General features: G+C 57.5%; 12 protein-coding genes and 4 long non-coding RNA genes across 23 annotated transcripts in view; 7 read left to right on the top strand and 9 right to left on the bottom strand.

Annotated features, from left to right (window-relative positions):
- The window catches only part of IGF2 (insulin like growth factor 2), an 18,247-nt gene extending 13,635 nt beyond the window's left edge, over nucleotides 1-4,612 (bottom strand). Inside the window, exon 1 of the mRNA XM_088789801.1 lies at nucleotides 4,382-4,612. The gene's annotated coding sequence lies outside the window, so the exon portion shown is untranslated. The remainder of the gene's footprint in view (nucleotides 1-4,381) is intronic.
- A 10,525-nt stretch (nucleotides 4,613-15,137) lies between these two features.
- Nucleotides 15,138-16,405, bottom strand: INS (insulin). Its single transcript, XM_019713697.2, has 3 exons — nucleotides 16,295-16,405; nucleotides 15,905-16,108; nucleotides 15,138-15,351 (listed from the first exon to the last, which is right to left on the bottom strand). The coding sequence occupies exons 2-3, from the start codon at nucleotides 16,089-16,091 to the stop codon at nucleotides 15,206-15,208; spliced, it is 333 nt and encodes a 110-aa protein (XP_019569256.1). The 5' UTR covers nucleotides 16,092-16,108; nucleotides 16,295-16,405; the 3' UTR covers nucleotides 15,138-15,205.
- Nucleotides 16,406-18,204: 1,799 nt separating this feature from the next.
- On the bottom strand, nucleotides 18,205-25,433 carry TH (tyrosine hydroxylase). The gene is made up of 13 exons (XM_019713696.3): nucleotides 25,297-25,433; nucleotides 23,660-23,872; nucleotides 22,619-22,793; nucleotides 22,201-22,289; nucleotides 21,893-21,960; nucleotides 21,581-21,631; nucleotides 21,101-21,246; nucleotides 20,871-21,006; nucleotides 20,603-20,672; nucleotides 20,090-20,146; nucleotides 19,778-19,873; nucleotides 19,407-19,540; nucleotides 18,205-18,644 (listed from the first exon to the last, which is right to left on the bottom strand). Exons 1-13 carry the CDS (start codon nucleotides 25,384-25,386, stop codon nucleotides 18,485-18,487), a joined length of 1,485 nt encoding a protein of 494 aa, XP_019569255.2. The 5' UTR covers nucleotides 25,387-25,433; the 3' UTR covers nucleotides 18,205-18,484.
- Nucleotides 25,434-66,568: 41,135 nt separating this feature from the next.
- ASCL2 (achaete-scute family bHLH transcription factor 2) lies at nucleotides 66,569-71,459 on the bottom strand. 2 transcript variants are annotated; one of them, XM_019713684.3, is made up of 2 exons: nucleotides 69,774-71,459; nucleotides 66,569-69,208 (listed from the first exon to the last, which is right to left on the bottom strand). In XM_019713684.3, exon 1 carries the CDS (start codon nucleotides 70,370-70,372, stop codon nucleotides 69,791-69,793), a length of 582 nt encoding a protein of 193 aa, XP_019569243.3. In that variant the 5' UTR covers nucleotides 70,373-71,459; the 3' UTR covers nucleotides 66,569-69,208; nucleotides 69,774-69,790. The 2 variants fall into 2 exon arrangements, with proteins under 2 accessions (XP_019569243.3, XP_019569244.3); XM_019713685.3 differs by having other exon boundaries at nucleotides 66,569-69,205.
- Nucleotides 71,460-90,841: 19,382 nt separating this feature from the next.
- On the top strand, nucleotides 90,842-106,534 carry TSPAN32 (tetraspanin 32). 2 transcript variants are annotated; one of them, XM_074336913.2, is made up of 9 exons: nucleotides 90,842-90,964; nucleotides 91,624-91,738; nucleotides 92,494-92,591; nucleotides 96,259-96,333; nucleotides 101,771-101,872; nucleotides 102,384-102,470; nucleotides 104,228-104,311; nucleotides 104,594-104,685; nucleotides 105,208-106,534. In XM_074336913.2, the coding sequence occupies exons 1-9, from the start codon at nucleotides 90,899-90,901 to the stop codon at nucleotides 105,356-105,358; spliced, it is 870 nt and encodes a 289-aa protein (XP_074193014.1). In that variant the 5' UTR covers nucleotides 90,842-90,898; the 3' UTR covers nucleotides 105,359-106,534. The 2 variants fall into 2 exon arrangements, with proteins under 2 accessions (XP_074193014.1, XP_074193015.1); XM_074336914.2 differs by lacking the exon at nucleotides 104,228-104,311.
- A 12,094-nt stretch (nucleotides 106,535-118,628) lies between these two features.
- LOC141572307 (uncharacterized) lies at nucleotides 118,629-119,591 on the bottom strand. The gene is made up of 2 exons (XR_012497683.2): nucleotides 119,127-119,591; nucleotides 118,629-118,978 (listed from the first exon to the last, which is right to left on the bottom strand). It is a non-coding gene; the product is annotated as an uncharacterized LOC141572307 (long non-coding RNA).
- A 154-nt stretch (nucleotides 119,592-119,745) lies between these two features.
- Nucleotides 119,746-137,187, top strand: CD81 (CD81 molecule). Its single transcript, XM_019713694.3, has 8 exons — nucleotides 119,746-120,010; nucleotides 130,358-130,472; nucleotides 133,744-133,841; nucleotides 134,692-134,766; nucleotides 135,009-135,113; nucleotides 135,531-135,632; nucleotides 136,144-136,230; nucleotides 136,595-137,187. The coding sequence occupies exons 1-8, from the start codon at nucleotides 119,945-119,947 to the stop codon at nucleotides 136,655-136,657; spliced, it is 711 nt and encodes a 236-aa protein (XP_019569253.1). The 5' UTR covers nucleotides 119,746-119,944; the 3' UTR covers nucleotides 136,658-137,187.
- Nucleotides 137,188-138,603: 1,416 nt separating this feature from the next.
- TSSC4 (tumor suppressing subtransferable candidate 4) lies at nucleotides 138,604-142,006 on the top strand. The gene is made up of 4 exons (XM_088789913.1): nucleotides 138,604-138,793; nucleotides 139,101-139,847; nucleotides 140,601-140,713; nucleotides 140,830-142,006. The coding sequence occupies exons 1-4, from the start codon at nucleotides 138,604-138,606 to the stop codon at nucleotides 141,808-141,810; spliced, it is 2,031 nt and encodes a 676-aa protein (XP_088646039.1). The 3' UTR covers nucleotides 141,811-142,006.
- Nucleotides 142,007-143,074: 1,068 nt separating this feature from the next.
- On the bottom strand, nucleotides 143,075-156,038 carry TRPM5 (transient receptor potential cation channel subfamily M member 5). Its single transcript, XM_088789912.1, has 23 exons — nucleotides 155,747-156,038; nucleotides 155,488-155,654; nucleotides 154,517-154,700; nucleotides 153,331-153,395; nucleotides 152,989-153,180; nucleotides 152,560-152,662; nucleotides 151,312-151,430; nucleotides 150,628-150,933; nucleotides 150,425-150,565; nucleotides 150,199-150,295; nucleotides 149,653-149,798; nucleotides 149,129-149,241; nucleotides 148,857-148,949; nucleotides 148,454-148,712; nucleotides 148,228-148,346; nucleotides 147,935-148,067; nucleotides 147,654-147,828; nucleotides 145,528-145,681; nucleotides 144,977-145,158; nucleotides 144,613-144,745; nucleotides 144,000-144,072; nucleotides 143,616-143,682; nucleotides 143,075-143,311 (listed from the first exon to the last, which is right to left on the bottom strand). The coding sequence occupies exons 1-23, from the start codon at nucleotides 156,036-156,038 to the stop codon at nucleotides 143,208-143,210; spliced, it is 3,417 nt and encodes a 1,138-aa protein (XP_088646038.1). The 3' UTR covers nucleotides 143,075-143,207.
- A 15,295-nt stretch (nucleotides 156,039-171,333) lies between these two features.
- KCNQ1 (potassium voltage-gated channel subfamily Q member 1) lies at nucleotides 171,334-478,631 on the top strand. 3 transcript variants are annotated; one of them, XM_019713688.3, is made up of 16 exons: nucleotides 171,335-171,811; nucleotides 215,336-215,426; nucleotides 251,138-251,264; nucleotides 251,759-251,837; nucleotides 252,168-252,264; nucleotides 252,776-252,916; nucleotides 261,156-261,266; nucleotides 262,081-262,176; nucleotides 264,706-264,828; nucleotides 265,839-265,968; nucleotides 306,376-306,496; nucleotides 402,597-402,672; nucleotides 407,870-407,964; nucleotides 408,753-408,799; nucleotides 409,603-409,664; nucleotides 477,354-478,631. In XM_019713688.3, exons 1-16 carry the CDS (start codon nucleotides 171,480-171,482, stop codon nucleotides 477,579-477,581), a joined length of 1,956 nt encoding a protein of 651 aa, XP_019569247.2. In that variant the 5' UTR covers nucleotides 171,335-171,479; the 3' UTR covers nucleotides 477,582-478,631. The 3 variants fall into 3 exon arrangements, with proteins under 3 accessions (XP_019569248.2, XP_088645922.1, XP_019569247.2); XM_019713689.3 differs by lacking the exon at nucleotides 408,753-408,799 and having other exon boundaries at nucleotides 171,334-171,811; XM_088789796.1 differs by lacking the exons at nucleotides 251,138-251,264; nucleotides 251,759-251,837; nucleotides 252,168-252,264; nucleotides 252,776-252,916 and having other exon boundaries at nucleotides 171,334-171,811.
- On the bottom strand, nucleotides 284,167-342,446 carry LOC109435666 (uncharacterized). The gene is made up of 2 exons (XR_016018447.1): nucleotides 341,676-342,446; nucleotides 284,167-307,625 (listed from the first exon to the last, which is right to left on the bottom strand). It is a non-coding gene; the product is annotated as an uncharacterized LOC109435666 (long non-coding RNA).
- Nucleotides 342,487-352,180, top strand: LOC141572306 (uncharacterized). Its single transcript, XR_012497682.2, has 2 exons — nucleotides 342,487-348,117; nucleotides 349,258-352,180. It is a non-coding gene; the product is annotated as an uncharacterized LOC141572306 (long non-coding RNA).
- Nucleotides 478,632-508,614: 29,983 nt separating the features above from the next.
- On the bottom strand, nucleotides 508,615-510,990 carry CDKN1C (cyclin dependent kinase inhibitor 1C). Of its 2 annotated transcripts, XM_074336907.2 has the most exons (4): nucleotides 510,830-510,990; nucleotides 510,030-510,649; nucleotides 509,398-509,532; nucleotides 508,615-509,304 (listed from the first exon to the last, which is right to left on the bottom strand). In XM_074336907.2, exons 1-3 carry the CDS (start codon nucleotides 510,943-510,945, stop codon nucleotides 509,399-509,401), a joined length of 870 nt encoding a protein of 289 aa, XP_074193008.1. In that variant the 5' UTR covers nucleotides 510,946-510,990; the 3' UTR covers nucleotides 508,615-509,304; nucleotide 509,398. The 2 variants fall into 2 exon arrangements, with proteins under 2 accessions (XP_074193008.1, XP_088645921.1); XM_088789795.1 differs by lacking the exon at nucleotides 510,830-510,990 and having other exon boundaries at nucleotides 510,030-510,818.
- Nucleotides 510,991-511,124: 134 nt separating this feature from the next.
- On the top strand, nucleotides 511,125-514,949 carry LOC141572304 (uncharacterized). Its single transcript, XR_012497678.2, has 3 exons — nucleotides 511,125-512,027; nucleotides 512,349-512,498; nucleotides 512,834-514,949. It is a non-coding gene; the product is annotated as an uncharacterized LOC141572304 (long non-coding RNA).
- Nucleotides 514,950-523,929: 8,980 nt separating this feature from the next.
- On the top strand, nucleotides 523,930-544,905 carry SLC67A1 (solute carrier family 67 member 1). 3 transcript variants are annotated; one of them, XM_088789794.1, is made up of 11 exons: nucleotides 523,930-524,049; nucleotides 524,929-525,117; nucleotides 528,660-528,757; nucleotides 529,402-529,562; nucleotides 529,847-529,979; nucleotides 538,057-538,175; nucleotides 538,969-539,076; nucleotides 539,240-539,340; nucleotides 542,214-542,315; nucleotides 542,546-542,666; nucleotides 544,672-544,905. In XM_088789794.1, the coding sequence occupies exons 2-11, from the start codon at nucleotides 524,974-524,976 to the stop codon at nucleotides 544,857-544,859; spliced, it is 1,275 nt and encodes a 424-aa protein (XP_088645920.1). In that variant the 5' UTR covers nucleotides 523,930-524,049; nucleotides 524,929-524,973; the 3' UTR covers nucleotides 544,860-544,905. The 3 variants fall into 3 exon arrangements, with proteins under 3 accessions (XP_088645920.1, XP_019611247.3, XP_019611248.3); XM_019755688.3 differs by having other exon boundaries at nucleotides 523,940-524,049; nucleotides 524,822-525,117; XM_019755689.3 differs by lacking the exon at nucleotides 523,930-524,049 and adding an exon at nucleotides 524,080-524,453 and having other exon boundaries at nucleotides 524,822-525,117.
- Nucleotides 544,906-545,795: 890 nt separating this feature from the next.
- On the bottom strand, nucleotides 545,796-546,871 carry PHLDA2 (pleckstrin homology like domain family A member 2). The gene is made up of 2 exons (XM_019755611.3): nucleotides 546,337-546,871; nucleotides 545,796-546,087 (listed from the first exon to the last, which is right to left on the bottom strand). Exon 1 carries the CDS (start codon nucleotides 546,740-546,742, stop codon nucleotides 546,347-546,349), a length of 396 nt encoding a protein of 131 aa, XP_019611170.1. The 5' UTR covers nucleotides 546,743-546,871; the 3' UTR covers nucleotides 545,796-546,087; nucleotides 546,337-546,346.
- Nucleotides 546,872-556,753: the final 9,882 nt, after the last annotated feature.

Raw genomic sequence — 556,753 nt, 5'->3', positions numbered from 1 at the left:
GGCCCACAGGAAAAAAAAAAAAAAAAAAAAAGCTCAATGAGTTTTGGGGATCAGAAATCACCCTCTCAATTTTGTGGCACTCAGGAAGTCAGAATGCAGACTGTGATTCAGAAAAGGCCTTGGTGTGCTTTTCGGATGCCTAAATCTTAGTAAAGGCTTAGGAAGCCTCGCTACCAAGGGGTTCTGAGGGTTCTGGGAAATTTGCTTAGTGTGTTAGGGGGACCTGGTATTCTTTGTGTAAATTTTAGGGAACCCAGGTTGGGGCCAATGATTTTGTGGAACTCAATGATTTTGTGGATAATGTCCCCTGTGGGGAGCCAGGGGGACAGGGCTTCAGTGTGGGGAATCAGAACAGGGACAGGAGCTTGGGAGACCCCGTGGTTAATGTCCAGAATTGTGGGGACACAAGAAAACTCCACTAAATGTTTGGGGACAGACGTCTGAGTGCCAGAAAAACATTCTGGGGAGCCAGGCAAATTGGTCAGCATAACCAAAGAAGGGGGTTAATGTTTAAATTGTAGGGGATCTGGACCGGTGCTGTGTTGATCTGTGGGGCTGGGAGGGGGTGTGTAAAACTGCTAAGAGCCTGGGAGGAAACACCCAGTGAGTTTGGGGACCCAGGGCCACTAGTGTAAATCTGGGGAAGCCACTGGGGGCTTGACATGTTTTGAGGTCCCCAGTAATTAATGTCCAAGAAAATTCTTGTGACCTGGGAAAATGCTGAATGAGTTCTGGGGACCTGAGAGCAAGCCTGTAACTTGAAGGATCCCAGGAAAAAGAAAAAAAAAATCCTGTCCGCCTTTTGTGGGGGAGTGGGGAACTTGCTGGGTGGGTTGGGACCACGAAGATGGGTCTGCATTCGAGAAGCCAGGCTCCCGGGGACCGGGGAAGCCGCGCGTCGCTGGGGATCCACCGCGTCTGGGACGCGCGGAGCAGGGGCGCCCTCCCCGGGACGCAAGCGCGGGCGGCATGGGCTGGGAGCACGGGGCTCCCGGGGCGTGCGCCCAGGGCAATACTGTCCCTTTCTTTTGCCTTCTCAACACCGAGAGCGTTTCTACGGCGGAGGCTCAGCGGGCATCGGGGTGGAGGGAGAAACCCGAGAGCCTTGAGGCAGCGACAGGGGCGCTGCTCCCCGGGCGCTCTGGGGTCCCTGCTCCCTGCTCGGCTGCCTCCGAAGAGGCCCGCGGGCTCCCCGCTGCCGCCGCGCCCCACGCGCTCCCGCGCTGCGAGCCTAGGCGAAGCCGCGGCCCAACTGCCGCCGCGGGCAGGCTCGTCCCCAGCTCGGCTTGGGGACCCAGGAGCACCCCCGGCGGCCACCCCAGCCGCCCCCGCGCTCCGCGAGCGCAGCCTGGGCCTTGCCCAGTCCCCAAACTACAGTGAAACCAATTTTGTTTGGGTAATGCGAGAGAGAAAAGGAAATGGGGGAGAAGAGAAGATGGGGGGCAGGACTGCACAGTGGTGGCTGGGGTGCCAGGGGTCTCCTTTCGTTTTCTGGGAATTTTCAGGAAAGGCCTCCCTAGCCTGGCTGGGAAAGTCCATTTCCGTAAATGCAAATGCTGAACTCAGCTAGACCAGAGGTGCAGCTGGTGGGAACAGGGTCACCCCCTCAGAATTGGGCAGTGTTGGGGGTGTGGGGCAGTGATCCCAGGAAGATCTTGGGGGGGGGGGGAAGCTGCCAGAGAGGAGGCTCTGGGGGTGGGGTGGGGGGTGTAGCAGAATGGTGGAGGTCCTGGGGCCAGTACAGTGGCCATCGCTTGTCCCCATTGTCACCCCTGCTCTAAGTGGGGCAGCTCAAAGCCTGACATTCTGGGAAGGTGGGGGTTAATGCCATTGGACAGGTGTGGGGACTCGGGCTGGGCAGAGGCAGCCCTTTCACTTTAGCTTGGCAAGACCAGGAGACCACCCCTGCCCCCATGAAAAACAGCCCATTTTCCACCCAGAGCCCAAGGCACGTGGGGAATGTTCCCCTTCAAATTCCAGTCCACATCAATCACCCCCGTGTCCCATTCCAAGAACATCTGGCCTGTCCCCCCATCACTGCCCCTCCCCCTCTCACCAGGCCCGGCATTGGGGCCTTTCGGTGTGCCTATAGGACAGACAGAGGGAGAGGAGGGAGCCGCCAGCAGAGACGCCTGGCTGTGTACAAGTTACTGGCCACTCCATGGCCACTTGTACATTTTGGGGTGGGGAGCATGAAAATCGAGCCTGTCTCAGGATCTGGGGCCCCTGGAGCCCAGAGCAGACCAGAAAGCCTTGACCGCGCTGGGTGGCTGCTCACAACAGACAAATGAGGGGCTCCCCTTGGCCCTGCTCTGGGCCCTCCACCTTTCTTCCAGGCCTGCTTTCCAGGCCAGGGGTGGGTGACATACTGGGATGAGTGAGCCACTTCAGACTGTGGGTTCTCCAGCTCCTCAGGGGTGCGGGGGGTGGGGGGGTTGACAGCCACACCAGTGGCCCATTTGGGGGCCCCTCCCCTGCTTTCTGCCCCACACAGGCGCTTGCCCTGGAGAAGCCTCTGCCTGGTGCTTGGAGATGGATCCTGGACCTTGGAGGTAGGAAGGCTGAGGCCATGTTGGGGTGTCAGGCTGAGATGTCAGGGCCCGGGGGAGGGGGGCGCAGCATGGATGACAGACATGTTCTTCCTCCCTTGTGGGGCTACCCAAGAACCCTTGCCTTATTTAGTCAAAAGTATGGCTGAAGGGGCAGGCTTGCCCTGAGCAAATCCGGGTCACCCTAGGGCTCAAAAAGGGCACTGGCCACCCCCAGCCAGGACCAGCAGCCCCGGACTCCCCGACTTCCGGCCCCCCACAGCAGGAAGGGACTTGCCAGCACCCGAGCATGTTGGGGACTGGGGTCTCCTATGCAGAGCTTGGCCTCCGGAGCTCCAGCCTCCAGGGCCACCGTCCCCATGCCCTACCCCCACACGGTGGCAGTGCTGGCCTCTCCTCTCAACGGGCAAACCCAGATTCGGAAAAGAATAAGCACCCCACATGCGCGGCGCGACTCACCACAGCGAGCCTGCCCTCCGGCTCCCTGCTCCACAGCCAGCAGTCAGCCTGGCTCACTCCCTGGTATCCTCCCCACTTTGGCTCCTACCTGGCAGCTGCCCTCACCCTGGGACCCAGCCCAGCACTCACAGACCCTGCTCCATCTCTGAGGGTCCCTGAGCACCCCTCCCTCACCCCCCCTCCCCCCGCCCCCGCAGGCCGCTGCCCACTATAGAGGCCCGGACCACGTTCTTGGCTCTGGGAGGGCCAGCCGGAACCGCCAGGACCGGAGGGGGAACCGACGGCACAAGCCGCCCAAGGCACAGGCACCGCCAGCCACTGGTCAACAAACCAAAAGCCAACAGTACGTAAGGGTCGGGGTGGGGGCTGCAGCCACACATGCGGGAAGGACCCAGGCACGGCCACCACTGTACCGGCTGATTCGGTGTCTGAACTAAAGACCCCTTTAGAGGAATGTTCTTGGCTTCTCTCTGAGATGGGCAAACCGGCCTGGAAGGGGTCACGGGCTGGGTGGCTCCCCTGCAGGCTCTGAACGGTGACCCCTGTGGCTTTGGAGTCAGGCATGAGGACGAAGCCGCCCTCACTCCCACCGCTCCCCAGGACCCTGCCGCTGAGCAGTCTGCCTATGCCCCGTGCCAGTACCTGATCAGCGTACTCTGTCACCGCCCAGCTTGCTCCAGAAGTGCCTGAGGTGGCTCTGTTCCCCAGGCCTTTCTAGTGACCCCCCAACCCCCACTCACACACAGGAAGCCCCGCCAGCTTCCAACACAATAGGATCATGACAGCACACTTGTAAGGCCCCCTGGGGGCCCTGGTGTCTTTCCCTGTGGTCATTATCTCACTTGCTCTTCCCAAGTCTGAGTGACAAATGGGAACACAGAGAGGTCAAGACACTGGTGTGAGGCCCCACAGCCAGCAGCCCAGGGCAGGGCAGGGAGGAGGGCTCAGGGTACCCAGCTGAGCCCAGTTTTCCTGGGGTCTCCTGACTCCTCTCTCACTTAGTTTTCCTTCTCCCCTCCTCTTTCTTCTCCTTTCTCCATGCTGTCCTCACCTTGACCCCTGCCCTCTCCCCTGAGCTGCTCCCTGCCCCCTCTGGCCTTCTTCTACCAGGAGAGCCCTGCAGAGGACCTCGTTGCTACCTGAGACCCCAGGGACAGAGGTGCCTGGAGCAACCACCTGAGTCCCAGACACCAGCTATGTGACTTGGAAAACGCCTCCAGCCTCACGGAGCCTCAGCTCCTTGTAAAACGGGGGTTGGGACTAAAACTGCCTAGGGGCGCTGAGCACTGAAGGAGGCAGGCCCTTGCACAGAGCTGCACCCCTGGAGAGCTGTGCCCAGATGCCTCGGCCCTGCCTGGGGTGCAGATACTCACCTCTGTGGGGCTGGGGCAGACCGGCAGCCTCAGTTCTGAGGGTGTGGGGACCGCCTGGGCCTCAGGCCGCAGCAGCTCACCTCTGGGCTGGGCTCACGGGCAGCTCTGGTGTCTGTGGGCCCAGGTTTCGGCTTGTGCTGGGCAGCGGGCTGAGGGGGCTGCGACGCAGGGCCTTGGAGCTGGGGGCTCAAACCCACCTCCTCCTCCAGGAGCTCAGCAGTGACTCGTCGGCCCCTGGGGAAAACAAAATCGTTCTAAAGATGATCTCTTTTCAAACAAATGCCCCCCAAGCCAGAGCCTCTCCTCCCCTGGCTATTCAGTGGGGGAGCCTATGGGTCACCTTGTCAGGGTTGGGGTGGCGGCTCCCCTGCCTGGCCCTCTGGCTGCTGAGTCCTCTGTTTGCCACATACGAGGGAAGGGCAAGTGGCCCTGCAGTTCACCTACAGCTGGGCTTCCCAGCCGCCGGGCCTGAGAAGGTGCCCATGGAGGGGCAGAAGACCCTCTGTTGGATGGGCTGCCCCCTTCCTGGGCATGGGTGTGGGGATTGCCCACACTGGACCTGCCCTGGGGGATCACAGCACACACTATAACGTCCGTCCACTCCCCACATTCCCACCTTGGATGGAAGCAAGGAGGGGGGCAGACACCGAGCAAAGGACACAGCTCTGCACAGGGGAAGGCAACCGAGGGCAGAGGGACAGTAGGCTTCTCTGGGGAGATGGACCCCTCCCCACAGACACCATGCTGGGCTGGGTGGACAGCAGAGTCTGAGACCCCGGGTGGAGGGGAGAGAAATTTCACGCATCTGGGGACGCTGCCCTGCTCAGTGCTCAGCTCTGTGGGCAGGGGGCACACTGTCAGGAATGGAGAAGCCTGACTTCACAAGTCCTGCTGTGGGTATCAGGGGCACTGCCCCTCTAGCGTCCTCTCTCTCCTTTCCAGTTGCATGGTGAGATTCTGGTTGGGAGGTGCAGGGGGTAGGGCAGAAGGAGGCTTGACACTTTGAATGGTATAAAAAAAACTGCTTCAAGATCTCGGGCCCCTGGCCCCTCTGCACCATGTCTCCTGTTTGTCTTTGGTTTGGGGGTGGGCGGCAGGGGGAGGCATGTAGCAAAACGAAATTTATTACACAGAAAAACCGTGCCTTTTACATTTGCGAAGACAGCTGTGCACTCCTGCTGGGAAGGGCAGCCCTATCCTCCGGCCCTGCCCGCCCCTGTTGCCCAGAGGATCAGTGAAGGAAAACCGATTTTCCTTGCAAAGCCTCTGTGGCTCTGTGTAGCCCCACAGGAGTCCCCTCGCCACCTGTCTTTCCTGTCCCCTTCTAAGCTGAGGCTACTCTGAGAAAGCTTGCCTGGGCCATGGGGCTGCAGACGTTCTCCCCCTCCTGCAGAAACCCGGTCCCGTTAGCTGCCGCGAGCCCCCGGCCCACCCACACCTGAACACTCAGGTCAGCAGGAAGCCCAGTCACCTGTGCTCTAGTCGCTGCGTTGTCCCCGAAGCTCCCGGACGATGGATAAAGAGGACCGGGGAGTCACTGGTGCCCACGGCTCTCTGCTCAGACTGCCCGGTGGATGGTCCGCTGGCCGGGCCAATATTAGCAGTCGCCGCCAAAGCAGGGGGTGCTCGGGCTGTGGTGCCCAGGCCCTCCAGCCGGGTTGACGTGGAAGAGGAGGAGGAGGCAGACGAGGCCGAGGCTGGAGAGATGAAGGGCACTTTTAGAGTGTGCATAACGGGCCCTAGAAGTGGGAGAGCCTGTCCGCCGCTGACCACGACACCTGCTCAAGTGCCCACGGAAATTATAGCGGTGCCCCTCACCTCCTCGTCCCCTCCACGCCTTTCCTCAAGCCCCTCCAAATTTGGGTAGCTTTGCGCCAACTCGGTGGTGCTGGGACCGCTGGCTGTGGCACCTTCCCACGCCTGGGCACAGTGCATTGGGGGGTGGGGGTGGAGATTTGGCCTGCCTCTGACCCAGTAGAAAGGGGCTTGTGGGCGTGGGCACAAGCCGGAAGCAATCCCGCTAGCTAGAAGGTGGGACTAAGTGGAAGGGGTGGAGAGTGGGAGGGGCTTCACTAGATTGACACTTGGCAGTCACTTGACACCCTGGAATGTGGGCGGGCGTGGCACGGGTAAAATGGGGGTGGGGCACCAGGGGGAAGAACCAGATTCAAAGGGTGGTCAGCAAAATCACCCTTCAGGTGGTCCCAATGAGTCATGTCCTTCCTCCTCCCAGAGGCAGGGGACTCACCTGGGGGTTTTCTCCCTCTACCAGTCGCACTTGACAGGGTCCCTACACTACAGGTGTGGTGCTAGGCGCTCGGTACTGCAGCAAGTGGCATGCAGTGGTCAGCAAGTGGCAGCATCCTGCTCACAGGCACTCCAGGTGGGATGACCTGAGCTCACAGCCTTTCGAGCCCAGCTGAAACCAGTTAAGGCACATGACTCAGAGCTCTCAGCAGCCTGGGCACAGCCCAGGTAGAAGTGCCACCTGATCTGACTAAATCTTACTGGGAATTTAAGCTTCTCCCCCAGCCTGAAGGGATAGCAGGAGGCAGGACAAAGACGCACCAAGAGGCAAAGACATGTACACTTTGCAGACCATCACCAGTCCCCACTCCCTGCACCCCTGCACTCCAGGATTTTTACCTTACTCAGATTACCAGCCTATGTTCTCCTCTCTCCCTTTGTCTTTCTAGCCCTCACCTGAACTTCCTTCCTTGGCTGAAAGGATAGGGCATTTGGTGGGGGAGAACAGGGCCTTTGGTGGGGGTGAAAGGAAGCCTTGAGGGGGACTGTGCCAAATAGGATGCCCCAGAGCCACAGTACTCCATGGGAGGAGGGCAGGTGGGGGACCTCACTGGGCTCATGGGTGGGGAGGCATGAGGGATGCTAATGGCGCTGAGTCAGGTCTAGGACACAGTGCTTCACTGCCTGGGGTGCCACAACCGCTTGCTCATGCTGGTTTTGACTGTGCTTTGGGCTCTGTGGCTTGCAGGCTTCACAGCCTATGCTGTCCCCTTGTGTCTGCTGCAAGATGCCCAGATGTTACAAGGAGCTACTGCCAGGTCTCTATCGGGAGACTTAGCAGGGACTTCTCAAGCTGCAGGTGGGGCTAGGGAGGGTGAAGAGCTGAGCCCAGGCCAGAGAAGAGAGTTGCAGGAAAAGCCAACTGAAGAGGGTGTACTCAAATTGAGAAGGTGGGCAGCTAAGGGGCAGAAAGGGAGGTAGCCCTTCAAATCCATAGATCAAACTCCTGGAAATGTAGAGCTCCCCACTCCCCCAATGGAGGCTTGAATCTGAGCTATGCCCTGGTTTGGGTTCCCAGAAGGGCTCACTCCCACACACAGATATTTTATTCCATCAGAATCTTGGAGCCCAGAGTGTTTGAGCAAAGAAAGGGGAGCAGAGAAGCAGGTCAGGGTGTGGCAGACCCATGGGGGACTAATGCGTGGTGCCATGAGGCCGGACGGGAGGCACTGCGAGGGTGAGGGCTGTGACCCTCAGCACTGCCCTCTGTTTATTTCTCATGGAGAGGGGACACATGGCCTATAGGGGATACAGGGTAGGGAAGAGAACACAAAAGGGACAAATTGGGGGTGCAGGAGTCAGGGACACCACATAATAAAAAGCCTCCCTGCATGTCAGCTTGGGAGAGGATCGTCGTGTTCTGGGGTTCTGACCAGGTCCTCACTTAGCAGGAGAGAACTGGAGAACCCCCAAGAATCCCCAGCACCAATTGCCTCCACTTAGTTGCTTAAGTGGCCTCGTGCTGACACCTGGTGGCCACTTCCAGAATTACAGTGGCCCAGCCCAAAGGTCTTCAGTGCTGAAATTCGGGGCACTCTGAGGAGAGGGCCTTAAGGGGATCAAGGCGACCACATTTCTCCCTACAAAGGGAGGCTCCCCCCTGCAGTGTCAGGGTATATGTGGTCTGTGCACCTTTGCACTCGGATCTGAGGCCCTCATCTGCCTCCATCCTGGCGTTACAGAGCCGGTAGTGGGAGGCCTAAGGGAATTCCTCCGGCTGGGGACTCCCACCTCACCTGGGTGTGGCAAGGATGAATGCCCAAAGCCACAAGTCACACCAGGCACTTTCCTGAAGCTTCCGTTGTTTTCTGAGACTTAGAGGGACTGTATTATGTTTGTATCAGAATAAAATCAGATATTACTGAGGGTCTCAGGGGCTGCATGTCGGGACCCCGTCCTGAGGTAGGCAGGGACCCCCAGACAGCACAGGTGGGCTGGGTCTTGCTCTGGAGGCCGCTCGCCAGCAAAACTCTTCAAATCTAGCCCGAGCCTGACACCTTGTGGCCACTTCGAGAAGTGCAGCCGCGGCCTTGGAAAGCGCCTGGCTTTCCTATAAATTAATATTGCCCTTAGGATAAAAGGCTGGGCCGCTTTACCAAATCTGGGGTTTGAGAGAAGAGGAAGAGGTAACACAGAATCCCGGTCCAGAGAGCCCCATACTATCGGGTACCCTATGGGAGAGCATCCGACAGGCCAAGGCAGCACATGGTGGCAAAGCTGGTGAGGCCCTCCTGCGTGGGTCCCACACGGCTGAGCAGCGGACAGAGGAGAGGAATGGGCTGGGGAGCCCTGGAGGCTGACCCAGGTCAGGTGCCAGCTGTGCCGAGGGACCCGTGGGCCTCGGTGCCGTGAGTTCCAGGTCCTGGTCCATGGGAGCCAAGGATGAGGGGACTGCCCCCAAGTCTGCTGTCAGCGTCCATGGTAACACGCTCCCCATGAGAAGGCACACTCGCCCCTAACTGTGGGCACCAGAACGTTCTTTCCTGGGCTGTGTGGAAATGCAGCCCAGATGGGTGGCTTAGCCACAGGCCCCGGCTGTCCTTGGACACCTGCCTATAGCAGGTGTCCCCGTGGCAACTGACCTGCAAGAAATGGAGGGTGGCCAGGCAGGGAGGTTGTGCTGCCCCAGCTTCCTTGGCTGGTGGGCTGGGGTTCAAAGAACTGCCAAGGCCCCTCCCCTGTGAGAGGCCTCGGGCACAGGGAACCCCCAAGTGGTGCTCTGGCCTTGTACCCTCTCTTCCCGACCCTGCTTTCTGCAGCCTCCTTCTCTTTTCCATCCAAGATGTGAGTCCTCCATGACCCTGCCCTGGGCCTCCGCCCCTGGGGAGCTGCTCGCACACCCACGGGCCACACCTGGTAGCTGTGGGGACTCCTGCCATGGGAGACCTCTCAGCTTCCTCTTGCCTGTGACTCTCGGAGGAAAACCAGACCCTCAGGGCTGTCCCCACGGCACTCAGGCCCAGAGAGGGGAAGTCATGTGCCAGAGATGAAGCAAGACGCAGCCGAGTCCGGACAGCCCACCCTTGGCCTTCCCTGACACCTCAGGTGGTCCATGGAGGATGGGACTCTGCACAGTGACAGTGAAGTCTGAGACCACCCAGCTTGTCCTCTTGGGAAAGGAGCTGTGAGTGCGGTGGGGTGGGACCCGCTTCAGCCATAGCCCCAGGCCCAGGGTGAGGGACTCCGCCTCACGCATCCAGTGCAAGACCTTCTCAGCAGCTAAGCAGGAGGATCTCCTTTGATGGATGAGGAAACCAGGCCCAGAGAGGTTAAGTATCTTTTCCAAGACCACATAGCCACGAGCAGAGCCAGAACATAAGCCCTGCATACCTGGTCCACCAGTTCCCACCCTTCAGCCTGTGCTGTTGTGGGATGGACACTCCAGCTGGCCCCACATGCTGGGGGGCTGTGGGGAGATGAGGCAGCCACAGGAATCAGTCCCTGTGTTCTCCAGGCCTCAGCCTGCCCCTTCCTTTTGGCTGGAGCTGGTTCATGCCCAGCCATGGGGAAAGGCCTGGGGGATACCAGCTCTGTGTGGGCACAGTTGCCATATGGCTCCAGAGAGGAGAGCATGGGCTTGACCCACAGCCATCCCTGGGCTGGGTTTTTATCCCTAATAGTGACAGCCCAGTGTGGACTCGCTCTCAAGATCAAGGTGCCTCCTCCAGGAAGCCTCCCAGCCTGCCCATCTGGCCTCTTCTGATCTGAGCTGATTGTGCAGCTGGAGCTGAGGTTGGGGGTGCCCCTGCCCTCCCTCCCTGTGTCTCAGGCAGCTCTCCCTCCCACCTGGAGCCAGGCCTCTCTGCCCCCTCCTTCCCCACTACTGGGCTGGGGTTAAGGACGCACTCCCTGTGGGTGACAGGGCCATCCCACTCTCCAGGTCTTGAGGAAGGAAGCCCACCTTCCACTGTCTCCCCATCTCTGCCCCTTGAAGCTGTCTTGGACAGGCTGAGTGTGTCAGACCTCAAGAGGGTGCCAGGAAGGGCCAGGGAGGGCCAAAGAGGGCCAGGGAGACCACAGAGGGCCAGGGAGGGCCAGGTATTGCTGGTGACGACCAGGGCTGCAGGTTCCCCAGGTTCGTCTCCTCCAGCTGCGTTCTTGCCTCCGTGTGGCCTGACCCCCAGAACCTGAGGCCCAGAGAGCGGAGGGCATTTCCAAGGTCCCCAGAAGTGAGCCTTGGGTGTGGGAGGGGCAGGCAGGTGGCCCTGAGTGAGGCCAGGCTGGCACCGGGCCAGTTCTGAAGTGAGGACGGACTTTGAAGAACAGAAGTGTGTGCTTTGGGTCACAGCATGAGTGGATACATGCTGGCAGGGCTGCTGGGCGCCAGCTCTGTTTTCCAAAAACACAGATGGGCTGGGAAGGGGGTCAGCATGAGGCCGGTGGAATGTGGCCCCCAGGTTCTGATGGCTCAGCAGCCTGGTCCACAGGGGGACCAGTGCCCGGAGGGTGGGGGTGAGGGTTGAGCCTTGGGAACAGCCCAAGCCCAGCTTCTGGGGACAGCCTCAGGGGCCTGTCCATGGAACCCTGGAAACCGTCCCGGGGTCTGCAGGTCTGGGGTGAGGTCCCCCCAAAGCAGCAGATGGGCAGGAGATGGGCAGTCTGAACTGAAGTGGGGTGCGGCTGGCAGGCCCCCTGGGGCAGAAGGTGAGCTGAGGCCCCGAGTGCTGTAGGCCGGCCGGGTGCTTGGAGCCAGCACAGCCTGACTGGGCCGCACGGTACGACGGGAGGACCTCCATGGATCTCCACTTTCGAAGGAATCTGCCTCGCTGTTCCTGTACCTCGGCCAGAAACAATAACGTCGGGGAGGGGGTACAGAGCAGGAGGCCGGCGCCCCACCACCTGGTCTGCTGTCTTTGCAGTCCCTGGACCCCCACACATTCTTTCTGGAAGTGACCTCTCACCTGTCCGCACTGGTTGGGGAGGTGGGCAGATGGGGGTGGACATGGGAAAGAACTAACTGATCCAGGTGAACCCCTGCCTGAGGCCTCCTGGGCCTGGAGTCCCTGTCCCCCTAACCGCCCCCCCTCACTTGAGCCTTCTGGCTTGAGTGGCTGAGGTGGCTACAAGCAGAGTAAGGGACCTCCTGGCCTGATGGTGACAACTATCCCCCAGCCTCAGTTTCCCCGGGGCCCTGGGGAACCTCAGCAAAGGCTCCGGTGGGTCCTGGGTGCCTGGACCTTCTCCTGCCTCGGTTTGCTCAGCCATAATGTGGGGGTGCTGGGGGAAGTCACCCTTAAGCACCTCCCAGGTCTCTGATTCTGGGGCCTGTGTGCCAGGTTATCACTGGGGACTTTCCCAGGCTGTTGGGGACCCAGCACATTTGTCCAACTGCTCCCCCAAAAAGCCTGGGCCCGTGAGAGGCTGGGTGGGCGCTTGACTGGGGGGCTGAGACCTTGGACAGCCTCTCTCCTTCCTAAGCTTCCATGATGCAGGGTGGTCAGCCCCTCGGGCATCCCCAGAAGCCCCTGTGAGTGCTGGCAGGTGGGCAGCAGACCCTGCAGAGAGGCCTCCTCCCAGGATAGCGGTGCCAGAGCTAGGGGAGTGCGACAAAACTGGGGTTCTCATGCCCTCTGCTGGTCTCATCTGTAAATAGCGACTCTGGCCACCTTTCCCTATGTGACCAAATGCCCACCCAGCAAAGCTGCCATGCACTGGGGTCCCAGCCCTGCCTGGGTCCGGGGACAGACTCCCCAAGAAGGAGACACAGGTGTCCCCTCTTCACAGCCTAGTTGGACAGACACCTGAAGCCTTAGCTCTGCCGGGGGGCCTTTTCCAGCAGCTCAGGCCCCTGGTTCCTTGTCTAATTCCCGCTCCCCCCGCCGGCCCTCCTCAGGCACCAGGCCCTCAAGGGCAGGGGTCCAGACCCCGCATCCCTGCGTCCGCCTCCCGTGCCCCCCAGCGTCTGTTCAGACCAGGAGAACAGTGAGGATGGTAAATATTTACTGCCAACAGAGGGCAAATACTGCACCATCTGCCAGATGCAGAAGCCAGTGCCCCCGTGCCAGGAGCAGTCTCCACACTGGCAGTATGCTCTCGGTGTGTGAGCACCAGAGGGACAGACCCGGGCCCTGGCCTCAGCCTCCCCAGTAGCAGCACGGGGGCAATAGCGCCCACCCCATGGGGCACGTGCGACAGTGGGACAGGCGTGAACGTAGGCAAGTGGGACATGTGCATGGGGCGGCAGTCGGTGATGTCCCCTGGGAGATCCCAGCCTTTTGGGGACCCAGCAGGGTCAGGGGGCCTTTGGAAGCAGCTGTTCCTCCACCTCCCACTGCCCTTGGCTGGGGGACACTTGGACCCCCACTCCCCATGCCAGGGTGACACACAAGGATGGACACAGTTAACAGCCACTGCCAGCCCCATGGGCAAGTGAAACCCAGTTCCAAGGGCAGGCAGGGTCTGAGGACACAGGAGGACTGTCCTGATTCCCAGAAGGGGCGGAGCATGGACCTGGACAGACAGTAGGGCCAAGGCCTGTGGGTGACCTAGGGGCTCCAGGAAGTCGGGCATCTGGTGTTCAGAGCCTAGGGTCTGATCTCACCTCTGCCACCGGTGACCTTGGGCAGCCACTCTCCCTGCCTCATCTGCCAGGAGCATGGAGAGTCTCCCACCCGCCCTTTTCAAGAAGAGCCATGGGGCTCATGGGGTCCAAGGGACTGGCGGGAGAGGCACAGGTGGAGGGTCTAGGGTCTTGGGGGGGAGGGGAGGCAGGCCCCCAGTCCAGGCAGGGGGCCGAGGGTGGTGTCATATCGTGACCAAGTTTCTTGGGTGGGGAGGAGTCCCTGGCACCCCTCTGGCCCAGCCACACTATGAGTCCTGCAAGCTGGGATGGCCCATGTGCCCTTGGACCCCAAAGGGCTCCTGCTCCGCCTCCACGGACTCTGCTGGCGTGAGGGGAGAAAGCCCCTGGGGCCTCCCCAGGATCTTGCTGGTGGACAGGCCTGTCAGGACCGAGGCTGGACCAGCAGCTGCCCCAAGGGCAGCCTGACCCCAGCCAGCCCGCTTCCCATCCCAGCTGCACCTGGCCCGGCCAGTGGGCGCTCACGTACCTCAACTCCTGCAGACACCCCTTTCTCTACTGGGGCTGATGGGGACGCCTGGGTGTGCCCATGGGCAATTCCCGCTGATCCCAGCCTCTTCCTCCTCCTCCTTTTCCGGGTCCAGTGTCCGGCCGTCCACCCGCCTGCTCAGCCCTGGCCTCCACTCCAGGGGCGGGGCTAGCTGGGGGCCTGAAACATCTCCTTTGGTGGGGTGTTGATGTGGTCACGGTGGGAGCGATCGGGGAGGGAGCCATGGGGCGATCAGGAGGCTGGCTCCGGCGGCTGGGCCCCCAGCAGGAGGGGCTGCTTCTGGCTCCCGGGCCAGCCTGAGTGGTCTGCAGCCATCGGGGCCCAGGCCTGGGTGGAACCTTCAGGGAAGGTGCAGATTGGTTTGGCCTGGCTGCCGGCAGGCTGGCCAGACCTTGGTGTGACCAGGGTCACCCTCTGACCTCCCAGGCCGTGGCCAGCACTGGCAGCCCTGGGCTCTCTGGCGCGCCAGCTGGTAGCCTAGGTGGGGTGCCCGATGCAGCCTCCCTGGGCTGCAGTGGTTGCTGAGAAGTGTCAGGACCCCCGCAGACCTGGTCCTCAGGCCCTGATGGCACTTCTGAGGGTGACTGCTGGGTGTGGGGCTGCTTAGTGAGGGGCAGTGGGGAGACCTGGCCCCATCCCTGGTCCTGTGGGCTGCAGCGTTTAGGGGACCACAGCCAGGATGCCCTAAGCACTGGGCCCCCAGCCCCTGCCCAGTGCCTACAACAGCCCGAGTTCAGGGGTGCTGTCCAGCCTCCCCTGATTCCTTCAGGGCCCCAGTGGGGTCCTCTGGATGGATCTGTGCTGGGGGCTGGGGACACTGAGAAAGGCCCAGCATGGGCAGCCTGTCGTGCCTCTCTGTGTCCACTCTGTATCCCCTCTGTGTCAGACCACCCTCCCCTGCCCAGCCTCTTCCCTCCAAGGGCTTCCATCAGAAACAGCCCTAACAGCAGGTCCCGGCCGGGCTAGTGGGGAGAAATTGCTGGAATGACCTCATTCTCTTTCCTGGAAAAGCTCTCTGGTGGCCCTGAGAGCTCAGGGCTTCTGAGCTAGAGGTGTCAGCTCCCAGCCAGCCTCGCAGGCTCTTGCCTCACAGAGACCCTACAGCCCTTCTCTGTCCTGTCCTGAAGCAGCCAGGGGGCCATGGGTCCTTCCCGTGCCCCAGGGTAGGGGACAGCTGACAGCCAAGAAGGGCTCTCCAGCTGGGAGGCACTGCCACTTGCCTGTGGGCACCCAGTGAGCGTAGAGAAAGTTCAGAGGGGCCGGTGCAGAGAGAACAGAGAATGGGGAATCGGGGAGGGCCCCCCACGGCAGTCATGGCCCAGGCAGGTGAGCCAGCATGTGCCCTGCCAGCCCTCGGCACACAGAAAAACAGCACCGAGCTCATTCAAGGACTTTATTAGATCACTTGGGGTGCAGGGAGCAGAAGGCTAGGGGCGCAGGACCCCATCTAGTTGCAGTAGTTCTCCAGCTGGTAGAGGGAGCAGATGCTCGTACAGCACTGGTCCACGATGCCTCGCTTCTGCGGGGGTCCCTCCAGGGCCAAGGACTGCAGGCCACCTGCGCCTGGACCCCCACCCAGCTCCATCTGCCCCACTGCCCGAAGGAGACATAGGACCAGCAGTCAACAGCACACAGTGGCCCTCTGTCCCCAAGCCCTGCACAGCCCTGGGGAGGGCGGGATCACAGGGCGTCGGCCCCTGCATCCTGCCGCTGTCCCCCAAGGCAATGCCACTGTGGGAACCTGAACAAGTGTCCCAGGCTTGCCCTGCACCCCTCTCAGCCCACCCCAGCTCCCAGGACTGGGCCCTGCCCCGCTGCCCTGAGGGTGCCGCACTGCCACCGCCCTTATGTCACCCCAAGACAGTCAGCGCCCAGGACCCAACCCACTCCATGAAATGTGCCCTGAAGCTGCCATTGTCAGGAGGAGACGAGCAGGAGGGGTCGTTTATTTGAGCAGGAGGAGGTGGGGTGAGAAGGGAGGGCTGGGCAGGGGTGTCATCAGGGCTGAGCCCCCGAGGCCGACACTGACCAGGGAGCTGGTCACTTCTGGGATGTGACCAAGGGGATGTCATCTCCTTTACAAAGTCCTGCCTGACTGTCCCCCGGTGCCAGCGGGGCAGGGTGGGGGCCCGCACAGCAGACTTACCCTGTGGGTCCTCCACCTCTCGGCGGGCCTTGGGCGTGTAGAAGAAACCACGCTCCCCACATACCAGGTACAACGCCTCCACCAGGTGGGAGCCGCACAGGTGCTGGTTGACGAAGGCCCGGGCAGGGGCAGGTGTCCAGAGGGCCAGCAGGGCCAGCAGAGGCAGGAGGCGCATCCACAGGGCCATGGCCGGGTGTCGATGACCTGGGGACGGGCAGAGTTGCAGCCAGCTGGGGCCTGTGCCCTGCCAGGGACCCCCACCCAGTGCCCACGCCCAGATGCTCTAAGGGAGGAGCCCACTTCCTGTAGAGCTTGGGCCTGGGACCCCGATGGCCTGGACCCCAGTGGGCAGCCCCCCACCCAGGCTGACGCGGAGCACCCGGTACAGACCGCCTGCTGACAGCCTCAGGATGCAGCCGGTCTGGAGGGCTGGGGGCTGCTGGGCACTGCCGGTTTTATAACCCCCCACTCAGTGCCAGCCCCTCAGAGCCTCGGGGGTGGCAGATGGCCTGGGGCTGAGGTTGCAACTTCTGCATCATTTCCCTGGTACCGGGGACATCGCCTTGTCGTCAGCGCCTCTCGGACCACCAGGGTCATTAGAGTCTTAACGAGGTCTGATGACTCAGCTGTCCCACTCGCAGCTGGGGGCAAACGTCTCCCACACCCGGGAGCAAAGCCGTGCTTTCCACATTAGTCCTGGGAGCTGGGGGGCGGGGGTCCCACAAGGGGCACTCTTCCCGTCCCAGCCTCGGACCCTGGGCCGCCGTCCGTCATCTGTCCTCAAGGCCTCACGGATGGTCTGGGCCATGGGAGAGGGAGGGTGAGGGACATCTCTTCTTTGCTCACAGCCCCACTCCCACCCCATCCCACTCCAGCATAGCAGCCTCCTGGGGTGCTGCAGGGAGGGCCCAACTTGGGGCCCAGCAGCTATAAGGCCCCCCAGGCTGGTCTCTGACTCCCAGTTTCAGTGTGGGGGCAGAAGCGCCTTTCTGTGGTCTGGTCGCAAGACTCCGTGTACATGGCCCCACCACGTCCCAACCAGCCCCCAACCCTCTTCCTGGAGCCCCCGCCCATCTCCCAGTGCTGACCCCTTTCAGACCTGGACCCAAGACCCCATTGACTCCTCAGCTGCCATATGGGCTAAGCCCCTGTGGTGCGCCCCCCACCCCCCTGGACAGTCATGGAGGGGGTGGAGAGACCCCCCTCCTGCCCTGGCCACCCCTAACCCTCTGGCACCAGGGGCCTCAGGCTGAGCCTTCTTTCCAGGACGTCATGGTGCCCATGGCCTCTGCAACCAGAGAAGACCTGGGGGCCCCTTTGAGAGGGATGTGCAGGGCAGGGGCTGGACGGGGGCGGGCCCAGGTGGAGAGGCAGGGCCCGGGGCCAGAGGGGGCCAGAGGGAGACAAGGCCGGCCATCAGCCTTTCCCCAGTGTCTCTGTGGGGTTCCCAGCCTTCAAAAACACCCCTAGCTGGGGCCTCGCTGGCGGAAGGGACTCGAGCAGGAGGGCCGAACACAGTGAAGGTGCTTGAGGCACCACTGATAGAAGGACACCTCCCAGGGAGGGCTGAGGTAGGAGGCTTTACCCAGGAGGTCTTGACGGATGAGTAGGAGTTTACCAGGACTGACATCCTAAGTTTAGAGCCAGGGCCCTGGTGGGTGAGTGGCGGGTATGGTTGGAGGGCGTGAGCAGGGTCTGGAAGATGGGCTGGCATCCCACCCCACCCTTCAGGAAGTAAGGAGCCAGGCTGCTCCTCCATAGGCCAGGGCAGGGTGGGGAACGGGGGGCAGCCCTAGACGATGATGCAGGGTCTCTGATGGAGGGCCATGCCCAGACTCCTCGAGTGACCTCAGGGACATCTTACAAAGCCCAGAATCCAGCCCCCCACCCACCTTGCTGGGGAGACTGAGGCCCAGAGGGATCACCTGGGAACCAGCTCAGCTGAGCTCTCCATCAGCACTTGTTTTAGGTGACGTTCCCAGGTCCTGCTCTGGGTGGGGCGGGAAGTGGGGACTAGAGGCAGCTGTGCCTCCGCCTGCTCTCATGGGCTGGCCCCCTGGAGCCCTGTCCTCCTAGTGGAGCTCGGACACCACACCCCCAATCGGTACAGTGGTGAGCCCTGCCCCACCCCCTGACTCCCAACCCCGGTGGGGCTCCCATCTGGCCCGGCCTGGCCAGTGAGGCCTCACAGGAGGAGGCCAAGGAGAGACCTCTGAGCAAGGCGGAGGGGGGTTGGGGGGGCGGCGAGGGCCCAGGCCTGCAGGGGGCACAGATGCGGATGCCAGGCAGGTGCTCAGGGCTTTTTTCTTTTATTAAGACTGTGAGGAGGCAGCACACAGCATGGCAGGCAGCGTGGCGGCCAGCACGGGGGTGGGGGGGGTTGTGGGGGGGGGTTGTGGTCAAGGCAGATCTCAGAAGCGGCAGTGGGGTCGCCAGGAGCCCTCGGTAGGGCGGGTCTCTGGGGGACTCTTGGGGTGCTGTGACCCAGCCCCCATGTGAGCAGGGGTCAGGGGAGGCTGGTGAAGGGCCGGGAGACTCTGGGCCGGCCCACGGGGGCCCGTGGAGTTGTGCCCGCCGCTCCTAGCCGATGGCGCTCAGAGCGTGGGTGAGGGTATGCAGCTCGTCCTGGACGCCCTCCAGGGAGCGACGGAGGGCGTGGGGACTGTCCAGCACGTCGATGCTTAGTGTGTACGGGTCGAACTTCACAGAGAAGGGGCGCTGGATGCGGGAGGCATAGCTCCTAGGGAGGGGCCAGCATGGACCCTCAGTCACCCTGTGGGGACTCGGGCTTTGGGGGGACAGGGAGGAGGTGGGGCAGCTTGGGGCAGGGTCGCGGGCTCCAGGACACCCCATCCCTTCCTCATTCTCCCCAAGGCCCAGTCAGCCAGGCCTCCTCCTCCAGGAAGCCTTCCCACACCGTGGGTCCTGGAGAGTCCCAGCTACAGCTCTGTCCTCAAATTTGTGTGTGGGATCCAGCCCTCCCCTCCTTTCCATTCCAGGCACACCACCACCCTTAAACCTGAGTTTCTCCTGTGAAGACAGGAGATTGGCTGGAAAATCAGGCCCTTTCCCAGGTAATAGGTGGGGTGTGTCAGGCTCTGCCCTCCTTCCCTGGATGGCCACGGCCATGGCACCCCCAGCACCCAGGCTTGGGAACTCCCTGCTCCCTGCAGACCCTCCAGGCTCCCATCCCCTGTCCCCCTCCTCCATCCCACCCCATGGGCCCCAATGCTCAGAGGGTAGGATCTGGGAAAAACCCCACACATTCTTCTTACGAAGGTCAGACTCTGCCTCCTGAAAGCCTGGCCTTGACCTTGCCTTGACCCGGCCACCAGCCCCTCAGGTCTCCGCCTCCCCAGACTTTTGGGGGGTGCTGTTGTTGGAGAGGTGTTGTGACCCAGGTTTTCTCCTCTGTGAAACGGGTTCACATGCCCAGCCTGCCCACTGGCTCACCCAGCTTAGGGGCATCGTGAGGACAGTCTTGGCCCTGGCAGCAGCCCACCTGAGCTTGTCTTTGGCGTCGCTGAAACTCTCAGACACGAAGTACACAGACTGGTACGTCTGGTCCTGGTAGGGCTGCAGGGCCGCAGCGTCGGGGTCGAAGGCTCGGATCTCGGGCTCCTCAGAAAGGGAGTGCTGGCGGGAGGCCACAGGGCCCATCGGACTGGAGCGGGTGGCCCCCTCCACCGTGGCTCTGGGTGTGGACTCACAACCTCCTCCGGAGGCCCGGGCACCATGTGGATGGGATGGGACCCAGACAAGCTTTCCCCGCCCTCCTGGGCGGCCCCTTGCTCCAGCCTCCTGGGAGGCCTGCATCCAGGAGGCACAGCGAGGCCACCCTCCCTACTGGGGCTGCTGCAGAGAGGGTCTCACCAGGAGCTCCCCGTAGGAGGACAGCAGCCCAGCGCCATAGGCCTTCAGCGCTCCGTCCTGCTTGCACAGCCCAAACTCCACCGTGAACCAGTACAGCTGGGGGGACAGCCGCAGGGTTGGCGACAGACAGCTGCCCCCACCACCAGAGGCCCCAGGACACCACCCACCCAGGCAGAGAGGGCCAGGCTCCAAGGGCAGTCACAGTGGGAGGCTGGCACCCCTGGACAGCAGCAGAGCCCTCAGCCCAGCAGGTCCCTAGCCTGAACCCGGGGTCCTGAGCTTGCTCCCAGGCCCCACAGTGTGGGAACCCACCGTGGACAGCTTCTCAATTTCCTCGTCCGAGGCTCCTAAGGATGCCAGGCCGATGTCCTGTGGAGGGAGGAGAAGGCTGACTGGGGTGGGGTTGTCAGCTGCCATTGCCTGGGCTCTGGAGGTGTCAGCAGCCTCTCAGGGATCAACCCTCTGCTGTTCCTAGGGGGCCAGCAGGTGGCAGCACAGGCCGCAGGAATCCACCCAGCTTGTCCCCTCCACACGGTGACTTGGGCTGACTCTTGGAAAAGGACCCCATCATTTTTATAAGGCGGTCTTCCCAAACGGGACAGAGCCCACCCGTCCCTCTATTCCAGATAGTGTCATCTACTGACATCTCATGGGCCCAAGCGGACACCGTTCGCCTTGAAGGGGCTCAGGCACGGTGCTGGGAACCCATCCACTCAGGGGCAGGCAGCATCCCTCGCTGGCATGTCAAGCCCCACCAGCCCCAGGCCTGGGGCCACAGCCCCTCCGTTGACCCCCGGCTCCTGGCCGATGGCCTGGAGGACACACCTGGGAGAACTGGGCGAAGGTGCGGTCGGCCAGCATGGGCACGTGTCCCAGCAGCTCATGGCAGCAGTCCCTGTGTTGGGGGCAGGACAGCGGGCTGGGTCTGGGGCTGGGGGTGGGGCTGGGGCTGGGGCTGGGTGTCATCAGTAGGCTGCCCGCACCCTCCCTCTGTCCTCCCCTGGGGGACGGGCCCTCTGCTTGTAGGTGGGCTTCCTCCGCCGCCTCCGTGCGGTGGGCTGGGCATGCGGCCCACAACGGCCAGCACACTCACGGCTCTGGGGAGTGCATGGGCGAGGAGGCATGGCGGATGTACTGGGTACACTGGAACACGCGGAAGGCCAGGCTGGCCAGGAAGTCCCGGGCGGACAGCAGGCCAGCCACGGGCCGCAGCTGGAAGCCCGTGCGCTCTGCAAGGGCCATGGGGGGTGGTCAGCGTGCCAGACAGGTGGGGGGTGGCCACAGGGCTGTTCATCCCCGGGCCCTCCCGTCCGGGGGCCGCACCCTTCAGGAAGCGGGAGACGTCCTCCAGCTGGGGGATGTTGTCTGCCCGGTAACCACTGGAACGCTCCAGCAGCTCGAAAGCCTCCAGGTGCTCCCGGCAGGCGTGGGTGGCATACAGGCCCCTGAGAGTGGTGTACACCTCCTTCCTGCGGGCAGGGGGCACGCACTCAGGCCTCCTGGAGTAGCCCCTTCTTGTGGTCACCCTGCTCTGCCCCTCCTGGCCTGTCGCCCTTGGCCACTGGGAGGGGCCTTTGCCTGTGATTTGGGGGATTCCAGGGGACCGGGTGGGGGTGGGCAGCCCTCAGCTCCCTGGGACAAGCCACCCACTGCCGCCTTGCCTTCCAGGCCTACGTCTGGAGTCTCTGAAAGTACCTCCCCCACTGTTCTTAGTCTGCTAGAGGCTACAGCCCTCACGCACGTCCCCAGGGCCCTCCGTATCCCAGCCTCTGCCCCTCCCCCGCTGCTGTCACGGGGTCTCACCAGGTGGCAATTTCCTCGGCTGTGTACTCCACACGGGGAATAGGGTCTCCGCTGTGGAGGCATCAGCAGTCAGTCAGGGGATGGTGTGGAGGGCTGGACAGAATGCCTGGCCAGCTGTGTGGCCTCTGCAAGTTGCCTAACTGTTCTGTGCCACGATTTCCTTGGCTGTGACCCCAAGTCACATGATGACCACAGTTACAGTGAAGGTGGTGGTATTGGTGACAAAGACATCCCTCCCTGTGCCCTCCCAGGTGTGGTGTGAGGCTGCAGGACGGGATCTGACCCTGGCTGAAGCCCCAGCGCGATCCTTACTGTTTGTACTGGAAGGCTATTTCGGCAATCAGCTTCCTGCGCTGGCGGTACACCTGGTCCGAGAAGCCCTGATGGCAGAGGACGCACTGTCAGGGGGCTGGCCTGCCGCTCTCTCAGCCCCTCCCCTTCCCAGCATCCCAGATGTGGCTTGTGACGTGGCCAGCCAGGCCTCAGTGGTTCTGCCAGGAGCCGGACGGACACCCCGCCCAGGGTCAGCCTGGGGGTCCACGTCCACCGCCCCAGCCGCAGGCACAGGAAGCGGGGGGGTGGGGGTGGGGACCAGGAGGCCAGCGGGGGCACCAGCTCACCGGGTGATCCAAGTCCAGGTCAGGGTCAAACTTGGTGACCAGGTGATGACACTTGTCCAGCTCGGAAACTTTCCTTGGGAACCAGAGGACTTCACAGAGGACGGGAGAAAGGGGGAGCTGGGTGAGCACTGGCCTGTGGGGGGGCGTGGCCCCCCCTGGGAGTGGCCTCCCCAGACAGCCTGGGGGTTGGCGGGAGGTGGCTGGGGACTGTGACAGCCGGAGGGGGGGGGGGTTCCCGGAGGTGCCCCACGCCCGGACACATGTGGAGAAGAACAGGGGGCCGGAGCCAGCAGGGAGGGGATGCCCCCAGCCGGACTTCCTGGTCCCTTCAGGGTTCCCCTGTGGGAGCCTCTGCACCCCCATGTCTCAAGGTCATGGCGTTGCTCTCAAGGACAGAGGAACAGCGGAACAGCCTCACCCTTGTTTTCCCCAGCGCCACGCACGTCCTCTGCCACCCGGCGCACGGAGCTGAGCAGTGAGGGCAGGTCGGCACTGGGCACCTCGCAGCGCACAAAGTACTCCAGGTGGGGGCCCCCAGCCCGCGGCCTCTGGGTGGGCCGAGTCTCCAGGTGGTGGATTTGGGCTTCAAAGGTCTTAGGGAGCCGAACAGGTGAGGGGGGAGATGAGGGAGGGGTGAAGCACGTGCCCTGGGTCTGCTGTCCTTAGACGTTTGCAGCCAGACCCAGGTCAGACTCCCTCTTGGGCAGGGTTTGCAGCTGGGAAATTGGGTTTCATTGAGTTTGTCTAATTGCAGTTGTCACGGCAGTCCCCTTGACTCAGTGTTCTGGGTGGTACCGTCTGTGGGTCGCGTGGCCACACAGTCTGACTTCCCGGCTGCTAGTCAGAAGGTCCCACCATCTCTGGTGGCCTCATCCAGGCCCACAGGCCACACCCAGAGCTGGGGGTGGGCCCTGGATCCCACTGGGGTGAGGTCAGGAGGCTCAGACAACCGCAGAGTGACACTGAGCACCCAGGGGGCTGGCAGGAAGGGTCTGCTCCACTGCCAGCTCCTGTCACCCAGCAACGAGGGTGTGTTGGTCTCCACAGCTCTGGAGCCACACAGCCATCGCAGGAGCTTGAGAGGAATCTGGCTGTAATGTCATTTGGGCACCTGTGCTGGGGGCCAGTCTCCTGCCTGTTGGCCCGGTGTGGCCAGAGCAGCCCCTGCAGTCAGCCTGCCACGTTAGCCAGCGGAGCCCAAGGGGACAGGTGGGCATGAGGGACCCTGCCCTCAGCTGCCCTGCTGGGAGCCACGCTCAGTCACCCCACATGCAAGATGGTGGGCATGGGGAGTGGCTAGGGGCCTCAGGGAGCCCCTAAGAACCTGAGGGGTGTGCTGAGGGGCTGTGGGGGCGCCAGGGCTCCTGGGACGCCTCCCTCGTGGCTCTCGGTGCTTCTGCGTGACTCCCACCCACACCGGCCCCCACGGGTCCCCACTGGCCCCCACTGCTGCCCTCACCTCAAACACCTTCAGGGCACGGGACAGGGAAGAGGTCTTGGCGCCCCGCAGCGTGAAGAGCAGGGTCAGCAGGGCTTTTCCATCCCTCTCCTCGCACGCCCCGGCCCCCAGGGGCTCCCCAGGCTCCAAGGAGGCGGCCGCGGCCTCTGCCTTCTCCCGCTCCTTGCGTGCGTCCTCGATGAGACTCTGCCTCCGCCCGATGAAGCGTGGGGACTGTGGACACAGGGCACCCCCAGTCACCCCGGCTCTGGGGCTCTGACCGGCCAGCCCAGCTGCATCATAGAGCGCCTGCTGGATCCTCTGGAGGGGCCTACATGCCGAGCCTGGCTGGGCCTGCTGGGGCACAAGCTAAGCCCAGGTCTCCTGGCACCGTGGGGGGTGCACCATGGCACCAAATGCTGCTGCCTGTCGCCAGGCCTGGCCCTAAGTGGATTAGGTGACAGGAAAGAGTGACTCAGAGCTGTCCCCTGGCCCCAGATGGACGGCGGCCACAGCCCAGGGAGGGCCAGTGAGCACGGTGCCTGGCTGCCTGGCAAGGAGCTGCTTCCCCTTGTCCCCATGCCCCCTCCAGCCTCTCCGTATGAGTGACCTGTCTTCATGGTCCCTACTGGCCCCTCTCCACAGTGCAGGGACGTGTGGCCACACTTCCTGTCCATCTGGACACAGGTGCCCTTGTCTGCAGCCTGTCCTGGAGACTGTGAGTCTCTGGGGTCAGCATGTCTGACCCCCCTCACCCCGCCACGCACAGAGACCCCCAGGCCTGGACAGAGGAGGAGCTCACGTCTGGGGCATACCCCTCGGAGCTGAACTTCCAAGAAGGTTCTGGTGGCCTCGGGTCTTGGAACATGGTGGGGGGCAGGTGCCAGGGAAGGTCTTCTCGGAGCCCCTACTCGACCTTGGGGTATGGACAGAGCCAGGGCCGCAGCCCCAGGCTGGGAGGACCCCTGGACCTCCACAGGGGGCTCTACCTCATAAGCCCCCGAGGAGGTACCTGCAGGTTAAATTCCTGGAATACTCAAACCACATTCTCATTAAAGGCCTAAAAACAAACGCCCATGTTAAGTGTGGGGGGTGGGGGCGGATGATTCCGGGGCATCCCGAGGATGAACTGAAATCCCCTTTTCCGGGCTGAGAAGCTCCCCATTATTCAGTTTCCTGGAGGGGCCGCCCCAGTCGGTCTGCCCAGCACACATCCCCTTCAATGCAGGGCTCCCAAGTGGCAACACCGTGGGGACAGTCCCGGGTGGTCGGGAGGCACAGGGGTGCTGGGCAGGGGCACTGGGACAGGCGATCACACATGGGACACCTGTGCAGGGCAGGTAGGTGGGCCAGGATGTGTGGGACTCGCCCCAGCGCCCGCATCACCCTTTGGCTCAGGCTGGCCTGTCCCAGCAGAACCAGGGCGGGCACCACTCTTTGATCAGCTACCCCCACCATGAGCTGCTAGCAGGGCCTGGGACAGTCACACACACACCGGGTCCAGATAACACCCAGGCCCAGGGTTTGCCCACCCAGCCTGGGCAGAGGTGCTTGCTGCCAGGACTCCATGCCAACCTGGATCTGAGGTGTCTGTGGTCTGGGGACAGCCCTGGGCTTCCAGCCCATTCCGGCTAGCGGGCACCAGCCTGCCCTCTTACCATGATGGCCTCAGCCTGCTTGGCGTCCAGCTCCGAGACTGCCCTGCGGAAGCCCTTGGCCTGCGGCGTGGCGGCGTTGGGAGTGGGCATGACGCCGGCGAGGTCTGAGGTCCGGAGCTCGTCTCCACAGCCCTCTGCCAGGCAGCCTCTTATAGGCTGAGCTGACGTCAGAGCCCCTCCGGGTCCCTCACCTCCCACCTCCTTTGCATCCCTCTCCTGCCTGCTGCCGCCTGAGGGAGGCGGGGAGGGAGACGTGGGAGAAAGGGCTCTGTCCCATTAAATCTAATTGCCTCCACTGTCGCAGGCACCCAGGCAGGGGCGGCCGGCCCTCGGTCTGAATCATCTCAGCTCCGGCGGGCGTGCTCTGTGGGGTTGGGGACAGCTGGAGACCCCTCAGCCCCGCGCCCCGAGCGGGTGATGCAAGGATTGGCACTCTGGGGGGGCATAGGCTACACCCTGCACCTTGGAGCAGGTGTCAGAATCCAAGGAGACACCCAGGCTCCAACCTCGGATGTGGGGAGGCCATCTGCTTTTCTAGAAGACTTCACCAACAGGGTCCCTCGGTGTGTTTCCATTAGATGCCGTCAGCAGAAGTGTTACCCACCTCCACCCCAGACCCCTGTGCCCGGATGCCCAGGCACGTCCAGCAGGACCCAGAATGTTCCAGAAGGGCCCATCCCTCCAGTGTGGAGGGGGCCAGGATCTGGGGACAGGGATGTGTCTAACAATTGTCCATCTGAGTGCTGCATGGCCCTACTGCCCTGGGCTGCAGCCCAAGCCCCTTGCCACCCACCACTAGCCCCCAGCGTCCCCTGAAGGCCCTCTGACCATTTCTTCGGGGGCACGCCCATCCCTGAGTGCCGAGGGCCCTGGGTCCCCGATCCCCTTCTCCTCACTGGAGCTCCCACTAGGCCCTCAGCCCCGGGCTTCCGCTGGCCCCTGGCACAATGGGGCTTCCAGGGCACTTGAGGACAGCCCACCCAGAGTTCCTCCTGAGTTCCATGCAGAGTTCACGCTGGTATCACCTCCCCCGCCTCGGGAGACCAGGGGACGGGATGGCTTTGGGCAAAGGCCTGAGTACATTCTGGCTGTGGCACCACCCACAGTTCCAAGCCCTTCAGGGAAAGGTCTCCTCTCACGAACAAAGGCCCTCGCAGAGGGGACCCTGGGCGTCATGGGTTCAGCAGGGATGCTAGGCCAGAGCCCTCCAAGGAAGTGGCTGTGTGGGGAGAGGGCAGGGCCTGGAGAAGGCATGCCCGATGTGCAGCCCCTGGAGATGGGCTTCTATGTCCAGCAGCCCAGGGGGACATGCTGAACACAGCAGGAACCAGAGCCCTGGACCCTGCCCCTTGGCCCTGCAGGTCCAGCCTGGCTGGTCACCGTGTCACCTCAGTCTACCTCCCTGGCCCCCCCCAAGCCGCAGGCACTGCCCGGTCTTCATCACAGCTGCCCACCACACTCTCCTCTTGGACCTTCCCCAAAAGTGGTCTGACCACGGCATCCCCTTGCCCCACAGCCTTCCATGCCTCCCCCTGGCCCTCTGGGAGGAGCTGAGTGCTGTCGGTGCGAAGGAAACCACATCCCCCCACTTACCCTGCTCATCCTCTTACCCCGAACACTTCCACTTCCTCCTCCGTGAGGGTTTGGGGCTTTAGAATACCCAGTTTGAAACCTCACTCTTCACCCCCTTTTTCTCCTGGTGACTCCTGTACATCCCACAGAACCCAGCTCAGCCACCACTCACTCTTCAAAGCCTGCTCCCCTGAGCCCCTGATACTAGCCTCCCCTTTCTCTGCTCTCCTCCTGGCTTTGCCTCCTCCCCTGAACACTCCGAGGCAGGAACAGCTGCCGCCGGTGCCTGGTGCAGACCCGGCTGGCTCCTCTCCTAGACTCTGGGGCCCTAGAGAACAGGTCTCAGTGGCTTCTGCCTCCAGGGCCTGGCCCAGAGGAGGTCTTCCACAGGGATGGGGCCCTAAAGGGCCCTGTCTGCCCAGAGACCCCTGGCACTGAGGGCGGGGCTGGGTTCCCCACTAGGGGCTGACAGGGAGACCGTGGGCTTCCATTGCCCCAGGCTGCAGCTGACTCACTGGACCCCATGGTTGCCGGTGGCCCAGCCTCCAGGCCTACAGAAGCTCTGGACAGGCGCCCTGCCCCCTTGGGCTCTCACCCGCCCCCTCCAGGGAGGACTGCTGGGGACTCTTAGTGACATGGGTCCAGCCCTGCCATGGCCTGCTGTTTGCTCAAAGGGGACACAGGGCCGGGGGCTGACATATCCGTTAAATACCGCAGAGGAGGGGGGCCTCTGCCGTGTGGATTTAATCTTTCCGCAAATGTCTCCTGCTGACACAATATTGTTTTTTAATTCCTTTTCTACCTGAGCCAGAGGGGAGCTGGGTGGGAGCTAAGCTTTCTCAATTCTCTCCTGGGGCCAGGCGACCCCCACCAGGCCGACGCCAGTGGACGTCCTTTGAGGTGACCTGCCCTCTCTGGCCTCCAGCCCCACACCAGCCAGCAATCCGTTCACATGCCCATCTGTCTGTGTGTCCTGGGGAGCCTTTCCATATGATCCAGGGCTGGCTGACCATGCCAGGCAGGGAACTGGCCCCTGTGTGTACAGAAGTGCTCTCTGGCCCTCTAGCCTTGCCCCCACACGTGCTGCGCCCCTTCTCCACCCCAGGTGGCCAGGGGTCCGGGGAGAACCCCCAAGTCTACCTGGCCAGCATCCTCTCCTGACTTGCCCCCTCATCTCCCCCTTCCCACCCGAGAGTCCCCTCCATCCTGGACCTCCTGGGCACCCTCAGAGGGTGAGCTGCAGTGTCTGCCTCCACAGCTGGGGCATTTATGGACCCATTCTACATATGGGAAGACTGAGTGAGTGTGCTTTCTGGGTCATGCCTCCAGTCTTGCCCAACTCCTGAGACATGGTTATTTCAGTGGCCGGTTAGAGTCTGTCCCTGGGGCTAGAGGTGGCCCAGGGCCCCAGGCAGAAAGCACAGACATCTAACGGGCTGATGCTGCCAGCGCACCCTGGTCTGGAATGGGCAGGGGCCTCGAGAGGGGGGCTGGCCTGGAATGGGTTCTTTGTAGGAAGCGTAGGAGAGGCCCGGGGGGGGGGGCTTTGGGGGTGAATTAGGGGGAGGGGCCTGCTGATGATCAGGGCCATGGGCCATGGCCAGGGTTCCCACAGCTCTCCCCCCACATCTGCTCTGGGCTGAGACCAGACCTGGCCAGATCCCCCAATCCCCACCTCCCTCACATGGCCTCTAGCCTTTTTGCCTGCACCCCTCCCTAGCACGCCCCCTCCCCTCACAGTCACACTGAATAATTACAGCCCTGTGTGCAGTGTAATTAGGAGGCACTGAGTCCAGTCTGCTCTCTTAACAGCCTTTTCCGTGGGAGGGCTTGCAGGGGACTCAATAGCCCATAATGACAGTATGCCCACCCCTGGTATTGGGTCAGGGCGCCTGGTGTGGGGCAAGGGCAGGGCAGGCCACATTCACTCCTGGTTTCATGGCCGCAGGACCCATTCCAAATCCTTGGGGCTGCTCCCTGGTTTTCGTCTTTATCCACTGGGGAACCCAGCCCCTCCTGTCCTGCCATAACCCACCCCCACGGGAGGGGTCCAGAGACAAGCTGCAGAGGGGGGCCGAGGAGGGCACTGCTTTGCGGGTCCTCATCACATCGTGTCTCTGCAGGGCCCCACCATCAGAAATCACATACAGACAGCAGGGAAGGTGCTCCCCGGCAGTCTGGGGGTCAGAGGTTACTTCCATGTAATGAGTAGGGTGAAGGTCTTTGTCATCAGTTGTGTCCTGGGAAAGGCACACATCTGTGTCACACACACACACACACACACACACACACACACACACACACACAGCCCACCTGACCAGGTCTACCCCACACCTCTGTTCACAGCCCCCAGAACCCAGAGCACTGAGCCCGGAGCCTGGAACCAGCATCTCCTCCCACCAGGAGACAGGCCTGCATGGACACATACATGCACGAGTCTGAGGATTTAAAGGCACTCAGAACGTCACGTTACCCGGGGTCGCCATCCCTGGGCCCATGGTTCCCGCCCGGGTGCTGCAGGGGCTGTGAGGCCTGCCCCCAGCCCTGCACCCCCCACCCTCCCACCCCTTCCTGGAGGGGCTCCATAGGCCCTGCAGAAAGAACACCCCCACCTGGGGGGTTAGGGACAGAGGCCCCTCCTAGACTGCCCTGGGCCTAGTGCCCAGGCCTTCTCTTGCAGCCCCTAGCATTTGAGGCACAGAGAAGGACTCACCCACCTTCCCCAGAGCTGGAAGAAGGCGCAAGATGCCCTGACACGTGGCTCTGTCATAGCTGAAATGTCAGAGCAATTAGCCCTAACGAGGCCATCGGATGGAGCCCAGCAGCAGGGCGAGAACGCAGGCAGAGAGTATCGACAAGGCGCCGGTCGGTCGATGGTTTGCGCTCAGGGATAATTGTTTGGAAGCCAGACCTGCAGAAGAGCGACAGTGGAGCGGCCACATCCCTCCACCCCCAACCCTTCTCAGAGAGCGCCCACTCCCACCCTCACTTGGGGCTTCCTTGCTCCCTTCACCTGACTGAATCCTGCCAGACCCTCAGGCCTGGTGGCCGCCGCCCCCTCCTCCAGGCAGACCTCCCTCTTGCCTTCTCTTTGAGCTCCTTTTCTGCCAGAGTCGACCCCTTGTGGGTGGGACTTGCCCTTGGTGGGAGGCTGGGCCCCTGACTCAGTGCTGGAGACCCACCATTGGGGGGCAGGGAAGGGGGCCCTGGCTTAGCTCCGTGTGCCCGGCTCGGTCGTTTCACCCCTCAGTGGGGCACCAGAGATTGGCACTCTCAGACCTCGGTAAAGCTCTCCGCACCTTCCCCAAGGGCCTCCATCCTAGGGTCCTTTCAGTGGGTCTGTCCAGCACTAGGCATGGGGCAGGCCAGGCTGGTCTCCACTGTGCGGAGATGGAAGGGACCATGCAGCAAGGCCAACTGCATGGGTCCAGATCCACCCCAGAGGGAGGGAGTATCTGAGGGATTCAAAATAACCAAGGGAATGGGTCAGGAGTGTCGCATCCAGGTGAGAGGAACCAGATGGCCAGAGGGCCCTGTACGTCCAAGCAGGGAGGGGTTAGGGGAAAGGCAGAAGAAGGGGCAGGGTGGAGGGTCAGGATATAGAGGCCTCAAACGCCCTGGCCAATGAGAGGTCTCATAGCCTCTGATGACCAGCTGTTCACCTGGGGGAAGGGCAGATGTCCCTGACCATCAGAGCATCCCAAATCTCAAAGCATCCCCTTGACTGCCCACATGCCTTTGGCAGGCAGAATGACAACCTCGCATCAGGCTGAAGGAGCAGAGGCTTAGGGTGGAAGGGCCCCCCCACACCTGGAGGCCCGCACCCCAGACATGGTGATCCAGGAGCTGAGATGCTGGAATTGCCAAGAGCAGCCATGGCGGGGTTCAGAGCCCAGGACTGGGAGCTCCGCCTGTTGGTTTATGTGTGTGTGTGTGTGTGTGTAGACATGTGTACAGTGTGTGAGCGCACATGCATGTGAATATGTGTGCACACGTGCGAGCATGTATGCACATGTGTGTGCACGTGTGTGAGTGTGCACGTGAACATGTGTGCGAGTGTGCACGTGAACGTGTGTGCATGTATGTGAGCCTGTCTGTGCATGTGTGTGTCATGTGTGCATGTGTGTGCCTGTGGTATGCGGTCAGGGCTTAGAAGGCCTAACTGGCCCTGGTAGGTGACACACAGGGTGACCTCTGGCTCCATGTCCCTCACACAATGACATGGCCAAGGCTGAGGGTTCCTGCCAGGTGCTTTTGATTCCTGGGGTCCCTCTCCAGACCCCCGCCTCACCCCCAGTCCAGTGACTCAGCCTGACCGCCCCCTCCCCTGGCTCTCTCAGTGTCTGACAAATTAGCCTGGAGAAAACCAATAAGAGCGACATTCAGTTCTCATTAGTCACTCACGGCAGCTGTGTTTTGACAGCCATCAGGTCTAATTGCAAGACCAGTCCCCCCCGCCACTCAGCCGGGGTGCCACGAGCCTGGGTCCCAGTCACCTGTCCCTGTGACAGGGAGGTGCTGTGGTCCCACTGCTCTGAGCTCCCAGGGCTCTTGTTCTCACCCTGAGACCCCCTTCCTGATCTACGGGGCAGCCTGGCTTCTAGCACCTGACATTCCCCTCATTGTGAGACTATATGGTTCTGGGCTGCATTAGCAGAGGTGTAGTAGCCAAAAGCCGGGAGGGGACAGCCTTTCTCTGCTCAGTGTGGGCCAGACCACGCCAGCTGAACATCCAGGCAGCAGTGTGTGATCCTTGAGGCCCCGGGCTCCACGTCACCTGGCTGTCCCAGCCGTCCTGTGCCTCCCGGGCCCTCCTTGACCCTGCCCACTGGAAAAGACAAGCAGGGCCAGCCACCTGCACCCCCAGGCCCACAGGTGGCTTCCTCAGTGGATTCTGCACCTTTGCCCACAGCCGGCTAGAACCAAGGCCCCTCTGGGCCCCACCCGCCCTGTTCTGTCTGCCCCCCTCACCGTCTTGCCCCTTGGCGGGGAGGGCTGAGCTGCCCCTGCCTCCTCAGTGCTGTCAGCTCAGTGAGGCATGGCAGCTGCTCTAAAGTCCCACCATGGCCCCACACCAGTGTCTTCAGGACATCATGGTGGTGGCAACTCTCAACCCTGCTGGAACAAGGGACCCCAGGAAGCACTCTGACCCTGCAGGAGACTCAGTGACACTGCGGGTACAGCGTGTCCGTCAATGTCTCTCTTTCTACCATCTGTCCCGAGACACACTTTGCTCCCTCTGGCTCTGTAAGCCCAGAGCTGGACACCAGAGCACCAGGAGCCGAGTGCAATGTGCAGGGAGAGAAGTTCAGGCACAGAGAGGGGGTGACCTTCTGGAGGGCCCTGCCTCTCCACGTCTGACAGCATCACCCCACCCCTGCCCTCCCACCCCCACCATGCAGGGCAGGGCCTTTGTGTACAAGTGGGGAAACTGAGGCTCGGAGAGAAACCGGATGTGTTGCCATCAGACAGTGAGCGAGGAGCCGTGCTGGCTCCCCTCCCCCGCTGGGGTCTTCTGGGAGCATCATTTTCCCTGGGGCTGTTCATCACACCCCCTGCCACCCTTCCCTTCCTGGTCTGGCCCTGAGGTGTGCTCCCCCTGCTGTGGCTTCTCAGCCTCCTCCCGCAGGGCCTCCCCACACTCCTGCAGCTGGCCTCCTTCTCAGGAACCTGGGGGGCTAAAAGAAGAACCCCCAGCCCAGAGAGACCTGGCAGCTGCAGTCCCCTGAACTCTACCCAGGTGCCTGGCCCAGGTCTCAGGCAGGAGGGAGACAGGGCACAAGCATTCCAGGTGCCTTCCGTTACTCCTGGGGCTCAGAGGAGCCCCTGCCCCCGGCTGACATTTCCAGGCTGCGCCCTGCCGACGGGCTTGCCGTGACATTTAAACAGGGCTCATCTGTGATTACATATTTTTGATGACTTTGGAGCCCCAGATGAGCTCAGCTGACACCTCGCAGGCTGCTGGATCCCAATAAACTCGTCCCCGCCAGGCCGGCTCCCTCCAGCCACGGCCGGGGTCTCCACCTGGAACAGCCTGAGAGCTAAGCCCAGGTTTTCCTGGGGCTGCGTGATGGGGCCTCGGTTTCTCTACTAGGGCTGGTCCCAAGAGCTGAGCCCCAAAAGCTGAGGCTGTAGCTCCATCTCCCCACCTGGCCCCCCAGGGAAGGTCCCAGGGGGGTCAGGAGAGGCCTGCTGCATTCATTCACCTACCTGCAAGCTGTTCTTTTGTTTGTTCGTTCTTTCCTTCACTCATTCACCCAGCAAGCACTTCCTGGGGTGCCCTTTGAAAATGACAGGGTCCCTCCCCTGGAGGATAATTGGTGGGAGAGAGCCTTGGGAGGTCTCCACAATAATAATGAGAACCACCATGGCCTCCAACCCCACCTGGGAGGCCTCTGGGACCAGCCTCAGGCTGAGTGCTGAGTTAGGAGTGGGGGACACTCGTGGGCCCTGCCCCTAACCCAACACAGCCTTCGGTGGAGGGGAGGGAGATCCTAACACTCTCCAGGGAGAAAGGCCAGTGGTCGCACCACTGGACAAGGGTGCAGGGAAATGAGGCTAGAATGGTGGCACTCTGGGTGCGTGTCCCCTCACCCCCAGGTTTCTGGGAAAGGGTTCCAAACTCTGGCAAGATCCCCAGATTTGGGAGGCTGGGGAGCCCTACACAGGTGAGGGTGTCCTCTGGGCCTTGCCTCTCTGTCCCACTGCTTCCCTCGGGGAAGAAAAGCAGCCTGGAACAAGGCAGCCTCAGGGAAACTGCCACTGGGGGAGGCAAGGTAACTGCCCAGGAGGGGGAGGAAATGGGGGAGCCTCACCCCATGTAGTCAGGCTGGGAGTGAGGGGACCAGGCAAGGAGCAAGGAAGGGTGGAGAATGCAAGCAGGGCATCCCTGGTGGCCGGGGTCTGCGAGCTGGGGACCCTGCTCTCTCACTGTGGCTTGGGTTCCTTCTGGCCTGGGTCCCTCAGCCAGCTCCTGGGCCAGGCGGAGCCCCTAATCCCACACAGCCCTCCCCTCCTCTGAGCTCCTGGGGAGACCACCACACACAAGGGGGGCCCAGGCCGTCCCTGTTCCCTGGACAGCTGCAACTTTCGTTTCTGTGTGACTCACTAGGTAAAGTGCTTCCTTTACGAGGATAGAGGGAGTTCAAGGAAGGCCCGGCCCTTCTGTTGCCCCAGTGCCTGCAGGGCGGACCCCATGGGGCTATTAAATGAACAAAGAAAAGTTCAGGGGACAGTTGGGCTGAAGGTCCAAGGCAGGGTGAACCCACAGGCCTCCCACCTGCTCCAGCCAGCCTCCCTTCTCAGCACCCCAACACCCAGCCACCTTCTCCCGGGGGCAAGGGAGCTCCTAGGTCCCTCAGGATGGCCCCAGTGCCGCTGCTGGCTCAGTTGTCCCCTGCCACCTCCCCTACACCCACCCTCCCCCATCCTAACCACTCTTCATATTATTGATTTCAAAAATAGTTATTTATTTTTAAAAATTCTGGTAATCTACATAAATAACATAAAATTTCCCGTCTTAATCACTCTAAGTATACAATTCAGGCATTAAGCATATTCATATTGTTGTAAAACCGTCACCACCATCCATCTCCAGAACTTTCCATCGACCCAAACGGAAACTCTGTCCCCATGGAACACTCCCCTCCCCTCCCCCAGCCCCGCACCCCCATCTACTTCCTGTCTCTGTGAATCTGACTCCTCTAGGGACCTCGTGTGATGGGGTCACACAGGATGTGTCCCTCTGTGTCTGACTCGTTTCACTCAGCACAGTGTCCTCCAGGTCCATCCACGTTGCAGCAGGTGTCAGGATGTCCTCCCTTTTGATAGCTGAGTGACACTCCAGTGTGTGGAGGGACCACGTTTTCTTGATCCACACATCCGTCCATGGACACTCGGGTGACTTCCACATTTTACCCACTGTAATGCCCTATGGACACGGTGTGCACACATATTTCATCAAGTCCCTACTTTCAGTTCTTTTGGGGACATACCCGAAGTGGACTTGCTGGGTCAAGTAAAAATTCTATGTTTAATTTCTTGAGGAACCGACACTGAACGTGGCTGCACCGCCCCACATTCCCACCAGCGGTGCACAGGTTCCAATTTCTCCACAGCTGTATTACTGCTTTAACAGGTTCTTCTTTACACACACACACACACACACACACACACACACACACACACACACACGCACACGCGCGCCGGCACACGCACACAGACACATAGTAACAAAGGTCTCCTGTGGGCCTGGACCCCCTCCTGGGAGGCGTGAAGTCTGGGCCCTCAGCTGCCCATGGGCAGGTTTTTGTTCGGGGTGTCCTGGTGCCTTCTGAAGGGGCTGCCCCAGAAACACGCCATCATTATCCGGGAACATCTGTTTTCCAAGCCTTCACCCACATTTGATACAACCCAACTTTTGTATTTTTGCCTAAGGGGTGGGTGTGAGATGGAACCTCCCTGAAGCTTCAGCCTGCACGCCCGCACTCCCAGGGTGCCGTCTTCTGCGTGCTTGGCTGGCCATTCCTTCAACTACAGTCCCTTCTCCCCTTTCTCCTTCATTTTCCCATTGGGCATGTTTTCCATAACAAGACAGACACGATCTTTATATGTTCTGGACACGGATCCTTTTTTGCAAGAACTACCTTCCTAGACCCTGGTCCAGCTGTCACTGTGCTGAGAACCCCTGGTCCTCAGAAGCGTTTGGCTTTAATGTGACCCAGTGGAGTCAGGTGGGTGGGCTTCCCTTCCATGGTCTTTGCAGTCTGGGTTTTATCTGGGACCCCCACCCCCAGCAAAGGAGAAGAGACCTGCTCAAGGGGGAGGTACAGCCCCCCCACCCCCCACTCCCACCAACAGCATTCCCAAATAATCCACAGGATGACGTGGTCTCATATTTGGAGAACACAACTAAGCCTGCTTTTCTTTTACAAACTGCAGGCAGCAGGCTTGTGGGGATCTGCCTGGCTGGGGTGAGTCTGATGTGGTGGGGGTTGTCCTGGGGGTGGGGTGTGACCTCCTGGGGCGGACCCAAAGTTCTGATGCCCATCATAAGGGTCAGAGGTTGCAAAAGGCGGAGAAACACTGTCAGGGTGACTGTTGAGATACACCAGGTGCCCCCTAAAGGTTTGGGGGGCAGGGGACTGTGCCCCAATTTCTGTGGGGGGAGGCAGTCATGATAGCATGAGAGGCCTGACTCTGTCTGGGGTACCTTGGTTGAACTGGAGACTCTCAGGGCTCAAGCTTTCTGGGGGCTGGTCTAGGGGGACTTGGGGGGACCTGGGGGGACTCAGAGCTGAGTAATTGCTGCTCCCTGAGGATATCAGAGCACCTGTCCCCAAGAGACTCAATCCACCTTTGCAATCGCCCGCCTAATTGGGGAAATCAGACATGGAGGGGGAGCATGGAGAGTGTAGGCAAGGTCACTGCAGAAGGCAGCAGGATCAGATTTGGGGGGCTGGGGGGGCAGGAACTCCGAATGACTCCTCTGGAAGGATCTCTTTCCTTCCAGCTTTCGCCCCTTGGGGCTCTGGCCTCCTGGCCCCCAGAGGGCTGGATCCCCACACTGCCCCACAGCCAGCAGGGCCGTGCCGGCCTCGTCTCCCCACAACCTGGGCCTGCTCTCCTGTGCCCAGATGGTGAGCTTTCGAGGACAGCATTCTGGCCCCTCCCTGGCCCACCTGGTGCCCAGGTGGTGATCCCTACAGCTAAGGCTCATTCATGCCCCCACCCAGTCTGCCACCTTCCTTGGTTCCACGTCAGACCCTTGGCCTCCGGGTCGCTCTCCTTCTCCGCACCCCACAGGCATTTGGGGTTACGAACAAATGGCACAGTCTGTGAAGCACATGCTGCGGGTCCATGAGACCCTCCTGGTGGGTCAGGACCCCCAAAATGCATCTGGAGGCTTCTCGCTCCTCCCACAACCCCTGCTCCTAACCCACATCTTTGACACTTTGGTACTTTGGTTGATTTCCCGAAAGTATGTGTCCTCGGTCACTCTCTCACTCAAGCGCCATCAGTGGCTACCAAAGTCCCCGCCTCTCCAGAACGCCCCCTCCCTCTGCCTCCCCACCTCCATTCTCAGAACCCAGAGGGGAGGCCTTCCTGACCCCATGACAGCATCTCCAGACATTGTTGGTGGTCAGTAAGAATGGACACTGACCCCGACCTGCCTCAGGTGCCCCAGGGGATCTTGTTTTTTGAGCAGCCCGGGCTGTCTCAGCCACCACTGCTGGGGGCACGCACAGGGCTGCCTGGACAGTACGCCCTCAGGCACCGTTTCTCTAGATTAGAAATGACCCAGCGAGTCCACTGGAATGTGTCCTCCAGGAAGAATACTGCCGTTCAGCTGGAAAGGCAAAAGATTCCAGCCCACCCAGGGCCCCCTGGAAGGGCCACTTACACAGGACGTGGCCCTCACGACTGCAGAGAGAAAGGGAAACTCTGGGGGTTGACGGGAGCCGTCTGTACCACCGGCCAGAGGAGACCGCCCAGGGCCAGGCTGCAGCAGGAGCTGCTCTTTGAGATAAGCTCCTAAAGACATTAATATTGATGCTTGCATACACACACACACACACACGTGCGCACGTGTGCACATACTCACATGCCTGAGTGTTCTTCCCTGCAGACTATGGGGGGAGGACCTAGCAAGGGTGCGTCCTGGGGGCGCCTGTCCACCCGGGACCTGGGCTGGATTTCGTTCACGTGGATGTGCTGTTCACACACAGAGAGAAGAATTGTTATAAAGAGGCCCCAGAGCCAGCCTGCAGCAGGCCTAGCAGCTATTTTCTGTTTTCCTTTCTTTTGCCTATTTAGAGCTTTCACCCTGGGCAGCAAGTGTGCCTAGAGGGCTGGCTGGAGGGCAGCAGGAGGGCAGAGTATGGGTCAAGGCTGTCCCCCCCTCAAGCCACACTGGCAACAAGCAGCCCCTCCCCCAGAGGCCTGGTGGGCGCTGGACATACAGGAAGGCTGGACAGCTGCTAGGCTCTTAGGGGACGCCATCCGGGGGGCACAGATGGACGTAGGGAGGCAAAGGCGGACCTGTCCCCTGGTTCAGGGAGGCTCACTGCCCGGCATAGAGGGTGGGATTGGCTGCCGAGCCTCCGGGAACTGGCAATGCCCCCTGATCAGATTATGCCTCCACCCTGGGCCGGCAGGCAGGGCAGACATCTCTACCCTGCAGATGGCCGGCCCGTGTCTATTTATTTCCTCTCCATTAGAAGCATCGGGACCACTTATTGATTTTGTAATAGTGACATGTTATCTTCCATTATGCGGCAAAATGAACAAAATGAGGGAAACAGAGGCGAGGGCTGAACCTCCACGTGGCACCTGTACTGGGCGTCCCGAGCAGTGTCCCCCCTGCACATTCGTCACCTTCGTCGTAAGTGCAGGACACGCACGACGTCGTATCCGCTTTCCCCCCGCTGTACATTCTCCTCGCTGTCCCGTGTCCCCATAATTCAATCGAGCTTTAAAGGGCCAGGAAGCACATGGCCCCAGGCGGCAGCGGATGGAGGGTGAGGCACTGATCTCGCCACAGCGCCCACTTAAGTCGTGGGGACAGTGCTCGCCTGTCTCATTACTTATGGTGATCCGGTATCTACGGAAACGGCTGCACATTAATCGTCCAGGGAGACCGTTATTTTCCCTTTTATCTGCCCACAATTGCCACTGGGGCCACGCGGAGCTCAGCATGCTGACCTCCCGCACGCACGCAGGAGAATAATTGCAGGAACATGGAAACCTGCAGCCAGCACCCCCACCCCTGCCCAGGCTGGCGGGGCCCTGGGTGCTGAGAAAGCCCAGAGCTCCGGTCCCCCCAGCCACCCACAGCTGCCAGCTGCAAGGCCTGGGGGGGCCGGAGCTGTGTGCGCAGGGGGCCTGGGCTGGAGGGGAGGGGAGAGAGGTGGGTGCTGCCTGAGTCACACCAGAACCTGCCTGCCGGGGCCCCAGGGGCAGGAGGCCACAGCAGAAGGGGAACTCTATTGTCCCCATGTCTGTTTGTCCTGCTGACGTTTTCACTAGGCACACATGATATCCTTTTGGAGTTAGCTGGATGGGGCTTTGTGTTTGTTATTGAAGACCCACAGTGGTATGGAAGAAAATGTAAAGTTTTTCCTGATTATGAAAATCATCCATGCTCATTATAAAAACTGAAAAATTACAGAAACACAGAAAGGAGAAAATAACAAATAACAGTCACCTCTAATGCCTCTTAAGCAAACAAATAAAATGTGTGCACGTCTCTAGGGAACAACCCAACGACCCGAGCCACCCGGAACCTGGATAAACCAGGTGCCCCGTTTGGATGCCCCATGTGTGACCGTGGGCGGAAGCCCTTCATAGTATGAGGGACCCCAATTCAAGGTGATGGCTGTGTCAGGGGAGGGGTCACAGTGGACATGTTTGGGGTCTCACCTCTTCCCATGTTTCTTAGTCTTAAGGCAGGAGGCAAATGGGCCATGACGTGTGGACGGCTGGGTATGCTGGACGCTGCTGCTGGCTGACGGGCTCTGTGCACTGGGAGAGTAGATGGATGAACACCCCTCCAGGGAGAGCCTCTTGTTGGGTGCGGTGTGATTTCTCAGGGCGAAGGGGACCCGCCCCTCCAGGCTGGGACACGACCCCGTTCCCCACGGCCCCAGGCCAGGGCTCACAGCCGGGGCTCCCCATATTCCACACCCAAAGGGGCGGCTTGTGTCTCAAGGAGGAGAAGGCATTGGCAGAAGCCCTGGGCACTCCTGGCCGGAGGTCAGCAGAGCAGCTGCCCTGGCCGCGTGAGCGCAGGCCCACAGGGCACCTTGTGGTGAGCCGCCCCGCCTCGGCCCGTCTGAGGCTCCTATGAGGGGTGAGGGGATCCCTACCCAGAAGGCCTGTCCCCAGCCCCTACACCACTGGGGTCTCTCCCCACTGGAACAGGAAGGATCAGGCACTTGCAAATGCACCCCTGTCAGTGGGGAGCGGAGGGGGGCATCCTGCCAAATCCCCAGGACCTGGCAGTTCTTTTCAGGATAGCAGCCTCTGGGACCCCCAGAAGGCAGAGCTCTGGGACCTCTGGACCAGATGATTCTGCGAGGGGCTGCGTGGGGGCCGATCGCAGGCAGACACCCCCCATCCTCTCCACTTTCAGAAGGAACAGCAGGCTTTCTACTCCCAGAGGTGGTGGCTGGTCACCGAGCCCCCTGAGGACAAGCTGGGGACTCGAGAAAGCCACCCATAGCTCCGGCTGCTGGCACGGGCCTGGGGTCTGGGGTCCGGGGTGAATGCTGCCTGGCAGCAGATGGGAGAGGCAGGAGGGTGGGCTCGGCCAGGCACAGGCGGGTTGGTCCTGAAGCCAAATGGGAGAGGAAGCCCTGCTTGGTCACCCCTGATGGCCTTGGCGTCCCCACCGGTACGGGGCTTCTGACACCAACCCTGAGGGCTGCGGTGGGAGTTGCTGGGATGACCGGGTGACAGCAATTACTGACGGCAACCTCAGTGGCTCCCAGGGCCTGGCGTCTCCACCCTACATGGTCCTGCCTCCCAGGGTACACGGCTGCCTCTCCCGGATGTGCGTCCCAATCTCGCCTGCGGCACCTCAGAGCCACTCTGCTTCTTCAGCCTCTCCAGCACAGTGGCCCTGGTTTGTGTCACCCTGACAGGTGACACCCGCTTCTCCACCAGGAATCTGGCAGGCACGGGGTTCAGGGAGACAGGGGAGGGACAGCTGGGGTGACTCACTTAAAAGACCAGGGTGTGTGCTGGGGGTCGGGGGGCCAGGAGAGCCCTGGGGGCGGCTGGCAGTGCAGGAGGGGTTCCGCACTCAAGGGTGGGGGGAACACGGGGGGTATGACGCAGGGCAGGGGCACAGAGCTCCAGGCCGCAGGGAGGCTCTGATTGGCTGTTCGCACCCACTCCAGGGAGAGCAGCAGGGAGTCCATGAAACGACAGCCCCAGGTCACCCAGTAAGGGCTTTCCATCCAGCATCATCCAGCTGGGGCCCATCCTACACAGAGGACATGTGCCACACCCCATGCTACACGGCAGCAACCCTCTGGACTCACTGCCCAGTACTCCTCCCATCTGGCCAAATGGCAGGCCCCAGCCCAGTGTGTTGGGAGCCTGGACCCTGCACCCAGGGCCCCGTCACATGCTAGTGTTCTCATGGCAGAGCTGCTACTTGTGGACTGTGTGTGCACACACATGTGACTGTGCACACACATGTGTGCTCCTGTGTGTGCATATATGTGCATATGCACGCCAGTGTGTGCTGTGTGTGTGCACTGGCGGAGAGTGGTCAGGGTAGCTGTGGTGGGGATGGAGCCGGCCCTGGGGAGCGAAAGGGATGGCAGATGAGCGATTGGGGTCCTTGTCCTCGTGACCCAGCTGGATCCGGAATCCACGCACAGCCATCATCAGCACCAGAAACACCCCTGGACAATGGATAGGGAGGGGGTGGGGGCCCACCTGCCAGCTGGAGCAGGTGGGCAGCCCTCTCTGGGCACGGGGCTCTCTCTCCAGTGGTGGGGGTATCTGGGTGGGTGCATGTGGGGGTGGGTGTTTCTGCAGGGTATGTAGGGGCCTGTGCAGTGTGGGGGGGTGTCTGTGTTTCCCTGAGGGTGAGTGGGTGTGGCAATGTTTCTTCAGGGAGTATGTACATGTGCACACGCACACTGGGAATGAGGTGTAGAAGGAACGGGTCCTTGGGCCCTCCTCGCGCCCCCACTTCCTTGCACCCAGAGCTTGCCCCTGTGGACCCCCAACCCCTTAGTCACACACACCTGCCCCCTTTGGCCTGGCTCTGACCCCTCCCAGCTCCCACGATCCCGCAATCCAACCTAGACTTGCCCCAGCCGTGACCCTCGCATGTCTGCCCTTCTCTGCAGCTGCCTTCCTCTCTGCTAGGGCCGCAGCAGGCCCAGTCATCTCTGCCAGGCCACGGAGAGTCCTCCAGCCTCATTGGCCAGCAGCAGCCCTGAATGTCCAGCTCCTTCCAGGCGGTCCCTGTGGTTTGGCGCCCCCATGTGGCCATCTGTGACATCACCTCCCTCCCAGCCACTGTTTTTAGGTCTGGGCAAGACAGAGGAGACAGTTCCCCCCAGCGGGGATCCAGCAGGCCCCTGTAGGTCCAAGGAAGCTTGAAGAGCCACCTGTGTGGGGATGTCTGAGCTCCTTGGGGGTCTCAGAGCCGGCTGGCATTGGACTGAACTGTAGGAGAAATCCACGAGTCCCCATTTCCCAGATCCCAGGGCTGGAGGCAGGCTTTGCAGTCCTTCCAGGTCCCTGAAGCCCCTGCAACAGTGGTGAGTGGGTGATGTTTTCCAGGACAACGTCAGCAACTCAGGTCAAACTGTCAAAGGCATCATCCCAGCCCCAGTCACCTGGGAAGGAGAGACGGACGGCCCAGAGGTCTCTGAGCTAGAAGGCTGGACGTGCAATGAGTGGCTGGGAAGCGTCCCCAGTTGTCACAGGGAGGCCCCTCACTCCCTCCAGGCTCTGCCCAGCCCACCAGAGCCACCACCAGCCAAGCAGTGGCCTTTCCTGGTCCCTGGCCTCAGGCAGGCCCTGGAAGGTGGCAGTCCTTAGTCCAGACTCCAGGCTCAGACTTGCGACCTGAACAATGCTGATGTCTGTCCCTCCCGCCCACATAGCTTCACAGGGTGCATTTTCAGGGAGCCCCAACCTGCATGGGGCCCTGTTGTCATCAGCCCTCCTTGACAGTTGAGAAAGTGGGGCCCAGAGGCCCAATGAGTAGGAGTGGGACCCAGGCCTCCAACCCTGCGGGGCCAGGCATCCTCTGTCACCTCAGGGTGGGGGAGGGGCTCACGGGAGGAGCTGTCCTGCCAAGATGGAGGGGTGGCACCCATCCCTGGGTGTGAGTGAAGGCATCACAACCATGACGGCAACACCACTGGAGGCATGACCCCACCTGCTCCATGAGGAGAGGGGCCTGGCCAGGCCAGCTGCTGGTCTGGGGTGTTGGTGTCAGGGCCTGAGGGTGGGCTGTCTGTGTCCTGCTTTATGGCCCCGCGGCTTTGGTGTCCAGCCACCACACTTGTCCCCACCCGAAGCCTGTGGGGGTGGCAGGGACCACTCTGGACATGAGGCTGTCTGTCCTCAGAAGGGGCTCCCAGAACAGCAGGTGTGGGTGTGTGGCCTCGTCAGTCTCCCCATCTCTGTCTCACACACAGTTAGGGAGGAAGATGATTGACGGCTGCAGCCTGTTCTGTAGTATAGCCAGGTGGCCACACAGTGGGGCCCTCGTCCCATTTTTGGAGTTGATGTGGACCAGAGTGCTGGGGAGACTTGTTGGCTTCCCCAGGTGACTGAGAGGGTCAGAGGTCAACGGGTGCTAGGGAGGGGTCGCCACCAGGCCGCGCTCAGGGAGCCTAGGCTGGCCCTCAGGACCAGGAAGGCAGGACAGGACCAAGGAAAGGCGAAATGGTCTGGCTGCTGGGGGCCGGGGGGGGGGGGTGCCCACCGCACCCTCGCTCCGTCTGCGGGACCAGCCAAGGGCAGACACGTCCAGCAGGATGGGCTGGCTGCTCTGTCCACACAGCAGGCATGGTGAACGGGCCCGGGAGCCCCGCTGGGCCTCCCACAGGGGGTCCCCAAAACTCCTCCCCAGTCCCACCTTACAGCTCTGGCTTCTCCACTGTGGCCGTGGGGCTGGAGCTAGGGGTGTCATGGGCTGACAGGGGCCAAATCTAAGGGCCCCTGACACATATGTGTGCACACAAACACACAGGCAGTATGTGCAGTTCTCAGGGCCAAGGCCACTAGCCGTGTCTCTCTCTCTCACACACACACACATGCACACGGGAAGGTTGAAGGCTTAGCCCACAAAGACAGACCCCAGGGCCCAGCCTGGGAGGGAGGGCAGATGAGGTGATGGGTGAAAGCCGACACCCAGTGCGCCCTCAGCTCGCTCACCAGGCATCAACAATGGGGCATTGCGGACGTGTGGGCACCGGCTCCCCTGGGGCCACCCAGCAGATTTCGCACCTCCCACAGGCAGCAGTGCCCTTTGGGGTGCCAACCCTCACACTTTCCACCCATCCCCACCCATCACAGTGTCCCTGTCACCACACCCCACATGCTCAGCCCCACTCAGGCCCATCCTTTCACCTCTTTCTCCCAGGGCACAGCCAAGGTCAGGGGATGGTGGGGGCCCCCTTGATCCCCCACAATTATTCACTGCCACTGGGCCCAGCATGCATATCTAGGGGAGATTGTCCATGCTGTCCACTGAGGCAGCCTCCAGCCCAAGTGCTAACTTGGGGGACCAAGAAGGCTGGCAGGTGGCACTTCCTGGGGTGCCCCAGGGCCAGGAGGGTGGATTCAGGTCTGGCCCATCCTCATCTGGGAAATCGGAGGACCCTTCCTCAGAGGCTGCTCCCTCTCTACGCCTGCCCCATGGGGAAGGGGCCATGAGCCCTGCTCCACGGAACTAGGGGCCTGTCGTGTGGCAGTTCTCAGCCCACCCCCACTCTCTCCAGTCCTGGGTGGACAGATGAAGCCCTCCTGGTCTCGAGCCTCTCTCCTGCCCAGGGCCAGCATCCTTCCTGCAGCCAGTGCTGGGCCGACCACGGCTGGGAATGTTGGGTGCAGAGATGACCAGGGTCTGCTGGGTGCCCTGGGGCCGCCCCTGCTGCCTGCTCAGCACTCCCAACTCTGAAGTCGCCTGTACCTGCAGCGTCCCCCTCCTGGGTGTCCCAGGTCAGCCCGTACTATCCTCAAAGACACGCCCAACCCAGGACCCTGGCCACACCTGGAGGCAGGACCTGGCCTGCTTAGCCTGGCCTGACTGCCACACACAGGCAGCCTATAGGGCTGTCACCATGAGTGGCCATTGTAGCTGGCCGAGGTATGCCTCACAGGGGCCCAGCACAGCCAGTGCCTGCAGGCTGGTTCCCCTTGGGGCTGGAGAAACTGGACACAGCCCAACCCATGGGGCTCCCAGCCTAGGAGTGAGGGGGGACCTTCTGGGCACAGACCTTCCTTTTCTCTGTGCATGCTTGCAGGAGCTGGAGAAGATGGCGTGAGGGGAGGGAGGTGGCCTAGGCAGGTCCCGACGACCCTTCCAACATACCTGCCCAGAACACCCTGGTCCTTCCTGGCAGGCTGGACCCCGTCCCCACTGGGGCTCTGCTGACCACACTCCCTGCACTGCACAACCACTTCCCCATGTGCACCGGTGCAAGGGGAGGCCACAGGGTTTGTCAAAGGATGGGCCAACGAATGCACGGGAGGGTACCCAGGGTCTCCCTGCAGCCACAGTTGGGGTTTCCAATGTTAGGGCCACCCTGCCCTTCTCAGCCTGGGCCTTCCTGAGACTGGAACCTTCTGAGTGGGGTCTCTGGTCGGCCGGGCGACCTCGTGCCCATCACGACCTCTAGTGAGGAGGCTGGCTCTCTGGACCCCTGAATATCAGCAGGCCCCAAGGAGCTCCCACACGGGAGGTAGCTGCCTTGTGGCTGAGCTGGACCACGGGACAGGATGTCTGGAGCATGGGGCCGACGTGGGCTGGGCCATCCCTGCACAGGCTGCTCCCAGAGCCGTGAGGCTACAGTGGGTGGGATGTGTGCGCTCAGGGCTGTGAAGTGTCCAGCTAGGGGTGGACTGTCCAGTCTTCCACCCCTTTCAACTCATGTCTGTTTGCTCAGTAAAAGAGATGAGATTTGATGACTAGATAGATAAATAGATGAAAATAGAGAGGGAGAGATGGCTGGAGGGATGGAGGGATAAATGGAAGGATGGATGGGTGGTGGATGGATGGATGGATGGACAATGATGAATACATGGATGATGGATGAATGGCTAGATGATGGATGAATGGAGAAACTAAGAAGAACGACTGGGGCTGTATTCAAAATGCCCTCTACATCTACCTTCCTGGTATTAGGGCTCCATTCAGGATATGCTTGGGTCGATTCTCTTGCAAACAGCCCTAACGTGCCTCCCATCTGCTGAAACTCAAACCCTTCCTAATGTCACACTGGTGGGTCCACAATATACAGCCGGGTGACCTGGGCCTTCCCAGCCACAGCAGGGAGGCTGCACAGCCACTGATACCAGTGACCTTCCACGTCCTCAGCTGAGCTTCTGCACGCCCAGCTAAGACTGAGCGAATAGAGAGAGGATCAGAGCTACACAGCTGCATGCATCTGCACAGCAGACACCCATGAAGAGAATCTCAAGATCCCAGCAGGATGCCAGGAGCGATCTGTCTGTGTCGCTGTCTTACAGGCCCAGCTGAAAGATCCCTCCCTCCAGGGCACCATCTCTTACCCAGAGGGGCTCCGCCATCCCCTTCCCCCAGGGGGGCCTTTGAGAGCCCCCTGAGTTCTAGACCAAGCGTTCGCTAGTGTTTGGTTCTATCCTCAGCATCCACCAGGCTCTACCCTGAGCAGGGAGCAGGATCTGAAACTGCCGTGTCTGAGCAGGTGGGAGGCTGAGGCTAGATCCCCCTGCCCCAGACCTGCATCCCCCTGACCACCCAGAACAACGTCCCTACCAGACCCCTCCCTCCAGATCCAGCCCTTCTCAGAGCTCCAAGAGGTGGTGAGTGGCCCTGGGTAGTGGTGATGACACAGGCTGAGCTTGCAAGTGCATCCCCGGAAGGCTTCTCTCCCCAGACCCCTGCACGCAGGCCCACACCCAGCAGGGTGCCCAGCATCTGGACCTGGGGTCCAGCTTCTGGGGTCCAGGACATCTGGGGTAGGGGTGGCAGGCTCCTCTTGGCCCCTGCCCCGGAGCTAATCACAGTCCCCCTCCCCCCACCCTCGGTATGTTTGCAATCCCTGTGTCCTAACCTGTTGGTCCTGTTTGGAAGGGAAGGGCTGCCAGACTCGGGGAGCCCAGGGCTCAGGCGTTGGTTAGAAGAAAGCTGAAGCGTGCAAGGAGCGTGGAGGCAGCGGCTCGTGTGTGCACACGGGACTGTGTGGGAGGTCCGTGGTGTGCACGTGGGTGCAGATGCCTGCTCATAGTGCCCAGGTGTGTGCTGTGCGTGTCGGTGGTCGGGTGCCTGTGTGTGCGTGCCCCCACCTGTGCAGTGTGCACACAGCGTCTCTGATGGAGACCCCAGGCCTGCAGGCAACTGCCTGGCTGCCCGAGGTTCCAGGGCCCGAGGTGGTCCTCACTGAATGGTGGCCCCCAAGGGGACGGGGAAAGGGCACCTGGGCCACCTGCGGTCTCCACATTGAGCTTTGGTGCCCACCCAAGGGCAGGGTATGTCTGGCAACCTCAGACGCCCCATCCTCCTAGCAGGTCTTCCTCCCAGAGAGGGAGTCCCAGGAAGTGGGGGTTGGGGGGATCTTTGGCAAGGACCAGAGGGCACAGCCCGCAGGCCAGGAGACCCCACCAGACTGCAGCCCAGAGTGACTGGGGGCTTCATTGTGCGAGCCACGCTCAGTGCTGTCAGTTCAGGTGGCCCCCAAGGCCTGCGGTCAGCCTGACAGTGTCTCAGGAGGCTGTGGGGGGTGGCACGTCCCCTCCTGTGGCTATGGCGGCCAGGAGGGAATCAGAGCCCACGTCCCTCCAAGGAGTGGCTGTGGGGAAGGCCACCTCCAGGCTCCCCTCGGCCAGTGGCAGGGGCTTCAGGGAAGCCCTGTCCCACTGACCCGGGAGTCTCATGGCCACAGGCGCCCAGAATCCCGGAATCCTGAACCACAAAGAGGCCGCCGACCTTTCTGATTCTGCGATTTTATAGCAAAATGAAGAGATAAGTTGGCTTTGATTCTAGCTCGGTTTTATGAGCTTGTTTTTATTCTCTCTCTCATTCAGGGAGAACGAACAGGTTTATGGCTGCTGCCTGTCTCTCCGTCAGCTGTAGGTGGGGTGGCGGGTGGCGGCCGCTCTGATCAGGCATGGCTCCCTCCCCGCCCAGTCCCGCTGTGCGGTGGGCTTGCTGCCCCCCCTGCCTGGAGTCACCAGGAGGCCCAGGGGGCAGGCACCACTTTCCTCCACCAGGAAGAGCATGGGACACGTGAGGGCTGAGCATGGACTCAGCCGAAGCTCGGCCTCCACCGGGGGCTCCTAGACATGTCCAAAGTGGCAGGCCACCGATTCAGGGCTGGGGCCCCCACACCTCCCCAACACCTGGGTGGACTCAAAGCTGCCGGTTGTGCCTTGTGCGTGTGGGGGCCACAGGGCAGTGGCTGGCTTCAAAGAGGCCGGAGGAAACTTGTGAGCCCCACCCCTGCCAATCTGGGACATCAAAGGACGCACCCGAGGGTGGCGGGTGTTGGGACAAGCACGGAGCTGCCTGGGACTCCATCTCCAGAGGGAGCGGCCGGGACACCCCAGCCCCACCCGGGCCCAGCGGGAGGCCCCCCACGGCGACCCCAGGGCACCCCCGCCCCACCCCAAGGGTCGCCTCTGGGACCTCTTGGGAGTGTACTGGGGCCTTCTCACAGCTGGTGGCACCTGAAACGATGATGGAGGGGTGGTGGCTGGGCCTCTGGGGGCTGCAGCCCAGGCCTGAGGGAGGTCTAGGAGCTTCTGGACGTTCGGGACGCTCACGGCCCCATGCTGGTGCAGGGGACGCAGTGGCCCAGCTTGGGCAGTGGGGCTGTGCACCTCCGGGATCCCCGAAGAAGTCTCTGTCCAGGCTGCACTCCAGACAGCGGCTTCCTACCTCCTTTCCACCCACTGTCCCCCTCCACAGACACCTCCTGGCACCTCAGATCTGGGGAGGGTGTCAGCAGAGACGAGTGACGACCACAAGGCCCTGCTGCCGTTACCCCGGCCCCAAGGGGTTGGCATGCTGGGGTCGGGGACAGACAGCGGGTCAGGAAGCCCTGCGGGTCAGCCTGGGCCGGCCTCCCTCTGCCTCCCTTGGAGCCCCTCCCTGCAGCCCCAGGCCCCCCTCCGGGGCCGGGACAGGGGCCTTCGCCGGTATCCTGCTTGATCCTCTCACGGCCCTCGGTGCAGGGTCTTCTTGGCCCCACTGGGGCTTGAGGGGCAGAGGGTGGCACATCTCAGGGCCGCAGGAGAGGGTTTCCAGCACAGCCCCGACTGCCCACGCAAGGCGCAGGACGCCTGCGAGCCTTCCAACTCCACTCCTAGGATCTCTGATGGCATTCCAGCAGGGGGTGGGGCTCTGCAGGCCCAAGGGTGCCTGGAGGCTTCCAGGGCAGGGCTCCTACTCTGGGGTGTCCCTGGGTAGGTGTGTCCACAGCGGCCTCCTCACCTCCACAGGATGCCATAGCTGGGGGCAGGCTTGGCCCTGGCAGCCTGACTTTCATGGGAGGGGGTGCCAAATTGTTAATTGGCATCTGAGGAGGTGTTCACCTGACCTGGGCTGTCCTAGGGCTAGTGCTTCATCATGAAGGCCACAGCTGCCAGCCCTCAGCCTCCCTGCTCCTGCCTCACCCCGTAGCAGGCACTGCGTCTGCACAGACAGACACCGCTGTGGACCCTCTCCCTGGGGAGCCCCAGGGAGTCAAGGCTGGGCTGGTTGTGCCCTCAGGGAAGGTGGCTCTAGCAGGACAGACATCAGGGCCAACACCATAGAAAGAGTGAGCAAGAGGGGTCAGCCCCTTTCACAACAGGGGAGTCTGAGGCAGACACTGGCCAGGCTTTGCTGGAAGCCTCCATAGTCTTCCTGGGGTGGCAGGGGTCAACTTGCATCTCTAGGGACATCTGAGGGCAAACGACCAAGCTGGGCATTGTGTGTGGGAAAGACCGGGGTGGGGTAGTCACCAGGAGGGACCCACACAGCATTCGGTTCACTGATCTGGACACTTTCATATTTATTGTCTCTGAAATCAGTCTTCGTCTTAACACTGTCATTGGCTGGGTGGCAGCCACAGCTCGCCACTTACCAGCTTGGCTGTCCCTGCTGGTGGGTGACCCATTCCAAGGGAACCATGTTTGCTGGCACCTGCTGGCAAGAAACAGACCCAGCAGAGCAGACGAGAACCTGGGGAAGCCGGGGAGGCCCCTGCTTTGGGAGGGTGGCCTCAGGCAACGCCGCCCAGAGGCAATCAGGAGAGGTGGACCTTGATGTGGGGACGGCCACGAACTGATTTTGCTGGTATTAATATTTTCTTTTCTACGTTTGTGCACAAAAGCGACTCAGTCTATCCGGCAGAGAGCTTTCAACAAGCGTGCAGTAAGAAAACACCATTTCATAGCTGGATGTTCCTTTTCTCTCACAGGGATAACAATAGCATGGTACAACCTCAAAGCAACGTGGTGCTGAGTCCCCCCATCTGTCATGTGCACGTCACACACGATGTCATGTCCTTGTCACAACTGCTGTGAGGTAGGTCCCGTCATTATCCCCATTTTCTAGACAAGAAAACTGAGGCTATGACCTCCCCAGGGAGCTGTTGAGCAGGATTCAGGTCTTCCTCTGTCACGTGGGCAGGCAGCACCGTGTGACAGAGGCATCTCAGAATGGTCCCTAAGAGTTAGCATGGCTGTCCACACTGGTGACTTCAAACAGGACGGCCGTGGCCATGTCACCTCTCACAGCCCCAGGCCGGCGGGCTCAGCTGGGCAGTTGGATGGGCGCCATTCCCCTCTAGGCCTTCCTTGCTTGCAGATGTGGCAGCCGGTGCTGGCTTTGGCTGTTGGCTAGCACACCTACATGTGGCTCCCTGTCACCTGGGTTTCCTCCCAGCATGGCGGCTGGGCCACGAGCACCTGTCCAGTGTGTGCTGAGCACCTGCTGCATGCCAGGCCCTGCTCAGGTGGGGTGTGTGGGGACACTGCAGGGAGCCAGAGAACAGCCCTCACGCAGTTAGTTACCTTTTGCTGGCGGGAATCAGACAAGGAAAGAATAAATGTCACATAGAGATGTCCAATGCTGGCACTGGGGGAAAAGCCATCGAGTAGTGGAAACAGGGAGCTCCGAGCGGGTGAAGCAGTGTCGATGAGATGCTCTTGGTAGGCCTCTCTGACAAGCTGCGGGGTGAGTATCTGCAAGCGTCTCCTTGCAGAGGGAGCAGCACGTGCAAAGGCCCTGAGGCAGGGATGTGTGTGTCGTGTTTAAGGAAGTACACAAGACCCAGGCACACAAGGAATGCAAGGGTGGCACGAGCTCCAGGACCCTGATCTGTGGCTGTCAGAACTGCTTGCAGTCTGTCAAAATTCAGATCCCAGTCCCATCTCAACTGAAGGGGCTGCGGCCAGGCCTGAGGATGTGCATTTGATGCTCCCAGGACCATCCCCAAAGCACCCTGAGCTGGCAGTTCAGGGAACCCGAGGCCTGGGGAACCAGGAAGGTGGCAGAAGGGCAGTTCCTTTAGGCCTGGAGGGTTTGGAAAATCAGGGGGGAGGGTCCAGTGTGCTGGTGACCCTTTAGCCCAGCTCTGGGGTGGGGTGGCCTCTGGGCATGCCTCCTCATGACCAGGAGGCCAGTCATGAGCCGGATGGCAAGCTGGTTGCCAAGTAGAAAACGGTGTCACTCCCCCATGCCTGCGAGCAATCCTGAAGAAAGCTGGCAGCTGCCCACGCCTCATGCCAATCCTGGCTGGCCTCACATTCCAGATATAACCCTTCCTGGAGCTGTCGGCTTGGCAGCACGGAGGCCAGGCCGCTGCCTGTCTCGGCCTGTCCATTTGGCAAGCTAGGCCCGCTCCTGGCCTGCTGGGGCCCAGCCCTTTCTCTTCCCAGAATGGAGGTCAGCAGTGACCCTGCGGGCAGCAGTGGGGCAGCAAGACAGCGGTAAGCCAAGTCAGGGGCCAGGATGCAGGAGGAGGCATGACCAAAAGGCCAGGGGCAGAGGAGACAGAAGCAGCCAGCAGGGAACAGAGGGGATAGCAGAGCTTGTAAACTCTGGAAAGGTGACCAATGCACAGAGGCTGGCCTGGGAGAGGCCAGGAGAGACTGAGGGAGTGTCTGTGAGATCAAGAGAGGACGGGATAGAGCATGAAGCCCTGAGGGACAGGGTACATCGGCCCCCCAAAGGGCAGCGGGTCAGACCCTGATACCCCTAAATGTAGAGATGCCGGGGAACAAGAGAGAGAGGCTGAGGGGACCGCTGAGGGCTAGGACTCGGGGAGCCGGCTGCCGCTCACGGCCTAGAAGGAGCACAACCTGGTGGCCGAGGGTTAGGCAGGGTAGGGGCCTCACTTGGCTCTCCAGCTCTCTGTGATCCCCGCCTCGCCTCCCCTCTCCTGCCCATCTGCAGGCCCAGACCTGCCTCCTGCCTGCTGCCTGCCGCCTTTGTTCCCTCCCCATGTCCATTGCTCCTCCCACCAGGGGATGATGGTGGCAGTGAAATCCTGCCCTCTTTAGTGGGTGGGCTCCAGACTCTGATTGCATACTTCCAGGGACCATGCGCTCACTACCTCCAGAGGCCGTGGCAGGGAAAGCCCTGTGGAGACATGAGGACAGGGTTGCCTCTCTCCAACCAACCTACTTTATCCAGCCTGATGGCCACCCCGTTCTGTCCGTCTCCAATGTCACAGGTTGGGAAGTGTCCAGAGTTTCCAATCAGGGCCTCCCTGAACCTGGAGGGAGGTCTCCTGGGAGCAGAGAAGTGAGGCAGGTGTGAGAGGGTGGTGCATTGATTCACACTCATGAATGTGGGTGGGACTTACTTGATTCTGACCAATGGGATGCAGCAGAAGTGATGACATCGCTTCCAAGGTTAGGGCACAAAAAGGCTGCAGTCCTGTCTCAGGGCCCCCGGCTGCCTTGTCCCTCATTCTCCACTGTGTGTTGGGGGGGAGGGGAGGGAGGAGACAATCATCAGGCCAGACAGCCAGGTCCCTTATGCAGATGCTGAGGTATGACCCCAGAGAAGGGACAGAATGGTGTGCCCATAGTAGGGGTGGGGGTGCAGGAGCCTGCTGGTGGCCTAGGCTGGGGAATGGGTGGTACATCTGGAGGACGTCACAGGCTGAAGAACATGTGGGTCAGTGTCCCTCATGGGCCCAGGATGGTGGGGAGTAAGTAGGGGAAGCAGGTGTGAGGGGCCACCAGCCGGCAGTTCTCCTGACATGAACTGCTGTCCTGTCGTGCTTGTACTGAGGGGTGGGGACTCAGACCCCAGGCCCGCTTTCATTTCACAGCCTGGTCCCCACCACAGTCACCAATCCTGCCCATGCGGGCTCGTCTGGGCAGCTCTGTCTGTCCAGACTTGTCCCTGTGTGTCCACACCCAGTTCCATAAAGCCATCACAGCCGGTACCTCTGCAACTCCATGGAGGTCAGAACAGACCACTTGCCCGTTGGGTCAGTGTGGCCACCGGGGAAGCACACAGGGAGGTGGTATCCAGCAAAGGGTCCAGGTACCCCTCAGACCCCAGGGCAGCTGGCCAAAGGCACAGAGCATGCCAACAGTGCCCCCTCCAAAGGTGCCAGCCCTGGTCACAGCACCCTGCACTCTGACAGAGACCACTACTCCCAAGCACCGTGTGCAGGACCCCACTGTGAGAGGACGCCCACTCGGGGACAGGGCCTCCGCATGCAGGCGTCTGATGGGGTGATGATCTGCTTCTCCAAATAGCCCTCATTTCAGAAAGGGTCTGCTTGCTTGGAGGGGCTGCGGGAAGAGCTGAGGTGTCCTTGCTGGAACACAGGTGCTCCAGGCAGGCTTTGGGGGTGAGCAGGGGTGGGGTTCACAGGACCCAGCTGGGGACACCAGCAGCTGAGGCTGGGCCATGGCAGACGTTGGAGGACGGGCTGCTGGCAGAGAAGGCCAGGGCGGCCCAGGGAAGGTCATGGCCACCTCGTGGAGCCCCTAGCCCCAGCAGCTGGCCCAGCCGCTGCACCTGTCTCTTTGTTTGCACAAATCCCTTCCCTAATAGACTTAATCACCAAGCTTTGATGACTGTGCCAGGGGCCCGTGCAGGCTTTCCTGGCCCTGGTGAACAAACACACCATTGTCTGCAGCCCCACCGCCGGCCGGCCTGTTAATGGGTAAACCGAGGGGAGAAAAACGGCCCCTGCCCAAGGCCCGGGAGGGGAACTGCCAGGCATGACCTGGGCACACACCACCATTCCCACCAGGGCATTCCCATCCTGCCCTGGGGCCCCCAGCAAGCAAGGAGCACTCAGCTTCTCCCCTGTTCTAGAACTAGCCTCCAGAACCCTGCAGCAAGTACACAGGCCCAGGAGACACTAATTAAGCCACCAGCAGGATAGCGACTCCACACAGCCCCACAGTAGGGCAGGCAGACCCGGACACTCGCAGACCAGGGGACGCGTGAGCAGCCCTCTTCTGCTGTGGCTGAGAGGGTAAGGTGATGTGACACCGTGCAGATTCACCACGTGACCCAGCAATTCTACTCTTAGGCAAAGACCCAAGAGGACAGAAAGCAGGGTCTCGAGGAGATACTTGTACACTCCTGTGCATAGAGTCAGTCACAACAGCCAGGAGGGGCAAACAACCCATGTGCGCACTGACAGATGATGGGCAAGCAGAAGATAGCCCCTCCACACAACAGAATACTATGCAGCCATGAAAAATAATGACCTGCCACACGCTACTGCATGGGTGAACTGTGGAACGGTGATGCAGAGGGAAGGAGGCCAGACACCAAAGGCCGCTTATTGTGCCATCCCATTTATATGAATGCCCAGAACAGACACATGCAGTGACAGAGACAGACTGGTCATTGGTGGGGGGGGGTGGCTGGAAGAGGAGGGAATGGGGAGTGAGTGCTTTTGGGTACAGAGTTTCCTTTTGGGACAATGCCAATGTCCTGGAACTAGACAGAGGTGGTGGTTGGCCAACGTTGTGAATGCACTGAATACTGCTGAATTGTGCACTTTAAAATGGCTAATTTCATGTTATGCGACTGTCACTTGGATTGTGAAAACACAACTCACTGAGACAGGTGACTAGACAGTGGGTCCTAGTATGTGGGAAACCCAGCAAGGCACAGCCGCCAAGCAGAGAAGCTTGATTCGGACCCCAGCTCTGCCCGTTACTGGCTGTGACCTTGTGCAGGTGACTGGCCCTCCCTGAGCCTGGGTACCCCACCCATGGAGCAGGGCCCCTTACTGTTGGGAGAAGGAGTAAGCCACTGGGTGGTGCTGGCATGCACTCAGAGTTAGCCGTGGCCCCAGGAGGTGCCCCCGACCAGCGGTGGCCACACTCACACCCATCAAGGCTTCTTTGGTCCTATTCACTCATCCTTTCCTGCGGTTTTGTGAAGACCCACACTGCACCAGCTGCCAGCCAGTGCCTGGGACACAAGAGTGAGCAGACACGTCTGATTCTTGCCAGCATGGAGCGCAAATTCCAAGGAAGACAGGCAAACATGGGGTAACTGGGCACCTGCAGCCTGAGGAGGGGAGAGAAGGCCGGAAGTGGGGATGGGGAGGCAAATCCCTGGGCACTGTCCTCTGAGGACAAAGCTGCCATGTCCCCAGGAGGCAGCCCCTGCTCCACTCTCCCCTCTCAGGACCCCGACCCACCGAACAACCTACCTGTGGGCCTGGCTGGGGCCTGAGCCAGGCGCTGCCCTTGCCCCCCTCTGACCCTCAGTGTTTTCCTCTGTGAAATGGGGAGGGTTAAGAGCAATCTGCTGTTGTCCCAGGGCCCCCACCACGCCTCACCCTGCCTCCTGAGGACTTCATTGCCAATGGGATGCTCAGACAAAGATGCTTGTCTGAGGTCACCCCAGCCTCAAAGCCTCAGGTCAGGACTCCCCGGCTCAGGACTCCCCGGCTCAGGACTCCCCGGCTCAGGACTCCCCGGACTGTCCACCACACCACACACCACCCCTGAAACTGCTCAACCTACTGTACAGAGAGCCACCTGAGGGTAGTGTCCTGAAGCTCGATGCCCAGACTTCTGGGACGCCTGGCGCCAGGTCACCACTGTGTTTCCTGGCGTCCTTGCTCAAAGCCCCCTCTGCAGCTGGCTGCTCAGCCTCCTCCTCCTCTGGCTGCTCAGCCTTTCTCTGCAGGATTCTTCTTGCAGTTCTGGGATCCTCCTCTCCCTACTGCTCTCATCACTTCCCTCTGTTCGTCCGTTGCTTCCATCACTCGCCCGCCTGTATCCTCTCCTTCCGTTCTCTTCCATCTGAACACCCAACCTGGACAGCTGCCCCCCGAGGGCTATTGCTGGGGTCAGGGGTTCACACTGGGGTCACAGCCCCTGGGCTCCCTGGCCAGCTCTCTCGCCTACCACACCCCGCCTCTCCTTCCTCCCCCTTCCTTCGCCCCTTTAGCCCTCAGGCCTCTGCCCCTCAGTGGCTGCCCTCTGGCTCAGGGCGGGAGCGGCCTCATAAGTGTGCCGCCTCACCACTGCCCTCAGTTTCCCTCCTCTCAGTCTCCACCCTGGACAGGACCCCACGTCCCTCCTGACTACTCAAATCCCCCCAACAGGACCAAGTCCATGGGCCTTTATTCTATTTGTTTACTAATAGCCTTTTTTAAAAAAACAGATTTTGATTTACAGAAAATTGAGCAGAAAGAACAGCATATCTGTACCCTCCCCTCACCCGCCACACAGCTGCCCTACTACCAACATCAAACAGGGGAAGGTGACAGCTGTCTGGGGCTGGGTGCAAACATCGGCCTGAGCCTACTGGCTGGGCTCCGCCCAGACCTGCCGGCCACTCTGGCCCCAGTGGTGAATGGTTCCCAAAAGCTTAGCCCCACATCAGCCTCTCCTGGGGGGTGGGGGGCGATTTTGAGCAACCCCTTCCCTCCCTCCACACCCCTCCTCCCTCTACACCCCCTAATAAGCAGAGACAGGGCATAGACGTGTGTGTGTGTGTGTGTGTGTGTGTGTATGTGTGTGTGTGTGTGTGTGTGGTTATGCCCACCCTCACACCCAGACTGACGCACAGGGAGACACACAGGGCACTGAGGTCCCTGAGCCAGGCTCCCTGTGCCCATCCTCCCAGAGGGGTGCCAGGCACTCGCAGGCATACACAGCTCATAGAGACACGTGCCCAGTCCTGGCAGGGGCACACGCACCCACACCCACAGCCACACCCACAGGGACCCAACCCTCCCGCCCCAGCCGCTTGCCGGCAGTGACACCAGACAAATGCCCAGGCACACGTCCTCGCGTCCACCCAGCCAACGTGTTCAGACAGACACATGCACACTTCAAAGCCCTAGGCAGCCAGTTTCCCTGGAGTCCAGCCTGCCTGGACAGGGAGGCCCACAGACATGCAGACGCGCCCTTCCCTGCCTGCCCGCCTGGCTAGGCCCACCGGGCCCTGTGAAGGGCCTATGGGGTCCAGAGCCTCTGGCTTCCCTGATGCCCCACCCTCCTGCAGGCTCACCCTGGGGATCCTGCCTCCAAGGCTTGGAAACCCCTTGTGTGAGGGCACCGGCCCACGCACCCTGCCCCCAGCTACCATGGTTGGCTACTCACTGCCCCTCCAGTGACTTGTTCTCAGGCAAACCAGAGGCCATGCCCACCCCCAGGACAGCCCAGCCAGGGAGGGACCCATGGAGGAGAAAAGGCCGGCCCTGGGCCTCAAAGCAGCCATTCTATGGTGCCATCCGTGCCCCAGGCTCCTGTGGAGACCCTCTCTCTGCTTATTTGTGTTCTCTGCACCTCCCCTTGTCCTGGGGGCACCCCTCCCATTCCTGAGGGACAGGCCAGGAGAGGTGCTGGGAAATCCTGAGGTCCTGCAGGGACCAGCGGACGGAAGCTCCCTGGCAGGGTGGGCTGGGGGCTGAAGCCGGGCTCTTCCTGTGCTCCACCCCGGCCTGTGCCACATCCTAGCCCTTGAGAACAGCAGGGAGACCTGAACCAGAGGGTAGGGAATGGGTGGTGGCTCAGAGCTATGACACTTAAAATCAAAGGTGACAGTCTCAGGGTCTCCTGGTAGCACCAAGAGTGGCAGACGCACAGGCCCAAGGCCAAGCCCAGGCCTGGATTGTGGGAGCCCCAAGCTGCAGAGAAAACTGAACGTTCAGCCTGGGCAAGTGACGGGTGAGGCAGGAAGACCCTGAGACGCTCATACTTGAGAGCTTTGAGCACTTGATACCCCAAGGCCGCTGTGCCTGCAGAAAAGCCCCCCTTTGGAAGGCAGAGGCCACACCTATTCAAAGAGCACACGGGGACCTAAATGAGACGGTGCCTTACGAGGTAATGCCTGCCCTCCACGAGGTCTGCCACCTCCCTGCCTGGCCCCCAGACCCATAGCTTGGATAGAGTCTCAGCATGACCTTTGGGAAGGGCAGGACTTAACAAGGGTGGCAAGGGGTGACACACCCAAGGAGGTGCAGGCCAGGCTAGCAGGGACCCAGTGCCTGGGAGAGGGTCGGAGGGTGCCGGGGCAAAGCAGCAGCGCTAGGTGGGATGGGAGAACTTGTGTGTACGTGACCCTTTCCTGGCACATGGGATCTAAGCCTAGGAGGGCCCCCGGGGGACATTTCTAGTTCTCTGCCATGACGGCCCTCGGAAGCATGGGAACAGTGATGGTCCCGCAGTAGAGGGGCCCCAGAGGCTAGAGCTGCGTGGCAGACTCCACAGGTAGGAAAGGCTCAGGGAAGTGGGCATCCCACCCTGTGTGTGTGTACGCCAGAAAACCAGCAGCCGTGCTATCAGGAGGGCCCCCAGCGCACCCTGCTTACCACGGCCATAGCAGGGGCTGCTGGAGGCATCGGGACGGCCAGGAGCTCAGCAGTGGATGTCCTCCAGAGGCCATCTCCATTCACAAGGACATGAAAGTTTATGTAGAAAATGTTGCAAAAAAGCTACAGGGAACTCCTAGAACTAATAAGAGAATTGAGCAAGATCTCGGTATAAAGTCAAACAACAAAACTAATTCTATTTCTGTGCACAAGCAACGAACATTTAGAATTCTCAATTTTCAAAAGCAGCTCCACTTACAATCATGCTTCCAAATGAAATGCTTGTGTATAAACATATAAGAAAAAGTGTGTGGATTCTATATGCTGAAATTATAAAACACCGATAAAAGAAATCAAAAACCTAAATACATGGAAAGATATACTATGTCATGAAGTGGAAATTTCAGTATTATTAAGATGTCAATTCTTCCCAAATTGATCAAAAGAGTCACATGTCCAATCATTTCCCCAGCATATTTTTTGGGGGGTAGATGTCACTAAGTTGATTCTAAAATTAATATGGAAACGCAAATAAACTAGAATAGTTAAAACAATTTAGGAAAAGAACAGTTGAGGACTCACTACCTGATTTATTGTGCTATAGATCTACTATTTAGCACCTGATTTTACTAAATACTACGGTAATCAAGACAGTGTGTTACTACGAAGGGAAAGGTTCATCGATCAACGGGACAGAATAGAGAGCCCAGAAACAGACCCACACCCATGGCATCTACTGAGCTTGGGCAGGAACACAAAGGCAATTCAATGAAGGAAGGATGGGCTTTTCAACAAATGGTGCTGGCTCCACTGGACATCCAAAAAGGAACCATGGCACACATGACTCGCACCTTACACAAAAAGTAACTCAAAATAATCATCGACCTTAACGTAAAATATAAAACTATACAATGTCTGGAAGAAAACATGGCAGAAAAATCTTTGTGACCTTAGGACAGCCAGGGTCTCTAGCCTCAGCACTGTTAACATTTGGGGTCAATGTCATTGATAATTCCTTGTTGTAGGGCATCCTGTGCACTGTGGGACAAGTAGCAGTATTTCCCTCCTACTGTGACAACCACAAACGTCTCCAAACATTGCCAAGTATTCCCGGGGGGCAAAATGGCCCTGAGTTGAAAACCTCTGGATTAGGAGAGTTCTTTGGTGTCTAGAGAGGACACCAAAACATGACCCACAATAGAAAAACAACAATCGATATGTCGGACTTCGTTAAATTTAAAACTTTTCCTCTGTAAAAGGCAATGTTAGGTCAAACCACAGAATGGGAGAACATATTTGCAAATGACATATTAGATACAGAAATTGTATCCAGAATATGCAAAGAACTGTCAAAACTTAACAGTAAGAAAACAAACAACCCAATTTAAAAATCGACAATGAAGATATACGGATGGCAAATAGCACACGGAGAGATGCCCCATGCCATCAGTCACTAGGGACTTGCAAACTAAAGCCACAGGGAGATCCCTAAAGTTAGGACAAAACGATAGAAATCAAACAGAAGGGACACTGCCCAGAGCGTTGGGGTGTGGAACAGGTGGTGCCCTCACACAGCCCCAGGGCGTGTGTTGCAGGGTCCCGGGGCTCTTGGTGCAGGAGCCTGTGGGTGGAAAGGCTGGGAAGCCAAAAGATGGGGGCTACAGGGGACACAGAAAAGGTGGAGGTGGTTCTAGGCTTCCTCACCCAGCCCAGGGTAACCTGGGTCCCTCCGTCAGCACGGACTAACAGCCACAAGCCCAAGCCTGCTCCAGGTGTGTGTGTGTGTGTGTGTGTGTGTGTGTGTGTGTGTGTGTGTGTGTAGCAGGGAGGGAGGGCTCAGCTGTCCGATCTTTTCTGAGCAAAGGCCCTGAGCTGAGGGACAGGAGGCAGGGAGGGCCAAGGCTGGGTGGAGGCAGGGGTTGCAAGCCTTCAGATGAAGTGAAGCAGAAAGGAAAGCTGGAATCCACCTTCCCTGCCCCCCCCCCCCCCCCCCCCCCCCCGTGGCAGCTGTGCCTGGGGCCCTGCCCAGAACAGGTTGGATCAGCGCTGACCCACTGTGCTGGGTGGGGTCGGGGTGCTGGCTGCGCAGGGAGGGGAAGTCGAGTCGGCCTGGGGCTGTGGTGGGTCTCCTCCCCCTGGGTCGTGCATCACATCTGAGCCCACCTGTGGGTGCACCATCGGCTGGAAGTTTCTGCATCCTACGGGACTCCCAGTCCCTGCCTCCAGGAAGCCCTCCCAGCCCACCCAGCCCATCCAGCCGACAGGTTCTGGGCTGCCCCCTAGTCTGACCCCCATGTCAGGTCACTTCCCAGCACCCACAGGGACTTTGGAGAGGCTAGGACTCCAGGTATCCAAGAAGGGGGGTCCCAGAGACCCTCATCCACCACCTCTCTTCAATGTTCCCACCACTAGGGACTGAGGGCCAGGGGGTGGGCCTGACTGAGGAGGGAGGGTCCTCACCTCCCCTTCCGCCCCCGCCCCAGGCCCAGCCCCACAGAGGAGGGCCTGTGTCCCTCCCAGCCATGACTCCTAGCTGTCTGACTCAGGCAAAAGGTCTGGTTTTTCTTTCTTTTTTGTTTAAAATTGGTGCATGGATTAATTTTAATGGCACTGCCTCATTCCAAAAGGAATGTGAGGGAGGGAGCAGAAGGGGACCTCCCTGAGCATCCACGTCTGCGTCTGCGACAGAGACGAGCATGCCCCTTCGAGGGACCAGAGAGAAGAAACAAAGCAGTACAGGCCTGTATCCAGCACATGAGGGTGCCCGACGTCCCCCCGACACACACACGCACACGCTGACTGCCACTCTGGTCCCCCAGCTCCCTAGCTGGAGGGTAAGGCCAGCGTCTCCCCATCAGCTCAGCTCACAGGGGCCCTCGGTGGCCACACTAGATGCAAACGCAGGTGACAGTCCAGCCGGCCTTACCCCCCACCCCCCGGGCACGACCACAGGACACACGAGAGCTGACATGCACCGCGGTAGACACAGGCTCGTGGAAGTCCCACCAGCCTAACGACAGAGGTCAGAGCAGGGGAGCAGGACAGGGGTCTCAGGGATGCCTGACTGGGAAGGAACCTTCATAGGGCAACCTTGGTGTAGGTGATACAAGTGTAGACATGCGTAAGCCTCGTGAGCACACTCCAGATTCACACGTTTTACGTAAAGTATACCCCAATTAAATGACAGCGCTGCTTGTCCAGTGCCCCCGCCAGATCTGCAGACCCTCCATTGGCTCCCAGGAAGGCCCAGGAGGAGAAGGACCCAGGCTGGGCATGGGGTGGCCCACAGGCTTCCAGAGCAGCCTGGCTCCCCAAGATGACCCCTGTGTGGAGAGCCTGGGAGCCTTCGGGGTGTGGCTCCAAGGTGAGTCCCAAAGCTTGTCCCTCCAGCCTCAAATGCACACCCCCTCTGACCCCCTCTTTCTGGTCACTGAGGCAGCCGGGAAAATGCAGGTTGTGCTACAGCAAGCAGGCAGGGCTGGCCACCACTGCCTGGGCAGCCCGGAGGGGCTCAGGCCACTTGACACAGGTCTGTGCCCTGCCCTTCCGCATTTCCGCAGGGGAGGGCAGGGCTTGTCCATCCTGTCCGTCTGCTCTGTCCATCCACTGGACCCACCCCACCTGCAGGCTTTCACTGCAGCCTCTCGATTCACTCCTGCCCAGCTCCCCAGGTGCCCACAAACCCTGTCACTCCTGTTCCCTGGGTGAAGTGGCCTGACTTGAGACCCCAAGGGGCAGCCAATCTAGGAGAGAACCCTCTGCAGCTTTTCTCCAAAGGCTGAGGTCATAACTCCGAGCCATATGGTGCTGGATACCACTGCTCTTTCCACCTCTGAAACCCCCCACCAGCCACCAAAGACCCCCGCCCCCTAAGGTTCCTGCTGTGGCCTGGTGCCCCTGAAGGAAACTTTGGGAGGAGGGTGGGATGGGAGCATACGCAGGGCCCGGGGGTGTGGAACCGACTGGGCTCCCCTCTTCCTGACCGCCTACTCACCATGCTGGCCCACCCTCTCTTCCAGTCCCTGAGGGAGCTGGAGGGAGCTGGGAGGAGGCCCTGCCTGCTGAGACGGGGGCAGGGGAGGGGGGCAACCCTGGAGGACGGGGTCTGGGAAAAGAAGGTTCTGGGAGGTCACCATGACATTGTGTTGGTACAAAGGCAGCCCGGGCAGAGGGGCTGGGGGCAGTGTGGAGTGGATGGAGGAGTGGGTGTCAGGAACCCTGGTAGGGGCCCTGAGCAGCTCAGCTGGCCCCAGCCCACCCCGCAGGGCTGCAGGAAGCCCGAGGCCCCGCCACCCTCTGCATTATTCCCCTGACCAGCCCCAAAGGCTCAGCCCCACTGGCTACAGGCCGATTAAGGAGGTCATGTCAGAGAAGAGGGGATGACTGCCAAAGGTGGCCGGCCATGGGAAGGGCGTCCCACAGGCCGCTCCATGTCCCTTGAGCAGAACCGCCATTGTGTCCCCTCCCTGGAAACCCTGCTGTGCTCTGACCAGCCTTGGGAGCTCATCCGATGCCCAGTCTCAGTTTCCACACCTGTAAAATGGGCACCAGGCACCAGGATGGACTGGACATTGCCAGACACGGCACCACAAGCAGGGGCAGTTAGGACGGTGACAACACAGTCCAGGCGAGGCAGGCGACGTTGGAGAGGTGGGGTGCACGCTCCCCACACTAACACACACACATCTGTGCAGCTCAGTTGCCCATACTCAGCCATGTGCTCACTCACTCCTGAGAAAGCCGCAGACATTCCGACGAGCTGCCCACACCCACCCTACTGCTTAGCCCCCATGCCCAGCTCCAGCATGCCAGCTACCGCGCCCCACCCACAGAACCCAGGCTCTGGCCTGAGACAGAAGGACCCCAGCACCGCAGCCCTCCCTGGGCCCTGCAGGAGGGAGGAGGCAGGGTGAGAGGCCTGTTGGGTCTGGGGGTTGGGAGGGGTCGTGGGGACCCCCAAGGCCTTGTCAGGTGGGGCAGGAGGGACCGGGATGGATGAAGGAGGGTGAGCATGGTGCATGCAGCTCAGGTCTCCCCAAACCTAGCGTGCCAGCCAGCCTTTGTCCGCTGGGCCGGCCTCTTTTCAATCCCCCCTGCCAGCCCACAAAAGGCATTCAAATGAGAGACAAATATTTGAGCTTGGAGACAGCCCATCCCAGCCTCTCCAGGCTGCCCAAGCCGCTCCCAGGCCCTCATTTGGGTACTAATTGGATTTCGTTTAGAGGTTTGCATGTTTATCAGTGCAATGCGGGGCAATGGCCAACCACTGGGGACCTGGACAGAGCCCCAGGGCTTGTAGGCAAATGCCAGGTGGGGAGTGGGAGGGAAACACTGGGAGCCCTGGGTGGCAGCCAGCACCTTCTCACTCATATCAGGGCAGGAAACCTGAGCTGGGGAGAGGCCACCCCTGTGAGGCCTGGGCCACGCTGCAGGGGCCTGGCCTGGACCCCACGCAGAACCCTGTGGGACAAGCAGGAAGAAGAAAGTGAGTCTTACAAACAGGGCTCTGATGCTAACCTCCCCATAACACCAGCTCCCAACACCCCACCAAAGGGACATCCGCCCCTCTCCTGGGTTGTCACATGATGTCACAGGGACCCTCCCTGGAAAGGCCTAGAACCTGTCCCACCCTTCTGTGGGCTCACTGGAATCCCAGCAGGTGAGGCATCTTGTCCAAGGCCATTCAGGGACCCAGGCCTCTGTCTTTGCAGTGCCCAGCCTCCTGTGGCCTGTGCCCTGTCGCTGAGCTGGCTAACCCCCGGCAAGAGGTCTCGCCGTGACTTCGCCAAGCCCACCCTTGGGTGCATTCACTCGGGCGGGATTTCCTGATCTTTGTGGAGAACAGGCTTTGCTGACAGCAAACAGGCAGACGGGACCTGGCTCAGAGTCCCCACTGTCCCCCAACCTTGTCACAGGGCTGCGGCCTGGGTCCTGGCATGCAGTGGGCCGGGTGAGCCAAGTGGGCACGCACCCTTTTTCTCCCTCCATTTGGTGTGTGGCCTTGGGCAGGGGCTGCTCTGGGGGTGCTGACAAAGTAACCCTCCCCTCAGCAGGCCCCTCCCTGCCTCTGGGAAGCTGGAGGTTCAGAACTCTGGAGACAAAGGCCTATTTCAATGTGTAAGGGGGCTGGGGTCCCAGCCTCAGCAGGGGGCGCTGCTGGGGGCAAGGTTGTGCAGGCTGATGGCAGTTCCCTGTGGCATCAGGCCCCTCCCACACTGACTTGCCCCATTAATCACAGCCAGCACCTAGGGGCAGGGCTGAGACTGGTGTGGGTGCCCGGCAGGAACCCATGGGGGCCCTGGGAGCTCGGCAGGGGTCCGGACACGGCTCACAGCCACTGCTCCATCCATCTCTCTCTTTCCTTCTTTTGCTCCAGTCCTGGCCAAGGAGAAGCCTGGGAAGGGGGCAGAGCGCTTGGTCCTGTCCAGCTCCCAGGGCTCCAGGGAGCCCTTTCACAGCCACCCAGGCCCCTCCCCTCTTCATCACACGAGCCTCCCGCCCCACCCATCTGGGGGCTGGGGTGTTCTGTGGTCTGAGCTGGTGTCCTGGCTCCTCTCTGTCACTCATTGCTGACAAGACCCTCCATTTCATGTTCCCAGTAGAAAAACAGCAAGAACGGCCCCCTCCAGGCAGGTGTGGAGGCCCAAGGGAGGCGTGAAGTGAGGTGTGATGGGGTTTTAGCCAGACCCTGCACACCTCTGGTACATGTGGACCTCAGGCTGGTCCTTGAGCATCCCCGGGCCTGAAAGAGGGGTTGACACCCCTCAGAGGAAGCTAGATTCCTGGGGAGACCTGCCCCTCCCACCATTCCTCTAAGAGCTCAGGAGTGACTCATAGCCCCGGGGCTCAGGACAACTGCACTGGGCAGGCCCTGAGCGTCACCTGGCCCACGCCCCATTTGTATGGGAGCCAGACTGAGGGCGTGGCTACGCATGTTGCCTACTCACACTAGTACAGCGCCCCCACCTTTACTGCTGGGAATAGGACACTGACCCCTCGCACCACCCCAGCAGTAGGGCTTTGCCCTCCCCCCAAGTCTCCATGTGGGGTCCTCAAGCTCCCTGTCAGCAGTGTGGCTAGCCCCCTCCCCAGGGTCCCATCCCATGGGGATTCAGGACGCCAGGCGGGAATTAGGGCAGGGGGGAAGGCAGGCACTGGCCTGGAAGATGGGTATGGGAGCCGACAACCCCCTGCCCTTTATCCAGTGCCCACTACATGCCAGCACTGCCGGAGCAGTCACCCTCGTGACCTCCCTCCCGAGCTCTCTAGGCCACACACGATTGCTCCCCTACTTTATGGTGAGGACATGAGGTTTGATGTCACTGATGAGGAGTCTTTGAGGCCCCTCCCCTGGCCTGGATGCCACCCCTAGGCGAAAGCCATAGTCCAGGGTAGAGGCAGGTCCCTAGCTCCTGCTGCAGCCAAAGGCCTCCAGCGGCAGATGTGCCATTGGACACAGCTGTGCTGCCCAGTCTCCAGGAGGAGGGAAGGTGAGGGGCAGACCAGGGACCGGCCTCACAGGCGAGGGCGAGGCGCAGACACACAGGCCCCTACACAGCATGCTTTCATGTCATCTTGAAATTCACACTGGTGACCGTGTGTTCGCCAGTGAAGGGCACTGGGACAGTGGCACAGCCCATGAGCTGAGGCCATGCCCACCGGACACAAGTCTACCCCGTCTGCATGACACCAGGAACACAGTGTTCCTGAGGATCCACACTGCAGGGGGCCAGGGGGCCACGTCCTCCCCCAGCAAGAGGCGCTGACGGCCCCAGGGGGCCCTGTTCACTCAACCCAGGACTTGAGTGAAATGCAGAAAGATGTAACAAACACAAACGCCCATGGAACCCACGTCCCTCTTCCTCGTGTGACTTCCCTCTGCAAGCCCTCCACTTAGGCGAAAAATCATGACACAGCAGGAAAGGAACAGATGGGTGAGCCCCGGGTTTCTTCCTATCAGTCCTTCCTGAGCCACACGCTGAAGGGAGAGAGTGAAGGTAGATCGTGCATATCAAGGAGTGACATATTAATAAAAACAATGACAGTGTTTTGGTGCTGCGTTTCCTCTGTTCTGGTAAAAATAACATATGTCTGCAAGTGCAAGCTATGAAGTACGAATGATGTCACGTCAAGATTCTGGAGTGAAATGATCTTCCATCTGCACTGACCACTGGCACTGCACGGTGTACAATGGAAGCTAAAACTCCCGCTAATGATTTAAGTTGTTTATTTTTCTTTACTTAGAACGGCATTCAATAGCAAGTTTCAAACACCATAAGTCAAGGCACAGACCCTGAAGACAAGGCAAACGCTCTATATTTCAGCACGTTAATGTCATGCTTTCCCCATTTTTGAACAAGGGTGCTGTGTTTTCATTTTGCCCCAAGCCCGAAAATTATGAAGCTGGCCCTGGGTAAGGGGGAGAGCTGGTGCTGGATTTGTCTCCCCAGAATGCTCGAGGCCCTCAAGGCTTCAGAAGCAGGCTGACAGGTGGGCTGTAAAGACCCCCTCCCCTATTTTGAAACCAAAGCCGAATGACCAGTCCCAGATGTCAGTGAGACACCTCCAGTGGGAGCTGGGCCGGCTCCTCCGGGAGTCTGAAGCAGGCTCTGACTGAGGGCATGGTCCGGCCTGCTCAGGACCGCTGCTGTGTCCCTCGGGATCCAGTGTGTCCACCCATGGCCAGACCATACGACTGACTCACAGATGCTGCTTGTGGGTTGGATCCCGTGTCCTCCACTAAGACGTGGGCTCCATGAGGTCAGGGTTTCCCTTAGGCACAGTGATGTACCCAAGGGCATGACAGTTCCTGGTACAGAGAAGGTGTCCAAGAAAGGTTTCAGAACATTTGCATATGTTTGGAATTTTCCATAAGACAGGAGGACAAAAATGGCAGCACTGTGCTGATACTTTGCAGAGTTTCATCCATAGCATGCCGGCCCTGGCTCGCAGGGCAGGGAGAGCGGTCCTTGCCTCCTGGCCCCATTCTCCCAGGCTTTACTCCCCTAAACCCATGTACGGTCTCACCCTCTCCCTGAGGTCAAGGTGAGGAGTCACAGGACAGCCCAGGTCCTGTGGCTCAGTGAGGTCACTGGCCAGGGTGTGGGTCTCTGGGAGAACGCTGTAGGGTGGCCTTCACTGGGTGGCCATGCAATATGCTCCCTTCTGTCCCTGGGAGAAGGCCAGTTTACTCAGCCCTGCAGCCCCAAGCCACAGCAGGTCTACTGACCCCAGCCAGCCTCAACAGACCCACTACCCTGTCGCTATGGTTACCCAGGAGACATCTGCTGTCTGCCAACACCACAGCTCCTCCTCCCAGGGTTCCAACGGCTTTGACCCAACTGCTCCCTGACGACAGAAAGGGTGCCTTCAGCACCTTAAAACAGCCTGGGGGATCCCCATCAGCCTGGCCCCCACCCGTGCAATAAAAGAGCTTTGGGCACCGGCTAGACTTCAAAGCTGCCGAGGCCCAGGTCAAAGGTAGAGCTGAGTCATCTCCGTGAGGGCCCTTTGAGCTGGGGGAGCCTGGGGGAAGGGGGCCTGCCTTGTTCCTCTCCAGGGTGGCTCTCACAGTGCCCATAAATGGAGGCGGGCTGGGCCTTGCTGCTGCCACCCAGGCCCCTGCAGCCTGAACAGCAAGTGAGGGTTGAGGCTGCAGGAACAGTAGCTCGAGGCTTAGTACAAGGTGTTAGACACTGCCAGACACCTCTCCTTAATTCCTCCCATAACCCTGTAAGGGGGCTGTGCTGTCACCCCCATTTGCAGGTTAAGCAACTTGCCCAGAGACACCCACTAGGTGGCAGGCAGTGGAGATCTGAAGCCAGGCAGCCTGGACCCTGAGACAGAGGGTGGCTGGTCAGGTCAGGCCACCTTGGGTCCAGTCCTACAGCCGGCACTTGCACCAGCTCCTGTGTTGGTCAGCAGCCTCTAGACCTCAACTTCCCAGCTGTGAAGGAGCTTTGCCTGACCACCCACCGGCCCGCTGACTCCTGCCAGAAGCCGTAGCCTCACAAGGTGCTCGAGTTTCTTTGGCACAGCAGCCACCAAGCTGGCCTCCCAGACCTCACATCCCACAGAAGAGGGGGTGGAGTCTAGGGATAAGTGACCACAGGGGCCAGGCCTGTAAGGTCCAGAGTCTGGGTCACCACCCTCCCACCGACCTTATTCCTGGCCCTCATCTGGGAAATGGGGAGTCTAAGGATCTGGAGAGGGCCCCCAACACCACTGACACGCAGAATTGGTTTATTTATAAAGCCCACCTTCCCTAAAACAGGTTTTCTAACAGGGGTCTCTACCCAGCTGGGAGTGTTGCCCTGGGTCAACCGACTGCTGCGTGGGGACCCCTGCCAGGGACGCTGTCCCTCAGGGGCTGCGGTCTCCACCTCCTTGGCCAAGTTGGAAAATCCCAGGTGTTGGGGGAGGGGCAGGGGTAGACAATCTTTATTGTGTTCCGAGTTAAGGAGTCTGTACAAAAAGAAGTCTTGTATTGCCTGGGCAGTTCAAGTTAACGTATAAAAAGTAGGTGCTCTGTGCCGTCAAAAATCTTCTCTCTGGTTCAGGGAAACCTCCCGAGTGTTGGTGCCTCGGCCCCAGCCCAGTGGAGCCTCAGGGGCGGGGCGGGGCGGGGCGGTCGGGGTCCGAGGAAGCTGCCCCCAGGGCCAGGTCGGGAAGGGGACCGTTTCCACACCGGCACGTGGTCAGGCTGGACTGCCTGGGTAGCGTGGGCGGGCGGGGTCCCGGCTAGCTTGTGGCTTGGCCCGCCATGAGGCAGGGATGGAGGCGCAGGCCGTCCACCGTACTGGCTCCCAGATAGTGAGCGCGCTGCCCGCTCAGCGTCTAGGGCTGGACTGCTGGGAGGGAAGGGCACAGGAACGCGCATTAGTACGGGATCCGACCCTGCCCCCATCTCCCACAAGCGAAGGCGGCGGTTTCGTTTGCTTGGCTGATTTTGGAACTCGAGTCCGTGGGTGCCTAGGCTTCGGTCTGCGGCCCGAACCAAGGCGGGGGCTGGAGCAGCGCTCAGAGCAGCAGTGAGTCAGGGCTCCGCAGCCGTCGACTCATTTCTGCCACCCGGCCGGGGCGCGCGATTTGCAATGCAAAGTCACCCCGCCTCCCAGCACCCTAATCTGCCCGGGGATCCGCTTGCACTCGGGGCCTCACCCGCCCGAGCCCCCCCTCCCCCGACACACACACGTCCCCTCCCTCCCCCTTCGGCGGCGGAGCAGCGAGAGGAAGTTTTGCAATCCCGGACAAACAAACGCTGGTCTTGCACAGGCTTGAAAAACTTTGGGGAAAATGAAGAGTGAGCGAAATCGAAGCCATCTCCGGGCCTGGCGCGTGCGCGGGGCCAGTCCACTCCACCGCGCCCGGCCGCCCCGGCCTCCGACCCTCCCTCTTCCGCTGCCCAGCGGTTACCTCGCGAGGCGGGGCGCTCAGTAGCCCCCTAACCAGCTGGAGAAGTCGAGCAGTTCGCGCTCCACTGAGCTCAGCGCGCCCTCGCAGCCGCTGTCTTCCGACGAGTAGGCGGAGCGCGGGGAGCCAGGCTCCGAGCTGCCCCCGTGGCCCGGGGACGACGAGGCGCAGGAGGGCGAAGCAGAGGCAGCGGGGATCCCAGACGGCCCGCGGGGCGCTGGGGGCCGCGCGGCTGGCGCCAGCAGCCCCCCAGCCAGTGCGGCGCGCACAGCATCGTGTTCGGCCAGCAGGCGCTGCAGAGCGCGGATGTATTCCACCGCTGAGCGCAGCGTCTCCACCTTGCTCAGCTTCTTGCTGGCGCCGCCGTGCGGCACGTGTTGCCGAAGCGCCTGGAAGCCCAAGTTCACCAGCTTCACGCGGTTGCGCTCGCGCTCGTTGCGTCGCGCCACGGCTGCTTCGCCACCCCCGGTCTCTTCTGCGCACGGTCGCCGCCGCCGGCTACAGCGCAACAGCTCTGGGGACGCGGGTCGCCGCCGAGCGGCGCAGCCGCTGGAGACGCCAGGCGCGGGGGGCGCGGGCTGGGTCAGCGCGCTGCTGTCCATCACACCCGCATTCACTCGTCCGGAGCCTCCTCCGAGCCCCCACACACCGCAGGAAGATGCAGGCAGAGGAACTGGGGGCTGTGGGACAACGGCCACGCCCCAAAAGGGGCTGTGGCACTGTGCCTCTGAGCGACTCTCCAGGGTAAGCGTCCCAGGTCGTCAGGGGCCCGAAGACAGCGAGGCGCAAGAGATGGCGGGCCGTGCGCTCTGGGGAGCGTGGGGCGCTCGTGTCCCGCGCGTGCGGTCGGACGCTCCCCAGGTCTTTCTGACGCGGCGCAGGCGGCTGGTTTTTAAATGTATAGATAACCCTCCTCCGCGCCGCCGCCGCCTCCTTTCTCACGCCCTCCTTCCCTTGCCTCGCCCTCCTGCCACGCTTCGCCCTCCCCTTTGCACACACAACCTGCAAAGACCAAGCCGGGAGGGCGTCCCCAACCCCGTCCCCGCGGCACAGTCCGCAGGTCTCTGTGCGCCCCGTTACCCCCAGGTCAGTCCACAGGTCCCCAGTGGGCCCCGGCTCCCAGCAGATGCTCAGTGTACCCCACAAGACGCAGTACGCAGGTCCCGTGTGCGCCCCGCCACCACCTCTGAGCGCTGTCAGCAGGTGCCCGTGCGACCCCCGCCGCCAGAGCGCAGTCCGCAGGTCTGCGACCTTTCGGTACCCCCACCCCGGCGCGCAGCCCGCTAGTCCTCGGAGGCGCCAGTTGTCCGCACGCGCGGCGCACGCTGTGGCGGGGAGGGCGTGGCCACGGGGACAAACCTGCTGTCCCGGAGGCGCGCTAGACCCCTAAGGGCAGCACGCGCGGCGCTACCCGCACCTGCGCCCCGCCCCCCGCGGCCGAGGGGCGGAGGCCGGGGTTTCAGCCAATCGTGGGCCGCCCGTTCAGCCAATCGCGGCAGGCGCGGCCACACGCCCGGCCCCCGGGAGGAAGCTCGTACGCCTGGCTCGTGGCTCCCGGGAGCGTATCTAAGAAAGCCTGGCTCCCGCTGGGTGCTCCTTCAGGCCCCTCCCACTGTGACCGGGGTGTGGAGGTGCACGCGCACCCACAGGCACACCTGTTTCCCGGCCCGCTGCCCACCTTTGATTCCCCACCGGTAATAAGAGAGAGCGACGCAGCCCTTTGGGCGGGGCGGAGCTTAAGAAGTAGTTGAGACGGGGCTCTCTGGAGTGAGGGGTTCAGGTTCCTGAAGCGCTTTGCCCCAAACCACCAACACACACCCTCTGCCTACGGTTTCCGTGCGCCCTGGGCCTTGGGGAGCCTTGAAGCGGAGGGCCTAAAAGTTTGCACCGGCTGTTTCGGACCCGGGGCAGCCGTCCACCCTCCCTCCACCCTCGCAGCTCCCGACCGGTCCTGTATTCCCCCCAGATCTTCCTGGCTTCAGGTCCCATTCGCTCGGGCCACTCACCCCTCGGTGCCTATCACGTCATGGCCCTCGCTCTTTTTTCCTTAGTGCCGCGCTCTTGGCCTCAGCCACTCACGGCTACCCGGGGCCTCCCTCTGCCACCCGTTCCGAGGGTACTAAAATTGGGCCGGTGGGGGAAGGCCGCTGGGGCAGCAGCCTTGCGCCAGTTCAGGCTAGGTTCCCCGGGGAGGTGGGACGTCAAGAGAGTTTCTGTCTTGACGTGGTGGAGGGAAATTTCGGGCGAGGGGCCCGGGACTGTGGACATGTGCAGAATGCACCGTTAATGCGAGAGTTTTGTCCTGCTTCACAGCTGGGAACGCCAGCCCAGTGGCTGTGCCCTCAGGAGACCATAGCTGCATCGATTTTTCACCAGAGTGACCAGATCTTTCTGGGCCAGGACCTCTGGGAGTGGAGTGATGGGGCAGACCCACCTGCCTGGAGCTGCCTTCCCTTTCTGGCTGGGGGAGGCCCAGGACCCCTCCCCAGGGAGCCCACAGGGCCTGGAGCCAGTATTTCCTGTCCACCTTGTGCTCCGTTCCTTTCAGGATTCTCCTGGCAAGTCTGCTTGGCCTTCCTGCTTAGGGAGGCTATTAACTGCCTGGAACCAGGTGGGCATGGGGCCACTTTCATCTCAGGAGGACGCTGACTCAGAGAGGACATGAAATGTGCCCACAGTTATACCTCTGGTGAGTAGAATGATCCAGCTAGAAATGGGGTCCCTGACTTAATCGAGGTGGCCTGACCTTCCCCCTATTCAGGGCAGAAGCTCTGGCTACCTCTGCATCCTCTCCCTGGTCAGAGGTCCTCAGCCTTTCCCTGATGGTCACCTGGCAAACCCCAGCCAAAGATGGGTCTGCCTGTTCTGCCTCCCCTGCCCACGGCAGGGCTGCCAGGCAAAGTCCCAGAGTCCTGCCAACAGGACCTTGACCATCCTTGCCTGGATGTCTGTTCGGCCTCTGGGGCCTGGAGACCCTCAGTTATTATTGCCACAAAACAGACAACCCAGGCTCTAGTCACTTTAACTATGATTTAATTATTTCTCAGGATTCTATGGGTTGGTGGGTGCTGTCGCTGCTGGTTTGTCCCAGCTCGTTCCTGCAGCCAGGTGGCATGTCTGGCTCTCCATGTGGTCCTCACGCTGTACTTCTTTACAGCTGGGTTCCCAGGTGGGGCGAGCAGACCGTAAAGATACAAGGTTTCTTTCTGAGAAGTATTCTAATCGTGACCATGGTGAGAGTGAAAAACCATTCATATGTACACTTTACGTGGAGAAACGGTGTGGGATATGTGGATTATATCACAAAAAACCTGTTAGAAAAAGTTAAAGTATGCTGCCTGTCAGGGCTCTGCCCCAGGCCCCTGGCCACACCCTGGCACCCTCCCGGGGCTGTTGCCCACCTCCAGGCTCTGCCCACTGGAGTCTCCATCTCTGAGCTCTAGGGCAGCAGTCAGTAAACCATGCCCCCTCCCAAAGCCCCTGGCACCCACCAATCTACTTTCTGTCTCTGAATTTTATTCTAGAGACTTCATGTGAGTGGGGTCACACAGGATGTGTCCTTCTGTGTCTGGCTCATTTCACTCAGCACAGTGTTCTCCAGGTCCACCCACATTGCGGCAGGAGTCAGAATCTGCTTTTTTAAGGCAGAGTGACACTCCATTGTCTGGAGGGACCACGTTTTGCATGTCCGTTCTTTTGTTGATGGACACTCGGGCTGCTTCCACCTTCTGGCTGCTGTGAATGATGCTGCTATGAACATGGGGGTACAGATAGCTCTTCGACGCTCTGCTTTCACTGCTTTTGAGGATGTACCCGGAAGTGGGATTGCTGGCTCATATGCTTATTCTGTGTTTAACTTTTCGAGGACCCGCCAATCTGTGGGGACAGTGGCAGCACCATTTTACATTCCTACCAACAGTGCACAAGGGTTCTGATTGCTTCACATCCTCGCCAAAACTTGTCATTGTCTCTTATTTTTTATAATAGTTATTTTTGATGATAGCTAATGGGTGTGAAGTTTAATTTTTTTACCACTTAAAAATGGAAAATGTCCTCAGCTTGTGGGCAGTACAAACAGGCGACGGGCTACACTTGGCCACGGTTTACTGGCCTCTGTTCTCAAGGCGCGGTGTGTCCACGTGCCACCTGCACTGTGCCAGTCGTCCCACAGGCCCCGCAAACGCAGCTCCCCACAGGCTGGACCGCCCTCCTTTTCCCTGAAGCCACTCCTCTGCCTGCGTCCCACCCAGACGTCGCTCCGTCAACAGTGTTTGAACCATAATCCGGGTCCCACACACCAGCCCCTCCTCTGTGCGCTCCCACCATCTCCTGCCCTAATCACCCCAGGGCCAGGTCCCAGACAACTAGGAACAGTCCCCGTGCCTCAAAGCCTGCTGAAATTATTCAAATTTGCCAACCCTTACTCAAGCTTACTTATTTGTCTCACCCGTTCCTTTCCTTGGAAACCACAATAAAGGCCCTTGCCCGTGTTGTCACCTCTCCCTCTGCCTCCTGGCTGACCCTGGTGTGCCCGTGTGGCCCTGGCTGGCATCACCTGTCCCCCACCCCTCCACCCCTATCTTGGGAACTGTGAGGAACAAACCATTTCTTCAATGGCAGTTGTCCCCTGATTTCTTGGCCTTGCCATACCTGAATAAAAATAAAACCTACATTTTAAAACACCCATTGCCTCACGTGGCAGAGAAGGAAACAGGCTAGAGAGAAGCAGTGACTTGCCAAAGACTGGCCAGTGAGTGAGAGGAGAGTCAACCAGCCTGTTGCCAAGTTCCATTGATTCTGCCTCCTTCTGGACCCCTCACGAGGCCTGGGGCTGAGAGGGGCTCCAGTGCCTGTGACCTTGAGGGCCAGCTGAGCCTGTTTGGGAAGCCACCACTCAGCCCAGCCTCTCCATGGAGTCCACCTTTTGCACCTGGGCAGGTATCAGACCCTGAAGAAAGTGCGACACACTCACAACAGGATAAGTCCTCCAGGCCACACTTTCTAACCACGATGCAGTAATGCTAAAAAGAAAACATCCCAGGCAGCTGTTTTTGGGGATGTACCCGGAAGTGGTGAGACAGTTGGTTAGAGTGCAGCGCTTATAGCACCAAGGTCACCTGTTCAATTCCCACATGGGCCAGTGAGCTGCGCCCTCCACAACTAGAGTAGAAACAACAGCTTGACTTGGAGCTGAGCTGCCAGTGGGCAGCCGGTTGGCTCAGTTGGCTAGAGCGCAGTGCTTGTAACATCAATGTCACTGGTTCGATTCCCACCTGGGCCAGTGAGCTGCGCCCTCCACAAGTAGATTGAAAATGACGACTTGACTTGAAGCTGATGGGTCTTGAAAAAACACACTGTTCCCCAATATTCCCCAATAAAACAAGATAAACAAAACAACAACAACAAAAAACCCATCCCAAGATCAGTCACCAGCAGGGCCAATGAGAGCCAATGCAGAGGGGAAAGGTAGTCCTCTAAATAACACTCATAAATAATAGGAGGAAAGAAGAAAGAAATCTGGAATGGCCATTTTAATATCAGAAAAAGTAGATTTCAGAGCAAAGAATATTAGCAGGGGTAAAGAAGGTCATTTCAAAACAATTAAGGGACCAATTAAGAGGATACAACAATCCTAAGCCTTAGACCTTCAGGAGAAAGAGACAAGTCTATAATTATAGTCAGAGACTCCACTCCTCCTTTCCTACTTGATAGAACAGGTAGACAGAAAACTTTTTTTTAAATAGGGAAAAGTAAACAACACTATTATCCAACTTGACCTGACTGACATTGATAGAATACTCAACCCAATAACAGAAAAATACACATTTTTTTAAAATGCATATGAAATAGATACTAAATTAAACCATCTTATAGGCCATAAAACAACCCTTGAAAATATGAAAGGATTCAAGTTATGAAGTATATTCTCAAGACCCAATGGAATTAAATTAGACTGATAAGAGAAAAATATCTGGAAAATCTCCAAATACTTGGAAATTAAAAAATAGATCTAAATAACTCATGAGTCAAAGGATAGATCAAAAGAGAAATTCAAAACTACCTTGAACCAAATAAAAGTGAAAACACAATACTTTGAAATGTGTGGGATGCAGTCCTTAGAGGAAAATTTAAAATACTCAACGGATATTGAAACAATAGAGGTCTCCAATCACTGACCAGCTCCCTTACAAAACTAGTAAAATAGGAGCAAATTAAACCCAATGTTAGTAAAAGAAATACAAAAAATGAAAATCAGTGGAATCAGTGAAACTGAAAACAGAAAACCATGGTTTAAGTCACTGAAATCAAAAGGTGATTCTTTGAAAAGGTCAATAAAATCAATAAAATCCAAACAGGTTTTCCTTAAAAAAAAAAAAAAGAAGAAAAGACATTAACAATCAATGTCAGGAATGAGTAAAGTTACATCAGTACAGATTCTATAGGTGTTGAAAGAATAAGAGGATATTATGAATTTTATGTCAGTAATCAACAAAGATGAAATAGATTCCTTAAAAAGACTCAAAGCACCAAAAGTCATTCAAAAAGAAATAGGTGGGCCTTCCCCGGGTGGCTCAGGTGGTTGGAGCGCCCTACTCCTAACACCAAGGTCGACCTTTCGATTCCCACATGGGCCAGTGAGCTGCGCCCTCTACAGCTAAGACTGTGAACAACAGCTCTCCCTGGAGCTGGGCTGCCGTGAGCAGCCAGAGGTCAGTATGAGCTGCAGTGGGCTGCCAAGGGCTGCTGTGATCTGCTGCAGGTTACCGTGTGCCGCCATGAGCGGCTGCTGGCCAACGTGAGTGGCCGGCAGCCGACGAGAGCTGCCGTGAACAGCTGACTGACGACTGGCAACCTACTGCCTCAGCCGGGGAAGCGCAAGGCTCATAACACCAGCCTGGGCCAGGGAGCTGAGTTCTACACAACTAGACTGAGAAACAACGGCTTGAACAGGAATGGAGGCGGGAAGCGGAAGGAGGGGGGGAAAAGAAGAAATAGGTAACCAGAATAGCCCCATTTCTATTCAGTAAATTAAATTTGTAGTTAAAAGCCTTCACACACACACACACACACACACACACACACACACACCCTCCACCAGGCCTAGGTGGCATAACTGGTGAACTCTTTCAAATATTTAAGGAAGAAATAAAACCAATTCTACATAAACTCATTCAGAACCATTGAACATGAGGGAACATTCATCCCAGCTCATTCTAAGGCCACATTACCCTGACACCAAAGTCAGACAAACACAAGAAAAGAGAGCTACAGACAATATTCCTCATGAACATAGATGCAAAAATTCTAAAGAAAAGTTTAACCACTCAAATCCAACCATATATGAGGTCTGACAATTAAGTTCACAAACTCATCCTAGAAAAAGTGCTACACACCTCATTGCTGAATATCACTACGGTCAACTTCGAAGTTCTCCCTTTGGGAAACTACGCACTGATGCCAGTGCCTAGTCCACCCTTCAAAGCAATTTTGGAACTCTTTTTCTGGAATGGCCATCAGAGCTGTCGTCATATTACCCTTGATGTCCTGAATGTCATCAACATATCTTCCTCTCAATATTTCCTTTATCTTTGGGTAAAGAAATAAGTCACTGGGGGCCAGATCAGGTGAGTAGGGAGGGTGTTCCAATACAGTTATTTGTTTACTGGCTAAAAACTCCCTCACAGACAGTGCCGTGTGAGCTGGTGCATTGACGTGATGCAAGAGCCATGAATTGTTGGTGAAAAGTTCAGGTTGTCTAACTTTTTCACGCAGCCTTCTCAGCACTTCCAAATGGTAAACTTGGTTAACTGTTTGTCCAGTTGGTACAAAATCATAATGAAGAATCCCTCTGATATCAAAAAAGGTGAGCAACATCAGTGCAACAAGTTTGCGAACTTAATTGTCAGACCTCACACACAATACACACACACCACACACACACACAATACCCACACACACACTACACACACACAATACCCACACACACACACTACACACACACAATACACACACACATACACGTATATACACAATACACACACAGAAAAGGTTAGCAACATCGTTTTGACTCTTGATTTGCACTGACGGAACTTCTTTGGTCGTGGAGAATTGGCTGACTTCCATTGTGCACTTTGACCCTTTATTTCAGGGTCGTATTGGTACACCCATGTTTCATCACCAGTGATAACACGACCCAAAACATCGTCTTGCCTCTTCAAAAGGTCTGGGCAAACTTCACTCTCCTTTGCTTTTGTTCATCTGTGAGCTCCTTCAGGACCATTTTTGCACACAGCTTTCTCATGCCAAGATTTTCAGATAAGATTTTTCTAACTGTTTCTCTATCGATGTTTACTTGGTCTGCTGTGCTTCTTGCAGTCAGCCAACGATTTTGACACACAATTCGATGAATTTTTGCAATGTTTTTATCAGTTCTGCTTGTCACTGGCCACCCTGACCTCTCTTCATCTGTGACACATTCTCTCCCCTCAGAAAAACGTTTAATCCATTTGTACACAGCCATTTTCTTCATGGCATTATCCCCATAAACTTGACTAACATGTCCCTGATTTCACTTCTACTCTTGCCAAGTTTAACAAGAAATGTAATGTCTGTTCGTTGCTCTAATTCAAGCTCAGACATTCTCACGACAGCACACAAAAACACGCAACAACAATAATGAACGCCACTCAGCGAGACAGCGCCACATGTCGACAAGAACACAGCTGTTTGACACTGATATACCAAGGTTATGAAACCTCACCGAGCTGTTTGTACAGTGCTGCCCAAGTAAGCGCACGGTGGCAAGTTTGTGAACTTAATTGTCAGACCCCATACAAGTAGGGTTTAGTCTAGGAATGTAAGTTGGTTTAACATTTTAGAAAATCAACCCAATTAATTGACCATATTAAATTTAAAAATTAAAACCATGTCATCTCAATAGATGCAAAAAAACCCCAAACAAACAAATAAACAAAAACCACTTGATAATGTCCAATAACCAGTCATAATTTTTTAAACCTTAACAAAATGGGAATCAAAGCAAACTTTCTCAGCCTCATAAGGGGCATCAAAGTTACTGATGGCCTCTTAGATGTTGTTGCAGCTTCGTCGTTTCTTCTACGTCCGTGTCTCCTGCAGCAGCTTCCAGGTTTATTCCTCCTCTTCTTTAAGAACTGTGCTGGCAATGTGGGTGTTTCCATGACGAGTGTTCTAGATATTCTGAGGCTTGGTGTATCTGAAAGTATTGTATTCCACCTTCCCGTTTAAACAATAATTATACCCTCTGAGGGCCCTCTGTGTAGTTATTTATCTCCTGTACTTTCAGAATATAACACTTTTCTTCTTGTGTTTGGTGTTGCCCTTGAAAAGAATAATGCGAATCTCACTCTTTTAGGTGGTCTGCAGGTTACTCTGGAATGTTCTGGAACTTTGGTCTTTGTAAGTATCACTATACTGCATTTTATTTCTTCCTCATATGTCCTATTGGCCCTTAAGAGCCCTTGCTCATCTCTCTCTCTCTCTCTCTCTCTCTCTCTCTCTCTCTCTCTCTTTTAATTTTTATTGGGGAATATTGGGGAACAGTGTGTTCTTCCAGGACCCATCAGCTCCAAGTCAACTTGTTGTTTTTCAATCTAGTTGTGGAGGGCGCAGCTCACTGGCCCATGTGGGGATCAAACCGGCAACATTGGTGTTATGAGCACTGCGCTCTGACCAACTGAGTCAACTGGCCGCCCCTCCTGTCTCTTTAATTCTGGGGTAATTTTTTATTACTTTTTCAAATATTTCTGTCATTTCTCTTCCCTCTGTGATGCCTCTTATCGACTCCACCTATTTATGCGTTTCTCGCTTGCCCTGATGTTTCCCACCTGCCCTGTCCTGAATGGCTCCATGTGGTAGGCCATCGCACTAATGCACAGCCTGGCAGCGTGCATGCTGCCGTGTTCCCACTCTCTGAGTTACTGAACTGTGAACTCTCCTGTTTTCCACGCCCGATACCTTCCCTGGGCCCCTCGACGTGCCTTCGCATCCTGTCTGATATTGTAACATCTGCCAACAACAGCCCTGTTTTTGAGTTTCTATCAGGACTCCTGGGACCTCCTGGCCCATCTGTTTCAGCCATTCTGCTTCAGATACCACACAATCACCAGGCTGTGGGTCCTCTCTTCTAGTAGGGTGCCCAGGGGACCCTGTTCCCACAGAAATGACGTGAGTCCATCGGGTAATGTGCGTCAGGGAGAATCACGGCCTGGCCTCATCTGGGTCAGCCCAGGCAGTTGGAGATGAGCCTTGTCGCCCCTTCCCTTTTTTTTAATTTACTGAAAACGTAGTTGTTGGTTCCCTTCCTTTGAGATAGTGGGGGTGTAGGGACGGAGTCCCAGAGAGCAGTTTCCAGGCTCTCGACCTCATGGGTAAAGGTGCTGGCTCAGGTAGTAGATGGTCATCAGCTATGACTAGTTGGCCATCAGCTGTTACTGGTTGGCCATTAGTCACTCATATACCTGCCGTGGCTGAGCTAGCAAGCACAGATTGCAATTAGCAAGTGAGGTTGGTTGGCAGAGAAGTGGACAGAGGTTGCAAATCATGTGGCTCCTGCTTCCTGTGTCTCTAACCCAGCCGCCAGCGAGAATATAGTGATCTGACTCCCCTATCCATGGCTCCATGGGTGTTCCTTTTTGGCCTCACCGTATCCTGTGTTCTTGTGTGGGGGTGGGACCAGAGACCCCGCATGACACGCGGTGTGACAGGGGGTCTGAAGAGAAGGAGGCTGGGGGAGGGGGAGGAGGGACAGGGGGCAAGTATTGGGGGGGAGGGGCATCAAGATCAAGGAGGCAGCTGCCAGGCCTGAGGAAGGGGTCAGGGATGAGGCAGCACCAGCAGGGTCAGGAGAGTGGTTACATAAAGGAAGAGGGAAAAACTAAGTGTGTGAATGGAGAGTAATGGAAACCACGTGTCTCAGGGTCAGAGCAAGACATACCAAATGTGGAACAGGTGAAGTTTAGACTATACCCGGTGAGGCTGGATTGGAAGCAGAGGAGTCACTGTAAACGTGTGTTTTTTAATACAGAGAGATGGCAAGGGATGTGGAGGTAGGGGTGCATGTGTGTGCATGTGCGTGCATGTGTGTGTGAGTTCTCAGCTGAAGAGCCAGAAAACTTGGTCCCCAAAAGCATTGAGTGAACCTAGTACCCAATCTTGGCTTCTAGACACCATTATCCACCAAAAGGAACCAGACCTTTTTGAAGCCATGGCTGGTTCCAGAGCTGAGTAAGGGAATATCTTGTTGTATTGGAAAGTAAGAAAAAGGCTCAAAAAAATGATGAGAATTTGTCAAAATGACACAGAAGCCAGCTTAAAGGGGCTTCTACTGGCCATATCTGGGAAAAATTTTAGCCTCGAAAGAAAGTCTGCTGTGGGCTACCATGTGTTGCCAGGAGCTGCTGTGAGCGGCCGACCGACGGCTGGCGACCAACTGCCTCAGCCGGGGGCAGCGCAAGGCTCATAACACCAGCCTGGGCCAGGGAGCTGTGTCCTACACAACTAGACTGAGAAACAATGGCTTTAAGTGGAGTGGGGGCGGGGGGAGGCATAAGAAGGGGGGAAAAAAGAAAAAAGAAGAACTAGATAGTAACAAAACCTGCTCAGTATAATACAAATTCATGAGTCATACTGTGGGGACAGAGCCAGGAGTGCAGTTTCCAGGCTCTCGGCCTCACGTGGAAAGGTGCTGGCTCAGGTAGTAAATGGCCATCAACTGTGATTGGATGGCCATCAGCTGTGGCTAGTTGGTCGTCAGCTGTAACCAGTGAGCCGTTGGCCACTAATATAACTGCCATGGCTACGCTAGCAGCAAATGGGGGCTAGCAGGAAGATGGTGGCTGAGCTAGCAAGCGCGGATTGCAGTTAGCAAGTGGGGTTGGTTGGCAGAGAGAAGTGGACGGCGGGTTGTGGATAGTATGGCTCCTGCTTCCTGTGTCTCCACCAGCCGCCAGCGAGACTATAGTGGTATGACTCCCCTATCTATGGCTCCATGGGTGTTCCTTTTTGGCCTCACCATGTCCTGCGTTCTTATGTGGGGAGCGGGAGCTGAGACCCCGCCTGACACCCCACATGACACATACTGAAATTTATTCATTCATTCATTTGTGGAGGAGAAGAAAAAGCTTCATTTTATTTTTATACTGTGTTTCCCCAAAAATAAGACTTATCCGGACAGTCAGCTCTAATGCAGCTTTTGGAGCAAAAATTAATATAAGACCCAGTCTTATTTTACTGTAATATAAGACCAGGTTTTATATAATATAATATAATATAATATAATATAATATAATATAATATAATATAATATAATATAATATAATATAATGTAATACCAGTGTGGGGACAGAGTCCCAGAGAGCAGTTTCCAGGTTCTCGACTTCACATGGAAAGGTGCTGGCTTGGGTAGTAGATGGCCATCGGCTGTGACTAGTTGGCCATCAGCTGTTACCAGTTAGCCATTAGCCACTGATATAACTCCTGTGGCTAAGCTAGCAAGGCAGGGATTGCAGTTAGCAAGTGGGGTCGGTTGACAGAGAAGCAGACGACAGGCTGCAGATTGTGTGGCTCCTGCTTCCTGTGTCTCCAATCCAGCCGCCATCAAGAGTGTGGTAGTGTAACTCCCCTGTCTATGGCTCTGTGGGTGTTCCTGTTTGGCCTCACCATATCCTGCATTCTTGTGCGGGGAGCAGGACCAGAGGCCCCGCATGACACCTTGCATGACAACCATGTCTTATTTTACTATAATATAAAACCGGGTCTAATATAATATAATATAATATAATATAGTATAATAAAATACTGGGTCTTATATTAATTTTTGCTCCAAAAGATACATTAGAGCTGATGGTCTGGATAGGTTTTATTTTGGGAGAAACAGAGTAGTTGAATGCCAACTAATAGATGTAGAAGGAATAATGGAATTAGAAAATCGTCATTTGGCAACCATCACAGTACAGTATTCCTCCCAATTCACAGGGGAAATGGTCCAAGACCCCCAGTGGATGCCTGAAATCATGAATAGTACCAAACCCTATGTATATGATGTGTTTCCTATGCATACATACCTAGGATAAAGTTTTATTTGTAAATTAGGCACAGTAAGAGATTAACAATAGCTAATAAAATAGAACAATTATAGCAATATGCTGTAATAAAAGTTATGTGAACGTGGTCTCTCTCAAAATGTCTCACTGTGGGGCGGACTGGTGGCTCAGTTGGTTAGAGTGAGAGCTCTCACCACAAGGTTGCCAGTTCAACTCCTTGACTCCTGCAAGGGATGGTGGGCAGCGCCCCCTGCAACTAAGATTGAACACGGCACCTTGAGCTGAGCTGCCGCTGAGCTCCCGGATGGCTCAGTTGGTTGGAGCGCGTCCTCTCAACTACAAGGTTGCCGGTTCGACTCCCGTAAGGGATGGAGGGCTGCGCCCCCTGCAACTAGCAATGGTAACTGGACCTGGAGCTGAGCTGTGCCCTCCACAACTAAGATTGAAAGGACAACAACTTGACTTGGAAAAAGTCCTGGAAGTACACACTGTTCCCCAATAAAGTCCTGTTCCCCTTCCCCAATAATAATAAAAACAGTCTCATTGTACCATACTCACACTTCATCTTGTGATGATATGAGATGACCAAATGCCTATGTGGTGGGATGAAATGAGGTGAGTGACAGAGGCACTGTGACCTAGCGTTACGCTACTTTGACCTTCTGACAGTTTGTAACAAGCACTTGACGGCTTCTCTTTGGCCTATCCGAATTGCCAGCATCACTCTTCTTTCACTCTGCGGCTGCTGACCTCAAACAAGTAAACAGCAGATAGTTCTCCAGCAAAATGGGTTTATTAGGGAACAAAACAAAGAATTGCAATTTGGGACATGCAGTCTAATGACAAACTATGTGCAGAGAACGAAGGAACGGAACGGAACACTCTTTTATGGACCTCGTGGTGGGGAGGACTGTTGTCGACTGTTTTAAACAGAGTCCATTGGAGGAACGTGGGAGGTGGAAGTATAGTGGTTTCTCATTGGCTGAGTTATACAGTCTCCCATTGGCGGAGCTGTTACAGGGCCAGCAGGAAACCTTTCTTCCTCCTGCTGGTGTAGTAACGTAGTGTCACTTCCTGTCAGAGATGCGAGGTACATCGCCTCTTGTTGGGGTCAGTAGAGCATTGAGCATTGAGTCACATGTGTGTGACAATTCTCTCTTCTAGCTTCCTGATTCCTTTTTTTTTTTTTTTTAAGATTTTTTTATTGGGAAAGGGGAACAGGAATTTATTGGGGAACAGTGTGTACTTCCAGGACTTTTTTCCAAGTCAAGTTGTTGTCCTTTCAATCTTAGTTGTGGAGGGTGCCATTCAGCTTCAAGTTGTTGTCCTTTCAGTCTTAGTTGTGGAGGGCGCAGCTCAGCTCCAGGTCCAGTTGCCGCTTTCTAGTTGCAGAGGGCACAGCCCATCATCCCTTGTGGGAGTCGAACCAGCAACCTTGTGGTTAAGAGGACACATTCCAACCAACTGAGCCATCCGGGAGCTCAGCGGCAGCTCAGCTCAAGGTACCGTGTTCAATCTTAGTTGCAGGGGGCGGAGCCCACCATCCCTTGCGGGAGTCGAGGAATTGAACTGGCAACCTTGTGGTTGAGAGCCCACCGGCCCATGTGGGAATCGAACCGGCAGCCTTCGGAGTTAGGAGCATGAAGCTTTAACTGCCTGAGCCACCGGCCGGCCCCTGATTCCATTTTAATGAGGTTTCTGCTCCTTAATTTTCACAGAGCTATTATTTAGTAAAATAAGGTTTTCTTGAGCACAAGCTCTGTGACGCTGTGACAGTCGATCTGATCACCAAGATGGCTACTAAGTGACTGAAAGTGGGGACTGTCTACAGTGTGGAGTCACTGGACAAAGGGATGAGTCATGTCCCAGGCTCGGTGGATGGGGACAGCCGAGATTTCATCATGCTACTCAGAACAACAAGCAATTTACAACTTATGAATTGTTTATTTGTGGAACATTCCATTTAATATTTTTGGACCATGGTAGACCTCAGCTAACTGAAACCTTGGAAAGTGAAACCGTGGCTAAGGGGGGGGCTGCTGTAATGATTTATCTGAGTGCCAATCACCCATTGATGTTAAAACAAGTGAGTAAAAGTTTGAGGAGTAACAGGAGAGGTACAGAGTATAAATTACAAAGGGCAAATCATTAACGTTACATTGGAGAAACCTGCCAGTTACAAATTTAACCAAGTATTCAAGTTAATAGGCTAGGTCTCCCTCTTTGGGGAGCGATGGGATAACCAGTGCTCCATGTGCCCCCCTTCTTTAAGCACCTAGAACACACAACACATATGGAACGTTGGTTTTCAAATTTTGGACAACAGATAGTGAGTGAGCCACGAAAGGAGTGAAACAAACCAGGTGAGCCCATGATTCTCCAGCTGACAGCATTTCCAGGCTGAGCCCCAAGGTCTCATGAGGCTGAGGAGGTGCAGATCAGAGATCAGGGAGTGAGACAAGTATAATTTGCAGGGCAGATCCGTCGACAGAGGGGGAGACAGGGCTAGAGATAGAGGCAAGTGCAGATAGACTATTCTAGTTCGCTGAGTGAAAGAAGCAAGACACCAAAGGACAAATACTGCATGATCCCACTCATAGGAGGCCCCTAGATTCATCAAACTCATAAAGACAGCAAGTGGGATGGTGGGTGCCCCTATTTCCATGGCATTTTCCACAGGAATTGATGGAACCACCTACAGAGCCAGAGCAAGAAGAGAAAGGAGGCCTGGATCTAGCCCTTAGGAGCCCCAATATTTCAACAAGTGGGAGAGTGGGTGGAGTCAGCAGAAGACTGAGAAATGGCACCAAAGTCAGGGATACAGAGAGCAGGAGAGAGAGTGTCACTGACACTAAGAGATATGAAGACATCCTTCGTATTTACCCGAAAGAGTTGAAAACTTACATCCACACACAAACCTGCACACGGGTGTTTACAGCAGCTTTGTTCATAACTACTGAAACTTGGAAGTCACCAAGACGTCCTTCAGCAGGTGATGGATAAACTGTGGGATGTCCAGACAGTGGAATCATATTCAGACCTAAAGAGAAATGAGCTCTCAAGCCATGAACATATGAAGCCTGACAATTAAGTTCACGAACTTGTTGCAACAACGTTGCTAACCTTTTTGATATCAGAGGGATTAGTCATTATGAATCTGTACGAACTGGACAAACAGTTAACCAGGTTTACTATTTGGAAGTGCTGAAAAGGCTGCGTGAAAAAGTTAGACGACCTGAACTTTTCACCAACAATTCGTGGCTCTTGCATCGCGACAATGCACCAGCTCACACGGCACTGTCTGTGAGGGAGTTTTTAGCCAGTAAACAAATAACTGTATTGGAGCACCCTCCCTACTCACCTGATCGGGCCCCCAATGACTTTTCTTTACCCGAAGATAAAGGAAATATTGAAAGGAAGACATTTTGATGACACTCAGGACATCAAGGGTAATATGACGACAGCTCTGATGGCCATTCCAGAATAAGAGTTCCAAAATTGCTTTGAAGGATGGATTAGGTACTGGCATCAGTGCATAGCTTCCCAAGGGGAGTCCTTCAAAGGGGACTGCAATGGTATTCAGCAATGAGGTGTGTGGCACATTTTCTAAGGTGAGTTTGCAAACTTACTTGTCTGACCTTGTACATGGAAAAACATAAAATGCTTATTGCTAAGTGAAAGAAGCCCATCTGAACAGACGGCATGCAGCAGGATACCAATTCTATGACGTTCTGGAAACGACAAAACGATGTGGAGACAGTAGAGAGCAGTGGTTGCTGCGGGTTTAGGGGGAGAGAGGGAGGGCTGAACAGGTAGAAGAATTTTTCAGAACTCATTATAATTTATTCTCTAAGGTCCACCTGTCTTCTGATAGGCGAGGTGAGGGGGTCAGGTGAGGTCACCACCCTGCAACTTTCAGATCTTCAAGGTTCTGGGCTCCCAGGGCCCCAGCCCTGCCCCGGAGTCTCTCTGAGGACACCCCTCTCCCACACCCTGGGTACCTCCAGACCTTGCTCTGCTCCTTCAGCACTGGATCCCCGAGCTGAATGGTCAGCTGAGTGGCCTGCCAGGCCCTGCAAGCTCAGGGGCCAGCACAGCCACAGTTTGCCCCTGGAATTTGTCAGGTAGAGGCAGCCCTGTGACTCCCTATGGGCGATGCAAGGGTACAGTCCTCCCTGGGCCCCACTCTGCCCCTCGTGTGCCCCAACAAGTCTGTCCCACAATCCTCCCTGCTGGGTGTGGCAGAGCAGGGCGAGCCCCGAGCCCTGCCAGAGTGCACCCTGCAGGCCCCAGAGGGTGTTTCTGCGGGGAGTGGGGCTCCTCAGGCCGTGGGGCCCACACCGCTGACCCTGACTTATGGCAAGAAGAAAGGAGCGCTCTTGCCCATCCCAGACTCAGGAGAAGCTGCCCCAGGCCAGGTTGGGATGTGTCTGGAATGCTGGGGACAATTTCGGAATCGGGGCAAAGGGCAGAAAGAAGGCCAGAAGCTGGATTCAGGTCCCCGTGTGGCCCTGACAGGTCTCAGCGCTGTCAGCCCTAGCCGGGGAGTGAATCACAGGCAGAACTCCTCACATAGGGCGGCAGGAAGGTGATGCGCTCACGGGCACCCCAGGACCCTGCAGTGATGACCTGTGGCCTTCCTGGGTGGGAGGGGCGGAGTCACCGCCCTGCTAGGCCCTTGGGGTCAGGAGCAGGGACCACGTGAGCTCCAGGCCTCACAGCCGGCTTATCTCTGATGGGGGAGAAGGGGGACCTCTCTCAGGCTTCCCTCTGGGTGAGGCAGGAGGGTAGCAGCTGCCACCTCCTGGCCCAGGGGAAGTAGCCTCACAGTGGGAAGGACCTGCTTCAGTGCCCTTCCCAGAGGTAAACAGACGCAGCAGGCAGAGAACAGGAGCAAGTGAGCAAATGAAGAACTGAATGAATAAACAACAGCATGGGAGTGAGTGAGTGAAGGGTGAATGGGTGAAGGAACAGGTGGGCAGGTGGGCAGAGAGGCAGGTGGGGAGGTGGGCAGGTGGGGAGGTAGGGAGGTGAGCAGGTGAGCAGGTAGGCAGATAGATGGGCAGGTGGACAGGTAGAGAGGTGGGCAGGTGAGCAGGTGGGCAGGTGGGGAGGTAGGCAGGTGAGCAGGTAGAGAGGTGGGCAGGTTGGCAGAGAGGCAGGTGGGGAGGTGGGCAGGTGGATAGATGGGGAGGTGGAGAGGTGGGCAGGTAGACAGGTGGGCAGGTGAGCAGGTGACATCAGTGAATCAGCAGATGTCTTAGTAAATGAGCAGTCAATGGAGTGGGGGGTGGGGTGGGAAAAGTCGGATGGGGCCAAGAGTTCATGACCCAGTGGGGATGGTCAGAGGCAGCCCAAAGAGCCTGCTCCTTCTGTGCGGTGAGACTGGGGTGGTAGATGAAACAGCTTCTAAAGTAAGATGTATTTTAGGACAGTTCTAGGTTTACAGAAAACTTGCAAAGACAGTGGGTTCACATGTGCCCCTCACCCAGTTACCGACATCTGCCATGGGTATGTGACATTTGTCAAACAAATCAATTAATATTGATTCATTATTGTCAACGACAGCCATGCTTCGTTCAGATTTCCTTAGTTTTCCCCAAAGTCCTTTTCTGTCCCAGGACACCAGCCAGGACCCCACCTCACGGTGAGTCATCACGTCTCCTTAGGCCCCTCTGGGCTGTGACATGTCCCAGACTTCCCTTGTTTCTCTTGACCTTGACAGTTTTGAGCAGGACTGGTCCGGTGTTTCGTAGGATGCCCTCTATTGGGGTTTGTCTGCCGTTTACCTCACGATTAGATGGGGCTGTGGGTGTGGGAGGAGGGGGACCGCAGCGGTGAGGTGCCCTTCCCGTCCTGTTGTATCAGGGCGCACGCTGTCAACATGGCCTCTCCCTGGGGCGCTGACCTTGCTCACCTGGCTGAGGTGTGCTTGGCAGGCTCCGCCCTCCCATCCTGTGCCCCCGGGAAGGGGAAGACCATCACGATGGGCAGCCCACTTCGGGAGTGGGATTTAGGCTCCCGTCCCTAAAGGGGGGTGTCTGCACTCGGTATTTGGGATTCTTCTGCATGGGCAATTTGTCTCTCCTCCTCCATGAATGTGTTTCCCCATCATCTGGTCACACAGCCCGGATTCGTGCCATACGGTGGCTTACAGTCCAATGCAACATTATTGATTTTCTTGCTCGAATTGTTCCAGTTTTGGTCACAAGAGCTCTTTCAGTTGTCTCTTGTGACAAAACAGTTTCAATTACCCAATTAATTATTAGCTGAGGGAGAGAAAGCGGGAGAAAAGGAGGTCCCTGGGTGGCAGATAACATATTGCACACATGCAGATGAGTGTGCACACAGCCATGCACACTCACGGGGCACACACAGGCACACGCATACCCCCACACACATATACTCACACAGTAACATGAATGCACCCACACACGCACACATACTCACACAGGCACGTGAACACACACATACCTACATGCACACTCTTGCATGCACAAATTGAGGCCTGGCATTTCCCCTGGAAATGGAGACAGGAGGCAGCTGGGGCTGGTTTGTGGAGGGTGCCTGAGCCTCAGGACAGGGCCTGTGGGGGGCGGGGAATCTGTCACCCTGGGCCAGCCCCTTGGGGCTACAGCTGCTGCTTTAGGGTCCCTCCTGGCTCCCACAGGCTGCCCTTGGGAGTTGGGGGCTGCTCCAGGTGCCCACAGTTGGTGAGTGGCCAAGGGCTGGGTGGGGTCAGCAACTTCTTCAGATACCACTTCCTCTTGCAGAGGAGAGGGTGTTGGAGAGGCAGCGTGTGGCTCAGCCAAGGGGGTGGGGGCTCACGGGACAAATGAGATGGTACCTGAAATATGCCAGGCTTGTGCCCCAGTCACTGGACACAGGGCAAGGGGGCCGTGATCAGAGGCCTGGTCATTCGCCACGTGGCCGGTCACCAGGGCAGCCCTGTTACTGCCCACGGAGGGATTTGGTGCCACTTTGGGGGGACACAGCGAGGTCATCTGTGCAATGTGCCCGGCGCATGGTAGTTGCTCAGCAGGGAGAGGTCAAGAACGCAGGCCTGGCCCCCATTCCAAAGGTTCTTCTCCACAGTCAGCGTGGAGGCGCCCAGGCTGCTGGTAACACACAGCGTCACCTCGCTGCATCCCCAGGAGGCTGCCAGGCACTTCTTTTTTCACTGACATGGGAGGCGTGAGGTGGGCACGGTGCCAGGGGCTCGTGTCCGGAAGAGAGGGTCGGGCTGCCCAGCCCCCACAACCCACATACTGACCCACCCCCTCACCCGACACGTTAGCTCTTGCTGCCCCTTTGGTCACACCTGGGTTCCTCCAGGAGTGACACCAACACAGGCCCAGGGCATCAGGGATCCCCTCCTGCCGCATCAGGCCCAGGGCGGGTCTAGGAGATCCCCACATGGCCAGATGTACAAAGGGAGTAACTCCAACACAAGAGGTGAGCCAGGCGCAGGCAGCCCCACAGTCAGCAGTGGCCCCCAAGTTCTAACTCGTCAGGACCAGACCCACATGGGTGGTTTCCCCACATGTCCCCTCTGGCCCACGTTGGCCCCAGTGGCCCGCTTAGCACTGTCCTACTCACCCACCTCAGCCCAGGATGTCTGCAGCCACCCCACGACAGGCCTCAGCTATCTGCAAAGGTCCAGGGCTGGGGCAGCAGCAGGTGGCAGGAGCTGGCCTCTCTGCCCCTCCCCTTCCTGTCTGCCCTTCTTCCGGGAGGGGTGGGGTCAGATCCCTTCTCAGGGTGTGTTAACAGACGCCTACCTCCTGGGCGGGCAGCTGTGGTCTGAGGCCCCCACCCCCCCAGCTGGGAACCATTGTAATAGAAAGGGAGGGGAGGAGAGAGAAGGGGAGGGGAGGGGAGGGCAGAGGAGGGCAGGGAAGGGGAGGGGAGGGGAGGGAAGGGAGGGGAGGGGAGGGGAGGGGAGAGGAGAGGAGAGGAGAGGAGAGGAGAGGAGAGGAGAGGAGAGGAGAGGAGAGGAGAGGAGAGGAGAGGAGAGGAGAGGAGAGGAGAGGAGAGGAGAGGACCATGGGCCCTTGGAATCGAGTCAGCGTGGCTAAATGCCAGATGCTGGTCACCAGCGTCTTTGTGTTGGTAAAACAGGCAGATGGGGTGGGGTGGCAGGGGGTGGCTGGGGGGTGGCGGGGGAGGGGGGTGGCGGAGGTAATGGTATGGTGGCCGTATTATTGGGCCTCCAACGTAGTGGTTCCCCCCACACCCACACACACCAGCCCTGCTGTCCCCATCCTGTCCCTGTGGACATGCAAGCCGGTCCTTGGTGGTGCAGTGACCATTTGGGCAGGACACCCCTGTAGGCAGTGTCCGTCCTCCCAGTGGGCAGCACAAGGCCTGAAGGAGGCCTGAGGGTGGCTGGTGAACGGGTAGGAGAGGGTGATGCCAGGGGTGGGGGCTGTCTCCCTACACTGGAGGGTTCGAGGGTGTGCTCACGTGGTGTGGGAGGGGGCTGCTAAGGGCTGGGGTGGGCCCACTCCCCACTCAGCAGACAGAGCGATCCGAGCTCCCGGGTCCTTGGAGAAACTGCACAGTCGTGTGTGTGTGGGGTGGTGGGGGGTGGGGGGATCGGGGCTGTGTGTTGGGGTGTCTGGGGCACGGGCCTCCCTGAGACCCCCAGGAAACACCTGGCAGCCCTGAAGCTGAGCCTGTCTCCTGGGAGAGCAGGAAGCTGGAGGGAGGCTGGTGGGGAGACCCTGCATGTTGGCCCTGCCCCACCCTCTGGCTCTGCCCCACCCCAGCTGCTGGGCCTCTTTGTGGCCAGCATGGCAGCTCTTACCTACTTCGGGGCCCATTTTGCTGTCATCGGCCACGCATCCCCAGAGGACACCCCCTACGAGGCCATGCACCACTGGCGTAAGTGAAGCCCCAGATAGCCACTGCCAGGGAGGGGATTTTGGGTGCCAAGGTGGCTGGGGAGGAGCCCTAGGCTGGGGCAGGCAAGAGCTCCAATGGACAGAGCCTGGGCCCCTGCCTGGTCTGCCGCCCCACCCTGGGAGCCTTGGGGACAGCATGTCTTGTCGGATCGAGGGCATCTGGACCCTGGCCTCTGTCCTGGAGAGTGTGCTCCCGCAGAGAGGGGCTTAGCCCGGGGTGTGGCCTTGAGCAGCTCGCAGGGACAGCGCTGTCTCTCCAGGCCTCAGGAGCGAGCATAGGAGGCCAAGGAGGGTGAATGTGGGGGAAACTGAGGCCCTCTGGGTCCCGTGGCAGACCCAGCCCAGGCCTTGTGCTCCCTCGTCCCCACTTTTGAAGCTTCCCTGTACCCCAGCCTCTCTAGAGCAGGAAGCCTGGGTCTGGAGTGATAAGATTATTGGCCCTACTCAGCCACCTGTCACTAGGGCAAGGGGGTTGGTTGCTTCAAAGATAGTCCCAGCGGGAGGGCTGGGCTGGAGGACCGGAAGCAGTGGGCAGGCTGGGTTCTGCTGGGCTCTGCTGAGCGTTGGCTGTGGGAAGAGACCACATCTCTGCCTGATGGGGAGGTGTGGTCTATTCGGAGCTCCCAGAAGTCTAGGACACACCCCCACTTCAGGTGGGCTTCAGACCCAGGCTCTGTGCACTGGGGACCCCCATCCTGGACACCCCTAACCTTCCTGCTCTCTCTCCCCACCTAGTCTTCTATGCAGGAATCAGCCTGGCCGGGCTCCTGACCCTGGGGGCTGTGCTGAGTGCCATAGCCACGGTGAGAGAGGCCAGTGGCCTCATGGCAGGGGTGAGTCCTCCATGCCCTTGGCTCCCCAACCCCAAGATGGCATCAAGAGTTGGCAGGGCTGTAAGCCCAGGGAGCCTGTTGCCCCCTACAGTGTCCTGACAGAAACAGTGGCCAGAGGGATGTGGGCCAGCCAGGATACCCCCACCTAGACCAGCTAGGACCCCTCCCCAGGCCAGCTGGGACCCCTTCACCTGGGCTCTACTTCACCCCATCATCCAGGGGGGCCGTGAAAAGCAGAGTCTGGCCTCCCAGGCCTGAGCCATTCCCAAAGGCCCAGGGAGGGTCTGGCTCTGTTACACTAGGGACCCCGGGAATGGGGTTTTGGGTGGATTTCATTTCCTGTTATAATGAGACCAGGGCAGGCAAGGAAATGCCCCTCTCTGGCCAATCACCTGTAGCTCTGGGTCTGTGCGCTGCCCCAGGTGGCCTGCAGCCCAGGCTCTTCCTGAGCTCCATACCTTACTTTGCAGAGGGGTCCCCCTGGCCCCCAAGGTCCCACAGGCCCCTGTATTTCACCCCACAGCAGTGGCCTCTTGTCTCCACACCTGCTCCTCCATGTGGGCCCACCTCCGTCCCCACTGGCCTGTCCTACACTCCACCTGCCATCCCCACCTTCCCCACTGGGCTCAAGCCCCTCCTCTCTCCCCTGACCTGAGGCCAGCAGCTCCTGTGTTCTCACCTGCACTCCCAGCCACTACCTGACACTTGTTCCCCACCCCTGTTGTCTCGAGCTTCCTACAGTGCTGGGTGCTTAGGACCTATGTAATCCAGCCGCCCTCCCTCCATTCCCGCCAGGAGGCCCAGCCTTCCCGCCTCCAGCCCTCTGCTCCTGCAGACCCCACCCCTGCCCCGTGAGTGGCTTGAGACCCCTGGAAGCTTGTGCTGGGGCTGTGCTTCCCCGGGTGGCCTGTGAGCCCCCTGAGGGCAGCCTTCTTGGTCCCCAGGATTGGCAGGGTTCTCGGTCCAGCTAGTCAGCGAATGTTTATTGAGTGAGTCCTGGTTGTTAAATCTCCACGGGCAGGGACAGAGTCACCTCCTGGAGCTGCGGCCCCAGGCTCAGGGGCAGAGTGAGCTCAGGCTGGCTGCTCTAACCAGGACCCCACAGGCAGGGCGGGGCAGGCGGTTGGCCGTTAGGACACCAGCCTGTGCGATCTGGCTGAGGCCAAGAGCCCACGGGGCCAAGTGCGGGTGGGAGGGAACCCCCAGGGGGAGCTGACTGGGCACTGAACTGTCCCCTCAAAGGAGAGCCCTAAGTCGTGTGGCCGGCCAAAGGGGCGCACTTGAGGACAGGCTGCAGGCACCACCAGGCCCAGGTCCCAGTGAGAGGCTGGTGGCGACGCTGCAGTGTTGGACACCAGGGGGCGCCATGGTGCTGGCTTAGGGCTGCAAATGCCTGAGGAGGCCTCTGCTTGTGGTGCCTGTTCCCAAAGTCCCTGGCCTGGTCTCTCAGGCACCAGGGCTGTCCCCAGCCCCCACCCAGCACCCCGAGCCCCACCCAGCTCTATACCCTGACCAGTGGCTAGGGGCTCAGGGAGCACCTGGGAGGCCAGGAGGGCTGTTATGGGGTCAGGCCGGGAGAAGCGCAGGCTACGCCCCAGTCTCTGCCCTCGGTCCCCCGCAGGGGCTGGGAGGCCTGGCTCTCAGATACCTGCTCACTGAGCTGCGTGCTTGTGTGTGTGTGTTGTAGCTGGCATGTCCACATGTGTGTCTGCACGTGTGAGCACACATGAAGGGCTGGGGAGCGGGGAGATCTTTCCCAACGTGATGAGGCCTGGCTGCGCCCCCTTCCTGCCCCCACCTCCTCCAGCCTCTCCCCAAACCGGCCTCTAGCACAGGAAATGAACGCGCTTGCTGGACTGAGAGTGCAGAGCTGGCAACCATGGCCGAAGGAAGCCATTTCGATTTATTAATGCAGTTTTATTTAGAACGAGGAGGAAGAAAATGGCCAAGGTTGGGCCTGGCCATAGCCAGCAGCCTGAGCACTGCAGAGGTCTTGGGGCTGACAGCCCATCCCTTGCCCACCACCCATCTGCAGGGTGGTGGGAGAGCTCGTGGGGGGGGGGGACAGGCTGCTGCTCCTTTCTGAGAGATGAAATGGTTTCTGGAAAGTGCTGGCCCCCAGAGCTGGCTCAGGGCCCCCAGCCTGGGAGGCAGCCGTGAGCGATGGCTTCCAGATGGGGAATGTGGCCCTCAGCCAGCCAGAGAGGAAGAGGCGGGAGAAGAGGGAGAGGGAAGAGGAGGAAGAGGGAGGAGGAGGGAGAGGGAGGAGGAGGGAGAGGGAGGAGGGAGAGAGAGGAGGAGGCACCTTTAAGGCCATCCTGAAACTGAGGGCTGCAGACTCCCCAGCAGGCGGGAGGGACACGGGAAGGCTGGAGGGCTGCCTGCATCAGAGCAGAGCGGGGACCCCCTGACCAGCACTGGAGTTTGGGGGCGGGTGGGGTGGCCCATTCTTTCCAGAGCCCCTCCCCCCAACGTGGACTATTTCTTCCTCCCTGCCCAGTCTGGCCACTGTCTGTGTGTCTGTCGGTGTCTGTAGGCATCTCTTTATCACATTGGTCGTCAACTTTCCTGGGTGTCACCCTGAGAGAGGCCCAGGTGGGAGAGCCCAGTCACCGCCTGCCCCAGGCTGCGTGTGGACAGTCCGGAAGGGGGAATGGCATGTTGGCCCAGCCGGCCACACTCACCTGGGGCAGCAGTGTCCTCACCAGACCAGCAGGGTGGAGGAGGTGGTGCAAACAGTGCGTCAGGCCTTCGGACACCTGGGTTGTGTGGCTCTTGGCCGGATTGACCGGCTAGAACCAGGGCAGCACACACGCGGGTTCTGAGTCTGCAGAGACCTCTGAAATGCCTGCAAAGAGCCATGGGGCACGTGTGCATTTGGTCCACTGCAAGGGGGACCTCTCCAGTTCAGAACCCTCACAGAGAGAAAGAAGGGCACAGTGGGGGAGCTGGGGATGGGAGGGTATTTCCCAGGGAATACCCATCTCCTCCGACACGGGGGTCCAGGAAGTGGTATGAGTGAGGGGACTGGGGTCACTGGGTCACAGGGGCAGAGCCTGGGCCCCAGGGGCTGAGGGTTGCAGCCCCAGAGGATTCCAGCTGTAGCAGATGGGGTTTGACCTGAAGGTATGTCTCAAAAACAAAACCAAGCCAGCCGTCCCTGCTGGGAGCCTGCATAAGTCCTGCCCTGTAGAAGGGCAGCCAGGGTCCCAGAGCCCTTCCTCCTCCTGGACCACCTAACAGGGAAGTTCGGCTCCCAAACCCCAATCTCAGGCCCAGAGAGGGCTCTGCCTGGCCCTTCCTGGGTTAGTGCCCCTCCTGAAAGCAGCCGCAGTGGGCAGGGGTCTCTATCATGCCATGGACTGCTTCCCTCCCTGGGGTGGGGTGGGGGGTGGCACTGCCATTGACAGACCCTCAGTAGCCAAAATCAGCAGTGGCAGATGAATTCCCGAAAAAGTCCAGAAGAAAGGATGGGAACCAGTGTGCCCACTGCCCAAGTTCTCCCCACGGCGCCATGTCTCAGCCTCAGGCAATGGGAGCTGGGCGCAGGCGGACTCCTTGGGTCTTGGCGAGCCCCGTGGGGGCAGCAGCCTACATGGCCCCAGCGCCGAGGGAGTCCACCAGGCCACACGCGTCCTGTGGAGTGACCGGGCCCTCCTCTGCCCAGGGCTTCCTCTGCTTTGCGTTGGTGTTCTGTGTCCTGACGCAGATGGCCTTCTGGAGGCTGCACAACCCTGCCCAGGTGAGTGCCCGTCCTGCCCATCACCCAGGGGAGGATCCCAGGAGGTGACGCGAAGTCGGTCCCGTGCTTCCACCCACTCACCAGTCAGTAGGGGAGCGGTGGGACAGGTGTACGGAGCAGGGGAGGGGACCACTGTGGGGACATTCTCTGCCCGCGGATGGGGTGGGGGCACAGGGACCAGAGGGCTGGTGCTCTCCTGGGAGGGGGGCAACAGATCTCTGGGGAAGGAGGTGGGACAGGGACAGGCCTCAGATCTCCCACTAAGACCCCTCAGGGCTGCCCCTCCTGGGCTGGGAGGGTGCTCCTGGGCGTTGGGGGAGGGGGACGAGGAGCGGGGGGAGGGCAGGCCCTGCCAGCTGAGGGGTTGGTTAGAGGCAGGGGTGTCACTGTTCCAGAAGATGCACTAAGGGGTCTGTACTCCTGATGGGGGCCCCACCAGGTAGGCAGAGAGGCCTTATATGTGGGGGTGGACAGAGTGGGCAGGATGTCCAGGCCTCATCCACCGGACCCCGACCTACCTGGAAACGGGGCTGCCAGGGGACATGCATGTGTGTGTGTGTGTGTGTGTGTGTGGAATCCTACTGGTTCCCTTTCCAATATGGGCTCTGTCCCAGGGACATTCATATTGGTGGGACTGAGGGGATGGTACCCACAGTAATGGTGGGGGTGGGTTTCCACAGGAGGGGTCCATTCATTCCTTCGTTGTCAGTCCGTCCATCCAGCCAATGTCCTCTGAGCACTTGCTGTCTCGGCAGGGCGTTCCAGGAGGCTCAGACTGTGAGAAGGCTCCTGTCCCAATTCTAAGGAGGGAGGGAGGTCCCGGCTCTGGGAAACGCAGTCACATAGGGCACAGCCCCCAGAAAGCATACGTGGTAGGTCAGGCTTCTCCTCTGGGCTGGTGGGGGGCAGCCATGGAGGCATCTCCAGGATGCAGGCTGTTCCCAAAGGGGCATCTTGCCCCACAGGGGAGCATGTCTGCTTCAAGCACTCAGCCAAGGTGTTGGCCTACTCCTGGCCACGGTGGGAAGCTCAACACCCCTGGCCTTGCGACTGTGCAGCTCCCTGGCTGAGAGGAGGCTGGTGGCAAGAGGGGCCCAGCTTCACCTATGGGAACCCAGCCCCGGGCAAGACCCCTGGGCAGCCTGAGGAACCGAGGGGCCAGGGGTGGGGCCTCAGAGAGAGACAGGAAAGCCCAGAGGCGCAGGCCTCGTCTACCCTGACGTCCTGTGACCCTGAGCTGTCCCTTCTCCCCCTGGGCTACAGTTTCCCCAGTGAGGACCGCCTGGGACACCGAGGCCAGTCCAACTAGAGTGGACTTTGTTTCTAGGCAAAACCCCATACAAACAGCAGGTCACATGCGATGACTTCTCCCCCTGTGTATCAGGAGTCCCAGTGGCTCCCCCCCTCCCCCATATTAGGGTATCGCACTGGCGCCCCCTAGAATGGAGAGGTTCACAGAGAGCAGTTGGGGCAGAAGACCCGGTTGGTTCTGGGGCTGAGTTCGTGCTGTGTGCTGTTAGGTGTGTGATCACCCTCTCTGGTCCTTGCTCGCATTACCTCAGAAATGGGCCTAGTTTCTCCCTCAAGTGCTCCTTGGAGTTGATGCGGCCGAGTCGCCCGGCCTTTGAGTGTGGTGGTCATCCCCTTGGTCTACCGATGGAGGGACCCAAGTTGGGGAGGGGGCACGAGGTCCCACTGGCAGAGCTGAGGCAGAAGGGGCCTGGCCCACCAGCCAGGGCTCTCTGCCCCGAGTAGATGCCTCTTTTACCTTCCCTACGCAAGGGTGGCCCCAAACTGCTTGCCTCCCTGGTATCATTCAGGGTCACCCACCTGTGACCAGCTTAGAAAACAGACATTTCCTCTGGGTCTTGGAGGGGCTCAGAGCCCCCAAAAGACAGCCCCAGCTCTCAGTGGGGCTGGCCAGCAGCCTTGCCTGGGCCAGCGTTTCAGCCTCATGTTTCCCAACCTCCTCCCTACCCCACCCCCAACAGCAGTCTGGGTCACAGCGTGGGTGGTCACAGTCAAGACAGCAGCCAGGGTGCCCTGGGGCCCCATCCAGCTCTCCTGGGACGGTCTGCCGCAGCCCATCCATCCTTTCTCCTCTGACACTGTGTGTTTACAGCTCCGAGCCCAGGATTTGAGGTGCTGCAGGGGGTGGGCCGCACAGGGGCCACAGGCCACAGTCCAGCAGGGGCCCCTGCTTGAGGAGTGGAGGGGGTGAAAGCTGATGGCTCCCAGCTGGGCCTCTTCTCTGTCCCAACCCTTGCCACCATCCCCCACAAAAATCGTCTTGGCCTGGTCCATACTCCAACTGGCCCTCAGGGGTCACTTCTTGGGGCCCTGCCTAACCCCAGGCCCTGGTCTGGTGAACACCATCTGCCTTCCAGGGCAGTCATGTTCGCGTCCAGGCCCACGTGGGCGTGAGGTGGCCTGAGTGAAGGACCCCTGGCTTCAAAGTCTGGGGTCAGCCTCCCGACCCAGCACCCTTGCTGCTCAGTTCACCTTCCTGGGCCTGTTTGCTTGTCTGTAAGAGTGTGGAGACCTGGCTAAGGGGGCTGCCGCACGGCGGGACCAGCCAGTGCATGCAGAGGGCTTAGTGGGACCCACAGGCCCCCTGCGCCCAGGTCAGCCCTCCATCTCATGGGACTGTGGAGGCTTGCACAAGGCAGTGTTTGGTCCTGTGCCCCTAGGCCAAGGGACGCAGCAAGCACCTTGGACTCAAGGCCAAGCCGGCCTCACAGATCCCACCCTGCTTCTTTGTTCCACAAGGTCCTGCAGGGGCCCAGTGAGCAGAGAAGCTATCTATTCCAGGGGGTCTAGAGCCTGGAACCCAGCTGTCCACCCCATCCCCCCATGCCTCCCTTGAGGGACCCCTCCCAAGGTATCCCAAAACACAGGGTCAGGACAGCTTGTCCTGGGCCACCCTACAGATGGGAAACCTGAGGACAGGGACCAGCCACGTATTCCTATAGCCCAGAAGCCAAGCTGTAGACCCTGGCAGGGCTGAGGGGGGTGAGGGGGTGCTGCCCTGCTGCCCCCACTGCTCACAGGGTTTCCCAGCTGCCACGTCTCTGGGACACTCTCTCCCTCAGGCCCTGGCAGGCGCCCCGAAGCTGGCAAGGTCCAGCGCTGTGGGGACCCGGTGGCCATGCGATGAATGCAGAGTGAAAGGGCTATTAATTACCCGACTGCCACAGTCTGAGAGCCATTGCCACAGCTCCCCTGTCCCCAGACGGGCCAGTCGGAAATGAATTGCCTGGCTCCACTTAATAATTCATGTGAGGATTAAGTACAGCAGTGGGAAGAGAACCGCTAAATGGCTGCTGACCTCACAGCTCCCAGCGGTTGGGGCCCCCCACCCTGCCTTAAGGCCACTCCCCTCCCCAATTGTCCCACCAGGCCACCATCAGAGCTGGCCCTCGGTTTCATGGGGCTGGTCTGCAGACCACCTGCAGCCTCTGCAAGCCACCCCTGGAGCCACCCAGGCAGGTTTAGCAGACAGTGGGGGTGGGGGCACGGCCTGGAGATTCGCCAAGCCCAGGCCGAGGGCCAGGGACGGGGTGTGGACTCCCCAAGAATCTGTACAGGAACCCCCAACCTGAGGGACCCCTCCTGGAGCTCTGGATAACCAGGCTTAAGGAGCAGGGCACCCTGGCTGGGAGCACCCAGGTGTCAGGGCCCAGCAGCCTCCAAGTCCACCTGGTGCACCCCCCGTTTTCTCATGGAGACACTGGCCTCTGATGCCCCCAGTGCCCCCTGGAACCTGGTGCTGGGGGCCAGATGGTGGGGCACCACTTAGACACTGGGGCTGTGGGGACAGGGAAGCCTGGCCTCCCACCTCCAGGCCCAGGGCCCTTGGGAGGGGGTGTGGCTTGGCAGTATCTGCTTCATGGCCCTCGCTCTTGGGGTCGTGGCGACAGATACTCACAGCTCAGCCCCAGCGAGTGAGTGTCATCCGTACTGCCAACCTTACAATAATGACAGCTTGCCCTGGATGTACCAGGGCCCTAGTCAGGGGAGCAGAGGAGTTGGGGGTGGCGGCATGGAGCCAGGAGGGTTCACGGCCACCTGCCCCTCTGACCCCAGGCTGGCTCTACTAGGCCCCCAGCGTCACCAGGACCTCCTCAAACAAGGACACAGTGGCCTGGCCATTCTTCACCTCCATTTCACTCAAGGAAACAAGCAGAGACAGGGCCCCTGGCCAGACCCTGCAGTGTGGTGCCTGCCCCCCACCCCCTCAACCCAGGTTGCTGCCGCCTCCCAGTGGATGGGAAGGACCCTGCTGGCTGAGTTTGGGGTGACTTGCAGAGCATGACTAAACAGGGAGATATAGTCCATACCAGGAGCGGTGTCTGGGATGGAAGTCCCTCCGGTTCCTATTGGTGCCCGGGGGCTTTGGAAAAGGCTGCTCAAAACAGCCCCCACTGTCTTCCTGCTGCCTGCCCCCAGGTCCTCCAGGCTGTGGGCAGGCAGCTCCACTTCCTTTCCGAAGGGCAGGTGTTAGTGGCCAGAGCAACAGTGGGTCCTCCATTCAACCCCAGCCCTTTGGGGCACCCCGAGCACCCATCAGCATTTCCCAGCTGTCAGCAGGGCCTGGGGGTGGGAAGGAAGGGCTCAGGGCCTCTGAGGTGGGAAAGGAGGCATCACAGGGCAGAAAGCTCAGAGGCCTCGCCTGTGTCATCAGACCAGTTCTCTGGAGCAGTCACAGAAGGCTTCCTAGAGGAGGCGACATTCCAGTTTGTCTTTGAAGGAATAACTTGGCAAGGGGTGGGCATTTTGGTTTGGGGGCAGCATGAGCAAAGGCACAGAGGGAGTGTTTAGATGGGCAGAGGCAAGGAGGTCTGGGTGACGGGGGCTGACTGAAGGCAGAGCCAAGCCAGGCCCCTGTAGCTCCATGCCTTCCTTCCCCATCATCTGCCCCCAGAGGCCTTGTCTGCCTGGAGCTGGCCCTGGGTGCCCATGGCTTCACTGGCCAGAAGCCTTGCCTGGAGCCCAGCAGATGGTCTGGGCAAACAGCTACAGTGCCACTAGGAAGCTGAGCTCCTGGAACAAGCCCTCTCCTGGCCTTCTCCACCCAGGCCTGGCTGTCAGCTTTCCTGCCCCACTGCCCGCCCATTTCCAGAGAAGAGAAGCAGGTGGACACTTCCCTCGGCCAGCCCTCCATGCTCCACAAGACCAGGGCTGGAGTCCTTGGCTTATCCCGCAGGAACCCCTGGGGAGCAGGAGTGGTATTAATAGCCACTCTCACGGAGGGGAGGGTCCATACAATTAAAATCTGGGGAACCACTGTGGCCCGCCACCTAGGGGCCCCGGGCTCTGCCCTCAGGGAGCTCCTCCTGGTGGAGGGAGGAGGAGGGGGCCATTGGACAGCCCTCAGCAGCATGGGCCAGGCCCGCCTTCGGAGGGGGCGGACCTTCTGGAGATGCTCTTGGTGTAGGTGGAGGACGCCATGTTGGACATCTACGACCTGGTGTATGACCAGGCGGTGAAGAACCCTTCCGGCACCCAGTGGCAGGAGCTGCTGGCCATCCAGGACACGGTGAGCATGCTGGGGGCAGCCTCCCCATCGCCGGGCGGCTCTGGGCCACTCAGACTCCCCATGTGGCCTGTGACCCAGAAAATGGGCACCGGGCGGCCCCCAGAGTCAGCCGTCTCACGCCAGGCACTGAGCAGGGCTTCCCAGGAAACAAGGCACTGATGCCCCTGGTGGGGCAGGTGGGGGGAGGACACCAACATCTCCTGTCCTTCTCCCTCTGCCCTGGACAGGGCTGGCTACCGAATTTGCGGAGCCCAGAGCAAAACGAAATGCCTGTTGTCCAAAAACGATTAAGCATTGCAGGGTGCTGACTTAACAGCATTAAGCAGGGCCCCCGTGAGGGCATCGTCGCAGCGCTCAAGGCCGGCCCTGGCACTGGCAGGTGTGCCAACCGCCAGGCGGGCAGGCAGGCAGGCAGGCAGGGAACCTCAGAGCCAGTTTCCCCATCCGTCCAACAGGCATCCTGGGGTTCTGAGAACAGCCTGCCCCCCCCCCCCCAATTCTGTTCTTGCAGTTCCTGTGCTGTGGGAAGAGCACCCCTTCCAGCCTCCTGGGCAGCTCCGAGGCTGACCTGTGTCTGGGAGAGGAGGCCACGAGACAGGTGAGGGGGAGGGGCCAGGACGCAGGGGCTCCAGGAAGGCTGCCTGTGATGGGAGGCTGCAGGGAGCCGTGGCTGTGCGGGTGAGCCTGCCCTGATCCGACACAGGCCCCATACTCCATTCACTCCTTCACTTCCGGCCTGGAGGCTCCCCAAGGCCAGGCTCAGGGCCAGGCACTGAGACCCCGCCCTCGGGAGCCTCTAGAAGCACAGGGGGTGGGTGAGAGACAAACAAACAGAGGTGATCAGTGGCCAGGGCCCACGAAGCAGGGGTCAGCTATGCGGGCTAAGGAGGGGACGTGGAGGGAGGCGGAAGTGGGGGAGGCAGGCGTCCCAAGGCTCCCAAGGAGCGGGAAGGGCATTCCACAGAGGGAGGTGGAGCCTGGAGGGTCAGCCTGGGCCAATGTGGCCACCAGGAGCTCCAGTGACAGTGAGACCAGAGGCAGGAAGCCCACTTTTCCCTAAGGCCCCAGAGAGGGACTTGGCACCTCCTCCCTCCCACTGACCTCCCCAACTCCCCTTCCCCGCTGTCCAGGAAACAAACCCACCCCTATCTCTTGGGCTTCTGGCCGCCCTCCAAGAAACAAACAGGAGGACGCAAATGGCGCAGGGCCCAGGGAGGGATGCAGGCAGCACAGCACCATCGGCCCCAGGGCAGCTGCGAGCTGGGGAGGCGAGGGCAGGGGAGGCCCAGTGTGCTGGGCCAGGGGCTACGAGCTGGGGTGGTGGCTTCATGCCACCCAGGGACAGGCCTCAGGTCCCCATGTGCAGAGTGGGGGTGAGGGCCTGCTCCCTTCATGCACCTTCTGGGTGCTGATTGTAAAGGCCTCCTTGGTGGGGCATGGGGCCTGCACAGGAGGGTGGGCACAGGCATTGGGCTGTCTGCAGAGTCACCAAAGGGAGGTTGGGGGCAGGCGGGCGGGGATGGTCTGCCCTGGGCTGCTTTCCAAGAGGAAATGGAACCACACTGGGTCTGTTTCCCCGCAGGGCACCCCGGCCAGACTGCAGGTCTGTGCCCAGGGCTCCTGGGGCTGCTTCCTAGCTGGAACAACAAAGCTGAGTGCCAAGTGTGAGCTGAGTGTGAGCAGGGCTGGACTCCGGCCTGGCTAGTGGTCCATGCACAGCAGGGAGGCCTGAGGGTCTAGACCCTGTCAAGTGAACTTGTGGACAGATGGACACACAGACAGGCTCCAAGCTAGCCTCCCCTTCCTCCCCATCCTGGCCTTCAGAGCTTCACCCCACAAGCCCCACACCTCCCCCAGATTTCCCCAAATGCCAACATCCTTCCTCCAAACCAATTGGCCCATCTGAGTGGTTCAGAGATGGGTCGTCACCCCCTTTTCCTGGAGAAAGAGCCTCTGTGGATGCCAAGTCCTAGGGATGGAGCCCGGACCCAGGGACCGCCTGGGCCCCCACGCCCCTCACCTGGCTGTTGGTCTGCCCTTCCTGTTAGCCAGGTGCTGTGCCTGGCCGTGGACGGGTGCTGGGGAGCCGCACACATAACCCAACATAGGCAGCTCAGGGATGCCCAGAGGAAGGTAGCTGCTGGTCCCTGGGTCAGCGTCTCCTTGGTCCCACAGCTGCTGGCTCCATCCTGCTGGTTTGCCAGGCCTCTCCCTGAGCTCTGGGTGGTCGTTCTGGGGTATGCTGCACCCCGACTTCCCACCACCCTAGCATTTGGCCTCAGTGGGCACTGCAGGTCCAAGCCTAGGCAGGGCGGAGCCGGCAGGGTGGGTGACATGCTACCACCCTCTGCCCAGGACTGTCTACAGGGCATCAGGAGCTTCCTGAGGACACACGGACACATCACCTCAACCCTGGCCAGTGTGGGCCTGGCCTCCATGGTACCCTCCTGCCCCCCCCTCACTGCCCTGTCCCCACCTCCTTGTCTCTCTGCTCACCTGTCCCCACCCCAGCTGGAAGGGCGGGGCTGGGCAGCCCTCGGTCAGATCTCTGCTCTGGCAACACCAGGGGTGACCCCAGTGAGGCAGCCCGGGTGGTGGTGGTGCCTGCCTCTCTCCCTTCCCTAGACCACTGGGAATCTGTGGAACCCAGTCACTTCCTGGGGAGGCCGTGAGCCCCTCCCCTTGGAGCTACGCGTACAGGTGCTACTGCCACCCTCCCAGGTGTACGCGATGCTGCTCAGCTCCTTCCTCGGGTTCGCCATCCGCTCCGGCCGCATCTTGGACCGCAAGGGCACATACACGCTAAGCCCACGGTAGGCCCCGCTTGCCCCCCGACCCGGGGGGAGGGCCCTGGACAAGGGCCCAGGGGGATACTTCAGAAGAGGCGCTTTGGGGGTGGCTGGCCACACTGAGGCAGGAGGCAGCTGCAAAGTGGCCAGACCCGCATGCCCTCCGCTCTACGGCCGGCATGGGAGCCCCTCTGCTCGCCCCTAGCCCACACCAAGACCTAACCTCACAAGTGCCATCTCCACCAACACCGAGAGATGGATGTTTCTGGGGCTCCCAAACTACAGCCCCAGGCCAGGACCTCTGATCTGGGGGAACCCCAGGGCTCCCCATGCACAGGAAGCATGGAGGACACAGGCCCAGCAGCCCCTCCTGCCACCCCCACACCCCCAGTGCTCACAGCTGTCCCTGCCTGCTGTTTCCTCCACTCGCCCCACCTGGTCACCCCACCTGGTCTTGCCTCCTGGCCATCTGGGTTCCCTCCCTGCCCAGGCATCCTACCTGGCCCCTCCACATTCTAGAACAGCCTCAGTCCATCTGCTCCTCAGAGCCCGTGGCCGCCAGCCCCAGGAACCCAGCGTCTTCAGGCGCTTCCAGGAGGAGCTCGCGCTTCACCACCTGTCAGAAGCAGGCGCTCTGCATGACCGTCTGGGCCCAAGGGGACGCGCGGACGGCCCTCGGCTGCTCCAGGACAACTGACGCTCTGGTTCAGCACCTGTCCTACCCCCTGTCCACCCACAGAGGCGAAGATGGCCCGGCCTCAGCCCCCATGTGATCCTTACGAGGCAGATGTGAGCTGTGCCCTCAGTGCAGTGAGATGGGGAGGGGGAGGCCCGGCCAGACAAGCGGGCTCCATGTCAGCAGATGGGGTCAAGGGTCATCCACACACTCAGGTGGAACAGGCTGGGAAGTGAGTCAGAACAGGAGAGCCAGATTGCAGGCCTGACAGGGTCGTGCTGGGAGGCAGCAGGTCAGACCCGGGGTGACCTGGATCCACTTCTAGGGCCCTTGTCCTTGCCAGCTGTAGCAGGGGCCCATTCTCTGCTCCTGAGACCACCCCTTTCCCTCTCACGTGGCCCAACCTGCAAGGCTGCAATGATGTGCTGAGTCCTTCTCATGCTGAGAATTTCTCTGGTTTCCCCTCTCTTGCTTGGAGAGCAGAGGCTGGAGAACATACTCTGTCCTCGAAGGTGCATGCAGCAACCTGAGCCCACACAGGTGACGTCCCTGTCTTAAGGGGAAATCGTATCACATCTCCAGTGACACCGTGTGCACAGGTTCCAAGGATTAAGGCAAACACGGAGAGGGGGGGTGCATGTTAGAAATTCTGCCTGCCCCAGCCACTCCACTGAACACCCAGACCACCTCTGATGAATTCTAACTGTCCCCGAGGGTTTGCCTCCTTTGCTCAAAATCCACAGTCCTGAGTCAAACACCTCTTTTGGTGCTGCCGCGGCCAAGGCCTAACAAGCTGATGAAGGAGAAGGGGATAGTGGGACCCTTGTAACTCCATAGAGGGGGCAGGGCTGCCCCACCAAGACCAACAAGGGGGAGGGCCTCCAAAATAAGAAGAGCCATTCTGTGATGAGCAGGCAAAAAAGGGACAGAGTGATAAACACCCACTACCGTCCACCCCTTGTGGTTCCAGTCACACACGCTTCCCACACTTGCAGCTCTAAAACCGAGAATGTCCCCATCTAACACAGAGCAAGGGGCACCCCTCTAGCTGAAGTCCTCGTCCCCAAAGGAAGATACCCCAGCGTCTCGTGGGTCCTGCATTCGGTGACAGTCCAGCTGCATTCCTCCTCTGCTTCTGTGCTTGTCATCTCATTATTCTACAACTCAGGAAATAAATTTTAAAGAAAGCACCAGCAATACGTCCTCGGCACAACAACGGTGGAAAGAGAGGAAAGAAAAGGAAATCTAGGTAAATTCTGTGAAAATGTATATGACAAGGAAAGAAGGGAGGGAGGAAGGGAAGGGAAGGAATGGAATGTTGCTGGAACGTGTAGATGGCTGCCCGGCCACTCGTCCCGAGCCCATGACTACGCAGTATTCACGGCTTGCCTCCCCCGACCCATTCCATGTTCTCCCAGCTGGTCTGGGTTCTTTTTTTGGTGGGGTGACCCCACTCTTGATTTTGGAGGGAGTTGAGAAATGAAGACCTTCATCCCTTGGAGCCTGGCCTTCCCCCCAATCTCCATGACCAGATGTGGCAGGATGAGGAAAGACCTCGGGGACCCCCAACCCACTCCCATCGTGTATTAGCTCTTGATGAGCCTCTCCCCAGCCATCACCATGGCCTCTTAACCCGGTGGCACAGGAGCCCCAGGTGGTCAGGTGGCACCCACCGCTTCCAACTCACAGACACCATTATTTTGTGCTCCGGTCAAAGCATTCCATTTTTGGTCACTAAAACCTCCGAACCAGGAGAGGAAGGACCAACAGGGCCAAGAGGCAACTTTTGTGATGGGCTCATTGGCTCTGATCACAGGAAGTGTGGCCCCTTCCTCTCCCCGTGCATTCTGATGTGGGGGAAATGGCACCATTCACTAGCCACTGGCACTATAGCCTGCAGGACACCCCTGCAGTCTCACAGCGTGCCCTCTAGCCGTGGTCCTAAACCATGCCCAGGAAGGCCAGTCTGCCATCCCAGAGGGCCAACTTCCTTTGGGGGATGGTAAACGGGAACCCTCATCAATGCCACGGGCATCTCCCCATCGTCTGATCCCTTTGGCTGTCAAGTCAGTGTCTTGGCCAGAAACAATGGGGAGCGAGGGGCCCCCCACATGCTTCCACTGGCTGTTGGTCTGCCCTTCCTATTAGCCAGGTGCTGTGCCTGGCCGTGGACGGGTGCTGGGGAGCCGCACACATAACCCAACATAGGCAGCTCAGGGATGCCCAGAGGAAGGTAGCTGCTGGTCCCTGGGTCAGCGTCTCCTTGGTCCCACAGCTGCTGGCTCCATCCTGCTGGTTTGCCAGGCCTCTCCCTGAGCTCTGGGTGGTCGTTCTGGGGTATGCTGCACCCCGACTTCCCACCACCCTAGCATTTGGCCTCAGTGGGCATCTGAGGAAAGGGCTGCCATTACAGAAGTATTACAGGCAGGGAGCAAACCCAAATCCGGAATAAGGGGCGGGGCCTCTCCAGGCAGGAAGTGGGCTCTGCCATAGTGTTGTGTCAACATGACTGGACACGGGGTGCCCAGAGGGAATGTTATTTCTGGGAGTGCCCAGGGTGGGTGGAGGGGTGTCTCCAGCTGAGAGTAGCATTTGAACGGGTGGGTTCAGTGAGGCAGTGGCCCACCCAATGGGGGTGCTTATCCAGCCCACTGAGGCCTCAGTAGAACCAAAGGTGGCGGAAGGGGGGATTCTCCCCTTTTTCCTGCCTCACCCTGTGAGCTGGGACCTCTCCTCTCATCTCCAGCCTTCGGTCTGGGATTTACACCATCAGATCCCTGCTCTTGACCCCCGGACTGAAACTAAACACCCCACTGTCCTGGGTGTCCTTGCAGATGGCAGGTCGTGGGAACTCCCAGACTCCATAATCACATGAGGCATTTCCTATGGTAATTCTCCTTATGATGGATAGACAGATACATGATACATAGATAAATACATGATAGGTAAATACATGATGGATACATGATAGATACATGATAGATACATACATAGACATATAGATACATAGATATATGATAGATGCATGGATAGATACATACATGGCCCACGGGTGTCTCCTCTTCCTACGCCATGTCTGCTTTGCACAGGAGGCACTGGGCATCCCCGGGGGCGGTGGGGGGAGAGGCAGCCTGTCTGCCATGGAGTTCCAAGCACTTTACCAGAGTCCAGGAACCCAATGTCACTGGGCAGTAGAGAGCTGCTGGGCCTGCCCCACCACATGTCCCAACAGGTAAACAACATGCAATTCAGGACGGGCAGTTCTGGTCACCCCAGTAGACATGGGTCAGTTCCTACCTGGGCCCAGGGGAAGGCAAACACAGAACCTCAAAGAGAGGAGAGGTCCTTGCCTTGCCAAATTGGGGTGGCTGTGCCCCACATGTGGGACTGGCACTGAGATTCTGCATCCGGCTTCCCACAGGCTCCATCAATACCCGCTAGGACCGTGCCCCCCCGCGCCCCCCACCCCCACCCGTCACAACGACCAAGCCTGCAGCAACGCTCCCCCCCGCCTGGGTACCTTCCTGCTCTGCGTTCTGCAAAGCCGGCAGCCCGACGTGCGGCCTGGGCACAGGTAGCAGCAGAGAAGCAGACACCAAAATGTGGCTTTGTGGGGACTGAGTCCCAGAGAGCAGTTACCAGGATCTCAGCCTCACGTGGAAAGGTGCTGGCTCGGATAGTAGATGGCCATCGGCTGTGACTAGTTGGCCATCAGCTGTTACCAGTTAGCCATTGGCCACTGATATAAATGACGTGGCTACACTAGCAAGCGCGGGTTGCGGTTAGCAAGTGGGGTCGGTTGGCACAGAAGTGGATGGCAGGCTGTGGATCGTGTGGCTCCTGCTTCCTGTGTCTCCAACCCAGCCGCCAGGGAGAGTATAGTGGTGTGACTCCCCCATCTGTGGCTCCGTGGGTGTTCCTTTGTGGCCTCACCATGTCCTGCGTCCTGGTGCGGGCAGCAGGAGCTGCAACCCCACATGACGCCCTGTGTGATAAGACTCCAAACCATGTGGCGCACCGGTGAGAAGGTACCGTTGTCCTTCGCCATGCAGGGGACACACCCGTGTCCGTTGTCCCCGAGAGGATCACCACAGGGTAATTACCTCTCGCTGTCTGCCATGCATGGCTTTTACCACGGCAACCCGCCATCTCCTGGGCTCCAGCTGCGTCAGTGCAACGTTCTAGGGATGGAGAAGTGGCCAGGTGCCCAAGGACTCAGTTATGGCTGTGAGCCAGCGTGTTTGCCTCGCCCCAAGGCAACGGCCTGCCACTGTCCTCCCAGGAGAAAGCTACTTCTGTGGTTTTCTGCATGTTGTTGGGCTAGACCTACGAGAAGCAAAAAGGAAACAGGCACCCACGAGTGACGAGCAGCCCTCAGTGCAACCACCTGCTGCTTTTGCCCCAATTAACATCATCTGTACCCACAGCTGCAATTATGCCACCACCTGATTTCAAGACCCGCCCTTCCAATGGGGCGCAGCACACAGGCCGAAAAAAAAAGCTGGTTCGGGGCAAACCTAGAGGAGGGCCCGCCGGGCCCGCCTGCGGGGACCGTGTTGGCCCTCACTGGCCACGGCCAAGGTGCTTTCCGAGTGCTCACCCTGTGCACTTGCCAGCAGGGCAGACCACAAGCGTTCTGGCTGCTACACGGATTTAAAGCTTCTGTCAATTTGGTAGGTGTCAAACGGCATCCGGTTCGGGGTTTAAGTTTCATGTCTCTACTTAGTAACCAGGTTTCCATGTTTACTGGCGATTTCTGTTGCCTGGTCTGTGAAATGCCTGTTCATGCCTTTTGTCTATTCTCATACTGGGTTCTGTCCTTAGTGATTGATGGGGAGTGTTGATGTACAGCTGGGTGGAAATCATTTGGGGCTTGTACGTATGGTAAATACTGCCTCCTAATTTGTGGCTTGACTTACCCTTAATAGTGAATTCTGGTGAACAAATGTCCTTTGGTTGTTTTTCACCTCTTAATGAAAATTTCCATGCAGAAAAGAAATAGAAAGACTCAAACAACGAACACACACAGATGCACTGTGATAACTAGGTTTATGTGTCACCTTGGCCAGGCCTTGGTGCCCACCTGCTGGGTCGAACACCGGTCTGGATGTTCCTGTGAGGGTGTTCTGTGGATGCAATTAACATTGAAATCAGTGATTCTGAGTAAAACAGCTCACCCCCCCATAACACAGGTGGGCCTCGTCCAATCAGTGGATGGTCTTAAGAGCAACGACTGAGATTTCCCAAAAAAGGAATTCAACCGCAAGACTGCAACATGGAAACCCTACCTGAGTTTCCTATCTGTCCACCTGCCCTACAGGTTTCAGATTTGCCCCTACAATTGCACAAGCCGATTCCTTAAAATCTCTCTCAATCTCTCTCTCTCTCTCTCTCTCTACATACATATATATATATAAATATATATATATATATTTATATATATTAAATATGTATATATACACACACACATATATATATAGACAGTGCCAAAAAATGTATACACATTTTAAGAAAGGAAAATACTATTAAAATTATAATAATATACACTGACAACAAAATATGAATACACGTCACACTTGACTTCTGCAATGACAAGAGGTGCTCAAAGTGGTTGCCATCAGCGTCCAGACACTGCTGATGATAGTGAACTACTGCTTGAGCAACGCTGACCCAAGTGTCCACTTGGATACATTTTTTGGCACCCCCAGAATATATATATATATATATATATATATATATATATATATATATGTTTAAGAAATGTACATATGTAAGTTTTTTAAATTACAGACATCATGACCCTTCAACCCTAAATAAGTAGTTCATCAGTTCAGCATTTATGTCCTAAAATAGAAGATATGCTCTAGCTAAACCACAACCCCTTTATCACATCCATCTAAGCTAACAGTAACTTCCTGATAGTGTTGAAAATATAATACATATTCAACTGTCCCCATGTCCCCAAGTGGCTTTTATTGCTGGTTTGATCAAGCCGAGATGCAATCAAGGCCCCTGTTGGGGCGTCTCTTTAGTCTTTTCTCAGTTACAGCAGTCGTTACCCCCACCCCAGCGCTTCCTCCCCTCAGGTGCCCAGTGAGGTGTCTGAAGGCCCCAGGTCCTGGTGCCACTTCTCCACGGTGTCATCCCATACGTTCCTCCCGTTTGTCCCGTAACTGGAGTGGACGCTAAAGGCTTGGTAAGATGGAACCTAAGCCACGGTGGGCAAGGACCCGCCACAGGTGAGATGTGGTACCCTGTACTGCCCACATCCGGGGCACACGGCATCTGCTTGTCCCACGTCAGCAAGGCTGTCTGATTACTGGGTGACAGCCACATATCTCCACTGTAAAGTTGTATCTCTTCTTTGCAACTAGCCAACCATCTATGGAAGTCACGTGATGTCTGGTTCCCCAGCAAACATCCCCCTCCTGGCTGTGGCGTCCACTGATGGTTCTTGCGTAAATCAGTGATTTCACCAGTTGTGGCAAAGTGGTCAGTGTCTGATTGTGGTAGCCAGCATCTGAAATAGCCACAAAGACCCCCACTTCCTGACATTCACAGGCAGATGCTACCCCCTTCTCTAGAGTTGGGCTGGATCTAGTAATGCTTCTAACAACCAAATAAGGTAAAAGTGATGGGTGTCACTTCTGAGATCAGGCCACAGAAAGACCTGCTTCCCTCTTCTCTGTCACTTGCCTGCTGTGCTAGGAGCCGTAAGGGAAGCTGCCCTGTGCCAAGGCCCACCGGGCAAGGAACCGAGGTGACATCCAGCCAGGTCCAGCCGACAGCCAGTGAGGGCCTGGGGCTTATCCTTGTGAGGGACCCTGAGTCAGAGGACTCAGAACCCAGCCACATGCGGGCTCCTGACACACAGAAACTGTGAGACAATAAATGGCTATTGCTTTAAACTACTAACCTGCCAGGCCTTAGGCACAGCCAATCACTGACGTTTCCATTCCTCTGTGTTCCTTAGCTGGCCCTTCTTTGGGAAGACAAGCTTTCACTGTCAACTCGGGCGACTTGGGAACTTGAGAGATTCTTAATTTTATTTCTTCTTGAGTCCGTTTTGTCCATTTATCATTTTCTATCAATGTTCTCATTTCATCGAAGTTTTTCAAATTTCATGGTCTAGAGTTGTTGTTTCTATTAACACTCTAGTTTGAAATAATTCCAGATTCACAGGAAGTTGCAAAGAAATATGCAGGGAGGTCCACGGACCCTTCACCCCTTCTCTAGGAAGGCTTCTGGAAGAATCTGCTGTTTCAGCTTCCCCTCCTGGGTTTTACAGATGCTAACGAAAATGTTGAACTAACAAGAAAATGGGGAGAGACACAGGCAGAGTCGGGGGATGTCCTGGTAGCATGGAAATCTTTAGATGACTAAGAAATTTGATTAACAAAGTGGACATTCTTGGGAGCTAAACAGAGGTGTGAACACAGCACTATCAAGGTTGGGTGGGCCAAAGGAACCCTCTGCTGGTCCCCCAACATTTAAGGACCCCAAACAAGTCCACTGCTCTATTTACCCCAGTTTGGAGGAATTTAAAAAGCAGGAAGGTGAGATTATAAGGAGGAATCAGACCTGGGATTGCCTGGGGCAATATTCAGGGAGCTTCATCCAGATAAAGATTGGCAAGGAGCCTTAGCTCAGCCCCAAAGCCTTTCACAGGAGAGTGGGTACCATGGTCAGGGGACTCCTTGGCACAGGAGCTGCATGCACCGTGGCACCAAAACCCATCAGGGTGCCCTGACTCGGGCTGCAAGCAGACTGGGGGACGACAGACGTGGAAGAGGTGACAGGAGTATGAAAGCTGGAATGTTTTAACAGGCTTTTACCTAACTGGACGATGGGGCTGGACGCTGTGTCTTACGGGGAAGCAGAATTTACCCCCACCCCAAAAACACTTGCCATTATGCGATATTGATTATTTTAAGCTGTTTATTTTTAGGAAATAAAAGACTCAGAAGAAGGAGAAAACAAAAAGCCTTTTACGGTCTCTCCAGCTGCCTACAGGAATTTAGATAAAGGATCTGCTCCATCCCAGATAACTATAGTTTCACAAGGACAAGTGTGTGATAAGCAGGGAGGAGCCCAGCCAGCTCTTCTGACCTAAGTCCCCTCTCTGTCCTGTTAGAGATGACCCAGCACACATTTGTTTAGCAAACATTCACTCTTTTTGTCACTTGAATTGCCTTCTTGCTCTTTGAAGTCCAAACCCAAACTCACCCTCCACCCCCACCCCCACCCTTCTCCTTAGCTCAAGATTGCAAGTGAGCCTTAGCTGTCTGGTAGGTCCTGGGGGGGGGGGGGCTCCCATATTCTTATGGAACCCCAATCTGTACATACGTAATGAATTTGATCCTTTTTTCCATTGATGTGTCTTGTATCAGTTTGATAAGCAATCCAGCCAGAAGAATTTAGAAGAGTAGAAAGAAAATTACTTTTCCTCCCCTGTGGCTAACTGGGGATACTTGCTAGGCATATACATTGCCCCTCCAGTATTAACCAGGAGCCAAGAAGAGGGCCTGGGCCACACAGGGTGGAATGGAAGCCTGAACGCAGTAGGGACAGAGTCTGTGCGATGACCCTGCGTGGAGAGTGCACTGGGGCCCATGGCCCAAACCGGTGAGCGTCGCCCAGCGACCAGCACAGGACTTTGGAATAGAGCATTCCCATCTGCGAGCAACTGCAAGCTTGCTAGCAGATATTACTTGAAACTGCCCCTTGTTAGGCAGGGCAGCGGAAATGAGTCGCGGGAGACCAAGGTTGGTCTATTATAATTTATTTGGTGTGTTTGAGCTGCAGGTCAGGCTAGAGCAGAGGGAAAAGATCATAACCTCCCCAAGCAAAGAGGGGTATGGAGTTTTATAGGAGGGGGTAAAGAGGCTGTTCCCCCTTCATTGTTTCAGGGCATTTTCGTTGACAAAGGGTTCAGGGCCTGACCAAGCCCTCCAGCTCCACGGCCTGGCCCCAGGTTGCGATCCCAGGCCCCTAGGAGATAAAGCAAGACAGGATGGCTTTTAAGATAAGGTTTCTGCTCCTGGCCTAAATGTGGTTTAACACCCCTATGACAGAAAGGCATAAAATAATCTTTAAACCTGAAATTACCACGGTGTCTTGGGCGATATCAGAGAAACACTCAGTGGAGAAGGCAGTGCCCAAAAGAGTTTCATAACGGAATAGAAGTGGTTTATATAGGTGTGTGCTGCCTGGGGGGCTCACGGGGGAGACCCTCCCGAGCAGGGAGCCTCCTTGCCCCTAGGACCTGACTTCAGAGCTGTGTGAGGAGTTGCCTGACTCTATTGTCACTTGGTGCCCTGTAACAGCTCTGATTGAGCGACAGAGTTCTGCTTGGTTTGTGGATGGCAGCTCCACAGAGAATGGACAACATCCTGGCCAGAAGGCCACCACTCTTATGGAAGAAGGTGACGACTGGTCAGCTCAATGGGCTGACATGTACGCTGTCTGCCCAGCAGTGATGGGAGCCTTGAGCAACGGGAAAAGCCCCTGTGTTGGGGTTTCCACTGATCCATGGACAGTGGCCAATGGTCTGGCCCTGCGGTCAGGCACAAGGGTGCCCATCTTAGAGGATGCCCACAGGGGGCACCGCCCCATGGAAATCACTACGGGAATTCGAGGGGTACATGTCAGTGCCCATCAGGAGAACCCCCTTCCAGGTTTGGCAGGTAACGGGCATCAGCAAGCAGATATCCTCATGTGCTCGCTTAAGGCGGCCACCTGGGTCCACCAATATGACAAATGTATTTTTTCTTTCCCACATCACCTCCATCCCCCCCCACCTGATGCAGTGATCACAAGACAGGGGCTGTAAGTCCCAGTGCCAGAAGGAAGGCTGATTCCCCAGTAAGAAAGGCGCTTTTACACTTGATGTCATCCCGCAGGTGGAAGTGTTTGGGTACAAATGGAGGGGAGGAGGAACAGCAGCTGAGGGTAAAGGGGTGAATAAACGGGTTATGTTATGTAATGAGGGGGACCCGAGATGGCATTCGCACCTCGAATGAGGCTCAGGGCCAGAGACGAGACTGTCTCTTAGGCGTAGCTCCATTATACAGATGGAGGCCTGATGGGGACAAGACGGAATGGAGGGTCCGGGATGGTGAGGATCGATTTCCGGGCTCTCGATTCTATGCATTTGGTGTCCATGTGGTTCTGATCACCGTAGCTTTGCAGGAAGTTTGAACTGGGAAGTGTGAGCCCAACAAATGTATTCTCCTTTTTCAAGACTGTTTTGGCTGTCCCAGGCCCTTGTAATCATATAGTACTTAGGGTGAGCCTGGTAAAGCCAATGGGGACTGTCACGGGTTATGTGGAGCCGTAGGTCAATTTGGGGAGCACTGGTCTTGTGACAAGACTGAGTCTTCTGATCTGTGAACCCCGGGAATCTTTCCATTTATTTAGACGTGCCTTTGTTCCTTTGACAATGTTTTGTAATTCCCAGTGTCCAAGCCTTACAATAAATTGGCTGAATTTATTCCCAGATACTTTGTTATGTTTGCTATTTATTACAAATGGGATTGTCTTCTTCATTCTATGTGTGGACTGTTCATTGCTAGTGTATAGAAATAAAATTGATTTTCGTACCTTGATCCCGTCACCTGCCAATTGCTGCACGTGTCTATTAGTTTTAGCAGGTTTTGGGTGTATTTCTTAGCAGTTTCTATACACAATGTCATGTCCTCTGCCTCCCTGTCCAGTACAGATGCCTTGTTCTGTCTTCGTCTTGCCTACTTGCCCTGGCCACAGCCTCCAGCAAGATGGCGAATAGCAGTGACAGCAAGTGGCTGTCCTTGTGTTATTCCCCCCCTTAGGGGAAATGCTTCCAGTCTTGCACTTGGTAACCATCAGCCAGGCAGCTTTTTTGTAGATGCCCTTTATCAGACGTTCAAGGAACCGTTCCATTCCTGAGGTGTCGAGTGTTTTCATCAGGGTAGAGTGCTGGGTTTTGTCGAATGCTTTTCTTGCAACTGTGGAGATGATCCTGTCCTTTATTCTATTAATGTGGTGCAGTGCATGGATTGTTTTTTGGATGGTAAACTCTTCCTTTTGTAAGTAGGAAGCTGTCCCCCTCAGGGCCTGCCTTTGAGTCTCAGCCAAGTGCAGTGAGGGTGGCTGAATCCCCTTTGCAGCATTCTCTGCATAAACAGCCTCTGTTCCATTCATTTGGGTGGTCTCGGTTTACTTCCACAGGAAATCAAGGCACAGGGCGGGGTTCAGTGAGTCCCCCTGAACAGAAAGCGTGTCCCAGAAGAGCAGTGAGTCACCCGCCCTTGGAGTTGGACTTGGCAGTGAAGCCTGTCTGGCCAATAAGCTTAAAGGAGGCAGTGGCCTCCAGCCTGCTGCTCCTCTCACTGCCTCACATTCCATGGCACCACTGCAGATGGGGACACTGAGGAACCAGCCAGAAGTCACATGGAGGGAAAGACTCAGAGCTGACCGCACCTGGGCAGCAAGGCCCACTCTTTGCCCCACCTGTCTTCAGGGCCTCAGCCTCACCCACGGGCTGGTGGGCAGGACAGGCACAGGGAGGGTCTCCCATGCCAGGCCCAGCACAGGCAAGCCTCTTCCCTCTCTCCATCGTTCTTGGACGCAGCCCTTCTGGGTCTGTGTGTCTCAGAGCCTGGCTGGAAGCTCCAGGCTATGGGCCATCCAGCCCACAATGGGGATCTGGGGATCTTTCCCAGGATGCAGTCCCTGAGGCCCACCTGCCCCAGATCACACTGCCACACGTGTCATTGCTGCTGTGATGTTCAGTGTTGTGTTAACGTGACTGGCCATGGGGTGCCCAGATGGAATATTATTTCTGGGAATACCCGGTGGGTGTCTCCAGGTAAGATTAGCATTTGAGTGAGTGGGCTCAGTGAGGCAGTGGCCCTCCCAATGGGGATGCTTATCCAGCCCACTGAGGCCTCAGTAGAACCAAAGGCAGAGGAAGGGAGGACTCTCCCCTTTTCCTGCCTCATCCCGTGAGCTGGGACCTCTTCTCTCCTCTTCTCCAGCCTTCGGTCTGGGATTTACACCATCGGCTCCCTGCTCTTGACCTCCGGGCTGAAACTAAACGCCCCACTGTCATGGGTCTCCTTGCAGATGGCAGGTCCTGGGACCTCCCAGACTCCATAATTACACGAGCTGGTTTGTAATAATCAATCTCCTTTATAATATATAGTATATTACACACACACACACACACACACACACACACACACACACACACACCTCCTACTGGTTCTGTTTCTCTGGAGAACCCTGGTTAATGCACTAGTGGGTCCCCTTCAGTCCTCACAAGGTCAGTTGGTGGCCCCTGGCACTTCAGAAGTGGTCCCTGCGGACAGCCCACAGGTACCAGCACCTGGAAGTGGTCCCGACCCTCAAGGCCCATTTTCCCTGTGAGTGCAGGTCCCACTGTGGGCTAAGGCAGTCTGCTGCCACATGTGTCCCCATTCAGGTCAGAAGTCTTGCCTGTGGTGCCCCTGCAGAAACCTGCCAATGGCTCCCACGACAGTCAGGATTGAAAGTGACCTCATACTGGCCTTCAGGCCAGAGAGCCAGCCACCTCACCATTGGCCCTGACCGCCTTGGGTCTGACCCTCTGTCCCTCCCCCTGCTCCCACCTTACTAGTGTCCTTTCTGCTTCTCCTACCTGTTTCCCGTCTGCCTGGAGGGCAGAGCTGGCTCTTTCCCACTCTTTAGGGCCAGACTCATAGTGGATCCTCCAAGCCCACAAGGAGAGGAGGAGTGCCCCGCCCCGCTCCTCCCCCCACTCCGTGACTCTTTCAAGCCTCCTGGGAATTTCCTCCCTCCCCAGAGTCAACATGAGACATGATCATCGTGAGGTGGTATCTGTCAGGGTCACCTGGGCCTAAGGACCTTGAGGGAAGGGGTCCTAGCTGATCAGCTCCCACAACCAGTGCGTGGAATTACACCTGGCAGATAACCAGCACCACTAAATATCTGACACGTGACTGAAGCAGAGCACAGACCAGGCTAGCCAGGCGTGACCTGCTCTGGGGAGGGCTGGCCAGCTACGCAGCGCAGCGGGCATGCTTCTGCCCTACTCCCTGAGGGTGGGCTCAGTGTCCCTCTCCTCCCCCCACGGGGCCCAGGGAAGGCCGTTCTCTGAGGATTCACCCCACTTCTTTGGCAGATGACCTGTAACTGGATAGCGGGGAGCTGTGGGGAGCGCAGGACCCCCAGGACATCGGGGCATGCATTTCCTTACACCAACACTGTCCTGCCTCCTTTTCAACAAAAAGAACCCTGGCAGACCCCCAAGGGAAGAAGACTTCAGTTACTTTTATTATGTCATTTGGACGTGCATAAACAGAACGCTAGGTGTAAACGTGTGCTTGGAGCTCTTGTACAAGCGTGAAGCCGAAACAAAATTTAAAATTAACCACCAAGAACATGACAGCAGAGCACAGATGAATACGACAGGGTTCCTCTGTAATGTGGCAGCCATTGGCGACCCGCGGCCGACCAAATTTACGACAATGAACTACAATGAAAACCTCAGTTCTCGGCAGGGGCACTGGCCACGTTTCAAGTCTGCAGTAGTCATTTGTGCTAATGGGTATTTCCATGTCTTCATCTGCATATCACTTTGCTGCGGACTTGCTCTGTCACCTGGGGAGAAAGCACCCCTCACTTGAAGAGTCACCTGTCTACCTCCTCATTACCCCAGGTAGTGAGGGCAGTGGGACCCCACACTTCAGGAAGACAGCAGCATTTGGGAGTACTGGCACCACCAAAGTATGCACGAAAAAATACGTACACCATATTTGGAGGTTCTCCTGCAGGTGGCTTGGGCTTCCTAGACAGTTAGCACGGGCCTGGGGTACACCCGCTCAGAGACCTTTCGAAACACAGATTCTTCTAAGAGTGGTCAGCGACTCCCCGGACACGGGACAAAAGGGTTTGGATGCCTAGAATTGCATTCCAGGATCTTCAGGTCGAGGTCCGCTTACTTTCAGGACTCATCGCCCACCCAGGTTCCCATTCCCGGGAGCGATGCGAATAAAGGGCGCTGCTATCTTGGCTTATGTAGCCTTTGCTGGCGCATCACCTCTTCCAGGAAGCCTTCTTGGGTAGTGGTACAAGGTGCCTGAAGAAGAATTGTGGCAGAGAGGGAGAGGTTCTTCCCTGGGCTTCCTCGCCGCGGTCCTGTCCTGGGGGAATCGGAGGGCGCCGGCAGCTCGGGACCCGTGCTGCGCCCAGCACAAAGCGTCTAGGTCTGGGGTCCTGGCTGCACCAAGCCCTCCGAGTGTGCATGCGAGGGGGCGTGGTTGCCTCCCGGGCCGCGGGGCCGGGGGCGGAGCAGACGGGGGGCGGGGCCTACAGGGGGAGGTGTCTGGACGCCATATAAGTGGCGGAGCGGGGCGCGCTCCCGGACCGAAAGCGAGCGCGCAGCGGCGGCCACGGCCTCACGTATCCCAGTCCGGCCTCCCGCACCACTCGTCCCCGCGCGCCCGCTGCTTCCGCACCCCGTCGGCCGGCGTCTCAGCCCCCGGCCGCTCACCAGGTCCCCAGGCCCCGCGCCCCACTGCCCAGGACCGACCCGCGCCACACAGGCCGCCCGCCGCCCGCGCCGCCATGGGGGTGGAGGGCTGCACCAAGTGCATCAAATACCTGCTCTTCGTCTTCAATTTCGTCTTCTGGGTGAGCCCCGGCCGGAGGGGAGGCGGGGCGGGGGCACCCCAGAGCCCGCAGGCCGCGCGTCCCGCTAGGCCCCGCCAAGGGGTCACTGCCGGGCCGCCAAGTTGTGGGGCCACCTGTGCGCGCTGGGAGCGGGGTTGGGGGTCTTGGGCCGGCAGGCCACGGCAATGGGGGTCGTCTGGGGCCGTCGCGACCCCTGACGGCGGGGCCGGGGGCTGCGAGCCGGGTTTGGGGGCCTGTGGGCGTCAGGGCCCGGGTCCCCGCGGCCGGGCCGGGGCGTTTGGGGGCCTCAGGTCCGTCCCTGCTTGGTGATGGTGATAGGTGGGGTAGATGCAGGCTCCGGGCCGCATACTGGGGCTGCTCAGCCCCCTGGATGCTGTTTCTGGGACCACCCTGCCTCGCGGGGACTGAGGGGGGGGCTCGAGGGCGGGTCTCAGGGCGTCCCGCCCCCATGAGCTCATCCAGGCCACCGCCCCTGGATGGGCGACCAGGTTGGGGGGTGCACACTCTATCCGAGTCTTGGGTACTGGCCACCCCACTCTTGGCCCAGGCCAGCTCACCCCCCAGTCAGCTGTGGTCACCCTGGGACCGTTCTTGGGGTCTTGGACTGGGGCGAACAGACAGGAAGCACACTGGGCCGGGTGTGGCCTGTGTGCTGGCTTGCCTGCACCGTGGTGGCCCCCGTATGTGGGGCCAGATCCCCCTGCTCCTCACCCAGACCGAGATTCCAGCCTGGCCTGGCCCCCAGGGCGGTGGAGGCCTTGAGAGTGGGGCTGGGGCAGCCCCTCCCAGTTGGCACAGGGCAGGGGCCTGAAGACCTGGGTGTCCCTGAGCTCTGGGGGCCTGGGGCTGGCCTGGGACCTCCACTGTGGAAAGCACCCACAGGGTAGTCCTTTTGGGTGTTTCCTGACTTGGGTGTAAACTGCAGGTCAGTGACTGATGAAGTTTTGCTTTTGTTTCCATTTCCTGTCAGTGTTGGGACGGGGGAGGCGGTGGAAGGAGCCCCTCTCATGATGGCCATGTCCTCCTCCCTGGGCAGTGACTGGGACCCCTCCCAGGCTTCTCCATGGTGCTGCCACGCCTGGTTGCTCACCCCAAGTATGTGGGGTGGGAACATATGCTTTCCATCTGGACAGCCAGGACCCAGAGCGGTTCTCGGGCAGCAAGGGATTTGGGGTGGGAAGACAGGGACTGGACTGAACTCTAGCTGGGGGTAGAGTGGGGTGTCACATCGACCTAGGGGACCCCTGGTGGGGCCGCGGAGGCCACTGGTCTCTGCCCTGGGGGTGGGCCAAGCCTGGCCCCAGGCAGCCACTAGGGCCTTTGAGGGGTGGTGTCGTCCTGGATTTAGTGTTTGCCGGCTTTGGCCAGGCAAACATAGGGGTCAATGGGGCACCCAGATACCCCTCTGCTGAGCCTGGATATGGGGGCGAGGACCCTGGTAGGGTGGTAGAGGGTAGGCAGAGGAAGGGGACTTCTCCAGGAGTAGATTCTTTGTCTTTGGGCCTGGTGTCTGGGCTGTAAGTCCCTCCCACCTGCCCAGCTGGGGAGGTCTCCAGATCAGGCCCCTTGGAGCTGGCAGCTGGGCCAGTCTGGTAGTTTCCCAAGCAGCTGGGGTGGAGGCTCCACACGTCCCTTGGGGCTGTTCTTTATTGAGACTTAGGGAAATGTTTCCGAGGCCTCTCCCTTCCCTCCCACTTCCAGCTGAGCACTGAGAACTGTGTCTGCACCGTAGGTCTCCATGGTCCAGTCACCGTGGCCCCACCCACCTATGCTGGTTGACCCCCTCTGGTGAGGGGATGCAGAGCTGAGCCCTGTGGGAGCCCCTCTGTGCACCTGAGCCTGGTGCAGTGGGGTTGGGCCTGGGCAGAGTTTCCCTCCCACTGCTCTGGTCCTAGGCCCCAGCTTCTTCCCCTCTAAAGTGGGGTCCTCCGAATCCTATCTCCTGGTGTTGCTGGTCGATTGGCTCACAGGTAGGGCAGGAAATGGGTGTCGGGCCAGGTGGCCAGCAGGAAGCCTGCTCTCCTTGGCCCCGGTGGAGGCAGTGCCTTGGGGAAGGGTTTCAGGCCCCTACGTGGGGCTCCCAGCGCCCGACCTGACTCTCTAGCTGGGCACCCCGTCACAGTGCAGGAGTGGCTGCCAAGGCGGGAGCCGGGAAAAGAGGGTGACAATGGGTATGTGGACCAGGAAACTTGGTAAAGTTTCTTCTTGGAGAGTAAGTAGAAAGGCAAAGGCCCCAACCACGTGGGAGCAGGCCCGAAGGTGGCCTGGCGTGCTTCTCCAGGAAGGAGCTGGGTCACCCTGCATACCTGCTCCCCTGCCCTCCCAGTGCTGAGACCCTGGGACTCCCTAGCCAGCCAGGTATCAGGTTGGGAACTGGAGCTAGGCAGCATGGAACCCCTGCCCATCGGGGTGGGACGGGGGGCTTCCTGGCAGAGGGGGCCGGTACGGTACTTGAGACTCCTGCTGGGGCAGATGAGGGAGCACAGAGGCTCCCTCTGGTCACCGCACTGGACTTGGTGACCTGGGGCAGGAGGCTGGCCTGCATGCGCCCTGCTGCCCTCACCTGGGAAATGGGCATGATAATAACCCTCTCCTTGGGGGCTGGCCAGAGAGCCACTGGTCCTTGCTGGGAGAGGAGCAGAGCGTTCCCTGCCTGGGACTGGCTGCCCATCCGCCTAATGCAGTTGGTGGCTGCCTTCCAGAGGCAGGGTGGCCAGACCCGGCTGGGAACGAGGCTGATTAGAAGCATTGCTAACTGGCATTTAATTATCGCTTCCAGACAGCACATGACTGTCTATCTCTTAGCGGTTCTGTCGCCTTCCTTCCGGGAGGAGGGATGTGGCCCTGGCAGGCGCTAGGTGGGGGGCACAGGGGATTTCCTGTGCCCAGTTTCAGTGTGAGGGCGAGTGGGCTCCTCCTGGTGCCCCTGGACATCTGGCTGCCGAGCTTTAGAGAGACAGCCGTGGGGCTGGCCCATGCTGAGAAGAGGAAGTCTGAGGTCTGCCCCTGGGGTGGCAGTGAGGGGCATGGAGCTGGAACGAAAGGTGGGGTCCTGGGACCCTGAGCCTCTCTGCTCCCGTGATGACTTGGTGCCATCCCTGTGGGGTCCCCCACCCCTGCCAGCTCAGTTCTGTCTCCTGCAGTTGCATTCAGCCCCATCTCGATCTCATTATGACTTCCAAGTCCGGCAGGGGACGGATCAAAACCCATCCCCTCCCAAATACCCCCGGGCCTTCATTTCAGCGCCTGAAATCCCATGACAGGGGCGAAACTAGGTCATAAAATCAATAATGCTTAGAGTCCAGGAGCCCGTGGGAAGGGCAAACAGTCACCTTTGCACTGGTCTGGCATTTTGGAGAGGGCCCTGGGGTGGGGGTGGGGAGAAGCCCAGGGGCTCTCGTTCTGGCCCTGGGCCCCCAGGACCCAGGCCGGGCACTCAGCAAGGGCTGGGTGATTTTTAGCCCTGGAGGCATCACCTGCCTGCCCCATGGCTGGGACTCCTGGACAGAGACCCAGGCTCACCTGGGATTGGCTTCTGCACCCTTCTGAGTCGTCCCGCAGGATGTGGTTTGAGCCAGCATGCTTCTAGAAGTCTCTGGACTTCTCAGTGCTACACACACACACACACACACACTCGCTTTGTAATTTGGGACCCTTCTCTAGCCCCTCCTAATGGCAGAGCAGGTTTACACAAGACCACTTGGGGGCCTGCAGGTGGGCCCTCAGACGCTAGGGGAGTCCCTGCAGGTGGGCTGGGGCCATGCCCAAGGGGCTGGCAGTTGGCTCTCCCATCCTAGCTGGCTACCAGCTCTTGTGGCTGTGGGGGGCGCCTGGCGCAGGATGGTGAGGACGCTCTGGGCATGGGGGCTGAGAGCCCCGGTGTGGGGTCCTAATGGCAGGGAGGCCTGGGGAGCAGGGATCCGCCTTGCCCTCTTCCCTGAAGCTGTGCCCCTGCTTCTAACTCTGGGAGGTATCGGGGTGTGGTGGTGGTTGTCGAGAACGTGGAGGACGGGGAGCCAGTGGGTGGCCAGCTCACCCTGGCAGCCTGTGCTGCCCACAGGGCCCTTTTGTGTCGCCTGTCCTATACCCTGGTTGGCCCTGGGGAGATGTCTAACGGTGCCCCGTAACCTGTCTTACCTGTGCCGTCACCTGTGGTTGGCACTGTGGTTCTGTCCCATGGCTGACAGCCAGCTCCTGGTGGTGGGTGTGGAGACTCAGGCTGAGACACCCGGGCACAACTGGGGGAGCAGGGGTGAGGCCCCCACCTTCCTGGGTCTCCAGTCCTGGGGGCTGCGCAGCCTGAACCCCAGGGCTCCGTGCCAGTGGTCATACTGGTGGTCTCAGGTGCAGGGGCTTCCTCGGGGCAGCAGGTGTGGCAACTACTGACAACAGTGCCACCTGCCTGCCCAGGGTTCACAGCAGCCGCTCTGCTCCCCGCCCCAGGGGCTCAGCCCCCTACCCTCTGCGTGGACAGCCTATGATGTAGGCTGTCTAGATGGTGACAGTTCCAGATCATGAAGCAGCTGTCCACTGGGCCAGCAGGCACTGGGCTGGGGCCGTCTCCTTTGCCTACTTTGGGGCCATGCTGTTGTCAGGCTCACCAGGGTCATAAGGTCCCCAAGTGACCACATGAGGAAGTGCTGAGGGCAGACTGGAAACCAGAGTGGTTCACACGGCAGTGTGGCTCCAGGGAAGGTCGGTAGGCCATGCCTGGCGGGTGCTGCTGGCCGGGGACGCCCTGACCTGCTGCCGGGCCCCTCCACCCCTCTCTGGTCCCCTGCCTGAGACCACCCCCTCCCAGGCCCCTCCCCAGGGGGGTCAGCCCACCCAGGTCCTGGTCACTGTGTGTGACTCTCTGCACCCCTCAATGCCCTTCTCTGTCTGGCAGGTCCTTGGGACATCTGTGTCCACGTGCCCGTACCTCCAGGGACCAGTGGGGCAGGGAGGGGCTTCCCGCAGGACTGGGCTTTCTAGCCAGTGGCATGGGTTTGGGGTGGGGGAGCAGGCCACTTCCTGGCTTCCCTGTCTGGCGAGGGGGTGGCAGACTCAAGGTCTGGTCCTTGGGGTCCCAGGTCTGCTGTACTACGTACGCCCTGAGAGGTGGCAGGGTGTCCTCAGGAGCCTGCCCTCACGTCTTGGTGGAAAGTGGCACCTGTATTCTCCAGCCAGAGGGGCCCAGGAGGGCCCGTGTCCTCCCCCAGCTCCTCACACCTATTTTTAGATGCCTTGCCCAACGGCTTCCTGAGCTGGAGGGGCCACACAGGTTTCCGTTTCCTGGCTGAAGTGAGGGTCCCTGCTCTTCCCTCTGCACTTCCTTTATGCTTTGAGCTAGCGGCACCGCGGGCAGAGTTCTCAGCAGGCTCCTAGGGACAGCTACCCACCCCCCAGGAAGGCCTGCGGTGGGCCCTGTGTCACCCAGGGATGAGTTTGGTCCGTCCCTTCATGGCGGGTGGAGGCGAGGGTCAGCCTGCAGGGACCCAGGTCCCCCACCCAGCCCGACGGGCGGCACTGGGGCCTCCCTCTGCCCCCACCGACCCTCCCCATCCCATCCTAAAAGGGTCTTTGCTGCCCCTCTCCCCTCAGACCTATCCCAGTGTCTCCAGGGGCATTTCCTGCCATACGTCTGCATCTGGCCCTCACTGCCCTCCTGGGCACCGTCTCTAGGCGCTAGGACTCCCAGTTGCCGAGCTGGGCAGGCACTTGGTGCATTTTCCTGGCAAGTGTGTGCAGCACTCAAGGTGGTGGCTTAGGGTTAGGGTGCGGAGATGGCGCAGGGCTGAGGCCCCTTGGCGTGGCTGCCATCTGGCAGCCCTCCTGGGTCACAGTAGGGCCACGCTGTGAGAGACTGGGTGCTGGGATCTGGGCTGGACACCAGCTGCTGCTTGTGCACTCATGCATGAGTCACCCTTGCTGCCGTGGAATGCGTGGGCAGGACATTGGGTGACCATGGGCCCACTTGGTGGGGGTGGGGAGCGAAGGGGACACAGACTGCTGCCTTCCCTGTGGGTGGGGTTCTGTGTGCTGGCGGGGGTGGCTGGGTCCTGGCAGAGGGTGCCCACGCCTGTCCGGGGAGCACCCCTCCCCCACTGCCTCACAGCAGCGGCTTCTTGGAAACGCAGACGGGCCGGGCAGGAACCCAGCGTGCTTGGCTGCTCCTTAGCCAATGCCGTTAATTCTCAGAAAAGAAGAAAGAACCAGAAGCAGAACCCTCCGTTGTGAACACAGCGTACTGTGGAAGTCTCCAGCAAGGAGACCAGTTAGCCAGATCCGTCCTCAGGGCCCCCCCACAGCAGAGCATCTCGGTACAGGAGCAGCTGGCAGGGCGCTTCCGTCCTACCTGCCAGCTCGCAGGAGAGCTAGCTGTCTAGGGACCAGGAGGAAGGAGGACGCATCCCAGGGCTCCTGCTGCCCACGGCGACAGGCTGCCAGGGCCCGCTGTGTCCAGGGCAGCGTGTTCAGCGCTCCACAGCCCTCCGTTTCCTCGTTTCACAGATGAGGATATGGAGGCTCAAAGGCCCCGAAGTGGCTTGAGGTGACCCGGCCCAGTGCCACTGCTGTGTGCGTCCCACGAGCGATGGACTCTGGTGATGGATGTACGTGTGACCTCGGGTCTGTGAACACACACCTGCGTTTCCAGATGCTTGCTGCTGGCACTGCAGGCCTGGCCTGCCCAGAATGTCCCGCTGCCCTGCCCTGGTGGGCCGCTGCCACCGAGACAGCAGCCTGGGTCCTTTGGGACCCAGAAGAAACAAACATGCACCCCTAAGGCCTTGCTTCTTAGAAGTTCAGTGGGCATGGGTTTGGGAGAGGGGTTTTAAAGCAGCTTTACGTGACATCAACGCCATATATTTCAAACGTACACTTAAGTTTTGACATAAGTAGACACCTGTGAGACCACCGCCCTCAGGATGTCACCCCTAGAAGTGTCCTTGGGGGCCTTGTGAGCCCTCCTGCCCCCCCACCCCCATCCCTGGCAACCACTGGCCTGTTTGCTGTCACTGCACGTGCTTTGCATTTCTTAACTTTCATGTCTGTGGCACCGGAAGGTGTTGGTTCTTCCTGTTGGCTGTCACCCAGTTGGACTCTGGGGACTCAGCCACATGTGGCACCAAGAATTCCTCACTTGGCCTTGTCGGGGGGTTCCACTCACTCTCTGTACTGTGGTTGGCTTTGTCCATCTGTCCAGTCCCCAGCCGATGGACATCTGGAGTGTCCCTGTGGGGGGGCTCTTGCACAGAAAGCTGCGAGGAGCATGGGAGGACACATCTTTGTGTGGACACTGGATTCGGTCCCGTGGAGGGCACCTGGGGGGGCGGCCAGGGCAGCGGGGGTGTAGGTTAACTTCTAACCCCCTCCCCGCCCTGTTCTGAGGCTGCCCCTTCTCCCCCCGGCCCGCCCCCTGGGCAGCCTTGGTTGGTGGTGGTCTCAGGGTACCCCTCTCACGGGATCCGGGGTCTCCCTGGTTTACGTGCATTTCCCCGACAACCGATGGTGGTGAGCGTTTTTCCACGTGTGTGCTCACCGTCTGTGTCTCTTTGGTGAAGTATCTGTTCCCATCCTTTGTTCGGAAAGTTGGGCTGTTGGCTTATTTTGAGTTCTGCAAGTTCTTTATAAATTTGGATTTGCGTCCTTTCATAGCCACTGGCCCGCCCCAGTCTGAGGCTAGCCTTTTGAAGAGCAGGCTTCTTCCAGTTCTGTGGTGCTGTTTCGGGGCCCCCAGCCCTGCCCTCCTAGGTCCGTGGTGGGGTCATGGGCTGAGGTTTGGGCAGGGCAGGAGCACCCTGCCCTACAGATGCTCTCACCCCTCCCTCTGCTCGAGGTCCAGGAGGGAGGGGGCACTTCAGGGCAGGGCCAGCTTCTCGGTTTGCCCCCCGCCCCCAGAAGGTGAAGATGGGCTGGGGGCCATGGGGGCCGGTCCAGAGGAGTCGCCCCGAAAGCCCTGCCCCAGACAGCGGGGGTGATGTCTGCAGCCCCACCAGCAGCTCTTGGGGTAGGATAGCATTGCCTCATTTCTCTTGGGACCATGTGTCCCCAGACAGGCTTGTCCCCTCAGCTCCTGTGGTGAGGAGGCTGCACAGGGAAGGTGAGGGTGGTCCCAGCCCAGCCAGCTGCCGTTCCACACTGGGGTCCCCTCTACCGTAGCTGGGGACACTGAGGCCCCATCTCTGTGACTATAGATGGAGACTCTGGACGGGCTCCCCGCCCCTCCCCCCGTCCTGGACCATCTCACAAAGCTGTCTCTGGACGACAGTTTCAAAACAGAATAAGTGACAGTTTCGAGCCAGAGTTACTACGGCAACCTTCAGGCTCACTGCAGATGGCAGCCAGCTCAGAGGAGCGGGGCTCTGGTGTGCCCGCCCTGCCCCCACCCTCTCAGCTTCCCCCTTCACACATCCATGGGCCCTCCAGCCCTCTAGTGGGTGTGACAGGCACCAGAGAGTGGGGACAGGTTGCTAGGAGCCTGGGACCCTGAATGTCCTGGGAGGGGACCTTGGCCAGCAGGTACACTTGGAGAGCCATCAGAGCTTGGCCCTCCTTGGGATGGGGGGAGTCGGGTGCAGCCCCTCCCCTGCCAGGCTTGGAAACTGAGTTGAACTTTGGGAGGAGGGGGCTGTGCCAGTCGAGGGCACAGGGTGCCAGGTCCTCTAGGGGGAGGTGCCCACAGCATCCCCTTGGGGGTGGGAGCCCAGCTGCTGCTGGGTGCCAGTGGTCCCCACCAGCCAAGCCTAAGGGTCCCAGGGGTGGGGGTGCAATCCCCAGCTCCTACCCCCTCACTGTTGCCCTAGTGTTACCTGCCTGGGAGTCCCCAGGACTGATCAGGGCTTTCCTTGGGGTGGCCCATGGTGCTGGGGCCTCCAGTGTCACACTGGATGGAGCATGTTCCCCCATCACCCTCCTGGGCCCTGATCCCTGGCCAGGGCCTTGGGGAAGGTGCTGGGCTGGTCAGCTGGTTTTCTCAGGGTCCGTTTTTTGGTTTCTCTTCTCCTTTGGTCATGTAGCTGTGGGAGTGGGTGGGGTTCTCCGTGCTGCTGTGGGAAGGCCTTGGCTGCCAGCATGTGGACGGCAGAGGCAGAGGGGACCGGGGCGCGGACGGCAGCTGGGTGCTTGACTGGGTTGGTCAGTTGCTCAGGGAGTCGTAGGCCTGGCTGGGCCTGGTCTCTGGGCTCATCCTCAAGGACAGACCCAGGCCCGCCCGGTGGCTCAGGTGGTTGGAGCACCATGCTCCTAATGCCGAGGTTGCCGGTCCGATTCCCACATGGGCCAGTGAGCTGCACCCTCTACAGCTAAGATTGTGAACAACTGCTCTCCCTGGAGCTGGGCTGCTGTGAGCTGTAGCTGGCTGCTGTGTGCTGCTGTGGGCTACCGTGTGCTAGTGTGAGTGGCCGGCAGCCATCATGTGAGTGGCCGACAGCTGCCGACCGACGACAGCGACCGACTGCCCCAGCCAGGGAGCTGTGTCCTACACAACTAGACTGAGAAACAATGGCTTGAACTGGAGGGGGGTGGGGGAGGTGGAAGAAGGGGAAGAAGAAAAAACAAGGACAGACCCACTTGCCACTGAGTCTTGTGCTCGCAGAAGGGTGAGTCCATTGAGGGCGCCCGGCAGGCACTCTGTCCCGCCCGACTGCTCAGGGCAGCCTCCCCTCCAGCCTCCCTAGAGAGCACAGCAGCTTCCTTCCTCTGGCAGCAGCTTCCCTTCCCAGAGCTGACTTAGATCATCCCACGCCGCGGCCGCCGCCCTCACCCCTCTGCTTCCTGGATGCCAACAGCCCCACCAGGGCCCCGGGGGCGTCAAATCCCCACCCCTCTCCTGGCAGCAAAGACTTGGAGCCCCCTCCACGGGGTTCCCACACAAGCCCAGGACTATGGGCAGCACCACCACCCACAGGCGGGCCCAGTGTCCCTGGGGTGCTTGGGGTCTTGCGTGGCCTCTGGCCAGATTTAGCAAGTATAAACAGGACATCCAGTTATGATCTTCAGATAAACAAGTACACTTGGCATAAGTATGCCCCGTGCCCTGTTTGGACACACTTGTACTAAAGTGTTCATTGTGCGTCTGAAATGCAGACTTAACTAGCCATCCTGCATCTGAGGTGGCTTGTCCTGCAGTCTCGCTGCAGTGGTGCTGGTGGGAGGGTCAGGTCTGGCAATGGGGTCCCTGTGGGCAAGAGGGTCCCTGATACCCAGGCCTTCCTGGGGCAGGCAGGGGACATCAGGAGCCAGTGGGTGTCCCAGACCCCAGCGGTGGCTGAGTGGAGCCCACAAGGGTGGCCCTTGGACCACTGACGTGGCCCCACCTCTCAGGTGTTCAGTGTGGTCCATTTCACGTGCCTGCTCTTTCCCCAGCTGGCCGGAGGTGTGATCCTGGGTGTGGCCCTGTGGCTGCGCCATGACCCACAGACCACCAGCCTCCTCTACCTGGAGCTCGGAGACAGGCCTGCACCCAACACCTTCTATGTCGGTGAGTGTGTGGCACGGGCCGACGACCTCGCCAGCCCATCAAGGTATCTGACCAGAAACAGTGAGGCAGCAGACTGGCAGTCAGGAAGGGCTTCCAGGAGGAGGCAGGGCCTGAGCGGGCTTGCTGTGCACTGGGGTAGGGAGGAGACCAGCAGGAAGGGCTCCTTGTGCACGAGGGTGAGTCTGTGGGGTCAGGTCAGCTTGGGATCTTGAGGGCCTGGGTGAGGCGTTGGGGCCTGAGTCCCCCCCACATCCTCCAGTGGTCCAGTGCCTGGCTCTGGGGGCCTAGCCAGGGTGAGAGGGTGAGAGTGCAGCAGCTGGTTGGGGGCGGGGGGCTGTGCCACATGGTAGGTATTTTGGGGGAGGCTAAAAGGGAAGGGGTGGGGCTGGATGCCTGGACAACCCAGGCACTAGCAGCTGAGCCTGGGGATGGAGACTCAGGCCCTAGGAGGGAGGGTGGGGCTGGAGTGACTCAGGCCGTCCGCAGCCACACCTTCCCGCCTTAGGAAGCTGCCTCTCCTGCAGAGCACCAGCTGCAGCCCCCGGCGTCTGTCAGGCTGGGGGACTGGGCCACCCACCCGCCCCAGGGGCCGGGTGACCTAGGAGGAGGCCGGCTGTGTAGAGCAGACCTCTCAGTGGCCCCAGCCAGCAGGAGGCAGGCCTGGCGCTCGTGGGGCCCAGGAAGTGCTGAGATGCTTGTCCTGTCATGGCATGGCCCCTGGTCCCGCTCCTCTCGTCTGTGTCCCCACAGGCCTGTGTAGCAGGGCAGGGAGTGTGTCTGCACCCTCATGGCTCAGGGCTCACGGCTGGGCCACCCTGTGGCCTGTTGCAAGGCCTGTGTCCTCTGTGGGACCTGGAAGAGGTCTGTGCCCCTCCCAGCTGCCACCCGGGACCGCTCACACTTGTGATACACGCTCAGCTGCTGAGGTGGGATGGCCCCGTGCACTCACCATCCCACGCAGGGAACATGGAGTCGTGAGGGGCGGTGCCAGTCCATTTCCTGCCCACAGTCCTCTCTAGGCCCGAGGCGGAGAGAGCTGGGTTCCAGGGGGATGGGCAGTGGCTCTGGCAGTGGTTTCCCCGGGGCAGTGGGTTCCCAGCCCCACCTCCCCCCAGGCTGTGGAGCCCCTCACAGGTTGGGTCTCAGGAAGAGCGGGTGAGCCTACCACCCCGAGAATGCATGTGGGCACCGCAGATCTGAGGAGTCTGAGGACCCTCAAGGGGTGTTTGTCTCCTTTGGGGCCCCCAAAGGCCTCTCTTCACCCCACCCCACCCCAGTCCAGGCAGCAGCGGGCAGGTGTGACACAGCTTGACGCTGTCCTGTCCAGGTATAGGAGGCCTTTGCCGCCCTCCCATCCATGTCCACTTTCCAGGGCCTGGGGTGAGGGGCTTTGCTGGTGGCAGAGCTGAACCAGCCCTGGGACAGGCCATCTGGGATGGGGTCCCTCTCCTGGGACAAGACCACCAAGCCTCATGGTCGAGGCATGGCTCACCTGCTTCAGGACAGGGCCAGGCTGGGGTGGGGGGGCAAGAGCGGGGCCACAGGACACAGGCTGGGGTCGGGGCTGCCGCGGAGGGGCGGGGGCAGCACGTAGGGGTCTGCGGCCGCTCTCACCCTTGGCAGGATGGAGGCCTGGCACCGGCTTCCCCTCTGTTCTGCTTGACCACCTGGCAGGTGGGCTGGGGGCAGGGCCTATAGCCCATGGTGGGTGGGGGCCGCTCAGAGCCCCTCTGGCCACCAAGTCCCTGCACATCCAGGACTGGCCTTGATGTGGGCTGAGCTTGCCCAGGAGGCGGGGAGGGGGGGGTGCAGACATGGGCCCTCACAAGGGTTCTTTGTGCGACGCCCGGCCATGCGGGCGGGTTAGCTCACTCAGTACTGGGCAACCCTGCAGGCCCTGGTGGGTCCCCGACCTCCTTTGCCAGATCCAGGCACACGGCAGAGGTACTAGCGGGAGGTCTGGGGCTGGGTCTAAGGTGCTGTGGGTCAGGCACCCGCTCCTGGGTCTTCTGGCCCCCCACGGCCCTCCACAGCCCTGAACGCCGAGATCCCCCTCCCAGGCACCCTGCAGTGTCTCGCTGACTCTCATGTAGTGACGTGGGATGGGAGCCCTGGGTCCTACCTCATCTCTCGATGGGGTGTCAGAGTCTGAGGGGAGAGAACCGGGCGTGAGGGTGCTGTGCCCTGAGGGCAGCTGTAGCAGGAGGCACCCCTGTGGCCAGGTCCACTCAGTACCGCCCGGAGGCTTTGTCTGGCCTGGGCCTTTCCTGGACCCTAGGCTCCCTCTCCCAGGTTGGCCAGGCAGTGGACGATGGGCCCTGGGCAGTGTAGGCTGAGAGCTATAGTCCCAGCTCTGGAGAGGGCTGGGGCTGCTGCGCTGTTGCTGTAGCCTGTGGGACGGCCCGGGTCTGCTGGAAGGACCGGGTGTGGGAGGTCCCTACAGGTGGGCTGTGGCCACCAGGAACAGCGCATGGCCAGGCCAGAGGCCTCGTGGGCGCCCGGCACCCCTTCCTGCCCCCTCAGGAACGTGAGCCCAGCCTGGTGGGCATCTGGGCAGCTGACCCGCGTGCCCTCCTTGAGCCGTGCCTGCCACCCTGCCCCCACATACCCCATCCTGTCAGTAGGGCCTGGCCACCCAGCCTCGAGGCCACCTTGTCCAGTGGGCTCCAGTCCCCAGGGCCAGGGCTTCAGGAGCCGTTTCAAGCCCACCCCTCCAGCCCGAGGAGCCACACAGCAGCCAGATTTGACCCCCTGCCCAGGAAGGGGGGCCACTGAAATGGGCACTGCATGCTGCCCGCAGGGGGGTACAGCAGAAGGTGCCACGTGATCCCTGGGCTGCCCCCCTCCACTCACCCCACAGGCCAACGGCTGGGCCCTCTGTACCAAGGCACCAAGAAGCAGGTGGTCCTTCTCGGCCACCAAGTCCTGGAGGCTTGTGGGAACCAGAGTGGTGCAGGTTGTAGGGTGTCACACAGGGAAAGACGGTCCCCATAAAGCTCTGATTCCCTGAGCTCTCTGAGCACTTACCAGAGTGACATTCAGTGCCTAGAAGAGGAAACTGAGGCACAGGGGCACTCATTGGCTGGCCAGGCCGCGGCACCCCCGCTGCTCCTCCCCAAGGCCTCAGGTGTCTGGCCTCCGCGTTCGGCGTCCTGGGCACATGGCCAGGGAGGAGGTGTGGGGTGGTGGGCTCTCGGGCGATGTCAGGGCACGGGGTGTCCTCCATTGTCTCCAGGCCGGTGGGCACTGAGGCCCCCTCTCCCCCTCCCAGGTATCTACATCCTTATTGCTGTGGGTGCCGTGATGATGTTCGTCGGGTTCCTGGGCTGCTACGGGGCCATCCAGGAGTCCCAGTGCTTGCTGGGGACGGTAGGTCCTGGGCTGGGGTGGGGAGCTGTGTCCAGCTTGCTGAGTGGGTGGGCGACCGCAGCAGGGCCAAAGCCAGCGGGCAGGACCAGGACCTCCGGTGGAGGCATCGTGGCCTTACCCAGGGCGAGCCTCTGATGTGGGCCCCGGCGCCTCACCGTGCCAGTGTGGCCCTGGAGGAGGGTCAGGTGGCCTGGGGACCTCCCCCTGAATGCCGGCTCTCTCCCTCTTCGGCTCTTACATACTGACGCGGTTGATCGCCGGTATGTCCAGTTTCTGAGTCCTAAGTTCCAAAGTTGCTTTTTTTCTTTCTTAAAAAAGCTACAAATGAAATAGGGAGTGAGTCCCAGCCCCACAGCCAGCCTTAGGTGTCCCTGGGGAGGTCCCGTGCTGACGGGAGGCTGAGGCCTGTGGCATTCAGGGCCTGGCCGGTCCGAGAGGCGGACTGTGGGAGCCTCTGTCACTGTCTCCAGTGGGGGAAACTGAGGCACACCCTGGTCAGCTGCTTCCTGTGCGGCAAAGGAGAAGGGGTGAGGGGGGGGCACTGGGGCTGTGCCATCTGTGCCTTCCTGACCTTGTCCTCCCTCGCCGTGGCCCGTCCTACAGTCTGGTCTCGTGTGGATGAGGACGTCAGGCCGTTAGACTGTGTGCCTCTCGGCTCTGTGCGGCTCATCCCGCTCGGGATGTGGGTGGGTGGGTACCACCAACTGCCCCCACATACCGCGGGTCCCTGGGAAGTCGAGCCCCCAGCTGCCCCACTGGTCTGGGGTCCCCGTAGGCTGGGTTGTGTCTGGCCTGCTCTGACCCCCACCCTTCTCTGCCCTCCGCCCTGGGCCCTGTGTGGCCTTCCCAGTTCTTCACCTGCCTGGTGATCCTGTTTGCCTGTGAAGTGGCTGCTGGTATCTGGGGCTTTGTCAACAAGGACCAGGTGAGCCTGGGTCCACTGGAGGGCCAGTCCCAGCTTGGAGGGGACGGAGGCGCCCTCGCTGCTCAGTGTGGGGGACGGGTCAGACTGTGGGGTGCTCTTTGGGGCTCCTCCTGGGGCCAGCCTGGTTAAGAAGGCTGCAGAGGGCTTTCTGGAGGAGATGGCCTGGGGGCTGAGCTGGGGGTGGGGGCTGGGCCTGTCCCCCGGGGCTGGCCCTCGCTGAGTGTGACCACATCTGTTCCCAGATTGCTAAGGACGTGAAGCAGTTCTATGACCAGGCCTTGCAGCAGGCCGTGCTGGACGACGACGCCAACAATGCCAAGACGGTGGTGAAGACCTTCCACGAGACGGTGCGCGGGCCGCGGGGGCGGGGGCAGCGAGAGGCGGGGCTGGGGCAGCGGGAGGCGGGGCTGCAGAGGTGGGCGGCAGCGGGAGCCGGGCTGGTGCTGAGTCTGGCCTCCGCGCACACCTGGGGAGCAGGAGGAGGCACTGGGGACTGGCAGCTCTGCTCTCAAGGGCCGGGGGGCTTCCTGTGCAAACCCTGGGGGGGCTTCTCTGGGACCTGTGGGTCCTTGTGGGAACCAGATAGACCAGGCCAGTGGGAGTGCAGCACGGCTGAGCGGGAGGGAGGGAAGGAGGGGCCTTCCCGAGGGGACATCCCAGCCCCCACCCCCCACGACAGAATGGGGAAGCCTTCGAGATGCATGTCCCTGGCCAACTCCCCACACATGCGTGGGGCTGACTGTGGGCACCCGGGGTCTCTGTAGCTCAGCTGCTGCGGCTCCAACACCCTGCTCTCACTGGCCACGTCTCTGTTCAAGAACAATCTGTGTCCCTCGGACAGCAACTTCATGAGCAACGTGTTTAAGGTGTGTGGCAGTGGGTGGGGCGGGGCACCCCAGGTGGGCCGGCCTGCTGTTCCCCACTTCTCCACGTCCCTGCTCCCTGCGGGTGGGTGGGCTGCCCAGGGGCACCACCATGGTCAGGAACATGGCCACCGTGGGTGGTGCTGTTTTCTGAGTCGGGTGCTCTGCCTGGGGCCTGTGTTCTGCTGATGGCCCACAGGGAAAGTGAGTCTGCGGGTTTCCTGATGGGGGCGTCTCCATGTCCGGCAGCGAGTGGGTGTGGAGGGTGACCCCTTGGTCAGCATCCATCCTTGTGATGCTGAGAGATCTCTGAGGAGAAGAGGGTGCACATAGCACATTTGTTTTAAACTGGATGTAAGATAAAACCCAGCAGAGACCGGGCCCTGTTCACGCCTCTTCTGAGGGCAGCCAGGGCTGTGCCCCTCCGTGCTCTTTCTGCAATGACCCCAGGCTGCTGCATTGCGGGGAGCGCGAGGACCAGCACCCCTGACCGCCCGCTGGCCCTCCCCCACAGAAAGACTGCCACCAGAAGATCGATGAGCTCTTCTCGGGGAAGCTGTACCTCATTGGCATTGCGGCCATTGTGGTCGCTGTGATCATGGTGAGCAGGGGCAGTCGGCCATCTACTCAGGCCCCACGGGTCTCTGGGTGCCGGCTGGGTACTGACGGGGTCTCTGGGTACTGACTATCTCCGGGTACTGACCGAGTCTCCGAGTACTGACATGGTCTCCAGGTACTGACTGGGTCTCCGGGTGCTGACTGGGTCTCTGGGTGCTGACTGGGTCTCTGGGTGCTGACTGGGTCTCTGGGTACTGACTATCTCCGGGTACTGACCGAGTCTCCGAGTACTGACATGGTCTCCAGGTACTGACTGGGTCTCCGGGTGCTGACTGGGTCTCTGGGTGCTGACTGGGTCTCCGGGTGCTGACTGGGTCTCTGGGTGCTGACCGTGCCGCCTCCCACAGATCTTCGAGATGATCCTCAGCATGGTGCTCTGCTGTGGCATCCGGAACAGCCCCGTGTACTGAGGCTCCACCGCTCTGCCCGGCGGGACCCCTGCGGTGCCCCCAGAGCGACCTGGACACTTTGAGGAGGGTATATAACCGCCTGTGTACATAACTTTTCTGGTATTACTCTACTGCACTTATTAGTCCTTTTACTTTTGAGGTTTTGTTTTTGTCCTGAAGTTCCCTGTTACCTTTTGGGGCTGACGTCACCTGTTCGTGGCGTGTGAGTGGGCCTTGTGACTGCAGGACAATGGCCCCCTCTGCTTCTGAGGCCTCTTGGGGACTCCGCCTACTCAAACAGGCCTCTCCAGGGGGCCGAGGGGGCCCCCCCACTCCAGCTGTGCCCTCCCTCCCACCCACCTGTCCCCATGGGTTGCACGGCTCACGCCTTTTTTAATCCATGTTCCTCTCCTGCCACGTGTCTCTAGAGCTGGGTCTATGAGTGGCCTTATACTTTCAATGCATCTGTCCTTTCTAACACATCACCTACGATTGTAATTACATCTTGAAATTCATTCAATAAAGAAGGAAAAACCAGGCATGCTAACAAACTGTCCAGCCCCTTCCTGTGCCCACAGCATCTGTCCCAGGGGTGGCCCAAGGGACAGAGGACCCTCGCACAGGTGGGGCTCAGCTCTGGGACCTTGCCGGGCCCAGGTATGCTGCCCACCTTGTTGGGGTGTCCGGGGAGCACTCCAGGTGGCGAGTGCCCCTTTGTTGGGCCCTGTGCCACCTACAGAAACCTCCACCCAACCTCACTCCCACGTCTCCTTATGCATTGCTGCCAGGAGGGGGCAGGACGGGAGGGGCGGCCAGGGAATGTGGTGTAGGGCATGCTTGAGGCGGGGGAGCTGCACGAATCCCCTTCTTCCTGAGGGACAGCTCTGTAGAGGACAGATGCACTGCTCCCGCCCGAGTGTCTGAGGGGCCTCTCCTTGCCCATTGAGAAGCTGGGTGGCTGTGGCCAAGTGGCACCCTGCAGGGGCTGGAGGGGAACGTCTCAGCCACACCTGGGGGGGGGGGGGCACCTGGCCCACCACAGCTGTTCTTCCCATAGGGCGTAATTCCAGGACTTTTTCCAAGTTGTTGTCCTTTCAGCCTTAGTTGTGGAGGGCGCAGCTCAGCTCCAGGTCCAGTTGCCGTTGCTAGTTGCAGGGGCACAGCCCACCATCCCTTGCAGGAGTCAATCGGCAACCTTGTGGTTGAGAGCCCACTGGCCCATGTGGGAAGCGAACCGGCAGCCTTCGGAGTTAGGAGCTCTAACCGCCTGAGCCACAGGGCCGGCCCTGACCTGTGTGTACTTTAAATTGACCCCTTGAGGCCACGAGGGCCTGGCTGGGGATTCATGGGAAGGGCTTCCTGTGGCCTTGGGGGCTGATTTTAGAAACTAACCCCAGCCCTGCTGCACCGAGGGTGGGGTGTCGTGGGGTCTCAGGCTGCCCCTCCACCGCTTGTGCTAGGGCAGCTTGGTTGGGAGGAGGATGCCCACGGTGCCCCCCCTCTCCACTTGCCCCTATGCGCAAGGCCCCGGGGACATCCTAGCCAAGGGCTGGATGTCACCTGCAAACTGGTTCCACCACAAAACTAGCGCTCGGGGTGGACTGGACCGCCAGTTCCCATGAGGCCACGGGGACGCAATGGGGTCTCAGGAATGAGGTGTCCCGAGGTTGCACGGAAAAGCAGGCTGGCTCTTCCTTGGTTTCCTGGGCCAGGCGGCCGGGCCTGGGCGAGGGACCGCGGTCCAGCAGTCCAGCCGCTGGGGCTGCGGCGCCTCGACCTTGTGGGGCATGAAGCGGCCCAAGAGGGAAAGGGAGCAGGGACACTTGGCCTGACCAGGGGAGACCGGACCTGTCCTCCACTTCCCGGCAGCAGTGACCAGTCTGGCCATCGGCCGGCGGGGCCAGGTCGCCACTCCCAAGTGGCCTGTCCCGGGCTGCCCTCCGGCCCTAACACACGCGGAGGTTGGGATGAGCGCTCAACCTGCGGTGCGCCCGTCTCGCAGAACCAGAGGGGCGCGGCCGGCCGCTTCCGGCCAGGGCCGGAAGTGCCCGCGAACGGCGCCGCGCACGCCGCGCACTATGACGTACTTCCGGTTTGAGGGACTTCTCACCATGGCTTCCGGCTGTGGGCGATGGGACGACGGGAACGGCGCTGACCGTTAGCACGCGTGTATTCTGGGAGTCGCAGTCCTGCTTCTCCCTCCGCCCCCTTCCCCCGCCCGCCTCCTCTCAGTCGGTTCCGGGCTCTTCGCGAAAGAGCGCCGCCATTTCCGGGGAGTGGAGGCTGCGAAGAGAGCGCATGCGCAAGGACTACAAGTCCCGACAGGCCTCGGGAGTAGCGGCCCAGTACTTTGTAGGAGATGTAGTTTTTCTTGGGCGGAAGCCGCGGCACTCTGCCGGCAGAGTACTCAATTTCCCATAGGGCCGAGCGCGGCGCAAGATGGAGGCGATCGGGCCACAGTGAGCCGGTAGGTTGGTGGTGAGGGGATGGCGGCACAGGCCAGTCGGGCCTCGGGGAGGCCTCTGTGCGCAGCCTACTGCCCCGACCCCGGGGACCCCCGTGCCTCGAGGCCTGGTCCTTGGGACCCCGAGACTCGTGCGGTCCCCGAGACCCAGGCCCCGACAGGGAGAGCCTGGTGGGCAGGCGGCGAGGCTCTGCGCAGACAGTGCAGAAAGTGAAGACTCTGCCTCCAAGGAGGGAGGGAGAAGCGGTGGTCCCACTTCCTGGGCCTTGGCCTGCCTAGACCCCGGCCCTCTGAGACCCCTGCCCGAGACCCGCCGCCTCCACCCCGACTCAGCTCTGCGGGCCACGGAGCTCACGACGTTCCCGGAGAACTCGGAAGAATCCGATGCCCGATTCCTTCCCCTGGGGGCTCGATCTCCCCGTCCCGTCCCCCCCGAGTGTCCCACTGATTCTGCTGCTGCTTGTCGTCGCGGGAGCGTCCCCAGCGGCGCCGCGGATAGCAGTGCGAGTTTGGGAACAGGAGTCGCCTGGAGCGCCAGCCCTGCCCCCTGCACACGGTGTGGCAGGCAGGTTGTCGCCCTCGCTGGCCCTGCCGGCGCGCCACAGACACTGCGGGGCCTGCGCTGCAGCCCCTGCGCTCTCCTGGAGGCATTCCTTCATTTTGGGAGTCGTGCCCCAGAGGAATGGAGATCTCGCCTTTGTTTGACCCGGGACAGGGCCCTCAGAGCCCCTCCTGGCCTGTTCCTCGGTGGGTGCATCAGCGATGAGTCCCCCCCACCCCCGGGGGCGAGGGAGGCTTGGTGCAGGGGAAGGAGGTGGTGAATGGATGGCTGAGAGCAGGGCGGAAGGGTGAGGCCGGGCTGACATCGGGGCCTGGAGACACAGGCTGCAACCTGACTGGCCACACGTGGCCACGAAATGGGTGTCAGCAGCGCTTCTCTGCTCAGCTGGGGAGGAAGCTGGGGGTGTGTGGAGGGTTGCAGGAGAAATGCCCCCCGAAGGTGCTCCAAGGGCTGCAGCGGCGGCTTGCCTCTGCCCAGCATGGCTGTGCCTGGTGATCACAGACACTCTAGTTCCCTGAGAGCTTGACCCTCAGGTGCCAAGGACTTGGCTGCAGAGCCCTCGGGAACTCCAGGGCGTCTCCCGGCAAACAGGACAAACCTCCCCACATGCCAGGCGGGTGCCACGCGCCATGTGAGCAGTTTATAAGTGGTTGCACTCAGTTGAGAGTGGTAGTGTTGAGCAGGGGCCGCCCATGGCCCTGGGTTGGAGCCCTGACCGGCTGCTCACCTTCCACCAGCAGTTCTCTGAGTCGCTCGAGTTAGACTCCACTTGAGAGGATTGTTGGGACTGAATGAGGTGACATGTCAAAAAGACCTGCTCCCTGGCCTGGCCTGTGTGGGCTCTGCAGACCCAGGCCCACTTCTGGGTCATGGCACCTTCCTCCCCCTCATGTTCACTTTCTGGGCTGATGGTTGGCTCTCCCTTCTCTCCCTCTCAGCTGCGGTTGAACAGCTGAACAGATCTGTGCCTGGAGACCTGGGCGGAGGCCACATCCACGCCTTTGCCACCTCTGCCAGCGGCTCCGTTCACCAGCACCCGCAGACCGGGAAGGTGAGGAGGGCGTTCGGGGGTGGGGAGAGGGATCCGGGGCAGTGGGTCTGCAGGCGAAATGTGTTTTAAACCCTTGGTGTCCTCAGAAACCAACTTCATGGGCTGTTTTGGTCCAGGTGTGGTGTGGCCCAGGACACATGGCTGAGGCGGGGACTGGCGAGCCTTCCCCTGGCTTGGAGGTCGAGCAGGGCACCGAGTATGATGACGCCCTGCCTTCCGATACCATCTCCCTCAGCGACTCGGACTCTGACCTCAGCCTGCCTGGCAGTGCTGGGCTGGAAGCTCTGTCCCCAGAGGGGCTGCCTGGGGAGGCCCTGGGGGACTCAGGCCCCGACGAGCCCCCCTCGCCCCCCAGGGGCCTCCCCACAGCCGCAGTGCAGCCGTTCCACCTGAGAGGCATGAGCTCCACCTTCTCCCAGCGCAGCCACAGTATCTTTGACTGCCTGGAGGGGGCCGCCGGGCGGGCCCCCCCCTCTGTGGTCCACACTGCCTTAGGGGACCGTGGGGGCTTCAAGCAGCCCCTGGCGCCCTCAAGCCAGCCTCCAGCAGAGGGCCCAGGCAGGGCCAGTCAGAGCCCTGTTCCCCGGAGGGCGCCCCCCGTTCCCGACTATGTGGCCCACCCTGAGCGCTGGACTAAGTACAGCCTGGAAGACGTGGCCGAGGCCAGCGAGCACAGCAATCAGGCTGCCGCCCTGGCCTTCCTGGGCTCCCGGAGCCTGGCCGCCCCCGGCGACTACGTGCCCTCCTTCAACCAGGACCCCTCCAGCTGTGGGGAGGGCAGAGTTGTCTTCACCAAACCAGCCCGCACCGGCGAGGCCAGACCAGAGAGGAAGCGGGGTCTGAGAAAGGCAGGGGGGCCTGTGGAGCTGGCCCACCTGGCCAGGCCCGGGAGCCCAGAGGCCGAGGAGTGGAGCAGCCCGCATGGGGGCCTGCAGGAGGTGGGCACGCCCGAGGAGGACACCCACACCGGGTCCGCAGCGGGCCCCCCAGGGGTGGACACTGTTGGGTTCCACGGCAGCAGGAAGCGCAGTAGGGACCACTTCCGGAACAAGAGCAGCAGCTCTGAGGTCCCTGGTGCTGAGGGGGCTGAGGGCTGACCCGAGAGCCTGCCCTGGACTTGAGGAGCCCCAGCCCCTTGGGAAGGGAGCCGGTGGGCTGCCTGCCAGTGGGCTGCCTGTCGGTGGCGCCAGTGGCCCTGGCTGGGGCTCAGGCAGTGGTCTCGAGCAGAGACCTTGCTTGCCACCAATGGGCCCCCTGGGTGCCCGTGGGGAACAGTAAAGCTTTTGGGTATTCCTCAGGCTCCGTGTCTCTTTGTAGACCCCACCTCCCCAGGACCCGTTGGCTGCGACCTTCTCTGCTCTGCCCGGTCACCCGTTCCCACACTTGGGCCTACCCGACGGTGTCGGTCGGGGGCTCGGAGAGGTTTTAAAGCTCTGCTTGCACCCCTCGGTGGCAGAGCTTCCCACAGGGACTGAGGTCACCCCTGGCTTCAGTCCAGAGCGGAGGAGAAGGCCCCGGCTCTTCCAGGGACAGGCTTGCAGCCTCCATGTCCAGTCTGTGCCCCAGAAACCTGTGGACCACGGGGCTGGGGCGAGGGTGGCTGATGAAGTCGGTCTGAGTGGCTGGACTTTGAGCGCAGGTGCGGGCAGGGAGCAGGTGTCCTCCGCAGCCCTGGCCAAGTTGCCCCTCAGCTCTGTCCCGCTCAGGCCATGTGTCCTGGGACCACGCTGCTAGGGCTGCTGAGTTTTGTGCAGGGGCATTGTGGGTGCAGCGAGCCCAAGAGCAGAGGAAACGGGTCCCCCTCGGTGCTGGCGAGGCAGCAGGGAGCAGGCACAACTCTCCTGTGACGGGGCGGGGGCGGAGGGGAGCCACCAGCCTGCAGTGCTGCCCCTACCCTTGGGCTCTGGGCCCCCACGGAAGGAGGGGCTTCCCTGGGTGGCCACTCAGCCCAGCTGGGAAGCATGCGTGCCTGGGCCGCTGTCCCACCCCATGTGCTTCACTGACTTGGTGCCCTTAGTGCCTCCCGGCCACCCCGGGTCCACTCTGATCTGCCTGGGGCTGCAGCCCAAGTGTGGGCGTGTTCCCCAGGCTCCACCTAAGAGCGATTGGGGGGCTGCTGCCCTGGCTGGACACGGCCCAGCACTCAGTTGGCGGGTGCGGGCGGGAGCCCCCGCATGCGAGGAACCCCGGCCCCAGGTCGTCAGAGGCAGAAATTCACCAGCAGCATTTTGAAACCAGATTAGTCTCTTAGATCACACAGGTTGGGTAGGAGCCGGGTGCGGCCCGTGAGGCTGCCTCCCACCTGACGGGGGCTGGTCTGCAGGCGCTGAGGTTGCCGGTCCTGTCCCAGGCTGGCTGCTGCTCAGGCTCCGTCTGCGGGGAGAGTGCGTGCACCGCACCGCTGAGCCCCCAGAATAAGGGAGGCCACCAGATGGGGCCCGAGGGCCAGGCCCAGGGCTCAGACGTGGGCCCGTGTGCTGACAGTTCAGGGGGCTCAGGTATCCGAGGGCAGCGGACCAGCCTCTTGGTGCTCCCTGCTACCCGGGCCGCCACCATCGTCGGGGGACTGCCGGTTCCTGTTGCCAAAGTTGCACGAGTCTGGTGGGGAAGGAAGACCCTCAGCTGCTAGGCGCCCAGTGGGGCAGGCCCAGGGCAGGAAGAGAGAACCGCCCAGAGGTGAGCATGGGACATAATGGCTCTGAGGGGGATGGCAGCGGCCCGGCAGGGTCCTTGAGGCCATGCCCGCACTCCTGGTTTATCAGTAGGCTTGGCAGAGGGCATCTGCCCCACCTTAGAGACAGTGGCCAGCCAAGAGCCATCAGAGGCCTGGGCTGTCCGACCCCCCAGGACAGGGGAAGGCAGATGACAGCAGGGCCCTGTGTCCCTCCCCAGGCACACTCACGGTGGTGGGCGCTGCCCTGAGCGAGCGTGTTGACCATGGACGATAGGAGTGCGGTGCAGTAGTTGACCTGCCAGAGGGACAGGCGTCCAGCGCAGCCCCAGGCCCAGCCCCAAGCTCAGGCACCCTCCCTGCCTGGCTCCCCTGTGCTGCCACGGCCCCCGCCGCCCCAGGACTTCCTTTTGGCTGCTCTGGGAAGGACAGGGCCGGAGGGCGAGGTCCCAGTTGTGTGTGGAGAGTGGACAGTGAAGGGGCTAGTGCAGATCTCTCTAGGGGTGCAGGAGCCCCTCGAGGGAAGGCACTTGGTCTCAAGTGACTGAGGTTGGGCAAGGATGTGAGTCAAACCCTCGGGGCCCACTGTTTGGACATGGGGGCGGGGCCGCCTACCTGCGACTCCAGACCCCGGATGCGTTTCTCGTGCTCTCTCAGCCCCCCGAGCTGCTTGGCTATGAAGTCCACTCTGTGTGGGATAGGTGGGCAGCGGGCTGATGGCCACGGGGCACCCTGCATTGCGGTCTCCCCTCCCCCGTTGTCCCTGCCCTCTGCTGGGCTTGGGGTCGCAGCCCTCTCTCAGTGCCTGAGTCCGGTGCCCTGGCCCTTTCCCCTAGCCGCCTGGGTCTGGGTACACAGCGTTCTGGGTCCTCCCTGAGTGCACAGTGAGGGCTGGGCGCCCTCCAACGGGCAGGACTTCTGCCTGCAGGCCCCGGGGAGCACTAGGGATGCACCATTCAGGGGCCCCCAGCGAGATGGAGGGAGGGCAGGGTTGTACTCGGAGACCCTAGAGCGGGGAGGACACCATGCGTATCGGCCCCTATCCCCAAAGGCATGGCACGCAGAGCCCTGTTTGGGGTCAGGAGGCTGAGTGCTGCGCCCCTCTCAGCCTCAGTGTCCCCAGCTCAGGTCCTGGCTGGCACGAGAGGGCCACACCCAGTGTGGATGCAGCCTGACAATCGTGATGGTGACAGAGACCCTGGGGGTGACCGCAGCGCAGCCCCTGCACCTGTGGCCGGTTTTCCGCATCACCTCCTCCTCGCTCTCCCTCTTCTGCTGCTCCAGTTTGCTCAGGTAGTTCTCCTTCTGAATCGCCTCCCAGGTGACCATCTTTTGGTCCAGCGGTTCTGGCAGGTCTCTCTCTAGGAAGGCAGGGCAGGGCAGCAAGTGTGCGGCCCCACCCGGCCCACCTGGCCCTGTGCTTGGGTCCCGGGACAGGAGGTGGAAAGGCAGAGATGGCCCCGCTGCAGGGACCTCCAGCTCAGCCGGCACCAGCGGCCCTGCGCCTGGGGCCCCTCCTGCCTGCCCACCGGCTGCTGTTGACCCCTCCAAGGCCCAGGGCAGCCAGGCCGCGCCCAGCCCGGTGGCCTCACCCAGGTGTGCCCGCTTCTGCCGGGCCCCCTTTCGGAGGAGCCTCCTGAGCACCAGGCCCAGGTGACTGAAGAGGATGAAGGGTGGGGCCAGGGCCGGGCGCCCGTGGTACTCCACAATGAGATGATAGCGCTGGAACTTCCAGAACATGTCCGCGTTGCCCTGCACCACCTGGAAGGTGTAGCTGTGGGGGTGGGGCGTGTGGGCAGTAGGCCCAGGATGCACACCGCCCCCCAGCCCTCTGAGAAACGGACACCCCCACCCCCATCCCGATTGCTCTCTGGGAGGTGTCTCGAGGGGGCTTATGCATCTGGGGTCTCCCCCTGTCCCCCTGCTCTCCTGGACAAGCCCTCAGCCTTCGCAGACCCCTGCCCTGTCCCTGGGTGCTGGGGCTTGGGGGGGCAGGGACTTGGCGAGGCGCCCACCCCCACGGCTGCATGTGCTCACCACCTCCCCCCTCCAGGCCCTCCCAGCTCCCCCGTGTTGGGGGTGACCCCTACGTCCAGGGCTGGAGCTGGGCTCGGCGGCCACCCAGAGGCTGACGGGCGGGCACCTGAACATGGCAATGAGCAGGTTCATGAGCAGCACGTTGGTGACCAGCAGGAAGGTGACGAGCAGCAGGATGACCAGCCAGTTGGCGTAGAGGTTGGGGCAGGAGCGGGCGTCCTCCCTCTGCCGCGGGTGCGCTGAGCAGTTCACACGGGCCCCTGCAAGGCAAGCGGGCACTGTGGGGGCACGCAGCTGCCTCCTGGGGTTGAGGGCACCCAGGGACGGAGGGCACTGGCCAGGTGACCAACTCCCCCGGTTTTCTGGGGATGAGGTTGCAGCACTGGACGTCCCCGTCATGGAAAACCCCAGCTGCAGGCAACCCAGATGGATGGTCAGCCTAGCGGCACTGGCCCCACCTGCCACCTGCCAGGCTGCAGTGACGGCCAGGGCCACAGCGCACCCTGAGGAGCAGCCCCAGCCCCTGGTCAGCGGCTCCCCAGGCCTGCTTCTGCTGCAGAGCCCCCTGGGCCTCAGCCCACAGGACAGCAGGAGGAGGGAGGGAGGAGCAGAGGCCGCAGGGCAAGTGCTCAGGGCTCCGGGAGGAGCACACGCTGCCCTGAGTGCGGTGCCACTGGGGCCTCTCTCCCTGTGTGTCCCCGTGTCCCCGGGAACCTTGGGGCACACGTGCTGGCCTGGCACGGCCTTTTTGCGCATGTCCCTGTCTCCCGCACTGGGTGCCTGCCTCTCATTGCCCCTGAGTTCCTGAGTGTGTGGAGGGGGGCGGGCAGCAGCGCCCCCCCCTCTGCCGCCCCCGCCCTCCCAGCCTTCCTCTCAGCTCTGGCATTGGACTGATTCCTGACCCTCCTCTCTCCCCGCCCAGGTGCCCGAGAGGTGGGCCTGGACAGCACGTTTGTGAAACTAAAGTCGTCTGATAGAAGTGGCTCTGCGGTAATGAGACCCCCGAGCCCCCTGTGACTTGCGATACCACCAGGCTGGGCTGAAAATTCAACTGTCCTTGGGACCTGGAGCCCAGGGAAGGAGTCTGCCATCACAGGGAGGGCAGGGGGCTGCCTGAGCCTCAGTTTCCCCCTAGGCCGGCATGTCAGTGAATTCCTCTGAGACCCACAGCGTGGTGGGCTCACTGCACGCACGGCCAGGGTTTAACCCCGAGAGGCTGAGCTCAGTGAGCTGGCTCCAGCCCGACCCTGGTCACAGACTCCCCTGTGGGACCCTGCCTGGCTGGCCACAGTGGCACTTCCTGCCTTTCTGAGGCAGGCCTCAGGGCTTGGACCCCCTCGGGGAGTCTGCAATTCCTCTGCCCTCCCTAGGTGACCCCCGACCAGGCTATGGCTGGTATTAGCCAGGTCAGAGATGTGGTTACTGGGGCCAGCGTGAGCCCCCCACTCAGAACTGGAGGCGCACACCTCATTCCCCTCCTGCCCGAGGGGCCCTGCGGGACCGGGGCAGGGTTGGGGTCATGGTACTGTCCCCCAGCAGGGGCCATATGGTGAGGGCAGCAAGGCCTGGTTGAACTAATGGCCTGGAAGGGTAATGCCTGTGGATGAGCAAACATGAAGAAGTCACAGTGGGCCCTGGGGGGGACTAAGAAAACAGCCCGAGGAAATGGGCCTCGAGGAACACCCCAGTTAGGGGCAATCTCCATGACGGCCTAGCCCCCCATCCTGCTGGCCTGATTATGCGTCATCCCCTTGACAAATATTTACTGCGAATTCTTGCTCCATTAGCTGCGAAGGTCGGGGTCAGGCCTCAGTGATAGTGTGCCAGTGACTGCCCTGGGCCCCTGCACCCGACTCTGTACCCAGAGTGTCCTGTAGGGGCTGGTGCCCTGGGCCCCTCTCACTGGCCCCTGGCTGCTGGCCCACCTCCTCCAGGGGGCCCACACCCTCTCTCCCTCCTCCTCACTGAAGCCCAGTGAGGCCCGAGGCTGGGGGGGGGGGCTCCGTGGCCGGGCCCTGTGCAGGTGTACAGGGCTGGTGGCTGGGCTCAGGGATTCCCCCTCTCAGCCAGTTCCCGGCTGAGGTCTTGCGTGACCCCAAAAGTCTCTGGCAAGGGCCACATGTCCAGGGTCCTACAGAAGGAACGTTGGTAAACGACTCGGTGTGACTGCAGCCTGGGGTACCACGGCAGCGGGCGCCAAGGAGCACCCCGCCCCCACGGGCTGGTACTGACCGTCAATCTCGTCCAGCGGGATCTGCCCGAAGATCTGCAGGTAGGGCCGGTACAGCACGTGGCGGAAGACCCACTCCAGGCGGCTGTCGTGGGGGTGCAGCAGCGCCTGGGTGGTCACGCCGTAGGCCACGAGCCACACGCTCAGGAAGAAGAGGAAGAAGAAGACGTCCTTCATCTGGGGGGCGGGGGCGGGGCGTCAGCGGCCGCCCAGCGGCGGGTGGGGGTGGGGGTGGGGGTGGGGGTGGGGGTGGGGGTGGGCCCCGCCCCGTGGGGCGTCTCACCATCCTCTCCACGATGATGATCTTGGGGCCCAGCTGCTTGTGGATGGCAAAGATGTGGATGAGCCGGAGCGTGAACACCATGAAGTCCACGGCGAGCACCGCGCGGCCCGCCTCAAACACCGGCGGCAGCATCCTGCGGGGGACGCTCGGCTGACGGCGGCGGCGGACGGGAGCCAAAGGGGCTCCCCAGGACCGCAGCACAGGTGCCAGGGACACGCGGCACTCCCGAGGCCCTGAGTGGCTCCATCCTGAAGGCGGCCTGCCCCCACCCCCCCTGGGGCTGCCCCACAGACCTGCAGGTGACACCGACGATAAACAGGAAGATGGCCACCATGTCACACTTGTTCCAGTTGTCATCCACGTAGAGCGTGACCTTCTTCACCAGGTGTGTGTCCTCATCTGTGAAGAAGCCCTGGCAGAGGGCCGGGCAGTTCACTGACAGCTGCCTGGGCTCTGGCCAGACCAAGCTGGGCTCAGCGGGGCTCGGGGCTCGGTGGACTGGGCCCACCACTAACTTACCTGCCGGATCTCCTCCAGCACCAGTGTAAAGACCCAAAAGTAGAGGGTGATCTCAGGCCCCGATGGCCCCTGGGGAGGTGGCCTGAAGTCCACCAGCAGGACATAGGTGAACAGGAAGAGGAACGCAAAGTACATGACCACGTTCCCCAGAAAGACGGTCACAGGCGCACCCCAGAACTTCTGCCAGCGTGTGAGCAGGAAGGCCACACGTGGGCCTCGGTTGCCGTGAGTCCTCAGTGCCTCGGCCGGCTCTTCTACCCTGCACCACAAAGGAGGCCACGGCCAGCCGTGAGGCGGTGTCCAGGCGCCCCACAGGAGCCTCGCCTCTGCTCACGGGAGTCCAGCTTCCCAGCTGTTGCCCGCCAGACCCTTCTGCCCTGCCCGTGCTCCTCTGGGCCCTCACCCACTGCCCGGGCTGCAGAGCAGGCTCGTCTCCGTGTCCAGGCTGTCCAGTTCCTGTCGGTCCTCCGGGCCCGTCCTCAGCGGAGCCTCCTCACTGCAAGCACCGGGACCCTCAGGGACCCTGGGTGGGACCCTTGGAGGTGCCCGCTTGGCCCCAAGCATGCAGCCAGCAAGGTACAGCAGGGTGCACTGAGGAGGGTTGCAGGTAGAGGCCATGCATAGCAGGGCCACACAGATGCTGGGCCAGTGGCCCCGGTTGCCACCCTGACGGACCTGAAGGTGATGAGGTTGGTGTAGAGGAGGGCGGGACACAGGAAGGCACCCAGCAGCCGCAGGATGGGAGTGTCCGCGGCCATGTCCCCCCACCAGATCTTGGTCAGGAAGGCCTGAAATGAAGGCACAGGTGCTGGCCTCTCCCACCTCCACACCTCTGCTCCTGCTGGGCCCCGCCCCAGGCATGCCCTTCAGGCCTCAGATGCAGCCTCGCCCCTCCCAGCCCTGCCTCCTGGCCCCCCCCCACCCCCGCCTTGGTGGGCAAGAACCTACACTGCGAGGAGGCCCAGCTTGGGGTCCCGGAGCTGAGGTGGAGAAAGGGCTGGCCATGGGGTCAGCAGGCCCATGGCTAGCAGAGCAAGAGGATGGGTGCCTTCCAGGGTCGGAATCCCCCCTTCCCATGCCCCCCACCCCACATGGCTGGATCATGGGGAGTGAAGGGAGGTGGCTGCTGGCTGGGGGAGGGAGCAGTCAGCCGGGCACCTACTGCCTGCCTGGCACCCCCCACCATGCCAGCTGCTCACCTGCACCCCGTCGTGGGCAAAGAAGGCCTTGGTGTCAGCCTCGGTGGCCAGGTGCAGACAGGTGGTCCTGCTCCAGCAGCGGTTCCTGCGCACCAGCAGGGCGAAGGCGCGGTCCTCACTGTTGCTGTAGCACTCGGAGAAGAGGCCTGCCCAGGGACCGGGTGCTGGCACCCAGTACCTGCCCCACCCTCCCGCTGCCTCCGCCCGATCCAGACCCTGCAGGATGGGCCACTCTGCCCCGCGCCCACCTCCCAGGGGGCCGTCCCTGCCAGGCCTGCATGCCATGTGGATGCTGACTGTCCTCGCCTGGCCTGCCCAGAGCCCTCCCACCCCTGTCGGGACCGTGGGAGACTCAGCCCCCGCCACAGGGCCCAGCATGTGCCGAGGTGTGGGGCTGTGTCGTCATCCCTGTGTTCCCATCTGTCCCTCAGTTAGGGTTAGGACATTAGGGCCCACCTCCCCCAGGGAGGAGCCCACAGGCCCACAAGGGTCCCCAAGGTCACCCCGCACCGCGTGGGTCGGTCTGACACCAGGCCCGGGGCTCACCCAGGGCCAGCTGCTCGTACTTGGCCTCCGTCTCCAGGTGTGACATCTCTCTGAGGATCTTGCAGGCAGCCAGAGCAGCTGCCACCCCCTCCTGGCCCTAGGAGATGGGTCTGAGGAGGCTGGCCCGACGCCCCCACCTCCCTGGAGGCCTGTTCCCAGCACGGCTCCCCAGCAATCCTGGGGAGCCCAGGCCAAGCAGAGCGTGGCTGCCATGGCCACTGCTCACCATGGCCCAGAAGTAGCTGGCCATCTCGTGCCAGTTTTGCAGCACAGCCCACAGGAACAGGTCCCTCCATGGGTTCTCGCTCTTCTGGCTCAGGTCCAGCAGCCACTTCTGGGCAGTGGGCCGCCTGGCTGGTCCCCTCTCCTGGAGGACAGGGACGTCAGCCTCTGGCGCGGCCCCGGCCCATCCCCACTGACCCGGCTTACCGCCTGGTACAGGCCGCGGCAGGCATCGTGCAGGAAGTCCTTGAGCACGCGGGAGACCTCGTGCAAGGAGAAGGCGGGCGGCCCTGCGGGTGGCCCCCGGGCCTGCAGTGCCAGCCGGCCCTCCTCATGCTTCCGCTGCAGCAGCTCAAAGAGTGGGCTCTTGTGGGGCACGGCCTGGTACAGCTGCTGCAGCCGCCCGTATGTCAGGAAGTCGGCCATGTTGGCGCCGTGGTCCACAAAGAGACGCACGAACTCGGGCTTGTTGCTCACGAGTGCATCCATCATCACCTCCTCCAGGTCGCAGGACTGGGCGGCCACGGGGACACGCCCAGGGTGGGCAGAGATGGGGAGAGTGAGTGGGAGCCGGCGGACAGGGTCCCCCTCTGCCCAGGGCCAGGCTCAGGGTCCCCAGCAGACCCCCTTTCCTGGGTCCTCCAGCCTGTCTGCGCGGAGCGGGCACGGGTGGGCAGAGCTTGGGACCACCAATAATGCATGTCACAGTCCCTGGGGCTTTGGCATGAGCCCACAACCTGCCTGTGGGGCGATAAGTGACGTACCCCACCCCCCGTCCCTCTTGGCAACCCTGGGGGAGCAAATGGACCCTGCCAGTGGCCCTCAGGACACTGCCTCCTCTCTCTATGGGCCAGAAATGGGGCTCAGGATGCCCTGGGGTGGGCAGGGCACCTTCCACTCTACATCCCCATTGAAGATTTCACTCTTAGCGATGTCCACTCGGTCCCAGGCCACCGCCAGCTTGAGCTCGTCCAGGTAGTCCTGTGCCTCCTGGCTGTGGCTCTTGCAGGCTGCAGGCAAAGCGGCACAGGGGATGAGGGCAAACCCAGGGGCCCTCAGGCGGCTATTCCAAGCACCCGGCCACTGGAGCTCTGCCCTGGTCTGTGCCCTCTGAATAACAGCGAGAGGTACACAGCGTCGCAAGTCCCCCGGGACCAATGCTTGCAGCCCAGCTGGCCAAAATGCCAGCCCTCAGTGCTCCGGGACCCCAATGGTACAGGTGAGCGCAGTGGCTTCCTGTCCCCCGCACCCCCGTGTCTGCCTGCCAGCGGTCCGCCCCATGGCATGTGCTTCTCTCCAGTAAAAGCCCATGGAGCCAAAAAGTGGAGACGACCGGTTCCATCAACGGGAAACAAAACACGGTCCTTCCACACTGTGGAGCACAGCCTGGCCGTAAGAGGGGCGACGCTCTGACACGCAGCTGCTGTGTGGATGGGCCCCCGAGACTTGGTGCTCAGCGAGAGAAGCCAGACGCCACAGGCCACGAGCTGTATGATCGCATTGATTGGAAATGCCCCAAATAGGCAAATCCATAGAGACAGGCAATAAATAGATGGGTGGCTGCCAGGGCCTGGGGGAGTATGGGCAGTGACCAACAGGCGCCAGATTTCTTTTGGGGATGGAGAATGTTCTGGAATTTCTAGTAACGGTTGCACAACCTTGTGAATGTCCTGAAAACTACTGAACTGAACACTTCAAATAGCTCTTAAAATTATGGTGGAATAGCTAACGTGAAACTTGCCAAATGCAGGGGGCCTCACAGATTTATGTGTCCTCCCAGCCCAGACACCATGGTCATCTCTGCATCGCTCCAGGTGTGTCGTATGTGCTGCCGGAGCGCGCACGGAGTCATACACACACTTGTGCCCAGATGCATGCACACACACGCGCACACACACACACACACACACACACACACACACACACACGGCCCAGTGGGGCTGTCCCGGGTGTCCCAGCTGCTGCCATCTATCTGGGTGGTGACCCTGCCTGGGTGCAGGCCCCTGGGGCCGAGGCCAGGAGTGGGCAGGGTGTGTGTGGCCGCCCCTGGCCGGCAGCAGGGCCCCGGGCTGTGGGTGGGCAGCCGTCAGCCCCCAGCTGTGCACGGCCTCCCTGTCAGGTGTGCGGCCCGGCCCTCACCTTTGACCAGCGCCTTGAGGATGACGGTGTCCAGCCCCTCGGATCCCTCCTGCTCGAAGTCGTGCACCGTGAGCAGGTGTGAGTGGGAGGCGATGTTCTGCAGCTGGGGCGCCAGGACACAGGAGGTGGCCCCACGGGCAGGCCGCACGCCCGAGTGGGCTGAGCTCCAGCCTGCCGCCCTGCACGCCCACCACCCTCTGGGCCTGGCGCAGCACCACCACCGACAGGGGCCTTGCTCCCAGGACCCCCACCCATGAGGGCCTGGAGCAGGAGTGAGCATGGGGGCTTTATAGCAAGAGGGGCTGGGCTGTCCGGGTGGGAAGGGGACACCGACTTCCCCCAGGGCCAGCCCTGCCCAGGAATGGGGTACAGAGCAGGGAGGAGGGGTCGCCTTCCTGACTGGTCTCTGCTCTCTGGGGGGGTGCCTACCAGCTCTGTCCAGTGCACAATGTCTTCCCAGGAGAAATGCTCGCTGGGGAACTTCTCCTTAAACTGCTTCTCGGCCACCTGGGGCCCCAAGAGGTGGGGCTGGCTCATCAGGGCAGCCAGCACATCGGCGATGCCCCCCGAGCCTGCCAGGATCAGCCACGGGGCCTCGTGCTCCACAGCCCTGGAGATCCTCTAGGCAGCAGGGGGGGAAGCAGACCCCAGATCAGCTGGGCCCCGGAGCCCCAGCCCTCCCTCTGCTCCCTGTCCCAGGTGGGGAGGGCCCCACAGGGGGCCCCAGCTGGCCAGGGAGCTCCTGCCAAGCCCTCACCTCCCTCCACCTACCTCCAGGGTGCCGGGGTCGCCGTTGACCAGCAGACAGAGGACGGGGATCTCAATGCTGCTGGTCCCTGGGGACAGAACACCGGTGAGGTCCTCCCAGGTGCCTGGGGTGAGTGGGGGGCCTGGGAACCCCCCGTGGGGTGACCACCCAGGCCTCAGACCATCAATCCACTACATTTCTGGGCAAATGCTGGCCTAGAGGCTCTTTCTAGTGAAGTGTGGGCTCCAGGCTGCAAACCAGGAGCCGTGTGTCACGGGCCCCACCACCAGGGACGAAGCCAATCCTCCCTCACTGTCCAACGTGGCCGTTTTGTGGCTACTTAAAGGAACGTAAATGCAGTTAAATGTTCAGATTCAATTCCTGGCCTCACCGGCCACATCCCAAGTGTCCAGCAGCTGTCCCCGTCACGGCAGAAGCTGTGTTGACAGTGCTGATGGAAGAGGTAGTTTCTTCCCTAATCGTGAACCTGACACAAGACTCCCTAGTACCAGACCCTGCCCCCGAGACGCCTGGACCTGCCGGGTCTGCTGGGAGAGAGGCGCTTCGGCTCCCAGGCAGGGTCCCCTCTAGCTCCCAAAGGTGACCCCTGACAGTGACCATGCACCCGGGTGTGTGGACTGGCAGGGCGTGGGCCCCAGAGCACAGACATTGCACTTACATGGCTTGGGTTGTGTTTTCATTTTCAAAGAGTGCTCAGTTGATAAATATTTCATATTGGTTGTAAATATCATAAGCAATTCTGTATCTTGTTTGTAAATATTAGTTACACATTAGTATTTCTGAGTAAATCCTGGTTTTGAACCCCTCACAGCGGTGCCCATTCTTCAGGCAACACTGCCCCCTGGTGGCAGCATACTCATGGCCGGTGGAGGGAACTAGGCCTCTGGAAACGTGCCAATCTCATTTTCTTCCCAAAGCCTTGAGCCCAGAGCCAGAGCTTCAGGCCAGGGAAGCCCCAGTGGACATGGACCCGCAACTACTCCTGGCAGAGCTACCCCCCCCAGTTGTGCCCCCACCATCTGGGCCAGCAGCTCCCCCATCAGACACGCAGTGGCCTGAGTCTGAAGGCTCAGGCATAGTGGTGCCTTCTGCCTGGAATGCCCTTTCCTGCCCACATGGTCCCTCCAGCCCTGCCCACGCCGTCCCCCTCCCCCCGTGTTTCCCAGCGGCCTCCCTGGTGGGCCTCACCCCCATAGCTGGTCCTCTGCTCTGAGATGTGCTTCTCCAGCCTCAGCCACAGCTCTGTCGGCCCATCCCCTTTCCTGGGGGGCTCTGGCTCCACCAGGATGAAGTGGGAGTGGTTGTTGTCCAGGGAGCAGAGAGGGCCTTGGCCACCGCCATTGTCCGTGGGGTAGTGGACAGAGCTGTGCTCCTGGCCCCCAGAACACACTGTGAGGCCGGGGCAGGGCTTTGCCCAGTCCTGTTCCCACCGCCCACCCACCGACGGAAGGAGGGCTGGGCTGCTGGCCAGGGGCCCCAGGGGCAGGCACAGGCGGGAGGGGTCCCCCAGAAAGAAGGTGGGGCTGTGGGACGCTCCACTCAGCAGGGGCTGCAGGGCAACCTCTGGCCCTGCCTTCGACCCCGGAGTGGGAGCAGAGGCCACGCGCCCAGGGTCGCCCTGGCTTGTGGGTCAGTGGCCAAGACAGGTCCTGGGCTGAGTCCTTGGAGCCCAGGTTCCCTCCCCAGGTCTGTGCAAGCTGGGAGCCGGGCAACCCCTCCTCATGCTGTGCCCTGGGCAATGCTGCCACCTGCTGGCTGAGTGCGGGCACACAACTCCCTGGCTGCCCTCCTCTCCTCTCCCTCCTCTTCCTCCCTCTCCGTCTCCCTTCATCTGCGCCCTCCTCTCTCCTCTGTCTCCACGACCTCTGTTTTTCCCCTCACTGTCCTCTGCCCCTCACTGTCTCAATCCTTCTGACCATCTGCCTCCCCGTCTCCAGCCCGTGAGCCTCGAGGGCAGAGTGTGGTTTGCCCATGGCAGGCTTGGCACGTACAGGGATTCGGGAGCTGTTCGCCCAGTGATGAATGGTCAGCGGATGGCGGGGTGTGGTCAACCTGCGAGACGGTGCTGGTGGCTGCACAGTGGCCTCCCTCCCACCCTGGGGGGGTGATACTTGGGGGCTGTGGCCCCATGGCCACAGTGCTCTGAGCCGGACACTGACCTGGGCGTCGTCCAGAAGCTGACGGTGCAGCACACGGCCCAGCGAGGCGATGCCGATGGCCACCACACGGGCCTTGGTGGACGTGCTGGCCAGCGAGTGGTCACGTACTGCCTGCCCCACGTACCGGGCAAGGCCCGTGCGGAGCGCGCTGGTGAGGATCCAGGCGCCTGGGGGCACCGGGGCTCACTGAGCTCGGGGCCCCAGGTTCCCCCACTCCTCTGCCAGCCTGCCCAGCCACTGTGTCCTGGGGGCCCCCCACCCGGTGCCAGGAGAGCGGGCCAGGCTTTGTCCTGCCGCCCATGCTGGGCCAAGACCCGGGAGGTTTGCCCAAATTGCAAAGCCCTCAGCCCGCCTGGCTCGCAGGTCTTTCCTCCGCGCTGACGGAGCTCAGAAGCCCCATCCTCGTGCTGGCTTTTCTGCAGGCCCAGCGGCCCGAAGAGAAACCCAGTGATGTGACTGACCCCAATGCTGGCCGGCCAGAGTGCTCCCCCGAGGGAGGCAGAGGGGGCGATGGGGCCACCATGGGCAGCGGTCAGAGAAACAGTCGCCATCCCCAGAGGCATCCCGAGCGGAGGGGCCAGGCCTCTGCCCTCAGGCTGGCCGGGACCCTCCCTCCGCCTCTCTGCTGCACCCCCAGGAGCTGCTCCCACTGCTGGCCGTGCGGATGGAGGGTGGCCCTGGGACCGCCGTCCAGGGACGCCCTGGAGTCAGCGGCTGGGGCGCCCCATACTCGGAAGGCTGTGGGGTCCCTAGGGCCCTGGACCACGAGGGGGCCTCACCTGTGCTCTCAACTGCCTTCACCAGCCCCTTGCGCAGGACGTCCCGCAGCCAGGACTTCATGGTGAAAGGCTGCTCCACGCCCACCAGGGACACCACCAGGTTGGGGGTCGGCAGGTGCCATTCGTCCAGCAGGAGGTCGAAGAGCACGGAGGGGGCCACGCTGCTGGGCACCTTCACAAACTGCAGGGCATGCGGCCGCAGCCTCAGGCCTCGAGGCAGGGCCACCGGGCACAGCCATGGGCGCTGGGCATAGGCACCGGGCAGCCAGCTGGAGCACAGAGGCCCGAGACCCTTTTGGGGCTGGGCTCGGGCAGGTCGTCCCTTGACCGGCCCTGTGACCTGGGCAGTGCCAACTGCACACGGGGCCTTGCTTCCCCCTTGTGAGGCTGAGGGCTGGATCAAGGAGGGGCCTGGACTCGGGGGCAGGAGGGCACTGCCCTCCTGGGGGCGCTGAACTGGCCCATGAGACAGCGGCCCTGGGGGGGGGCAGGCAGGAGAGGAAATGGGGGCCCTGGGATTCCAGTGGGCACATGGCGGTCAGTCACCAGGGCATGGGGGCCAAGTGAAGTGTTGGCAGGGGTTGGAGGGGGTGGGCCAGGCAGCCCCTTACCCTGCCTCGCTTCTTCCCAGACCCTCCGAATTCGATCTCACCCCGGCACAGGCCCGGCCCCCGCCCTGCTCCAGCATCCCTGGGGCTGTCAGGACAGGCGCCCCCGGCCTCCTGCGGGGGGACCTCTCTGCAGGGACAGAGGACGAGAGAGGCGAACCCTGCCTCCCTCCCTGCTGGCGGCTGGGGGCTGCCCTCATCAGACAGCCCCTCTCCCGCAGAGACATGCTGGCAGATTTGGGGCCCCCAAGGGGGCGTCTCAGCTCCTGTGCCCTTTCCACCCACCCCCCTGTCTGAAGTGCCACCACTGTGGCCTCACCTCCTGTCACAGCTCCCTTAACCTCCTGCTTCAGTTGCCGGAAACTCCCACATAGCCCGACCCCCTTCCCCGGCCCTCCACCTGCCTCCTGGTCCCACTACTCACCGCTCCCCAGGCATGTTGGACCAGCCACTCCTGTCACTTCCGTGGAGGCTTTGGCAGGAGGTGTCCTGGAAACTCCAAAAGCTTAGCAGAGGTCTCCTAGACTTCTGGGCATGCAGCCCCACCCCCACCCCCATTGGCCCAGGGCAGGGATGAGGATGCTGGGTGTGCCTGGGCCCAGAGGGGTGGGCGGGTGAGAAGGGGAGGCTCAGGTGCAGGGGCCACAGGGGGCTGAGGGAGGCCTGGGGAGGAGACGTGGAGGAGGGACGGCGGGCGCAGGTGGGCCCTGGAAGCCCAGGGAGGGAAGGCTCTTCCCCTCCCCCAGGGCTCTTCCCGCCGAGTTCCTCCAGGCCCCACACAGTGCTATGCCCACGTTATCTCCTGCAGCCAGTGGGGCTGGACACATCAGCCCCTTTCCACATGGCAGAGACCCGACGGCCAGGGGCCCAGGGCTGGCCCTTGTGACAAGGAGCTGGGTCCCAGCAGACTGCAAGCACCCCTAGTGCCTCTCTGACCTGCCACCCAACATCTGCCATGCTCCTGGCTCCAGCCACGGCCACGTCCTGCCTCTAAGTTTTCCTCTACAAACAGGGTGGAGAGTGTGCCTACTGCTGCACATGCCGTCCCCAAACCCAGTGCCCACGGAGGAGCGAAGGTCTCCCCAGAGGCTGTGGGGACCTGGGTTCTGGGGACCTGAGAGGCCCGGCCTCCGCAAGGCCACCCTGTGAAGCTTGGTCCCCTGGCTGTTCCAGAGCCACCCAGGCCAACCAGGGGTGTCCGGCAGCTCCCTTTCCCACTGAGCTATTCTCCAGCTGCTCTGGGGTCAGCCCTGCTGGCCCCGCCTCAGTAGGTGTCCTGGGCAGTGCCTGGGCAGGACAGGCCCCTGTGACAGGAGAGAGGGTTCTTTTGTAAAACCCTGTCCACCGGTGGTCCTATCCTCAGGGCCGGTCCTCTGTTTCTCAGAGCAGGGCCACCTGTGCACACGGGAGGTGAGCAGGGCACCTGCCGGCCCCACAGGAGCCTGTACTGTCATGGTCCCCGCTGTGTCCTCCAAGAGTACCGTGTAAGCCCTAAGTGCTGGTACCTGTGAACGGGCCTCTTGTGGAAAGAGGCTCTTTGTAAGGTGTGGACGTGCTCAGATGACGTCATGAAGACGAGCCCTCATCCAGGGACCTGTGCCCTCGTCAGAAGAGCGACCGTGGAGGGAGAGGGGAAGGAGGCGGCCACCCGCCCGGGGACACGTGGGCCCCAGAAGCTGGAAGGGCAGGAAGGAGCCTCCCTGGAGTGGTCCTGAGACACCTCGATTTGGGACTTCTGGCTCCAGAACCGTGAGAGAATCACTTTCTGTTGCTTTAAGATGTTCAGTTTGTGGTCACTTGTTACGGCCGCCCCGGGACACACACAGCCAACGCCTCTGAGGGCTGCAGGGCACACTGGTCAGTGCGTACGAGTGCCCAACCCAGGCCAGGGCCTGCTTCCCACTGGCTGTACGGCCATACGCAGGCCCCCACCCCGACCCCATGCCTTGGCAGCAGGGCGTCAGAGGCTGTTGGAGCTGGGGGCCTGGGACCAGCCCAGGGGTGTGGGGGATGCAAATCCACCAGAATTTAGTGCTGCTGGCCTGGGGGCGGGGTGGGGACCTGGGGGGGCGGGACTTGAATGCAGCAGCCTTTCCAAGCTGGTGATCATTCGCTTATAATACACTGGCTGGTGTCTGGCGACAGGCCTGGGTGTGTGGGGGGGGAGGGGACAGGAGTGTCCTGGGACAGCTGTAACAAAGTCCCACAGCTTGGGCTTCCAGGTGTCACAGGGCACGCTCCCTCTGGAGGCTCTGGGGGAGGGTCCTTCCTGCCTCTTCCGGCTTGGGGGCTCCCGACTTAATTCCTGGGCTCGTGGCCGCATCCCTCCAGCCTCGGCGTCTGTCTCCATGTGGCCTGTCCCGTGTGTCTTTCTGTCTGAATGTCCCTCTTACAGGGCACCAGTCATTGCATTGGGGCTCACTGTACTCCAGTGTGACCTCATCATAACCGATCCCATCTGCAGAGACCCTCTTTCCAAATAAGGCCGCATTCTGAGGTTCCATGTGGACATGAATTTTGGGGGACTCTCTTCAACCCCCAAGTACAGGCCATGAGGTGGGAGTGTCCCCAGAGACGGCCCTCACTCCTGCCAGGGGCCTGTCATGCCTGGCCACCAGCAGGGTCACTTCTGTCCACAAGCAGGGGAGGGGGGGCGACTCTGCGTGCTTCCATCCAGGGTGTGGGGGCTGGGGGTTCGGGGGCCTGAATGTCAGTGTGCTCGTACCCGTGAGCCTCAGGCAGGTTGGTTCAGGGAGGGGGCTTGGCGGGGATGGTCCCCACCTCAGGAGGGGGTCCTGGGGGTGCTCCCAGGCCTCCTTCCTCCCTGACCACACAGCTGGTCCTGAGCAGGAGTGTGGAGGGCCAGCCTAACCTTCCCTGGGGCCACAACCACCACCCCTCAGCCAACACCCCAACGGGCCTGGGCCTGGCCCCCAGCTTCCCAGCCTGGGCCAAGGAGGCACAGGGACACTGTGCTGGGTCCTGGGGGTGGCACTGTGCCAGATGCCAGGCAAATGGGGCCAAGTGGGAAGGGTATGCAAAATGCGCAGGATTTGCATGAGCAGGTGTCCTCGTTTTTTTAATGTCCCCCTTGTTCCTGGATGGGGTGGGGACAGTGGGGCAGCTGGGGGGTGTCCTACGTGACCCCTGGCTGGAATCCTACCCCATGATCCTGAGGGGAAGACAAGCAAATCTTCAGCCCAGCAGCAAAGACACTGGGCGCTCCTGCTCTGGGTGCGGGAGGCAGGTGGCCACCCGCTGGTCGGAGGCCATCAGGGAAAGGGCCTTGGTGTGGGCAGAGCTGGGCAGCCAGGCCCTGGGGTTGCAGCCAAGCCCTTCCCGAGCTGTGTGACCAGCCTGCCCCTGAGACTCTGTGGGCCCCTCTCCCCAACCGTGAGATGGGGGAAGATGATGGTAATGACAAAGCATTGACATTCCCACAATCAGCAGGCCAGCCGTCGGCACTGCGGCCCCTCCAGCTCCCTCCAAAGAGGACTTGGGGGTCTCCCTGGACCAATGTGCAAGGTGTGGATCAGGGAGGGGGCGGTGCGGGGACTCCACCTCCCACCCCTCACTTGCCACCCCTGAGCCTCTCCTGGCTGCTGGGCAGACACTGACCCGACATCCTGGACCCAGGGCGGTGAGGCCGCCCTCCTGCCCACACCCACCCCACACGCTGGCTTTGGGCCAGGGGCGGTGGGGCAGCCTCTTCCCAAACGTCCAGCCCCTCCATAGGCCCCAGAAAGTAGAATTCTCCTACAAGGAACCTGAGGCAAGACGTAGGGACGCCCGAGCCCTCTCCCTTCCCGTCCCACCTTCCCGTTCTGCCCCCCTCCTGCTCCCACCAGGCACGGGGCACCTACCTGCCTGCTTTCTCCCCGGCATCTGGACATGCTGCTGCTGGCCAAGGAGTCGGGTGGAGGCTGCCCACGGCGCAGGCACCTGCCAGCCAGCCCCAGCTCCTCCTCCTCCCCGCCCACCATGCCTGGCACCTGGGCAGCCAACACTGACTAGTATGTGATGGGGGCGGGGGCACCGTCCGGGCACAGCCAGGCCTACAGCCCTGCTCTGGCCACAGTCAGAAGGGTGACCCCATGTGAGGGTGGCTGCTGGGCCACCTTGCTTACTGTCATTCTCTCCATGGGTTATTCTTGGGGGTAGCCTGTGTCCCAGAGTCGAGTCCAGACAATTTCACTCGCTGACATGTCTCACTTTCCCACTGATCCTCAGTTTCTCTCTCTACCAAGTGGAATTGGCTGACCCCAGGGCGTGTGGCCCAGCGTCCCATGGAGGGCCCGGGGCAGAGATGGCCCCTTTCCATGCCTGGGGTCCTGCAAAGCCACGAGGCATCAGCTGCAGGGCGTGTCGTCCCCTTAGAAAGGTGGCATGGCTGGGCTAGCTGTTGGGCACTGTGGGCACTGCATGAACGCTGTCCCTTCGTCCAGGGGCAGGGCAGGGTGCCACGGGGCATGTGCCCTCTGGAGTCCCACAGTCCTGGGCTTACGTCCTGCATATCTTCAGGCTTCTGACCACTCCAGTTTCTCTGAAAAATAGAGATCCAGCGTCTGGGAGCTTGTGGGTAGCACACGAGGAGAACAGAGCCTGGTTGATACTTCCGTGTGCCCCTTCCTCAAAGAGACCTTCAGGACCCCTCCCAATGACCCCTCCCAGGGACCCTTAGTCTCCTGAGCGTGGGGAGGGCTGGGGGACGGAGTCCAGGCCCCTAATACTGGGACCTCCCCACTAATGGTGTCCCGCCAGTCTGGCACGTCAGCCACCAGAGGGCGCCCCAGGACCACGAGCAGAGGCTGGATGGCAATGGAGGTCCAGGCAGAGAAGGCCCCGCTGGCTTTGCCTCTGGATACAAGGGCTCAAGTCACTTCCGCAATAACCACCTGAGGGCTAGGCACGTCACCTAGAGCCCGCCCAGGGAGGAGAGGGGCTGTCTGAGGTCCCTCAGGTCCCCCAGGCTCCAGCAAAATGGGATTCCAGGTAAGAACCCCACAAGCCCTCAGGCCAAGTTTTGAAGGGGAAAGGCCGTTATTGGGGGATCTGGCAAGGTCTTGGGGGGGCACTGGATCACACACCCAGGTGCCTCACCATGCTGCCCTGTGGGTCCTGGCAGTGTTGGGGGTATGTGGAGAGTGAGGGGGTCTCCTAGACCCTCAGAGCCTGTGGGGGTGGGGGAAACACAGCCCTCGCCCCCCTCCCTCCCTCTATTCCACTCCTGCCCCTGTACCTCTGAAATCCCCCACTGGACGCCCCTCTCCACCATCCCCAGCCCAGCAGCAGGCCGTGCTCCTCCCCTGCCTACAACCGTCCATGGCTCCCTATTGCCCCAACAAGAAACCCAGCCCTCAGACCACAGCCCCGCCCACTGCCCACTCCCTAGCCGTCTGGTCTCTCGTTGCTCCTAGCTCAGCTTCAGGGCCTTCCCTCCTGCTGCCCTGGCCCCCAGTCACACCAGCACAAGGGGCCTGCCCTGCGTCTCTCTTTCTGTGTCACCTGACGTTCGTTTTCCCTGAGCCTGACCTTCTGAAGTGACCTTTCCTTCCCTCATTTGCCATTTGTCTGCTTCCTGCTTGGGACTTGGCCACTGAGTGTTCACTACTGCCTCCTGGGCCCAGAACCCGGCTGCTCGGTGAATAAACGAATGAGTGAATGAGTGAGTGTGCAGGTGTATGTCTGTGCGTGAGTGGCCGTGGGGCAGAAGGGCGTTACCTGGACAAGTCCTTAGGACCAGTGGGTGGCAGTGCCTCGCATGGGTGTGGCGGGGAGGGGCAAGGCTCAGCTCAGGCTGGGGCACCGCTGCACTGGGATCGAGGTGTCCAGGGGCCACCTATGCCCACTGACACTGTCTGGAGGGATGTCCACGCTGGCCTGTGCTCTGGCCTTATTTTTAGCTGCCTACATCCCCTTTGCTACAGTTGGCTCGGGGGCCAGCATCACACAGGATGGGATTGAGTTCACGTGACGCTTTCTTTGGGGGAGAGGCCACACCCCGCAGAGCACAGGCCCAGTCCCCGAGGCCCGTGTCCCTGGGACGTAGATCCTGCTGACCACAGCCATCAGCTGGCCTTCTGGTGCCGGCCAAAGCCTGCTAGAGAGGGAGGGTAGGGAGTGAGGGCAGACCCCACATGAACGCCACACCCGGTGGGCAGCCCTCCCTCAGTGCATGCTGGGTGCCACGCAGGGTTAAATTTGCAGGAAGAGCCCCAGCCCTCCGACCCACCTCTGCTCCTTTGTCTCATAGGACTCACGGCTCCGAGAGAGGCCTGGCCAGCCTGTGTCTCCCTGCTGGTGTGGGAGCCTCCTCTGACCCTGTGCCCCCTCTAGTCCACATGCGGTCCAGACTTGGGCCTCTTGAATAGGAAGGGCCCTGCCCTGGTCCTTCGGGGGACACCACCTGTGGGGACAGAGCCAGGAGTGCAGTTTCCAGGATCTCGGCCTCACGTGGAAAGGTGTTGTGTCAGGTAGTAAATGGCCATCAACTGTGGCTAGTTGGCCATCAGCTGTAACCAGTGAGCCATTGGCCTCTAATATAACTGCCGTGGCTACGCTGGCAGCAAATGGGGGCTAGCAGGAAGATGGTGGCTGAGCTAGCAAGAGCAGATTGCAGTTAGGACGGCGGATTGCAGCTAGCAAGTGGGGTTGGTTGGTTGGCAGAGAAGCGAACAGGCGGATTGTGGCTCCTGCTTCCTGTGTCTCCAACCCAGCCGCCAGCAAGACTATAGTGGTATGACTCCCCTACCTATGGCTCCGTGGGTGTTCCTTTTTGGCCTCACCATGTCCTGTGTTCTTATGTGGGGAGCAGTTGCTGAGACCTCGCATGCCACCCTGCATGACACCTCTGGCTACTCTGGCAGGTTCTGCAGGATAGGGCCATCTGTGGACTCTGGGGTGACCCAGGCGCCCACAATGGAGGCCGAGAACCCAGGAGGCCACTCCATTTGAGGGCCATCCACACCGAGCAGCCCAGTCTCACCCCCCTTCACCCCCCGTGAGGCAAACTTGTCCTTGCTAACCCCCACACCCTCAGGTCTTCCTGTAGCCCCACCCACGGGACTCAGGGGACCGGGCAGCCCCTCCTTTCCACAAGGGGTCCCACCGCTCTGCAGCTGCTCGTCGTGGGGCCTCATCCCCACAGCCACGCTCAGTGTCCTCTCCACTCAGGATCTTAGAAGCCCAGGATCCTGCGTCCAGCAGGTAGACCCTTGTCTGTGACCTCCGTCCCCAGAAGCAGGACCTGGGAAAGGAAGGGCCTGTCTTCTGGTCTGCCTTCTGTCCGGCCGGGCCTCTGGGCCCTGGCCCCACGGCAGTGCCTGCTATCGGCCACCTCTGTGTGTGGCGCCAGTCCTTCCATTCACGTGGGAGGAGGCATTGGCCTGTCACAGATGCTGGGACAGAGGCTGAGAAGCCAGAGGGGCTGAGCCAGGACTCAGGCATGGCTGCTGACCCAGCTCACTCTCTGTCCCTTCCCCCTGCCATCGTGTCCCCACAGCATTCTGGTGCCCCAGCAAGGAGGCTTGAAGGTACTTGGCGGGACTGCAAATAAAGAGTGGCTCCCACCTCAGCCATCCACTCTGGCCTTCGGGAGCGCGTGTCAGCCGTGGAGAGCTGGGGGGCTGGCGGCCCCAGGCCGGGGACGGTGTTCTCTGCACACTGCATGCTGTGTCTTTCTGCATGTATGTGTACCAGCCGCGAGCACCTGCCTGAGGGGCTGTGGTGCGACCCGTAGTAATTCCCGTAAGACCTGTGGATCCTGGTCCCAGTGGGAAATGAGGACAATGACAGCACCAGGGAGAATGCTTAGGACAGAGCCCGGCGTCCTTCGAACCCAGTGTGGCCCATGGTGCCCAGAGCTCTGGAGGAGCATCCCATGCAAGGGCCAGTGTGTGTGTGTGTGTGTGTGTGTGTGTGTGTGTGTACACACTGTGTGTATGTGCATGTGTAGAATACTATATGTGTGTCTGTGTGTGTGGACACACATTGTGTGTATCTGTCTGTATGTGTGAACACGGCATGTGATATGTGGACACTGTGTATATGTGTGGATACTGTGTCTGTGTGTGTGTGGACACACTGTGTGTGTGTGGACATACTGTGTGTGTCTGTGTGTGTATGTGTAAACACAGTGTCTGTGTATGTGTAAACACACTATGTGCATGTGGACACACTGTGTGTGTGTCTGTGTGTCTGCGTGTGTGTGGACATACTATGTGTATGTGGACACACTCTGTGTCTGTGTGGACACACTGTATGTGTGTGTGGACACACTGTGTGTGTCTGTGTGTATGTGTGGACATACTATGTGTATGTGGACACACTGTGGATACATAGGCTCTTGCCCTGCAGATTCAGCTGGAGCTCTGGGGTGTGGACATCAGGCTAGGGGGACCCCAACCTCACTGGTCCCTAGCTGACCCTCTGTCCCCTTCTTGGCTCCCAAGGAGGCTGAGAAACTGATTGTCCCTTCTCTGGGGTCTGCAAGAGAACAGAGGTGCTTAAGGTTTATTAAATTACAGGCATCTGTGGACCCCATCCCATCTGTCAGGCGCCACTGTCCACCCACCCACTCCTCAACCGTCCCATCACCCACCAGCTCATTCAGTCATTCCCCACAGATTTGTTGAGCAACTTCTTTGTGCCAGCACTGTGCTAGGTGTCAGGCAAGATGTACAATGAGCAAAAAAATAAATAATAAGTAAAAAAGAAAGAAAGACATTATTAAAATGGCATGGAGAAAAATAAAGCAGGGAAAACCAGTGGCTGGGGACGTGATTTTTAAATACCTTATTGGGAAGGTAACATTATGCAAATAACAGGAAGTAGGATGGTCCATCTGCCCATCATCCACTCACCTATCCACCCACCCATCTACCCACCAGCCATCCTCCATCCATCTACCCACCCTACGCACTCATTCCTCTCTCTAGTCACCCACTCACCACTTAACTTCTCCTGGGCGCCCGGACTTCAGAGATGAGTGAGTCAGTCTTCGCCCTCAGGGTGCCAGCACCCTGTGAGGACAGCTCTTTCACAGGCTCTGTGTTATCGTGGGGTGAGCAGGAGTGGGGGCTGGGCGAAGCACTGCGCACGTGTGTGATGTTGTCCCGTGTTTTCTCTCTTGGTCTGTATGTCTCACGGACTAGATCACTGCCCCCAGGAGCAGGACCTCGTCTTCCACTCCTCTGGTTTCCCCGATGCCATAGTCTAACAGGCTGGGAACTCAGTGGGCGCCTGATAAACACGGGCCAGCCGGCTGAGTCACCCCTGCCGCCTCCTCTTCCTCATCCCCTTTTGCTGTTGTCTCCATCACCTGGCTTCCCGGCCAGCTTGTGGCTTGACCTGCTCACCTGCCCCCTCCAAGTCCTCTCTTTGCTTAGGCCTAGCCTGGGTTCTGGCTCTGAGATGGGCCACAGAGACAGCTTGAGAGGGCCAATCCACTGGCCAAAGTGCCAAAGCACCAGTAAGGTGGACGAGGCACTGGCCAGGAAATTGCCCACCACAGCATCGAATGACTAGGGACAGGTCACCTAGACCAGGTCCCCTGCCCTCCATTCTCCAAATGACCAGGGACATCCACCAGACTCTCCAGCAAGGAAAGGCCCGATAGCTTCTCAGATCCCCCAGGTGGGCACTGCCTGGGCTCCTGGGGCATGAGGCAACCTGCTCCCTGGAAGGGTTAGCTGAGGGCCATGGGTGGTGGGCGGTGGGGTGCTCTGTCAGGTGGGGGCCCTGTGAGGGCTGGGGGGGTCTCAGGTCTTGGTGATCAGAATTGGGGCATGTTGGCCTTGGCCCTCACCCCCCAACGTATGCTGGGCAGGCATGTGCCCTGAGGGTCCAGCCTGATGTAGAGAGCCTTGACTTCAGGATATCAGGTCACACAGGAACCTGAAGGGCTAGGGTGAGTGTCTAAGGGGCACATTTGAGGGTGATTTCACCAAAGAGGGCACCAGACCGTGCATCCGTACGACAGTCGGACTAGCAGTCAAAATAAACCCACGTCTTGATTTTGCAACTAGTTGGTGTGAATTCCCAGCAAAGACATTGCAAGGTGGCCCTGCCAGCTGGAAGCTGACCCTGAACCCCAACCCTGACTTTTCTGCACAGAATGACTGCTGCTCAGAGATCCTGCAGGAGACCCTACCGGGCTCCAGGGGACTTTGGAGTCTCAGGGCTGGTCCCCAAGACTCCTGCTTGGAAGGGGTGGAGGAGGCTCAGTGCCAGTGGGGCGGGGAGTGACCCCAGCCCCTGCACACAGCAAGTGCCAGCAGCCCCACGCTTTCGTAAATCTTCTGTTCTATTTGGAGAATTGAACTTGAGCCCCACAGAGTATCCGGAGGGGTTTCCTATCAGCTGGGCGGGGCCCCAAGGCTCTCTGGGAACTTCAGAGAGTGGGGAGCATGAGACCTGCTCGTGGGAAGGGGTAATGTCACCCGACTTAACCTCAGGCCAAAGAAAACATGCAGACAGTCCCGACAGCCCCGTGGCCCAGCTGGCCCAGCCAGACCCTGGGTCCTGGGCTGGGAGGGGTGAGTGTGGGTGGGTGATTCTGCAGGCCGGGCAGCTAGGCTCCTCACCGCTGGCCTCTGACCCCACAAAATGTGGGGTGGGTATGGTGTGCAGAGGGGTGTTGGCAAAGGGCCACTGAGGAAAGGGTAGTGCAGTGTTTCCAGAATGTTCTGAGGCCCGGAGACAGCCCATGGGCCTGAAGGCAGGGAGGGGGAGACTCAGGTAGGCCTGTCAGCCTCAGTGTCCCGGACCCCAGGGTGTGACATATGCACCTAGAGTGGACTCAGAGCCCCTGTGCGGGTCCTGGGGAGGGGGCTGTGGGCAGGCGGGACTCCCCTCAGTAAAGGGAGAAACTGGAGGGCAGCTGGTGAGCTAGTGGGCTGGGTTAGGCCCACCCGCCCCAGGTGAGCAGGATTGGCTTGTGTTTCCTGTTCCTGAGGGCTGGCCTCACCCCCCAGCCCCGCCCACTCCCCCCCTCCCCCATCTTCACCCCTTCACTCTGGGCCCTTCCTTCCCTGAGCCCAGTGCAGCCCCAGGCCCATGTCACAGCCCCTGTGAACCTGGCCTCCCTTCTCTCAGCTCTCACCTCTCAGCCCACGGTCCTCTCCTTCCCCAGGACCCCCACCAGCTCCTCTGAGCTTGCAGGGAGCTCCAAGAGACCCCTTTCCAGCCTCTCATCCACCCCAGTGTCCCCAGGCCAGTGGGGCCAGGACTCCCAGAGCAGGCTCCTGCACAGCCCAGACCCCGTCCCCCCAAAGCCCCACCCCCCAGGTGCTTGGGTGGTTACTTGCTATAATTTTTTAAATATGGAAACATACACAAAAGTGAAGCACACAGTATCATGATTGTGTTCACCACCGGCTCAACAACCATCAATTCAACAATGACCGATTCAGTGGCCGGTTGGTTTAATCTCCACCCCGACTCTGGGCCCCTCCCTGTGGATTTTTTCAGAGCAATTCCCTCGACATCACATAATGAGTGTGGCTTCTTTAGACAGGGAAGGCAGGATAAACACTTGACAATGTCCCCTTTTCAGCTAGTTTTCAGACTAATGAGCCCCAGTCGCTAACAAAGGGCCTATTAGAATTTTTTGGCATGATTATGAATTAATGGGTTTTTGAGATATTTGATATGTTTTAATCTATAATTCTTTTTGATGCGCAAATTGTCCTCTTGCTGATCAGCCCCTCCTAAAACTTTTCAGTGGACAGAGCTAGAAATTAATGTTGTTTCAAGATAAAATAGCTGAGGAGTTTTTGCTCATATTCCCAACTCCAATTTCAGAATTAGTTCGTATTTCTTTGATTTTATATCGGTATCTCTTTTCTCATGTGCTGACAGCCTTAGTTGCTGAAGAATTTAACGTGATATATATACATGTAATTTCAAAACAACGGTACTAATATTATTACAAACAGTATGATTCTTGGGGGTCCTTTTGTCCTTTGAATGTTAGTGATTGTACTGATAACGGGCTACATAGCATAGTTCAACCATTTGAGGGATGTTCTGGTTGTTTCTAACCTTTTGCTAATATATAAATAATGTCACAATGACTAGCCTTATGTGTATGCTGTTTCCAATTTTTCCTCGTATCTTTGGGTCAATTCCAAGAAGTGGAACTAACTGGCTGGGTCAAATGGTACCTGCGCTTTTGCTGGTAGGACCAGGACGTCCTTCCCACAGATGACACTCGAGCACATCTATTTTCCCGAGGCCTGCCTCCCCCACGGAGCTCTCAGTCAAACACCTGGACCTACCCCAGATACTGTGTTTCCCTGAAAATGAGATCTACCCGGACAATCAGCTCTAAGGCATCTTTTGGAGCAAAACTTAATGTAAGACTCGGTCTTATTTTACTATAAGTCCGGGTCTTATATAACTTAAGACTGGGTCTTACATTAATTTTTGCTCCAAAAGACACATTAGGGCTGATTGTCCGGCTAGGTTTTATTTTCGGGGAAACACAGTGAGCAATGGTCCTACAGTACCCTCTCAACGTGCATTTTTCTTGTTGCATGTAATGTTGGACATCTTTCCCTAAGTGCAAAGGTCAGGATCTCCTTTTCCTATGAGCCATCCCTGCCTTGTGCCCACTTTCCCATAAGGCGGTCTATCATTTTCTTCTCGGTTTTAGATGTTCTTTATGTATCAGTGTTACTAATCCTTCGCTTGTGATGTAAAATAAACTACAAATGCTGTCAGTTGGTCATTGCCTGTTTTACTTTGCTGATTTCAGCTATTCCCTCTGGATTTCTGACTGTTGGGAATGGATTCCCTAGTCCAGTTTGTTGAGGAATTCAGCCCTGCTTTCTTGTAGAGTCAGCATGGCTTCATTTCAGTGTTTACACTTAAGCCTGTCATTTGTTTGAAATTTATTCTTGCGCATTGTGTGGAAGATGGATCAACTGTATCTGTATTTTCTTTCTCTGTGGCTCTCCAGTTGTCCCAGTGTTGCCTATTAAAAGTTCATCTTCCTCCTGCTGACTGGGAGGCGGGTGTGTAGACACTGTTCCCTCATGTACACATTCATCCCGAAAGAACTGCCTTAATGAAAGCCTGCTGTGTGCCCTGAGTGTCCCCCTGGGGCCCTGTGGGGGTGGACTCTGCCTCCTTCTGGTTCTCTGCCCATTTGTGTCCTAACCGAAACACCTTCCAGCAAGGTTCCCTAGCTGCAGGGGCCGAGGTTCCCTGGTGCCTGGCACAGGCTGGGACCCATTTCATTCTCTCTGCCCGTACAAACTGCACTCACTGCAGGCACCATCCAAAGTGGGGGGAGTCAGGGGAAGGGTGGGGGCTGCACTCTGTCCACCATCAAGAGCTGACTTTCTGCTGGGGGGGGGGTACATTAAATAAATCAGCTCAGGTTGCTCAGTGAAGACCTGGGAAGCGTCTCCCAAGTTATGGGACCCTGGCATGGCTGGGGGTGGTTACCCCTCTGCCTAGGACAATGTCTCCAGGGAGCCTGTTTTTGTTCTGTTTGTTATCCCATCCTTCGCCCTGGCGCCTGTTTAATGTGCAGGGACCCAAACGCCAGTGCAATGACGGCCGGAGGCAGTATAGGGGATCCACGCAAACCACGGACTTCCTCACCCACCTTTGCCCCCATCCCCACCCAGGGAAGCACACAGGACACAGCGGCAGGCCCCTCAGGCCAGGAGGACAAAACATGCGTGCCCCTAGGGTGGTGCAAATGCCTCCCCTCCACCTGCCCAGACAGCCGGCCTGCTCTGCCGGGTCCGGAACCAGGCCTTGCCGTCTCCAGCGGCCCCTGCATCCGCTGCTCTCCTATGGCTCCCAGTGGGCGGTCCCTGATTGATGGCTCCCCCTGGCCTCCAGGGTCCAACAGCCCTAGTGGGCACCGCAGAGACGGCATTCCTCTCCGCCGGCAGCGTGCCCCTCCCCCACCAGCACACAGGGGGCGCTTAGAGTGTTCGCGGGGCTAACACTCCATCATCCAGGTGCCAAGAGGGTCAGTCTGCGCGTGTCCCACTGCGCCCCTCCCTCCTTTCCCTCTCCCCCTCTCTGGGGAGGCACAGAGGGGGTAACGTGGGTCCACACGCCCTTTGCTGCACTACTGCCCGGGCCGCGCGGTTCGCTGTCACTGCACCTGCGGGCTCTGTACTTTTCTTTCTGGCTCAGCTGGGTGCTCCGCGAGGGCCGAATCAGGTGGGCACAGGTGGGGCCAAGCAGGTCGGCTTGCGGGCCGAGCACGTGGGCGTAGATGGGGCCGAGCACGTGGGTGAGGGCGAGGCCAAGCAGGTGAATGCGAAAGGGGCGGGCCGAACAGGTGTGTGCAGACGGGGCAGGACCAAGCAGGTGCGCAGCTGGGTTCGGGCTGGGGCTCCCCAAGCTCGCCGGTTGGCCGGGGGCGGGGCTTCTGGCCCTGGGCGGAGCGCGCTGTCCCCGGGGACCGGCCGGCGGCCACCGCCCCCTTCAGGCCCCACCCCCACGCCCGGGCTGGGCAGGCAGCGGCCCCCCGCGGCTGGGGTGGCAGCAGCGGCTGCCCGCACTGCACCTGGGCTCCCGCCTTCGCTGCAGCTCCGGGTGCCGCCTCCCGGCCGGCCCTCGCGAGCCCTGCCTGGCCATGGCCGCGGCCTCATCCCCGCCCCGGGCCGAGAGGAAGCGCTGGGGCTGGGGCCGTCTGCCGGGCGCCCGGAGGGGCAGTGCGGGCCTGGCCAAGAAGTCCGCCTTCTCGCTGGAGCTGGCTGAGGAGCGCCCGGCGGGCGGCGCGCTCTACGCGCCCGCCGCGCCGCCAGCCGCCGACCTTGGCCCGCGGCCGCCCGTGAGCCTCGACCCGCGCGTCTCCATCTACAGCGCGCGCCGCCCGTTGCTCGCGCGCACCCACATCCAGGGCCGCGTCTACAACTTCCTGGAGCGCCCCACCGGCTGGAAGTGCTTCGTCTACCACTTCGCCGTGTGAGTATCGCCTCCCGCGAGGCTGAGCCCCGAGGGACTTCTTCCCGAGGGGGAGGGGAGTAGGGGGAGCGCTGTGACCCCGCCACCTGCCGCCTCCAGGACTGTATCCAAGCTGGGTGTGACTCAGAGCAGCCGCGAGGGAGGGAGGAAAGGAAGGAAGGGGTTAATGGGAAAAACCACGCGGAGCCTGTTGCTTGAAGTTCAGGGACGCTTGGGTCTGACCTGTGAGGGACACCTGTGGCTGAGATGCCGAGCTTCCCCCTGGCCCTGCCCAGGCAGTGTGTGTGTGTGGTGGGGGGAGCCAGCTGGGGAGGAGTGCCCAGCCCAGAAGTTGGCCCACTCCTCCCTGGAGGAACAGCCCAGGTGTTGATGCTTGGGGGAAAGGATGTGTGCCAGGGGAGCACAACCTTGGGTGCAGGGGAGAGAATTCCCCAGGGGCAGCTGGCGCACGCAACTCAGGGGACCCCAAGAGGAGAGGGCCCATGCCCTTACTGGGCATCTACACCCCAGACTCTCCCAGGTCCAGGCAGGCCCTGTGGGGAGCGGTCTCCTGGGCCAGTGGGGGTAAGGCTGCCCTGGAGGGTGGCAGGCCTGGTGTGTGCCCGGAGGGGTCAGCATGGTGGTGGCGAGTGCCCACAAGGAGTCAAACTCATGAACACCCGGGCTGAGAGCGGAGACTGGAGGAGGGAGGCTGGTTGCTAGCTGTCCATCAGAGGAAGCTGTGTACCCGGAGAAGGCAGGGCCCTATGGGCAGCACCTGGCTCCTGCTGCTTGTTACCAGGTGGCTCCAGTCCCCAGAAAGGCACGCCTGCGTGGGCCGGGGCATGGCGCTGCGATGCTCAGGAACGGGGCAGGAGGACATTGCCTCCTCAGGGCCGCCCTCCTTGCTGCCGCCAGGGGCCCGTCCCCCACTTCTCGTGGCCCTACTTCCTGGCTGCCTGGCCAGCAGCCTCTTGATATGGTGCCAGCCTGTTCCGGGAGCCTTCACTCGGTCATCCCGTCCCCAGGCTGATCTCGGGGGCTCCTCTGAGGGCTGCATGGGGTGGTCTCCCTCTGGCTTCCTAGTGGCACTGCCCATGCCTGCTGCTATGGCTGGCCTCAGGCTGGGAGAGACCTGGGGGTGACCAGAGCCCTGTTTTCTCCACTGGTGCCCCCAGGGCTGCAAGGGGAGCCAGGCCCTGCCAGCTCCAAGGCTTGGAGCATCATCTCGGGCAGGTGAGGCGGCCTCCGCTTCCCACCCTTGCTCCTCTGGGAGTGCATGTGGTACCAGGGTTGCTGCCCTCCCTCCTGCGAGGGACCAGCTTCCCGGGCACAAGGGACAAAAACAATGTCCCCAGAAGCATGGAAGGGCCACGGGTTCAAGCCACTTCCCCACCCCTGGCCCAGCCTCCCGAAGCGCCAGAGGGTACCTGAGCCCTGGCCGTTGCTGGGGATGGCCCTGCCCACGGCTGCAGCAGCAGGGGCTTGTCTTGGGATGTTCCTGTGCAGTGACCTCAAGGGACCCAACCCGAGTCCAATGCTGCTGTGCAAACACGTGGCCAACGTCAGGCTTGTGGGTGCCGTGGTGCACGTGGGCTGCCTGCCTCCTAGCCCTCACCTGCTGGGCCCCAAACTCCCTGAGATGCCCAGGGGTGGGCAGACCCCACAGTCAGGTCATGCCGTAGACCCGACCAGCTCTCTCTCTGTCCTGCGTCTTCCATGCCAGCACAGGCAGTGGGAGGCGTGGGCAGTGGGCTGCCCAGGGGTGCTGCAATGCCCCCACCCCCGGGGTTGCCAGCGAAAGGGGCCACCCGGCACCCCACTGGTTCCCATCTGGGGGATGCAGGCTGGCGGGCGAATGTGGCCCCGGCTCCTGGCCACAGCACTGCCGTGGAGGAAGAGAGCTCGCCGCACCCCAGAGGAAGTCTCTGCTTACACTTGTGTTTTCTTCCTGATTCTGATTGTTTGGCTCTCGGAAGTTTGCTCAGTGCAGTGCCTTCGCCCAGCCTCCCAGGAGCTGGCGGGGCAGTGGCTGAGCGGCCCCTCTGTGGGGGGAGCCAGGAATGGGATGCTCCTAAGGTGGCCGTGTGACCTCGGGTCAGTCTTTTGCCATCGTGGACCCTGTCCTGTAAGAACTGTGCGTGGCCCTGGGGAGTGGACACCTGCGCAGCTCCCCCGTGTAGGGTGGCAGTGGAGGTAGACCCTGGCCAGGCAGGGCGAGCAGCTGGTCTGGGGTCTGGGCAGGTTCCCCCTCATTCCCAGTGTCTCCAGAACGTCAGCAGAGCCCCAGAACTCTCCCAGGGGACCTGGCCTTTGATCTAGGGTTGCAGGGGTGGTCTGTGCCTGACCAGTCGGAGCTGTGGAAGGGGATGGACGACAGCCGCTCCGGCCCTGATGTTTCTCTCAGCAATGGCCAAGATAGCAGAGAGTTCTGTCCTTGGTGCGCCGGGTTGTGAAATGTGCCACCCAGGGCCTGGCTGGGTTTCTGGGTGAGAAGGCTGAGCCTGGCCTTGAAGGGCAGGGGCCCCTTTGTGAGTGTGTGGCTTTGAGGTGGGAGCCGCAGTCTGGGCAGCCCTGCAGAGCTGGGCACACTCTCCCAGATGCAGCGAGGGAAGCAAGCCACAATATCCTGCCCCTCCTCATCATCGGGGAACCCCTGCCCCATCCTGTGTGCCCCTGGTCTGGCCTGTCTGCCGGGGTCAGGGAGCAGGACGCTGTTGCTCTGGCCACTGCCCCTGGCCACTGGGCTTCCTGCCCCTCCCCCCATCCTCTTCCAAGGCCCTTCATGTCTGGCAGCTCCCACCCTAGCTGAGGGCAGGGGCGGGGGGAGAGTCCTGGCAGCCCTGCTGATGGGCCTCAGCTGGGATGGTGAGTGGTGGGTGACCAGGTAGGGGATGCCCAGATTGGAGAGGGAGCCAGGGTTCCCATAGCAACTGTCTTTGCTGCTGCCCTGCTACCTGTGGAGGGCAGCATCAGGGCTGCCCCCAGGGCTCCTCACCCCTCCTCTGGCTGGGGACGGGCTTCCAGTCATAGGAGCCCCAAGGCACCTCTCCTTCCCACTTCTTCTCCCCCTCTCCTCCCCTCCCTTCCCCCAGCTCTTGGGAGCTGCAGGATGACAGGTGCAGACTCTTTTCTCAGCTGCTGCTCACCCACCCTCCTCCCCATGCAGCCTGGACTCCCCCAGCTGGGCTGCCGCTGTGGCTGTCTGCCCTGGGCGAGCCCGCTCCTCTGTGCCTCAGTTTCCTCCTGCAGTGCACAGTGCTGCCTGCGGTCAGTGTCCACTGTGGTTGGGAGACACTTGGAGACCCGGCTGAGAAGAGGGGGTTGCCAGAGGGTCCCAGGGCTCAGTAGATGGGGCTAGACTCTCAAACTCATCTTGGTCCCACCTGTCCCCGCCCTCCTGCCACTGCCTTTCCCTGGTTCCCAAGAACTTTCTGGTGGCTTTGGCGGCACCTTCACAGAGGTGTTAATCATTGATGGTGCTGGAAGCAGGCCCTGGCAGTTTGTTGGGCTAAGCCTGCCTTTCCAAAAGTGGAGGCCAGTTCATGGGCCACATGTCTCCACTCGGTGCCTCCCGGTGCTTGCCCGGCCCCAGGCTCTGGTGTGAGGGTCCTGCAGTTCAGCAGACTCTGAAGAGTAGTTGGCTGGGCGGGAGGTGGCGTGGGGTCCCATGGAGAGCGGAGGGGGGTGTGGTGGCCGGATACAGAGGAGGACAGGCTGTCTGATCTTTTCCCGCTGTGCACTCAGGTCTGGGGTCAGGAGGGTGCGTAGAGCAGGATGTGGGGCTGGCCGGACGGTGCATGGAGCTCAGACATGGGCAGAGATGGGCTTCGTGTCCAAGTGTGGCCCTGTGGCTGGGCCACCTTGCCAGGTCCCTGAGCCCTCCGAGTCTGCATCTCCTCAGGTGGGAGACAATCACCACCTGTGCCTGGCACAGTCAGTGGCTCCCGGTGGGCTCGGTGCCTGAGGTCTTTGCCAGCTCCCAAGGGGGTGCCAAGGGCGCTGGAGGCACGGGAGGGGCCCCTTTCGACTCAACAGTCCCGGTGTACTGGGACCTTCACATGTCACAGCAGTGTGTCCCAGGGCTGGGAGGGGGCGGGGTGGGGGGCTTGGTCCTGGGGAGGATCCTTGGTCCTGGGGACCTAAGGTGCCTCGGGATGCTGATGGGAAGGCCTGCCTGTGTGTGGGATGGGATGGGACTCGGATACCGAGGCACCCCAGGGGTTGGGAGGGTGTGAGGGCCTACTTGTGTGCTGGAGGTCTTGGCACGTGGGCTCATGGTGGATTTGCACAGGTCCCCTATGTTTGGATTGAATCGTGCCCCTCGAAAAGTGGCACTTTTACCCCCAGGACCTCAGAATGTGACTGTATGTGGAGATGGGGTCTTTAAAGAGGTGATTAAGGGGAGATGAGGTCACTGGGCTGGGGCTCTGATCCTATGTGACTGGGGTGCTTATAACAAGAGATCAGGATAGTTACACACACAGGGATGACCATGTGGGGACACAGGGAGAAGACGCCGTCTACACACCAAGGAGAGAGGCCTCAGAACCAGCCCTGCCGACACCTGAGTCTCAACCTTCAGCCTCAGCTGCTCTGGAAGCTGTGCCAGGTGTTCGTTTGCGGGTCTCAGGGCTGCTGGGCTTTAGAGGGTCTGAGTGGGTGAGCAGGGCCACAGGGAGCTGTCTCGATTGTTCTCTGATCCCCAACAGGGATATGTGCTCACAGAAGGGTCACCTGGAGTCTAGCTCCGAGCCTCTGTCCACTCCCTACTCCTGGCCCCACTCTAGCCGTGGGGTCAGGCGTGCTGCTTGGCAGCTCCAAGCCCCTCAGTCAGGCCGGGCCGCTGACATCTATCTGCTGATATTTTTATCCAGTGGCATTCCTGAGTTTGGGAGAAGCATGAGCTTGGGAAGTGGTGGGCAGGGGCCACCAGAAGCCTTTTGTGGCTGGTGGGAGAGTCCTGCAGGCCCCCGGGGGCTTTTCAGAGCCCTTTCCCCCAGAAACGTCTCTGTCTTCACAGCAGCTCTGCCTAGGCATGGGGACAGATCCATGTGGCCTGGGCGAGAAGTCTGAGGGCCGATCCCAGAGGGTGCCAGCCCTTGACTGCGGGATCCACTGCTGCCCATCTCAGGGAGTGGTGCTCCCGGAGGGGTCAGAGCAGAGGGCGTGTCGCAGGGAGGAGCCTGAGCTCTGTGCAGAAGTATGGGCGCCATGCACCCCGGGGAGCAGGACGTCGTGGCTTGTGGACACTTCTGAGCACCGGAGGACCCAGCCCTGGTCCTGGCGGCTCCCAGGAGGACATGAGCTCTGCGGATCAAAGCGTGTCCCTCTGAACAAGACCCTGCTCTGTGTGTGCATCCCCCGAGCACCTGGATTGCGGGGCTTGGGAGTGACTCCAGAGCCTAGCCCACCCGCTCTGGGTCTCCTTCTCTGCTCAGTGACTTGCAGGTGGGGAAACTGAGGCCCAGCCACTTGGCTCTTGCCACACCAGGAAACATGCTCCACTTCTTCCTGGAAGCACTTCCAATGCAGAGGTTGTTAAGCAAGCATCACGCCAGGGTGCACCCAGGGTACCCTTGCTGGTCCTCACCCCCATCTGCAGAGGCTCCCTCTGCTGCCTCCAGGAAGCCCCTGACAGCCACTCCCTGCTGATCACCCAGATGGCTTGCCTCGCTCCTGCATCTCAGCAGCAGGCACACTCCGGGTTGCTCCCACTGGCAGGATCAAGGGCTGTGGCCATTCCCCCCCCCCACCCTGCCACATCTCCCAGGCTCTGGGGCAACTGAAAAGGACACTCAGGATGGCGGCTTCTCACATCTTCCTGCTAAATTTGCTGCTGTGCCCCATGCAAAGATCTAGAGTCAGAACATGGGGACTGAAGCCAGGCCCGCTGGACAGAGACCCCCACCCGCCCCCGTGCCCTGCAGCCAGGAAGTACTTCTCTGCATGGGCCAGGGCCGCCCCTTCACCTGCAGGCTGATCCCACCCTACCCAGCTCAGACACTGAGCAGCAGCTTCGACCCGGAAGACAGCCCTCTCCCGGAGACACCCAGAGGTGCCCCCGCCCGGCAGAGGGGAGCAACTGGGGGCCCCAAGGGAGCCTCAGGGGGTGCATGAGCAGCCCTGGGGGCCACGTGATTTGGATGTTGGGTCCTGATGGGTTTTATGGTTTGGTTTTCTGTTCTGTGATGTTCCCAGCCGGTCTCTTGTAGAAGTCACATGCATGTTCTTGCCTGGGATGGCTCCAAATATTATAAAACATAAAGCTTGGGTAATTACAACAATGTGGTCCTCGCTGTGGACAAGCAGATAAGCCACGCCACAGAATAAAACAACAACAACACCCGTGTACAGACTCAACTGCATGTGAAGTTTAGTCACAAATACGGGCATCATCTCAAAACGATAAGACAAACTTTTTAACATGCGATGCTGGAGAAATGAGTTGCTACAAGGAAGAAGGTCAGGCGGGACCCACTCCCACTGCACACCAGGGTAAATTCCAAGTGGGTCGGAAAACCACTCGAGGACCAGAAGAAAGCGTGGGGAGTCCTCATAACCTGAGCATGGGGGGACATCGCTGTGACTCAGAAGCCAGGTGCATGAAGGGAAAGATATGGATGCTCCTTAGCAGACAGTGGAGTTATGGCCTGATAAACCCAATGTCAACTGAAGATGCCGTAAGTCGAAACTGCATCTAACACATCTTGCCTATGAACGTCATATCCCAGCGGTTTCTACTGAATGCATAACGCTTTTGCAGCATCAAAAAGTCGAAAAATGGTCAGTACGTAGAACGGCGCTTGGTGGGTGATGAGCACACAGCAAGTGTTGGTCGAGTGTGTGCCAGTTGGACGTGTTTTCCACAACTACCTAGTCCTCCCCTGTGTATGTGACCGGTCCCCTGCTGACGGGTGTTCAGGTTTATTTCCCATCTTCCAGTTCTTGTAAGCTCAACTGTACACAGCTCTCCAGATGCGAGGAATGTGGCTGTCGTGGGACAGGAGAAGGTCTTATACTCCTGTGCCAGGGCGGGGCCTGGCATGGACTAGGTGCCCCTGAAGGAGGGATGGGCGAGTAGATGGGTAGACAGATGGACAGGCGGATGAATGGATGGACAGATGGATGGGGGACGAATGGATAGACAGATGGACGGGCAGATGAATGGATGGGAAGATAGAGGGGTCACGAATGGATGGACAGATGGAGGGGGGTATGAATGGATGGAGGGGATGAACGGGTGGACAGATAGACGGGGGGACAGGTGGGTAGGCAGGCAGGTGGGAGGACTGAGGGACAGGTGGACGGTGTGATGGACAAGTGTATGGAGAGATGGCCAGCTGCAGGCTGTCCCCAGCACCCAGTGGGAGCACTGGTTCGCTGTCGGCTGTCCTGAGATGGGAGCTCTGGGGAGGGTCTGTAGGTGCGTGTGGCTCTGGCCAGCCTTGCTCCCAGCCTGACTGGGGTGGGTCACGGCCCGCGGGACGTCCTGGTGACAGAGCCTTTCTGTGTGTCCTGGGCCAACTTAGCCAGAGCCTGAGACTGAGAAGGTGGCAATGTCCTCAGTCCCAGGAGACCCAGCCCTGTGGTCTTTCCGGAGGGCGTGGGAAACTGTCTGTGGCCTGAACTATGATAAACGGAGGTATGGGAGGGTCGTCATGGCTGTCCCTGAGGCCGCCCGGTCACTGTGCATGAGGTGGTTGGGGCTCTGGGCATTAATGTGATGGCCAGTGAGTCAGTGTCGGGGTCTCGGTCTCGGGTGTTGACGCACCACTTACCTCCTCCCTGGTCTTGTCCTGAGCCTGGCTCCTGCCTGGGGGCTCCCAGCGAGAGCTTCAGTTTCTAGAATGTGCTGCCTGGTGGCACGGCAGGAGTCACGTGCAGCGTTACTGAGCAGTGAGGCCAGCGTTCGTACCCATGACCACGGCCGTCCTGTGGGCGCTTCCCGTGGGCCTGGGGTGCAGGGTGGGTAAAACAGATGCCCTGCTCTCCAGGGGCTTATGGCCCAGAGGGGTGGGAGCTCCTTGGGTGACCCTGCCTGAGAATTGAACAGCTTGGGGAGGCCGAGGGCAAAGGGGGTGTGGGGGCAAGCGGGAGGGCGGGTGTTGCTGGTGGAGACTAGCAATCGAAGAGGCTGGTGGTGGGATGGACAGAAGGACGGGGAAGAATGGATGGACAGAGGCACAGATGGCTGTTTGGGGGCGCAGGAAGGAAACCCACCCAAGTTGGCACATGGGGGGGTGGCGGGGGTGACGGACGGAGGCCGGATCCAGCAGGGGCCCGTGCAGCCCGCAGGAGTCCAGTTTCTCCCGAGACACCAAACAGCTGTGGAGGGTCTTAGGGGCAGGGCTCCTGGCCTGGTTTGAGCCTCTGGAGCTGCGAGATGGGGGTGGGCGAGGGGCGAGGGTGGGAGCAGAGGCAAGGGGACCTTTTGGAGACGTAGGGGGCAGGGGGAATTCCAGAAGATCCCGGTTTGTGTGTGAACAGTGGGAAATCCCAACATGTCTCTGCTCCTGGCTGTCCCTGGCGTGCTGTGACCCCATGGGTGACCAGGTGACCTCCCTGTGTCCCTGGAGAGACCCATCCCTACCTCGCTGGGCAGGGATAAAACAGGAGATGGAGACACAACGGGCTCTGAAAGGCCCCGAAGCCCCTGGAGGTAGAGGCTGCTTTCTGGCCCCTAGCCTGTCCCCTGGATCAGAGGCCACTCAAGGTCCCCAAGTACAGCTCTGAGGAGGCACGGCAACTCCCAGGCACCTCCCGGGCAGCACTGGAATGTTCTGGCTGCCCTTGGCACTGGGGTTGGGCGGGGCTGGGGGCTCTTTGGGCCTCGCTGGCCTGTCCCCAGGGTAGGCCCCGCCTCCAACGCTCTTATCAGGGCCTCTCTGCCAAGCTCCTGCCACCTCAAAGTCAGGCCGCCCTGGGGGCATCCATGGGCTTTTTTGCTGCTTCCATGCAGGTTTGGGGTGGCCGTCATTTGGGGACTGCTTTCAGGTCCCAGGCTGTCCTGGGACAGCAGAAACACTAGTAGTTCAGGGAGCTCCGAGGGTGAGAGGGCCGAGATCTGAATCTGGGATTGAAGGCCTCCCCACTTCCTGAGACCCAGTACACTGTCTGCGGCAGGTGGCTGGGTCCCTGGCTGTGCCCAGCCACTTGGGTCCATTGCCATGGGGTCCCCTCTGCGGGAATTGCTCAGCAAACCCATCACAGGGAGGCGGGAGCGAGATCCTGGGGCCTTGCTCGGTGCTGGGTTTGGTTTATCCCCCGTGGGCCAGGACCAGCACGGCAGCGCTGCCGAAAATGGACGGCGTGAGACAGACCAGGTCTGGGCCAGGCGGGCAGGACACTGGGGGACTTTGGGTTTAATGACATAGGAAAGCAGCGCTCCCGGGCAGCATGTGGTCACTGGGTCCAAACGCAGGGATGCGCAGACGGGAAAGGTCGGACAGTGGACACTGGACGCTTCCCCATGGCCTGCCCTGGGTGTGGGTTCTGGGTGTGGGTTCTGGGTGGTGGGTTTTAAACTTCGGCCCATCTAAAGTTTCTACTTTAAAAATATTGGTTGTTTAAAAACAATAGAAGGCTGCTTTCTTTAAAATAAGTGACAAGATGACCCCGGAAGATCATGCCTCCCATCTGCACTCGCTGGTGTTTTCTGGCCGTCCTGCCGGGTGGAGAGTCTGGAGGGGGCTGAGCAGGGTATGGAGCCAGGAAGGTACCTTGGGGACAAGTGCGCTGTGGCCCCTGGGCACTGTCTCCTGGTTGGAACCCTGGTGGGCCTGGGGGTTGGGAGTTGCGCAGGGGCTGGGCCGCTGTGCAGAGGGCCCCAGCCTCTCTTGTCAGGGTCCCTGCTCCCCCAGGTCTGCAGGGCAGAGGCGGGACACCCGCTGGGAGGACGCTGATGTGGAAAAGGCACCTAGCGAACACTCGCGGGTGGGCTGGGGGAGGGAGGGTACCCCGCAGAGTCAGCTCCATGAAGGGGAGGCAGGGAGGAAGGCCCCACACACCCAGGGGACCCTGCTCCCTTCAGAGGCCTCACCCCCGCAGCAGGAAGGAGTCCTTGGGGACCCCGGCCCAGGCTCACAGCTGCTGCTATGGCCCTCACCTGCCTGAGCAGCCCAAGAGCCTGGTCACCCATCCACCGCTCCATCTCCTGTTGGGGCTGGACACCGCCAGTGGCCCTCTGTCGAGCACGTGGTCTAAGCTCGCCGGCTGCTCTGTGGCTAGGCCAGTCGGGTCAGAGGTGGAGGGAATCACACCCACCAGGCCCAGGCAGCTTGGGGCTCGTCACCCCTGCAGCTCATTGAAGCAGGGTCAAGCCTGGAGGGGACAGACACTTGCTCGGTGTCACATGGCTAATGGGTGACAGGGCTGGCGTTGGAGCCCGTCACCTGACTGCCCAGTACTCCCTGACTTGCTCTGTGGGGCCCCCCACCCCAGGGCAGCCCCTCAGTCTGGTCCTGCTCACACCGTGGGCACTGGACAAGCTGTGCCCTGGGGGCAGTGGGCTGGGGGCCTGCTGGGTGGAGCTGCTCAGGGCTGCTTTACCAGCCGGTGGCCGGAGCAGGCTCTCCCCAGAGCCAGCGAGAGCCTCTCTCTCCCTCCTGGATGTTGCCAGTGTGGCTGGGCCTGAGCCAGGGGTACTGTCTGGGCAAGTCCAAGGCCCAGCCTGCCTGTGGGTGAGGTGGGGGGGGGGGGCAGGGGTCAGGGAGGAAGGGGTGGGTGGGCTCGGTGCTCTGCCTGTCATTGCAGTGTTTCTCTGGGGGAATTTCTGGAGGAGGTATCTGGGGCAGGGAGAAGGTTTTGGAGGGGTGGCCTTGGGCTCCCCTGGCAGACCCCATGGGATGGAGACCGGCATGCACCTGGGCAGTCCTGCCCTGCAGCCCGATGCTTACTGTGTAGGTGGGGACAGTGTGCCATGAGGCCCTGGACCTGGGCAGCCCCTGAGGACAGCCTGGCTGCTCACCAACGGTGCCTCCTGTGAGCCAGGAAGGTCATTGGCAGCGCTGCAGGTGGTGGCAGGAGCTGAGCCTTACCCGGTGGTTCTGGAATTGGATGGTTCCTGGTGGCACCTGCCTGGCTTGTAACCCAACCCGTCCTTCCCCAGGGAGCTGGCGACTGCTTCAGTGTCACTTCCCCTAGGGTGGGGAGGTCTGTGGTCATGGGCTGGGTTGAGGGCACCACTTCCTCCTGTCCTGGCCGAGAGCAGCTGTCCGCAGGTGGCCCCAGGCGAGTCAGGAAAGTACCTGAATCTTCCCAAGGTGCCTCTGCCCAGGATATGTTGCCAACCAGGCTGGACGGTGACCTTCCTTGTTGAGGAACTGTGGACATATTGTGGCTCTGTTGCCCCGTCTCGTAGCTGGGGAAACCGAGGCCCAGATCAGAGAAGGGGCCTCCAAGGGGACAGGTGATTCCTTGGCCAAGCTCCTGCCTGGACCGAGTGCTTCTTGGTGGGGACACACCCTGGGGTTCCGTGCCCCTTCCCCAGGCCCAGCTCCCCCATGTCCCGGTGTGTCTGCCGCTTTGCAGGGTTGTAGGCTCACAGAGTGACAATCGCGGAGGAAATGGGGTGCTGGAGGTCCTCTCTCCTGGTCTGGGCTGCTGTCCGCAGAGGGCGAGGGGCTGGCCAGTCTCACTGGCCCTGGCAGCTAGGCCTCCCTGCTGCCCTCAGCTCATCCGGGAGGGGAGTCAGCGACCCATTGCCGTTTGCCTGGCCTCCGCCTCCGGCCTCCGGTGTCAGCGTGCCCCAGGGAAATGCAGCTCCTGGGGGGCCAGGGAGCCCTTTGGAGAGCTTGCTGCTGGCAGGCCTGCAGGGGTGCCCAGGAGTGCTGGCAGTGCTGTCTGGGGCTCCTGCCAGCCAGGCAGAGGGAGAGGGCTTTCTGCTCCTTGCAGTGGCGTGGGCGTGGGGTGGCGTAGGGGACTCTGGCCCTGGCCCCCAGGGAGCTGACCTGGTGGCAGCTTAACCTCTCAAGGCCCCAGCTGTCTCCTCTGGACACGGTGATCATGAAAGCTGTTGGCGTAGAGAGCAGAGTGCCCCCACCTCAGCATTCGTGACGTTTGGGTCTGGATCCTTCTTTGTGGGAGTGTGCTGTGCAGCGTCCCTGGCCTCAGCACCCACTGGGTACCAGTAGTACCGTCTCCGATTCATGACAATAAAACCATCTCCAAACATGTCCATGTCCCCTGTGGGCAGAGTGCCTGGCTCAGAACTCCTGCGTATGGAGCAAGTGTGGGAGGCTGAGGGGTCAGTACACGGTGGCCTGAGAACCTCCGGCAGGAGGACGCTCTGGGCCAACCCCGGCTGTCACTGTGGACGCCCCTCTTGCTGCTGTGGGTCCTGCCGTGGGGGGAGGGCAATGGTCTGCTTGAAGGGTGGCCCAGGCCACAGTCCGCTGAGAGGCTGGCCCTGGCGCCTGTGGTTCTCCGTGGCCCACGGGGCTGGAGCGACTTGGGAAGGGCCTGGGTGCTGATCGTGGAACAGAGGTGGGAGGAGACGTGCTGCCAGAGGACAGCTGACCGTGGGCTGTGTGGTCCTGGCACAACGTCCAGCCCAGGGTTCAGGGACATCCATGTCAACCCCCTGGGACTTCCTGAGATGATGCCCTGGTCGTGGGCTGATTGAGGCCCCCGACTGAGCCCAGCCCTGTAGGATTCAGGTTGCCCTCTGTCCCTTGAGCTGGCCCTGCCCACCTGGGCCCTGTCCATCACTGCTGCTGTCTTGGATCTGTCGTTCCTTGTGATTTGGGGCCCAACTCGGGTGAGGTTTCCCTCGAAGGCATGCTAGTCACTCACTGGGGGGCCGGCCTGTGCCCCAGGAGTGCCCAGCAGGCAAGGGAAGCCCCGTGAACCTGCCCCTCTGCCCTTTTCTGCCCTGGCCCTTTGCACTCACGCCGGCCTGGACACCATGGCCCACCTGCCCTTTCTGCCACCAGCCTTCCAGGTCAAGGCCACCTCCCAGGGCCGTGTCCCACGTCACAGTACTGAGCAAGGTCTTCCTGGGCTGCGGGGGGCCTGTGTGTGCTACAGGCCACTCAGGTGAGGGAGCCCCAGGGCGTCCCAGAGGAGGCTGGGTGTGATGGGGCACGCCAAACAGGCACAGAGGTACCTGGGGTGAGGGCCACGCTGGGGCTGGAGCTGCTCAGGGCTGGTCAGCAGGCCCCAGTTGGGGGCTTCCCCAGAGGTAAGGCAGGGGATGGCTCCCCGGGGGGAGGGGCTGAGCCCTGGACACCCCTCGTGGCTCCATGATGTCCAATGGGCTGTGGGTGCCCGGAGAAGGTCAGGGCCGGCTTTGTGTGTCTGCTGTGTTCCCTGCTCCCTGGCAGCCGCCCCTCTTCTCTGGATCAGCGGGCATGGGTGGGCTTGGGGCCCGTTCCTCTGGCCTGCCCAGGCTCTCTCAGGGGATGTGGTGTGGCTGCGAGGGTCAGCTGAGTAGCCCCAGGAAGGCAGATACCACCACAGGAAGTGGACCTTGGGCATGGAGCCCCTGGGGCCCTGGGGCCTGCATCCGGTGCAGTGGGGGCAGGCCGGCCTCAGAGCTGTGCCAGGACCAAGTGGTAGTCCATTTCTGTCGCTGCTCCCAGGCCCCTTAACTGTCTGTGGGCCTGACCCCTTCTCAGAATCACTGTGAGAACAGCGTCGCTGAGATGAAATCAGCATAAACAAGCTTCATGTGTTTAACTCCGTGTGTGTAGATCCCTTTGTGAGTCCTCCTTCCCGTCCCCACCCCGAAACAACCATGGACCTGCTTTCTGTCTCTGTAGGATAGTTTGCATTTTGTAGAATTTTCTAGAAATGGAGTCACGCAGTGAGTCCTCTTTCTGGTCCAGCTTCTCTTGCTCAGCATCACTGTTTGGTTCGCCCAGGTTGTGGTTCGTTCCCTTTTCCTGCTGCGTCGGGTCCCACTCACTGGCTGGACCTCAGTTTGTCCATCTGTCCAGTCCCCAGCCGATGGACATCTGGGGTGTCCCCATGGGGGGGCTCTTGCACAGAAAGCTGCGAGGAGCATGGGAGGACACATCTTTGTGTGGACACTGGATTCGGTCCCGTGGAGGGCACCTGGGGGGGCGGCCAGGGCAGTGGGGGTATAGGTTAACTTCTAACCCCCTCCCCGCCCTGTTCTGAGGCTGCCCCTTCTCCCCCCGGCCCGCCCCCTGGGCAGCCTTGGTTGGTGGTGGTCTCAGGGTACCCCTCTCACGGGATCCGGGGTCTCCCTGGTTTACGTGCATTTCCCCGACAACCGATGGTGGTGAGTGTTTTTCCACGTGTGTGCTCACCGTCTGTGTCTCTTTGGTGAAGCGTCTGTTCCCATCCTTTGTTGGGAAAGTTGCGTTGTTTGGTTCAGTCCTGGTGAAATCCAGGGTCCTTGGTATATTCTGGACGCAAGCTCTTTGTCATCTACGTGCTGAGGAGACTCAGCCACAGTTTGCGGTGTCTTCTTCCTCTTCGCTGCTCTTCCAGGGGCACGTTTTTCATTCTCATGAAGGCTGCTTACCTGCTTGTTCTTTTAGAAATGGTGCTCTTGGTGACTGTTAAAGAACCCATTGCCTAACCTGAGGGCACAAATTTTGCGTGTGTTCCTCCAGAAGTGGCGCCGTTGTCGGTTTTCCGTTCCGGCCTGGGTGGCTGGGAGTGTGTCTCTGTGTCAGGACTGAGCATGTGGTTGCTGACCCTCTTCCCTGCGGGGCCCCTACCCCCAGCGTCCTGGGCATGAGTGGGCATGCTGGAGCTTCGGCTGTTAATGAGCCTTGACTCCCGCCGGGCCACCTGCCGGATACCAAAGGTGGTCACTGAAGTGTCACCAGACCCGGCGGGACCCACAGCCCCCTTGTCACTCCACACACCATGGGTCCCGGGACTTGGGGGGCCCTGATGGTCCTGGCTGTGGGTCCTGTGTGTGAGTGTAGAGGTGTCTGTCCTTTGCTCACACAGAGAGCAGGAAGGGACGGCAGAGCCCCAGAGACTGATCTGTTCAACTCGGTGTATGGCGCCTGCCTGCAGAGAGGGCAGGTCATGAGCCCTGGCCTCTGTCTCTGATGGCGCGAGGTGGAGTGGCTGGGGGGTGAGGGTGTCATGCTGAGACCAGAGCCCTGCGATGTGAGGTGTGGGTGGGGGCAGAGTGGTGCTGCTCGGTGGCTTGGGCTCCTGCCTGCCATGTGACCTTGGCCAGGTCCCTGCTGCTTACCAGGCCTCCTTCCTTGTCTGGGGGTGCACTTGTCCTGCCACCCCCCCTTGTTTGAGGAGCGAATGTGATAGCACGGAGAGCCTAGCAGGTTCCACTCCATCCTGAGGGGCATTGGGAGGACACCCTGACATTCCTGGGGCTTCCGTGGTGGGTGCTCACAGCTCTGGGCCAAGACTTGACTCAGGGGCCCCCCATACCCTGGGGTACCCAGATAGGCCTCAAGAGAGGGGTTAAAAGTGAGGGCATGGGCATGGGCTGGGGTGTGGCTGACACCCAAAGACCTCTGTGTCATTTGGGGAGCTTCCTGCACCTCTCTACCCCTGGCTTGGCCCCTGGAGGACAGCACCTTCCAGGGAGAGTGGGGCACAGGGTCCCACCCACCTCAAGCCCCCCAACCCTCATATGCCCCCAGGAGGCTCCCACCCACATGCTTGACTCACTGTATAGTCAAACCTCTGGAAGGTTCTTCCTGTGGCTAAGGAGTGGCTGGCTGGCCTAGGAAAGGAGAGCAGATGACATGTTGCAGGCTGGCCAGGGTGATTCTATTTTTGTATGTCTTTTATTTTACAATAATAAGCCAACAAACTGGGAGGAAAATGGTGGCTGGGGGCAGTGCCTGGGCATGGTGGGCGTCTGTACTCTTGACTGGGGGTCTCCCTGGTCACTCTGCCCACCCTGCTCTACAGCAGAGCAAACTGAGCTCCAGTGCCCAGGTGACAGGTCCCAATGTGGTGGGCAGGGAGCGGGTGATGGCAGGTGTCAGGGTGTCTGAGGCTCACGGCCCAGCAGACGTGCCACTTGTGGCCACTGGGTAGAACAGGCAGCCGGGCCGAGGGCTCTGAAACATTTATGATTCGACACCTCAGCTGGTGGCTTCTTCACCACCCAGACGAAAGGCCCTCACCAGAATGTTCTGGGTTGGGTAGGGCATGGTGGAGGCGGCCGGAGGCAGCCCCCAGGGACCGAGGACCGAGGCAGGCACACCTGGTGCCTGTCCTGGCTTCGCAGGGGCTTCCTGCAGCTGGTGGCTTTGGTCCAGGTACAAGGAAGGGGGCGCTGCTGAGGAGAGCGTTCGTGGCTGGACTGGCTGCGCTGGGCCACGATGGTGGTGGTCAGCCCTCTTGCAGGTGGGCCCTGGACGAGGGCTCGAGACGTTAGGGCACTTTGTGTGGACCCGCTCCTCGGAACCTCTCCACAGCCCTCCAGCAGCCTAATTTACAGGTGGGAAACCAAGGCACGGGATGCCCAGCTGCCTGCCCCACCCAGACCCAGATGGGAACCCAGATGTTCAGCTTCAGAGATTGTGCGTGCCCGTGCGAGCTTAGTAAGCACTTTCTCATTGTGGTAAAGTACATACGGCATAAAATTGACCATGTTAGCCATTGTAGAGTGTATTCGGTATGTTCACGACAGTGTGCCGCCATCACCCTAATTGCTCAACACCCTCAATAGGAAACCTTCACTGTAAGCAGGACGCCCTGGCCCCGCCCCGCTCCACCCACCAGAATCTACTCTCTGTCTGGTGTGTGATGTAAACTGAATCACACAGCATGTGGTCCTTGGGGGCAGCTGCTTTCATCTCCGTAATGTTTTCAAGCTTCTTCCACGTGGTAAGTGGCAGGTGTCAGGATTTCATGCTTTTAAGATAAACGATATTCGGTTGCTGACGGACCACACTTTGTGTGTGCGTGCATCTCTCGACGGCCACTTGGCCACTTCCACCTTTGGGCAGTTGGGAGGGTGCCGCTGTGAAGGTGCCTGCAGAGCTTTTGTTTGAACACCTGTGTTTGATCCTTTGGAGTCTACACCCAGGAGTGATTGTGGGTCATGTGACTGCTGGGCAGAGCTGCCCGTGGGCCTCGCCCCTGCAGTGCCTTCACCAGGGGGCCGTCCCCAGTGGGTCTTGGTTTGGATCGCATCAGTGCCCCCTCCTGCCTATCCACACCCCGGCCCCCCACACTGGCCCTGGGTGAAGTCCTCTCTGCTGCCCTCTCCTTGCTCATTTGACCCCATCACACGGGGTACCCAGGCTGTCCCCCGGCCAAGGTGCTCCCTCTGCCTGGAGTGCCCTCCACTTCTATCAGTCGAAGCCCTGCTCCTGGGCCCCCAGAGTCTCAGCGCCCAGTTTCCACCTGTGCTGAGAGAGAGCCACACTGACAGTACCACACCCCAAGGCCCTCGTCAGGGACGGGTGTGTTCCAGAAGTGGACCTTGGGGAGGGACTGTCCCCCTGCAGGATGGCAGGAGACCCTCCCCCTTCCTTTCTCCTCCCTTCTCCTCCCTCCTCCTTCCCGGCTCCCACCACTCAGGTCCTTCCCAGTCCAGGAAAGACGCCCTTGGCTGAGAGAGTGCCAGCCCGCGTGGCGCACATGGCCGATAGGCAAGTTGCCCACTTCAACTTGTAAACACAGTGCTGACGTGAGCGTCTAGCAAAGATAGCAAAGGGGAAGCCACAGAACGACCACGCGTACAGGTAGAGATAGGAGAACCCGAAACAAAAAACAGCAAACTAAATCCAAAAGTACATGTAAGTGACCGTGCACACAACCTGGTGGAGCAGGATGTAAGTCATGACACATAAGGACCTGCGCGTGCGCTCTGACCTGCCTGTGGGGGGGTTAGGTAAAGGGGGGCGCCCTCTGTGGTTGAGCACCACCTATGAAGGTGGAGAAACGGAGGTGGCACCACCTTGGTGAGTGCCCCCCGCCCCCCCTCCCATCAATTACAAGGAAAATGTAACTTCCCAGGGAGCAAAGCTGCAGACCTTGGGTAAGCGTGACCTTACCTAAGCAACGCATGGGACAAACCCACTTCAGGAACCCTGAACGGACGTCCCCAGTTAGCCGTCTTCTCGCCACAGACACACGCCTGAGTCCAATCGGGAAGGAACAGCAGATAAACCCAAGTTGAAGGACACTCTACAAAGTAACCGGCCTGAGCGCTTCAAAAATGTCAAGGTCAGCAAGTGTAAAGGAAGATTAAAGATGGGTTCCGACAAAAGGAGAAGAGAGACATGGGACCACAGTGTGGGACTTGGGGACCCGGGGTGGAACCCCAGCCAGGAGCAGGGGAGCTGGCAGTGGGCTAGGTGCTGGTGTCGTGTCTGTGTGAAGTGTCCCGCCTTTGACAACTGTCCCGTGGTTCCGGAGAGAATGTCTTGGTCCTGAGAAGTACACGTGGAAGTACGTAGCAGAAAACAGGGGCTGTGTCCATGCTGCTGTCTGGTCCAGAACAATCTGATGGAGGGGAGACAGGGAGGGTGATAAAGCAGGAGCGGGCGACCCGTGAACTGTTGGTGAATCGGGACGTTCCTTGTACGGTTCTTGCAACTGTCCTGTGAGTTCGAAATTAAACTGTATAAGGAAGAAGTTACAAGAAGTTACCACTTCAGATTTCTGCCCTGACCGCAGGAGCCAGCGGCTGGGTCCTCCAGAAACGCCCTGACAGGACAGGCATGCTGGGTCGTGATGCTGGTCAAGAGCACGTGACGGTTCCAGGAGCTGCCCAGGGCTGCTGACCCCTTCCTCGCCAGACGTCAGAACACGTCTGTAGGATGTGCTGATTGAAAAACCCAGACATGTTCAGCAGAGCCCCTCTGGAAATTTTAAAGAAGAAAATTAAAATGACTGTACCACAACCCAGAAATGCCTGCTGCTAACCTTCCAGTCTTTCTTCCAGGTCAGAGAGAGAGAGCGAGAGCGAGAGCGAGAGAGAGAGAGAGAGAGAGAGTGTGTGTGTGTGTGTGTGAACACACCTGGTGCAGTCAGTGGTGAGTAGCAGGGCCACAGCTAGACGGCCCCAAGCTGTGTGGCCATGTGCCATTTAACCTACTTGTGCCTCAGTTTCTTCATCTGTGAAGTGGGGATGATGAGGGCTCTTGCCTCGCGTAGCTGTTGGAGGATTAAAACAGCTAACTGGAGCACACCTAAGTCAGTGCCAGCTCAGAGGAGGAGCTCAGCAGCAGCAACCACTGTCATTCCACATGTGTTTGCCCGTGTACATTTGTGTAGCTATGTGGTAGAATTCAGATGATGCTAAACCACTCGTCTGTACCTTTTCAGCAATGACATATGGTGAACGTTGCCCCATCACCCATTCTTCTTTCACAACAGAATTTTCTGTAGCCAACTAGTGTTTCCACTGTGTCGTCAAACCTAAAGTATCCTGTGGACATCTGGGTTATTTCCTATTTTACTTGTGTACATAACACTCTGATGTCAATCCTTGTGCACTCATTTTTTCCCGGAACCCACATTATTTCCATGGGTCCCATTTGCAGGGGAAGATCGACAGGATCAAAGGGGTCCCACATTTCTGTGTCTCTGACATCCGCTCCTGGAAGCCTTCCCTCACTTAACCTCCCTCCGTGAGGCTGGGCAATACTCATGTTTTTCACCCTCTCAGGCTGGTTGTTGTAGTATAAACACTCAGCCATTTTGATGAGGCGAAAACAGCATCTTATTATTGGTGCGAAGTGAGGGGGGTGCTTTCACGTCTGTCGGCCTCTTTGTGTGTTCCTTCACCCCGCTGCCCACTGGCTCCTGTGAAGCTCAAGGCTGTTTTTTGCCCTCGGGAAACCGTGACTTAATGAGACAGGATTGCTGACCTCCAGGAGATTCCATCTGAGACAGCAGGGACATGAACAAGCGCGTAGTGGGTCAGACAGTGGTAAGGGCCTCAAAAGGCATACAGCAGAGAAGGGAGCAGAGAGTGACGGGGTGCACTCTGGGGGGTGGTCGGGGACAGCCTCTCAGACCGGGGGTGTTTGAACAGAGAGACCTGAAGGAAGAACATCTGGCCAGAGGAGACAGCCTGTGCAAAGGCCCTGGGGTAGGGATGTGCTTGATGCGGATGAGGAGTCATGAGGGGCTGGGGGCTGGAGCAGAGAGCTGTGGATAAGGGCTGGAAGGTGGCAGTCACGGGGTGGACCTGGGCTGTGACTCTGAGAGTGCTAGCGGGTACAAAGAGGCTTGCGTGAGGCGTGACGGGATCTGTCCTCTCTTCTGTACTTTTAAAATTAAAACAAAACAAAACAAAACAAAACAAAAAACCCTTGAGACTTACAGCAAAGTTCCAAAGAGTACAGAGAGCTCCCAGGGACCCCTCACTTACTCCGCCTAATGGTAGCAGCGTCCATGGCCAGCTCTAGTTATCCAGACTAGGAAATTGACACGGGTGTATTACTATCAACTCAGCCACACTCCTGTTCACATCCCGCCAGTGTGTCCACTGAAGTCCTCTTTCTGTTCCTCAATCCCCACATCACATTCGGTTGTTGTGTCTCCTCCAGCCACTGGCACCCCATGGTCTCCTGACTGGGACATCTGTGATGAGCAGTGGTCAGCTGCTTCACAGCGTGTCCCTTGATCTGGGTTTGGCAGATGGGTCTCCTGATTAGATAGCGATCGTACATTTTTGGCAAGAACATGCAGGAACAATGCTGGCTCCTGAGCAGCGCCTCCTGTCAGGGGCGCGTGACGTCGACGACCTGTCTCGTTACTGCTTGTTTTGACCTTGATCACTTGGGGAGGTCTTTTGGGCTTCTCTGCTGTAAATTTGCTGTTTTCCCCTGTGTCATTAATAAATATATTGGAGATAGTTTGGCACCGTGCACATGTCCCCTTTCTCCTCAAACTTTTGCCTGCCGATTTTAGCCTGGGTCGGTGGACATCACCGGTCACAGCTCTGCCGCTGGTGTCTGTGTAATGACATGCTTTACTACCACTTTCCCTCTCCCTTTATTAACCGGAATGCTTCTGTGGGACGAGCTGTCCCTTTTCCTCCATGTATTAATTTCATGGTTGAGTTAGACTAGCGTGGTCTCAGGCAAGTTGGTTTTATCTGTGGGTTTTGATCCCACACGATTGTTATTCTGTTGCTCAGCTCGCCCCAGCGTGGGCCGCCGGGCGCTCCTTCAGGCCGGCTTCCGTGGCCTTCCTGTCTTTGTTGGAGCACTGCACACTTTCGGGCACCCCGGTGCTCCTGCCTTCATTTGCATTTTCCTTGCCTCAGTTCCCGAGTCAGCCACTTCTCCAGTGAGCCCCGGCTCCTTTGATTGGCGAATGGGATTCAAACGCCGAGACCTGGGTGCTGGCTGTGCCTGGATCCAGAGAATACATGTAGACCAACCCCCACCCCGTCCGCACACATGCGTATTTATTTCTGTGTCTGTCCACCTGTGTGCATTTATTAATGGAAGCATGGGCTCCTAGCGAGCCTCCGACCCCAGCCCAGCCTGCAGGGCTTGCTCTCGCCTCTCCCTGTCTTTCCTGCACCGTCTTCGCAGGCAGTGGGAAGCCTGGCTCTCACTGTATTTATGCATCTGTCCAGCCCTAGTGTATCCATCAAGTAGCCTCAGAGCTGCTAACACACTGAGAGACACAATTTGTTGACTAGAGCGCAGCGTTTGAGCACCTTCCGTTTGTCTCAGGTGTACGGTATCCTCCCCGAGTGCTATTTCCCACTGACTTAGGGTCTGTTTTTACCCCACCCCCTTCTGGGTGCCGATGTCATTCATTTGGAGCACAGTTTAATTCATTTATTAGGTTGGCATTCCGTTTTGTGCCTTCCCCATCCTGAGTGCTTTTATTGCTTTGTCTTTGGGGGGTGTGGAAAGGGGGTGAGAAACATCACTAAGCCTCTAAGCATCAGAGCTTTTTCTGAAAAGGTGTCCTCAGGGGACTGCCACTCCCTCTGCATCCCTGCTAACACCCAGCCTCACCTCCTGCCACTTCGTCCCCTCCCAGCCCTGCAGCTTATTGGTCTCTTTAGCTCTGGTTTGCCCTTCCTGTGGTTCTCCACAGAAATGAGCAAATGCATGTGTGTTTTCTAGCGTTGTTGTTTTATTTTTATTTTTTAACAGGACGGGAAGCATACTGTAGATACTCTTTTGTAAAATTTTTAATTGTGGCAAAATACACCTAACATAAAACTTATCATCGTAGCTAGTTTTTGGTGCACAGCTCAGTGGCATTAAGCGCAGTCACACTGTGCCACCGTCACCTTCAGGATTTTGACATCTTGCAAAACTGAAACCCTGTCCCATGAAACACTCCCCCAGCTCCTGGCCCACACCCGTCTACTTTCTGTCTTTGCAATTTTGATGGCTGTGGGAACTTTTCTTATGAGTGGAATCATAAATATTTGTCCTTTGTGTTTGACTAATTCAGCACAGTGTCCTCCAGGTCCATCCACGTTGCAGCAGGTGTCAGGACGTCCTCTTTAAAGCTGAGTAATATTCCAGTGTGTGGAGGGACCGTGTTTTGTGTATCCGTTCCTCCGCTGTGGACAGCTGGGTTGTGTCCGCTTCTGGCTGCTGTGAGTGATGCTGCTTCACATGGGGGTACAGATGGCTCCTCGAGACCCTGCCCTCGGTTCTCTTGGGGACGTACCCGGCAGTGGGATTGCTGTGTCAGTGGTAATTTTATTTTTAATTTTTTGAGGGGTTGACCTATGTTTTCTATAGCAGGGAGACCATTGTACATTCCTACCAGCAGTGCACAGGGGTTCCAGTTTCTCCACATCCTCGCCAGCACTTGTTATTTCCTGTTGTTTGTTGATGGCAACCCTCCTGATGGGTGTGGGGTGGGACCTCACTGTGGTTTTGATTGTGTTTCCCTGATGATTAGTGACGCTGAGCACCATTTTTGGAGCTTGTTGACCATTGTTTTTTTTAGAGAAATGTTTATTCCAGTCCTTTGCCATATTTTTCAGCTTTACCGAGACATAATTGACAAATAAATTGTGAGATATTTAAAGCGTGTACAAGGCGATGCTTTGATGTACGTACACCTGTGAAAAGACTCCCCCCATCGGTTTAATGAGCACATCCGTCACCTCGCAGGTTTACCGTTTTTGTTTCCTCCTGGGCGAGAACGTTTCAATTCTGCTCTCCTAGCATATTTCAATTACCCGATACAGTGTCACCCACTCCTCAGATCCTCAGGCATCACTCATCTTATAAATGAAAGTCTGTATCCTTTTACCAGCCTCTCCCTATTTCCCCTCCCCCTAGGACCTGGCAACCCCTTTTCCACTCTCTTTTTCTATGAGTTGCACTCTTTTAGCTTCCACATGTAAGTGAGACCATGTGATATTTGTCTTTCTCTCTCCGACTTATTTCACTTAGCATAATGCCCTCCAGGCCCATCCATGTGGTCACAAATGACAGGGTTTCCTTTTTATGGCTGAATAATATTCCATTACATACGTACACACCACATGTTTCTTTATCCACTCAGCATCCACTGACAGACAGGTTGTTTCTATACTTTGGCTACCGGGCATAAGCTGCAGAGCACGGGGTGCAGGCGTCTCCTCAGCGATTTCCTGTGGATACAGACCCCGTGGTGGGACTGCTGGGTCGTCTGGTGGCTCTGGTTTTGGCTTCTTGAGGCAGCTCCACACTGTTCCCCAAGGCGGCTCCCGCCGACACTGCACGTGGTCCCCTTTCCTCCATGGCCTCCCCACTCTTGTTATCTCGTCGTTTTGATGACAGCCGTCCTGACAGGTGTGGGGTGGGGTCTCACTTGTGGTTTGGGCCGGTTTCCCTGACGACCAGTGATGAGGAGCACCTTTCACGCACCTGTAGGCACTTTGTCTCCTTCGTCTAGTCCAGTCCTCCGCCCACTTCAGGTCCTTTTTATTTTAGATATTAGCCCCTTATCAGACGTGTGGTTTGCAAAGACTTTCTCCCATTCCGCGGGCTGCCTTTCAAGTAGGTGATGGTCTCCTTCGCTGTGAAGGAGCCGTGAGTCTGAGGGAGCCCCACTTGTTTGTTTTTGCTCTTGTTGCCTGTGCTTCTCGTGTCACGTCCCCCAAAACTGCCAAGACCCCTGTCCAGGAGCTGCCCGCCTGTTTTCTTCTAGGAGTTTTGTGGCTTCAGGTCTTCCATTCAAGTCATTAATCCTTGTTGAGTTGATTTTTGTGTGCAGTGTCAGATGGGGGTGGAGTTTCATTCTTTTGCACGTGTCTGTCCAGCCTTCCCAGTATCATGTACTGAAGAGACTGTCCTTATTGGCTCCTTTGCCATAAATGAATTGACCACATAAGCGTGGCTTTATTTCTGGGCTCTTGATTCTGGTCCATTGATCCAAATGTCTGTTTTTATACTAGTACCAGGCTGTTTTGATCACTTTAGCTTTGCCGTATATTCTGAAATCAGGAAGTGGGATACCTCCAGCTTTGTTCTTCTTTCTTAAGATTGCTTTTGCGATTCCGGATCTTTAGTGCTTCCATACAAATTTGAGGATTATTTTTTTCTAGTTCTGTGAAAAATGCCATTGGAATTTCAGTAAGATTGCGTTGAATCTGTAGATTGCTTTGGGCAGTATGGACATTTTAACAATATTCTCTCAATATGTTTCCAATTATTTGTGTTTCCTTTACTTTCGTCAATGTATTATTATAGCTCTCAGTGTACAGATCTTTCACCTCCTTGGTTAAATTTATTCCCAAGTATTTTTCTTTTTCTTTCTTTTTTGTAAGTGGGATTGTTTTCTTAATGTCTCATTCGGCTAGTTTGTTCGTGGTGTATAGAAATGCAGCTGATTTTTAAAATATAACTTTGTATCCTGCAACTTTACTGAATTCATTTATTCTAGCAGTGTTTTGGGCACAGTTTTCTCTGTATATCATCTGCAAATAAAAAGCGTTTTACTTCTTCCTTTCTGCTTTGAATGCCCTTTATTTATTTTTCTTGCCTAATTGCTCTGGCTGGGCGTCCAGTACTCTTTTGAATAACGGTGGTGAGAGTGGATGTTCTTGTCCTGATCTTAGAGGAGAACCTTGCACTCTTTCACCACCGAGTATGATGTTAGCTCTGGACTTGTCATACGGGGCCTGTATTATGTAGGGGTTTGTTCCCTCTATACCCAGGTTGTGGAGAGATTTTCATCATGAAAGCATTTGAGTTTTGTCAAATGTTTTCTCTGCATCTATCACGATAATCATGATTTTTATCCTTCCTTTTGTTAATGTGGTGTTACATTGACTGCTTTATGGGTGTTGACCATTCTTGAATCCCTAGAATAAATCCCCCTTGATCATGGTGTATGATCCTTTCAATGTGCTGTTGCATTTGGTTTGATCATATTTTGTTGAGGACTTTTGCGTTTATGCTTGTCAGGGGTATTGGCTTGTGAGTTTCTTTTCTTGTAACATGTGCATCTGGCTTTGGTAACGCTGACCTCATAAAATGAGTCTTAAAGTGTTCCGTCCTCTTCTGTTTTTGGAAGGGTTTGAAAAGGATCGGTGTTAATTCTTTAAATGTTTGGTAGAATTCCCCAGTGAAGCCATCTGGTTCTGGACTTTTCCTTGAGAAGCTTTTGATGACTGATTCAATCACCTTACTGTTCTGTTCAGATTTTCTGATTCTTCCTGATTCAGTCTTGGTAAGTAGGTTGTATGTAACTAGGAATTTATCCATCTCTTCCAGGCTGTCCAATTTGTTGGCGTCTTTGTTGTTCATAGTTGTTTCCTATGATCCTTTGTGTTTCCGTGGTGTCAGTTGTAATGTCTCCTTTTTCATTTATAATTTTATTTATTTGAGTTCTCTCTTTTTTTTTTCTTGGTAAGCCTAGCTAAAAGTTTGTCCATTTTGTTTGTCTTAAAAAAATCACCTCTTAGGGCCAGCCCGGTGGCTCAGGCGGTTAGAGCTCCATGCTCCTAACTCCGAAGGCTGCCAGTTCGATTCCCACATGGGCCAGTGGGCTCTCAACCACAAGGTTGCCTGTTCAATTCCTCGAGTCCCGCAAGGGATGGTGGGCTGTGCCCCCTGTAACTAGAAAACGGCAACTGGACCTGGAACTGAGCTGCACCCTCCACAACTAAGATTGAAAGGACAACAACTTGACTTGGAAAAAAGTCCTGGAAGTACACACTGTTCCCCAATAAAGTCCTGTTCTCCATCCCCAGTAAAATCTTAAAAAAAAAAAAAAAAAAAATCAGCTCTTAGTTTCACTGATCTTTTCTACTGTCTTTTCAATGTCTGTTTCCATCCTGATCTTTATTGCTTACTTTCATTTTACTAACTTGGTTCTTTTTTCAGTTCCTTGAGGTAAAGAGTTAGGTTGTTTATTTAAGATTTTTTTTAATATGGATGTTTATCACTATAAACTTTCTCCTTGGAACCACTTTTGCTATATCCCATAAGTTTTGGTATATAATGTTTCCGTTTTCATTTGTCTCAAGATATTTTTTGATTTCTCTTTTGATTTCTTCTTTGACCCTTGTTTGTTCAGAAGCTGTTGTTTCAGCTCCACATATTTGTGGGGTTTTTTTTCCAGTTTTCTTCTTATAGTTGATTTCTAGTTTCATACCATTATGGTCCAAAAAGGTGCTTGATATCACCAGTCTCCTTAAATTTCTTAAGATTTATTTTGTGGCCTAACATGTGATCTATCCTGAAGAACGTTCCTTGTGTGCTTGCGAATGTGTATTCTGCTGCCGTTGGATGGAATGTTCTATAAATGTCTGTTAAGTCCCTCTGGTCTAATGTGCAGTTTAAGTTCAGTGTTTCCTTATTGACTCTCTGTCTGGATTATCTACCTGTTGTTGAAAATGGGCTGTTGAACTTCCTGCTGTTATTTGCATTGCTATCTGTTTCTCCCTTTGGGTCTGTTAATATTTGCGTAACACATTCAGGTGCTCTGTTGTTGGGTGCATATATATTTACAATTGTTATATCCTCCTGATGAATTGGCCCCTTATCATTGTATAATGACTTTCTTGGTTTCTCGTTATGGCCATTGGCTTGAAGTCTTTTGTCTGATACAGTACAGCTACCCCTGCGCTCTTTTGGTTTCCATGTGCGTGGAGTATCCTTTCCATCCCTTTACTTTCAGCCTATGTGTGTTCTTAAAGCCAGTGAGCCTTTCGTAGGCAGCATATCATTGGGTCCTGCCAATTTTTTAATCGGGTTTTTGTCGTTGAGTTGCAGGAGTTCTTTATATGTTCCGGATGTATGATTTGTAAATACTGTCTCCCATTCTGTGCGTTGCCTTTGCACTTTAGTCATATGTCCTTTGCTGCACAGAGAGTTTTAATTTTCATGAAGTCCTGTTGATCTGTTTTTAATTTTGTTTCCTGTACTTTTGGTGGCATAGCCAAGAAGTCGTTGCCAAATCCAATGCCATGAAGCTTTTGCCATGTGTGTTCTCCTAGGAGTTTTACAGTTCTAGGTCTTATGTGTAGATTTTTAGTCCGCTTTGAGTTAGCTTTTGTACGTGGTGTGAGGTAAGGGTCCACGTGCGTTCTTTTGCACGTGGATGTGTACTTCTCCCTGCATCAATTCGTGACAAGACCATGAATGCTCTTCTGTCTTTGCTCTTCTCACCAAACAGTGTATGGTGGAGCTCAACATATTAGTTCATCAAGACTGTCCCCGTCCTTTCCCACAGCTGCTGATACTTGACCGTGCAGACGCAGATTGTCTGTGGGCCTTTAGGTTGTTTCCGATATTTTGCACTTGGCAAACAACATTGCGTTGAATAACCTTGTCCCTTTGTATTTTCATGTTGGAGGTGTGTCTGTAGGGTAGTCCTAGCAATGGAAGTGCTGGGTTGCAGCATAGGTATGTAGTTTTGTCAGGCATGACCAAATTTCCCTTGGAAGACTTAGGCTATGTGCAACACCCCCCACCCCCCCCAGCAATGTATGAGCATGCCCATGTAAGTGGGTGTTGTGCCAGCTCCACAAACTCTGCCTCCTGCCCTTGCCCTAGTGGGCTTGAGTGGGGGGCATCTTCAGTCACAGAACCATACAAACACACAAGGCAAAGCTCCAGCTGGGGCAAGGTTCACAGAGGGAGGCACACAGCACCGGGCAAGTGCGTGCAGCGTGTGTGTGGGACTTGACTGAGCAGTCCAGGAAGGCTGCCTGGGGGAGGTGTTGCTCAGGGTGACGTAGAAATGTCCACATCAGTGTAACACCTATCGCATATTGGGGAGCTTGGGGGGGCCTCTGGGCCAAGGGCTGCGTTTGTACAACAAGAAGTGCAGTCAGTGCACAGCACAGATTGGGAGACAGACAACTGTCTAAAGGTCTGTATTTGCTGTTTCATGTTTTAGATTGTAATATCATATAATACTATTTCACGAGGGGTGGCTTTGGGCTTTGGAGGGAGGCCCTTCCTCTTGGCATCAATCATTGCTACGCCTCCATGTTTAAGTCCAGCGTCTCTGCTCTCAGGACCCCCATGCCTGGCGAACCCTGTTCCCTGTCTGAGACCTGCAGGGGCTGGCTCCCTTTGCTCCATTGAGTGACCAGCCTCTGGAAGGCTGGGCTGTGCAGCATGGGGGGGTTCAGTGTCCTGAGGAGGAGCCTGCATCAGGGGTAGGGTGGCCTGCTGCTCGGAGGATGTGCCGGCTATTCTGGGTGGCAGGCAGGAAGTAGCTCCGGGCTGGGTCCGAGGCCAGGCCAGTGCAGAGCGTGCTCCCGACGGTTGCGGAGGTGTCGGCCTGGTGTCGGCGTTTCCGGTCCTGCGTTTGTGCCGTGTCCTCGGCTACTTCCCCTTTTCCTCTATTCTGTTCCTCCTTGGCTGCGGGCTCTCTGGGTCTGGGCCAGGACAGTCCCTGTGACTGAGAAAGAACAGAGGGGTTCTGAGGTGGGCAGCTGTGGGCAGGGGGCCACAGCGATGGCATGGGTGGCCGTGTCTGGGAGATGCCCTCAGAGGTGACGGGTGATGGCTGGGATGGACCTGCTGGGGATGACTCCTTCTGTTTTGATGCATCCAGCATCCGACTTTGGTTTCCTGGTGTTCAAAGCTCCTGGTGTTTTTCTCTGGCCTCTGTGATTGGTGTACACGAAAGTGGACATTGACGTCTGCTTGGGGTCTCTGGGGCCCAGGCCCGGAGCTCAGTTGATAAACAGCAGATGTCAGCCCGGAGCCTGTGACGCTGGTCCCAGGAGACCTGGCATTCTGAGATGTCTGTCCGCGGCCTGCGAGGCACGCCTGGGCATGGCCTTCCTCTGACTCATTGCTAATTAGTGGCTCTCAGGTCCTTCACCCTGCTCCTGCCACCTGGCCTCAAGCCTACCAAACCCTACCTCAGGGCCTTTGCACGGCAATTTCCTCTGCCTGCAGTATACCTTCCCAGCCCTAGCTCACATGTCACCTCCTGGAGCAGCCTTTCTGCCCTGTCACTCACTGTGACAGACCCTTTCTGTTCCCCTGGGGCAGCTGTCACTCCGTTTTCATTTTGTGCCTTGGTTTTCTGGTGTATTGTCTCTTTTTCCCATGTCTGCCTCTTCCCTGGAGTCTAGCATAGTATTAGGCACACGGAAGGTGCTTTCCAGCCAGGGGTGGGGATGAGGGGCAGAGCCCACTCAGCAGGCCTTGCAGGCGGGGCAAGGCATGTGTATTTCATTCTGTGCGCCTGGGGCACCCCTGGAGTGCTTACTAGGAAGCCAACACCAACATTCCTGTTCCTGAAACCTCCCATGGGCCAGAGTGGCCTTATGAGGCTCAGGCACACTTCACGATCTGCCTGGTGGGTGGGGACCTGGCTAAGCAGATTCCTGGTCCCTCCTTGGCCTGGGAATTCTCCCTTGGTGTTTCACGGCCGGTCGCAGGTGACAGGAGTATGTCTTTGGCCCCTCGCTTGGCCAGCAGGCCGGCAGCGCTGGGAGCAGGCGCTGACCTGCCTCTCTGCAGCCAGAGCCGGGCTACCAGCGGGCAGGCCTGAGGTTGCTGAGACTGAAATAAAACTGCTAATTGCATCCGGCATTGAGTAATCCCATGCCTGACCCTGAGAGGAACACCAAGGCCAGGCCCGTCCGGCTGCAGTTAGCCACTTCCTCCCTCTGGGCCACAGTGGCTCCCGTTTTGGCGAAGGCTGGGCCTGGTTCTGGGCGGCCACGTGCGAAGTCCAGCACACAGAGCACATGCAGCCTGGGCACTGGCTTGTGAGGACACGGTGCTCAGGAAGCCCCTCGACCCGTCCTGGGGGCCCGTATGCCTGGACTTCCCGCTCACAGAGGGCACAGATGAGAGCAGGCCGTCCTGGCAGGCGGGCGTGAGGAAGAGGCTCGGAGGAAGTGCGGTGTTTGTCTCAGGCCAGCTGAGCAGCAAGGAAGTGGGTGCTTCCTGGAGACACTGACCGTTCAGAAACTGCATCTCAAGTGGGCAAGATCTGTCTTGTCCTAGGGTGAAAGTGGGAAGCTCCAGCATCGGGCACCTGTCCTTCCCACCACTGGATCTGCAGAGACGTCAGGCCAGGGGGGTGTTGAGCGCTTGGCCAGCCCTGCTCGTGTGTCCCCAGCAGGGCCAAGCTCCTGGGACCCTGCGGGTGGCCCACGGGGCAGCGAGGGGACTGGAGGTGCTGGTGTGGGGCTGGCAGTCGGCCGCAGCTGTACCATGTCCCCCCTCCAATCCCCCCATTCCCTGAGGCTGCATCTGGAGTGTCGCTCTACAGTCTGGGTGTGAGGCCCGGACTCCAGCTCCGGCCCCGGGCATGTGCAGAGCTCATCTTCCTCCCTGCCCGGCTGTCACCATGCGTCACTGCTGTCGGCCCCAAGGCCGTGCTGTGGCAGTGGTGACTCAGGTCGTGCTTTCTGCAAGTCAGGGGCAGCCAGCTCTGGTCCCTTAGCTGCAGTGCCTGGGGCCTGGACATTGTCATGCTAGCACGGGAGTGGGCTGGGGCTCTATCAGGGAGGCGGTTCGACTCACTGTGGTGGCTGCTGGTCAGGGACCTGCAATGTGTAGTGACTGGCCTTTCCCACAGGCCCGGGGTGGAGATGCTCTGCCGGTGGCGGGGGTGCGGTAGGGACAGCTGTAGGTGCCGCCTGGCTGGCCCCTTGGGGGGTGTTGGCAGCACGATGGAGCGGGGTTGGATTTGGGGGTCAGAGGTGATGTTCCCATGATTGGTACTCACAGAAACCCCATGTCTATTCCTGTCTTCACATCCCTGCCTCAGCACCTAACATCATGCACCCCCATGTCCCCACTGCCCCCATGTCCCCACTATCCCCCATGTCCCCACCACTCCATGTCCCCACTGCCCCCCATGTCCCCACCCCCCCCATATTCCTGCCTTTTCCCCTTTATCTCATCTTCTGGAGATTTCTGGGGATGCCCCGAGAGCTTGTGTCCAGCTCTGCCCCAGTGGTCTCTCTTGCACCCGGAGTGGGGGTGCTGCCACATTGGGCCTGAGGCTGGGCCATGCTGGGTGCCCGGGGAGCACCCTCTGCAGTCTAGCCAGCTTTCTTGGATGCCCCATGACTGCAGCAGGGGGCTGGCAGAGGCGAGGCACTGTGCCCAGCTAATCCCCAGACTTTCCGGTGGAGAGCAGAGGTGCCCACACCGCTCAGGTGAATGCCCCATTCTGGAGGCCTCCTGGCCTGGGTGGGTTGGCTGTTCTCATCATGGGGTGCTTGTTTTGTCAGCAGAGGACTTTCCCGGCAGGGGTGGTAGGGAGCAGACAATGCGGCTTTCCTGCTCTGCAGGTCGAGGGGGCAGCAACCAGCCCTCCCTTGGTCCCTGGATCCTGCCCTTGGCTCCTGGGTCCCGCCCCTGACCCTTGGGTCCTGCCCTTGGCCCCTGGGTTGCAGTGCAGGGCTTTGGGAAGAAGAGGGTTCCGGCTCAGGAAGGAGGCTGTGGTTGGGTTCTGGGCTGCCACAGAGAAGCTGGCGTCTCATCCAGGGAACCCGTGGGGACACCTACCCTAGGGGTGGGGTGTGGGTGAACTGAGGCCAGCCGGAGGTCCCGTGTCTGCTTGGTGGGCAGCCTTGGCGGATGGTGGGGTATAACTGGCTGTCTCTGTCTGGGAGGGGATTTTGTCCCTACCAAGTCCCACACAGTCCGGGGCTTGGGTGGGCTCTGCCTCGGTCGGGGGCTGCCAACATGGGTTCCTGGCCTCTCAGAAGAAGCCTCTGCCTTCCACCTGTTAGGTGAGGGGCTTGGGAGTTTGGGGGCAGTGGGGAGGCAGTAAAGGAGGAGGCAAGCCTCCTGAGGCAGCCTGAGGTCCTGCCTCCCTGGGTCTGCGCCGGCCCACCCTTTCCAGGCCCACCCTCAGTTTCTCCTTCCATAGTAAAGCAGGGATGGCTGGGCTTCTCGCCCAAACCCCATGCCAGGTGCTCTCACCGCAAGACAAAATGGGGGCTGGGGGGCAAAGAGTGAGTGTGGTGCAGCCTCAGATGCACGCCCCCTGCTGGCTTTTCTCCCTCGTGGGGAAGTCCTAGGCTTTTATAACTGGACAGGACCAGACCGAGCCGGAGTTGAGTGGGATTCTTGGCGTTTCTGAGCTTCAGTCTCCCCATCTGCAAAACGGGCACCTTAATGTCTAACTTGTATTAATTGGGGTTCTCCAAGGAACAGAGTCAGGGAGAGAGGGACAGAGAGTCCTGATTGTAAGGAATTGGGTCATATGATTTGGGGGCAGGCTGGGAACCGGGTGGGCCCGGTGCTGCAGATTTGAGCAGAATTCCTCCCTCCTTTTTGGGGACCTCTGTCTCTGCTCTAAAGGCTGTCCACTGATTGGTGAGGCCACCACATCACAGTGGGTGATTGGTCTTAGTCTACTGACTGTCGGGATCGACCATGTCTAGAAAACCGACTGAAAACCAGACTTGTATCCCGGTGTTTGACCAAGCAGCTGGGCCCTGGGCCGAGGTGCCCGTCGCTCTCATGGACGGTGGGGAGGGCCCTGGTGGGAGGGGGCTGCTCGCCCAGCACTGGCACTGTCTTTCCATCCTCAGTTTTCCTGTTGGGGTGGGCAGGCTGCAGTCATTGGCCCTGGAGGTGGCCCCTGGTGCAACTGCTGCTCTGGGGTTAGCTGCCTCTGCCTTGCTCGCGGTGGCTTTGAGGGTCTTTGGGAGTCTGCAGCTCCCGTGCTCATGGCGCTGGGCTGGAAGCTGCACAGGGAGGCCCTGGCTCTCACTGCTGTCCTTCTAGCCAGTGACAGAAGCACCATTCGTGGCACAGCCTGCAGTGTCATTGTTCCCCTCCCTGGCTGCCCCCTGTTGATGGAGTATCAGGTGTGCCCGAACTCTTTGCGGTCCTCAGGTGGGCTGTGTTCTCTTCCCTCCTGTGGGCTTTGCATATGCTGTTCCCTGTGCCTGGACTAGGCTCCACCTCTGAGAAGCCCTTCCCTGATCGCCCATTCTAAAAGTGGGAGAGGTAGGTGAGTTCAGAGGGAGGGGGGGGTGTGGGGAAAGGGGTGCCCAGCTGGAAGCCTTGCGTGCCACTTCAAGGCCTGTGCTGCCCCTTAGTCTGTGGGGTGTGTACACGGGGACAGCTGAAAGCCGTAACATCTGGGGAGGCCTTCTTCCCCTGTGGGATCTCGCTGGTAGAATTGAGTGGCATCGTGCTGAGCCCCTATTGCTGGCCCTGGAGCCTGGCGTTGCCACCAGCTCTGCCGTGAAGCTGCTGGGGCTGGCACTGGGGACAATGGGGGCCAATCTGATGATGGTCACGGCCTCAGCATCCATTACCGAACACCTGCAGGCAGTTGGGCACACTTGATGCATTCGCACTTCCCAGTGGAGAAACTGAGCCTCAGAGAGGTCACACAGCAGCTCAGTTTCCAAGGACCTCCAACCTCCACAGTGGGAGGTGGGGAGGGTTCCTTCAGCTGGAGACCAAACTACAGCAAGCAAGACTTAGGCGAGACACAAGGAAGGACTTTTCCAGTGGTGATGGGTTGTGCTGCCCCAGCCGAGGCAATGCCAGGGTCAGTGTCCTTCATCCTCCTCTCCTTGGTCCTTCTTGGGACCTGGGTGAGATGTCCTGGGAGCCCTGCCTATAGCCTCCAGTCTTCAAAGTTGCCCTGTTTGAAGGAACGCAAGGACCTGCACCCTGGGGTTAGGAAGCCTGCCGGGCCCCCCACCCCCCACCCCCCCCACCCCTGGTGCTTGGGTCTACCTCCCTCAGATCCAGGACAACACCCCATGGGGCTCCTTCTTGCCCCAGACGGGAGGCGTGGGAGGTCCTGGCCCATCCTGGCCCCCCCCAGGTGAGCCCTGCAGCAGCCGACCACTCCCAGGCTGAGGCTCTCCCCTGAGACACAGGACGTGTACAGGTAGAGTGAGTGGGTACAGGTGCGTCCGGCTGCCCTCTGCGTCCTGCTGGCCTCTCCCTGTCCTGGACAAGCTTCTTTCACAGGGAAGACAACGTACGTCCTGGGCAGATAAGGTCTCTGTCCCTGAGGTCACACCAGTTTGTTCTCTGGCACCTTCTAAATATACTCTCTGAGGGCTTTCTTATCTCAGGCTGGGCTGCACAGCCAGGCTTACTGTAGGTGACACTCTGGGGGACAGAACCGCCCCCGGCCGCCCTGGGCCCTGGATGGGCTATCCTTCTCTGCCAGGAGGCTCTGCCTCAGCTGTGTCTGGCCAGTGCCCGAATGCCTCCCAGGGCCTGAGTGCTTCAGCCAGCCTGTCAAGTGCACACAGGGTGGCTGCAGTGATGGCCATGACCCTGACGGCTGGGACATCCCACAGCACTTCCATTTGAGCCGTCCAGGGGCCTGTGCTTCCACTGCCAGGCCCGCCACAGCCCCTCAAGTGTGGGCGGTAGGAGGGCCTGTTGCTCCTGGCTGACCCTGGGCTGCTGTTTTCTTGGAGGCACAAGCCTCTGCATGGTAGGAGGAGACCTGGGCTGGAGGCCCATTCCCTGCTGTGGTGCTGTGTGACTCCAGGCAGTCACTCACCATCTCTGAGCCTCCCCCATGGGACTGGCGCGCTTCTCATGAGGATTGGCATGACCAGGAGGAAGTGGGCTCCTGTGCGGCTCGTTCCCACCCTCCCGCCATGCTGGGGCCTCCCACCTGCCAGGCACTGGGGCTCCTTAGGGGGCCGCCATGGGGCCTGCTGGGAGAGGAGGTGGGCCCCAGTTCTGTGGTTGGATGTCCCTTTGGTCTGATGGATACCAAGAAAGCACCTGGGCTGGCCCATGGCCAGGGGCTGGACAGTCCAGGTTCAGCCATCACAACCTGCCATCTGGACATGGCTGTATGCCTCTGATTGTGTGAGCGGACCCCTATGGAATCACGTATGCATGCACACTCTGTGTATACCCAGAGAGAACCCCCCACACACAGCCACCCCTCTCGGGCCGAAAAGGCTTTGAAATGACAGCTTGGGATGGTGTGGCCAAGCTGTCAGCCAACGCCTGTCCTCAGCTGTCCCCAGGCTGCCCCCAGTTGGCATGGCCCTCGGTGCTCTGTGTGGAGAGGACCCTAGGCATTGGGGTGAGGTGTGAACGCGGCCATCACCCTGTGCTCCGACGGGAGCCAGGCCGCTGTGTGGCCTGGGCAGGGCAAGAGCCTGTGCTTGGCTGGACCCTGCAATCCCACTGCTCAACCTGCAGGGTTGTCGGAACAGAAAAGCATGGCCAGGGCCAGGGGCATGGCCGTCACCCACCTTTGTCACCTCTTAGGGGTACAGTGGGATGTTTGGCAATCAGCCCACATGGGCCTGAAGTGCATCCCACCAGGGAGCTCCCTGGAGGCTCCAGGATAGAATCTTGTGTTTCTGGCAGTGCTGAGTGGTCCCCGTGAGTGGTCCCTGCCCGTCCCAAGGTCAGCAAAGGGGACAGACCCGCCATCTTTACGGGGCTCTGCTGTTGGCAGAGCCATCACAGGCCTCTCTGTGCCACATCATCCCCTCGCCTGTGTCGTCCCTGTATTTCGGGGAGAGGCCCTGAGAGGAGGGTGTGGATTGAATGCTGGCACGTCACTACTGCCTGCATGGTGGCCCCTCTGAGCCCTCGCCCAATGCATCCTGCCCATTCTGCGCCCATCCTCACACATTCCGGGCCGTTGGGTGGCTATGCCCGCTCCTGGCTCATGTCAGCGTCTCCCCTGGGAAGGCCCCTTTCTGCGTGGTGCTGTTGGCAGTAGCCTGTGTGTGTGTGTGTGTGTGTGTGTGTGTGTGTGTGTGTGTGTGCGTGCATATGTGTGCGTGTGTGTGCGCGCGCACATGTGCACTGAGAGCTGCCTCAGTGCCATGTCCTGGCCCATTGAAAGGCCGCGTGGAGGTGGGGAGGGGCAAGGAGGGAAAGAAAGGAGCAAAAGGATCTCACTTCTTGCTGCACCCTGGAGGCCTACCTGGAGGAGGTGGCCCTGAAAATTCTTTTTACTGAGCTCCTGAGTTCAACCTAAACATTGTCTTTCATGCATTCAACAGCCACTCATATACCTGGCCCCATGCTGGGCCTTCAGAGGGGGCACCAGCAGGCACCCCCTGGCTGGGGAGAGCATCAGTGAGCACCAGGTGGTGAGAGTGGGGCAGGGGCCACAGGACCCAGCCAGGGCCTCAGAAGGCATCCCTGAAGGGAAGCCCAGGCCTTGGGTGGTGGTGGATGCTCAGGAAGATGTTTGGCGTTTAGGCCTCATTTGGAGGGTCTTTTGCTTGAGAGGGGCTGGTGGGTTTTTTCCCCAGGATCGCTGGGTGCTCAGTGGATAGTAAAAGACTGACGGACCAGTGGGGTGTGGACTGCAGGTTCTGGTGCAATCCTGGTGGCTGCTGGGTGGTGGTGACCCTCGGGTGGTGGAAGCCCAGCGTTTGGGGAGGTGCTGTGTGCACAGAAGCTCCATGAGGCCCCAGTGTGCTTGGTGGGAGGGTCCTGTGTCTCGGGGTCCCCAGCCCAGATCGTGTTTGGAAGAGGTGTCAGCTGAAACCCTGAGACGCCGAGGAAAGCCTCTATATAGTGGCAGGGACTTGGGTTTTAATCTCCTAATAGCTCCTTGCCGGGCGGCCTGGTGTCTGTGTGATGGGATCAGTGCACTGGCGCGTCCGCAGGAGTTGAATGACCACAGGAGTTGAATGTCTGCCGCCACCCGCCACCCGGGGGGCCTGTTGTGCTGTCCTCGTCCTGGAGCAGATTGTGTTGCACAAATGAACCTTTTAAAGAAATGAGGCTGGACCCTGTTGAGGCAGCCCGGCAGCCCAGTGGAGGTTCAGGGGGCTGTGGGGTGGACTAGGCGGAGGGGTGGCCGTGGAGCCCTGGTCCCTGGGGTGGCCGTGAGGCAGGCCTGGACCCTGCCCGACTGACTGAGCACACTGCCCGGACAGGTCGTGGTGACAGGTGTTGAGGTGTGGTGGCCAGAGGGGCTGTGGGGAGACAGGTGAGGGGTGGGGGGCCGGGCAGGAGGGCGTGGTCCGGGTCTCCCTGGCCCGTGCTGGCTCCTCTCTCTCCCGGGCGCCGAGGGGTGACCTCGAGGACACGTGCCCACATCCCGAGCCCTGCAGCCTGTGCATGTGACTGCACAGAAAGAGCAGGTGTGATTAAGCTCGTCAGCATCTCGTGAGAGCAGATGATCCTGGAGAGCTGGGAGGACCCTAGACCAGTGACAGGCCGCTTGTGAGAGATACACGGAGAAGTTGACAGACACAGAGAAGGCCATGTGGCACCTCAGCTCAGAGGACTGTGGTACCACGTACTGGCCTGGTCCCTGGCAGTGGCACCCCGTGCCCAAGGATGTGACTGTCTTTGTCTCTGAGCTGCGTCGCAGGGGCCTGGGGTCAGCTATCCCTGTGGCCCTCGGTGTGTCCCCACTGGCTCCCTGTCCTGTGGCCCTCGGCGTGTCCCCACTGGCTCAGAGCCCTGGTGTTCCTGTCAGTGGCTGTGTCTCTTCCTCCACAATTCATGGTCCTCTTGGGGCCGGGTGGCCTTGGGTAGAGGGCCAGCCCCACAGCCTGGGACCTGGGACCTGCTGCACTTACCCAGGCCCCTGTCTCCTCACGGGAGGTGATGTGACCTTCCACCCAGGGTTTAGAGGGAGGCCCCGTGCACAGGGTCCAAGCATGGCCGGGGCCTGTGGTGCAAGCTGAGATGCACCCGGCCCAGCTTCACCCAAAGCAGGGTGGGGCCTGGGCTGGACCAGCAGGGGGGCCCTGGTGTCCATGTTGGGCACTGTCCCCGCCCCCCGATCAGCCCCAGCAGGACTGAGGCTGCCCCTCTGGGAGTCCAGTGTCATGTGGGTGTCCACGTCCAGGGCCACTCAGGTCAGCAGGGCTGGGCGGGGCACCTGTCCTTCACTTGTTTAGGGTGTTTGGAACAGTCCAGAGTGACTTTTATACAAAGAGAAGCCCCTCAGATCTGGTTTGGGGTGAAAAAATCAATACCTCATCTTTTCAGTCACACGCCCAGAAGCCTGCCCGGCCTGGGGTTTTAAATCGGCTTAACCAGCGCTTTGTCTGTTTATCCCCGGTGGGCGGTCTTTGAATCTCGGTCAGCATCTTTGAAAGCCTTCGTGAAGCCATGTATAAACGTCGTTTCCTTTAAAAACATTTTTAAAATTGTGGTCAAATATAGAACATACGATTTACCATTGTAACAGTTTTTTAGCGCACTTCTCCATGGTGTGGGGCACACACACCACCGTCATCTCCAGAACTTTCCATCGTCCCAGACTGAGGCTCTGTCCCCATGAAACGCTCACTCCCCTCCCCTCCCCCAGCCCTGGCACCACCATCTACTTCCTGTCTCTGATTCTCACTCCTGTAGGGACCTCGTGTGATGGGGTCACACGGGATTTGTTCTTCTGCGACTGGCTTGTTTCACTCCGCACGATTTTCTAGAGATTCCTCTCTTTATGCAGACCATTGTTCCTGCGCCAATGAGACTTTCCAGGTGCTCCTCTGATTTCCATTCGTTCAGTAAGTTAAGCATGCAGGCACATTGCAAATCCTGTTCTCTGAGGGGCCCCAGTGCTGCCTGCAGGAATCCCGGAATTTCTGCATAACCCCAGGCTAACCCGAGGGCTGCGTTCTCCTGAGCTGGGTTCTGACGGCGCCTGGGACGCTGCATGTTTTCTTTGCACGTGAAGTGTGGTTCTCGGCATCAATTCTGAACATCGTTGGGAAAAAGCCCGTGGGTAGCAGAGACCTTCGTCACCATGGATTCATGGGGGCTGGACCGGCCTGGGTTCAGTTGTTGGGTCACTTGGGCTGACCCGGCCTGTTATGGGGGCCTGGCATGTGGGGAGAGGTCTGTGGCCCCTGTGCCCTGGAGCACCCTGCCGCCCAGGCCTCCACCTGGCCTGGCAGCGCTCCCACATTCCTCTGTGTTCCCAGGGCACCTGGCTGCTTCAGTTAGCGCAGTGATGTCCGATAACGTTCCGGACGTCCCTCGGGGCCACTGCTGGCAGTCATAGCTTCTGTGGACCAGCCTTCCGGGCACAAGCCAGGCATTGTTCCACTGCCCGGAGCTACCCTCACCTCTGGCCGCGGCCTCCTCCTGCTGACGTGCACACAGCTCCGGGAAGTGGGGTCACGCGGCACTGGGACCGATGTGGCCTCTGCGTCTTTCCTCCTACCTGCCCCTGCCCCACACCCTGTCTATAAACCAGGCCAAATTCCTTCTTTCCCTGGGCCTCAGTCTTCCAACTCTGGGAGTTCTGGGCTGCCTGAGTTTGGAGCCTCAGGATGCAAGCTGAGATGGAGGGGTGGTGGCCAGCCCTGCGGAGGTGGGGGGTGGGGCATCTGGCACCCCAGCCTGAGCCCTCCAAGGGCAGGGACCCTGTCTTGGCACCTCTGAGGCTCCTGGGCTCACCCAGCACTGGCCGGAGCAGATAGAAGCATAATTAGTTATATCATTCTTCCTGAAATTACTACAGTGTAGTCAAATATTTGAACAACATATAGATAGATATAAATTAGCACCTGAACTTCAAGGGGACACATCCTTCAGTCGGCCCTGGGAGGAGCTCCTTGGGCAGGCCCCCACCACGCCCTGTGGCCCCATGTTCTGTCTGCATGGGGTGGCAGGGTGTGGGGGCTCCCATGCATCTCTGTTTGGAGCTTGGGGTGAGCACACCCACCCTGACACCCCTCTCCTGGCAGGGCCACCCACAGGCGAGGCTTTTGCCCCCCCACCCCCTCAGTTCACGGAGCCTCCTGAGCACAGCCGGGCACAGGTGTGGGGGAGGAGAAGCCCCCAGCAGGTGGGGTCCCTGCGCTGCTGTGCATGTCGCTGGCTGTGATGCTTTCAGGCCTCCTGCGGGCAGGCGTCTGTGTGCCCACTTGACACCGCTCTAGCCAGCTCTAATTGCTGCCTTCTGTCCTGTAGCCGAGGTCGTACTGACAGTGACATAAATGGTAGATTGCCACCTGGTAGCAGAACTGAAAAACTGGAATATGCAGAAGTGGGGGCTAACAGGCGCTGGAGTCTGTGGTCCTGTGGCAGATGACGAGCTGCCGCTTCGGCCCTGACGTGTCACGGCCCCCCAGGACGCAGTCCCACCGCGGTGCCTGTGAGGGCGGAAGGCGCTGCTTTCTCTTTACTGCCTCTGCTCCAGGAGGCAGAAAACAGAACTGAGAACTTCTCAGACGTGGTCTGGCCATGGAGCCTGGAGGCCAGGCGTCCGGGAAGCCTGGGGCAGCAGGAACCCCAGCCCTGGGTCCTGAGCCTGGCCCAAGCGAGCCCCTTCCCTCCGGGGCTTCATTTTCCTCGCTTGCGGGCCATGAAGGGGTGAGGGCGGTGGTGTGGGGCACAGGATGGTGGCTGGATTGTGGCCGCTGGTGATGTCGGTCAGCTGAGTAACGGCCCTGAGATGTCCGTATCCTGGTCCCTGAACCTGTGAGTGGTGACCTCCTGTGGCAGAGGTGTGACTGGTGAAAGGGGCGGTCACCCTGCATTACCTGGTGGCCCTCATCATCATCACGGGTGCCCTTGGGAGCAGGTCAGAGAGGAGACTGTGCCGTGCTCTTCTGCCTGCCCCTCCTCAGGGCCCAGACTCCAGGCACCCACCACAGCCTTGCGCCCCCTGCACTATTGTCACCTCCCTGCTTTAATCACAAGTGGCCTTAGGAAGCATGGGGCCTTGGTTTCCCCGTCCGTAGCATTTGTCAGATGACAACATGGCTACATCTCGTCCCCACGAGATACTGCCTGTAAAGAGCTGGCTGGCAGGGGACAGGGTGGTGGCAGTTGGTCGAGGAGCACTTCCTGTACCCCACAGAGTGACGGACTTATTCCCACAGGCCAGGGTGGCTGTGTTTGCATCTCTTCTGGGGGGAGGGGTCCACGAGACACTGCTGGTCCCAGGCCTAGGGGGTCCCGGCCTGGCTGTAGTTCTTCCTCCTATGTCTGGCCGCCCTGCCATCCATAGTCCCACGAGGAAGAGGCCATGGGCTCTGGCGCGTGTCGGGGAAACTGAGGCAGGGAGCATCCCCAGGCCTCATGATCCTGGGGGGGTCACCACATCTCCCTTCTGCAAATGCCTCCAAGGCCTGGTTGGCCCCAAGGAGCCCCCAGGGGGAGTAGGGATGGGCGGCCGCTCCTGCCCCTTCTCTCGTCCCTCTTGCCATGTTGGGCAGTGAGCCCTCAGGGTGTGGGCTGCAGCACAAGGCCTGGCCTGACACCCCTCACTTGTGAGTGGAAGGTGAGCTCCGTGCCCGAGGGGCTGTCAGTCAGGCCAAAGATGGGCTCTTACTCACCCCACTGGTGTTTGCTTGTGTCCCCACAGAGGGCTCCCCTCAGTGTCTGGCAGGCCCCACCTACTCTGTTAAACAGCTTTACTGCAGCTCAGGCCCTGGGCGTCCTTCCCAGCTGGCAGGAGGGTCTGAAGAGTGAAAGCAGGGGGCAGGGTGGGTGTGCAGAATCCTGGCAGGAGGCCGTGTGTGCAAACATGGGGGGCTTGGTGCAACCTCAGCTGTGCAGGGAACTGGTGGTGGGAGCTGGGCCGAGGGGGGGCAGCGGTGCAGCTCAGTGGTCCTGCTGTGGGACTGGGGCCACGATCAGACTGTACCCCAGACCCAGCGTCTGGTGGGGTGTGGGGGGTGGGGCTGGCTGTCTCCTGCCAAGAGATGAGGGTGGCAACTGTGGGGCACAGAGGGCAGATCAGCATGGGGGACTGAGGATGGAGCTTGGGGACTGAATGGGCGGCGCACACAGCAGGCATGGGCTGAGCACCTACACCTGCTGTGCACCAGGCCCTGTCCTGGGCATGGGGGGCGCAGCAGGGATGGCACTCCATAGCCCTCCCCTGGAGGCGCTCAGGGTCTGGGGCATGGACAGTGGGCCCCAGTAGTGATATGTGTGAAAGGTGTGACTTGGGGGACGTGGGGGTCAGATCACCTCTCTGTGGATGAGTGGGTGTTGGCCCTACAGGAGCAACAGTAGGTGCAAAGGCCCTGAGGCCAGTGGAGCGGAGCGTGTTTGGGGAGAGGGGCTGGCAGGAGCCAGGTGGTCTGGGGTCACCATGGTATCGTGCTGGGGATGATGAGGGCTCAATGTCAGCCGGTGGGGTGGGGTAGGCTGTGGGGTTGAGGTTAGAGGCAGGCACCATGGTCAGGGCGAGAGATGAGGCAGGCAGGCCTCATCTGGCTTCACAGGTCTAGCTGCAGAGGGAGGCGGTGACAGAGGTGGTGAGGCAGCTTTGGCCAGAGCTCCTGGAGGGCAAGGTGTAGTTGGAAACCTGGGGGAGGGTGAGCAGGGACTTCGGGCATGCACCCTGAGGCGAGGACGGGATAGCCCCACCTGAATGGTGCTTAGAGACCCCGAAGCCCCCTGGAATGCTCCCCAGGCAGGAGGAAGGCGGGGGGCTTGGCCCAGTGACATCCAGGGACACAGAGGGGCCCTGGATGGTCTGCCTTCAAGAAGCAGAGGCTCCTTAGCTTTCTGATTGGGACGTGATCAGAGCAATGGGTCTGTAAAGCTGTGAGGACCAGCCTGGGGTCGTGCCCAGGAGTGGCCCTGGGGTGGGGCTGCCCCCTTCCCTCCGCTGGGTCCCGGGGCTGGGTGGAGGGAATAGGAGGGTGGCAGACGCAGCCAGAACAACTCTGAGCTCCAGCCCCTGGGGAGCCCCTCCCTTGCATGCGGGCTTCTGTGTTCTAACCAGCAACCTCCTTGCCCTGGACCAGGAGCTCCAGTCCCTGCCGGCCCACGGCGCTGTTTGGAAGTACCTTGTAAACGGACATTGACTGTTACATATTAAGTGTCCCATGTTGTGATGTGACCTGGGGGGGAGGGCACACTTCAGCAGTTCTCAGGGCATTCTCAGAGCTGTGCCCCATCACCGTCATCGAAGCTCAAAGGAAGCCCCATGCCCACTGGCCCCCGGTGGCCGCCAGTCTGCTTTCTGTCCTTGTGTAGTTCCCATCTGGACATTTTGTGCAAATGGAATCACACAGTATGTGGTCTTCAGTGTCCCGTTCTTAGCTCAATGTTTCATGTAAGGTCTATCCCATGGGAACGCGGGTTAGTGCGTCATCCTTCCGTGGCCAGGTGACAATACCCGTTGTGTGCATGGGCCACAATTCGTGTCTCGTTCACCAGCTGGTGGACCGTGGGGTTTGGGGCATTTTGAGCCCTACGCTTGGGTGGTGCCGTGGGGAGGTGCTGGGCGGGCCCCGGGCCTGGGCTTGTGTCTGTGTGAGGGAGGCTGGCCAGCGCTGACTGCATGTCCTCCTGTCTGCAGCTTTCTCATCGTCCTGGTCTGTCTCATCTTCAGCGTGCTGTCCACCATCGAGCAGTATGTCGCCCTGGCCACAGGGACCCTCTTCTGGATGGTATGTAAAGAAGCTGTCACAGCCTCCCTGGGCTTGTGGGCGTGGGGTGGAGCGAGCAGCTTCTGGTTCTTCCGCCTGCAGGATGACCCTGAGTAGTTTCCCCTTCTGTTCGCCGGCAGCTGTGGGCTCACCCTGATACTGGGGCATTGGAGGTGTGGAGCTGTCCCTCAGCTCTCAGATTTTCCAGGCTGGTGGTCAAGGAGGGCCTCCTGGAGGAGGAGGCTTCTAAGCTGGGCCAGGAAAAGACAGGAGGACGTGGGCATGAGGAGCTGAGGTTGTGGTTGGCAGGGACCTGCCCGAGCTTGCACTGTGGTACCGGGTCTGGGTGACTCCTGACCTGAGTTGTAGCTGGTACATGGACCCTGCGGGTGTCCCAGCTCTCACCCACCCAGACGGCCTTTTCCACTGCCTCCTGAGGCTCTCACTCTCCTGCTGTGTCCCAGGCCCCTGAGGAGGTGCTCAGGGGCCCCAAGAGTACTGAAGGAATTTCCAACATGGGGCTCCCAGCCTATCTGAGCCCCTCACCCTGAGAGTGGGGTGTGAGGGGTGTGAAGGCTCTTCCCCCACTCCCAGGTGTGAGCCCCTCAGACAGGGCCTGGGAGGGGCCCCCTACGACCTCGGGCCAGCCTGACTGTGGCAGGGAGGCCAAGCTGGGAGCCCACAGCCAGAATGGATCACAGCACGGTGTATGCTGGGCCAAGTGCCGAGGACATGTGCTCTCACGGAGGAGACACCTCCAAGTGGACCTGGCTGCAAGTCTGCTGAGCAGGTGGAGCGCAGGGGCTGGTCACGTCCCCAGGAGGCCACCTGAATGCTGATGGCATCGGCGTCTTTCTATTGCTGTTTTGTGTTCCCGTATCTTCTCGTGCAACATCCCTCCACCTACAAAGCGAGAGAATCACGACACCCCCACCTGCACCAGCTCCACTCCCTGGGGCCGCCTGGGGAGGGTCCTGCTTGGGCACGTCGTGTCCTCCTGTCTCGGAGGCCTGGTCAGCTGGGCTCCCTAGTCCTTGTGACGGACCCCAGTGGCAGTTCCCATGTCATTTCTGCGTAGTGGACTTTCATATTTCCCCCCGTGCGTCTGGGTTTGGAGTCATGGTGATGTCTCACCCCGCAGAGGCTGTGGACGAATTCAGCCAGATTTCTTCTAGTGGTTGTGTGGGTTAATCTTACGGACTTATGTTGTTGATGGCAGTTGGGAACGTCCTGGCGTGTGGCGTGAGGAACAGATCCCCTCTCATTTCGTCCCTCTGGTCTTCCAGTCACCCCAGCGCCACGTACTCAAAAATCTGTCTTTCCTCCCTGATGTAAGGTGCTGTTTTTATTGTAAGCCAGGTGTTCCGATGCCAACAGTCCCCTGGTCTGAGTGACATCACCTCCCAGGGTCACCTGCTCTGATGACATGTGCTGAATTAATTCTGTGTCGTTTTGCGATTTAGTATCTATCTGTGCCTGGCTCTTGTTTAGGGGTCACCAGCCCGTCCTCACTAGCTGGCTCCTCCCTGTGACCTTCACAACCAACCTCCCATGATCCCCCAAAAACCTGATGGTATCGGATGGATGAATTTGGCGAGAATGACATCTCTCTGCTGTGGGGACTTCCGGCCACGACCGTGGGTTTATCAGGGGTTCTCTGGTTTCACAGTGGGTTTTAGACCGTTGGGGTTCAGTTTTTTGCTAATAGCAGTGACTGGAATAGTAATTGGTGTTGTCAGTTGTCATCACAAATGGGCCTTCTCTTCCATCATGTTTTGTGCGTTTTTTGGTGGCTATGAAAGCCATTGGTTTTGGTCACTTGAATGGCTTGTGACTTGAATTGCTCTTTGGGTCCTCTCTTCATGACCAAGGTGACCGAGCTGCTTATCCAGGTGGAAACTGAGGCAGGAAGGGGCTGGGAAGACCCTGCCAGGCTGGGCCCAGAATCCAAGGATATCCTCAGCAGATCCCTGCCCTGCCCGCTGGGCACTGGCTGGTGTCTGCCCTCCCTACTGAATGTAAGTGCTGGTGGGCACCAGGGCCAGGGAGAGGACTGGGGCCTGTGCCCAGAGCCTGGTCAGCCTCTTGCCCCCATGGGAGTTTCCTGGAGCGGCTGCAGTGGAATACCACAGCCGGGGCGGCTTAAATCACAGACACTCGCTGTCCCCAGCCCTGGAGGCTGGAGTCCGAGAGCCTGGTGTTGGCAGGGCTGGCTCTGAGGCCTCTGTCCTCGGCGTGCAGACGGCCGTCTCCTCCCTGTGTCCCCACACGGTCGTCCCTCTGTGCGTGTCTGTGTCCTGACCTCTGCTTATAAGGACCCGTGTCACAGTGGATGAGGGCCCACCCCAGTGACCTCATTTTACCTTAATCACCTCCTTAAAGGCCCAGCTCCAAATACAGTCATGTGCTGGGGGTCAGGACCTCAATGTAGGAATTTGGGGGACACAGCTCAGCCCCTGAGTCCCTCTAAGGGACTTGGGTCATTTGTCCATTGCTGGAACATTCACCCTTGGGTTTGAAGCAGTTCCCACAACACCGAAATCCCAGGCTGGGGAGCACACCAGAACCCCGTTTGGGCCTTCCATCCAGGGCGCCTTACCTCACTCTCATGACGCTCAGGCAGGCCCCCAGAAGCACCTGGGAGGGTGATGGAGCCAGGCGCAGCCTGCATGGGCTGGCAGAGGGGACCCGCCCTCACAGACGTGCCCTGTGCGTCCTCGTCCTTGTGTGTGAATCTCAGCCCGGGGACCACTGATAGGCTGGAGGAATCCCAGGCCCTGTGCCCGGGGTGGGGGTGGGGACACACCCTGAGGGCCTCAGAGCTCCACTCTCCTCAGGGAAGAGCCAGGAGTTGTGTCCTGCCCCCGACAGTGTGAATGTGTTAGACTGAGCTCTTGCTCAGACATTTCATGGCCCGGTTCGGCCCAGGGCTGGGGGAGGTGGCTGAGGGCTCCTGTCCTGTCCAGGGAGCCCCTCCGTCCTGGCAGGCCCCTGCCCTGTCTTCCCTCCTTGGCGCCCCTGCTCCTCCGGTGGAGGTCCATTCATCTATGAGGCCCAAGTGCCACCTGGTGGCCATTTTTTGAACTGCGGGCACAGTGCCCCTGCTGAGGATGGGGGCTCAGCATGGGCTAAGCAGGGGAGAGAGGTGCAGGTCCCCTCCGTCTGGGTCCAGGATGGGTCTGCGAGTGAACAGGCCCTCTGTCCCAAGCAGACAGCCTGTTCCGGCTGTGGCCTCACCCCCTTTCCACCCCTTGGAGGTAAGAGACCCTATGCTGCTTGCCTTGTCCCCCATTCTGTCATGTCAGCCACCTCCCTGCCACCCTCATGCCCCACCAGGCACCCTCTCCACACAGCAGCTGTTGGTCATGGGGGGTGGGACGGGGCTTTCTCAAAACAAAGCAAAACAACAACCTGATGGTTCCAGGAGCTCTTGTGGCGTTTGGCTCCTGTGCACTCTGCTTTGCAGCCCTGTCCGTCCTCCGTCCTCACCTCCCTCTGCCTTTCCGGCTCCTCCACCCCAGTGCCCTGTCCCGGCTGCTCAGCTTCCGCACTTGGCCAGCCTGTTTCTCTGCCAAGTTACAGGACTGGCTTCTTGTCCAGTTTCAGGCCCCGGCTTGATTGTCACCATGTCAGTGCACCCTCCCTGACCTGCCATCTTCAGGGTCCCCATCCCTCCCTGTTCTTCTCAGCCATCTGCGTGCTGGGCTCTGCGAGTGGGTTCGCAGCCTTCCAGCTCCTTGCTTCCTTCCTCCACCCACCCCAAAACCCAGGGCAGGAACCCAGTGGCTGCGCTCACCCCACACGCTCAGCGTGGTGTTCCGGGGCTTGGACCCCCTCCTTTGAGCACATGCACCCAGAGCTGCTTCCATGGGACACCCCAAATTGCTGTATTGTCCCGGGCCTCAGTTTCCCCACCTGTAAAATGGGTGGGTGGGCAGTACGGTCTCAGATTTACTTTCAAAAGTCTTGCTGTGTTTCTTAAGGAATTCCCAACTCACTGGCCATGTGGTCCTTCGAGGTGGGTTTGAACTGGCTGTATCTGGCTGCCAGTGCAGAGCCATGGCCATGGGGTGGTGGGGTGGAGGGGTGTTGGGGACACAGTGGGGATGAGGCAGCCATGGGCCCAGCCCCCAGGGGTAGAGGTGAGTTATGACTGGGCCTGGCTGTGAAAACAGGGCAAGGTGAAGAGGGATTGTGGGTGGATGTGTGTGCAGGGAATCTGAGGGCTTCCTGGAGGAGGGGACACCCTGAGAAGGGAGGGGGAAGGAAAAGGTAAGTGGGTGCCGGGGCTGGCTGGCACAGGCAGGTACCCCTCCCACAGCTCACAGCCTCCAGGGTGGGCTGGGCAGTGGCAGGGCCCCAGGACTCTCAGTGCAGGTGGGAATCGGGGCTTCCTGGGGAGGCGGGGAGAGGCGGTGTTGACCATAGGTGGAGGGGACCCGGTGTGGGGAGTGGGCTTAGGAAGCTGAGGGCTTTGCAGCCCCGGGAGTCGGGCCACAGGACACCAGGTGGCGCTGTTGTCAGCGAAATGCAGGTGCCCCTGGCTGGGGCCCACAGCGCGGGAGCCAGACCACAGCCTGGAGCCCAGGAGGGGCCAAGGGTGGGCTCTGCGTGAGGGGTTCTGAGAGCAGCACGAGGTTTAAATGGTGGAAAAAAAGTCGTTCAAAGCTGTGTTTTCCCGGAGAGCCCATATTTCTTCCTTTTTTTTCATAGGCTTGGCTTTTATGGTGCCAGAAAGCTGTTATCTCAGCCTGGGGTAAGGAAACCCCAGGCGGCCTCCGAGGGATTAAGCGTTCTGCTGAACCAGGGATATTTGGTGGGCCTGAAAAAGCCATTTTGTTGGAATCTCATCTGTGTTGCGGGGTCTGTCCTGGGCATGTGAGCAGACACGTTGGAGCTCTAAGCCGTGTTTGTGGCTTCCCAGGGGAAAGGGCCACTTCTGGGGTTGCAAACAGCTCCTGACATGGTTTCTGAGTTCAGAGGAAGCCCTGTGTGTGTGCTGACATGTGTGTACATGTGTGTCTGCTTGTGCACATGTGTGCGTGTCCACGCTTTGTGCCTGAGTTTCTGTGTGTGCACCCCCAGAAGGAATCTGGGCTTGGGGGCTGTCCTGTGTGCCCTCCCTGTCTTGCTATGGCAGAAACCCCCCACTCTCTGCAGTCAGAGGCCCTGCCCGGCCTAGCTGAGGGGCTCGGTTTTGTTCCTGAAGTCGCACACAAAGGGAGAGGCTCTGGGAAGCACAGCACACACACAGCGTGTCCGTGCCTCTGGTGGGGAGCATACCGGGGAGCTGCCCTGCTCTGCCTGTGGTGAAAACCCCGTGAGCGCGGCCCGGAGGTCTGGGGGATGAGATCATCGCTTGCGGCTTCCTCCCTTGCTGCCGAGGCCCCCTCAGCCCCTCCGCTCGGACCCAGCCCTCCCTCCAGCTGGATACCCCACCCCCAGCACAGGGCGAGACCCTCCGGCTCTCTGGGCCCCGTGGGACTCTGTGGGCCCCCTCAACAGCCTTCTGTGGGTCCCCGTTTCTATGGAGCAAGGTCCAGGCTCTGTCCTCGGCCCCACCCCCCAGCTCACACTCAGAGGCCCCTGCAGACCCGCATGTTTCCACACCCTTCAAATGCCAGGAGAGATGACGGCTAAGGTCAGGGCCAGCGCCACCACACCCTCTGCTATGTCCTCCCCTCGCTGTAGGGGAAGAGCGTCCCAGAGCTTCAGTCCTTTCTGCCTAAGTTCAGGGCACCAGTGGGGGGCCCAGGGTTTGCATTAAGAAACCCCAAGGTCTCATTTTCTCCACCGCCTCCTGCTCAGAGCGCCCTTCTCTCTCAGGCTTCCTTCGCCTCTCTGTTTGGTGAACTCCTACACATCCGACAAAGCCCCACTCTGGCACAGTTGCCTCTGTGACACCATCCTGCTTACCCAGGGGCATCACCTGCTTTCTCCTCTGGACCTCAGGGTACTCGGGGGAGACCTCCTCTCCCTGCCTCCGAACCTTGAGCTCCTTTGTTTCATTGTCCCCAGCTCATGGCAGCCACCCTGCTAGGATTGGTCCTTGCTGCCCGGGCCTTCTCTGATGTTCTGCCCCAGAATGCAGTCCATCCCCACCCACCACCTGGGAGGGGGAGTATTCTCTCCTGCCTTTATCCAGCCAGCAAACACTTATCGAGCACCTACTGCATGCCAGGGTCTGTGCAAAGAGACGTGGGCTCTTGAGGGCAGAACACAGGCTTCATGTGTACCCTCTACAACTCTCCCCGCAGGGCCCTGGGAAGAGGCATCAGCATCTAAGAGTGGGGAGAGGGACTGGTGCCCCCCCTTACCACTGGCGGCAGTGGCACACACGCCCTCCTGCGTGCACACCTGTCTGTGTGCGTCTGTGTGTGTGCACACGTGTGTTCTGCTAGGCCGCAGCTCAGGCGTCTGGGTGTCTCTCGGCAGGGCCTGTCCGCTAGGGAGCCGGCTTTCCATGGTCAGACCAAGTCTCACAGTTCCCGGCAGAAACACTAAAAGCGAAAGATGGGCCCCAAAGAACCGCAGTCCGCCTTCTGGACGTCTCTGATCGGCAAACCCTGAGAAGGGCAAGGTTTCTTTGCGAGTGGTTCTGGCTGCCTGCACACCCTATGGGCCCGGTGACCTGCACGCAGCTCAGCAGGATGTGTGGGGGGCTCTGCCTGGGGTGCAGGGGGAACCCCTCACTCATCTGCCCGGAGGCCCCACCTGGAGCCGACCCCACGGAGATGGGGTGGAGGGACGCTGGCCTCGAGGACTGGGAGAAGACACGGTGGACATGGGGGTCTGGGCTGCTCCTTAGGCTCACTGGTGAGGGCGTGGCTGAGCTGGACAGAGCGTGTCCAGTGGGGGCAGGGGCTGTCCGTCCCGTGCCCGGTGGAGTGGGACTCCCCATGGGTCTGGGTCACCCCCTGGCATCCCGCATGAGTCTGTGAGCAGAGGCGTAGGGCCACCAAGCAGAATTTGAAACCGCTGCCTTTAAGGGGACTTGGCCAACTGGCCAGAGCTCCTGTGTAGATCGGGGGACCCCTGAAAATGACAGCCCCCCTCCTTGGTGACTCTGTGGACATAGCCTGAGCCACTCGCTCACTGCATTTCAGCTCCCCAGATCCTCTAACACAAATGGCACTTCTGTCCAACCCACGGCCCACATTTGTGTGTCATCGCTCTCTCAGTGTTCGTAGCATTCTTTTCTCATTGTGTGGTTGTCACGGATTTTATCCACCTTGATGTGCAGTGGCCGTGGCCCTCCCTCCGTGGTCTCCTCCTGAGCGTTGAGGGGGAGTGCCTCTGTCCCCACTGTATCCAGAGGACAGTTCTCTGGCCCCTGAGGGCGTCCAGGCAAGAGGAAGCCGAGGGCTCGAGGCTCGTGAGGCCCTTTGTGGGGCCCCGGGCAGCAGCTCAGACCATTCCCACCGGGGACAAAGTTTATGCCCCACCCGGGCCCCCCGTCCCCGGTGGGGGTGACAGGGCTGGGGCTGGCTGCGTTCCTGGCCTGGAGGCAGCTGCTCCGGAGGGGGACAGCTGACATTCCTTCATGCAGGGTCTGCGCTCAGCCGAGAGAGAGCCGTGAAAACGGGAATCCTGTGCTGTAACCAGAACCTTCCATGAGGACACCAGGCCCTGTGTTGGGCGGGGGTGGGGGTCCTACGGTGACTCGTTTCTGTAACAAAGACACCCTCTGTGAAGCCCACAGCCGGGCCTCACGTTATCTGCTGCCAGAATTGTCAGATCGAACACGTCTGTTCAGAACAGGGAGGGGGGGTTGGGCAGGAGGAAGAGGAAAGTGTGCAAAATGTTTGAAACTTTCCCGAAAAACATGTAACCTGATCCTGTGCGAATGGTCTGAGTCAGGTGGACGCTCCTGGCCGGCAGGCAGTGTGTCCTCTGGGGCCTGTGCAGAGGGAAGAGCCTGGCCCCACCTGGCGTGGTGAAACCTGGTGGGGGGGCTCAGCCAGCGGTGCTCAAGGCCATGGGGACAGGGGGACAGCCACCTGCCCCCCAGATCCCCCTCACTCCTGCACCAGACACCGCTTACAAATCCCCCACAGGTGCCACCTGGGGCCATTAGAGTGTCAACTGTGCCTCCTGATGGGGAGGGGAGGTGCCCCTTGTCTTGTGCCTGGTTCTGGGACCTCTTGGGCCCTGAGGAGACTCCATGATGGCCAAGAGGTGGCCCTGGGGCCCCAAGACCAGCCAGGGCCTGGCCACAGGACTCCCACTGGCTTTGGGAACCGCCTGCGTCTGCGCCTGTTTGTTTCCATAGTATTTCCTGTTTTCAAACTATAAAACTGTGTGATGCAAGTCTAGTGCTGGCATCTAAGACTGCCTTCCTTCCGGGGGCGTCCTTGCTGGAGCCCTGCTGAGAGCCCCCGGACCCACACCCCATCTTCCCTGGACTCTGGGGTCCACCCTCCTCCCTGGAAGCCATCCCACCTAATCCGTGGGCCCCTAGCCCGCAGGAAATGACCGTCCTGTTTGTCAGGGAGGCAGGAGCCCTGGGGCCTTGTACCACCGCTCAGGTGCCCGCTCAGCAGGCCCCACGGCCTCCCCAGCACCTGGGGGGGGGGGTTGTGTATGCGCACGGTTCCCAGGTTTCTCTCCCACCGTGGCCAGGGGTCTGGATGGTCTCCTTCTCTGCTATCCCTGTTGTGGCCCCTTCTCTTTTCTTTCCCTCTTTTCAGAAGTTGTGATGCTTCAGCTCTAGGTTGGTGACCAGAAATGGAGCCACCCCGGGTCGGGGTGCAGGCGTGGTGGGGACTAGCAGGACACCCCTGGCTCGGCTCAGCTTCCAATGTTGTTGGTGGGAAGGCCCTTTGAGGGGCAAGCACAGGAGAACCTCCTGCCCGTCTAGAAGGTGATAGCTGTGTGAGGAGGGGGTCTTTACATGCGCCTAGGCTGCGCATTGGCCACCCCCGGGAGAGGCCCCCATGAGATGCTCTGCTCTCTGAGTGGGAGGCCTCGGGCGCCCTCAGGCCTGGCTCCATGTTTCCTGTCCCTCTTTGGCCTCCATACCACGCAGCCCACACGTCAGCGTGTCCCTGAGGCCCAGGACAAGAAGCAGCCGCTGGGTGGGGGCGCCTGCTGTGGGCTCCCCTCCTCCATTGGGGATTTAGCAGAATCAGAGCGTGCCGTCCATCCTGGGACAGGTGTTTCCTTTATGCTCTGCCCGAGGGCTGGGGAGAAGCTGGTCATTAAGTGCCACATTCGGTGGGGGTCTCCGGCTCAGGGTAGCTGGAGGGCGGGTTTTGTTAGGGCCTTGTTGTCACATCTCACCCCCGCCAGCTGGAGCGCCTTGTTTTAAGCATGGGGCACCAGCTAACATAACATAACGGGGATCCATGTCGCTGGCCGCAGCCAGGATGCTGGCACTATGCTCCCTGTGGGGGCTCCCGGGGTCGGCCCTGGGGAAGTCGGCAGGATGAGCCCGGCCGGGCCGTGTGGCTGTGGGGTACAGCACAGTGAGGTCTGCCAGTTGCCACTCCCCAGACAAGTGGGCTGCCCAAGTGGCTGGTTGCAGGGTTGGGGCCAGGGGGCTGTGCAGGTCCCAGAATAACTGCCCCAGGTATTGCATTCAGATGGGTTATAGTCGTGTTCTGTGTTACCCCAGATCGTGCAGGATGAGAGCCAGCGGCCCTGGCTGTGTGGCCATTGAAATGTGTCACTGTATAGACTTCGTGGGCAGGAAAGGGGGTCTCAGTGTAGCCTTGAGGGGTTGAGGGAACACCACCCATGCTCCTGGCCCCCAGCCCCTGCCTCACTGAGCCACCTTGGCGCTGGGGCATAGCCCCTCTTCCCTGAGTTTTCATCTCCCAGTTGTAAAACCGTGTGATGGCCTAGCATGCAGGGTTGGGCTTGAGTGGAAGGGGAGCCATGGCGACTCCCAGGGCCAGGGCTGCTGGCGGCCGTGTTCAGTCACTGGCAGGAGATGCCCTTGAGCCAGGTCCAGCCCAGTGTGCCCAGCTCACTGCCCGTCAGTGACTTCTGGGCCCCTGATGTGTCCCAGCTGGGCTCAAGACAACTTGATGACACCCACCAATGGGGGGAGGCCGAGAAGCCCCAAAGCATCCTTAGTGTCATGGGGACTGGGGTCCCCTCCCTAATGTTCGGGTCTCCACCATAAGTGCCGACGCGGTTGGGCTTCTGGCCACCTGGGAAGATGTGTTCCGAGCCTCACACCTTCCCCTTGGGTAGTAGCTGTGAGGCAGAGACCCCAGCCCAGAGCTCACAGTGAGGGGTGCCAACATGCATTCAGGTGGACCCAACCACGGCTTGGCTGAGAAAAGTCTCCTGTGCTAGAAGCCAGGCCTGGGCGGCTGCGGCCAGTGGGGCCATTTCCTCAGCTTGGTCAGGACAGAGGTGGTTGAAGCAGCAGGTTGGGAAAATGTGCCTGATTGAGAGGTGGGCGTGTACAGGCACACACGTACGCACAGGCACACACGTACGCACAGGCACACGTATGCACAGGCACACACGTACGCATAGGTACACACGTATGCACAGGCACACACGTACACACAGGCACACGGCACACACACAGCACACACACAGCACATACACATGTATACACAGATACACAGCACACACACAACACACAGCACACACAGCACACACATAGCACACACAGCACACAGTTCACACGCGTAGCACACACAATAGACAGCACACACACAACACACACACGGCACATACAATAGCACACACAACACACAACACATAGCACACACACACACCACACAGCACACACAATACACAGCACACACACAAAACACACATGTGGCACATACCACCATACCACACAGCACACACACAACACACAGCACACAACACACACAGCACACACACACAACACACAGCACACACACAGCACACAACACACACAGCACACACAGCACACACAATACACAGCACACACACAACACACACGCGGCACATACCACACAGCACACAACACACAGCACACACAATACACAACACACACAGCACACACACACAACACACAGCACACACAATGCACAACACACATGCGGCACATACCACACAGCACACAGCACACACACAACACACACAGCACACATAATACACAGCACACACAGCATACACATAGCACATCCACACACACAGCATACATACACAGACACACATGGCACACACGGCACACACAGCACACACACAACACACATGGCACACACAATTACACAAACATACAGAGTGCGCACAGACACATGTACACACACACAGGAGCGCGTGGAGGCACACACGTGTGGCCATACTCATGTAGCGTGCACTCAGGCACACACGTGTCTGCATGAACACATGGACACGTGCACGCTCAGCCCTGGAGCCTGGGGCCAGCAAGGAGAAAGACCCCCTCGGGGCCGCGTTCCATTTGCACATTTAATCCAGAAACTGTCAGCACGGGAAGCCTGGCCGAGAACAAAATGTCAGTGTGTGCTGAGAGGCGCAGCCTGCCCCTTTCCTGGCGGGCGATGACCTGGTCAGTTTCCGAGCGTGATGAGCCGAGAATAATTTGTGCATTCAGAGTGGGGTTCGCTGGGGAGGCCTGGGGGGAGGTGGTGTCTTCATTTCATTTTCAATTTCTGAGCCAGGCCTGTGTCTCTTCTCTCGACCGTTGTCGGAGCCCAGCCAGGGATGGTCGGGGACGGGCTGGGGTCCGTGTGTGTGATTCATTTCTCAGAGTTGCCGACCCCATGAGGTGTGTGGACCCAGCGATCACTGTGGAAGTCTGAGCTTGACCACAACCCCCGGGACATCGTGGTTTTCAGGGTGCTGGTGACCAGGGCTCAGTCCCCTGTTGGGAATCTCTCTACTTTCCCCCAAATACACCCCTTTTGCTCAAGGTCTCTGTCTTCATCTCAGGTTCAAGGTGATTTTCTCTTAAATGAGGACGTCTGTTAGACCACTCAGGAGCTCTGAGGCTTTGAGAAAAACGCCCTCTCGTCCTGGGGAGTTTATAAGAATTTCTCATTTCTCCCCAGTGTTCAGGGGGTTGCTGTCGTAAGTTTCCATCACTGGTCCCTGTGTAGATGGGCAGCCCAGGGGGCCTGGGGGACTGCGGCAGCCTCTGGAGGCCTCTGTGAACCCTCTTAAGAAAGGGTGTGGTGGGGCAGCTGGCCTGGGGCCTCCAGAGTCCCTCGCTTTCTGGTTTTCGGAGGCCTGCTGTAGGCGTGGCTCTCCCAGGTCCCCAGAGCGCACAGAGGGAGAGACCCCAGGAGGCAGTGGGGGTCCAGACCCCTGAAACTACCCGGTGGGCCCACACATAGTACTGCCCCTCTCCTCGTGTGAGATTCAGGCGGCGTTGGTCGCTCTGGCACCGGGAGCCATGGGGGTGAACACGTAGGGCGTAAAGTTGCTCTATCCAGGGCCCACAGCCTCCAGGGCCAAGGAGACAGTGGTGAACGGTGGTCTCCTCCTCCTGGCAGGTGTGCAGCGGGGGGGGGGGGTGCTGGGGAGGCATGGGGGGCATCTGTACCCAGTAAAGGTGTCCCAGTGGGAGCCAGTGACCTTGAGTAGGAATTTGTTTGCAGCCCCTGGATGTTCTGCTCCTGAAATCCAAGGGGGACAGACAGACAGACCCGCGTTTGCCATGGCTGCACATACCCTGGGTCTACACTAGGCTCACTTAAACTCAAGCCAGCTTTACCGAGGTATAAATCTTGTGTAGACACCATAAGCCCATCGCCACCATCAGGGCAGTGAGCACATCCATCGCCCCCCAAATTGCCCTCGTGACCTTGGGGTCCCTCCTCCCTGCCTCCCCCTCAGGAGGGAACCACTCATCATTGTAGACTGGTTTGCATTTTCTAGAGTTTTCTGTACATGGACTCATTCCCTCAGCATCATTTTGAGGTTCACTCAGGTTTTTGCGTGTATCAGTCGTCCATTCTTCTTTATGTCACAGTCTGTTTATCCATTCAGAGGTTGATAGACATTTGGGTCGTTTCCAGTTTTGAACTATTATAAATACACTTGTGTCCAAGTCTTGATATTTCTTTTTTCGTGGGTAAAAACCTAGGAGTCGAACGGCTGGATAATATGGTAGGTGTTTGTTTAACTATTTAAGAAGCCGACAGAGCTGTTTTCCAGGGCGGCTGCACCATTTTGCATTCCCACCAGCCACGTGTGTGCGGTGGAGTCCCTCCCATCCTCACCTGCCCGCGGTACAGTCTGTCTTTTTGTTTTAGCCAGTCTAATGGGTGGGTAAGAGTGTGTCATTTCCTAGTGACTGGTGATGGTCAGAAGCTTTTCATGTGCTCAGCGGGCCTCCATTGAACTTTGTTGACAAGTATCTTTTCAGAGCTTTTGCCCATTTTGAAATTGAGCTGTGTTTGTCTTCTTTCTACGGAGTTGTAAAAATTCTTTATGTATTCTAGACACATGGATCTATATTTTAGAAATATTTCCTCCCAACCTATGGCTTTCCTTCTCATTTATTTAATGGTGTCTTTTAAAGACTGAAAGTTATCAATTTTAATGAAGGAAAATGTGTTGCTTTTTCTTTTGTTTATGCATTTTTTGCTTTGTATGTTACATTTCAGAAACCTTTACTAAACACACAATTACTAAGATTTTCTTCTGTGTGTTCTGGTAGTTTTAATTTTATTACATTTAGGTTCATAAGTTAATTTTTGTATACCATATGAATTATGGGTTGAGGTTCATACTTTTTTATATGAATGTCCAATGTTGAAAAGAGTATTCTTTACCTATTTAATCACCTTGACACTTTTTAAAAAACTCAATGTGTCATAAAAGTGTGGGCCTATTTTTGAATGCTGTGTCCTGATCCACTAATCTCTGTGGGTGTCCTTTTGGCGATACCATACTGCCTTGATTACTGTGGCTTTATAAGAAGTCTTGAAATAAGATACGTCACCCAACTTCGTTCTTGTCTTTCAAGTTGCTTTGGTTATTCTAGGTCATTTGCATTTATATATAAATTTTAAAAGCTACTTGTCAATTTTTATAAAGAAGCCTGGCAGGATTCCGTTTGGGACTGCATTGAACCCAGACATCAGTTGGGAGCAAATCGATCTCTTACCAACATCGAATGTTCTGTCCCATGAACATTGTATATCTCTCCATTTATTTAGATCTTTAATTTCTATCAGAGGTGTTTTATAATTTCCAGTGGAAAGATCTTGTATATCTTTTGTGGGATACCTACGTATTTCATATTTTTTGTGCTGCTGTATATGGTATTTCTTTGTTAATTTTGATTTCTGGTTGTTCATTGCTAGTATTTAGAAGTGTAATTAATTTAGTATATTTATCTTATCTCTGGAAACTTTTCTAACTCACTTCTTAGTTCTAGTAGCTTTTCTTGTGAATCTCATTCATTTTTTACAGTGATGAACATGTCTGCAAATAAAGGCGATTTTACCTCTTCCCTTTTCAATCTGGTGCCTACTTTTTTTTTTTCTTGCCTGATTGCACTGGCTAGTTTCTCCAGTGCAATATTTAATAGAGGTGGGAAGAGTGAACATCCTTGCCTTGTTCCCAAGCTTAGGAGAAATACGTTTAGTCTTTCACCATCAAGTGTGATGTTAGTAGGTTTCTGTAGATGTCCTTCAACAATAGTAAGGCTGAGAGATTTTTGTTTGTAACATGAATGGGTGTTGAATTTTGTCAGATGCTTTTTCTACATCTCTAGAGATGATCATATGGTGTGTTTTTTTCCTTCTTTACTCTCTTAATATGGTCAGTTATATTGATTGAATTTCAAATGTTGAACTAAGCTTGCATTCCTGGATAAATCCCACTTGGTCATGTTATGTTACCTTTTTTATAGGTCTTCATTTGCCGAAGCTCTGCTAGGAACTTTTGCATCTAAGTTCACAAGGGATGTTGTGTAGTTTGCTGATGTTTCTGGTCTTGGTATTGGAGTGGTGTTGGCATAAGGAGTGACCTGGGAAGTGCTCTCTCTTCAGTTGGGAGAAGAGTTCGTGTGGAAATGGTCTTTTTCCTACATGTGTGATGGAATTTATCAGCAAAGCTGTCTAGGCCTGGACTTCTGTTTGTGAGGAGGTTGTTAACTCGTTTCAAATGTACTTAACAGATGTATTCAGGTTCTCTATTCTTGAGTGAGCTTTGGTGTTTTGTGTGTTTGGTATTTTGAGTGAGCTTTTGGTATTTTGGTATTTTGTGTGTTCATTTCATCTAAGGTGTTAAACTTATTGGCATAATGTTGTTCATTATATTCCGTTATTATCCTGTTTGCATTTGTAGAATATGTAGTGATGACTCATCTCTCATTCCTGATAATGGTGATTGGTACCTCTCCTTTTTCTTTTTAATGTTGATTGTGGCTAGAGTTATAGTGACTTTATGGTTCTCAAAGAGCCAACTTTTGGGTTTGAGTTTCATTGAATTTTTCTCTTTTTTTGTTGTTTCATTGATTTCTGTGCCGACATGATTTCTTTTATTCTGCTTACCTGGTTTTAACTTGCTCTCCTATTTGTAGTTTCTTAAGGTGGAAGCTGAGGGTGTTAATCAGGGACTGCTCTTCTTTTCTGACTTAGGTGTTTGGTGGTATGCATGTCTCCCTAAAGACCACTTTCATTGCAGCCCACAGAATTTGATGTATGGTGTTATTTTCATTCCATTCAGATTATTTTCTAATTTCCTTTTTTATTTCCTCTTTGATACATGGGCCATTTAGAAGTGTGATACTTACTTCCCAAACACTTGGGGTGTTTCAAGATACCTTTCTGTTATTGATTTCTACTTGAATTCACTTGTGGCCACAGAAAATGCTTAATATAACTTGATTCTTTTTACATGTATTAAGATTCGTTGTGTGGCCCATCATATGGTTTATCATCATAGACATTCTGTTGTGCACTTGAAAAGTGTGTATATTCTGCTGTTGTTGGACAGACCTCTCTGTAAGTGCAGATTAGGTCATTGTGGTTGGCAGTGTTGTCCGGTCTCCTGAATCCTTACCAATTTTGTTGAGTTGTCCTATGAATTACTGAGAGAGGGATATAAAATCTCCAAGTATAATTGTGGGTCTATATTTTTATTCTTCCAGTTCTAGTAGTTTTTGCTCCATGTGTTTTGAAGCTTTGTTATTGGGTGCATTAGTATTTAGGGTTGTTATGTCCTCTGGATGAACGGACCCATTTGTCATTATGAAATGGGCTTTTTTTAATCTCTAGTAATTTACTTTGTTCTGCAGTCTGCTTTGTCTGATGTTAACATAGCCACTCCAGCTTTTATTCATTAGTGTTAGTAGAGTATATATTTTTCATTTATTTTACTTTTCACCTATTTGTCTTTAAAGTGTTCCTTGTGTGAACCATGTAGTCAAGTTTTATTTTGTGAGTCAAATTTAAATGTTTTTCTCTAAAAGGATGTTAATAAGCTCATTTGCATTTATCGATATCACTGATATTCTTGGCCTCATCACCACCATTGGCTTTTATAGTTATGCAGGTTTTGTCATTGCTGCTGTGGTCATTTCTCTGCAAGATGTGTATTCTTTGCTCTTTCCAAATGTTTTGGTATTTTGGAAGCCTTGTACTTTTGTTCTAATAGTTATTTTTATGCTTTTTTAAATGTCCTTCATCCTGTTTTCTCACTTAACCTTTACTGTCCGGCTTATCAATATCCTTTAACTCCCACTTGTTGCCTTTACCACAGTGAGCGTAGCCACTTTCCTCTTTCATAAGTTTCAGACCCCACAAGCCCTGGATCAATAACTCAGCGGATGAGAAAATACTAAGTGATGTGGGAGGTGGGGCCATGGGCGGCCGCATTGGGAAGGTGACTGTGGGTCTCTATATGAAAGTGAAAGCCTGAATCATGCAGGTATTTTGGGGATGGAAGGGGCATTCCTGGCAGAGGACATGGCACGTAGCAAGACACTAAGCACACGTGTGTCTGGCATGTGTGGATGGAGTCAGGAGAACCCCGCAGTGTCTGGAGAGCAGAGTACGAGGGTAGGATCAGGGATAGGGCAGGGGTGTGAGGGCCTTGGGCCCACTCTGTGCAATGGGAGCCAGGAGCTGGACATGGGATGATAGGTTTACCACCTCTTCTCTGACTGGCAGAGGAAAAGCCAAGAGGGGCGGGCAGCATTGAAGCAGGGAGGTGCCTGGGGTGTCGGCCTGGTGATGGGGACCTGGAGATCCCATGGACACGTGTGTTGATTTTGATTGCACATGTCATGCAGGCATAGAAACATGGGTAGGAGGCATTTATAGCCCCCAAATAGGGGTTCCCTCTGTGGAGGTGGGTTGGAGAAGGCTTTTTCTGATTCTGATAGGTTTTACTTCTCAAAAAATAAAACAGAAAACCTGAACCAAGTGCCACAAAATGAAGAAAAACAAAGCAGGGAATGGGATAGGAACTTTTTGTTGTTGTGTTATTCGCTGCATTCTTAGGTCTATTTAAAACATTTCATATCAAAGAAAAGAAAAATCTCTGTATAGCTGAGAATTTTCCATACAGTTCAGATACCTCTTCTCCGCCTGTGGGTGCCGTGGGACCCCTAGTATTAGGTGGGGATCACAGACAGGCTTGTACGTTAAGCGTGTGTTGGTACGTTTCCATGCGTGCTGCAGCCAGTCCCTGAGACAGCAGGCACAGGGGGCTCCCTCTGGCCCTGGGCTGGGCACATGGCAGCCCCAGGTGCAGGTGAAGCCCAACTGGCTGGAAGCCCTTGGGCCTCTCATGTCCCCACCCGTCTCGTCACTCCTTTCCTACCCACCCTCACTCTCTTTGGTCCCTATTCCTTCATCCGCTTGCCAGTTTGCTCAGACGCTGGCGCGAGGATCCCAGGTCCCGGCCCATTTCCTGAGCCCCCATACCCTGAGCATGGGGGGTGTCTCAGCTGCCAGCTCTACGATGAGCTGCTGGTCCGTAAGAGCTGCGAGGGGCTTCGGAGGTGGTCAGCACTGCCCTGTCCCCCACCCCAGCTGCCCCCAGGTGATGCTTGGCCGGTGCTGCCCCTCAAGCAGGTGCCCCCAGTGTGGTGTACCCTGAGGGGGGGGTCACGTGCCCGTGCAAGACCCTGGCTGTGGCACGGCCTGGTTCTAGAGGGCTCTGTGCACGTCTGCTGAGCGGGCTCTTCCAGAAATGCTCCTAGGGGCCCAACGGCCATTCACATGTCCCCGAGGGCTGCTCTCCTGCCCCGCAAGCCCCAGTATGGGAACAAGAGGAGGTCTGTGTGCTGCAGCCCCACCTCCCACCCCGGCCCCCTGCTGTCCGACCTTCCCCATGCACGTCCCTTGTCCCTCCTCGTCCTTCGTGCTGCAGTTCGAATGTCACTTCCTTAGGGAGCCTGCCCTCCACCCTCTCCCTGTTCCCTCACTAACCCCCAGCAGTTGGGTCTACCAGAGAGGGAATGGTGCTGGGGTCTCTGCAGGGGAGAAGCCCGTGACACCGTGGTTGGATTTCTTCTATGTTGTGGGGTATGCTCGCTGTCACCCTCGTCAGGTTGCTCTGGGAAAGAAATGAAATGGGGGGACAGAAGGCAGAAGAAGCCACCATATTGTGAGAATCACAGATGGCCCAGACTCTGCCCCTTCCTGCAGAGCAGCTCCGAGGGCATGTGGGGCGAGGGCTCTGGAAAGATGCCTGAAGTGAGCTGGGTGCCTGGCACAGAAGGGGGCTGGGGCATGTTTCCCTAGGCTAGAGTGCTGGGGTGGGGACCAGGTGGGGCCCCGAGGCGATGGGGCTTGGGTGGTGAGTGTGGGGGCCGATGGACGTGGCTTTCTGGATTGGGGAGGGTCAGTAGCTTCTGGAAGGAGCCTTGAAGGGCCCCCCTTTCAGGGTGGGTGGCGCCAGGCTCAGCCCAGGACCAGAGCTGGGGTCTCTCTCGGGTGTGTGGTTTGGACCTGAGCCAGCCTTCAGGCTTCTTCAGCACCTATTTCCTGAGCAGCTCCTGTGTGCCCAGCAACGTGACAGGGCGACTGGCAGCAAGATGGTGAGGGGACAGCATGCTGCCCTCGGTCCCCAGGGGAGACCCACCGAGGAGGGTAGTGGCCAGTAGGGGAGACCTCTTGGGGCGCGCGAGCAGAGGGAGAGAAGGCCCGGATGGGACGACGGAGAGCATTTTACACTCTGGGGGCCCGGAAATGTGGTCAGCAGGGGTCAGGGGAGGCCACGCAGCTCGGTGGGCCTGGCGAGGGCCAGGCGTCCACTCGGGGCAGACGGGGTGTGTGGCAGGAGGGGGGCAATGTCAGACTCGGCGTGGTTTTCTACAAAACCTCCACACAGCAGATCTTAGATTGAGCTCATCTCTCCTTTTCATATATTCACTTGTCTTTTGAAAAATGATCAGTTTCCCCACACATCCCTTAGGTTGGTTTCGTCATCTTTCTGATTTCCAGTTATTTGGGGTTAGGTTGACCGTCCGATGAGTCCTGGCAAATGTTGGCAGTTACACAGTTACCAACACAGTAAAGACCCAGGCGGTTCCCACAGCCCCTCCCCCACCCCCTGTTCCTCTTTGCCTCCCTGGTGGCACACGCACCCCTGCTCCCCAGCACACGCAACCCTGCTCCCCGGCACACGCACCCCTGCTCCCCAGCACCTGGTCATCACGGCTCCTTCCCATCCCCGTAGCGTCGCCTTTTCCAGAACGTCATGTGAAAGACGCCCCATGCCGTGGCCTGTGTCTGGCTTCTTTCACTTAGCAGGACGCATGTGAGCCTCATCGTGTTGTGGCCTGCGTTCAGTACTTTGTTTCCTTCTAATTGGAAAGGATAAAATGTACCACAGTTTGTTTATCTATTCACGGGCTGATGGACACTTGAGCCGTTTCCAGTTCTCGGCTGTTATGATCAAAGCTGCCCTGATGACTGCACATGGGTCCTCAGCAGTCGTATGTCTTCATCTCTCGTGGGTAAATCCTGGGAGTGGGCTGGCTGGATGACGTGGTAAATGCATGTTGACCTTTCGAAGAAACTGCAGGCTTTTTTCCAGTTTGCTCCACTTCCCGCTCCCTCCACCTAAGTGTATCTGTTCAGTGTTGCTGTGCTCTCATCAGCCTCGTTGGTGCATTTTAGCACCCCGATGGGCGTGCAGCCGCTTGGCACTGTGGTTTTAATTGCATTTCCCTGGTGACTAAGGATGCTGAGTGTCTTTTCCTGGGTTCATTTGCCATTCGTATGCCTTCTTGGACAACGTCTCTGTTTAATTTTTTGGCCCATTTTAATAATCGAGCCATTTGTCTTATCGCTGAGTTGTAGGAGGTGTTTATGTATTCTAGATGTAAGTCTAGATAGTTGATGATCAGATTTGTGCAAATATTTGCTCCCAATTGGTGGCTTCTCTTTTCGTTTTCTTAACCATATCTTTCCAAAGAGCAGAAGTTTTTAATTTTGATGGCGTCCAATTTTTCAGGGTGTTCTTTTTGTTCTTTAAGATTCATGCTTTCTGTGTTCTAAGAAATAGTTGCCTAATCCAAGGTTACAAAGATTTTCCTCCTATGTGTTCTGTAGAAATTTTTTAGTTCTACGTTTTATGTTGAGATCTGTGATCCATTTCAAGTTTCATTTTATATACGGTGACAGGTATGGATCAAGGTTAAATCTTTTTTGCATGTGGCTATCGAGTTGTTCCTGCACCTTTTTTTCCATCGAATTAGTTTGACACCTTTGATGGAAATCAGTTGACCATACCCATGGGTCTGCGTCTCGACTTTCTCTTCTCTTCCTGCCGCTCCCCCACCCCACCCCACCCCCACACACATACACTCTTGATTAATGTGGTTTTTATAGTAAGCCTTGAAATCAGGCTGTGTTAATCCCTCAATTTTGTTCATTTTCAGAAGTATGTTGGCAATTCTAGTCCTCTGCATTTCCATGTAAGTCTTAGAATTTCTACCCAGAATCCCGGTGGAATTTTGATTAGCATTGTGTTGACTGGTTAGATGAATTTCGGTATCACACACATCTTAAGAAGAAAGAGTTTTCTGATCCGTGAACACAGTGTACCTTCCCACTTATTGAGATATTTTAAGTGTCACTCATTCGTGTTTTGTAGTTTTCAGGGCACAGATTGCACACGTAACTTGTGAGATTTGTTACTGAGTAGTTTGTGTTTTTGGTGCTCCTGACATGGTATGGTTGTCTGAATTTCATGTTGGATGGTTTGTTGCTAGTACGTTGATCTTACACCCTGTGGCTTTGCTCCCCTCACTAGTTCTGGAGGTTTTTGTTTGTTTGTTTGTTTGTGTGTGTGTGTGTTTTTAGTAGATGCTTTAGGATTTTCTATGGAAATGGTCATGTTGTCCCAAATACATGATCATACCATGTATTTATTTTGTTTTTCTTTTCAATCTCTATTCTTTGTATTTCTTGTCCTTGCCAGATGCTCTGGTGGGGACTGCCATGACGACATTTATTAGTGAGGAGAAAGAGAGAGCAGCCACCTCGTCTGGTTTCTGATCTTAGGGAGAGGCCCTCGGTCTCTCACCACCAAGTGTGTTGTCAGCTGCGGGGTTTTATAGGTGCCCTTTCTCGGCTGGGAAGTTCCTTCTCGTCCACGTTTTCTGGGAGTAGAGCATGTATTGAGCGTGACCATCAAATGCTCTTCCTGCATCTATTATATGTGCTTTTCTTTGTCAGTTTGTCAATACGGTAAACTACACTGATTTTCAAATAGTAAACCAACCCTGAATTCTTAATATGAACCCAGTTGGTCATGATGCATTTAAAAACTACACATTAGTCGCTGTTGGCTCTGACCTGTTAAAACTGTGTGTCGGACCTTTGCGTCTGTGTTCATGAGGCATTTGCCTGTGGTTTGTTTGCTCGTAATGGCTTGACTTTAGGTGTTAGGTAAGGCCAGCCTCACAGAATGAGCTGGGAAGTGTCCCTGCTTTTCAGTTTGGGAAGAGTTAGTATAGAATTGCTGTATTTCTTCCTTAAAATGTTTGATAGCACACACGAAGCCTTCCAGGCCTGGAACTCTCTTGGTGGCAAAGCTTTACGTAGAAATTCCATTTCTTTCTTAGATGTAGATGTTCAGGTTATTGATTTCTTCTCAGGTAACTTTTGACATTTCGTGTCTGAAGGTACTTGTTCCCAAGGAGCTGGAGCCCCAGCCAGATTTGGAAACAAGGCCATCTTGTGATGGATGTCATTCCGCGAGCCTTAGGGACCATGTGGGAGTTGCAGTGTCCCTCCCCAGTGCCCTGAGAGGTGACATGGACTGGTAGCCTTTGGCCCCCAGCCCCTGTGCTGCTGGCTGTCCCCTGGGCACCCCCCTACAGAGCGCTCTGCTGGCAGGACAGAGGTTGGCCAAGGGGAGTGCAGACTTTGGCCATTTCCTTCTAGCTCTGCTCCCGGGGAAGGCAGCCCCTTCTCGGGACTGAAATTCAAGTGGACACCCTCTGAGCCCATGGCAAGTCTGCTTTTGTCTCATACTTTGACTGTGTAAACTTCAGCCCTCAAACAACATACATCCTCGGAAGCTGTTCACGTATTAGTTCTTAACACAGCAAAATCCGTGCACAATTTCTCCCCAATCCCTTGAAACATTCCTGAAAGAAAACAAAAGGTTTAAATTCACCGCCTGTCATTAAAAATCTCTTGATGTGCAGAACAGGAGCAAAGTACCCAGGGATGGGGACCCAGTGGAGCGGTGCCGGTCCGCACACACGCGCCACACACGCGTACCACACTGCGCATGCGCGGCGAGCCCCATTCCGCCCCCCCCCCCCCAGGGCTGCCTTTCCCCGACTGCGCCTCGGGGGTCTCCGGGGGTCTTTGGACCCCTCAGCCTCTGCTGCAAGAAACCCCGGTCCAACCCACCGCAAGGCAGAGCCTTTTCAGCGCTTCGACCAGATAATTAGAAAGGCTTTTCATACCCGAGTCTCTCTCGGTTTGGTAAACTTCTAGTTCTGGGTAGATTCTTAAATAAGACATTTTTAGAAGCTTGGGCAGATAAAAATACCGCCTCCCCCTCCGCCCTCTGTTCCCCATTCCGCCGGCGAGGTAGCGATGTAGGGTGGAACTTCTTTGGGGTTAATGGCCCTCAGCAGTGGGGTTCCTGGGCTGAAAATAACCCCCACTTAGCCAGCCTGTGGACGGAAATAGCCTGGCCTGGGGAAGACGGGGATTTGCTTTAAATATGTGTAAAGCTGGCTGCCGGGTGGCTAATGGTGTCTGCAGCGGGCACGGACGGTCTTGGGGCCTCCCGCGCCCCCACCACAAATTGCAGGGTGGCCAGCCCAGGCTGCTGCTGGGTGTGTGAGGCCCTGTGTGTGATTCACGGGGGCTCTAGGCCTGGAGGCCACGCGGTCGGGCTCAGGGGGCTCAGGACCGGCTTTCTGGAAGCCCCCACCTGCCTTTCCACTGTTCAGAGCCTGGGTGTCCTCCCCCCTCCCCCACCTTTTCCTGCCCCTAGCCCTTTGCTTCTGTTGGTCGTCAGCCCACAGTGCCCCTTCAGCATTTTGAGTTCTGTCCTCAGAGCTCAGATTTTTCCATGGAGTGGGAAAAGGGTGGCTTGATGTTCCCCTACAAGGAAAAAGGAGGGCCCTGTCTCCCCAGGGCCTGTGGGGAACAGGAGGAGAAAGCTGTGGGGCCTGTGGCCTATTCCTCCCCAGGGACTCTTGTCCAGCCTTGGACCTTGGTGACAGCCTGTAGCCCCTGGGTGCCAGTGCGGCTCCCTTCAGGCCAGAAGTCTGAGATCCGCTGTTTGCTGGGGCGGGTTCTTTCCACGCCAGCGAGGAAGCGTGTGGTCCGGCCCTTCCCCTCACTTCTGCTGGTTTGCTGTGCTCTGTGGGGTTCCTTGGCTCGGAACAGCATCACCCCAGCCTCTGTCTTCGTGTTCACATGAAGTTCTTCCTACATGTGTGTCTGTGTCCATAAAAGAAGACACCAGTCACACCCGATCAGGACCCAGCCTAGTGACCTCATCTAACTAATTCCATCTGCAATGACCCTATTTCTATGTGAGGTCACATTCACAGGTAACTGGGGTCAGGAATTCAACATATGAAATTGGGGGCTGGGGGCACACTGCAATCCAAACAGTACCTGAGGTATGGGGAGCAGAGCAGGCCTGGGAAGCAAGGGATTTGGGGGATCACTGATTTGTGCTGCTGTTCTGGTGTGAGAGGCGAGTAGCCCTCTGTGACTGTTGTCACATGTTGTACTAATGTCTCCTGGCCTGGGTCCTGGGTTTGGTGGTTGGAGCCAGGGACATGTCCAGAAAGAGACAGGAGAGGCCTCTGTGCTCAGGCTTCTTGAAAAATACACAGGTTTTCTTGAAGTCTATGAAAGCAATGTCAGAGATTGCTTTATTCACCCACAGAGCTGTTGATGAGGGTGAAGGGAGAGGGAAGAAGTGAAGTCACACACACACAAAATGCTATCTCATTGGGGAGGAAACTGTAGGGGACACTCTGGTGGAAACTTTTCAGATTGGAGCAGGTGTGATTATGAGTTTAAGGAACTGAAGGATCACAGTGACGGAGTGGAAGAGGGCAGTGAAATGTCCAAATCTGTGAGTGAGAAAGGAATGGATGATATATGTTGATGAACTCGGCAACTATAAGAAAAATGAAAGAAACAACAAAGTAAAATAGCAAATGGAAAGTAAGATGGAAAGAAATCAGACATCCAATTTTACACTAAATGTAAATGGTCCAAATTTTTCTATTAAAAGGCAGAGGACTGTCAGATGTGTTTTTATTTTTACCACATTGTTCAGTCACGTGAACGATAAGGGACAGTTGAAAAATAAAGGGATGGCCAAAGCAATGCCATGCAAGTGCAGACAAAAGGAAAAAAACAACAACAGCACGATGGATAGTGTCATTGTCAACCCAGGGACATCCCAGACAAGATGCCATTTCTGGAGGAGACATAACGGTGAACTATCATGTGTCAACGTAACAAAAAATAAAGCAAAAGCTATTGGAAATGCGAGGAAAAAGGGGTCAAATGTAATAGTTGTGGGAGATTCCGTGCACCTCTGTCAGAATAGGACACTTCTAGCAGACACACAGTGAGGATAGGGGCAGTTACATGGTTTTCCCTGTTACCTGCCGCTCTGTAATGAGCATCTGCAAATCTGGCACCCTCAAACCATCATGACGAGACCACTTATCAGCAGTGTGGGCAGAGTCTGTGGTGATGGCTCTGCCTGGTGACAGCTGGGGCTGCAGGATCTACTTCCAGGATGGCAGACCCACATGGTGGCAATGTCCTCTTCCCCAGGGCTTCTCTGGGTCCGTGTGGCTTTCTCACAGCTGGTTCCAGGGAACGGGACGTGGACGGGCCAGAGACTGGGCAGTGTCCCTTTGCCGACTTCTTTTTGGTCCAGCGACTGCTGGAGCCCAGATGCAGCGGAAGGAGTGGCAAAGAGTCTCAGGACCATGTTTTAGAAGCAGCACTGTCACTGTGGATGCTAATAATGGAGACGTTTTATTTACTTATGCCCACGGAACATGTACAAAACCAATCGTCCCACATCACTGTAATAAATAACACACTGAAAAACTGAGACGTAGTTGGCCACATTCTCTGATCAATCCCCAAAATAATTAGAAATAAGTGGTTACCAGGTTACACAAAAGGATGAACTATTTTGGAATTAAACAACCAGCAAGAAAAGATGAGCAAGTGTGCCAGCTAGTAGAGAGCTGTGAAGAGCGGCTCTGTGTGGCAGGACGGCTCTGTGGGCCTGCCCCACCCCTACACACACACACACACACACACACTCTCTGACTGTGGACACTTTTGCAATTTTCATACCATGGCCCACGTGGCTTGCTGATGGCTTTGTTGTGTTTGCAAGTACTGTCTTCCTGTGAGGGTTGACATTCACTCATTAAAAGCAAAATAATAAGGTAAAATGCGCACTGTATATTGTATAAACATGCAGACACATATTTATCGAATGCTTCCTGGTGCCTGCCCTCTGCCAGATGGTCTGGGGGTGACTGGGGGCCGTGTAGCTTTTGCGTCGTCAGAATCTGCTGGACGGCCCAGTCCTGGCCAGGGAGAAGACGGCTGGTTGTGGGACCTCTTCCTGGCGGAGTCGGCCTCTCCAGCCAGGTGTCAGGTGCCTGCCAAACCCCGTGTCCGCCTCCTGACCTGGGAAAAACCAAATAGGGAGGCAGCAGGCAGCGCTCGGCACCCCACAGCTCAGTGAGCTGGGTTCCAGGGCTGGGGGCACGTCACGAAACTACCTGCATCTAATGTTACTCATCGGCCGTGGAGGCACCAGCAGTCCATATGAAAGTCAAGTTACTGAGGGGGCCCCACGTGCCTCCCTGCCATGCGTGGCAGCCTTTTTTCAGAGGCTGAGCCTGGAAGCCTGCAATCCTGGGATGGATTTCACCAGGTGAAAAGGGCCGGGAATGTGCAGGACTGCTGGTGTGTCCCGAGTCGCTCACCTCGTCAGTCTGTAGTCTCCTCCCAACCCTCCATACACAGTGTCCCGAGGGGGTTATCACCCATCTGTGGGCCTGACGACAGGCGTCAGGAGTCTGCAGTTACTTGCAGGACTGTGGTCAGAGAAGGAGGTGGGGCTGGAGGCCTGAAAGGAGTTCGCGAGGTCTCATGGAGTGGGGCCGGCCTGAGCCACCGGCTGCAGGAAGAGTTTGCTCAAGGTGCAAAACCTTGCATTTTTCTTGCTCCCTGAAAGGCTGTCGGCACCTCCAGGGGAGTCCCCAGGACATCCATGTGGCAAAGGTGCCCTCTCTGCAGGCGGGGACATTCAAGGCTTGTCCCGGCTGGCCACGAAGCCTGTAATACTGTCATGAGACGTTTGAACATGGCTCCTCTGAGACTGGGATGGTGGTACAAGGGGAGCCCAAGGGGTGGACGCAGGCCCATCGAGGAACAGGGAGCCCTTGGAGCCGCTTGGGTATGGGGCACAGGGGGGTACACAGCCTGTGCCACCCCTGTGGTCTGGCCTCTGGAGAGCCTGCCCAGACAGCCCAGACACTGGGCCTCCAGCCGCCTTGTTGGGGCGATGTCTGAGTCGGGGGCCAATGCTGCCACCCCTCACCAGGGCCCTGTCCCCCACTGTGGGGCCCGGCTGCCAGGCGGATGGCAGTGTTTGTCTGTGTGGCCATGGGGCAAGCTTTGCAGCCTCTCCTTGTCTGCAGGATGGCCGCCCTATCAGCTGGCCGATGAGCTGTTTCTTGGGGGAAAGTGGCCCCGTGCCTTCGGAGTCACCCCAAAACTTGTGACAGGTGCGGTGAGCACACAGGGCGGCTGGCCCATCCAGGCTCTCAGTGTCTGGTGACCCTGAGGACTCAGGCTGGCTGGCCTATTGGGGAGAGGCTAGAGTAGGGACCCCAAAACACCAGTGACTTCAGGGACCTGAGCCCCAGACCTGTGTGGAGCCGGGGGGGCAGTGTCCTAACCACAGGGCAGCAGTGTTTCCTGGGGCCCCTTGGGTCTCCCTGACCCCCCTCAGCCCCCAGAATGCAGCACCCACCCTGAGGGGCTGGGGGAAAGAGCAGGAATGCCCCCCACCTGGAATCTCCCGTGTGGCCCTTTGAGCACCAGGGTGGGTGCCATGCTGGGGCCAGGCTCTGAGGTAGAAAAGGTGGACCCGGACCTGGGGAGACAGCCAAGAAAGTGAGGTGGGGGTCCCCCATGGGTTGGGCTGAGTCTCGCTGCCTGGGCAGGAGAGGCAGACCAGGGGGACCCTGCTCGTGTCTGAAGTGGTGGTGTGAAGGGCTTGGGGTGCGTCATATGGGCTAAGGCTTCAGATCAAGGGGTCTTCTGTGCTGTGGGTGGCATGGGGGTCCCTTACGCATCCCCCCGGAGCCGTTCAGTACCCCCATGGCCGCCCCTCCCTGTGCTTTCAGGCTTGGCGCCTGGCTGGAAGGCTGGGGGCAGCAGGGAGCAGAGTTTTTCTGGGGCACCATGGGCAGCCGGGACCTCAGACAGGACATAGAGGGTCCCAGGGTCAAGGTTGTGGGGTGCGTGTGCAGGAGGGCTGTGGGGCCCTGGGGCCCTGGGACGTGGCTGAGCGCATGGGCTTCCGTGGTTACAGGAGAGGTAACGGGAGAGGCCGATGGGGGTCAGCTCCCCCAGTGGGGGGTTCTGAAGCAGACAGGACCCCGCCCCTGTGCAGGCCTCCCGCCTCTACCCGCCCTCCTCCTGCCCCCCCTCAGGCCGTGGCGCCTGCCCTAAGCCTGGGCAGCTCTGTTGGGGTGGGGCTGGTGCTCTGCGGGGCGGGTGGCGGGTGAGCATGGAGGGCCCCAGCTGTGCCCAGCACATGTCACCGGGAGGCCCATGAGCCCTCCTCACGGGCGCGCGGCTGGGAGCAGCTGGCCACAGGCGGGCCCCTGAACAAAGGGCGCTTTGAGCAGTCTGTGAGCCTGTTTCGCGCGCTCCGGCCAGCTGACCCTCTGGGAATGCCGAGGCCCACTCCCTCTGTGGCTTATCGGGTCCCACGTGGAGGTGGAACAGCTGGCCCAGGAGCCTGCGGGCCAGGCTGTACACTGTGGGGACCACAGTCCCCTGTGGGGACACCTCCTGGCACAGGGCAGGGCCGGCCCGCAGGTCCCGCAGGCTTATGGGAGGAGGGCGAGACCTTCGCACTGGTCATCCGCACCCCTGGCTCTAGTAGGAGGCCTGGTCTGGCTGCCACATCTACCCGTCCTCCGGGTCTGGTCTGCAGGCCCGTTCTCTGCCTGGCTTTTGAAATCCTGTGCACCCCGGAAAGAACCCGTGTCCTTCTCACCCTGGAGGCCTTCGAGGGGAGCAGAGCTTTTGCAAAGGTCCCCAGGCCTTGTGCCTAAGTGGGCCACGTCGGGCATCCACTGGGAGGGCGGTGTGCCTTTTGTCCTTGACCCCAATTCCTGCTTCCCGTCAGTCCCCGACCCTCAAGCGCAATGTCCCCTCTCCCCCACAAACCTCAGCACTAATCCTCCACAGCTAATACCCCACCCTGTGTAGAGAGAGTCTGATTATACAGAGAACACAGCAGTCCCAGCAGAGACGCTGGGTCATCACGATAAGGATCTGTGAGGCTTCCTTGACTGTGCAGCAGAAAACCCGAAAAACAAAAACACAGTTCTTTCATCCGAAAGGTCAGAATGTGAGCACAGCTGATCTGAGCGGGTTTAACCTTCAGGCCCTCTTGCTATCTGTCCCTTGTGAGCATTTCTCGGCAGGGATGGTCCCAGCGCTTCTTGGTCACGCGGTGCCGCCGAGCGCAGCGGCTCAGGCGGTCTTGCATGATGAGGACCCAGCTGATAAGGTGGGTGCAGATAAGCCGCCTGGCCGGCCGCCCTTCATGCTCCTCCCTGAGCCGCCCTTCCAGCTCCGCGGAGTTTCGAAACGCTTGAGTAATCGCCAGCCTTTCCCCTTTGTGCACCCAGATAAGAACCTGCCCTTCTGAATCTTTATCTTCGCTCCTGCGATTTCCAGATCTGCTGTTGCACCACCACCCTGACCCCCCAGGGACCCAGCAGGTCCGGGCCTGCGTGCCTGTGTGACCACGCTCCTGACTTGTGACTTTGAGCTTTTCCTTGGTTGGGTTGGAGGCGCCTGGTGTCTGTCTGCTAAACGGCCAGACGTCGCCGTAGTGAGCAAAGTCCTCGGGGCGCAGGCGGCCCCCCACCCCGTCCCCCGCTCTGTCGGCCCCGTGGGGACTGCTGGCCCTCACCGCCTCAGTTCCCTCGTCTTCACCCCAGTGTGTGTTCTGCAGCCCACAGGGTGTGAAGATGACGACCTAAAGCCTGGAGGCCAGCTGCAGAGCGGCTGTCCTGTCCGCGCCACAGGCGGGCCAGGCAGGGGCTCAGGTCCGGTGCAGAGACCTGACCCGAGAGCGGCCGGGTACCAGGGCCCCCCGGACACGAGCTTGTATTGTGGAAAAGCACACAACATAAAATTCACCCCTTCACCCATTGTGAAGCATACAGCCCAGTGGCGTTTCGTGCATTCGTGGTGTTGTGCAACCAGCACCTCTGTCTTGTTCCAGAACTTTTTCATCACCCCAAGAAAACGCCACACCCATGAGCCGTGACGCCCCAGTCCCACCGCCCCAGCCCCTGGCATCCACTAATCTGCTTTCTTTGTATTAAAATTGTGGTAAAATACACAAAACATAAAATTCACCACCCTCACCGTTTTTAAGTCCACAGCTCAGTAGCCCTAAACACATTCACGTTGTGTGGCCTTCACCACCACCATCTCCAGAACTTTCCATTGTCCCCAACTGACACTCTGTCCCCATGGAACACTCCCCTCCCACTCCCCCAGCCCCGCACCACCATCTACTTCCTGTCTCTGTGAATCTGACTCCTCTAGGGACCTCGTGTGATGGGGTCACACAGGATGTGTCCCTCTGTTTCTGGCTCGTTTCACTCAGCACAGTGTCCTCCAGGTCCATCCACGTTGCAGCGGGTGTCAGGCTGTCCTCCTTTTAAGGCTGAGTGACACTCCAGTGTGTGGAGGGACCATGTCTTCTGTATCTGTTCCACCATCAATGGACACCGGGCTGCGGCCCCTTTTTAGCTGTTGAATGATGCTGCAGTGAACATGGGGGTACAGATCTCTTTGAGACGCTACTTACAGTTCTTTTGGGGGTGTACCCAGAAGTGGGTCACATGAATTCTGTGTTTGAGTTTTTGAGGAACCTCCATACTGGTCCACAGCAGCTGCCCCATTTCACAAGTCCCACCAGGACACAAGCTTCTGATTTCCCCATGTCCTCACCAACACTTGCTTTTGTCTGGTTGTTTTTTTGTTTGTTTGTTCTGTTTTGCTTTCTGACAGTGGCCATCCTGGTGGGTGTGCAGTGGTGTCTTGCTATGATTGACCTGCTGACCAGTGATGCTGAGCGTCCCGTCACAGGCTTGTTGGCCGTTTGCGTATCTTCTCTGGAGAAATGTCTATTCAAATTCTTTGTCCATTTTTTAACTGGGTGTTTGTTAGGAACTTTGTTTTTAAAAATACTTCTAAATTATACACAGCATGCCTCTGAGAGCTACCCCAGACACCCACCCCTTGTATTGGCCAACACAGACACTTGCGAAGGTAGACATGGGCCTTGCAGGGGGCAGTGCTAGTTGGATAGTTAGATGCTTGGACCCGGATGTCCCTCTCTGCATGTCCGGCTGGCCTCTGGCAGCTGGTAAATGCTTGGTTCTGTAGCTGGGTCTCAGCACCCACACTGGCTTGGAAGACCCTGTCCATGAAGCCAACTGCAGCCAGGAGGCAGTCTTGCTTTTCCTGAGGGGCAGTGGCCAGGGTGGGAGGGGTCCTTATCTCTCTGGGTCTCAGCGGTGATCCTGACAAAAGGACAGCCCCTCTCCTCATATCTCCATCTTTGACCTGTGTGCACACCTGGGGGCTTGCTGAGAGGAGCCTCTGGGCTGGCTTGTTATCAGCAAGCAGGGCAGCCAAGGAAGGTCCCTGGTTCAACAGGTGTGGTAGGCGGAGCTCCCCAGAGGGCATGGGGGTGCCTGCACTGGACTGAGAAGGGCAGGAGGGCGTGGTGGGAGCAGCTAGAGGGAAAGCATCCCCTAAACAAAGCACTGGAAGGTGGCGCCAGGGTGCATGGGCGCCTTGGGCCAACGGGAAGGTCTTGGGGTGGGCTTTGGTGGGCCCCGTGCTGGGGCTGCAGACCTGACACTACTACGTGGACAGTGGGAAGCCAGGCGGGGCCTGAGCAGGACGCCAGGCAGGTGACAGCTACGCCAGGCTCTGGGGAGCTCACGCTCCTATTAATTCACCCTCCATGCTTCTCCGGCATCTGCCCCGGCCAGGGACGGGAAAACCCAAGGAAAGGAGGGTAGCAGGGCACCCTTTTGTGGAGGCTGGCCTCCCTTAACCCAGAGCCAGGAGGGGGTGACCTTGCCATGCCCTGAGCCCACTTTGGACTGAATGAGGGGTGGCAGCAGGGGATGGCTTGGGGGGTCATCCCTCCTGTATGTTCCATCTCCAACCTTCCCCCAACCCCCAACAAGTGACAGTCACGTTCAGCCAAAGCCCCTGCAACAGCCCCCAGGCCAGGGTGGCCAAGGCCCCTCTTATAAAAAAAATTTCCAGGGCCCCATTGGTCCAGACCTTAGGCCAGCCTGTCCAGCACTCCTGGGGCCCAGGCCAGTGGACAGGTGGCTCCAAGAGATGGTGATGGGCTGGACTGGCCTGGAAGTCTGCCCCTCAAGGTGCCTGGGCCACGGGGAGCCCTCAGGGGCCCCATGGAGCAGCCTCCAGTTTTGAGTCCCAGCCATGGCCTTGGCCCCAAGTGCCATCCTGCTCAGCGCCTGAAGCGGACAGAGGCCATTTTGTCTCAAGCCTCGTGATGATAAAAGGGCTCTTTCCCGCCCCTTCCCAGCGTGCTGGCAGGTCACATTGACGAGTGCCACAGCCTGGGCCTGGGGCTGCTTAGACACGGTGAGCCCAGCCGGCTGCTGCATTCCAGACTCAAACAGGATTTGAGGATTAGCATTGTTTTAAATTATTCCTACACCTCACCCTCCAGAGGGGATCCCGCCGTCTCTGTCTGCCAGCCCTGGAGGGCAGGGGTAGCTGAGCTCCCACCGTGTTCTCCTGAAGTGTGAGGCCAGGATAATTTGGGGGGTTAGGCAGCCATCAGCAACAATCCCTGGTAGTTATTTATTTTAAGGTCTGTGCTAAGACCCGTCTAGCACTTCAAATCTGCTTAGGACACAGCTGAAGAAGGTATTTAAGTAATTTAAAAAGGCATCGAAATAAGAAAAAATCTGCTAAGAGACTGACCAGCCCAAAGGTGTGTGTGTCTGCACAGAGGGACACTGCATATTCCTGTCGGGAAGATTCTCAGAAAACAAATGAACAAGAGAAAGCCCTTGCTACCAGGGAGCAATCGGCGAGCCCATTGGTCTGTTTATTTATTCATTCATTCATTCATTCATTCATTCATTCAATATTTTTACGTCAAACGCCAACCAGGGTAGGCACTGTTCCGGGGCTGGGGAGGGGATGGACAGGTGAACGTGTCCCCGCCCCTAGTGGTCTCAACCAGCTCCCAGCCAAGGTCACTGTCCCCGAGGCTGAGGACAGAGGTGGGGCCAGTACCCCCACCATGAGGCCCCAGAGCCCGTTGCTCTCCCACCATCTCCCAGGGCACCCTCAACCATATTCCCTGCCCCCAACCCCCTGAAAGACTCCGTGTTCCTAACCGAGAATGTTTTTTGCAAAAGGAAAGCAGGAAACTTTGCCACATTTCCACCCGTTATCCAATGAGCTTGCCCCAAACACAAGCTGAATAAGTATTATTTCACCCTAATAACGTGAGAACCAGACAGCAGTGTCCAGCCATCCCTACCCCCATGTGGCGGGGAAGGCACAAGTCGGGCATAGGAGCAGGACCTCTTGCTGTCACCCAGTGGGAGCAGAAGCCTCCTGCCAGGGCCGGGCTCCCGGGGGGCGGGGGGGACAGGGCAGGGAATCAGCTAGAAGCAGGCCTGGGTGGGTTCCTTCACGGAGCGTCACGTCCTCAAGGTCCGTCCATGCTGTAGCACATGTCAGACTTCCCCTCCTTTTTAAGGCTCCGTTCTATGGATGGACCACGTTTTGTTGGAGCTGTTCAAGGTCCCCTGACAGTCCATATGAATTTAAGATGACTTTTTCTATTTCTGGAAAAAAAAAAAAAGAAAAAAAAAAAAGTCATCAGGATTTTAAGAGGGATCGCACTGAATCTGTAGTTCAGTTTGAGTCGTATCGACATCTTCGCAGTGGTGCAGCCTTCTAGTCCGTGAACACGGGACATGTTTCATTTACACGTGTCTGCTTTCATTTCCTTAAGCAGTATTTTTCAGTTTTCATTGTAGCACTCTTTCACCTCCTTATTTAATTCGTATTTTATTCTTTTCGATGCTAGTGTAAACAGAATTGTTTTTGTAATTTCCTTTTCAGATTGTCCATTGTCTGTACAAACAATGCCACTGACATAGAAATGCAACTGATTTTCGTGTGTGGACTTTGTATCCTATTTTTTTGAATTCGTTTATTAGGTCTAACAGTTTTTTCATGGAACCATTAGGGTTCTCTACATGTAAGATCATATCACCTGAAAACAGATAATTTTACTTCTTCCTTTCCAATTTGGATAGCTTTTATTTCTTTTTTTTTTTTTTTTTTTTTTTTTTTTTTTTTTTTTTTTTGCCTGATTCCTGTGGCTAGAACTTCCAGGACTGTGTTGACTAGAAGTGGTGCGCGTGGGCAACCTGGCCTTGTTCCTGATCTTAGAGGAAACTCTTTCATCGTTCACCAATGAGTATTACGTTTGCTGCAGGATTTTCCTATATGACATTTATTATGTGGAGGTAGTTTCCTTCTATTCTTATTTTGTTGAGTATTTTTATCATGAAAGGGTGTTGAATTTTGTCTAATGTCTTTTCTGCATCAATTGAAATAATCGTGTGGGGTTTTCCTTAATTCTGTTAATGTGGTGTATTACAATGATGGATGCTCATATGTTGAATTATCCTTGCATTCCAGGAATAAGTCCCACGTGGTCCTTGTGTGTAATCTGTTCAATATGCGGCAGAACCTCATTTGCTAGTATTTTATTGAGGACTTTTGCATACAATGTTCATAAAGGGTATCGTTCTGTAGTTTTCTTGCATGTCTTTGACTTCAGTGTCACGGAAATGCCAACCTCACAGAATGAGTTAGGACGTGTTCCCTCCTCTTCAGTTTTTGGGAAAAGTTTGAGAAGAATTGGGATTAGTTCTCTGAATGTTCGGTAAAATTCACCAGTAAAGCCATCAGGTCCAGGGCCTGCCTTTGTTGGGAGATGATTGATTACTGATTCAATCTCCTTATTAGTTATAGGCCTATTCAGAGTTTCTTTTTCTACGTGATTTAGTCTTGGTAGGTCTTGCGTTTCTAGAAATGGGTCGGTTCCATCGAGGTTATCCCATTTGTTGATGTACAGCACTTTCCTTTTGAATGTGATTTCTACGGCGTCTGTCTTTGTCTGTCTACCCGTCCATCCTCCCACCTCTCTCTCCCTTCATCCTTACATCCATCTGTCCACTGTCTATCCGTCCATTATAACCCAAATGCTAGCATTTGGCCCTCTGGCCTGCCCCTTCCTCAAAGTCCCCTGACTAAGACTGATGTTTGAAACAGCTTTTGCCAGAGCCCTGGTCATGGAGGGGTCCCCTGAGGGGCACTGTTTCACAGCTGACATCGTACCTGCCCCTCTTTTCAGGATAGTGCCAGGGATGCCCTCTGAGACCCTTTGTCCCTCCTGCTGCTGTCCAGCTCCCCAACCCCGGGCTGCTCTTGCACTAGAACCCCCACGAAGGCTGCCAAGGTCCCTGGATACAGTGTCCCTGGCGGCATGGTGGTTGTGGAAACTGAGAGGGACAGGCCCATGAAGATGGATGTTCTCCAACCCCCAAATTGGGATGTGTGGCTGTGTAGAGCTTTGGGGTTCAACAGTTTAAGTGAGTGCTAGCTGAAAAATGTGGGCTGTGGGATGTCATGTTTTGGGGGCCAGGTGAGGCCACGTGACCCAGAGCTGCTCCTGAGCCCTGGTGTGGACATCCCCTGGGCCTGGAAGGGGCCTGGTCTGCAGAGCAGCAGGCCTGTATGGGTGTCCACTAGTGGAGGCTGTTGGCCTGTCCAGTAGGCATAGCCCACCCCTAGCAGACAGGGTGCAGGCCGGCTGCTATTGTGGTGTCTCCGAGCAGAGTCTCCCGGTGCCAGGGGCCTGCCCACTGGTGCGGGTGGCAGAGCCCTGTCACAAGGTAAGCTCACACCTGTCTGTCCCCACAGGAGATTGTCCTGGTGGTGTTCTTTGGGACGGAGTATGTGGTCCGCCTCTGGTCAGCAGGCTGCCGCAGCAAGTACGTGGGCGTCTGGGGGCGGCTGCGCTTTGCCCGGAAGCCCATTTCCATCATCGGTGAGTCACGTCTGTCCCCACGGAAGCCTCACCCCCGGGTTTCCAGGCCAGGGCTAGGCACCCTACCAGGAAGGGCGCATTTGGCGGGGTGGACCCCCATTCCAGAACCAGCGGTGGCTTCCCCGAGGACTGAGAGACTGAAGGCTACTGTGCCCGTGACAGGGCCAGACTGCAAGGCCAGTAGGGTGAACTGCCAAGTCCCCTAGTTCAGGAGCCAGCCTCGGTGGTCAGGTCCCCTGTCCTCAGACACCACTACAGGATGGGTTTTGCTTATGCTTGGCACGGCGTGGGCATCTGATGCCCTCAGCAGCCTGTGGGCTGGGCTGGGAGGTGGGATCGGGCAGGCTCTGCACGTGCCCAAGGCAGAGGGCTGGGTTTCCCAAATGAGGCGTCCCTGTGTCCCTTTTGTGGGGCCCTGTCCCGCCTGACCGCCAGGCTCCTTCCCCTGAGCCAGACGCCTGGCTGGTGACAGTGGGGACCCGCTGCCTCCCCAGACCTCATCGTGGTCGTGGCCTCCATGGTCGTCCTCTGCGTGGGCTCCAAAGGGCAGGTGTTTGCCACCTCGGCCATCAGGTACGTCCGGGCTGCAGGCTTTCCCAGTTGGGGGTGCGAGAGCCATGGGGCAGCCTGCTGGGGGTGGGGGTGGGGAAGACCGGCTCGGGGCTCGAGCGGAGTCAGGGTTCCAGACCTGACACGAGCTCTCACTCATTTCCGGGACTCAAACTATGACCCCCCCGGGGACCTCAGTCTGCTCATCTGTAAATGGGTGACCCAGGGCCTCCCGAGAAGGTGGTCTGGGGACTGAGGGCCCTGTGCTTGAGGAGGGCTTACCCTCTGGCTAATGGAGGCGCCTGGCGGGGTGGGTGGGGTGCCCGGTGGGGACACGAGACGTCTTCTTCGCAGGGGCATCCGCTTCCTCCAGATCCTGCGGATGCTGCACGTGGACCGCCAGGGCGGCACCTGGAGGCTGCTGGGCTCTGTGGTCTTCATCCACCGCCAGGTGATCAGCTCCTGGGGGGGTGCGGGGCCTGGGAGGGGTGAAGAGGACTGGGTCTGTGCGGCATCTCAGCCGAGCCTGGCCTGCCAGGCTGATGCTGTGCCCATATACCTTCGAGTTGGGGACAAGAGACTGTCGGGCAGATGAAAGGACAGACATGCAAGATGGAAAAAGGTCCAAGAGGCTCTGAAATCTAAAACCGTTCATCTCTCCTGGGCTCTGCGGGAAGGGGAGCTGGGTGCTTGGCCAAGCCTGTGCCCATGTGCAGAGCCCACCCTTCTGCCATGGCTATGCCGGGGGCCCGCCTGGCTCCTGGAGGGTGAAACCCCACCGCGGCCATTTACGGACAGTTGTTGGAAATAGGTTATTTTGACGTTCGGCGTCCGTGTGTGAGACGTGCCGGGGTTTATGCAGAGCTGTCTGGTACCTGTTGGCGCTGCTGGGATGTCTGTCCAGAGCCTCTCCCAGTGGCCCCAGGTGCCTATGTGTGCTGACCCCCCCCCCCGCCCCCCAGGAGCTGATCACCACCCTGTACATCGGTTTCCTGGGCCTCATCTTCTCCTCCTACTTCGTGTACCTGGCTGAGAAGGACGCTGTGAACGAGTCGGGCCGCGTGGAGTTTGGCAGCTACGCGGACGCCCTGTGGTGGGGGGTGGTAAGTCGGGGCCTTCAGGAGGGGCTGTCCTGTGTGGGGGCCGCAGGGCAGAGGACGGGGCAGGACGTCGCCTGTGGACCCTTGGGCTCTCGTTTCTCGAGATTTTATGCCTCACTGACGGGGACTCCAAGCCCGAATGCTGGATACCCTGCCTGGGCCGAGCTGGGGTTTAAGGCTGGAGGTGGCCAGGCAGGACACATGCTGGGGGAAAGGTCAGGGCACGGGCCAGGCCTCGCGCTCCCCACCTCTCCGGTAGGGCACAACACGGCCTCCTTCAAAGGGCTCTGGGGCTGCCAGGAGCTAGTGCCCCAGGAGGGTCCAGGACAGAGCCTGGAGCAGTGGTGTGGGCGACAGCAGGTGGACACTGGCCCATTATGAGCTGCTGGAGGCGGAGAGTGGCCAAGTGGGAACCCCTTTGAACTTGGGGGCTGATATTCAGGCTTGCTCAGGCCAGGGAGAGGAGAGGGTCACAGCCTGCACGAGGGGGTGCCCAGGACCTGACCGTGTCGGGGGTGCCCAGGACCTGACCGTGTGGGTCCTGCCTGTTTCCCTCCACAAAGCGGAGGAGCTTTTCTCTCTCCAGGGCTCCCCACGCCCCTCCCAGCTTGTCCAGGTGGGGCAGGAAGCCACTCTGTGGCTCCAGGCAGGCACGTGCCCCTATTCTTTCTGCATCCTTACCCAGTGAGGCCAGGCCCTCAGGGAGGGCTCCTGACATTGGCTGAGTCAGTGTGTTTTCTGGAAGCTTCCAAAGTGCCAGGCTGTTCAGTGAAGGCAAGGGCATGCTAACCCAGCTCCCGGATTGGGGAAGGCCCCGGTTTCAGCGCCTGTCTGACAGTCTGTGCCCCACAGGCCCACTTGTGGCAGGCCCGAGCAGGTTTGGGAGGGAGGGCTGAGCCCCCAGCAGGGAGCCTGCCTGTGGTGGGCACAGAGGACCTGTCCTGGTGACAGGCAGGGGACAGGCTACCCTGAGCTGGGAGGATTCCTGGGGGACTGGAAGCATGGGGGTGAATGCCCGCCGCTCAGCAGTGCCCAGCCTTGGCGCTGCCCCCCTGCATTCCCGGCTGTTCCTGGAGCTGCGAGCAGCAAGGCTGCCCCCCTACCCCCCGCCCAAGGCACAGCGGCGCGCCCACTCCCACACCTGTGCAAACATCCGCCCGCCGGCCGGGAAAACGGCCCCTTTGTGCCCAGCTTGGCACCGGTGCCCCAGCCCTCGCCGTCAGCTGCAGCCCCAGCCTCGGCCACTGTGGGCCCCGGCCTGGCCATTGTTCCCTTCAGGCCCTGGGCCACCCTGGGCCCCCCGCCGCCCAGGCCCTGGGGCAAACGGCTCCATTCATAGCAGCGGCTGCCCCTGCAGCTGTCCAGGCGGCCCCCAAGGCTTGAGTTATGGGCTGTGTTCCTGGCGCCGCTCGGACACATAGAGCTCCAGAAACGTAAGCCGGGTCGGCCTGACTGGGGGCTGTCAGCCAGTTTGCATCTGTGCTCCAGCAGTTGCTTTCTATCAGTTTCCTTTGTTCTGGTTTCGTTCTCCCCACCATGGGCGCCAGTGCCACCCCTGCCAGGCCCAGGCTCCCTGCCTGGGCAGACAGATGAAGGGCATGCACCTAATAGGTGGGGCTGCCACTGGGCTCTAGCAGCCAGGGCCACAGGCGAGGCCATTTCTGATATGCACCGGGGCTGCCCAGGAGCCGGACCAGCCTCTTACACACAGGGCGTCGGAGGTGTGGGAAGTGCCGTCCCCTGCGTTTCCTTTAGAGAGCAGACACTCGTGTGCCCGTCGGGCTGTAGGTGCCGTGGGGATGGGGGAGGCCCAGATATCCTCAGGTCCTAGACTCAGCCAGTGTTTGTTACAAGGGTGTGTGGATGAGCTGATGTGCTCCAGGGCAGTTCATGCTGTGGCACCTGGGACAGTGGGTGGATTTATTAGTCTCCTGGGGCTGTCACAGTGAAGCCCCACAGACTGGGGCCTGAAACAGATGACCTGTGTTCTCCCAGTCCTGGAGCCCAGAAGTCCGAGGTCAAGGTGTCTCGGGGCTGTGCTCCCCCTGAAGTGCTGGGGGAAGCTCCTTCCTGCCCCTTCCTGCTTCTGGGCGCTCCGGGTGCTCCTGGGCTTGTGGCCACATCTTCTGTCTCTTCTAAGGACACTTGTCACTGGATTTGGGGTCCACCTGGGTGACCCAGGATGCTGTCTTCTCGAGACCCTTAATCACCTCGACAAGGGCCCTTTCCAAAGAAGTCCATATTCCCGAGGTCTGGATAGACAGCATTTCGGGGGGACACTGTTCAGCCCAGGAGAGCAGGTGTCCCAGGCGGACTTCGTGAGAAGGTCCCTCCCCTCACCGAGCCTCAGTTTCCACGCTGTGCAGCAAAGATGCTGAGGGGCTGAGTGTCTCCTCCTCCCCCAGCCCCAGGGGGTGGGGGTGCCCGGCTCTGGCGTGAGAGCTCCCTGCTCCTCCACGTGTGGCGCCCCACGCCTGGCTGCTGGTATTTGGGGAGGATTTAGACTTTTTTCTTTGCCCTTGGAACAAAATGCATTTGTTTGTGTTAAAGTTTGAGTGCAGAAAAAGCAGTTCTCGCAAACACGGAGTCCTCTGTTTAGCGCCCGGGGGCCTCTAAAATCAGAGGCTGCTGGGCTCTGTTTACCCCCTATATCTAAATTTAGAATTTAGAGTGAAAACCTGGGAGCTTGTCCCTCCATCTCAGCCACCATTTAAAATAGTCTGATTCCTATTCACTCTCTCCTTTGCTGGCAGCCCCAGAAAGTTCCAGCCTCCCAGGCTGTATTACATCGTGGCAGGGTGAGGTCAGAGGGGTCTGGGGACTGAGTGGGGGCCTGGGTGAGGACAGCCCCCCGCCCCGATACTCACATGCAAGCCCAATTGGGTGGGTCCAGTGTCAGGACCTCATCCAAATCTGAGGAAACCGAGGCCCCAGGGGCCCAGGGGTAGCAGGCCAGGCCCCCACCCTAGCACTCAGACCCCACCCGTTCCAGGGCTCTTCCTCTGCCTAGAACTCCTTGCAAAGCCTGGGAGGGCTATGCAGCTGAGAACGGAGGGTCTGCAGGAACCCAGGCCACCGCCAGCCCCTGTCCAGTCTGTGCTGTAGACCATCTGGTGGGGGGTAAGAAGTGTGGGCTCTGGGGGCCCAGCCAGAGAGCCCTCCCCAAGGAAGGGCCTTTATAGCTGGGTTTTGCAGGATGAGTAGGAGTCCACAGGGCAGGTCCATCAACTGCCCACTGGCCAGCACCTGGGAGGATTTCTTACATGGACTTGGCAGGCTCAGTGAGGGTGGTATACAGGATTGACTTCCTTTGGGGTGGGGTTCAGCTCATATCAGCGAGGGTAAGAACTTTCCAGCTTTAGCCTGAGGAAAACAAAATGTAGTCAGCATCCGAAAACACAGCGAAACAGGAAGTGGTGTGGCCAGCAGCATGGGCTAGAGCTGGATGTGGAGCAGCATTCTAGCTCCACCACTGACTTGCTGTGTGGCCCTGGGCAGGTTACCCAACCTCTCTGGGCCCATCTGTAAAATGGGTGTAAGATGAGCACCTACTTCCCTGGATTGTTAGAGAGTGAGGTCAGTGGGAGCACAGAAAGCTGGGGACTGCCAGGCACCTGGCCAGGATGCTGTAAAGGCTTGTTATAAATTTTAGAGGGCTGTTACCAGCCCCAGTTCTTTTGGCGTTCCCCAAAGCCAGATGCTGGTGACAGACCCATAGCAAGCTAATTCACACTAAAGTGTTTATGGCTGCCATGGTCCAATCACGCTCCAGCCCTCCTGGTCCTGAGGGTCCTATTCTGTTCCCTGACCAGCTTCCCACCTCCAGCACTTTCCTCGCAGAGTTGCCCCTCTTGGCGCATGTGGTTTGGGTTCCCAGAGACCTTGTGTTTCTGATCCCTAGCCCCAGGGCCTGGGCAAGCCTGGCAGTGGGGCAGGGGCTCATGAATGAATGACAGCCCTCCATCAGGCAGCGCGGTGCAGATGGGGAGGGCAGACAGTGAAGCTAGGTTCCCGGGGTGCAGTCAGCTGTGCCACTGAACTGGCCTTGGGACCAGGGTGGAGCGTGATTGGACCAGGGTCCATGCCTCAGTTTCCTCATCCAGAGCACAGCAGACAATGGGGTCTAGCTCCTCGGGCCAACGTGGGGCTCACAGAGAATGTCACGGTCCCAGGAAGTCGGTGCCTGTTTCTGTTGCTGTGAGACTTCCCATGGGCAATGATGTCCTTATGCCATGAGGGCACATTTCCCCACTTACGATCTGGCGTTGGGCACTGGGCTACAGCAGGGTTGGGCAGCCCTGGTCTTTCACTCTTGGAGGCATGGTCATGGTCTACACATAGTGATTTGTGGGGGTCCCTGAAGGGGACCTCCCGAGGAGGTGACATCTGAGCTGAGACCTCAGGGCTTCCTGCATGTGGGACCTTGAGCGGGCTGTGCTGTGGGTGGGGGCAGCCTGGATGGCACCCGGTGTCCACAGCATGGTGTCGGCCTCTGTGTGGGGTCCCCAGGGACTGCTCAGGAAGCGGGAAAGAGGTTCTGATGGCCCCTGTGGTGCTGTAACAGGAGCCCCCAGGCACAGGCCCTCCTCAACAGCGCGAGTGTCGTATCCGCATCCAGCTGGTGGTTGGCTGGTCCGTGAGGCACACTGGGGCAGGGGCATGGGACCAGCTTGGTGCCCAGGCCGACCGGAGCTCTAAGGTTTCCGTGAATGAGAAGGTAAACAAGAGCCCCAGGCCCGCTGCTCCAGCCTGTCACACCCTGAGATGGCCTTGCCGCCCAGCCAGCCTCCCTCTGCCCAGGCTTCTCTCCCCCACGGCTGCCCTCTGGCCCCGTCCTTCCCGCATCCTCCAGGCGGGGTGGGAGCTGGAGGATGGGCGAGGCCTGGCCCATGACGGGGGGCGGGGGGCAGCCACTTGCTTCGGCTTTGTCTCGCCTTCCTGGCGTCATGGTGCAGGGTGGGGTTGTGCAGCCCTTGTCCATGTCAGCTTACCAGCACGGAGACTTCGGGCCCAGTCACTCCCCCTCCCAGCCTCAGTTTCCCCCTCTGTAACATGGGCCCTAACTCAGCATCGGTGCCATGCCTGGGGAGTCCCTAAGTGTCAGCGTTGGCAGTGTCCTTGCTCCCACTCTTGGCCACCCCTTCCCTCTGGACAGATGGTCATGACATCTCCAGATGTGTCCGGCCTGTGGGGGTGGCCGCAGGCTGACCGCCTGCCCAGTGGGGTCAAGGTTTCTAGGCTGGCCCTCCCGTCTCCCTTGGAGGCTAGCCTCCAGGACGCTGCTTTAAAAAGGAGAGAATGCAATGACACCAGCGCTAGCTTCTCAGGGCAGAACGTGGGGGTGGGGGGCACAGGGGCCTAGAAGGTTCTCTCATGCCTCCGGTCCTTCGAAATTTGAGTGACGTCTCAGAGGTGACCACACACCCCAGCGCCGGCTCCTGAGAGGGCGAGGACAGCTTGGCCCCCTCCTACCAGCCAGGAGGTCCTGTGATGGGCCCGAAGTGTGTCTGTGGCGTTGCGTGTGAGCTGCCTTGTGCCCAGGGCTGATTGTGTGTCCCCCAGAGTTTGTCGGCCTAGGAGACGTGCAGATCTGCATTTGGATAGCCCGGGTTGGGGGCAAGTTCCGAGCACAGCAGCTATAAAATGACCCATTCCTGAGCTGCTTGTGTCTGTAAATTCAGGAAAAACAAACAGCTCTGTGGGGATGGGCCGTTTCCTCAAAGAGCTGAAAGGACGTCGTTAACTTGACAAAGAGGGTCTGTGACAGGGTCTGAGGGGCCCAGGCCATCCTGAGATCTGGGCGTGTGCTCTCCACACGAGGGAGGGGGACACCTGGCCCAGGGCACCCCAACTTGTGCTCACCAGCCAGCAGGGAGTCCCAACACCTCCCAGATGGGTGTGGGACCAGGCCAAGGGACCCTGCAGGACTCTTGTGTGCTAAGGGAGGTGGTCTCAGGCATGCTGGCCTGCCACCCACTCACTCTGCTCTCTGGGGCCTTGTAGCCAGCCCTTCCCTCCCCCACCTGCATTCATTTCCTGGTCACTGTGGGTTTCACTGTGGGATTTTTGCATTAATCTTGATCATTTAAAAGGTTGCATTACATGTTATTTTTCTCAATGCCTGACTTTTCTGGCAGCCCCTTCAAATCGGCCCCCCAGGCTGCGCCTGTCTCAGAGGCCGCCCAGCCGCTCACTCCCTGCCCGGCAGCTCTTCTCAGGACCCTTTACACGTTCAACAAAGGTCGGAGACCCCAGAGAGTGGTTGTTCCTGTGAGCCGTAGCTCTGATGCTCGGATCATTAGAAGACTCAGACGTTTTAAACATGCTGCCATGTTCAGGAAAGTAATAATAGATGTTTATTGTGTGTATGTTAATGAGTGCTTACGTAAGTAAAACAAGTTTATGGAAAACTATGGTATTTCCCGGGAGAGGGCTGGCTGCAGTGTCCCAAGTGCCCGCCCGTTTGCTGCCCAGATCTCTCCTTGCCCAGATCTCTCCTTGATCCGAGTGCCGAGCCCTCTGCAGAGGCGAGGGGCTCCAGGCTCCCCCGTGGTCCCCTTATCTGCCAGCTGGCTGTCATCCCTGCCCATGGCACCCTGCAGGTACCTGGGTCCTGCTCCCGGTGTGTGTACGTGTGTGTGACAGCATGCACGTGTGAGTGCCATGTTGCAGCCTTGCACACCAGGCCCTTACATGGCTCAGTGTGTGTGTGTGTGTGCACGTGTGTGGTGTCCTGTCTGTGTGTAAGGCAGGTTTGCGGGTGTGTGCCCACGTGCATAGGCTCGGAGGTCCAGACAGGGAGCGGCTCAGTGCCCATGTGGGACGGGACGTGCGTTTGAAGGACAGTGGCGTGACAGGGAAATGCTCCATGTGGTCAGTTGCGGGAGGCGACTCGAGAGCACAGAGGACCAGGACCACAAGTAGATGCACAGTTGGGGTCCTGTGAGGGGCACTCAGCACTGGAGACAGGCCAGGCAGGCTCAGCAGTGGTCAGCCAGTCACGTCCCTGGTCACGGGAGCTGACCCATGCGCCCCGACACCCCTGTCCACGTGCCCTCTGTGTCGCTCAGTCTCCTGTGCTGTGGTCCTTCTGTTCCCACAGCCAGGCCTGTCATCTCGCCCATGGCTCTGAGGGCTCGCAGGTGCCGTGTGTGGGCCTGTCTGCCTCACCTTCAGGCTGATGGAGTCTGTTCAGTGGCCCTCCCAGGTCCTGCCGCCATGTCCCCCACTCCTCACACCGGCTTCGGGGGGGAAGGAGAACGAGGCTCCACACAGACTCCTCCCTTGGCTGGACTGGGGTTCCCAGAGGGGAGAAGCCGGGGTGCCCAAGCAAATGCACAGGGCAGCAGATCCAGCCAAGACGACCTCCCACAGGCCCCTGGGAGCCACATGGACACTCTGGGCCACCATCCCTGCTGTCCTAGGGTGCGGGTGTGAGCACATGTGCCCACAGGACACGCTGTGACTCGGGGGCTCACTAGGTCCCCTTGCCGGGCTCAGATCCAGCTCCTGGAAAACCCAGTGGGCAGCCCACGGCCCAGACTCGGGGAGTCGGGATGGGCCAGGGATGAGGGGCTGAGCGGCTGGCCCAGCCAGGGTGGCCCCTCGTGCCCCTGCAGGATGGCATCTTCAGGCTCACCCTTCAGATGCCAGCAGGAGGCGAGTCCCGGGTGTGGGCAGGGTGGGCGCGGCCCCTACTCCCATTGTCCCACCACAAGCCTTGGACGGACGGCTCCCCCACCGAGAAGAAGGATTGAGCTGCATCTGATTCTCTCAGAAAAAAGGACACATGAAACATGTGGTGCCGGGTGGCGTCAGGAAGTGGCGTGTCATCCCCGTCCAGCTCTTTGTCGAGGACCGGCCTCCTGGGGGCCAGTGCTCAGCGACGTCGGTGGCCTGGGTGGCAGCCTCTGCCGGGATGGGGCTGGCGGGGGTGAGGGTGGGGGGGCGGGCCTCCTGGCCTCCTGTCCAGTGGCAAGCCCTGGTCCTGCACCGGGCAAGCGCCTGTGCCCCCCACCCCCTCCCCTGTGAGCTTGTTCCGGTTCCACCGTGTGGTTTGGGAGGCCACTCAGTGGCACTGGCCCTGGAGCTCTGACTGGGTGGTGCCATCTGGTGATGGGACTGTCCCCAGCTGCTGTTCGCAGGATGGCATGTTGTGGGTAGAGGTGGGTTCAGGCTGGACAGATGCCCGTCCAGTGGTTCTGGGGCCTTGATTGCTGACCACTGCCCCTCCCCCTTGCAGGTCACGGTCACCACCATCGGCTACGGGGACAAGGTGCCCCAGACGTGGGTCGGGAAGACCATCGCCTCCTGCTTCTCCGTCTTCGCCATCTCCTTCTTCGCGCTCCCAGCGGTAGGTGACCCATGCTGGGTGTGAGAAGCCTCCCGGGCTGAGGGGCAGGCAGGGGCTTCCCGCTGTGAGCAGACCTCCTTACGGGGCAGTGCAGCCAGAGCCCAGCTCGCCTGTCATGGGACCCAGTGTGGTCCTTTGTGACAAGGTGGCTAGGTGAGGGCCTTTCCCGGCAGACAGGGGTGCAGGCTGGCTTATTCAGCCCCTGAGTGGTAGGGAGGCACCAATAGCAGCTACCACGTGACCACCAGAGGTGGCAGGTATGTGCCTGGTGAGGCAGCAAGTGGCCCTGCGCTGTGGCCTGGGAGGGTCTTTGGTCCATGTCAGTTCCAGAAATCATAGCCCGTGAGGGTTAAAATCTAGTTCATTGTGTGTGTGTGGGGGGCAGGGTACAGCATATGCATTGTGTGTGAACGTATGTTACATGTTAGCAGTATGTGTATGTGTCATGTGCGTGTGCATATGGGTTGTCCATATGTACGTGTCACATGGCTGTAGGGCACTATTGTGAATGTGTATGTGTATGACTTGATCCCCTCTATGGATGGGGAGCTCCCTACCCGCTGAGCTGGTCCTTTCCATGCCATTAACGAGCCTGGGTGCAGCAGTGGTCCTCCTCCTGGGGATTCCCTTCCTCCCCAGCAGGCTGGCCAAAGGTGCGGCCTCATCTGTGGGGCCTGCAGTGCTGGGCAGGCCTGGCCTTCCCGAACCGGCGACCCGGTGCCCACCCATCTCCACAGCTCCCGTGACCTGCAGGGCGAGCCCAGTCGTGTGGCTGCCCGAGTGGCTGTGAGCCCCGGTTTGTGTCCCTTCCCAGGGGATTCTTGGCTCCGGTTTCGCCCTGAAGGTCCAGCAGAAGCAGAGGCAGAAGCATTTCAACCGGCAGATCCCGGCGGCAGCCTCGCTCATTCAGGTGATGGTGCCCATCGTGGCGGCCCTGTTGCGGTCATCTTGTCAGTGCATCCAGCTCTGTGTCCACCTGGGTAAATACAGGCTCGTGCCCATTCTGGGCGCCGGCAACTGCTCATGAGCCCTGGCCCCGAGGTGGCCTGGCCCGTGAGACTCCTGGGACCTTTGCTCTGCGGATCTTCCGGAATGTGGAGGAGCCACGTTCCATAGCAGACTTGCTCGCCTGTCGTAACTTCTGCTCCTGGGAAATGCCAGGCGGCTGACAGGGTGGGCACCAGGCGGGGGCAAGCCCACCTCCCTTCTCCAAGGTCCCATGAGGTGCCACGGAAGGTCACATCCTGGGCTGGGCCAGGGGAGAGGAGGCCAGGCGTGGTCAGTCCTGTGGGCCCCTTGTCTCCTGGCCGCAGTGGCCAGCCCTGCCGTTCCACTCCTCTGGCCTTTCTTCTTTTTCCTGCAGCCACTCCCCCCACCCTGCCATGGGGGCTAGTGTGGGAGGGAGGAGTAAGGGTCCCAGGTGGCTGTCCCCACAGGGGTCAGGGCCCTGCTTGTGCGGCGCCAGTGTGTCTTGGCCACTCTCAGCACCCACGGGGCTCGGGGCTCCCTGATGGTGGCTGCTGAGGACCACCGTGGTCTGGACCCCAGCGCCAGCTCAGCTTCCAGAAGGCCCAGCCACTGCCCAACACAGGCTGCACCTGTGCTGAGGCCCCTCATTGCCCGGTGGGGAGCCCGGCGAGACGGCCCCTTGCAACCCTCACCCCAAGACTGCTGTGACAGGCTGCCCCAGAGCTGGGGGCTGGAGGAGGCGGAGCCTGAGAGCGGTGGGGGGAAGGAAGTTTCCGGAAGCAGGCGAGGGGGCAGTGGGCCTTGAGCCCCTGGACTCGGCTCCCGTCTGTGACCCCAGCCTCCTGGAACTCACCAGAGAACTGGGCCATTTTAATGTAAACAAAGACTTAAGCAGAGGAACCATTTTAAGATTGTGTGCCTGAGGGTGTTGGCGACTGGCCTTGCTGGGGACCGAGGAGCAGGGATGAGTAGGCCCAGGGTGTGTCCGTGGAGTGACTGGGCAAGGGGCCCAGTACGTGTGTCCTGCCACAGATGCGGGACCCTCTGCCCGGAGGAGTGGCTGCAGTGCAGTGTGGACCCCTCTGGGCGCCCAGAGCTGGACACCCCCAGGCATAGTATGGGGTCACACCTGTGGCTCTGCCTGAGCGCTCTGCCATGGCTAGGCCCTTGGTGAGGGCTGGGCAGCTGTCAGGAGTTATCCAGCCTGGGCGCGGGGGCTCAGCCGAGGCCTCCACCTCGTTCCCCTGCAGCCCTCCCAGCACCCACTGTCTGGGCCTGGACATTATACCTGGACGGCAGGAAATAAAGGCCAGAGCCATAAAGACAAGGGGCTGGGCCCCCTCAGGCCTGGTTTTATAGCCCCACAGTTTCGTCTTTCTTTCAGAGAGACCATAAATCAGGCCTGTAGAGCTGGCCCAGCCTCAGGTAGAATCGCTGGCTCAGATGAACCTCCCTGGGAAGGTGGGGGATAGGCAGTGAGCTGAGGGGGCGGACCCGAGCAGCACAGAGGGAGGAGTGGAGCTGGGCAAGGAAGCGCCAGGTGGCCGGCGGATATCGTGTTTGTGGGCAGGATATGCTCAGGCTGCTTGGGACGGGGACACGGAGGCGATTTGGCGTGGGTGTGACGTGTGAGCCTAGAGGGCCAGGCCTCTGGCCTTTCCTGACCCGAGTGGGTGTGAGGGCGGCAAGTCCCTGCCCCAGCCACCATGTCAGTGGGGTTCCCATCACAGGGGTGCTGTCGCTGCCCCCCGGAGCCCCGCCAATGTGCCAGCACCTTCCTCACCTCATCCCTCCCTCAGGCCCCCACGGCCGACGATGAGAAGGCCTCCTGTGTCCCCTTCCCGTCTCACCCCTGCCTCTCCTCTGGGGCGTCCTGTGTGGTAGTCACGTGCAATGGAGGCTTAAGACCTTCACCCACGTGCCATCTGGAGGCTTCCCATAACTGCAGGGTGGCACCTGGGCTCCACACTCAGGCTTCTGGGGGGAGCTCTGCTTCCTGACCACTCAGTGTCACCTCCCACTAGTGCCAGGGGCCCTGGGTGTCCTCACTGGATGGGCCCCGGCTGTCCAGCTGTGTGCTTGTCCTGCCCTCGTCGTGCGTGCCCCGAGGAGACATCTTTGCATCTCCGGGGCTGGCGGCCGGCTTCCAGGAGGGACTGGTGGGTGGAGGTGGCAGCAGATGGATTGGGGTTCACAGGCAAAGGCCTCTGTGGGGTCTAAGTTGTGAGTAACAGCACATGAGGCCGTGTACTACGTGGCACAGGAAGGGTCCAAGCCATGCTGTGCAGGTGCAGCTCTGGGAGGTGAGGGGCCAGGCTTGAGCCTGGGGGTTTGGGGGCACTGGCGCACAGGACCCCCCACTGTCCTGCCAGGAAGGGGGATACAGGCAAGGTTACCGTTGGTGTGCGGCAGTTTCTGCACAAGGCCCCATGGGGGTCGCGGCGGTGACAGCCTTCCCTTCTGGTTCCAGACGGCATGGAGGTGCTATGCTGCCGAGAACCCCGACTCAGCCACCTGGAAAATCTACGTGCGGAAGCCTTCCCGGGGCCACGCTCTGCTCTCCCCCAGCCCCAAGCCCAAGAAGTCTGTCATGGTAACTAGCCCCCATCTGCCCAGGATGGGGTCGCTTGTCAGTGGGCGGGAAGGCCGTGGCGGCAGCTCCTGGCCAGGATTTGACCCTGGTGTCAGCTCATCGTAGCTCACGTCAGGGCAGCAGCACCCTTCCGGGCACTGGAGTGCACACCCCATGCTGGACCCCGCTATGCCAGGCCCCTCTCACCCTTGAGTCAGGGTCCCCACACTGATGGGCACGTAGGGCTGGCTGCTCCAGGGCCAGGGCTGGGGAGGTTCCAGAGGAGGTGCCCCAGGTCTGGGACGGGCTGCACTGTGGCCAGTGCTGGAGAGAAGGCTCTTGAGATGGCCTTGGTGTTGGGCTTTCTGTGGTTGGTGTTGCAGGCGGCTGGGGATGGAGGTGGCGTCCAGCTCGGGGAAGAGGGTGTTGAGGACCCAGCTAGAAGAGTTCAGGCAGGCTTTGTGCAAGAGTCTCGTGGTTTGGCTGGAGTGGTGGGTCGGCCCTGGCAGCAAGCTCCTTCCTGGCCCTCACCTGTACCCTATTTGGATGGACCCACCTCTCCCAGTTTCCAGCTCCTCTGGAGCCTTTGCACCTGCCGTTTCCTCTACTGGAAGCTTCTAGATTCCTGCATGGCCTGTGCCCTCACTTCCTCCAGGTCACATCCTCAAAAAGGCCCGTCCCCCAGTTGGCCACCCAGCTCCCAGACAGGACTGCCACAGCCCCTCTCCGGGGCCATGGCACACACACATGTCCAAGCCCTCCAGAGCCAGAGTTCTCGTCACCACCTGCCCTGGACGTGTCTTGTGTATTGTCTGTTAGCCAGTGTCCTGTCCACCTGCCCCCGAGGCCGTGAGCTCCTGGGGCAGTGGCTGAGCCTCCACGGGACCCCTCTGTGTGGGTGGGTCCCGCGCTGGGCTCCTGAGCCCCGTTCCCTGGCATGGGCTCAGTGGGGCTACCACAGGTATTCAGGGGACCGTGGGGGGCCTGGCAGAGGGGGCACAGGACCGTCAATGGAGTGTTTGGTTTGTTAGGTAAAGAAAAAAAAGTTCAAGCTGGACAGGGACAACGGCGTAAGCCCAGGGGAGAGGATGCTCACGGTCCCTCACATCACGTGCGAGCCCGTCTCGGACCACTTCTCCACCGACAGCTACGACAGTTCTGGTGAGAGACCTTCACACAGGGCGAGGGCGTGAGGGTGGGGCCTGGTCACTCAGCTCTGACCCCCGGGGCTGGCACGGGCCTCTGGGGCTTCATGGGTGCCCAAATGCGGTCGTCTGATGGACATCGGTGTCCAAGGCCTTGCGTTGGCTCTTGCCGGCCTGGTGTGCGCCCGTCGGAACTCTGGCCCTCCTTCCACCCATGACTCAAAGGCCTGACCCCACCCTGGAGGGACCCTCCTCCTGCTGCTGGTACCCCGAGTCTGGCAGAGAGGAGGTGGCCCGCACATGCTGCCCCCCCCACCCAGGTGGAGTGGGCACCGGGGTCCAGAGCCAGTACTGATGTCCCCTTCCTCGGCGCCTTGCTCTTCTGTCATTCCCGTGTCTGTCACTCCCTTCTTGGACCTCACCCCGAACCCACCAGAATGTTCTGGCTGATTGGTAGTTGTGAGGACAGCCTCAAGCATGGCAGAGGGTGACAAGCTCACATTGGACCCGACCCTCTGTGCTCGTGGGTGGCTGGTGCCCGGCCTGCCACGCGCATGATTCCTGGGCGGCTGACCATGATGTGTCCTCTGCCTCTGGTCACTGTCCCTGGCAGCAGGGCAGAAAGTATCCTGGAGAGGGGCTGTGGCACGTCCTGTGTGGGAGCTGGGTGGGCAGGACGGAGCCTGGCACTGGCCTGCGGGCACCGGGCTACCTGTGGCCTCGTCACACATGGTCTGGATGGAGCTCTGGCCCGGCCACACCACCGGTGAGCCTCCGGGATGTGCTTCCCGCCTGCCCACTGGAGTGAGCACAGATGCCCGGTGCCCACGCAGCTCCAGAGTCAGGGCATGACCATCATCGCGATGCAAATGGGGGCTTTCGGCCAATGCTAACGCGCAGGTTGGCCATAGGGTCAAGCGTCCCTCACTGTTTGCTGAATGCGGAGCGGCCGGACCATGGTCCATTCAGCCCACTTGGTGTTACCAAGACGCAGTGATGTCCGTGGAATGCTAATGAGGCACAAGTGGCCAGAAAGCCAGGTGCCCGTCATGGAATGTTCCACGCAGATGAGGGTTCTTTCCTGTCAGCTTTATAAGTGAGCCCGTCCTGCAGCCATCGGCTTTCTGAGCAGTCCCTGTGGGTTACCCGCGTTCGAGAGCCCCGGTGGGGGCAGAAGGGGTGTGGATTGGCACTGAGGCCCCCACTGGGAAAGGCCCACGCCCCCGCTGCACAGTGGGGCGCCCCCACTCGTACTGGCTACCTACTGCCCAGCCAGGCCCAGGGCGCGACCACGGCCTTGCTGGGTGGCACGTAAGGCGGAAGTCCCCTCCGTCCCCTCCCACGGTCCCTGTCTGGAGCACCCACTTGCCCACGTCCCCGCCTGCCCCTCTCCCCACTGTGCTGATTTCTCTCCCTGTCTGGGGCTCACAGTGTCTCTGGGCATCTGTCCTCACCCTCAGGCCCAGTGCCACTCACAGTCATGGCTTCCAGAGCCTTGTCTAAGCCACTGTCCCTGCTGGGTGGATCCCTATTTCAGGGCAGATGCCACAACCGGCAGCTGGTGGCCTTGCTCATGGTGAAGGATGGCAGAGGCGCCCGAGTCCCCACCCTGCCCCAGCTTCCAGCCTCTCGCAGGTTCCCGTCTCCAGTGTGCACTGCCCGGCTCACCAGGAACCAGGGACTCTTCATTAGGGTCCTGTTCTGTGGGAGGCTGGGTGAGGCCCCTGGAGGTGGCAGGGACCCTGGCCCTCCTAGGAGGAAGATGGGCGAGGCAGCAAGGGGACAGAGCTGTGAGCCTCTGAGGGACCGCTCCTGGCTTGGCTGGTGGGCCCTGGAAGGCTTCTTGGAAGAGGTGACAACAGGGCTGCTACAGAGGGAGAGGAAGGGTGTGAGCAGCAGAGGGGGACAGCGGTGCCACTGCTCCTGTCCACACAGGACACCCCATCTGTAAAGTGGGGTGCTGACCTCACCCACCTCACCTAGAGGCCCCTGTGGGCTCCCGGCACACGCTGGTGCTGTTTGGGTCATCCTTGCTTCTGCCTGGAGGCCTCGGGCATGAGTTGTGACCAGGAGCCCCTGGGCGTTGGACGGTCTAGATCCCAGAAGTCCACGGAGCAGGAGTGGCCGTGGGTCAGCTTTGTGCTTGTCCTGGCTCGCCTGGGGTGGCATGGATGGGGGAACAGGCAGAACAGGTCAGGGACAACAGGCAGGGCGCCGGGGAAGGCCAGTCCGAGGCCCGACGTGACACCGTCACAGTGGGACTGAGAGCAGGGGCACACATTGAGGGCAGTAACGCAGCCGTGTGGCGGCTCGTGGCTCCCACTCCTGTTTGCGTGCTCCCAGCATGTGCGTGTCACTCGTGAGCCATTCCCGGGCTCTACAGTGAAGCCCTGTGAGATGGGCCTTGTCATGTCGCTGTCAGGCTGCACGTGCTGACTCTGCGCTTTGGTGGCACCTGCAGGGTTTATCCAATCACAACCTGTAGTCCATCCAAGACCCTCCCAGAGCCGGTGGGCCCTGAACCCCATTGCTGCCCGTTTCATGGGCTGTTGTCGCCCTGTGTTTGGGTTTTGCTCTTTCAACAGCCCTCTTGTTACAAGCCCTCCCTTGTCACATGGCTGCCATTGTACGCAGCCGAGAGGTGCTTATATTCACCAACAATCGTGCCTGTTTTCTGTCTCATGACTTGGGTTTAATTTCCTTCCTCCTTTGCTTCCCTCAGTGAAAGTCTGCGGATGGCGAGCTCGGTTTCTGTTTGTCTGAAATTCTTGCGTTTTGCCTTTCCTTTGCTCTCGGATGGTGGCCTCTTTGGGGAAAAGTTGCGGGTTGAGATATGTGTTTTCTCTGAACACCTGGGAAGTGTGCCATTCTCCCTTGGCTTCTAGCATTGCCGAGCTAATGCACAGCCCTTTGAAGGTGACCCGTGCCCCCTCTGGTGACCCTACATACCTTCTCCTTGACTTCATTGTTCCATAGTTGAGACCACAACCAGCCGGGCTGGTAGGTTATTTTAATTTTTCCCACCTGCAATTTTCTGTGATTCTGAGTCTGGGATGTGTGTCTTTCATCAGCTTTGGAAAATCAGCACCAGCATATCAGAGTGTTGCCTCCCCTAGTCTCTCTCACTTCTTCTAGAAACTTCTACTAGACCATGTCGTCTGTCCTCTGGGGCCGTCGCTAATCTTTTCCATCTCTGTCTCCCTGTGCTGTGTCCTCGGTCATTTCTTCCTGGTTTACTGACTCATCAGTGTCTGATCTACTGCCCACTACATGCATTGAGGTTTCCATTTCAATTAGGCATGTTTTTATTTCTGCGTCCTTGTTGGGGGCTCCTCTGCTTTGTCTTGGCACCGCGTATCTGCCTCATATTTCACAGTACAACTTTGAATTTTGGGGTCATTTGAACGTGCTTCTTTCATCATCGTCACCCAATGGCTTCATTATCTGTGGTCCCTAGAAAGTCCAGCTCTGTTCCTGTGGTTTCTCCTGACTCTCGCTTGTGGTGCTTTGTTTCCCCGTGGATTTATAAGCTTAAGGCTGTTACTGGTGAGGCTTTTATCTGTGGGGTTCCTGGGTGCCCTGATTGAGGGGACATTGCTCTGGAGAAGAACTCCCTTTGCTTGTATGAGGTGACCCGGTAAGCTGACCGGGGACATCTGTGGTGTGGGTTCACAGGTGTGGCGTTCCTTACACAAGCCGTGCAGTGTAAACGCCAATCGAATTTCCTGCAAGAGCAAGCCCGAGCCTCTCACATCAACAGGGGGCCTTACTTAGACTCTAAGAAATAGATTAAGACCCTGAACCTCCTCTCTGTCTCCATTTGCCAGTGCGCGGGTTGGCTTCGTTCGTTTGATTTACGTCACCCTCATGCAATTGGTCCAGCTTTTCTAGGAGCCCAGGTTCATGTGCAGACTCTTTCTAATTCCTGCCTCCTGCTGGTTCCAGGCTCTGCCTCTTCTCCCTGGGGGGCCATGGGGGGCTGTGAAGTCCCCAGCGCAGCTCTCAGGCAGTCAGACTCCTGGGACCGCGTGGTGTCAAAGCCGGCACACGGTCAGCTGTGCTGCAGCTGCTCCCCCCTTGGCCTCGGGGTGCCGTCCCTGAGCTCAGCAGTGTCCACAGAAGGACGTTTGTACATTTCTGCAAGCCTGTTTGGGAACTTGCAGAGAGGGGCTTTTCGTGGCATCAGGCCTACTGACTGCCAGAAACAGGGGTCCTCATCCATAGACAGAACTGTCCCCAACCATGAAGCCATGAGCTCCCCCCTGGCAGAGAGCTGGGTGGTGACACTCCAGGTGGGCACTTTCCTGGGGGTCCCTCAAGTCACCTAGAAAATTTTACTTTTGACACAGACTCAGAGGCCCAGCCCTCGAGATTCTGAGTCACAGTACCTGTGGGGTGGCCAGGAACGTGTATCTGTAACGAGTGCCCCAGATTACCCTGAAGCAGGTGGCCTGGGGACTGGCGTTGGGGACCGTGAGGATGAGGTGCAGCACCAGGTCACAAGGAAGCCAGAGCAGAGCTTCTGTGGCTTCCAGGTCTGTGTCACCTTGGCCGCACATGGGCCGATGGAAAAGGTCTGATCTCAGGGGTGACGTCACCCCAGGCTCTGGAGGACGTCCGGTTATGACTTTTGGCGGCCATGGTGGTTTCCACATGTCAGTCATGCCGGCCTCGGGGTCCTGGGGACGTGGTCCCTACAAGGCCTTGAGGGCTGAGGGCCTGTGCCTTCTCAGGTGGGTGTGGGCATATGGTGGGGAGTGGAAGAGGCTGGACCCGGCCCCTCAAACACGTTCTCAGCTTCTGGACCAGGACCTTCTCGTCGGCCCTCCCTGAGCTGCTAGCCCCACCTTTCGGCCATGTGGCTTTGTCCTCACCACCTCTCTCCCTCCAGCCTGCTCTGCGTGAACAGGTGAACGGATGTGTCTCTCGGATGCGGGTGCAGGCGGGTTGTGACCACCCTCAATCCTCCAGGTTGCTGTCTGGAAACGTCCACGAGTGTCCTGACAACCACCCCTTCACCTTTCCAGCTCTGCCACCTCTGCCCACTGAGCGCTCGCTGCCCACGCCTGCACGCACACCCGCACGAAGTCCCACTCGCGCGCCGGTGCCCGCGGGTCCTCCCACCCCTGCCCGTCTCTCCAGGAAGACGTGAAGCCCACTCTCAAATTTCAACACTTGTTTTCGGGTTGTGAGAGTGGTGCGTGCTTCTTACAGAGCGTAAGGAGCAAGTGGAAGAGAATAATGAACAAAGAACAGCCGCCTGCTGTCTTCCGGCGCGGACAGAGCAACTGTTAGGTGTTTAACACACGGCCCCGGCCAGCCTCAGGCGCGTGCACCCCGGCACTGGCTCCACCGGCCTACCCAGCATGGCGCCTGCTTTTTCACCTGCTGGGACAACTGATGCCACAGATCACCGGGAACTCTTTTCAAATTGGCTTTCATTGTGTCCCGTCCAGTACTCACGTCTGTGCGCCTGTGTTCCTGGCTTGCTGGGCTGGAAAGAGCCTGCAGGCCCCTTTGGAAGGCGGTTTGGGGGGCCCCCCAGCTCGGTTCTGATTGTGCTGGAATCAGGGTCAGCATCTCACTCTTTTGACTGATACTGTTGCTGGTTTTTAAATTCTTCCTCTGCCAGAGGGGAAATAAAATCCCAAAGCAGAGAACATTTAGAAAAATAATGGTGGCAGACAGTCCATATCAGATGCTATAGTGCATATTGGTAGCATTTAAATTATTATTGATTTATAAATTACAAATACCTAAATATATCTAAATGTAACATCAAATCCGATAGCCAGGAAGGAAAAAGCAATGACTAATATATAAAAGGAGAGAGAAACAAATCCATGATTAGAGTGGGGGATTTTAATATACCTACCTCAAGAGCTGATGGAACAAATAAACAGAAAAGCTGTCAGGATATAGACCTGAAAACACTTGTAACCAACGTGACCTAATTAACATTTCTAGAACACTCCTCCCACAATAGCGGAGTACGGATTGTCTTCAAGTATACACAGAACATTTACCAAGTTCGACCATGTTCTGACCCATAAAACAAGTCCCAATAAATTTAAAATGACTCAAGAGAAATTAAGTATGTCCTCTGACCACAATGGAATTAAACTAATAATCAATAATAGAAAAGATCTCTGGAAAACCCTCAATTATTTGGAAACTAACATGCTTCAAAATGGCACAGGATCAGAGAAGAAATCAAAAGGGAAACTACACAATATTTTCAGCGGGATGGAAATGAAAACGCAGCACATCCGATGTGTAGGTTCTGCTGGGGCAGCCTTCAGGGAAATGCACAGCACGGCATGTGCACTAGAAGACATGCAGCTTCCACTTTAAGAAACCAGAAAAGGAACAGCAAGCTAACCCCAGAATAAGAAGAAACAAGGAAGTAATAAAGACCGGAGGGGAAACAAAAGAAATACAAAACAGAAAAGCAATAGAAAAAAATAATGAAACCAAAAGCTGGGTTTTTTTAGATCAATAAAATTGATAAAACGCTACCGACACAAAGCAGGAGAAAAAGAGAGAAAGCACAAATTATCAGTGTCAGAAATGAGAGAGACAGTGGTACATATTCTACAGATATTAAAAAGGTCATAAGGGAATATTCTAGAAACTTCAAAAGGCAGCGTACTTCCAAACTCATTACAAAGCCACCATCACCCTGATATGAGAACTAGCCAAAGAGATTATAAGAAGAGAAAGCTATAGCTAAGTATCCCTTGTGATACAAAAATATATAAAATAGAAATATTTTGCAGAGCAAAGAAATACCAAAAGTAAATAGTTGCCTCTCATATCGAAGACATAGGACCAGTTTTATCAACTATATTAAGCAGCTCTTATAAATCATGAAGACAGAAGGATTAAAGATAGAAAAACAGTTCTCAGAAAAGGAAATACCAATGAGTCTGAAGGATGAAAAGAAAGATGCTGATAACCTCGAGTATAAGAGAACTGCAAGTGAAAGCAGTGGAGTGTTTTTGCTTATCCGATTGCTAAATATTAAAGAGTTTGATACCACCCTATGAGTGAGCATACCTCAGGCGTTCATAATGGAAGAATAAATTGATACAACCTCTCTGGAGACAAATAAGACAATTTCAATGAAAGTTAAAGATGCGTAGTCCTTTCAGCTCTTCCAGAAATGTATTCTACACTGACATTTGCAAAATGACCCATTATTAGGGTACTGATTTCTGCAACTGTTAAATAGCAAAAAATAGCCAGCCACTGGCATACCTGTCCTTGGAGGTCTGCTTAAAGAAAGTATCCTCTGTCTGTTAAACAGCCATTAAGACAGAAACTGTCCTCTCAGTCTGATGAAAGACGTCCCTGATATCTAATCCTAGAAATAATGGTGTCTCTGGTTCACAGTGGGAGATCTGCCATCCTGTGTGTGCCGTGTTTACAAAAGTGAGCTGTCTGCCTCTGTGTCCTGGGACACTTGGGCCAACACTGGACTTGTCTTCTCTTTAAAGGTTAAATGTCAGAACTAAGTTGTAAAACCCTTTGGGCCTGGTACACGTTTTAAAGGAGATCTTTAATCTTTTTAGTCTGTTTTATGGTAATTTGCTCTAAATAAATAGACTGCATCCTTTGGGGTAATTTACTCATTGCTGTTAATACCTCAAGGGTTTCAATTATGTTGCCAGTTGGTAGGAAACAAAATTTTCTCTCTTTAGTGATTTTATGTTCTGTATCTGTTCTCTTTTTTCCCCTTGCCTCCGCTTTTATAGTTTTTCTTTTCTTAATCAAGCTCATGAGAGATTTGTTTTATTTTATTATGCATTTATTATCTTATCAGAAAACTACCTTTTTGCTATTTTTGTTTTGCATTTCATCAACTTGGGCTTTCATATCTATTAGCTCCCTCTTCCTGGTTAACTATTCTTTTTTAAAATTTAATTCAGAGTAATAGTTCATTTATTTAAAGTCTTCTTTCTAAAAGGCATTTAAAGGTTATAAGTATTCCTCTGATTGCAGCATTAGCTGTGACACATAGATCTTACTATGAAATGTGTTCCTTTTCATTGCTTTCTTGATTTTTTAATTTTCCTTTGATCTACAGTTTTTTTAAAGAGATGTTTTCTTAATTGTTAAGCAGTACATCTTTTATCACTGTTATTCATTTCTAATTTAACAGGCTTACAGTGAGAGAATGTGGCCTGTGAAATCTCTTTTAAAATGAACCTTTGTGTCCAAGTACAAAAATAAAATTGCTTTTGTAAATGTCCATGGACCTAAGTTAAGAAGATATATTCTCTATTTGTAGAGAATATTTTATTTGCATACAGATAAAATATATGTAGAGGTGGATTACACATACACGTATACTCTTACTCATTGCATTGTTCAGATCTGCTCCAACCTTCCTTATTAGTGTTATTTTTTATCTAATATATCTGCCAAATCTGAACCAGGAAAACTAAATCCTGCATTTACAATTACGATTTGAAGAGTTTAGTGGCAGATTCGCAGAGTGGTTTGGAGCACGGCCTGATGGCCAACAGCCCTGGGGACCAAACTGGGCTCTGCCATTTTATCCTGTGTGACTCTGGACAAGCTGCTGCCTTCTCTGCACCACAGGTTCCATATCCGTGAAATAGGAGCGCTAACAGAGCTCCCAGGAGAGTCGTGTTGACCATGCAAGTGGTCACTCAGGGCTTGTGTGGATCCAACACTCCAGTGTCTCTGGCCTCTGCCCTGACTCTCTCCTGCCCTCCCTTGTGACACAGCCCACACTCCACCCAGCTCCCCATGCCACAAATTTTGGGGCTGCTCTTTCTTTTAAGCTTTCTTAAAATTTTATTCCTTTGTAATACCCACACACCTACCTTTACAGATGTGTATAATGTGTCTGGTTTTCTGCAGTCTTTTTTTTCTCTCCTTGTTTGCTTGGTTCCCCTCACCTCTGACCTGTATTAACAATCTCATGTTCTTCCCCAGTGCTCACAACATATGATGAGCTAAACATACATGGTTTAATAGGAGCTTATCGCTGATTTCCAAATGCGTGGGGTCATGTAACGCGTACTTTCCCGCATCTTGCCTTTCCCATTTGGTAACATGGTGAGATTCCCTCCAAGGATGCCGGGACAAGTCATTCCAAAATTTTACATCTCTCCTGCAGTCCCCACAGTGCCACAATGTTCTCTATGGCTGGGAATCCACTTAGCTTCAGTTTGGCCAGTTTTCTAAACACTTCTCTTGTTCCCTACATCCTTAGGTGCTAGCACCTTTATTTCAATGTGGTAATTTCCCAGAGGTATTAGTGTGATAGGGCCGCCCTACCAAGATGCTTGACCGGGTGGCTTAAGCTCCAGAGATTTACTTCACAGTTCTGGAGGCTGGAAGATTGAGGTCTGGGTGTGGGCAGGGCTGGTTTCTCATGAGGCCTCTCTCCCTGGCTTGCAAATGGCCGCCTTCTCACCGTGTCCTCAGATGGCCGACCCTCTGTGCACATGTACCCTTGGTGTCTGTGTGTCCGAATCTCCTCTTCTTAGGAGGACACCAGTCTTGTTGTATCAGGGCCCACCCCAATGGTCTCATTTTAACTTAATCACTCCTGTAAAGGGCCCATCTCCAAATGCAGCTACATTCTGAGGTCTTGGGGAGTTAGGACTTCAACCTATGAATTTGGGGACACAGTTTAGCCTGTAACACAGGTATCCGTGCATTGTTAATTTCAGTGGGTGTTGCCAGGTTGCTTTCCTCAAGGGCTGTCAGACCTCACTGTTCCACAGAGCTCCCCTTCTTGGCATCCCTGCCAGTCGTCATGAGCAGAGGGCCTTTCCGTCTTGTCAGCTGAGTGGGGCCTGGTCTCTCTGCTGTGGCACTAGCGCTATGTGGAACCAGACCTTTCTTTGCCAAAGGGGCTGTCATGTGTGTTGCAGGATGTTGACCAGCATTCCCAGCCTCTGTTGGGGTACCAGCAGCACCGTCCCCTGGGTTATGACAACCAGAATATCTGTAGATATTGCTGAATGTCCCCTGGAAGGGCAGAATTGCCCCCTGTTGAGAATCACTGGGTTAAATTGATACCTCAGGGTTTGGGTTGTTTTTTGTTTTAACTGTTTATTTGGAAATAATTTTGAACCGCAGAATAAGCAGCAGAATCAGAATGGGACAGAAAACACCCTACACCATTTACTAAGATCTGACTCCCCAATTGTTAACATTCTACCCCACTTGGTTTATCATTTGACTCCCTTTCTCTGTGTGTCGCCACACAACACTTTTTTCTGAACCACTCAAGAGTAAGTTGCATTTTGCTTCGCCCCTAAACATTTTGCTGTGTATTTCCTCAAAAATAGAAATACGCCCTTTTAAAGCGATAGCACGGTTATCAACCTCTGCAATCCAGTGCTAATCCAGCCTGCATGCCGAATCTCCCATCTGTATTCCAGTTTTGCCAGTTGACATGGCAGTGTCTTTCGTAGCATTTCTTCTCTCCAGTGCAGGATCCAGGCCAGGGGCAGGCTTGCCTTTCATTGTCTATCTCTTTATCCCCCTGGGAATATGCCCAGGCGCTGGCTTGTATGGCGTGGACGTTTCTGAAGGATACCCACCACCACCACCACCACCACCACCACCACCGCTGCTGCCGCTGCCACCACCACCGCCACCACTTCTTGGTTTGGTTTCTCTGATGTTCCTCGTGGTGAGATTCAGTTGCTCACCCGCAGCTGGAACGCTGCATCAGTGACGTGCTGTTTTTCTCAGGGTGTCACATCCCACGGCCACTGCCCTCTGTGCCTAATTGCTGATGCTCCTTTAATCCGCCAGCTGAAACACTGTCCGGTTGTCCTACTGAACAGATCCTCTGTTTTGCCTGGTAACCAACAAACAGGCCAAGGGATCGCTCTCAGACCAGGCAGATATCCTGCTCCTTATCAAAATATGTCTCCCGGATTAAAGGCTTTCTGGAACCAGGCTTTATTGGGGGTGATTGCAAAATGCTGAGTTTCCAACTCCTTGCATTCTTCCATGAAAGTGCTGAAAACGCTGCTTCCTAGAGCGCTCCTCTGAGAGGAAAGTCTCCCCATGATACTGTGAAAGGACCTCCCTTCTCATCTATGTGTTTATTTCTGTCGATTTATTGTCTATATACATGTTTCTGTGGAATTTTACCATTCTTTCCTGTCCTTAATTAGTTTAGCATTGGGATTGTCCCACATTTGGCCAGTGGACGCCCTGTGTCCATGTGACGTGCTCACATTTTCTTTTTTACAATTTCTTGATGTTCTGGTGTGCCAGGTTCAGGCTCATTTTATACCCATCTGTCCCCCAGTTTTCCGAGGAGCCCTGGTTCCTTTGAATGGGGAGTGAAATTATTAGAAACCCAAATCCAGGTAATGGGTGCGCTCGCAGCTACTGGGTATCTTTTCTTCTGGGCCCTTTCTGTGCAGAGTGCTGAGGAAACACACACATATATACACTCGTGCAAATCCACGCTGTCAACACACCTGTATGCATATACACAGATGTGGCAATGGAGAAATCTGCAGTCTACACCAGTGTCTAATTCTAATTTTGTGCAGAAGACCATCTGCACTGGGGTCTTCCTTATTTGCAAGCCCCTCGTGCACAGTGAGATGCCTGGAGCCCAACCACATTCACACACACAACCGCCGCTCCAAGTATAATACGTTGAAAATACGTCCTTATCACTATAAGATGGAACCTTCTGGAAAGAGTCCAGGGTTTGTTCATCATCCTCTGCCTCACCCTACTCACGACTCTGGGTATGGAGTCACATGCTCTGTCTGTATAGTCTAAAGATACGTGGATTAGAGGTCTTCTCCCCCCTCTCTCCTTTCAATGTGGTTCTATTATCCCATCTGAGAATTAGTTGGGAACGTTTCATTTCTTAAACTCGTTTTTTTATCACACCACTTTATTGAGATATAATTTATGCACCATAAAATTCACCCATGTTCAGTGTAATTTTGGTAACTGACTGACTTCTGCCATCATGACCAAAATCTAGGCTCGGACAGCACCCCCCCTCGGCTCCATCGTGCCCGTTCCTGGTTAATCCCCGTTCCCACTCCCCGTCCTGGCACCCACTCCACTACTTCCTGGTGCTCTCCATAGACTTGCCTACTCGGGGACAAGTCACGGAAGTGGGATCAGTCGGAATATAGTCTTTCCTGTCTGGCTTCGTGAAGCAGATTTTGGAGCTTCGTCCCACTGACAGCACATGAAAGTGTTTCATTCCTTTTCATGGCTAAGGCGTAGTCCATCGCGTGGCCGTAGCAGTGTTTGTCCGGCCACCCATGGAGACATGCTTGTGTTACTCTGCCTTTGGGCTACATGAAAAACATGCGTGTGCAGGACTTCGTGAGAGCAGAGGCTTTCATGTTTCGTGGATAGATACCTGAGCCAAGTGGTAGCTGTGTGGACTTCCTGAAGGATTGCCAAGCTGTTTTCTAAAACAGACCCTTTTACAATTTTACCTTCCCTGCAGCAAACCCTGAGGGCTCCCGTCTCTCTGGGTCCTTACCAATGTTTGCTATCCTCGGTCTGCTCTATCTGAGCCATCCTGCTGAGGGGGGTGGGGGGGAGTGTTAGCTCACTGTGACTTTGGCTTGCATTTCCCTAATGACTGATGAGGCCGAGAGCTTTTTCATGTGCTTACTGGCCAATTATGTATCTTCTTTGATGAAATGGCTCATCATGTTTTTGCCCATTTTTAAAAATTAAATTTTGTGTCCTTCAACATTCCCATGCAATCCTAAGAACTGATCGATCCCACGTGCCCTTTCCACAGTCCCCCCAGGGTAACAGCTTCTACAACTGTAGTGGAGGGTCCCACCGGGCTGTGCACCTGGAGGTGTCACCACCGAGAACACATCCGTCCCCAAGGAGCCTGGTCTTCTGTAGCCACACCCACTTCCCTCCACGCCCACGCCCACGCCTCCTTAATCCCTTGAAACCACTAATCCGTTCTCTGATTCTGTAATTCTGTCCTTTCAAGAATGTTCTATAAATGGAATCACACGCACGTGATGTTGGGATTGGCTGTTCTGACTCAGCATAATCCTTTTAAGATTCGGTCAAGTTACTGTGTATCAAGTTGGCTCATTTTTTGTTGCTGAGTAGAATTCCATGCTGTTGATGTACCACAGTTTCTGTGACATTCAGCTACTGAAGGACACTTGGGGTCGTCTTTCAGATTGTGGGGGGCTGCACAATGAGCCCCAAGGTATCCAGGTCCTAATTCCTAGCACCTGTGACTGTGCCCTGATACGGCAAAGGAGGCTGCAGATGTGCTTAAATGAAGGATCTTGAGATGGACTGGCTGGTAGGCCCTGTGTCATCATGATGTCCTCACAAGAAGGTCTGACTATGGAAGAGAAGGCAACTCCACATTGGCAGTTAGGGCAGAAGACGCAGTGCGATGCGAGGAAGGGGTTCTGAGCTAAGGAATGCCAATGGCTTCCAGACAACAAGGCGAGGGACAGAGCCACCAAGAAGCCAGCCCCGTGGTGATTTTCGGTTCCCCAGAACTGTAAAAGAAGGCGTTTGTGTTGTTTTAAGCCACCAAGTCTGGGGTAACTTCTTACAGCTGCAATGGGAAACTTACACAGATACAGCTCATGTGAACGTCAGTTTTAATTTCTCTGGGATAAAAGCCCAAGAGAGTGACGGCTGAGTTGGAAGCTGATCGCATGTTGTTTTTTGAAGAAACTGCAAAGCTTGCCCCGAGGGGCTGTCCCGTTTGGTGTTCCCTCGCAGCCCGGGACCCATCAGGTTCTCGGCGTCTGCATCCTCGCGTCGACACTACTGTTCCCGTTCCCTATTCTCACAGGTGTGTGGTGGCATTTCCCAGTGGGTGGTGACATTGCACATCTTCTCATGCTGTTGCCCCCCCCCACATCCCACCCAGTGAGGCGTTTGTTCCTACCATTTGCCCATTTCCCAAATGGGTTGCTTTTTAAATACTGAGTTTTGAGAAGTGTTTATGTATCCTAGATTCTAGTCATGAGTCAGATGTGTGTGGTTTGCAGACACTTTCACCCAGTCTGTAAGTTTCTCTTCATCGTCTTAGCAGGTTCCTCCACAGGGCAAACCTTTCTAACTGTGATCAAGTCTACTTTATTCTTTTTTATGGATTGTATTTCTGGTATCAGGTCTAAAAGCTCTTTGCCTAACCCTACATCCTGAATATTTGCTGATAGTGTTTTGGGTAACAGCTTTATTAAAATAGAATTCACGTAGCTTGCCATTCCTCCATCTAGAGTGTACAATTTGGTGTTTTTTAGTATATTCCAGACTTATGCTGCCAGCACCAGTCAGCTTTAAAACAGTTTCATCACCCCCAAAAGGTGCCCAGTACCCTTTACACATCGCCACCCAACCCCACCCCCCACCTCCTTACATCCCAGGTGACCACTAGTCTACTCTCTGTCTATGGATGTGCCTGTTCTGGACATTTCATGTGAATGAGATCATACAATACATGGTCCTTTGTGACTGGCTCCTCACTCAGCATGATGTCTTCTGGATTCATCCATGTTGCCGTAAAAGGACTTCCTATCTTTTTACAGCTGAGTAATATTCCCTCGTGTGGGCGGGCACACCGTGTTTTACGTCTCCATCCCTCGGGTAATTGGCGTTTAGGTTGCTTTTACCTCTTGACTATTGTCAACACTGCTGCTGTGGACCTGTGTGTGTGGATGGACATAGGATTCCATTTCTCTTGGGTAACTGTGAGGGAGAGGAATGCGGAGACAGATGGAAACCGTTTAATTTTTTGAGAAACAACTCGTTTCTAAAGAGAGCGTGCCCTTCCGCACCCGCACCAACAGTGTATGGGCACTGGACGATTGTTCCATCTCCTCGCCCATATTCCATGTTACTGGTTTTGTAAACATTCTTTTCATAGCCATCTTCGTGTGAAACGGCATCTCACTGTGCTTTTGGTTCGCATCTCCCTCTGACGAATGGTGTGCAGATGTTTTCATGTGCTCATGGACCATTTGTGTATCCGTTTGGAGAAGAAGAAATGTCTATTCAGACCCATCATCCATTTTTTAAAAATGGGATCTCTGTCTTTTAGCTTCTGAGTTGTAAGTGTTCTTCACATTCTAGCCACAGGTCGCATTTCAGATACACGACTTACAGTATCTCCTTCATCCCCTGGGCTGCCCATGTTGTCAGTGGTTTCCTTCACTGTGAAGAGGTTTTCACTTTGATGGAGCCCCACTTGTTTGTTTTTGCTTTTGGTGTCAGATGCAAAAAATCATCACCGAGACCCACATCCAGGCGCCTCCCGCCTGGGTTTGCTTCGCAGTTTCACGTCGTACAGTATAGTTTGAGATCAGGGAGCATGATGACTTGTTAATATCTTAAAAGGATATTGGCGTCTATGAGGAATATTGGTTTGTAGTTTTCTCTTTTTTGTACCATCTTTGCCTGGTTATCAGGGGACTTGTGCTTTCATAAAATGAATTGGGAGTCCCTCCTCTTCTGTTTTTTGGAAGAAATTATATGGCATTATCATTTACTCTCCTCTGAAAGCTTGGGAGAAAGCCCCAGTGAAAGGTTTGGGGCCTGGGGAGTCCTTCTGGGGAATTTTTAAATTGCAAATTGAGTCTCCTTACTACCATGTTTCCCCGAAAATAAGATCTACTCCAAAAATAAGCTGCAGTTAAGATCTCAGCCAGACGGACGCAGTTAGTACGTTATGACGATGTTCCAGAAGATGACATGACTGTATTTGAATCAATGTAGATTGTTGTACATGAAAAAATAAGACATCCCCTGAAAATAAGCCCTAATGGAGCAAAAATTAGTATAAGACTTGGTGTCATTTTGGGGGAAACACAGTAGTGACAGGGCTATAAAAATTACGTACTTCATGTCGAGTGAATTGTTAGCCTGTGCTTTTTGAGGACTTGGTCCATTTCATCTGTTGTCAAACTCACGTATGGAAGTGTTTGAAGCATTCCCTCGTTATCTTTCTGATGTCTGCATTGTTTCTGAGTAAGTAGTTTTGTATAGTTTTCTTACTAGTCACCCTCGTATGACAATGTAAATATCAATTTATCATAATCTCCCAGTATCAGTGCTTCTTTGCATTGAAATCTTACTTTCAGTTGTTTCCTTTTATCCTCACCACTTTTGAAACACAGTTGTCTTTAAGTATTTCCTCCTCATTCACTGAACACCATACCATATTAGATGGTGAACTCTCGTTTAGGGCAGGTTTGCTAGCAACAAATGCTCTGTTTCCCTTCATCTAAGAATGTCTATTTCCCTTTCATTCCTGAGTAGATTTGGCTGGTAATAGAATTCACAGTTGACAATTCTTTTCTGTAAGTATTTGAAAAATGTTACTGCACTTCCTTCTGGTCTCAATGCTTTCCCATGAGAAACTCACCATCATTCAAATTAGTGCTGCTCTGTAAGTAATGTGCTATGTCTCTCCTTTCAAAAAAAGCTTTTTTTTGGTCCTTAGTTTTTAGAAGTTTATAATGTATCTTGGTGTATAAGATTTCTTCGGGCTTATGCTTTGAATTCACTTAACTTTCTTGAATCTGTAGGACTGTGTCTTGCACCGCACTGGGGAGTGTTCAGCCATCATTTGTTTGAACAGTTTCTCTCTCACTCTCTTCTCCTTTGCCATAAAAATGTCAGCTCTTTTGTCATTGTTAGCCAGACCCCTGAGACTGGTCGCTTTTTGTTTTCAGTCTCTTTTCCGTTACGTTGAGTCCGTTCTACTGATTTAGGCTCAGTTACTCTTTCTACCTTGTGCTCCCCACTCTACACCTGAGTCCAGTCTGTGAGTTTATTTTCAGTTATTGTAGTTTTCAGTTCTATAATGTCCATTTTCAATAACTTCTAGTTCTTTGCTGAGATTTTCTATTTGTGAAGAAAATTCATAATTGCTTTCTTTTTGAAGCATTTTTATGATTTCTTTCAAGTCCTTGTCAAATAATTCCAACATTGGATTTCCTTTGATTTGGGCATCTCTGATTTATCCTTTTTCACTTATATTTATTGTGATTCTCCGCATTCTTGGCGTGACAAGTGCTATTCAATTATACCCTGGAAATTTTAGACATTGTATCCTAGAAGACTCTGGGTTCTGTTTAGTATTTTCCTTCCTTCCCTCCCGCCCTCCCTTCTTCCTTCCTTCCTAGCAGACAGTTGCCCTCTTGAGGTGTAGAAATAGAGCCAGTGTCAGCTTCCCCCCAGGCCCCACCAATCCCACTCCAGAAAATGGAGGGCACTGCCTTACAGACCTTCATCACAGATCGGTGGATCGACATTTGGCTCCCCTTTTGCCCACAGACATCTTCCCAGTGAAAATGGGTGGGGGCACCAACTTGAAGCCTCTGAGTGGGGTGGAAGCTCAACTCTCCAATGCGCCCCACTGCAAGGTGGATGCTCGGCTAGCTCCCCATTGAGTCCTGACACCAGCAAAGGGGAGGGAGGGCATTGAGCAGAGTGTCACGTAGCCTCCTCTCCCAGCACCTCATTCAATAATAATAGTTAAGTAATAGTTCAATATCCCACTCTTAATAACGGTATATAAAACGAGACAGGAAATGAGCAAGGATATAAAAGACCCGACCAGTAGTTATTTTCGTGTTGCATTGTCTATTATTGTTGACTTGTCTGTTTCTCTCTTCAGTTCTATCAGTTTTTTCATGTGTTTTAGGACTCTGTCATCAGCTGCATCTATAATTTTTATGTCTTTATAATTTTTGCTTGTAAATTTTACTTCTTCCTGATGAATTGACCCTTTTATCATTATAAATGTCTCTTGTTGTCTCCAGTAACAGAGTTTGTTTTAGAGTCTGTTTTGTCTGATATTTAGTATACTGACTCCAGCTTTCTGGTGTTTAATCTTTGCATGCCATCTTTTTCCATCCATTCTCTTTGAACATATTTGTGTCTTTGAATATATAATGTATCTATTGTAGGCAGTATATACTTGGTGCCTGTTCTAGGCAGTCTGGCAGTCTCTGCTTCTTTATTGAGTGTTTAATTCACTTATAGTTAATATAATTACTGATATGGTAGGATTTATGTCTGTCATTTGCTATTCATTTCCTATGTCTCATGTCTCTCGTTCTCTTCCTCCTTTGCTGCCTTCCCTGTTGTGTTAAATAAATGTGTTGCATTGTACCAATCTAACTCCTTTGTTAGTTTCCTATTTTTAAAATTATTTTCTTAGTAGTATAGTCTGGGGATTACAATAAGCATCGTAACAGAAAACAGTCTGCTTCAGGTTAATACTAAATCATCTCTTCACATATGTTTGTCTGTCCCTTTTGCACCTCCCCTCTCTGAACTCGAGTGACACATATCGTGTTACTCTTCATGCTGCCCACCAGGCCTCGGAGGTGTTGTTCAATTTACTTCATTCTCTTTATGTTCTAAAGAATGAACCATCTTTATGGACCTATCGTCCAATTCGTTGATTCTTTCTTCTGCTGGCTCAAATCTGCTGTTTAGCCCCTCTAGTTTTTCATCTGAGTGTCTGTCCTTTTCAACTCCAGAAGTTCTAGTTGGTTTATTTTACAATTCCCATCTCTTCATTGATATTCTCCATTTGATGAATCACTGTCATCATACTTTCCTTTCATTGTTGAAACGTGGTTTCTTTTAGTTCTTTGAACATATTTATAATAGGTGCTTTGAAGTCTTTGCCGACTAAGGCTAACATTTGCCCCCTGACCCCCACAGAGATCACTTCTATTGACGGCTCTTTATTATGGGTTACACTCTGTTTCTTTGTAGTCTCAAAATTTTGGGTTAAAAACTAATCATTTCATATAATGTAGGAACTCTAGATTCTGAATCCTCCTACTAACCAGGGTGATTGTGGTTACTGGTTTGTTTGTTTGTTTGTTGACTTGTTTGTCTTGCTGGTACTGATTCTGTAGTTTGTGTCTCTTGTAGTGTGTGGCCACTGATGTTTCTGCCTTTTATTTTTTAATCTTTGTTTTTGTTTCTAAGCCTGGTTCCCATGGTGTCACCGCTGGATCAGCATAGCCTAGTGGTCAGACTGGTTGGTCACAAGTTTTGTTTAAAACGTCTTGGGCCAGTGAGTCCTCTACCATTTATTGAGGTGGTCTGTGTATGAGCTGACCTTCACTCAATGTTCAGGCAGTTTACAAGTCTCTCCTGGCCTGTACTTTCTGCTTCCACAGGGTCTCACGGTCAGCCAAGGGTAAAGAGATAGCAGGGGTCCTCTCAGGTGTGTCTTGAGAGTGTGTGCAATCTTCCAGATCTCAGGGAAACCTCTTTAAAAATGTTTGCTGGCCTGTTGCTGCCTCAGCCGGTACTGCAGCCTTGTGCAGCTGTGCTGTTGGCCTTCCTCATTATTCGCCACCGAGGTTGCTCTGGTTTGACACGGCGCATGGGGTTCTCCACAGAGCCCACATTCCGTCAGCCCTCTTTCTTGGCACTGAGACTGAAGGTCCTCAAGGAGCAGCCCCAAGTTAAATTGCCACAGATCCTGCTGTTCTGATCAAGCGTTCATTTTCAATTTAGTTACTTTCTGGAGTTCTTAAAGGTTGTATTTGACAGTGTTGTCCATTTTATCATATAGGGACTTTTGCCATAGTCCTCAGGCCACCATTCCAGAGGTGGATTACATTTTTCTGATTCAATTGTAATTGTTTTTATATGTACATATAGAATATTGTAGGTCCAAAGTCAAAACTATAAACAGGTCTACTGAGACAAATATCCCTCCCTCCCACAGCCCTTCCATCTTTCCTCCCCACCCCTCATAAATAACCAATTTCAATGTTTTCTGGTTTATTGTTTGTGGTTGCGTTCTTTATCAAACATGTATTTTCTCATTTCCCCTTCTTTATTGCAAAAACTGTAGTCTTCTCTATCTGCCCTTTCAGACCTTGCTTTTCTCACCTACCAATATTTCCTGGAAATCACTTGATATCCATGCATAGAGCACTGGCATTTCCTACAGCTGCGTGGTATTCCTTGATGCATGTGTACCGTAGTCTTTCCAACCAGTCTCGAATGCTTGTATGTGTAGGTAGTTTCTGGCTGGCAGCTATGGTCACCATTCTGAGGCCAGTGCTTTGGACAATGCACACTGAATAATCTTATTGATATTTTTTGGCATATTGTTGGAGGTGTATCCGTAAGGTGAATTCCTAGAGGTGGAATGGCTAGGTTGAAACATGAATACACATTTAGTTTCGTTAAATATCACCAAACTCCATTTTGAATTTTTGTTGATCTGGTAGGTAAAAAGATGACATTCAGGTTAGCTTTTGCTCTTTTTTTTTTTCCATGAGTGAAATCACAATCTTTTCATAAGCTTAAGGGCCATTTTCAGATATCATTTCCTGAACTGTTTATATATTTTGCTTATTTTTCTATAGCCATTTTCATCCTTATTCCCTTATCTTTTAGAAGTCCTGTCTATATCATAGCCATTAGCTTTCTGTTGGTGATATACAGTGCATTTTCTCCTGTTTTTTGATTTTCCTTAAGGTATTTTTTTCTACGCAAAAGGTTCATTTTACTACATCTGAAGTCAGATTTATCTTATTACATCTAGATTTATAGTCATAGTTAGCAAGCCTTTCCCTTATACTTAGTTTATAGAGGAATTCATTCCTGTTTTCTTCTAGTATTTGTGGAGTTATATCAAGAAAGTATCCATCCATTTGTATTTTCACGAGATTTTATTAGATATGATTGATGAATTCTTGGAGAAAATGTTTCTTCTTAAACATATTAATATGGGAAAATATTTAGGATTTTTGCAACAGCATTCATAAATAATACTGGTCTTTTATTTCCTTTTGTTTTATTTTTATCAGGTTTATGTGTCAATTTACACTTATAAAAAGTATTCGGAAGGTCTCCTTCATTTTTCGTGCTCTGAAACATGTGTAAGATTAGGACTCTCGTCTCTAACAAGTTTGGGTAGAATTCCCCTATGGAACCTATAAAATAGGGCACTTTCTTTTAGGGTAATTCCTTGTTAGCTTTTTTATTTTTTGGAAATCAGTGTGTTTAGGCTTTCTGTTTCTACTGAGATCAATTTTAGATCAACTATTTTGCAAGGAAATTCATTTTGTCTGTGTTCTACAAAGTTTTTGCATAGAAGTGTACCAAGTAGTCTACTGTGAATTTTCAAGTTTCCTTCACAGTGATAGTTGCTTTCTCTTGTCATTTCTCTTGTATATTGATGTTTCTCTCTTCTCCTTAATCACAGAGTAGTTTGTCTATTTCACTTTTTTTTTTTTTTAAATAACCAGGGCTTTGGTTTTATTAAGTTGGTCTACTATTTTACTGCTTTCTGCCTCATTAATTTATTTTATCTTTGTAATTTCCTTCCTTGTGCTTTCGATTTATTTTTCTAGCTTTTTGAATTGGTAATTTGTGTATTTTCATTTTTATTGAGCTCTGTATTTAGACCTATAAATGTGTGCCAAAGCAGGGGTAGTCTATTGTCATGGTGTAGTCACAGACACACACACTCACACACGAGACCTACCTTATGGATTATGTTCTTCAGATCTTTTATATCCTTGTTTATTTTTTGTCCACTTGGTCTGTCATATGAAGGTGGAATGTTAGACTCTGCTATTACTAAGGTGTTTATATATTTTCCTTCACATCCAGTAGTTTTTTTATGTAAGTGGTTGCTGCAGTATTCATAGCAATTATTCATAATTGATATAATCTCATTATGAAAATTGGCTTTTAACATCATAACGTATCTTTATTTATCCCATTTAATGATTTTTAGCATTAATTATACTTTTTCTGATACTGGAATAATGACCTCTGCTTTCTTGGTGTTTCCACTTACCTGGTTAAGTCTTCATCCATTTCTTCCTGTATTTTTCAGCCATTTCAACCACTGAATTTTAGATGTTCAATTTTTTTTTTTTAATGCATAGAACTGGGTTTTGATTTACAAACAAATTTGAATATTTTTTCTTTTAAGAGGCATGTTTTTACTCATTAATAACTGATGTTTGATTTTAGTTCCTTTATATTATCATATATTGGAATTATTCTCTGTAGTCATACTGATTTTGTTGCTCTTTTCCATATCTGCTTTTTCTTATAAATTATTTTGGTATGTAAGAATGTTTATATTTTTTTACTGGTGGAGTCCTTTGCATTAATGATTTTGCTGTGGTTTAACCATTTTTTCTTACATTTATACTATTTGGTGTGCCACTTTTAATTCTATCTATGGGTTCCTCTTGATTAGGTATATAAGTCATACACTCTCTATACTATATGTGGACTTTCTCATTCTCTCTTGCTTTTCCTCTCAAGTTTGCACTCCTTCTATTTTGTCCAGGTAGATGATGTTCATACATTCGCATTCAGCCACAACTCTATCCAGGTCTTCATCCAGTTCTATAATTAAATGTACAGAACGTTCCCCATCAGTTCTTTTACCAGAGATTTCCCAGCCTTCCCCTAGTTGGATGAAGCTCATCCTCTAGTAGCTTCCTGAGCAAGGGCTCATGTTTCCAACACTGTACACATATAAAAATGTTTTCCTATTGCCTCGGTACATGAAGGTCAGCTTGACTGGGTATAAAATTCTTGGTTTGTATGTCCATAAGTTACTTCGAAATTCTGTTTCACTGTTTTCTTGCTTTGTATGTTGTTTTTGATAAGTCTATTGCCAGTATAATTCTCATGCTTTGTACTTACTTCATCTTTTTGCCTGGAGTTCCTAAGGATTTCTTTATTTTTAAAGTCTAGTAGTTTTACTCGCAAGTGTCTGAGTTGGTTGTTCCAGATTAACTTTCTTGGTACCATGTGGTTCCTTTCTGTGTGAGAGTTAGATTTTATTGTGTTTATAGAATGCTTTAATAGTTTTAAATATTTCTATTGCATTATTTGTATTTTCTTCTTCAGAGACTTGTTATATGCATGTTGGCCCTCTTTTGCTGAGCTTCAATTTCAATAATGCTCACTCACTTTTTCTGTCTTTATCACATTTTAATTACCTTAGCTGTTTTCATGCTTTTCTTCTATTTCTATCTTTTGTTCCATCACCTGTTGTCATTTCTTTCATTCTTATTTTTTGTCCATGTCTGTTTTAAGTGTTTTTATTACTGACTCGGTATATTTTCAAATCCCAAACATTGAGGATATTTAATTCAATCTGGACTGTTTTTAGTTTTGTTCAGCTTTATGGTTGGTTTTGGGAGGAGAATTTCAGTGGCAGAAAACTTCATTCTCAATTTCTGATTCTTTTCCTTACAGCAGTAGTGTATGGATGCTGTCTGCTGACTCATGTCCCCCCGTGCACAGTGGTCAGAGTTCCTAGTCCAAGGATGCTCGCTTCTGCGTCTTGATCTCTTTCAGGCAGTTTCTTTTCTAGGCGGTACTATTGTGTGAGGGAATTAGCATGTTTTTCTTTAAGTCCTGAAAGATTCTTTCATTTCCTCTCTGCTTCCTTCTTTGCCTGCACTGCCACACCACTTCTCTGTATAGCCAAGCCTTCCTAAGAAGTGATTCTCTGAGGCTGCCATGTCCCACTCACAGTAAGGAACTTCATAGAAATGCTGTGAACCCATTTCTGTCCTGTGTTCTCCATTTTGACACTTAATGTTGGACTCTCACCCTCCACACACACCCAGGGTCTGTGCTCCTTTTAAGTCTTCTGTGCCCCCTACTTTTTAAATGTGAAATTCATGTAACATAAATGAATCATTTTAAAGTCAATTCAGTGGTATGTATCGTATTCACAATGTTGTGTTGGTTGCTTGCATATCTAACAATTTATTGCCAAATCCAAGGTCATAAAGACTTCTCCTTATATTTTCTCCTAAGAATTTATGGTTTTAGCTCTTATATTTAGGTTGCTGATACATTTTGAGATGATCATATATATATATAGTGAGGTATGTGTCCAGCTTCCTTCATTTGCCTGTGGCTATCCATTGTCCCACGACCATTCGACCATTCAACCATTCGTTGAAAAATCTATTCTTTCCCCCATTGAATGGTCTTGGCATTCTTGTTGAAAATCCATTGACCAAATGTGTGAGGGTTTATTTCCAGGTTCTCCATTTTGTTCCATTGGTCTATATGTCTGTCCTTATACCAGTAACACATTCTTTTGACTGCTATAGCTTTGTCTAAGTTTTGAAATTGCGAAGTGTGAATCTTCCAACTTTGTTCTTTGTCAATATTGTTTTAGCTATTCAGAGCCCCTTGTGATTCCATAAACACTTTAGGATCACTTTTTCCAGTTCTGCAAAAAAGACCATTAGAGTTTTGAGAGGGGTTACATTCAGTCTGTGGATCACTGGGTAATACTGTCATCTTAATAATAAGTCTTCCAGTCCATGAGCACAGGGTGTCATTCTATTTATTTTGGTCTTTAATTTCTATCAGCTGTGTTTTGTAGTGTCTAGCATAAGTCTTTCACCTCCTTGGTTAGCTTTATTCCTAATTACTTTATTCTTCATGATGTTATTGTAAATGGAATTCAATTTTTTTTCCTTCTCAGATTGTTCATTGCTGGTGTGTAGAAACGCAAATGATTTGTGTGTGTTGACCATGTGCCCTGCAACTTTGCTGAACTTATTAGCTCCAGTAGCTTTTTTGTGGATTCTCTCAGATTTTCTATATATAGGATCATGTCATCTGTGAATAAAAATAGTTTTATTTCTTCCTTTCCAATTTGGATGCTTTTAATTTATTTATTTGCCTAATTGCCATGGCTAAAACTTCCAGTATATTGTTGAAAAGCAGTGGTGAAAATGGGCATCCTTGTCTTGTTCTTAGTTTTAGGGGAAAAGCTTTCTTTTTACCAGAGTATGATGTTAGCTATGGGTTTTTAATAGATGTTGTTTATCATGTTTAAGTTCCCTTCTTTTCCTAATTTTGTAAGTATTTTTATGCTGAAAGGTTGGGTTTTGTCAAATGCTTTTTTTGTGTCTATTGAGGTGATTCCTATTAATGTGATATATCACATTGATTGATTTTTCTTACATTGAACTGCCCTTCTATTCCTAAAATAAATCCCACTTGCTCACGGTGTATAATCCTTTCAATATGCTGCTGGATTTGGTTTACTAGTATTTTCTTGAGGGTTTTACATCTATAGGGGATACTGGTATCTAGTTTTCTTTTCTGGTGATGTATTTGTCTGGTTTTGGTATCAATCATACTGACCTCATAGAATATGTTGCAGAATGTTCTCTTTTCTCCTGTTTTTTGTTACAGACTGGTATTGACTGTTCTTTAAATGTTTGGTATAATTCACCAGCGAAGCCAGCAGATGCTGGACTTCTCATTAGGAGGTTTTTGATAACAGATTCAAACTTTTACTTGTCAACAATTCTATTTCTTCTTAAGTCAGTTTTTATAGTTCATGCATTTCTAAGAATTTTTCCATTTCATCTAGGTTGTCTAATTTGTTGGAGTACAATTAATTGTTCATAGTATCCTCTTATAATTTTATTTATTTATTTCTGTAAGGTCATTTGTAATGTCCCCATGTTCATTTATGATTTTATTTGCATGTTCTCCATTTTGTTTCTTCGTCATCCTAGCTAAATTCTTGCCAATTTTGTTGATCTTCTCAACAGTAACCAATTTTTGGTTCAGTTGATTATCTCTGTTTTACTATTCTATTTATCCCTCCACTCTCGTGTTTACTACTTTCTTCTTCCTGCTAAGTTGGGTTTAGTTTACTTTTCTTTTTATAGTTCCTTAAGCTGTAAAGTTAGGTTACTGGAGATCTTTCTTCTTTATGTAGGAATTTATAGCTATAATTTTCTCTTTGAGCATTGCTTTCACTGCATATTGTAAGTTTTGGTACATTGTTTTCATTTCTGTTCATCTTCATTCACAACATATTTTATGATTTCTCTTGTGAAGTCTTCTTTGACCCGTTAGTTTTTAAAGAGTGTGTTAATTTCCACATATTTGTAATTTCCATATATTTGTTTGTAGTTTTCCTTTTATTATTGATTTCTAGGCTCATTCCATTTTGTTTGGAAAAGACACTTTGTATGATTTTAATTTTTAAAAATTTCCTGAGACTGCTTTGTGGCCTAACATGTGATCTGTCCTGGAGAATATTCCACATGCATTTGAGAAGAATGTGTATTCTGCCGCCATTGGGTGGCATGTTCCATATATATTTGTTAGGTCTGGCTGATTTATAGTGTTTAAGGCTTCTGTTTCCTTGTTGATCTTACCTGGTTGTTCTATCCATTATTCAGTATGGGCTTTTGAAGTCTCCAGCTGTTATTGTAGAACCATCTATTTCTCCCAAGAATTCTGTCGATATTTGCTTCATATATTTTGGGGCTGTTATGTGTATATGTATAAATATAACATCTTCTTGATGAATTGATCCTTTTCTCAATATACAGTGTCCTTTGCCTCCCATAACAATGTTTTAGTTAAAGTCTATTTTTTCTTATATTACTGTAGCTTCCCAGCTATCTGTTGGTTACTATTTGCATAGAATATTATTTCCCATCCTTCACTTTCAATCCGTATCTTTGGATCTAAAATAAGTATCTTGTGGATAGCATAAGTTGGATAATTTTTCAATCCATTCTGTCAATGACTGTATTTTGATTGGAGAATTTAATCCATTTACATTTAATTACTGGTAAAGAAGGATTTCTGCCATGTTGCTATTTGTTTTCTGTGTGTCTCATGCCTTTTTGGTTCTTCACGTCTTTTTTACTGCCTTCGGGTTTTTGGAAGTGCATAATGATTCTCTTCTCAGTTCCTTTGTGTATGTATTTTAAGTATTTTCTTAGTGGTCACCATGAGAATTACATTTACTATCCTAAATTTATAAAAACCTACTTTTAACTCATACCAGCTTAACTTCATTAGCATATGAAAAGCCAGCTACTATGCAGCATCATCCCCTCATGCTATTGTCACAGATTGTGTCTTTATACGTTGTGTTGCCAGTATCATATATATATATGACTATTTGATGCATGTCTTTTAAGACTATAGGAAATAAAGAGGAGCTATTAGGTTGGTGCAAAAGTAATTGCGGTTTAAAAAATTAAAAATAATTGCAAATTACCTTTGCACCAACCTAATGCAAACTAAAAATACGATCAGACTGGCTTTTATGTTTACCGCTGTAGTTGTAGTTGCCTTTCCTGGAATTCTTTTATTTCTTTGTGTGGCTTTGAGTTACTCTCTAGGGTCCACTCATTTTAGTCTGAAGGACTCTCATTAGCACTTTTTGTGGGGCCAGTCTGCTAGCAATGAACTCCTTCAGCTTTTGTTTATCTGGGAATGTCTTAATTTCTCCTTCATTGTTGAAAGATAAGTTTGCTAGACATAGAATTCTTGACTCAGTTGTTTTCTCTTTTAGCACTTTCGAAATTCTGTCCCACTCCCTTCTGGTCTCTATGCTTTCCGATGAGAAATTGGATGTTAATCTTACTGAGTATCCCTGTACATGACGAGTCCGTTCTCTCACCCTTTCATGGTCCTGTTTGTCTTTCAACAATTTGCTTATGATGTCTTTCCTGGGGTTCACTGAACTTCTTGGAGGTATAGATTCATGTCTTTCATCAAATTTGGGAAATTGTCAGCTACTGTTTCTTCACATATTCTTCCTGCCCCTTTCTGTCTCACCTCTCCTTTGGGGGTTCCCAATATGGATGTTGGTGGGCTTGATGGGAACCCATAGGTCCCTCAGGGTCTGTTCACTTTTCCTTCATTCTTTTTTCTTTCTGCTCTTCAGACTGGAGAATTTCAATTGACCTGTCTTCAAGTTCACTGATTCTTTTGCCCATTTAAATACATTAATGAAACACTCCAGTGAGTTTTTCAGTTCAGCTATTATACTTTCCAGTTCCAAAATTTTTGTCTAATTCTGTTTTCTAATTCCTCTCTTTATTGATTTTCTCTATTTGTTCATATATTTGCTCTCCTGGTGTCCTTCAGTTCTTTGTCTATGATTTCCTTTAAGTCTTTGAGTATATTTAAGAAAGTTAAAGTCTTTGTCTAGTAAGTTTAATGTCTGTACTTCCTCAGGGACAGTTTCTGTTCATTTCTTCTGTGAATGGGTCCCACCTTATTTTCTTTCCATGCTTCATAATTTTTTGTTGAAAAATTGTTTGGGATATTAAATGTAATAACTCTAAACCTCAGAATCTTTCCCCATCTCAGTATTTCTTTTTTCCTTGTTGTGAGCTGTAGCCTCTGAAGTCACTGTTCCTCTAGCTTGTGTTCAGCTGGTGTTTTGACAAGAGATTTCCTTGAGTACCAGGAGTCAGTAAAAAGGCAGAGAGGGAGGGAGGAAAACAGTACAAGAACTTCCAATCTTTGCAGGTCAGCTCTGTGCTGGGGCAATCCTTCAAGATTTGACCATTCTGTTTACAAATCTGCCTTAGCCTTCACTTCCTGTTTGAGGTGGGCATAGAGGTCAGCCAGAGGTGATGTTCTCAGGACTTTTCTCAGCATGCATCCTGCCCTGGGCCTCTTTTGGCTTTCTCAGTTCTTCAGTATACATAAGTGCTTTTGAATGGCCTGATTTCCCAAAGAAACTCTTTCCTCAGCTTTTCCTCCCATGCTTTCAGTACTCTTTTATGCCTCCACTGGAATCTTTTCCCAGGTGGCTGTGATTTGTTTGACTCCCTTACAGTATTTTCAAGGAATGTCCACCATTTTTCATCCCGGGTGAGCTCCCTATTAGAGGAAACAAAGGCAGTCACCTTGTGTCCATTCCTTCTGGCAGCCCCCAGACAACACAGAGCAAACACAGTTCTTTGGAAATAAGATATGCCCTGCTGCTTCCAGAACCAGGGGGCAGGGTCCCACACTGGGAATGTGGCTGCCATCAAGACTGCCACTGAGCCAGGGAAAGCAGTGTTACAAGGGCAAGCACAATGCCAGAGCTTGACTACCATTTTTAAGTCGCCTGTTTCTTGCTTTGGTGTTCACTGGTTGCTATAAACCTTTGGACTGCTTTCTAGAGTTCTGACCAAGTGAATTCTGAAAGGTTTTGCTTGATGTTTTCAATGTTTCTGCAGAAGGAAGGGTCCTCTGAGGTATGTGCTCCTCCATTTTAACTGACGTCACTCACTGTCCTCACATTTTCTGACCGAGTATCCTAAGCTCACCTGACAGCATCCAGGGGCATCCAGTGGTGGGCAGGCGGCTGTGGCACTGTTGGAACCTGGCTCACTTGTCCTCTCAGGGAGTTCGAAGGCCAGTGTTCCACTTGTCAGCGCTGGTGAAGCCGAGTGGCGGCTTCTTTTATTTGTACTCCTTGTTGGTTGTGTGCGTTCAGGGAGGGTAAGTGGGGAGCCTTGGAACTGGAGGGAAGGGGGACGACATGCCCCTGCTCTCCAAAGCTGGCTGCAAGGCTTTTAAAATTACGCCCTATCCTCAGGGCCTCAGTGTAGCCCATCAGCGGGTCTTGTCAGCTTCCTGGATGTTGCTCACTCCTTGCTTCCTTCCAGCTGCCTCCCTGGATAAGGCCACGGCCATTTCTCCACCTGGGTGTTACCCTTCCCTCTTCACTGCTCTGTTTCTGTCCTTGCCTCCTCCGCACCCCCCTTCTTCCCACAGCTGCCCAAGACCAGGTCTTTAAAGAGTCGACCTTGCTGCTTGTCTCCTTCAAATGCCCCCATGGCTTCCTGGCACAGTCTTGGGCCAGTCTCCTGGGTACAGAGACCAACATGGAATCTTTGTGCAGGTCACTTACTGGAAAGAGTGCCGTGGAAGCAGCTGGAAAGCCTCGCAGAGCACTCAGAGTTGTCCCACCAGCTGCTAAGAAGCTAGGGTACTTATCTTGCACTGCTGAGGGCTGCCCCTCAGGGGAGTCACTGTGGTCCCTTCTGGCCTGCCCTGTGTGCTGAGCAGGCCCCGAGCAGAGATAGCACTAAGGAAGGCATCTGGCCAGTTTGCAGTAAGCCTTTGGCATGTATGGAACGTGAGTGCTGAGGGCGTGTGGGTGGGGCCCGTGTCCCCAACAACAGGGACAGTGTTCTTTACCTGTGTGTCTGGGGCCAGCCATGTAGTAGGGCCTCTGAGGAGCGTTGCTGAGCCGGACCTGCCGGGTCCCTGTCTCGCCCTCAGCCAGTTTCCGTCAGCCATGTGCCCCTCTGCTGGAAGGGACACACCGCTTTCTAAGCATCACGCTCATTTCTCCATGTTTTCTCTGATTATTCAGCTCCTCACGCTCGACCCACCAACAGTGTGGAGAGTGGGCCTGTGGCCACCACACTGGACAGATGCCACCAGGTCTCTTTTCATGAAGTGGTGTTTGTGCGAAGTGGGTGTGTGTGTGGTGGGGGGAGGGCGGTCAGCGCTGAGAGCCCCTCAGGGCCCCCTGCCCTCTCCCTGCCTCCCAGCACTCTGCAGCCAGCAGGGCCTGGCTGACTTGATTATTTTTGACATTGGTTGTTAACATAATTTTGACGTTAAGCCTCCCCCCAGCTCTGGGGTGGCTCTGACTGTGTCCAGGCTCCAGCCTGGGGAGCCATGGGGAGCCTCTCAGCCCCGGATCTGGCCTGGCTGGGAGGCAGCCTGGGAAGGGACCTGTGTTTCTCAAGCCCGCGCCCTCGGGGCCTGGGGGTGGGGCCCAAGCAGATGTCTGGGTTTAGTAGCCAGGGCCTGGAGCCGGATGCTGAGAACCAGGCCTGCAACTCATTTCCCCATTAAACATTCTGAGAACATCTGCACCGGCGTCCAAGGCTTTCCCCTCACTAATTGCTTTGATTATTGTGTGAAGTTCAGAACTGGCACGTTTCCGCGGTGTTGAGATGAAGGTGAAAAGATCGCTCTTAATTAGATTAAAAACATTTTTTTCTTCCTCTGTAATTTCGCCTTGAAAATCAAGGCCACTTTTTTGTTGCCTTCATCCAAAGACCTCCAGAAACTTTCCTCCCCACCTCTCCAGAGGTTTCTTGGGAATGTCCTGTGAGCTCAGCTCTTGGAGAAGACAGCGCTTAACCCAGATTCCGTTGTATACTAACGTTTCCTGGGGCTGCTCTGGCTGCTGGGAACCATCCCCTGCAACTGGGTCTTGGGAGACCTGGGCAGTGACTTCCTGGAGCAGAGACCCCGAGGGTCGCCGACGCATGTGGGTGGCTGTTGCTCTTTCCATTTCCTGTGCTCATTCAGAGCTGACCCTGTCCTGGCTGTTATTACTTGTCCCCCCAGCGCCCCCGCTATTTGGACCCCACCCGTGGGCCCACAGAACCACTCCCGTTCCCTCTGACTCGTGTGTGAAAGCCTGTGAGTCCCGTTGGGACAGGACGCGCTGGGGGTGAGGGTCCTCGACATCCTTATCTCCAGGGGTGTGGACAGCCCAGTGAGCTCCCTCGCGTTGGTCAGGCTTACAAGGTCACCTCTGTCACATCTGTTGTGCACGCCCTGAACTGGACGTGAGGGCCGGCATGTCCCCCAGTTTGACGTGCAGAGGGCCTCTTGGAAAGGTGGGGAGACAGGGCAGCATCGCAGCACAAAGCCAGCCATCAGCTTCAGGGACCCCTTTCCGAGAGCTCCCTGGGCCATGGCAGACGTGTCTTTCCCGACAGCTTCGTCCCCTCTGCCCTGAGCCCCTCCGAGCACAGCCAGGGAGGTGTAAGTTCAGCTCTTTGTAACCTCGACTCCCCAGACCCATCCCCTCGGACTCATGCCTCACCCCCAAGTTTGTCACACACATTCCTGAGGACTCTCTTGGTAACAAATGATGGGACCCAACTCAAACTAGCTGAAGCACAAAAGGGATATTTTTTTGGCTCACACATCTGGACCCAGCTGTTCCAGACGCAGCTGGACGTGGGGCTGGGATGATCTCGCTTGCTTGCTCTCCCCACACCCGCCTTGTTCCCTCTCCTGCTCCCCTCTCGTCTCCCTCTTCCCACTGGCTACTGGGACGGATGGCTGTGTCCTCTGGAAGCCACTTTCCAGTGGGTGCAAGATGGCTGTCAGCTCTACATTTCTGCCCGAGTCCCAGCCGGGATACAAGCTGTCCTCAGACCTGCCTCTGAGCCTCTGAAGGCCAAGGCCTTGGTCACCAGGCCTCTTGGGGGACAGTCTGGGTGCCTGGAGCCTGCAGCCTGGGAGTGGGGAAGGAGCTGCCCCTGAAGGAAGATTCGAGAAGTTGTTCCCAGAAACCAGGCCTGGCTGCTGGACAGGCAAAAACAACAGGTGTTCACTCAAGCAAGGTATTTTCCTAAGCGGAACTGGGTGCCAGCTGCAAATACACATTCTCACTCCACTCCTCGCCCCATTCCTGGCAGCTGTTGTGGGAATGGCTTTTACACTTTCTGTCCATGTCCCTTACTTCTAGCCTCTGAGTGGAGACACAGGTGGCGGCGTGGCCATGCTGGCTCAGGGTCTGTGAGCGGGCACAGGCCCGGGACCACGGCTCAGCGATGGCATGCAGGGCCTGGCTGCAGCTGTCCGGATGCCCTGGGGAGGGGGTCCCGTTCACGGTGCAGGACCTGCAGGCTTTAGTGCATTTGCCAGGAGGGGGTGGACTTCCTGGAGGGGGCAGGGGCTTTGACTCAAGAAAGACGGGGCCAGCTTCTGCTTATCCCCGTGGGGGTGGGGGGGCTGGCCTGCAGGGACAGGGGTAGGTGGGAGGTGAGGCCCCGCGCCGAGGAACCGGCGGACCTAAAGGCCAGGCACTCGGAAGTCCACCCAGGGGTGGCCATCTCGGAGCGCTGGAAAGCTGTGGAGGGTACCTGGCAGCCGAGGCAGCATTTTCATCAGTCATGACGGGGAGGGCCGGGCGAAGTTCCCAGAAAGAGCCCCAACCCTGGTGAGATTCGTGAGGACAGAGGGCAGCAGGGCAGGGCTGGGGCCTTGAAGCAAGGTCAGCAGGCTCCTGGACGCCTGGCCTGCTCATTGTGGCCCAGGGAGCCATTTTCAGCCTTTCCGAACATCTTTGCTCATCTAGAAATGGACTCAAAGGCCACCCGACAGGGCTCCTGTGGCACAAATGAGGTCAAGTCTGGGAGCCAAGAGTGTCCCAGTCCTGGGGATAAACTGACCTTGCAGGGAGAGGGATGGACCAGAGTGGGCAGGGGTTGGATGGGGCGCTGGAGGACGGGAAGGCTAGGGGCATCTGGGACAGGACAGGGCTCTGTGCCACCATGTAGGCAGCTCCAGGCCAAGTGGAAGGACGATGAAGGCTCTGACATCCTCTGCTAACTCCAGCTCAAGCTGTGCAGGGCGGCAGGTAGGGGGACTTCCACAAATATTGTTTTGTGACCCGGAAAAGAATCACACGAGACATGAAACACGGACACAATAAAGAAGGACACGCACATCACCCACAGTCTCTTCACCCAGAGATAAAAACACGGTTACCATTTTGGTCTATTTCCTTCTAGTCTTTTTTCCGTGCCTTTTTTTTTTTTTTTTTTAAAGAAAATGAAAATGACTCCGAGAACAGGCCGCTGCCTGGAAAAGCAGACGCTGTGCTGTTTGGTCCCTGCTCTCTGGAGAGTGGGTGAGACTTGGCAGCTGGCGTCACCAGCTGTGGTTGTTGCCACGCCAGAGGCTGCGTTCGCCATCCCAGACCTCCCATTTTCCTAGAAAACAAAATTGTTTTGTTCTGCCCTGAAAATTTAGGCCCAGATTCTGGCCTTGACAAAAGAAAGACAGCCAGAAAATTAAAGCATCGAAAACTGGAACTGTCTCATGAAAGTGTGACCTCACTGTCGCCAGGATGCAGTATTCTCTGCTTCCGGAGCTCCGGCACTTTGGACAGCCCCCCTGCCATGGCTCTGGTGCCCTCCTCGGGGCCTGGTGTCGAAATGAGCTGCCCGGTAGAGTCTGCCACAGGCCCGGTCTGCTCTGCAGCTTCCAGACCACGGCTGTCTTTTCACATCCTGTGAACCACCAACCTTAGGCTTGTCAGGGGAAGGGGTGACAAGCTGGGTCTCTCAGGACACAGCAGTTGCCCCCAAGCCCTTGCCTGAAGGGGGCAGCCCGCCACTGTGTCTCCCAAGGACCTGACTCCCCACCTGGCCACTCCAGGCACCTTGCAAGCGTCTGACCCGGCTGTGACCGCGGGTGGGAAATGGAATGGGGCTGCGGCCCTGGTGACTACGGTGGTGGTGAAGGCAGGCCCCACGGCAGGGTGGCACCTTTCCTGTTGACTTGAGAAAACGACCCTGTGGTACCCCTCTCTGCCCCTTACTGTGGCCCCATGTGCTGTTCCCAGGATGAAACCCAGCAGCACACATTCTTCTCTGGCAGGTGCAGGCCCCACCCACACTGGGGAGCCGTGCTGTGCTCACAGTTTAATTTCCTAAAGCACCAGGCTGGGTCTCTGTCAGGTCAGGTGGCTCACCCTTGGCCCGCGGGCTCTGGAGATGGCACTTGTCATGTCAGGGGTTTGGAAGGCAGCCCCACTTTCCAGCCACTCCTCTGCCGTTCCTTCCTTCTGTATACAAGTGATGCAGGCATAAAAATATGTATTTGTGTTCTTTTCCCTCCCCCCACCTTTTTTTTCTTTTTTTTTTTTTTTTTTGAAAGAACATTTGAATCCTGGATGAGATTTTAGCTCTGTCACTTGACAACTGTATAATATAACCCAGGGTACTTGAATCTCAGCCCCGAATCGCTCAAATTGGGGGGGAGGGGGAATGCGCCCAGCAGGTCCCAGACCTGTGAGCCTCTGAATGTGCACACGTTCTTCAAGGCTTACCGGTCACTTTCCTGCGCTCCCTTGACGATGTCACGGGCAGCGAGCCCTCACTCGGAGCCCTTCTCCCGGGTGTGACTAAGTCATGTCTGTGCGGTTTCCTGCTGGAAGACTGCCCCTCGCCCCCACGGGCTGTGAGCTCTGAGAGTTTATTTACATCTCTGATTGCTGGTCAGGCACAACACCTTCCCACATGTCTACCCGCCACTGGGGTTCCTCCTGTGATATGCGTGTCTGTCTGCCGCCCAGCTTTCACTGAGCAGTGTAGACTTATCTTGTTGCTCTGGATGAGTTCTTTACATTTTGTGGATACTAGCTTTGTGTGGTTGTCTGCTTCAGGGCGTCGGTGGTGACTCAATCTCCATTTTAATGTAGTCAAGTTAATCAGTCTGTCCTTTATGGTTACTGCTCCAAACGTTTTAGAAAATCCTTCAGACCCTGAGGTCATGAAGACATTCTAGATTCAGCCAGGAAGGCATTCAAATTTGGCTTTTCTTCATTAGTCTTCAGTTGCCTGCAGTGTGTGGTGTGAGGGAAGGCTCCGTTCTAGCGTTTCCCCATGTGGACAGCCAGCTGTCGCCCAACGCCATGTCCACCATGCACAGGCCACCTGATACATAGCCAGCATCCACATGGGGGCTCTCTCTGGACACTCAGCCCTGTCCCCCTGGCCTCCTGTGTGTGTTAGCACCGTGCCATCTCCACGACCATAGCTTCCTAAGCAGATGCCCAGGAGTGCAAGTCTGCTGCCCTATAATTCAGCCATGTTGCTGACTAGAGTCCTTTTACACTTCCGGGTCAACTTCAGGCTTGCCAAGGTTCTAGCACACAACCCTTGGGATTTGTACTAAGATTTGGGGAGAATCTGGTCACTGTTGAGTTTTCTAGTCAATCAAGTACAGGTGTATTTCTCCATTTATTTATGTCTTCTTGAATGTCTCTTGTGAAGGTTTTATCATGTCTCCTTAGAGTTTTTGGATATCTTTCATTAGATACTAGATTTGTTTTGTGTCATTGTACACAAGTTGTTGTTTTTTCTCACTCTTTCCTTTGAAATAATTGTTTATTTACAGAAGAGGCAAAAATAGTACAGAGTCCCTATATACTTTTCACCGGCTTCCCCTAATGTCAGCCTCTTATTCAATCGTGGTACGATGACCAAAACTAAGAAATTAATATTGCAACAACACAGTTAAGGTGCAGTGTAGTTCATTTATCTGGATTTTCCCAGTTTAACTACTAATGGCCCTTTCCTGCTCCAAGACCCGTCATTACATTCAGTGAGCAGGTCTCCTTAGTCTCTTCTGCTCTGTGACAGCTTCTCGGGCCTGCCTTGTTTTTCCTGACCTTGACCCTTTTGAGAAATACTAGTCAGGTGTCAGTGTTTCTCGATGTAGGTCCGTCTGATATCTTCTCAGGGTTAGCCTGGCATTGTGGGTTTGTGGAAAGAACACCACAGAAGTGAGGTGCTTTTCTCAGCGCAGCACGTCCGGTACATGACGTCAACATAGCTTGTCAATGGTGATATTAACCTTGACTCACTTGATTAAGGTGCTGTCCACCGTCAAGTTACTGTTTTTTCTTCCCCACAGTCTAATCATGAGACCCAAGTCCCTGAGTCCAGCTCATACTCGGGGGGCGATGGGCTAACCTCCTGCAGGAGAGCGTGTGGAAGAATTGGTGGACATGCGTCAAAACCACCACAGCAATGCGTGAATATCTGAGAGAAGACGCTTTGGTGACATGTTGCTCCAAATGTCACCTACTAATTTCAGTGCTCATCCGTGGGTCCTGCCTGCAGCAGATGTCACTGCAATGTTCTAACGGTGCTTTTCCTATTTTCCTCATTCTTTCTACACTTATCATTTAGAATTCTTCTGTCAGGAAGATTTGACCCTCTCCTCCAATTATTTACTTAATGTAGCTCGTATGAACTCAGGGATGTTTATTTTTTGAGCTAGAGTCCAATACTATTCTTACTTTGTGGCTCAGATTGTTCTAGCTTTGGCCAGTGGATTGGGAGTTCTTTGGTGTTCGTTCCTGGGTCTATTTGTCACAGCCCCATTCTTTTCATGTATTTATTTTTGAGCATTCCCTTCCTTTTTAGCACTAGACATCTTGTATTGCCCCTGCTCTAGCCCTAGCGTCACCGTGCAGCCCTGGTTCCCACAGCTGGAGCTTGAATGGTCTTTAGACACCAGGGTCTGTGCTCATGGCTCCAGGGTTGTCACTGCTCCTGGGGCCACTCAGAAGGCAGAGCCCGGAGATCTGTGTTCACACACAACCTCAGTTTGCACGAAACTTTATCTACTTCTGTGTCTCTACTAAGCTAAACGAGTTCATTCTGATATTTCTAACCACAGGGTTCATTCACACCCCCCCACACTCCATTTACTTTTTACTTTTTTCTCTGACAGTGAGAAACCTGGCTCCTATTATCTATCATTTATTTACTTGTTTGACCCAAGTCTACACGGAGCACCCCTATGAAAAACAAATTTACCAATCAGAATTCTGTGCTTGTGAGGTTTTCATTTGTACTTGAGCCGTATCGTATCCAGTCAAGATTGTTTCCCAAGCCTTTGTCGGCCATTTGTCTTCCCCTTTCTTTTGATGCTGTGTTGTACATTCATAACACAGAATGCACTGGTCACCATTTGCTCCGAGGATCCTCCAGCCGGCTGGCTGATTTCCTTTTAGTTTGCATACAGTAAAATTCACTCTTGGAGGTGTAGTTCTGTGGGTTTTGACAAATGCCTCGAATCATGTACCCACCCCCACAGCATTACAGAGACGTTCCGTAGCCCTAAAAATTCCCTCGTGCAACCCTTTTGAAGTCAAGTCCTCCCCCTCCCCTAAACACTAGCAGCCATTGATCTGTTTTATGTCCCTGTAGTTTTGCCTTTTCCAGAATGTCATATAAATGGAATCATATAATATGTAGCCTTTTGCATCTGGCTTCCTTCACTGCTTAGCAAAATGCATTTGAGATTCCCCCATGTCGCCGTGTGAACGATTAGTTCATTTCTTTTGATTGCTGGGTGGTATCCCACTGTCTGGATGGGCCAGTTTGTTTGTCCATCACCTACCGAAGGACATCTTGGTTGTTTCCAGGTTTTGGTGATTGTGAGTAAAAGTGCTATACACACTTCTGTACTGGTTTGCATGAACATACATTTTCAACTCACTTAGGTAAATATCTGAGAGGGACCACTGGGTCACATGGTAAGTGTCTATTTAACTTCACAAGGAACCGCCCGGCCCCTTTCCAACATGGCGGCCCCAGTCTGCATCCCCACAGCAGCACCTGAGCGTTCCAGTTGCTCCTCACCCTCGTGAACACTTGGCATTATTACCAGGCTGCGGGTGTTCTCTTGTTTTTTGTTTCTCTCTTTTAATGTAAGGTGAGGAGTAAGGCTCTAACTTCTCTCCCCAAATATCCAAAATTGACACCACTGAGAAATTTTAGCCATTCTAAGAAGGGTGTGGTGGCAACTCGTTGTGGATTTAATTTTCATTTCCCTAGTAACTACTGAGGTTGGCTGAATTGAGCCCCTCCTCACGTGCTTATCTGTAATCCATTTTTATAAATACGTTGTTCATTTTCTCGTCAAGTTGCAGAAGTTCTTTCTATATTCTGGATACAAGTTGTTGACCAGATAGGTGACATACAAACATTTTCTCCAAGTCTGTGGCTTGTCTCTTCATTCCCTTAACAGTGTCCTTCGCAGAGAATATGCTTTTAATTTTGATAAAGTCCAATTTTCCAATTTGTTTTCCCTTACAGATTGAGCTTATGGTGTTGTAGTTCAAAACTCACTGCCAAAGCCAAAGTCCAGAGATTTTCTCCTGTTTCCTTCAAGAAATTTTATAGTTTATGTTTTCCTTTAGTTTTCCTTTTTCCTAAGATTGTATATAATACCTTTTACGTTTTCGTTTTCTGATTGTTGATCTCCCGCAATGTTAGGTATAAATGCTAAATGTATTAAAATTTACACACACACACACACACACACACACATACACACACACATCCATACATTTATATTACAAATAGATTTAGGAGACAGCTAATTACTTTGGGGTGGGAAAACCTTCCTTTTTCAAAAGCAAAAGATAGGTATAGCACTTTAAAAACATCAAACGTTTTCTATGATTAAAAACAACCACAGGTAAGGTTAGAACACCAAAGGCAGGGTGGCCAGTCAGCTCAGTTGGTTAGAGCACTGTGCTCTTAACAACAAGGTTGGCGGTTCGATCCCCACATGGGCCACTCTGAGCTGTGCCCTCCACAAATAGATTGAGACAACTACTGGACTTGGAGCTGATGGGTCCTGGAAAAACGCACTTAAATAAATAAAAGTTTAGAAAAAGAAAAACCACCAAAGGTAGACTGGGGAAGATGTTTGTGCCTTATACCACCAAGGGTTAATATTTCTAATATATAAAAAATTCCTATATATTGATGAGCAAAACTGAGCAAAGGATATGAACAGTCAATTCTGCAAGAAGAAATCCAAACAGCCTCCGACCCACAAAAGGCATTCGGCGTAAAAGGAAAAACAGCACCCGTCTTCATCCACACTTGGTGGGCACTGCGGAGGCTGCCAGCAGATGGCTGAGGAAGTTGGCCATTCATACGGTGCTGCTGGAGTCTGAGCTGCTACAACTTCTTGGGAAAACAACCCAGCAACATACATTAAGATAACCAGGGAAGCACCCTGTCCGCTGGCCCAGTACGTCCGGTTTTCATAAAGATGGGTGGTGCATCCCTGTCTTAAGCAGGTGGTGTAAAGCTAATAGAGCCTGAACGTCCATTAGCCATGGAATGGCTGAAGTAACTAGCAGATTGAAAGCGCAGACCGTTATGATGTAGGGCCGTGTCTACACACCTGTAGAAAAATGAGGCGCACAGAGTGACGGGAACACAGCTGTCTCCTGTGTACAAAAGCGAGTGTCACCTGGCGTCGGCTGCTATGCTGAGCAGAGAAGGATGAGCTGGAATCTGTGGGTGGTCAACACTGCTGACCTTGGGGGAGGAGGGCCTTCACGAACCTTTGTTTACTTTTTACAAGTATTTAATTCTTTTACAATAACTTCAGGTGAAGAACAAAATACGTCCAGGTTGAAAATCAGGACTGATACGTATTCTCATCGGCCCTGAGTGCCTGTGTCGCCGAGGTCACTGAGGGTGGGCCCAGGAATTTGAATGTGACTGCAGCTTGTTGGGGTCTTCCTGGTCCAGCCTCGGGGTGTGGGTGGTGATGTGACATGGTGGCCAAGAGCTCAGAGGCTGCTGCTCCCTTCTGGGCTTTCGACTCCGTGTGGGCAGGAGTCAGACCACCCTGGGTATTCAGTGATGCGTCAGAAGCCCTCCATTTGCATGACAGAGACAACCCAGTGGTGGGGGTCGGTGTCTCCTCCCAGACTTGTGCCTATCAATGTTTTATTCTTGACCTGAATGTGAGGTGTGACCTGGGGAGAGGCCCAGACACCTGAGTCAGTTGGGGCCCAGTCCTCACTCTGAGGTGTCCCTGGCCCTACTCCTGGGCCCCTGAGGCCTCAGGCACATAGGGACCAACTTAACCCTCTAGATCCATGGTCTCCACTCCCGACCCAGTGGTGATCTTGTCTGTGGGAGGGCTCAGGAGTGAAGGTCTGTCCCATGGCCGGTGACAGGCTGCAGCCCTGGGCGCCCTTTGCCATCAGGCCTGCCAAGGCCTAACGCACCCCCCACACTTTCCCCCGCAGTGAAGAAGAGTCCCACACTGCTGGAAGTGAGCACGGCCCATTTCATGAGAACCAACAGCTTTGCTGAGGACCTGGACCTGGAAGGGGAGACGCTGCTGGCCCCCATCACCCACGTGTCACAGTGAGTGCCCGCTCGCCCTCAGGCTCGGTCCTCTCCCAGGCCACCATTCACCGTCTGCCCTCAGCCACCTGGGGCCACAGGCTGCTGGGGGCGGGCCCCAGTGCCCAGGCACCAGGCAGGAGGAGCGTGGGGGCATTTCCTGCCGAGTCTGAGAATACGATCCTCTTGTTTTCACGTATGGAAAACCAGACTGATCATTTTCCACTTGTTTTCGTGCTTTGAGCGTCTGAGAAGATTGTTTTTCTCTCCTTTAGCCCCCTCCTCCACTCCCCCGAAAACAGACGACTTTGTTTTTGCACATTTCCCCATGGAACCCTGGCCAAAGCCACGGGGCAGATGCCGAGTGCCGCCTGCCAGTTGCCGGGGCTGTCCTCGGGCTCCTTCAGGTGGAGGAAATGGCTGATTTTCCATGCCTTTCCTACCCGCAGGCACAGCTGGCCTGGGACACATGCCTGTTCTCCCCGCCGTCACGGCACCACCAGGCCGATCCCCAGGCCCCGCGTGGTATGGTTCCCCTGCGACGTGTGGCACACAGCAGTGACAGCCTGTGGTGGGGTCAGCGGGGCACTCCAGCCCACTGTGGCCACCACCCACTGGGGACGCCCCTGGAGAAGCCTTGTGTGTCGAATGTGTGAGCGGTATGCTCAGCCCTTCCCAGGCACTTGCTGGCACTACCTCCTGTCTGCAGACAGTTCGCAGTGTGCTGGTTCTCTGCTCTCCAGGGGTGCGAGTTTGTCCTGACGCGTGCCCGACAGGGAGGGAGGCCTGAGGCCTGCTGCCTTTGCTGCGCAGGTGACTGAGGAGGAGGCTAGGACGCGACGTGCAGGGCTTCCTGGCTGCCCATGTAACCAGAGGACTGGCAGAGGCAGCAGCCAGAATGGGAGGAGGATACGGCTGTCTCACGGTGGTGCTATGATTACACAGGACCTGCCGGCCATCTTTTCAGGCCCACCAGGCTCACAGGGAGGCTGGCAGGGAGCAGAGCAAGTGTTCACAGGCTCAGTGGGTACTGGCCAGGTCACCAGGAAGCACAGTGGCTCATCCTCGTGGACCCAGCACTGGTGGGGGGAGGTTTCCGGGCCACCCCTGGAAATGGGGCTCTAACCTCTGGGCCCATCCTGGAGATGACCTGAAAAATGGACCAGCTTGATAAATGGGTGAGAGCAGAAATGTGGGCAGCAGTGTGAGCCAGGCGGGCTGGGCAGGCACTGGCCGGTGCCCGAAAGCAAACACCAGCTTCAGAGGCCTGTGCAGAGCCTGGGGCACAGGAGACCCCTAAGTGGCAGAAGTGAGTTTGTGCCTAGAGCGTGCGACACAGGTGGCTCAGAGTTCCGGCAGCCAAGAGCCTGCTGGGAACCACGGCCCTCATGCAGGCAGACGCCACCCAGGCCTCACTGTGCCGCTCAACCCGCCTCTTCTTGTCCTTTTGCTTCTTGCCCTCTGCCGCAACCCGGCCCCCGGGCCACACACACAGGAGTTGCACTGTAGGACAGGGCTGTCACCCAGCATCCATTCAGCTGGGCAGTCAGGCCTCGCCAGCTCCCTGGGCTGCAAGGCCCCTGTGGGGAGGCCCAGTGTGAGGGTGCTGACAGGCTGGGGACCGAGGTGGCCCACAGTCGCCCCCTCTGAGGCATCAGCGCAGGTCTGTTCTGGCATGAGCACACACCAAGCCTCCTGGGGCAGAGGCTGCCCCGGCCCAGGGAGCCCCAGGAGGCAGCCCAAGCCTGGACGGCTGCGATGTCAGGGGCGGGGGGCAGCTCCCTGTCCTCCCTCCTCCGAGACAGAGGCCACTGGACCCTCTGCTTGTGGTGGGCATGGTGCATCACCATGAGAGCCTACTGTGGGACTTCTCAGGCTGGCAGTCCTACAGTGGGGCCGTTTGGTGGTAGGAGGGGGTGTCTCGTGTCACTTCCAGTGCTGAGTAGGCACAGGCAGGGCCAAGACCCCCGTCGTCACCCAGCAGGGTCGCCGCCCTAGAACCTGCGAGGGGCTTCCCCGTGCAGTGGCTGGACGTGAGCTGGCTGAGGAGGTGGGGCGGAGGCTGGGAGCGGTGCTTGGGGACAGCTCTGCGGAGACGGCTACCACTGTTGAGGGCCCCCTCATCCTTAGCAGTTGGGGTACTGACCTCGACGACGCACTGGTGGGGGTGGCGGTGCAAGCGTAGCAAAAGAGGTATTGGAGCCTCAGAACCGAGGCGCCCCCAGGGCTGCAGGCCAGGCAGAGGCCCTGCGCCACCACGGCCAGAGGGAGCAGTGATGGGAGTGGGCGCCCTGTTCACTCAGGGCTGCGACGGCCTCCGGGCAGGGAGCACGGGCCGCACTCGCTCGCCTCCCGCACAGCCCGCCTGGACAGATACCCTTGCGCGTGGCTCCAGCGCCCGGGAGGGCACATAGCTAGTCCCGTACGCACCCCGCACGGGGAGAAGAGGCGCAGGCCCCTGATGTGTGTGTGAGCACTGGGGATGTGCGCAGGGGTCTCACAGGGGGCAGAGTGGGTGGGAAGCAGTTACTGAAAAACAGATCCATTTTTCTTCAGCATTTCACTGATGTTAAATGTATTACCACGTTGGGCCAGTTCCAGAATCCAAATTAAAAGCATAAATAAAGACACATTTTGTTTCCATCTCAAGCTCTCCCCGCCCGAAGGGCCCCAGGGAGGTGAGGTCACTGCAGCCTTGATTACGGGAAGGTCCCTGGGGCTGGGAGAAGCTCCTCTTCCCGGGGCCTGTTGGCCATCGGTGCAGCGAGTGGTGGGGGCCCGGGGCTCAGTGAACAAGCCTGGTGCCAACTAGGGAGCCGCAGGATAGCAGGAGCTGGGTCAGTGGGCTGGGGACGAGTTGCTTTCGCCATCGCAGTCCCGTCCGCACGCCCCCAGCGCCCCTGTGCAGCCCGGGGGCATACACACACCTTTCAAGCAGATAGGCTTCCGCATCTAACAGGGCCAGAAGGGAGCCCAAGTGCCCCCAGCTCCCGCACCTACGCCCCTCCATTCAAAGCCTTGCTGCGGGGCTGCCGAGGGGCAGCGTAAGGTAGAGACGGGGCATCTGGGGCACAGTGGGGAGACTGAGGGAACGCCCAGTCCCGGCTCCATGAGGAGGGGAGCCCTGCACCCCAAAGGCAGCGGGCAAATTACCCAAGCCCCCCTCCACTGTCTTCTGCCCACCAAGGGTCACAGGCAGGACTGCGGGAGGGGACGGCCACCTCTGTGTGTGTCCCTCTGCTTTGTACATGGTGTCCCGTCTAGAACAGCCTTGCCACTCATGTGCAGCCGTCAGGTTCCTACTCATCCTTCTGACGTCTGCTCAACCATCCTGGCCTCACAGAGGCCCAGGAGTCTGTGGGCTACGTGGCCACATCCTCCTCCAGCCCTCCAGGCTGTCTACACCAGCCCCCTGGGCTGTCAGCGTAGGGCCTGGGACCTTTCTGGGGAGTCTGTTTCCCAGCCCACCCGTAGGCTCCTGGGAGCAGGGCGTGTGCGGCCCCTCTCAGCCTCTCCTTGCCCAGCACCCCTGAAGCTCAGGCCAGAAGGGGCCCCAGAACTGCTGCCCCCGCCCAAAGCAGACAGCAGCCCCCAGCCCGGCTGGGCCAGCTCCTTCCAGGGAGGAGACGCAGGCAGGATTTCAGGCGCCTCAGTGCTGGCACGCACAGCCAGGGGCAGCTGGGTCAGACCTGGCCTGGGCCTGAGGCTCTGTGGCTCTGAGGTCGGACATAGCGTGTGGGTGTGGCTTGGGTGCCCTTCTCCCAGCAGCCTTGGGAGACGGCAGCCATTGCAGGAAGTCCTTACGCCCAGCTGGCCTGGAATCCGTGTCTGCTCCATGGTGCATACCCAGGACAGAGTGCGGGAGGCCAGGCCTGCCTTGAGCACAGCAGCCTGCGGTTTCCCTGGAGGTCCCTCGGGAAGACTTGGTCCCCGGCCCCCTCCATCACCACAGTCGTGGCGTCTTGGATGGGGGAGAGCCGGGGCACCCTGCACACCGTGATGGGCACTGGGAGGGGAGGAAGGCTGAGGGACGGCAGGGCGAGGCTGGGCCTACGGGGCCCCACAGGTGACTGTGAGCACGTCTCCGGCGAGCATGTGTTTACGGGCCTCCTGCAACATGACAGCCTACAGATCCTTGAGCAAAACCAGCCCTGTGTGTGTTAATTAGAATTTCCATGTCTTCAACTTTCTCCTGGACCCTGCAGAATCTCACGCCAAAACGTTCAAGTTTCTCTTTTCCAGCGAGGCCGCTGTGGCCTGGCTTTCATCCACATCACTACTAATGTCTCCTGAATTCTGCGTCTGTCAGCGAGGCCAGGGCCAGCCCCATCCGTGCCTTCTGGAAATGAGAGCGAACGTCACCAGGCTCGGCCCTGCTGACCAGGGCTAGGGCTTTTGATGGGACCAGCTTGCCTGGGACATTTCAGAGACACTCAGGTCCACCGTGGCCCACTCCCACAGACTGGGGCGGGGGGGACGTGGTACTGCACCTCTGCAAGCTCCTTGCTTTGTTTCCTGCCCTGCAAACCTTGGTGGGAAAGAATGGAGAGGCGGTTCTGGGGCCAGTGTCCAGGGGGCTGTGGAGGGGGGGGGGGTGCCAGGAACAGATGAGACCCGTTTGTCTTTCCAGACCGGTGTCCTGTCTTCTCCAAAGCTCCAGACCACCTCTGTCTGCACAGGGTGCCAAGGCAGCCCCTCAGGAGGGCTTTGCGAAGCTGCATGAGTCACAGGCTCCCCATCAGAGCCTCACAGCCCCAGCCAGGCTCAAACCGGTCTCTGAAATGCACGGGGGGATTAAATGTTCTCCTAATTAAATGAAAAGCGAGGCGGAGTGGCTTGGTGGGAAAGAGCAGGGCCTGGGGACGGGATGCCCTCAGGCTCCAAGCCGGCACGGCCCCGCTGCAGGCAGCCCAGGGGCCCCATAACCTCCACTCAGAAGCGAGGGGGTGCAGCCAGCTGCCTGGGGCCGCTGTCTCGGCAGAAGCCCCAGAGGGAAGCAGGAGGTCCCTCACCGCAGTGGCCATCGGCCATCGCAGCGACCCGGCCTGGCGCCCTGGGCTGCACTCAACCCTCTCCACTGCACAGGGAGGTCCGCGGGACACAGAGCCCGAGGGTGTGGGAGAGGAGTGCATCATCCCCTTGAGGTGGCTGAAGTACAAAGTGACTTCACAAATTGCACTGTGTTGCTGTGGAGATATCTCTGGCGGTTGCGGGGAGGAGGTCCCAGAGCCCCCACATATGCTTGGCCTAAACCTAGAAGGGAAGACTGAGGCACACGCCCCCCTACCCCCATCAGGGCTGGGGATGGGTCGGGGGCCAGACCCAGCCACTCTCCAGGCCCGGCCGTCCACCTCACAGGTGAGGGTTAGAAAGGACTGACCTTGAGCAGAGGGTGTTATGTCGTCCCCTTGTTAGTCAGACAGTGAAATACACATGGATGAGTACACAGGTGTCAAGTGTACAGCTTGATGCATTTCCACCCCTGGGACCTATGTAGCCAGCACCCAGGTGAGGCAACAGCCTCCCAGGAAGCCCCGTGCCCCCACTTCCTATCACTGACGCCCACGGATGACCAGGTCTGGCTCCGAGCAGCGGGAGGCACCAGCGTCTCTCTCCTTGCCAGCTGTGTGAACGGCCTCCACTGCTGGTCTGCACCACTGTCCATGCCACGTGCAGTGTTCCCAGCGTGGGGTTACCATGAGTGCTAAGAATATTCTGTATGGGCTTCTGGTGACTGTATGGGCTGCATTTTTGGTGAGCAGATGCTTAGGTGTGGAGCTGCCAGGTGCCCGCACGGCCACCCTCGCATTTGGTAAACACAGCCTGACCCTGTCCCAAGGCTGGCATGCCCATTTTCACTCCCGCCAGCAGCACTGGTCACTCGGACTGCTCCATACCCTGACACCTGTCCTTTCCCATCGCTTCCTTCTCAGCCGTGCTGCTGGAGGTTCAGTGGTATCAGATTGTGATTTTAATTTGCAGCAACCTGACGGCTAATACAGTTGATCCCTTTCCACGTTGTTGTTCTTTAGTTGGATATGGTCCTTTGTAACAGTGAAATACACATGGATGTCCACGTCTCCTGCCCGTTTTGTTCTGGGTCGTCTTTTCCTATCAATATGTAGCTTTCTCTATCTTTATATATCCTGGATATGAGTCACTTGTCAGAATACGTGCATATATGTTGCAAATGAATACGTCTCCTCATGCAGATCGCCCTTTCCTCTCGAGTGTGTCTTGATGAACAGAAGGTCTTAATTTTCATGCGATCGAGTTAATCAAACATTTCCTCTCGGGATAGTGCTGTTTGTGTCCTGTTTAAGAAACTCTGACTACTCCAAGGTCATAAAGACACTCTGATTTCTTCTGCGGCTCTATTAGCTCACCTTTCATATGGAGATCCGCAGTCCATCTGGAACCGATTCTTGCATCCAGTGTGAGTCCGAGGTCAAGGTCCACCCTTCCCACTGGGACATGCAGCTCAACTCAGCACCCTTCCCTGAAAGGACCGTTGTCGCTGCGTTGTACCGCCCGACCCGTCAGCACCGTCCGGACCAGCTCACTGGCCGCCTGCGGCTGTGTGTGAGCCCTGCTCGGGTCAGCTGGTCGGATTCCAGTGGAGTCCTGTTTTGTCTTGCGGGGCCCTGCTTCGTTATCACCAGACTTTGATAATAGGTCTCGACAGCTGGTCACACAGGTGCCGACTAGTTCTGCTCCGCAATCGGCCTGGCTGTCTTTGCATGGCCAGTCTCTCCATCCACATGCGTGTTTCTGCAGAAAACCTCACAGGCGTGGCAGCTCTGTAGGTGAGTGTGGGCAGACTGGACACCATCATGGCATCCCGTCCACGGAACGGCGGCCTCCATGGTCCCCACTTTATCTGCTTAGGTCTTTCATTTCTCTTCCTGTGTCTGTAGTTTTCAGTGCAGCGTTCGTGCGCACCTCGCCTGAGATTTACTCCTTGTTGGCTGGTGTTTGTCATGTTTTCCCAGGCCTGGAGAAACTGTCTGCCAGGGAAGCCTGGCCAGTTTGGTCCATTTCGTCCCGCCCTGGGATGCCATGCAGTCACCTGCCTCAGCTCTCTGAGCCTCCTGAAGACATTGGGGATGTGTCTCATAGACCCGATTGGCATGAAACATCACCTTGTCAGGGGGGGCCCTGTGAAAGCTTCTGAAACTCCTTGGACACAAGATTCCATGGGACACGGACGGGGTCACAGCGTGTAGCCACCAAGCACTGTCCTTCACAGGAGGCGCCCAGAGGCCCGTGAGACACTGGGATGGGATGGAGGCAGGGGACCCGCAGTCCTCAACCCAGGCCGCTTGTCACCGGAAGGGGCTCCCGACAGGTGCGGGGGAATCCTGGTGCCCACTGTTGTGTTCCTGGGGGCGGGGGAGTCAGAGACCACACCCCAAGGTGGTCATGGAGTCCCGACATGCTTCTCATCACGGTCGGCCCACATGCTGAGGACGGCTCCAGCCTTCACGCAGAGTGAGGAGTTTGTCCTGCCTTCTCCCAGTCCTCATGTGCCAGGGAATGGAGCCACCAGGCCAGCTCTGTCCCTGGGTGACTCGCAGGTACCCGGCAGGGAGATAGCCTGAATTGTGGCAGCTGTGTTCACAGACCTGGTGGCTTTCAGGTGCTTCGAAGAGGCTGAACTTCCAGTGGCATTGACTGAGCCCCTACTGTATGCGTGTCTTGTGCCAGGCTTGGGAGGGGACGCTGCTGTTGGCCGAGACACACAGCTCACATCCTTGAGAGTGCCTGGTGGGCTGGTTGGACTGGCCAGGTCCCCGTGAGGTGGTGGCAGAGGCAGGGCTCATTCCCAGACACGCTGTCTCCAGGGAAGCCTGGGTCTCTGAGGTGAAGGTGGGGCTGGCAGGCAGGGGTGGGGACATAAGGAGACAACAGAGGCAAAGGGGCCTGGCCTCTGGCTTGGGTCTGCACCTCACAAAGTGTCTCTGTGGCCCACCAGGCAGCAGAGAACAGTCCATGGAGAGACCGTCTGTGTGCTAGTCAAGTGGTTCTCTGTGGCTACCTTCTCTAGTGACAATTCTGTGTGATCACAGCACGGACCTGGCATTGCCATGCAAGGAGGGTGAGGGGACTCACAGGGCTGTAGGCCACTTGGGGGGCTGCTGGACGGCTTGGGCAAGGCTGACCTGCCTTCCCAGGAGGCAGAGTGGCAGGCACAGTTTTGTGACTTCTTGTGGTACCCTAAGGCCCCCCAGTAGGTGTTTGTTCCTTAGGTTTGCAAGCCCCTTGGGACAATGCCAGTGTCCTGGGCAGGGGCCACACCTTAGGTGCATGTCCTCGGCAGTGAGTGGCCAGTGGGCAGAGGTCTGACTGTAAGTCTGTCAGGTCTGGTTGGCCCCACGAGAGGCCCGGGGTGCCATCTTGGAAGGGGATCCTGCTGGAAGGAGGAGGAAGAGAAGGAAAAGGTGGGGGCGGAGGGAGTCCCGGCGCGGCCTCAGTCACGTCCCTGGTGTCACGTCCCCACAGCCACAGCCATGACCCCACTGTTGCTTTGAGCATCTCAACAACTAATCTCTACATGCGGCAGCAACCCCCCGACGGTACCGGGAGTACCCTGGAGAGGGGCAGCGGTGCCTGGCACGCCTCTCCCAGGAACCCGCGTCTGCAGAGGGCCTCCTGCGTCAGTGAGCACAAGGGCCACTAAGCAGGGGGGTGCACAGAGCTCGGGGGGGAGGGATCTTTTTTAGGGGTGGTCCAAGGGATGCTCAAAAATAATGACACTGAATCATCATACGAGACTACACTGCACCCAAAGCATACTCCTTGCCACAGCAGTGTCCTATGGTGCCTTCTAGGGAAACTGAGGCACGGAGCAGGCTGATTCTGCAAGGCAGCAGAGGGTATTTGGGAGGTGGGGTGGTAGGTAAGGCTGCTGAGAGCACGGAGATGGAGTCTCTCTCTCTCTCTCTCTCTCTCTCTCTCTCTCTCTCTCTCTCTCTCTCTCTCTCCCTCTCCCAGGGTCCCTCCCCAACAGCCCCGCTGTGCTTATGGGCCTGAGTCTGCATCCCCCAAGAGTTAGGCCTCCGGAGAAGAGGTGGGCCGCAGCAGCAAGCTAACCGCTACGCCTCTTAATTCCTCAAGCAGCTGAGCTCTGTATCCAGGGCATCAGGTGTGGGGTGAGGTCACCTGGGGACCTTCGGCTTCACATCCTCGAGTGCGTCACGCTTGTCCTCCTGGCACAGCCTGCGCTGCACTGGGGTCGTGTCACCCACTCCTTGGCCGGATGGGCAGCTGTCCTCCGCCCCAAGGGGAGCTTTCTTTTCCCTCCCACCTAGCCCTCACTCCTGTGCCTCCTGGAGGTGGCTGCTTTGGCAGTGTTTTCTTTAGGTTCACGTCCAGATTTGTTCATCTTCCGGTTTGAAAGACTTGAATGCTTTTTTTCTGCTTTTCCTTTTGAACCGGCACATGACCCCATCCTCTACCCCACCCCAGCTGGGTGTGTGGGCTCCAGGTGGGAGCTCATGGGGGCCTGGCCATGGGCGAGGCCAGCGGCAGGAGCAGCGGCCAGGGTCACGAGATGGAGGCGGTCCGGGGTGCAACAGTGCTCAGGAAAACTGGCTCCCAGCTTGACTGAGTCCCAGGGACTCAAAGGGCTTCACTTGAGGTATCTCCCAGTGAGCCCCACGCCGTGTAAGTTCCTATGAACCTGCTCGTGGGCCCCGCCGCCACCGGCCTATCTCCTGCTCTGGGACATCATCAGACCATGTGGCCCGGGCTTGGGGTGGGGAAATACCCCCATGGGTGTCAGGAGATGGACGGACTAGGGCTCAGAAGCTGCGAGGCCAGAGAGGAGAGGACCTCGCCCGAAGAGCATGCTCGCTGCTGGCAGGCTCCGGGCTCCCAACTCTGCGTCCTGTGCTCCCTGGCTGTCCCAGAGGGTGGGGCCCATGCTCCCCACCTGCAGCAGGTCCAGCCAGTGCCTTCATCAGGCCTGGGCCCAGAGACCCCTTCCTGGTGGCCGGCTCCTCAGCCACACCCGCCTCAGTCACATTCCTAGTGGCTCCCCTAGGACAGCAGCACAGGGCACATACTCGACACCTTGGGCCTGGCCACGGCCTGCTCCTCATCTTGCTGCTTCTCCCACACACAGGACCTCCCTAAGGTCCTAGGGTCCACCAGGTGAGTCCTTTGCAGGCCATGCTTGTAGGGGAGGCTGGTGGAGTTGAGGTGTCATATAACCAAAATGCGGGTCCGCGGGGTCCGAGCTGGATAGAAGGGACAGTGAAGTTGGCCTCTCGGGCCACAGCGGGTCCTCACAGTACTCAGGCGGAAGGCCCCTGGAGGCAAGAGCAGAGCTGGGTGCCACCATTCCCAACCCAAGCAGGAGGAGCAGAGTAGCCCTGAGCAGAGCCAGAAGCCCAACGGGAGACTCAAGGCCCAGGCCAAAGTCACACCTTCTCCCCGGGCAGAAATGCAGGCTCCCAGGAGGCCACTGCTTTTGAAAACGGTCCCATGAGGAGACAAAGTAGACTGTCCGAGTGGAGTGCAGCGTGGCCTATTTAGAAGCAACACTGCCTGGGCACCAGGCCCTGGCAGACGCGTCCCACCTTGGTGCCAGGCCTCCCTGAGCGCTGAGCACCTAGAGTGCCATAAGGGCTGCTGGTCTTCGCGAGCCTGGTCAACTCTGATGACCTGCAGAAGGATCACTCCCTCTGCCTGTGGCCACCTGGCCACACAGGGGCCGGGTCCCGGTGAGTCGGGCAAAGAAAAGCTAAGCGTGACCAGCCTGGCCCCTAAGCGAGGCTGACCACCAACTTGTCTCACTGACGGGGCTCCTTTGGCCTCTGCCTGTAAATGTTTAACTCCTGAGGGTGCCAGTCTCAGTGCCTGGAAGGCCCCAACTGGCTGGGGAAGGGGGGAGCAGTCCTTCCTGATGGTATGTGGAGACCCTCAGGTGGGGAAGAGCAGTTCCGGCCCCTGCAGCAGCAAGGAGAGGAAAGGTTGGATGTGAGCAGGGACTTCCTGCAAGGAGCTGAGCCCCTGGGCCTGCTGCGCCGGGAGTGGAGAGTGAACATGGCCTTCCCCACATGGGTGAGGGGAGGCTGGTGGGAGGCCCTGCCCGGAGGCCCCGCAGTGGTTTCCGGCTGCTTGGGCCCGGGGGCGGCCCCTGATTTGTACTTGCTGGCGGCCCCATGAGGGCCTGGCCTAGGTCTCCCCGCTGATGGGGAGGGAGGTGTGGAAGCTGCTTAGCTGGGGCCACCCAGTGTGGGCTCAGGAAGGGAAGGAATGTGACTGAGGCGGGTGTGGCTGAGGAGAGCGCAACCACTTGTGGGTTTTTCTTGGGGCCCAGATAGACGTGAGCAGAGATGGAGGCCCCTCTCTCTCAGCCCCCAGCACACACACTAGGATCTTTCTTCGGCGTGCGGCCGTGGAGCTGCAGGCCAAGGACACCCTCTGCAAACCTGAATTCCATTCGCTCTTGGCAAAGAGCGGCTTCCTGCCTGGGGAAGGTGTGCGCACGCCCGTGTGTGTGTGTGTGTGTGTGTGTGTGTGTGTGTGTGTGTGTGTGTGTGTGTGTGTGTGTACATGCGCGCATGCACACGCACACAGCCACGGGCACCAGCAGGGGGACAGGCACATGGGTGGGGGGTGTTTGCTGAGACAGGCTGGGGACCCCTGTGTTTCCGGCTCTCGGACGGACGCGATGGCACTTGGAAAGCCTGTCCCAAGGAGTTCAGACAAATACCTGGAGTGAATGGTTCGGAAACGTGCAGGCTGGTTGTCGTTGAAAGAGGCTCCAGTTTAGAACAGTCACGGCAAAACATGCCTTTGAATTTGAAAGCCAGAATTTTTTGCAAAATAATTCAAAAAGTTTGTTGAACCTTAAACCTTTCCTGATGATTCTTCCTTCTGAAGTTAACTCGTTAAAGTTGCTCCAATCCCAGCCTGGGGCCAGACCAGCTTCCTGGAAACCCTGGCCAACTGCTGGCCTTTGGAAAGCCTTGTCACCCTAATAGCTGTAAAAAAAACGCTCGCTGGGCACCTTGGCCGCAGGGTCTGAAAAGTCCTTTGTGTTAGCTCCAGCTGCAGAGTTTTTCCAGGCCTCGCTTCTGGGGCTGACTGGAGCTGTTTCTCTTCGTTTCCTCTTACAGTGGCGGGCGCTCGGCTGGCTTCTTCCTGCCCAGTTTCTCTGCCAGCAGCATGTCCAGGCCTCCCCATGCCCAGGTGGGGGTCAGGGATGCCCAGGGCAGAGCCTTTGGGGAGGTTGGCTATGGGCATGTCCCGAGTGAGCCACCAGCCTCATCTTCCCCTCCATCCCTTCCCCTGATGGGGGTGGGCCCAGTGGGAAGAGATCAGGGCCCCCTCCCAGCACTGTCACTTCCCCAGAATACCCAGGGCCCAACCAGCAGTCATTTCAAAAGTCAAGATAACTCGCTCTTCTGCAGTTTTCACAATAGAAAGCATGGGTGTGAATATGGGGTCTGAGTTACAGTGTAAACAAAGGAGTTTAAAATGTGAGTTTGTGTTAGAAAATATTTAAATACAGGCATTACGCAAATCAACTAAAAAAGACACTAAGTGCTGTCACTGTTGCACTGATCAAAATCTAAGATTACCTGAAAATGGAAAAACGTCACATAAAAACTTAAATATTTAATGAGACAGCAGCGGTCAGAACATGCTGCACGTGTTCGTTGCTTCAGAAGCCAGTTCTCTCCCAATCCTAAAAGGACAGAGTGCGGGGAGCGCCTGTCGTCTGCAGATGGGTGGGGGGCACCCCTTCCCATTAGAGGGGTGGGCTCCCTGGGAGCCTGCCCAGGGCCTGCTCTCTCTCCCGCTCGGCCTCTCCCGTCAAAAAGCTCTTTGTGCGGGCGCAGCCCCTGCTCCTCGGAGTGACATGAACCAGAGCCCACACCCCAGCCACCCTGGCCCCACAGCACAGGCGGCACACACAGCCGGCGCGGATGTCACCCGCTCTGCGGCACCGTTCTTTGCGTAGGAAAACATCGGGCTAAAAATAATGACAGAGGAGGCTTTCCACGCACACGGGCCCGACGTGTTCAGAGTGCGATGGGGGATACGGGCGGGAATGAGGTGGGGCCTCCGAGCCCCAGTGCCTAAGCTTCCTTCCCTAGAGCTGACCACTGCTAACACTTGGCTCTTGTGCGTTCCCAGCATGTTTTGTGTGAACAGGTGTCCGTGTGCGTGCCCACATGTACGTCCTGTGTGCACAGGCGGTAACACAGACATGCAGCTGTAGTTCGCCCTGAATAGGTGGCATGAATAGATCTCGCTCAGCTCCCCAGGCAAGGTCATCTACCACAGGGCAGCGCATCTGAGGCGGTTTAATTTCGCAGGGTTGTGCGTGTGCGCACGGGGACGCGCGCGCGCGAACAGGCTCGGCTTTCCCCAGGTGGACTGTGCTCATGGTAGCGCTGGTCTTTGTGGCACTGTTGCCATTTGTGGCGAAGGCGGATATCCCGCAGGCGGCAGGGTGGGAAGGCTGTAAGAGGCTGAGGACCACCAGGCTGGGGGTTAATCAGCCCGCTTCCCATCAAGGGTGCAGGGACAGGCAGCCCAGGAAGGCCACTTACCGCCCTCGGCATTTCCAAGGACCACGACTTGACTTGACGGCAGCTGGTGGGAGGCGGCAGTTATGGCACGGTGGCCCACGGGGGCCCACAGGCAGGACGGCCGGCCGCAGGAAGCGACCCCCAGGCAGTGCAGTGCCTGCAGGCGCCCCCTGTAGGGCCCCGTCGCTGTGCCACGGGCCCCACTACGCGCTGTCAGGGAGACGCCTGTGTTCTGGATGGGTCTGTATTAAGGCCCCCAGTACATGTCCTCCTTCTGAACAGCTGCAGAGCACTCCACTGAGCCATAGGGCAAAACAAGTCCCCTATTGATGGATGTACAGGGCAGCCAAAGATGGCCAGCCGCCACTCAAATACTCACTGACGAACGGCCCCGTTATGAAATGAGTCCCCACCCGCCTCACCCCGGCTCTCTGTTGACCGAGTCTCTTTCTAGGCCGTCCGTTATCAAACAAGGACAGTATAGAGGGAATCACTTAGAAAGAAGAATTGTAAACCTTGCCAAGATGCTAGATTTCCTGAAGTTAAGGGAAGTGAAATTGAAGGCAGAGTTCAGCCAGTTATGGACTGAAGAGAAAATCCAGGCTGATGCCTAGATAAGCATCTCACAGGCGAGCCAATGAGCTAATAACAGATTAGGAGGGGCCCCTTGGCCAAGCAGCGGTGCCCCATCTTCTACAGAACTGACCCTGTCTGTGAAAGTGCTGCCAAGGTCCACGACCAAGTGAAAGATGCCACACCGGGGTGTCATGTCACATCTCATAAGCAGACGGGACCTGTCTTAATTCATTTTCTTCTAAATGAGTAGACATCTGCAGTTGTAACAACTTCTTATATGTAGGACAATCTTATTTTCATAACTATTATTACTTTTCAAGGTAATTTCCCCCATCACATCTCTTTTTCATGAAATTTTGGTTTCCATTTTATGTGGATTCACTTCAAGAGGTCTAATTCCCCCATTTCTGATGGATACTGCCGATAAGGGCTGTACCCTTTTACACCCCGAAAACTGCCCAAACAGCTTGTGTTCCCACACCCTCACCAAGTAAGTCATCACGGTTTTTCACCTTCATTAACTTTATAGTTTTTCTTTTTTGTGAACCCTCTCTCCATTTTTAAATACCTCTTCTTACTGATTTGTAGGAACTCTTGTCATGTGTTGAAAATATTTTATCCCAGTTTTTCTGTGGTCTTTAGCTTCTATATTTTTCTGTTGGCAGGATTTAAAAATTTTGACAGTCAACTTTGGCACTCTTTTGTGATCTGGGGTCTTAGTCTGAAATTTTTTAAAAACTTCATTCTGAGATTGTTTTAGTAAATTCTCGTGTTTTCTTCTCTCATTTTTATATCATTTTTTATATTTAAATAGTGCTTCATCTGGATTTGGCATGAGAAGTCATTAAATCCCATTCACTGTCTATGTCTAGCCATTGGGTTTCCCCAAAAATAAGCCCTCGGCGGACCTAGGCAGCTCTAATGCGTCTTTTGGAGCAAAAATAAATATAAGGGTCTTATATTAGTTTTTGCTCCAAAAGATGCATTAGAGCTGATTGATGGTCCGGCTAGGGCTTATTTTTGGGGAAACATGGGAGTCCCAACACTGAGTATATTAAATAATTCTCCGATTTAAATCGCAACCTTTATCACATTTCAAACTTGCATTTTAACGTTTCCATTTCTAGACCGCCTGCTGGATGGCGGGTGGGCATGGTTATGTGACTTAGGAACTTCACGAATGTGCTTAGCAACGCGGCGGGTTTCCTCATCTACCACTTAAGAGCCAGTCAGAGGAATCTGCATGTCACAGCCTGCAGCCAACCGGGGGACCCATGGCATGGCTTCAGATCAAAACATTCTTCAGATAGAGATACAGGATTAGCTATGGAGTTGGATGGGAATCTGGAGTGTTTGGGACACGCCCAGCCCTCGTCTTGACAGCCAGAGCTCGCTCACATGGCAGTCGGGGCAGGGTGCACAGGGCCTGCAGGTATGACCCAGGGCCCACGTCCTATACCGGTGTGGTCACACTTTCAGGGCATGTAGAAAAACTGGATTCAGTAACTCGATAGAGAACAAAAGAGGAAATAAGCTTCATTGAAGAAGGAAAAAAATTGCAAGAAACAAAATCTGTAACATGTAGCCAGCCCCTCCCGCATGCCAACCACCAAAATGGACAAACTGACAGGACAGAGTGTCGTAGCTGGAGTGCTGTTATAACCAGTACAGGTCAAATGGTTTCATGTCACAACCTGGAAAGCAGTGACTCCGTGTCTTTGTCTAGCCTGCGCCTCTGGTACCAAGGTGGCTCTTCCAGCCTCGACCATGTGGAAGCAGCACCCCCACCCCCACGCCTGGGGCCCTCCTTTACTGACTTGTAAATGAAAAGCAGTGGATAAGAGTGGACTCTGGATCTACAGCCCAAGTGCAAACCCCCCAGTGCAGACCCAACCGCACCACTTCCTAGCTGCTGGACCTGGAGCGAATGAATCATTTCACCTCAGTCTCGGTTTTCCTCTCCGTAAATGGGAACAACAGGAAAGAGTGCCTTCCACAAAGGGTTGCTAGGAGGATGAAACAAGTCCAGAACGCACCCACAGGGGTCAGGTTGTGCAGTGCCTGTTAAAGGCGACTGTGTCCCTCCTGATGAGTCGCTCACCCCATCTTTCTCTTGTGGGTGCCTGACGAGGCCGATGGGGAGGGGGGTCTGAATGAACAGAATCAGTTCCAGGAAAAACACAGTGTGTCCTCATAAAATGACTGAGGGTAAGGGGTAATCTTGACAATCCAGCGCCGTTCTGGGGTGCTGGGGGCCAGGCTACCGCCAAGGAGCTCCAGACGCTGCTTTGTCAGAGTTTTACAGGACACGCACGCATGCTCGTTCCTCTCACTGTGGACTCAGCCTGATTAAACAAAAGGCACCCCCCAAAAAAAGAACTGTGTGTGTGTGTGCGTGTGTGTCACCATCCACGTTCTGGTGGTATTTTCTCCTCAAGCTGCACTCAATTTAGATGAACTTAGATTATCTTTTTTTTACAAAAATTGTCTTTCTAGCCAAGTAGGAGAGGCTTATCCATGTGTCCAGATTGGTTGTAATGTCTCTCAATAGTCTTTAGCCCTTTGTTCCTAAGATTCTGTACATTTAAAAATTCATTATTGGATACTTTTAGGAGGACTACTGGTGTTTTTAATTTGGGGATCATGATTTTTTAATTAAACTTTTAAAGATAATTGTAGATTGACATGCTGTTGTAGTAACAGATCCCATGTATCCTTTACCCAGCTTCCCCCAATGGTAACCTCTTGCAAACCGTGGGACAAGATCAAGGCCAAGATACAGAGACTGATCGGGTGGGGCTTGTGTCACCCCAGGGACCCGTCATGTGGCCCTTATGTAGCCACACTCCCTTCCAGCCAGCCTGTCCTCGACCCCTGGGCCTCTAGTCTGTTGTGCATTTCTTTGACAAGAATGCTCTGTGAATGGACTTGTACAGTATGGGACCTTCTGAAATTGTGCTGGCAGACCCAAGTTACACTGTTTTCTTTAGGACTTTTTGCAGTGACCGTCATCAATGAACACAGTGTATGTTCTTTGATTTTGCTAGCCTAGTCAGATCTGGACACCAGTGGGATTCCGGCTCCATCAGGAGACTTGAGCAGATTTCATTAAGGATGTGATTATTTTACAATAGATGGTCAAAAAGAGAGGGGGGCGTGGGGCTCCTATGAAAAAACTTTCTATTCTCTTTTTTAAAAACCACTTCATTGAGCTAGAACTGACATACGAAATCTATACGTAATTAATGTACATGCAATGTGATGAGTTTAGAGCTAAGTAAGCACCCAAAAGACCATCACCACAATCTAGGCCATAGACATGTCCCCCCCCTCCAAAGCGTTCTTCCTGCCCTCTTTACCATTTACATTACTGTTGTCTTATAAGAACACGTAACAGAAGTTTGCCCTCTTAGCAATGTTGCAAGGACGCAATACAGTATTGCTGACAGGCCCTGGGCTGGGCAGCAGCTCTTGGACTCACTCATCCTGCAGAAATGAAACTGCCCTGCACCAGTGCTCTCCACGGCTCCCGCCGCCCACCATTCAACTCTGCATCTATGAGCTTGACTGTTTCAGATTCCTCATATAAGTGGTATCACGCAGTATTTGCCCTTGTGTGTCTGGCTTATTTCACTGTCCTCCACATTCATCCATGTTGTCACAAATGGCAGGGTTCCCTTCTTGTGAAACAATTCTTGTACGACAATTCTATTTCTGAATGCTAACAGGATTCAGAGAAATGTCCTTTTTACACTGCTTATGTCTGATGAAGAGTGGGGTAGAAGGAAGCAGGCAAGCTCCCTGTGGGTAGGTGCAGGGGTTCAGGAGCCCTGGAGCCGTCCTGTGGAGGCTGGGCAAGGGGACTTCCACCGGGAATGCTCCCCCTGGAGAGGGCCTCGCTTTCTCCCAGTGTCGTCCGCCCCACCAGCCACCCCTGTCCCACGTCTCTGTCTCCAACTCTGTGACCCCTAGTCGTCCTGAAGCTCCCTGCCCACCCCATGCAGAGGACGGCTCTTGGGGCTGTTGTGATTGTGGACAAAGAATGGGGGTCCCCATGAAAGCTCTCAGGAAGGATGGGATCCGTTTACCTTCACGGTCTCAGGCTCCCTCGATGGGCAATGGGGCTTGGGGAAGTTCCCCAACCGCCAGGCTGGGCTTGCCCATGAAGCCTAGGACGAACCTGCCTTTTCCTTCTCTGGAGGTTTCTCCCTAGCTGTGTGGCCCCCACTCACCCACCTACACATTCATACCTGAGCTAGAAGCTCAGAGGGCAGCTCTGATCTGGAACACTCCCCCAGGGCTGCTGGAGTGTGTGTGTGTGTTTGGGGAGGGAGGGGTGTCCAGGCTGTCAGAGCTGAAGGGACCTTTCAGATTCAATACAGCGCCCGAAGGCAGGGGGAGGAGCGGGGCCCCTTGCCCTATGTGCCCGCCCTCTCAGGGGCTCTGGCCTCGTCATCGGCGCTCCCTGGGCACCTAGGTGTGCCAGCGGAAGCCTGGCACTCTTGTTAGTGGGAGGAGAAAACTCGCTAGCCCTGCACATACCTTTGGGTCAGAGAATTCCCTTAACTAACATAGTATTTGTACTTCCCCTTGGCCGGGCACTGTGCTGCGGCGTAAGCACTTCGTAAACGTCACTTCACTCATCCTCAGTCACGGCAGCTTTGCACGTAAGACTACTACCACGCCTGTTTTACACCTAAGCAACCTGAGGCTTGAAAGGCTAGGTCCAGGGCCAAGGTCACAAAGCTCTGGTGGTGGTGGCTCTGAGCCGTGCATCTGATGAAGTCACCACAGCTCCGCAAATACTCCTAGTATCCTTTTAAACAAACCAAACTCTCCCGATCCGTTCCTCTTCCCCAGGCTGGGGCCTACTTATCCTGTGGGTCTTAGCTGAAATGTCCTTGCCTCGGAGTGGCTGATTTCTAAGCCTCAGACCAGACACCCCACACCTCCCGCCCCCAATTCTTAATGTGTAACCGTGTGTTTATTTGTGGTGAAGGGTTTATTGGCTGGCTCCTGCAATCGCACAAGGCCAGGTAAGGCAGAAGCCGGCCTTTTTGTTCAGCGTTATCTTCAGTGCTTAATCCGTGTGGAGCCCATCATGGCAGCTGTGGGAATGTGTGATGAATAGCTAAGCGAGTGAATAAGCGAGGGGGGTTTGTGCACCGTCCGGTCAGGGGCAGGCCCCCAGGTGCGGTCCCTCCTCCCACGAGGAGGCCGAAGGCTCTTCCTGGACCACACCTGCACCCACTCCCACCAGGGCTCATGGCCGCACTCTGAGGTCCATGGCATTTGGAGTCCAGCGTCTCTCAAGTGTCTCTCATCACAAAGGATCTCTCCTCGGAGCCCACTGTCTCCTATCGCCATTCCAGAAACACAGGGAAACCAAGAGTAGCGACTTGGATGACCCTCTGGGGGCCCTGTGTGTAGGGACCATTTGTGTTTTTGTGGCTGAAAGAACTGAGGCTTGGGAGTGGCAGGTGTTCCAGGTGGCACACTGGTGGGGCCTGAGGACCCAGGGAGGTCTGTGTGCTCCCTGCCCCCGCACTCTGCCCTCCTCTGCCTTCCTAATGGCATGTCTCCCACTGGGCTGAAAACCAGGGGCCTTTCCCCTCCTGTTCCCGGGATTGAGCTCCCCAGCTCAGGGGGCATGGAGACAGGCCAGCACCTGACCGATGGCTCTGAATGAGGACTTGTGCACTGTGGCTGATGGAGCCGGAGGGGAGGGACAGAGCGGGCAAGAGCAGTCAGTTTGCAAGGCCAGCCACGTGGAGGCCAGGTTTTCCTCGGCCGCTCTGCCTGTCACTCTGCCTGACCCGCGGAGACTGGTGCTGGGCTCTGGCTGGCGGGAGCAAAGGAGGAATTGCGTATGCTTCCATCAAACATGGTTTTCCTGTTAAAATCTGATTCGTTAAAACGTGGAGCTTAGTTCAGAGTAAACATTTCGAACTGCTGAGGACAGGCAGAGATTTATAACAGGAGGAGTCCGGGTACTGACGGAGGCCGCCCGCTTCACACGCTGTTAACCCAACCTGCTGCTCAGCCCTGCTTCCGGGAGCCTCCCTCCCTCCCACCCCCACCCCGCCATGACCGGGTCCACCCCACAGCCCCTGCTTGGGCCCCGTGTCCCCAAATCTCAGCCCCCAGCGTTGTGAGAATCCTGTCCTGGCCCCACACTCGGCACCCTCTCTTCCAACTCAGATACGAAGATGGCCAAATGTCTCCACAATGTTTTTCCTAGTATGACAAAAGCTGGTTACTGCCTTTGTTTCTTTCCATTTAGAAGCATTTCCCCGGCAACCCTGTCTCTCCCTAGCCAACAGCAGCTAACTTCATCCTTCCCCTTTCTCCAGACGTTGTCCGGAGAAACTCATTTATTGGTACCGCCACTCGGGAACCTTTCCCGCCAGCTCTCAAGGGGACCTTTCCCCTGCGAACAGGACACACACTGGGCGTAGGGAGAGAATGCCCATGGGGGTATTTGGTGGGGCTCTGCCAGGAGACAGGCCAGCTGTCCATTAATGACTATGGCGGAGTGACCTGTGAGGTGGCCCAGGTGTGTGTGTGAGGGCCCGGGGCCAGCTGCCGGCTCAAGACAAACTACAGGGGGCCACGTGGGCTCAGTCCCCACGAGTCCTCAGCTCCCAGCAGCATTCTCTTTCATTTGTAAACATGCTCCTCTGGTAGACAGACTATGTTCCAGAACTTTCTAGCTGACCTCCCTTCTCTTTCTCCTTTTCTGCTATTAGGTGTTAGAAAAGCAATAGACTTGCTTTCTCGGTGTCCCAGAAGTGACTTTCCAGCAGAGAATGCCCCTTGTCTCTGGCACCAGAGTTGAGGCTGAGCTTTCCTAGGTGACTAGGTTCCACAGGCGGGCTGGGAGCTGGGGGCTGGGGGGAGCCCCTGGCCCTCATCTGCCCAGCTCCGAGGGGAGGGGAGGCTTTAGGTCCTGCTTCCTCCCCAGCTGCTCCAGTTGCAGGCACGGGCTTAGGGGTGTCTCCTGCCAGCTGGGGCAATCCCGGGACCAGCCCCCTCCAGAGAGCCGTCCGAGACATAGGTTCCATTTTGCAAAGATCTTCTCTAAATCAGAAAGTAGGTTTGTGTTCCTAATCCACACAGCACATTATGTTTGCGCCAGGTGACTGAGTAAGTGAAAGCCTTTCCATTTTTCAAGTCCTGCTGCTTTTCATTCAGAGCTTCCCGCCCTCCCGGCCTCTCAGGCATTCTTGTTTCCTGGGTTTAAAATGTGCACCTCTTGGGACAACCTGTGAGAATCACAGACGATGGGAGCAGGGGAGGGGGCTCCTACGGCCCGGAGGGCCTTATCATCAGACTTGATCAGACCGGGGAGGGGCTACCTGGAGAGGGTCCCCTTCAGTCCTCTAGGTGACGCTCCCCAAATCTCAGCGCACACATGCCAGGACATGTCCCACCCCAGCCATGACTCACTTCAGGGGTCCACCCACATCACTGGTGTTGGACAGGGGAGTCAGTGGATCCCCTTTCCCATGGAACAGCACCCTGAACCCCGGGTCTCCAGAAGCCCAGCATGGCTCCAGTCTGACGGCCCGCAGCAGTGGGCTAGTCACCTAGGCATGGGACCCTGGCCCCACTGCAGTGGGTCACCACACGGGTAACTACAGCTCACAGATGCGAGGCAGTGAGCGTCACCCGTGATGGGGTGGAGGGGCCAAGCCCATACCTAGAAGTCATGGGCCCCCTCGGTCTCCCACTCAGGCACTGGAATTTTGGAGGCCCCATGGGGGCTTCGGGCTTTTGAGTTGGGGGTCAGGGACTTGTGGAGAGCAGCCCTGCTCCGGCTGCTCTGACTCAGTCTGGCCTTCCCAGGAACAGGACACCCGGGCAGTGAGCCGGCCTTGTTCCCAACAGGTCTCGGCCATCGCCTGGGCGAGGGGAGGCCACGCGTTCTCTGGATGAGCCTGCCCTGTTCTGGCCTAGTCTCCCATCAGCCTGCTGGGTACCGTGGGAGACCTGCACACTCTGGACCTCAGGCTCCTCCTGAGAGAGCGGGAGGGCGGGGGCTCACTCTGGGAGATGGGGGGAGCAGAGAAGGGTGCTGGACCAGCCCTGAGCAGGTGTAGGTTGACGTGAAGTGTGGGTCTTTGCCCTGTTTCACCCCCCTCATTCCAGGGCTTTCTGAGGCTGCCTGAGAACACAGCTGTGCCTGCCCATCCTGCTCCCCCTGCGCCCCCAGTGGCTCCAGCCTGGCTGTGTGACCATCAGGCCCTCTGATGCACAGAATAAACGTTTCTACCCCAGCAAAGCTGCTGGCCTGGGCAGGGGATGGGGGGAGACCACACCCCCATGCCTGACCAGGGTGTCAGTGGGGTGTGTGCCCCTCAACCCCTGACCAAGTGACCCAAACCCCCATTCCCAGAACCCCTGCCTGTCAAGTTTCCGTGACTGTATGGAAACAGTTCCCCCCAACAGACACCCCTGTGCACCCCCAGTGTAGTCTCATCCGTGGCCTGGAACAGCCCCCAGCCCCAGGCGGCATGTCCCTGCAAGGAGCCCTGCTGTGACCCGATGGGGCCCGGGTGCCAGCACTACTCACGAGTGAGCGCATCAGCTCCTAGGGCAAGCGCAGAGCTGTACAGAGCATAGCTACCTGGACCAAACACAGGACCCGCCTGGTGGCAAACCCGCGTTCACGGGTGGGATGTCCTACCCAGCCGTCGCTGGCCTGTGACCGGCGACTCCCAGCTATACAACGCCTCCCCTCTGGCACAAGCACAGAACAGCCAAAGGGCCGTAGGTGCCATTCCCACTGGCCAGAGGGCCCTGGTGTGTGTCAGGCAACCCAGGTCCAGGAGGGCCTTGGCGACACAGGGCCCGGTTCATGCTCCTGGTGATGGAGGGCGAGGACAGGACTGGCCCGGCTTGCTGAGGGGGAGCACGAGTTTGGGGCGAAGGCCTGGCAGTGTCAGCTCTAGGAGGACAGGACGCAGAGTGGCACAAATGCCCTGAGCAGGGCATAGCAAGTAGACCTTAGCAGGTGACACTGGTGAGTCTGAGGCTGGGCCTCCCACCAGTGCCGTGTGTGCTGGGGGCCCAGGCCTGGGGGCCTTGGGCTGCCTCGCGCTGCACTCTGCATTAGGCTCTGGTCCGTGGTACACCCGTGGGCCTGCCGACGGTGTCACTCGGCCTGCACTGGCCACAGCAATGTGTTCAGGAGGGCCATCCAGGAACCTAGGGCTCTTCTCCGTGCGCTCTTCTCCCCATACCTAACAGCCTCCTCCGTGGCCCTGGCCCCCCACCCGTCAAGGAGGTGCGGCTGGTGGGAGAGGGGCAGGGTCCTTCTCCATTCTTCTCAGGCCTTTTGCAAAATGCATGGCCTTTCCTCCTGGGCCAGATCTGAGCCCAGGGTACAGTGTTGTGGTGCTGGGCCAATAGCTGCAAGTTGTGGGGAGACTGAGGACGGGAGTTCTGCGCCCCTGGCCACGCTCCCGAGCTGCCCTGTCCCTGCTGGTTCCTGAGGAGCCTCAAAGGCCGGACTAGGGGTGTCCTGCGGAAATCCTGGTGGGATGGAAAATCCCCAGCAGTTGGGCCCCAGGCTGCGCGCTGTGACACTGCACTTCTGCCTGCTGGGGGTCAGCTGGGCCCACTGCTTCCTGCTTCCCTTTGATGTCGCCTGTGTGAGGGAGGGGTCAGCAGCCCTCTGGGCACAGGCACACACACACGCTTTTGCTCGCTTGCTGGGCTGCAACCAGTCTGCGCCTCTGGGGCCTGGGTATGCTGGGGTCAGGCTGGGGACCTGGCGGGAGGGGTGGGGAAGGAGGCCGTGGAAAAACCCCAGCCTCAGCACAGAGCTGAGGGAGGGCAGGGAGGGTCTTCCTCAGCCCACCAGGGCTCTCCCGCCTGTGCTGCCTGATGGGGAGAAAGGCGCCACGATCAGCCTCTGTCTCGCAGAGGAAACTGAGGCCTCCGATGATCCACGTGGGTCGCTTGCAGGCCCCTGGGGGAGCTTCTCGAGGCTTCAGTGTTGCTGCCATTTGCCAGCCCTCTGTGTAGTCCCTCCCTCCGCGTGTGCCCTCACCAATTCACAAGACACCGGGCTTGGCACCAACAGCAGCCGCAGCTCTGGGTGGCCCCTGTGCCACCATTCCCACGCATACTGCTCCCAAAGCAGGCACTCGCCTGAATACAGGGCCTAAGTTGGCCCTTTAACCAGCCCAGTAACCCCAGGAGGTAGTATGTGCTGGGTTTCATTTCAGGTCACAGATGAAAATGAGACACAGATTAGGTGACCTGCCCGATGACACACGCCTTGTCCACACTAGAGCTGGGATGCACATCAGGTGGCCTGGAGCTGCTGTCCTTGTGTCCCCCCACACCACACCTACATTCTCTGCTGCAGCCCCTTGCCCCCCCCTCCCCAAGAGCCCAGACCTCTGGAGAGGTGCCCGAGAAGGGCAGGGCAAGCCAGATCACACAACAAGGCTGTGAGCTGAGCTGGGGGGTCCTGCATTCTGTCCCACCCCCGACCGTGGGGGTTGTAGGGCAAGTAAGATCTCTACAAAAGAGCTCTAAGGAAATGACAAGGAGTGACCCGGAAAGCTGGGCCCAGGACGGGACCCTGGAGCCCTGAGACGCAGGGAGCCATTCCTCCTCCTCCCACAGTGGCTCGTCTGCCAGGGAGTAGGGTGGTCTGGCCCCCACCTGCCAGGGCAGGAAGGCCTTTGAGACCGAGGAGAGAAGCAGGCCAGATGCAGGTGACTGGGGAGGCTGCCCCTCCCCTTTTAATGTTCAAACAGCTCAGCCTGCTGACTTTGATGCAGGGGAGGCAGCAGCTTTGAAGTCAGGCCCTTGGGAAGGTCCTATCAGCCCCTGCACATAATCTCCCACCCTCCCAGGGGACTCAGTGCCACTCCTGGGACGCCCCCACCCACCCACCCCCGGAGTTTGAGGTCTTTTCTGATGGCTTTGGGAAGAAGCTCCACTTGGGAAAGAAATGGGGAGAGTGGGGGACGGGCGGCCCTGCCTGCAAGGACACATGCCCCCAGACACCCCCCAGGCACTGGCTGGTCCTCGGAGAGCCTGAGGGTAGAAAGTGTTTTGAGAACCACCCTCCCTCCTTAGCCCAGAAGGAGCCTTGCCCCAGCCAGCTAATGTCTCCCAACTCAGAGCCCCTGCTGGCCTGTCTTGTCTGCCAGCCTGGGAGCTCACAGAGGACACCCCTCTGCCGGCCAGGGCCAAGCTCTGGCCCACACAGGACGGGTAGAATGAATGATGAAACAGTAAATGAAGTGTTAGTGTATTTGCAGGGGTGTCTTCTGGATTCTCAAACATGAAACAAGCAGCAAGTGGCCAGGAGCCCTGGCAGCAAGAGCCAGAGGGGCAGTGGGGCACGCAGCCTGCTGAGGAGGCTGGGGCCGGGTGAGTGGCCGCCAGGGGCAGCTGCCCTTTGCCCCCATGCCGGGCACAGTCCCTCATGTTTATGGGAAGCTGGGGGGTGGCATTTGGTTCCTAGCAGCCATGCAAGAAGGGAAGCGATGCCTTATCAGGGGGCCAGTTGGCCCTCCCAGGGCACCTTTCTGGGCACCCACCCCTGCATGTGAGGGGAAGGCCTCTTGGACCCAGGCTGCCCTCCCTGAGAGTGTCAGGCCTCAGCCTGGCCCAGGGCGGGGAACTGTGCCTGCCTCTCCAGCATAGCTGATGGTGGCTCTGTCTCTTCCAAGGTGAGGACAGGGGGCCCGACAAGGGCTTGAGAGACCCAGCTAAACGGGGCCACCCTGTGCCCCTGGCCTCAGGCGAGTGGCTGTGTGCGGCCAAGCTGCCCTGGGCTGTGTCTGCGCATGTGGGCAGTGAGTGCTTCCTCTCTGAAGGGCTGTCCAGAGGACAGAATGAAGTGAAACGTGAAGAAACTGAGGCGGTGCGCAGTTAAGGGGCTCTGCTGCTGCTGCCAGTGTGGCTGCTCTGCGTGTGACATGTGCCTGTACTGAAAGGTCTCTCTCCACCCGGAGAAGAGCAGGGCTCCCAGGGGCCTGGAGTCGGGCAGAGTGAGAGCGGAGGCTTAGGAACAGCCACTGGGCCTGGTGGGGTCTCGGCTTCCATCACGAAGGTGCCTCAGGGGCCAAGAGTGGGGCAAGAAGTGACATGAAGAGGGGACAGAACCCCAGGCCTCGTCAGGAAGCAGGTCATGCACTGGGCACGCATGTCCGTGGGCGTTTGTGAGAGCATGTGGGGGCAGGGAGCTGTCAGAACTTGTAGGGGGGTTTCATCCCACCCCGGGGGGGTTCAGAACGGGGTGTGTACACTGGAGCCCTCAGGGGGTCAGAGGGGAGACTGGACCTCAGGCTGTGGGGACACTCTCCCATCGCCACGGCTTCCACTGCTGGGAGCGCAGGAGTCCCAGCCGCGCTCCATCCGAGTTTAGCCTGGCTCTAGGTCCCAGCCCCTTTGAGTCCATCTGGAAGGTTCTTTGGGAGGCAGGGCCGTGCGGTAAAGTCCACCGGGCTTGGACGAGGGCAGGGGCTTGGGCGAAGTGTTGGCTTAGGCATCAGAACAAGCTGAGTGAGGGAGGGAACCGGGAGTCTTTGTTCTAGATGCACGTGGATTCCTGGCAACCAGGGGTGGGGGCTGTGCAGCGTCCCGCTCAGGGCCTTCTGGGAGGGGCGCTCAGCTCAGCTCAGCTCAGCTGCGTTTAAAAATTAGCAAGCTTAGCCAGCGGAGGAGGAGGCGGCTCTGCAGTTAACCCCTTTGGAGCCTTTGAAGCCTGTGTGAACTGCTAACTAGGAAGGCTGGGACGGAGGGCCGCGGGGCCCCCTGGACGCAGCCTGCCAGCCAGTCCGGCGGGGTCTCTGGGTCTGGGCATGGAAACCCAGAAACTGCTGTCTGCGTGGGGTCCCCCAATACTCCCTGCCCCCTCCACGACTCTGATGTCGATGGCCTCTTTGTTTTCTCATCTCAGCCTATTCAAGGCCATTTTTCAGCTTGTTGCCTTCGTGTTAAGATTGGGGGATTTTCCTCCCTTCTCAGGTTATGAAACAGCTCAGCAAGGACGAGCCCTCCTGGCGGGAGTCGACCCCGCACGTGCCACAGGGAGCCCCTCTTTGCTGCCCTGATTCCAGGGGCCCCTCCTGTCTGTCTTGGGAAAAGGTGGCCAGCAGAGAGAGCCACACCCGCTGCAGGCACATCCCAGCAGGGCCCTTTTTAGGCCGGTGGCCATTCAGTGCCAGTGGTCAGAGTGCCAGGAGCACAGGTACCACCCAGTCTAGCCTCTGCAGGGACCATGACCCTTAGGCAGGTGACTTCCCCTCCTGCTGGTCTCCAGGCTCTGTCCTGGTCTCCTGTGCAGGCTCTCCCTCCCGGCCTGGCGGTTGACACCAGAGTTCCTGGGGGCCTGTGCGGGGCTGGCTTCTCTCTCCAAACCACTTCCCTGAACTGCTCCCTGGCACCCGCAGCTTCCTTCTGTCATTGTTTGTGGGCCCCTGACTCCAAAATGTCTCCCCAGCCTGGCCCTCCAGCCTCTAGACCCACATTCCGGACGGGTGAGCCGTCCCACAGCTCCCTTCTCCAGCCTCTGTCATCTCCCACTCCACACCACCAAGCACACTTCGACAAGTGTCCCTGCCACCCGCCCTTGCAGCCATGCAAGGGAAACCCCAGCTTCACTCCCTACACTTCTCCCTCCCAGCTGCCCACAGCAGTCCATCACGCCAGGCTGACGTCACACCTCTGGCAGTGTCCTGCTTCCCTCTGTGCCCTGCACCTCTGCCCGGGTAGGCCCCTGCTCCCTTCCAGTCGTCCTCTACTCAGAGGGGGGAGCTCCTTTCACGGTGCAGACCCCACTGGGTCAGTCCCTGCAGGAGACCTTGCAGTGACCCTCAGGGCGCGAGGAACAAGCCCCAAGTCCTGAGGGGCAGTGTGGCCTGTCTGGCCTGGCCTCTCCTCCTCCTCCTCCTGTCTCCCGCAGCTCAGATGCCTGGCTTCTCTCTGTCCCGTTAGCTCACGGGCTCCCTCCACCCGACGCCCCTCCCCCCTTCCCCCGCCCCCCATCATCCCCAAGTGAGCTTCCGGGACCCCAGACTAACTCCTGGAGCAGACCCTTTTCCAGGTGGCTCCTGCGATGGGCCTCCGCGGGTGCAGTGAAACACCACCCCCACGCTGGGTAGTCTCTCTCCCCTCTGGGCCCCACGCCCCACGACGGCAGGGCCACTCACCCCCGCTCCTGTCTAATCCCTGCCTGGGCCAGTGTCTGGTGCCCGGTGAGTTTTCAACAAAGGTTTGTTCAATGACCACATCTGAAACCTGGGGCAGTGACTGCTGCCCTGACTCTCAGACATAATTCATTGCCTGGGAAAGTGATGTGTGGATGGCAGACGTACCGTGGCCTCTGTCACTAGCGGGCGTGTGGCGTGCGTGTGGTGCAAACATGCTTGGCGGGGGCCCACTGCAGCCTCTCCGAAGGGCGCCGGCCGCACGGGGCTCCCTAAGCCTGCTGAGTGAGTCAGGGCAGGCGCTCCCTCGTGGAGGGAAGGGAAGGCAGAGAAAGGGCTCCGCTCGGCCATGCGGGGAAATGGCTCCTCACTCCATAAAAGTAATTAGCCCCAAGACTACTTTCTGTCCCGCCATCAACGTCCCTCATTCTGCACTCCTGGACACGGTCTGTGTCTTTGTTCCAGTCAGGCTCTGTTCTGGGAGGGTCACATGTCACCTGGGTGGCCGCTGGGCTGACCGGTCCAAGTGCACACTGGCCACAACTGCCCTGAGCACCTAGCAGCCCCAGTCCTCTCTCCCACGCCCACCCCCACGTCGCCGCCTGGCCAGGACCTAGGTGGGGCCCGCTCTGTCGGAGCAGCAGCCTGAGGAGCTGGGAACAGGCTTGTGTGCCCAGCACTGGCCCCCCAGGGCGTCCCCATTCTATGACACTAATTGCTACAATTAGCGGGAGAAAGGCCTATTAGATCAGTTTCTTCTCCTGGCTGAGGCCGGCTGCTAGGGAGCGTGAGCCCAGCCCAGAGCTTTTCGGAGCAAAGATTCCTCCACAATGAGGCCACATTTAAATTGCAAACAAGGGCCTGGCCCAGCCCGAGGAAAGGCTCCCAGGGAAAGGCTTCAGTTTCGCAGACGGAGCTGGAGGAGGGGGATGGGTGTGTGCTGGGCTTGGTGAGGGGGATCCGCCTGGAGCCCCGGGTCATCCAGGCTCCCGTCAGCAACCCAGTGCTGCCGGGCCGGCCGCCAGCAGGGAGGAACGTGGCGCGGGCTGAGGGGCTCTGGGGGAGGAAGGACAGTGCTGGAGGCTCCCCCCTCCTCCCGCACTGGCCTGCTCTGAGGCCCCTCCACTCCTCCTCCTCTCTCCTAGAGCGTATTGCAAACCTTCTGGACCCACAGTCCACGGGCAACCACTCACTCGTCAGTCTGCACTAACCTCTCTCCAGGCCACCTCTAATTCAGACAGGCCATGGGTGCCGGGGCCAGAAGCAGCGTGGGGACTGCAGCTGCAGGCCAGTTCCTACTACAGCCCTAGGTGACAGCCCCAGGGCCCTGGGACTTGAGGCACCTGCCAACCTCATACCCCTGGGGCGCTCCAACGGGCCAGGCTTGCATCAGGGTCTCTCTCACTGAGTGAGGCTCTGGGTGCTGGCAGTGGTAGGGGTGCAGGCCAGGGCTGGCTTCATTTAAAGGGCCAGCGCGGACACCATCCAGTCCCCTGAGCTGGTCTCAGGCAGGGGCCCTCACCTGGGGTGCTCCATCCCCCAGGGGACATAAGGCACTGTCTGGAGACGTTTTTGATTATCACAGATGTGGGGGTGCTACAGGTATCTGCTGGGTCGAGGCTGCTAAACATCCTACAACGCACAGACAGCCCCCCACACCAAAGAACGGCCCGGCCTCAAATGTCACCAGCCGGGCCTGTGGGGCCAGGGCCCTCACGCACTGCTTACTTTCTCACTGCATTTAGAAAATAGATGCACATTTTCTTGGCCTGGCCTCTTCCTTCATTCAACAAATCAATGAAGCGATTGAAAATAAATGCATGACGCACCCGCCAAGCAGACCCTGTGGAAAAGACAGATGCACTCTCATGGGGCTTCCCTTCTGGTGGAGGAGACAGGCAGGCAACAAATAAGTGGATGCCTAAGGAACTAGACAATTCCGTGGCATAGCCTGTGCTTGTAGAGGCTTGAAACATAGTACTGACCTAGCAAGCGCCTGAAGGAACCGACTGGAATCGCAGGTCAGAGAAGGTCTCCCTGACAAGCGGCCTTTCAGGTGAGACCTGAAGGATGATAAGGAATTGTCACAATCGCAGGGAAGGCTGAGCCAGGCAGAGGTGGCTGGTGCAAAGGCCCTGAGGCACGTGGCTGGTTTGAGAAATAGGCAGAAGGCTGGTGAGGGAGGACAGAGAGTAGGGCAGATCTTGTCAAACCTGATGGAATCTGAGTTTTATTTCTTGGACATAGAAACCACTAGGGAGTGCCGTCAGGGGAGTGATGGGACATGCGTTCGTTCGTTCATTCATTCATTCATTCATTCTTGGCTTTGGGGACTCTGCTGAACAGGTCATAGGGTTAAATCATGGCCCTGAGTTCATGAAACACTGTTGCCCTGTAAGGGTCCGTGGGAGGCATCGCTCTGTAGCTTTCCCTGCCTTTCCATCTAATCCCCGTTCTCCAGCCCTGTACCCCTCCCGCCAGAGACAGCTGCACCAGTGTAATTTATTTATATCGCCGTGTGCATGTGCCCTGGTAATGCACGGAGTATCTTCTAGCACGTCTGGGGGGGGGGGGGTGTAATTTTAATTTCAATACAGAGCCGTGTGCTGAGGCCCTCCTTCTGTCTGGCATTTCTGTCGCTCTGCGCTCGTGTTTGCACGTCTCCATTTTGTGGAGTGTACATCCAGCCCTTCCTCCAACCACAGTGCCAGCCCCCACCCCCACCCCCACCCCCACAGGCAGGGCTGCGCTGAGCGTGCACACAGCCCCTCGTTGTTCTGGTGAGAACCGCTCTAGCTGTTTACCCAGGAGGGAAACTGCTGGGTTGCAGGTATTAAATATTTTATTTGAGGAAGAAGTGGTGGGCGGCTCTCCAGAAAGCCTTACCTGTCTCCATTCCCACCTGCAGCACGCAGGGGAGGCCTGTTTCCTGGTTTCTGCCAACACTTGGCATTATCGTACGTTCTCATTCTTTTCATATGAAGACTATCTGTTGCTTTCATTTGCATTTCACTGATTACTGACCACCTTGAGCACCTTTTCATGTACCTGTTAAACCTCCAGCAAATTGCCAATTAGTGTCCTTTGGGTTTCCTATCTTCTTATTGATCTGCAGAACTTTCTAGTAGATTTCAATTATTGTTCCCTTATCAGTTTTAGTTGTTTCAAATAGCTTGTAATTGGTCACCTGTAACCTGGTTCAAAGTAACATGAGTGAGGGTGAAGTAGGCAACTCATGTGTAGCAGTGTTATGGAAATAGTTTTGACCTTTGTTGTGATGGATTTAACAGAAATACTTAACTTGTATGCATTCAAGTTCATAACTATTAGTCTTCAAGTTGGGGTTTTCTGGTCCCTGTTTAAGACCTCAAGGCCACCCTGGGCCGTGAAATTCTTTGTAGTCTTCTTTTACTAAACAAACATCAAGTACCTTTTACTTTGAAATCTTTAGTTCATCCGCAGCCTGCTTTTTCTAGCGGGTCAGGGAGGAGCCCACATTTCTACTTCTCCATTCAGGGCTAATTTTCCCAATATCATCTTCTAAATAGTCCCCATAGACACATGGCGCCACCTTTATCTCATGCCACCTTCCCCTAGAAGGCTTGGAGTATGCCCCACGAGCTGTGGGCACAAGGCCTTCTCTGTTCTCCTTTTTCAAAGTTCACTTGGTGTTTATAGATCTCTTTCTTTCACAGACATTTTAGAATATGTTTGACAAGTTCCTCAAAAGCTCCAACTGGAAGTTTAAGCGGAGCTATACTGAATTTACAGATTTGGAAAAACCTGACATCTTTCTAATGCTAAGCTGCCCCATCCAAGAGAAAATCTCTGTCCTTATCAAAAGATCTTCCTTCCTATATAGCCTTCGATAGAATTTTCAGATTTTCTCCATGAATGTCTGCTTTGTTAATCCCTAGACCTGATACAAATTTTGTTGCCATTGCGATTGCTACCTTAACTTCTCTTGTACTTTTTAGTTACTATTGGCAATAAGAAAAGCTTGGGAGGTGGGGGGGTGGGAGTGCAGCACGTCCTTGGACAAAATTTCCGCTCGATGGACGTGGTTTCATAAGGCCTAGAAACTTAGCTCTTGTTTGTACCAATTAGTCTGTGGGAAAACTGGTTTCATTATACGCCGGTTCTCTTAAAAGTCGCAGAAGCTATCCGTGACATTAAGTGAGGATTTACTATACATAGTTCTTATATCCAAAAACTTTGGCGAAGTCTCTTTTTAGTTCTAAAACCTTAAATTTCTTTTCCATAGAGCTCAGCAGTTTTCAAAATGTGGTCAGAGGACCCCAGGAGTCCCTGAGCCCCTTTCATGTGAGGTCAGAACCGTTTCCCTAATAATCCCCAGACATCACTTGCCTTTTCTGCTTTTACTCTCACAAAGTTAGAGTTTTCCAAAGGCAGCGTGAGCCCACTGGGATACGTGCTTGTATAGTCCTGTGTTTTAAACGTTTCTCAATTTTAACCTCGAAGACGGTAACAGTCAACAGATAGAGTGCATGCTAACAAAAGCTCTTTGGGGACCTCAGTCGTTTTTAAGAGCACAAAGGGTCCTGAGACCCAAACCTTTTGAAAGCCCTGATGTAGCCGATCTTATGACTGGCGGTTCTCTCCCTCCCTCTGGCCCTCTCCTTGCACTCCATTTCCTTCTCTCGTGTTAGGGGACGGTCGGGATGGCGTCCTGGGCCTACTCCTTATCTTAAAGGGGCAGACACGCTTTGGGTTTCTTTATTAACTTTGCTGAAAAGTGAAGTTTTGGTATACAGCTTGTATCAAGTTAGAGAAGTTCCCTTCTGGCTAAGGGGTGTCGCCCCCTCCCTAAAACCATACACAGACATTAAACTTTGTCGTATAATTTTTCTACGTCTGTGGAGAGAACCATATGGTTTTTCTCCTCTAGTCTCTTACTGCGGTGAATTACACGGATAGAGTTTCTGATATGGATCATCTCCGCATTCCTAGGAGAAATCCCTCTTGTTTAAGAATTGTTTAATGTACTTGGACTCGGTTAGCTAAAGCTGTACGTGGGACTCCTGTATCTATGTCCATAAGGGAAATAGTTCACAATTTTCTTGTGCTCTCCTTATTTTAATTTGGACATGTTCTGATTTGTAATTTAAAAAGATCCCTCTAGCTGGAGCATAAATCCTGAAACAGCCCACTTTTCTCTTCAGCATGTTTGGAAACATTAAAATAGAACCGTAATCAAGCAACCCAATCCTTAATTTTTTCTCCTAGTGAGTCTCTGGGAAACAGGTGCAGAAATGGATCATTTGAGACACCGTAGCAATCTGGTTAATCCTGCCTGCCTGCTTTCCTTCAGCAAGTACAGCCCCAGCAAGGCTGGGTATCAGGCTCCGGCTGGGTGCGGGGAGAACAAAACAGAAAAAAAGTCCCTCCTGGGAGTTCTCCGTCCAGCACCGGCCGAGCAGCAAGAAAAGGGACCGGGAAACGCATCTCCGATGTGGACATCACTGTCATCAGCAATGCTTTTCTATTTTGTGACAGTCAATCTAGGACGGAGCCATTCCGTGCAGCTGAATTGATCCCTTTCCTGCCAGCACAGCCCTTCGGGAAGGCACTCAGCCCCATTTTACAGAAAAGACGACTTGACCTGCCTTGGAAACGCTGAGAGGGCGGGTGCGAGTGGGGGTGAGCACGGGGCTATCCACGGCTGCCGCCCAGACTGAGACCCAACTCCAGTCACCAACTCCGAACAGGACCAGGGCCTGTAGTCCCAACCCAGGACCACTCTGTGACTCGGAATCTCCACCCCGACAGAAACCTCAACTTCAGCCCCAACTCGGGGCCCCCCAGCCCCAACTCCAATCGCAATCCCAGTCCCCAATCCCCCACTGTGACCCCCCACCGAGACCCGTAACTCAGAATCTGGAGGAGGTTCCACAAGCAGCCTCCAGACCAGACTCAGACCCCCGACTGGGATAATCCCCTGCTGGGAACTCTGATCCCAACTTGGACGTTAAACAAACCCCCGCGCCAGCACCCCAGACCCGTGACTCCAAACCACAACGTGGACTCCAGATACCGACTCCAGACCCCTACTCGGGTCCCGGAGTCAGAACCACAAGACGGATTCCAGGCCCCAACTCTGATCCCCCTTCAGAACTCCCACCCCGGACTCAGGACTTGGAGCCTCCGCCCCGCACCAGGACCGCGGACTCTCCACCCGGGAATCAGGACCCAAAGGTGGGCTCCAAATGCGGAATCCGAGCCGGGACGCAGCCCCCCGACGCCTCCCCCCGCCCCGTCGGGGCCGCTGACCCTCAGATTCCTGACTCAGAACCACGAAGCAGAAGCACGAGACAGACTCCCAACGCGGAATTCGATCCAGCTTGGATTCCAGACACTGGCCCGGATTCTGGATTCCCACCCAGGCTCAAAACCACGAGGCGGACTGCAACCCAGACTCCGATCCCCGCCTCGGAACCACGACCGGGAAGCACGAGGCGGACGCCAGACCCGAGTCCGACCCCGGGCTCCACACCAGCAGCCCTGGTGGTGGGGGGGGGGACCCCGACTCCTGCCGCCAGGCCAGGGCCGCTGAACGTCGGATCCCCGACTCAACCCTGAGGCGGATTCCAGACACGAAATCGGACCCAGAACTAGGAACCCCGACCCCCAAACTGACCCGCCGACCGACTCAGAAGCACGACTCGGAAGCACGCGGCGGATTCCCGACGTGGAACTCCGATCCGAACTCGGATCCCACACCCTGACTCCGATCCCCGACTCGGAACCACGACCTGACCCCCGTCCCCAGCGCGGCTCTCCACGAGGCGCAGAGTGAAGCGCGCCGGCGAGGCCGGGCCCAGAGGGCCGGAGCCGCTGACCGCAGCGACCCCCACCGCCCACCGCGGAGCTCACCTCTGAGCACCGGTGATCGCCCGTCCCGCGCAGCCTGGTCGCACCGCGCCTGGAGCGCTGAAAGGAGGTGAGAAGAGTCTGCTGCGAGGAGCGCAGGCGGAGCGGTGCCGCGCGTGGCGGGCACGGCCGCGAGAAGCTCGCACTGCGGAGCGCGGACTGAGCCGCGTGCCGCGTGGCAGGCGCGGCGATCGTCTGCGCAGCGGCTGCGGCGGTGCCCAGACCCAGGTTGACGTGGCAGCAGACTTGCCGCTGATTGGATAGCCCCGCAGGGGCTGCTTGCCGCCTGCGGCCGCGAGGATTGGCTGGCCGCGGCAAGTGGAGTGCCGCGCTCTGCCATTGGCCGAGAGGGGCTGCTGCCGATGCCATCCGGGCTTGCATTGGCCAGGCGAGTCTAGCGCCACGTGCCGCTCCCCTCCCCGTCTGCCCAGGGCTTGGAGGCGGCGCCGCCCCCTCCCCCCACCTTCCCAGCGTCCACCCACGGCGTCTTGGGTCCAGTCGCCTATTCTCCTGTGGGCTGACCCGGGCCACCGGGGAACCCGGCCACTCCTCCGTGTGACGCCCAGAGCCCCAAGATGAATCCGCGGGCTGTTTGCATCACTCGGCCACCCGCTGCAGACCCTTACCCTTTGAGTCCACGAGGGCGGATACGCGTGAAGCCGCGTGCTGGAATCGCCCAGTGGCCAGTGTTTTCAGAACGACCCGTGGCAGAGGCTCTGCTAAAGACGTCCTGTTCGGTCTTTGGGAGACCTGGGAAGGAGGGATTTGCCAGGACTCTAACAAGCAGGGCACCTGAAGGAGGTTCCAGGACCTGCCCAGGTTACCCTGTGGGAGGTGGAATGGCTGAGGTGACCCAAGTGGTCAGCCTCCCACCTCAACCCTGACAACTCTGCATTTGACCTCCTCCTCCTGATTCTCCTGTGGTTGGAGGGGAGTCTGTCCCTTGACTGTTTTCCTTTTTATCCATCCATCCATCTATCCATCCATCCATCGTCCATCCACCTCACCTATCTATCCATTCATCCATCCATCCATCCACTCACCCACCCACCCATCCATGCTTCCATCCACCCATCTACCCATTTATCCATCCATCCACCCATCCACCCACCATCCAATCCATCCATCCATCCATCCCATCCATTCACCCACCCATTCATCGTCCAACCCATCCATCCATCCATCCATGCACCTACCCACCCATCCACCCACACATCTACCCACCCATCCATCCATCCATGCACCTACCCACCCATCCACCCACACATCTACCCCTCCATCCATTCATCCACCCATCTCGCACAGTTACTGAGCTTTTCCTGTGTATCAGGCATTGCCCTAAACACTGGCGATCGGTAGCAAACAAACAGCAGTCAGGAAGCCTGTCCTCATAGTGCATTCACTCCGCTGAGGCTTTACCAGAAAGTCCGGGGCAGTTTGGGCCTTCCAGGCTAATTGCAAAATGGTTTTGGCATGTAGAATTCTCAGTGTGTTCTCAAAGTTGTCCCCCTGCCGCCTGCACCCAAGGTTGACTTCAAACAAGGGAGGAAAAAGGAGGCTGGAGCCAGCCAAGAGAGCATTGGTCTCCACCACCAAGTATGCACCAAGGCCATTCATCTCAACTGCCTTTGCCTGAAATATGTCTACAAAGAGCTAGGAATCTCCCCAAAAATGACTGAGTCGGGTTTTTGTTTGTGGTTCAGCCTAGAGGACAAAGGGGAAACGATGGCATCTTTTCAGGGGTCAACAGCTTGCTTTCGGACCTTCAGAAACGATGCCCAGATGGTGGTCCCCCACTCCCTGCCCAGCCCACAGGAAGGCCGGAGAGCAAGCCTGGGTTGGGGCATTTGATTCAGAGGGTCATTGCCACCCTTGCCACCTGGCTCGGTTTTGTTGGCATCTGCCTATCCCAGAGGCAGGTTATAACCATTACCATCACATGGGACCCCATTCCCTCAAGGACCCCAGACTTAGGACTTAATGCTCTGCTTTCACCATCTTGAAATTCTTAATAATTTTATCTTTGAACTTGTGTTTTGTAAGTGAAGTCTGATGGGGTAATGGGGTATGTGCCAGGATCTTGGAGCCCAGAGTCCTTTGTGTTGCCACCACCTCCCTGCCTTCTCGGGGCAGGTTCTCAGCTGCCCACTTTCCCGCCTGCCCAGCCTGCCTCTCCCCACTCCCACCGGGTGACCACTACCACTCGCCGCTGGCCAAAAATGACAGGGAGGGTCTGGGTTCTGGCCCGCACTCTGCAATGCTTGACCCCTCCCTGGAAGGTGGGAGCGATGCTGCCAGCCTCGTGGAGATGTTGGGATGAGAACAAGCGACCGTATAGGGAAGCAGTGCTGGGACATGGGGCTGACTGCGACCGCACCAGTGCCCTGGTCCTCGCGGCCATGAGAAGTGTCACGCGGCTCAGATCTCTGCCTCCCGTGGTCGCCCATCCTTCTGTGGGAGACCAGGACTCTTCCCAGGACACTCCCAAGGTATATCCATTTCTACCTCCCTGGGGCCCAGGTGTTCAGAGCGATTTCACACATTTCAACAAAAGCGAAAGCCCTGCCGATGTGGGGTCTTCATTCCAGTAGGAAAGACAGACGGGAAATGTTCAGCGTTCTGGACTTTCCTCTTCATTAGGGCCCGTGTGTCCCTGGGTTGCTTTGCTCAGCTGCGTCGTTTGGAAGCAGCATTTTGACACCTAGTCCTCACTCATGAACACAAGCTTTTCCCCAAACCTTTTGTTTTGGGTTTGGCTTTGGTCTTCAGGCCAACGATGTGGACTGTGGGATGAAAAGCCACCTAAAGCATGTCCATTTACAGTGGTGACCACCTCCTAGTAGAGAGTCACAAAGGGTGTTGATTGGAATTTCATCTTGAAAACAAACTGGTTTTGAAAATTGTGAGTTGATTTGACGTGGTACTTAACAAAATGTGGGTTCTGACTGTGAACTTGGATGGAGACACATCTTGCAAGTGTCCGGAGTCCTTCATGTGAGTTGTCATGTCTTGGTGCTTGCTCCACTGACCCCGCTACCCTCAGACCCTGGACACGGGTTTTCTCTGGAGGGACACCCTCACTGTGAAACCCTGTGGGCATTGTATCTTGGTGTCCTTGTGTGACCATCTCCATGGGCCCTGCTTCCGCCAGGCCAAGGAACCTACTGCTGTCCAGTCGGACACAGTTGTCAGGAAGGATAGCTCCGAGTCACACATGGGCCAAGTCCTTACCCCTCACCCCTCACAGCACACGGGGTGCCGTCAATCAGCCTGTGCCGCCTGCCGGCCCCTGCACACCTGTTGTGTGCCCCCCCCCACCCCGCCTCTTCTCTAGTCCTTTGGGGGAGATGGAGAGGAAAACAGACCGAGACTGAGAGGGGTTTGTTGTCTCGGCGGGAGACAAGAGACATGTGGGAATTGGCTGGAGAAGCTTATGAGACTGGGTGGACTCCAGGCCAGCGGGGGCAGACTGGGGGCTGCCCAGCAAGCTGGGAGGGGCGCCTGGAGCTGGCCTTGGGCACATTGGCAGAATTTCGGGAGGGGTGGCAGACACAGCCAGCTCCTCTCTCAATTGTGCTGGCGTCCCTCACCAGCCCAGAGCAGCCTGGGGGCTCTCTGGTCCTGGAAGCACTGAGATGTGGCGCCTGGCCCTTGTCACCTCCTTGGGCGCAGGATGGCGGGGTGGGTGCATGGCGGAGAGCCGTGGCACCTGGTGGCCTCTCCCCCGGTTCCCTGTGTGACATAGGACGTCTGGTTTATCTCATCTGTACGTGGCGGGGGCTGACCTAAAGTTCTTCGAGCTCCCTCCAGCACTAATATTCGGGGTTCAAAAGTTTCCCTCGCAGGCCTCTGCACCCGAGTGCACGCACGCACGCACGCACAGCTGAAGAGAATTAGGCTCAGAACGTCCACTCGGCTTTTCTCTTGATTCCGAGGTATTTAGAATGGGGGTGGGGGATTAGGGGAGGAAGTTGCTGAGCTAATTGTCCTGCGTTTGCCAGCACAGGAGTGCAGATGGGGCCCAGAGCCCCTTGGTATCCCCAGGGGAAAACACCAGCCCTCCTCCATCCTGGGCGAGGCCAGAGAAAAGGACGGGGTGGGAGCCCCACACTGAGTGAGGGACGTGGCAGGCTCTGGCTGAGGGGTTCTCTGGGCCACAGTTCATCCCCCACTGCCCCGCCCCCCAGCCCCAGAGGCTGAGGGTGGAAGCAGTTTCAGGCTCAGCCAGGTTTCCAGAGAACTGTTTCCCTCTGATGCAAGGCCACGTGGCTGCCTCAGCGCTGTCTTCCTGGGAAGGGCCCTCACCCCACAATGCTCTCTGAAGTGGACAGGGTCCTGGAGGGGCACAGGAGCCCAGCGTAGCCCAGGGTACCCCTGAGTGGCTGCTGCAGTGGCCAAGAAGCCCGCTCATAGCTCGACCCTGGCAGTCGACACCACTCTCTCCGTGTCCCCAGCACCAGCGGCCCTTCTCGGTCCCCCTCAGTGCAGTTTTTGGCACACACGCATTCACCCACACACCGCTGCAGCTGTCCTGGGTGAGGTCTCTGTGACTCCCGTGACCTTCTGTCCAGTGGCTTCTTCACTGACCCTGAAGTGACAGTCTCTGCTGACCCTGCTTCCCATGTCCTCATTCTGGAACCTTCTTCCTCCTTGGCCTCTGCATGCCTCCCTTACCTGCATTCCACCTGGGCCTCCCCTCCATCCCAATGGCTCTGGCCTAACAACGACTCCCTGCTCTCCCTCAGCACGTGTGCACCCACAGATGGCATACCCTCACATCCCCACCCGAAGCTCCTGTCCCCCAAATCTCCCTGCCTTCTGTTCCCCACCTCGGTGAGGAAGGGCAGGCACTGGGCCCCGCAGTGCTGTGGAGAGACGCGCCAATGCCCAGGGAGAAGCAGGAGGCTTGGAGGACGGTGGCGGTTAAGGAGGCGTGAGAAGTGGCCAGGCCGGTGCCCCCACTGGAGGCAGCTTTGGCGGAACTCTGTGGCACGGGGCGAGGGGGAGCCCCGAGGACTGGTTAGGAAAGAAGGTTAAGACAAGTCAGATCTTAAGAAACCTGTGTACGTCAGTCAGCCCCCACTCCTCCATCCAGCTGCGTGGCTACCCCCTGGGGTACCTTCCCTGGCTTAGCCACCCAGGATCTGGGGTGGGGCACAAGGCTCGGGGCGAGCAAGTGTGAAAAACATGGTTCCTATGCCTCCTGGGGTGGTCCTAATTCCAGGACAACCTTGGGTCCCACTGCACCCCTGCGCCAAGAGCAGCATGGCAACGCAGTGATGGGGGAGTGAGTGCCGTTAGATGGTTTCATTGCGTCAGGGCCGGCCCTAGGCTTCCCTCACCAGCAGATTTGGTTTTCCCTGCACTGGGGTCAGCAGTAACCCGAGGCCAGACGGGAGGGGGGTCCCGGTGAGTGGCAGCATGTGGTGTGGGCCACTCCCCATCAAGAGGGCAGCTGTGCTGTGTGTGTATACATTTGGACGTCGCACAGCCAAGCCTTGGTTAGCCAACCCCAATTCTCCCAGAGCCCCAGCTTCGATGCGGGTTAACACAGCAGCTGTCTCCTGAGCACCTGCTTGGGGCTGGCGTGGGTGCCAGGCATGGGGGTGGGAAAGCAGCGTGAGCTGGGCCCTGCCAGACCCACTGCCGAAAGCTCCGCTTCCACCTCTATCTTCCAGAGGCAGTTTTTTCCCATCCCCCCACTTGTGTGCTCCCCACTTCCTGCCCAGACCTGCCACAGTCTCCCTAGCCCTCCAGGTTGGGTGGGCCCAGACCTTTGAGGATTCTGCCTCCCAGGGCCAACCCCGAAAGTGTTTCCGAGTATCTCTCAAGTTCTGGGAAAGGCATCAGGCAGGAAGCCCCATCTCATCACTCTGGTGATCATAGATTGTGTTTGATCATGGAAGGGCCCTCAATGATATTGGTGGTGAGGACAGATATTTGTAGAGAGCCCACTATATCCCTGGTCTGTGCTTGTAGAGGGTGAGGTTACTGCACCGAAACCCACCAGGCCGCTGGTGAGCCGTGGGCACACCTTGATTGGCTGTGAGGGGCCTCAGAGAACCGAATGACAGGGTCCTAACTGAGCCAGGCAGGCTCAGAGGATGGATGTGATTTGAACCAAAAAAGACAGGAATGAGAAGAAAGGGCCCTCTGACAGGGGTGCCGTGTAGCCAAGTGGTTTTAAGATCTGTGCATGAGGTCGTTGAGACTCCTCCCTGCAAGAGGTGGAGCTTTAATCTCCTCCCCTTGAGCTTGGGCTGGACTTAGTGATTTGCTTCTGACCGATAGAATATGGTGGAAGTGACAGAGTGACTTCCCAGCCCAGATCATACAAGGCACCACAGCTTCCTCCATGCTCTCTCACTGAGATCGTGCCAACTCTGGAAGAAACCGCCGCCATGTTATGAGGACACTCAAGCAGCCCTGTGGAGAGGTCCATGAGGTGAGGAACTGAGGCCTCCCACCAACAGCCTCATGAGTAAGCCATTTTGGAAATGGACCCTCCAGCCCCAATCAGATGACCAAAGCCCTGGCCAACACCCAGACTTCAGCCTCCCAAGAGACCCTGAGCTAGAACCACCCAGCCACTCCTGGGTTCCTGACCCTCAGACACCGGGTGAGATAATAAGTGTCTGCTGCTTTAATCTGTGATATTGTAGGGTCATTTGTTACTTGGTGGTAGCTAGCTGATACAGCCTCCTTCACCCGCTTCAATCCTGGCACCCACGCCAGCCCTCTGAGGAGAGGTCTCAGCCTGCCTAGCAGCTTTCGCTACTTCTGGGAAAGTGGTATCTGGGCCCTGGGCGAAACGGTGCTGTGACCAACAGCATGTCACAGTTCTGCCCTCTCAAAATTTGAATCCTGTCCTCCAGGCCCGTGGCTCTCACCTAGGGCGTCCATGAGAACCACAGCACTGTGCAGGTCCCACTCCCAGACATGAGCAATTTCAACTCAGTAGGTGGTCTTTGGGCAGCAGAAAGCTGTCGGGTTTGAGCAGGGGGGGTGGTGACTTTGTGACAATGTGCTTATGGTTGGGAGAAGCTGACAGCTGGAGTATAATCCACCAACTGTAACATCCAAATCCAGTTCTTTGGGACACGGGTAGGCCTGAGGGGCCATGCCTGCCTCTCCTGAGGCTGCTGACCAGGGACCCCTCCTCACCAGGCAGCCTCCAGGGTACCCGGGCAGCAGGGTGTTAGGTCCTGTGAGTAGGTCCCCGCTGGTCTGTCCCCAGCCCACCTTGGAGGACACAGACCTGGGGCAGGCGGGAACCGCATGCCATAGGCGACCCTTTCCCCGCACTGGCTCTCAGAGGCTGGCAGTTGTACCTGCATCTCTGTCCCTTTGCTTCCCATGGGTGCAGCTTCCTGTCCTCAGCTGTGGCCTGTTGGTTCTCACATGATCAGGACCCAGGAGAGGAGGTCTTGACAGCCAGCTCTGTCCCTAATTTGTTTTCTGTGCCCGGGCGCACGGATGAGCCCTTGCATCGGTCCGCCACAGTGAGAGGGGAGCAGGCATGCTGGGGTGGTAGTGGCCTGGCCTGCGCGGCACTGAAGCCCCTCCCATTTTCTGCACTCCCTAGGTCTCTGGGAAAGGCTGGAGCTTTCCGGCAAGATCGTTTCTGCTTCTTCAGCATCTACTGAAACAAAAGGTGGAAGTGGTGAACATTGGTGAAGTTCCTTAGACCCCCAGGCCGGTTATGTGCCTGCCCGGCACAGACCCCCCGCAGACCCAGCCGCTGCCTCCCAGGCCTCGCTCACCGCTCACCGGCTGGCGTTCCGGGCCGTCCACCTGCACGTCCCCCTCGGAGCCCCTGTGACGCTCTCAGAGCAGCTGGGACGGAGAGGAGCCATGCGTAGGTGCGGCTGGGGACTCTGCATGCAGGGAGCCTCGGTCGTTTTACCTAACCAGCAGCTAAGGGTGGCCACTGCGTCAGACCCAGTTCTAAGGACTTTAGGACAATAACTTGTTTAATCCTATCACAACGCACCATGGAGATGGGGAAACTGAGGCACAGCCAGGTCAAGGGACTTGCGAGGTGTCACACAGGTAACAAGTGCTAGAGCTGGGCTTTGTCTGTGTGTCTGCCCTTCTTGCTCTTCCACATGGGCTCAGTGTGAGGGACATGGCCACTGCCAGCCCAGCGGCCACGCGGCTGGGTAGGGCAGTCCTGGTGTGGACGCGGTGCTTGCTGGGCAGGAGGCAGCTGTGAGTGTCTTCGCCCACATTTGGTCTCCAGGGCGCTGAACCCGAGTGTGCCTGGTGGGGGGCAGGGGCCAGTGTGGTCATCCCAACCCCAGAGGAACCAGGCCCGTCAGGTCAGTGCCCCTGCTCCCCAGATGCCCCAACAGATGACCAAGATCATGGAACTCAGGAACCCCTGCTCGTTGTTTCTTCCCCCAGAACATGACTTTCTGTTTGACATGGCTGGGGAGGCCTGGGGGACTGTCTCCTCTCTCCCTGGCCCAGCTCACTCCAGCAGCAGTCACTTAGCAGGCTTGACTTGGACGTGGTCCTCAGCAGAATCCTTTCCTCCCCCAGGTCGGCGGCTGACCACCGACCGCCGGCGCCGCCCCGCAGAACTGGGCAAGGTGATGCCTCGGGGGGTCTCACTTGGGCCCTCAGTCCTCGCTGGCATTTCTCTCCTGCTCCGTGCTCCTCTCCTGCCTTCTTACCTTCCCTTAGTGTACCCCGGAGCCCCAAGCAGGGTGGGCAGTGGAAACTGGAGCCGGCACAGGCGGCACCCCCAAGGGGCTTGGTAGAGAGGCCTCGGGGGACACACAGGGCGGGCAGTGGCGAAAGTCTCGTCCCAGAGCCTCTGGTTTCAGCCCTTGGCCCCCAACGAGAGGCAGGAGGTGGAGGGTCCATGCTGCCTCAGCTCCGAGGAGGGAGGGGATCCCTCTGAGATGGGGGCTCTGTCTCCTTCACCCCGTTCCCTCCCCAGGCCCACGGTCAGGGCCAAAGCCCTCCTTGGGACATGTCGATGGCAGCAAACGTTTTACAGATGTGACATGCTCAGAGCCTGGCAACAGGGGCGGCTCCAGCTGCCGGAGAGCAGCAAAGCACCCGGTCACCTTTCTCTGCTCGGAGTGTAATCTTTTTTTGGAAGCCTTGCTGGAAAATCTGAATCTTGTGAGCCATCAGCTGTTTATAATCAGAGAAGCATATGTTTAAAAAGAGCTGAGGGGCCTTATAAACTCCGTGTGCAAATTACCTTTGGGGCTGCTTGCTCCACCACCCCTCCCCACGGCTGCCATCGCTGGCCGGCGAGGGGCTCAGCGTACTGCACAGAATTAGCAGTAACCCCATTGTGGCATGGGGTCTGTTTAGCTTTAGTCACGTCAGCTTGGCCCTGGAGCGTGGGAGCCTCCATCTCTGCTGCATGGCTTCCAGGCTCCCCTGCCCCCCACCCCAGCTGCAGATGGCTTCTGGCTCCCTGTCCCCGGGCCTTCACCGTGAGAAATATCCAACCTGGGAGCCGTGTAGCAACACGTGGAGAGGAGCTTGGCCCCAGGGCCTGTGGGGGTTCCCGGGTCCCCACATTCAGAGGCAGCCCAGAGCTGGGGGCCACTCTCGGGGCCTGCTGGGGTTCTGCAGGTTTCTTTGTTTGTTTTGTGTTTTTCTTTTTTTGATTTTGTAGCAGCTTTATTCGGATATCATTCACATGCCATACGGTTCACCCACTTAAAGTTCAATGGTTTTCATTGTTTTAGTGTTGTGCACTCATCATCACTACCTGGTTCCAGAATATTCTCAGCACCCCAAAAAGAAGCCCTGAATGCTGTGGCTGTCACTCCCTGCTCCCACTCCCTAATCCTGGGCAGCCACGAATCTACTTCCCCTCTCCATGGATTTGCCTGTTCCGGATATTTCATAGAAATGGAATCACACGACATGTGGTCCTTTGTAACTGGCTTCTTTCACTCCGTGGTGTCGCGTGCGTCGGTGTGTCATTCATGTTTATGGACAAATAATATTCCGTTGTTTGTTTAGAACACATTTGATTTACCCATTCAGCCCCTGATGGTGGACCTATGGGCTATTTCCACTTTCCAGCTATATGAATCGTGTTGCCCTGAACATTCGGGTTCAAGCTTTCCTTACGGACGTAGATTTTCACTGACCTTGGGTATGCGCCAAGGAATGGCGTTGCGGGTCATGTGGTAGTTCGATGTCTGACCGTGGAAGGAGCTGCCAGACTGTTTTCCAAAGTGGCCATGCCATCTCACATCCCCACCAGTGTCGTATGAGGGTTCTGACTTACCTCATCCTCGCCAACACTTCCTACAGTCTGTCATTTTCACTTGTATCGTCTTTTATGAAATGCCTATGTAGATCCTTTGCCCAAATTTTATTGGGTCATTTATCTCTTTATTATTGAGTAGAGTTCTTTATATATTCTAGGTATTAATCCCTTCTCAGATACATTTGTCTCCCATTTTGTGTGTTGTCTTTATTTTCTTGATGGTGTCCTTTGACTCATAAAAATGTTTGATTCTGATCAAGTCCAGTGTATTTATTTTTTTCTTTTGTGGCTTGTGTTTTTAGTGCCATAACTGAGTAACAATGGGCAAATCTAAGGTCACAAAGATTTGCTCCTGTGTTTTCATCTAAGAGTTTTATAGTTTTAGCTTTCACCTCTAGGTTTTTGATTCAGTTCAGGTAGTGTTTGTGTACAATATGAAGGAGGAAACTAGCTTCATTCTGTGGTGTAGAGGTATCTAGTTGTCCCAGCACCCTTTGTTCACAGGCCTGTTCTTTTCCCCATTGGATGGTCTTGGCACTCTTGTCAAAACCAACTGACCATAAATGAGAGGCCTTATTTTTGGACTCTCAGTTCTGTCCCTCTGATCTGTGTGTCCCATTTATGCCACGACCAAACTGCCCTCATTACTGTAGCTCTGTAGTGAGTTTGGAAATCGGGAAGTGTGAGTCCTACAACTTTGGTCTTCCTTTTCAAGATTGTTTGGCTACCCTAGTTCCCTTGAAGTTTCCATTTGAATTTCAGGATCGGCTTGTCAATTTCTGCAGAAAAGCTCGCTGAGATTCTGAGAGGGATTCACTGACTCTGTAGATCACTTTGGGAAATATTGGTGTCTTAACAATGTTAAGTCTTCCAGTTTATGAACATGGGATGTCTTTCCATTTCATTTAGATCTTTCCTTTTTTTAAAGAATATCTTCCAGGTTTCAGAGTATAAGTTTTGCACATCAGGTGTTGTTGCTTGGGGCATGTGCTCTGCTCTGCTCTGCTCTGCTCTGCTCTGCTCTCCTCTCCTCTCCGGGCTCTTCCTCGTGTCCTGGTGGGTCTCCGAGTTACCCCTCATATCTGGGGGCTCTCATGCCCCTGTAGGGCCTCTTCACGTGCCTTAGTCATTGTCCACCAAACGTGACTACCCCCCAGTCTGTGGCTCCTGAAAGCCGGGGTGGCTCCTGAAAGCCGGGGTGGCTCCACCATCTCACCCTCTCTGCACCCCAAATCTGGGCACAGGGCATGAAAACTCTAGGAAGGTCTGCAGGAATAAGTGAGCTGTTTCCCAGGCAAGTAGTTTTATCACAGGTCCCCGTGATTGATAAATAGTCCTTAAGTACCAGGTGAAGATGCTTGGGGCCTCCCCGCCAGGAGAACAGGACTTTGGCAGCTTACAAAAGGAATTTGATTTTTCAAATTTCCTTTCAACTCAAGGGTCTCAAATCCAGTCTGAAGCCCTAGAAGGGAGGGTCCTGGCACTGCTTCTAAGGAGGGTGCCTTTGAGGGGAGGCAGAGTCAGATCGTGGTGAGCTCACCTGGAGCTGGTGGCAGATAGCTGGGGCTGCTCACTTGCTCACCTGGGTCTGTCCCCTGGGATGGGACTGGGCCAAGCCATTTGGACCACTATGAGTTGGTATGCTCCGGCCTTGCTGGGTCTCTCTCCCCATCTGTAAAAGGGGCAAATACTGTGTATATTCCCTACCTTCCAGAAAGCCGAGGGGGACCAGGTCCAAGGAGGTAATGGCTTATGAGTCCTTTGGGGTCCTGGGGCGGGGCTTTGTGTGTGTGTCTTACGTAAGTCATGAGTTTCGCTCACTCTCCTCGTTCATCCATGCACTCTGCACATACTGAGCACCGTCTGTGTACCTGGCCCTCTGCTAGGCGTGGGGATTGCAGTGTGGTATGGGTGGACACTGGTGCTCCCTGCCTGCAGGGACAGAGTCCAGCTGGGCCACCTGGCCTCAGGGAGCTCATGACAAGCTCGCTGGGGCCAGGGCCTGAGTGGGGAACCTGTGCTTACCAGCGCCCCCAAGGCCCTGAGGGGCTCAGAGCAAGTCTCCCAGCAATTAGAGTCAAGTTCTGGGGGGACAGAGAATGGGGCTCCCTTCCTACTTGCTTCCCCCAGGGCACCAGGCCGGACCACCCCCCCACCCCCCAGCCGAAGCGCGCTGGACTGGATTCCGGAGGCCTGGGGGCTAGGCTCTGAGCCTCGTCCCCACCTCATAAGACGGGGGGTGGAATTTTGGGGCTTCCGTTCCTCTTGGAATGTACAGATGGGCTTGGGGGGTGCTGCAGTGGGAGCCTCCCCATGACCACCCCAGCCTCAGGGCCTTCCTCACCCTCCCACAGCCACACCCGATGGCCTGGACGCCAGAGCGGCTGGGCTCCCGCGCCTTTTCTGCACGTGACTTTCTCTCAGCCTCCTGGCACGGGACGCACACATTGTCTCCTGGAGAGTCTTCAGCTGGATGCGGGAGGAGGCTGTGGGGGAAATGAAAGGACCCCCTCCTCTGTCTCCCCACGAGGCTGTTCTCAGAGGCTGTTCTCAGGTCCGCTGCCTGGAAACCCCTTGGTTTGAAATGGGTGGAGATGAGGAACAGAGGCGCCACCTGTGTGGGCCACCCCTCTGCACAGGGGCACCCCAGAGGCTGCACTGGCAGGCTGAGAAGCCCGTGATATTAACCACTGGTGAAGCATTGATATTTGGGGGTTTACGTTGGTGGGGGCGATTAAGGAGCTTTTGAAATGAGATTCTGGAGAGCAGCCGGGACCCTGCCTGAGATGTGGCTTCCGTGTGGGGAGCCCGACTCCCCTACCCTCACCCCTCATCCCCCGTGGTGCCCTGGCCAGTCGGACCTGCTGCTCCTGCCGCCTTCTGGAAGTGTCCCCTGAACCCCGTTGTGCCCTGCACATGGTTGGGCCTTCTGGGCACTTCCTCGGCTGCTCGCAGTAAAACTACTCCAGTCCTCTTTTCTGCTGTGGTTTTTATTGTTTTATTTTATTATTCCAGCTATATTAAGTTGGGAAGGGCTACAGAAATGGTTTCTTCTCCCCCAGATTCCAGAACAATCCGTAGCCATTGTAGATTTTAATTAATCCCCCGCCCCGTAATGTTTTCCTTTCCCCAGCTTCACCGTCCTCAGTGTAGATGGCGTCTCAAGGACAGGCGCCCTTGCTGCTCCTGGAGCAGGTCTCCGCTCCCCCCACTCCCACCCAATGAGAGAAAAAATGAGCTCAGATCCCGGGTCAGCCCCGTTTCTGGAGGCCACGGCCACAGGGGCTGCTGGTCCCTGGCTGGGCTGGGCTGCAGTGGAAGCCAAGTACAGGGTGAAGGCCTGGGGAGGAATCTGGGTTCTTTTGGCTGCTGGTAAGATTATCCATTAAATCCATATTCCTCACTGCAGAGTTCACGTATTCAGAGAATAGCCCGTCCTCCGGCCGGCTTGCATTACTGCAATATTGCTTCCAGATGGGCAAACACCCACTCAGAGCCCGGCCCTGCTCATGCCACGGCCCAGCGTGCGCTCACCACAGCGCCTTTGTTCTCTGGGTCCCACTCTGTCCCCGCTCACTTGGGGAGCTCCGATGCTATGCGTCTGCACTCCAGGGGAGGGGGGAGCAGGCCTGTGGCCCCCAGCCCGGCCCACCAGAGTCTCTGCAGAGAGAGAACAGCTCCAGTGCCAGAGCGTCTCTGGGCTTGAGCTGGGGGCTGAGGCCTCTTTCCTGAGCCTTTCCTGTCGTTGGGGCCTGTTGCAGGCGTGGCGCGGTCCCAGCTGCTTGTCATCCCCACCCCCAGAGACAAGTCAGATAGGAACATTCTAGCATTCTGCACCTGACTGGGTTGGGTTAGGCCGCATCTCCCTTGCAACCCACTCCCCTCACACAGCCTGAGCAGGGGGTCAGCCCCTAATCCCTGCCTGGCCTCTCTTTGCCCTCCCCACCCCTGAGGGGTACACGTGTGCTCTGACCGTGCCACCTGCTGGGCCGTGGGTTCCAGGCTTCCTGGTGTGCTTTCTCTGGCAGGGCTGAGCTTGCTTTGGGTGGAATCGGTGTAGCTGGACAACCACTCACCACCGGTGGGATGAAGGCCTGCTCTCTGCTTCTCCTGCTCATCTCTGTGTCCCTGGGCCTGGGCACCCTCCGCATGGACACAGACACTTGTAGCAGCAAGTGTTGGACAGGTGGGGGTGGAGGGTCAGCCAAGACTTCACAGACATGGATTCTCCAAGTAGGAGATGGCATGCTAGCAGGGGCAGAGGTGTGGCGGGCGAAGGGCCAGACATAGCCAGTGTGCCCGGCTCTGGCCGACACGAGGCCCTGAGGCCGGGGCGTGTGGGCCAGCTGAGGAGACCCACCTTCATCTTTAAGATGGCGGCACTCCTTCTGTGAGCAAGGAGAGGTGTGGGCAGATGTGCCTTTCCCAAAGAGTGCAGATCCTAGCACCTGAGTTCTCATGCCCTCATGGCATGTGTTCTCCAGCTTGTCAGCATGTCACCCGAACACTCTGGCGGAGGAGCCCAGGGCTGGGCAGGCATGGGTGCTGCACACAGAGCCCTGTGTGTGGCAGACCCTGAGTGTGCCCATTGTCAGTGTGGGTAAGGGATAGCAGGATGGGTGGACCAGAGGTAGTGATGCTGAGTGACACGTGGTGACAGCCAGACTGCTGGGCCCAGCACTCACACACCCTGCAAGGGCACTCCATGGCACCAGTCCCGACTTACAGACCAGGAGCCCCAGCACCTGCCTGGAGCCCCACAGCTAGAAAGCGGCTGGCGGGGTTTGGCCCCGGCCTCTCAGGGATCTTGGCTCTCTGGAAAGCTCAGGGGAGTCCACACACCTAAAGTCCACACACCTTGTCCTGGTGGAGCCGGGGAGTAGGGCAGGGCTGGCTTTGCAGGCTACCTAGGTCCCTTTGATGGCCAGTGGGGGGATGGAGGGGAGGCCAGGGAGGACCCTCCTGCCGCCACCCAGACAGAAGGTGCTGCGGGCAGATCAAGGCAGGACTTATGGATGGACAGGAAGGAGGGTGAGGCAGGAGCCAGGGAAAGGAGGGCGGCCAGGGGCTTGGGTTTCCAGCTGTAGGGTGGGATGGGGGCCACTGTACCCTGAGAAAGACCCAGGTCCAAGCCTACCTCCTCTGTCTCACCTCTCCTAGGGTCTTGTGGAAGAGGCTCTCTTCCTTCTCTGGCACCTGCCAGCTTTAGGAGCCCGTGACCATCCAGGCAGTCAGATCCAGGAGGACTTCTCTTGGTGGGTAGATGCTGGCTTGGTATAGGGAGCCTGCCTGGGAGACCACCATGCTATACTCTGTCCCTCTGACCACATTCTGGCCAGCCCTGCCTGTGAGGAGTGACCGGCCCCACACTCCCCTGGGCCCTGTGTCCCTCTGAATGTCACCCAGCCTCCTGGTGTGGGGGAACCACCATGTGGACACAAGCCCAGTGACTGAGTAGGCAGGGGCGGCCAGGTGGGAAACCACGCTGATGCAAACCGTAAAACCAACACGGAGCCTCCCCCAAACCTTTCTGGCCACCTCAGTGTGAGGAGGGGATGGTGAGGAGAGGCTGCCCTCTGCGTGGGGGACAAATTTCAGACTTGACTACGTGAGCTAAAACAGGTCTTCCCTGACGGCCTCAGGCATGAAGCTTTGGTATTAATTCCCTCCCATAACAGCAGATGTCAGAGGGTTTAGTCCACCCGGGGCCGCGCCCTGCCCTTGACCTCTCCTGCAATAAGAATGGTGGGACACTCTGTCATCAAAGCGCTGACCCCACCTGTAGAGGTCAGAGCCCCCCATTTCTCACCCACTTCATCTGTCTTGGTTGCCGGGCCCATGTTAATTGCTATTTGTATCACTTGAAATTTTTCACATTTGGGGTGGTCGTAAATAACACCAAAGCTACACGCACCACCACCCCCAACAGGGTCCAGGCTGACACAATTCTCTCTTTGGGGAAAGAAGCCCAGGAAATGTGCCCAAAGCTGAGCCTCCCCCCCACCCCTGCTTCTTTGGACATTCTGTGACTCATCTGGGGTCTCCCAGGGAGGCGTTTCCAGGTAGTGAGTGGAACTATGTGGCCGGCCGGCTGTGCCACAGTGGGAAAGGGCAGCCCTGCAGTGAGCTGTGTGGCCTCAGCGGTGCCACACCCGTGGTGGCTCTCTAGGAGGTGCTGGGTATCTCTGCTCACAAGCAGCGTCCCAGGGGTTGTCCTGCCAAGCAGTGTCAACACAAACAGGCTCAGCCCTGCAGGCCTGCTGAATTTCCACCTCCTGCCTCCCAGAACGTCTAATCTCTAAAGCTTCCCAGTAATGGCCAGGCCCCAGCTGGCCCCAGACAGGGGACCCCCACTAAATGAGGGCAGCATGGGGCTTATCCTCATGGGGTGGCAGGGGCCATCCACATCAAACGGGGCAGGGCACTGGGGTCCTGGCTCCGAAGCGGTATTTCTGTTTCCACGTTTGAAGGGAGCCCTGGGCTGCCAGCAGCCAGAGGTAACTGAGCTCTGAGCCATAAGGGATCACACCTGGCCGAAGGCCCCGCGCATAGTAGGCACTCTACATAGAGCCACCGAGTGAGTTCACGGAACTTGACGTCAGGTGCAGAAATGTCCCTGGGCCCTAGACTAGCCAGGAGGCCCAAGGACCTCACGAGTAACACACAGCCCCACGGGTTCCCTCCCTCCTTGTGCTGCTGAGCCAGCCAGGAGTCTGCACAGAAACCCAGGCTGCCATTGCAAACATCCCGGTTACCACGCCAGCAGGGAAAGAGAGCCTGGAAGGATGAGGTGAGGAATCGGGGGTCTCTCATCTATGAGGGAGGAAACTGGAAGTTTGGGGATCGGGAAGCAGCACACACAGGTCTCTGCTCTCCAGCCCCTTGTTGGGCTAAGGCCGGCTTTCCAGAAGGCCTCTAGCCTTGATATCCAGGTGACGCTGTGACTGGCTCGTCTCTAGTCCCCTCTCACTAGTCCCCTCTCACCGTGGAGAGCCCTGAGTTCACACCCTGCTCTGTCACCTACAAGGCACACATTCTCAGCCCCAACATCTGATTTCTTTGAGGGTCCCTGGGGAGTACAAGACCTCCCTTGAGGGGCTCTGAGCTTAAACGAGGTTCATGGGTATTAAGGGCCACTATGGTTCCCAGCTCGTAATAAATGCACAGTCACCGGGGGGTGTATTGTCATGGAAGCGCCAGGCTAGGACTTGTACAGGGCCTTCCCACACCCTGCACACGCCAGCACCTGGGCCTGGAAGAGTTAATGATCAGCCATGCACAGAAGGAGTCCTGTTAGCTGGTGACAGTGGCCCTACTGGAAACCAAACTGCCCTGAGCCTAAGCGGATGGACTGGGTTGGGAGGAGGGAGGGGGTATCTGAGCACAGTGCCCTCCCCATTCCTTCTCACTCCCAGTAGAACCAACAATTACACCACCCCCTGCAGGGGTGAGGGGGGCGGCTATTCCCAGCACCTTGTCCCCTGGACTCTGGGCCTTGGGTGGGTCACCTCAATAATATTTAAGGCTGTTTAGGAGGATGTCGGCTCATGGATCACCCCAAAATGAGAACACTAACAGCTGGGCCCACAGGCAGACACGTTTAATCGCAGACTGCCCGTCTATGTGCAGTATACTGAATTTCTCCAGAATGTTCAACATTAGAAAGCAGGCAGAAAGAGGCTTTGCAGTGGTGGGGACAGAGCTCTCCCTTCCCTCCCCTCCTCCCTCCCAGCTTTCTGCCCTTTCCCCTGTCCTTCTCCCAGACCCATTACCCGTGCCTGGCCCCAGCAGGCCCCACCAGTCCCCAGCAGGCCCCAGCAGGCCCCACCAGGCCCCAGGCTAGGAGGAGCCCTGGCGGTGGGGGAGGGGAGCTCCAGGAAGTCACAGCCCCTGCCCCCTCCCCCTCCCCCATTCAGGAAAGTAGCAAGGACTAGCTTCTTACTTTGTTCTAAACACAAGCTCTCAGAAGAGCAGAAGCAGAGGGACGTTGGGAGGTCCCTGAGGACCGCATGGGGGAGGGGAGAGACAGGAAAACTGCTCTTAGGGGAGAGGGAACTTGAAGCCCAGCCCATCTAGGGCCTCCTGGGGGCCGGAGGACCCCTCCTCCATGCCTGCTCGCCCCCTCAGGACCTTAAGGTCTGAGTACCCCAGAGTGGTGGGCAGTATTTGTGGGGTCATGGAGAAAGGAGTAAACTTGGCTCCAGAAGGCTGGAAAGGGCACTCCCCTGTAGACGAATTCCTTTTGTTTCGTTGTAAGGGTGTAGCCTCAGTCCCCCCCAACCCCCCACACCCCCAGGGCAACTCCTCCTCCGGTCCCTTATCCCTCCTCAAGGTGAGCTCTAGGTTGACAGGCCACAGGCCCTCAGGGTGCGGCTCTAAACAGCTCTTCAGCCCCCAGCCTCCCCCCCACCACCACCTTCCTCTGCCTTCCTCCACCCTCTGTCACCCTCACACGCCCATCTCCACCTGGCTGAATCCCCTCCTCATCTCTGTTTCCATGTCGTCTTTCTTTATTTACGGAACCCTCCCCCACCCCTAGTTTTATGAGGTGCAGCTCCCAGAACACGGATGAGCAGAAGGAAGAGGGCAGGGATCCATCACTGCCAGGAGGTGGCTTCCAGTGGCTACAAGGGTGACGGTTAGAAGTTGTCAAGGAAAGCTGAGACAGAGCTAAGGCTCCTTGGTGCCCGGGCACAGGGATGGGCCATCCGGGTACCCCTCGCCTAGGCATGTGGCCCAGCCAGCACTACTTGCATTTGTCATAGGCAGGGCAGTGCAGTGCAGTTAGGACCACACCAAGGTCCCAGCCCCCATGTAGGTGTCATCTGCCTTGTCACTCCACCTGGAGCGCATGCTGGGGGCAGAAGGCCCTGCACCCCCCCAGGTCTGAGCACCCCCCCCCCCCCCCGCCACCTCTGTGCTCTTAGGCAGAGCTGCTGTCCTGCGTCTTCACTTCTGCATCTCTCAGGTGGGGTGATGCACATACACTTGCTTCTCTATCGTGAATAAACACATTCAGCCATTACAAGATGTCATGGCCACGCCTGGCACGCCGGTCCCCAGAGCTAGGACAACGCAGACCAGAAGAAGTTGGAGGGATCATCTCTGCCCAAAACCCCCCATGGTTTTGCCACCCCTCGGCCAATATACCACCTGCTGGGTGGCAAGCCTTGTCTGGTGGCCCCAATGTCTGAGGCCTCTTGGTAGCCACCACAGTGGCCAGGGACAGTGCTTTGGGCCTTATGCTGTGTGGTTTCAGGGAGACAAACAGACTCAGTTTGGCCATGACCACCAGAGGCATGCTCATTTCCCAAAATCCTTAGTTACGGAAAGACAAAAACGAACACAGATCAAACTCTGATAGCAGATGTAGGACCAGGTCACGCATGTCACGTGCTGGATACACCTGTGCCTGAGCCCTCTCATGTCCCTTGGAGGTGGGGCCACTTGATTGTGGGTACAAACCCACAATCTGCCCAAACGGACCCGAGAGGCTCCCACCCAGAGCGGTGGACCTGCTAGAGGCCGGCAAGGAGGCACTCCTAGGACATGACATGGCACAGAGGGCTTCCAAATTGATCACAGAGGTCAAGTCCAAAGACCCAAGGCAGGACAAGCGTCGCTGTGGCCTATCGTGCATTATCTTTCAGAAGTATCGGAGGTCACACAAAGACTTGCGTGTGTCGGCGGCTCTCCACGTCCGGTGGGTTTGCACACTCAGGCGTACACTCCTTGGCTCGGCTGCCTTCCGGGGCCAGGCTGAGGTCAGGCCAAGTCCACGCTGGCCTTGTGAGGGGACAGCTGAAGGCCAGGAGGAGGCCGCTGGCCTTGGGAGAGCCTCCCAAAGCCAAGGCAGCCCCCTGGAAGGTCACCTGGCTGCTCTCTGCAAGGGGAGTGGGACGGGCTGGCCAGTACCAGCACTGTATCGTTAACCCCTGCCTGCCCAGAGCTCCAAGCTCCTACTGGGGCCATCTTGAGCCTCCTACATTGGGAACCTCTCCCTGGGTGCCAGGGACCCAAGAGTGCCTTCTCCTTGGCCACTGAAAATGGGAGCTAAAGCTTGAGCAGCAGCAGCCACATTCCATCTTGGGAGTTCCTGTTTCTAGAACTCAACGGCCCATGCCGTCTGGGGAGTTCTTAGTATCTCTCTTGTAGCTTGTAGAAAGTCATAGCCTTGGAGCTTTGGAGGCAGTGGCGCCTCATTGTCCTCGTTGCCTGGCGTGAGGTTGCGGAGCAGGCTTTGGTGGGAGCTAGAGACTGGCATAGACCCCGAGTCACTGGGCTTGGTACCGAGGGAGACCAGGTGGTTCCCTGGGTTTCACGTCCCAGAGGCCAAGCCATGGCCCCAGCCCCACCCTCTCTGGCTTTCCAGCTTAGAGCCCCAGACCGTCCCTGGCACTTACCAAAAGGTCAGGCCCAGATGCAAGAAAGGGGTTTTGTCTTTTGAAGCTTGTAAGAGTTAAAAAGGCAGGAGGGGGGCACAAGGGTCTGCTCCAGGTTATTCCTTCTGAATGTCAAGGGGACAAGCTGCTGGGGCCAGACCAACTCCAGGGAGACAACACTACAAGTTACAAAACATCCAGCAGCATCCGCGACTAATTTCTTCCCCTGTTGGTCCTGCCGCGAAGGCCGAGTTAAAAGGCAGCGCTTTGGGGGTTGAAAGGCTCCCCGCAGGGGTCTGCCGCCTTTGTTTGAGGCTGCTAATAAGCCCGTCCTGCTGGGCGCTTTGAAGCCCTGATGCCACATCCCAGTGTGGCAGCCCCTCCTGGAAGCACCAGCAAACCTGGATCGGCAGCCCTGGGCGTGTGCCCGTGTCTCCCGCCCGCCCATGGTGTGAGTGGGATTTAGCAGGTTGTATCGAGAAATATTTCTCGGGATTTACATTCCGGTGATCAAGCGTCTTCTCCAGGCTTTTCTCCTGTGTGCAGGGGTGGGAGGTGCCTGGCAGGTCGAGAGGGTCTCCTGTCCTCGTCCCCAGTGGTGGGGTGCGTGACGCTGGCTACAGCTCTGAGGAGGCATGGAGCTCGCTGAGTCGTTCGTTCATCTATCCCTCCATTTGTCTCCCAGCCCCTTCTGAGAACTTTGTCCCCTCCTGCAGCTCAGGGAGGCCCCATGGTGGGCTTTTCTTGGGGCAGCCCACGAGACCCACTCTACTGCTTTACACCCAGCACAGGCCCCGGGTCCCCGGGGGCCACCCTCATATGAGCCCAGGGGGCCCAGCTCCAGCCACCTCACCCTACGAACCATACGCCAAGAGCTTCCCGGCCATTCTTGGTCTGCACAGGGTCTCGGGGCCAGGCAGAGAACACACAGACTGCCTCCTGGGGTCCCAGCCGAGGCCCGCCCTGGTGAGTCAGGGCACAAAGTGGGGAGTGGGGAGGGACACAAAGCCGCCACACCCTGCCCCTTGGAACTCACAGGTGACATGACAGGTGAAGGAAAGCAGGCTGGGTGAGCGCAGGAAAGGAGTGGGCAGCTGGGGTAGGGCTGGGCGGGATGGCCTCTTCCTGGAGAGGACGTTGAGCAAGACCCAGGGAGGCTGGCCACCCTGGGGACTGTGTATATGGGCTGCAAGGTCCCTGAGAGGCTGCATCCAGCTCCTGTGGGCAATGGGGACCCCGGATGGTTGTGAGTGACACGGTGACCACACGCAGAGCCAGGCTCTGGGTGATCCCACCTCCAGTCCTGCTAGGGCCAGGTATGGCTGCTGACTGAGCTTGGCGTCCATCTGGGAGCTCCACGTGCCTGCCCACTACAGCTGACTGAATTCCCCACTTCCAGGTGATGGCACTGACAGTGCTGTCCTCATTTACCATGGGGACAAATGAGGGGGTCCCAGAGTCTCAGTGGAATCCTAAGGGACACTGGGCATGCAGGCCTCGGGGGGGAGGGGCATTAGAGGTGTGTGAACCCGTCCAGACCGGGCTTCATCCTGGTTCCAGCCCTCGAGACCCCAGGGAGTCCCTCCCTCTCTGAGTTTCGGTGTCCTCTTCTGTCATGTGAAATACAACAATATCACCTCTTTGCTGAATTGGAGGGAGGAGGGGTGTAGGTGAGACCAGGTGTCCCGGTCATGGCTCTGTCCCTGGTGTAATGGTGGTACCTGAGGCAGTGACAAGCAATGGGAGACAATGGCGAGTCTCAAAGAGACAGTATACCAATCAGTTTTGCAGTATAACAAGCTGTCCCACACCAGCAATAGCAAATGCTGCTTCTCGCTGCACTTCCACAGGTTGGCTCAGCAGGGTGAGGGGTGAGAGCAGGGCCTGGGGCTGGTTCCCATTGTGGCCTCAGGGTTCTCAGCGACAAGAGAGGACAGCCCCACCCCACGCACAGCGCTGCCAGCCTCTGCTGTGTTCACAACCTAGTGGCCAGAGCAAGTCACACGGCCAAACCCAGACTGGAGTGGGAGGGCAGACATCTTCCTCCCCTGGGTGGAAGAATTGCAAGGCACAGGGCAGAGGGACGTGCACCAGGCATGGGGGGTGGCGGCCTCGCGACCTGCTGCAGGTGTGTAAGAGTTCTCCGCACCAGCACAGCGGAACTTGAAACCCTCTCTGCACCTCTGACACAGCGCCCGCCCCCATCCATGTATGTACCCACCCCCTCCTTGCCTGGGGCCCCATCCTCCTGACAGAAAACCAGATCTGGACCAGGACGCCCCAGTGAAATGGTCGGGGGGGCCAGGGTGGAGGAGTCCAGGAAGGGGAGAGAGAAAGAAAAACATGCTCACATGCAGGCCTAGAGAATACACGGTCTTCCCACCGACGCAGTATCAGTTTACGGTGTCACCTTTCGGCGTGTAGCCACTTACTGGGTCAGGCGGAGAGCCCTCCTGCTCCACCAGGTGACGGCCCTAAATCCTGGGGAGCGACAGCCGTCCTCCCGCCAGGATTGAGTTTCCGCACAATGGACCAGCGGGCAGACAGGGTCCCCGTCCCCCTGGCCCAAGGACGCCGTGAGCTGTCGGGGTGCCTTGAGGGCTGGGCCTGGGGCTGCAGTGTCTTCCTGGGGGTGGGGAAGCTGGGGGATGGAGACCAGCAAAGAGGAGAAGGGCCAGGATGCCCTGCAGGGCCCCAGTGACAAGGACGGGAGGACCTGGGGTGTCCTGACTGTGGCTCCAGCTGTGTGTCAGCCTCATGCTCCGCCCTCTGCCTACATTGTGTCCCTTGTCACACCATTCAGGAGGTGACGCTGTGGTTACCCTGGGCTCACAGATGAGGATGTGGGATTTGCCTGGAGAAAGGGGCCGGCAGAGCCAGGAACCAGAATGGGGGAGGGGCCACCTGCCCCCCCACGTAGCAGGCCCTCCAGGGTCAAGCTTGTGGCCTCAGCACAGAGCGGGTGCATCTAGCCCTTCCACTCCCCAGCTGTGTGACCTTGCACAAGATATTAAAGGCCCAAGCCTCAGTGTTCTCAGCTATGAAGTGGGGCATAGTCGTCTCTGTCGTGGGGAGCAGATGACTGATCCAGTAGCTGGTACCAAATTCTGAGGGCAGCACCTTCTGCCACCACTGCTCAGAAATGGATGGTCCATCAGAACCACCACACTGGGACCGTTTTCACCAGAGTACCGGGTCTGTTTACGAACAGCCAGCGAACCCCACAGTCAACCTTACAATTTGCTAAAACCATCGGACCCATCTCCGACAGCATGTGCTAAAACAGGGCGAGCTAGCCCTGTGTCAGCTCTGGGAGTAGCGTGGTAGGGCGGATACGTGGAGGCAGAAGTGAAGTGTACTTGGGTGATAACAGACTTGCAGTCCCCCTCCCCAGGCTGATATCAGATTCCTGGATTGTCAGAGGTGGGGGCCAAGGTTGCAGAACCAGCACTGCTGAGAAAGGCTCCGGCTTTTGCAAACTGCTTGGGCTCCTTAGCGGTTTGAGTTTCTGGACTGCCCGACACAGCTCACCCCACCTCTGGCATCAGAACAGCTGCTATAGTGAGACACCCTGCCTTGTGCCTGTTTGGGGGTCTCTGATCATCTCTCTGAGTCGCTGAAATAGAGGCCCCATGTTGACCTGTGCTCAAGTGTTCAAGTTCAAGGGGCTTGCTTCCAGGCCCCAAACCAGCTTCCCCGACATGCCAAACTCTCCAGGCCCAGTGTCCCTGGGCTCCAGGCCCCAAGGCCAAATTCACACTTCCAGCCGAGGGGGAACTAGGAAAGGTTGGGGGTAGCTGTGCTTTCTGAAAACATGTCAGCTTGTACGAACGCAGCGCCCCCCCCCCCCAAATACAGGTCACCTGCTCAGTTAATCATCGTGGGGCCCCCAGAGCTCCCTGGGGCCCTGCAGGTCAAGGAGAAGCGGGAGGCCAACTCCCCGCTTCTCAGATTCTGCTGAACTAACTGAAACCCTAACCTTCGGGCTTCCCCACTCATGTGCGATAAGGCCTCGCCAAGAAAAACAGCAGGCGAAAGACCCCTGATTTCTTCACGAATTCCAAAGCGCTTGGTTCATTCCGGCAGGGAAGGGGCCCGGGGCAGCCGTGCGTGCAGAGCCACCTCTGCGTGGGTGCGGGGCTGGGGACGGCCTCACGGGAGCCGGGAAGGAGGACCACCTGCCCGCTCCGGGAGATTGCTTCCAGCTGGCCGGGGCAGCAAAGCCGAGGGTGGGTCCCAGGCGGTGGCTTGGCTCAGCCGGCTGCGAGTGCTCACGTGATGTGTGTGCCGACGTGGCTCACTCAGGCGGGGGTGCGTGTGGAGGCTTGTCCACCCAGGCTCCTGGACTGAGGACCCCGGTGCCCCCAGATCAGAGGCAGTGGTACCTCTGAGTAAGAGCTGGTGACAGACCTGCAAAGGACCCAGCTGCGACACCGGAGGCAGTAGCTGCTCTCTCAGAGCTGGGGAAACTGAGGCAGAGAAGTGACCCGCTCCAGGTCTCAGCATTCTCCACCGTGGCCCATGTGACAGGGCGGTGGCCAGGAGCCCAGAGGGGCTCTGGGTGGGACTGTGGTGACGAGCCAGTGGACTGAGGCCAGAGAGATGGGCGAGGCCTGTTCCCGGCGGGGAGGAACATTATGTGATATTTTTTCCCTAAATCACGTTATTTCTGTGTTGGCCTGCCTAGGAGCTGACTTCAGTATGTGAGAACCGGTGTGCCTGCCTTCCCCTGGAATCTGCCCCTCCCCTCACTCGGGGACGGCCGTCCCCAAGCTGAGCCGAGGGGCACCGGGGCCAAATCTGGCCTCCCAGGGGCTTGGGAAGGACACCCAGGTCCCTCCCAGCAGCTCTCAGCTTCTTAAAGAGAGGTGGCCCATGTTCAGCCCATGTTTTGCACCCCAGGGGAGGGTGGCCCCGGGCACGGAGGTTAGCAGGGGGCAGAGGACACTTGAGTCCCTTGGTTAAGGGGCTCAGGTTCTGCACCCCAGCTTGCCATCCCCAAGGGGGTCCTGACAACACGCTGCACTGTCTGTAAAGCACCCCTGCAGAAAAGCCTGTGGCCACCTTCTGCTCTGTCGGATTTGCAGCATGTCTGCCCGAGTCAGAGCAAGCAACAAACATGAGACTCTGGGAAGGACTGGCCCCCAGGACGGGGGCAGCTGGAGGATCCTCGGGGCTCCGGGAAGACACCCAGGGGTCCAAATCCCGTCGCCGAGACGCGAGGCTGCTCTCAGACTCCAAGGTTCTGTTTCCTCACCTGGAAAATGGAGAGAATGAAAGGGAGCCCCCGTGTGTGGGGCAGGACCCTACAGAAAACAGATGGCCCCTGGGACTAGCCACATGTGGGCGGGTATTGGGAGCCAGCAGGCTTCCCGCAGGAATCGGGAGCTAGTGTCCTCATAGAGAATGCTACCTGGACTCAGGATGGAGGGAAGAGGGCGGGCACATGAACAGTTCACCTTGAGGAGAGGAGCAGGGACCCAAGATGGAGGTCCCAGCCAGCCCTGGGTGGTTCCCTGGCAGCGAGACCCAGACCCAAGTTGGAAGCCCCAGGTAGGGAGCCTGCAACATACCCCACAGAGATTAGCCTCCTGGGGCAGAACGAGCTGGTGTGGAGAAGCGCTGTGTGGTCTGGAGGGCGAATGGACAGTGTCCAGGATTCCAGGACATCGATGAGAAACGTGCTTTGCTCACACCACGAGGGAGGGGTGGAGACACTGGCTGGCGTTCCTTCTTCTGTGGGTGCCGCAGGGCTTCACAGTGGAGCAGAGCGGCCTCTTACGGTCCCCGGGACCCGGGCCCTAGTCAGGCCGCTCTGTTCCCATTGCTCACAGCAGAGTTCAAACCTCTCACTCAGGCCCAGGCTGGCGTGGCCGTTCCCGCTCATTTCCCAGCCCCCTCACGCTCCCCAGGCCCCTCGCCCTGCTGGGCACTCTGCCCTTCTTGTCCCTCAGCCCCTTCTAGCTCATCCTGCCCAGGGCCTCTTCACATGCCCCCCTCAGGTCTTGCGATGGCCTTGCCCTTCCTCCCGAGCAGGCCTCCCTCTCCTGTGCGCTCCAGTCCACCTTCTGCTTTGACCCCATTGTAGCTCCTCGGCTCCCCCCACCCTGCGCCTCCCAGGGCATGTGGTCTCCTCTGCCCCAGACAGAAGGGTTCTGAGGCCAGGGCGAACCGATCACCAGGGTGCAGGCCACTTCCTGCTGGAGATTTTAAAACTGCCCTGAGGCAGCCGCCTGGCTTGGGGAGGATGAGGGCAGGGGCAGGCAGGGGCAGGGTGGGGGCGGGCCAGGCAGAGCCCACCGTGTCTTCCCAGAGGCTGGCCCAGGGCAGGCGGCTGTCTGGTCCCTGAGGGCTCAGGCTGGGGGAGGAGCATCCCCGGGGGCCCTGCCAGGGCAGGTGGCAGGCCACAGACGAGGGCGGGCCGAGCGTCCGCCTGCCCTTGGCAGCCCCTCGCCCCTCCACACCTCCCCAGACCCTCATCACCCCAGAGGGCCGGCCGCTGTGGATGCTGTTGAACCGCCAGAAACCTAATCTATTATTACACAGAAACTTCTGTGAAGTCAGGGGCTTGAACTCCCCAGAAGTGTTTGCCTGATTTGGGGCCGATAGCGGGGTGATTAATGCTGGCGATAAGGTGCTGATTGGCCCTGGGAGCCGCTGAGACACAGAGGCTGTTGTGTGAGCCGGGCTGGCAACTGCACTGGACAGAACAATAGCCCATTTATCCACCAATCCTCCCGCCACCCGCCCACCCCGGACAGGCACAAAGGGCGCCTGGGCCAGGAACCCCGAGCCCCGCTCTCATCGGGGAGAGGACCCGGGGCAAGCACTGTCCCCGCCTGGATCAAGCTGGGGAAAGGTGTTGAGTCTGCCCTTTTCGCTGAGTTCTGCCCCCCACCTCCTCCCTCCCACAATATAGCTGCACTACAGGTGACAAAGTCTCTGTGCCTCAGTAGCCATCCCTGCAAAGTGGGATAACAAAGTCCCCACCCCATAGTGGATTAAATTAGATCAAATGGAAAAGTCCTTAAAGAGAGACATGCATTGTGTGTTTAGTAGACAAATACCAACACTCGCTCCAGGTGCGGGATGCAGCTGTGATGATTTAGATACAAAACTCTATACAAAACTGACACAAATTGACACAAAGCCGATACAAACCAATACCCATGGATACAACATCAACACAAATTGACACAAAATTGACACCTACTTGAAGAGCCAACATTCCAAAGGGGAAACGGTGGACCATCCCAGGACACCTAACTACGAAGTGTACTGAGCCCTTCCTTACTTGTGGATAAATCCGTGGGAGGGAAAGTCATGGCAGGCAAGGCTGGTGCAAGGAAGCGGCCTGTCCTCAACTGGATCAGGGGATGTCTCACAAAGAGGCTGATGAGACCAAAGCCTGGGAAGGCAGTTTCATGGCCACGGGTTAGACAACAGGGGCTGGACAAGGACCCACAGGAGAAGCTGACGTGGCCAGCACCCCGGGAGTTGCCGGAGGATGCTGGCTTTTGCTCAGAGGGGGGCATGACCCAGCCCAGATGGTAACAGGATCAGTCCAGCTGCAGAGCAGAGGATGGGCCGTAGAGGGGCCCGGGCACAGGCTGCTACGTCGGTCCGGGTGAGAGACGATGGCTGGACCAGGTGGGAGAGGAGGGAAATGGGCTCTTTGAAAGGGGGACTATTTTAGTGTCCTGTGGCTGCTGTAACAAACTCCCACAAACTCAGTGGCTTCAAGAATCACAAGTGTATTATCTAACAGTTCCAGAAGTCCAAAACGGGTCTCACTGGGGTAAAATCCAGGTGCCAGCGGGGCTGGTTTCTCCTGGAAGCCCCAGGGGAAAACCCGTCCTGGCCTTTCCAGCTTCTGGACGTGCCTGCATTCCTTGGGTCATGGCCTCATTCCTCACAGAGCTCTAAAGTTCTCCCTCCATAGGTCCCTCTCTCTCTGACTATCTCTCCCGTCTTCCTCTTTCCCTTTTAAGGAGCAGGGGGTGCACTGGAGATGCTGGGAGGGGAGCCATGGGGCAGATGTTTTCCCCAGGCAGCAAGTGCTGGCATCAGGCTTGTGCAGCCACCGTGTCCCCACTCCTTACCCGGTCCACAGAGGAGGCCAGCTGGGAGTGGGACTGCAGGAGCTGCCGGGCATGCTGTCTGGCGGCTTCAGTGGGCAGCGGTGGAGAAGGAAAGGGGGCTGGGGCCAGACTCCAGGGCTGTTTCATAGCCAGGCTGAGGAGGCTGTGGAGGGGAGCTGGCCTGGGCACTCGGCCGGATGGACCAGACACTGCTCTGGAGGGCAGGCCACAGGGCCCAGGACCCACCGAGGCGCCTTGCAGCCCTGGGAGCTCAGCTTCGCTAACAGAGAACGGAGGAGGCCTTGTGTTGCAAGCAGAGGCCGGACAGCTAAGCCAGAACCTGAAGGCTGAGGGGCCGGTGGAGGAGAAGAGATGGCCAGCTGGGACGGCCCCCCCCCCACCTCCATCTGGTCTCCCCCTGCACCATGCACCGTCCAGCCCACAGAGGGAGGGGCCTCCCCAAGTTGAGGGCTGCTGAAGTCCCGGGACCTGAGTCGGTTCTGTGGGGCGTCACCGCCCATGCTCCCCATTGTTTCGTGGAGAGAACAATACTGGAATGCCCTCGTCGTCCCACGGCCGGAATGCCCGGCCCTTTGAGAATTCAGGCCCTGGTGAGTCTGGCACATTCCAGCTGTGTGTCAGTGGGAGAGAGAGCCCCGGGAAAGGAAGGCAGGCCGCAGGCTGCCCACCACCACGCCCACCTAGCACCGCCACAAGCAGTGAGGACATCCAGCTAGGCTCTCTGCCCTCGTAGGATGTGCTCACTAGGCGGGTGGCTTCCCTCCCTCGTCCAATGTCCCCTTCTCCATTCCAGGCAGACCTCTCCAGTGTCCTCAACAACCGGCCCCAGATAAGACCTCACCATGGCCCCAAGAAACCCGTCTTCCGGGGACCCTGCGGTCCTGAGGGTCAGGGCCCTAGAATCACTGTGGGCAGCACACAGAGGAGGGAAGGAGGCCAGCCCAGGTGAAGGAGCAAGTTAGGGCACAGCTGGGGCCTGAGCCCGGGTGCCTGACCCTCTTCCGTCCAGCCGTCCTGACACAGCTGTCCAGGAGGCCTCACACGGCACCATCTCTTCAGAAGCTTCCAGAAGCTCTTCCCTCCAGCCCCCTTTGCCCACCTCTCAGCTCTGGGTCTTTTGGTTGAAAGGCGGTCTTGGTGGGACTTGACTCTGCCAAAGTGGGTCACTGGGTCACTGTGGTAGCCTCTCATGGATGTCACCACTAGGATGGCAATCGGCTGGAACTTTAGGAGGTCAGCCGCCAGCATCTTCCCTCAGGCATCCTCTTCCTTGGTCATCCTGGTTGCCCTGGGGAGGGTGGGGGGTAGAGGCCAGCAGGCCCCCTCTCCCTGCTCCGTGGCCATGGCCAAGGCGCCGTCCCCTACACAGCCCCATGTCTGTGGAGCTTTTTCCCCCGAAAGAGAACACAGGACAGTGGTGGCACCAAGAGGAGGCCAGACGGGGGGCGTGACGGGGGCGTCACCCCTGAGGCCACACACCGTGTTCTCTGGTGCTCCTTCCTCCCCACCTGAGGAATGGAGGCCAGGCTCGAGTCCCAGATTGTTGCCCTTGGTGGTTTTGAGATTAGGGAGAGCCAGGAGGGCCGAGACAAGGCCTCCGTGTGCGGTGTGTTCGCTCTGCAGGTGTTGGCGAGGGTCTGTGGTGTGCCAGGACTGTTCTAGAAGCCAGGCTGCAGCCCAGACAAGACCCTTGGCCGTCTGCTCCTGGGGTGGGGAGATGGCTTGGTCTGGCTTCAAGGGGGTGGCTGGCTGGCCTTCCCCACTTCCAGCTCTCTCCGCTGCCCTCACCCTGGCATCCCCCGCTATCTAAACACCATGGTCAGCATCGCTCCACTAGACCAGGGAACCCACTGCCCTGGGTGAAGCCCCTCGTGCCAGAGCACCTCCCAGCCCCGACACTGGCACCGGAGCTGCGGGCTGCCCTGGCCAGGCGGTTGGGCTCCTGGCTTCTCTTTCCTCCTGCCTTTGCCGGGGCTGCCTTTCAGATCTTGCCTGGCACCGTCCGTCCCCGTGCCAAGGCCCAGAGGTGATGTGGATGGACGAGCCTCACAGCTGGGAACGAGCAAAGGGGCCTGAGGCACCGGTTGCTTCCGACGGGGCCCAAGGGGCGTCTGACCTTTCCGGCCACGGGGCAGCAGTTGCGTGAGCTGGAACAATCACCCCAGTGTGCAAGGCACAAGCAGCCCTTTCTTCCTCGCCAGGCCAGCGCGCACAGCTCCCAGCCTGGCTTCCCTTGAACAAACATATTTATTGTGGCCGTCACCGAGGGCCTCGCCTCACAGCCGGGGCCTGGGGGCCTCTGTCCCACCCACCCGGGCCCGGGGAGGGGACCCCTGCCCTGACGGTCTCCCCCGCCAGGCCCCCTGCCCTGCAGGCCCCATCCCCGTCATGCCCTAGGCAGGATGGCTCCAGCCTCTCTCTTGGACGGCTGCTGGGGCTTCCACCAGGAGCCTGTGACCACCCACAGGCCACAGGCCAGCTCTGAGACACAGACACCTGGGAGACAGGGCCTCAGAGACAACCACACCTGTGCCCTGCCTCAGTGTCCACCTCAGTGAGACCTAGGCTTGAGCCTCCAGAACCATCCATAGCTCGGCCCAGCAGTCAGAGCTGGAGCGCACCCCCTCCCAGCCCTCCCAGACTCTTCTCCTTGCGCCCTGCTGGGGCTGCTTTTCCTCAGATCCCACCACGTGTGTCATGAGGGAAAGGGCCCCTGGGCCCCTAGCCGGGGATATCCTGTATGCTGGGGTCAGTCAGCCCTTTCTAGGCTCTCAGCTGCCATCAGAGCAGGGGCCTCCTGAAATGCCATTCCTTCATTCCCGCCATCCTAATCCGACCCGTGTTCCAAGGCCTGGCCCCCCCATTCATGGTTTTCTACCATGTTTCTCTGAAAATAAGACATGCCCTGAAAATAAGCCCCAGTTAAGATCATCAGTCAGACGGACACATTTAGTACATTATGATGATGTTCCAAGAGGAGATGTCATGACTGTCTTTTAATAAATGTAGATTGTTGTACATGAAAACATAAGACATTCCCTGAAAATAAGCCCTAATGCGTCTTTTGGAGCAAAAATTAATATAAGACCGGTCTTATTTTCGGGGGAACACGGTATTTAGCGCACGTGGGTACTACACCTCTGTGAGGAAGAGGACTGTACGAGTCAGCGGGGCTGCTGTAACGAGTGCCACACACGGGGCGGCTTGAACCACAGACACTCGCTGTCCCCAGCCCTGGAGGCTGGAGTCCGAGAGCCTGGTGTCGGCAGGGCTGGTTCTGAGGCCTCTGTCCTCAGCGTGTGGACGGCCATCTCCTCCCTGTGTCCCCACACGGTCGTCCCTCTGTGCGTGTCTGTGTCCTGATCTCTGCTTAGGAGGACCCCTGTCACAGTGGATGAGGCCCCACCCCAGTGACCTCATTTCATCTTAATCACCCTTTGAGAGGTTCAGTCTCAAAATGCAGTCACATCTGATGCCGACCGGGGTGGATGGGACGAGCCCACCCCGTTTCTTCAGTGTCTGAGTGGGGGGACAGAGGCAAAGAGGTGATCTGCACTCTGGGGCAAGAGTGTGTCTTGGGATGTGGGTGCAGGGGACCCTTAAGCTGCCTGGAGCTAGTAGGGGGTGGTCCTGGGGGGGCTCCCTGGTGGAGCCTGGCCACCATCCTGGGGAATGCCAGGACTGGAACAGGTCTCGACCCCATTCTAGGGCTCAGGACTACATGGGATTGAGGGTGACTGAGTGGGGTGCTGAGCACCTAGGAGTGTCAGGGCCTGGAAATATTGGAAACCTGAACAGTATCCGGACCCTTGAGTTTCCAAATCCTTGAGCATCTGGGGTCTGGGGAGCCCAAGTCTGCCTGTAAGTGTCCCATCTGAGGTACTTCCAGAGTCCTTGGGGCCTATGAGTGTAAGGAGCCTTGGGGCTCAAGAGGCAGGGTAGGCTCCGCGGTGGGGAGGATACTGGGCGCCACTTACCCCGGATTGAGGCCCCTGGCTTGGACCCTTGGAGGAGGGGGCAGTGTGAAGTCCTCGCATGGCAGGCTTGTTCAGGCTGTCCCCCAGCCCCCAGCTGCCCAGCCCCGTCCAGGTGTCCCTTTGTGATCTCCCGCCGGGACAAACCAGTGGGGCAGGGGCAGCCGACTGCCACAGGTGTGGCTCCGAGCAAAGGGCAGCTTCCCACGTGCATCTGCCACCTGTGTGTGGCTGCCCGGTGGGCTCCTGGGGCCAGGCTGTGCGCTGTATGTGGCGCTGGGTGGGGCGGGGCTGTAGGTCGGGAACTCCGTCAACAGAAACGCTCGAGGTTCTGGGACCCCACAGTGCAGGGGGGTGTTGGGGTGGTGCCCAGGTCAGCCTCAGGCCACCTCGGAGGTCTGGCCGAGGTGGGGAGGAGGCACTGTCTTGCCTGCCCTTCCCAGGGGTCCTGGGTGCCCCAGGACAGATCTCTGCACCCTGGGACCCACAGCATCCCAGGAGGAGGAGCTGGGGTACCACGTCCCAGCAGTGGGGTCCAGAAGGGATCCTGGTGGGAAGGCGTTTGGGCAGAGCATTAGGGTTAGATGGGCTCCCTGGCAGAGGTGGGCTGGTCAGGGGGTGTCTAAGTGGGGAAGTGGGGGAGCAAAGATGGGCCTCACCTCTGGGATCACCCGGGAGGGGGCAGGGGGGTGAGTGGAGGTGAGGGATGGAGGGAGCAGTTGGTCACCTCTACTCGTCCCCATGTGGGTGGAGGTGGGAAAGGCAGGCAGAGCCCCCACCCCCACCCCCAGCCCAGTTACAGGGGCTTGGCAGGGGGTGGCTGCCGGGGGGTAGCTGTGTCCTGAGGGCTGGAAGGACTTAGCTCCCAGCCTCGGGCTGGCAAACTCTGACTCACAGAGCAATAAAATCGTGTGTTTTAAAAATCAGTATATTAGCTTAATTTTATAGATTTCAGAAGTGCTACTTGAGAATAAAAATCTCCTAATTATATTTATGATCCCAACGTGAGTCCACGTGACTCCGTCCGTGCTGAGGAAGCTTTGTGTACGGTGCCGGGAAGCCCCAGGCCCGATGGCCCCCACAGACCCTCAAACCCAGCGGGGGGTCACGTGGGGGCCTCCAGGTCGTCGCTTAGTCTCTGTTGCTCTGCGTCCACCTCACTGCCAAACTCCAGGCCTCGGGGGAGCCCACGGATGTTGGGTTTGAGGACTGTCTGAGCCCCGTCATAGGCCTTAAAAGTGGAACCCACTGTTGCCATTGCGACACCTCAGGAGCCGGTCAGGGGCTACACCGAGGGCAGGCTGAGGCTGTGGTGCCCACCTGGCCCCAGGAGGGGTGTTCTGGGGCACAGAATCGATGCTGGGCTCTCTCAGGGTCAGAGGAAAACCACGGCACCCGTCAGTGGCAGGGGACAGTGTCCTTGCTCAGCCTAGACCCATGGCTTGTGGTCAATATGGGAAATGTGACTGGAAATGAAAGTGAGCAAGGACAACTTCAAACGGTGGGGAGGGGAGAGAGACAAGGGGGGGGGGTCAGGGGTGAACCCCCACATTGGGAGAGGCTGTGGACCCCCACAGCGGGCACCATGGCCGAGTAGCATTATCACAGGGCCAGGGTTGTCAGGGAGGGCTCCCCGAGGAGGTGACGTTTGTACTGGGCGTGACACGAGAGGCAGAAAGTCCCCTTTCAGGGTAAGGGTCAGGCTGAGAAAACGCAGGTGGCAGGGCCACCGACCCCCAGCCTGTCTGCCCAGTGCATTGGCCCCAGCCCAGCTGTGGGACAGGCCAGAGCCTGAAGCCCAGTGTGCTTGGAGGCCAGAGGAGGCCGACCTTTGCCCACCCATCCCAGCAGGGTCCCTGGGTCACTGGGAGGATGTGAGGCTTGGCCTCTGGGTGTGAGAGGGTGTCTGATTTTGCTGGGGCCCCCCAGCTGGGCCAGGCTGTCCTCTCAGCAGACCACGTGCTGGGCGCCAGCCGCATACATACTGAGGGATTGTCTGCCCCCCGCCCCAGCCTCGGCGCCCGGCCGTCCACAGGAATTCAGCGCAGGCCACTGAGTGGGCTGTAACCAGACGCTGGGCTGGCCGCCCCTGTTGTTGCAGGTGCAGTGTGGGTGCCCCCGGCTAGGTGGGCGGGCGCAGCATTGGCTGTCACTTACCAGACTGGGCGGATGGGGACCCCTGTAGGAGTGGAGTCCAGGAGTGGTGGAGGATAGTCTGAGCCTAGCTGCCACCATGCAACCTTTAGCTAGGACTTCCCTGCGGTCTCAGCCTCCCTGTGAAGTGGGGAAGATGCTGGCCCAAGCTCCTGGGGTGACTGTGAGGGGGATGACAGGCTGGCACCCCACACCTGCCCTGTGTAGCGGAGCCTCTCCCCAGGCGGGGCGGGCTGCCCCGTGCCCGTGCTGTGAGGTGCTGTGAGCCCATCCCACAGACAATCAGTCAAGGCTTTGGAAGGTCAGTGCCATGTCCACAGTCACCCAAGGTTACATGGTGACACAAGGATTTAAACCCAGGAGTTCTGGCTCTCAACAGGGAGCGGTTTTACCCTATCGGTGGCCTTGGCTATTTGGATTTCAAGGTCCCATAAACATCCATTATCGATCCCCTGTCCCTGCAAAGGACTGGGATGGCACAAAGTGGCCAACTAGCTCATTGTGCAAAACAGGGGCATTTTAGAAGACAAATTTGCTCTAATTAAATTCAACCATTTCATTCTAGAAAGTCTGAGGACGTCATCTCAGACGAGAGGAAGGAGTCCTGAGTTGTCTGGCAAGCGTGTGCTCCCCCAGGCCGCGGCCAGCCCCAGCCCTCGTGCCCCTCTAACGCAGTGAGTGTCCCACAGAGGTTCGGCGAGTGGACGCTCCACGACTGCTGCTCCCTTGGCATCGTTTCCCTGCTTGTTGACACTGGCCCAGTTGACCATGTCCAGGGGGACAGAGAGGAAGGACAGGGCGGTCAGAAGTCCTCCTTGGGATGGAACCCAGGAGAGGGAGGCCAGCAGCTCCCTGAAGTCACTGGCCACTGAGCGTGATGTGCGGGCATTTGGTGGGAACCCCCAGGGCCAGTGGGCAGCATGATGCCCCCTAGGCATCCAGGCCACAACCCTCCCCGGGCCCACTGCCGCTCTGGCCCGCAGCAGCTGGGAGAGTGCCAGGACTCCAATTTGCTTGAAAAGCATGGGGAGCCCCAGGACTTGATTCTCTCTCCTGTGAGATGGGCTGGCCAGGTTTTCTGGATCCCTCTCTCCGGGAAAGGTACCTGGGAGAGCCCCCCAAGAGCAGCAGGATGGAAGCTGGGGCACAGGGAAGCACGCTGCTGCCATCGGCCTTGGTGGGGTGGGAGACTAACACAGCCAGTGGATTTTGCCTTTTACTGTGTGTGTTTTGACAACTACCATCTATTTAGAGTTACTTATTCTGGCTTTCAAATACGCTTAGATAAGGGAACAGATTCTATTTAAAGGAAAAACATTAAGTAAACAATGGTACAGGTGTTCAAAGATACAGCATAAGTGCCAGATGTGGAAAGGGACCCGTGTGGCCGCACCCAGGGGACGGCGCGTGCAAGCTTTGAAGTCTTCCCGGCAGGCCCTGAGCCTGGGTGGGCAACACAGTGTCCCCCGGGGACCCTTGTGCTCACACAGGGCCCACTTGGCTAATCCAGGGTGATTGTCACCTGCTCGGCAACCTTCGTTCCATCTGCACCCTTTCTTCCCCTGTGCTGTGTAGCCAGATACACTCCTGGGTTCCAGGGCCCAGAGCATGGACATCTCTGGGGCCATTATTCAGCTCACCACGGTGCCATGGGTGGGGTAGGGTCCCCTGCTTCTCCTTGCACCCCCTCATGGGCCAGCTCTGGCTGTACTGCCTCAGATGGGAGTTGAAGGGACCTTCAGGTGACCACAGACCAAGGCGTGGGAGGGTGGGTCTCAGAAGCAGGACAGGTCCTTGTGAGCTGGGGGAATGTGGAGGCGGCCTGCCCCCTGCCAGGTCCCTGGCCCTCCCCGCTTGCCCTCCTCTATCCCCAGGCCTGACCTCCATCCGGGTGTCTGTCCTCCCTTTAGCCCCTCTGTTATTGACGGAACATTCCAGAACATTCCACCACCACTTGCCTGCAATTATTTCATTCTGTCATTGTGAGCGGAGGCACCCCGCTGAAGGACGTGCTGGCTTCCTCGAAGGGACAGCTGGGGCCGGGGGCCTCTTCCAGGGACCCTTGGCCCTTCTCAGAAGGGCCCATCCCCTCTCCCGGCTGAGCCCCTCTCTGGCTTCCCAGGCAGGGCCGGGGCGGGTTGCTGCCTGGAGGACCCCCAGAGAGGCCTCTCCTGCCCGCACTCAGGCTAACTGCTCCTGGCCATTTTATCACCTCCCAGAACTCTCTGTTCCCGAGTTGGTCTGTCAACTCTACTGTCGAGTGACACTTTGCTAGGCGTGATGACATCATTAGATTGTTCTATATGAAGAGGTAAAAGGAAGAAAGTAATTTCTGAAAACAAAGCAGGCTTCCCTGCCCTGGCCTGCTCTTGCCGGCTGGTGGCAATTTTGCATAGAATGGCCACCCCTCTTGCCCTCCCAGCAACGGGTGGCTTGGACCCCAGCCCCCGCTGGCCAGGATCAGCCCCCAAGAGATGGGCAGAACAGTCCAGGGCAGGGGCTGCCCAGTGCCTGGAGCGCAGACACCACGGAAGGTGCCCAGTGGCCGAAGAGCAGGGCCCAGTGTGCCCGTCTGCAGCCTGTCCTGGCGCCCACGGCCATCTGGCTCGTGCTACAGAGGGGCCCTCTCTCCAGGGGGGTGATGGCCTCCCAGCCAAGCCGCCTCACAGGAAGGATTCGTTTGAATGCTAGTCCTGGGGGCCCAGGCCCCCCGCCGCTCTTTCTTGGTGCAGTTTGCACTTTGCAGCTGAATCAATCAGGGTGTTTACTGATTTGGATTTTCTGGGGCTGAGGATGCTGTGTGTTTGTCCAGCTCCATCCCACTGAGTCCTCCGGGAGCTTTGCAAACAAGAGCTGGAGAGGAAAGGAGGCCTCCCCTCCCCTCCCTCCCCTCCCCTGCTTTGCTCTCTCCTCCCCCAGGCTCCGAGTTCCTCGGCTGCCTGTGAGGGGCCAGCAGAACCTCCTGCACAAAGCTGCTGAGGAAATGCCGGCCAAGCAGAGCTAAGCAGAGCAAAGCGAGGGCCTGGGGCCCGAAGGAGTGGGCGCGGGAAGCCTTGCGCTGCAGGGCCTCTGTGCTTGGGTGCGGTGGCCACCAGCGAGACTGGACAGAGGCCACGTGAAAGTCCAGGTGGTAGGGGGACCACCAGGAGTCCAGGAGTGGTTTGCTCTGTCCTCAGGCCCAGGAACGCGCTCTCCCCAAAGCCTGAGGTAGAATTCTCGAATTTTCAGCATTCTTTGTTGAATGCTGACCCACACGGGCTTCGAGAAGCATCAACATGGAGGCAGGTCATTGTGAGGGGAACCTGAGCCAGCAGGCCTGGGCAAGGACGTTTGGTAGGAAAGGGGGCCTTCTTAACAGTCACTTGGGGACAGCTGTGTAACCCAGGATGCCCCAGCAAACCAGGAGGAATGGGCAGGCTAGTGATGGCCTGTGTTTCCACTGGAGCCCTGCCCCTGGGCCTTCCTCACCACGTGGGACTGAGTTTGTCTCCGGGGGCCTCCCAGCCCCCAGACTCCTCAAGCACAGGAAGTTGGCTGTGTCGGGGTGTCTTTCTGTACTCCTTTTGAAGCATTATAGTAGCCCCTTTCCCTCCAGGCCCTGCACCCCGGCCCTCAGCAGCTGACTTCAGGGTTAGAAATAACCCAGTGCTCACGGCCTGAGACGTCCAGAGCTGGCCTAGCTGTCATTCGGCTCCATCCCTCCCCCGCTCTGGACTCCCCTCTGTAGGCTCCCAAAGGCACAGTGTGAGCAGGGAGGGTGCAAGGGCCCTGCTGGCCCTGCCCCGGCTGTGCTCCTGGAGGAGAGCAGCGCTGCTGGCCAGCTTGTGCCCCACTCCCTGAGTCTGCACAGCCGGCACAGGGCTGTGCGCCCAAGGCAGGCAGCGCTGGAGCTCCTCACCGCCACGTCCACCCAAAGGCCCTCTCTGATGCCCTCCAGGAAGTGCCCGGCACACTCTGATGGTCGCAGCCCAAAGGCGAGGCCCCTCTTCCTGGTGGCCTAGGAGCACACACATGCGTACACACACACCACACCCCTCACACACATACACACACACACACCACACACACATACACCACACACACCACACACACACACCACACACACCACACATACACACCACACACACAACACACACACACAACACACACACATCCACACACACCACTGTGATATTCTCTAAGTGATTCTATTCTGTTTTAAATAACTATTATTGTATTGCTAATACTTATTAAGTAAATGATTATTCAGAGTGATAAGTTTAATAGATATATAGAAAATATATCACAAATAAAAGAAGTCATACAGTAATAATAATTATTAGCATTTGAACTACTTTAAGAAACTTAGGATGGCCCGTGCTTTGGATTCCCTGCTCTAGGCCACCTGTCCCCCAAGCCCGTTGGGACCCCGCTGGTTCAGCCAGGTGGGCGCGTGGCTGTGAGTACCTAGTGAAAGTTTGTGCCCAGGTGAGCATACACGGACGTGGATTCTGGTTCCTGTGGAAACGTGGTGCGTGACCCCAGAAGGATGCAGTTGAGGTGTGCGGGGTCAAACAGCTGAAACATGGGCGAGAGAGTTGTGAAATTTACGAGTACTGTTCTCAGACTGCCCCATAAGGGCCTGTAAGTTCTCTTTCGACCTAAGAAGAAAAAGCCTAGGAATCCTAGACACTTGGGGTGTGGCGGGGCAGACAGGAACTGGGCAGGCGTCACAGGCTTAGCCCAGGAGGTGATCGGTACTTTTTAGGTCCAAGGTGCCCATGTGTCAAATCCACACATTCCGCCTTGCACCGCCCTTTCTGACCGTCCACCATCCCTGCCCACCGCAGGCCAGCGGCCCCCAGCAGTGGCCTCAGATGTCTGTTCAGTCTCCACTCTGCCTTGGGGAAGGAATGTGACCGCAGCCAGGCTGGGCCGGTCCATCCGGCAGGGCGAGATGTCTCAGGGCAGGTCACACGGCGTCTTCACAGGACATCACCCAGTGGGCCTGGGGGTTGGGGTGCTGGGGGCAGGGCCTGTTCCTGCGTGTTCTCACCCACCCAGGCCTGGGCTCTGAGCCCTCCTCTGCGTGGCTTGGGACTTCAGTCACCCAGTCATTGCTGGTACCCACGTCACATTGAAAATCAACTGTTCAGTCTCTCCTGGGGCACATTCCCCCAAACTGGGGCCCAGACACAGCAGGGGCTCGGGAAGTGAGGCCTATGTTTGGTTGGAACTCTGGGTGCCTGTGGGGCCACCACTGTCCCCAGCCCTCCCCCAAACCGCAAGGGAGCCTGTGGCTGTTGAGTATACTTGCCTGCTCTCCCCTTGCCCCACCCGCAGAAAGGCTTCTCTTTGGGGCCTGCAGGTGGGGGGAGGTGAGAGGCCAGGAACGGGCAGCTGAGGGATCCGAGATCCAGGCTCTTCACTCAAGGAATTAACTGTAGGGGAAAGATCCGTGACCAGCAAGGAGACTTCCCAGCTGCCCCTGGGGCCCCAGCCCAGAGCTGTGGCTTGCATCCTACCTGTGTGCCACACCCTGGGTCCACGGTGGTGTTTCCTCCAGAACAAGAGGCCACACCCAATTGTGGACACAAGTGTGGGACTCCAAGGAGAGAAGGTTCTGGGCCGGGCTGGCACCAGATGGACTAATCAGCTGGGGAGCTCCCTGGGGCATCACCGTTCCCTTGGATTTTTCTGGGCCCCTGTGAGCAGGGGCTTCTTTTCTCAGCCGTTCATCCTGGGAAGCCCCTGACACCTGCAGGGGTAGCAGCGCTTCCGTATCAGGCCCCTAACCTGAGGTCGGGCATAGCGGAGACTTGGCGGCCATCACCCAGCTGCGGAACCGGTATACGTGCCCACTTGTGTGCCTTCCTTCCTTCCAAGTGTGGTTCACTCACCAGTTTCTTGAGCGCCCTATGTACCAGGCACCATCCTAGGCCCTGAAAATACAAAAGTCAACAAGAGACAAAATCCCTGTCCACAGAGTTGAGGATTTTGTGGGGAAGACGACAGGGAACAAGGACCCTCCGTAAAGAGAAGTGAGGTTCTGGCTGAGCCTTCCGATGGCAGGAGAGAGGGAGGGCTCGGAGGGGAAATGGACAGCCAGACAGTGGCTTCCTTGAAAGGGACCCCTGAACTGTGATGTACCAAATGCTTTGGCCTTAACGTGTGGTGTTAGGAGATGTTTTCCTACATTTTTTCCCATCAACATTAGAATTCGCCATTTGTCATTAGGTCTTTAATCACCTCCAGGTACACCCGGGTGTGCTGCGTTCACCTCCATTTTCCTCTGTGGAGTGACTCTGTATCCCCTCCCAGCCTCTCCAGCCTGTCCCCGGTGGTAAGCGGTGTCGTCTGAGCGGTTGGCTATGTTCCCAAGTGTACAGGGGGTGCAGTCGGGCTCCTGGGCTGCGCCAGTGGTCCACTGTCTGCAGGCCATGCCAGCCCCATGCAGATCTGCTGCTCTGGTGTGCACGTAGGTCCCAACGCCATCAGGACACCCGACCCCACCTCCCTGCGCCTACTCCCCTTTGCAGTTTGACCATCTTTCGGGAAATTTATTCCTCCATGTCAACTTTAGAGTAAGTTTACTGAGCTTCTTAATTTCGACGGGAGGTTTGCTTGGGATGGCATCAAATTTACAGCTTAAATTTGGGCGGAATGGAAATCTCTGTGCTCGTCTACCATGTCATCCAGGAGCAAGAAATCTCTGTGCATGGACTTGGCTTGGCTTCTGGTCCTCCCCTGGAATCTGGAGGTGCCCTTGGAGGCCTCCTCGTGTGCGGTTCCTTCGGGTATGCCCAGATAGCATCCTCTCTCGTGCTCCGTGGGGACTCACTGTCCCTGGGACTTCACTGCTGGAGTAAAGAAGTGCCATTGATGGGAGCAGGTTCACTCTGGCAACCGTGCTGGACTTCGTCAATTCTGATCATTGATCTGTTGACCTTACTGGTTGTCTAAGGAGATGATCTTATCCACTGCAGATAATGACTCGTTTATCTTTTCTGTCCCAGGCCTCACACCTGCTTCTTTCTTTCCTCTGGCATCAGCTGGGATCTCTGGAGCTACAGCAAATCTTGGGGTCGTTGCATCCCCAGATAGCATCCGGGTCTTAATGGAAACGCATCTAAAGTTTCTCCATCAACATCAACTGAATGGTTTATTCTAGATTTTTGGTCTATAAACTACAGAGTTAATGAAGTTCCTTTCTATTCCTCTTCTCTAAAGAGTCCATTTTTTGCTGTCAGAAGGTTTTGAACCTTGTGAAATGCTTTCTGTGCTAATGGGGATGATTATATAATTTTTCCTCTGAAGGGAGAATCACAGCGATAGATTCTAGGTATCGAGCCATCAATGCATTCCCGACACAAATTCTGAGCTGTCTTTTTTTAATACATGGTTGGGTTTGGTCAGCTAATACTTTCTTGGGTTTTTTTGCCCCTATATTCATAAGTGAAATGGGCCCATAATTCTATTTTCTTATATTTCCCTCACATAGATTCAGAATCAAATTCACTAGCCTGTTCAAATGAAGCGGCAAATGTTGTTCGTTTTCTATTTTCTGGAACAACTTGTGGAGGGTGAGAATGTCTATCTTAGGGGTTTTACAGAACATCGGTAGAGCTCACCTACAAAGCCGTCCAGGCATGAGTGTTGGGAGGAGGTCCCTGATTATGTTTTAATGTCTTAAATACGTATTTATTCAAGTCCTCCATTTCTTCTGACGGGAATTTTGACATTTTATCCAGTTTTAGGAATTTATTTTATCTGGGTTTTAAATGTCCATAACACTGGTTTTGTTTTCTGTTTTGTTATTTTTTTGTTTTTGCAATTTCGGTTACATCTTTCATCATGTTATCAAAACATACATTGAAATCTGTGCTCAACCTGTAACCCCCATCAGCGGTATTCTGTACCGCGCCTTCTTCACAGAGCAGGCCTGCATGGGCTTGTCCCCCTTCGTAATCTTTGCCACCGGGTGGAAAACCATGACCCAGCAACTATTTTTGTGTGACCCATGAGCTAAGAATGGTGGGGGAAAACAAACAAAAGAAGAATGATAGTTCTGATACACAAAACTTACATGAAGTCCACATTTTAAAGTTCGGAAGGTGAGCTTTGTTGGCCCACAGCCACACGCATCCATGAACACGCGCTCTCGTCCACACCTGGCGTCCATGCCAATCGGCTCTATGCTCCTCATTGGCATTTCTCACCTCCCAGCCCCACCCCCACCTGTTGCTTCCCAGGCCTCTCACCGTGGGCTGTGCCCACCTAGAGGGTTTGTGTCTCTGTGACACTGAGCCTAGCCCAGCTTACCCGGCCGGGGTCACACTCCGTGCTCCCCGCTCTCGCACACGGTGCTCTGTCCCGTGAGCTGATGGGAGCTCACAGCATCTCTCTGGGCGTTTGCTCCTGCCAACCTTGCCTGGTCATAATGGGCACATGGTGGAAGCCCGGCCCGGGTGATGGTACCCGTCACAGAGGAGTGGCACGGGCTGGGGCAGACTTGAAGACAGTTTAGAATTACAGGATTGTTCGGGAGGCCATACAGAGAGCTCCCATATGCCCCCTCACCCAGCTGTTAGCATCTCACGTTAGGGTGGTGCATTTGTCACGGTGAATAAACCCATTCTGGTATATTATCGTTAACCAAAGACGATAATTTATTCGGAGTAGCTGGTTTTACCTCATGTCCCAGGACCCCACCCCACAGTAAGTCGTCACGTCTCCTTAGGCCCCTCTGGGCTGTGACATGTCCCAGACTTCCCTTGTTTCTCTTGACCTTGACAGTTTTGAGCAGGACTGGTCCAGTGTTTTGTAGGATGCCCTCTATTGGGGTTTGTCTGCCGTTTACGTCACGATTAGATGGGGCTGTGGGTTTGGGAGGAGGGGGACCGCAGAGGTGAGGTGGCCTTCTCGTCCTGTTGTATCACGGTGCACGCTGTCAACATGGCCTCTTCCTGGGGTGCTGGCCAGGCAGCCCTTGTCACGTTTGTCCACCGTACAACTGTTCTTCCCCTTCCTGTGTTGTCTCGTTGGACCCGCCAGGGTTTGGCTCTGGGGCCCTGAATCAATTGGTTGGCCCCCATGAGCCCCCGGGAAGTGGATTCAGGATGGGACTCTCTGGGAAGTAAGGCCTGGGCTCCACCCCGTCAGAGCCTGGCCCCCGGTCGCAGAGCCAGGCAAGCTGGGTTGGCAGACAGTGTCAGGCCAGACGTGGGAATCCACACACGGCCCCTTCTCAAAGACGGGTGCTGTCCCCGGGGCCCCTGCAGGGTCCTCGGGCCCTTTCATTGGGCACATCCAAGCGGGCCTGGCCCACGGTGGAAATGCAAATCTAATTAGTCTGGCATTGAGCCCGTCTTAAAAGTATTAACAGAGCCTTAAACTGTGCTGTTGGATGGGGATGAAGAAACGCCTTACAAAGAAATTACCGGATGGTGACAAAGCCCCAATTTATTAGTCTTCTCCAATGGGGGCTGTGCAAGGACGTTAATTACTTTAATGGGACTTATTTTGCTTCGTTGCCCAAAGTAATTGGTTTATTAACCTCTCCTTTCCTTCGGGGGGGAGGGAAAGGCGGAGGCCGGGAGGTGGACCCGGGGAGCCTTGCCCAGCACTCTGTCCCTCCGCCTGTCCGCCCGGCCTGCAGCCACCCAGCCCCCTCCCCAGGGCGCCCAGTCCCTGCTGGCCTGGCCCTGCACCACCAGCACCCATGGACATGTTCCTGTCTGCCAGGCACTTTCTGTGTGTCAGCTACTGGGAATGCAGCCGTGAGAAAAACAGGGCCCTCAAGAAACGTGTAGGGCCTCACACATAAACCCCAGCGGAAGGGAACACAGCTACAGGCGGTGTGAGCACGTCGCGCTGGCTTCCTGCAGGCCAGCGGCCAGAGAGGGTGGACACAGGCAGAAGGATGCCTGGAGAAAGGGGAGCAGAGGTCAGAGGGAGCAATTCCCAGGGCCATGTGGGGATCCTGGAAGCAGAGAGGCCGGTGAGGCCGCTGGCCTGGGGAGGCCACTTCAGCAGACAGGAGAGAGAATGTTTCCATTGCAGAACAAGCCCTGCAGCTAGCTGCTTCCCCCACCCACAGGAGGATTCCTTGAGCACTGCTTAGGCCTCGGGCGGGTACTGAAAACAGTATCTGATCCACACCCACACTCCACCCTTGGGGCCGGGTGAGAGGCCAGCTCTTCCCTCATGGACACTGTGGCTGTCCTCCGCCTGGCCCTGGGGAGGCCCAGAACTAGACAGGAAGGAATCCACCCCGACCCCCAGCTCCCGAGTAAGGCAGGGATGGGGCAAAGCCTCCTGTGCCCCAGCCTGAGGGAAGGAGAGAATAAAGTGCCACTCAGGACAGCTGGCCACACCAGTGTTCCCCGCCCCCATGGCCCACCCTGGGGGTGCCCAGGAGCTGGCTTCTCCACCTCGATGCAGGGACACACCTGCCGTGCTTGTCCAGGGACAGTGGTTGTGTGTGCCGGTGGGACGTGGTAGGAAGGGCTAGAGCTGAGGGCAGTCATGGGGTTGTGTGGTTTTGGGCCCTACCAGGTACTACGCCCAGGTGCCTCCCCCAGGTGGGCCTTTGGCATCCTGGAGGGACTGCCCGGTTCAACCCTCCCTCCGACTGCGTTGGGGGCCAGGCCAGGAGCTGGCATGGAGGTCTGAGTCCCAGGCAGGACAAGCCTGACAACAAGGACCAGGCAGGGGTCTGGGCCCAGCACTGAGCTGGAGGTATGGGAGCCCCAGGCAGCCTGGAATGCAGGGTCTCTGACCCCTTCCCTGGTTGCAGGTGGGGAAACTGAGGCCCGAGAATGCAAATGAGGCCTCCTTGGCAACCCAGGACCTACAATGGGACCCCACTGCCCACACCAGGTCTGGCCTAGTCTCAGCGCAAGGGCCCAGCCAGCTCCTGCCTCTTTGCCTGCATGATCAGGGGCCTCAGGTCACCACCCCTCCCTCCCTCCCCGGGCCACAGGATCATTTGTCCCCTGAGAGGGACACACTAGGCCTGGCTCATCTTTACTATGACCTTCGGGGCTGTGATCTGGCCAGGTGAGTGGCACCCAGGGGCCTGGGTCCCCAGCTCGCACCTGGTGGCTGGGTGTGCAGGGGCACCCCCTTCGCCCCCCAGAGCACCCAGCTCTCCTCTTTGCAGTTGTCACCTTGTCCTTGAGTTTCACTATGGACCACGGGCCAGCTCTCAGCCCTCTGTGCTGTGTCAGACACAAGTTATTTAGTGGGAAGAGGGGGACAAGGCCTCGGGGCAAAGGGGGGGTACGAGCTATGCCCAGCAAGTCCCCACTGTCCTGGGGAGGACGCTGACAGCAGCTCGATGCCCCTCGGTTAGTGGGAATGAGGCTTTGGGAGGAAGGAGGCTTCAGCTTGTCTCCTTCACCCCTGATTTGGGGGCCTGTCCCCCCCCCACCCCTGCAGGAAGGGTCAGTGGATGCCATGATTTCTAGGGGCTCTACAAGGGCCAAATGGCCGCGAACTCAGCCTGAAGCCCCAGGGGCTTGGGGTCCAAGATGGGAGAGACCCAGGGACAGAGGGCCTGTCTCAGGCCCCAGCAGAGGACAGGCCAAGAGGACAAGGAGGCACCTGGGGACTGAACCCCAGGGGTCAGCTCCGTGTGTCCAGGTTCAGGTTGGGGACAGGGGTCTGAACGCCAGGGCTCTGGCTGTCCTGAGCAAGGGTGGCCATGCTGCCCAGCCTTCCAGGAGAGCAGCTCCTCATCCACACAGTGGGAACCACAGAGAGGTTAAAACATGCATTTAGGAGCTCAGGGCCAGAAGGAAAATGGGGTGAGGAGAGCAGGGGGACAGAAGGGAGACCAGCATCTCACCCACTCGCCAGCACTGGTGGGTGCGGAGGGCAACCAGAGGCAGGGTCTCTGGCCAAGTTGAAGCACCCCACGTGTTCTGGGGAAGGGTGGGACTCTCAACCCTGGGGCTGTGGTCACAGGATTGGGGTGCAGCCGATGGGCTTGTGAGTGACCTGGCAGGTTAGGGGTCTATGGCGAGGAGGAGAGGTATCGGGACACTTAACACCGTGTCCCAGAAAGGGCTTTGTCCCCAGACGCTGGTGCAGGAGTCTCACCATAGTGCCCCGTGGTAGAGCCCCCGCCCCCCGTCAGCTTTCTGTCACAGTGAAGACTGGCTCAGAAGGGCATCTGGTGGCTTTGTAAGTCTCACAGGACGTCAGGGGGTCACTTGCTAGTTCTCAGCTCCTGAGAGCAAAAAGGAAGGGCCCCCGGGAGCAGGGTGGGGCCGTACTTGACCTCTTCCTCTGCAGCAGGCCTGCTCAGTCCTGCCTAAGGTATCTGGGGCCTGGCCGAACCTTCTGGCTTCTGACCCCCTTGTTCTCCTAGCTCGTGACTCCCTGCTTTTCCCGTGTATAGTAACCTCATTGGTTTTGATTCCAGTCCTTCCCTCTCATGCCCAGGGACCCCAGTGGCTGCAGCGGCACTGGTGGGGGACCGGGTTGGTTCATAATTCACAAGGCTTTTGGAAGGAAATGCACACAAATCACTTTTCTAGATGAAAATCAGTAAGAAGCCCACGTAATTCTTCTTAGACGGTAGGGGTTTTCTCTCCCTTGTGTTAATCAACAAGGTCCGTCTAAGTCACTTCAGTGAGGCTGGTTCTGATGGGTCACAATGTCCCGGGGCTGCGAGCGGAGGGGGACCCCCTGGCTCTGTTGCTGAGAACACTTTTCTTGTTCTCTTTCCTGGAAGCAGGCCAACTCACCAGTTCCCTTCACTTAATGAGGGCTGACAGCCTGCAACAAACGTCCTCATAATCTCCCCAGGATTTAAATGGGGTCCCCCCAGCCGCCTACTCACACCCCAACCCTTGCCCAGCCCCTCCCCTCCCCAGGACGTACTGGGGACAAAGATGCATTTCTTGGTGGCGCCTTCCGAACGACTCTGCACAGACCACCTCGGCCAGTCCGGCTGCCCGCCTGGTTTGGGACGCCCCAGCCTGGGGGCACGGGGACTGTTCTCCTCACACCCCAGAGGGGCCAGCTCCTGGCCCCAGAGATTTCTCAGTGTCTCCAAAGTGGTGACGGTTTTCCTGGGCTCCATGTGCCTCCCCGGCCAGGTCCTTGTTATGATGAAACCTCAGGCCACGTGTACCCTGTCCTCTGTGGGCCCTCCAGCTCCTGAGGCCTCCAACGCTCAAGGAATTTGCTGGAACCAGCCAAGGCCCAGCCTGGGAGTCGGCTTGGGGTTCTCTCACGTCCTTATCCAAGCCCCTGTCTCCCGCCCCCTGCTTCCATGGTCAGTGTTAACGTGTGCAACCAGTCAGGGGGAGAGACAATGCAGTATTGCGGGACTCGCCCAGAGCAGCAGCAGCTTACAATTTATTTTGTTTGGGCTGCTTGTGAAGGGCCGAGCAGGCCACCCTCAGAGTTTGGATGTCACTGAGCAGGCAATAGGGAGCCATGGCAGGGTTTGAGATGGGGGCTGGGGGGAGGGGTCGCAAAATCTGTGATTTGTCCCTTGAATTGCAACGCCCCCTCTGGCAGCCACACCGTGGGGGATGGACTGGAAGTGGGGAGGCCCAGCCAGATGGGGAGTTAGGAGGCCTCCAACTCCATGCCGAGGCAGCCTGCCCAGCCCCTGAGCCACCCTGAGGAAAGGGTCCTTCCCCAAAGAAGCACATGCTCTGGACCGAGCTGGGGTTGGGGGCACCCCAACAATTCCCTTTCTCTCCCCTCCAAAGCAGCCCTGTCTCCCCAGAGAAACATCAGGCACGCTCACACGCTGCCCCTCCCCACTCCCGCTCTCAGGAGCAGTCTGGGGTGATCGGCCGCTCCTCTGAGAGTGAGCAGTTCAGCAGTTCTCGGTACGTTCTGAGCTGTGCAGCCATCACCACTGCCTAACTTTATAACCTGTCCATCCCCTAAACGCAGCCCTGCGCCCGTCAGCAGCCACTCCCAGGCACCCCGGCCCCAGCCCCAGGCCACCACTAACCCACTTTCTGTCTCCCTGGATTTGCCTGTTCCGAACATTTCATATGCACAGAACCCCGTGATACAGGGCCTCTGTGCCTGCCTTCTTTCACTGACCATGAGGTTTTCAAGTCTCAGCCGGGTCACAGTGTGCGTCATCCCTTTTCATGGCTGCAGAACACTCTTTTGAATGGATGTGTCACATTTTGTGTATCTGTTCGTCGGGTGATGGACACTTGGTTGGTTTCCACGTTTAGGCCCGGATGAGGATGAACAAAGCTGCCGGGAATGTGCCCGTACGAGTTCCTTTGTGGACACAGGGGTTCATTTCTCCCGGGCTCATGACGACAAGTGGAATCTCTGGGTTACGTGGTTGCTCTGTGTTTAACATTTTCAGAAACCGCCAGACTGTTTTCCACAGGGGCTGCCCCATTTTTCTACAGGCCGTCCTACTCCTTGCCAACACCTCGTGTGCTTTTCATGGCAGCCGTCCTCGTGGTGTGAAGTGGCTTTGCTTTGTGTCTCCTTAACGACGAATGACACTGAGTAGGGCTTCATATGCTGCTGTGTCATCCATCTCTCTTCTTTGGAGAACTGTCTGTTCAGGTGGTTTGCCCATTTTTTAATTGGATAGACTTGTCGAGTTATAAGTGTTCTTTATCTGTTCTGGATACAAGCCCTTTATCACCTATGTGATTAAAAAAAAACACAAAGCCACAGCAGACACCTCACTTCCCTGTGTTGTAACGGAGTGAGCCTCAGACACAGGGGTGGCCCAGAGAAGTTTCTAGAATGAGTGTGCCCTGGCCAAAGGAGTAAACCAATGAGTGACACAGGAAGAAGTAAAGTGACTCCCACGGGTAGGGTTTCTGCAGCCGTGAGCGGTCCCTTTGTACCAAGGCTGTGTGTTGACCTCAGCTCCCAGCTCCCAAATTTCCATGGGCACTTTGAGTATGGAAGGGGAAGGGTCCTAACCACCTGCAGTCCCCATTCCTGATTTGATTTGAGTTTCGAAGGGCCCCACACCCCACTCAGGCCAGAACCCAGGGCTCCCTGAGCCCTGGACAGGTGAGCAGTGCCAGGCCTTCCCCCTGCCCATGGGGGCTCATCCATTGCTCCAGCATCAGGCTGGAGCTGGACCTAGGTGTAGTGTGGGTCACAGGGCCAAGCCCCAGCGTTGAACATCAACTATATGTGGCAATCACTTAATTCCAGTTGGCGTTTGGTGCTCCAGGTGCCAGGAGAGCAGGGAGCGGGGCTCACGGGGCTTGTGACTAGATATGAACAGGGGGAGGGTGGGCTCACCCAGGGAGGAGGTGAGGGGGGCTGCAGACTGCTGGGGCCCCCACAAGTAGGCATGAGCGCATCCGTGGCGTGACGGGTTTGTGCACAAAGGGTCGTGGTGGGCGGAGCTCTGCAGAGGGGGCCGCAGCAGCCAGCCCTCATCTCATCTGGGCTGGTCCCACCCCCCAGCAGCTCTGGCTGGACCCCCTTTGGAGGTAGTCATGGCTGGCTGCTATGGAGCCACCCTGTGTTTAGCTCAAGGTCGGCAGAAGCCCCTGGTTCCGCCTACCCTCGGAATGCAGTGGCTTCTCAGACCAGGGCAGGGCCGGGCAGGGGAAGGTACAGCTTGTCCTACACTGCTTTTTCTGGTAGCCAGAGGGCTATGCGGGCAGGGCAGGCTGGTGTGAATTGTCAGGGTTACACAACCCGTGGCCCGCAGGGGCCCATTTCTTTCTAAAGAATTCCCCTGACTCGGTGAACTTTCCCTTTGCACGTACCCAGAGCCCGGGGCGAGAGCTGCCTTGGGAGGGTGGGTTACGAGGAGGGAAGGCTCTGGGCAGGGTGTTTTGTTTTGTTGTCTGAAAGAAGCCAGTGGCGAAGTCGGCAGGACAGGGACACAGAGCCCAGCCCCGGCCGGCCAGGGGAAGCAGAGTACCCGCCCACTCCACAGAGGGGAACTGAGCCAGCAGGAGTGTGACCCTGGAGGTCATGGGGACAGTGGCCTTGCCCTGAGCACCGTGGCCAGCAGGGAGACCGAGGCACGAGGTGCCGCTCCCCCAGGCCTGAGAAGGGAACACGCTGCTCTCCTGTCACAGCTGGTACCAGGCAACCAGCACCCATCACCGGATGTATACTGATAAATGAGGCAGGTGGTCTTAGAGATTGAATTGAGGGGTCCCCACCTCCCAGACTCCTGGGGCCCCTGAGGGGAAGTCGACAGCAGCCTGCTGCCTCTGCACACCCACCCCAAACCCCTTCCTTTGGAGAGCCCTAGGAGGTCCCCAAAGTCAGCCACTTTGGGGAGGGGGAGAGTGAGGGTTCCGCAGTGCTCCCCTTGGGCCTCCCCCGTCCCCACCCAGCTGCGCACAGCCAGGCAGGCAGAGCCACATGGCCCAGGCTAGGCTGGGGTCCCCTCAGGTCTAAGGGTCCCACAAAGCTGCCTACCCTCGTCCTGTTTCTGCTGTGTTGTCAGCACCATGGATGAGGAGACATTGTCCCATAGCCTGGTCCCCAGACCTCAGGCCACAGTCTGCCGGCTTCTCTCCACTTGCCAGTCAGGAGCTTAGCTGCCGCCTGTGGCCTCCTGGACTGACCGTTTGGTCTGGGCCCGAGCATGGCCCCCACATCCTGCCAGGGTGGGGGGATGTTTGAGGAGGGTAAAGTCTCCTCCTTCACAGAGGCCCACAACTGAGCTACCAGGAAGATGGTTGGTCCCGTGCCTCTAGGAAGGTCCCTCAGCCTCCATCAGAATGATGTCTTCTGCTGCCTTGGGAGCCATCTGCAAATCCGGCTGACAGCTGGGGGCCGGCTGGGCATGGCAGCCATGCCAGGAGGGGGCCATGACCTTCAGAGCCCCATAGCCCTCACGTGGGTGTCACCTCCTGCCCGTGGGGTGCCACGCCATGGCTTCCGAGGACACAAAACCACCTAGATGTGATTGGGGCTCCTTTCCCAGCTGGATCCCCATGGTGGCACACAGGTCCTTTCTCGGTGACATGTGCCTTTGGCCATCACTAGGCGTCCACCCCCAGGCACGTACAGGTTAGCCCAGGAGTCCAGGAGGCCAGGACAAGGTTCTGTATATCTGGCGGGGTCCAGGAAAGAATGAGCACTGGGCAGAGGGCCACTGCTGGGTCGGAGTGTGGGCATGTGGGAACACAGGTGTACACAGGTGAGCAGGCAAGTGTGGCGAGCACATGTGCACATGAAGTTCAGGAGAGTGTGTCTCCAGGCCTGGGTGCCCACACGCATGCACAGGTGTGCACAGGGAGCATCAGAAGTGAGGAAACAGACCCAGGTACCTCGTGCAGGTGGGACCCCCGTCTTCCGGGAACGTGGTGTGTCCTGTTCTCTCGGGAGATCACGTCCAACATTCCATGCTCAGAAGTGGCCGACTCCGGGCTAAGAAGAAGCCGCCTGTCAGTAAGAACTTTAAAAGCCGCTCATCTTGAAAGCCTTTTGAAAAACTGTGGCATGATTTATTTGTTGTAAAGTCACAAATCTTAAATGACAGAACGGCTTATTTTTACAAACGTATACGCTACATAAAAACCGCCAGATCAAGACAGAACATTTCCGCCCCACTAGACGTTTTCCTCCTGCCCCTTCCCAGGGAAGCCCGCCCCTTCCCAGAGGCAGCCGCCATTCTGACTCTGCTGGCCAGACATTCGTCTGCCTGCTCTTCAGCCGGCCTGGAATCGGGCACACGTGTGTCTTCCTCACTGGCTTCTTTCAGACAACAAAACGCTTCTGAGATTTGTCCGTGGCACCTGTGTCACTGGCTTGTTCTTTCACATTGCGTATAGCATGTCGTTGTGTGGAGGTCAGGAAGGTGTCCTTTTGTGTTGCTATATGACATTCCGTGGTAGGCACACACCACCCTCTGCTTGTCTTGCCCCTGCAATTAGACGTTTGTCACTTTGGGTTGTATTTCTTATGAACATTCTGGAAGGTGTCTTTTGGTGGACATGTACACTGATTTCCCTGGGGGAGTGGAAATGCTGGGTCACAATGAGGGCCCAGGACACCTGCCAGACGGTGTCCCATGGTGGCTGCACCATCTTGTGTTCCCACCAGCAGTGCATGGGAGTTGTGTGTCGTCACCAACACTCAATGTTGTCAGTCTTTTTAAGTTTGGCTACTTTAGTGAACATGTACGGTCCCCCATTTTGGCTTTCATCCCCATCTCCCTGATGAGGAAGGATGCTGAGCACCTTTTCCTGGGCTCACCGGACGTCCTCAGGTGAAGAGCCATTGGTATCCCCTGTCCGTTTTTAAAAAATCATATCGTCTTTTCCTTACGGATGTTGGAGTTCTTGCTGTATGCCGGATACAAGCCCTTTACCAGAAACTGCTCCTTCCCAGCTTGTAGAGTGGTTATCGTTCTTTTAATGATGTCTTTCGATGTATAGACGTCCTTCATTTTAAGGAAGTCCAATACGTCCGATCTTTTTCGTTTACAGTTAGTGCTTCTTACGTTTTGGTAATGAAACCTTGGCGCCTCCGGAGGTCTTGACGGTGTTTTCCTGTGTGCTCCTCACACGCGATTGTCTCTGCCTTCCCAGTTGGGTCTGGGAGCTCACCTGAATTAAATTTTGTGACTGCCGCATAGCAGGGATCATGGTGCATATTTTCTCCTATCGATATCCAAATTGTTCCACTATCATTTATTGAAAAGAAGGTTCTTTCCCCCACTAGACTGACGCGGTGACTTGGTTACAAACCAAGGTACCACCTATGTGCATTTATCCTTCGGGACGTTCTCTTCGGTCCCATTGCGGCAGGCCTCTACCAAATACTGTGTGTGAGCCATGTGCTGTAATGCTGCAGCTGGCTCGCGCACTGACTCATCGCAGCTTTGCAGGGAGCCTTGAGCTCTGCCAGTGCACGTCCTCTACGTGCGTCCTCAAAATTGTCTCGTCTATTCTTGGCTCCTTGCTTTTTCATAAATATTTTATTCAAAAAAATTTTTTTTCAGTTACAGTTGACATTCAATATTATTTTATATTAGTTTCAGGTGTACAGCATAGTCGTCAGATGTTTGTATAATTTATGCTGTGATCCCCCCCCCACCCAATTAGTCTAGTACCCACCTGGCAATATACACAGTTGTTGCAATTTTTCATAAATATTTTAGAATCGACTTGAACATTTCCCCAAAATTAGAAGTAAATAAAAACCCTTGGGTATTGACTGGAATCACATTGACTCCGTACCTCAGAATTAGCATCTTACAAATATGGATGGAGTCTTCTAGTTCATATACATATTACGCCCCTCGATTCAGACAGGGTTTCTTTAATTTCTGTCACTAATGTGCCTTGCTTTTCTCTGTAAAGATCTTGCTCGTTCCAATAGATTTATCTTAGGTGCTTTATGGGTTTTGATGCTGTTGTCCATGCTACCTTTTTATTTCCTTTTCTCATGGTTTGTTACTAGCCTAGTAGAACTACAATTGATTTTTGTGTGTTGTCGTTAAAACCAGTGTTCTTGGTAAACTTATGTAGCAGTAGCATAGTGCATCTGAAAGTTCTTAGGATGCTTTTTTGCATCTGTGATTACGTCATTTGCACATGATGACGGTTTTCTTTTTTCCTGTCCAATCATGCCATCTTCTATGCCTTGTTTCTTACCTCAGCGTATTGACTGAGACTTTTGGGACAATGTTCAGTAGAAATGGGGACAGCGAACATCCTCGTCTTGCTCCCGCTCTCAGGAAGAAGGTGTATCATATTTCATCATTTAGTATGATGTTTGCTAGTTTGGTTTTTTTCTGTGTTGTGTTTGCTTTTGACATAATGGAGTCCCCTTCTTGTCCCAGTTCTCTTAGGGTTGTGTTTTTAATTATGAATGGGTCTTGGGTTTTATCAAATGTTTTTCTGCATCTTTTGAGTTGATTATATGTTTTTCCTTACTTACTCTGTTGATGTGGTAAACCATGTTGATTGATTTTCAGATGTTAAACCAACCTTGCATAACCGGATTAAACTACACTCCATCATATGTCTTTCTATATGGTGTTGGGTTCAATTTGTTGGTTTTGTGGGCAGGATATTTGCATCTATGTTCATGAGAGAGACTGGCCTGTGATTTATCTTTCTTGAAATATTTTTGTCAGGTTCTGATATCAAGGTTATGCTGACTCATGAAAATCCTCTAAAGACATTTGTAGACAATTGGTATTATTTCTGCCTTAAATGTTTAGAAGACTCTACTGGTGAAGTCATCTAGACTTAAATAAAGGTTTTATTGTGTCTAAGGAAGACCGTTAAAATTCCAAATTTAATTTATTTAATTCGTATTGGGCAATCTGGATATTTTATTTCTCCTTGTGTTTCCTTTTATATATTGTGTTTTTAAGAAATTAATCTATTTGATCTAAGCTATCAAAATTATTTTTGTCCATAATACCCTCTGAATAGATTTTTTAAAATAGCTCTAAATCTATAAATATGTTCAATTTCTAATTCCTGACATTGGCAATTTGTGCCCCCCTACCCCCCAATTAGTCTTGCTAAAAGTTTATCAATTTTCCTAGTCTCTTCAGAGATAAAATTTTGGCTGTGGTGGTTTTTCTTAATGTAATGTTCTTTTTTTATTATTTCATTGAGTTGTGCTCTTATCTTTATTATCTCTTTTCATCCATATTCTTTGGATTTAATTTGCTTCTTTTTTTTTTTTTTTTTTTTTTGAGACACATTTCAGCCTTTCCTCTTCTCTAAGATATGCATTTAAGATCCTAAATTTTCCTTTAAGCAGTTATTTCATAGTACCTCGAGCACTGATTTAGCTGTGTTTTCATATGTGACTTTTTAATTATTATTCAATTAAAAATATTTTTCAACTCTTACTAGATTTCTTCTTTGACCCATGAGTTACTTAGGTTAATTTCCAAAACATTGCAGGATTTTCAAGTTGTCTTTTTCTTATTGATTTTGAGCTTCATTTCACTGTGGTCAGAGAACATACATCCATGCTTTCGTTTCTCTGAAATTGGTTAGAACTTTCTCCTAAAGCCCCGGCTGGGTAAGGTCTCATCTGGTCAGTGTCCCAGGTACACTTGGATTACTGAGAACAGTAGTGTCTATGTGTTGACTAGGTCATGTCGTTACGTTATTCACATTTGTCTCTCTGTTGAGGTTTTAACAGCTTTCACATCAATTACCCACAAAGGTGTATTTATTCAAATTTCCCACCATGATTGTGGATTTTCTCTTTTTCCTTTTAGTTCTGCCAGTTTTTGCTTTATGTGTTTTAAGTTTATGTTTTAAGGTGCATACAGATTTAGAATTGATATCTTCCTAGCAAATTTTGACCACTTTTTAAATTATAAAATATCCCTCTTTATCTCAGAGACAAAGACTTTTATAAAAGTCTGCTTTGTCTGATATTAGTTTACCCATACCAGCTTTCTCTTGGCTATGCCACGATATATGTTTTTCTATTCTTTTACTGATGACCTTTCTGTATCTTTATATTTTAAAGTAGATTTATAAGCAACATCAAGTTTTTAAATTCTATCTGATAATCTTGGTTTTTTAATTGGAACATTTAGTCCCTTTGCAGCGCATGCAATCTACTGTCTTACACTTGTTTTTCGTTTGTTCCATCACTTCCTTTGTATCTCCTTTCCTGCTTCTTCGGGGTAATCAAATGTTGTTATTATCTCATTTTTATGCTCCATGAGCTTATTGATTTGACATCCTTTTATTATTTCATCAATGGTTGCCTGGAGATGATAAAACCCACCATTGACTCACTGGAGTCAATGTCCGATTGGCAGTCTTCCCGTTTCCCTGGCAACACGTGGTGCTGTCCCTGTTGATCCCGCTGATTCTTCTGCCTTTCATGCTACCTGGACCGTGCCTTTTCACTTACGCACGAAGATGTGTGTAGGTCTAGTTTTTAGGTGCATACAGATTTAGAATTGGTATCTCCCTACCAAATTAACCGCTTTTAAAATTATGAACTATCCCTCCGTCTCTCTTTCTAGTAATACTTAAACCTCATGAAACATTACCATTTTAGTCCCTACTAATTTAAACTTTCTTATAATCTGTTCTTTTCTGTCTTTTCCATTGCTTTCTCTATTCCCAAGCTTCCTTCTAGGATCATTTCTCTCTGTCTAGGGAGTCCCCCAGCAATGAATTCTCCTGGTTCGGGTTTCACCTTCCTGTTTTTTATTGTGGTAAAATACACATAATGTAAAATTTCTCATTTTAACCATTTTAAGTGCACAGCTCAGTGGCATTAAGCACATTCACACTATTGTGCGGCCATCACCCTCATCCATCTCCAGAACTTCTCCATCTTACCAAACAAAACTGTCCCCATGAAACACTCACTCCCCTCCCCCTGCCCCTCCCCCAGCCCTGGCACCACCATCTACCTCCTGTCTCTGAGAATCTGACTCCTCTAGGGACCTCATAGAAGTGGGGTCACACAGGATGTGTCCCTCTGTGTCTGGCTTATTTCACTTTCATTTTTAAGGATATATTTGATGGGTATAGAATGCTAAGTTAATAGTTATTTTCCTTGAGCACTTTAAAGCTGTCATCTGGTTTTTATCCTTTCTGTTGACAAGTCAGCCATCAGGATAATGTGCCATCACACACACCCCCTTCCTTCACTGGTCCTGTGACATTTCCTGCGCCTTTGGTCTTCAGCAGTGTCACTCTGATGGCCCTGGGTCTGCCGTACCTTACATCTCTCCAATGTGGGTCCAAAGAGCTGCTTGAATCGGTGGCCTGCTATCTTCCATCATTTTGGGGAAATTATCAGCCACCAAGTCTCCAAAATTATTTGTTCTCCATTGCATCCCCTTTCCTTCTGAGATTTCACATGTATAAGAACTTTTCACCATATCTCAAATGTCTTGCAGTTTTTCTCTCTGTTTAATTCTGCTTTCTCTCCATACCCCAACTTGGCTATTTTCTTCCAGTTCACAAGTATTCTTTTCTTCTTTGTCTCCTCTGCTGTCAACTTCATCTATTTGTCTCAATTTCCGTTATTGTCCTTTCTATTCTAGAATTTTCATTTTTAAATATTTAATATAGATTTTATTTCTCTGGTGAAATTCTCCACCTTGCCATGTATTTTCTTGACCCTATATATCATGGTTATTTCAGTCCTTGTCTAAAAACTCTGAGGCAAACCTTATTATCAGTTTCCTCGTGCGTGTGTGGGTCAGCGTTTTAGGGCTGCTCCTCTGGGTGGTCTCATTTGGGCTCATCCAGATGGCAGCTTGCTGGTGAATGGATGGTCTCAGCTAGCCTCACACGCCTGGAGCTGTCGGGCTCTCACCAGGGTGCCTCAGCCCTCCACATGGCTTTTCTAGCAGCCTAGCTCACGTGTGTCCACGTGACAGCCTAAGAGGGTGAGTGGAAGCTACAAGGTCTCTTGAGGCCACAGCTCAGAACCTGCAGTCCACTTCCACCATGGTGGACACAGACCTTGTCCCTTGATGGGGAGAACTGCAAAGGATTTGCACCCATCTTTAGTCTACCACAGTCTGCCCTCTAGCCATAACTTCTTACATTCTCCCCAACGCACAATTCACTCACCCCTCCGGGACATCTCAAAGTCTCATCCAATTGGAGATGACAGTGTGCTCAAAGTTCAGGCTCTTATGATCTGCCTCGTTTTCCAGCCTCTGCCCAGTGTCTGGTCTCAAAAGCAGCACATGTGTTTCAGGACTCTGATAGAGCAGTATGCCACTTATTAGTCCAGTTCCTTGACTGTGATCTACTGCTGCCTATCGAACCACCCCTCACTTTAATGTCTTTATACCACAGCTCTCCTCCTTGCTCACGATTCTGTGAGTCAGTAATTTGGGCTCGGCTCAGCCAGGAAGATGCTCTGCTGGCTTTGTGTGGGGTGACTCAGGCAGCCGCAGTCCTCTGGTGGCTTATCAGGGATGCATGGTCGAAGACGGCCTCACCCACATGTCTACTGCTTGGTACTGGCTCTTGGCCGGGACACCTCAGTTCTCCGTGGCCTCTCCAACTAGCCAGCTCAGGCTTGCTCTCATGGCCACATTCCAAGAGCACGTGAGTTATACGCAGTGTGACTTCCCACATTATTTTCATCACAGTAAGTGTCAAGTTCAGCCCAAATTCAAGTACTGGGAAAACCAACTCTATCTCGTGATGGAGGAGCCATAAATATGTAAGGCACTGAACCAACCTCATCTTTGGATCTGTTTCTATGATGGTGTTGTTTTTTTCTTGGTTTCCAGTCTTTTGTGTATTAAGAAAATTTAGGGGCTGCATGCTATTACCTTCCTACAGTGATTTGGTTTTCCTCTGGCTTGCATAAGGTGCAGGGCAGAGCACCTTGCTTCAAGCAGCAACTGAGATGATTTGAGGCGAAGGGGGTCTCCACTGAAAGCCTGGCTGTTCGCTGGGGCCCCACCTCCTTGGTGGATTCTGAACCCCAGTTCTTCTCTCCTCTGTGACTTGAGTCTGTGGAGTTCTCTGCTTAGCTTTTTGCTGTCTCAGCAGCTGCTTTCTGCTCAGTTTATCAGAATTTCACCCCACACATGCACAGGTTAATCCACAGGTGCTTCAAGGGGAAATTGTACGAAAGGGGTCTCACTTCTCTGTGGTCCCCTGTTGATCTGGATTTTGTACTTTCAAGTCCTGGCTGTCCTTGTAGCCCTGGACTCCCCTGCTTATGTCGGCAGCCCCATGGGTCCCTGCTTCCTATTCAGCCTGTATGCCCACAGCCGGCTCCAAATGCTCCACGGAGGAGGAGGACAGACAGCGCACACGTGGGCTCACTGGGTTTGTCTCTCCTCGCCGCCCAGGTCTTCGTTACCCTCCAAAGCTGTCACCCAACGGTGGTGGCCGTGTTGCGTCGTCTGGTCATTATTGGTATTTTCAGCAGAAGGTTTAGTCGGATGTGAGCTTCAGAACTAAAAGCAAAAACCCCAGCTTGTCCATGTGGATGTGTTTTCTGACAGTCTTTTCTCTATGCACATATATACGAGGTCTGACAATTAAGTTCGTGAACTTATTGCAGTGATGTTGCTAACCTTTTTTGATATCAGAGGGATTCTTCATTATGAATTTGTACCAACTGGACAAACAGGTAACCAAGTTTACTATTTGGAAATGCTGAAAAGGCTCCATGAAAAAGTTAGAGGACCTGAACTTTTCGCCAACAATTCATGGCTCTTGCATCACGACAATGCACCAGCTCACACGACTCTGTCTGTGAGGGAGTTTTTAGCCAGCAAACAAATAACTACATTGGAGAACCCTCCCTACTCACCTGATCTGGCCCCCAATGACTTCTTTCTTTACCTGAAGATAAAGGAAATATTGAAAGGAAGACATTTGGATGACATTCAGGACATCAAGGGTAATACGACAACAGCACTGATGGCCATTCCAGAAAGAGTTCCAAAATTGCTTTGAAGGGTGGACTAGGTGCTGGCATCGGTGCATAGCTTCCCAAGGGGAGTACTTTGAAGGTGACCACAGTGATATTCAGCAATGAGGTGCGTAGCACTTTTTCCAGGATGAGTTTGTGAACTTAATTGTCCAACCTCGTATCAATGGTTGTGTTTCCTTTGTTGACAATATTTCTAGAAGGATCTTTGTTTCTAGAAGGAAATTTAGAGGAGAGATGTGCATTCCCCTTAGCAGAGTGGCTCAGGGAGTAACTGTCCTTGGTAATTTGTCCTGCAGTCCCTTCATTTTCCAGGTGCATGCCTGTTTGTGTGGCCATAGAATGTGGCTGAAAGGGGCAGTAAGTGTCATCTGTATCTCTCCCCATTATACTTGTGAGGACCCTGAAAGCCCAAGGTAGAAAGAAGCTTCTGTGGCTCTGCCGTGAGTTAGGGGCACAGCCGTTGTAAACCAGGGACCCTGATTCCCGCCCCACTGCTGAGTGACAAGCAAGGCAAGGGTCCTTCTGGGATCAGCCGCTAATTAAAAGCCTCCTCTCCTTCCCACAATGCCCAGGACGTGGCCACTAAGATATCCATTTCATGGGGTTCAGCATTCTCCTTGTTTCTAGAAGGGCCCAGCCCACATGCAGCAGAGGATACTGGGAAGGCTCCGAGCCTCTGTCAGGGTGGCCACTCATGCCCTTCTCTCCGTTCTCCATTGCAGGCTGCGGGAACACCATCGGGCCACCATCAAGGTCATTCGGCGCATGCAGTACTTTGTGGCCAAGAAGAAATTTCAGGTGAGTCCTGCTTCGAGCCCTCTGCCGGTGCCCCAGAACCCCTCTCATGCCCACGGTGGAGGCTGTGAGGTCTCCATTCCCTACCACATCCGAGACTTGACCCTTCACACATCAGATATCCTGTGACAGCTTCATTATCCATCCCCAAGACAACAGGGCCCTGGACAGACACATCCCTCCTCTGTCCTGGCCCCTGAGACCCAGCCCAGAGCCACAGACACACAGAGCCTCTGGGGCTCATCACCTACCCCCTGATAATGGGCAGGTGGTGTGGACAGGACTCAGAGAGGGTGCAGAGCCCACCCACATTACCTGGGGAGGAAGTGGTGTCCCCCAGGCCCTAGAACCCTGTCCCACACTGGCTCAGAGCTCTTGTGTCCCATCTCCTACCCTGTGTGAGTCAGGAAAATGGAGGGGAGAACTGGCCCTGCTCTGTGCCCTGGGCGGTGGCCCACCTTTACAGGCAGAGGTGGGTCTCCTTGACGAGGTGAGGCTGGAGGCCATGGGCTTCTATTCACCATCAACTCTTCCTTCCAGAGGTGAGTCTACAGTAGCAGCCCCTTAGTCCCTGGAGCCTAAAGCCCCAAAGCAGGCCAGTTGGTGGCAGGCTCAGCCCCCTCCTTCTGCTGTGGGGATGGTCTTTGTTCCAAAGACAGAGGCCCAGCATGCAAACTTAGGGAAAGGGACCCTCAAGGTGGTAATTCTCTTTCCAGAAGGCTTGGCCATGGGTGCCTTTAAAAAGTGAGTGCCCGATAGAGTCAGGGTTGGGGGACCCCTGGAGTTCACAGCAATGCTAGATCCCCTAGGGCTTCTGTCACCAAGCAGGGAAGGTGGGGGTGACTTGTTCACATCTCCCAGAGGGGTCACAGCAGGGCTGGGATGAGAGCCATTCTTGTCAGGCTGCAGCATTGACACGAGCTCACCCACCCACTATCCCCTAGCAAGCCCCCACCCACTCAGGTCATGGAGCCAGCCTTAGTGGGGGTCCTGGATGTAGACTCCACCCCAGGCAGTACTGGCTATTTCTTCCCCGTCTGTAATGGGCACAAGAGCCCGAGGGGTTAGTACCTCAGGCCTAGCCCACGGCAGCTCTCAGGCAGCCTCCTCCACGACCATGACCGCTACTGATGCGGTCCCCAGGAGTAGCCCCTCGGCGGTGAGGTGCTTCCTGGCGCCAAGGTCCTCCTGCAGCCAGAGCAGCGTGTGACCCCTTGGCGCCACTGCCAGCCGCCTCCGAGGGACGGTTTGCACACACGGTCCCTCACGGTCCCTCAGTGGTGTTTTGCTGCCTGCCCATCAGCCCACATCAGCTGGCCGGGGAGGCCTGTCTGAGCACACTGGGCTGGGCTGTCCTGAGGCTCCCGCCATGGCCTGGGACATCGCACGGTCAAGGCAAGAGGCACAGCCACTGCTGGGAGGTTGCCCGACAATGTTCTAGGCGAGGTCCGATGGCCCCGGACTGAAGGCGTCTGGATTCTGTGGCCACGCCTTCCCAGGGTTCTGGGCCGCCCTGGCAGTGCCCAGAAGAGGGCAAGGAGCTCAGGGGCCCTGGGAGGGGAGGGGCTGGCTTCCTGGCAGTGTCAGCACCCTCCCAGGCAGGAACCCCCCTCCAGAGTCAGGTCTGGGCAGGACTGTCCCCCAAAGCCAGAGGAGGCCCTGAGAAAAGCCAAGATGTGTCACCCTTTTTGGAGAGCAGCCTGGCAGGGACAGCTGAAACCACAGATATCAATCTGGGGGGCAGAGGGGTCAGTGGGAGCTCCTTCAGGATGAGGATGGTCCCTGGCCTAAGAAGCTGGGCCACTGTGGCTTCAGAGCAGGCCTCTGGAGGGCAGAGCCCGTGACCCACTGCCTAAGGCACAGTGGGGACATGGGGGGCTGTGCCAGGGTGGACACCAGTCTTCCTGGGGGCTGCTTCCAGAGTCTGGGGGGCTCCCAGCAGAGTAAATGGAACCTTGAGGCTCCTGGTGGCCCAGCTCAGGGGTGACGTGGGCAGTTTCTAGCTCAGAACAGAGATTATCCTTGGCAGACGGGCACCATGGAATAGAGCAGACTTGGGCACTGGTAGACACTCTGTCACTGAAGTGCGGACGAAGAAACTGGCTGCTGGCATCAATGGGAGCCCCGCACCCCCTTCGAGGTTCAGGGTTCCTGTTCTGCCTTGGGAGACAGGCCAGAGTCCTGCGAGTGACCCAGTAGGCCTCTGGAAACAGGCTGGGCAACCTCGTCTCCCTGCTCTCTGTCCCTCCCCTGTGCACAGACCCCAAGGGGGCCCTGGGAGTGGAGGTGCTCCTGGGAGCCTGCAATTTGCTCTTATGGGGTACAGAGGCTCGAGCAAGGCCAGGGGCTGGGGCTGCTTCCACCTCACCAACTGGCCTTCAATTCCAGGAGCAGCATGGAGGCCTCCAGGGAGGAGGGACGCACTAAGGTGGGGGCAGTGGAGGGAGCCCCAACAGTGAGGGGCTCTGTGGGGCTCCAGGGGCAGCCTCTACACTGGGCCCAGCTGTCGGGATGCCTTCCCTCCCCCACAGCAGCCTGTGTGTTTGTCTGCCTGCACCCTACCCCCTCTAGCCTCAGGGACTGCAGACATGGCGGGTGGCCCCCCTGCCCACCCGGCTGGCCGCCCCACTGTCTGGCCAGAGGAGCCAGAGCCTCTTAGCCTTTCAAGTTTGCCTTGAACTCCCATGTCCACCGTCGGTCAGTCTGGACAGCCCAGCATTATCTCAACTCATCTCAGCCTCCTGCTGCTCCCGCCAGAGGAAATTAGCTCTAGAGGGAAAGCTGAGATGGTCTTTGCAGCCGGGGCCCAGCCAGCCACTTGACAAAGGCCCAGGAGCACTGACCAGACCCTGAGGGGAGCTCGTCCGCTCCAAGCGAAGTCCCAGGGGTCCTGGGTGTCAGCTGGGCATCGCTGCCCCTTCTGTTGTCTCTGCCCTGGACAAGGCGAGGCAGGGGAGGCCCTGCTCACTGGCCCCACCCACCCCGCTCCTGCAAACCGCACACACATGGGCACACACATGGGCACGCACACCTTTACCCTGACACTCCTACCCGCCCTCGTCACTCACACTCACATGGCACGCAGAGGTCTCTAACATGCTCAGGTGCCCAGTCACCTGCACGCAGTGGCCCATGGCCCCCCGGGCTGGCTGGGTGACCAGCACAGGGACTCAGTAGGCCCAGGCCAGGCCTGCACCACCTTGAACTCTGAACCAGCCAGACCTCACCCACATGCCCGGAGGTGCCACACACCTCCCAGAGTCCTTTGACTCCCAGGAAGCTGACCATCGTAAGTCAGGGCCACCTTCTGTGTGCACTGGGAACAATTCAGAGTCTGGGCTCAGCCACAGCTCCCATCACAGCCACTTCTGGCTCTTCTGGCGTGGGCTGGCTCAGGACTCCCTCACCTTCCTCATCTACCACACTATTTTATCTTCACTCTCTCCCTGCCAGCCAGAGTGAGGCAGGGCTCAGCATCCCCATGTTACAGAAGGGAAGAGCGAGGCTTAGCATCTTCGTCCCACAGAAAGGAAGAGCAAGGCTCAGCTCCCCATCTCACAGAAGGGAAGAGTAGGGTTCATCCCCCATTTTACAGACTGAAAAGCTAAAACCCGGGTGTATTACCACTAGCCTGTACCTTAGTGCCATTTGTATGACTGTCATTAAGCTGAGTGTGTGGAGAGCCAGAGGGTCTGCATGACCCCGGGGTCCCATGACAGGCTCAGTGATGTGGGGTGTCCCTGAAGCAGGTCCTCCTGTCGGGAGCACCGCTATGATGTCGAGAAGGTGGGCTCTATCCCAGCACCCCCATCTCAGGGGCCTGTATTCAGGGCCCAGAGAGGGGCTAGGTATTGCCTGCGAGGGACTTGTCTGGTGGATCCTGAGGGGGCAGGGCCCCCCTCGACTTCTGGTGCCCAGCGCCCAGTAGGGAGGAGACCGCCTCCCTGCTTTGGCATTCCTGGGGTGCAGAACAACTTTGGAAGTTGTAAGAAATCTGCTAATCTGCCAACACTGCGGGCAGAGCCCCTGGGCATGGCTGAAGGTACCCACACATCTGAGGGGGTGCCTCATCTTTCTGGGAAGAGAGAGGTAGCCACTCCCTCCGATCAGGATAGCCCCCGTTTGTGGGGTGGCACTCCCAGGAAAAGTAGGCCTCGGGTGGGCAGGGAGGACGTGTCCCCCAGGGCCCCAGGGCTGAGACCCAGCCCTGACCCTCCCCAGCACGAGGAAGTAACACCCCCCGTCACTCATCAGTGCTAGTGAGGCATTCTGAGCCCCCTCCCTTCCCCCACCGCACCTCCACAGCCCCGCAGAGAGAGGTGGCCAGTGTTCCCACGTGGCTCTGGCTTGCTTGTGTAAGTGAAAGGACTCCCAGGCCAGCAAACCCCACTCGGCTGGCCTGCTGCTACCTGGGCAAGCCCCTCGGCCCACGGGCTCCTGGGAATGAGGCCATAAATGTGGCTTGAGGTTTTTCTGACATCATAAGAAGCCTCCTTCCCTCTGTTGTGGTTTCTGGTGATTACACCTGAGCCCCGGGTGTACTTATGGGCTCAGAGCTGGCGCCTGCCCCATGGCCCCAGGCCTGCTGTGGGACCATCCCTCTGCCCCAGCAGCCTTGGAGCCCCAGTGGGATGCCTGTCACCCAGAGCGGGCCATGCAGGCCAAGGCTGTCACCTGGGGTCATCTCTACCCAGCACTGGAGATGGCCTGGGAAGGGTGCATGGTGGGCCACCTCCCCAGCCTGAGAAAAGTGGGTGCACCTGCCAGCGAGTGTGTTGAGAGTCAGCTTGGAGCCCAGGCAGGCAGTGGCTACACTACACATAGTTGTGCCCTCCCGGTGGCACTTGGTGGCCATGCTGCCCTCCTGGCCCCTCAGCTGCGCCAGCTCTTCCCAGGCTCCCTGAGAATGGGGACTGGTAGCCTGTAAAGGGAGAGTGGGCAGGCCCTGCAGGTGATGGGCAGGAAGCTGAGGCCCAGAGGGGCCGGCCAACCGGCCAGGGCATCCCAGCTCCCGGCAGCCAGGCGCGGGGTGGCCGAGCCCCTGGTGACCTCCAGGCACTGCATGTGCTCTGGCCAGGCCTGCCTGTCGCACCACACGGGCGATCTCCTTAAACCCCAAAGACCCTGAGCGCCCACACTGTCTGCTCTCGCTGAGCCAGGGGCACAGAGTGGGCAGTGACTCATGCCTTCTGGCCTGCAGCAAGCGCGGAAGCCCTACGACGTGCGGGACGTCATCGAGCAGTACTCCCAGGGCCACCTCAACCTCATGGTGCGCATTAAGGAGCTGCAGAGAAGGTGGGCACGGTGGGGCCGGGGCGGCCTGGGCGGGGGACGTGCGTGGGCAAACATATCTGCTCCCTTCCTGCTCCAGCCCCCACCGCCCCCACTGCTCAGAGCTGCAGGACATGTCACCACCCAGCCCACCCCTCTGAGCAAGGGCCTGGCCGGCCTCAGAACACCCTCAGCCAGAGGAGACCCTGCCAGACACAAGGCCCGACCCCTGGGGTCTCCCCACCCTGACCCTGGAGCTGGGGACCCTGACCAGTGGGAGCCGCATGTTCTGGCTTCTGGCTTGGAGCCTGGAGGGCTTGTCCATGTGGAAGCAGTGGCCCCTGGGGGCCTGCACGGGCTCAGACCAGCTGTGCCTCCACGGTGGGCTAGCCTGGGAACCTAGCTCCACGTGTCACGGAGCCACCACTGGGACGTAAAGCCCACCCCGCTCAGGACCTGGCCTCACCCTGGAAGGGCCCACTTGCAGGGCTACCTCTCTGAGTTTGTCCGAGGTGCCCAGCCTAGGGCATTCCCACAGCAGCCACAAGATACTGGCATCCCGGGGTCCTGTCTGCCCATGGGGGAAGTCTAAAGGGGCTGCCCTACCACTGAGCCCCCTCCCAGCCCCCTCAGGAGCATGGGCCTCGGGTCTGGGAGGCACCTGGCAGGTTTGTGGGTGGCAGTGGTGGTGGCTCCTAGAGGTGGGGCGTCTTGTCTCGCTGGGCATGTCGGCCCTCCTCTCACCGACAGGCTGGGTGTCCACGTGGTGCCCAGGCCAAGCATGAACTGGTCTCGATCTCCCTCCCTCCCAGGCTGGACCAGTCCATCGGGAAGCCCTCCCTGTTCATCTCTGTCTCAGGTGGGTTTCCGCAGCGAGGCGCTCTGGGCACGGCAGCCCCTCTTGGGCCCTTTGCCCGCCCCTCCACCCGTGCCCTCCTCTCCCCCCCATCAGCATGGGCTGTGGGGCCTCCGAAGTTCATGACAGGCAAGGAAAGCCAGAGAGGGGCAGGGGACCCCACCCCAAGCAAAGTGGCTTCAAATGCGCTTTCCCAAGGGATGTTCAGTTAATGCAAGAACATGTGGGTCCCTTCTGATGGCTTTTCCAGGCCATAGATGGGATCCCGTGAAGGAGGGACCTGGAGAGTGGGGATTGGGGGCGGGGACGGGGGGTGAGTGGCCAGCCCAGAACTCAAGCGGCCAGGTGGGTGCTGTTCTCCACCTCTGAGTCCTCGTGTCCCCTAGACCAGGCTGTGGTCACATCAGGACAGGGCCGGGCAGGCTCCTCAGGTAGCTCTCGCCTAAGTTCAAGTGGAGCCACAGCTTACACTGGAGCCAGGATGGCAGGGGCAGCGGGCATTCCCAGGGCCTGAGCCAGGCCAGCGCTGCCCCAGGGGGTGGAATGCAGTGGAGCCGCACAGCAGCAGCGGGTGCCTCCCACCCCATTGCTGGGCTCTCGGGTCACAGAGCTGGAAAGGGTGGAGTAGGGACCGTCCCATGGCCGGCACCCCAGCCCACCCCACCGGCCCCTCCGGCCGCTGAAGTTCTTCCTGAAGAAGTGCTTTTAGAAGCTCCTAAGTTCAGGCCTCTGGACCCTCAGCTACTTCCCCGCCCCACCCCCACCGTCCTTGCACACAGCCCTGATCCCAGCACTTTGCTCCACAGAGAAGAGCAAGGACCGAGGCAGCAACACCATAGGCGCCCGCCTGAACCGGTTGGAAGACAAGGTAGGCACCAGGGCCCCCCCACGCCAGCTGTGGTGGGCAGTGTTCTTGGGGTCAGTACAGTGCCACCCACGGCAGCATTTCACTGTCCCGATTCTGTCCCGACACTGCCTGAGGTGAGCAGGACCTGGACGTCCACGAGGGCCTGGGCTCTCCCTCCTCCCTTCCTTCTGCACTCAGGGGGGCATGTCGTGCCCGGTCTCCATGATTAGGGCTCGCGTCCACTCCATCTGCTGGGTGTGGGTCCCCATGGGAGGAGGAGGGTCGAAGTCCAAGCTGGGCTGGTTCGTGACCTCTCACAAGTGGCGTCCTTACTGGCAAGTGGCACCCAGTGTCAGCAGGCCCCTCCCTGGAGTAGCCGAGAGACCCCCGGCTCAGGCAGGGTGGGCAGTGCGTCCACAGCTGCATGTGGCTCCCTAGGCCTCCAGCCCTGTGTGCTTGCTCGCTTACTCTTGGGGACATCAAAGGCATTGCCGGTGGTTCAGGGGTGCGTCAGGCAGGGAGGAGGGGCTGTGGGCTCCAGGACCCTCCCCTGTAGGGTTCTGACTACACTGGCTGGTGCGGGGTGACCGCCGAGGCCCTGCTGGGTGTCCAGGTGGGATGCAGCCCTGTGCCCCCTCCGTGCCGCCACCCGGGAAGCCCCCACTCCCCGCTGGGCTCTGGGCTCTGTCCCTCCATCTCAGGGCGGGAGCCTCTTCCCAGGACGTCCTGGGAGCCCAGGGAGGTCTGGGGAGTGGGAGGGCCGCCCTTTGAAGTCTCTGTGGTTTGGAGCAGGCAGTTATCTTGCCCAACAGCTCGTAGGTCTACATGGACTTTATCTGAAAGTAGCTGGGAGGCTAAAAATAGAGGAATTTCGGTTGGGCAGGGAGTGCTGCCGCTCCGTTTCCCCGGCAACACCTGGCTCTGGCCCACGTCCATCCGCTGCAGCTGGCTGTTGGGGCAGGGGCATGGCCCCACCCACCCTGGGCCCCGGGGCTGCCGCACAGCCTCGCCCCCTCCCCACCTGCACAGTCTGCCCTGGGCCTGGGCTGGTCATGAGGCCACGAGACCAGTACATGGGATCCGGCTGAGGGGGATGGCGTCGTCCTGGTGCCCACCGGGTCTGTGACTTCGGATCTGGCCTGCTGGGGCAGTGGGATACCCACCCCCGGGCCCCGCCGTGGGGCCTGGCCCCCCTCAGTTGGCACAGGCCTGAGCAGGGCCGGGCCCCACCTTTTCCCAGGCAGACAGCCCTGTGGGACATGTCACTGTCTGGCAGGATGGGAACTGAGACTGGGAGGGGTCAGCCCACCAGGCAGGTTGGGAACGTGGGGGCTCTAGCACTTGGATGAACGAGACATACCCCTGGCTTTCAGGGTTTGTGTGGGGCTGGCACACCCTGTGAGCGGCAGTAGGCCAGGCCCCTGTGCAGGAGGCAGAGGTAGGGCCTGAGAATGGACCCGCGTACCCCCCTCTCACGAGAACTCCTCACCCTGCCCTGGAACAGCCCTGGCCACACCAGCATTTGCTGACCAGCCCCCACTGCTGGCAGGAAACCTGGGCTCCCCAGCAACCCTGGGAGTGGCCTTGCTGTCCCATCCCCCCATGCGTTCCCCCCTCCCCCGCCTCCTGCCCAGGTCCAGCTCTACCCACTGCTCTGCTATCCCAGCCTTTCTTATGGCTCAACCCACTGCTTCTCAGGACAGGCCACCCCTGTAAACCCGTACTGGAGCCTGTGTCCTCTGGGGTGACAACAGGCAGGAGACGGTGCCCTGGAGTAGCGGCCACCCCGCAGCCTACAGAGGTCTGAGGACCAGGACACAGCCCTCCCTCGGCCCAGGTCAGGGTGGTGGGCTGAGGTGGGGCCAGCGCTAGATTTGCATCCCAATTACTGCACACGTTTCTTCAGACCAGAACACCAAAGGAGTCCCTGATCCCTGGGGCAGGCGTGGAAACAGCCCCACCTTGGCCTGTCAGCTCTGCGCCCAGGAGAGGAACCACCTCAGGGCTGGGGGAGGCGGGACATTCACACGCCTGGCGCTTAGGGACACTGGTCTGTGCCGTCTTCATCCCCCAGTACTGCACACAAGAGGTGGAGTCATTTGCCAGGGTCTCTGGGGTCGTGAGCAGGGCCACGTCCACACTGAACCTCAGCCGCTGTGTGTCCAGGCACCCATGGAGCGGGGCTGGGCCCGGGCGGAGGCTGTGGTGGGCGGCAGCCAGCTCAGTCTGCGCTGACCGATGCCCCCCTTGGGGACCGACCCTGGGAAAGGGCCTCACCAGGTCCAGAGGGCACAGTGGTACGTCCTGGGCCCCATGTTATCGCACTTATCGCTGCAGCCATCGGGACCATAAACAACCCCCTCGCAATCCTGCTGACTGCGGGAAGTTGGGGCAGGAAATCCAGTAGCCGCCGTCCCTCAGGGGCCCAGCAGACCAGCAGCAGTGGCAGTGCCAGCCGGCCGCCAACCCCAGCCAGAGCCCCTGTGCCTTCCCCAGCCCCGCCCAACTAGCCTCGGGCCGGAAGGGAGCCTGGCGCTGGCGGTGGGAGCCAAGGCTCCAGCCCCCAGTTCAGGCCTCAGCTGTGACCGGGGTCCCATCCAGGGCTGGCTCGCTCAGCTGCCGGAGGAGGGGCTGAGAGAGGAGTGGGAGAGGGGCCTTTGGGGTACACGGCCCCTGGCCCCCACTCTTGGGAACACATCATTCTCAGTGTCAGGGGCCTGGATGTCCGCTTGTGGGGAGTTACCAGGCACAGCCAGCTCACTTGTTCAGGGGCCCCTTCTCCTTATGTCTGGGGGCCACATGGCAGAGAAGGGCCCCACGCACTTCCTCTGGGCTGCAGCCCTTGCCACAGCTCTTGCCTGGCAGTGGAGCCTCTGTTCCAACTCAGAGCCCCGACCAGCCCTGTTCCTGGGGCACCTTGCACCCCTGTCCCAGCCAGGCCTGTCTGTTCAGTCTACTGCACTCCGGGGGTGTGGAGAGCAGAAACAGAACTCCCCTGCAGCCCACGGCCCTCCCTCGGGGGGGCACCCCCCACCCCACTGTTTCGCCGTGAAGGGAAGGGCTGTGAACCACTTTGCTTCTGTTTAAAAATCGCCAGCGTTGCGGCATACTCTTCCTCATTGTCTTCTTTGTTCTGGAAAGGACTCTCATTTGCCCAAATAAATCCTCTTTTACAGGTGGGGAAACTGAGGCTCAGGGAGGGTGAGGAATTGCCTAAGGTCACACAGCTAGTTAGATGAAGAGCTGGTCTCCGCAGAGGCCACAGATTGGGGTGGAGGAGATGAGATGGAGAGACAGAAGAAGCCAGAAAGTGTGTCCTAAACATAAGGGGTCTGTTCGAAAAGAGGCCGGGTATGAACGCTGAGGGCTGAGGTGGGGGCTGGGTGGGGGGAGCAGGAAGGCCTTGGGGCTCTGGTGGTCAGGGGGACAGCACAGATCCCAACAGCTGGAGGGTGCCTGTCCAGGCCCTGGGACAGGAGTCCTGAGAGCGCTGGCCCCTGCCCAGCCCCCAGCCTGGGTTTGTCTGGCCCACCCCGGTCAGGGCTGCTGGCTGAGGAGGCAGGCGTCCCGCCTCCCCCCTTCCCCTGGGTTCTCTTGGGACCAGATGGAGAAGAAGGCTGCTTTAACCTTTCTCCCCCAGCGTGCATTCTTAGCTGGTCCCCAGGACCTGCTACAGTGTTTACGTTGAGCCCTGTTTATTTTGCAAGCTCAGCTCACACTGCTTTTGCTGATAGAGGAGCACAGTGGGCGGGGAGAATTTCTTTCTTCTCTGTTCTTGCCGGAAATGTTCATTGCTCAGAGGCGGATACAGGGAAGTCCTGGGTTTCCAGGCCCCAGTTCAGAGGGTGTGGGTGGGAAGGGGCCCCCCACCACCTAACACTCTTTTCCACCGCCTCCTGGCCAGGAATGCCCTCCAGCTTGGGACCCCCACCACCCCAGCTGCCCCGGACCCCTCCTCTGGGACCTGGAAGGCCCAGTGACCCCTCGTTTGGCATCTGCCCCAAACATTGCTCCTCCTGCTCTGTCCCCTGTCCCAGAGGGCTGCCTCCACCCACCCAGGCCTACAAGCAGGATCCCAAACCATTGTCAAGCCAACAACCCCCCCCCACACACACCCCACGGATCCTCCTCCCAGCCCAGCCCCACTCCCTCCCTGCTGAGCTCCCACCTTTATTATCTGGTGCTTAGATGATTTTCCCAGACATCTCTGTGGTCTCCAGCCTCTCCCCCTTCCCACCCCCACCCTTCACATTGTATGTTATTTCTTAAACACTCCTGAGATCCGCTTGCTACCATTATCTTTGGAATATTGTCTGTGTCACTATTTATGTGTGAGGCTCACCTGTGACATAATGTTTCTTATACCATCCTCAGCAGGTTTGGGCACCAAACGTATGTGAGCCTGGCAGGATGACTTGAGAAGGGTCCTTTTTTCTATGTTCTAGCATATTTTGTGTAGGATTAAGAATTTCTTCCCTTCAACGTTGGGTGAAAAGTAGAGGTCAAGGCATCTGGGCCTGGCGCTTCTTTGTGGGAAGATTTCTAATTCTGACTTCGTGACTAGAGCAGTTATGGGCCTGTTCGGCCCTCCTGCTCTTCTCAGGTCAGTTTGGATAAGGTGTGTGTTCTAGGAATTGGTACATTTCATCGCAGTGTTCGGATTTCTTGGCATTTATCATTTCAGTATTTGGGCCCCTTCCTTATTGCCAGTTTTATTCATATTTTCAACAAACTCCTGCCCCTGTTGATTTTCTCTGTTGTAGTTGCGTTTTGTCATCCCTCCCCTTTGTTTTCTTCCTTCTATTTTATACTTGGACATAATATGTTGCTTGGTCTAACTTCTTAGGTTGGATAATTATTTCTCTCCAGACTTTCTAGATTGCGAAGGTGTTCATTTAAAGCCATGCCTGTTTCCTCTAAATCCCACTCAAACTGCGTCCCCCCAGTTTTGATAAATGACATTTGCTTTTAATGTTCCTTCACTTGTGTATTTTCCTAATCTCCATTCTGACTTCTTGTTTTTTTCCCAGGAGCTGTTTATCAGCATGACTTTTGTCAGGGTTATTATAATGGTGAGAGCTTTGTAATGTTATTGCTCTATGGTCAGAGAAAGTGATCTGTGTGCTGTCAGTCCTTTGAAACATTCTGAACTATGTTTTAGGGCACAGTATGTGGTCAGTTTTTGTAAATGTACCTTCTGTACTTGAATACAATGTATTCTGAAGTTGTCTGGTGCAGGTGTTGTGTTTATGTCCATTAGCACAAGCTTGTTAGTTGTTTTGTTGAAACCTATACCCTGACTGGAATATGTTTTGCTATAGGATCTATCATTACTGAGAAATATCTTAAAATTCCAACTACCGTGGAAATTCGTCAAGTTTTCCTTACGTTTCTGTCCATTTTTGCTTTACATATTATTAGATCCTATGATTAGGTGCACATGTATTGAAATTATGATGTATTCACCGCTGGGTTCAATGTGTTATAATTACATAACTCCCTCTTTATCTCAGGTAGTGTTGTTCCCCTTCCAGTCTATTATCATTGCTGTACAACTTAATTTTGTTTGTACACCTTTTTTTCAAGCTTTATTGGGGTATAATTTACGCCATAAAATTTATTTAATTTATGCCATAAAATTCACCCAGCATAAATGTACAACAAATTTTAGTAAATTTGTAGTTTGAAATGCAACCATCGTGAAAACTAACTTTTAGAACATTTTCAACAGCCCCGCAAAGTCCCCTCAATTCCATTTGCAGTCACGGCCAGCGCCCACCCTCAACCACAGTCCATCACGCGTCTGCGCTCTGTCTCTGCACCCTTAAACTTCCGTAAGGCTAGAAACTTGCCCTTTCTGGGTGTTTCCTATAAGTGGAATCAAAACAGTGTGTGGTGTCCGTGTTTGGCTTTTTTCACACGGGGTAGTGATTTGAGGGTCATCTGTGATGGCCACGCCCCTCTCCCCTTTGTAATGCTGAATAGTCCTCTGTTGTGTGGCTGGGCCACATTTCATGTACCCATTTGCCAATTGATGGACATTTGGATTGTTTCCAATCGGGGGCTATTGTCAGCACTGCTGCTGCGAACTTTTATCTACAAGTGTTTGTATGGACATACGTTTTCTTTTCTCTTGGTGAGGTGCCTACGCATGGAAATGATGGCTCATGTGGTAAGTTTCTGTTTAACTTGCTAAAGAACATCTAAACTGTTTTCCACAGGGTCTGGACCATCTTGATTTCCCATCAGTCATGCAGAAAGGTCCCACTTTCTCCATCTCCTCGCAAACACAGGGTACCGTTGGTCTTTTTTATCTTAGCCATTCTCATGAGTGTGTAATGGTACCTCATTGTGGGTTCGATTTGCATTTCCCTAATCACTAATGATGTTGGGCAACTTTTCATGTGCTTATTAGCCATTCATAGTCTTCATTCGTGAAATGTTTATTCAACTCTCTTGCTGATTTTCTAATTAAGTAGTTTGTTCTGTTATTCAGTCGTAAGAGTTGTTTATAGGTCTAGATACAAGTCCTTTATCAAATATATGACTTGCAAATATTTCCTCCCATTCTGTGGCTGTCTTTTCATTTACTTAATCGTGTCCTTTAAAACACAAAAGTTTTAAATTTTAATGAAGTCCAATTTAACTTTTCTTGTATGGCTCATGCTTTTAATGTTGTCTCGAAGAGCTCTTTGGCTAGGCCAAGGTCATAAACAGTTTCTTCTATTTTTTTTCTTCTAGAAGTCTTATCGCTTTAACTCTTACATTTAGGTCTATGACTTACCTTGAGGGGTGTGCTGTGAGGTAAAGTCGAAGTTAAGTTTTTTTGGGTTTTGTTTTGGTTTTGTTTTTACTTATAGATATCCAATTGCCTCAGCACCGTTTGTGGAAAAGGCCATTTCCCCCCCATTAAATCATCAGGGCACTTTTGTCAACAATCAGTTGAGCGTACCTATGTGGTTTTATTTCTGGACTCTCAATTTTGTTCTGTTGATCGATATGCCTCTCCTTAAAACCACATCACACTGTCTTAATTATTGTCGCTTTCTCGTAAGTTTTGAGATCGGGTAGTATAAGTCTTCCAATTTTGTTCTTCTTTCTCATTCTAAGTCCTATGAATTTTTGTATGAGTTTTAGAATCAGCTTCTCAATTTCTACCCAAAAAATGTAAAAAGACTGCTGGGATTTTGGTAGAAGTGTGTCGACTCTGTAGGTCCATTTGCGGAAAACTGACATCTTACCAATATGGATTCATGAACATGGTATATCCTTCCATTCATTTGTTCTACTTTAATTTCTTCCAGTGATGTTGTATAGTTTTCAGTGTACAAATCTTACACATCTTTTGTTAACTTTACTCCAAAATATTTTATTATTTTTGATGCTATCGTTAATGGAATTGTTTTCTTAATTTTATTTTTGAATTGTTCATTACTAATATATAGAAATAAAATTACTTTTTTATATCAAACTTGTAAACTGACTTTGTTGTTATTAATTTTAGTAAATTTTCTTATTGTTATTGATTTCTTTAGGATTTTTTACATAGAGAATCAGGTCATGTGTATAAAGACAGTTTTACTTTTTCCTTCCAATCTGGATTTCTTTAATTTCTGTTTTTGCCTAATTACGCTGGCTTGAACTTCCAGTAAAATGTTGAGTAGAGGTGGCTAGGGAAACTGTTACATGGAAAAGCATTCTGTCATTCACCCATTAGGTGTGATGTCAGCTGTGGGTTTTCTGCTAAATGTTGTTTATCAGGTTGAGGATGTTTTCTTCTATTTCTATGTGTCCGATCTCTTATTAGGAATGGATGGTGGGTTTTCTCAAATGCCCATTCTGCATCTTTAGCAATGTCACATGGTTTTCATCCCTTATTCTGTGAATATGGTGTAATACATTAATTGGTTTTGGAGTGTTAAACCAACCTTGCCTTTCCCACTTGGTGTATAATCTCTCTTATGTGTTGCTGGATTTGGTTTACTAGTATTTTGTTAATGTTTATATCTGTATTCATAAAGGATATTGATCTGTAGGTTTTTTTGTGGGTTGTTTCTGTGTTTTTTTCTGATTTTGGTGTCAGATTTTTAAATTCGTTTTAGTCCTAGATATACATTTTAGGTGACGTTTGTCAACACTGTATGGTTGGGTTTTTTAAAAAGTCATTTAATACGTTTGCACTTAATGTAATTTCTAATGAATTTGAATTGATTCTAGCAGTGTATTTTGTCTTTCCGTTGGTACTAAACCTTTTAACATTTAGTTTGCTCCTCTTTCTTGCCTCTTGTTGGATTAATGATTATTTCTCATTCCATTTCTCCTTCTACTGGTTTTGAAGCCATCCTATTGCCATCCTTGTAAAGGTTAACCTAGAACATTTTAAATGGATATATAGCAGAGTTAATTGCTATCTCTACCCACATCTGTAATAAAATGAGGACCCTGGAACGCTTTAGCTTCAATCATTCTCCTGCTGACTTGTATGCTTTGTTGTTATATTATTTTAGTTTCATTGTATTTATCTTTTAACCCAATAATTCATAATTAGTAGTGTTTTATACAATCGATACATGTTTAAATTTGTCTCTTTTGTCACTCATAATTTATCTTGGCTCACTTTTTTCTCGCTGAAGTATTCGTTAGAATTTCCTTCGGTGAAAATCAAAATCTCTCAGATTTTACTTGTTTTAAAATGACTTTTTTACTGTTGTTCTTTAAAAATACGTCCACCGAGTATAAAACTGTAGGTCCTAAGTCACGTCACCACAATGATTCTTCTCTTAGCACATTGAAAATGCTATCCAACTCTTCTATGGCTTCCACTGTTTCTATCGAGAGCAAACACGAAGGTGAGTTGTTGCTCCCTGTAAGGGGATGTATCTCTTCTCTCAGGCTGCTCTCAAGGTCTTTCCTTTGACTCTAGCATTCTGCATTTTTACTATGAGGCATTAATGGAGAGTTTCTTTTGTTCCGTCTGCTTGGAATTCAGTGAGTTTCCTTAATCTGTGGTTTGGTGTCTTCTATCAGTTCTGGATTTCCCTCAGCCATTACCTCTTCAGATGTTGCTTCTGCTCATTATCTCCTTCTGGAAGTTTCATTCAACATGTGGTAGACATCTCACTCCCCTCCATGACTCTTAATCGCTCTCTTTTTAAAAATCACTTTGTTTCTCTGTACTGTGTCCTTGGTAATGTCATCTGATCCATCTTCCAGTTCACTAATATTTCTTCATCTGCATCTAATCTGCTGTTAAATCTGTTCGATGAATTTTAGATTTCAATTATTTTTTCTATTTATGGAAATTTTGTTTGGTTCTTATTCATACTTGATCAATAATTTTACAATACCTTTCTCTTCACTTGTATATTTAAACTTAAAATTTTTTTTCCTTGACGTGATTGAATATGGCTATTTCGTTTTTAGTTTCTGTTAATTCTGGTATCTACAGTCTCTGTGAGTCTGCTTTGCTGTTTTTTGGTTTTTTTCCTGCTGTCATTCATAGTGTTTCCTTCCCTTTGAGGGTTTTCTGCTTTTAAACCATAAGTTCACACCTGTTAAAATTTATCTGTGGGAATTTTTGAGGCCTAGTGTGAAGCTGAGGTCCTCAGGGAAGATCCATGTTTATTCCTCTCTTTGCTGGACACCTCGGAGAGCTCCCAGCCCGGACTTTAACCTCTAGGCTCAAAGTTTCCCAGACCACCCAAGTGGTGTGCATTTGGGCTTCTAAGACAAGCATGGGTAAGCTTGTGGATGTGAATTCTCAGGGCAAATATTGTTCTACTTCTCTTGGTGACAAGATGATTTTCTTCACCGTCTTCTTAAGAAGTGGGTGGTTGCTCATTGACCCTCACCCTGAATGTAGAGCACTTTGGGAACGTAGTCCCAGCATTACGTAGAGCTCCACTGTGAGACTTCCTACGTGGGGCAGGCCTGGGCTTGGATACGTGACCATCCGTCACCTGTGAGACTAGGAAAACCAAAGCCCAAGTTTACTCAGTTTGTCACATGCCTTCAGGATACCTGTTTCTTCTGTGGGTTCCACTTTCACTGTGTGCTCAGCCTCTAACCTCCTTTGTTTCCTGGTTAGTTCATCAATACCAGTGAGTCTTCCTCTCCAACACGTGATCAAACAAGCTCTTATCCACTTACAGGGGACAGAATCAGGATTTTGATGATGGGATTTTTCTGGGCAGTCTGGGTCTCATGGCTGCCATGTCCCCGATATCTGTGCTGGTTCCTGACCCTTCTGTGTTCTGTCTCCTGTGAAACTTGCAGCTACTGGGCAGTAGTCATGTCTTATTCATGCTGGTCCCTTGGGTCTTAGTCGTAAGTGGGTCTTGTGCTGGGATTTGAGGGGATCTGGGTTGGGCCACTAGCCCTCAGCAGGCTGGACTGAGAAGGTCACTCTTTGCCAGGCCCTCTACCGCTCGGGGAGGAAGGAATCCCCTGCTAACTTATACTGAGACCAACTGGCCTTCTTCCGCTAGGAGCCTCTAGACCAGGGACCAGCAAACTGTGGCCCATGAACCAAACTGATCTGTTTTCACATTAAAAACAAAACAAAACAAAAATAGAAGAATGTGCCACAGAGAGTGTATGTGATTCACAACTCGCATGGTATTTACTGTCTGGCCCTTTCAGCAAAGTGTTCTCACCTCTGACTTAGGCCAATGATAGCCCATAGTAATAAAATGGGAGCCACAGATATAACTGAAAAATTTCTAATAGCCACATTTAAAAAGAATAAAAACAGGTTAAATTCATTGTAATAATATATTTTATTTAACCCAATAGATTACATATTCAAATGATAATATTTTTAATCAATTTTTTTATTGATTTTCTTCATAAGTCAGTGTGTTTTACACACATGGCACATCTCAAATCGGATGTTGTTTTCATAAGGACGAACTGGTCTGCATTGAGATGTCAAAAAATTTACAGTTAGAAAAAGGAGATTCTCATACCTATGTCACTCCAAACAACGACTTTTCCAACAACTCAATTGGGGATCTGTATTTAAATTTGAATTTGTTAAAATTAAATCAGATTAAAATTCAGTTCCTCGGTCTCTCGAGCCACATTTCAAGTGCTCTGTGGGGAGACGGGGCTGGTGATTAGGCTGATGGACAGGGCAGCTCTAGGCTGTCATGTACTCTCAGGAGGACCGATTGTGGTCCCCTGGCATCTGACCCAGGCCAGGCCCAGGGACGTGCTCGGCAAACACCCACAGGATGAATGAGTACCTGGTGCAGGGCAGACAAGGGGCAGCTGGTGGGGAAAGCAGCATCTTACACCCCCAGCACCCCTTCCCTCCCCCCCTTTCCCCCAACAGAAACTCATCCTTGCAGACCCCTCCTGGGCTCCCATTCCCTAGAATCCCCCCTGAATTCCCTCCCTTAAGCCCCCCGAGCCCATGGCCCACGTGTCCCTGAGGCCCCTAAGGCCCATCCACCTGGGATTCTGTTCTTACACCCACATGGGTCTCCCACTGGCCTCGGCTCCCAGGAGGCTGTCAGGAGCAGCGCTGGCCGCGTGAGGCTGCATTGCCATTGCCCCCGAGCACCAGGCCACCTTGGACTCCATCAAGCACCTCACCATCAGCTCAGGCTGGTTGCATCAGAAAGTCGGGCGACCTCAAACAGGCACCGCCAGCCCTGCTCCCCCTCCACCCTGCCACTTTGCCCAGCCCCCCTACTTTCTTCTGCACCACCCCCCCCCCCCCCCGCGCCCCGCAACACTTCTCTCTTTGCTGGTGAGCTTCTCTTGAGTGACACCGCCGTAAATAGGCAAAGGCGTGGGGCTCTGACTGATCAAAGGGCTCCCTTCAGAAGCCGTCATTAGTTGCTATTCTGGGAACTGGTTATTTTAAGGTTCGTGTATTTTTTCTTTCCTGAGGAGCCGACTCAGTAGATGGTGAGGTCCTGAGGTGCTGGCTCTTCAGTCAAACCACACAAGCCCTGTTTTGTCTAGGGTTTCAAAGATAAACCTATAATGAAAGCGTCAGTTGACGCTGAACACCACCACCCCCATTCCCGGGCAGAGGTAGGCGGGCCTGCCAGGGAGTCCCTGCGCCCTGCTAGCACCGAGGAGACTCGATGGCCTCCTGGGATGGAGCTGCTGTGCTTCTGGAGGGAGCCTGAGGTCAAACCGTCAGGCCTGGGCTGCTTGCGGCCGCTGGGAAGTTGTGCCCATCATTGTACGGCCAGGGCAGCCCCCAAAGACCCTGCCAGGAGCTTGGCTCAGGAGGTGTCTTTCAATAGGAGGCCCAGCTTTTGCCAATCGCCCTCTGTGGGCAGATGCCCATCCTCCCCAGTGGCCAGGGGAATGCAACTGATGTCAAAATTTAAGAAAATGATAATACTCCATGCTGGCGTGGATGTGGGAAAACGGGTATTCTTAAATTTTGCCAGTGAGGATGTGAATTAATGCGGTCACAGAGCTTCTGGAAAGGAGTCTAGCAACGTCTGTCTATTGGCATTAAAAATACATGTACCCTTTGATCCAGCATCTCTACTTTCAGGAAGGAATGCACCAGGCTGGGGATTTACATATGAGGACATAGTCATCCCACTCTAGTGTGTAACAGCCAGAACCAGGAGCCACCTGACTATAATGAGAGAGTTGACTCAACAGAGACACCGCCCAGGTACGGGGCATTGTGCAGTCCTAGCGCGTGATGCAAATGAGCCCGATGGCTGTCCACTGCTCTGCAGGACACCTGTGATGAGTTGCTAAGTGAGAAAGCTGAGATGCCAAACCCACGACCCCAGTTTGATGAAACCACGCTGACCAGGCAGCGATGGGGCGGGCAGTGAGACACAGCCCGGCTCTGGCGCGTTGGGATCGTCTGGGCAGTCGGCAGCCTGTGTGTGGTTCTGAGATGCTCCGTCCCAGTCTGTCTGAGGTCGCCAGGCCTGGTAACAGCCGGTGTGCACGTTTGCAGTTTTCAGGTGGAGGTGTGTCAGAGACAAGGTGGCTGCGTCTCCCTCCAGCCTCCTGCTCTGGTCCTCAGTCCTGTCAGCTGGGTCCCCCACCAGGAGAACTGTCCCTCTATCTCATGGCCCCTTCCCCTGAGGCCCTCTCTGTGCCAGGATGGGGGCGCAGTCTATCGGGGCAGGGCCCTCTCCCAGGCCTGAAGACCAGCCCCAGCACTTAACTACTCCAGCCTGGAAGTGACACACACATCCCTTTGTTCCTCCCATTGGAGAGAATGAGTCACATGGCTCTACCCAGAGGAGTCTGGGGAATGTAGTCCCAGCAGGACAGCCGTTTTCCAGCAACCCGAGGGGAAGAGCAGGAACCTTTGGAGTATCCATGCTATAGGACATCTGTCTGTCCACCCATATGCTTCCAGTGGCAGCAGACACACCCCATGACTCGGGTCTGCCCATCTGAGCACGAGGTGGCCTTTGCTGCCAACCTGTTCTTGCCCACAGATCACTTACCTGAACAACCCTTTCCAGGACCCCATGTAGTGGCCACCCATCAAGGCGGATGATGACAGCATGGCCAGAGCTCAGCCCTCTAACCCCGCGGGAGCCCTAGAAATAGCACAGCACCCAGGAGGCGCTTGGCTAGACTTGGTTATGTGGGTCAAGCCCCACCAGGGTGAGGGAGCACCCAGGGAGAGACGCTGGGAGGAGACCCATGTCTGGCCATCTAGCCCCCAGCTTGGGCTGGCACCCAGCAGTCAGCGGTAGCTGTGATTGCACAAAATGGATAAACAGGGGTGATGGGAGGGGGCTGTGGTCAGCCACAGGGTCAGCAGTGCCATCAGAGCCTTTCTCTCTCCATCCTCGTCCCCATGGTCCAGGTGACAGGGCTGGAACAGGATTCTCTGGCTAAGGGGCCGAGCCTCATCTGTAGGGAGACCCCTCACTGATGTCAGAAGAGTAGGCAGCCCATCACAGCTGGGGTGTCAGGGTGGCCCATCAGCAGACATGTCCCATCTGTGCACCTAAGTTCTACAAGAGTTTGTGAAATCACATCCCCTCCCATTTGAGGGACCCGGTTTCTCCATCACTGAGAGGAGGGCATTGGTCAGGTGGCCTCTGAGGGATCTGCAGGAATTCTGGACCCTTCTATCCATCGTGGGGGGCAGGGGGCAACCCTTAGGCCTGTGTGGTATCTGGGGGATTTTGCTGCCAGTTGGCCACCACTGTGGGAAGGAAGTCAGAGCTAAGTCTGTACCGGAGCTGAAACCTGGAGCTGGCATCAGGGCTGACGCTCAGGGCAGTGCCCAGCTGGCCTGTCATCTGGGACTCTCCTGATGTGGAGGCAGGAGACAGAAAAGCTGGCCTCATGGCTCACCCTTACTGCCCCCCAGTCCCCCAGTGCACCATTTCCTGGCCAGCAGCCACAGCTCCCCCCCCCCCATTGGCACAGGCCAGGACACTCGGCCTTCCCGGAAGGAATGTGGGTGATCAACCTCTGCCCTGACCCCACTGTGGCCTTGGACAAGCCTCCTAAGTCCAAGCCTCAGTTTCCCCAGCTGCACCGTGGCCTCCTGCTTTTCACGTCCTCAGCAGCTCCCTGAGAACTTTCTTTCTTTCTGCACTACCCTTCCTCTTTCCTGGGTATTTCTCTGGCAGTCTGTCTGGGGGACGGTTCCCCCCCCCCCCCCCAATGAGGCCTCTCCTGAATGACTCTATTTATAGGCTTCAAGTATTGGCCAGAAAGGAAACTTACATTTTTTAAAATTTAGCTCAAGTCCGTGTCAACTTCTGTGGGTTGACTGCTGAGCGAGGCGGGGTGGGCACAGATGGCCGTGTGTGCCCAGATGCGGGTGCCCACGGTGGCCGTGGGTCCTACGCGAGCTCCTTGGGGATGTGTAATTGCGGGGAGCTGGGCTGGACCAGCGTCTGCGGGGCGGCCTCAGTCTTTGCGGCAAACCCTCCTCGGCCGCCTTGGCCAACCTCAGAAAAACATGTATTTTGATCAAAATGGGCCCTTTTTTAAACTTGTCACCCTACGGATCAGGGCATAGCCTGCCCCCGGCCGGTCCTGCATATTAAGCAGTGGCTTGGTCACCACCAAAAATAGATGTCCCAGCCCAGAGGCAGGGATGTCCCCGCCCGCCAAGGGCGGGGACCAGCCAGAAAGGGGCAGCTCACCCAGGCTCTGGCCGTGGGACTCTGGCCACGGCAAGCCCTGAAGGAGGCAGCAGGGACATTGGGGGCGACCTCCCCTTCAGGGTCGGCAGAGGCTGGGGCAGGGATGTGCAGGGGTGGGAACTGGGCAGCAGCCACCATGGCCCCGAGCGATGGGGTCCGAGTGCAGCCCTCGCCTGCCCAGTGCTGGGTGGCAGGTGGATGCCAGCAGGTCCGCAGCCACAAAGCCACATCCAGCAAATTGCGGGCGTCCTTCTCCCTACTGGGGCCCCGGAATCCACAGGCCTGGGGCCTTCACGTCCCTTGGACACCAGTGTCCACAAAATGGCTGCCGCTGAGAACTGGATGCAAACCCACGAGCCGCGCACGGAGCTGGTGTTTATTCTGCCGAGCGGACAGCCTTTCGTTGCCCAGGTTCCAAGTGCTCCAGAGGCAGATGGAAATTTTTGTGGATTAAACCCGGGGCTGAGGCGCGCCGGGCTGTTTGGGTTGGCAGTGCGCTCCCTCCCCACCCCGTTCCTCATCCGCTGCTCCGCCCTCATCGCCACCAGCGCTTCCATTCATGCCTCCACTCCAGGACCCCTGCTCCACTGCTCCAACGGCCCTCGATCCCCTCCCTCACTCCTGTGGCCTGGAGGAGGAGGCCTGGAACCCCTCCCCAAGTTTGGAAGAGGCTGCAGGAAGAGGGGGACTGATGAGCAAGGCCTGTTCCACAGGGGCCTTTCTCAACCTGGGGGCCCCTCTGACCTCCAGGTCTTCCTCTGTGAAATGGAATCCAGTGAGCAGACCAGGCAGGCAGTGTATGGGGCGTGCCTATGGGCCCGGCACCCAGAAAATGCCCAGTACACAGGCTCTGTCATGGCTCCTCCTCTCAGGAAGGCTAACAGTCCCCGGGGCAGAATGAGGGGTAAGGAACTCACTGTGTTCAGGCGGGATCTGGGACTTTGGAAAGGAGACGGGAGGGTCTGCCGGTCTGCAGGAAAGAGGTCGGGGGGCAAGGGAGCAAGGCATGTGGATATGTGGGGGGACTGTGTTGTGGGCAGAGGGTACAGCACATGCAAAGGCCCTGGGGCAGGACTGTTCCTGGCTTGTTAAAGCAAGAGCAGTTCAGTGGTGTGGCCAGAGCCACAGGTTAAGGAGGCGCCTGGGGATAGGAGCAGATAGGTAAAGAGGTAGACAGACCACCGGGCCCTGGGAGCCACAGGATGGACTGGAGACTCCACCTGGAGGCAAGGGGACCTTGGGGCTGAGGAGGGCCACAATCAACTCATGTTTAGCTGCATGACTCTGGCACATGGACAGTAGACTGAGAGGGCCAAGTGTGGCTGCAGGGCGACCTACGGGGCTGGTGCACACCCCCCTCACAGCCCTTCCCCTGCTCCCTACCCACTGCCACCTCCATCCTGGGATGCAGGCTGGTCAGCTGCACAGCCCCCACTCTGTTCCCTGCCAGCCAGGAGCCGCAGGTCAGGTCTCACACATAAAGAGCTATCTGTGTGGGCAGTGAGATGGCCGGTTGGCCTGCCACCCGCACAGAGACTGTCTCTCCAGCAGGGCCACCCACCCCCTCCTCAGTGGGGCCTGCGGACACCCCTGGGCAGAAACACTTCAGGGAGGTGCTGACACCCAGGAGACCCATGTCACCTGGCCATTCTCGGGCCCCAGGGCTAGAGCTCCGCCTGAGACAGGGTGGTCAGTGAGACCTAGGCAGAGCACGTCTGGTGTCAGAGGTCCCACAGCTGCAAAAGGGACGCCGTCTCACAGGCGCCCACGCGGGCCACCTGAGTGCACAGCAAACACACAGCGGCTTGGTTTTAAGACTTTATGACGTTACCTTTCATAGAGGGACCACATGCAGTGACCAGGGGGAGACTGCACTCAGTGGGTCCCATGAGGATGTCTTCTCAACTCTGCGCCTTCCCCAGAACCATGGGTGTCCTACACAGTGAGGCCCTTCTAGCCTGGGCAGCAGGAGCAGAGGGTGAAGAAGCCACGGAAGGAGGCATTCTCCAGCAGGACACACATTCACCCACATCCCTGGGCACCAGCTACACGTAGGGGTTGGCACTGGGGACAGGACAGACCGGTCCCTGCCCCTTGCAATACTCAGTCCAGCAGTCAGAGGAGGGGACGTACAGAATGACTTGCAATCACCTGTTTCCCAGCATGAAAAAGGGGGCGTACCAGGCAGGCAGGGGGTCAGGGGCCTGGAGCCAGCCAGGAGTGATGTGGGGTGGGATAGTACCCAGTGTGAGCAGCCTGTGCAAAAGCCCTGGGCCCCGGGGGGCACAGCCATCTGAGACTGTGGTAGCAGGCCGGTGGAGCCCAGAGAGTGAGACTTGAGCCAGGTCCTGCCAGCTGAGTGAGGGAATTTAGAAACTGCCCTAAGAGCCTAGGGTGGGGCGGGGGCGCAGGGGGTGCGGTAGGGATGGCTCTGGCTCCTGTAGGTGAGGGTGGGAGCCCCAAGAGCAGAGAGGGCCTGCAGTGGGATTAGGGCATACTGTAGGCACCGTGGACCAGGGTGGAGACCTGTGGGGCAATAGCCCACCGTCCGCTGGACTGGACAGACAGACCAAGAGGACAAGGTGTCAAGAGGGGACCTAGTTTCTGATGTGAAGACCTGGGTGGGGGTGCTTTGCTTGGAGGGATGTCAGGGGCGGGACAAGTCAAGGGCAATCACAGATTCTGTTTTGGACATGTCCGGTGGGCAGTAGAACCCCAGCACTAATAGATCAGGTGGAAAAGAAAGAAGGAAGGAGAGGGAGAGGGATGGGGCCAGGGAGGAGAGGACATGGCTGTGGGCTGGGCAGGGGACAGGATGGCTTCGCTCTGATTCGGGCCAGCACTTCCCCAGCCCTGAGCATGGCCAGGCAGTTGGAGTCTCCAGGATGCGGGACCTTAACACAAGAAAGGGAAGTGGGTGTGTTTACCAACTAGAGGGAGTGGCGTGGTCACCGAAGTCCCCAGGTGCAGGGGCCCTTGGACTAGCCATTCCCAGGGACAAGTGGCAAAGGTGGGGTGGACAGGGGCAGCTGTGGGCGTCTATCTGCTGGACAAGGGAAGGAGCCTTAGCCTCTGGAGTCCTGCTCTCCTGGTGCGTGGAAAGTTGGGGAAACCCATGGATTCCTGTCCTTTAAAGGCAAAAGGGCCTCTGTGAGGATGGGACGGGTGTGCAGGAGGAAGCCTGGGAGGGTACAGCTCACCTGCAGGGAGGCGGTGCGGGATGGCTCCTAGTTGGGACCTGGGAAGCGGTTTGTTTGAAGATTTGAGCACCGTGAGCCCTTTGGGGTGCCCAAGGGCTCATGTCGTCTGAGTCCCCTCTTGCTCCCAGATCTGCTCAGATGTATCAGTGCACCAGATGAGGGAGCTTGGCCACGTCACCTTCCCACTCTACCTCAGTGTCCCTGTGTCTCCTCCCTGCTTCTGGTGCTTCGAGATTAAGCAGAATCGCCTGGAACAGAGGCCTCTCTCTCCAAGGGCTGGAGATGGAGCGGGGCTCACAGGCCCTGCCACTCCCGGGCCTGCAGTTAGTGGGACCAGGCTACTTTTTGCGGAGGCCCCTGACATGGCCTCAGGACCAGACAAGCTGGCTCCTCTGTCTGTCACACTCTGTTTTCCTCTGTCCCCTATAATTGGAGCTCTGCAACCAAACCAATCTGAGCGTCTTCAACTCCGACAACCAGTGACAGAGCAGGAGCTGGAGGGCCAGTGGCCCTGGACACAGGTGGGCACTGCCAATCCACTGCCCGATCCAGCCTGGCTCCCTCCCTGGCTGGAGCAGACCCTTGGTCCAACCCGCCCACTGGACGCCCATCCGGCATTTGACCAGTCTCCAGAAGTCAGAGTCCTGCCCCTGATCTGCTGGCTTCAGGCCTTCAGTTGCCATGGCGACATCTGGCCCCCAGGCCCCAGAGCCCAGGACATCTTCCCTGCCCTTTTGCAAGGAAAACCCACCTAGTTTTCAGCTCCATAAACCTGGAAGGAGTCCGGCTCTTCCTGGCCAGTGAGGAACCTCCATAGGCAGGTGCCTTGGGGGGGAGAAGGGAGTTAGGTGTGGCCACTGTCCCTACCTTACAAATGAGAAGCTGGAAGGTCAGTACCAGGTGAAGGCCCCACAGGAGGGGAGCATCTCCTGCCCCAGGTCACGGGGGTCCCTTCACATCCATGATACTACATCTTACAGAACCTCTCTTGGTGCCCGCCCAGCTCTGTAAACGTGGGTGCCTGTGTCATGGTGTCTCACGCTCAGACCTGCCACCCAGAGATGGCCGTGTTGGGGCTTGTGCACTCTTTTCTACACATGTGAAAGTTCGCACTTTAATGCTAAAGTACAAAGTGACCGTTCAAGCACCACCTGAAACCATCTGTCTCCTGCCAGAAGCCAGCACCACCCCCATGTCCCCTGCCCGGTGATGCTGCCTGTGGTGGCCGCAGCCCTGATAGGGGTCAATTTGAGATTAACGCCCAAGGCCAGAGCGGCATGTCTGTCCTCTCCTCTCCCAGGCGCCAGGGAGGGCTGGTCAGCGACTCGGGGCAGAGACCTGACGGTCACTCTGCACTGTGATGGGAAAGCGGCAGGAGCCACCCTCCGCCGTCCCCTGTCTGGTCTTCCTTTCCGTCTTCATCTGGCCTCACCTCCTGAGACGGACAAGGCCTCCCTGTCCCACCAGCTGCACGGACCCTGAGAAGCATCCTTTGTTTCCGCTTTCCTGCGGGCATGTTTACCATCACCAACCCTCACATTGTGAAGCAACCGTCCCCTGACCGGGCCAGGGGTCCGGGTCTGGGTCCCACTGTGCCACCCCCCACACACTCAGCCCCTCAGGACCACATCCCCCACCCCGGCTGTCCCCCATCATCCGCCCACGCAGGCCCAGGCCTCAAGGCCTTCCCGGGACCCTGGAGCCTGGCCTCATCCCCACACAAACCTGACAGATATGCCCGGTGACAGGGCGATGGGACAGGGAAGTGCTTGCCTTTCGGGGCCAACACAAGCGGCCTTTATCCCCACCGTAAATGGTTTCTGTATGGAGCGAGCCGGTGCCTGTCCTGGGCCTAACCCCCTGAGGGCCTGTGAGGCGAAACTGGATCCATGGGGAGAGAGTTTACAACGTACGACTGGTGGCAAGTGGTGGCAAACCGTCCCCACAGGGCCACAATGGGACATTGTTCCTGCCTCACCTGGGCTGTCTCCAGCATCCCGGGATTTACGAGGACTCTGCCCACAGTCCTGTAGCCAGCTGTTCGGGACAGGCGCAGGGGAGGCCCTGCGAGGAAGAGGCCGGTGCGGGCCTGGCAAGGGGGCCGGCTGGGCAGCATGCTGGCCACAGGCAGCTGGCGACCGGCCCTCATGTGCCTGCACACCTCAGCAGGTTTCCTGCGGCTCCCCGTGGGTGGGCACGTGGGCAGCACCTGTGCACAGGAGGCTGGCAGGCAGGAGGCTGAGCCCCCACTGGGACCACCTTGCCTTGGCCCTTCAGTGGTGTCTGACGCCAGCTCCTTCGAGAGCCAGATTCAGACTCGGCAGACCCTCTGCCTTCCGGGCCACCAAAAGCCCACCAGTAGTACCCATGGCTGTGCCAGCCATGCCTCTGCTGCCTGCACAGGCAGAGCCCCTCTCCGGCCACCTGCTGCTGGCCACCTCTGGCCCTTACTCTGGGGCCCGAGGGTCCTGTCCCTGTGGCCATGTGACCACCCCTTGTATGTCTTTAAGGCTCCTTGCTTCTCTGCGTGGTATGTACGGCACACGTGGGTGTCACAGCGGGGCCCAGCACCCATTTCTCAGCCGCCTGCCTCGTGCTTCCTCTGCTCCCGCCCCAGTGCTGGGGCACACGGTACCTTTTCACACCCCCGAGCCTTTGCCCGTGCTGAACCCCCACCTGTGAGGCCTCTGAAACTGTACAGTGTGAACAAGAAACGGGGTCTCCCACTCGGGGACACCCCAGGGCCTGCAGAGTCCATACCCTGCCCTTGTCCATCTCTCCTCTCACCATCAGAAGGGGTCTTGGAGAAACTTCCTCAGTCCTACCTGCCTGCCTGCCTCACTGCCAACAGCCTGGGGCAACCCCGTCCCCAGAGCTCACCGGCCCGGTCACCCAGGCCGTTCCCACAGAAGCCTTCCTCTGGGGACTCAGCTGCTCCACAGGGCCCCCTCGCCTGCCAGGGTCACCCTAAAAATAGCCATGAAGGGGTTTGCCACAGCAGCAGACCCGTTTAGACTAATTCATTGGAAACGGCAAAATGATGCCAAGTTCCCTAAAAAAAGTACCCACTCCATTTCCTCATTAACATAATTGCAAACAGAACGAATCTTTCCTGATTTCATGTAAACAACAGCTTGAAATAGTTTATAATCCTTGCAGGTATCAAATTAAGTTCTTACTTATGGTCTGGAAATTAATTACCCTTACAGCGAGACAAATGTGAAAACTGTGTATTTTTGACAAGAAAATTAAGCAGCTATTGGGGAAAATGTAACTTAATCGTCACAGAGAAAATTGTTTATAAATTGGTCGCATTGTTTGAACTCTCGCCTCCGCGGGCCGGGGCCAGTGGTTTGTTTGAGTGCGTTTGCCTAATTTGGGGCTGGTCTGGGTCCATTATGGGGTAGCAGCAGGGGAAGGGGCCAGAGGGGCCGAGAACAGAGCAGAGAGGAGGGAGAGAAGAGGGCATTTCGAGAAGGAACCAGGCAGAGGGGACAGCAAGAGCAAAGGTCCTGGGGCAGGAGTGAGTCTGGAACAGAAAGGCCGGTGTATTTGCCATGAAGTGAGTGAGGTGGGCAGTGCAGGAGAGGCCCCCTCAGAAGCGGCAGGGGTCACACCGCCAGGGCGGCGGTCCTCGGATTCTGCATAGAGTTGTGTGCGTGTGAGTGTTGTGTGTAAACATGTGTAAGAGGGTCTAGTGCTCCCAGTGTTCACGGTGCTGAGCTTGAGTCGTGGGTGGGTCTCACCATCATCGACCCTGTCATGGCAAACCTCCTCCCATGCATTCTCCCCTCAGGTTTCCTTTTCCAGGGGTGGGATTCCTGGGTCAATGCCAGGAATATTTATAAAAGGCTCTCAATAATGAGAGTTGTACAGAGCCGGAATGAGGTCCCCGTCACTGGAGGTGGTGAAGCAGAGGCCAGCCGACCACTGGGCAGGGTGCTCAGAGGGGGTGTGGCCATGGAGGGTGTGTCTTCCACACCTGGCATTTAGAGCTCCGGGGACCCCTTCTGCCCCCCCCCTTCCTCATCCCTGCGCGGCCTGAACCTGGGCACTCCCCCAGCAGCTCCTCTCTGCTTTGCCCCCCATGCTGTCACGTACAGCCCAGGAAGGTAGTGAGGACCCGCCAGACTCGGGAACACCGCTGAGAGTCGCAGGATCCACAGCCAGGGCGGATGTGCCCTCCGACCCTGGCCTGTGGTGGAAGGCTGGCAGGGGGCGGGGAGTCGTACATAACCGCTCTGTGCCTCAGTTCCCTCGGCCCTGAGGTGCTAGCAGGAGAGCATCCTCAGGGCTGTTGGAGGGTTGGGGGGCTCCACAGCACAGCCCCAGAGCTGCTGCGTGGCACCCACCAGGGATGACTGGCTCCCACGATGTTCCCAGTTTGGGGTCCTTCAGCGGTGGCGAGCAGCAGAGACCGGGATGGAGCAGGGGCAGCAGGCGAGGGTGTCACTTGGCAGGTGCTCAGCAGGCTGTGACCCTGGGACAGGGCCCAAGGGGTGGAGGAGGGGATCGCAGGCCCACTCTAGCTGCCCACTTGGGAGAATGTTCCAGAAGGGACCAGGGAGGCAGGGGATCAGCGAGGTGTCCAGGGTAGGAACCGGTGATGGGAGGCATGGGCGGTGCCAGAGCTGGTGCAACGTAGAAGCAGCTGCCTTTGGTGAAGGGCGAGTGCGCCAGTGGCCCAGGCGGGGTGGAGTTAGTTGGAGGTCAGGAGGCCAGTTTGGGACTGGGCAGGCCTTGGCATCGGCCAGCACTCTGGAGACATGGCTCCTCCGGTCCCGGGGACTCCCCAAGCCTTGCGATGGAACCGTCTCAGGAGGGTGCCTGGCATGTCCCCCTGGATGCCCCCTGCCCCTTCCGTCCATGTTGCTGCTGCCCCCCATCTTGCTGACAGCCGCTGTGTCCATCGGTGGGCTGCTGTAACAAAGCGACAGAGACAGGGCAGTCAAAACAACAGACATGTATTTCCCACTGCCCTGGAGGCTGGAGGTCCGAAGCCAAGGTGCTGGAAGGGCTGGCTGTGCTGGCGTGGGCCCACTTCCTGGCTTGCAGACAGCCGTTTTCTCGCTATGCCCTTTCATGGACTCTGTGCACAGCGGACAGCCCTGGTATCCCGCCCTCTTCCTATAAGGACACCAATCCTATAGGATCAGGGCCCCGCCCTAATGACCTCATTTAGCCTCATTCACCTCCTGAAAGGCCTCATGTCCCAATAGTCACATCAGGTTAGGGCTTCAACATATGGATTTGAGGGGACATGATTCAGTCCATAACACCTGTGCACTGCTGAGGCGCCACAACGGGGAGCCCAACGTCCCCGAGGCTCCTCCACCCCACCCCGCATGAGAGCGTGGAGCCCAGCATCCCCCAGACTTCCCCTCCCCAACCCCTATGGGAGGCCTAGGAATGAGAAGCAGGAGGTTAGGGAGGGGAGAGCTGAGCACGGAGCATGTCCCTGTCCTCGGGGCCACACCCACTGGCTGGCCAAGTCAGGGCAGCACCGTACCTCCCGCTGGTGGCTAGACCCAGCTCAGTGCCACCTCCCTGGGCAGCACACTGGCCTCAGACGGCTCAGGCCCTGGGCACATCTGGCACAGAGCGGCCAGTGGCAGGGGCTGGGCCACTGTTCTGCCTCAGTGGTGGGGAAAGGGGTGCAGAGGGGTTGTTTGCTTTCTCAGAGGCTAGAGGTGGCTTTGTCAGTGAGGTACTGGGCGTGGTGGGCTTGTCCTCTCGGTTCCGTCTTCCCCTCCCCTGTCCTGGCTCAGGCTGTTTGAGACCCCAGTCCTCCCGTCCCAGCCACACCCCAGTTTTGACTACCACCCAGCCCACCTGGGTAGTGCCCCAGGGGACAGAGTGGGCTTGGGGGTCAGGCGTCAGACCCGGCCCACTGCTCCCCAGTGCAGGGCCTTGGACCCAGCCAGAAGTCCAGGGTGGTACAGCCCACGCCCACCACATCAGGCCCCCAGCAGCAGAGCCTGGGAAGTCCCCAGCCCCCCTTTCAAGCCCTCAGGCTATCATGCACCTGGTGGGCTGCACCGTGCCCTGGGCTGATCGGCTCCACACAGCCCCCCTGGGCCCACGCCTGGCCTCAGAACGTCCATGAGATCCATGCAGACAAGCCCTGTCCCGGCCTCTCCCCCCGAGCAGGAGGTAGACAGCAGCACAAGTCTCGGTGAGCTGGGCCCTGGGGCACCTGCCAGCATGGTACCCGAGAGCCTGAAGGCTGAGAAGGGACACAGCCAGCAGGGGCTTGGGCAGGTCTGAACCCCAGCCACGCCCCACGCCGGGCACACCCAGGGACCAGCAAGGCCTCGCTGGAGGGTTCTGGGGTTGTCCGAACACACTTCCCACACTGACCCCGAGTCGATCACAAAGGAATAAATGGTGTTGTCGAGTCGCCAGGGCTTCTTCGGGGCGGGGGGGGGGAACGGGGACTGGACTGGGCAAAGGGTCAGCCTGAGCCCAGGTGGGGATGCGCAGGGCTGGGGGCCTGGCCCGGACCTCTGCAGGTGGGATTGGGAGAGGGGAGCCTGGTGTGTGTTTGGGAGGCTCTCTGTGGAGGACTTGTGATGCCTGTAAAAGGATGTTCTCAAGCCATGTGGGGTTGTGGTGTCCCCCGAAACCTGGAAAATGTACCTATGTTCCCAGGAGTTCTTGAGGTACCTTCTTTGTGCTGCGTTTGGGACCTGGAGCTGGTTACCCTCCCACCTCACCCCTGCAGCAGTACTGATCCCAAGCAGGGCTGAGGAGGGGTGTGGGTGTTCGAGGATGGTGCTGGGATTAGGGGGGTGCATAGCCGGGACAGGGCACACAAGCCTGGGCCTGCACCCGCTGCAGCCCTGACGTCGGCCCCTTTCCTGCCACCTGCCCAGGCCTGCCCGCCACGCGGCTGGGGGCCAGTGCCCACCCACAGCCTGCCCCCCAAATGCCCGGGGCTGCCACCTGCCCAGACTTGCCCAGGGCGCTCCTGGGGCCCTTTTTTCTTTTGTCCCCTCAGCCATGCTCACTCTCCCTTCCCAGCCTCTCTTCTACCCTCTTACCCCCAGCTTGGCCCCTTCAGCTCCTACCCTGATTGCTGCCCCTACAGACTCTCACCCACGGGGTGCCCAGGGTGTCCCATTCCAGCCACTGGCTCCGGCCACCAATCCCACAGCCCCTAGAGAGGGTGCTATGGAGTTCAGCCCTGCCGGGGGGCAGGCCCAGCTTGGGTCCCCTGCTCCAGCACCTGGCAGTTCCCACCCACGCCAAGCCCTGGGCCAGCACAGAGTGAGGCTGCAATGACCTGAAGGCCAAGGGCAGAGGGAGCTGTCATGATGCCACCACGGGAGCATCATGGGTGATGGGTGTGGGAGGAAATGGGGGCTGTTCTGCCGCTTAAATTTGCGGTGTTCCAGGGGCCAGTCAGTACTCCATGACAGCCAGTTAGAAGATGTAGGCAGTGGGATATCCCATGCCACGGACAACTAAAATTATGCCAATGCCAGCTCATCTCAGCACAGTCCTCTCAAGATGTCACTGTACAGGAGGGAAACTGAGGCACGGAGCACTCCCACGCTGCTGGCCACACAGCTGAGGTCTGAACCCAGGCGTCTGGTCAAGCCCATCTCTTAACCCGTACACCCACTGCCCAGAGCAGAGAGGGCGCAGCACTGCTGGTGTGGGTGCGATGGCCGGGTCGGGAAGGCTGCGAGGGCTGCAGCGGGGGCTCCCCCAGGGGCCTGGGCGGCGGAGAGAAGCACAGTCCCTCTGGTTCAGTTTCCAGTTCACTGCAACCCCTAACCACAGGGTCAGGGGTGTTTTTCACTCGACTCTATGGTTCAGGACAACAAAGAGAAGAACACAGAGACGAAACAGCGCTGATATTTCTGGGAGAAAAATAACAAATGACAGGGTTGCCCCGACACTGTCTGATGTCCTCACGGCCCTTAGACTGAAAGTCCAGCCTTGCGGATGGAGCCTGGCGCCATTCACATTGCGCTGGGCCGGAGCAGCACGGGGGGCCTCCCACGGAGTGAGTGCTCTGTTCTTCCCGCCACACGCACTCAAGGAGACTGAGGCCTGGGCCGGCCCACAGTCACGCAGCTGCTGACGGGCAGGCGTGGGGTTTGTCCCCAGGCCACCTGGAACACGTGAATACATTTCCGATAGGGGAGAGGCAGCAGCAAAACCAGACAGGACATTGATGACACCGGCTGGTTAGGGAAAAATTAAGGTAGCGTGTCACTGCCAGCATACAACAAAATGCCATAGGTGACAAGGCTATAAATGTACAAATTGAAACGACTTAAAAAGCAAAACCCAGGAAAGTGTGTGTGTGGCCATCCATGCTTGGGTGGTGAGTTTCTGCCCACGGGCAGTAGACAGCGGTGTCCTCTGGCCTCAGTGCATCAGGCTGAGCTAGGTTCTGAGGAGGGGCTGAGTACCAGAAGTGGGGAGCAAAGGCTGCACGTCTCCCCCTCCCCGAACCCTCACTGCCTGCTCAGGCCTGCTCACCACTGCAGCTAACGTGGACAGAGCTGGTTTTCAGTGTGGAAAGACTCCAAATGTAGGAGACGAGCACAAAAAGTGGGCAAAGAACTGGAAAGACAGGCCACAAAAAAGGGCCACAAAGACTGAGAAGATTCCTCACGCCTTCTGTCCTCTAAGCCTGTAGGTCTAATCTGGCCCTCGGCCTGCTTTTATAAATCAAGTTTTATTAGAACACAGCCACGTCCATTCATGTACAGTCTGTCTCTGGCTGCTCTCACCCTGCAAAGGAAGAGGCAAGGATTTGCAAGAGGCCCACATGGCCCTCGACACCTGAAATGTTTACCAGCTGACCTGCTACAGAAAAGTTTGCGGACTCTTGCTCTAAGAATTTACATGGAGAGAAAATCAACGTAAATGTGTGACGTTCCGTGCTGGTGAAGCTGAGACGAAACAGGTCTGTAAGCAGGCTCACCCTTCCAGAAAGCACTCGGATGAGATGAATCAAGAGTGTTAAAAACTGTTCCTCTCCCTGTGACCCCATGATCCTCCTCCCAGGAATGGCCACAAAGAGTTATGCACAAACAAGTTAATCGCAGCCTTATTTATAATAGTGACAAATTGGAAACAGACCGCATGGCCAGCGTTTGCGGAATGGTTGGTTCTGGTCCTGCACGTTAGCAGCAGTTCTAGAGCCTTCAGGCAGCTTTCAGTGACCCCGGGAAATGCCCACTGTACAAGGTGACATAAGGACGGACAGGGCACGATGTGATTCCCAACTTGGGGTGTGGCTGTGAGCACCGTGCAGAAAATGCACCAAAAGGTTGCCGCCATTTGCCCTGCATAGTGGACTTAGAGATGCGTTTTTGAAGAGATTTGTCTGTATTTTCCCAAATTTTCTGTCGTGAGTAGTTCTTGTTTTCACAACTGGGAAAGAGTAAACAATAAATGTGGAGAGAGGGAGGGAGACTTTGAGGGGCTCCCCCATGGAAGGACTTGGACCCATCTGGCGGAGCCAGGCTACGTTCTCTGGGAAGAGCGGGTGACCCTGCACCAGCCTGTGGGACCCAGGACCCACCTGTCCCTTGCCCCTGCTTGGTCAAGTGGCCAGGCACCAGGTAACCTGAGTGCCCACCAAGCAGTGAGTGATGGCTGTTTGCTGCAAGCTGTTGGGGTCACTGGGGATTTCTGGCTGGGGCAGAGCAGGGTCCCCAGATCACCTGGCACCTCCCCAGGGTCATTGTGCCCTGATTTGCTCACCATGACTCTCACCCTCCTCCCCACCTACCCCGGTCCCCCTGGCATCTTCACTCATTCCCTCCATGCTTAGTGTCAAGTCATGCTGCAGTACATCCAGGCTCGGGGGTGCCCTTTGAGACGTCTCCCCAGGTCAGGTCAGTGGTCTGCCTGCAGGCAGGCTCCCCATCCCACCCTTCTTCTGTACCCAGGAGGGTGACACCCTCCCAGAAACGGGCTCAGGGCCCAGCCCACCATTTAGAGATGGGCAAGAGGTCCAGCAGCGGGGGATGGTGTCTGAGGACAGTGGCCAGCCAGGGGTGACAAGCAGAGCCTGCGGGGAGGGGCCCTCTCTGCAGTCCCAAGGCGCCTGAGGGCACTGCAGTGCCCAAGGGGAGGGCATGGGGAGTCTTGGCTCTTTCTGAAGGCGCCAACATTTCCTTGTCACAAAATGAAGTAAATGGGACAATTAAGGGGGGCAGTTTTTAAATTGCCGCTTTAACCCATTTGGAAGTCTGCTAATTATTCTCTTGAGGAAAGAAATGCGGGTTCATTATTATAATGCGCTTTGGGCAAAATATTTCATGGAGGCTGACAAGCCGCAGCGACTCCAGAAAGTGCCTCCACCGACATGGGGCTAATTGGCCGGGGTCTTCCCGTCGCTGTGCTGTTTGTGTGCGATTTTCCTTCGTTTATGAAAAGCCCCCGCTTTGATGTCCTGAACCAGATAAGGATGATGTGGGGACCCAGCTAACGAGTGGGCCTGTGCAGCCCCAGAGGCTCCCCCTGCCCTGGGCCCCAGGCCAAGGCGATGTCATGAGGTAACTGCGCAAACAGTCTTGCCTGAAAAAATATGCTTTTGTTTCACTAATAAATCTCTTGTTGGAACACTCCCCGCAGGCTCTCGGCCGGGCCTCCTGCCCGGGGACTGGGCTGGGACCCGCCGGGGATGCACGGTGGGGCCGTGGGCATAGCATGGACACGGACGGCCAGTTGTCTAGCCCAGTTCGGCCCACGACTGCCAGGGGTTCCTTGCCCTCCTGTCCAGCCTTTCCCTCCCTCCTCCGCCTCCCCTTCCCCCCCCCCACCCCACTCCACTCACTTTCCCGCTCTCTCCTCCCTCACTCCCTCCCCACACTGGCCTCACTGACCTCCCTCTGCCCTCAGGGGGCACCCAGCCTGGAGCGGGGGGCCAGGCCAGCATGGTAACCTCTCCATACCTCGGACAGCCTCCCCTCATGGCCTCTCCTGGCTCTGTCTCTGTGCAACCCCTTTCTGTCCCCAGGCCAGGGTGGGAGGGGACAGTGGCCCTGGAGTTGAGTACAGAAGGAAGCTAAGCCTGGCCTGCCTAAGGCCTGTCAGGGCCACAGGGTCCCACTCTATGAAGAAGGGGCCAGCACAGCTCCTAAGCCATCTCAGCCAGGACTGGGGGGCAAGGCAGGCACCCTTCCCACCCCAGGCCGACCCCAGGAGCCAGCAGCCAGGGGACCATGCAGGGCCCGGTGGGACACATGCACAATGGCAGGGGCCTGCCTCCTTGCCCCTCCACACCACTCTCTGACTCTGCCTGGTCACCACCCACTGCTCTCCCCCTCCCCACAGACAAATCTTCACCTCCCCCACTCTTGCCTGTGCCCCAGGCCACATGGCCCCTGGACCCTCCCCCCTTGCCCCATCACCATCTAGAAGCCCCCTCTTTACTCATCCCACCAGCCCCCTGCAGACCCTGTGATCTCTACGAGCAGTGGTGTGAGGGGGTTACAGCAGAGAGCTGAGCTTGGACCCTTGCCCTCCCACTTCCCAGCGGTGTGACCCCGGGCACCCCACACAGCCCCTCTGAGCCTCGGTTTCTGCATCTGCAAGGAGACAGGGATGCTCGTTCTGGGCCCGTGGCCAGGATTACCTGAAGCCAGGTCTGCTGAGCACCTGGCCTGGCGCCCGGCACGTGGCAAGGTGGAAGCTCCAGCTTCCCGCCCCCTCTTGTGGGCACCGCTGCGGGCACCGCTGTGGGCTCGTCTTCCCTACCCGCTGCCAAGCGCCCGACCGAGATTTGATGCCATCTGCCTGGGGCATTGAGAGCCGTGCAGGCTGCAGGTCAAAGTGTAGCCTCCAGGCTGACCCGGCGTCCACCCACCCCACCCCCACAGCACCCACCGAGCCCCTGCCATGGCCCAGACGGTGGCCGGGGGCTGGAGGTGCTGCAGGACAGGACGGGGTTCCTGGCATTAAGGAGCTGCCCCCAGTCAAAAATACACCACATAATTACAGACCTGGATAATTACTGTGCAGGAACAGAGCAGGGCACTGTGACGGAGGGAGCCAGGGTGGTCAGGGGAGACCTCCGTGGGAGGGGCGTCTGAAAATAGCACGCAGAGTTGCTATTAATAGGCTTCAGTACAGAGCTCTCCCAAGGAGAAAACAAAAAGAGGGCCCTAATTTCTCCACAAATGACTATCATTAATTTTTTTTCAATGGAAGTACTTAGATAGATTGGTAGATATTTTAGTTTTATTTTAATTTCTAAAAAATTCAAACATTACAGAAAGGTCAGAAAAGAAAAGTAAAAACCTCCAGGACCTCCCTCGTCCTCCCTAAGGATGTCCCTTTTTGTCCCAGAAATACCCGTCATTCCAGACATTGCTGTGCATGCTGCATAGGAAAAGAGCAGATGGATGGATGGGCGGACGAGTAGATAGGCAGATGGATATGTGTCTGTGGGATGGGGGGGTGGGGGGGTGGCTGGGTGACTGGCTGTCTGGATGGGCAGCTGGATGGGCAAAGGGTTGGATGGATAGATGGGTGGGTGGATGGATGGATGGGTGGTTAGGTGAGGGAGGAAGAGAGGAAGGGAGGAATGTGTGGATGGATGGATGGATGGATGGATGGATGGATGGATGGATGGATATGTGGTTAGGTGAGGGAGGGAGGAAAGAAGGGAGGGATGTGTGGATGGATGAATGCGTGCATGGGCAGATAAGTGAACAGGCAAATGGATATTTGATTGTGGGATGGATGGGTGCATGGATGGATTGATGAGTGGGTGGGTGGATGGGTGGACATATAAATAGACACACCATCAGAAACTATTATGAATATGGTCCTGCTACTGTTTTGTTCATTTTTCTTAACAAAGAGAAAAACCAAAGTGAAACAGGAAAAAATGTTGAATCAGATACATGGGTTTTTTTTGTTTTGTTTTTTTTTTATCTAAGGAAAGGTTCATTTCTAAATTTCACTTTCAGGTTAAAGGGGAAGAATTGTAAAATGTGGGGAGTTGGAATCATTGTGGGTTTTTGTGGTCTTTCAGTTTCATGTGGTATTGAAAGATGCCACAACCCTGCGCACCTTCCTTCTTGCCTCCCAGTATGTGGTGTCACGTCCTAGTTGTCATAAGGATGCTGGCCCAGGTCGCTCACAGTTGTGTGTGGTTCTGAGCTCCTCCTTCCTCCTATCAGTTTATCTTGGTTCCGTGTTAAGGTGGGATTGGGGCTCACTGTGATCCTTTCATAAAGATGCCCACTTCTCAGCTCTTGATTTTGCTTTTGATTAATCTACCGATTAGCTGGATTTCTTCCTCAAGTAACTGATTGTAGAAGGTTCCTCAGTTCTTGCCTGCTTTACTGCTGTCCTTCCCTAGTATTGTCTGCCTTCATGATATTCTCCTTCTAGTGCCCAGATCCAGGCTGGTATCCCACCTCTCAAGTCCCGCTGTCCTGGCCACATTCCCCAGGAGCCCTCACTCCTCCTGCTCCAATCTGATTTTTTTCCTAAGGCCTCATGCCTGTGGTCATTCTGGAACTTTCCTCTGTGACTATCCTGTCCTGGGTTGGATTTGCTCCCTAAGATCTTGTGTCATCTTTATTGTTTGTTTCCTCCATTTTCTGGGAAAACCTTTCTAATAAGAAGTATGTGGAAGGGAAGTGTCCTGAGTCCTCCCATATCTGGAAACGTCTTTACTCAACCATCATGCCTTACTGATAGTTTAACTGGGTATAGAATTCCTGGTTGAACGTAATTTTCCTTCAGAACTTTGAAGACCTCATCCATGGTCTTCTGGCATCCAGACTTGCTACTGAGAAGTCTCCTGCCTGCTTTATTGTCATGCCTTTGTAAGTGGTCTTTCCTTGCTGCCCCCTACCCCCGGAAGTTTTCAGTATGTGCATTCTAGCCTTGGGGGTCTGCAGAGGTTCCTTTGCAGATGACTTTGATCACTGACTGTGCTGCGCTCTTGGTGGGCCCTGTAGAGACATGAGTCCCTGAGCTGCAGGAAGTTCTTGGTTATTATCTGATCATGTCCTTCGTGCTAACATCTCTGATGTCTCTTTCTAGAATTGCTTTTAATCAGGTGGAAGATGTTTGTAACAGAACTTCAATGTCTCTTAATCTTCCTCCCTTTTCTACTTGTAGGAGTATATCCTCCCCTTGACCTCACCCAAGTTCCACGAAGTTTTATTAGCAATCCCGTTTGTAACATCCTGTAACGTTCTCTTGTTCCCTGCCCTGGTCGTGGGTTCTGCCCTTCCTCGATGGGTGGACGGCCTGTGATCCTCCTGCAGAGTCCAGATCCATTTTTCTATCTTGAGATTGGCTCCATTCCCCTCTTCTCTTTCTGTTTGGTCAATCTGGCCTCTGTCTCATGTTCCAACCTTTTCAGATGTTTGCTTGGGATCTGAGCATGGATGGGCTTCCTGGCCCTCAGGCTGTGTTGACAGTGATTGGGTGGGGTGCCGGTCATTGCACTGAGGGACCCCTTACATCAGAGTGCTGCGGCCACAGCTTCCAAGAGCTTGCCTAGAGGCATGGGGCTGGCGGCCGGGAGTCCACCAGGCAGGACCCTGTGGCATGACAGAGGGACCAGATGAGCTTGTCAGGCCCCACCGTCCATCCCCGCCTTCCATCGTGGTGCTGCGGGCAACTTCTCGGTATGGCATTCAGGAGGCTGGTGGTCTGGCCTCGGCATCAGCACAGCCCCCAAGTGATGGGGACAAGCATGGTCCCCAACACACCTCCAGGCCCATGCTGTACACTTCAGTTGTGCTGTGTCCTCATCTGGGGTGCCCCCTCGCTATCCTAACCCCGACCCTTCCTCCACCCTGGCTCTATGTATGCAGCACAGCCCACGTTTCATCCACGTTAAGCCCCCGAGCCCAGGACCCTCTCAAGGTCGAGAATCATGTGGGTCTCTCTCCATGTCCCCAAGCACAGCTTCTTGGCACTTGTCTCTGCTCTGTGTAGGCAGCTAGAATAGTCTCCTGAATCCATGTGTGGGTCTGTTAGGCAATGGCTGCAGTTTCGTAAGGGGAGCATGAGGCCTGTGCTGCAGTTCCGAACTGTGTTTTGAGGCTCCTGGCTTCTGGTGGAGCAAGAAGGCGGCACGGGTAGAGGGCTCATGTGGGCCACCTGCCGAGTGGAGGGTGGCCAAGTACCTGCCGGGTGGCTGTCCTGCTCCGTGGCTGAGATCGTCAGGTGGGAAGCATTGTGGGCGAGTTCAGTGAGAAGGGGGTGGCAGACCACTGTCTGGAGAGGAGCAGGTGGTGACAAGCATGGGGGGCAGTGTGGGGGGGCAGCCCAGGGGCTGAGCCGACCCAGGTGGGAAGGGCAGAGGCCAGCAAGCAGACTCTGGTCCAGAAAAAGTACCCTGGTGAGATGTATGTGCCCATTCCGTGGGTGGGTGAGGGTGGGGTCTTCTGCCCATTGTGTCTGCATCCAGCAGAGATCAGAGTGTGGACTCGCGGGGCCCACGTTCAGGCCTCATGTGGGGCCTCAGTTTCTGTGCGATGGGGTGACCGTGTCCTCTGTGGGCTGCAGGCCTCTCCCTGTGGAGGTGGAGCTGCCCGAGCACTGGACAAAGCAGCAGGGCACAGAAACACTAGGGCAGGCTGGGGGGGAAGTTCCCAGGCCCTCTGTCCTCTCGGGGAGTCAGCCCAGGCATTCCCCACCGTCCCCAGGGCTCCCCACCAGGGTGACCTCCAGCTGCCTGGTGTCAAAGGTCTTAACAGCTGACTTGCTTCCCTCTGCTCCCCCTTCCTCGCCCTCGAGACCCCCGTCAGGATCCGGTTCTGGGGAAACCCACTCAGAGACCTCCCAGACAGCAAGGGGCCTCCTAGAACAGCGCCTGGCCCATTCCCTGTGGGCTTACGTGGTTGCCTCCAACATCATGATTTGTGGGGCCACACAGATGTTAGCGCTCCCCCATGCTGAGCTCCAGACCCCAATGGCTTGGGGGGCCTGGGAAATGCATGTGTCCTGGGCGATAACTCAAGTGTTCCACACACACACACAAACACACACACACACATACACACACACACACACACACACACACACACACACACACACACCACCGTGTGCATGGAGTCACAGAATGAAGCCCCTCAAGGTGAGACCGACTCAGGGCTCCTGCTGTGTGACCTCCCTGAGTCTGTTTTCTCATCTGCAAACTGGGCCAGCAGGGCTGCTGGAGGATCAGAAGGGGCACGTGTGTCCCCCCTTCCCGTGGGCCATGTGCGAGGCCAGCTTCCCGCCTCGGGCTCGGCAAGCCGGCTCTGGAGCCCAGCAGGTTGGGTGATGGGACTTCCTGCCGCAGACCTGGCAGCTGTCACACGGCCACCTCCTTCCTCCGGCTCTGGCAGCTGGAGTGGGATTAACAGAGCTGTTTCCTGCACACAAAGCGAGGCCCAACGAGGGGGGTGGGCGGATGGGTGGCGGGTCACCAGAGCCCTGGCTGGGCCACATCCCACGGTTGTGCCGCGCGGAGAAGCTGTGCTACTGAGAATCATCATACTATGAACGCCATGGGGCAGAGAGGGTCACAAGTGTCCTGCAACTGTTTAGTGGGCACATGTCGGGGCCCAGCCCTAAGCCATGGTCAGTTATGCTGTGTGACAAGCAGTCACCAGATCTCAGTGTCTTACATGGAGGTTCCCTCAGGCATCGGCAGGTCGGCTGGGTCGGGCAGGCGGTGTTTAGGTGCCATCCATCAGGGTCTGTCCTCCCTCTGGGCCAGCGAGCAAGCTGGGGCACGTTCCTCTCGCAATGATGCCAGAGGCGTAGGCACACAGAGTCACTCTGCCATGTCCTGCACCTCCCACCTCTCAGACCTCGTCACTACACTCTGAGCCCCCAGACCTGACTCTGTAGGGCGCTCAGCCTCCGGCATGCGGGGGTCCAGGCCCAGCTCTGTCCCTCACCTGTGGTGGGACCTCAGGCCAGCTGAGATTTGTCCCAGGTCCCTTATCTGAAGGGTGGGGATAGAATGGCTCCCGGGCCCCTGCCTATGGTGGTTCTCAGAAATCAACTGGGTGATGTGAGGAGGCCCTGGCAGGGGCTCACATACCTGAGAAGTCCAAGAGTAACGCAGCTTCAGGTACAGCTGGATCAGGGGCTGGAGCCGCAGCAGCGGCAGCCTGTTTCCCTGATTGGGGTGCCTGTTTCCCTGATTGGGGTGCTCTCCGAAAGGCAGCCAGTGGCTCTCGACAGCCCCAGCCTTACATCCCCACAGGTCACAGCTTTGCGTTTCCCAGTGCTTCCAGCTGGAGTCCCGTGGGCTGGCCCTCCTGGACGAGCTGGGGCCGAAAGTCCATCCCAGCTAGGCTGCTTTCAGACCTGGGTTATAAGTGACTTCCAGGACTGGATGTGGAAGGGATCACACACTCCCCCACCCCCACCCCAGCACAATGAGAGTTGCTCCCTAGGACGCGCCTGCCCGACCCAGTCGACATGCTGATGCCTGAGTGAACCTCCATGTAAGACACTGAGATTTGGTGGTTGCTTGTCACACAGCATAACAAAAGGCCCACCTCACCAGCCCATGTGGGGGCTGAGAGGCTGAACTGGTTGGTCCGGCTCAGTGGGCTCCGTGGGGCCTGTGACGACAAAGGGAACAGGAGAGGCCTGGTGGAAGCACAGAGTGTGGGCTCACCCCGCCTGAAACCGTCCCCCAGGGCCGCTGCCTGAGGCCAGATGGTCCCCACCACAGGGAGACAGGCCCCACTGCAGAAGCAGCCGTATGTCCCTGGGAGAGCTGGGGGGTCCTGAGCCCGGAAGCCACCCCCACGCTCCAGGCCTCCAGACGGTGGCCAGAGTCAGCCAATAAAAATGCGGAATACCTAAAATGTATAATTTTTTTAGTGTAAGTATATCCCAAATACCTCATACGACATATTGATACTATAAAACATTCACTGTTTATCTAAAATTTACGTTTAGCTTGGCATCCTGTAGTCCATCCAGCACTCTTGCTCTGCAGGGGCTCCAAAGCCCCCTGAGCCTTGTCCCCCACCTCTGGGGCAGGACCCGCTCTCCGGGACTAGAGCACAGAGGACTGGACAAGAGACTGGAGCGTTAGCCATCTGCCCAAGCCGGCACACGTGCTCAATGACCGTGGGCCAGCTTCCTGCTCTGCTTCCTTCCTTCCCTCCTGGTGACCTGGGACAGGGAAGAGGGTTCCGTTACCAGCCCCACCCCACAGGCCCCACTCCTTATTGCCTGCCCAGCTGGGTGCCACGGGGGACACATGCCACCATCCTGTCAGCAAGAGCACACTTTCAGAGCTAAGACCCCACACACACTCAGAGGGGTCCTGGGCCCCTGACCACAGCAGCCAGGCCCTGGGGGGCTGTGTCCTGGGCCACAGTGATGGGTTCACAGCTGTTACATCATTGGAGCTGCTCACGGGCACCTGGCCCTCAGCTCGGTTTTGGGGCGCAGCAAGAGCCAAGCACTGGTGCCCCACTCAGGGAGCTCCTTGTCTGGTGGGCAAGCTGGCCACGCAGGTGAGGGGCTGCCATGTGCCCAGTGTCCCAGTAGTGTTCAAAGGGCAGAGAGACTCCAGGAGGGGAAAGCCACCTGAGCCGGGGGCACTCAGGAGGGGCTGCCTCGAGGAGGTACCCCGAGGCCAGCCAGTTAAGCAGGTTGTAAGTGATGGGGAGATGGGCTTGAGTCCCAGTCGCTCTCCATGGCAGCCTCGCCAGGGACGAGGGGCATTTCCGGCAGACGGGAACAGCCTGTGCAAATGCAGACGAGGGCCGGCCCAGTCCCGAGGGGCGCCCGGCTTTCTCTCTCCCCCCTACATTCCTGTCTCCACGCAGCGGCCAGAAGGACGTTTCAAACATAAACCAGACCACGCGCTCCCTCCTCCCTGGAATGCAGTCCAGGCGCCCTTCCACGGCCCACGGGCCCCACGGCCTTCTCAGGCCCACCTCCCAACCTCACCTGCCTGAAGCTCCTGCTGCGGGGGTGGGGGGCATCTTCCTGGGTTCCCCCTTTGAGGCCTCTGGGTTTGGTGAATGGTGCCCTGGAGTTGTGCCACGACCAGCCCGCACAGCCATGCCGGGGACACGGCCTGCAGTTACCCTCCCCCCTGCCTGACACGCTGTTTTCCTCAGTGACTTCAGGTCTCTGCCCCCAGCACCCTGGCTTCAAGGCTCCCGTCACCATCTGACCCCAACCTGGGCTGGGTGTTCTGGTCGGGGTCCTCACAGGAATGGAAGTGCTGCCGCGGCCAGGCGGGTTTGGCGCCGTCCCACTGCAGCCCTGTGCCTGGAACACAGCCTGGCATGTAGTGAGTGCCCAGCAACCTCCGTGTGGCCTCACTGCCCAATGAATTACCCATGGAGCCACGCCAAGCCCTTGTCTCCCTTTGGACACCACAGTCACATGGCAAAGCCAGGCTGGGAGTCGGAGGGCGTCGTCCCAGCTCCCAAGTGCCAGGGGCGGCTCAGCGGGGCTCTGTTGGCCCTGTAAGTGCTCAAAGCCCATTTCAAGGCCGTGCAGTCCCAGGACCTCAACCGTAGCCGAGCCACACCTGTGTGTCCTTGTGCATCTCCACGCGGAGGGCCTGGCCTTCCCACACTCACTGGGGCTGAGACCGGGTACCCCCTCTTCCTCTCCTAAACCTGCTTTCTTTGGGTGCCCACTTTGTCAGCAAATGGCTCCTGTCCACAATGCCAGCCAGCCTGGTACCCGGACAGTAACCCCCCCATGCCTGTCCCCACGATCCCCTCTTTGATCTGGGACCATTCAGCCACATGGAGTGTGTCCCCTGTCAAGAGAGGCAAGGGCTCAGAGAATGGAGACAGGGCCGGCATCTCCATCCTGGTCTGTTTTTAGTTGGTGGCAGGCTGTCACTCCAGAGGCCAGTGGCTGCGTCATCAGTGCCTTTTGATCTTCTTGTCATTGCGGCAAGATACACATGAGGCAGCTGCTAACTGCTTGTGGAAAGAATGAAGGCAGGCACACAGGCCTGGGGGCGGGGAGTGTGAATAAATGTGGGTGGGCGGTGAATGGATGGAGGGGTGGGCGGGTGGGGAGGGGGGGCTGGATGGGTGGGTGGGCGCACGCCACACAGATATGGATGGATGGGTGGTTGGGTGAATGAGTGAGTGGGTGGATAGAATGGCGGATGGATGGAAGGGAAGGAGCAACTACATGAGCAAGCAAGCAAACTTGGATAAGCAGACAAAGGGCCTCAGGCAAGGACTACTCTGTCAGGCACACATGGGCTCCAAGCCCTCGTGTCCCTTCCTGCTCCACCTGCCTCTGGCTGTAGAGCAGACCACTGAGCCATCCTGCCAAGGCCTAGGTCTCAAGCCGTTTTGCTTCAGGCGTCTTCCCTGCTCGTGAGAAGTTCCTTCCCCTCTGCTTCGCGCCCGCCTGGCCCTCTGTCTCTGGAGCCAGCCTGGAGCTGGTGGGAAAGTGTGAGCAGAGCGTCCAGCTCTGCCCACATTCCTCCCCGGACGCCCACACATGGGCTCAGGGAGGAGGCTCTGGGGGTAGAGACACACTGGGGTCCCTCTCCTGGCCCCGTGGCATCAGAGGAGGTCCTGAAGTTCTTCCCTCGCTGCAGATCCAAACACCGGGCACCAGCTCAGGACGTCCACTGTGGTGCCCCTTCCAGAGCCTTTGAGTGTGGGGGCAGGGTGTCCTGTTGCGGTTGCCAGCTGCAAGAAAAACACCCAGGCTTGAAGGTGTAGTCACATGGCATTGGCTCTGTTGCCCCCAGGCCCAGGCAAACAGGAGGCCCGAGGCCCTCCCTGGAGGGCCCCACGTCCACCCCTGAGCAAGCAGAGGTAGAAGGCGCTAGAGACCCCGCCCAGGTGAGGGTGGTGAAAAAAGGGGGGCCCCAGAGGCACTGGGCTGAGCTGCCCCCACCCCAGCTCCTGGCTCTGAGGCCCCACCCTCAGCCCAAGGCAGGCCACTCAGGGGTCTCCAGGCTGTCTCTAGCAGCTGCCGTGCTGAAAAATTAACACCGCTGAGTCACCGCACACCTGTCGGGGCAGGGGGGCGGAGGCAGGGGACCTGGAGGCCCAGCCAGCTGGACTCGTTCCCTGGCAGGCAGGCCCGGGTGCTGGGGGGCCCAAGTGTGCAGACAGCCTGGGTGAGGGCCCATGTGAGATAAATGCAGACAGCTGGCCGCCTGGGCTTGGGACAGCGACAAACCCCCAAGGACGAGGACGGCAAGTGGGCCCCAAAGGCCTGTAGCACACCCCCTCTCAGCACTTCCTCTTTCTACCAATAAGACTAACTCGCCCTATTCTGGAAAAACTAGTGGGAACATCCATTGCAGTGAAAGGGTTAACAGTGCAGTGTAGCCAGAAGCCATGGTGGTCAAAGGTCCAGGTTGCAGACCAAGGCTCTGCACGGTAGACTGGCCAACATTAAAGAGGAGGGTAACGCTCAGTGCTGGCGTAGTGCGGGGACGTGGGGCTCCTGACCCATCTGGGAGATTTCTGCAGCCTGTTGTGCAAATGGCAGGGCCGTCAGAATGGGGCTAACCCTCCCCCTTTGGCCCAGCGATGCAGGTGTGGGATGAGGCCTCCAGGCTGTGCCCTCCTTATAGTGCTGGAGAGACTCACCCTGCTGTCACGGACAGACGGGGCAGGCCAGCTCGATGTGATACAGCCATGTTGTGAGCCAGACACCAGTATGCCGGTGGCAGAGGCCGGTGGTCCGAGTGGACTGGCCATGGGCTGTAGGCAAGGAGAGCTCTGCTGGTCCTGGAGCCTGTGGCCGCTCCCACTGCCCTGGGCTGCCTCGTGGGGAGCGCCTCTCAAGCCGTGCACTTCCTGCTCACCTGCCCTCGCCCATGGGACACTCTCGTTCTCAGCATTTTACTTCTTCCTTCCTTAGTCTAGCACATCTCTCCCCAACTCCAAGGTAGCACCTGAGTGCTACGGCGTTTACTCTGCTTGCTTCCCGCCAGGCCTCAGTTTGCAGCCCCCGGAGGTGGAGCCTCTGCAGGTCCCCTCAGCCCCCCACCGCCCTCCTTCCCGCAGTCCTTGACCCGTCCTGGGAGGACGCAGAGGCCCAAGCCGGCTTGGGGCCACAGCAGCTCCCACGATGGCTCTGAGCCTCCCCGGGAGCCAGCACCCTGGCCGGTCCCCAGGCCATCCCTGTGGCCGCTGTGCTGGTGATTTCTCCCTTCCAAGGGTTAAGGCACAAGCTCCTCAGGCACCAGCCCGTTTGCATTTCGCATGAAAATGTTTTCGCAGCAGCCGGATGCCAGCATTTTTGTGGCCGCAGTCAGATGTTTTCAACTGTATTGGACAGAAGTCACGGCGGCTCTTTCTGTGCTTCAGCCACTTTTAGAGCAACACCATGGACCCCCCGGCACCCAGGGCGAGGGCTGTGTGGGTGCCCTTGGTACCCCAGCTTTGTGCAGACCTCCGTGCCCCCAGAATGAAGCTGACCTGATGGTGGCAGCTGCCCCGGTAGGCAGGGCCTCTTCTAGGAGGGTGAGGCCCACAGAGGCTGTTCAGATCTGCACTGAGCCCACAGACCGCCCCATGGAGAAACAGGTTCCCCAATTTCAGTCCCTGGTGACTTCAGAAGGCTCAGCCAGCGGTCCACAGCCAGGAGGGCTCAGGAGACGGGTGCTGGGCAGAGCCCGTGGGAGCCACGCACCCCAGGCTGGGGGCGGGGGCAGGTGGCACGGACGACCCTCTTACCTAGGGCTCAGTCCCTCTCCATGGCAAAGGCAGATAATCAACTTGAACTGAGGATGCTACTCAGCGGTCCAACCATGGACCTTGCATCCACGGTCAGGGACGTTTCAGAAACCTCTCAGACACGTTCCCTTCCCCACTCAGCACCTACTCCCCACTGCGCCAGAGGTTCTCATTTGCATATCGGAGGACCCGAGAGTGACCACATAAAAGAACCTAGCTTTATTCAACTCAGCAATCCCCAAACTACTACTATTACAAAGCCCCTTTTCTTTTTCTGTGGCAGAATAGGCATTAACGTCTATACCCGTTATCTTGGCAGGGGCTACCCACAGCAGGACTGTGCAAAAAAACACATGGTGAGCCCCTCCCCACCCCATGTCCCCCACTGAAGGAACCCAGCCTCTCCCCCAGAGCTGGGAACTATGTCCTGAACCCTTTTTTCTGCCTACCCCCCTCAGTGTGCATGTGCCAGCGTCACCCAGAAGTCCTCAGAAAAGCAAAAAGAGGCCTTTCTCAACAGGAAAAGCCTGCTGCACACTGGGCTGAGTGCTGGGGGCCGTCACAGGACCTTGCACTCAGGGTGAGGAGCTCGTACTGTCCCTTCTCCTAGCCCAGATCCCCTCTGCCCACCCCCCACACACACGCGGCCCACTCTGCCTCCAGTTGTTAGGAGCCCAGCTGCTGAGCCCCCAACCCCGGCCCACCTGTCAGGCCCCCAGGGCCTCCGTGCCAGCTGCCCAGAGCCCCCAGCCCCAGTCTGATGACCCAGGCCCTTCCCCGGCCCCAGGCCAGGCCCCAGCTCTCAGCTGCCAGCACAGCCCCCACCACACCCTCCCCAACAGGTGTCCCCACAACTGCTGGGGACACGGCGTGGCTTTGCTGCTCTTCCACCGCCCATCCTGCCCCAGCAGAACTGTGTCAGTGGGGTGGGGAGTGGACCGCTGCCACTTCAGCAGGCGGATGGCATGAAGGGGTTGGCCCAGCCCCTACCCCAGCCCCCCTGGACCCCCACTTCCTTAGGATCCCAGCTCTAGCCTGGACTGGGACAGGCTTCTCTGCCCCTTTGCAAAGACCAACCAGAATCCCCGCAGGGATATTCTGCACAGCAGGACTCAGGGGGATCCTCGCCTGGTCCTTTTTCACTGTTTTAACAAGCATTGACTGTACCCCAGCTCCAAGTGCCAATGGTGGGCGAGGTGGCAGAGGTCACCGCTCCATCGGCTGTGACCTGTTGGGGAGGACAGACAGTAATGATGGAAACAAAAAATGAGCAAGATCATTTCATGGTGGTAACACAGCTGTCTCCCCTTATCCACGGTCTTTCCTCGGTTTCAGTTACCTGTAGTCAACCGTGGTCCGAAAATATTAACTGGAAAATTCCAGAAACAAACAATTCATTAGTTTTAAATTGTGCGCCATGCTGAATCGTGTGATGAAATCTCCCGCCATCCTGCTCCGTCCAACCTGGGATGTGAATCGTCCCTTTGTCTGGTGTCTCCACACTCCCCGTCCGTTAGTCACTTAGTAACCGTCTCGCTGCGGTATCACAGGGCTTGTAGTCAGGTCACCCTCGTTTTACTTCATAATGGCCCCAGAGCACAAAAGTCGTGACACTGGCCATTCGAATGTGCCAAAGAGAAGCCGCAAAGGGCTTCCTTTAAGTGAGAAGGTGAAAGTTCTCGACGTAATAAACAAAGAAAAAACGTTGTATGCCGAGGGTGCTAAGATCTATGGTGAGAATGAATCTTCTGTCCATGAAATTGCGAAGGAGGAAAAAGGTAGTCGTGCTAGGGTTGCTGTCACACCTCAAACTGCAAAGTTGCGGCCATAGTAAGTGTTTCGCGAAGCTGGAACGGGCATTACATCTGTGGGTGGAGGACACGAACCGAAAATGTGCTCCTGGTGACTTCAGATGGATGGCAGCACGCTGTGCCAGGAAGCGCTGTGCCTGTGGGAGGATTCAGCAGGGAACCCAGCCTCTGAGACGAGTGACACCAAGCCATTTGCTGCAAGTAAGGGACAGTCACGCGGCAACAGGTGTGGCCTGAAAAACAGAAAAATTGCTGGAGGCAGGGAGACCACATCCACGTAGCTTTTCTTACAGTATCTCATTCTGCTTGTTCTGTTGTGGTTACTCTCCTACTCGTCCTGATTTGTAAATGAAACGGTATCATAGGTATGCATGAATAGGAAGACACGTGGTGTATGTAGGGTCCGCTACGATCCATGCTTTCAGGCATCCAGTGAGGGTCTTAGAGCATGTCCCCCACAGAGAAAGGGGGATGACTAGAAGTTCCATGAAAGAAAGAACATGGGAGCTGTGACAGAAGGACCTAGAAGGAACCAGGAGGATGTCTTTGAGGAGCTCGACCCAAACGGCAAGAAGGAACCAGCTCGGCAAAGACCAGGAGAGGAATGGCGGGTGCGAGCCCTGGGGTAGGAATGAGGTGGGCACAGGGCTTTTAGCGGAGGCCCCAGACCCTGTTCTCCTGACTCCTTTTGGAACGTGCTTCTTTCCAGCCTGGCTCCGCTGTATGCCAGCCAGGTGCCCCACACGGGGTTACTGCTGTGGATTCTTGGCCCAAGGAAGCTCGGGGATGTGGGTCACACTAGGCCAGCAAACACCGGGGACACAGTACAAGGTGAAGGCATTAGGCAGGGGCGCCCAGTGAGGCATCCCCAGCCCGCTTTTGCCAGAGCCCTGGTTCTCTGTCCCCTGAGAGGCCCAGGAGGTCATCTGAATGCCATCCTATAACCATGGGTTGGTTTCAGCTAAACCCATACACCTCCAGATCCAAGGGGGTCCCCAGGTCCCATCAACCTTAGCTCACCCAGAGAGAGGAGGCTGGGGCTTCAGGCATCACCACTGGCCACCTCCCACTCCCTCTGCTCACACTGTGTGCCCCTGTCTCTCCATTCCTTCCATTCCCCGGGCCACCCCCATTGGTGCAAAAATATGGTTGGGTCGGGAAGGATCCGCCTAGCTGTGTCAAGGTACAGTAAACATCAGATCAGTTCCATAGGCATCCCTTGAGTGCCTACTGTGTGCCTGGCAATGAGCTGGCGGGGAGGGGATGGAGATAAAACAGAGTAAACCAGAGTCCAAGTGAGGGTAGGCAAGGCTGGTGTGAGCCCCACCCGACCCTGCCCCTGGACAGGCTGGGGACATGGGGACGGGAAACACACACCAGAGCCAGTCAGCCCACAAATGGGAGTAGAAGTCCAGTTGAAAACGCACCTAAAACAGGGGCCAGAACACCAGATCATGTGACCTAGAGCATTGTGCGGCTTCCTAAGGTTGAACGGAACTTGCATTCCAGGGACATTGAGGGTCTCGACTCTCTTCAGCTGCTGGATTCCATCTGTTTCTACACAAATAAGATTCAGCCATCTGTGCCTGTAACTGGCTGTGGCCTAGGATTTTCTTGCGTTTCCTTACCCGGTTCGGGGCCTGGTTTTGTCTCATACAGTGAGTTGGGCAGCACCCAATCTTATCTGTGCACTAGAACAGTTCATGTGAGAGTGATGTGATTTGCTTCTTGAAAATATTGTAGAAATCACCCAAAGAGCTGTGCTTAGAACCTTCTTTTTGGGGGAGGGTTAAGTGACTATCATTTCCATTTCTCCAATGGGTTTCTGTTTATTAGGATTTTCTACTTCACAAGTCACTTTGGGTAATTTTTTCCTTGAAAATCATCCATCACATCAAGTTTTAAATTTTATGGACACAAAATTAACCATCATAATAACTTATAATTCTTCAATTCATTCTGCATTTGTAGTTGTTGCTCCCTTTTCATTCCCAATTCTTTATTTGTTACTTTACCTACTTGAAGTTTATCTATTTTATTTGCTCTTCAAACAACCAGTGTTTGGTTTTATTGACCAATTCTATTTTCATGAAAATGTTTGTATTTTGCTAATGTCTTCCTTTATCCTTTCTTATTTGTCCTTTGTACTTATTCCAGTGTTCTTTTTCTAGCTTAACACATTTATTTTCAGCCTTTGTGGTTTTCTGAAACTGCTATAAATATTCCTATGAATACCCTTTTGGCAGCATCCCACAGGTTTTGATATGTTAGACTCTCACTGTAAATCTGTTCTAAATACATTTAATTTATTTTCATTTTCTCTTTAATCAAAGAGTTACTTAGAACTACCTGTCTTTAACTTCTAGGTATATTAGTTTTGTCACTCTCTTTTTGTTACTAATTTCCCATTTAATTTCAAGATATAGACTTTTTGACATGTATCAACTTTTCCTTTCAGGCCTAATAAAGCCATCCTTGTGCCCTTTTTATGTGTGTGTGTGGAGGCAACAGAGCCTTTTCTGTTGAGTTAAAGTTGTTGGTTGAGTCATTCAGTTTCTCTACATCCTTATTTGTTTGCTTTTCCCACTGTGATGTGTTAGCTTCTGAGAGAAGGGTACTATAGGCTTTGTTTGGCTTTGTCTTCTCTGCACTCTGGTCACACGTGTGTCCTTCTCTCAGGTGTGTGCTCTGGTCCCTGCTCCTCACCCTCCCTCTTTCTTCTCTCCTTCTAGAACACCTGTCCATCAGTTCTGGAATGCCCCAGCCTCCACATTCCCTCGCTTTCCCTTCATCCCTGCCTTTTCCCTCTCCTGCCGGCCGTGCTGCATCGTGGGCGAGCCCCTGGGCTCCATCTGCACTCACTGCTCACCCATCTGCTGGCCCCACCTCTCCCCTCCCATGTGTGGACGCTCTTTCTGCCATCACAGTGATGATGAGGTCTTTGAGCTCCATTCCTTTTTCAGATGTCCGACCCCTTCGTGTCTCTCTGAGGACATGAGATTGACTCTAAAGCCAGTTTAGACTTGCTCTGCCCAGGCTTCCTCCTCAGATGGGAGCTCACCCCTGCAGCGCGGCTGTTGTCCCACAGGGGTGGGGTCAGGTCCCTCAAGTGTTTGGTGACTCTTCCTCTTGGAGTGAGGTCCTGTGTGGCGGGGGAAGGTACCAGGTGAGAGCCCTTCCTTGGCTATGCAGCTGTGACTCCAGGTGCACAAGGCACAGTGTGTGCAAAGGTCCCATGCAGGGCAGGAGTGTGGTGAGTGAGGGGCGGAAAGGCAACTGAGGGCCTGGCAGGGTGACTGGAGGGTGGGAGGGGATATGCAAGTCCTGCGTCTTGAGTCTTCACGCCAGCCCAGTGGAAGCTCTCGGAAGGTTTCAGGTGGGGCTTCTGTGTGTTTTGAATTGTTGCTCTGGCTACGGGGTGCAGGGAACCCATGGGGTCTGGTGGTGTGGGCTCAAATGGGATGGAGGTCATTAGACCTGAGTGAAGGAGGGCAGATGGAAAGCCGAGGGGATGCCAAGGAAAGTGGCCAGCAGAAGACCCCTGTGAAGTCAGAGTCATACTGATGCCCCCCGTCAGCGTCACTGACCTTGCCCTTGTCCCCTGCCCTTATGGTAATTCTGGACTGTTCATTGTGCCTTCTGGGCTTTGTGGTGGGCCTGGCCACTCCCCCTGGTGTCGTCCCTCTAGAAGCCCTCAGACTTGCTCAGAGATGCCACCCTCTTGGTCTCCTTAATCTCTTAATTACACCTCCTCCTTCTTACCTGGCTGGTCCTTGAGGTGTCCCCTTAAAGGGTGCTTCATCCAGGAAACCCCAATCACCTTCCACTGGCACCACGTCCCCACTCTGTAAGCACGTTTGAGCACCGTGGTCGCATAACAGCCCCACAGTCCCCGGCACCTGTGAACATGTGACCTTACAGGGAAAAGGGGACTTTGCATCTGTGATGAAGTTAAGGATCCTGAGGTGGGAGATCGTCCTGGATTACCCAGGTGGGCCCAGTGTCACCACAAGGGTCCTTATGAGAGGGAGACAGGGTGGGGGGGTCAAAGTCAGAGGAAGGGATGTGACGATGGAAGCAAAGGTCAGAGAGGAGAAAAGATGCCACACTGATGGCTTTGAAGGTGAAGGAAGGGGCTATGGCATCAGAAGCGCAGGCACCTTGAGAAGCTGGGAACGGTCAGGAAACAGGTTCTCCCCTGGGCCCCCAGATGGCCGCAGCCCTGCCCACAGCGTGATGTTAGCCCCATGAGACTCCTGACCTCCAGTCTTTAAGACAGTAAATGAGTAGCCCGAAGCCTGTGGTAACTTGTTCCAGCAGCAACAGGACTCTGATACAAGCACCAACTTGGTGCTGGGTCCTGGGATACAGCAGCAGACGAGTTGGACCAGACACTGCCCTTGTGGGGTTGCTCTCTAGGAAGTGGGGACAAGTATTTAGTTAGGCTCATGCTGAGTACTGTAAAGACAGCTAAGTGGGCATGCAGCAGGGGTTGGGACCCCGTCTAGGAAGTTAGCAACAATGTCCTCAGGAAGTAGCCTGTGATCTGAACACAAAGCACAAGTGGAAATTACCTAGACTAAGCAGAGGGATGGAGCGAGCCTTCCAGACAGCACATATGAAGGCCCCAAGGCGGGAGGGAACATGCCTGGCTTGTGGATCTGAGAGGAAGTAGAGGGCTGAGCACGGGCCAAGGGAGAGAGCGGGGTGAGGGGTGAAGTGCTAGACAGGGCTAGACCATGGAGGGCACTCAGAGTGAAGACAGTGGGGCACCCCAAAGGACATTAGGCAATGGGGGTACATGAAAAAAGTTTGCAGTTATAAGATCACTCTGAAATTTAAGAAGATACTGTAATCATTAAGCCAGAACAGGATGCTATGAGAAAGAAACAATTAGAGAACCAGAAAGAGCTCTTGGAAATGTAAAATATGCTGCTGGATTTAAAAAAAAAAAAAAAAAAAACTCAGTAAAAGATTGAAGTAAATCTCCCAGAAAGTGGAATAAAGACAGAGAGATGGAAAATAAGAGAGAACAGCCAAGAAGCATGGAGACTCAATCCAAGGACATCCAACATCCAACTCCTAGACCTTCCAGAAAGGGAGACGAAAGACACTGAGGAGAGGAAACGGAAATGAAAGGAGGGCCCACCGAGATCCTGGAAACAAAGACAGCCACCATGTCCTCATGTCCTTCCAGAACACCCTGGAAACTTCTTGAAGAACAAATAGATAACCTGCCAAACTGTGGGCCTCTAAATGGGCTGGTTTTCAGTAGAGAAGATTTACAAAGACAACTTCAAAATTCTGAAGGAAATTATAATTCTATACCCAGCCAAAATATCTATCAAGGGTGAGGGTACCATAAAAGCATTTTCAGCCACTCGGGAGTTCATAAAATTTACCTTTTCTTAGAAAGTTATGGAGAAGTTGAGCACAAAACATGGGAGCAAACCAAGACAGAGGGAGGCATGGATGCTGGCAACGGTGGGTCCTGTGCAGGGGGAAGGGGGGAGGCCCCAGCCCAGTGCAAGTGGAGGATGGCTGCCTGCAGCGGGGAGGGTCTATCTTTCTCTCAAGAAAATGAACAAGGTAGACTCAGAAGCAGACCTGGTACAATGAAGCTTCTGAAACAGGATCATCCTGAGGAAGGCGTTCCTAGAAAACAGGGCGAGACCCACGGCCCCCATGGTGCTAAGGGGACTGAATAGCAGGCACGGATTTCATGGTGAGCTGAATCAAAATAATGGTGACGTTATGCTGGGAGATTAGCAGGAGGGGAACAGTAAAACAATGTGAGGGAGCTCCGTCCTCACCGTCCATGGGAGGACGTAAATGAACAATGTCTGAAGTTGATAAATCAAGAAATAACCTGGCAAGTATGTTCTTTAAGGCGGTAAGGGATCTGCCAAAGGGGAGCCTTCAAAGGAGCCTCCCCACAAGTGGGACGGGGTGCAAGCTGAGGCCCGAATGGTTCTTTTTCACTATAAACTGTACAGTGAGCACACGTTCTTGGGGTTACTGTCACCCACCCACACTCACCCACACGCTCACACATACACACACGCACACACACATGCATAACTAACTTCCCACAAGTGCTGCTCTCTGGCTGGAATGTAAGATGACCGTGGGGGGCCAGAGGAGAAGAGGAGACGGGTGAGGGGCCACAGCTGAGGTCCTGGGAGGCAGGAGGGAAAGAGGACCAGGAGGTGAAAAGAAGGGCAGATGCAGGAGATGTTTAGGGAACGAAACCCACAGAATTGGGCAGGGGTTGGATAAGGGGATGAGGGAGGGACATCCTCAGGAAAAATAACCCCCCAGCCTCTAGATGGCCATGGAGAGGGGCAGGGGAGGCTTCAGTGAATTCCACTGGGAACGTGGCAGAGGATGACGTGACATGTCTTTGAGATAGCCATGTGGAGGCGCCCATCTGCAGTTAGGGTGTGAGGCTCCAAGGAGAGGCTGCGTGGAGGTGGCACCTGAAGAAGGGGTGTGGACGAGGTGACCCGGTGAGAGATTGTGCCCTGGGGGAGGAGAAAGAGGCAGGACCGGGCCATGCAAGGGCTGCAGAATGATGGGCAGGTGCCAGAGGTGTGGGGCAGCAGCGGGTAGGAGAGCTAGGAAGCTCAGGAGGAGGCTTCGAGAAGAGGTGTGTCATGCCGTCCAGACGTCAGGAAACGACGACTGGGCCGTGCCATGGTGCGGCCACACAGAACCACGGAATTCCATTGTTGGTCTGGGTCGGTGCTACGGCCATGTCCACTCTGACCCCACGAGACCCTACATTGATCGGGGACATGACTCCCACTGCCTGGTCACCAGGTCCCCCGTGCCGGCACATAGGAGGTGCCCCGTGAATTCTCATGGCCTGAGTGACCGGACACGGAGGTGGGCATTAGGGGCAGGGACGGCTGGGTGTCAACAGAAGCCGGATGGTCCAGCCAGGGCGGGGAGGAGGGGGAGGCATGAGCCAGCTGCACCGGCCACACGTGGGTCTGCGCGTGGGGACAGTGCAGGAGGACTGGCGTGTGGAACTCAGCCTGGGGCCGAGAACAAGGTCAGAGGGAACTGGAGAGGGATATCTTTGTACTCAGAGCCGTTCACAAAGGGAAAAGGACCCAGAGAGTGTGGGGCCAGCCCTTTCTGAAGGCATGGCTGAGGCCAGGTGTACACCGGACTTTCCCTTCCTCCCTCTGCAGCCAGGACCTCAGACTTCCTGGGTCTGGGCCAGCTGCCGGGCTGCCAGGGTGCAGACCCTGTCGGATAGGAACGCCGAGGGAGACCCCTCCCAAGCAGCATGTTCTGTGTCCTTCACCCGCCTCCACTCAGCTCCCTCCAGGACAATGGGTTGTTCCTGTAGGAGGGTTCCGGGGCCCAGGGGGGTCAGAAAGCAGGTGCTGAGGGCAGGGGGAGAAACACCGCTGTCCACATCCCAGCCTGCCTTTGGCACTCGCTGCCAAGGGGGCCCTGCCCATGTGCCTGTAGTTACACCAGTGACACCCTTCTCTGAGTTAGATGTCATTGTCTTGAACCAATATGTTCTGAATGTCTGCTATGTACGAGGCGCCAGGAGCACAGGGAAAGTATGTGGACCTGCCCTTGAGGGAGACGTGTACAGTGGGGCCACGGACAGTAAACAGACAATGAATTATCTTCCTCATAGAAGTGGGGGAAGCTCCCAGGGCGGTTAGTCATTCACACTTCAGTATGAATGAGTTTCTCCCATGCTTTGCTTGGTAAAGGACTGGACCAGGGGGGCCTCAGGCTCCAGTGACTGGGTGAGGGGTGGGGGTCAGAGCAGAGCGGGGGCAGGGCAAGCGCTTCCCACAGATGCTTCCTCAGCTCCCACGTTCCCAGGCTGCCTCCCTGGGGCCCCCGGGAGGCCCTCCCTTGGACCCCCCCACCCGGCCTGGTCTTGGCCCCTCCTGTCCCCCATACCCTCTCCCCGCGGCCTCGCCCTCCCCGCCATCCTGGAAACGATTTTGTTGTCTGCGGAGATCATGTGTAACTGCCTGTGAGTTATAAGTCTCCGGAGCAAGCAGCCTGTTACCTAACCAGGCCTGGCTCACGCCCATGTCTTGAGTAATTATTGGGGGGCGGGGGGCCCTGCAGCCCGCAGCAGAACCTCTCCGAGGGACTGCTATTGTTTTTCATGTCAGCTGCATTTTAAGGCTACATTTCACGTCAGCTGTGACTTGGAAGGAAAGAGGGCCCAGCCTTTGAAAATGAAGAAATTTAGACCAGGATGGTAGAGGGCAGCTTAACTCTTTGGGCCCCCCGCCCCCGTGCTCCCCAGCTTCCCAGGGTTGCCTGACAGAGAGCAGGCTTGTCGGGGATCAGAACCCGTGGCCAGGCCCGGCAGCCGCCCCTTGGCAGTGCCGATGGAAACCACCGTGCGGTTACACACAGACAGTCACGGAAACCCGGGAGGACAGCAGAGCTGAGGGCGCGCCAGGCCCGCCTCAGAGCCCTCCTCCCCCCGCCCCCGCCCCGCTTTCCCACAGTTCACACCCCTGCAGGTCTGCACCGAGTACCCACAGTGTGGAAATGGATCTGGGGCATGGGTGGGGCTCGCCCAGCAACCCCAGCCCACCCCCCTTGGGCCCCGGGGAGAACAGATGGGGTGTAGGATAACTGGGGCTCCCCTGAGTGCCTCTCCTCTGAGGACCCCAGCCCCACCTCCACCAAGGACCCACTGACTCAGTGACTCAAGCGCCTACTGTGTGCCTGGAGGGGCACCGGCTGCTGGGAGGCCACACAAACCCCTTCCTCAGGAAGCTCAGTCCAGGGAGAGACAGGCAAGAAGCCAGCAGGCCAGTGGGGGTGGGGCACAAGTTGCAGAGCAGCAAGGACCAGGAGGAAGAAAGCGGGGTGGGGGCAAGGGGGCCGTGCTGGATGGGATTCTCTGAGGAGGTAACACTGCAGCAGAAACCAAACGGGGGGGATAGCTGGACAAATGTCCGGGAGCAGGGAAGGGTGGCCCAACCCACCCTCAGCCCCTCTGGATGCCTCATGCTGCTGACAACTAGGCTCTGGCCCCCCGCCCTGGGCTTTAGAAGGTTCCTGTGCTTTTCTGGCTTTAAAGTGTGCATTGACTCACTCGCTCACCCCTTCACTAAGTCTTTCAACACATCTTTACTAAGTGCCTACTGTGGGCAGGAAGCATCCGTCCTGAGGTCCTGCGGTGAGAGAGCCTGGAGTGTTCGGGTCAGCGGCACCCAGGCCAGTGGCACTCGGGTGGGTGAGTGGGCCGAGGTGAGGCTGGGGTGCCGGCAGGGACCAGGTCAGCGCCCAGCAGCCTGACATGTTTTCAGTCAGTGAGAAGCTGTCAGAGGGTTTTAAGCTCTGAGCCCAGAGGGGACACACTCTGATTTACCTGCTTCTGAGCTGTGTGAAGGATGGAGTAGGGTGCCGGGGACACAGAGCGAGCTGTTGGTAGAGATGACGGACTAGATTCAGGGCAAGGGGGTTGGTCCAGCTCTTTCTGAGACAATAGTCAAAAGAGAATTTCCCCTCGCAAGGGGTTCCAGCAGAGCGGGAGCACCCCAAGTTGATGGGTGCACAGCACCGCAGCAGGACCCAGGGTTTTCTGTTTCCTTCACTGTCTGAAGCACATGGCTTCTAGCCCATGGCCACTGAGGGCTGCTCCTGCAGTCGCCATCACATCTGCATTCCAGCAGCAGGAAAGAGGCAAAAACCCTGCACAGAAGCCACCTTTGTCAGTTCCCCTTATTTCCACGGACTAGAACATAACACACACCCCAAGTCACTACAAGGACCCCTGGGAAAACAAATCTCTACTCCAGGCAACCAAATACCCTGTTTAATCCCAGGTTCTGTTGGTTAAAAAGGCAGAGAATGACTACGGAGACAATTAGCCATATTTGCCACAATTAGCCATCTCAGCCATCAATTGCACATGTGGTTTGGGGTCCAGATAGAAAGACCTCAGGTCGGAGGAGGATGCGGCTGTGAGCAGTCAGCCACATGGCACTGCCATTTCCTGGGATGAAGACGATGGAGAGGACACGACATGTTGATTCTGAGACACTAAAGTGGTGAGGCCAGGGCCTCAGGTTTCCATGGCATGTTTGGCCCTGGGAGTCCAAACCAGGAACCACCAGCATGTGGACGTGGTGAGGTCAGCAACAGCAGGAATACCCGCCTGCAGATGTGCAATAGCAGAGATGGCCACCATGCAATGTCCAGCAGAAAAAGGGAGCCACAGAGGAGACTTGGAGAGAAACCCAGCAGTATGTGGGTCTTGGGAGCTGGAGGGCTTCAGCAGTGAGGGTCCCGCCCCCTCGAAGGAAAACTCTGAGAAGTCCAGACAGAAGACAGCATGAAGTGGCCACTGGGCGGTCACTGATACCTGGAACCATGGGATGCTAGGGATGAAAGCCCAGATGAAGAGGGATGAAAAGTTAATGTACAACCTCTGGTTAAATATGGCACATTAACACACGTGTTTATTTCCACCCTCTCCAAACTCCACTAAAATCAAACAATTTTAAGGTGTAAATCAACAAGGCTAAAGCAATCAGGGGAGGAGACAAGAGAGACACCAAAACGTATCAGCAAAAGGACCAGTGGAATGTCAACTCCAAGGCTGCAGACGGGAGAACCACTGAGAATGAGGCCGCTTCCAGCCCAAACCCTGGACAGACTCGAGGACGGGAGCCCCAGGTATCCTCGAAGCTGGGACTAGGCAGGACTACAGACAGGAAGATACTTAGTGAAGATCAGGTATGCCCCAATGTGTGAAGCCAGGGTCTCTCCATCCACCAGTGCCGCCAAGGACAGGAGGCTTAGTCTCCAGAGAAGCTGAACCAGAGAGGTTCTGAATTTGGGGACACCAGGAGCATCTATGATGGAGAATAAGCTTTCGTGATAAAAACAAGGTGGAATCAGTGACCGCTTTTATGCTAAAAAGTAAGGCCCCTCCCTTCTTCCCTCCTCAATTCCAAGAATTGAGGGTATATCATTGTGATTTCAGAACACCAGCAATAAAGGGGACACCCTAAGTTTCCAGATAGAGAAAGTGGGTCACATGCAGAAAATAGCTAATCAAATGGCATCAGACTTTTCCACAGCAGTGAAGGAAGCCAGCACAGAATGGAGAAATGCCTTCAAACTTCTGAGGGGAAAAAATCTATTTCCAATGTAGAATTCCATACCCAGTCAAATTCTCAGTTACGAGAGTAGATTAAAGGCATTTTCAGATATGCCCAATCAAAAGATTTACCTATCACATGCCTTTTCTCAGAAAGTTACTTGAGGATATACTCCAGCAAAATGAGGGAAAAACCAAGAAAGAGAAAAATAGGATCCAAGAAGCAAGGGAATCCAACACCAAAAAGAGAGAGAGAGAGAGAGAGAGAGACAGAGAGAGAGAGAGACAGAGAGAGACCAAGGATTAAGGAAAGTGCCTGCATTATGACTATTCAGCAGGCCTGGAGGACAGCTAATCCTTCTAGGACTCCCGGAAGAAACTTCTAGGAGAAAAAAATAATAAAGCTGATAGATTGCTGGTGTTCTCAACAGGAGGAATAGAAGTTTTACAATTCTGGCAGAGAGTTCAAGAATGTAGTGATAGGTGCATTAAAAACTAAGCAAAACATACAGGCAATTCTTAACCCCAGGGAAAACAAAAACTTGTAGACAGCCACATGACTCAGTGGAAAACAGCATTTACATAGTGATATAAAGTTACATAATGTTTACATAAAAAGCAAACAGGAAATATTTATTTAGCCTAGAATTGCAATATAACTATATTGGGAGGGTAGGGGCATGGCCGGGAGAGAGGCTGTGAGAATGAAATCTTAATCTCTGGTCTTCTGTGTTAGTCAGTCACTAGGTAATGTCTAAAACTGCAAATGCCAGGAATAGCAATAGCACATGGTTTTGAATACCAGGGTAAAGCCAGGAACCAGCTAGGAGGGTTGAGGGATTGGTTGCTTGTGGGTCAGGAACTGGGGAACCTAGCGCCCATGGGAGCTCTTCAGATGGGCTTGCTTGCTGATGGTGGGAAAACTGAAGTTAGACGGAGAGTGCTGATGCAGGAGAATGCGGAGGTCCGCCAGCGTCCTAGTGAGGAGGAGGAGGAGCCGCGTAGCCAAGGAGCCAGGGCTCTGATGGGGGAACGGGAGGGTGTTTGGGAAGCTCGGGAGAGTGAGTGAGAGGAGGCAGGACAGGCGGCCCCTTCATGCCGCATGTGCAGACTGGGATTGGCAGGCCCTGGCAGCACCCCTCTGGGTAGCTAGGGGCTGCGGCTGTGCAGGATGGGGCAGCGATGAGAGGAGGGTTCCCTGGTGGGTGCACCCTCCCCACCTTTAACTCGGGTGGACAGAGGGACATGGGCTCCTGCCCAGGTGGGGCTCCTGGAGCTGTGACCTGAGTGGTACCAAGGATGGTCTCAAAGGCCCCCGGATCCAGGCCCTAATGGGGAGCCTTTAGGCTGTGACCACAGGCGACCTGGGTCCTCCCGGAGGCCTGCAGAACACGCCCGGTCTGGTCAGCGTGGGTTCTCCCACCGGGCCTGGTGTCCCAGAGAGCTCTTCCTCCCGGTCCCAAGAGCAGGAAGGGCAGGCTGGGAGCCGCAGGATGGGGCCTGAATCTCTCATCAGTCCTCAGGTCAGCCCAGGCCAGGCAGGCCCCCTGCCAGCCCAGGGCCTCCTTCCTGGGTGGAAGCCTCCCCACACTTCCGCTCACCTTCCGAGCATTGTGGGCCCTCCTGGGAACCCCCCCCCCACCTTTACTCAGTTGTCCTGAGGCCTCCAACCTCCCAAGGACACTCCACATGTGTCCCCTTCAGCATCCTGGCCACATAGCCACACACCTAGGGGTCAGGGCCGGGGATCCTAAGATCACAGGAGTGATGTGGGGACAAGAGTGCAGGGGATGACAGTGAGAGGTGGCATTGTCACCTGCACAGAAGCTGCTGGTGGCCTGGCCAGGGAGTTGTGAGTTTGGAGGTCATGGGGTGGGGGACAGACACCCTGCTGGAGAGCATTACTCTGCTTTTGCACTTGGCCTGGTCCTAGCCCCTCTCCCCACCCCAGCCCAGCGTGCCCATGCAGACGCCTGCTGGTGGAGGACAGACCCTCCTGGGTAGAACAGGTTGCTGTTCCCTGCACAGGGAGGGCTGTGTGAGGGCCTGCCCGCCAGGTGGGGGCCAGACCATCCATGAGGTCTCAGAGTCGGGAAGTTCATGGGGTGCTGCCGGGCCTTCCTGGTTTGGGGGAAGGGTGAGAACGGGGTACACATGACGCCTCCTAGAGCACCGATGCAGGGAGAGGGCCACACAACACTACAGATGACAGGGCCCCTCCCGCTTCCCCGAACGGTGGGGACATCTGTGGGCTTCCAGAGAAGCCAGCAGGTCGGAGGCCCAAGGGAGGCAGAGCCCTGTGATGATCACAGCTACGGGACTGGGGGGACCCTGGAGCCCCGGGGAGCGGGGCTGACTGTCCCTCTCGGTCCTGGTGGCCTCCAGCCTCACCTGAAGCCAGCCTGGGTGGAGATGGGGGGCAGATCCCAGCCTCCTGAGGTTCCTCCCCCTAGGACAGTGACCAACCGGGAACCTGTAGCTCTTGGGGTTTATGACCTGCCTGCCCCAGGACCTCACCTAGGTCAGTGAGTCACCTGAGCCCCAGAGTGGGCACCTGGGCAACCCTGCCATGCCGCAGGTCTGCCCACACACCTGTCCACGGCAACCACAGCACTGTGTAGTCCGTCAGTGACATAAGTGGCCAAGAACCACCCTCCCCGTGACGGGGAGGGGACTGCAGTGCAGGGAGGACCAGGGACTGGCCAGGGTCACAGGGCAGCCATGTCTGACCTCTGTCTGCTCGTGGAGAACCGCTTCACAGCCGTTTTACGGAGATGAAGAGGTCACCAAAGGCTAGGTCCCACACTTGCATGTGACGGAGACTAGGCTGGCGACCAGCACACTCGGGGGTAGGGAACCACAGGTGACAGTGGAGAAGGTGGCCCAGGAAACTGGGTGAGGGCGAGGGATGTTGACTGGCCTGAGAAGGAGGGGTGCTGGGAACAGAGGGGAGCAGGACTTGCCAAATATGTCCAGATGGGGCTGGAGCACTCGTGGCCTGGCCTGGAGTCCCAGTGACTTCCTTCCTGCCCACCTGCTCGCCCCCTCCTCACCCACTTTCTGGACAGTCAGTCTCAGGGTGGGGCTTGGCCCCTGGGGCAGATGTGGGCAGAGGCCTCAGTCCCCCCAACACATAGCACCTGAGCATCTGCTGTGTGTCTGCATCGGGCGGGTCATGGTGAGGTGCCCAGACCCACGGGGCAGCACCCACCCCAAGCTGAGCCCCCTCCCCACCTGGGCCAGCCTGAACCCAGCTCTCTGGCCCCCCAGTCCCTGCCACCATCCCCGGATTCTGCTCCACCTGCCAGCTCCCAGCTTTCACGCACTCCCAATGTAGGGCCCAGCATAGCTCTGAGGGAAGTCTGCATGTGCCCAAACACACACACATGTCCAAACACACACACACACACAGGCCAAGCCCCACGGCCCCTGTGCTGGTCACCCCACCTGGGGCTGCCCTGGACAGTTCTGGCCTCTGGGTGGTTATCCACTCACTCTGCCAACCTTTGCCGAGCACCTACTGTGTGCCAGGCACAGGGCTAGCAGATGCCAGGCAACAAAACAGAAGCCCTGCCCTTAAGGAGCTGACCATCCACCGGGCACAGAGACCAGAAATGAGACAAGTCAGCAAAACGGTGATTAAGCGCTAAGCAGAGGACAGCAGAGAGCGTCGCCGGCAGGCCGGGTGGCCCTGAGAGGGGCATTTAAGTAAACACTTAAAGGAGGACAGAAGCAGCCTGAAGCCCGTAGAGAAAGAGCCCTCCTCCCAGGAGCAGCAGGTGCAAAGGGACTGAGGCAGAAGTGGGCTGGACGGAGCGAGCGGGGTCCGAGGGGAGGGCACAGCCAGAGTGTAATGGGCCTCAGAGCCACGGCAGTGACCCTGCCCTTGGCTCTGAGGGAGTGGGGAGCCCCCATTTTAGTGTCCCTCTCCTGTGGCCTAAGAGTGGCTGTGGAAGGCAGGTGGCAGGCCACTGTGGCATCTGGGAGATGCTAGTGGCTCGGCCCAGGGCAGTGGGTTCAGGGCTGGGAGGAGGCTCAGATTCTAGATGGATTTGCTGGGCCCTAAAGGGCTCCAGCCATGACCATGTTGGGTGCCTCCTCTGGTCAGATGAGAGGTGTGAGAGAAAGGAGTCAGGGAGACCCCAGGGTTTCCAGCCTGACCTCTTCACTGAGCAGGTAAAGCATGAGAGGCACAGACTGGGGAGAGACGGGAGGTCCAGAAAAGATGCACTGCATCTAAGGGCCTTGAGACACCCTGATGAGGCAGCCCCACAGGCGGGCCAGCATGACTCGGGGACCCAGGGGTAGATGTACAGGCGGGGTCCCTGGAACGTGGCGGGTATTGCCTGGCCTGGGCCCAGAGAGCAGTAGACGACATCTCCATGCAGAGACAGGGTGGCGGCCACAGGAGGAAAAGCCGAGAGAGGGTTTGCTTGTTTTGTTGCTGGGGGCTGGGAAAACTAGCAGGAACACAGCTGGCAGGGAGCAGTCTGCAGTGACCTGGGGAGAGGGGACATGGCTGAGCCGTCTGGCCACTGGGAGGGGTTTTGACGGCAGCCTGACAGTCCTGGGGGGCAGGACAGACCGCGGCTCCTCTCCTCCAGGTCAGCGGGGGGGTGGAGTGGAAAAGGGGGTACAGGACTCTGGGGGAGGCAGCGGACAAGAGGGAGGTGAGTGGGTGGACCAAGAAGGCAGCAGGGTGGCCGGTGGGCAGAGCTGGGCCCCCCAAGCCTCCTGCCCTGAAGTCAGGGGAGACCCTGGGCTGCAGGACTGTCACCAGCTCAGGCACAGGTCCAGACTGTCCAGGGAGGTGCACCCGCAAATCATGTGGCTCAGCCGAGGGGCCGGGGGTTCAGGCATCCCCTGGACGTGACCTAATGGGTGGCCGTGGAGCGGGAAAAATGTGGGGGCAGCTGAAGGACACAGGGGGCTCAGTTGGAGGTCAGGGCATGTTAGAACACAATAGGGGAACGGACAGAGCTCCCCGAGAAGGGGCAGCTGTGGGCTGACCAGAGGGTGACCATGGGAGGGTGGCCGAGGGTGGAGGGCAGGACCCTGGTAGGTGAGAGTGAGAACCTGGGAGCCAGACGGCTGAGCAGTTTGAAAACCACCAAGGGTGTACAAAGGAATTCTGGGGGGGGAGTGGGCACAGGGCTCAAATCTTCAGAAAACTGGGCCGGGGCGTTGGGAAGGAGGTGAGAGAATGGTCTGGAAGCAGCGAGGCAAAGCAGGAGGACCTCACCCGACATGCAGGGTGGCTGGAAACCTTCGGCTGAGAGGGAAGGGTGAGGACATCAGTCAAAAGCTGACCCTGAGCCCTTGGGCAAGGAAAGGGCCGTGAGAACAGAAAGGTGGCGGGGGTGGGGGAGCCCCGAGGAAGGGTCACTGCCCAGCTCGGCCTTGGCCTTGGCCACGGGCACCGAGACCCATTCCAGAGCAGCAGCCCCTCCCCACACAGGGGTGCCTGCCTGGGGACCGCTTGGCCCTCCTGACTGCCAATGGACACCAGCCACGTGAGGCTTCCAGAGCGCCATGGAAAGGCTGGCTTTGAGCCCCCCACCCCCAGGAGCAGGCTCTGCGGACGACGTGTTTCAACACGGCAGCCTCAGAACCTGTGTTGAGTGAAAACAAGCAAGTAGAGAACGGCTGTCTCATGTTACCATTTACACTAAAGCGCTCGATGGATACTGTATCACGTGCCCAAGCTGTGTTTCGAAATAGCTGGAAGCATAAACAGCAGATAGCTCAGCCGGTTACCTGGGAGAGGAGGCGACCAGAGCGAGGCTGGCTGGGTCAAAGGGGATGTTTCTTTGAAATGTTTTTACTTTTGAGAGAGAGAATGTTTTCGAAGAGTACTTAAATTTCGTGCAAAACCTTGTAAACAGGCTCATTTAAAAACAAGAACTCCAGCTGGGCAGAGCGTGTAGGTTGGAGAGGGGGCATAGCGGGCACTACTGGAGGCAGGTGCGGTGGGCAGATGGGGTTGGGGTCCGCAGCCTCCAGTCATCCAGGGAAGAAGCTTGGGGATATGTGCAGTCAAGGGCAGCCTGAGAAGCTGTTGTTTGAGTGTCGGGAGAAAGGACATGGCCCCAGGCTGAGTGGGGGGAAACCAAGATTGGCCTGAGAGGAGAGTGGAGAGAAAATCCACCAGGCTATGGGGACAGCCAATCTTGGGGGACAGGGAAGTGGTCAGAGGCAGCTATGAAGTGGCGGGGAACTGGAGGACACACTGGGGCCTTCTTCCCCTGAATCCCCCACAGGCCAGAGGAGCTGCCCAGGGGAGCTGGACCCTGCCCCCTGTCTGTGACCACAGACACATGGACCTCTATTCTCACACGTGACCCCCACAGCTGCCCTAGCTACAGGACAGACTAGCTGTCCCCTCCCTGCTAGGGAGGTGACAGAAGCCAAAATCACCTAGTCGGTGAGGGGTCATGGATGGCCTAGCAGTGTCCCTGCTTTCAGAAAGGCAGACATTTAAGAAGTAAACAATGCAAGTGGTACCCGGCAGAGCTGGAGGTGATGGCAGACAAACCAAGAGGGAGGAGAAGGAGGGGGGACTTCTAAAGAGGAGACCCTCACCTTGGAGCCTGAAGAATGAGAAGGGTCTGCTGGCTCAAGAAAGAGTGGGTTGTTTCAGGGAGTGGGGCCAGCTGGTGCAAAGGTCCTGAGGCAGGGAGGGATGGGGCACATGCAAGGAGCTGGAAGAAGCCCTTGCAGGGCATGAAGGGGCAGTGGCTGAGTGGGACACAGGGCCCAGACCGTGAAGAATATGGCCAGGGCCGGGCTGTGTACCCTGAGCTCACTCAGAGACCTGTAGGGGTTTCACTCAGGGCAGGACCCTGGGGCAGCCTGCTGGCATGGAGAGCTGCAGGGAGTGGAAGCCGAGCCTGGAGGGCACTGCTAGCTGGCCTGGGGACTGGTGGGCTGAGGGGTCCTGGCCAAGTTGTGGGGAGCAGGGGGCAGCAGAGCCTGGTGGAAGAAGCCAGTGGCAGATGGAAGAGTGACCACACCGCCAATGGGCTGCCCCGCCCACCTGTCCACCATCACTGGGCTGTGTGTCACCCACACGCCTGCCCACCCGGACCTGGGGTTTGGCTGCAGAGGCCAAGTGCTCACTGACTCCAGATACAGTGTTCTGCTGGGCGTCCCCCTGGCTTCCGGGACTTTGGGCTCGGCAGAGGGGCAGCAAGGGAGGGGAAGGGGGAAGAATCAAATGCAGGTGGGGCCTCCGCCAGCCGCCAACACAAACACGGCCTCTCGGCTTCCAGTGCCTTTTTCCAGCCTGCCCTACATTCCCGCCTGCCCGGCCCGGCCTGGGGCTCCGCAATGTGGGCAGGGCGAGCAGCCGCCCCAGCTTGGCCCCCACAAGCAGCACCCCCCTGAGGCCCCGGGCAGCCCATCCAGGGGGCCTGAGGCCTGCTCATCCTGGGCAGGAGTCTCCCCCAGCCCCCCACCAGGTGTCTGCCCAGGCCCCTTCTAGGGGGAGGTGTGCAGTGGGGCTCCCACCTGCAGCCCCTGATTCTGCCACTGACCCCGTCTGTAACCTCTGTCCTCTGAGCCTTGTCCTCCCTGAAGCCCTCCTGCGTCCACACAGAGGCGGCCTTGGTGAGGTCGTGGGGGTGTTACTCTGCACACACATGCTGGGCCGACAGAGAAGCAGGGGAGGGACGCAGCAGCTACGTGCCCAGGATTGAGCACATGTGTGGACAAGGCACCCACACACCTCCTGGGGCCTCTGTCCTGGGGGGTGAGGGGTGGGGCAACAAGAGACAAAAGACATAATTAATAAGCCTGCAACATAGGTGTGAGTTCTGGAGGAAGGAAAGGTAGATGCAGGGCCGGGGCTGGGGGGCCGGTTGCTGTGCTCAGCACGGAGCCCAGGGAGGCCTAATGGAGAAGCAGACGAGCAGAAATGTGGACAAGGCGAGGGCCCGAGCCGCCGGAGAACCCAGCACTGCGTTCCCGCGGGCGGTGGAGAGAAGGGGCAGGAGTGGGGACGGACTGGGGGCCCCAGGCAGGAGCTATCTGGGGTGACAGGGCTCGGGTCACACACGCAGTGCCCCATGGCCCGTGGGAGGACTTGTCTTTTGTTCAGAGCTCAGAGGGGATCTTCTCAGAGCGCTGAGCAGAGGACTGAGCACTCGCAGACTCCGGTGCACTGGGAGTCTGTGGAGGGAGATGGCTCGGGTCAGCGGGAGCAGCTCAGCACGGCTGCGGCCCAGAGACAGTGGCAGGGGACAAGCATGTCACTCAGAGGCCATTGTGCCACTGGAGGGGGTCCTAGGGCTGGGTGTGTGGGGTTGTGCCAGCCCGATGTGGCTTGTGATGATGACCCTGAGACACCCCCGTCATCGGTCAGCCTGGAACGAGGTAGGACATGAACCCAGGCAGTCTGTCCATGTGCCTGAGTCCTCCCCCCACCGCCCATGACCCAGACCCACTGCTATGCTGTCCGCATGTGCTAGCATGCCCAAAATGTCCCCACGCCGGGCCTCCCACACAGGCGGGGGCCTGCACTCACGCAGACACACTGTGTGCGTGCCCACCTCGGCCACAGCACACGTGTGCAGCGGCCCTGCGGCCCTCTCCCCGCCACGGGACAGAGAGCCCCTGCAGAGAGAGCGGCTGCCCTGGGGACTGGCAGTAAAACCTCAGCGGCTAGAAACACGTTGATTCTTCTCCAAGAGCTAAAGTACTAAAACAAAGTCATAAACACAATTACACCGTCTCCTGCCATAAATTTCAACGTTATGAAGCGCTGTGACCTATTTCCACTCATACCCAGCTCTGGAAGACCATCCAGCCCCAAGGGGCCCTAACGAAAGAGTGATTTATGGGTGTTATTCCGGAGTTCTTGTCGTGGGGGAGGGGCGTTCCCAAGCCCTAGGAGCCACAGAGGCCCAGCGCCAGGGGCAGGGCCCACAGGCTGTGTGTGCTCTGGGGCGGGGCTGGGCCAGGGTGCCTGTGGTGGGGGGGACCCCCCAGAACAGCTCACTGCAGGCAGACAGTACCCTGCACCAGCCTCCCCTCCCCCTTGGCGAGAGGGTCTCCTGCAGAGCTGTGGAGTCAAGGTGCTGGGCCGTGTCGCACCCGCTGTGTTTACTCCACAAACATGAACTGGGCCCCTCCAGTGCTGGCAAGGACGGGCGGAGGAGCCCGGCTCCTAGACACGAATTTAGTGAGGAAACGCTAAGGAATAAGCAGACACAACTGTACCCCCGGTGCCTTGGAGAAAACCAGGGCTGCTCAGGGGGGTGGAAGGGTCTTGGCAGAGGGAGGGGTGGCCTCAGAGCAGTGACGGGGGTGAGACCTGAGGGTGGGGGTGGGGTAGTGACTGGGACAGGTAGTGGGAACAGCAGGGACAAAGGCCACCATGTGTGAGGACCAGCAGAGAGGCCTGGAACAGAGTGAACAGGAGGGAGGCCAGAGAGCAAAAGGGGACAGGTCTGGGGGCCACAAAAGGGACTCGGGCTTCTCGGGGGGTGGGGTGGAGGTCAGGAAGGTCTGAGCAGGCAGTGACACGACCTGGTGTGTGTTTTGAAAGGACCACCTTGCAGAAGTATGCTGTGGGGGGAGGAAGGCTGGCTGGCAGGCTACTGGAGCAGTCCCAGCAACAGAGGACGGCACCCTGGTCCAGGCTGGAGCCGTAAAGGGCAGGCAGGGATCTCCCAGGCTCTGCTGATGGGCAGAATGTGGAGCGTGAGGCTGAGATTTGGAGCCTTTTCCTGAGATGAGGGAAACTGGAAGGAACCGTATGGGTGTAGAGAGATGGAGAGACGTAAACTGAGATGCAAGAAAACTGTGGTTCCATGATCTGAGTTCAGGCCCGAGGCGCCACAGAGCCGGACATGCAGGTCCTGGGTGCGTCCCTGGCCTGAGCCTGGGTACTTCGGGTCCAGAGGCCATCAGACCATGTCTGTTACTTCAGGGTGGCCCTCCTCCTGCCATGGTCACTGGAGGGTTCTGTAATGCATCCAGTGCCTCTCCCTGTGTAGTTTGTCTCGGTGATAGCCATTGCCCTAAAAGTGGGAGCTCAGCTACACCTGCCTGTGCCAGAGGGCACAGGGGGCAAAGGTCATGGGTCACTGACACCTACCACCCTCCCTGACCCAGCAGCAGCAGCTTGCCAAGCGAGGGCTGTTCTCCATGGTGGGGGATAAACTGGTCTTCCATGGAGATGGAGAACCTGGAAGCCCCCAAGAAGGCCCAGCACCACCACCTGAAACCTGCTCAGCAGGCATGCAGCCATGCAGGGTGGCAGTGTCACCTCAGTCAGATTCAGTCCTTCCTGTATCCAGCAGGGCTGATGTCCGAGCCTGTGGCCTGGTGTGGCCCAAACGCCTGTGGTGACACCAGCAGGTGGCCAGGCTCTTTCATGACGGCAGGCACAGGCACTCCTATCCACCAGTCACAGGTCACTTGCCGGAGCCTGTGCTGGGGGCTTCTCACGAACTCTGTATGTTCGAGAGGGCTGGCAGGGTGGCACTGCCCACCCACGGGACTTTGAGGTGTGGCTGGGGCCCAGGACAAGGGATGCGGGCTTCTGCCCTGAGCTCTCCAGCATGGGGCTCCCTCCTGAGCTGGCCAGAGTGGGTGCTGGGCGGGCAGCAGCCTGAGGGTCCTTCTCAGGAGCCCGCCGGGACCTGCCCCCAGCTTGTGCTGGCCCCACCCCATCCCCCGAGCTGTGTCCGGGGACTCAAGGCCCACTCGGCCCTCCAGGCCTCAGCTGTACCACTCGTCTGATGGGCGCAGGAGTGGCAGAGGGCCATGCTGGGCACACAGGTGCTACAGGCCTGCGGCCAGGGCAGCAGGGAGAAGGTGGGCCCCTGCGTGCCCTGCCCGGAGCCTGGAGCCCCCAAGTCCCTGCAGCCCAGCTCTGCACCCAGTGATCAACATTCTGAGTATCGCTCCTGAGAACGGCTCAGTGGCCATTGGGCCAGGCCAGTCTACACACTAGTGGAGGGCTCAGGTGACCTCCGCCTGTGACCCTCGGAAGGGCCCTGGGCTGTTCTGAGAGGAGGCCCTGCCCACATTCAGATGCTGGCTCACAGGCACCCCGGGCTCCGCCCACCCCTCGCACCCCAGGCCTTGGTGCCCATCTCCCCTGCCAGGGCTGTCGTCGGCATCAGGTCCAGAGCCGGGATCAAGGCTGAGCAGGTTCTACAAAAATTTCCCCTGAAAGACTCTTTTTCAAGATTTTCTTTTGAAAACAAATTCATAACCACATCAAACAGGAAGCCGGTGGCCGTGGGTTTGATCACCAGCCGCCCGGGGCTCTCTAACTAGCTGTTATTCTAATTGCTTTTTTCTCTTCCGAGGGCTGCATAAGTCTTCTTATGGTTATTAATTTGGTGAGTAGAGGCAGAGAAACAAGGGAGCTTTTGTTGGCCTTGCCCTTCTGGTCACTATCAAATTGCTAATAAGGACGAGATCCCCAAAACTCATCTGTTGCAGCAGCTCCTGGCGAACACGGTCCCCATCCCCCGAGGAGGGCAGAGCTGCCCTGGGCACCTGCCCCGCAGTTGCACCTCCCTGTGGCTGGGGTTTCCCCAAGGCCACTGCCTCCTGCTCATCTGGTGTCACAATCAATGAAGGTGCTCTGTGCTCCGGCCTGAAAAGGTGAGGCGTCTTCAGGGGCCATGTCTCTGAGACGTGATGGAGACCCAGGAGGAGCCACCACAGGAGCCCTGGCCCAGGGCCCTCCAGGCACAGCAGCCCTCCGGGCTGCCCACAGGCCTGGGCAAAGGAGGCCCCTGCCAAGGGGCTGCTCCGAGAGCCAGGGTTCCACCCTGAGACCCCACCCCCACGCTGTATGTGCTGTCTTACTCCACGCCCAAGACAGCCCACAGAGGGAGGGCCTGGTTCCCACTTTCCAGAAAGGAAGGCACATCACCCAGGTGTCAGCATGGGATCTGACTAGGCCTCCCAGACCAGCCTGACCACGGCTCACCCCACACCACAGGGCCACGTGATCTGTCATTGAAGGGGATAGGATGGAGACCCATGTGTGCTGGGCAGGGGCCACGACAGGGCCCTGGGGGCTGGGCAGTGCATGCAAACTCAGGGAGCCCAGAGCCGGCTGTGGTGGGGGGCACCAGGCATCCCCCAGGTGGTGTGTGGCACCAAGGTCAGGTCGAAGCTCCAGGAGGGAGGTGGGGCTGGGAGGGCTCCCCAAGGCTTGGCCCACCCTCTGTTCACCAGGCCTCCTGCTCACTCCCCGAGGTGGCCCAGAACCAAGCCGCTTCTCGAGACACGCCCGGGAGCCCCCACCGTTTCTGCACCCCAACCACCCGGCCGTTTCCTTTTTCCCAAGAACACCCCATAAAGCCTTCCATACCCACTTGCACATCTGGAGACATCAACAGATGTTCAAGTGCCGTAAAGTGAAAATTTATGAAACCACAAATTTTCTTCTGTAATGTATTTGGTGCTTTAATTGATGCCAAACCAATCGATGCTTGGAGCTGGGGCCTGTACAGTTGAGAGACAGTCGGCCATGCCTGTACCAGCGTTGGTTAAGGCAACCATCATGCGGGGCCCAGGGAGCCCAGGTGGGCTCCAAAGCCCAGGTGACCCCCACCGGCCTCCCAGGGCACAAGCAGGCGGTGGGACTGAGGAGGCTGATGTGCTGCAGAGGGAGCCCCGGGGGTCTTGGCCGGGGCGGGGGGAATTCAGGTGTGAGCAAGTCCGCTTCCCACGTTCCCTCCTGCCTTGCTCACTGAGTGTTTGCCCAGCCTCTGAGCCCAGCTCAGACCCCCTGCTCTCGCCCCCTCCCTGCCCAACACTGGGGATGGGGGGCTACAGGGGTGAGATGGAGAAGCAGGGGACCCAGCTGGTGACCCTGAGCAAGACCCTTCTCCTCCTGTGGGGGGGGATATAAGCCTCGTCGGTGGCTTCCAAACAGCTCTGCAGAGAACTGGGGTGCTGGGCAGGCATCTGGGGAAATTGGGGAGGCTGAGTGAATGGCCCCAGGCCCCACCAGAGAAGCCCTGCACCCCTTCCCATTATTTATAGCCTGGGCTCCCGCATCAGCTTTGTCTAAGGAAATAGAAGGTTAAGCCCCCCTGGCCTGGGTGTGGGACCTCAGATTGCAGCTGTCCGTGGGGAGGCCTGGGACAGGTGGATCTCAGACTATCCCCAGCGCATTGCCTGGGTGTTGGCCTCTGGGGAGGGGCACAGCACCCCCCCCACAGGCAGCCATTCTGACAGGAGGGGTGGGGAAAGTAGGGCTGCTGGGACGCACCTTCAGGGCCCATCCTGCCCTATGTGCCTCAGGGGTCTCAGGTTAAGGAACCGCCTGCCCTGGCTCCCCAAGAGACACCCCTCTTCTCATGTCCTCCCTGCCCAGTTCAGCATCCATTGTAAGGGGAGCGTTCTTGACTGTCACACCTACTGCTGAAGCCTGGCCTGGGTCCCCCTCGGGACCAGCTACTGGGCTTCCAGCCCCACACAGGCCTCTTCAGCCAGCAGCATCTTCCCCGGGGCCATCCTGCCAGCCAGCAGCCCACTCCACCTGGTCCTGGGGCCCGCAGGAGGGCCCAGGTGGGTCCAGACGCAGGCTGGCCCGGGTGGCCGGGGACTACACATCACACAAGTATGTGTGTCCAGGCGGACTGACGGCCACAGCCCGCTCTTCCTGCGCTGCCCTCGGCTGCACAGTTCCCTCTGCAGAGTCATCTTCATGGCTTTTCCCCCCACGCCACACTGTTCCCTACAGCCGCCCTGTGCTCTTGCTGCTGGGCCCACATGTGTGGATGACCCGGCCACCTCCTTTCCTCCGCCACTGCCCGACTCACTCTGCTCTTGTCCCCACAGGTGACACAGCTGGACCAGAGGCTGCTGCTCATCACCGACATGCTTCACCAGCTTCTGTCCTTGCACCAGGGCAGCCCCCCGGGGGGCCGGCCCCCCAGCGGGGGCGGGGCCCAAGTAGTCCAGGCCTGCCGTGGCCCCATCAGCCCAGAGCTCTTTCTGCCCAGCAATGCCCTGCCCACCTACGAACAGCTGACCGTGCCCTGCCGGGGCCCTGATGAGGGGTCCTGATGGGGGCCTGGGGCCTGAGTGGGGCGGCCCAGAGGCACCCGCCCACCTGCCCCGCCTGCCACTCAGCAGGGGCGCCCATCAGGCCGCTGACCGTCTCCTTGAGCACCTCTTCCCTCCCAGGCCCCAGACACCCGTGGGCCACGCTGCCCCACGAGCCCAGGCTTGGGGGTTCGCTGAGGCCAGCTCTTCCCAGCCAGTGGGTACTAGAACTTGGCTGGGTGTGGGAACCCCGTCTCAGCTCTGAGACTCTGGCCCCCCACATTGCTTGCGTGGTGGTCGGGACACTGTGGCAGGTGGTCAGGCTGGCACCCAGGGCTGGGCACCCTGGCACTTGGTCTGTCCCACATAAGGCAGGAAGCAGGCCAGGTACGTGCAGGCCTGCCCTGGTAGACCCCTGGGCCTCCCTGAGGGGAGACCAAGAGACAGCTTAGACACGGCCTGTGGGGACCACACGCCTGGCCTGGAAACGAGAACCCAGGTGGACCCAGGGAGGAGACAGGCAGGGCAGGGCAGGCCCAGCCCATGCCAAACAGGATGCCCGTGAGCCCTGCTCAGGGGGCCCAGGCCTGGGCTGTGACCCTCAGTCTCCACTGATGGTGACTCAATGGGCCGGGAACTGTGGGGCTTATCCTGACGCCACAGCTTCACGTGGGAAGGACGGGCCCACTGTCCCCAGAGCTCTTCACTGGGGGTAGAATGTCCACCGGCGGAATGGGGGTGGACAGGCCCCCCACTTTAGACTGGCAGCTTCTCCTACCCATTCCAGAGAGAAGAGGGGGGGCCCCCAACCCCATTCACATGCAGCTCCTGCCTCCAGCTCCCTGCCTGGTCCGAACAGCTGGATAGACGCACAGAACTGTCAGCTGCTGAGCCCTGGGGGAGCACGAGGGTGTCAGTCCCCCCACAGGACGGGGGCTTATCCTGGGCATCGCATCTCACAGAAATCAGAATAATTTGTGGTGATTTGGAATCTGTGTTTTAATGAGTTTCACGGTGTGATTTTGATTCTTTCTTGTGCTGGCTTTTCCTAATAAATGTGGGTCACGGGTTGGTGTCGGCTCTTCTCTCACCTTGATTCCTGGAGAGGATCCATCTGTGGGACAACCTCATCTTCCCTCAGAGCTGCCACCCTCATCCCTCAACACACCAGCGCTCCCTCACTGTCTGCACCTGCCCAGGTGGGGGAGGTGGCCCAGGAGCCCCCAGCTCGCTGGCCTGGGGTCCTCGGGGCGGGGTCTCACCAGTGACCCAGACGTGCCTGGAAGGCAGACCATTCCTGCCCCTGTCCCCGTAGCCAGCACCGTGGTCGGCTCTGCCCACATGAGCAGAGAGGAGGGAAAAAAGGTGGCTAAAAACACAGCCCGTCCTCCCAGCCCAGCCTCTGCTCTTGCTGGAATGTTCTTCCTACGCACCCACCCCTCATCTGCTGAAATCACACCCTTGGTCCATGGCCCAGCTCAAAGCCCCTACTGCAGCAAGCTCTCCCTGACAGCCCCTCCCAAGCACCCCTCTAGGCCTTGTGACAGAGCTGCCTTTGAGGGGACAGGGGTGAGCAGGTGGGGACAGAGCTCGGGGACCCTGTCGTCCATGCCCGCATCCCACATGCCAGCTCTACCTAACTTCCTGAGCCCTGGGGCTTGGTGTGGACAGGGCAGTACCCTGCCTTCCCCTGCCTGCCTCCCACTGCTGCCCCCACCTCCTCCTGGGCCCAGTTTCCTTTCCCACAGGCTCTGCCTGGAGCCCCCCAAGGCCTCCCTCTTGGGAGGGACCCCTGCAGTCTCCCTGAAGGCAGGTGCCCAGTAGCTGCTAAACAGCAACTCACCGTCTGCTTCACAGAGGAGGGGCCAGAGTTCAAGGGCTCAGAGAGGCTGCAAGACCCCAAGGCTATGGGTCAGCTCAGCAGCCCTCCTGACTGGGCCTCTCGTGACCCGAGGGCTTCCCCCTGGGGTGGCCCTGGCCACCGGGTATGGTCAAGATATGGTCACTGCCCTTTTCACAGCAGTCTCTGCGGAGGTGGGCAACTCTTCAGGGCCCAGCAATCAGACCAGGGCCTGGCCTGGCTGCGTCTGTGGGCGATGGGGCTACAGTCTGCACCCTGGGCAGCCAGCCACCTTAGGGGACACACTTGGGCCTGTCCCACGCCAGGCTGGCCCTGGTCTGAGGGCCCATGAGGCCCACCATGAGAACGGGGCCCATCCAGGCCCATCCCCGGGATCCTTAAGGAGCTTGAGATGGACAGATGTATCCTGATTGGAGTGGGGTGCAGGGGAGGCCACCACACAGGCATGCCTGCCCCTATCTAGGCCTCAGTCTCCCCCTCAGTAACACAGTGTGCCCTCGGGCCTGTGTAGCTCCTAGCAGGTTAGGCGTATGCCAGGTGGGTGCCATCCCACCCTCACCCTGCCCCACGGGCACCCCGATGCTCTGCAAGGCTCCCCATACCCCACTCAGCTCACAGGGACAGATACACTCCGCCAGGGCCCGCGGGGGTGGGGTCTGCTCTGTACACCTTCGGACTATCCTCCACCCTTTGGGACTGCTGCTCCCTCCGGAGCCCACCCCAATTCCCACGCCATCAGGGCTAGGGGCATCTGAGATTTCGAGGACAGGGCTGTCCCCAGGTCACTGGAAGCAGCGGACAGCTAGCATCAGGATGGGGAGCCAGGTTTCCATATAGAGTTGGTCCCGTGGGAGGGGAAGGCCCTGGGGCCCACTCTGCTGAGCCCCACTGAGTCTGTGCCTCCCAGGGGCTCCCTAGAACCCAGCCCTGGCTCCCACTGTAGGGGCTGGTCAATGTCGGGGGAGGGGAGGTGGGCAGCGCAGGGCCTGGGGCCCCCCCAGCCGGTACCCACGGGGGAGGGGCGGGAGCAACAATTACTGGAAAGGCAAAAGCTGTTGTTTCCTTGTTAGGTAAATATTTGCAGAAACCCCAGGAAGCTGGCTGGAGAGCAGGGCCCTTCGTGGAGCCCCAGGCCCAGGCCTCAGCAGCACAGGAACCCCGGCCCCCAGCCCATGGTGCTCTCCCTCCGACGGCCGCCCATCTGGGCAGGGCACGGCCCCTGCACCCAGCCTTCTTTGTTTCCCGTATTATCAACTGTGCACAAAGTACCCGAGTGCTTCACTCCTGGACAGGCCATTGCAGCCCTCTCGGGTGTGAAATGCAATTTACCTGAAATAAAGCCCAATTATGGAATTAGCTAATTAAAGCCCGCAGTGGAGGCTGGGCCCAGCCAGCCGAGGGCTCAATGCTCGCCCGGTGCCCACGGCCTGAGGAACAGATGGCGCCCCAGCCCACCACGCCGGCCGCATTCCTTCACTCTGTCCCCCGATAACTGACTTAGACAGCACACGGCCATCTGGTGTATGACACGTCCTGTGTGCCCCGGACAATGGCCCAGCAGACCTCTCCAGGAGAGGGCCGTCGCCTGGGCAACGGTGGCATGTGCAGGCCAGGCCCATTCACGGCCCCTCCCCCGCCCCTTTGTGGGCTTGCCTGGCCGCCTGGCTGACAATATCCATGAGTATTTGTCCACAGCGCCCGGCCTTTGTCTCCCAATTGGGCTGCCTTGTCGAGGTCCTCAGTGTCCAATGGGTGCCGGGAGCATCTGCTGGGGGAACAGGATGGGGGCAGCTGGGGGGGCTCCTGTTTCCTGGGGCACCCACCTCCTCTGCCCATGTCCTTCCCCCATCAGAGTGTCCTCTGGAGCCAAGCAGGCATATGGCACCTCACAGGTGCTGGGTTTCATCATGGGGCCAGTCTCTGAGGCCGGTGTCAGACCAAACTGAGGTTCTCCTGGGCTCTGGGCCAGGGCCTGGGAGAGGAAGGGCAAGGCAGGCCTCCCACCCTCGCCCCTGTCTGTGAGAGGTGAAACAGTAAAAGTGCCCCTCGAAGGGGTGTGGGGGTTAGTGTTGATGGAGCTACGACATGGAAGCTCTGGGCCTAGATCAGCACACAGTAGGTGCTTAATAAAGGCAGCCAGCCAAACAGAGATGCCTGGGTTCTGAGCTCTTCCTCCTCACTGCACCACCCCACCTGGCCTTCGGGACCCCTTGGAATGACTTCCCACCCTTCCTGCATCCAGCCTCACCCCCCAGGATCCCCTCAGAGCCACATCGAGCCGTCCAACCCAAGTGGCCGCTCATCGTCCAGCACCCAAGCCAGGTCTGGTCCCACGCCCATGCCCGGGTGGGCCCACGCCCATGCCCAGGCCCATGCCTACACCCACGCCCACGGAGCCCTGTGAGTTTTGGTCCTGCCTGCTCACAGGGCCTCTCTCAACGTGGGCCCCCATTTCTGCCCAGCTAAGCCTACCTCCACCCAGCTTCTCCCTGCAGCTTTATTGGGCCCTAAGCTGCCAGCAGGCACAGACCCTCCCTGCTCAGGACCATTTTGGCAGGCTGCCGCCCACCCTGGGCTGCGGGCAGGAGCCGTGCCCACCAGCCCACCACTGAGATGGGACTACGCTGAAACCAGGCCCACAGCGGAAGCAGGACCCTGGGAGCGCCTGGCATAGGACCTGGCCCACTGGGTGCTAAGGAAGTTCCAGTTAAATAAAGGGATAAAATGGGGTTTGGAAAGAGGCTACTGACATTTTGGGGGGCTACGGATGCGCCTGAACCCAGTCAGGGTACCAGTAAGTGGTGTCATCTGATAGATGCTGGGGGGAGGGTCTGCCATCCTGAAGGAGGGGATCAGCTGACGTTTAGACTGCGGCAGCCGGACAGCTCGGGTGGGAGGTGGGGGTGACAAAGGCAGATGTGGGCCAGGGCTCCTAAGACGGCCCCACTCACAGCCCTGGGCCAGTATCCCCCACCCTCTGGGGGTCTGCCAAGTCACCCACAGGGACAGTATGCTGCCAGTCCTTAGTTTGGGGGCCCTTCTGAGCTCACCTGAAACCCGCCTCACCGGCAGCCTGCCTTTATCCTAGGACCACCCTCTGGGCCCTGCACCTGGGTCTGAACAGGTATCTCTGGCCCCGTCGACACCCCTTCTTGGCTCTGGCCCTATCCTTGTGGCCTGGAGAGCCAGTGAGCCAGAGTCTCGGGCAGCAGGGCCTGAAGTATGCTTGGGGGGGCCAGAGCTGGACGGACTTTCAGTTCCATTTGGCATCTGAGTGCCAGGAGCCTGGGGCCAGGGCTCTCTGAATGCAGACAGCCACTCCCAGGCCCTTTCTAGCCCCACTGTGCAGTGAAGCTTCAGCAGGCGACTCAGGAGCCCTCAAGCAGGTGACCTCTGACCTCGCCGGCCAGCTGCTGCTTTTTCACCTGCTCGAGGGGGGAGCTGCTTCCAGCTCCAGCCGACTAGGCCTGGGCAGAGGTCACCTCTGAGGCCAGGGCACCAGCCCTTCCCTGCCGAGACCTCAGGCACCAGCTCTGAGACAGGGGGTGGGTGGGCCCACTCTGAACCCCAGATCCTTCTCTCTCAGCAGGTCCTGTGACCTGCTGGGCCTGATTCTGTCACTTGGCCCTCCCCTCAGCACTGTGAGGCACCAGTGGTGCCAGAGGCATGATTGGGCCTCACTATTCCCCCTAGAGCCCCCAGCACCAAGCAAGGCAGAAAGTGGAAGGAGGGCAGCTCGGCCTGGGGCACATCTACTGGGCACCTGAGAATGCTCAGACCCCCTCTCCCCTCCTCTTGGCCTTCTTCCTAGTGCCTGCTGCCCCACGGGGGGTGGGGGGTCTGCCCTTACTTCCCAGAGCCACACCCATCCCCCTCACCTGTTCCCAGCTTAGACTTTACTCTTTTCTGGGCAGTGACCCCACTGCCTGAGAAGGCCCAGAGGGGCCCAGGCGTCCTTCCTGGCCCCCATTGTGGGCCGAGCACACCAGCCCCTGCTTCCTGGATGTGGACCCAGGGTGCAGAGGGTGGCGGTCGAGAATGAGTTGCAAGCTTGTCCCTTGGACACCACCATGAGCCCCACCTGCCGACACCCCCTCCTCTCCCACCCAGCCCCCTCCACGCCCTGCTCTGTGAAATCCCCTCCGGGTTTGCAGCCTGTGGGAAGTGTGTGATCTTTCTGAGCGACATCAAAGCGGACAGCTTGGATCAATCACACCGGCAGCCTCATCTTCCTGCCCAGCCTGCAGCCCCAGGAAGCCGGCGGCAACGGCAAACACATGGTGAGGGGGCGCCAGGGTGCTCGCGGGGGGCACAGATTGTCCTCAGGGCCAGGAGACGCTCAGACAGAGAGGCCTCAGGCACATGGGTCCTTCCCACCTCACGCGAGTGGGGAAACCGAGGCCCGGGGCAGAGCCCGCCCATGCAGCCCTTTCGTGGGGACGTGCATTAGAAAGGCCTCAGAGGAGAAATGGAACGTGCAGTGGAAGAGAAGTCTGTTGCTGGGCCAGGAAGCCGATGGGCAGGGAGGGACGGACTGGCTAAGGAGAGCTGACCTTCTTGGGTTGGCTTTTGGGGCCAGAGGGGCCAGATCCAAGGAGAGATGCAGAAAATTCCCAGGTGGTGTGAACACAGCTCCACAGCTGGTCCCTGCAGGCCGAGAAACCAGGATGCCTTCCTGACGTAGCCGAGCACCAGGTGGCCCATCAAGACATGCCCACTGGTTCCAACCATGCTGCCATTGGCCCTCCCACACGGCAAAATTCCAAACTCCCCATGGGATCCTTAAACTCTGTTACAAGCCTGACCACGGATTCAATCTGCCCAACCCCACTGAATTCCTTTGGGTTGTTTCTTAGTTTTATCCTGCCCCACTGCCACCCCCTACACACACACACACACACACACACGAATGGGGGGGCACGAACTGAAGCTAGAAGCCAGGGCTTTCCCTGGTTCCCATGCTGGCTCAGCCACTCTTTTGCTGTGTGTCTTTGGACAGAGCCCTAACCCTCTCTGAGCTTCAGTTGATCATTGCAGCCCTAATGTCACAGAGCTGTCAGCAGGGTGCTAAGCACATAAGGAGAAGATGGGACAAAAGCCACAGCCCCTTCACAATCCCAGTGCCAGTGACAACACACGGAGCTCAGGGAAGGACACACATATTTACAGTTCTCTTTAGCCAGCAACGTATCTCTACACAGGGCCGCAACACAGCATTGTCCCTGAGATAGATGTCCCCATAGCACATTGAGCAGGTGCTGCCAGGCAGTGCCTGGCCCTGTGCAGGGCACTGGATGACGTAAGGGCCTCATTATTCTCCCTCCAGTTCTCCCGGAATATGAGGGAGGTCAGCTGTGGCCCAGCGCTCACGGGGATGGGCAGCCCCAGCAGCGAGGCAAAGACCCCTGGTGTCACAGCCTCAAGCTGCCATTAGCAGGACACCCCTTCAGCAGCCTCAGCCTCATAACGGTGCACCCCTGGGGCCAGAGGGGCTGTGGGAGGGGCCTCGGGGCGTGCACACAGGAGCCCTCACCCCCAATCCTGCCCTCAGCCCAGTCCTTCTGCCAAGGACAATGGAGTGACAGGTGGGAGATGGATTGGCCAGGCTAGGGGAGAGGAGGCTCGTGCTGGGAGAGGCCCCGGCCCCCGGGGGGGCTCCTCTGGCACTTGGGGGATGGAGACTCGGAAGCCCTGCCTGTTGATGGGCTGGGGCCCGGGTGGGCCCTGGGGACCATAGCTTCCCCTAGGAGAAGGGCCCGTCCAGGGATGGCCGGGAGGCCCCTCCACAGAGAGGCTTTCTAACGGGGGGCTGACGGGAGGGTGGGTAATGTCATTAAGTAATTTCAAAGGGTCTTAATCAAATCCGTCCCGTCCCCAAGACCGCGTCAAAAGGACTTTGGAGAGGAAAGAAGGCGGCAGACAATCGACTTGGGCCTTCCACTTGACTGGCGGCCCTGGGTGTGGGGGCTGCCGGGCTGGCCCCGCCTCCAGCTCTGTTCTGCACCTTCAGCCGGGTGATCCCATGGTACCACGCGTAATACCACTGTTTCAGGGGCAAGGCATGGGGGTGGGCAGGCTTCCTCCCACCACTCCAGGAGGGGAGACTGAGGCCCAGCTTGAGGAGCCATGCAGTACGGGGGTTGAGAGCTGCTGAAGCCTGTGAACGCGGGCCGGGCACCCAAGTCCCTCTGTGCCTATTTCCTATCTATGAAATGTGGCTGAGATCATGCCCTCCCCTCGGGCTGGGGTGGGCTGTGAGGAAGGCAGTGAGGTGACTGTCCCCAGTCCCACAGGCCCCGGAGGTCCCATCACTCCTGGTCCTGCAGAGCCCTCACTGCATCTCTACGCTGCTTCTGCTGACCTTTTTTTTCAAGCTAAAAACATCAAACACTCTCACTGTGTTCCAAACACCCCAGTCTGTGTGGGCTGGAAAAGGACGGGCCCTTCCCCTGTCCCCCAGTGCCCTGGGTCTCAGTCCCCACATGCGCGCGCAGTCACACGGCAGCTGCCTGCCATCTGAGCTGGTCCTTCCCTCCTGGAGCCGGTCCGGAGGGGCCTTCCATCCTTCTGACTTTCTCAGCCCACCTGCCGTAACCGTGGTCAGTTCCCAGGACACAGGGTGTTTCTAGGGTGTGGTCACTGAGGCCCGAATGGGGACACCTGTACCCACCCATACTCACATCCACCCCAGGAGTCAAGATTGCTTTGCTGGAGCTATGCCCAGTGGCCCTAATTCTGCTCCTTGTCACCTCGCAGAGGAGGGCGGCCCCAATGCCCCAGCAAGACCCTTCAGGCTCGCAGGGAGCACCCGCAGCTCAGAGGGTGCCCCCTCTCGGGCTCCAAGGCCCAGCCACCCACTTGCAACCTGTCTGGCTGGTACCGCTGGTGTCTGCACCCAGGTGGGCGGAACAAATGAATGAGTGACTCAGCTGGAAACACTTCAAGGGACAGCTATGAGGACCCAGCAGTTAGGCACAGGGAGCGGACACGCCTCTGTCGGACTCCAAACGCCCTGCTTTTAATCACCAGGCACCAGCCAAAGCACCTCTGCCCCCCAAAGTAAGTGGGAAGGACCACCCCTGCCCTCACCTCCTGAAGAACCTGTCACAGAGAGGCAAGCGGCCAGCGGGGGTCAGTCCCGGTCCCTCTGGCACCCACCAACACGCTTTCTCCTCCCTCCCCACCTGCCCCACGCCACCAGCCTCCAGGTGAAACAGGCAGAACCGTGCCCTGAAAATGCTCCACAAACCCCCACGTGTGTCCAAGCAGTTTCGGTTACCCGGCGCCTGCCTGGCCCAGCCTCCCTTGTACCCTGCCAAGACCTGGCACCGCTGCCCCAGCAGCCCCTCTCCCTGCCAGCAAGGCCCAAGGCTGCTGCCGGCTCCGCCCGTTCCCCCAGGGAAAGGCCTCATTGTTCCCCCCACCGCCTGCCCCTGCCTGGCTTGGAGACACCCAGTCACCGGGCCTCACAGCATCCACCTGCAGCCGCAATAGCTTCCAGGAAACTGAATCCCAGTGGCAGATGACAGCCGCAGGCTGCAGGACAGAGCACCCATTCAGCCTTCGCAGGATCCACCTGGACCTGGCGGCAGCCTCCCCCACCTGGGCCCCCCCACGCCTGGGCACCAGCCACCCAGAGTCAGTGCTGTCCAGAATTCCTGCCGGCGGCGAGGGGTGATGTGGGGGGCCACGGCTGGGGATGGAGGGCTGGGACGTGCCCACCCGGAGTGCCCAGGACAGGTGAGGGTGGGTGGAGAAGGGGTCGGAGGCCCTGCCTTACCTCCAGGGCCTCCCAGACAGCAGGCAGCCTGGCGTGGGTGCAGGGGACCTTCCAAGCTGATGGACCCTCCACGGGGCCCAACATGAGTCATTCACGTCTTACTGGCCCCCATGTATGGATGAGAAACCAAGGCTGGAGTACACGACTTGACGGCCCAAGTCTCCATGCTGGTCAGGAGCATAAGTGGGTGGAGCCAGATGGATCTGGCTCCCCATGGATCTGGCTCCCCAGGCCTGCCCTTGTCCCACCCGGGGGCCCCCTCGGAGTGCGCAGATGGAGAACGTGGCCTGGAAGGGGGGCAGCCACCTTCGGGAGAGCAAGATGGGTGGAGGGAGCAGCGTGAACAAAGGGTCAGCAGGGCCGGCCTCCAGCCCCAGACATGGAGAGTCTTGGACCCATTTCACAGGTGGGCCAGCTGAGGGAACAATCTAGGAGGCAAGTTGACACGTGAGTTACATTGAGGACAGAGGCTCCCACCCCTCCCTTCCTTGACACCCTGCAGGAGAGACCCAGAGTGAAGTGGGGTCCTGAGACCACCAGCCGCAGATGGTCTCTCTGTCTCTCTTCATCTGCCCCCACCTCCAGCCCCAGCCCTGGCCTCTGCATTTGAGCACAGCCTGCAGCCTCATGGACCCCACAGAGGCTGTGGAGGACAGGTCCCAGGCTTGACCTCCAGGCAAAAGGAGACCATCTCTCCTCCACGGGCTCTGCAGTTGTCTCCTGCCTGAGTGGCCGCTGTGGGCCTGGCAGGAAGAGAGGGGTGGAGCAGGCAGGGGATGGAGGCAGGCTCAGGCCACCGGGCATTGGTGCAGAGTTGTCCTGTCTCCCTCAGCAGGGCAGGGTGCACCCAGGTCCTACAGCCAGGATCCTGGTTCCCAGGTTGCTTTCCAGATGCCCCGGGCTCCCTCTCGAGCCTCAGGTACTGGCCAGCACTCAGCCTTGGCCCCCAGGCCAGAGGCAGTGCTGCTCGCCAAGGCCAAGCCACGAGTTGCCTGTCACTCAGCTCTTCTGCCCCGTTGGTCACGCTAAAAAGATTGCCCTGCAGCCAGAAGGCATGAATATCAGCTCCAACCCAGGGCAGGAAGAAAGGGCTGGAAACCCAGGCAGGAAGAGGCCAGTGTCCAGGCCCAGTCCCCCATTCTGCCACCCACCCACCCAACAGCTGCCCCAGCTCTCCCCAGTCACCACCCTGGCATAACCGCCACCACCCACACCACCACTGAATTGGCCCTTCTTCCTCCACTCTATTTAGCAAACTCCTACTCATCCAACAAAGCCCAAGGCAAGGGACCCCTCCTCCGTGAAAACTTCCTGAACAGTCAGCCAAATGTTACCCAGGATCCCCCTGTTAGCTCCCACTGCCAACACTACCTGTGTCCTTTGTTGTTGGTCTCCCCAGACAGGGCAGTGTCCCTTAAGTGGGTTATGGAGGGGACGCATAACACAGAGAACCCTGGGAGATTTGTCTAGGAAACACCAACCTGCAGGAAGCCAGCTCGTTCACAGCACTGTGCACTGAGCTCCACTGCTCGCTGGTGGCTTGGACCTGACCCTGGAGGATGGGAGACGCCCACCAAGAACCATGGAGGAGAGGGAGGGGCACACCCCCAGCCTACTCTCCGGCCTTCCCTACTGCCAGCACTTGTCCCCATGGACTAGCTGTACTGTAGTCCCTCAGGGCCCCCGAACGTTCCCCCTGACGTGCATGCTCACTCCCCCAGGACGCTTCTTACCCACCTCTCACGTGCGTACAATTTTCAGGGCAGCATCCTGAGAGTGGGTTTCTTAAATTCTCTGAGCCCATCTCCTCTGTGGTATACCTGCAGAGGTTTGGGAGATGGAAGGCTGCGTGGGTGGTCCCGAGCACAGAGCCGACACAGATGGTGGCACCATCCTCACATTATCACCACTGTCTTGGCTTTGCTTCTCGAGGCATCTCACAAGCATCATCTTGTCTGAATCACCTCAGGCCAGCTTCCAAGAGACACCTGAGTGCCAGGTGCCACCACGTGCCAGGCACCACACCACCCAGCATCCCTGTGGCAGGCCAGAAAGGGGTTATTCTGCCCCATTTACACAGCAAAAATGCAAGGCCCAGGTACAGAAATGCCCCACCCACGTTCTCAGAGCTCCCAGGCCGGAAACTTTTGCCCCACGTCACAAGCATGGCCCAAGATGCAGCTGCCAGCCTCTCAGCCACATCACAGAGGGGGGATCCCTGCCCCTGGGGATGGCTGGTAGCCAAAGCCCCCACATTAACAGTCCAACACCGGGATGAACAGGATCCTGTGGCTTGCTGACCCCCCTTCTCAGCGTACCTGTCCAAGAGATTCAGTATTCAATACTTGTCCCTGGACCCCCAATTTCCAAGAAAATTAGTTGGCAGATTATTTTTCACTAGAGTGTTACTGACTCCTCCACTTGCAGCTTGCTCTTTCTGACAGTATTAGCACTCCAGGAGGAGAACCTGAAGAAGTCCTCACCTGAGCCCTGCGGGGTACCTTTCTGGGGAGGTTTTAGAATTCTGGCCCCTGCTAAGGGGAGCTATTTGAGGACCTCCACAAATCATGACTCAGTTCAGCACCCACAGCCTCAGGACCCATTGCCCACCTGCATCTCCAGCGTCCTCCCTCATGTACCTTGAAAAGAATCTCAGGCCCCAGCCCCACCCAGCCTACCCAGGATGGGCAACGGTCCCTCGCCCCGCCCCCTGCCTCATTCAAGACTTAGCTCAGGGCTTCCTCCTCTAGGAAGCCTCACCATCTCCCTCAGCCTGGGCCAGGGGCCCCTTGCCCCACACAGGGCCCCTTCAGATACGCCCAGAGCTAGTGCTGAAGGAGGAGGAAGAGGAAGGACCCCAGCCTGAACAGGGTCACCGAGACTCCGTTTGGCCACCTGGGGAAACTGAAGCCCAGAGACAGCCACACTATACTCTGTGCCTCACACTGCCCCCCAGGCTTTGGGGGGTGTCCAGAGTCTGAGCTGTTGAAAGTCCAGGGGACTGAGAGAGGTACCACGTGACCCAGGCAGCTGTCTCTGGGCTCCCAGCCCTGCCCCCTGCCTCCTGGCACCTTGGCCCTCCTGCTGCCTGTTGTACCCGCTGAGCCGTCCTGGAGTTCCTGCAATGCCAGTCCTCACACACTTCAAATTCTTGGAGGGCTTGGTCCTAAGAAAGAAAGAAAGAGCCTCCAGATCATGAGTGCTGGCTTGTCACTGGAGCCCAGGTCACCAGCATGACCACTGCCAACGATTTCCTGACGTGGAAGGCCTGCAAAACCCTTGGAAGTCACTGTTTTCAAAGATTTAGGGCATCAAAGACCACAAGGTGACATGTCCAGGTGACCAGCCAGCCAGCGTTTAGTACCTCCCCAGCATAAAATTCTTCCCCCAACCCTCGCACCCCCACCCCTGCTAGGCCTCTACCCAGGAGGTCCCAGAAAACCCTGCCCAGGAGGGAGTTAGGGCAATAAAAGGCCCAGAGAGGCCCAGGGATCCCGCACCCACGTCTAGGGCCTCTGCTGGCCAGGGCGGTAGCACCCGGCTCGGTGGAGAGCTTGGTGCGGGGGATGCCCCTTAGCTCCCCTGCCTGCCTCCTGAACAGACAGAGCCGGGCCCAGGACTCCCGGTGCCAGGCCTGGCCTAGGCCGCGAGGGGCCGAGGGTCGTGCTGGCGGGGGCGCGGGTCCGGGGTCGGGGGTCTGGCCAGCTTTAATGCGCTGACAAAGCCTCATTTGCAGGTCAATGCGGCGGCACACTCGCCTCTCCCTTCGCCCGGCGCCCTTTGTCCGGCCGCGCCCGCTCCTCGCGCCAGATGGCCGCGGAAATGCTAATTTTGGGCGCCCGGTCCCCCGCCCACCACCACTACCCCGCTCGCCCCCCGCCCCCCCCGCCCCGCGTTTAATTGCGCCTTTGCAGATGGGCCGCGAGTGTGCGCTTCAGGCAGATGCGCGCGGCCAGGCCGCTGCCCTCGACCCCGAGCCGTGGCTAGAGAGGAGGGCCTGAGGTAGGGGTGGGGAGGGAGAGGGCGCCGGTCCCCGCCCCCCAGCGCGCCTCCGGGCACGAGCGGGCACCCAGCGGGCCAGGCGCGGGAAGCGCGCTTTTCTCTCTTCATTTCTCCAAAATGGGATCTTAAGTGATTCTGAATGAAAACAAATTGGCCGCTTTCTTCTCCAAACAGACGTGCTAGAAGTGGTGGGGGTTGCAGGCGCAGGGAGGGGCAGCCCTGGACGGTAGCTAGGCAAGTGGCAAGCCGGCTTGGTGGGAAGTGGCAAGGTGGGGGTTGTGGAATTGGCCAGGCCAGGCCCTGGCAACCCTGGCTGGAAACTCCGCCACCCAGCGGTCCTTGGGGGCGGCCTGGTAAGTCCTGGGGGGCTTGGGACCTCCTTTCACTGGAGCTAGGCTCCTAGGACACTCCCAGCAACCAGAACAGCCAGAATGCAGACAGATGCCCTTCCCCCAGTTTCAAGCCAGAAACAGATGCCCAGGCCTGGCTGGACACAGAGATGGGGCAGGTCCTGGTGGGCACGATCTCTGGGGGTCTGCCCAGCCTCCTGCATTGTCTGTCTCCAGCCCCAGCAGGAACTGGGCGCCCTCATGGAGCCTCTGGCCCCAGTGAGGGGGGATTCCGCATGCTGAGGCCCCACCCCTGCAGCACTGTGCCCCAAGCTACTCAGGCCTGACCACACTGGGGTCCAGGAGTGGGCAGTGGGAGTAGCAGGACTGGGCCCGGAGAACATCTAGACAGAAGGAATGAATGACTGGGAGAATGAATGAGTGGGAGAATAATCCAGAGGGTCCCTGTGTGACCTTCTAGTATTTTGACCTCAAACTTACAAACCCTGTACATTGGTGGTTGGTGGACGGCTCTACCACGAGCTGTGAAGCAGGGGAGAGGGCCAGTTTCTGGGCTAGCAAATATTTGGGACATGCAACTCAGGCTGAACGACCATTAGAAAGAAAAGGGACCCGCTTGTTCCTCAGATTTTCTGTTGAATTGTTGTAATCTCTCAGACAGAGGGCTCCCACACCTCAATAGGGTGACCCTTCGACGGCCTGAAGTCACACAAATGGTGAGCTGGTCCAGCTGCCACCAACCCAGTCCTGGCACCCAGACGCTGAGCCCTCTGCCTGGAGCGGCTTCCCGACCACCTTCTCCATTTGTACCTCCTCCTAGATGCGTCCTTCTCCAGGTTGCTCTTCCCGATGGTCCCAGGCCCGTCCCTCACCTGGTTTCTCAGGCCCACACCCCAGCCAGGGCTCAGTGCTCATCTGGGGACATCATGGGGCTCACACTCAGGCCAGGGCCAGAGGACCCAGGCACCCCTTGATGCCTGTCCTGCTGGCCTTGGATCTGTGTCAGCACCGTGACAAGCCACGGGCAGGGGAAGACTGGGGGGCTGGGGCACCGCCAGGAGCAGCATGGAAGTTTCCATGGTCACAGGATGGAAACCTTTCCTATCAGTGTGGAAATAACAGGTGCCCCCCTCAGACTGCCCCTTTCATTTCTTTCCAGGAAGCAGTTCAAACAGGATTTGTACATCCATTTGAGACAAACATGGTTTGGTCCCAACCCCCTGCCGTCAGTTCATGAATCAGAGACTTCCATCTTCTCTTCCTGGGCAGGCTAGCGCCCCTCCACCCCACAAGGTTTCCTCGCCTGTTCCCCTGTCTGCGCTCCTGTGCACTTTCCTTAGAGGGTCTGTGTCTGCCTTCTTTCCGCGCTGCCACTTCTCAACAACAGCGCCCCTAAACCTGCAACCCGGTGAGTCGGGCCTTTCTTCACACAATGACTAAGCCACCGTCACCAGCTGCTGGTGGCGCTGAAATCTTTCTCCCCAACATTTGCTGCTTGTTTACCACACTCACACGATGGGTCTCTTAACCTCTCATCGTGGTTAAATATTTTCAAATGAAAACAACATATGTATATATGTATGTATACGTATATTTACTCGAATGCTAAAAATATGTACTAAAGTATGTGCTTTAGGCCTAAAATGTAAACGTGGGTCCCCAAATTGTGTACAAACCCAAACTGCCATCCATGGTTTTCTCCAGGGTGTAGGGGGGGCAGGCGGTGTGGAGAATCTATCTGGGGGAACTTTTCCTTTCTTTTTGTATCCATTTCTGTATTGTTTGCTTTTTTTTTTTTTACAGCGAGTATATGATGTTTCTACAATCAGGAGGAAATATAAGGCTATTTTCATTTTAGGAATTAAAAAAGAAATGAAAAGCACCATTGGTTTGCCAATCATGTGACCTGAGGGCGTGGCAACTATGCTGCAAACGGGCCGGTGGTGGGGGAGCCCCAGCTCTGTACAGGGGCCCAGCGGCAGGACCACCTTACAGGAGGGGCTGCCTCAGGACGGAGTCCTGGGGGCACTTCAGTAACTAAAGCCCCTTGGACAGAGGCCAAGGCAGGCCCACTTCGTGCCAAATTCCACTGGGGCCTACTCTCAGTTCCAGCAAAATTCCAAAGTATATTGTTGTTATCGTTATTATTTTGCAATTACGTGACATTTTTTAAATGCCTGGAGTGTTTTTTCAGCCATTTTTATTAGCTCCTTCTCACTCTGTCTGCAAGACCCGTCAGCATTTTACTTTCCATGAAGCAAGCCAGCCAAGGCTCAGAGAGGGCCAAAAACTTGTCTGGGTCACACAGCATTGGAGTGGCCAGGTGAGAATGGGTGTTAATGTCGGGCTCTGGCCTCAGGTCATCCTGTGGATAGGAATTTGTTAGGGTGGGGGTGGGGGTGGAGGGATTTGGAAAAGAGGAGAAAAAGCAGGAATGTGATAAAAGAGGAAAAAAGGAAAGCCAGAGTCAGGAACACGAGACACAAATAAGGAGACGTGATTCTGAGGGGCATGGGGCTTAGCAAAATGGCCACTCAAAGGCCCTGGTAGGGAGCTTGTGCCCCCAAGGTGGCTCTGCCAGCCCTTTCTCCCTGTACCCCTGGTCCAGAGCTGGGTTCTCAAGAAGACTGAAACCCCAATTTTCAGTGTGTGTGTGTACGGGGGGAGGCTGGGGGTGAGACAGCATCCATTTCTGGACTCCCATCCTCCCAGGAGACTATCCAGCCTGGAGGGGATGGGGATGGGGATGGGGATGGGCCTGGAAGGATACGGTCCCCAGATGCCACCAGAGGCTTCTCTGAAATGTGGGACGCCCAGAAGCCTGCATTACTCATGAACCTTAGTCATCAAGCCGACCCCAGCCTCACCCGCACACTGAACCAGGGCTGCGCAAGGCAGTTCACCAGTGGGCACCCCAGGTGGCAGGGCAGGAGGTTCAAGCTGGAAGGCCAGTGTCATGGGCTGACTCATTTGCTGGGGTCCTAATACTCAGAACCTCAGAAAGTGGCTGTATTTGGAGATCGCACCTTTAAAGACGTCATTCTGTTGAAATGAGGTCACTGGGGTGGGTCCTCACCCAGTGAGACCAGCGTCCTTGTAAGAAGAGGAGATCGGGACCCAGACACTCACAGAGGGACGACCGTGTGGGGACATGGAGAGGAGACGGCCATCTACACGCCGAGGAAAGAGACCTCAGAACCAGCCCTGCCGACACCTGGCTCTCGGGCTCCAGCCTCCAGGACAGGGAGAGAATAAATTGTTTAAGCCGTCCGGCCTGTGGGACTTTGTTACAGCAGCCACAGCAAACTCATAGGGCATTGTTCACCCCACCCCAATTCAACAGAGGGCAAGACTCCTGTCCAGACCCACGCAGCCAGGGTGGAGAGAGAGACTACGCCCCAGACCTCCAGACCAGCAGAAACTCCCACCCATGCCCGGCTATGGGGACAGAGTCCCAGAGAGCAGTTTCCAGGCTCTCGGCCTCACGTGGAAAGGTGCTGGCTTGGGTAGTAGATGGCCATCAGCTGTGACGAGTTGGCCATCAGCTTGAACCAGTTAGCCATTGGCCACTGATATAAATGACGTGGCTGAGAGAGCAAGTGGATTGCAGTTAGCAAGGAGTGGGTTGGTTGGCAGAGAAACAGACGGCAGATTGCACGTCATGTGGCTCCTGCTTCCTGTGTCTCCAAGCCAGCCGCCAGCAAGAATATAGTGGTATGAACCCCTCATCCATGGCTCAGTTGGTGTTCCTTTTTGGCCTCACCATGTCCTGCGTTCTTATGCGGGGAGCAGGAGCTGAGACCCCGCATGACGCCAGCCCCAAGACCTCCTCTGACCGAGTGCCGTAAGCTGCCTCCCAATTAGCTTCAGTTAGAAGTGTGGTCCCAACACCTAGGGACACGTGGTGAACGTGAGAGTCCCTCAAAATGCCATCCTCCAAGACCAAGACAAAACAGCCATGTGCAGAGCGGTTGGCATTGTGCCCCTCATGCTAATTGGGGACAGTGATTTGGATGTGGCTGGCTGGGGTGGATGGGGAGGCTGGGTGCCCTGGAGAATGAGGGCCTGCCTGGAGGACGCGGGGCCTCCCTCCCACTCACCGGGCCTTCATTAAGTGCCTCAGCCAGTCCAGCTGGAGTCAGCTGATTAGCCCATTCTAGTGGCACCGGCAGTCCCCCTATCTCTTTTTCCACCCGCACATGTTCAATTAAATTTTGCTTTTGTGCCAGAGAGGCTTCTGATGTGAGCGTTTCTGGGGAGTTTTTCCATGTTTCTTTATGTCCTCGAAACCAAAGTCAGTCACCACGTCTCAGAAAACAACCTCCTGGTTTGGAGCGGGTAAGAGGAAAGAAAAACACAAGGCAAAACAAAAGCAGAAGAAACAAAAGGGAGAGCACTGGCGGCCTTTGTGCAGATTCCTCCCGCGAGGGGACAATTCACTCCCAGTGAACCCATTCCATTGTGCCTCACGTTGGGCAGAAATGCAAATCCCCCCTCGTCCTTTGATTCAAATATTTAAATTTTCAAATATATATGCTGCGACAATTGAGTGGCAGCTGACCTCACTTATTTTCACAGAAGAAATGCGGAAGCCATGGGCGGCAGTGGCCCCCACAGGCCTGGGGGGGCGGGGAATAATCCTTTTATTCATACATTTGGCTTAAAAGAATAACAAGGAGAAAAAGCTGGAACATAATTGCACTGCATGGAAAACAGAAAGATTTTCTCTCTCTCTAACAAGACTTCTTTACCCTTCCTCAAAGAATGAAGGCTCAAGGCCGGAGGCTTTTTTCCTGGTAAAGAAATCAGGACTGCTTTCCTTCCGCTGTTGTCCCCACCCCCATCCCCCAAGGGATTTTCCTAGTGAGTTGGCTGCCACTAACTCACTCACTCATTCATTCATTCATTCGTTCAGTAAACTCCAGTGGAAGATCTGCTGTCCCCACAGCTCAGCTGGGCTCTGGCTGGGCCATTGTAACCAGACACCCCCAACTGCAGCTTCTTTCTAGAACCTTCCTTGGGGCAAAGTGGAGCCTTGATGCCCTCACGGAGCCATCCCCTGGCCCTTGGAGGCGCCAGAGAACACAATGAGCCATCAAAGCGCGTGGGGTTCCCTTTGCACCTCCCTGGGCCCCCAGAGCACCTGAGACGCAGGCGCCTGAGCACCGAGGGGAGGGGCCAGCGTCTGCCACAGTCGCTGTTGCCAGGTCCTGCTCCTGGGCCTGGAACTCCCAGAGGACCCCTGCCCAGCCCATCAACAGGGCTGGTCTTTAATATTTAAAGAGCTCTCCCGGACATTTCAAGAACTCCCCGACACGATTTTCTGTGATGCGTGTGCTGTCGGGACATCTGTCTTCTGTACCTAATAAAGTCGCCCGATTCAGAATGAACTCCTCAGCATGGCTTTGAATCCGGGCTCACATATGGTTGGTAATTAGCTGGCTATCTCTTGGAGTTAAATGATTTTTTTTTTTCTCGCCCGTTCGCATCTATAATAGACGCGAACAGAGTTCTGATTGTTCCCTGTTGCGGGACATTCTGCGCCTGAATGAGCGGGGGCTGCTGTGTCGACGAGGATTTGCCATATGGTTGCGCGGAGCCGGGAAGAATGGGGCCCTGTGTGTGCACCCGGGACGCGGCGCGGGCCGTGCCAGCCGGGCGGAGCCGGGTGCCCGACGGCGCGAGAGAAGCGGGCGCCACGGCCGCGGGCGCACGGTCGGGGTGCGGGGTTCCCGCGGGCGGAGCAGGCAGGTAGTGCCCAGGGAGGGACGCCGAGCGCACAAGGCCTGCTCCCCGCCGACAGGCGCACGGAGGTCGCGCGGAAGGACGCACCGACGGGTGGGCGCAGGCGGACGGATGGCTCGCGCGCCCCGGGCCCTCGCGCCCGTGCAGGCCGCAGCGGGGGCCGGCACTGCGGCGGCAGCAGCCCCTTTGTGAGGCCGACGAGACAATGGGCGGCCCGAAGAGGCACCTGCTCGGCTGAAAGGCCCATAAATCGCCGCCGCGTCCAGCTGCCTTCCCGCCCCTCCCCGCGGACCGGCGAACCCAGCACGGCCTTGCCCGGAGGGGGAGGCTCCCGCCCGCCGGCCGCCCCGAGTCCGCCGTCAGGCGGGTAGGGCCGCCGGGCACCGCTGCGTGCTCCCACCCGCCCCTGCGCTGCCGCCTGCACGCCCCGCCCGGCGGGAACCCGCCCCTGCTTCCCACCGTAGAGTTCTGGGCGCAGGGTGGCTGTCCCCTTGGGGGCCAGCACCTTCCCACACCGTCCGTCCTGCAGGGCACCCACGCACCCAGCGGTGCTCTCTCAAGCTTGCCTCAGAACCAGATTCTTGAACTTTTGAACTGCAGTTGTTATTGTGGCTGCTGTTAGAATGTTGGGAGCCGAGGAGAGTGCCCTGCCAGGAGCCCCAGGCTCCCCACTGCTCCCCAGGGCCTGGGAGAAGCAACCCCACAGCACCCCCTCGTTTTTGTGCACTGCCCCATTTTGCTAAACAAGGCCTAGCCCAGTGGGGGACTTGATTGCCCCTAAAAGCAGGACCCAACATCCTGCCCATCCTGGGTGCCAGGCGCAAGGTAACCTGCATTTCCTATCCATGTGCCCTTTCAGAAGCTGCGCTGAGGCCTCCATCTGAAGGGGACACACTCTCTGTATCTCCCCAGATGTTATTTTAAGCTCCCTCCTTGGCGGGTGGAAGCCATGGCAAGACAAAGCAGGAAGTGGTCAAGAGCTAGGCAGGGACTGTAATGCCACGTGCGATGGGCCCAGAGGTGAGGAAGGCTCACATGGAGTGCAGCCCAGAGAGTCGGGAGCAGGGTTCTGCTCCAGTCAGCCAACTTCAGGTGGGCACTGGAGCTAGGCCGCGACCTGAAGAGAGGGCAGGGGTGGTGCCTGGCCATAGACAGGATGCTGAGGCCAGCTCTTCCCTCCATGGCAGCATCGCTTGGTTGGCCAGACAGCCTGCCCCTCTCTGTGGAGAGAGCTGGACTCAGGCTCCTGGATGTGTTCTTAGCACCGAACTGTTCTCAGGTATCTTCAAGTGTTGGCACATAGAGTCACGTGGGGTTTTCCTCCGGGAAAGGGCATTCTGCTCCTGGGTCTTTGGCAAGGCGTTGGTGACCTGCAGTGTGCACCCAGCAAGCCCCACATCCCTGGGCCTGGAGACACTGGCTGAGATAGCCTGGCCTCTAAATGCTGCTCCAAGGTGCCAGGCAGAGGGGCACATCTGGAGGGCTCCGAGCCTGCCCCTTGGCTCTCTGGTCGCAGAGCGGTATTCACTCCCTCCCACCCCTAGGTCCCTGGCTCCCGCTTTTAAGTAATTATGTTTATTTTAAGGATCTAGTGCCATCTCTTATCACCCCCCTCCCCTCCCCTAATAAAGAGCCAGCATTTTCCCCACTCCCTCTCCTTTCCCTGACATATTAGAAGAATGTTTTTCCACTTCCTTTGATGTCTTTTACAAGTTGCATCTCATTTCCTGCCTGGGCATTTCTGACCTCGTGTGACTTCTACCAGCCAGGCTGCGTGGCTGCATCTCCTCCTCAGTGCCCCGCCCAGACGCCAGTGCTCGTTCCTCCCTGTGCAGCGGCCCAGCCAACTCAATTTCCTCCCACCTTCCCCACCTTCTCCTCGGGCCTCCAAGGGGGCAGCCCCGTCTGGCCTCAGACCGAGTTTCCCAAGGAAGGCTCCTGGCTGGGAGGCCCCATCTCCCCATGGAAACTTGCAGAGAAACTTCACCCAGACCTGGGTTCTTTATTTTTCTGTTACTCTTTGGGCAGGCGGGTTTTGTTCATTTTGCTTCCACGGTGGGGTGAGCAGGGTGGAAGGTGTGAGGGGAGTGTGGGGAGCTGGGGGCCTCCGGCACCTTGAGCACACAGAAGCCTCTCCCAGTGCAGGAGCCCTGGGGGGGCAGTTGGGGTCTGCTCCCTAAGCCTGGCCCCAGGAGATCCCAAAGCGGCAGGTATAAAACCGAGAAAGAAAACCCCTGAAATGAACCATCAAAATGACAACAAAACTAGAAAAAACAAAGGAAAGTCATTCGACAGAATTCAAATAGTATTTCTTTCTCTTCCCCCGTCTCTCTCCCTCCCTCCTTCCCTCCCTCCCTCTTTCCCTTCCTCCCTCCTTCCTTTTCTTTCTCTCTTTCTTTCTCTCTTTCTTTCTTTCTTTCTTTCTTTCTTTCTTTCTTTCTTTCTTTCTTTTCTTTTCTTTTCTTTTCTTTTCTCTCTTTCATTTTTGTTCAGGCACATGCTTCTGGGCTTAAAGCACCATCAGAAGCTATGAAAGTATGTTCAGTGCATGCTGGGAACTGGGTGCTGGGACCCAGGACACCAGCTCCTGCCCCTTTGGGGTATACTAGGCCACAAAAAGATCTCCCAGCACAGGGCTGAGGGAGATTTGCACAGAAAACAGAGGACACAGACACTTGCCTTTGTGACAGGGGTCGAGCTAGGTGACGTGCCACTGAAGCTGTGGGTTGTCCCTGCCCACAGAGAGTGCTCTCTGGGAGAGAGTCAGGGGGCAGCATGACCCCTCACCCAAGGAAGCCTCAGTCAGTGGACACCAGGTGACAGGCAGTCACTTGCAGCCTCTGTAGACCAGGTTCCACCCACAACCCTCAGGCTTCAGGCTCTGCTGTTGGCCATGTGTGCCTTTCCAGGCCTGAAAATGCAGGGGCTGGGAGAGAAACCCCATGTGACCATCAGAACAAAAAGCTCCCAGAGCCCCTGGGTGGGTGGCTGGCTGCTTCCCACCAACCTGCCAATTAAGGCCTTCCAAGCCTGAGTCCAGGAGGGCCTGGGGGCAGGGCCAGCACTAGACGACAGTGTCTATTGGAGACAGATTTCAAACCACCGACGGTTTCATGGACCCAAAGAACATTGGAGCTAGACAGGCCCTCAGAGACTCTCTGTTCAGAGAGGGGAAATCGTGGCTCAGAGAGGGAGGGTGGGCACCAGACCCCAGCAAGGAGGGGAAGTCCCGAATAAATGGGAGACAATCAGGAAGACATCCTGCCGTGACCCTGCTCCAACTACCCCCTCCCCAGGTGGGACCGGTACAAATCCCCTGTGTGTTTGCCACGTCAGCCATGAGCCCCTGCCACGGGCCCCAGTCCCACCGATGACAACCTCATCCCCACTCTAAGAGCCCCTTTGAGGCGAGGTCACTGGACGCAGCCTCAGACCATCATACCTGGGAAGTTGCTGCAGGCAGGTGGCCGTTTCCAAGGAGAAAAGGGGATGTGTGCTCATGCACAGACCACAAAGGTGACCCTATGTGCTCCTACGGCCAGTCAGGACCACTGAGCAGCCAAGGTCAATTCCCTCTGACATGCCTTCTGCTGTCTGCATGTGATGGTTTGCATGTGTGACACTTGTATTACCATGGCAGTCACTAAAAGTGGACCAATGGCTCAGAAAAGCATATAGACTCGCTGGGACTCCAGGGCGAGCGTGGAATGTCCTCTACACGCAGACACTGTCCACCAAGCAGGACCGGCCCAAAGAGCAGCCAGGAAGAACTGAGGCCCTCTAGGTGCCAGTGAGGCAAACAGGACATCGCTGGACTGGTCCCCTGTCCAGAGTCTCAGGAAACTTGGCGTGCCAGTGGCATGAGGTTGGCAATGGTTTTGTGTCATTTTCAAACACAGCACAGGGCCTCCCAGGAACCCCAACAGCGTCCTTCTAGAATAAAGGGAAGGAACACTTTTTGGGTCAAAGCTGACGGATGCTGCCCTGAAGATGAGGGAGGAACAGCGGCTGCCTCACCCGGTGGGTCCACGTGGCACTAGCAGAAACGATGCCGGGTCCACTTGCAAGGACAGATTTGCCCGTGGGAGGACTCAGAGTCTGGGAATCGCTTTAAAAAGGCACTGAGTAAAAGTTGGGGAAGGGAAACAAATGGACAAGATCAGAAAAGATCTTAATGAATGTTGACGCTGGCTGCTGAGCTCAGGGCACTGCCCTGTTAATTTCGTGTTTGTTTGCCAGTTCCCATAAGAATTCTTTTAAAGGAGGTACAAGGGATACTGTTACTATTGCTGAAAAATTATAAAACCAGCTACAAAGTTAACAAAAGAGAGAAATGATGTACAAATATGTATATGTGTCTATATGTATAATACACACACATTCCATAAAAGAAGGCAGACTGGGCGGCTGGCAGCGTGCCCTATCAGGTGTTGCCATGGCGCCGTCTCAGTGGCCTTGGGAGGAGGGGTCCATGCAGTTATGTACACGTGCCCGCAGCGCTGCCTCTCGCCTGGACCCAGCTCTGATGTCTGAGCAGGAAGCTGCACCTGGTGTTTGGTCACTTCAAACACAAGATGTGCTGAGTGACCTTCCTTTCTGTTTATTCCTGAAAATCCATGCTAAAGGACAACAATTTGGTTTTTAATTTAGGAAACAACTGTTTTGTGAGTCCTGAAGGAAAGCGCCGGGAACGTGCTGGGCACTGCCAGGACAGGGACGTGCCCAGACGGCTGCAAGCTCCTTGGATCGTGGCGGTCTCTGCAGTAACTCCTGCTTAGTCCGCGGAGGCAGCGGACACTGCTGCCCTGGATTTCCCAGGCTAGGCTGTTAGAGACATTGCAGCCCCTGCGGGTTGCTTGAACAGAACCCGTGCCTGGGAACCCAGCTGCCATGCTGTGAGGAAGCCCAAGCTGCCCCTTGGAGAAGGCACAGGAGGAGGACCTGAGGCCCCAGCGGGCATTTCCTCAGTCTGCTGAGTCACCTTGGAAGTCCATCCCCCGACCCTGACCAAACCACCCTGGCTGACATCCCCTCAAGCAGAGCGAAGCTCCCCACCAGTGCTTCCCAGATTCCTGACTCCTAGCATCACAGGTATAAACAACACTGTTGTTCTAAACCACAAAACACGGGACCATTTTTACTTGGCAAGAGCCCGTTGGGACGGATGGACAACATTCTCCTGCGGATGGAAGAGAAGCAGCAGATGCTGGCGCTCACCTGACTTTATCCCCCAGCATTGAATAATACAGCTGTGGTCGTGATGGGGGAGGGGTGGTGAACACACACAGCCCCTCCACACTGAAGGGCCCACACCTGACGGCTTTCGGGCACTGGCTAAGATCAAAGCATTTTTTCCTGATGCCACTAAGGCCACCAGAGGCCACTTTTTTTTCTTATTTCAAGGAGCATATCCCCATGACATAATCATTATCTTGACTACCCCTAAAACACTCACTTCGGGCCCTAAACAACACCAGTTTTAAATTTCAGAATCAGCGATTGCCCAACCATGTGCACACTGCTCAGTCTGAGACTGTGACCCACTCCCAAATCTTGACAATTTTCCTCCTTCATCAAAGACGGACATAAGATGAGTTACTGGACATGTGTGTGTTTGGATCTGTGTCCTGTGTGTCTGTCGGTGTCGGCACGTGCATGCGTGTCTGTGTGTCCATGTGTCTCTGCGTACGTGCCGTGTGTGTCCGTGTGTGTGTGTGTACCTGCATGCCCATGTGTGTGCGTATGCATGAGTTGCCTCGGGGGCCTCTCTCCTGCCTGCCCCTGTGGAGTGGAGGAGCAGGGTGAGAAGAGGGAAGAGCTGAGCTATGACGCAGATGAGACAAAAGTCTCAGCCAGGACCTCGGGGGCCTGGACCTGGCGTGGTCCCTCAGAGTTGTCTGCTCAAGACAAGGAGCCAGGCATTGTCCCCCAAGCCCACTGTCCCTGGACATGGGTCATCTATGGTTATGGAGAAAACTCGGAGCCCTCAGCTGCCAGCCCTCCTGCGGTGGGAGTCAGTGCCTCATCCCCGTGCCTGGGCCCTGGACCACCGGCCATGTCGGTGCCGTGGCATGTGGAGACAAGCAGACGTGGCTGCATGGGGTCTCATCCGTGTGGAAGCTTGTCACCAGTCTGTGCCCCAGGACGACTGACCCCTGTGGTAATGATGAGCCTACGGCCACCACACCCAGTGGTGCGGTCAGAAGCTGGGTCACTGTCACAATGGCCATGCAGAACTGTCGTCCCACCCATGGTCTCCCAGGCTTGTGTGTCCCACCTGCAGCTCCTCACCCTGTGCGCTCTGCCTCGCCCACTGGACATTTTTTAAAGCACGTACAAACAGGACAGCAGAACAGGCCACCAGAGAGGACACGGGACCCAGCCACATGCTGAAAGTCTTGGCCTCCCAGCCGTGAAATGTGACAGGCTGTACTTAGCACTTGGGGGACACTGAACATAGTGCTCAGGGAGGGGTCCATCATTCCTGGACATGTGTCCCAGTTGCCAGAACAATGTGCTTTGATTCCTGGAAACCTGAAGCAATGAGTTGGGATGTTCAGAGAAGGTGTCTCTGTCAGCTTGGTTGACTTTTAGCTGCATAACAAAAAGCACTGTGCCTTACAGCAGAATTTGTCACTCAGTGTGACAGTCCCATCCTGGTGGACAGTCCCATCCCTGGTGCCTGGGTTCCACTGCATGTAGGTGGGAGGAGCGGCCCCTATCGGGAGCCTGCTGGCCTCACAGTAGAGGGACAAAAGGGTGGCACTATACACCGGCTTGTGCAGCTTCTGTTCAGCAGTGGCATATGTCACACCAATCACATTTCAGTGGCCAGAGCAAGTCACGTGGCCAACTCTGATATTAACAGGCAGGAGATACAGAATCCTCCCACAGAGCAAGGTAGCAACTATTTAGACAATAACACAATCCTCACAGAGCCAGCTGGACCAGGGACTGACCATGCGTGGCCTGAGCCACCGTCGGTGGTGCTCCGTTTTAATTATGCTTGTCTTGGTGTCTAAATTGTAATGAGCTTCATTTCTGTCTTAAATTCACCTGAAAACTGGTGATCGGTGTGGTACACACAAGAGAAAAGTTTGCAAACCAGTGTGTAGGACACGAACTCTCACTCATGGCTCGGGGGGATGCAGAATGGTGAGGCCACGCAGTTGGTTTCCAACAAAACTCCCTGTACTTACTCCTCAGACGACCCGGGCACGCTTCTTGGTGTGAATTACCTAGAGGAGTCGAGAGCGGATGCCCATGCCAACAGCTGTACAGCTGTAGCCATAACTGCCCACACTTGGGGGCAACCCAGACGCCCTTTGGCAGGTGATGGCTGAGAAAACTGTGCGACATCCAGACAGTGGAATATTATTCGGCGCTGAAGAGAAATGAGCTATCGAGCCCTGAAAAGACACAGAGGAAACGTAAATGTGCATACTAATTGAAAGAAGCGAGTCTGAAAAGATCACAAGCTGTATGATTCCAACTATATGACATTCTGGAAAAGGGAAAACTACGGAGACAGCAAAAGACCAGGGGTTGTCCAGAGGGTGGGACAAAATATAGACTTAGGTAATAATAATGTATTTATTTATTTACTTACTTAAGAAACAGTCCTCTTGAAACAGTATCGGTGAACGCAGCCGGGACTGCGGTCTGTCTGGGTATTTTGCCGGTGAGTGACCCTAGGCCATGTGCTTTGGGTCCCTGAGCCTCACTGTCCCCACCTGTAACATGGAGTGCTGATGCCTCATTGGCAGGACTCTTGCAAAAACTAAGCATGTGTCCTGGTGTCCCCAGGGTCCAGGTGAGAGTACAAATCCGGGCAGGTGTAGCCTGCATTACAATTTATGTCCAAAAAAAAGGGCTTTGACCTTTTGCGCTCCCATTCTCTGGGAAGGCTTCCCAGAGAATGGACCACAACCAGACACCTCACAGGCCTCCTTGCCTGCTTTCCCACACCCCCACCCTGATCCAGTCCATCACCCAGATCTCCCTCCCAATATATCTCACAGCTCTCCCCCCCCCCTCCTGCTCCAGCCCCCATGGTCCACTAGCCCATGAATATTCCGACCTCAGGGCCTTTGCACAGGCTGTTCCCTCTGCCTGAAACCATCTTCTCCCAGTTAATCCTCGTGGCTCCCACCCCTCCGCCAAGCACAGATGTCACCTGCTGGGGGGCTGGAAGGGGGTTTCCTGGACTGGCCTGCTCTAAACAATAGGCCCCTGGCCTTGGCTCAGCTTTTTACTCCAAACCCTTATCACCTTGGCTATAGCTCATTTACCAGGTTTTTTTGTGTCACCTCCCACTATAGAGGCAGCTCCTGCTGACAGAATCACGGCCGTTTCATTCACTGCTGGGTCTCTGGTGCCCAGAGCAGCGTCTGGCATGCGGGAGGCACTTGAATATTTGCCAAACTGGTACCTCAGCCTGAATGGCCACAGGGGCCTCTAACTGGCCCCCATTTGTCCCTCCACCCAGCAGCCTCAGGGTGTTTTTTAAGCCCCCTCAGCTTCTGTCACCCCTGCGTCAATACCTCCAGGGCCCCCACACCTGCAGATAAAATCCAACCTTTGACCCTAGCCCATCAGACTGAGGGAAGGTCCAGAAGACCAGAGGGAGACGACAGGGAGTGGGGTGGAGAGGTCCAGCAGACACACCCCAAAAGGTCCTCTTACACTGAATAATGTTTAATCCATGTGCAGGCCCAATACCCACCCCCAGGCCCAGCCAGCCAAGTGCCAGGGCCACACCAGGGGCTGTCCCCAAGCAGCCCCCGGTCACCACTCTCCCACCCCGTCGTCTGGCTCGACCCTCACCCTGCTTCCCTCTCAGCCTCTGTCCTCACTCAGCTCCAGGTTCCATCCCACCTTTGCACATTCTGTCATCTCCTACCGTGACTTCCCTCTGCACCCAGCTGGAGCGCTGTGCCCACCACTGCCCAGGGCAGTCCCTTCTCAGCCTCTGCCTGGCTGTCACCACTTTGTTGGTTAATAGGTTAAAGGCTCTCTATTTTGCCTTGCCAGCTTGGCCCATGGGAAGCTGCCATCTCTATGGAGCCTAGCACCGTGCCTGGCATATAGCACGTGCTCAGTAAAGGAAACCATCATCCTAACCCCTGAGGTTCACTGCAGCCGACTGTGTGTGCCAGGCACTGCATTCCGTGTGCACACAGGAAATCACACCCCTTACACTGTACTGGGGCCTGGCTCCCCCCAACCCCCCATGTGTCCAGCCTCCAAGGGACAGAATAGTTCAATGATTGGGGCTCTGGAGCCTGGCAGCCCTGCTCCAAAGTCCCTCGTCCCTGCCAAGGTTAGTGGCTTGTCCCTGGGCAGGTAATTCCCTGCCTCAGTTTCCTCGTTAGACATAGGTGGAAGATGGTGGGGCCATATTGGTAGGATCTCATTGAGGATGAATCGTGCTCAGCATTTGTCTGGCACAGAGAAGGACCCAATGCTGAAAGCCATTATGTCCCCTTGTCACGGCTGTCATTATCATTATCATGGATCCCCAACGGAGCTAGAGTCAGACTGTGACAGAGGGCAGACCCACCCCATGTCTGTGCCAGCTGTCAGGTGCTCTGGGCTTGGGCAAGCCTGGGGACCAAGAGGAAAGGGCCTGTCCTGATGGCAGGGCACGCCCAGATGAGCAGAGCTTTGCAGTGGTGCCACGAGATGCTATTATTTCCATGATTATCCTCGTACGGGACATCAAAGGCAGGAAACTGAGGCCCACAGAGGGAAAGAAGGCCTTGCCCAGGGACATAAGTGCCAGGGTCACACGTGTGATTCAAAATCCAATGCATTTTCCCAGTGGAGGATGACCTCTTGGTATCCCCTGCCAGCTGCTGCCCTGGGGACAGATATCTGAGAAACACTAGTGGTCACCTTCTCATCCATCCGCAGCCTTCAGAGTTTTGGAGAAAGGACCCTTGAAAGAAACCTAGAGCTGGGAGGCAGGTGGCCTCGCACCACCAGGTTCCTGGCCTGGGGACCAGGGCTGTGAGCCCCAGAGCTGGGCAGGACCCTGGCCGCCCAACCCGCCCAGCCCACAGGAGAAGGCCTGTACAGCCATCATGTTTGGGGACTGTGAGCTGCCCACCCCTTCATATTCTGTCATCAGTACCAATTTTTAATTTAGGTAGAGTGCCTGCAGACTCCCTCTCCCTGTCAGCCAAAGTGTGCTTCGGCCTGGTCACCCAGGGGATGTGGAGGAGGCCCCCTCCCCAGAGGAGAAGTTTGAAGGCTGAAGCCAGGTCTACACAGGGCTGATTCCAGGGTTATGACCAGGCGGATGCAGAGCTGAAGGGGGCAGAGGCCCCACAAGCTCACTGGGGCGGGGGTCCTTTCTCAGCATCTGGCCCCAGCTGGGCCTTGGGGCCAGGCCCCAACTCCTCCTCCCAGGCCCTTTCGGGCAATTGGGGGAGGTTAATTACACGTCCACACGCATCTCCAAAATTGAGGGCTGAGCCCAGCCTTCGTCCCTGACCCATGGGGACGTCAGCTCCAAACTGGTAACTTAATAAAATACACCACCAGTTCTCCAAGGCACCAGCAAAAATACTATCAGCCATCGGTTTTGGCTATTGTATGTCACCCTTTCCACTGTAAGCCATCATTGTCAGAGGTTTATAGGTCAGCTATAAAAAAATTTTAAGTCTTTTTTTTTTACTAAAAGGGAGCACTTTGAAACCAGAAGGCTGGTGGGTGCGCAGGGTGGACCCAGCTTTGAGTTCTTCCGCAGAAGCAGAGAGCCCAGCTCCCCACCCCCACCATAGGCTGGGCGCTTCCCTGTTCTCCCCTCCCCACTCCCCCGCAGGCCTTCAGGCTGCCCCTCCCCCAGTGCGGCTCGAGAAAGCCATGAACACATCAGGGGTCCAAGGCCCCAACCGGGGGTGGGAGGGGTGGGGGGGGCACCAGCCCAGGGAGGTTGCGGACCCTGGAGCATTTAGGGTCCATTTTGTGCAAGTCCCCAGTGCACTTCAGTCAAGTGGGGTGCCGCGGTTGGTTGGTGTTTGCCCACCCACTGCAGGTGCCCACCTGAGCCCCATCTTGGCTCATCCCTGGGGTGTGGGTGTTTGTCTTGGAGTAAGGGGTACGGCACATGGGGGAGGGTGTGTGTGTGACAAATGCAGATCCAGGGCGGGGCCGCTCATCCCTACAGTAAGGGCCTGCAGCAGGTGGGTGTGGGCCAGCCCTATGAAGACAAAGTCCCCCTGTTTGGGGTTGCCCCTTGTGTCCCATACTATCTCCCTAACTTTCGGGGGGCCGGGGGGGAAAGCTGGAGTCAGTACAAGCACACAAAGCTGAGTTGCAGCATTTTTCGGCCTCTTTATTTAGAACCCGGCGGACGAGGGGCCGGGGCAGTGGTGCAGACGGCTCAGGAACCATTTTAACAGATTTGTCTTCAAGTTTAAAATAATCATAATAATAAAAGAGACAGCGAAAGCGCGAAGAGACTGCAAGCTAGATGGGCTGGGACGGCAGCTGCGGCTGGTGGGCGATCCCCCCCCAGAGTCCGCTATAAAAATAAATTTACATTTGTGGATAACCAGATGCGGGTGACGTGCCTTTGGCATAACCAATAACCGAGCTATCGCGTGGCAGAGCGGCCCACGCCTCGACATAAATAGAAAATATAAGTTAGTATAACTTTTTAAACTTTTTGTACAAATATACATGTTTTTTTCTTTTTTCCTTTTTTTTTTTCTTTTTTCATTTTTTTGCACTGAGTTTCAGCAGAGATTAAACATTTTATATAAATGACTCTTAAAGCTTTACACCTTGGGACCAGTGTACTCTTCGTGCAGAATACATTTAGATATAAAAGACGTTATTAATACATTGCACAGTTTTCAAACTTTTAAACACAAAACCGAACGCTGCTCCGTGGCAGCTGCCGCCGGTTGCTGCTACATGGACGGTCCCAGCCGAGGCCCAGCGCTCCTCTCCTGTCCGCTGCCCAGCGGGCTCCCTCAGGGCTCTGTGGGCGCGAGGCTGCGGGAGAGAGGTGCAGTGAGCGGGAGAAGACAGTGACTGAGAGGACCCCGTGGGGCTGACCCCCCCCCGCGTGCCCCCGCCACCACTCACCTCATCGCAGCCGCTTGCGTGGGGTTTGCTCCGCGGAGCCGACAGCTGGAGCGCCGCCAGGCGCGGTGCATCCCGCGGGCACCTCGTTGGACGACTTCGCCTCGGGCGCGGGTCTCTTGCGCTTGGCAAAGAAATCTGCGGGCGACAGCGCGCGCAGCTGGTCAGGGCTGGGCGGGCCGGGGAACCCAAGAGGGACCTGGCCGCGGTGGGGGCGCCGTCCCCGCCCGCGCCAAGGTCCGCGGCGGGTCAGCTTTGTTTACGTCGCCGCGCAATGTGCTGTGTAAGCATTTCCCCTTGTCCCGCGGCCAAGCCCCCCGGGGCTGCAGAGCACTTAACCCCCTCCGCGCCGCGATTGCCTCACCGGGACGCGCCGGGGGAGGGGCTCCAGTGGCCGAGGCGAGGACCGCACTCTGAGGGGGCCAGAGCGCGCCCTCCCACCCCTCCCGCTCCAGTCCGCGGCTGGCGAGCACAACAGGGCGGGGACCGGGTGCGGGCGCAGCCGCGCCCTTCGCGCTGCGGGCCCTTTAATGCCACGGGAGGAGGCGGGGACCAAGTGAGGCCCCCGAGGGCCGGGGAGCCCGGCCAGCCGGACAAAGCAGGGCCGGGCCGGGGCGGGGCCGCGCGGGACTCACCGGAGATGAGAGGCCCGGGCAGCTTCTTGATCGCGGCGCCCCCGGCGGCGGCGCTGGTGGCAGCGGCGGCGCTGGTGGCGGCGGTGCCCGGCGCGGGGCGCCCAGAGACCCCTGAGTGCGGCGGCTCAGCGAGGGGCTCTTGGTTGCGCGGCGGCGGGCCCGCCTCCTGCTCAGCGCTCTCCGGCGGCGCCGCGGCTGGGGCCGGGGCGGGAGCCGCGGCCGAGCCACTGGACGGCGACGCCGGCGCCTCCCCCAGGCCGTCGAGGGGCTCCTCGGCCGGCGGCCCGGGGGGCGGGCTAGCGCCCGCGCCGTCCGGGCGGGGCCGAGGCGCCAGGAGCAGACGGCAGCGCCCCACCTGCACCGTCTCGCGGTAGAAGGCGGGCACCGATTCGCTGTCCACCTCGGTCCACTGCAGGCGCCCGGGGCCCGGCAGCGGCATATCCTGCTGGAAGTTGTAGTCCCAGCGGCGCTGGTCCTCGGCGGTCAGCTCCGCGAGGCGCATCTGCAGCTCGCGGCTCAGCTCCTCGTGGTCCACGGGCCCGAAGAGGCTGCGGCAGGCGCTAGAGCGCACTAACGGAGGAAAGGTGCGGCGGGAGACCAGGCGCTCCATTGCCAATGCGCTGCAGAGACACACGTCGGACGTGGCCAAGGGGTGCGCGTGCCCGGGACGCGGGACAAGAGAGGAGTGGGGAGGACAGGAGAGGAGAGGGGAGGGCGGGGGCCCGGCGCAAGTGAGACCCCGCGCAGTCGGAGTCTGCATTTGCAAAGGGACAAGGCGGGAGGCTGGGCGCAGCAGCTACCTGGCTGTCGAGCGGTGGACGGCTCTTGCGTCTCGCTCGCTGTGTCGTCCGGCCGGCGGCCGCGCCCCCTCAGTGCCTGTCCTCGCTCGCTCGGCTGGCTCTAGCCTGGCTGGCATCCACCGAGCGCAGAGCACTTGGCCTGTGGAACGCCCAGCCCTCGCGCGCCCCTTTATACACGAGGGTCCCACCCCCCAACCCCCCTCACTCCCCCCCACCCCCGGTTCGCGGGCCCCGCCGCGATTAGCATAAGTAGTATTTTCAGTTTCAACAACACGGCCGGGATTGGCGGCCGCGCACTGCCCCCGCCCCGCCAGCGGCCCGGCCCCCGCGCGCCTCCCATTGGCCGCGAGCACACACCCACCCGAGAGCGGGCGGGGCAAGCGGGCCGATTGGCGGGGCGCGGGCGGCGCCGAGCGGGGCGGGGCCAGAGTTAAAGGGCGCTGCGGGCGGTAACGTGACACCGTTGTGCCCCGCCCCCTCGCCCCACTTCCCCCCCACACACACCCGCTCCCGCCCCCGGCGGGCTCCTTTGTCTGCAGGCGGGGGCTGCGCGGCTGTGGCGGCGCGGGTGCCCCCCCTTGGTCGGCGCGCCCTCCCTGGTGCTGCGGGCGACCCCCTCCGGCGGGCCCGGCGTCCGGCCAGGACCGACTTGCCCCTCGAGGGCGCCCAGCCCGCCGCCTGCGCTCGCCCTTGGGCCTCCCGCGCCAGCTGACGGGGCTTTAACCCGCCTCAGCTAGTTCTTCCCTGGCTGGAGCGAGACGGGGTCTTCGGCTGCCCCCGCGCGGCCTGCAGCTCCCAGGGCTAGTGTCCTGGTAGGGTTCCGCGCACCTGGAGCCCTAACACACCTGCTGGCCCTAAAGCCCTCGAGCGGAAGGGGGGAGGGAGAGGGAGGGTCAGCTCCAGTCTTTCCCCCAGGCGGCGGTGAAGTGGCAGGCTCCCGGAGAGCTGGCCCCTCAGTTCCCGTTGGAGCCCCGGTCTGAAGCCTGAAGCTCTTGGGGCCCTCCCGTCCATGCCCAGCGGCCGGGAAACAGGCTGAGCCCATCCTGGCCCATATCCATCATGTTACCGACCGGGTGTCCAGCACCCCTCAGACTTGAGCCAGGCCACTCCAGGCTGAGTAGGGCCACACCAGGCAGCGGATCTGACTGCCCAGGCTGCCTGGTGTATTGGACAGGGCCCTGGAGGCTTCTCCGTTGGGGTGAGTCTGGCTCCACCCAGCCTAGAACCTTGACTGGGTTTGCTGATCCTCTGGGCCAACCTTGTCCCTTGTCCCACGGAGGAGCAGCCCCCAGGCAGCCCTGCTCTTGCTACTGTAGGAAATGCACCTCTCCTCCACCATACTGGAAGGCTAGCACTCCCTCAGTTGTGCCCCATAAATACTGTTGGTGTTTGGGGAAGGACACCCCTAAGAATGCCAGGGCATGCAAACCAGAGGGCCTTACTACAGTGTCAGAGATGGGGAGGCCAGCCCAGAAAGGGGAGGACCCGCCAGGACCTGTGCCCATTCTCCCCCACACAGCGTTCCTTGGTACAACCCCTTGTCCTCTCCAGTGGCCATCCCAGCCAGGACAGGCCACAGGACACCATGACTTCCTGCTGCTTTCCCTTTGGCCCGGCATGTTGGGCTGGGAGCTGAGGATCCAGCAGAGCCCTGAGCTCTGGACCCCAGGTGAGCCCATGAGCCCAGCGAGGAGAGAAGTAAGGCCAACCCAACCCCAACCAGCCTGCCTCCCTGGAGGGTCAGGTGGGTTTGCAAGACCCCTGGGGGTAGATAGTACACTGATAACATGCAAATGTGTCCTGGATGAGGATGGGGGAGGCAAGGTTCCCATTGAGGTGGCGAACAGGAGAGGGTACCAACCCAGGTGAGGGACAGGTGGGGTGCCACTTTGGGCTCTTGATAGCAGAACCAAAGGCAATTTTGGGGGTGTTGATTTCTTTATTTTCTGTGTACTATTCCAATTTCCCACGACACATACGGACACTGCAATCCTGTATCTTCAGGAAAATAGAGACACTGACAAGGCTCCCCAGGCCCAAGGACCTCTTGGGCAGAGCTGATATCACCTGGCCTGGGGTTAGAAGGAGGCAGGACCTTCCTGGCCCTGGTGTCATGGCCGTACCAGCCTTCCCTGTGTGCACAGGGCCACAGCAGTGACCACAAAACCTGGAACCACATGAACTCCAGCATCTCCCGAGAAATCAGGATACCTTGGACCACCCCCAGCCCAGACTCGGGCTCCAGGCCACGTCCCCTCCATGAGAAGGGAAGCCACCCTACTCCCAGCCCTGCTCTGGACACCCAGGAGAGCCTGTGCCCTCCTCCCTGGCAGGGATTGCTCTGTGGTATGAGCATCTGTCTGCCCTGGGCCATATAAGGACAGGGGACCTACTGTGCGCTTAATAAATGAGCAAAAGCTGACCCTGCACCACACCTCCATGTGACCCTACCTATGTGTGGATGGGCTGGGGCGAACCAACCCCACTGCCTGTGGTGCTCACTCAGACACCTCCATGAGTGCCAGCTAGTTCAGGCAGGTGAATCCCAGCCCCCCCCACTCCCCCCAACAGTGACAAACCCAGCAGCATGTGACACTGAGTCCTGTCTCCAAGGATTGTGAGTGGCATGTCCTATATGCCTCATGTCACACAGTGTGGCAGTTGCTGGACCTCACCTTTTTACAGGGAAAGGAGCTGCAAGGGCCACACACCTGGGAAGGAGCAGTGTTCAGATCCCACTCTCCTCCAGTTGCCTGGCTTCCTACTTTTATTTCTCCAGGGGCCGTGGGGCCACCTCTTCTCTAAGTCTCGTTAGGACAGGGAGGTGACCTTCTCTGAGTCTGTGACCATGAATTTGATCAAGGATGGTAACCACCGACTTACTAAACTTGCTGGTCCCCAGGAGTGGAGCTGGGTCCCTCCCCCTCCAGCCAGGGACAGAGCTGGGGGAGGACAGCCAGGGGCTGGGGCCTGGGAGGCCCAGTTTCACCACCCCTAGGGGCCTGAAGCAAGCAAACATCTGTCTGGATACAACCAAGCCCTACTTTTGTAATTAAAAATATATATGAAGGAAGAAAGGAAACAAAAGGAACAATGTTTGTACTCTGTGTTGCTGCAAACAGCAGAACCAGGGAGGAATGCTGGCCCCCAGGACCAGCAAGGATAGGCCCCTGGGCTTCCATAGCGCCCCACATCTTGTATGTCTGGAAGTGGGGGAGCCCGTTTGTGGGGGTGTCATAAGCACCTAGCCCCCTCTGTCATCTTGCATGTATAGCTCATAATATTGACACCATCCAAGGGAGTACACTCTGCACTCACCAAGCCGCCTCCTTGTTTTCTGAGCACAAGGCCCAATTCCCGGCCCTTTTGCAGTGGGTGGGACCATACCACCAGCTGGGGCCACAAAACGTGAGCAGAAGTCTCTGCACCACTTCCAGGCCCGCCTTCAAAACCAACCAGTCCTCTCCCCTCCGCCTCTGCTGGCCAGATGGGGGTCCAGGGAGGGACCCCTGGGGACAGCAGAGCCTCTAGGTAGCAGAAGCTCTGAATGGCCATGCAGAGCACAGCCACCAGTGCCCTCTGCACACCACCTGGCTGTGATGGAAATGAGAAACTTTTATTGCGTCTTAATCCGCTAGAATTTCGGGATTGTCGGCTACAGACACCACTTACTCCCATGTGTGAGTGACATGGGCGTTTCCCAGATGGGGAAACGGAGGTACAGGAAGGTTAAAGAACCCCGTTAACCCGCACCAAGCTTTCGTGGGATTTAGTTCTTCCCCCAACGCCCCGCTATGGGTGGATATTGGGGCTCCTTTCTCCGCTGAGGACACTGCGGTTGTGATGGCAAACACTCGCGGGAGAGGCGGAGCCCAGCTGGCCGCGCGGTGCCGTCCCCGGCCTCATGCTGCCCCCTGGTGGCTGACTTGCGCACCAGCGCCTCGGCTGCCCCAAATCTCTCTTCTCCCGGGGAGCCACTTGGAGCTGCTTCTGGAAGCCCACTGGGCCAGTCTGTGTGCCGGAGTGCACCCCTTTCAGTGCTCCCAGAAACCCCGCAAGGGCTGTCTGTGTCGGCGCCCCTCCCGGCAGCCTCCCTGACGCTATCCAGGGCGGTGCCCCTTCTGAGGAGGCCGCAGGAATAATGCAAAGGCTAACACCAGCCACCTCATGCCTGCTTTGCTGGGGGGGGGGGGGGGGCGCTCCTTGCCCCATTGATCCTTCCAAGAACCCGCCGAGTGAGGCATTTTGATTCCCGTTTTGCAAGGGAGGAATCTGAGGCTCGGAGAAGTTAAGCAACCTACCTGAGATCACCCAGCACTCAGTAGCAGCCTATTTGTTCCTTTCCCCTAGTCCTAAACCTCTCCACCAGACTTCTGCAAGGGGCTGGTAGGCACGAAAACAGAAGAGGAAGTCAAGAGTCCCAGGTTTACCCTCCCCTGACACCCCACAAGCCCTGGAGCTAGGGGTAGGCATCTAGGGTGTGGGGGGGGTACGGCCCTGCCTGCTAGGGATGTCTGACCTCTCGGGTGCATCCCACCCAGAAGGTGACCAAGCTCCCACTTGGCTCTCTACCTTCCCCTGTGCCACTCACACTCCACTAAGGAAAAGCCCTCACTGCCTCATCCAACTCCCCCAACATTCGAGGGGTGCCTACACGTCCCTGGAAGGGCCACCCCTTTGGCTTCCAGCCGCATCCCCCAGCAGCGGCCCTTCAACAAAGGCCCTGGACAGGCCTGGTGAGACCCCTGAGGAGGCCACGGCTTTCTGAGCCTCCCCTTCTCCTCCATAAGATGGGGCCTGGAGGCCCGGAGGGTGTGGGGAGTTACAGATTAACTAGCTAGCCCCCAGCGACAGGCGGCGCAGCCGGCTCTGCGCCCGCGCGGGAGGGGGGGGGGCTTTCCGGCGCCTTGGCGGGGGCCCAGCGCTGGGCGCAGCCAAAACGTTCCTCCCGCACCGAGTTCCCGCGCTCTGCTCGCCCCGCCCCGGCCCCCCCAGGACAGGCTGTTCTCGCGGCGGCTGCCAGGCACGTCCTCCGCAGGTGCCGGCCTCCCTCCGGTGACGCGTCCACATGCCGCGCAGCTTAATTCGAAAGCTCCGATTACAGGGAGTGCCTTGTGCGCGGGGTCCCGGGCCGGGGTCTTCACGCCCCAGGAAAAGGCGGGAAGGGCGGGGCGGTCCTGGGGGAGGGGCGGCAGAGCAGGGAACAGCCCTGGACGTGAGAGCTGCACCGCCCTTCTTCCTAACGCCCAGGGGCTGCTTCCTCTCGGGTTCTCAAGCAGGCGGACCCCTTGTCCCAGCTGGCCCAGTACTTTTCTGGTTTCAGCACTGAACGTCCCAGGAGACCCTGGACCATTGGTCATCCCAGGCTCTAGCCAGACCCTCCCAGGACTGGGGAGGGGATCCGGGGTAGGGACAGGCATGGAGGAGGGTCCTAGGGCTGTATGGGAACCTGTCTCAGACATTTCTGTGGCCAGCTCTGAGTCCCACCAGGCCTCCCTCCCGCCCCACCTGCAGGAGACAGACTGTATGTCCAGAGGCCAGTGGCTCACGTTGCCAGGGAAGTGGTAAGAAAAAGGAATCTGGGCTGATCAGATGCCTCCTTCCTGGATCTCAGGTCTACTGTGACCTCTGACTTCTTGTCTAGTCTTCTTGGGTTAATGGGGACCCCTAGGAGTCAGCAGCTTCTGCCCACGGCGTACACCAGGGCCCCCACCTCCCACTTGGCTTCCAACACCCCCATATGGTGTTCAGAGAAGCCAGAAATGCCAGGAAGGAGGGGTGAGGGTCTCCTCTGCACCCCACATCCTTCCCCCATAGCAGGGACCTGGCCCTGCAGTTACCGGAGGAACAAGAGTCAGGAGACCCTGTGCCCCAAGGAGAGACTTCATTTTGGAATTAGTTGAGCCCCACTACGCGGCACACGCTAAGATGGGCGCAGTGAGTGAGCGCCTGCTCCCACAGCAAGTGCCCACGGTGAGGGAACAGGCCCCAGTCCTCTGCCCATCCACAGTCGGGAAGGAGCATCTTCACCACCTCATTCACTCCGCAGTCATTACTTCATTCATTCACCCATCACATGTTCCCAGCTCCTCCCAGCCTAGTCTCCAAAGTGAGCAGCCTTCAGTCAGGACCAAGTTAGGAGTTAAAAGTGGGCTGAGCCCTGGCCGGTCCTCCTGGAAGCCAGGGCTGCACAGAGTAGGGGCTCAGTAAAAGGGGTGCCCATCCCCTCCCTCCCCTGTCAGCCAGGGGCGGGGGGCGGGGGGAGCCCCTGGGCCACCTGCCAGACCAGTCCTGCCACATCCTCACCGGCCAGCCAGCCACAGCCCCTGAGGCCCAAAGCTGGGTGCCTGCTGCCCCCTGGTGTCCATAGACAGCACTGCCACCAGGAGCCTGCTAGCCCACCGCACTGGGGACTGAAAAAGAAGGACCCCACCGCCCCTTGCTGCCTTCCTGCCCACCTCACTCAATGCTCACCATGTGGGTGACTTGGGCAAGGGCCTCGCTCTCTGTGACCCCTGGTTGCTTCAAGACTAAGATGGGGGTGGCTGCCCAATGTGGAGGGGGGAATTCTCATTAAAAAATAAAAAGCAACACGCCTAGGTGCTTAGTGGAGAGAGCTGTCACTCATATCTTGGTGGGAAATAACACTCAGGGTGAGCAGGGGGATAAGGGGCTGAGAAGCAAAGAAGGGAAAGGGGAGAGACAGGCTAAAGACCCAAGGTGAAGGCTGGCCCCGCCCCCTCCTCTCCCCTCAACCCTTTCCTCCTTCCCTTCCTCCTCACCCCCAGCTCCTCCTCTTCCTCTTCCTGCCTCATCCCCCCTATGCCTCCTGCATCCCAGCGCCCTCTGCCTTCGTTCCTCCATTAGTGCTGCTGGTCAAAGCCCCCAGGCTAGAGAGAGCGCTGAGGCTGCCCTGGGCCTTCCCATGAGGCCTGCACCTGCCCACCCCTGCCTGCCACTGTCACGGGGTCTGGGTGGCCACGCGTGGATACACACTCAGAACCACGAGTGGACGGACACACACTCAGAGCTCCAGCCGCTTCTAACAACGACGACCACACTCCTGTTTCTGGGCTGGGAGCTAGGGCCCTGCAGGGATCAGTGTGGACACGGGCCCTTCCAAGCAGGAGCGTGGCCAGGGGAGCAACAGATAAGAAAGCAGGACTGAGATGTGTGTGCCCCATGACCTCCATGAGCTGCCACCCCACACACACACACAAAGACACCAACAACCTAAGGGAACCCTGTGGGCCACCAGGAAAGGCCTGGGGTCCACCTCCAAGCCACCCACAGCCAGGTATAAGCACTGAAACTCCACAGCTACTGGCATGACCCGTGCTATGATGGCAGGCAGTGGGGTCCAGCAGGAGCCCCCCAGTAACCAGGGCCCACCCCCAGTTGGGATGAGGAGGAGGAACCTGGAAGGAGGGGCCAGTCAGTGAGGGGGCTGTGCACGGGCCCATCATAGCTGGTGTTCAGAGTGAGCAGAGAGCGAGCTGCAGCTGGAGAGGGCTGCAGGGGCCAGGTGTGCAGGGCCTGGGGCTCTGGGCCAGGAGCTGTCTACATTTGGAAGGTACCAGAGGTTGGGAGGGAGGTGAGGATGGGCCTGGTGAGCCAGGCTAGTGCAGGGGCTGGGGGCCCAGGAGGGGCCAGGTCAGAGAGCTCTAGGACTGGGGTGGGGGGATGGAGGGGAGGGCCGGGGGGGTGGTATTAAGGAGGGGGAGGAAAGAGTCAGGGAGGATGGTGCCAGAAGGGGCCTCCATGGCACTGGAGTGTGGGTGGGAGGGGAGAGGTAGCAGGCCCTTGCTGAAGGCCAGGGCGTATGGCTACAGCCCACGACTGCCCCTAGGGTGCTGGTGGGCCTGGATTTCTGCTGGTGGCATCTGGCTTTTGCATCTCTGGCCATTCCATGCTGTAGCATTCACATAGCAAGAGGAATGGGCCAGGGGGTAAAGTAGGGCGTCCTCCCGGGCTGAGGGGCAAACCTCTGGGCTTTGGAGTCAGGCAGAATGACTGCCTCTCTTGGCTGTGTGACCTTGGGAAAATGGCTTTATCTCTCTGTGCCTCTCCTTTCTCATCTGTTAGGCTCCTGATGAGGCTCGAAGGCCATGTCCATATGTACCTGGCACAGTGTCCCTCTCCTTGAGAAGGAGGCATTACCCATACCATCCTCAGTCTTTCCCTCCAGCCTAGAGGGGTGGGCAGGGCACAGCTCCAGCACTGGTGACCCCTCCAGCTGCCTTTCTACTGAAAACTGGACAGTTGCTCTGAGCCCAGGGACATGGTTCCCTGACAAGTCCTCCGAGGGATAGAACAGTATTTGCATAATAATCAGCTTGCCCAGTGCTCTCACCCCCACCGAGTTCAGGGGAGTCTGGGGTACAGGCCCTGACAACTCTGGTGAGTCTGTCTTTTTTTTTTAATTAATTTTTTTTTTTTTAAAGATTTTATTGGGGAAGGGAAACAGGACTTTATTGAGGAACAGTGTGTACTTCCAGGACTTTTTTCCAGGTCAAGTTGTTGTCCTTTCAGTCTTAGTTGTGGAGGGCGCAGCTCAGCTCCAGGTCCAGTTGCCATTTTCTAGTTGCAGGGGGTACAGCCCACCATCCCTTGCGGGGGTTGAACTGGCAACCTTGTGGTTGAGAGGATGTGCTCCAACCAACTGAGCCATCCAGGAGGTCAGCGGCAGCTCACCTCAAGGTGCCATGTTCAATCTTAGTTGCAGGGGGTGGAGCCCACCATCCCTTGCGGGACTCGAGGAGTAGAACTGGCAACCTTGTGGTTGAGAGCCCACTGGCCCATGTGGGAATCGAACCGGCAGCCTGCGGAGTTAGGAGCACGGAGCTCTAACCACCTGAGCCACCGGGCCGGCCCCTGGTGAGTCTGTCTTCATCCAACACTCAGCCTGTTCCACCCGGCTGCACACATGCCTGGCGCTCAGCAGTCAGTACCCAGATGCTGCTGGAGGCACACCCTCTCTGTACCAGGCAGCCCCATGCCATGGTCTTTGTGTTGAATTATCTCATTTAATCTTCACACATATCCTAGGAGGCAGGGATTCCTGTTGTCCCCATTTCACAGGTGGGGCAGCTGAGGCCTGAGAGGAGGAGACCCTTGTCGAAGCTTGGTGAATCATGGAGATGCCAGCCCATCAGGCTGGCTCTATAGCAGGGCTAGTCCTGGCTTGGCCGCTGAGCAGACCCCTCAACTGACAAACCAGGGCCTGGACTAGGGTTGTCTGATTTCTGTCCTCTTCCGTGCCCACCTGCCATCCAGCAGACATCTCTCTACCTGGGACCTTGGGGGGTCCTCCCCTCCAAGGGCTTCCAGAGTGATACGTAGGGGCAGAAATAGGTGAGTAAACCAGGGTGGTGCCTGGGCTGCAATTGTGATGGGGGCCAACGGCCCGATGAGACAGGGAGAGAGACACCAGGAGCCCTAGAAACCAGCAGCCGGGTAGGTCCCAGGTACCCAGAGCAGAGGAGGCGGGAGGCCACTGCTTCAACTTCTGGAGATGTCGGCATGGCTGCCCTCAACAGAAACCAAATAGTTGGGGCTCCCTGAAACTGCCGTTAGGCAGAGGGAGGCCACCGGTTGGTGGCAGGCGCTCTCTAGGGTGTGAGGGGTGTGTGGGATTGTGCCTTCTCTTCTGGCTTCGCACAGAGAGGGGCCCTCCTTTCACTTGGACACTGGAGCGGGTGGAGAAGTCTGCTCTGGCTGGCACAGCCTCCCTGGGATGCAGCCTGGCTGAAGGCCTCAGTCCATGAGCCCTCCCACAGGGTAAATGGGAACTGCTGCTCAGCTGGACAAGGTCCAGCCCCTGCCCCCTCCCCCAAGGAGCCCTGCCCAGACCCCAGACCCAGGTGTCTAGTCACAGATGCCAGTTCTGGAAGGTTCCTGGGGCACCGACAGAAGGACTTTGAGCCCGCCTTCCCGGACCCTTACCCCAACCACCTCCGAGATGGAGCTGACAAACTGAGGCCAGGCCCCCGATGCCTGTAGCAGCTGGGGTGCACCCGGTAAGGCTGCAACTTCAAAGACACCACGCTGGAGTTGTACTGCCCAAGGGCAGGACGGGAGACAGTGGGTTCCGGAGCTCAGCCGCTGCTGTGGGGTCTGGGAGTCCCCTGCTGGCCAGGGCCTGAAACTGCATGATACCTGGGCTAAGGCCGCGAGGGGCAGCCCGGGGACCCACATCCGACCCTGCCCCCTGCCCTGGCTCAGCCCCAGCCAAAATGTTGTTGGTGTCCCTGAAGAGGTGACTTTTGAGGTGAGCCCTTGGGGAATAATAACAGTAATAAGCACTGTTCCAAGCGCTTTCCACGGGACCCCTCATCGACCCACTTCTGGGTTCATCTTGTCCAGTCAGGGCCCTAAATACTATCCTGAGGCCAACGACCCCCTAATACATACCTCCAGCACAGACCACAGCCCCAAACTGCACACACCTGCATCCGTGTGCTGGCCCTTGTCTCCACCCACTCCAGCTCTGAGCTCCAGGAGGTCTCCTGCCCTCCCCCCAGGCCCCTCCCCAGATGACAGCAGCTCCAGACTGCAGGCAAGTTCCGGCCCAATCCCCACTCATCAGGACTGCCTGTCAGCTCTTCCTTCCTCGGAAGTGCAGAATCCCACCCCTCGAACTCTCCACTGCCTCCTCCCCTCCAACTCCCTGGCACCCTCTCTGTGCCTGCCCTCAGCCAGAGGTTCCTTCTGGAACACAGTGCAAGCTCAGAGCCCCGCGATGGCTCCACTGCCCGCAGAGCAAAGCCTACCTGCTCAGTCAGTGTGTCATGTACTTACGTGTTACAGTATTGGCTACTATCTGCCCTCTCCCACACACGCACACACACTCATACACATGTGTGCACACACATAGGCACTCAGGCGTGCTGCACAAAGGCAGTCCATTCTGTGGGCTGAATATCCCAAGCCCCTGGCACAGAGCCTGGCACACAGTAGGTGCTCAACAAATGTTTGTCGGTTTCAGCAAGGCTGCCTGTTTCACGACCCATCACCAGTTCAGATGCCCTCTGGCTCCTTGGACCCCGCCAGCTCTGGGACACTCACAGGGCTCTCACCCTCCAGCACACGTGAGCCAGATGAGCCTCTTCCGCGTACATCCCACCCCGTTCCTCCCACTCCCAGCCCTTCTGGGGTTCCCCAGGGCCTTACTGGGACGTGTGAGATACTCCGAGATCTGGGCCTCACAGCCCCTCTCCAGACTCAGCTTTTGCACCCTCGCCCCACTGCACACCTCAGCCCCCGCCCCATCAAGGGTTCTCGGTTTTTACACACCCCAAGCTTGGGCTTTGTGCATGCTATTCCCTCTGCCTGGCGTGCCCTTCCCGCACCTGGTCAGTCTGCGTTCGACCTTAAGACTCTGTGTGGGCGTCACCTCCTCTAAGAAGCCCTCCTCCCCAGCCGCACCCCATATTCCTCAGGTCAGACTGGATCAGCCTGGTCTGTCAGACTGTCAGCATGTTTCTCTGAGGGGACCCGGATGGACGCTGTGGTCCTGGGGGATTGCGGAGCGTTTTTTTGAGCAGCTAAGTGACCACATTGGCCAAAGCTGCTTGCTCTGGAGAAGGAATGCCTGGTCCCGGGGTTCCAGGGCTCGGGGTGCTGCTTTTTCCTCATCCAGCCCTAAGGGCACTTTTCCCACACGTCCTGGGGACTAGGAAGCTCCCCGCCCTCACTAAGCCTGTTCACAACAAATGCTTAGGCAAGATCTGATTGCTTCTGCTCCAACCAGTTTCACACCGCCACAGGCCCTGCTTGACACAGGAGGGAGAGGTGAGTAACCAGCCCCTTCCTGCCCACCCAAGCTCTCGAGGGTCCTTGGCCTCCCCTGCCTGCCACTTGGCAGGCTAGGCACTCTTACACCCCAGTCTCTGCTGGGGGAACCCAGGAGGGGCCAGCTGATGTTCCAACCTCCTGGCCAGGTCACTAGGAAGCAGCCAGGCAGGGAGTCTGACAGGCCCTGGGGGCTCTGGATCACCCTGGGGACAGTCTCTTCCCCGCCCCTACGGAGCACAGCACCACCGCAATCCTCCCCCAGGGGTCCTGAATCTAAGACGCCCTAAGACTGCTGTCACACCCCTACCCCAGGCCAGCCCTCTGTGCAGTCCTTCCAGAAAACCCCCGCTGGTTCACCCGCCCTAGCTCTGGGTGCTCTCACCCTTCACATCTCTGGTTGGCAGAGAACGGAGCACCCTGACCTCAGATACAAACAAATCTTTCTGGCACACAGGTCCACTATGCAGAGAGGTGGGATGTGAGCCACTCCCCCTGACAGGAGGGCCCGTTTGCCCTGCTCTGAAAGACACCGAGAGAGGTCCCTAGGCTCCCTGGCTCTGCCCTTAACGGCCTGCCCTCCCATCCCTCCCTGGGCACCACAGGAGGGACTCAGGCTGTCGGCCCACCATCTCAAGCTCTTTGTCCCCTGAGGTTTTCTGCTATGCTGAGCTGTGGTTCACACATGGCAGAGGAGACTTTGGTTTTGACATTTGGGCCTGTGGCCTGGCTCTGACCTGCTGGGCAGGGGTGGCAGTCTTGAGTGGGCGTCTGGTTACTTCTCTGGGGAACTTTGCTTGGCCGGAAGCTGAGTCTGTGTGCTCCCCAGAGCTCCAGCAGTGGCTACCGGTGTCTGTCAGCACACCCCTACACCCCACCTACCCGCCAAGGGGGGGGGGGTCACCGCAGCTTAAAATGCGGAAAACTGACATCTCTGTAACTCGAAGCAGCCTCCAGGTTTGCGGGTGAGGGTCCCAGTAATGCCTGTCTCCCCCCCCCTCCTCCAGGTCTCTGTGGCCCCTCCTTTCTTCTTCTCCCTTCCCCCCACCCCTTTCCCCTCCTGTCCTTCCCAGCCCCTGTGCCCCGTCCCTGTCCCTCTGCTCCTGCCCCTCTCCACCCTATGTCCAAGCTGGGAGAAATAGGGGTGCAGGCAAGTCTGGGCAAAGTCAGGCCAGGGACAGAGAAGGGGGCGTGGGATGACCCGGACGCGGGGCGGGGCCCGCGGGGGGCGTGTAGGGCTCGGCCAATGAGCGAGGAGGCCCCGCGCGGGCAGGAGGCGGGGTCCTAGGTCCCTTTGAGAGGGCCAGAGTCTTGTCACTCCCAGAGGGTGGGGCCCCGAGCCCAGTCCCGGAAGGGCCAGGTTCTAACTCACCCCAGGAGGACTCACCCCACCGGACCTGTGCCCAAGCTGAGCTCTGTGAAAGCAGGTACCGGAGCTCACTTGGGCCAGGGCAGCCCCTGACACGCACCCCGCGCCACGTCCAGCCCCTGCCTAGACAGGTGCCCCTGACCTGCAGCTGTCAGCCTCTTCTTGCTTCCCCCAACCTCCCTGCACCCCAAGATGGGGAGGGCGGCTGAGCGAAGCCCAGGGTCTCCTCTTTGCTGTCACCCTCCACCCCAGGACCCAGGCTTTGAAGGCCAACCGGTTCGTTAATTCATTCAAAACAGTCCGTGTTAATATGGCAAGATTTAGTGGAGGCCTCTGTGGAGCCACCGAATCTGGTTCCAGCTGATTAGGGTGTGAGGAACAGACAGGGACCTGCAAGGCTGAGAGCTGTGTCCCCCACTCCACCCCCAGGCCACTCAGGGTCTGACAGGGGCCGATGGGAAGGTAGGTCCTCCACTAAAAGCTGCTCCATAGTGGTGGGGGGTGCACTGTGGGCCTAAGGAGGGCCCCCCAGCACAGGGACCCAAATCAGCCCCACACCCTCAGGAGGCACCTACCTGAGCGGGGTCAGCAACCACTCTAGGCCTTGTCTCCCTCTACAAATGGGGTGCGGGTGCCTTCCTGTGTGAGGCACATGTGGGGAGGGCCTGTGTCCAGTTCCACGGGGGCTGTGTGCCCAGACATCTGGAGTTGTCAGTTGTGAAGGGAGAGTACCACCTGCCACGTTCTCCAAGGGCAAGACTGGTCCCAGGTCTTAGAGCAGGTGCTGGAGGGCCCGCTTGGGCGTCCTGCAGAACTGTCCTCTCCTGCAGGCCCTCTGCCGGCAGAGAGGTCAGGCGGTGCACCAGCAGCCTCCCGCCCGGTGACTCAGCACCCTCCCCCAGCACAAAGGGACTTTTGCCCCTGCCTGTTCCTCCAGCCTCCTACCTGGGTACTTGCAAGGTCTCCAGCAGCACCTGCCCAGATGCCAGGAGCTGGCGCCCCCAGGGGCCAGGGTCAGCCCGCTGCTGGGATGGGCACTCTGGGCCGGCCCTGGGTCCTCCTATTCACCTACGTGCTGACCACCCTGGAGCTCACCTGCCTCTTCATGCAGTTCTCCATCCTACCAGTGAGTACCTCCTCCCCAGGCAACCTGGCCACCAGTTTGCCATCACTGTCCCTCTCATCATCCATGCAAAGGCTGGGGGCAGGGGTGGGACCCCTCTCTCTGGGGGCCCTTTGCCACACTGGTGCTGAGCAAGTTAAGGGACCAAGCAACTGTGCCTCTTGACCCTCCATCAGCCTGTCCTGGACTCTGGCTGCACCAGCAGCTCTGGTGAGGGATTGTAGAAAGCCACCCTGTCTGCCATGCAGCCCTCCTCCTGGCAGCACCCCTTCCCCTCGGTGCCTTAGCTCTGTTCCTCCTGCCCCACCTGGGGCCTTTGCCCTATTCACACACACACACACCCCTGCTGCTCACTTCCTAGCTGCACTCACGCCTCTGCTCAGGCCCTCCAGACACCTGCCTAGTACCTACAACGGCTCCCCCTCATCCCTGGTCCTGGTTGGTCATCCTCATGCAGCCTGTCCACACCCCACATTCCCATCCCAAGTGTTAGATTATTTCTGTCCCCCAGCCCAGGATGGGAGGGCGGGACTTGATCCCTTGCACTCATTGCATGCTGCGTCTCCTGGTCTGAAACTGCCTGGCCATACAGGCAGTTGGTTACGTGGGCACTGCCTTCTGTTACGCCCCCTCCCCCACGAGCCAGTCATCCCCTGGCACACTCGTGTGTCACTCAAACCCCTGTGGAGCTGGCACACTCACTTTCACCCTCTCACCCTCCCTGGCCAACAGCGCCCTCACAGGGAGGTTTGGAAGTGCCAGAGCCCCAGAGGTCCTTTCCTGTCTGGTCTAGGTGGGGCTGTGGCACTTTGAAAAGTTCCCCAGGACTCACCTGAGCAGCCTGGGCCTGGGGAATCTGGGTGGGAGGGGATATCGCCTTTGTCACCATCCCTGGCCTGCCAGAGGTCCCAAGCCAGCCCGTGAGCCCAACCTGGTCCCACCCATCCCCCCAAGCCCAGCTCACTTCCAGCCAATGGCCTGGTTGGTCCAAGCCCAACTCCGCTCCTTAGCTGTCTGGTGGGCGGGTGGTCTGGGCAGACACGTGGCTCTCCTCATCACAAAATGGGTCCCAATTGTCCCTACCTCAGAGGGATGGTGTGGGGAGTGAAGAGCTGGGCAGCACAGAGCAGGGGCAGCTCTCCTGGGGAGGGGCGTGTATTTATTTGTTCAGCAATGAGCACCGAACACCTACTATGAGCAGCCCGTCCTCAGAACTCTAAGCACAGCAGAGCGGAGCACAGCATGGACTGTGCTGTGTGTGGTGGGGACAGGGACAGTGACGCCCACCAACAGTAAACACTACTAGGTAAACTGAGCTGTGGAAAGGCGAGGGGGGGCAGGGGGCTGGGGGTGCCCGAGGACGTGTGGCGGGTGGCGGGTTTGGGATCAGGAAGACGTCCCTGAACAAAGGCTAAAAGGAGACCAGGAGGAGCCTAGCCGTGCAGAGGCCCTGGAGCGGTAATGAGGCGGGAGTGGGGTGGGGGGAGTGGAGGGGAGAAGAAGCTGAGGCCAGAGGGGGCGCAAGGTCACTAGGAGGGCAGGTGCAGTGGAGGAGGCAGGACAGCGAGAGTTGGGTTCTGGGGCAAAGGCTGAGCTTTAGGAGTTGCCAGTGGATTGGACAGGTGTGTGAGAAAGAGGAGTCAGGATGTCCCTGCACATCTGGACCTGAACCCTTGGGAGGGTGGAGGCGACAGCAGTAGAGCAGAGACCAGTCTTGGGTGGAGACCAAGAGCCAGTATGGACCCACTGAGTTCGGATGCTTTGAGACTCTGAGTGGAGAGGCAGGGGCCCTTCAGGACAGAGGGACTGGGGCAGCTGTCACTCTGTGCCACCGGCATAGAGCCGTCAGGCTCATTCTGAACACGGTGTTCCCATCACCAACTGATGCTCTGCCAAGTGAGCGGAGGTGGAGGTCAGGTTGGCAGGAAAAAGCAGGACAGTCCAGGGCAGATAGGATCAAGGTAGGGGAGGAGCCACGAGGCAGCCTCGCAAGTGGGAGGAGCAAGGAAGCTGAGTGCTTGGGGGAGCAAGGAGGTCAGGGGTGACCTCCAGGAAGGGGGAGGGGAGTGCCTGATAGGAGAGGGGTGAAGGAGAGAAAGGGGAGGCAGGCAGGTCTTCATAGGGGTCTGCTGCAACGGTAACAAAGGGGAGGAGACGGCAGCAGTGTAGAGAAAGCGGAGAAAAACAGCAGGGTGCATCCTCTAACAGAAGGGCGGGCAGAGAGAGCCCTTCCAGAGCCCTGCCCTTGAGGAGGCCAGAGGCTGGGATGCAATGGGGGGAGGAGGTGGGTACAGGGGTATGGGGGCGAGAGGGTGGACTCACTAGGGGAATGTGCGATGACTGTCAAGTCCACAAAGAGACCTGTCGGACAGCTGCGCTCCCAGCGTCCCCCGCCTGGCTCAGCTGCCCAGGTTACCCAGGTTAGGGGAGGGGCAGGGAAGGAGGAAACAGGAGCCCATGGCCCTGGGCTGTAAGCTGCACTGGGGAGCAGCAGGGTGAGGGAAAGAGAAAGCAAGCAGTGGGTGTCCCAGACTTAGGGAGAGCACAGGGAGTGGGGTCAGGGGCGGTGCTTTCATTTCCTGGGCCAGCCATGATAAAGCACCAAAACCTGGGTGGCTTAGAGCAACAGAAGTTCATTGTCTCACAGTTCTGGACACCAGTAGTCCAAACACGTGTATTGCAGGCTTCCCTGTGAAGCGTATCTGGCTTGTGGCCGCATATCCCAGCCTCTGCCTCTGTGTGAGTGTCTGAGTTCCCCCTTTACAAAAGGACACCAGTCACCACAGGGGATCAGGGCGCACTCTGTGACCTCTCTGTAATTCGGTTACCTCAAAAGACTAAGTTCCAAATAACTCACTCTCTGAATACTGAAGGTGAGGACTTCAACATATCTTTGGGGTGGGGGTGGGGGACACAATCTAACCCATCATAAGTGGGATCACTGAAGGGAGGGCTCAGGCACTCAGAGGCCAGGGTGCGGGAAGCAGCAGCCTCAGGGGTGTGGGAGTCAGGCTAGGACAGGACACCTGGGTCCCCTGCCTCCTCGGGCTCCCTGGAGGGACACTGCTCACTGCATTTTGCTCCCCCATGGGCATCCCTCAGGAGCGGCTCCCAGCACAGAGCAGGCCTGTGTCCTGCTGGGAAATGGGTCACCTCCTGGAGGCCATCACGGCACTTTGAGAAAATCTCCTGTTGACCTGGAGACACTACCATCTTCACCATCAGCTTTAAGTGAATGAAAGCAAAATGGTGGGGATTGGGTGCCTCCCCTTACCCACATGCCGCCCCTCACCCTCGTGCGGTGTACCCCACAGAGGGGAAGGAGGGCCAGCAGCTGCCTCCACTGAGCACAGCCCTCCGTGAAGCCTGGACCCAGAGGCCCCTCCGAGGTGAGCATGAGGCCGAGGGCCAGTCCCAGGCACACTGTGAGGTGGCAGGGACAGATAGATGCACGCTTCCTCCCACTCCTTACCCAGGTAGAACCTCCAATTCCAGAGCCTGGGGTCCTTCCCAGCCCTTCCCATGGCCCCCCCCCTGTGTTTCAGTACCTATCCCGGCTGCTGGGCCTGGACTCGATCACCTTTGGCTACCTGCAGACCACCTTTGGTGTGCTTCAGCTGCTGGGAGGACCCGTGTTCGGCAGGTACTATGGGCCCACCCCTCAGAGGTCACAGGCTGGGTCAGGCGGGGTCCCCCAACCTCACATGGGCCCACTAGGCTGATGGCACCTCCAGGCCCAGAAGGGCTTCAGTGCCTTTCATACTGGGTGGAGCCCCTGCTCCTAGCGCGTCCCACCCATAACTTCCATTAATTCTGGTTTGTGGTCAGAAAGAGGATTTATTCGGTGAGACACTCATGGCTGTAAAGGCCCAGCTTTGCTGAGCTGGGAGCCTCACCAGAAACTTTTCTGGAAAAGTCAATTCTGGGGACTCCAGACACAGTAAAAGCAGACACGGCAGGGGCTCAGGGAGGGGTTCCAGGCGCTGCCTCGAGCAGAGGGAGAAAGGCCCACACCTGGGACACACTGTGTAAGACGCGCACATCCCCTTGGTCCCCCCAGATCCCACAAGTTATTGTCATAGGGAATGACAGCCGAGGTCACTGAAAGCTGCCCCACTGGAAGGGTGGGGGGGTCCCGGGCCTAAGGAGGGCCCAGGACCAGGCTGTCTCCCCAGCCTCCCAGCACCGGGTATCCGTGATCAGCCCTGTTGGCCTGGGCTCCCCGCTGTCCCAGGGAACGGGGACCCTGCCCCACATCTGTGAGGGTCACAGGTGCGGTGCCCCCAGGTTTGCGGACCAGCGCGGGGCGCGGGCCGCGTTCACCATATGTTCCCTGGCGGCGTCCGCACTCTACCTGCTCCTGGCGGCTTCCTGCAGCCCGGCCCTGCCCGGCGTGGCCTTGCTCTTCGCCTCGCGCCTGCCCGCGGCGCTCATGCACACGATGCCCAGTAAGACCAGGCAGGGCGCCTCCAGGGCTGCGGGAGGACTGGGGAGTGGGACTGGGGGCCTGTCCAGGGAGCCAGGGCGGAGGGCAGGGCAGGAGAGAAGTGGGGAAAAGCTGACATGGGGCGTGGCCTGGGCGGGAGGGGGCGGGGCGGCAGGTCAAAGGGGAGGAGTGGTGTGGGCGTGGCCTGCAGGACAGGTCTGGTTCTGGGGGTGATGTGTGGGCGTGGCCTGGGCCGCAGAGGGGTCTGCAAGGGGTCTGCGCCGCTCAGTCCCCGCATTCCCCCAGCCGCCCAGATGGTCATCACCGACCTGTCTACGCCCGAGGAGCGCCCCACGGCCTTGAGCCGGCTCGGCCTCTGCTTCGGCGTCGGCACCATCCTCGGCTCCCTGCTCGGTGGGACCCTGAGCACCGCTTACGGGTAAGTGGTCGGGGCAGGGACCGGCTGGAGGGCGGAACGGCGAGGGCGGTGGGAGTACTGGTCAGGATGGCCGAGTCGGTTCCGCGCCGTCGCCGCGCTCAGGGCCTTCGGCCCATCCCGGCCACCTCTCCGGGCTTCGGTTCCCTCATCTGCACGCTGAGCAGGTTGCGTCGGCGGGAGGTTGACCTGCGGGGACCTACCCGACGGGAGGGGCCGGAGGGGCCGGAGCGGCGGAGCGTCCAGCAGGAGGCGCCATGGCCCTGCGCTGCAGTCCCACGGTCGCTGGTTGGGTCAGGCCGCTCGTCCCAGGGCAGTCCCAGACTGGGGGGACCTGCCTGGCAAGCTCCGGCCAGACGGAAATTAGGAAACCTAATTTCCTAAAGGAAACCTGACGGCAGGCGGTGGGGGAGGGGGTCCCCCGCCCTTGGCGCCCTGCGATGGGGACGCACTGCCTGAAGCCAAATCTGAGCCTCTGGAGGGGCCAGGGCAGCTTGCGGGAAGTTTAATAACTAGTGTATGTGAAATAAAGCCCTGTGGTACCCCCTAAACACACACGCACACACATCAGCTTTGCATACCCAAAGATCTAACTAAGGTCTCCCCAGTCCCCAGACCCTGGCCTGCAGGACCAGTGCTCTGAGAGCCCAGCCGGCAGCTCAGCTCCCACACGTGCTCCACAGGGTGGGCCCCATCCCAAGGCTCCTGACCCAGCGGTGGGGCTTCACAGAGCTGGCTATACCAGCCGCCCTGGGCTTGCCTCCTGGGGGAAGAGCTTAACCTTGGACCCAGGACACCTGGCCCTGGAGAGGCCCACCCTGGCTGGCTAGGGAGGGAGACCTCCCTTCCGTTGCTGGGAGACCAGCCCCGCCATGCTCCCCCACCCCCATTTCTCCCTTCCCAGAAGTGCCCCAACACCCACTCAAAATCCGCTTTCTACATAAGAGTGGACCTTACACTTGACCTTCATTCTGGCCCAAGCCTTTGGTTTGGTTTGGGTGGTGCCTGCCCAGCCCAGCTGTGGGTGGAGGCCCTTCCTTGCTCCCTAACCAGAGGCCGTATGCCAGCTCCTGAGCCGCCCACCCTGCACAGGCCTGGGTTAGCTGCCCTGGGACTCCTTTCAGGGAAGGAGCCTTCCTGGCATCTGAACCACACACACATCTACCATATGCGTGCGTGCACACACACAGGATGGCAGGGGTGCTGTTGACACCAGGCCCTCCAATCTTGGATGACCCTATGCCAGGCCCTGGGCCTCTGGGGGCTCAGTTTCCCCACACTCCCGAGTACCCCCAGACAAACCCCAACGGTGATGGAAGGCTGAGCCCTAGGGACTGGAGGACAGAGGGCATGGTGGCCTTGTCACAACACCTCCATCTCTGGGCGGTCTCCACCCCTGCTCCCGTCCCCCGCCTCAGCATTTGCATCAGAGTCTGAGCAGAACCCTCCTCCGCTGAGCGCCTCGGGCAGGAGGGTGGACCCCTCTAAGTGCCCCTGGCATCGGGTTCTGGGAGGCAGTGGGAATGGGACAGGCCCCGTCAGGTCAGATTGAACTGCATGGTGTAAGAGTAATACAGCAGGATTGGGGGCCACGAGGACAGGTGGTGACCTGACGTCAAGGAGGGGAGGGGAAGCCCTGTCCTGCAGGACTCAGGCTGGACTGGGGGAGCAAGGAGGGGACGGCAGGGCTCGCCCATGAAGCCCTGGGCAGGTATAACCCAGCTGCTGTGTTGAAAATGTGAGAGGTGGGACCGCTGCCGGGAGATCAGCGAGGTGGCCACTGCACTGGTCCAGGCCAGACAGGATGGCGTTTGGACCAGGAGTGGCCGTGGGGTTAGGGGCAGAGGGCACACTCTGGCTTGGTTTTTCTAATGGGTGGGATGCTGGTGTGAACACAAGGCCATGCCCCGACTCAGGCAGGCCCTGGGGCAGCTGTGGGCCTTGCTGAGATCTGAGCATCACGGGACACAGCGGGAGTTGGGTCTCCCTCTAGGCTGAGTCTGGTGGCCCTTGGGTGCCCAAGAGAACAGGAGGCTGGGCAAGCGAGCCTGAGCTGGGGGAGAGCAGGGTTGCGTCCTTGTGGCTGATTTCTAAGCCCTGGGAGCTGGTTTGCTTCACGGCCGGTGGGGGTGGTCAAAGAAGAGGCATAATGAGGATGGAAAGGGGGGAAATCCAAGAAGATATTTTGGAAACTGAGGGGCATGTGGGCCAAGGGGGGGGAGAGCCTGCGGCCTCTAAGAGGCTGACAGTGACCACAGATTCCACCTGGTCAGGACCGGCCTCCCTTTCATGCTGGGCGGAGGCAGGGGCCTGATTCCATAAATGAGTCATGGTCAGGAAAAAGAGCTGTCTCCCCAGGAAGAGAAGAAAGAGGGTCAGGGGTGTGGAGAGGGTGTGGGAACAGGCGAGGCTGGGCAGGGAGGAGCCCTTCACTTACTGCCCCACCCACCAGGACTTTCTCAGCCTTTCAGACAGGTGGTTCACCTTCTAGCCCAGCCACTTACTGTCATGGGCCACGGGCACCTTTCCTCACCTCGCCAGGTAGTCTCACCTATGAAATGGGCCCCTCAGCCCTTGCTTGCTCCCAGGGGTGCTGTGAGGTGTGAGGGCTGGGCCCTGTTTCAGGGACACACACATACACACTCACTCACTCACCAACACACACTGGCCTCCACTCGCCAGCCCTGTGCCACGGTCCATCTCGTCATTGCCTGCCTTTTTCTCTAGCCCGCTGCTGACTCAGAAGATACCACTTACTCCCCTCTCACTCTCAGCAGCTCTCAAGAGCGCCTCCACCACTGCCCTCACCTTCCAGAACATTCCATAGCTTCCCTCTTTCATCCCAAGATCCAAGGTACTTTATATCCTTGGAACTTCCTTTGATGGGTGGGGAAACTGAGGCCCCAGAGAGGGTGGGGCTCCCCCATGGAGCTCCTGGTCTTGTCCAAGGCCCAGGGGTGGTGGGCTCCAGGACCATGATGCCCTATGGCAAAGGCCAGCACCCTGTCTGGCCTCCCTGCCCACCTCACCCCTTGTGACCCATCCCCAAAAGGCCCCAGCCATGCTCCATTCCCCGACACTAGGGAGCAGGTAGAGGGAGGAAGTGGCCTTGGCTGCCCTGGGCTGTGGCACAGACACTGGTATAACTAGTTTGGGCCCAGCCTGGAGCTCAGGGCTGGGAGGTCTGGCTCTCTTGGAGTCCCAGACCTGGGCTGTGACTCACTTAGCAGGTGTGTGTGGGGTGGGGTGGGGGGGGCTGTGACTCATGGCCCTGAGCCCAGTACCTCACAGCCTGAGGAAGCCTCTGTCACACCCTACCCCCAAAAGGGCCTTGAGGTGGGCAGACCCAGCCTGCCCAGCCCACCTGAGTCATGTCCCGGGGGGGGGCTTCCTAGAGATTTGAGGAGGGGGAGCCACCAGTCAAATGCTGCTTGTGGCAGAACCTGGTGAGACACCAGGCCTGATGGTTGGACTTAGCATCAGGGGCCTTTGGCTGCACCCCCTGAGTGGTGGGGAGCCTCCCCCTCGCCCCAGCACCTCAGCGAGGCCCTCTGTCATCCAGCTCTGAGCAGGAGGAGCTGGCCCTGGACATCAGGGCTCTTTGATGCTTAGTGTCAGCCTGGGCAGGGGCAGGGTGCACACCCATGGGCCTTCAGCTAGATGGCAGGAGGGCCCAGTTAGACCCAAGGAAGGCAGAGCTCCGGATGAGAGGGCCTTAGCTCAGAGCAAGCAGGGGTGGGGGGAGTCAGGGCTGGAGGAGACTCCCCTCACTTCTGGGATGGATGGTCGGAGCCCAGCCAGGGCCAGCCCAGAGTGGCCCCACAGCAAGTCATGAGTACAGCTGGGCCCCCAGCCCAGGACCCAAGGGCTCTGTTCCCCAGAACTGGTTGGAATTTGGGCAGACGCCCATCCGGTGGCCACTTGTTGAGGCCTGGGAGAACTTGAGCATTGGGCTGGGGGAGCGTCCAGCCACAGACCACCCTGGAGGTCAGGCAAAGCTGGTCTCAGTGTCAGCTGCCAGCACTCCTGGGCGCTAACTGGCCGGTGAGTGGCCCAGCTCTGATCCCAGCACGAGCTGGGCCCAGCGGGCCCTCAGGGATTCAGCTGGTACTTACTGTACTTCTTATCAGGAGGCGGGCAACCGGGCCTCCCTGAGGACCTTATCCCAGCCTTTGGTCTGGGTGAAGGCACGGGAACGTTCCCCTTATCCTGCTGATGGGCGGTTTCCGCCCAGTGACACGCCAGCTTCCTCTGAGAGTTAATGAGTAGGCATTCGGGGCTGCCCTGAATGGCTCTGGGACAGGAGTGACTCACCAGTCAGCCAGGCTGCCTGCCCCACCTGGTGCTCGGTGGCTCACTAGGCCGTGCGGTGCCAGCCAGGCTTCTGCCTCCCCAGCCCTGGGCGATGCATAGATCCTGCAGACAGAGCCTGGCTGTTCCAGGCACTGGGAAGTACACAGACAGGGCACAAAGGGCCGGAAGTAACGGGGCTGGGACCTTAGCTTAGATCTGAGACGTGAAGTCAGCGTTGAAGGAGGGGCTGGAGCAGACAGTGTTCTGGGGAGAGGAAGCCCACGCACAGGCCCTGGGCGTGAAGGTCCTTGGGGCTTGGAGGCCTGTGTGGTTGCAGTGGGGGCACCGGGGCTTGAGGGAGAGACGGCTGCACAGGGGTTCGGCTGGACATGGCTTAGGCGCTTTTGTGGGATCTGGAAGCCGGGGGGAGGCTGAATCAGGAGTGGCCCCACAAGAATTCCATTCCACGGTTCTAGCCACAGTGTTCTGGGGTGTGGATCAGGTGGGACAGGGTGACTTTTCTACCTCGAGCCCCAGGCTGGACATCCGGTGACACTCTAGAGCCCCTCACATCCAGACATCATGTGAAGCTGGGTCCCAGCTGACTCCAGCCTGTTTCCCAGGTTGGACAGGAGAGGGGTGCACAGCTTCAGAGACCCTGAGCCCCATCTTCGGCCAGGCCAGGAGCCCTTGGCCACATATTGTCACCTCTCAGAGCCTCAGCAGGTGTGGAGGGCAGCTCCAGCTCCATCAGTAATCGTCACCTTGGGGATGGATGGAGTCGGGCTGAGAGGACGCACTCAGAGTCCACATGGGTGGGCAGATGGCCAGACCCCTGCCCTCCTGATAATGCTATATGGGCAAACTCTGGGCCTTGAGATAAGGATGAAAGGCAGCTCTTGTGGCCACTCCTCAGTGGCCACCAGCCCCAAGGAACCACAGCTGGTGGGCTGGGCTCCAGGACGGTCAGGCAGCCCCCAGTGACTGGTACAGCCTTGGGGTGGGGGTCAGGGTGTCCTGGGAGGGTGGCATCCCTGAGTTCAGCCCTCATTTGTATCTGAGGATAGGAAGTCACCCATCAAGGTAGCCACAAACAGGGACAGAAGGACTCGGGTGCCTTTTATGGCATCCGTGAGTCTGTCTATCCAGCCTCTTGTCCATCCATTCAACCAAAAATGAAAGGGGGTGGGTAGACAAAGACACAGCAAATGGTGCCTGTCCTCATGGTCACTGCTCGATTTGTAAAAACGGCCCAGTGAGCCCCAGAGCCCCATCCCTCGTGATCCTGCAGCACAAGGTCCCCAGGGCAGGAGGGGAGAGCAGGGGGCTGACTCTGAGCAGAAAGCCGATGGGGAGGGGCGCCCGGGCTTTGGGCACAAGGCTGGAGGGCATTCCACCTGAGAAGACCCTCTGTGCAGAGGCCCAGGCACTGAAGCTGCCTTTCCCTTCCATTTCCTGTCCCCGGGAGCTGGAGAGAACTCTGAGTGGGGAGGACACCCCTACCCCCTCCCAGCACCCCCAGCGTTCCTGTGCCCCTTTGGTTCCCTGGCCGCCACGCAAGGGACAGGCAAGATCCCAGGAGAAGCAGTTTGGCTCCCTGCCACCCGCCCCTCGCTTGTCACCAGCCTCCCAAAATAGCCATCTAAGTGGCCGCCTCTGCTCCCCCACATTTCCGGGGCATCTGGCAGAGAAAGCAGGTTTTGTCCCTGTTGGCCCGAGCAGTGACATGTGGGCCTCTGAGGCCAGTGATGAAGAAAGAGCTCCTCTCTGGGGCCAGCCACCAGGGCCGCTGTGGCCCTGCTCACGTCATGGCTCAGTTCCTGCCAGCCAGAGAAGGGGGCTGCGGGGCCACTCTGGGGTCCAGTGCCCTCTTGCCCTTCGGCCCGCCAGTCAATGGAAAGGCCCCTGTGTTTGGCTCTCCCATGGTTGGAAAGGCTGTATAATCAGCCTCCTGGGCAGTGGGCGTTGGCAGGGGGTGGGGGTGGGGGCGGGGGCGAAGATGGGTCGTGGCACATGCAGGCTGGACAAGTGCCAACTCCACCTCTGACCCACTGTCTGAGCCTGGCAGGTCCGAGCCTGAGAAATAAAGGGTGGCCGAGGCTCTATGCCCCACTGGCCACCCTGGTCCTGCGTGGAACAGAGCCCTTTTGGCCCGTGATTCCCCAGGGAGCCCTGTGTGTTTGTGTGTGCATGTGAGTGGGCCCTGCGTGTCTGTGTACACTCGTGCAGCTGTGGTGGGGAGGGGTGGGGGAAGCCCTCTCTGAACTCCGTGGAGGGCCAAGGCCACCTTGTGGCTGGCTGAGTTTGGAGGAGCAGGGGCTGTCTCCCAGGACACTGACCTCCCACTCGTGTCTGTGCCCTGAGGTCCTGGCCAGGCCAGGTTTCGGGGCTCTGGTAAGGTCTGGGACAGGCCTTTGGCTGTCCCTGGGAACAGCTCACATGTTCGTTCCACCGTCTAATGTCCACTGGTCTCGGCACAGGTTTCTACCCAGGCCCACCTGTCTTCAGGGGCTGGATACTGGCCATCTGATAGAGCGAGCCCTTGTCAGAGGACAAGGTGCCCTCTGGGGAGGAAGCCCCGGGGCCCAGAGAGAAGGTCCCTTGCAGGACGTATAGGAGTTTTCTCTGCTGCTAAGGGGAAAGGTGTTCAGCTGTGCACAGGCCTGGACATCTAAGCAGCCGGGCTCAGCAACATTTCCCTTTCCACTCCTTATCTTCCCCTGGGGAGGAGGCTGGGCCAGCCTTCAGGAGGAAATGGTGACAGGTTAAACAGCCTGCCTGGAGCTGGAGGCAAAGGTCTGCCTGTGCCTCCCAGAGGGGTCAAGAGCAGGGTCAAGGGCTGAGCTTCCATGTGGTGACTCATGGCGGGAAAGGCTCCCTTAGAAGTGAAAGCTGATGGGACAGTGGGAGAACCTGAGTCACAGCCTTGGTGGTGACATGGGCAGGCGGGAAGGTGGCCTTAGGGTGGCGTCCTAGTTTGTGGGGGGCCAACCCCGTCCCCAGGTCCAGCATACCAGCCCCTCCCGGAAGGTGTATTACTCCCCATCAGACGGTACGTGTCTCACTCCAGACCCAAGTCACCAAGGGGGAACCGTTCCCAAAGGGGAACAGTTGCTTTCTCAGGTGCCTTCCTCCACTCCAGGAGGTCCCTCCAGCCCCACCAGAGGGAGGAGGACTGAGGGCCCTGGGAGCCTCAGTTTCCTCCCCTGTAAAATGGGTGGGACCCACTGCCCTGCCCACTTCTGCCAGGGGCTGTCGGGGCAGCTCCTCCAGGTTGGTTCCACTTCCACGGAAGACATGACTTGGAGCGGAGGCACAGGCCCCCAGCAGTCCCCAGGGCTCAGTGCAGGTCCCCAGGGTCTCTGACACACTTGCCCAGGCCAGGAGAAGTGGGGGCGTGTGCTCGCACACAGCAGGCCTGTCCTTGGGGGCTTTTCCTACCCCTCTGCAGCCTGAGGGCCGACCGCCCCCCCCCCGGAGAATCCGCCCAGCCCTTCTGGGGCTCACCATCCTGGCTCCTGCCAACGCCCAGCCTCAGAGGCTGCTGGGGCCTACAGCTATGGACACTGAGGGCTGCAGCCACAGTGTGACTTTATCTTTTCCTCCATCTGTTGCATAATAAATGTGCCCTGAGGGGTCCAGCCCCTGCCCTCCAGGTCACAGGCTGTGGTTTGTGGGTGGTAGGGTTTGAGCTGTTCTCAGCTGTCAAGGCCTAAGTATGAAGGTGCAGGTGGGGGACGCTGCACGTGGCACCCACACCCTGTGTGACCATGACTGTCGCTCCCAGGATTCAGTGTCCAGCCATCATAGCTTTTCTGCTCAACCTCCTGGGGGCCATCCTCAGCTTCACCTGCATCCCCGTCAGCACCAAAAGGGCCAGCGCCCATGGCCAGGCTGACCCCCCAGGTAAGTCCCACCAGAGATGCCGCGTCCAGATACTTGGTGGTGTGAGGCACGAGGCCTCCCCTCCTGCTGCCCAACACCTGGGGCCTCCTCCATCCGGGCCCTCCCTTCATGGACAGTCTGCTGAGACCACTACATGCCAAAGCGTCCACAGAGGCTTCCTGTCTGGGAGCGTGTCCCAGTCCCTGGGCACGGGGGCACAGGGAGGAATTCAGGGGCCACTCATGCCCTCTTCCTTTTCTTGAGCCCCTCGGGGTGCCGGCACCTTTGAGCTGAGCTGAGTGTGGTCACGGAGCAGGGCCCTTGTCTGTGGAGAGCATGGAGGTGGAAGTCAGACAGGCTGCGGTCCAGGGCAGGGAGGCCTGGGGCGGGCCGGGAGGGACCATGGATGCCGCGGGGTGGATTAGCCAGGACCCCGAGGCCCCGAGCGCAGGGTGCTGAGGGCACTGGCTTCAGGAGCACAGCTCTGGGGGTGCCGAGGTGTCGGGCAGAGTGCCGCAGGGCCCCTTAGGGAGAGGTCAGGGCTCTGCGGGGAGCAGGGGTCTCCTCCAGGGCATCCCAGCCCAACCAGTACGTGCCCAGTGACTGAGCGCATTCTGGGGTAGACCCACCTGGGAGCCATGCTGGGACAGGAGGCCCCTGAGCAGTTGCTGTGATGGAACAATCCAGAAAGAGCTGAGAGGGAGGACCTGGGTGGGGGCAGTGCCCGTAAAGGGACATGGGCCTGGCCCCCGGGCAGCCAGGCTGAGGCAGGGAGGAGCTGGGGAGTGGGCTGATGGGCCTCTCCGGTGCGCAGGAAAACGCAAGGCCAGCGTGTTTGACCTGAAGGCCATCGCGCACCTCCTGCTGCAGCCAGGTGTTCTGCCAGTGTTCCTCGTCAAGGTCATCTCCGGCTTCCCCTCAGGTGAGTCCCAGGCTGCCCACCGGGCGTCCGGAGCCTTGTGCCGCCAAGAATTGGGGGCCATGGGATGGAGGTTTGTGGCCAGGGCGGCATCCCTTCTGTCTGGCCAGCTGACAGGAGGGAGGGCTGGGCACAGCCTCGCAGCCGTGACCCCACCCCTGCCTAGGGCTCTTCACGGTCATGTTCTCCATCATCTGCATGGAATTCTTCGGGCTGGAGCCTGCGCAGGCCGGCTACCTCCTGTCCTTCTTCGGGCTTCTGCTGATGGTGAGTGAGTGCCGGGCACACAGGGCCCGCGAGGTGGGCTGGGGAGTGGGACGTGAGCGGAGTCTCCGCAGCGCTCATGCCATGCTCCTCTCTCGCCTCTCGGGCCTCGCTGGGCCCTCCGGGCTCTGTACCGTGAACTTCCACTCCCAGCCAGCCCGCCCTCGCCCTCGTGGGGTCGTGGTGCTGATTAGATGAGCCAAGATGGTGAGCGAGGCTCTCGCTCTGATATCCTGCTGTCACTGTGGGCTGCCCTAAGATGGGCCATCAGGGTCAGGAGGCACCCTAGAAGCAGTTTGGGGTGTCCTGTCTGCCATCCCCAGGGCTCTCAGCTCTAGGCCCAGAGCCAGCCCTGCCCAAGCCCAGCAGCCCCAGCTCCTCCTGGGCACCTGGACCAGGCCCAGGGTGGTGGGGACAGGTGCTGCCACCACCACTGCCTGGGACGTCTGCCTGACAGCCGAGCACCAAAGGGGTTATTTTGGGACATGCCTGAGCAGTAGGGAGGCTCTCTACCTCTCTGGAAGCGTGTGGCATTTCTGGCACCTCCCAGCCATCTGCTTCCCAGGTCTCTGGCACAGGACTGGTATAGACCCAGGGGTTAAAATAGCCTCTCTGGGAGGGGCCCACCCCAACGTGGGCCAAGAAGGCCTCAGCTCTTTGGGCGGGGCCAGGCCACGCTGGAGGGAAGAGAAACAAAAACAACAATAATAACATTTCAAATTGTGGGCCACTGAAGCCTTGTTCTAAACGACTGCCCCCAGGCCCAGGAGACCAAGCCTGGCCCCCTGCAAGTGCCCAGGCCCTCAGGTGGGGACAGACACTGGCCTGAGGGGACGGGACCAGGTTCTGATGGGGGGTGGTCTGCAGGGCCAAGAAGGACCGGATTTACTCGGAGTGCAGTGGGGCCGCAGGCTGGCCTAGGTCTTACCAGGTGGCCTGGCTCCCGCTGCTGGTACAGAAGGAGGTGGGCTCAGACCTGGGTGCTTTGGCTGGCCAAGGGTTCCACTGGGGGCGGCAGCTGGGGGGGGGGGGAGGCTCAGGCCAGGGACAGGGCGGCAGCTGCGGGGCGGGGGGTGGGGGTGGGGGGTGGATGGACAGGAGCTCTGAAGGGAGGGTGGGGAGAAAGGGAGACACCTGGCGTGTTGTTAAGTTTCACGTAATAGCCTGTAAGTCACACACGTTTCGGCTTCGTTTTAGGTAAAGGGACAGTGGAGAGACACCACCACCAGTACGTCAGGGTCTTGGTCTCTGTTTGTATGAAATGCCGAGGCCGAATGTAAACCTGTCCCCGTACTGGGGTCCCTCCCAGGGGACTGCACCAGGGGCCTTGCCACATAGGTCTTCCTTTAAAACAAACAAAAAGGAAGATAAAGCAAAGCTGAAAGTTGGATTTGTTTTTAAGTATGACGTTTATGGTTCTGATCTGAACCAGTTTCTGTATGCCAGGCAGGGGCAGGGAGTGAAGAGAGTGGTCAGTCCCATTCTGCAGGGCTGGGCTCACCCCAGGACACGTATCCCGCCTACCCCGTAGCCCAGGCGGGCACTGACCCCCAGCCCACCCCGTAGCCCAGGCGGGCACTGACCCCCAGCCCACCCCGTAGCCCAGGCGGGCACTGACCCCCAGCCCACCCCGTAGCCCAGGCGGGCACTGACCCCCAGCCCACCCTGTAGCCCAGGCGGGCACTGACTCCAGCTCAGCACTGACTCCAGCTCAGCACTGACTCCAGCCCAGGGGGTCACTGACTCCCAGACTGCCTGCCCCCAAGCCCCAGTGTGCACTGCTCCAAGCCCAGGGTGCCCCGGGCACTTCCTGCCTGCCTGGTAGAGGAGGTGAGAGGACCAGGGAGTAGCCTTTGGGCTGGGCCTGCCCACTGAGTCACATTCCTGGTGTCCCTGATGTTCCAAGGGCAGGAAGGGGAGCACAGAACAGGTAATTTATCTTTAACCAGCTCCCTGTTGGCTGGCCAGGCCCTGGGGAGGCAAGGAGGACACAGCTGGGAGTGAAGGCCTGAGCAGCAGTGGGATAACAGCAGGTGGCCTCGGGGCGTCTGGCTGCTCCCTGCCTCTGGGGACCTCACCTGATCAGGCACTTGCTGGTGGGCAAGTGACATCAGCCTTCCAGGACTCAGTGTACCCAGCTGTAACTGGGGTGGTGATCTCCTAGGGTGTGCAGAGGACGCAAAGCTGCTGGCCCAGGTCCCGGCACAGGATGGCCCCTGGAAGGCAATAGCTGATGAGCCTGACAGGGCCAGGCCTTGGTTGGGCCAGCCGGGCAGAGGACCCAAACGGGCACCGGGGCATTGGGCCTAGGTCCCGTCCAACGTCTGCCTCTCTGTGCCCCAGTCTCCCCCATCTGTGAAATGGGCAGGCCCTACCTCCCAGGTGAGAGGACTTCAGAGGGACTGAGGAAGCGTGGTTGGGGGAGGGGACACATGGGGGCCTGGTGACGCTGGAGGGGTTTCCACAGGGCCACAACGGTCCCCAGGCTTGGACTTAGGGCCACACTGAGCATTTTCAAATGAAAAGACGTTTCTGCACCATAAACCACTGCCTCCCCCACCCCTCCATCAGCAGTTAACGGGCCCTTCTTGGGTTAAAACATGTTTATCACATCTGAAATTAAAGAGACGAAATTAGTTTTGAATGTGAAAATAGGACCTATGAGTGGCTGGTTGTGCACGTGCGGGGGTGCATGTGTGTGAGGCACCCACCCCTCCTTTCCTCAGGGCCTTGGAGCCCTCATGGGTACCGTAGGACCCACCCTGCTTGCTGACCTGAACCTGACAGCTGCTAGGGGCTGGACAGCCTGTGGTGTGGGGGTTGCCCACCCGGGGGGCCGGCTGCAGTCCAGACCCCCCCTTTGTCCCCTCTCCTAGATCACCCAGGGCCTAGTCATTGGGCAGCTGAACAAGCACGTCTCGGAGGGCGCGCTGCTCCAGGCCAGCGTGCTGGTCTTCTGCATGGTGGGACTCGCCATGGTGAGAACACCCCTTCAGGCTGCCCCCCAGCAAAGACTGGGTCCCAGGCCCGCTCCCACCTCTTCACCTGTGCTGTTTGCACTTGAGACACTGGGCGCCACCCCCACCCCCACCCCCACTCCCACCCCCACCCCCACCCAGGGCTACCATTATGGAACCTGGGATGGTCCCTCTTGCCCTGGTCTCCTGGTGTCCCCCAGTCACCACGGCCCTGTCCTGCCCTGTGCCAGGCATCCATGTCCAGTGTCCTCCACTTCTGCCTCCTGATGCCAGGACTCACATTCAGCCTGTGTACCCTCAACGTGGTCACGGACAGCATTCTAACCAAGGCCGTCTCGGCCTCGGACACAGGTAAGGCTGCACCCCGGGCCTGGCGAGGGGCAGGCCTGGGGAGACCTCCGCCCTCCTCTCTGGGAAGCCTGCTGAGTGCTTTCAGAGGCAACGGCTAGCCCGATTTGGGGCTGAGTCTGCCTGGACCCAGAGCGAATTGAGTGGGTGGGTGGCTTGGGGTCTCAGTGGGCAGGGTGGAGTGGTGGGTCGAAAGAAGGCTCAGGTGACAATTCTGGCCACCACCCAGCCGGGCCCGGCCAGCCTTTCACCCGGCCCTGCAGACCAGTGCAGGGGGATGGGAGGAGGGCTTCCCAGAGGTAGTGTCTGGCTTAGCAATAAAGCACGGGCAGGATTTCACTAGAAAGGGGGAGCTCCAGCTAAGCAAAGGTGTGGAGATGCCCATCTGAAAGGATCCTACAGAGGCCAGTTAGGAAGACAGCCCAGTGAGCGGAGAACGGGAGAGAGGGCCAGAAAGGGGGTGGGCTTCCTGCCAGGCCGGAGGCTGGGCCCCATCTTCTCTTCCCTCCCAGGACGTGGCTGGCACATAGGGGAGTGCAGGTGCTGAGTGAATGAAGGCACACAGCTAGTTAAATCTAGGAAGCCTCAGGCCGCCCGGTGGGACACAGGTGCCCCCCAGTCATGGACCTCCAGCCCTCACTCTGCACCCAGCTTTTTTCCTGAAGCCTAGGAGTCTCCCATCCAGACTGGAGGTCCCTGAGCCTGACAGTGCCCGAGCTCCTGCCCCTACCCTGTCCTGGGCATGGTACAGGTTGAGTTCACAGGCTTCTGTGGGCTGGTTGAGGGTGAAGGCCTCCCCAGTAGCAGGACCAGAAAGCTTAGGGGGCCTGGTTGACCTTCAGTCCGTCCACCTGTCTGTGTGTGTGTGTGGGGGGTAGGCGGGGAGGGAGGCCTGGCGGCTGACAGGCAAGGCCTCTTCTCAGGGCTGCCTTGGGGGCCGCCAGGGCCTTTCACACCTGTGGCTCTGTGGTCCTGGGAGGCCAGGCTGGATCTGGAGGGCTTCCTGGAGGTGGTGAGTCAGTACTTTGGAGAGGCCAGGAGGAAGGGGCAGCAGGAGAACTGGCCTGGGGAGCTGAGGGCGGGGCCTGGCCTGGGCCTCACTGTGCCCAAGGCCCCGCCTCTCAGCTTGGAAGGAGCCAGGAGGTTCCCAGCGCCAGCCTGGGAACCCGCGCTGGGAACCCGAGACCACAGAGGGGGTGGTAATTGCTCCCGGGTGTGTGCAGGGCGTGTGGGCGATGGGAGAGGCAGCTCTTAAATTTCCCCCACGCGGGCCCTGAGCCTGGGCGGGGCCTCACCAGGCAGCTCCTGGCCAGGCTTTCCAACTCCGGAGACTGGGGTTCTGACGCCCCTGGGGCTGGGGACCCTCTGGGCAGATGTCCATGTTGACAGTAGCCACCACATGCTCGCCCACACAGGGCACAGCTGACAAGAGGGGCGTGGAGACAGGGTGTCGGGTAACTGGGGGCGTGGGGCGGGGGTGGACAGCTAGGTGAACCTTGGAGGTGGGGGCAGACAGGCAGGTGGGGTGCCCTTCCCATGCCCCTCCCCAGCCCTGTGGGGTTCGCTCCCACCAGTTCCTATGAGGGTGCTGGGGGCTGTAGGGGTGACACTGGGAGTGTCATGGCCTGCCTTGCACCCCAGCCCCAGCTCTCACCACTGGTTCAGGAGGACCTTTCCCCACCAGGCCCTCCTCCCCACTTTCCCTCGGCTGGGATCCCATGGCCATCTCCCTGGTGGCCTGGGAGGGCAGGGCCTGGCTTGCAACCTGTGCTGGTTCCCAGGCCTATCCTGTGCTTGGAAGCTTCCTGGGCAGGGCACTTCCGACAAGGTCTAGTGAGGCCCGCGGCTGGGTGGTCTATAAGCGGACCCACAGGGCCAGGGACAGAGCTGGGGAAACAGAGGAGGGTTGCAGAGACAGGGGTGGCATCTGCTGTGTCCAGGAAGTGGGTGGCTGGGGTGGTGACGCTGAGGACCTACCCAAGCCTGACTCACCCCCCCCACCCCCCAGGGACCATGCTGGGCCTCTGCGCCTCTGTGCAGCCGCTGACCCGCACCGTGGGGCCCACCCTCGGCGGCCTCCTGTATCGCAGCTTCGGTGTCCCTGTCTTTGGCCATGTGCAGTTTGCCGTCAACTTCCTCGTCCTCCTGGTCCTCTGGAGGCAGCCTCTGCCCCAGAAGAGGAACAGAGTCCAGTGACCTTGGCCCCTGGGCATAGACTGCCAATAAATTCCCTTGGAACCTCTTCCGGCCTGATTTCTGCAAGCTCCCACGGTGCCTACCTGCGTCTGGTTGGGCAGGAGGCCTGGGGGTGACAAATGGAGCCTCCCAGGCTGGAGGGCTTCCTGGAGGAGGAGGCTGCAGCTGGGTCCCTAGACTGGGGAGGGCAGAATCCCCCGTTTGTCCTGCTGTGAGGTGGGCCCTGCCCCCTGGAGCCTATCACCACATCCAGTGAGACGTTCTCTCTACTGACGCCCACATGGCTCTGCTCACAGCCCCAGACAGAGCGCTCTCTGCCTCCCAACCCTCCACCTCCTGCCCCAACACTGACCTGTGGCCTCCAGCTGAGCTCCCTGCCCACTAGCTCTCACTAATCCTCACGGTTGTTCCTGCTTATGAAAGGAAATGGGTTGTCTTGAAAGGAATTTGAGGCTCGGGAGTAGACCCAGGCAGCCAGGCCTGAGAACCAGGGAGCACTATCACAGACCTCCCAGAACTGCCATGGCCCAACCCTGGGTGGGGTCAGGAGCCAGCAGGGCTGAGGGCTTCCTTCCGGTGCCCGGACAGGTGGTGCGTGGGTGGGAAGGGCAGCTGGGGTGGGGGAGGTGCACTGACCTCAGTGAGGCAGTTTGTGAATGATCTCCCAGAGCAGGCGCTGATGCCAGCTCTGTCCTCCCCAAGTCACGCCCAGATTAAGTTAGCAGGGGGCCAAATCCCAGGGCACTTCCTGACCTCTGGAGAGGCTGCTTGGTAAGGAGCGTGTGGGCTGGCCCAGCAACACAGCGTTCATTCAAGCGCATCCCCTTGCCCTTCAGGCCGAAGGGGAGGGTTGCAGCTTCTCCCCTCCACCCCCCACACTGAGTCAGGGGGCTCCAACCCAGCCTCTGCCCCAGGAACCTCACTGCACCACACCTGGATGGTAGAAAAGACTTCAGGTCAAGTAATTTATTCGGAATGGACAATGATGAAAAAACAAAATATTAAGAGGGTTTAACGACAAATAACCAAAATAAATATATAGATAGTCCAATAATTTAAGGCGCCCGCGCAGCGGGGCGGTACTCGGCGACTCCGGACGGAAAGGTCCCACGGCCCCAGCCCTTTGTCCTCGCCGTCGTCAGCAGGTGGGCTCCCGCCATCCTGGGCACCCCCTGGGTCCCTCCCGGCGCTGCTCAGCGTCAGGCCCGACTCATCCAGTGTGTGGCTCCTGTGGGGAAAGTAGATGTCAGGGAGCTGTGCCGGAGCCCGGGCCAAGCGGGCAGGGGTCCGGCCTGTGGGTCCCCTGAGGCCCCAAGGCGACAGCTGCAAGCGACGGCTCCTGACGCAAAGCCGAAAAGCCGCGATTGCGCGGCATCTGGTCCCCCTCTCCAAAGTGTCCCCTCGACGGGGCAGGAACTCTCCCTGCCGTCTACAGTCCGGGACTGGCAGGGGCCGCGGACAGGCGGGTGACACTCACCGCGGCGGGCTCAGGGCGCGCAGGCCGTCTGGGGCTCGGGGGTCGCGGCGGGCGCAGCACGCTCCTGGCGGCTGCGGAAGTCCTGCAGGGCGCGGCGGTTCTGGAAGTCGATGAGCGCTAGCGTGATGGCCGCATTCCAGCAGCTCTCGCCCGCGCAGCGGAAGTCGATCTCCTTGCGGTCGGTGGTGACGATGGTGAAGTAGATGTACTTGCCCGTGCGCTCCACGCAGTCCACCTTGAGAATGGAGTGGAACCGCAGCTCCTTGGGGCGCGCGCCGGGGCCAGCCGGGAACAGGCTCAGGCGGTCCGGGGTGAGCACGCCGCGCTTCTTCTTCCACAGCTGGAACAGGCTGTCGCTGCGCTTCTCCAACTCGCCCTCGCGCAGCACCTCGCCGGTGGTCTTCATGTCCGCGGGGAGCGGGCGCGAGCTAAGCGCTCAAGCGGTGACGGCGCGGGCAATGCGCCCCAGCGCACCCGGCACTACCTTTATAACGGCCCCGCCCAGCGCCCGGACCCGGCCCGCCCCTCCGGGGCACACCCCCTCGAGACCACGCCCCTCCCTCCCCCGGACCCAGTCCCAATGCACCCACTCAGCCCTTTTCCCCCAGTCCCGCCACCCCCACTGCCCGCATCATTCCGGTACCAGGTCGACCCCTTCTCGATGTCTGTAGCTCCCCGGCACCACTCCTGTCCCCCGGCGCACCGGCTCTCCAGCCCCATGGGGTGACACGCGGTCCCCACCCCGCCCCGGACGCCGGACCGGCGGAGGAATGCTCTGAGGCCGGCCCTGCCCTCTGTGACTCACGGTCCGGGAGCCCCGGAAAGCGCCCGCACCCGCTCTAGGGCTGTGGACAGCGGGGCCCAGAACCCCACCCTCCAGGCGCCCCGACACCCAGCCCTGCCGCTCCAGTGTTCTTTGGGCAGAAGCGGGTCGCGGCCTCCTGGTTTCTCCCACGCCGTGGGGGCCCTCCCGCGGAGACCCTCCGGCAGCTCCTCCCCAGCCCGCCATATCACGCACCTTGCCACCCGCGGGCAGCGCCTGGACGGACCTGCCGTCCTCCCCCGGGGCCCAGCCCTCGCGGAGAGCTGGTATTCTGACCCCCCGTTTTGTCGTCTGTAAGATGCGGATAGTGACACTTTTTTAGATTCGGTAACACATAGAAAGTGCTAGAACAACTCCTCGAGGGGTGGAGGCAACTCCGACCTCCCTAGGGGCTTGTCCTCTTCCCTGGGCCTCAAGCGTGATGTCCGCGGGGGGCAGGGGGGGCGGGGATCGATTCCGCTGTGACTGCACGAGAGCAGGACCGGCGAGAGGCCCCGGGAAACGAGGGGTGCGGAGCTCGCGGGGGAAGGAGGGTCGGTCTGGGCCCAGCGAGGGGCTGCGGGGGCGGCTGAGTCATCACCTGCCAGCGCGCCGACTGGCGTTTTTATTTACCCTCTTCCTTTAAAGGGTTTAATAGGAGCAGGAAGTGATCGCTGGCTCCTCCTGGTTCCCAGGGGTGGGGGTGGAGCCGGCCAAGGGGATTTCTGGGGTGCATAGACACTCCAGGGCCCCCACGTTCCAACACCCACCCCAGCTGTGACTGGCAGGGGCTGCAAAGAGAGCAAGGAAGCCCTGGGGGGGTGGGGGCGGTGACCAACTCCGCCTCATAATTTGCAGGGTTGGTGCAAAATGAAAACGCAGGTCTCCTGATTCCTAGAGTATTAAAAATTTCAAGACAGTAGCAGCAAATGTAAAACCAAGTGTGGGGCTTTCTGGGTGTCGCTCCTGCGCTGGCTCTGGAACCAACCCTGCCCCACCTGCCCTCGCTGTGTGGCCTTGGGCCAGACCCCTAACCCTCCAAGGGTGGTTCACAACCGTGGCCCTCAGGGTCACTGAGAAATACGGAGCGCCACGGCTCAGACCAAGGGCCTGGGCCAGGCCTGTGCCAATGGCAAATGGCATCCAGGTGGCAGGAGCCTGTGTGTCCAGAGGACTGGTTGGGGGGTGTGGAAGGGCAGGGCAGCTGAGTAGGTAGAGACGGTGCCCAGGACTCTGGCCTGCGGGAGGGAGGACAGGACAGGCACAGGAACTCCTGGTCAGTGTCCTCCCAGGGGAGCTGGAATCTAGTCTGGGGGGTTGGGGGGGGCCCAGGGGGAGGCAGACCTCCCCTCAAGACAACACGGGGGGGGGGTGAGTTCCCTGTCAGTATAGGTATCCCAGCAGGCTGCCAGCCCTTGACAGGTAGGGGGGATTCCAGTGGCAGGCTGGGTGGGACTGCTGACACCCCCACCCCGCACTTGGCCGCAGAGGGACCTGCGCTGTCCTGAATGGGTCCTGGGCTGCCGGGCGGTGACCTGGGCAAGAGGCTCCTCTGGGCACACTGGGACCAGAAGAAGTGGGCCCGGGGTGGGGCTCTGTCACTGCCCCAGGGAGCCACCATGAGCCCATCAGCCAAGGGGCCAGGGCTCTGCGGGGCCCACCAGAGCCTGCCAGCCAGTGGGACCTGAGCTCTGGGTAGCCTCCGACACACCTACTGTGTGCCTGCAGGCCTGGCTCCCAGGAGCGAGCGGAGCCCCACCTGCCTGCGGGTACATGGTGTGTGTGGGTGTGTGGGTGGGTGGGTGTGCGTGGGTGGGGTGCTGGGGCCATGGGGCCAAGAGGACAGCTTGGAGGACTCCATGGAGAGAGAGGGGCCCTGGAGACAGGTGAGCAAGGCCTGGGAGGTAGGTAGGGGTTGGGGTCCTGGCATGTGCTCTCCTCTCTGTGCACTGGCCCAGAGAACACCCTGCGGGGGGCACTGTGCTCACCTCCAGTTCACAGGTGTAGAAAGGGAGGCCCAGGAAAGAGGGGCGTGGGGGAAGGGCTGTGAGAGGCAGAGCAGAGGCGGAGCTTAAAAGTGGTAGGAGGAAGAGGATGTGAGAGGGCTTCAAGGCCAGGTGAGGCCAGGTGAGGTGCGCTTTTCCTGCCCCACCCAGCTCTCCTCTGCGCGTTGGCCAGGCCTCTCCAGAGGGTGGAGGAGTCGGTGACCAGTGACCTCTGACAGGTGGGCCTCAGCGGGAGCTGGGAGGGCAGGTCATAGGGGGTTGGGGAGCCCACCACCTCTCTCCCCAGGGGGCTCCTGGGAGGGTGGAGACCCAGGGAGAGGATGCCCTGAGTGAGCTGCTGGGAATGGGCGAGGCCCACCCAGGCAGCTGCACTACCAACACCCCTGTCCTGGGGATGGGGACCCTGCTGACCAGAGGCCCCAGGGACAGCTGGTTTGGCCCCACCTGCCTGAGCAGCCGCATCTGGGCTCCTGCTTGGGCCAAACCAGCATGAACCTGGAGCAGGGAGAGGGCCCTGTCCCCAGCCCAGAGCGGCCCGTCTAAGGGTCCCTCTGCAATGCCTACTTCTCAGGAGGAGAGGAACAGTGAGAAGGCTGAGTCTGTGGACAGTTTCCTGGAGGTGGTGGGCCAGCACTTTGGAGAGAAAGCTGAGCGCTGATCTTGTAACCCCATGTGAGGATCTTTGGGGGTACCCCCCCCGCCGCCATTTGACAGCCAGGAACCCAGAGGATCTACCAGGATGGCTTCCCACCAGGGGCTGCACCCCATGAGGAACTGCAGCCGAGGTTGGCAGGGGCCGGTGCTGGACAGACAGGGGCCGGCCTGGCCTTGTTTCTCCCTCATGGTCGCCCCATGAGGTGGGGGCTGTGGCAGTTGCTTTCTTGGATTTTCAGGGAACAGGACGAGGATCTCAGAGAAGTTATGTGACTCATCGGAGGCCACACAGCTGGCCAGCGGGGAGTCAAATCCGTTCCATTGCACCCTGCAGCCTGGGGCAGGAAATAGCCCCCAGCTGAGTGGCTGAGTGGGTTCTAGGTTGGGGACATTTGGTGGGTGCTTCTCAGAATGGAGGTAGCCGAGCTGGGCTTTGCCTCATCAGTGGTGTCAGGCAGTGTCAGTCGGAGCCAAGTTTACTAATATTTATCTGAGGAACGCATGGGGATTCACGCGGAGTCTGACTGAGCGGACCCCGCCCACACCCCCCGCCCCAGCCAAAGCAGACAGGGACTGGTCCTCAAACATCTGTCCAGGGACACTTGCCATCCTATCCAGCCAGGTCAGGATGTTGGGCAGCCGGGGGAAATGAGGGTGCCTCTTTGAAACTCCCCAAGTGAGGTCATTTCCACAGCAATGACGCAGCCAAGCTTGAAGCTGTTGCCCAACCAGCCCAGTGAACAGCCTATGAGGAAGCTGTGTGTCACAGCAGCCCAGGTGCCTGGGGCTCGATGCCACCCCTTTCCTGTGGGTGGATGCGCTCAGGGACAGCCCCAGGAGCGGGCACCCCTGTTCCCCTGCCTGGAAGATCCTCTCCTCTGGCCTCCTCCAGGAAGTCCTCTCAGATTGCCAGGGCACAGGCTGAGGCCTGCTCCTGTCTGCATAAGTGCTGTGCTCTGGGGTCCCCAGGCTTGGGGAGGGCCCCATGCTACCTGGAGTCATAGCACCTGAGGGTGGCATGATGCCACCTGACCTAGGCCCGATGTAGCCCATTGGTCACGGCCTGTGACTCAGGCCTGCCCTGTTTTTACAGCTGCAGCCTGGGAAAAGTGACAAGCCTAAGGGCAGGAGGCCTGTCCTCACCTGGTTTCCAGCTCTCACTGTCAGTCTGGCCTTGGCCCTCAGGGCGGGGCCCTTGTCCAGGCCTGGCTCTCTGAGCCCCTCTGCTGGAGGCTAATAGGCAGCCCCGCCTCACGAGGCCCTGGGGGTCTAATGAGAAGTGATGCTGCGGGAACACCCCACCCTCCCTGTCCCAGGTGAGCCCTGTTCACCTCAGTACCCTGCTCAGAAGCCATGATCACCTCCTGGGAGCAGTGACAGTCTTATTCTTTGAAGCTCCCAGGGCCCAGCCCAGGTGCTCAGGAAATGTTTGTGGAAACAACTAGACCTAAAACGTACCTACCTCACTGGCCAAGAGACCAACCTCTCTGCTCAGCACCACTGAAGTGGGTGGATTTGCTTGCTCGTGGGTGAAACCAGACGCTGGGGAAACGGGGTCTGGAGTGGGGGGCCAGGGCCAGGTAGGTGCGAGCTCAGAGGATGGAACTCTCCTGTCGGTCACAGAACAGGGAGGGGGTTCCTGTCAGCTGGCATTGCTGTCACACAGCAGGAATGTCACTGCCTGGCGCCTGTTCACGTGGACGCCAGACTCTGGGGGCTTGGATGGATGGATGGATGGATGGATGGATGGATGGAATACAGGAAGGGAGAGAGAGGGCCAAGGTGGACAAGGCATGCTGGGACCCCCAGCTTCTTGTTCAGCAGACCTGGGGCGGGGCCCCATCATGTGCATTTTAATCAGTTCTTTCCTACTTTAAAAATTACCAAAATAGTAACAGATTAACATAAACAGTAAAAAAAAAAAGACTGAACTGAAATAATCTCAAAGTTCTGAGTGCTTAAGTCTCACGTCCCCACCAGGGCGGATCCTTTTTAAAATACATTTGCATTTTCTCAAAAAAATGAACATAGCCTGTGACGCAGCAATCCCACGGCTGGGTACGTCCCCAAGAGAACCAAGAGCGGGGTCTCGAGGAGCCATCTGTACCCCCATGTGAAGCAGCATCATTCACAGCAGCCAGAAGCGGACACAACCCAGCTGTCCACAGCGGAGGAACGGATACACAAAACGCGGTCCCTCCACACAATGGAATATTACTCAGCTTTAAAGAGGACGTCCTGACACCTGCTGCAACGTGGATGGACCTGGAGGACCCTGTGCTGAGTGAAATGAGCCAATCACAGGACAAATCCTGTGTGATTCCACTTCTGTGAGGATTTACAAGTCATTTTGTAGAGACAGGAAGTAGAGGGTGGTGTCGGGGGCTGGGGGAGGGGACAGGAGTGTTTCATGGGGACAGAGTGTCAGCTTGGGAAGATGAAGTTTTGGAGATGATGGTGGTGATGGTTGTACAACGTGAATGTGCTTAACGCCAGAGAAATGTATACTTAAAATGGTTAAGATGGGAAATTTTGTTATGCACATTTTACAACCAAAAAAATGTATTTACATATGAATTTCCATTACTTAATGCCACTGAACTGTACACCCTTCTCTGCCACCGCCTGGCCACCCCCACCCGTCCACTGGGCCTCTTGCCTGGACAGCTGTGACCATCTGCATGAGTGTGCTGGGGCTGCTGTGACAAGTGACTACAGACTTGGTGGCCTGGAACAACAGACCTATTACGTCCCAGTTCCAGACCAGAGGCGAATGGGTCTCCAGGATTTGGAATCCTGAGGGATTCCCCTCCACTGACCTGGGACCCTCAGCCAGGACCCCGCTTCCCCCTACTGTTGTTAGAGCTCCCCCAGCCCTGCCCTCTGAGGGGACCCCAAGGACAGGGCCTGGGGGTACATCTCACAGCTCCCCTCCCACACCTCTACCACAGAGCTTGAAAAGAGGCCCAGTGAGGGCGGGGCTTGTTCAGGTCAGAGGGTCACTCCTAAGGGAATGGGGCATCTAGACCCCACCTTCTCAGGAGGTTTGGGGTCCTGATCCTTGGGGAGGGCAGCTCCAGGAGCTATGCTGGAATCTTCCAGCCCCTGCTGGAGATGGGCCAGGTTGAGAGCCAGGCCCTTGTGGGAGGCATTCACCAGGGAGAGACTCCTGGCTATGCTGCCAGCGCACACTCCATTGGCAAGCACTGGGCAGCTCTGCCCATGCCCCCCGGGGGGGCAGGGAAGGACAGCTCTGGCCAAGCGCAAGGGGCCTCCCTGTCCTACCAGAATCCCCTGGGCCGTGCAGAGGGTAATGGGTCTCGCCACACCTCCAATGCAGAAACAGAAACCCAGGAAGGTTCTGTCGGGGCCTGGGAAGAGCCCACAGCCTGAGTGGGGAGGAGCCATGGCGGGTGCCCGCGGGCTCTGCCCGGCTTCTCCTGGGCTAGTCACTGGCCGGCCTGGCCTGTTAGGTTGTCATGGAAAGTAACATCCGGCCGCCACCTGTGGTGTGCTGAGTCAGCATGGCCAGGAGGGCCGGTGACTGGCACAGCAGTGACACCTGGGGGTGGGCGGGGCTCCACCCAGTGCAGGATGGTGGCTTAGCTGCGGTTGTCTGTCCGGGCCTCACCCTTCTGGTGCAGGGCTGAACGCGTGGACACAGTGCCTGGAGAACCTCACCAAGTTCAGAAGGACCCCAAGTTCAGCCAGGGCCAGCCTGGGGAGTCCAGGGCCCCCACAGTGGGGAGCCCCTGTCTGCCTCGCCTCCTGGGTGGGTACCAAACGGCTGGGTCTGGGGTCCCTCATACTTCCCCCAGCCCACGTGGCTATGCTCCCTGAGGTTGGGGTTGGGAGGACATGTCTGCCTCCAGAGGAAGTCATTCTGCTCGGAAGGGCTTCACGACAGGGGCTGAAGTCCAGGTGTGGCCAAGCTGGGTGTCTGGGTACCTGGCTGGTGGGGAGTGGAGGGACCCATGCTGGGGCAGTGACCTGTGACAGGGCTCCAGCCCCCATGGCAGCCCCTCCTTTAACCAGGGGTTTTGTGTAGCTGGAAGTGACCAGGTCAGGGAGGGCACTTCACGCATGGCCTGCCTTGCGCCTTCTCTGCAGCCCACCCAGCGTTCCCAAAGGGGAAGGAGACACATTGTGAGCAGAGGGACCCATCAGGGCAGGTCAGAGGCCAGTGACAAGACAGGCCTGGCTGAGGCGAAGGGCTCCTGACGTCCGCCTCTGGGTAAGACCTGGCGCAGCTCCCCAGGCAAACAGGAACTGGGGCCATCGGACTGACAAGGCTTGGCTGTGCCGACCTGGGACCTGAGGGAGTGGCCCTGGCCTGGTGGGGAGCCCTTGGGCCTTGAGGGGAATTGCAGGGTCGCTGGAGGGGGTGAGCTGGGCCTTGGGATGGGGGCCATGGGCCAGCACCACAAACTGGCTGCCAGGGTGGGGTGGGTCCTGCAGATAGGGGGGCGTTGGGACCAACCACCTGCTGAGCTGTCAGCAGATGGCAGGTGTAGACAGAGGACCCCTGCCAGGCCCTGGGTGGCCGTTAACTCCTGAACCCCCTCAGGAGGAAAACCAGTTTTAAGTGGAATCACCTCCACTGAGGTTTAATTCATTTCGAGACCACATGTGCCCACCTGAGGCAATTCCAGGAGTTTGACAGACACTCCCTGTAACCACTTCCTTTTCCCAGAGGATGCCCCGCCCCCCAGGCAGGTGCCAACCAGGTTCTAGCAGTGACAGAATCCGCCCTCCCTCAGTCACGCTTTCGGGACCCTTGCTGTCAACTTCCTGCTGCTGAGGACCACTCTGCTGCGGGCAGCACAGCACTGCTATCACCCTACCTTTGACTGCTGGCAACATGCAAGCACCTGAATGGCCCAGGGATCCCCCAGGCCTGGAGCAGAGCCGAGAGCCTCCCAGAAGTCAGAAGCTAAGGCACAGCAGGAGGGAGCTCAGTGGGGAGCAGAGCCAGTCACTTGGTTCTGAGTGTCTGTGACCCCGTCTTATGTGACTGATGCGACCCAGGGCCTGGGGCCTCAAACGTTCAGAACAAGAGTGGTCCGGGGAGTCACCAGGATGGAGGGACAGGTGAGGGCCGCAGAGGGGGCCCTGGACACCGACCTGGACCTGTGCAAAGGAGCACTGGGCGCCTGGGCCCTGGGGTGGGGGGCCACAAACCAGGGTTGAGGCTGGCAAGGCCTGGCCACTGACCTGTCCAGGTTGGGACAGTCCAGGGGGTCAGTGGGGATAGAAGCAAAGGAGCAGCCAGACAAGCACAGTGGGCGTCCTGCGGTGGCTGCAACGTGAACTTCAGGAAGGTGCAGCTGCCATCAGAGCGGCCCAGGCTGGGCCACCCCAAGCTGCTCCAAGCACCACCTTCCCTGCTGCCTCCTGGCTGGTGGCTCTGGACAAACCTCTTGGGTACAAGTGGCAAAGACTAAACGAGCCTCTGCAGTTTCCCTGAGGTCCCATGAGTTGGCAGTGGCCTGTGTCAGGGCCAGGTTGGGGATCCTTGGCCGCTGGAGGGCCGCTTCCCCTTTCCCATGACTGCCCAGGGATGGGAGACTCAGGCCGTGCCATCGTGGACGGCTGGGGAAGGCATAGCCTCAGAGCTTCCAGCTGGAGTGTCCGTCCCAATGTACTTGACCAACCAAGTGGCAGCCTGGGGTGCAGGAGCCCCGCTGACTGAGCCTGAGTGAGTGTGGCAGCCTCACACAGCCTCGTCCCACAGGAGAGAACCCAGTGCCTCTGGACAGTCCAGATCTAAACACCCTTCCTTTGCCCCGGTGGCACTGGTTGGAGATAACACCACGGTGACTCGTTAGCACATCACACAGCTCATCATGGGAATGCAGGACCAGGGGGACGAGATGCAGGACCAGAGAGGACGCAGGACCAGGGGGACGAGATGCAGGACCAGAGAGGACGCAGGACCAGGGGGACAGGACAAGAGGACGCAGAAGGGGCCAGTCTCATCCCCCCACACCCCAGGCACTCGCTGCTCTCCAGCTTCCTGCCGAGCGCCCGCACACGCACGCACCCTGCCCCTTACCTGCTCCGGTCCATCAGACACCCCAGAGGACCTGCCCAACAGCACACAGCAGCCCTGGTTCCTAACAGCTACAGTCCCGAGGGTGGGACCTGACTGAATCCACCCCTGGCCATTTCCACAGCTGCACGCACACGCACGGGGCATGGCCTGTCACAGGGGGCGGGCACCCACCACCTTCCGGAAGCCGTCACATGTGGCTCCAGGAGAGGCCCTCGTAACGCCGTGCCGCTGCCCACCTGGCTGCAAGCCGAGGACAGCCCCTCATTGGACTTGTTTCCTGGCGAGGCCCAGCGTCCTTCACACGCCTGAGAGCCGTGCCGGCGCTGTGTGCTGAGTGTGGGCCCGTGACCCATCGGTGCCATTGGGAGCTGGATTGGTGGCCAGCGGGACATGCTTCCCCTGAAAGACTGCTCTCCAAGGGCCCTCGGGGGGCTGGACCAGATGCTCCCCAGACACCATTCTGTGCACTCATTTCTGATCCTGCACTCATGTGTGTGTAACTACGTTTTAGTCAACAGGCTCGTTCTGAAGACCCAGGGCTGAGGCTCAGCAGTGGCCAGTAGCTCACAGAGGCCTGGGCCTGGCGTGCCCGGGGCGGGCCGTCCCTGCAGCCTGCATGGTGGGCCGAGGCCTCCTCAGGCCCCTCACCTCTTCTCCGTATCCCGAGGCCGTGGGGGCCGCACCGTCTGGGCACACCAAGCCCTGCCCGGCCGCGTGAGGGCTGCTGCCCCTCCTCGCGGGGAGGCCCTACAGAGGCAGGTCAGTGAGGAGACAGATCAGACGTGCCTTTCCCTCTGGAGCCTTCCGCACCTAAGGCCACACAAAGCCCAAGGAATGACCTGTCCTGGGGCAGGAGCAAAGGGCTCCCCTGGGGACCCCAAACTCAGCGCAACGGCTTAC

The sequence above is a fragment of the Rhinolophus sinicus genome, chromosome 14 (assembly GCF_057876585.1).
Source record: "Rhinolophus sinicus isolate RSI-liver-muscle chromosome 14, RSI-T2T, whole genome shotgun sequence".
In the NCBI taxonomy this organism is placed as follows: Eukaryota; Metazoa; Chordata; class Mammalia; order Chiroptera; family Rhinolophidae; genus Rhinolophus; species Rhinolophus sinicus.
This window is presented reverse-complemented; position numbering and strand designations above follow the sequence as displayed.

Excerpts from the sequence above, each read along its gene's own strand:
- INS (XM_019713697.2), bottom strand. The coding sequence starts at position 16,091 with ATGGCCCTGTGGATGCGCCTCCTGCCTCTGCTGGCCCTGCTGGCCCTC. Across the intron at positions 15,352-15,904 it reads AGAGGTGGAGGACCCACAGG|TGGGGCAGATGGAGCTGGGT; the intron begins GTAAGTCTGCTG and ends TCCTTCGGGCAG.
- TH (XM_019713696.3), bottom strand. The coding sequence starts at position 25,386 with ATGCCCACTCCCAACGCCGCCACGCCGCAGGCCAAGGGCTTCCGCAGG. Across the intron at positions 21,961-22,200 it reads ACCTGGACTTGGATCACCCG|GGCTTCTCGGACCAGGTGTA; the intron begins GTGAGCTGGTGC and ends CTCTGCCATCAG. Across the intron at positions 21,632-21,892 it reads ATAGCCTTCCAGTACAAACA|CGGAGACCCTATTCCCCGTG; the intron begins GTAAGGATCGCG and ends ATGCCTCCACAG.
- ASCL2 (XM_019713684.3), bottom strand. The coding sequence starts at position 70,372 with ATGGACAGCAGCGCGCTGACCCAGCCCGCGCCCCCCGCGCCTGGCGTC.
- TSPAN32 (XM_074336913.2), top strand. The coding sequence starts at position 90,899 with ATGGGCCCTTGGAATCGAGTCAGCGTGGCTAAATGCCAGATGCTGGTC. Across the intron at positions 91,739-92,493 it reads CGAGGCCATGCACCACTGGC|TCTTCTATGCAGGAATCAGC; the intron begins GTAAGTGAAGCC and ends CTCCCCACCTAG. Across the intron at positions 96,334-101,770 it reads GGCTGCACAACCCTGCCCAG|GTGGAGGACGCCATGTTGGA; the intron begins GTGAGTGCCCGT and ends CTCTTGGTGTAG.
- CD81 (XM_019713694.3), top strand. The coding sequence starts at position 119,945 with ATGGGGGTGGAGGGCTGCACCAAGTGCATCAAATACCTGCTCTTCGTC. Across the intron at positions 130,473-133,743 it reads ACCCAACACCTTCTATGTCG|GTATCTACATCCTTATTGCT; the intron begins GTGAGTGTGTGG and ends TCCCCCTCCCAG. Across the intron at positions 134,767-135,008 it reads GCTTTGTCAACAAGGACCAG|ATTGCTAAGGACGTGAAGCA; the intron begins GTGAGCCTGGGT and ends ATCTGTTCCCAG.
- TSSC4 (XM_088789913.1), top strand. The coding sequence starts at position 138,604 with ATGAGCGCTCAACCTGCGGTGCGCCCGTCTCGCAGAACCAGAGGGGCG. Across the intron at positions 138,794-139,100 it reads CGACGGGAACGGCGCTGACC|CCGGTAGGTTGGTGGTGAGG; the intron begins GTTAGCACGCGT and ends GGCCACAGTGAG. Across the intron at positions 139,848-140,600 it reads CCCTCCTGGCCTGTTCCTCG|CTGCGGTTGAACAGCTGAAC; the intron begins GTGGGTGCATCA and ends TCTCCCTCTCAG.
- TRPM5 (XM_088789912.1), bottom strand. The coding sequence starts at position 156,038 with ATGGCGACTGTTTCTCTGACCGCTGCCCATGGTGGCCCCATCGCCCCC. Across the intron at positions 153,181-153,330 it reads GCGACCCCGGCACCCTGGAG|AGGATCTCCAGGGCTGTGGA; the intron begins GTAGGTGGAGGG and ends CCTGCTGCCTAG. Across the intron at positions 145,159-145,527 it reads CTGCTCATTGCCATGTTCAG|CTACACCTTCCAGGTGGTGC; the intron begins GTGCCCGCCCGT and ends CCACCCCCACAG.
- KCNQ1 (XM_019713688.3), top strand. The coding sequence starts at position 171,480 with ATGGCCGCGGCCTCATCCCCGCCCCGGGCCGAGAGGAAGCGCTGGGGC. Across the intron at positions 402,673-407,869 it reads TGGCCAAGAAGAAATTTCAG|CAAGCGCGGAAGCCCTACGA; the intron begins GTGAGTCCTGCT and ends TCTGGCCTGCAG. Across the intron at positions 409,665-477,353 it reads TGAACCGGTTGGAAGACAAG|GTGACACAGCTGGACCAGAG; the intron begins GTAGGCACCAGG and ends TTGTCCCCACAG.
- CDKN1C (XM_088789795.1), bottom strand. The coding sequence starts at position 510,789 with ATGCAGACTCCGACTGCGCGGGGTCTCACTTGCGCCGGGCCCCCGCCC. Across the intron at positions 509,533-510,029 it reads GCCCGGGCCTCTCATCTCCG|ATTTCTTTGCCAAGCGCAAG; the intron begins GTGAGTCCCGCG and ends TGTCGCCCGCAG.
- SLC67A1 (XM_088789794.1), top strand. The coding sequence starts at position 524,974 with ATGCCAGGAGCTGGCGCCCCCAGGGGCCAGGGTCAGCCCGCTGCTGGG. Across the intron at positions 529,980-538,056 it reads ACCCTGAGCACCGCTTACGG|GATTCAGTGTCCAGCCATCA; the intron begins GTAAGTGGTCGG and ends TGTCGCTCCCAG. Across the intron at positions 542,316-542,545 it reads GCATGGTGGGACTCGCCATG|GCATCCATGTCCAGTGTCCT; the intron begins GTGAGAACACCC and ends GCCCTGTGCCAG.
- PHLDA2 (XM_019755611.3), bottom strand. The coding sequence starts at position 546,742 with ATGAAGACCACCGGCGAGGTGCTGCGCGAGGGCGAGTTGGAGAAGCGC.